Source organism: Ostrinia furnacalis, unplaced genomic scaffold (genome assembly GCF_004193835.3).
Source record: "Ostrinia furnacalis isolate ACB-3 unplaced genomic scaffold, ASM419383v2 OfSCF2279, whole genome shotgun sequence".
NCBI classification, from domain to species: domain Eukaryota; kingdom Metazoa; phylum Arthropoda; class Insecta; order Lepidoptera; family Crambidae; genus Ostrinia; species Ostrinia furnacalis.
Genome location: NW_021132518.1, coordinates 288,427 through 865,142, shown reverse-complemented (window position 1 = coordinate 865,142; position 576,716 = coordinate 288,427). Strand labels below are relative to the sequence as shown.

At 37.4% G+C, this 576,716-nt stretch overlaps 10 protein-coding genes and 2 long non-coding RNA genes across 32 annotated transcripts in view; 5 read left to right on the top strand and 7 right to left on the bottom strand.

The window, feature by feature from the left end:
• Positions 1-25,678, bottom strand: part of yem (yemanuclein) — a 33,091-nt gene extending 7,413 nt beyond the window's left edge. For 3 of the 4 annotated variants that reach the window (XM_028307546.1, XM_028307548.1, XM_028307549.1), the window contains exons 1-12: positions 25,441-25,678; positions 22,173-22,274; positions 21,656-21,694; positions 19,705-19,773; positions 19,092-19,229; positions 17,495-17,626; positions 15,717-15,804; positions 9,941-10,052; positions 4,457-4,603; positions 2,323-2,471; positions 1,032-1,158; positions 406-486 (exon numbers count right to left, since the gene is read on the bottom strand). In XM_028307546.1, coding sequence (XP_028163347.1) covers positions 406-486; positions 1,032-1,158; positions 2,323-2,471; positions 4,457-4,603; positions 9,941-10,052; positions 15,717-15,804; positions 17,495-17,626; positions 19,092-19,229; positions 19,705-19,773; positions 21,656-21,694; positions 22,173-22,274; positions 25,441-25,599 — 1,343 coding nt within the window. In that variant the 5' untranslated portion in view covers positions 25,600-25,678. Of the gene's footprint in view, positions 1-405; positions 487-1,031; positions 1,159-2,322; positions 2,472-4,456; positions 4,604-6,684; positions 6,797-7,645; positions 7,734-9,041; positions 9,141-9,940; positions 10,053-15,716; positions 15,805-17,494; positions 17,627-19,091; positions 19,230-19,704; positions 19,774-21,655; positions 21,695-22,172; positions 22,275-25,440 lie in introns of all 4 variants that reach the window. The other variant, XM_028307547.1, reaches the window with a different exon arrangement.
• Positions 25,679-34,533: 8,855 nt separating this feature from the next.
• LOC114354943 (uncharacterized) lies at positions 34,534-36,565 on the top strand. The gene is made up of 2 exons (XM_028307567.1): positions 34,534-34,734; positions 35,312-36,565. Exons 1-2 carry the CDS (start codon positions 34,605-34,607, stop codon positions 35,833-35,835), a joined length of 654 nt encoding a protein of 217 aa, XP_028163368.1. The 5' UTR covers positions 34,534-34,604; the 3' UTR covers positions 35,836-36,565.
• A 72,243-nt stretch (positions 36,566-108,808) lies between these two features.
• Positions 108,809-110,795, top strand: LOC114354952 (uncharacterized). Its single transcript, XR_003656072.1, has 3 exons — positions 108,809-109,763; positions 109,863-110,001; positions 110,092-110,795. It is a non-coding gene; the product is annotated as an uncharacterized LOC114354952 (long non-coding RNA).
• A 15,477-nt stretch (positions 110,796-126,272) lies between these two features.
• Positions 126,273-129,393, top strand: LOC114354948 (uncharacterized). Its single transcript, XM_028307571.1, has 5 exons — positions 126,273-126,480; positions 126,970-127,036; positions 127,429-127,571; positions 127,663-128,368; positions 129,350-129,393. Exons 1-5 carry the CDS (start codon positions 126,286-126,288, stop codon positions 129,391-129,393), a joined length of 1,155 nt encoding a protein of 384 aa, XP_028163372.1. The 5' UTR covers positions 126,273-126,285.
• A 16,527-nt stretch (positions 129,394-145,920) lies between these two features.
• Positions 145,921-420,626, bottom strand: LOC114354936 (terminal nucleotidyltransferase 5C). Of its 4 annotated transcripts, none has more exons than XM_028307545.1 (5): positions 420,543-420,626; positions 380,725-381,162; positions 151,477-152,426; positions 150,097-151,189; positions 145,921-150,023 (listed from the first exon to the last, which is right to left on the bottom strand). In XM_028307545.1, exons 2-4 carry the CDS (start codon positions 381,088-381,090, stop codon positions 150,934-150,936), a joined length of 1,572 nt encoding a protein of 523 aa, XP_028163346.1. In that variant the 5' UTR covers positions 381,091-381,162; positions 420,543-420,626; the 3' UTR covers positions 145,921-150,023; positions 150,097-150,933. The 4 variants fall into 4 exon arrangements, with proteins under 4 accessions (XP_028163346.1, XP_028163343.1, XP_028163344.1 ...); XM_028307542.1 differs by lacking the exon at positions 420,543-420,626 and adding an exon at positions 410,595-410,814; XM_028307543.1 differs by lacking the exon at positions 420,543-420,626 and adding an exon at positions 410,710-410,812.
• LOC114354937 (uncharacterized) lies at positions 275,688-276,428 on the bottom strand. The gene is made up of 2 exons (XR_003656070.1): positions 276,287-276,428; positions 275,688-276,206 (listed from the first exon to the last, which is right to left on the bottom strand). It is a non-coding gene; the product is annotated as an uncharacterized LOC114354937 (long non-coding RNA).
• Positions 420,627-428,330: 7,704 nt separating the features above from the next.
• BckdhB (Branched chain keto acid dehydrogenase E1 subunit beta) lies at positions 428,331-436,315 on the top strand. The gene is made up of 8 exons (XM_028307575.1): positions 428,331-428,614; positions 429,212-429,348; positions 429,465-429,608; positions 430,023-430,178; positions 431,880-432,051; positions 433,196-433,341; positions 433,811-433,897; positions 436,122-436,315. Exons 1-8 carry the CDS (start codon positions 428,491-428,493, stop codon positions 436,260-436,262), a joined length of 1,107 nt encoding a protein of 368 aa, XP_028163376.1. The 5' UTR covers positions 428,331-428,490; the 3' UTR covers positions 436,263-436,315.
• Positions 436,316-436,977: 662 nt separating this feature from the next.
• On the bottom strand, positions 436,978-440,664 carry LOC114354935 (inner nuclear membrane protein Man1). The gene is made up of 2 exons (XM_028307541.1): positions 440,569-440,664; positions 436,978-440,487 (listed from the first exon to the last, which is right to left on the bottom strand). The coding sequence occupies exon 2, from the start codon at positions 440,477-440,479 to the stop codon at positions 438,161-438,163; it is 2,319 nt and encodes a 772-aa protein (XP_028163342.1). The 5' UTR covers positions 440,480-440,487; positions 440,569-440,664; the 3' UTR covers positions 436,978-438,160.
• A 784-nt stretch (positions 440,665-441,448) lies between these two features.
• On the bottom strand, positions 441,449-487,726 carry LOC114354941 (fatty-acid amide hydrolase 2-A). Of its 14 annotated transcripts, XM_028307566.1 has the most exons (15): positions 487,553-487,726; positions 487,431-487,463; positions 487,272-487,315; positions 462,600-462,639; positions 461,827-461,955; positions 459,190-459,415; positions 454,032-454,249; positions 451,523-451,634; positions 450,962-451,008; positions 450,551-450,682; positions 449,018-449,140; positions 448,466-448,567; positions 447,408-447,575; positions 444,809-444,988; positions 441,449-443,079 (listed from the first exon to the last, which is right to left on the bottom strand). In XM_028307566.1, exons 4-15 carry the CDS (start codon positions 462,636-462,638, stop codon positions 442,990-442,992), a joined length of 1,566 nt encoding a protein of 521 aa, XP_028163367.1. In that variant the 5' UTR covers position 462,639; positions 487,272-487,315; positions 487,431-487,463; positions 487,553-487,726; the 3' UTR covers positions 441,449-442,989. The 14 variants fall into 14 exon arrangements, with proteins under 14 accessions (XP_028163367.1, XP_028163353.1, XP_028163354.1 ...); XM_028307552.1 differs by lacking the exon at positions 450,551-450,682 and having other exon boundaries at positions 450,830-451,008; XM_028307553.1 differs by lacking the exon at positions 450,551-450,682 and having other exon boundaries at positions 450,830-451,008; positions 461,827-461,987; positions 462,632-462,639.
• A 5,081-nt stretch (positions 487,727-492,807) lies between these two features.
• Amph (amphiphysin) lies at positions 492,808-548,239 on the bottom strand. Of its 2 annotated transcripts, XM_028307531.1 has the most exons (10): positions 548,031-548,239; positions 508,729-508,864; positions 507,717-507,907; positions 506,430-506,534; positions 505,556-505,726; positions 503,366-503,525; positions 501,199-501,411; positions 498,872-499,021; positions 496,046-496,188; positions 492,808-495,188 (listed from the first exon to the last, which is right to left on the bottom strand). In XM_028307531.1, the coding sequence occupies exons 1-10, from the start codon at positions 548,097-548,099 to the stop codon at positions 495,108-495,110; spliced, it is 1,419 nt and encodes a 472-aa protein (XP_028163332.1). In that variant the 5' UTR covers positions 548,100-548,239; the 3' UTR covers positions 492,808-495,107. The 2 variants fall into 2 exon arrangements, with proteins under 2 accessions (XP_028163332.1, XP_028163333.1); XM_028307532.1 differs by lacking the exon at positions 498,872-499,021.
• A 530-nt stretch (positions 548,240-548,769) lies between these two features.
• Positions 548,770-559,895, top strand: LOC114354950 (meiosis-specific nuclear structural protein 1). Its single transcript, XM_028307574.1, has 10 exons — positions 548,770-548,868; positions 550,212-550,388; positions 550,838-551,068; positions 551,728-551,957; positions 552,464-552,628; positions 553,441-553,519; positions 553,601-553,741; positions 554,113-554,175; positions 555,037-555,221; positions 559,077-559,895. Exons 1-10 carry the CDS (start codon positions 548,866-548,868, stop codon positions 559,306-559,308), a joined length of 1,506 nt encoding a protein of 501 aa, XP_028163375.1. The 5' UTR covers positions 548,770-548,865; the 3' UTR covers positions 559,309-559,895.
• An 8,710-nt stretch (positions 559,896-568,605) lies between these two features.
• Positions 568,606-574,917, bottom strand: LOC114354947 (IQ and AAA domain-containing protein 1-like). The gene is made up of 19 exons (XM_028307570.1): positions 574,834-574,917; positions 574,523-574,689; positions 573,960-574,165; positions 573,444-573,615; positions 573,206-573,340; positions 572,987-573,120; positions 572,773-572,902; positions 572,483-572,642; positions 572,241-572,408; positions 572,014-572,162; positions 571,789-571,942; positions 570,868-570,971; positions 570,643-570,788; positions 570,208-570,365; positions 569,650-569,752; positions 569,394-569,517; positions 569,190-569,309; positions 568,944-569,016; positions 568,606-568,825 (listed from the first exon to the last, which is right to left on the bottom strand). Exons 1-19 carry the CDS (start codon positions 574,915-574,917, stop codon positions 568,622-568,624), a joined length of 2,691 nt encoding a protein of 896 aa, XP_028163371.1. The 3' UTR covers positions 568,606-568,621.
• Positions 574,918-576,716: the final 1,799 nt, after the last annotated feature.

Here is a 576,716-nt window from a genome sequence, read left to right as displayed (position 1 = left end):
GCTTGGACAGAGGCTTTTCTACGGTACGGAGTAGGCGCGCCCTCGACCGCTGATGTTACTTGGGAGTTTCTTCCTGGAAATACAATAGACACAAATGGTAGAGGCTGTAGCACATTAATTTATCAACCCGGAAAGGCATCGTAACTGTATCAACTCAAGGCGGTCAATATTCTTTGTATGAAACTCCATACTTCAACGCACACTTATCCGCAACATAACGTAAACGCCTCGCGAAAGGTGATGACAGCTCGCAAAAGGCGATACGGAGTTTATATGTCTGCCTTTGCTATGACTTCAAAGCGTTCGTCGTTTGCTAACTTTTAGCTTTGAAATCATAATTGTGATAACACTACCTATTTACTTGAAAAAAAAATACCGTTAAAATCATGAAACAAAAAAACTTACTTCTCTTCCTGGACCCGTGCACATTCGGCGTTGTAATTTGAAATCATGTCTGGTTTGCGTTCTTCTATTAACAATTTTAACCTGAAAAATTTTAATACAACATGTTTAGTGCCCAACAGAGTCCATTCCATAACACTGATTGATTTATTTTGTAAGGGTTCGACGCAGACCGCGCCATTCGCACAATGGTCACACTCAGATAAAAGTTAAAGTCAAAAAGTTACAATTTTGAAACCATAGTTTAACTTGTATTTTCAAGCAAGAGCTGAAAATCAGTGTTCTGCTCACTTTTAGAGCAGTGTCTACACTGAGCTCTCTGCTTTTTTGCATCGTTGCGGCACACTTATACCTTAGAGCAGGATTTTCTTTTTTACTCTTTGTCATGTACTATTATATATCTTTACTATTATATATATCTTTCCTGCAAATCCTGTGTTTATTATTCTTACTTTTTTCTTCTTGTATGTCAATGTGTTTTGCAAATAAACCGTATATCTATCTATCTAGATTGAAAATTTCGAACAACTTTTATTTGAGTCTCACTCTCTTTACCCATTTAAAATGTTTTCGAAACGAAGTATTTGTAGCTTAAAAACGTATGTTTATTCTATGTTTTTTTAGGCTACCTTTGCAGTGTCTCCACAATCTTGGCTTCCCTCTCGGCGGCGGTGAGGCGGCTGAAGTCTTCATCATCGTCATCGTCAGCCTTACGCTTGCTGGCGGCTGACTGGGCGGCGGCGGGCGCTGGCGGTGCTGTATAAAAGAAGACTCTTTTTAATATTATCAACCTTAAATGTTTCGGATTAAGCGTCAGATTAGTGAACTACAAAGAATATGCTGTTACTTATTGCTGATTTTCCTTCAATATTCATGAGTAGTAAACATAAAAACAATACCCTTCTTCTGGCGCAGTCGGGTAGAGCTTTCGATTCAAATCCTACAAAAAGTCCGCCTTATGTACAGACAGTGTACACTGCTCTATGTGCATATAAGTTTGAAATAAATAAATAAAAACACAACAAAGGAAGTTTCATAAGGCCCAGTTTCCACAAAAGCAGATTTCCTGGTTTCCTGAATAAAAAAATTTGATTGGTTATCCAAAACACTTCTCCAATCCACCTTGGTGGAAACCGGGCCTAAAGCATAATCCAGAACAAGTCCCAACAAAGGTTCATCACTATCACAATCATTATCATCACTTGATGATGATGATGATCACTTGATCATCAACTCACGCGGTTCAGTCGTTCGTGGTTCGTTGACGCGCGACTTGACTCGCTGCAGCAGTTTCGACCGATCCGAGCCCAGACACCGCGCCATCCTATAGCTAGTCCCTTCAAAGTACCATCATCATCACCATGAGTTCTCCACCTGGTCATGAGCTCCCCTGGCTTACCTGGAAGTCTTTAAATAGACTTCGGACGCAGGTCGGCCGTAGTAACGACAATCTGGTCAGGTGGGGATTCTTGGATGGCTCAAACAGGGAGTGCAGGTTCGGTTTTGTTTCACAGTCGATGAAGCACATGATGTCGTGCCCTGAGTGCCCGAGCAACTGCACGCAGAATTCAATGAATGTTGCTGACAACGCCACTCTTGTAGCGGAGTTTTGGGTTGACACTGTGTAGGTTTGTTGTCGACATGACAAGAAGAAGATTATCAACTCACGCGGTTCAGGCGTGACGTGGTTCTCCGGCCGCGACTTGACTCGCTGCAGCAGTTTCGACCGAGTCGAGCCCAGACACTACGCCGCCCTATAACTAGTCCCTACAAAGTACCATTATCATCATCATCATCAACTCACGCGGTTCAGTCGTGCCGCGACATGACACGCTGCAGTAGCTTGGCTCTAGTTAAGCCCAGACACCGCGCCGCCCTATAACTAGTCCCAACAAAGTACCATCGTCATCATTAACTCACGCGGTTCAGTCGTGACGTGGTTCTCCGGCCGCGACTTGACTCGCTGGTGGAGTTTCGATCGAGTGGAGCCCAGACACCGCGCCGCGCGCGTCCAAGCCGCTTTGGTGGACGCGGGATCGACTCCGTTCTTGGACAACACGCGTTCTAACCTGAAAAGGACATTTTGGATATTAGTTTACGCACGAGATTATGATATTTTGCAGATATAATTACATTACATACAAATAAGTTATCTTGCTCTTTTCAAGTCAGTTTAAAATTAATGTTAGTAAGTAACTGTAAGCCACAGGTCTTAATAATCTATACTGGACGGGAGATTTAATAAAAAAAAATTGGTAGAGGTCGCGAGTTCAATTGTCATACAATTAAGCGCAAAATACAAACATTGCGAGGCAAAAACATTTTTGTTAATTTATAGGTATGTGTTTTTTGTATGTCTATACTGAAAAAATACAACAACAAAAAATTGTTCTGTTCATCAAATCTCTTAAAATAAGTAGATTTATGAATATAAAATAAGTAATAAAATAGACCTACTGGTCTAACATTAAACAATAAATATGTGCGACTATTTTCGATGATCTAGATTCCAGACAAGCGGCGACAAAAAATCTAGGCATTTGTAACGCGCACATAAAACAAGTTACATATGTAAATACTTAGAATTGATTTAAGCCAAAAGACATATCACTGTCTACTTATGCCTTTAATATCAAGTAATGAGCAAGTTTGATCCAATATCACAAAACAATCACCTTGGACGCATAGACATCTTGTGGATATTCATATTTAGAAACACCAATGTATAAAATTGTGTCTTCTTCACAACAAAACAGTTTAGTTACAAAACATCAATACACCGCAGTTGTAATACAAATAGGTATACGAATTTATGCAATAGGTAGAAGCCGGCTTCAATACGAATCCAATTAAAGATACCAAAAACTATTAGTAATGATATTTTCATCGAAATCCACGTAAAACTTCACTCTGTACCAATTTTAGAAAACAATAAAGACGAAAAATGCTTTAAATGCAGATTATAAACATTGCCGCACCGTCCCAAGTGCAAAACATACTGCAGACACAATAAGATAACAAGAAAGAGGCGCGGGCGCCGAGTAGAAAACCGGTTGGTGTCGCCCGGTCGGACTAAGAATATACCGACAACAGACTATTCATTTTGTAGCAAAATCACTCCTATTACATACTACATAAGAGCTCTGTTTAGCTTGCTGTGTTGTCGTCTGTATTTACTCGACGCGACAGTATATAGCAATACATAATGCATTGCGAGCCGAATACAACACAGTCGAATACGCATCAGTCTGAAGTTTGCAATGTATTATTTATTTATGCAATAAACTGGAGCACTCTCAATATGTACTTGATTTATTTCTGGGCTATTTTTAACAAAGTCAAAGGAGGGGACTGATAGGAGCGAGTTGTGATTTGGTTCAATTTTAAACTACAATAGTCGTTTAACCTTGAATTGAAGGATTGTGTGACCGTAGGAATGATTTCTTTCATACAATCGGTTAAGGTTTATAGGTTTTCAGAGAACAGTAAAATGGTAAAACATAAAATCTAATTAGGTTAAACCGCACCGGTATAAAATCTTATCGATGATTTTCTTTAGACGATAAACGTATGGGCTTATCGTGTATAATCGTTATCGATACAGCGCTTGTCACGGTGCGCATCTTAGGCCTACTGGTGATGGTAAGCGTGGGTAAACAAACAAAGAATTAAAAAATAATTTACGCGATTTTCCTCGAAATTCCTTTGCCATTTTAATTGGTTTACGTCGATATCAGTTTATTTACTCCAATCATAGCAGTCCCGGATTGTTGTGGTAAAATTATACCACCTTAGAATGTGCTGAAAAGTAAAACTTTTATTTTTCGGCCTATGTCATTTGTATTTTTTGTGTGACAGACTGACATCCGTGACAGGAGGCAAACGAGCTGACAGATCACCTGATTGTAAGTGATTACCGTCGCCCATAGACATCCGCAGTTCCAGGGGCGTTACAGGTGCGTTGCCGGCCTTTAAGATGAAGATACGCTCTCTTCTTGAAAGTCTTATTTGAATTAAAAGTTTAATTTGAATATGAATTCAGTATGCAACTCACCTGATGAGATACTGATCAGTCTTGGCCTCGAGTTCCTTGGCGGCGAGGTTGGGCGTCTCCACGAAATTCCGGTTCACCACCGCCTCCAAGTCTTCCAACACTTGGACCACTGATGGGGGGAGTTTCACTTCCACTTTCTCGGCATCCCTGTGAAGAAGTTATAAAGGTGAGAATGTATAAATACAGTGTGAGTCACGTTTAAGTGTACATATGAAAATAGATAAAACTAGACCTATTTTTATCGACAAAAAAGAGGTTAAAATTTTTTTGAGATTTTTTTTAATTTTTTTATAGATTTTTTTTTCTTTCAACTACTTATTGTAAAGAAAACGTAATAACTTTTAAACTAAGCGGCATATCCTGATAAAATAAAAACAGTAATAATGCTAAATAACAGGCGATACTAAAAAAATACATAAAATACACAAAAATACCAACAAATAATAAAAAATGAGACTTTTTGAAAAAAATCTGCTTTTAAATTCGTGTTTTTTTGGTTATTTGATAAATTTCTCCAAAAAATGCGCCTTTAACAGGTAGTTTTTATTACTTTGTATTATTCTCTATCGTATTATCTTTGTAAAACCAAAAATCGCATGTCTCTATCCCTATCACAACATTTGCTATGATCGTTATTATTATTATTGTTGTTTTTATTTTATCAGGATATACCGCTTAGGTTAAAAGTTATTACGTTTTCTTTACAATAAGTAATAAATCTATAAAAAATTTAAAAAAATTCTCAAAAATTTTTTGACCTCTTTTTTGTCGATAAAAATAGGTCTTCTTCTTCTTCTTCGTTTCAGCCAAATGACGTCCACTGCTGGACAAAGACAAAATAGGTCTAGTTTAATCTATTTTCATATGTACACTTTAACGTGACTCACACTGTATTTTGTTGGATACAAGTTTCATATTGATGTTTCTTTCATTACTAGATTGTCCAATAGAAAGATGATTAGATACATTATCCGTCAGGCGTAGTCTGTACATCTAGTGAGTCGCAGGAGGCAAAATTCTTGACCGGAATTAGTCGATGTCAGAAATCAGTTACCTGGAGCTGTCTGAAGTGGCCGCGTTTTCAGAGCTGTATCTGACGTACTGGTGAAATAAGGAGATCACAGTATCGAGTCAGTTGGTGTCAGACATATCTGGACCTGTCCCAAGTGCTGACGTTCATCTGGATTCTGACTGCGGCATATGATCTAGAGATCACAATCTCAAAATACCAAGGGGCCAGGTGACCCTCCCCTGTCTGAAGTTGCTGCGTTTTCAGAGCTGTGTCTGACACACTGGCGGAAGACCGCAGTACCGAATCAGTCGATATCAGACATCGTTACCTGGACCTGTACGAGATGCTGACATTCATCTGGATTCTGACTTGAGGCCTGGTGTGATCTGCACGTAGCATGTGACAAGAGGCCACAATCTCCATCAAAAGGGATTACCTGGAGCGTCTGAAGTGGCCACGTTTTCAGACTTGTGCCTGTATCGACTCAATTGATGTAAAACCGATTACCTAAACTCTGATTTTTAATTCGACGGAATTTTGACATTTCAGAAGTGTTGCCAACTTTGAACCATTCCCACTAAGAATGGAGAGCATTTTCACAAATTAAAAAAATAATCCTTTCATGAATTTAAGGTTTCACTTGAAAAACTAAGGCTTAAAAATGTATTGATCATTTCAAAATGGTTTTTTAAATTTTTATTATCATATTTTAGAAGTTACAAAAAAAACTGGGAAATTATTTTTCTATTACTGGACTCCCTGACCAATAATCCATGGGTTACAAACCTTTTTTATGAAAATCCTTTTGTTAATAAAATCTTAGCTTCATAAAATAATCAATTTAACAAGATGCTAATTTTATAATCCAAGTTGATTATGATGACGATAATGATGATTTGATGATCAATACATATTTTCGTTTGTGATAATATGTTGTTTTACTGTGTTAAAAACACGTTTTATTCTATTTAATCTCTAAAATGTACATAATATAATTAGTGTACATTGAATTCACAAAACAAACAATAGTTCATCCTTGTAAGTTGTACTTGATAAAATTTCATTTCATATTATAATTCAAATTCAAAGCAAAAAAGGCTTATTACATCTGAATTGTCGAAAAATGACAGCTGTCAGAATTCCGTCGAATTAAAAATCGGACTATAGAGCTGTCTGAAGCGCTGTTTATTTGGATGTCAATGTGAGTCATCGTTACCTGGAGCTGTCTGAAGTGGCCGCGTTCTCGGAGGAAGGCGCGGGCTTGGACGTGAGCGAGTCCGACTGCGACGTGCGCGAGTCCGCGCTCTCGCCGTCTCCGTGAGCGTTGTCTGGGCAAAACAGGTTTTATGTCAGTTGGATAGAGCATGTTTTGAAACTGATTGAAAAGAAAGATAATTTTTTGCCGTTATTAAAGCCTGGTCCGTGAGCACGTAGAATGCCGTCCAATGACCCCAAGCTACCCATCCCTATCGCTCGCGCGTAATTATGTTGCTGTCGCGACTGTGCGACGGGCGCTCGCAGTGAGTGTGCGAGCGCGACAGCAACATTCTACGTGCTCACAGACCAGGCTTTAGCTGATAAGCGGGCGGACAAAAGCTAGGTCTGATACGCTGACCGCTCTGGGTTTCATCTTACGCGGCAATCATGCGCGTACGCTATAAAAGAACGAAGATACGTCAATGGCAGCGATGAGCCATTGTCCTTTAGTTTGTAGCTTGGCTAGCGATCTCGCTTTTCTTTTGAAAAGTAAAGGTAAAGCGCGATAAGAAACCTGTCACGTGTCACAAACATCTGTTTGTCAAGATTTTTATACATTTTTTTGGAAGTCAGATTCTTTGCAAATACGATTTGCATATTATACCTACTATTTTTAACAAATTGTGCCAAGACTGTGCACATATTGGACTACACATTCGTTGATAAGTTTGATGAAAAGTCATTTATGTCACTTTTAGTAGTAAAGACTTTTATCAATAAAACACTTGTATAGTCTGGTCTGTGAGCACGTAGAATTTTGTCCAATGACCCCAAGCTACCCATCCTAATCGCTCGCGCGTAATTATGTTGCTGTCGCGACTGTGCGACGGGCGCCCGCAGTAAGTGTGTGAACGCTACGTGCGTTCATCGTAAAATTCTACGTGCTCACAGACCGGGCTTTAACAACGAAAATAACATACCATCAGACGTCTGTTTCCCAGAGTTGGCTGCAGAGGAGTCTGTTCTTCGGACTTTCTTGGCTTTCTTCTTATCAATATTTTTGTTTTTCTGCAACAAAACACATAAGTGATCTATTTGTAATATTTAACAGTAAATTAGCAACCAACTACTAGTGTTGCCTTAGTCTATTTATTAATATCATTGAACGGTAAAGTATCAAGTTACAAGCTCAATTAAATTACATCACATAATGAACTCGTAGGTAGATGCTGCTTGAACATAATTATTTGAAATACAAATAAGTCATGTAACGGGGTCTAATTACCAATTGATATTATTCGTTCGTTCGTGCGATTGTTCGCGCGAGCCACCGGCGGCCAGTATGAGGACAGCTTCAGAAGAGACGTTAGAAACGTTGGCGCAGCATCCTCTATAAGACACTGCAGGACCGTTCACTGTGGAAAATCTTCGGGGAGGCCTCTGTCCAGCAGTGGACGTCATTTGGCTGAGACGAACGAACGAACGAATAAGGCTAGTTTTAGAGTCACACTGACGCACGCTGACGATCAGCGAGCGGTTAGTGCGATTCTTAAACCAGCCTAAGACACTAAATTCATTGATTTTCTGTAAGAACGTTTTTAAAAAGCACATTATTTACACATCCCAATATAATTTTGCATTGCGACTATTTACTGACTATTCCGAGACAATAATGTGAGCCAGTGCTGAGAGGAATCCGCACAAAAAACTCAGTCACTATTATCAGAGTAAATACAAATGAGTAGGTCATCTTCATAGAAACGCACCGAGCGCGATTTGTATGTGAGCGCGCGCCAATACGCATGCGGCGCGCACGCACACACTGACAAAATTCGGCGCAACCACGACTGGCTCCCCGTTAATCCCCGCTAAATTTTGTCAGTGTGTGCGTGCGCGCCGCATACGTGTTGGCGCGCTCACATACAAACCGCGCCCGTCCGTTTCTATGAAGATGACCTACTCATTTGTATTTACTCTGCTATCATTATCAGCCTCAGTATTTTCTATTTTACAAAATTGTGTTAGTGAAACGTGACTTGAAAACGTTCGCCTTGAATTTTTTTTTAATTAGTATGTAGGCCGTTCTCTGTGCACTTATACGTCCCTAATTTAGCTTGCCTTACCACTACTTCAGGACAATATATTGGCTAGTAGGTACTGTGAGGAATGAGGGCTATCGTTTTTATACTTAACAGTTGGCCATCTTGATGAGTGCAAATGCGATAGTCCTCCTACCACTTTCGCGCTCACCAGTTGGTGCCACTGTCTTCGCTACTAGCAAGTGACAGGACCTTACTCTACAGTGGCCCTAACTGGTGAGCGCTAAAACGATAGCCCTCATTAAGGAAAAACTCAGTCAATAATATGCAATCATACCTTCTTCCGATGCTCCGTATTGTGCGAGCTGACTTCTCCATTCGCGACCGGTTTATCCTTCACGTCTTGGCTCGACTCCGAAGAACTTTCGGAAGAGTCCTGCTCATTACTTGGCACTGCACTTGGCCTTAGTCAGCCAAGTAACTTGGGTGCAACTAGATCATCATACCTTCTTCCGATGCTCCGTATTGTGCGAGCTGACCTCACGTTCGCGACGGGTTTGTCCTTCACGTTTGAAGAATTCTCGGAAGAGTCCTGTTCATTACTTGGCACTTAGCCTCAATTAGCTAAGGAACTTAACCGTAATTAGATCATCATACCAGAGTAAATAAATACAAATGAGTAGGTCATCTTCATAGAAACGCACCGAGCGCGGTTTGTATGTGAGCGCGCGCCAATACGTATGCGGCGCGCACGCACACACTGACAAAATTCGGCGCAACTCCCCGCTAATCTACGCTAAATTTTGTCATTGTGTGCGCGCGCGCCGCATACGTTTGGCGCGCTCACATACAAACCGCGCTCGGGCGTTTCTATGAAGATGACCTACTCATTTGTATTTACTCTGATCATANGCGTTCTCAGAGGAAGGAGCGGGCTTCGACGTGAGCGAGTCCGACTGATGTACGCGAGTCTGTGTCTGACACACCAGCGGAGGACCGCAGTATCGAATCAGACGGTGTCAGACATCGTTACCTGGAGTTCTCCGAAGTGGCCGCGTTTTCAGACATAGGCAAGTGTCGTCTCAATTGGTGTAAGACCGCAGTATCGAATCAGTTGGTGTCAGACATCGTTACCTGGAGCTGTCTGACGTGGCCGCAATTTCCAAGTTGTGTCTGATACACTGGCGTGAGACTGCAATCTTTGTTCAGTCGGTGTCAGACATCATGGGGTGTTACCTGGAGCTGTCTGAAGTGGCCGCGTTCTCGGAGGAGGGTGCGGGCTTGGACGTGAGCGAGTCCGACTGCGACGTACGCGAGTCCGCGCTCTCGCCGTCTCCGTGAGCGTTGTCTAAGAAAAACAGGTTTTATGTCAGTTGGATAGAGCATGTTTTGAAACTGATTGAAAAGAAAGATAATTTTTTTCCGTTATTAAAGCCTGGTCCGTGAGCACGTAGAATCCCGTCCAATGACCCCAAGCTACCCATCCCTATCGCTCGCGCGTAATTATGTTGCTGTCGCGACTGTGCGACGGGCGCTCGCAGTGAGTGTGCGAGCGCGACAGCAACATTCTACGTGCTCACGGACAAGGCTTTAGCTGATAAGCGGGCGGACAAAAGCTAGGTCTGCTACGCTGACCGCCCTGGGTTTCATCTTACGCGGCAATCATGCGCGTACGCTATAAAATAACGAAGATCCGTCAATGGCGGCGATGAGCCACTGTCCTTTAGTTTATAGCTTGACTAGCGATCTCGCTTTTCTTTTGAAAAGTAAAGGTAAAGTGCGATAAGAAACCTGTCACGTGTCACAAACATCTGTTTGTCAAGATTTTTATACATTTTTTTGGAAGTCAGATTCTTTGCAAATACGATTTGCATATTATACCTACTATTTTTAACAAATTGTGCAAAGACTGTGCACATATTGGACTACACGTTCGTTGATAAGTTTGATGAAAAGTCATTTATGTCACTTTTAGTAGTAAAGACCTTTATCAATAAAACACTTGTATAGTCTGGTCTGTGAGCACGTAGAATTTTGTCCAATGACCCCAAGCTACCCATCCTAATCGCTCGCGCGTAATTATGTTGCTGTCGCGCTCGCACACTCACTGCGGGTGCCAGTCTCACAGTCGCGACAGCAATATAATGAGGGCTATCGCGTATGAAATCGCCGCTAGAGGCGCTTGTGTAGCGTGAGGTTTTCGAAACGTCAAATGTCACTGTTTGTGTATGAGTTGGCTACGCGCGCGCTTTTATATTTCTAATTAAATTAATATTGCGAGTATTTACAATACTTTAGATTAATTATGGCAAATACAGATTACGGATCTATGAATGTCAGTGCTTTAAAAGTGGAGTTAAGAAAAAGAGGTGCAAAATTAAACGGTCTGAAAGAACAGCTAATTCAGAGGTTTTTTTTTTTTTTATATTTACAAACAATATAAAATATCTTGTCTAAAGTTGGCTTGTTTATCCAGATTACAGCTGTGTTTTTCTTTTTACAGGCTTCAAGACTATGATAGAAATAATAATTTTGTTGGAAACATATCAGATGGAATAAAAAATGACGATTTGGCGTATACTGTTGAGTGGCCTTCGGAAAGTTCATACATCAGCGTAACATCGAAAAGTGTATCACCTGACTTAGATATAGTGAATATTTCTACTTACTTTTTAGAGGTTTACAAAGACAATGTGGGTATGACGGAGTGTGCTGCAGTTCATAGAAAAGGCTATAATATGATGATAAATGAATATTTGGTGGCTCTAGTGACATGTACACAAAATAATTTGCATTTTTATAGGGGACAAGTCCACTCTGAAAACACGAAAGCATTGTCATATTTTATGAGCATTGCTTTTGAATCTGATGGAAAAATTGTTCAATCCATGTGTGAGTGTGCAGCTGGTATGGGACCAAAAGCAGTGTGTAAGCATATAGCTTGTGTATGTTATGCAATTTTACGATTTAAAGAGCATTCTGAATGGCGTATTAAGAAAACACCCACTGAAAACAAACAGATATGGCATGAGCCGAAAAAAAAGAAAATGAACTTGTCTCCCAAAAAAGCTGAAAATCTTACATTTGAGATACAAAAATATAATGTCACCAAACCAAAAAGAAATAATATGTGTTTTGATCCACGTCCTGATAATACTTGCAGCACTATACAATGGTATGATCATGTCAGGAACAATGTAATTAACTATTGTTCTTCAGAGAAAATACGCTTTGGTATATGTGGTGTTTTTGAAGTTGCTTCCTTGCATGGAATATCTAATGACCATAATTACCTTAAACTACCTATCCTGGACCAATATATCCTGAATAGAATTACTGTGAGTTATAATTTTGAGATCATCACGTTGGTACAAACAAACAAACTCTTCAGCTTTATTATTAGTATAGATATACAAACCAGTTTGGTGTTAGTGAATCCCCCGAACCAAAGGTTGCAGGTTCAATCCTATTCATGATATCAATGATATCAATCCTAATTTGTATGCATGAACATGTCTGTTTTTACTGTCTGGGTGTTTCTATTTATATTAAGTATGGATTTACAGAAAAAAAAAGTATGTTTATCAGTTGGCTTGTATCCATACTACAAGCTTTGCTGAGTTTGGGACAAGTTGGCTTTATGTGAGATAGTTTCCTGAGACATATTTTTTTATTCCATTTCATATAGGTTCGGTGCCAAAGGTTTAATACTTACCAACAACAAACATATTTGTTCTGTGCTTTTGTTATGTGTGAATGTATGTTGTATAAGTCTGCATTCTGTACATATTCCCATGGTATCCTAAACTTTGTGTTATCTATTTTGGGATCAGTTGAATATGTTTGTGATGTCCCAAAAAATATTAAGTATTTTTATTTATTATAATTATGTTAATATATTTCAGATTTCTCCAGAAGAAGCACGTTTGATAGAGCAGCAAACAAGGGAACAGTCACAAAATAAAATTTGGCATAATGAACGAAGTCTAAGGATAACTGGGTCTCACGTTTTCAATATATGCAAATTTACGGACAGAAGAAACAAAGTGAAATATGCTGAAGATATTTTGTCTCCCAAACAATTTAAAAGCGAAGCTACAGAATGGGGAAAGTCCAGAGAAAATACAGCAATTGAAGCGTATGAGTCTATGTCATTTAATAAAGTACAAAGTTGTGGATTTTTTATTTCCACTAAATATCCACATATTGGAGCTTCACCTGATGGATTAATTGGAGATCTAACTGTATTAGAAGTGAAATGTCCTTTCTCAATAAAAGATGAGTTTATCAGTGCTGATAATTATAAGCATATAGAAATTATCAATGATGAATTTTGTTTAAAAGAAAACAGCCCTTATTATTTCCAAATCCAAACACAGTTATTTGTTACTGAAAGGAGTTATTGTGATTTTTTTATTTGGACAAATAAGGATGAAAAGAAAATCTATGTAAACAGAAATGATAAACTTATTTCAGAAATTATTATTCCAAAAGTTACAGATTTTTATCATAATTACATGATACCTGTGATAGCCAGAAAGTGTTACAACTTGAAATAGTATCATGAAACTATGTACTCTTCTACTATGTTTTAAATGTCTATTTCATGTAAAGATAAGTTTGTAAAGTATGATGTTAAGTTACTTAGTAGGTACACCCCTTTCATGTTTTGCCAAATTCATAATACACACATAATTAATTTATGTTTAGTTAATTATTTCAGTAGATAATAGGAATGTCTATGTACGGAAAGGATAAATAAAAGATGATTGATTAATTTTTCTTTTATTTAAGTGCCTATAACTGTCCAAAATCTTTATTTACTTACATAATATTTTTCCTGAAATTAGCCAGCATAAAGCACACAAATATGATCCTTCCTCCAAGTAGTACTACTAAATTACATGACAATTTGTTACTCAGAATCTTGAATGTTTTTCCTAAACCTATGACTCGCTCGACATTTATACGGGGCCATCCATAAAGTACGTCACACGAATTTTATGATTTTTTAACCCCCCCTCCGTCCTTGTCACAGGTGGTCACATTTCTGAGACCCCCCCCCCTCCCTAGTGTGACGTCACATGTTTTGCAATTTCACATCGAAAAATTATTAAATTAACAGCAGTTCCGAAATTAGTTTTATTTCCATTTAAATTAAGTACTTTTTTTTAATGAAATCAACATTCTATNGACATTTATACGTTCAGATGACAATTTCTTTGATTGTCTGAGTTGGTGTGCTTCAAACTGATTAAACCCCTTTTTCAAAAACTGTGGCATGTTTACTGTAACATCCATATGTGAAACAAGATCTTGAATATTAAACCCACGATCACCTAGGATAATGTCCCCTTTTTGAAGAAGATTTATTATTCCACACCTTTCGAACAACTCTCTGTCACTGATAGATCCACCATATGCATCTGAAACGAAGGTCACACATCCAGAGCCAGAAATTCCTACCAATACTTTTAATGTGTTTGCTGATTTGTATTTGGAATATGTAGCTTGTTGTGAAATTGGGTTCTGTGATTTTTCAATTTTTGTTTCTGTGCAATCTATTATAACTGTACAGTTATTAATCTTCCTTTGATACATTACATTTTGATCAATTGTTTCCTTCGGTACCCATAAATTAAGATCCTTGAACTTACAGTAAAGGTAATTAATCCATGTTATAAAGTATTTGCTAACAGAAGTTTTGCTTACTTCAAAATGGAAAGATAACTCTTTGTTACACATATTTCTTCGCAATTTTATTAGTGTTAAATAAAACTGATCTGGTGGTGTCAATGCATGTTTTCCTCGACCTGGCTGCAGGGATGGATAGTACTTTAAATTGTTTACTTCATCACCAAAAAGGTTGAAGACAAACATAAAATGGTTATAATTGTCAAAACCAGTGTAAAATTGTATGACATCAGGCTTCTCTTTATGATTTACAATTCGAAACATGTTTGATGTGCTTTTTCTATTACTTCCCTGCTCTGACAACTTGGCAGTATTAGTTAAATTCTCTTCACATTTGCACAAAGAGCATTGTACTGAGACATCTTTATTTGAACTTTCAATGTCTATTTCTTCAATTGTTTCTTCAAAAAACTGTAAGTAAATAAAAAAAATCATTAGCTAACAAGATAAAATACTCCATAAAGAACTATTATTATCAAGATACACAGTTTATGTTGACAAAAGCTGCTGTGATAAATGTGTAAGAAAGGTTTTCTTTCAGTTAAATACAGTATACTTACAAAATGCTCATCACATTTATTTTCTTTCTTATTTGAAGCAAGGGTTGCAGTTTCACGTTTCTTTTGACGTTGATAAGCTCTTTCGGCACGTTTTCTTTTCATCTCCTTTCTCTCTTCACTTTCATGATTCCAGGAAAACAGACTAGGCACCGCATTTGGTTTCAGTTTAGGAGTAGCTGAAATGTTTTAACAAAAAATCAAAGTAGGTATTTACTTAAAAACTTCTCAGTTTCAAGGTTCGGGAAGATCAAATGGTGATATTTAGGAATAAGAAAAATCATTAGGTACTTACGATTTTCTGTATTTGATTCTTTAGGTAATTTATAATCGTCAAAGTTGAAATGCTTTTTACAAACACGTGAATGTTTAGAAGGAACGTAGTTGACCCTGCGAATCGCTATCAACCACTGCTTTGAGATACTTTTATCTTTCGGAAACTTATGTCCGCCTTTCTTTTCCGAGCAAAACGGAACTGCGCAAGACTGTGGCATGGCCAATACGTTTACATTTTAGTTCTAGGGTATTAAATATGATCTAATAATTATAATAATCTAATGAAGATACAAGTTTTGGCGCTCGTAATACGAACTTTGACACTGACAGCCGTAGTTTAGAACCTCACGCTACAGTGGCGCCATCTGATGAAACAAAAAACGATAGCCCTCATTACGCGCGAGCGATAAGGATGGGTAGCTTGGGATCATTGGACAGAATTCTACGTGCTCACAGACCGGGCTTTAACAACGAAAATAACATACCATCAGACGTCTGTTTCCCAGAGTTGGCTGCGGAGGAGTCTGTTCTTCGAACTTTCTTGGCTTTCTTCTTATCAATATTTTTGTTTTTCTGCAACAAAACACATAAGTGATGTATTTGTAATATTTTACAGTAAATTAGCAACTAACTACTAGTGTTGCTTTGGTCTATTTATTAATATCATTGAACTGTAAAGTATCAAGTTACAAGCTCAATTACATTACATCACATAATGAACTCGTAGGTACATGCTGCTTGAACATAATTATTTGAAATACAAATAAGTCATGTAATGGACTGTAATTACCGATTAATATTATTGGTTTGCAATAAGACACTGCAGGACCATTCATTGTGGAAAATCTTGGTGGAGGTTTTTGTCCAGCAGTGGACGTCATATGGCTGAGACGAACGAACGAATAAGGCTGGTTTTAGAGTCACGCAGACACTGAAGCGTCGGCGCCGAGCGATCAGCGTCACACAGGAACGTTCCCTTCAATTACATACATATTGATCTGTCAGCGCCGACGATCAGCGAGCGGTTAGCGCAATTCTAAAACCAGCCTAAGACACTAAATTCATTGATTTTCTGTAAGAACGTTTTTAAAAAGCACATTATTTACACATCCCAATATAATTTTGCATTGCGACTACTGACTACTCCGAGACAATAATGTGAGCCAGTGCTGAGAGGAATCCGCACAAAAAACTCAGTCACTATTATCAAGAGTAAATACAAATGAGTAGGTCATTTTCATAGAAACGCACCGAGCGCGATTTGTATGTGAGCGCGCGCCAATACGCATGCGGCGCGCACGCACACACTGACAAAATTTGGCGCAACCACGACTGGCTCCCCGCTAATCCACGCTAAATTTAGTCAGTGTGTGCGTGCACGCCGCATACGTGTTGGCGCGCTCACATACAAACCGCGCCCGTCCGTTTCTATGAAGATGACCTACTCATTTGTATTTACTCTGCTATCAATGATAGCAGAGTAAATACAAATGAGTAGGTATTATAAATCAGCCTCAGTATTTTCAATTTTACAAAATTGTGTTAGTGAAACGTGACTTGAAATCGTTCGCCTTGAATTTTTTTTTATTAGTATGTAGGCCGTTCTCTGTGCACTTATACGTCCCTAATTTAGCTTGCCTTACCACTACTTCAGGACAATATATTGGCTAGTAGGTACTGTGAGGAATGAGGGCTATCGTTTTTATACTTAACAGTTGGCACCCCTGGCGATTGACAGGACCTTACTCTACAGTGGCGCCATCTTGATGAGGGCAAATGCGATAGTCCTCCTACCACTTTCGCGCTCACCAGTTGGTGCCACTGTCTTCGCTACTAGCAAGTGACAGGACCTTACTCAACAGTGGCGCTAACTGGTGAGCGCTAAAACGATAGCCCTCATTAAGGAAAAACTCAGTCAATAATATGCAATCATACCTTCTTCCGATGCTCCGTATTGTGCGAGCTGACCTCTCCATTCGCGACGGGCTTGTCCTTCACGTCTTGGCTCGACTCCGAAGAGCTCTCGGAAGAGTCCTGCTCATTACTTGGCACTTGGCTTCAATCAGCCAAGTAACTTGGCCGCAACTAGATCATCATACCTTCTTCCGATGCTCCGTATTGTGCGAGCTGACCTCTCCATTCGCGACGGGCTTGTCTTTCACGTCTTGGCTCGACTCCGAAGAGCTCTCGGAAGAGTCCTGCTCATTACTTGGCACTTGGCTTCAATCAGCCAAGTAACTTGGCCGCAACTAGATCATCATACCTTCTTCCGATGCTCCGTATTGTGCGAGCTGACCTCTCCATTCGCGACGGGCTTGTCCTTCACGTCTTGGCTTGACTCCGAAGAACTTTCGGAAGAGTCCTGCTCACTGCTGCTTGATGATATCATTCGTCTCTGTAGGCAAAAGTACATAAAATTAATGTAAATTAAGATAGCAGACAGGCAACCAATCTGGAAATCATTAGGAGATAAAGCCTGGTCCGTGAGCACGGAGAATCCCGTCCAATGACCCCAAGCTACCCATCCCTATCGCTCGCGCGTAATTATGTTGCTGTCGCGCTTGCACACTCACTGCGGGCGCCCGTCGCACAGTCGCGACAGCAACATAATTACGCGCGAGCGATAGGGATGGGTAGCTTGGGGTCATTGGACGGGATTCTACGTGCTCACAGACCAGGCTTTACCTATGTTCAGCAGTGGTAAAATGATGTCATGATGATAAAATGTGATGAGTGTCCTGTGGTAAAATGATAATGATGATGACGATATTTTTGTCGTAAGTAATAGAAAAATTCAATCAACTATAGATATTTATGAGTAGCATTTGCTTCATAATAAATTATCAGTTCTTCCCATTCCCATTTAAAGTTCAATCTCGAAAGTCGGTTTCGAAATCATTGTTGTAATGTCTTTCATGAAAGTATATTTTTAAAAAAATACCGTCTTTTTATCACAAATTGTGACATGGGACAGAAATCCACACAGGCAAAGTCACGGGCAAAAGCTAGTTCGGACTAATTTATGCAATACACAGACTCACAAAAACCACAATATAATTACATGTCCCAATATTACTTAAACCAGCAGTGTGATTAACTCTACTTGCGCTAGGTACAAATGAATATTTCATGATGCTGTTAACATACTTTAATGGATTTTATAACTTGTCCGACAGCCTGTTAATATGGAAGATTTTTTGTAGTGTTCACATGGTATATTAAACTGGGAACCATTATTTGGATTATAAAGGGCAAAAAAGCCTGTAATAAAAATATGATTTGATTGTTAATACAGAATGATTGGCAGAGTAGAATAAGACTACTCCCAATCTTCCCCTGGATATCTTAAAAGGCGACCTCAGACCTCCCCAACCCGTCTGGCCAGCGGTGAAAGTGTATGCCAAATCCTCCATTAGCTCTGGTAAATTAGAGGGTTACAGTGGAAACTATTTGGCATGTAGGCCTATGATGTGCACCGCGATAAACTTTTATCGATGCATTTATAGATTTTTCAAGATAAGCCCATACATTTGTCTTCTAAAATGGTTAGTGTCCATTTTATCATGGCGCGCATCGGGTCCCGGCTAATGATTAATGGCATTGGAAACTAAATGACGCACAAAAGATCCCAATGGGTCGACGTGCACTACGCTTATGCGTGGCCCTGCCGGACTAGGATGCGTGCCGTGATAAAATCTTATCGATGATTTTAGACGACAAATATATGGGTTTATCACGTAAAATCGATAAAATGGCTTGATAAACGCTTATCGCGGCGCATCCTAGGCCTACTGCACAAGATAAGATAAATGACATGATGACGAATGCTATTGGATACTAAATGGCCTGATGGTGCATACCTTATTCCTCCTGTTCCCAGGTTCTCCGTCCGAATGGTTGGCCACTTGGTTCTCAACAGTCTTGAACTCCAGCGAGCCGCAGTTGATGTAGAAACCCCCGTATAGCGTATCACATTCTGGAGGGATCATCTCATCGTACTGGAAAATAAGATACGATGTTAAAAATGGTATTTAAGAGATTGCTAATGGACTTTTCTAATATACTTATTCTAGGTCAGGGAGGGTGTTTTTGTAAGTTAAATACCAGCGATTTCCTTCAGATTAAGGATATAGCTTAGTAGCTGACCGAGTGAAGAGCTAGATTCTAAGTTATTTTGTTATGATTTTGAAAAATGATGTAATTGGAATTTTGGTGCAAATAAGTCTCCGGTCTTAGTTATTAGAAAATTGATTTCATGCTTTCGGGAGCTGGATAAGCATTGGTTCGATTGATCTACCTAAACGTCAGATGCGTATCCTGACTCGATTAAAGCTAACACCAAGAACAAACGTATTTTGAAGCATTCGGCTCCCACTTCGTATTCAAACTTTAGCAATTCGTACCGTTCTACAAATCAAATGCTTCAAAATACGCTTCAGGATTAAACGAGTAATTAAAATAAAAGGTGCTTACCCCATGCGTGTTGTCGATAAACGAGTCATTCTCGTCGTAACCCGCTCCGATGTCGGCAAAGTCGTCGTGTTTGGAACGGCCAGTTCGGCCATACGTGCTTTTACCGCCCTAAAAGCACAGGATAATATTAATAGTATTTTATTATCAGCATTAGGATTACTGAATAAAGGCTTCCATTTCTTTAGCTTCAGCCTAGGCGCATACCACCAACTTTTAGTTGGCCGATAGTCGGGCCCGATACTAATTTGTATGAAGAATCGGCCGATACCAAATTGGTCTAATGTGTGCACTTTCATACATCTCCATACTGATCAATAGTCCGACCCAACTAAAAATCGATGGTCTGCGCCTAGGCTAAAGTCTAAAGACAGTCACTAAAATAAAATTTACAAAACAATGCACATAATAATGATAATAATGGTTGTCCAAATTTTTGGCATAATATGACACACAGCTCATCACTAGTTTCATATTATCAGTGAATGTAAATTTTAATAACGGTAGTAAATGTTTGGTTTATGGATCACTACTGAATTTAAATGTAGACCTGCATATTAAAAATAAATAAAATATCGTACTTACATATTTCTGTTCAAACTTCCTAGCGACTCTTGCCACATCATCATCGTTGTCGGAGAACGGGTCCAGTCCTGGGGTTTTGCCATTTTCAACCTTTTTCTTTCTCTGAAAAGATTAAAAATCCTGTATTTAGTATGTAATTTAATTGTATGCAATGACATTGCAATATTTGTATGGAAATTATGATAACATTACTGACGTCAAGTTTTTCCCGTAGAGACACTACTTATGTTCAAAAAATAAAAATGTTAGTAAATAATAATTATTGAGAATCAAAAGCTTCCATATCAAGCCAACCTAAATTCAGACATTTATTTATATCTATATATATATAAAAGAAAGTCGTGTTAGTTACTCCACTTATAACTCAAGAACGGCTGAACCGATTTAGCTGAAAATTGTCAGGGAGGTAGTTTACAGCCAGGAGAAGGACATAGGATACTTTTTATCCCGTTCGAAATTAAAAAAAAAAGTCTGCTTATTTATTGCCATTAAGGTGGAACAAAGTTCGTTGGGTCAGCTAGTATTTTATAGAAACCAACAGCGATACATTGAAAATGTTAGTTATAAGATTTAGACTGATAGTATAGCCAATGAAAGGTTACCCTTTTTATAAAAGTACATTGTTGTTGACATGTTAACATAATCCAAATGTGTAAATGAGGATTTACAACAGGTTTATTCCTTAACAAAATAAAATTATAACCCCAGAATCTGATCTCAGTGACAGATATGGCTTATGGGCTTAGAAAGTCTTATTTCATATTTTGGGATGATAGATAATAGTGTGATTCAACAATCAAACTACAATATTTGATAACAGGATAGTAGGAGATCCTATCCATGAATTCCATATTTATTTATTTAGGTAGGAAGGCACATGCTTCTGATTTCATCATGAATTAATTTATTTCGCAACTATTAGTCATCATTATCATCATTATCATCAACAGCCCTTTACAGTCCACTGCAGGACTATGAGCCTCCTCCACTATAATGGAGGGTTTGGGGAGGGTGGAGGGACTACACATCAAACAGAGAACGGGCAGCAGCGCTCTCTGAATAACATCAATCTTTTAAACTGCATTTTTCAACCTGCCTGCCAAGCGTGGGGATTATGGCAAAACTACTTTAACTATTAGTATGTTAATATAAATAAAATAAGAAAATAATTTGAGTGTGGTTATGCATTTTAGAAATAAGTCTTATTATGTATTTCAATTTCATTGTTTCCAGTAAGTTGCTTATCATTAAATGCAGAAACAAAAAACCCTGGGGAAATTGAATAAGCGGAAAGATTCAACTTTGATAAAAATTATGTCAATCAAATTATGTAAAGGAAAATAATAGTTATGTTATNAAAGTCGTCGTGTTTGGAACGGCCGGTTCGGCCGTACGTGCTTTTCCCGCCCTAAAAGCACAGGATAATATTAATAGTATTTTATTGATATTAGGATTACTGAATAAAGGCTTCCATTTATTTAGCTTTCAAGCTAGGCGCAGACCACCAACTTTTAGTTGGCCGCTAGTCGGGCCCGATTCTAATTTGTATGAAGAATCGTCCGATACCAAATCGGTGTAATGTGCGCACTTTCATACATCTCCATACTGATCAATAGTCCGACCCAACTAAAAATCGGTGGTCTGCGCCTAGGCTAAAGTCTAAAGACAGTCACTAAAATAAAATTTACAAAACAATGCACATAATAATGATAATAATGGTTGTCCAAATTTTTTGCATAATATGACACATAGCTCACTCATTGCTAGTTTCATATTATCACTGATTGTAAATTCTAATTATGGTAATGTAAATGTTTAGTTTATGGATCACTACTGAATTTAAATGTAGACCTGCATATTAAAAATAAATAGAATATTGTACTTACATATTTCTGTTCAAACTTCCTAGCGACTCTTGCCACATCATCATCGTTGTCGGAGAACGGGTCCAGTCCTGGGGTTTTGCCATTTTCAACCTTTTTCTTTCTCTGAAAAGATCAAAAATCCTATATTTAGTAAGTAATTTAATTGTATGCAATGAAATTGCAATGTTTGTATGGAAAAATGGAAATTATGATAAATAATATGATGTCAAGTTTTTCCCGTAGATACCATACATAATATGTTCAAAAAATAAAACTGCTAGTAAATGATTATTGAGAATCAAAAGCTTCCAGATCGGGCATGAAATCATATTTTGGGATGATAGATGATAGTGTGATTCAACAATCAAACTATAATATTTGATAACAGGATAGTAGAGACTAGCAGATTAAAAAAAGTGAATTACACAAGATATTATTAGTTATTTCATTTCACGAAAATAATAATTGTATGCAGTGTTCAAATAATTTCGAAAGCTTGTATCGAGCATGGAATGTACCTCTGTTTTTCTGTTTGCGCTACAAGCTTTCGAAATTATTTGAACACTGCATACAATTATTATTTTTGTTTTAGTACAACTGCATTTCAGAATAAAGCTTGTTTTTAAAAAAGTTTTTTTTATTTTACACTTTTTAGTCATCATTCAGCACCAAAGTGCTCGGGAAAACGAATCCAACGAACCCAAACTCGATAAGTTTCCGCCGTTTCGTTTAGGAGTTCCTATGGCCACCTCCTGACTCCATCATCAGACCAGCTCAATGGTACTTACTTACATAGGTATACTAAATTTCAGCTCAATCGGTTGAGGAGAACTGGTCTTAAATTTAGTTGCAAGATTTGTCCCACACATAACTACTAACAAGTGAACTCAATATAAAGCTTGTAAAAATTATGTCAATCAAATTATGTAAAGGAAAATATAGTTATGTTATATGTATCAAGTAGGTAGGTGCGTTACGAAAATGCAGTATAAATAAATTGTGAATCCCATACCTAATTTGATAGTAAACACACAGACAGACACAGTAAAGAAATCATATCATGGGTGTATCCCTGTACAAACATTTTCCCGCAGTTTCATCAAATTAAGACTTCCAAAAAATAAATTTCAACTTGACTACAGTCATCAAGAGTAATTGAGTGATTTTTTCTTTATCTTCACATTCAATTCAATTCCATTGTAGAGGATTAACTCCACCATATCGAATAACAAATGATCAAAATATCGAATTATTAAAATACCCTTTGTAGGTATCTAAGCGCATTTGTATATCTGTTAAAATCTCACAGAGATAGTATCAATTTTAGGAAGGTAGGTAAAAAAAAACCAGATTTTAGCAATGTTAGGAAGCTACCTACCTATTCAGATTTTTTAAAACAAAATAAAACTGCACCCTAATGTTCACTATTGAATTTGAAACCTACATTAAAAATATCGTGACTCCTTTAATAATATCAGTATTCCGATCGATCAGTAGTGCGCATTTACGCACGCCTGTCGCTAATCGTATTATCACAAGATGATCCTCCGTTACCACCAAATTCATTCATAATCGAACTCTATCGCACTCACAATAAGATTCAATACGCGCCGACAAACGAATTTGATCAAATTACTACAAATATTAATATAATCACATCAAATTAAACCTTATTGCATTAAAATAGGGTTTATTACTGTTTGGACGGCACGCGCCGCAGCGATTATGTGAGCGGAAGCTCGATTACTCCATGATCACGTGACATTAAAACCGCGAACTTTTTTTTCTTTCGCTCTTTCCGCTTATTTTCATAGGCGCGAAAGAGATAACAGATATGAGAATGAATCACTCAATTCACTAATCTTGAATTCCAATGCTAAAAACTAAAATTATGATTGGGTCATTGACCTTAACCTTACAAATGCGATGAACTCATTAGATGCCTAACAACATTGAGACTTTTTCAACTTAATTTTTTATTTTTTGTCATGTCTGTTTTAAATTTTAATAGTAGGTAGTACCTATCACATAATTATTTCCTAATTCGAACATTATCAAATCGATGTTATTTACTATTAACTCCACAAAAGTTGTTAAACAATCATCCATCCATCACTTTCATAAATCATAACACTACATAAGAAAAATAAATCGCATCCCAAAATAACGCTACGCAAAAATAAAGTCAGTCCTCACACCGAGCGAAAAAATAAAAACAAACGTAGGTAGAAGATAACACCTACGCAATAATCATAATGCAAAAGAACCCACACTTCGATAAAATCGCAAACCGCATCACGAAATCGAGAGACAACGTCACTTTATATACCTATCCACTAACACCTTGCCATCACTCACGCACACAAACGATAGTACATAACACAAAAGTATATAACCTATACTTACCCATCTAACTTTACTTCCAAATCGATAAAAGCTACGAAGTTGAAAAGGTCGCTAAACCGAAGCTGTCAGATGCATTTTGCGAGCGAAAGCCACTTGGCAACATCGGGAACGAGTTTGCAAACAAACATAACCAAAACAATACACAAAACGGTCAATATTCAGTCCCCTGAAATCACAAAAATCCCCATAATCCTTTTCGCGGGTTAGAGCAGTACCGCAATACATAGCACCTATACACGTACGCACGATACTCTCTGTATACAGTAAACATATACATGTTATATACCTACACAACCCTAATGACATACAGATGTTAATACTTTCATCTAAAATGAATTAAACCCAACTTCTAAAAAGTAACCTAAAAGTAAACATCTCTCCTTGCCGGAAACAACACTCGAATTCGCAGGTTAACCTAGGTCATTGAATCTACTTTCGCATACATTTTGATATTGCAGGCGATGATATGTCGTAAGCAATGCTGCAACGTGTAATTTTTATGATAATACACTAAGGAAATAGCCCTTGATAGAGCAAAAACAATAAAAACCTACTGATGCTGTGAACCAAAACATTGGAGTCTCCGAAAGATGTCCTAGGCTGACAACGTTTTCCTATCATTGTTGCAAACATGGCGACCGCTATCTGGGCTTCTCGCACAGCTCGTGGACGCAAATTCATGTCACAAACCTAATACAAAGCTGTGTAACGTAAGCAAAAAATATCCTAAAACGATCTCAACAGGGCCCTAACGAAACCACCTTTCCTCGCCAAACCGTCAAGGATATCGGGTCTGGATTTTTTTAACTAATTCCCTAAAGTACAAAGAGCTGGAAAACCAGTATGGTTGCGTAAATTGCTATGATTTTCTGTTATAACTTACCTCTTCTGCAATGACTAGTTCCTTGTAATTCAGCTCCGGATATTTACTTTCGTTGCTTTCAACCAAATTTATAGTTAATCTCACTGTTTTATTCACATTCTTCTTTGCACTTTTTGGAGCACCCACTGTTATAAGAGTAGCACGTTTAGGGTCCGACATTTTCCACCAAATTCAAGTATAAAATGATTTTTTTCAAAGCATGACACGACCTGCATTTTCAAACTGTGTAGCACATTGCCACCATGTTGGAATTTATTGTTTGGGTTGTGAGCGCCACGGATGGAATGCGAACTACAATGAAGTTGCAATAAAATTGTCATAGATGGCAGTAATTTTCTTCATAAAATCCCTAGAGATGACGCCACTTATCACGATTTTTGTCGTAAATAAGACAGGATATTATTATAACGATGTTTTTAGTGTTGAGGAAAATTAAAAAATACACTACTGAATTAAGTTCAATTAATTCTACGGCTTCTAATATGAAAAAATATATTTTTCACTTGGCACATAATTTAGGACTTTACCAACATGCTTTTATCTTGCTATTTCAGTACGTGCTTTGAGTAAAATCCACTAGATGGCTCAAAATACCTATTACTCTACTTTTCGAACTGTTTTATCGACATAGGTTCCTCTGAAGACGGTCAAATAAAATATTCATGAATAAGTTGGGAATCGAAAATAAATTTAGATTTTATTTCTCTGAGAACTAAAAAAATCTTACAATTAATTCTTGTATTATTCACGTAACGATGTGCTTTTAATAAGGTTTACGGAGTCAGTCATGAGTGACATCTATTGTAAAATTGCAAAACTAATGCACCTACAACTAGGTACCTACTTAGGTACACACCTAGGTACTCTCTGCTCCTAGTAGGTATGTCTGCACTGGAACCTTACTTACAAAAAACAATTGCAATGCCCTTATACAGGGCCATGTTTCGGGAGTTCGGGACTTTGTAGGTACCTATTATTTAAGATCTAAATGTAAGATGATGCAATAAACGTTTATGACTAAGTATGAATATCTTATTCTACACATATAAAATTGCTTCCTAAGTAGGTAGGTACAATTAGGTAGTACCTTAGATTAATAAAACCTAGATAGATAGTCAGTGCACGAAAGGTGAGGCAGGTTTTAGGGAGCCGGCACGGCTTACCCGTAAACGTCACATGAACTGTCAAAGTGAAAAATTGGTAAACACGTCCGACGTATTTTAATTAATTAAAACGGTTTATGCTGTGAAAGGGTGTCTAAAATACATAAGAAAAACGAAAGAAAATGACCAGTGTTACATTTCATAAGTAAGTACCTATTACAATTCGACGCGTATTTTGCTTCAATTTGGCTTTCAAAAATTAAATACGGGAATGTTTTATTAATCTAAGGGTAGTACCTACATTGCACAGTATTTAGCTTGATGTGCTGTTGTCTGAGTGTAGGCACAGAATTAAGTTAATAGTCATAAAAAAAAAATAGATTTTTTTACACTTTATTGGAGTCAATAAACTATGGTAAGCCTAGATCGTTTGGTTTGAAAATGAGTCGTGCACTTAGATTGGTAAGTAATTAATAGGCTAATAGACAGGAACTACAGAGTTTAATTCCCGGATGAGAACAAATAATAACTCAAAACTCCGTGATGTGAGAGCAACACAAGTGTATAAAGAGGTAGTACCTATGTATAGTAAGTTGTCTAGTTATTTATAACAAACATAGGTACCTAAACTTGATGCCACAGCTTGATCCGGTCGCAAGATAAAGTTGCGGACTTAAAGCTTAGCACCATAGACCTGTATTTAATTTGTTTGCCGTTAACATTTAAGTAATTGCCGTAAGCATAGAGCTCACTGCAATTATAATTATCACCCTTTGTACCTATGTTTTATGAATAAATATATTTGAATTTGAATTTGAACATTAATAAGATTTCTGCAAACTCTGTAAATCTTAAATTAAATACCTAAGCCTGAAACAAATGAAAAAGCATTATCTCGAAATAAATCGGCCATTACTCAGGTTATCAAAAAAACGCGTTCATTACATAACCAATTCGAGCCTAACGAAGTGAAGTTATTATAAAAATGAACCAATCAGCAAAAAGCGGTGGCTTTAAGGAGGTTATTTTCGGAAAGCGCTGATGGCCTGGACATTATGGGACCGAGATTGCTATTAAGATTATGGGACATTAGTCTGACTGGGGCCCGTTGGGGGCCACTTGCCTGGAGAGTTGGCGGGAGAGTCAGTTAGGTAGGCCTGTATTCCGGCAAAAAGAAAAAAAAGTCTGCAAGAAATAGTCCATCATCTACTTAACTTTCTTCATCATTTCAGGCAAAGGATGTCCACTGCTGAACATAGGCCTCCCTCAATGATATCCAGATTGACCGTTTGGCAGCGGCCTGCATCCAGCGCCTTCCTGCAACCTTTGCAAAGACCATCTGCCTTGTGGGTGGATGTCACACGCTGCGCTTACCGTTACGTGATTTCCATTCCAGAATCTTACTGCCCCATCTAACTTTATATTCATGTATCTTCACTATCTGTATGTTCTGTTTAAAAAAAAGTAATTTTTTTCTTTATTTGTTTTTTTTTCAGATTTTTTTTGTAATTAGAGTCGACAGCAAATCCCCTCTTACCCCTGTGGTCTAGTGGTACCTAAAAGAGAGAGACTTTGGGATACAGACGTGTAAAATCACTCGTAGGTACCTACTTATTTATTTTGTTCCCAACATCCTGAACCTTACTTGATTGAAGTTTATTTTTTTTATAAAGACACTCATTTCTACTCCTACGTGTTTACGTAAACACGTAGGAGTAGAAATGAGTGTCTTAATTAAATGAGTAAACACGTAGGAGTATAGGTACTTTTACTAAGTCAAGTCGCGGTATTTGCCTTGGTTTTCAACCGTTAAAAATCTCCCCTCATTTTCTCCCCATTTTAAACGTTTCCCCAATACCTCATCCAAACGGGCCGTCAAGTAGATATTATTTTCTGGAATCCGAAGATGTACGAGCCCAGTTCCAGAGTATTATTCATTAAGGAAAATGAAATTTGACCTCTCGAGAGCATTTAATAAGGCCCAGTCTGGGATCATGGCCCACTTTGTAGTAGGTCATACAGAATAATAATGTACTACGTGTAGTACAGCGTTTATTTAGGCCCAGTGTGTGGAATAAAAAGGGTTCGTGTGTGTGCTTAGTATTAGGTATACCTACACGTGCCATAAAAGAGTGCACCGGTTGGGGCGGCCGCACTAGTGGAAAGAGGAAATATTGCAAACAGTAAGGCAGGTTATTATCACGGTTTTGTAGTTAGGTAATATTGCGATTTAGGTAGGTCTTCTATAAAATAATCTTGAGGTCACTAAAACTAAGAGACGACAATAGAATGATATCAGTGTAAGTACCTACTTAACGCAATAATTTTTAGCTCTGTGGGAGGGATAATGTGTGTTAAACCTACAAATAACAAATAAAATTTACCCTAAGGTTGACTGGAGGAGAATGCCAACTGACATTAAGTCCGTCTTCTGTACAGTGTTTATGTGCATGCAAGTTCTAAATAAATACTATGTTCTTTATAAATACCTATAAATAATAATAATTATAATCGCTGCCCAGCTTTTCAAAGTGTCGTTTTAAGCACTTTCTCATCTCATTTCATTATTAAAATGATGTAAATTTAAATCTGAAATGATTTTTTCTAGAGATGGGCCGACTAGTCGCCGACTAGTCGGGAAAGCCGACTATTCGGCATCATTTGTAGTCGGCCGACTAGTGACGACTATTCGGCAAAATATGCCGATTATTATAATCGGCGCATTACAAAATTGAATATGTTAATAAAATGAAACTCATAATCACCAAGATGATAATGAGGTAGACCAAGGGCGTTTAGCGAAACCACTTTTTACTGCAAAAATCAGTTAAAAGTGGTTTCACCTGATTTAAAATTTTGGCAATCAGTCTAAATTCTTACAAAGTTAAGATTAATTAAAAATACCATTAAATCATCACAAATGTGTAAAGTGTATGCAATTTGTCCATATAAAAATGATGACACTTTTTTTGGGGGAAAAAATGCATGGAATTGCATACCTACCCTGCGGGGAAGTGGTTGATTATGTGAGGCTCCTCTCATCGGAAGGATGAGGAATACCCACACAAATAACCCCTGAGCTCCGTCGATCGCCTTAGTGTGAAGTATTATGGGAATCCGGACAAAGCCACCAACTATCACAGTCCGTCCCGGCAATTGCCCACCTGTATGGCGGGCCCTGCCTATCCGACGGTGGTGGTGGTCCGTGCAATGCAGACGGACCCTACCCCCATGCCCTCCCTCAGCTCGCTGACCATCACCGTGGAGAGTGGAGAGGAATCAGTGGGCCTAGGATGCGCGCCGATTAGTCGGCCGACTAATCGGCAATTTGAAAACCGATTAGTCGGCTAGTCGGTTAGTCGGCAAAGACCATAGTCGGCACATCACTAATTTTTTCACTTTATCGGACACCAAAGGGAATCGAACCGCATCACTCGGGGTTGAGACTTGTTTACTAGTTAGCCACTGGTTATTCAAGGCGTTTAATTTATCAATCACGATCGAACCTCCATCGGATTAGCACAATCACCCGAAATCCTCCGGACCCGTGTTCCAGAGACAATTGACTGATAGCCTATTAACATCTAATTAATACTTAATTAAACAGATTAAAACCTTTGCAGGGACTTTCCGCCCGATTGGGGCCCGGCTATTCATAAGCCGATCCCAAGTTTGGCGAGTGCTATCTTGATTGGGGTGAAGGCATCTTGGTTTATTGATTAGGGATTAATTAATCTAGGTACGTGATTTTCTGAAGCGCTTTAAAAATCCATACAAAAATTATAAATGCGAAAGTAGGTCTCTCAGTATGTTTATTACTTTTCACGCTGAAACTATTGAACTGATTAAGATGAAATTAGTAGTAGAGATAGTTTAAGACCCGGGAAAATACATGGGATAGTTTTTATTTTGGTTTTTAAAAGGGGGATGATAATAAAGTCTTTCTATGACAGCGGCAGGCATAGCTTAGGTAGGTACTTACACCAACAAAATAATTAGTGATTGATGCCTCCGACTGTATTTTGTGAACACTAAGGCTTGTTTTTATCTTTTTAGTTCATTTTTACGCAGTTGGATGTTTTACTAAACTATGTCATCTGTCCTTACCCCACGTTTTCATTTGAGATAATCCTTGTCAAATAATATAAAACTCCTCCAAAAAAGGAATCAAGTTCCTCAGATGATAAATTCCACGACCTTTATTCACACAAGCCTTCATCTCAAATTCAATGGCGGCTCCAATAAAACGTTAAATAACCACGTACTGAGGTATATTTAAATGAATTTCAGTAAGAATGAAATACACTGCGATTACAATATTTATGAGGGCTGCCCTTAGCAGGGGCGGGCGTGACTGAAATTTTACCCTTTCTTCTGCTACCCGAGCTTCTTCGCAATTATTAAAGAGTGACATTGGTTTGGAGGCGGCACACAGGCACTATTCTTCTGAAAAATCATTTTACAGAGCTTAAAAAACTTCTTTTTAACACGCTTTTATTAGGTCGTGGTTTATGTAACTAACTATGTAATGGTATCAGAGCTTAAAAAAAAGCTTTTTTATCAACTGAAAGATTTCTACTGCTGGTTAAGAGCCTCCCTCACGGATTTCCTTAACGACCTAGGCCAGTCTTTCCCAAAGTGGGCGATAACGCCCCCTTGTGGGCGCTGTAGGCTTAAAGGGGGGCGGTAAGAGACCCAGAAAAACAATCGGGACGTTGTGTAGAGGCTTGGGAGGCGTCATCTACTAGGAGGACTCTTAGACACCGACTGAGCACTCGACTCTCGACTACAAATGGGGGCGCTAAAAAGAATTTATTCTCAAAGTGGGCAGTAGACAAAACAAGTTTGGGAACCGATGACCTAGGCGCTGTCCGCATCCAAGTGCCTGCCCGCAACATTCATCAGGTCGTCGGTCCACCAACTGAAGCCTGCCTTTAATACGGCCATCCGTCTTTTGAGCTACGTGCCACGTGAGTTTGGCTAGTTGGGCTAAAGAGTCCACAAAAAATACATTTTAGCAATCGTGTGTACCTATAAGGCAGAAGATTATACCTTTAAATTAAGCAGCGGGTATTTTGGTCTGTCACAGAAAAACCATTGTCACTCAGGCCAGGAATAATGTCACTTCCTTCTGGTGAAAGATTTTTTTAAATTGCTGGTCAAGTAGTTAGTTGAGTTGTAAACTTTATTTTTTTGGAAATATCAGCTACCAAACTAAAGATTTAAGATATTGGTAGAACTTCTATACCACATCCACCATTTCCAAGGTGGAAGAAACATCGTTGGGTTATTTGCATTGGATATTTTCCAGTTCAATCTAGCGGGGGTAGGTGCGCCGATAACTTCTCCATCCAATGTACTACTTTATTTTATTTTCCATGCAAATATGTATCACAATTGTTCCAGGGAATTCAGGTGGGGTTGCGCTGGTATTGGCGGGTGAATCTAGCTTTTTATGGGAAATATTTATGGGGTTTCGTACAAGGTTAAGTATTTTCGCTTATTGATGCGTTTCAGACATTCAGTTTGTTATAGGACTTGATAAAGTTGTATTTTGTTCTTCCAGAAAAGACGTAACTTTTTCTACCAGGATAATAAAAACCCCACCTTGTAGGAACTTCAAGTCTTCAACATGAAAGGAACTCAATAAATCCAACCAGTAGACCTAAGAAGCGCGCCGCGATAAGCGGTTATCATGCCATTTTATCGATTTTCCCCATACATTTTGACGTCGATAAAAGTTATCACGGCGCGCATTTTAGGCCTGCAGGTAACTTAATTTTTGAAGCCACGATANGTATTCTGTGGCCGAACGGTGAAGGGGTCGGACTGGCCGACTCGAGATCCGAGGAACGCGGGTTCGAATTCCACCGCCGCTCGACTATTGTAGTTAGCCCACTCGTAACACAAACATTATTTAGCTAACCACGAGGGGCTAATCTTTTATAAAAAAAACCCAGGGAAAAGTTTCTTTCCCACTCTTACTAAAAAGTACAAATTTTTTCATCCAAAAACTTAGCTTAAAATATCTTCCAAAGCTCGCCCGACACTAAAATGCATTAAATTCAACTTTTCCGAATCGAACACGGCCATACATTAGAAGATTTAACCCGGGCCATATCTCCAGCATTCCGGTGTTAGATTCAATTCCCGGACTGGTTTTATTACCAGCCTGCGATCTAGACTTTAGACTAGATTGCCTAGGCAGTATCACGTATTGAAAGAGGAAAATTTTCATGCCAAAATAATTTGCCCGGGTAAATTCTGACGTCACAATGCAAAAAAGGGGCATCTAATTTTTGGGAAAATTGAAAATTGTGTTATTTCAAATTCGAATCCTTTATTGCTCCATGTTGGTATACAAAGGTTCTTCTTACATAAACAGACCCGTAACACGTAAAACTTAATCCGTAACCGTATTTTGTTGCGCTTTGTACTGTCAGTTGTCTCCTTAGATTAATAAAACCTAGATGGATAGTCTTCATACAAACGCTTCGTCAAAAGTGAGGCAAAAATCTTATGTCATTAGTGTCAATTTTGTTGGGGAGTGTAGACAGTTAAGGCGATTTTCCCGAAAGTAGGGAAATATTTAATACGTTTTTAATTATTTTATAACTAACAAAAACAAAACGCATCATGTACTTACTTATTTATTGAATTCAAAGTACCTACCTAATTACAATAAGATAAATCGACTGAAAAGTCTCGATTTCATAAAAAAGGAAGTGTATTTGTACGGCGAACAATTGGGAAATAAATTTTATTGTTACTGGTATCATTCCCGTATTTAATTTTTGAAAGCCAAATTCAAGCAAAGTACGCGTCGAATCGTAGTACTTACTTATGAAATGTAACACTGGTCACTTTCTTTAGTTTTTCTGATGTATTTAGACACCCTTTCACAGCACAAACCGTCTTAATTAATTAAAAGTCGTCGGACGTGTTTACCAATTTTTCACTTTGACAGTTCATGTGACGTTTACGAGTAAGCCATTCTGGCTTACTAAAATCTGCCTCACCTTTCGTGCACTGACTATCTATCTAGGTTTTATTAATCTAAGGTTGTCTCTTAATATCAAATTATGAAATTTTATAGTTTTTAAGCAGTGTTCAAACTGCAGTTGAAGTTCTAACTTAATTTTAACTAACTTTAAAATTATGTAGTATTTCTTACATTAGAATATGGTTGCTCAAATTAGTGGAAAGAGATGAATGTTGATTTAGAAATCCGTATTAATCTAAGTTCTCTTAGAACAAGTTCAATAAATAAAATAGCTACCTATACCAACAGGTAACAATTAAATACTCTTACTTATTCAGTGGTATGTATTACATTAAATGTTTTAGTCACATATTGGTGTAGATAATTACTTTATAAGTTTGCCAACCTATAATAACATCCTACGAATGACTATGTAACCAATATTAGTATGACAAAGCACCGAAGGTGTGGCCATTAAAGACAAAAGCGGCCGCTGATTGGGAAACTTGGTCCCTTGATCAAACTTGCCATATTAATTTCTGGTGTTTTGTCATCGGAACGTGTTGAGTTTCTTACAGAAGTTATTGGGGTAATAATAATATTTCACGAGGATAGAGACAATACGGTTGGATCTTATGAAGTTATTCTTATGTAACCTACACACATTTATAGTAGCACAGCTTCAAGTCAGTACCTACTTAAAAGATTTTTAGAAGTCTAAAGCTGAACGTAAATGACAAAGCTCAGAACAATCAACTCTGGTTATTCGGCTAAACACACATTTTACAAAATAAAACAAAACATGGCGCTTCACTTCCCTCCAAGAAATCAATGGACCGGAAACCGTTAAAAAAATAAAAGAATGAAAAAACGACCAAACGAAAGTGACAAGTACCTAAATATGCAACTACTAACGCCATCTAGTATCTCTCAAACGCACTTCCAATAGCACGGCGCTTGACAGCACACGCTATGCACGGGCGTCCACGTTCAATGCCCCGCGCTCCGTGTGGCGTGACTGTCGTGACAACTTAGACAATTAGCGTTGTTTGTGTTCTTTATTTAAATATTTTAACAAAATGGAAGAATTCATCTTGAAAGTGCGATCCAACCCGTGCCTTTGGGATAGTAGCAGCGTATTTTTTAGAGATAACGCGCGAAAACATGCTACATGGAAATCTGTGGCGATGGAGTGCGGGATGGCTGACGGTAAGTTCTGTTTTATTGTAATAGTGTTAAGGTCGATTTTCAATTGGATTGAGTTCACTCGTGTCTTGGATTGGCATTGCGTGTGCACAGTCACTGCCTACGCGTTACGTACTTATATGGTACCTGCTACTTTGTTGTTTTGAATAAATTTGTCCGTGTTATTAATGTTAGATAACTAGGTAGGTATTTGTTGCAGTTTTTTAAGTAGCATTTGTCTGTTTAAATATTACATTTTCAGATTTTTGTTATTCAGTGAGTAAGTAGGTAACTTCCTGTATGCCCAATTCGTAAAGAAATGTTATGCAATAATGATAAATCTTAGTGAGAGTGAAGTATGTTTGGTAATAGGTACATACCTACTCAAACAGATTAATACTGTTTTTTTTTTCTATTATTAAAATTAGGTGTTACATTTAATCAACAAATCTAATAATTCTATCAGACAACAGCACTGTTTGTATTGTTTGGAAGGACATAAAACAAAACTATTATTTCCATGGTCTTGATTCTATTGGACTTACATTATTTCCACGTCTTGATTCACGGACGTTAATAAATTATTTTATTTCATTTACAGTATCAGAAGCAAAATCAATATGGAAGAGGCTTCGAGACAGTCACAGAGAAGCAATGAGGAGACGAAAAATAGCTCAACAAACGCTAGCCCCATGGAAATACGAAGATCTCATGGATTTCCTTCTTCCTCAACCCAACAATATAGATAACAATGGCTCTAACTTCACAATCGAAGAAGAAGATAACGAAGAATACCCTAATATAGAATGTGAGGTTTCAGAAGATGAAGACATCAAGCCAAATATTGTAGATGTTACCATTGAGCCAACAAACAATCCACCAATAATGGAAGTCAATAAAAGAGAATCTTTTCTTGACAATCTAGAAGAAAGAGAGAAAAGAAGGGCAGAACAGAACAGACAGAGAAGTGATTTAAGGAAACAGTTGATAGACGGGAATAGAAATACTGAGGATGATGCGCTTACGCACTTATTTACAAGTCTCTGTCAGAAAACGAGAACGCTTCCAAAACATCTGCAACTTCGCGTTCAGAGAGAGATATTCGAGTCTGTGACCAAAGCATAAGAAGAAGCATTGAATTATGACCTCCCAGAAGGTTCTGGAAGCTCCGAGACGAGGCCTACGAACAAATCTGTGGAGTCAGTAAACGCTCAGAGTAAAATTGTACGAAATAAAGGTTCGGTAAAACCTGCTAAGCGGTTCAAATTATCTTTTTAACATCAAGTTAAAGAGTAACTTTACTCCAATAAATGTTTTATTAGAGTTAAATAACGTATTTGTATGTGTAAACGTAATTTGAAGGGGTAAGGCCAATAGTTGTCGGTGCTATTACTCTGTATATTATGGTGGAGCGTTTTTAAAGCACTATTTTAGAATAGTTGTTCAAGGTGACCATACTCTTATTGTCATCAAGTGGATCTAGTATGTTATCTATGATCTCTTAAAATAATCAAGTCATTCATTAGGTACTTAGTCAGTTCCTTAAAGGCAGATTTTTGAATCATCAGTTAACTTTTAATTGAAGAATCATTTTGACATAATATCTCCCACGCTAAAACTGTCAACGTGCCAATTTTATTAATCAGATAAAAGTTATTCGATGATTGAAAAATCAGGCACAAGAAATATAATATTGAATGGCAGTTACAGACAGCCCAATCTTTTTTATTGTAATATGTACGAAGCTATTATTTTATTAGCGAGTTTTAAGAAATCGCAAAGAAAATCTTAAGGGATAATGTTTATCTTAATCTCAAAACAATGTTTTTTTACTTCGTCTACGAACCTTTTTTTGGTGATTTGTATGCCTTGTAAATTATTATAAGTACAAGTAATATAGATAAGTATTTAATTAAACAATTTGGTAATCATGTTTTTTTTCCAGTAATTAAGTAAGTAAATAACATGGTTTTACACATTAATTTTGTTACACAAACATTCACCCCGTGTGACTACGAAGTTTCCTATGCTTTTAATAGATGGCGTGATACTGCCACTTGCAAGTTAGACAGTCATTTGCAAAAGCAATAATTAATTGGATACGTATTTTTTCCCGTTAAAAATTTTCAAAAATACAAGTTATTTATCTATTCACCAACTTGGCCCAAAAATCTGTCGCCCATTTGGCAATTTTTTAACGGATGGCAACAATTAACCTCATTCCTATAAGGTTTATTTCTGCCAATGTCGAACCTGCTACCTTATGAGGTCGTGGGTCCACCTATGGACGTGTGCATATTTTTTTAAGACTTATTTACAAGCCAGAGAAACGTTTCTTTTTAATAAAACTAATTATGTGCCTGTGAAATCTATTTCATTGTTTCTAAACTCGTTTATATTTAGAGCTGCACTCCTATCTAACCGGTTAAGTGCAATCTAAACCGGGTTTATGCATAAAACCGGTTCAGGCCTGCGGCCGGGGGTCCGTATGTGGGGTGCCGTAGCCGCGGGCCGTATCTGGGAATTGGAATGGAGTGCATGCAGGTAAGCCCAGGCGTAAATCTTGCCGAGGCGCCCTTACGTAAGCCCTGGATATGGGTAGGGCTGCCAAAAAGGCATTAAGTAAATATACCTTTATCCAGTGCACCAAAACTGCTTTGCTGCTGAAAATCAGCGTTTATTGCTCTGTTACGACTGCTGGCACGTTTTTATCTTTTCTTATTTATTTATTTATTTATATAATTCACTGTGGACTTACAGTTTTACCCAAGACGTCCATCAGCGGCAGAAGTACAGAATACACGATTTACATAAATCTGATCTTGATTTATTCTTCTTTAAAAATAAATCTATTTACATTTACTGGCAACATCACCTGGACGTTGACAAGATTTAAGCAGCTTAGGTGATATTCTGCCCCTCTATTCGAAACAGATGCACCTTAGCAATAACTTTTTAGAATAAAGCGATTTTACAATTAAAATCTCAACGAGTAACTCAATAAATATTAAATGGAAGGCGAGTTACTTGATATTTTGTATGAGTACCATTAAGTTAAACCGCAGATAAAAATATTAAATTATTAATTAATTTTCCTTGTCACTATGTTTCTTCAACAAATTCTAAGTAATAATTAAATAACCGTACTTTAAGCATAATTAAACGTATTCTGGAATGTGTCAACCCTACCCAAGGCGGTGTACAACCCGCGAAGCACACTTTATGTGGAGATTATTACCACCGGCATATTACAGTACAACCCAATATTGAAATGCCCCACATTATTCCATGGGAATAATTATTAACTGAGACATAATATTATGCAGCAAACTCTATACATACGAGTAGTAGCAGGTGTGACTACATATAATGCAGCAGGTGTGACTATTAATATGGCATTAGATTTTTTAACCTGATTTTCTGAAAAATATTTTAATTTCGTGCTTTCGGCATGTTAAATGTCGATCTGACGTTTATAAAAAGACCAGTGGGCAAAAAGACCAGTGGGCTGAGTGTGAGTTTCTTGAGTTTACATCACTAGTGAGCGCGTTTGATTTAAACTCACACTAGGCCCTCAGATTCGTTTGTACCAAGGTCGTACAACCCCAGGCCCTCGAAAGAATTTTAAGTGACCCGCGTAAGTATGGTTTGATCTTAATAATTGAGTTTGTATTGCGCTTGTCATGAGAGTAACTGAAATAGGAAATGTAAGTGGCTCGATCTTAACGACTGAATATACCGTTTAGCCAGACTCTTCAAAAGGTTGAGCAGCCCTGACTTGTACTATGTAATCTACTTTCAAGAATAGAGATGCTTGAAAGCATCCACCACAAAACCTTTTTTGTATCTCTACTATTAAAAAGAAAGCACTACAGCTTAAAAAGTTACAGAACCAATAATTATCGCGCGCCATAAAGATGTTCGACCACACGCGCTCACTAACGAGCGCTTGTCCTCTCCGCTCCGCTCGCGGTTAATATATGCGGAGCGGCGGGAGCGGAGCGTAAATTTCAATAGTTCGCAATCTAGGCGCCGGTGTTAATCTCTGTAGGCGCGTAATATCGCGCCCCCGATGCGGTGTACCGACGACAAAAAAGTCGCATATTGGATTAAAATCTCCGTGGTTGAACATTCCGGGTGAATCTGTGTGAGTCCCAGTGGGGGCAGATTTTTCTGGCCGGTTTGGTTGGTGGTAGGGCTTGTTTTAAGTCCGCCTGGCTAGCTAACACCATCTTACCTAAGTCTGTCGCCATAACAACAATGTTTTAACAGCATTGTTGTGTTCCAGCAGTTAGAAAGAAAGAAAGAAAGAAAAAATGTTTATTCAGTATCATCGACAATACACTTACAATACTTAACATTAACATTAACAGTTAGAGGTAAGATAGCCAGTTCCTCCTTAGTTGAGGATTCCGGCTGATTCACGCTTCCACCTTCAACCTGGTCATCACTTTCCATCATGGCGCAAGTACATGCTGAAAATTGTCCAAGTCGAAGCGCTAGCCCGCACACCGAAGTATGGGCGACGCACGGGTGGGGGAAGGAGAGAGTAACCGAAATGGTGTTCACACTATTACGTCTTGGCCAATTTCCTGCATAGTGTACTTGCGCCATCATCTTGAGATGTAGGGCAAGTAGTTCTTCATTGTGGATCAACGAAATTACTTGATCGCCTATTTTACACGGAAATATCAGTAAGTACCACCAAATTCAAATACTTGAAAAAAGCTTTGTGCTTTGTGGGTTTCATTTGGGAGGTTTTAAGTTCAGTAGTGGACTTATGCTTTGCCATTAATGGAAATGCTGATGACTATATTACACGTTCTGACCAATGCGATCTTATTCAGCCTTAGTCTATTCACTCAGTGATATAATATAACCTTCCTAATACATACTATTATTTCTCAACTATTACTACTATGTAGAATATGTTCTGTCATATGGTGAAAGACTCACAGACGACAGCTGAAAATAAATCATCATTTTGTAAGGTCCACCACAAGCAACGATAAAAACCTTTTAATAAATAAAACTTCTTTTGCTAACCGTACAGCTGTAGCGAGATTTTCTGCGGCGGCGTTCAAAAAGAAAATAAGCAAAAACTGACATAGCCGAGCTGTTTTAGCCATTTTATAAGGCTCTGAAATATTTGCAACCTTCACATGAAAGGTATACGGGTCAAACGCTAAAGTAGGTTTACCTGCCTGTGACTTTCGACGTACTTTCGATTTAGAGACGAATTTAGCTTTTCGTAGAGCTTTTACTGAAGGCGAATTTGTTTTCTTAGACTATTTTTTACTGAGAACTAAGTCTACGTTCGATTTCAATATCATCTAAAGGTTTGATGATGATAGAATGGATATCGATTGTTCAGTAAATTTATAATTGGAGTCTTAAAGATACGCCCACATTTTATTGAGCTTTTTTTATTGTAGGTACATTATTGGACATCAAAAGCGAATCGCTATCTCCCGCTTCAATACAACATGTAAGTATTCGTACAATTACTTTAAAAATAAAAAGCAGGCAATCTTGCCTGCTTTTATATTAACGAATTAATATCTATTAATTCGTTTCTAGGGGAAAATGTCTAAAAATCACATTCCCAGTTATTTACTCGCCATGGCACATCTCATCAGTCTGCTTATTTTGGAGACAAAGAATTGTTGGAGCAATTTATTTATTAATTAAATTAAAATAATGAATTGGGCTGAGCGGTACTGTTACCGAGCAGGTGGATGTTCTCACAGTACAATGTGTTTATAATTATATTCTGGATGAGGCCATAAAATACGTCAAAAATTATTTTTCTTAACTTATAAAAAAACGCAACGTAGGAAGTCCACAGTCCACACCATCCACAAGGTGGACCGACGACCTAATAAAGGTAGCAGGAAGGCGCTTGATGCAGGCCGCCACCAACCGGCCATTGTGGAAATCATTGGGGGAGGCCTATGTTTAACAGTGGACGTCCTATGGCTAAAATGATGATGATGATGATTAAAATGGACAACTTGAGTTACTTTTAAGTAAGTTTAAAATCGTGTGAATAATCTAATTTCTAGCACAGAATAAGTAGGTACCAGGTTCTAGTCAATTTCGTAGGGTCCACCTAACTTACCTATTTATTGAAAATTATATACCTAGGTATAATCGCAGAATTTTGTCCAATCTATTTACTGTAATATTTGCAGCAACTTAACTCACTGGATCACAACACTGGAGTCAACAGCTACTCTACCTTAATTACAGCCAACTTGCTCTATCTTCATAGATCAAAAAATCACAGAAACATTGTTGATTAAAATAAAATAATTTACGTTATGTATTTTGAATAAAGTTTACGTAACTTTTTGGCATGATAAGTGTTGAATGTACCGACTTGTTCTTGATTTTTTTTAGTTAAGTAATATGTTCTACTCGTATTTGTAACTTACACGCTTGCGCTATTTTTAATATTCTGAACATCATGTTTATTTATTTAATTTTTATTTTTCTTTATTCAGAAAACCACAGCTCTTTATAATAATAATGTTCAGGAACACTACTTAGAAGTTTGCCTTGGAAAACCAACTAAGTCTTATATTCAAATTAATTTAAAGCAAATTTCCGGGCCCAACCATCTGTGATGTTACGCGATACCGCGTTCGTTTCCGAAGGTAATTAATGCGCTTCAAATTAAGACAATCCTCTCTCACTAAGCTTCTTTAGACGCGCACTGTTTTAGTGGATCCAGATAATACTTGAAATGTTCTATTTATTACTTACACCGTTTTAGACCCCGTTGGGACTTACGTTCATGTTTTATTATGCAAGAAGATTATGTATTTCTTCTTCTTGTCGTGTCGACAACAAACCTACACAGTGTCGGCCCAAAACTCCGCCACAAGAATGGCGTTGTCATTAGCCTTCATTAAATCTTCCTGCTTGCAGTTGTCTGGGCACGCAGGACACGACACCATGTGCTTCGTCGACTGACGAAGAATTAGCACTTGAACAGATGTACTTACTTACTGCCTAAAAATAATAATTAGAACGTCCCAAAATAGCTCATAAGATGAGGTAATTAAAATTTGACATGATTAGGTTTTTGTTAGTGGTTGATTTAGAGGTGCTTCCTCGATTTCACAGAGGTAAGAATTATTACCTGGAAGTAAAAGGAAAGGTGAACCAACTAGACTATACTAGAACGAAATGTGAAGAACTAGGTGGACCGATGATCTGTCGAAGATCGCGGGAGGTGCCTGGATGCGGGCAGCGTAGTACCGGTCCTTGTGGAAATCCTTGGGGGAGGCTTTGTGAAGCAGTGGACGTTATTTGGCTGAAACTAACGAACGAAAAGGAAAGAAAGAATGGAGAAGTGACTTTATGTAGAGATAGACTGAAGGTGACAATTTGATCCAGTGAGGTATTTTTGTCAGAACGCATTCCTTAGCTGCTTCATCATCATCATCTCAGCCATAGGACGTCCATTGCTGAACATAGGCCTCCATGGCTTTCCATGTTGCCCGGTTGGTAGCGGGTGTGCGTCCTTTAGCTGCTTAATAGAACTTTATACCTCTGCTACAAAGCCTAAATGCACCTCACTATTGCATTAGAGCCTATACCTGTATATCACCTCAATGTCCGTCGCTCGCCAAACTAGTTCTAACCAATTGAATTACATATCCAATTAGCCATCGACACGGCCCCATGTGTTCGCGACGCACCGTATCGGGTTATAACCGGTTACAACCGATTACTGCCGGAATATTCCGGTCTAAACGACCAGTAATAGCTGGTTAATGCCTGCGCGCGTATTTATCGCCCGGCTCGCGATTACCCGAAATTGGTGGTGTTAGGTAAGCGGGGAAATTAAGAAATTTTAAGGAAAATAAGCTACATTGGCTAAATGATCTATTATATCGTCAGAAATTATCGCAATTTTCTCGTTGGGGGAACGTTTGATAGACGACTTGGAGTTTGTAGCTGGAAAAATCATGGAAAGAAAAAGAAACTGTAAATATTGCGTTTTTAACTATATCTAGGTGTATTTTCCTTCCAGTTATTCAATATTTTCACGAGATAGTGAGAATCAATTTAGACAAATATTTTTAACCCCCGACGAAAAAACGACGGGGTGTTATTTACTGTAATATTTTAATCCATGTTGTATATTAGATCAATTTATACAGATACCTATTGTTATTGCTGTAGTATTTTAAAGGCTCGTGTAATATTACAGAATAATAATAAGTACCTAATAGGTTGTATTTTAGGAGGTTATCGTTTCAGCTTTTTTATTAGGGTTCCGTAGCCAAATGGCAAAAAACGGAAGTCTTACAGCATACTAGTAATTGTAATCTCTCTCAGCAAGTATAAAATAGAAAGCTTTCAAAACATTCGATTCAAAAGGTTTCTGGGGTCTTTTCTTTGTCACATAGGAATCTGTTGGGTGGGTGCCAATTTGTTACTACTCGTAAAGATTACGGTCTATCACAGAAAGTTTTCATCACGATAAAAAATACCAAAAGAAAATTAAAACTTTCCTTTCTTTCAACCAAAAGATTTGAATTGCTAAACAAAGGCTTTCAAAGATTTCTACAACGGTCCTGCGCTGCCCGCATCCAGGCGTTTCCACGACCTTCACCAAGTCGTCGGTACACCGAGTGGGAGTTCCTTACGATAAATATGAAAGTTCATAAATTCCTAATTAGGGGTTGATGTGCTATCGGACTCACATTTAAATCCGTTATTTTATCCCTCTTAAGATTAAGAAGATTTTAAGTAATTACTTATCCAAACATTGTAAATATGTAAATTGGTTTATCAATTTGAGCGTTCAACGAACAACAACAACCAAATGACTAGCGAAAGAGTTAACTCAAAATCTAACAGTAAGAATCACCAATCCATTGTATTCTGTGCCACCTGTTTATACGATTTATTTAATTACTATAAAAATCATATAGGTTACTAAAACATATGGTTTATACTAGATATTTAGTGCATTTTTAATCTGTCTGGTAGACTCTCCAATGTAACATCCTCAAGCTCGTAACTTTCGAGTAAATATCTGCCCAAACTAACCCAAAGTTGCCCAAACTATTACAGCGAGCATCCAACTGGGCCAGATTCTTACCTGACATTATGTGAGATGAGAGACTATATGTTTTGCATACTTGGTGCATAATGTTGCATAATATACCCATAAAGATCCGGAGAAGTGGCCTCTGCAACGTCGGCTGATAATCACACCGAAGCGAGCTTTTTTCAAGTAGGTAAGTACTTGGACATTTAACACAGCGTCATCTAGTTCCAAACTAAGTACTATGAGAAGCAGACAAAATAATATAAGTTGTAACAGCTGTCAGCATGTAACAATGGTCAATTAGAATAGGTATTAAGTTCAAAGCACTTTTACGCGTCCCAGTATTAACCCTACCACTGCTTCGCGTCAATAATCATCTGCTATGGACCAGTGCTGAGAAGAAGCAGTGTAAGAAACTCAGTCACTATTGTCAGACTCTCTTTCAAGGGTTCTTTAAAAAATATGCTGTATCTGAGCATCTGATCTAGATCATGTACTCCCATTTGGACTGGGAAAATTACCAACTGTATGTATATTAGATACCAACCTGCTCAGCCACATAACTCGTGTTTCGGTTGAACAAGGCAATGTAACCATTTCGTATGTGGTTTCAGGCTCCATGTGAAGCTCTTTTCAAACTTCTATCTGATCTTCAATTTTCAGCAATATGCCAAACTCACCATAGTACAATTATGCTAAAATTCAGTGATAGCTTTTTAATTATTTTTCTCCATAAAATATAAATATTTAAAAGGAGAAACCGACTGACTCACTGACTGACATATCAACGCACAGCCTAAACGGCTCAACGTAGGCACTTGAAATTTGGAAGGGACGTAGCTTAGATACCGTAGAGGTGCACTAAGAAAGGAATCCCCGAAATTCCCACGGGAACGGTAATTAGCGGGAAAATCCTTTTGTATGAAAAATCTAAACCGCTTAAGTTAGACGCTTGAAAGGCATGCAGGTACCTTAGTAAACTTAAAGCTTAGTTACAACAGGATATTGCAAAATTCCCACGGGAACGGGAGTTAGCGGGAAAAAACATTTGTATGAAAAAATCTAAACCGCTTAAGATAGATGAAGGGGGTAAAACGGGATCCACGCGTACGAAGTCGCGGGCGACCGCTAGTAATCTATAAAACCCTTGCAACTCAAATTACACTTTGAAGATATCTTCCAGCATCACGCTCGCTTCGGTGTAACTGCTACCCAGCAGAGTTCGCGGGAGCCGGCCTAAATGTGTGTCGGAGCAAAAGAGGCGAGGTAACGACTTCCGAATATTATTTTATAGAGTAAATTACCCAACTCGAGTGGGGGTTGAGAACTTGAGATAGTTTGCGAGATCCGTCTTAGTTTTTAGAGATTGAAGCCGTATTTTGTAAGGTAGTTATTCTGGCAGAACTATCAAAACTTATGTGAAACTTAATTTAATAATTGAGCTAATCACTTGAATCTATTCTTGAATCTGTAAAGCCAAACGTACTCGTAGTATTATTTGTCTAAAAATAAGAGTAAGAAAACTACAACAACGCCCTTGTGAACGTGTCGTAAAGCGAACTTAGCATGAGAAATGGTTGAAAGAAACTTATTTTGGGAATCAAAATTGTCACGTCATCGTTTAATTCGAAGATTGAGTATCGAATTTTGTCGAATACGCAAACGATTCGAAGTCGAAAGTTGTTCATGCTAGAGGTACTGTAATACGTATCTAAGAGTAATGATCACATAAAGCTGTACCATCATTTTTAGTCATTTATGTAACTTACGAATTTAAAAATGTTATCTTTGATTGCAAGGAAAAAATGCAGGTATGTATAAATAGTAAAACAAGGTAAAGTATGGATAAAGGCAGATCAGACACTGAAGTATTATGATTAGTTGTTCATAATTAGTAGGTATATGTAGGTACCTGTGTTGTCAATATACAAATGCCACTGTAACTTATAGGAGCTTTGGAAGAATTTTGGGTTTCTTGGAAGATCTTTATTTAAACAATAATCACAATGTCAATATTTCCACGAAAAGACTTTTCCCTTCTATTTCCAGAAATAAATTACGGCGTGGTGATATTATTAAGACAGTATTTTTCAACCTTTTTCATGACATACTAGGGGTAGTATGAAAAAATTTTTGGCGACCCCCGACCGTTCGCTTTTTTTTTCATGCATTTTATAATGTTACAAAGATGTTTGTAGGGACCGAATACTTCAATCCATACAACTTTTGCATAGTTAGATTTCGGATTAGTCTGTCTTTATAAGATTTTTTTTTACTGAAGTAGTTTTTGCGACCTCTCGCGACCCCCCTATAGAGGCCCCTGGGGGGTCGCGACCCACAGGTTGAAAAACACTGTATTAAGAAATCAAAGGAAATTGTTATACAAAATATAAGATGAACATGCTTTAATTTAACTTACTGTTTCACGTAATGGTTTTGAGGTAGGAATTTAGGTACAAGTTACTTACAAAGAAAACATTTTTCAGGGAGACTAGGTAATTAGTTATAGGCCCTTTTAACATCTTATTATTATACATACACACGTACTTAGAGCCGATATAGGTATAATATGTATCTCAATGGTTACAGTTTTGGACTGCCGTTTCGTGACCCTTATAGGCTGAGTTGCACCGCTTCACTCTGACCGTAACTATAACCATAACCGGTGTTTTTTGTATGACAGATTTTTGACGTTTGTTAAAGTTAAAGCATAAAGTAAGGGTAAGGTGGTGCAATCCAACCTTTGTGTAAGAAAATCTAACACAAGATCATTAAGCTTATCTTTAGTAATATTAATTTCTATATCAAATTAATAGCCGTTTAGGTTTACTACAAATTGTCTAATATTTTAAATACGAGTTCACATTTACTCATACTAGGTATGTAAATAAAAAATAGTTGAAATACCTACCTAAAAAAAAATTGTTTTATTTACGTATCCCAAAGCATGCACTCAGAGCAATTTTACGAGTAATTTCAAAGATATCAGACATTTTATGTCATCTGTAAACTTTATTGGCTCATTTATTTGACAAGTTCCAGCTCAGATATCGTGCTGTCAAGGTATCATTTCAAAGATAAGTTGGCTTTGTCGATACCCGAGCAATATCAGGACCGACCTGAGCGACATTTCAATTTGTTCTGTTGAGGTAGCGATGGGTATGCAGGATCTAGGAATATGGGAGCTGGTAGTTTTGTCAGAACTAAGATGACATAGTTTACCAGCGGTTCATAACAAAGTAATTTGACAAAATATTTAACTTATGTCTTAACTCTATACTTAGATGATGATGGTCAATGTTTATTTTTTCATATTAGTAAGTCACTATCAGTTCGTTCGTTTGTTTCAGCTAAATGACGTCCACTGCTTACACTTTACAGGGATTTCCATATCCTTTTCCCAAGGATTTCCTTATTGATCGGTCCTGGTGACCTTCCAGATCGTCGGTCCTCCTATCAATATTATCAATTTAGTTTGGAAACATTCTTTAACTTTAAAATTATTGAAGTCGTTTGGAGGTACTCATAAATGAGCTCATAAGTTTTTGATGCTTTGGAAAGTTTCCATCAGGTGATTCAAAACGCTGATATAACAAAAAAAAAAAACATAAGACATGTAGAGGCTAAAGTCAAAGATATAATAACGTACTTTTCATCAATTCTATGTGTGCCGTATAAGTACACGTGCTATGTGAACTGCGAGCTGCGTGCATGTGGATTGTGGATACATAGTTACATACTGAGCTAGTATATGCCGACGACTTCTGCCTCCACATGTCTGCTACGTGCTGCCTCCGCGGCAGGGTTATATCGTACAGTCGAACGCCCTGAGTTCAATCGTAAGGGATGGTATCTAGAAGTAATACATTTTGGAATACACTACTTTTTATAGTATTGGAACTTGGAAGCAGTTTTTATGGTGTCTGCTAATAGTCACCATTTGCTTAAATAACACCTATTTCTATGCTATTTAAGCAAATGGTGACTATTACTTTCATACATGTACAGAAAAGGTACTAATTAAAGGAGCTGATAGGGTTTATAAAAGAGTTTAAATTTGTTTGTTAATAATAATTATATTACCTACCTTTATTGTTTTTTTGATTACCGTATGATTTCAAATAGCTGTTACATGTAGGTACGCCTTTTAATTAATTCGATCGTAATCGATTCTAAACCGATACTTATAGTTAGCAAATCTCTTAAAAAACTACTTCCTTGAATATATACATCGTTAACTTATTGTTTTCTGTGAAAGCCTGACAGGCCTAGTATACAAATATCTAAATTTAACCTTACAAAAGCACCCGGCAGCGCAATGGCCAAGTTCTAACAGTTTTATTACGTCCCGATCTAACAGAGCCAATCCACTAACCGAGCCGATGCTCGGCTAATGAAAGATCTGCCGAAACTTCAGCTTGGAAACTTTTAACCAACTAGTCTATATGGATGTTAGGATGCTGTCATGGTGGGAGGCGAAGGCTTACAGCAAGTTTAAAGAACTTAGGGCCCTTATTCATTTAGCTATTTATAAGAAAATTAACCAACCTAAAGCCAGTAGATACAGCATCATACAGCAGGATTGCGCTGGATGCAGACAACCAGCGAATCTGGAAATCATTCTCTTCATTGGGGGAGGCCTATGTTCAGTTTTAGAGTGGCTGATATGATGATGATTGATAGTGAACAAATTACTATTAAAGGTAACCTCTTCAGCTGAAGTTATTGCTTGTGTCTTGGTTTCACCACAATAATCCAGCGATTGTTGGGAACTTAAATAGCGATCTTTGAATCATCATCAGTCCGATACATGCATCGTTTGCATTTTAAAAGAATCCCAATCTTGTCCTCTGTCATCTACTACTGCAACATCATCATAAAACCTAACCAGTGAACCTTTTTTATTCGGTCGAAAATCAAATTTCTAGCCCGCTCCGCTTACCACTACGTCCAGACCCAAAAGAATCTACGAGCGGGTCGCGAAGGACTAATCCAATCAAAATGGAGGTTTCTTGTCCCGAATAGTTCCCCGAACTTGTCTATTTGTTTCTCAGTTTCCGTTAAACGGGGATACTTTCGGGTTTTCAATTACACTTATGACGTCAGAGCAGGGGTGATTTAGATTTATGTAGAGGTGAGGTTTTATTTCAAAGTAATGTATTTCATCAATAAAACATACCTTTTATTAAGAAGGCACTGCAATAAATTGCTTTTTTTCTTTCTTTCTTTTTTTCAAGCAAGATTCTGAAAATCAGTGTTCTGCTCCTTTTTAGAGCAACGTGTCTACACTGAGCTCTCTGCTTTTTTGCATCGCTGCGGCACACTTACACCTTAGCGCAGGATTTTCTTTTTTTTATTACTTTTAATAACTATTTTTCTGCTACTCCTGCGTTTGTTACTCTTTCTTGTTGCTTATTGTGTGTCAATGTGTTTTGCAAATAAATCTTTTAATATCTATCTAAATTGACTATACATACATTTTAACATGCAACGCATGCCTCTATGTTACTGTTGTTTTGATTTTTTTCTAAATTACCCTAATGCTTGTCGGCCATTACTTGTAATGGTGAAAAGGCTAAAGCAATGGCTAAATCATTTTAATAAATGGAAAATAAGGTGATAGATTTTTTATTAAGACACAGGAGCGTGCGTGTTGATCGAGACATTCGAGAATGTATGGAAAGGAAATAAAGAAAATAAAGATTTTTTTTTGGAAGCACTGCTGTGCAGCTCACTATCCTTGAAGCTATACGGCGACTTAAACGACGGCACATTCTGAACATGGAGAGCCAGAATTAATCATGGAGGGAGTCCTAGTGGGGATTCTGCTCTCATCGCTTTTAATAATAGAATAAATCTGCTCATAGTCTTCTGACCGATAAATAAAAAATATGGAGGCACTTAAAAAATATGGAAGCCTATCATATAAATCTATGCCATCATTCTGGCCCCATACTTTACGTCTTCAGAGAACTCATAACGACACTCAAATACTTTATTATCCTGTAGTACAATACGCCAATTTATCATTATTCAATCCCCCAAAGATCTTTAATTTGTATAAGTATTCAGGAAATGTATTTTCGGCCGAAACATTCTTTTTCGCAAACAGATTAATTTGAAAGTGGCTAAAGTATACTGTTGCCTTGGACTCGCAATCACTTGGGAACTAAATTAAAATGTAAATTTGTTCCCACTTCAGGGAAAGGTCTACTTTAGGAAAAGGAGTATTTTTCTTATTTTCTAACTGTTAAATCTTTCTGCTTTGTCACTGATATCAGTAACTTTAAAAGTAAACTAAAGTTTCTTATTTCTTCTTTCTCGTTAACTATTGGTTCCTGTGGATGTTTACGCTACTTTTTATTAAAATATAAATGGAGATACACGCCATAGTAAAAGCTGAGACGCTTAATTTAATTAAAATAGGTGCGATTTTGGCACAATAAACTATAATCAGATGTGCTGTCGACAGTAAAACACACTTGTTTTAAATGCTACTTCTTTTGTTAGTCATCAAAGTAATATAATATGGTTCATCGTCATCATCATTTCAGCCACACGACGTCCTCTGCTGAACTAAGCCTTCCCCAATGATATTCAGATTACGGTCAATCTTGTAGCGGTAACCTTAATAATCATGATTTCACTATATACAAATAATTTATGCATAACGCTGATCAGCATCATCTACTGTCACTTTAGAGTCACTTCCCCGTCGCTTATGAGTCTCTCCACAGTCACTTCGCAGTCGCGCAACGCTACATTTTTGTCAACATTTTTTAACATCGTCCCGCGACTGTATCTGCCCCTTATTCATACCCGCCACCCTTTTCAATTGATAAAAAAATATCTATTGTCTCCTTCGACATTTTTATTCATTCGCTAGACAGTGTCAACGTTTCAAAGCAGACCGAGGCGACATCTGATTGCTTTATTTCTGGGGCTGATGGCAAACTTTTTTGGGACGAACTCGGTCGATTGTTGTCTTTCGACTTGGGAACTTTGATGTGACGTAGCTAAAATAGAACAGAGTGCCTCCTGTGAGTTTACATCAAACGCGCTCACTATTGAGCGCGTCAAAAAATGACATTAAATGTATCACGGATTGTACAACGCCCCTAGCGGGAAACGTTCAAAAACTAAAATTTTCATACATCAGTGGGCTGAAATTAAAGCTAACTAATGTTTTACAGATTTTTACAGAAAAAATCAACAACGGCTTTAATTTAGTATTTATAGTATCTTCCAATCTTCGTTACAATTGAACCTAATTTATCATTCACAAAAAATGCTATGTCACATAGGCTTGAAGTTTCAGTGGCTGAAAATAAAAGCCGTGTAAAGCCGAGTAGTAGTTTTTCTACCTATTTCTAAACAATGATTATTCTTAATTGAATTGAGATTTGTTATTTTAATTATTCAAAATCAGCATTGTTGAGCAATTCAACAACACACGTTATTATAAATTTTAGGGATATTCTTGATTAAACTTATGGATCGTTTCATCCACGAAGACGCGGCCCATCATTTTTTGGTCAAGGGAAGCGCGGGGAGCGGGGAGTTTGATCCGAGCAATCCGAGTAGTAGTAGTGTGCGTGTGCACTCATTGATAATTTAGCGTGTACCGATAACACTCAAACATTAGCGGAAGAATGGTGGGGCGCGTCTTCGTGGATGAAACGATATACAGATGGCTTGGCGGTATATATATTTTGTGCTGTGGACCTGAAGACTCACTCCGACAATCGTCGCGGGATGGATCGTGTTCAGAAATGTTGCGATCGCGTCTATTTCTCGCTGAAAACAATAAGGTTTTGGCAGCATCTCGAATTTTTCGTCTTTTGTTGCTTTCTCTTCACAAAAGATTATATTATGTACTAGCGGCCGCCAGCGACTTCGTACGCGTGAATCCCGTTTTATCTCCTTAGGACCTACGTTCTAAAAGGAACCCCCATGCAAAATTTGAGACTCCTAGCACTTGTAGTTTTTGAGACTTCGTGATGTGAGAGTCAGTGATAAAAGCGAAAGTTTTATACATATAGATACAGTGTACCAAACCAGACTATATTTTTGTTACAAAATGACCATAGGAGTACAGCGTTTACCTCGATACGTCGTCGTCTGTACATAACATACATTCTAAATCTCTACCCTAGTGAAGATTAAAAAGAACTACGAGTATGTATTGACATCAGTATCTATTTCGATGTCACTCCATACATGTCATGGGAAAATCTGAAAGATTTTGCATATTGATAATTGTTTTTTTTTCAGAGCATTAAGCATTTTAGTAAAGATATAACTTTACCATACATGAATTTAAGATTTAATAGAACTGAATCCTAATAAATAAGTACACTAAAATATTATGTGGGCAGGCCCCCACTAGGTGACCAGTGATTTGGTGTAATTCGCGGGAAGTACCTGGATGCGGGCAGCGTAGGACCGGTCGTTTTGGAAATCCTTGAAAGAAAGAAAGAAAAAATATTTATTTGGTACTAAATGATACACATTGACATTACAAAGTAAAAATAATAACAATTGTTGTACCAAATTGGTCTCTGCTCAGTAAGTATGAGGCCATAACGTACTCGGGAGCAAGTTACGGCCACTGGTATTCTGCAGAAACCATGAGAGAGGGGGATTGTCCAGCAGTGGACATTATTTGGCTGAAACTAACGCACGAACGAAGTATAAAATGGCAATAATAGAATTACGGAAGCTTTTATTAAAATAAAGTTTTTTTTCCTAAACATAATATATTTACCTACCTTCGAGTTTTTCCTATTTCCAAACACATTTACGCCCGTATTCACAAATGTTACTATGAGGTCTCACAGTGCGTGTGGACGCACAGGGTGACACACGAACCAACCACAGAGCTCTATTCAACGCTGTGCGTTCGATTTGCTTCTTCACATAAGCAAGCATCGTTTGTGAATACGGGCGATAGCTATTCGAAGTTACCTTGAAGTTCAAGCAATACTGAGTTCCATCTAAAGGAAGGCTTTAATTATAAGTGACATAATCCTATGCATAACCGTGACGTAGGCGGTGCAGACGAGCGTAAATTTGCCGCCGCGCGTGTAAACACCGCGCTTACACGTTACATGGACTACGAATATCTGGATGCGGTAATTTTATAAAATACGCATTGCTTAAATAGGGTCTTAAATCCACACCGAAAAACATTTTTTAGAAAGTAAATGGGTTCTAAAAACCAAAGTTTTCAATCAACTGTAAGTGTAAGGATTAAATTCTTAGGTGTTTATTTTACAAAAGTTGTTCAATGGAGTGGAAAAAATTATGACATCAATCATAGAGCAATAGATCTACCAAATCTATAAGAGAATCGGTCATATAAAGGCACGTCTAGTGATTATATTGGGCTTGCAGTCTCTTAAGATAAGATAAGATAACATTTATTTCTTATTTATTGTTATATCTAAGTATTAACGGCCCAATTCGTAGCGCAAGGTTTCTAAAGCTTTTTCGTCAGTCATATACTATGTAATTATTAATCATAACGCGTATTGGTGTAATCTAATGTATTAATGACAGCTTTTCACAGTTTTATCGCTATTGAATCTTATCACTATTTACATTCTTATTATTTTGCTTGGTAAAAATGAAGCATATCCTTCGTTTCTTTACTCCATGGCGCGGCAGACGTCTTCAATCCCACGTCGTATGAGAGTCGCATGTTTGATCTCGAGCTGCAGGTACACACAGCTTGTTTGTAGCTTAAATTTAGCTGTACTTGCTATTTTAATTAACTGCTGCTTCTTTTGGAAATTCATTACGTGAGGTAGGTATATTACTTAAGGTTGGTTTTTCTGTGAGCTAGTTTTCTAAGTGGGCGATTACCTTAAGTTATTGTATCTTAAAACTAGTTAAATCTTAGTTTTCAAAGTTAACACGTTGGACGCCACGCGGCTCACCGGTGAGCCTCGAATAGAGATGGGTAAGTGCTAATANTATCTGGGTTCCCACTTCAGGGAAAGGTCTACTTTAGGAAAAGGAGTATTTTTCTTATTTTCTAACTGTTAAATCTTTCTGCTTTGTCACTGATATCAGTTACTTGAGTTAAAACTAAAGTTTCTTATTTCTTCTTCTTCGTCGTTAACAATATTGTTGTGAAAAGCTATTTATTTGCACTATTTTTATTCGCCTATTAGGTAAAGTATGTGTATGTACAATACGGCTAATCTTCTATAATATAAAAATGTATCGCAAAATGTGTTGGTAAACGCATAACTCAACAACGCCTGGACCAATTTTACCAATTCTTTTTTTAAATGTTCGTTGAAGTCCAAGGATGGTTTTTCCGGCGCGCGAAATTCTAATAATTTCTGACAAAATCCCGGGCGAAGCCGCGGGCGGAAAGCTAGTCATCAAATAAATCTATAGTTCATCATCATCATCATTTCAGCCACAGGACGTCCACTGAAATAAGCCTTCAATGATTTCCAGATTTGGCCATTTAAAGTTCGGTAGTAGTATCGTATATAGTCACCCTGCATTGATATAATCTGCATCATTTATTGTCGCTTAAAAGTCACTTCCCCGTCGCTTATGAGTCTCTCCACAGTCACTTCGCAGTCGCGAAACGCTATATCAATGTCAACAGTTTTTAACATCGTCGCGCGACTGTATCTGCCCCTTATTCATACCGCCACCCTTTTCAATTGATAAAAAAATATCTATTGTCTCCTTCGACATTTTTATTCATTCGCTAGACAGTGTCAACGTTTCAGAGCAGACCGAGTCGACATCTGATTGCTGTTTGGGACGAACTCGGTCGATTGTTGTTCTTTCGACTTGGGAACTTTGATGTGACGTAGCTAAAATAGAACAGAGTGCCTCCTGTGAGTTTACATCAAACGCGCTCACTATTGAGCGCGTCAAAAAATGACATTAAATGTATTACGGATTGTACAACGCCCCTAGCGGGAAACGTTCAAAAACTAAAATTTTCATACATCAGTGCGCTGAGTGTGAGTTTATATCAAACTCACATTCAGCCCACTGATGAAAAAATTACAATTAAAGCTAACTAATGTTTTACAGATTTTTACAGAAAAAATCAACAACGGCTTTAATTTAGTATTTATAGTATCTTCCAAGCTTCGTTACAATTGAACCTTATTTATCATTCACAAAAAATGCTATTTCACATAGGCTTGAAGTTTCAGTGGCTGAAAATAAAAGTCGTTTTATTCTGCTCTATGCGTATAGTGCATTCTCTACCTATTTCTAAACAATAGATTATTCTTTAATTGAATTGAGATTTGTTATTTTAATTATTCATTCACTAGTTCTCAAAATACATCATGATTATTATTTGCTATTTAATCCAATTCTATTCAACAGACAAAAACAGATTTGACAACAATTTCAAAATCAGCATTGTTGAGCAATTCAACAACACACGTTATTATACATTTTAGAGATATTCTTGGTTAAGCATAAAGATCGTGTCATCCACGAAGACGCGTCCCATCAATTTTTGGTCAAGGGAAGCGCGGTGTGCGGGGAGTTTGATCCGAGCAATCCGAGCGTCTTTGTTGTAGTGTGCAAGTGCACTCATGGATAATTTAGCGTGTACCGATAACACTCAAACATTAGCGGAAGAATGGTGGGGTGCGTCTTCGTGGATGAAACGATCTACAGATGGCTTGGCTGTATATTTTGTGCTGTGGACCTGAAGACTCACTCCGACAATCGTCGGATGGATCGTGTTCAGAAATGTTGCGATCGCGTCTATTTCTCGTTGAAAACAATAAGGTTTTGGCAGCATCTCGAATTTTTCGTCTTTTGTTGCTTTCTCTTCTCAAAAGATTATATTATGTACTAGCGGCCGCCAGCGACTTCGTACGCGTGAATCCCGTTTTATCTCCTTAGGACCTACGTTCTAAAAGGAACCCCCATGCAAAATTTGAGACTCCTAGCACTTGTAGTTTTTGAGACTTCGTGATGTGAGAGTCAGTGATAAAAGCGAAAGTTTTATACATATAGATACAGTGTACCAAACCAGACTATATTTTTGTTACAAAATGACCATAGGAGTACAGCGTTTACCTCGATACGTCGTCGTCTGTACATAACATACACATTCTAAATCTCTACCCTAGTGAAGATTAAAAAGAACTACGAGTACCTATGTATTGACATCAGTATCTATAGAAAGATTTTGCATATTGATAATTGTTTTTTTCAGAGCATTAAGCATTTTAGTAAAGATAACTTTACCATGCTTAATAGAACTGAATCCTAATAAATAAGCACTCTAAAATATGTGGGCAGGCCCCCACTAGGTGACCAGTGATTTGGTGTAATTCGCGGGAAGTACCTGGATGCGGGCAGCGCAGGACCGGTCATTTTGGAAATCATTGGGGGATTGTCCAGCAGTGGACGTTATTTGGTTGAAACTAACGCATGAACGCAGTATAACATGGCAATAATAGAATTACGGAAGCTTTAATTAAAATAAAGTTTTTTTTCCTAAACATAATATATTTACCTGCCTTCGAGTTTTTCCTATTTCCAAACACATTTACGCCCGTATTCACAAATGTTACTATGAGGTCTCACTGTGCGCGTGGACGCACAGGGTGATACACGAACCAATCACAGAGCTCTATTCAACGCTGTGCGTTCGATTTGCTGCTTCACATAAGCAAGCATTGTTTGTGAATACGGGCGATAGCTATTCGAGGTTACCTTGAAGTTTAAGCAATACTGAGTTCCATCTAAAGGAAGGCTTTAATTATAAGTGACATAATCCTATGCATAACCGTGACGTAGGCGGTGCAGACGAGCGTCAATTTGCCGCCGCGCGTGTAAACACCGCGCTTACACGTTACATGGATTGTGAAACGCTGGATGCGGTAGTTTTATAAAGTACTTACGCCTGCTTTACATAAAAGCCTTGCTTCCTTAGCCCAACGTACAACATTCTAAAAGAACACATAACTGGTCCTAAAAACCCAAGTTTCAATCAACTGAAAGAAATAATTTTAGTTCCTTTAAAAGATTATAAAGAAAGAGTTGAAAAAATTATGACATCATCGTATTGCTCTACCAAATCAGCAGCTCTTAAAAAACATGTCTATTGATTATATTGGGATTGCAGTCTCTGATTTATTAATTATCCTTTATTTTGTAGCACAAGGTATCATAAGTAAGTTTTTAATGCTGATGATGACCGTTGCTTTGGCATAAAAGTTCTCGAGTGGCGACCACAGGCCGGAAGAGTAAGTGTGGGCTGGCCTCTCTTTAAGTAGATCGATGATCTGGTAAAGGTCACGGGAAGTACCTGGATGCGGGCAAAGGGGGCGTCCATTAATTACGTGAGACAAATTTGGCTATTTTTTAACCCCCCCGCTCCCCTTGGTGAGTTTTAATGAGATTTTGCCAGACCCCCTCCCTCACTTTTTCCAAAATGCCTATTTGCAATGTAAATGAGATAATCCATGCTTCGAAAATATTTGATTTTATAAAAAAAACCCGACTTGCGTAAATAAATTAACTGAAATGATAATACAAAACAATTTAGGCCCAGTTTTTTAACTTTTTGTACAATTTTTAACTATTAGTTTACATTTTGTTAATATTTAAGCATTGGTAGCAAACTGCGGATCTAAAAACTGGGCCTGTGTTCACAAATGCAGACGGAGGATTTATTCTGTTTGTTGTGGAAAAAAATTACGTGATATTTCTCGACACCCCCCCTCTCCCCCACGTGAGATTAAGTGAGGTTTTTCTTGACCCCCTCCCCCCCTAAAAGTCTCACGTAATTAATGGACGCCCCCAAAGAGGGACTGATCGTTGTCGAAATAGGCTTTTTTTGTCCAGCAATGGATGTCGTTTGGCTGAAACGAATGAACCACAGTTATACATATTGTTACTAAACTCCGGGCCTTTTCAAGGCGAGAGTGAATAGGCACTTACAGGGCAGATATCTACCATCCTAGACTGCATCTAACTTAACACCAGGTGCGATTGCGGTCAAATACCTGCCTTGTCATAAATAAAAAAAAAAGCTTGACAAAACTGAAGCATATCCTTCGTTTCTTTACTCCATGGCCCGGCAGACGTCTTCAATCCCACGTCGTATGAGAGTCGCATGTTTGATCTCGGGCTGCAGGTACACACAGCTTGTTTGCAGCTTAAATTTAGCTGTACTTGCTATTTTAATTAACTACTGCTTCTTTTGGAAATTCATTACGTGAGGTAGGTATATTACTTAAGGTTGGTTTTTCTGTGAGCTAGTTTTCTAAGTGGGCGATTACCTTAAGTTATTGTATCTTAAAACTAGTTAAATCTTAGTTTTCAAAGTTAACACGTTGGACGCCACGCGGCTCACCGGTGAGCCTCGAACAATACAATTTCCACTGTGTCTAGCGTCTCGGCGTTCAATGACTTAAATATTGAGTAAATCATAAAAAAGTATTTTCTTTAAAATAAGTACAGACAGCGTCAAAGAGTTTGTGACACCCAAAGTGGCCAAAAATTTCGCAACACGTGTTTGTTACAATTGGAATAAGGTTGTGTTGTCAACTTTTTGGCCACTTTGTGTCACGGACTATTTGACGCTGACTGTGCAGTGTTTTTTTTAAAAGAGACACCTTTATGAACTCTTATGTAATTAAATTTTTAGAATTAAATATGTATTTGAATACACATCCATACTTCTATACTTACTTAATTATAATAATATTATAAATGCGAAAGTAACTCTACAAACTCTGTCTGTCTTGCTTTCACGCCTAAATCACTGAACCGATTATGATGAAATTTGGCATAGAGATAGTTTGAGTGCCGGGAAAGGACATAGAATAGTTTTTATCCCGGTTTTTGAAACAGGGACGCACGCGATAAAGGTTTCCTGTGACAGACAAAATCCACGCGGGCGAAGCCGCGGGCGTAAAGCTAGTATTTTATAATTTGTTTCAGCATTTTCATAGTATTCAAAGACTTCATTTAATTTTGGAGACACAACTTAATTGAAGTTATTAGATACCTAATTAGGTAATCACATTTCAGCTCACATCAAACGAATTTCAACATTAAATAAATCTTTTGCCTGCTCTTATTCCTTCATAATTAGAAACTAGACATTTATAATTGAATTTGTGAACGCGTAATAGAAATTCTAGTAATCTAGTCTGATATTACAGGTCTGGGGCTTAATTCAGGCAGTGCCTGAGTTATGGGAGTGGCACGGGAAGGGTATCATCGTCATCATCATCATCTCAGCCATAGGACGTCCACTGCTAAACATAGGCCTCCCCGAATGCTTTCCATGTTACCCGGTTGGTAACGGCCAGCGTCCAGCGCTTTCCTGCTACCTATATGATGTCGGTCCACCTTGTAGGTGGACGTCCCACGCTGCGTTTTCCGGTACGCGGCCTCCACTCCAGAACCTAGCTGCCCCATCGGCCGTCAGTTCTGCGTACTATGTGCCCTGTCCGTCGCCACTTCAGCTTGCTAATCCGTCGGGCTATGTCAGCGACTTTAGTAGGGACGGGAAGGGTAATGTTTACCTAATGACGTGACAGAGCATGCAAATCTGAAGGAGATCTTTTCAACTACATATAACGCGACTAGACGACGAACGAAACTCACAAATTCGTATCGCGGTGTCACTTTGACAGCTAGTTCAAACGAAAACAAAACGCAACTGCTTCTTTGTGTAGAAGCCTGTAAAAGCTGAAAGAAAGCTACTTTTTCTCAAACTCAAGTCAAACGCCTTCACGAATTTGCTGTGTTTTAGTGAAAAAATAAGGTGTTTGGACTTTTATNACTTTTATTGGAAAGTGATTAAAGCCGTTGTTTCGTCTTTGTTGCGCGTGAACTTTACCGCGATAACGAATTTGCACCTCAGCTGGAATGAAAAACGGAGCGCAACTGGTGAAGAAGCGCCAATGTATTGGAGACGTTAAAAATTTGCGCAATCGGGGCACTGAAGTCTCACTTAGGCACTGAATGAGTAAACCCCAGACCTATTATAAAGAAATAATTTGCACCAAAATGGTTTAAACTTGAATTGAACTTACAGTAAACAGAAACAAATTAAACACAGTTAAAGTTTTGGTTAGTGTACAAAGCGAGTGTGTATGCGTTAACTAGAGGCAATGTTTACTTCTGCCAACTTGGTTTCTAGAATGCTCTAGACTTTCCTTTGCAACGAATGTACTGAAGGCGTTAGTTGAAAATATCTATTTTGGGATAATTTAATAAAGTATTGAAACTGTAAGTAAACTAAACAGGAGGATAGCTAGTTATTTAGGCTTAGATTTTTGACGTTTGTTAAAGTTAAAGTTAGATGGTGCAACCCAGCCTTAAACAAAAATTTATTCTATTGTTTAAAAGGCAGACTAACTTCTTTTCTTGACTCTGAGCTATTGTTACCTTCAATAAAATTAATGATGATAAGTTTAAACTTTAATGTTTTAGCGCAAAAAATTATCAAACTTTTCCAATCGAAAGTGATAAAAATCACTTTTGACTGGAACAATCAGTCAAAACTGATACTGACCACATCAAGTAAAAACTACTTTTGATTGATTTTGCAGTCAATAGTGGTTTTGACCGATTATGAGTTTTTACAACCAATCTACTTATATCGCTAGTAAAACATAATGGTATCATTATAAGATGAATTGTGTGGGTATGGGAACCGACTTACGTTAGTTGAGTTTTTGCCTTACTTTGTAGCCTTTAACAAACCATATTTAAAAATGACGTTTTGGCCCAATTTCATTATTTTTGAACTTCATAAGTTCTAAAGGTACGTCATCGCAAGCATAAATAGTGCGAGACAAAACGATACTCCTCGGAGCAGAAATATATCAAGTGACCGGTTGAGCTAAGCCAGCCGCCGTGAAATATCGCCGAGACAGATGATTTATGTCCCGGCCAATTGCGCACTACTGGCCCTTAGGTGAGACGGGACCTAAGCTGACAAATGACCAGATTGATATGACTGGGTGTTTATAGTAGCGTTTGTTGTATTCAGATGTGTATTACAAGTGAAGTAACAGTAAATAATTTAAGATTCAATGCTGCATGATGAGACGATGTAAATTATCTAGTAGATATTGAATAAAACGCGCTTTTAATTTGAATCCTACCACTGCTTTCAGAAAATACGGTGGGTGCTGAGAAGAAGTAAGTAGTATAAGAAACTTAGGTAGGTTACTCACTTTTGTCAGCCGTTTTTTATAAACTTGTAGTGCCTGTAGCTTTGTACTAGTGAAAATCGTTTTTAAATTAGACGTCTCAATAAGGTACATGCTAAATCACAAATTTTATACGCTTCAAGTTAAAATAGTCGTTATGATGTCAGAAATTATTCTCTTTTATTTTCTTTCCAAACCTTCATTGCAGTACAAAGTACTTTTTGAGAATCATACCTACACGCGGCTGAATCCACGAGAAGTTATAATTTTACTGATGGAACTAGAAACCTTTTTCTTTTTCGCACTAGCCCATTGTAAACAGTAACCACTTTTTATTTCCTCGTAAAAACGAACGGGATAAAAGTGCATTCGGAATTCTAGAGGAGCGAATATATCACAGCGCGGAGCGAACCAACATCAGCCTACCAGTGAAATATCGTTTCGGAACTGTGATTTAGTACGCGAACGGATTGTACATCACTTTTTGAAATAGGAGATGAGTGCACAAAATAATAAACGAAAGTAAAATTAAAATAGATACCACCTGGCTTGATTTCTTGATTGGGACCTAATTGATTTCTTTGTTTACGAAATAAATAAAAAAACATCAAAAACAAAATGTCACAAAACTGATATTTAAAAAAAATCGAGCAGAAAATAGTTTTTTCTAGCAGTCACTATAAAATACCTATTAAATATAACGCTTTTGAAAAGAAAAGTCATCTAAAGTTTGATAGCTCCATAACGTTAATATTCAAATAATAAAACGCCCATTAAACTTCAGGTTTAGCGTTTAGTTTAGCTAACGCATCATCCGCCATAACCCTGCCGGTTATAAAAACTTATTTCTCGCTTGTTTATGCATAGATCAACGCATTTTAAAATGGCTGTATAACGATTTATGAGCAACTAGCTGACCCGGCGAACTTTGTTCCGCCTTAATGACAATAAATAAGCAGACTTTTTTTTTATTTCGAACGGGATAAAAAGTATCCTATGTCCTTCTCCTGGCTCTAAACTACCTCCCTGACAATTTTCAGCTAAATCGGTTCAGCCGTTCTTGAGTTATAAGTGGAGTAACTAACACGACTTTCTTTTATATATATAGATATAACTGGTAGGTCGTGTGATTCTTCGACGATCTGGTGGAGGTCGTGTGGAGTACCCAGATGTAGGCAGCGTAGGACCGGTCATTGTAGAAATCCTTGTTGGAGACCTTTTTCCAGCAGTGGACGTCATTTGGTTGAAACGAACGACTGAACGAGTAGAATCCTATATTCCGCTCTCCCCGTGGATAGAGACAAATTAACAATTCGAACATGGGTCTAATAGCGACATTGTGTGTTTCTTACTTGTTTCACATAATAATACCAGAGTTAACAATATTATGAACTAAGTATACAATATGGCCATTTTAGACCCACTGGCCTCCCTAACCCGTTTGTCTAGCGTGGGGAGTGTTAGCCGAACTCTCCATTTGACTGTGATAATTTTGAGAGGATTGTGCTCCTGCAGTATACAGGGTGGAAACGATAAGTGATCTCACTCGATTNAATAGCTTATCATTATTACCGTTACATACTATCGAGTCACATTTTTGGAATCTGGATAAAATTACCCGTCTTTTGGTGTAACTTTTAAGGCTAACAAATATATATTTTAGGTACAACACTTACTTGAAAAAAAAGATTCGTCATTTTTGTCACTTTTTGTGATTGCACTTGATTCACCTTCAAAATTAGAAGCAATGTTATATATTAACACTTATTTCCAAAGTTAATCACATTATACACGTTTTTTATAAAGAAAAACACACTTCCAAAGCATCTAAACGATAAAAAACATCCATCTTTTTCACTACCCAGACGGGCACCGCGGATCGCGTCATCTTCAAACACAGACTGAGAAAAATTTGGTTGAAAAGCAACCATAGTGCCTAGAAAATATAGCTATCACATTCATACTTAAGCATTATTACTTTCGAGCGAAAGAAACAGAACTATATTTTTTAAATGACAAGGTCCCGAACTTGGACAAGTGATTTGCGTCTGCTCCCGCCGCAGAGCACTTTAGAGCTTAGTGATGTGCGTCTGCTCCCGCCGCAGAGCGCTTGAGAGGTTAAGCACTTTCAGGATCAGTAACCAGTTTTTTAATATCTTGTATAGTTAAGAAATAATCGAGTGAGATCACTTAACGTTTCCACCCTGTAGACTAAATGACCTGCTGATGATGACGGATAGAAATGGAACATGTGCTATCAAGAAGGTAGGTAAGTTAGGTAGGTACTTGTTTAAACAAAACTGTGCACCTACCATGAGTTCACGTTAGGTGTGCTCGCTAGCGAGTACGTCAAAAATCTCTATGAAGATTTTGTTTCTTGAAAGTAGACGCTAGGGGCGCTGCACAATATGTCATACAATTAAATGTCATTTTTTTACGTAGTCGCTAGCGAGCACACCTAACGTAAACTCATGGTAAGCACACTGGTAAAGGTTGTAGTACCTAGTAAAAAAGTAAACCTGAAGTACCTAAATGCAGACAGCGCAGGACCGGTCATTGTAGAAATCCTTGTCCTTTTAAAGTGATGCAGCATGAGTTGAGGCTATCAACACACGCAAAGATTGTACTGTATACCTACGCTTGTCGCGCTGATTTTGCAACATAGATCTGAGATCACTGACTGACTGAGTGGTAGGGCAAGCTATATTTGGGACGTGACGACGACGTAAACTAAAGTGCCCTCGGAAAGGGCCTATGTACTGAATAGACTATTTCATTTAATTTAATTTCATTTCATGTATACGCTTATCGCGGCGTCGTTTGCGTATTCTGACATATTTCAGACTGATTTGTTCAGCGTGAATATGTGTTCGCCACAACTTTCGGTGCTCGACCTTTCTTTACCTACCTATACAATAAACGCTAGTAAATACACGTGGCATAAGCATAACAAATAAGGCAATAAAGAGCCCGTTAAGTTTTAATGGACTATAAGCTTATTTATAGTAAAAGCGGAGTTATACGTCAGTATAATGTCAGCTCAACCTATCACGCTAACTTGCAGAAATGCTAAACAATCTTTAATGTGTTTTAGTTACGGTTTTCCTTTCTTATTTTCGTTTTATGAAGTCAGAATTTACTGTCGGCAACACATCAAATCTTTAATTTGAAGTCCTTTTCATGCCATCTTATACTTATACAGAGTGGCCAGGGAGTTGACGTTCAAATATAAGATTCCTTACATCAAGGTGTATCTAAATCACTCCCATGTATGTTCTACATTGCTTCTATTTTGCTTAGTTTGAGAGATAGAGTTAGTTTTGTGATTTTTAAGAAATTGAACGTCAACTCCCTGGCCACCCTGTATAACTTGCCATTATTGTATCAAAGACACGGTAATACTATCTATAAGAAGACAGCCAAGTAAGACGCTTCTGCTGGCACCTGAAAATACGGTTATTCTTACACTTGACTTATTCTCACCTGAGCTTAAAGCTCAGCTTAAGGTTTAATCAAGTCTGGGATCTAGAAATCCTGCATTTCGCAAAATATTGGCTGCACTTGTGACATCGCTTCGGCGTAATTATATGGAAAACGGTGAAACAAGACACCGAGTCTGTTTTCACAAAAGCGACCTCTCAAACAGTGACAATATTGGACTCACTCAGGGCTAATAGTGGGCCCCATACCGTATTTTGCTGAACTCTACATAATATTGTATAGATGTACTACCATTGTGATGCGATGTGAGACATTGAGGCAAACTGACTTCATAGATTCGTACACGCATCCCCAGTACTGTGTGATTTGAGAGTGTACAATATTAGTTATAACGAAATTGAGATTTCATGCATGGTGATCTAATTAGGTATATTCTGTAAGACCTTATCTACACTATCAATAAAGTATTGAGGCTTGCTTGGAGTATTAACTATGAGCTGTGTGCATAGTTTTATGCTTCTTTTAAATGTTTTGTCTCATCATTGTCATAGTTTGAGCCAATACCAGTCTACTGCTGGCAATGCCAGATCATTTGTCCACTTTAAGGGCCCCGTTCTTGGCTCGAATCCCTTGAGTCCGGTCCTGCGTCTTGAGTATAAATGATAACCGCAGCGCCCGGCGCTGTTTGCTCAGTGAAATTGAGTCATGTTCAGTGTTTGTGCGAGCTGTGTGCATAGTTTTATGCGTCTCTTGAATGTTTTGTCCCAGCATTGTCACAGTTTGAGCCAAAATCAGTCTACTGCTGCCAATGCCAGGCTGTTTATCTATTTTGGGGGCCCCGTTCTTAGCTCCCTTCAGTCCGGCCCTGCGCCTTGAGTATAAATGATAACCGCAGCGCCCAGCTCTGTTTGCTCAGCGAAATTGAGTCATGTTCAGTGTTTGTGCGAGCTGTGTGCATAGTTTTATGCGTCTCTTAAATGTTTTGCCTCAACATTGTCAAAGTTTAAGCCAATATCAGTCTACTGCTAGCAATGCCAGACTAGCTGCGTACTGATGGGCCCCATTCTTGGCTCCTTAAGTTCAGCCCTGAGCCTTGAATATAAAAAATGATAACCGTAGCGCCCGGCTCTGTTTGCTCAGCGAAATTGAGTCATGTTCAGTGTTTGCGCGAGCTGTGTGCATACTTTTATGCGTCTCTTGAATGTTTTGTCCCAGCATTGTCACAGTTTGAGCCAAAATCAGTCTACTGCTGGCAATGCCAGATCATTATTGTCCGCTTTAAGAGCCCCGTTCTTGACTCCCTTGAGTTCAGCCCTGCGCCTTGAGTATAAATGATAACCGCAGCGCCCGGCGCTGTTTGCTCAGCGAAATTGAGTCATGTTCAGTGTTTGTGCGAGCTGTGTGCATAGTTTTATGCTTTGCACCGAAGGAGCACGGAATAATATCGCTTAGTGCGCTGCGCTGCGTCGACGCAAGGCAAATATTATTGCGCTGGGATAAGTAAGATGGTTGGATGTTTAGAGGCGTCTAGGTGAAGGTAGGCTAAATAAAATAAGTGGGCTAAAGCCTTGATAGTAGGTACAGTCAGCGTCAATAGTTCGTGACACCCAAAGAGGCCAAAAAGTTGATAACAAAAGACGTGTTGCGAACTTTTTGGCTACTTTGGTGTTACAATGTATTTGGTGCTGACTGTACTTGGTTTAAATAGTTACGTCTCTTGTATACATAGTAGTAAAATGAATTAGCCGGGTCCTGGAGTCTTGATAGTACTTGGTTTAAATAGGTTAAATAGATCCATGTCTTACATAGTAGGTACACTTTGAGGTGCTAAAATGATACAAAGAGCCAGATTGACGTCTGTTAAAGAATTTCAGTACTTGAGTTGTGTAAGTCAAGAACTTATGATATAAGTGAAACTCGCTAAGCGTAGGTTACAAGCTGTAGATCCTTTCTACACAGGAGTTGCAGCGGTGGGAAAGAGAGGTGGGAATAGTCCCGCTAAGTGTAGGTACTTTGCTTTAACCTCGTACGAACTAAAACTTTGTAGTCAGTAACGCCGAGACATTTTCGGAGGTGATTTCGAAGTATCGCCGGATGTGCCTTCAGAGGAACTAAAACTTTAGCGATAAATTTAAGTTCAAAAATTCGCGCCTAACGAAAAAAAAGAGTGATAGTCTATGGCTTAAAGTATTCAAAATCAGGTATCCGAACTAATTAATATAAAAAAAACAAAATGTCACTGTCAAATTATCATTTTTCTTTGACAAGGTGGTTCGTCCGAGAAGACGTGATGTGCGATTAATTTTTTTTCTTCACGTAAACGTAGTTAAATTGCAAAACTGACCAGTATAATTTAAGTTAAGACACCGCTAAACAAGCAAAAAAATTATTTTTCCCAATTTGAAGTAGTTTTGTAAAAATTTTTTTCGTTTGAAAATCATAGTTCTTTGCAAGGAACATTCGGTCTTGATGGTGAACNTACGTCTCTTACACATAGTAGTAAAATGAATTAACCTGGTCCTGGAGTCTTGATAGTACTTGGCTTAAATAGGTTAAATAGATCCATATCTTAAACAGTAACTAGGTACACTTTGAGGTGCTAAAATGATACAAAGAGCCAGATTGATGTCTGTTAAAGAATTTCAGTACTTGAGTTGTGTAAGTCAAGAACTTATGATATAAGTAAAACTCACTAAGCGTAGGTTACAAGCTGTAGATCCTTTATACACAGGAGTTGTAGCAGTGGGAAAGAGAGGTGGGAATAGTCCCGTTAAGTGTGGGTACTTTGCTTTAAGAAATTTACTTACTTTAACTTTGAAAAACGTCAAAAATCTGTCAAAATCCATACAAAAAGCACCGGTTATCCTCAAAGTTACGGTCAAAGTTGGGTGGTGCAACCCAGCCATAATGTAATACGGTGAAATTGTTTTGCGAAATATTAGGAAGTATTGTATAAAGTGCAGACGGTCGAATAAAACATCTGCTACATCCAAAACACTTTGTACCATAAGTAGAACTCCAACAACAATGAAAAGCTCATTCCAAAAATATCCCAAAAACATAACCACTTGATTCGAACAGTCGAATCAAGTGTCTGAAGGTTTCAAGGGCCAAAAGTAAGGGCGTATCCTCACGAGTGGTCGTTACAACCTCTCTGTTCACGAGCCCTTAGCATAAGGGCTTCCTGTGCCGGAAAATAAGGCCATGAAAAAGATAGAGCCTTGTGTATTATAGGCCTTACATCCGGGTATCGAATGCCCGCGTCGATGTTTCTTATTTTCTTTACCTTTTTAAATAGGTACTGGTCTGCGTTTGACCTGGATGTTACCTGATATCACCTAGTATATCTAGTTATTGAGCTCAAAGACTTCATAAGTTCAAAATACATACCTAGCTTAGATATAAACAACGTTTGCGGGTCAAATGACCGGGTAACTCTTTCTTGGGAAAAGTTGGTTTTCATTGTTGTTGTTTCAGCCGAAAGACGTCCACTGCTGGACAAAGGCCTCCCCTTGTGGTTGTGGTTTTCATTGGTTGGGGTTTTATTGGCGACAGATCCGAGTAGCAGAAATGAGAGCATAGCACAAAAGAATCACTGGGGGAGGCCTATCTTCAGAAGTGGACGTCGTGTGGCTGAAATAATGATGAAAGATATAACTTGGCTACATAGCAGTTGCAGCAGTAGGAACCAGAGGTGTAAAATGTAATCAACATCAGTATCATTAGGTCATTTTAGTCTTTACCTACTCGAAGAGGGTCGTCCACCGTGTCTAATTTACCAAGGGCAAATGGAAGATTGGCCTGCACCCTCACTGTGATTATCCCAACACCTAGAAATCAGAATTTATTATAATACAGAATATAATATATAAAAGATACTAATAAAAATAAACTTGCGACAAGTCTACCCCTCTATAAACTTCATGAACAGAATACACAATGATAGTGACCCGGATCTGCCCGCAAATTAATTAATCCGCTCGCAATCACCGCCATTGTGGTCGCAACAGTGGCACAGGCGTGGCGGCGCGAAAGGGGATCAGTATTCGATTCCCGCTCGAATAAAATTAAATAACAGATATAGACACTTCTGCTCTGACTCGCATAGTATGAAAAATAAAGTGTCTGAACTCCTGTCCTCTTATAACAAAAACTTAAGCTTTTAGGCTGTTGCACCATCTTACTTTAACTTTGACAAACGTCAAAGATCTGTCAAACTCTATACAAAAAGCACCGGTTATTGTTACGGTTAAATTAAGGTGGTGCAACTCGGCCTAAGTAGTTAAAATTGACATTTAGTCATATCATTTTAAAGCAGTGTTAATCGAGCGTTCAACTTTTTTGACTACACTAGATCTCTAATTATGCTTTATCCAAATCCGTTTAGACATAGTCATAGTACTTTTTGGGTGAGAGTGACAAACATTTGTCGAACCTCACGAAAATGGAGGAGATAATGATCTGGTTTTACCTAGTAGGTCTAATATGGACCCTTAAGGGAAAGGAAAATATAAATAATTATGGAAGTAATCTTAAAGGAGGCTTTCGTAGGAGGTAAGAAGACGAGCTTTTCAAGACTTAAGATTATTTGCCTAATTTTAGGCACAATTAGTTATTTAAGGGCACGAGAAACTAATCATAGCAAAGGCCCTTTATTTATTTTCTTTAAAGCTTTGAGCTTTATGAGTATTGATTAAAATTCCTGAAAATTCCAGGAAGTCTTAAAACTAATTCCAGCGGGATAACAAAAGGAATTATTTTGGTGCTTATTATTATTAAAATTTCATCGTGAATATCGCAGGCTTATATCTCTATCTAAATGTATTTAACTCAAAGGTGACTGACTGACTGACATAGTGATCTATCAACGCACAGCCCAAACCACTGGACGGATTGGGCTGAAATTTGGCATGCGGATACATAGATGTTACTCGTATGACGTAGGCATCCGCTAAGATAGGATTTTACGAAACCCCACCCCTAAGGGGGTAAAACGGGATCCACGGGTTTTTTTTATGTGACACCTCCTGTCGAGGTGCTCCAAACGAGCAGATGGATCACCTGATGGTAAATGATTACCGTCGCCCATAGACACCCGTAGTCCCAGGGGCGTTACAGGTGCGTTGCTGGCCTTTAAGATTTAGATACGCTCTCTTCTTCCAGGGTTCCCAGGAAGGCCTGAATAAATAGGCTGAAAAGATAATGATGGTGATGAAAGAAACCTCGTCATACTTCCAAAGATCGCAGCCACCTATAATCGCGCGAACTGGCGACAAAGTCGTCCAGGCCATAAAGCAGCCTGCCCGCGAATTAATTAATCCCTCGCAATCACCGCCATTGTCCCCAACTATCGCGGGATCCGCACAAGTTTACACATTTCCGCGAAATATGGCGCCGGGAGGTATTCCTTGGGATAGAGCCGGGGCTTGAATCCTAGCGATGGTTATTTAAAAAGTATTGGACCCACAACCCACCAAGTTTTCAAGTATCGACCAGGGAACGAAAAACGTAGTGTAGGAAGACCTCCCACTAGGTGGATCGAAGATTTGGGGAATAACCTGGTTATGATCAGCGCAGGACCGGTCTTTGTGGAAATCTGTGAGGAGCTTTTGTCCAGCAGTAAACGATATTAGGTAGAAACAAAAACACAGTCCACCAATGAGGTTCTATACAGGGTGTTAGGTAAATGGGTATATGAGCCGACACTAGCCCATGTTAACATGGGCATATAAATGGTACATGGTGAAGTCAGAAATTTGATATCATCATTTTATTTTTTTAAATTTTCATACAAAATAAATTATATAAAATCCGATTTGTACAAAAAATAAAATAATTAAAATGAAGATATCTATTTTCTGACTTCACCATACCATTTATATGACCATGTTAACATGGGCTAGTGTCGGCTCATATACCCATTTACCTTACACCCTGTATAATAGATTTGTGCCTTGCCTTTTGCCTTTCAGCGTCTTAGTTTTCTCAACTGATTAGAAAAAAAGTTAAGTTTTTTTACACCCGTATTCACAAACAATACTTGCTTAAGTGAAGCAGAAAATTGAACGCACAGAGTTGAATAGAGCTCTGTGATTTGTTCGTTTGTTACCCTGTGCGTCTACGCGCACTGTGAGACCTCATAGTAATGTTTGTGAATACGGGCGTAAGTGTTTTTGAACCCACTACTGAAGACGTAAATGTTAAATTTGAAAAGTCTTTAATATTACATCGTTCGTTCGTTCGTTCGTTTCAGCCAAATGACGTCCACTGCTGGACAAAGGCCTCCCCCAAGGTTTTCCACAATGCACGGTCCTGCGCTGCCCGCATCCAGGCTCTTCCCGCGACCTTTACCAGATCGTCGGTCCATCAATATTACATCACTGAAATATTTTCAAATGAGATTATAAAACGTTTAACGTTGACTGTAACTTAGGTAGGCATTAAGTTATTTCAGCGCTTGCGGTAGACTGCAGTCGGAAGCTTAAACCGCTCGCAGTCAAACCACAGCCTAGATTTCAAAGCTTACGCGAGATAACTATGTGCCTATTTTGTGACATAAACCCAAGGAATGTTCCAGAGAAGATTTTGGAGACCTGCTTAGTTGTGTAATATTTAAGGTCATTGCATAGGATAGGGTATAAACGTAACTATCCTGTTTTAATAGTCGGTTTGCTTGGATCAGGAAGATTTCTTCATCTTCATCAAGATCACGATTCGATGGTAATAGAATGAAGAAATCTTTTAGGTATTTTATTCTAGGGCAGGCCTCCTACTAGGTGGACCGACGATCTGGTAAAGGTCGCGGGAAGAGCCTGGATGCGGGCAGCGCAGGACCGTGCATTGTGGAAAACCTCGGAGGAGGCCTTTGTCCAGCAGTGGACGTCATTTGGCTGAAACGAACGAACGAACGAACGAACGATTCTAACACATGTATTTCTCTTTTACAAAGGCTTGTAGCGCTCTAGCTATCCACAGAATATTATGAAAAATAATATTATTCTTTGTTTTTCTTGGACAGGTATTAACTTTCAAGAAGTAGGTATAGAAATATTATTATTTTGTAAATTTTTTCGAATAGAAAAAATAAAAAGCTAAACCGTCGCGTCGTCTCTAATATCGCCTTCGTAATTATCTATGCCAGAAAGTTAGGTTTCCCATCTGATGTCTGATGAGATTTATAAAACTGAAGATCTGCGATTGCATTAAAATAAATAAACTGTCATGTTAGCCATCACCGAATCGCCATGTTACTCTATTTAAAAGAATTGATACTCGTATTGTGCCCCATATTTTGATTGCTCTTCCCGATGACGCGGGAATCAACAAAAGTAGTAATAAGATGTCGTCGCCATTCAATTTGCCGCCGCAATCCGTTCGCGATTGCTCTGTCATGCGTCTGATTGATGGTGTTTATAAAACGCCAAGGACTAAGAAATCACGCACTGGTGTGGAACATCGCGGCGTTTAAAATCTTCTATATTGTAAAAGCGAAAGGTCACTGACTCATCACGAAATCTAACTAAACTATACAAGTGAGTCTCAAATTTTGCAATTTTGCATGGGTGTTCCTTTTAGAACGTAGGTGCTCACTAAAACGAGATTTGTGACAGACTTAGCCATTATAGCTTTATGATAGTTGATAATGTGTTTAATAAATGGGTGAATAACTTTTTACCTCGATCTTCTCACCACTCGCTATAGGACTATCTTTGGTTAGAAGCGTTGGTAGAGCTCCTGGAGAGTTCGTATCTTTACAGACTCAATATGGCATATTTTGTCATAAATCTTGTATGATTTAGGCCCGATTCGACCAAACTTTTATCCGAGAGTACTCCTGGTATACTTAACTGGCACATTTACAGTTTCAGTAGGGGAAATAAGACGTCAAAATTTCGAATAACTCACGATTTATTCTGATATTAATATTTACTCATGTTTGGTCGAATCCACCCTTAAATGGACAAAATTTTTGAAATCTCACTGGGTTTAAATTAAAAATTCGACGTTAAAAAAACGCAGAGTTTTTCACGCCCAGTGCGTGGCCTCCTTGATTCATCTTGCTTACCCGCGACACGAATTGCCGGAAAGCAAAACAATAAGACGAGTACCCTCAGATGTTTGTATTGGATTTATCAGGAATCCTTCCTTCTTGTTTGTATGATCCATCTAGTCGGTAGATAGAAATTAATTTATCGTAAGATGTTTTCCTGAAATTGTCGTGGGAAATAGAATAGAATAGAATAGAATAGAAAACTTTTTATTTGCAAGAAAGGTATACAAGCAGGTAAGACATAGATTAAAACAGAGAGAAATAACAAGTGGACAATTAACTGCTTGTGCCCCTCTGACAAAAAGGCACCCGCTCAGCGTACATCAAGACCGCCAGGGCTTGTCTTGAAACTGATTTTCAGCGGGGGCCCTCTGTTGTCACGGCGTACCCCTGCTGACGGAGATGCAAGAGGAGAAAAGAGTCCACAAGTCCGGCAGCAGGGAGAACGCAGCAGTGAAATGTTCGTATACAATTTGAATCGATGGTATTTATAACTCGTAATCATTTATAAGATTCTAACTCGTATTTTAGATTGGTGGATGATATAATCTACAAGCGTGTTTTTTAATTCTTTAAGTTTTTAACATTTGCTGTAACAGAGTAGCCATTTTATAAAATATAGGGTAATTTTACTCATATTATGTAGTTTTATCTTCGTAGGTATACGAGTATCACTGTCTTATGCTCATAGATTGGATTACATATAGTTAGTAAAGATATAATTCTTCCTCGATTCGTTATTTGTCACAAATTTTCGCTAGATTTTATTTTCTATTATTTATGGTTAAATCAGGTCTGATTAATTTACAGTTTAAGATCTTTATTTCTCCTGAAAAACATTTCAATTAAAATAATTTAAACGTAATGAGTGTAGTACAACTATTACAAACGAAACCAAGGTATCAACATAAACAAAAAATAAAATAATGTCAGAGGGTGCACAACAAAAACTTCGAGAGTCAAAACATAACGAGTCACCAATTCACCATCATCAAAGTCAAGTCAATATTTTGTTCTAATTCTTTTTTTTTATTTTATTTCCATATAACTTCTTTGTCCTTAACTAAGTGATGTTCATCGTAATAAATGTTTCTTTCTTTCTTACGAAGTAAAAATCTAATTTTACAGTTACACAACGGTTTAACATAGGTATTTCCAAGAGTTCAATTAATTTCAAAGTAAACAAAAATATGCTTTAGTCACCAGAAAATAAACCAGTTTTCAGAATTATGATAGAGTCATTCACAGAACTTGTGTAAGTATATTTAATGAACTCTCTTTCTCAGAATTAATTTATCTTCAAAGTAAACAAAAATATGACTTTACTTTTTACATACTTGAACATAAACAGGTTTTCGGAACTCAACAAATGCTTTTTTAGATTCTTAACATTTAATTCTGTAATATCACAGAACATTATAAATACACTACAACACTTTTGTTTTTACTTTACAACAAACAAATTCACAATGATTATGTATTTAGTTAAAAACTAGTTTTATAGATACTTCTTCTGTCTTCTACGTACGATAGAAAATACTAACTTTTTTAAATTACGTGTTTAATGTTACTCTAGTTATTTAATACTGAATATTCTATTATATCCACCTGACTCCACTATTCCAGTCCGTCCATAACTAAAACAAACACGGGTTCTGTGTGGGCCATTACTTACACCGTGGTTTGTCCACACTGCACACTGCGAGCCGGGACAAGCCTGCGCAGCGTGTAAACAACTTAATGCAATGCAGACGACCGCCGCTTACACCGTGGTGTAACAAATTTGTCTTTAAGAGCTAGAGAATTAACGAGATTCAATTGAAAACCATAGTAACCACGGCCCATAAAATTATCAACTTTATGTAGCTAAGTTGGGCACATAGCGCGCAGAACTGATGGCCATTGGGACAGAACAGTTGTCGAGGCGACCACTCGACTCTATCAGTTCTATGGATTCTGGTAGTGACACACCGGAATAAATATTTTACCGTAAGAAGAGATTTGGCAAGAATATGACGTGAAGTCTTCTAGATTGATTTCTCATTTAATTTAAAACATCTTTTCTATATTGTCTACCCCAGAATTAAACTTGAGATGTGCTGGCAAGGCAATCGGAGTGGAGTACCTTCTCAGCACACCCTTCACCATTTGTAACGTCTGTAGTTCAACTCAGAGCCGAACATTACGGTCCGGTGTGATTGCATCCAATATTTGGGAATTGGGATATAATTCCGAACCTATTGTCGTAGCGTAGTTCCCGCGGCACCAATCACCGAAGGTTTTCAATTTTGGGCAGTGTACTGTATTAGGCAAGTTTTGCAGCTGGATTCTCACGGCACGACACGACTGAAATAAGCAAATATTTCTTAAGGTTCGTAGCCACAGTTGCACCATCATAACTAACCGTAACCTTTACTTTAACCGGTGTTTTTGTATGGAGTTTGACAGACTTTTGCAGTTTGATAAAGTTAAAGTAAGTTGATGCAAGCCAGCCTTAGTAAATCTTAAAATTGTATCAAAGCGAGCGACAAAGTGTGCATCGCTCATCAAAAAATTTCAATCGTTCATTCATCGCTCATCAAAACCAAAATTCGCAAGAAATAACAGTTGCGTTGCCTTGTAAAATGTAATTTTTTTAATATTTTATTCTGAAACCTTCAAGTCTCTGATAAAAGGCAGTTTTTAACAGCGCGATCTGTCTATTTTGCGCACATTGAAGGGTAGTTGCAATTTTCGGGGCAGTATGTCATTCACTGTCGCGCCGACTTACTCTGAAGCTGGTTTATATTTGTAGTGATTTGGCGTTGGTTTAATTAGTGTTTTTGTTAGTTTAAAGCTATTTGCAAATCGTAAAGTGTTATGGTGTCTTTTTACTACTTTCTAGAACGTTTACGTTATGTGTGGGACTATGCGCTCTATAAAATTTTGTTAAGTAGGTACCTACATTGTTTCAAATGAAAATCACCATTGAAATTTTATGTAACTGTAATTTCGATATAACTTCTGTAAGTTAAAAAATAATGTTAATATCTATGAAAATATTTTAAATTTTTTATCGTATTCAGTCAGCTCCTACTAAGTAGGTAATTATTTTAACAATACTTATCAACATTTTTGCACAAAATTCGTGATACCTACATATTATTTTACCAGGGAAAGTTTTCCCTAGAAATAGGAAGTTTCCCCATAAATAATGCGCAATCATTAGGGAAAATTGGACGTCAATGTTTTTGTAAGGTACGATCACTTCCTGTTGGTAAATAATTAACAGTAATCATTATTGGAAAATGTTTTTGCTGGGATAAAAGTGAACTTTGTTGCTACATAAATAATTGTATCATCCTACTAATATATATAATATATGTATAAATGCGAAAGTTTGGATGTCTGGATATCTGGGAGCACGGCAGTGCCCCCACCAATCTGTATGTTTGTTACTCTTTCACGCAAAAACTGCCGAACGGATTTTGTTGAAACTGAGCAGTATTATTGTTTATAACCCGGATTAACATATAGGCTATAATTTGTGCCGATTTGTGACACTAAATTTCACGCGGGTGAAGCCGCGGGCAAAAGCTGGTTATGAATAATCGTTTTAGGTACTCCGAAGAAAACAGACATGTTGTTGGCTGATAGTTGGGTCGCGTTGTTAATCAGTTTGGGCGATTCCTCATAGAAATTGGAAACCGAACAAACTATCGGCCTAATAAAAGTCTTTTTTTTTATGCTAGACAAGGCAGGTATTTGACCGCAATCGCACCTGGTGTTAAGTGAGATGCAGTCTAGGATGGCACATATCTGCCCTGTAAGTGCCTATTCACTCTCGCCTTAAAAACGCCCGGATTATAGTGTTCAGGAAATACAGCAGCAGACAGCGAATTCCAGTCCCTAGCTGTCTGCACTCTGCAGTCTTCGGAGAGTCTTTATAAGTACGTTTGGGAGGGCGCATTTTTAAATCTACTACTCAAAGATCAAATCTAAATTAAATTTTTAATTCTAGAGTTTCCAAAATAGTCAGTATGCATTAAAAACTACTATGCCTAATAATAGATTCAAGCCTAGACTATGATTGGCAAAAAACTAGGCTTGAATATGAATCAAGTTTTGAAATCGTCTAAAAATACGATCTTTGACTCACCCGTAGATTTCTTCGCATCTTACTTGACTAACTTTGTGATGGCTTACCGTGTTCTTAGAAAAAAACACATAATAAGACTACCTATCCAGTCGATTCAGGCCAATATCGAAACTATAATAAGACCAGAATATGAGAATTTTTATGCTCTATAATTTCTGCTCTTTAATTTTCTGCTACTCGAATCTTCAAGTCAACCGACTCCACAATCTTTAAGAAGGTGTTAAGAACCTATCCTATGAGGCAGAAATAAAATCGTGTTCAAGTCGCCTCGCATCGTATAATCCCATGCTGGAGCCCCATAATATCTCCAATCGACGGCTAATTCCGTCAAACTAGCTCCTTCGACTAGCCAGTGTCTAGGGGCTGGTCTAGGCGTTGGTAGAACGGCGGCGAAGTTAACGTAGTTTGTAGTTAATTTATATCGTGGTGCGAGATTAGATTCTCTACAGTCTGTAGGAATTTCCCCTATCTAAGTACTATGATATGCCATCTTGCTGTAACTTTAATAATCTTTAAAAATCTATTAAATTCCATACAAAAAACACCCAGTTACTGCTATGGTAACGGTTGAAGTAGGCTGGTGCAACTGAGCCCGAAAAACTAAGGACGAGAACTATTGCCGACAAACTGTAATGCAGTTTGGCAAGTGTATCTTAATATATTTGATGTGTATCCGTTTGTGAACAATAAATAAAAAAAAAAAAAAAAAGATACTTGATGAACATGATTTTGTGCTTGATAGAGAGCTTTGCCTGGGACTCACTAGCCTATATGTTGGCAAGCGACTGCTCTTACCACTAGGTACATCTTTGTAGAGCAGTTTTTATTAATCACCAAAGAATGTAAGTACCCTGCACCTACTAATTTGGGTTACCCTGTCTAAATTATGAAATTGCTGAGCTCGTACCAGAATGTACCCACATCCTATAGTTTTTCAAGATAAATAGGGGCGTTTGGCTTAGCGATCGCCATTTTGCTTAAAAGCGCTTCTAAGCGCTTTTTTCAGCCAACCGCCCCTATTAAGGTGCCATGCATGACCACCAGCGTGTATGTCATACATTTATAACAATTTACATATAGAAATCTGTTCATCCTTGCAATGAAGGTCTGTAACTGCGGGAATCTGCTAAAATCGGTATAATGCGTGTAACCATAAGTACTGTTACTGAACTAACTTGAAAAACCACACTATAATACCAAACTAACAATATACCCCTAAAAACCTCCAGAAATTCAAACGGGCCTAACATAAACAAACGAAAGTGGCTCATACTAAAATTACGTAAGGTGCATGCGGCGCCCAAAGTTTTGTCCATAACGCTTTACGGCGCCCTCTGTAGGCAAATGTTGGCATTACTCGGCCGCCTGATGTATGTGAAACCATCAAATTTTGGATGCGAGGTTTAGGGTGCACAGCTATTGCTAGCGAGGCGAACACTATTAAAGTATTACTATAGTTCGTTCGTGCAGAAATGAGGAGATCCGTAAACGAACTAAAGTCACTGACATAGCCCGACGGATTAGCAAGCTGAAGTGGCAATGGGCAGGGCACATAGTACGCAGAACTGACGGCCGATAGGGCAGCAAGGTTCTGGAATGGAGGCCGCATACCGGAAAACGCAGCGTGGGATGTCCACCTACAAGGTGGACCGACGACATCGTAAAGGTAGCAGGGAAGCGCTGGACGCAGGCCGCTACCAATCGATCAACATGGAAATTAAGCATTGGGGGAGGCCTATGTTCAGCAGTGGACGTCCTATGGCTGAAATGATGATGATGAATATACGGACTTTGGACATATACGTAGTTAGGTGTGCTAAAGCGAGAGATGTGCCTGTATTGTCTAATTATCATAAAAAAATCTTCACTATGCAATCCTACTAACTCAAATTATAAATGTGAAAGTTTGTTCGTTGTTTCATTTTCTCTTTCACGCAGAAACTACTGATATTGACTTTGATAAAACTCTGCAGTAGTTCATAAACATAACATATAATTTATGACGATATTATAAATTCAAGCGGGTGAAGTAGTGGGTAAAAGCTAGTCAAAGATAAGTTTATATCGTCATGGAGGTAAAAAAAAATCTCATAAGTTTTTGAATATAAAAGTAAAGTTTATAATCCTATTAAGATAGCAATTCAATTGCAATAATCATGAGATCTGGGCGACCACGGGCTGGAAGACGTAGCGTGGGCAGGCCTCCTACTAGGTGGACCGACGATCTGGTAAAGGTCGCGGGAAGAGCCTGGATGCGGGCAGCGCAGGACCGTTCATTGTGGAAAACCTTGGGGGAGGCCTTTGTCCAGCAGTGGACGTCATTTGGCTGAAAAGAAAGAAGAAGAATCATGAGATCAAAAAGTACCTGATATTATGTCCTACATGAGAATCGTACTCAGGACCTTCTTCTGTCAAACTAGAGCCACTTTACTATACAGGCGTATCTCGTGTTGTTTTTTTATCTCCAAAAACATAATATTTCACGTGAATGCACGCGAATATGCGCGGTGGGTAGATCTGACCCGTATTTATCATAGAGCAACACTTCCCATAGAGATTCACCCTCATTCCTTCTCATGGGCAGCAATTTTTCATGGACTGACAGGAAAAATAAAATCCCTTTCAAGTAGGTACTACGTACGATCGGTATTCTAATTTCTAATGTATTTTCGGGTTTGAGTCCCATGAAGTAAATTATTCTATATTTTATTTTATTTATTTAAGTAATTATACGATATTTTAAAGATATTTTTTTATACAATATTGAAGCATAATATGTATGTGTATGTAATTATTTTAATTTTCATACAAATCGGATTTTATAAAATTTATTTTGTATGAAAATAAAAAAAAACAAAATGATGATATCAAATTTCTGACTTCACCATACCATTTATATGCCCATGTTAACATAGGCTAGTCTCGGCTCATATACCCATTTACCTAACACCCTGTATATCACTATAAATGAAAATTGATCTTTTAAGTTAGGTAGGTAGTAAAGTTTTATAAAAATCCATCCAGCAGTTCTTAAGGAGTAAGAAAAATTAATCCTCGCAAACTTTCTCAGTTGTAGTATACTCGTAAATTCAAGTATGTCTTAAAATCACTTACTTTTAGCACGGAAACAAACAACTTTTTATCTCTGACCGAGTCAAAGCATACTTTTTGCAGTATTTTCTTTAATCTCTGCAGTTTTTAGGGTTCCGCATCCAACTAGGACCAACAAAAAACCCTAATAATATGCCTTCGCTGTCAGTCTGTTTTAATCTGCCTGTAGCGGGTTTTGTACATTAACCTTTCATCATGATCTGTAGTACAAAGTTGCACTGTTTATTTTGAACAAAATTAATTACATATTGTGGGTCCAAATATGAAATGGTGTAACATTATAAATACAGGAGCAACATCTAAAGAAAATTTAAAGTATGGAAAAATGCATTTCGGGTCATTTTTAACTCAGTTACGATCTTTTGTTGTATGGGATACAAACAAGTGACTTTTTGCTGTTATTTTCTCGAAAAGAATCAACTATTTATACACAAGTTTCTACGGAACCCTCGGTGCGCGAGTGGGACTCGCGCTTGTTTTTATAAAACCCGTTAAGCCACACCCTGCAAGTGTTAAGTTTGCACGCCTCCGGCTCTCACTACTTCCAGAACTTTCCTTCACGGCAGTAGGTCTACTGGAAATGATTAATAAAAGACGACCTACCTGATGGTCTGTTGTGTCATATACTAGCGATTGAGGGGTCGATACCCGTAGGGGTAGATGTGTGACAAGCTTGGACGCTCACCTGAAACAATTAAAATGAAATTATATTTCATTTGTGTCTAAAGTTTTATCAATTATCTAGTAGGTATTTGACAGGCTAGCACTTATCGTAAAATAATAACACCTAAAGAAATGTGGCACAGTATTTAGCTTGATGTACACACAGTGTCTACAACACGACAGATTAATTTGTAGATGTCACCATGCGTAATATTTTTCTATACCAAACTTTACTCGCACTCTAATATTATCTCAATTACAGTACACCTCTAGGTGGTAACTAAACACTTCAAAATGTCCTATAATAATCGCAGATCACCCCAATAAATTATTATTCAGATGTAGGTATATATAACACTTTTATGGGCTATGCCTGAAATAAATACCTTTTATTTATTTATTTATTTTTATATATATTTATACTCAACTAAAGCTTACTAATAAAACTAATCCCATATATACAACACGTATAACATCAATTTATTCCACACAACGTCTATCACAAAGCAAAAATCTTCATACAAATTAAACCGTTTTACATCTTAAACGCGGCGTCAAAGACCTCGTATCTCAACAGTTTTGCCCAAACATGTTGCATTTATTTATTTAAGACCCCGTACGAGGTCGAGGGCCAGTGCAACTGTTACTGCAGTCGCCCCTGGCGACCCCTGGCGAGAATCTTACGACGCTGTCTCGGCAAATATTTAAATAAATGTGGATATAGAGCTGATGGAAACGATACTACACTTTGTTGATAGAACATCAGACTATTTATTATTATAGCTTGCCGACCGCGGCTTCGCTCGCGTGTGGCATTTTGTCTGTCTCAGAAAAACTTAATAGCGCGCGTCCCTGTTTCAAAAACCGGGATAAAAACTATCCTCTGTCCTTTCACGGGACTTAAACTATCTCTATGCCAAATTTCATCAAAATCGGTTCAGTGGTATAGGCGTGAAAGCAGGACAGACAGACAGACAGAGTTACTTTAGCGTTAAGCTTAATGTGCTGTGTAGGTACTAACATCTCTGTATACCATGTTTAATTGCAAATAAATGATTATGATTATTATGATTTGTACCTTATTATAATAGGTACGAGTACATAGTTAGAAGATTTGGTGGCTTACTTAGTTATAGGTCAGATAAATTAAGTCTCCCAGTAGTGATGTATGTATATGTATTTTTAAAATGAATGAAATTCATGTCGCGTTCAAGTGTCCTTCGTTTTTAGGCTTAATTTTTAAAACTTTGGCCTTATTTTTGATAGAAGTTACTTCATAATGAGAGTAATAATGACGCTGCATTTTACCTGCACACTTGGACCACTAATATCTACCTTTACCAAGGACTCAGGAGGCCATTGTTTCGTGTCATCATCATCATCATCTCAGCCATAGGACGTCCACTGCTGAACATAGGCCTCCCCCTATGCTTTCCATGTTGCCCGGTTGGTAGCGGCCTGCGTCCAGCGCCTTCCGATTTTTTCATGTAGAGAACTCAATATGCTCACCAGTGGAGGTTACTAGGGGTTTTCTAGGACTCCGAACCATAGAAGCTAGGCCTGCTCTGATATTGTGCCACTTCTAGTCCAACTTTAGCTCCACGTTGCAGTAATGCGCATTTTTCTTATTATTTCCAGCGTCTTCGCCGACTCGCTTTGTTGTTCAGCATTTTAAATAGGCGGCTAATTTTACGCCTTTTTGTGAAATTTTTAATGCCAAATATTTAAGGAACGCTTCCGCAAAAAATCTTTGTAAGATACGCTTTGGATCAGAATGACTTTTAAGATTATCTTCAGACTAAAATAAAACGACAAAAGAAAACCTGTACACGCTTAACCATTCATTGGTTAAAGATTTAGACTCTCTTTTGGGTTCAATAACTTGGTAAGACACAAAACTTGACGTTGTATTTCTCCAAAGTAGTAAAGATATACTTATGTTTGAAGTAAAAATTAAATATATAAATTATGTTGGTATCGTAAAGTATCGTTTAACTGTGGTTACATTAAAGTTGAGTTGCACCACCTAACTTTGACCGTAACTCTAACGTTAACCGGTGTATTTTGTATGGAACTTGACAGATTTTTGACGTTTGTTAAAGTCAAAGTAGGATGTGCACCATCCTCAGGCACTCAGCCTAAGTGTTCGGTTTAATGCAATATGTGTAAGACATCTAAAGTGGTTTAAAAAGTCTGACACCAGTTATATAACACTCTAAACGAAGAATATCTTACATAATATAATATAGAGAACTTCACAGAACTTTCATATTTTCGTTATCAATAAAACAAGATGCATGAGCAACTAAGTTTACTTCCTGAAAGAATTTAGGCTTATACGGTAGCAAATAACAATACAGAACCCCGCGACCATGCCGACCATTCTTTAAGGCAATAAGGGAAAACAAACAAATAAAAATACCGCACAAAAATTGTAGCAATACACAAAACAAATACAAAAGCGGTGGGAATAAAATCAAGTCGGCGTGGAAGGGTAGCGTTCGAGTCAATATCTTCGAGTCGATGTATTCGAGTCAATATCATATCGAGTGAGATCAATCTGCAGGGCGATTGAATAAAGTAGAATCAAGCGGTGCACATCAAAGACACTTCTGGAAGGTTGTCTTTCTTTGTTTTGGACTAGCCTTTTTCTGTGACTCCTGTTGCAAGTTAGGTAAAAATGACCATTTTCATGTAAAAACTGAAATTTTCTTCTATGTGTTTCATCACAATGGTGCCAGTTTGGTATATGTATTTAATATTAACCACCCACTTAAAACTTGATCATTAAATGCCAGGGGAAAATTAATGCGTCATTGCAACTGTAAGAAGAAAATAGGAGAGCTTCAAAGTTTAGATCGACTTATCTATGTCATTTAGATTATAAATGAAGCCCTACCTATACAGATTAATATAATTTACAGGGATAGCAACGTACAAACATTTATCTAAACATTTCGTGCTACTATATAGCAACATTGTAGATTTATAGAGCACAAAAGTTCACTTCCTAAGGAAGCCTGCGTTTTAGTGGCAAAGAATTCGTAATTTATTTCGTTATTGAAAGATTTCTTGAACAAGTGAGTATTTTATACACTTTAAAAAAGCTTGGCTGTGATTGTGTTGCGTGTAACTTTAATTAAACTCTTGTATGAGTAGAAAATTGTTAGGTCTACTGCTAGATTGTTGACCGTTAAGCCTTGTGGTTTACGAATGACCTGAGTTTCAGGTTCTAATCTCGATTTCTAAAGAAGTATGTTAATTTGATATCAAAAGCATAATAACAGGCATGATAGTTTAATAAAACGTAATTTTACTTATATTGGTATAGCTACTTGAGACTTTTTTCGCTATGCATTGTAATGCAGTATGCATCGGAATCCCACGAATAACATTTTATTTGTCATTGCATAAAGAATTCTTCAAAGCTAATTTATTTTTGCAAGTAGGCTTATAAAAAGCGCTTTTACACGCCCCAAATTCAGCTTGCACTACGGTGGTAGTCACTTCGGGACAACATTATGGGCTGGTGCTGAGAAGAAGTGACTGAAAAAACTCCGTCACCTTGCTGTTTTGACTTTGTTGTTCGTTAGAATAGTTTTTGTAAGGATATCAGTTCTCAGATCACATTTCCTTGTTCCCACTATTGAATTAAATCCTTCACTAGGTCAGATAATATGAAAATGAATTCTGGCATACGTTATTAATCGAGCCGTTTAATAAAACGAGCGCTAGATGGCGTCCATAGCGGCCACCCTGATTAATATCTGTAATATTTCTGCATAATTATAGCCTTGCTATGTAAAAGGTTGAAAACACACACCAGGGACATCAGCAAACTCATTTCCATATATTTATTTGAGACTTGGCAATGTAAATAAATAAGCAGCTTACTGGACTATTCCCACCGCTGCAACTCCTGTGTAGCCAGGATCTACAGCTTGACTGCCAATAAAAACCAAACTAGTAAAGGCCAAGTTTGTTTAGGGAGAATGTTAAATTGTCATTGGACCCACAACGAAATTAATCAGAAGAACATAGAAGGACTTCCAAGTTAAGGTTCTATTTCTTCTAAGTGCAAAGCAGCAGCTTATAAATCATGGCCACATTGATTTTTTGTCTTATACCTTGGAAGTTAGAAGGTTACGAAGCGCCAAACTCAGGTACCTAGTCTTCTTTGTACCTATAGGCATATTCTTCGTAAATATCTTAACATTACTGGCTATTTTGATTAGAGATAAAAATACTGAAAATATCATGCAAACAATCGTATGCTACCTACTCGTATGATAGCTTTATGCTTGATTTTTCTAGGTCAAATTCAGCTGTAGAAGTTTTCATGTAAATTGAAATTGAATTATGCCAAGATGTCGTAAGTAACTGGGTGGGAACCAGTGCTCATATACAATTTTGCGTGGTCTGTAAGATTAAGTTTTTTATTTTGCTTTTGTTCCTGTATCAAGTTGTAAGCAGGGCAAGCTGTATTTGGGTAGTGCATAGAAAGGACCTAAGTATTGAATTTTATTTCAACTGTAATGTTCTGGCTGTTTTCGCTTGGCCACGGCATAGCAAAGGCCGCGGCAGTGACGGAGCGAGGTAATAATTTAATGTTTACTAGCTGCCGGTTATTTTACGTTTATTAATTGAAACAAACTGACAGCTGACGCTTTACTGAGGCCACTTTTGAAGCGATTTTTGATGCACCTCAAAGGTTAAATATTTATCATGAAAAGCTCCAAAAGCTGGATGTAAAAAGCGGAAATACTTTCGTCAATCGAGTAAATTTTCTCTTTCAGCGGCAATCAGTTCAACGAGCTCTTAAACCTTAAAAGGCTTACCTAAATAAAAGTTTAAAATATTACTGATTTAAATACAAAAAATAATTTCAATTAAGTATGTACTTACTTAATTACTACATTAGCGTTATCTCTTTAATCTATATAAATTAATATAAAATTAAATACAATTCCCCAATTAATTACGCTGTTCTAATTATATTTAACTAGCAACACACCTGATGTGTGTTAAGGAACCTAGTTCAGAAGGGCCCATAACGAGATGTAAACATTGTAACAGAAGGATCGCAAATAATTATACATAATTAATAATTATATAATGTGTAAGTACAGATTGAGGAAACCCTAACAACATGCAGTGCGTGCCAAGGAATGTACGCACGAGGAATATTAATATTTGAAGTAATTATGGAGACGGCATGGGGTGTATTCTTGGGAGATTTCCCTTCATGTTTTCCGAATGGTTTACGGAATACATAAATCGGGGATCTGATGCTAAGGGACTCGCGATTTGATTGTATTGTGTTTTTATTACGTTTGTTATTTTGAAGTGGGATTCGCGGATTTTTTATGATATTAAATGTAGAACCAGGAAATATTAATATTTGTGTCATGTTTTTGTTTTTGTTGAAAAAGATAAAATACACAAGTAAAAACAATAGTAAGAATTTCCCGATTCTTTAAAAGGTATACTACGAGTAGGTAAACTGAAACTGCTCTACTTTGAATGTCATTATACTTCGTCGCTGCATCCTCGAGATTTTCATATTTACCAGGTAGTCCACTTCTCATTGTACTAGGCATCGAACATTTTAGAGCATACAATACAAAAAAGTACTTGTTGTGACTCGATATCCGGCGGTAGTGGGGCACGATTACGTCACACCCCTCCAACCGTCGAGTCGTCATTCGCTTCGATAGTGCGGGCATCGTAACATCGAAATTTCTCGTTCGTGCCGCAAAAATTAAATTAAATTAAATTAAATTGGAATAAATGTGTGCTTCGTGTGTGTTTAAATGTGAAATGACCATAAAAGTAAACATTTCGATAGAATACACAGTTATTACGTCGTCTAGAACGACGCGACATTTGGAGGATAATAATGGCTACCTGTTGGGGAATCAGGAGACCGGATCAAGGCCGCAAGTAAGTGCTCCGCCAACGAAAGTGCCTGCCAAGCTGCAGTCTGCGAGGAATCGCGCCGTATTGCAAAAAAAGGATTTTGAATTTTTTTTTAGTAAATCATATTTTGAAGTTATAATAGCGTAGTTATGTTTGACTAACAATAAATGAAAGCAAAAGACTGGCAAAGTAGATTAGGTACAAGTGTGCGTTACGATAATTGGAATTACAAAACTTGTACTCAAAATCGTGATAACGTGTAAAACAATATCGATTGCCTATGTTATTAACTACTGTTCCTCTTCGTTTCCTAATTTGATAAGAATGTATCGTATAATATTTTGCCATAGTTTTTTTAAAGACTTGAACTTTATTGAAATCCAATTTAGTAACCCTGTGGTACAAATTATCGAACCGGTTGGCTAAATTGGACCGAAGCTCTGAACTCGTACTTTGTTGATTTGTGCTAAATATACAACAATCATGTTAATTAATACTTATGAAATAGTAAGTTGTATAATGTATCTTTTATTATATACCATGGACATTGGCAAAAACAAAAGAAAACTATGTGTAAAATGGGATTGAAAAAAACTGGTCCAAATTAGCGGACTCTCCCTTATGCTTTATCCAAATCCGTTTAGACATAGTCATAGTACTTTTTGGGTGAAAGAGTGACAAACATTTGTCGAACCTCACGAAAATGGAGGAGATAATAATGATCTGGTTTTACCTAGTAGGTAGGTCTAATATGGACCCTTAAGGGAAAGGAAAATATAAATAATTATGGAAGTACTCTTAAAGGAGGCCTTCGTAGGAGGTAAGAAGACGAGCTTTTCAAGACTAAAGATTATTTGCTTAATTTCAGGCACAATTAGTTATTTAAGGGCACGAGAAACTAATCATAGCAAAGGCCCTTTATTTATTTTCTTTAAAGCTTTGTGCTTTATGAATATTGATTAAAATTCCTGAAAATTCTTGGAAATCTTGAAACTAATTCCAGCGGGATAACAAAAGGAATTATTTTGGTGCTTACTATTATTAAAATTTCATCGTGGATATCGCAGGCTTGTATCCCTATTTTACGATAAACATGCCTTTTTCATACCAATCGCTATGGATGTGAAAAATTGAAATTACTGTTATGTTAAAACCTTAAACTGAAACCTTAAGAGTAGGCGCACACCGTTGATTTTTAGTTGGCCGATAGTTGGACCCGATTTTATTTTGTATGAAGAATCGGCCAAATCGAATCGGCGTAGTGTGCGCACTCCCATACATGCCACAGTTATTTCTATGTAAGACGACGCAACGACACTGCTCCGCGTCACATCGCGCCGCATCGTATGTTTTGGCTCTCACGCCTCTAATTTTTTAAAAGCCCCTCGTACTAACGTTCTGTCACGAGTGAGCTCACCACAATAGTCAAGCGGCGGCGAGGACCGGGACGTTCCCCGGGATCACAAGTCGGCCAGTCCGACCCCTCCACCGTTCGGCTATCGTGGCTTGATTTGAAGGCGCCCAAAGAAACACTTCCTGCTACCTTTACGAGGTCGTCGTTCACCTTGTGGGTGGACGTCCCACGCTTCGTTTTCATAAAGGCGCTGGATGCATGTATTTTTTTGTGTGACAGGACGCAAACGAGCAGACGGTTCACCTGATGGTAAGTGATTACCGTCGCCCATAGACACCCGCAGTCCCAGGGGCGTTACCGGCGTTGCCGGCCTTTAAGATGTAGACACGCTCTCCTCTTCCAGGGTTCCCAGGAAGGCCTGAATATAAAGGCTGAAATGATGATGATGGTGATGAAAGAAACCCCGTAATACTTCCAAAGATCGCAGCCACCTATAATCGCGCGAACTGGCGACAAAGTCGTCCCGGCCATAAAGCAGCCTGCCCGCGAATTAATTAATCCCTCGCAATCACCGCCATTGTCCCCAACTATCGCGGGATCCGCACAAGTTTACACATTTCCGCAAAATATGGCGCCGGGAGGTATTCCTTGGGATAGAGCCGGGGCTTGCAAGATGCGATGCTTCTTTAAAAAAATATTGGATGCACAGAAAGACGGGGGTCAGCGACGTGGTGGAAGAGATTGAGAGCCGTAAATGGAGATGGGCAGGGCACATTGCACGGATGAACCAAGATCGCTGGGCCAGAAAGACCCTGGAGTGGAGACCCCGAAACAACACCCGCGGCAGGAGAAGACCGCCTAAACGGCGGACAGACGACATCCGGCAGCAGGCTGGAGTAAACTGGATGCAAGTGGCCAGGGACAGAAGTCGGTGGAGGGTGGAAGAGGCCTATGTTCGAAGGCGAACCCCCTAAAGGCTGATAGATACATAGATTAGATACACAACCCATCAAGTTCTCGAGTGGCGATCACGGAACAGAAAACGTAGTGTACACAGACCTCCCACTAGGTGGATTGACGATTTGGGAAATAACCTGGATAAGGGCAGCACAGGACCGGTCGTTGTGGAAATCTGTGCCTTTTCCAGCACTAGTCGGCATTAAGTGAAACAAAAACTCAGCCCACCAATGAGGTTCTATAACATATTTGTGCCTTCAGCTTCTTAGTTTTCTCAACTGATTTGAAAAAAGTTAAGTTTTTTTATTGTTTTTGTACCCAGTACTGAAAACATAAACTTTAAAATGGGTAGCAAGCAAGTAAAATTAAAAAGTCTAAGGCTGGGTTGCACCATCTTACTTTAACTTTGACAAACGTCCATACAAAAAGCACCGGTTATCGTCAAAGTTACGGTCAAAGGTGGGTGGTGTAACCCAGCCTTAATCACTGAAATATTTTCAAATTAGATTATTAAACGTTTAACGTTGTAAGAATAACTCAGGTAGGCATCAAGTTATTTCAGCGCTTGCGGTAGACTGCAGTCGGAAGCTTAAACCGCTCGCAGTCAAACCACAGCCTAAATTTCAAAGCTTACGCGAGATAACTATGTGCCTATTTTGTGACATAAACCCAAGGAATGTTCCAGAGAAGATTTTGGAAACCTGCTTAGTTGTGTAATATTTAAGGTCATTGCATAGGAAGGGTACAAACGTAACTATCCTCTGTTCTAATGGGCTATTTGCTTGGATCAGAAAATGTCATTCGATGCTTTCGAATCTGGCAATTTTAAATGATATTTGAGAAAAATCTTATTCTTCTCGCTCAATTGAACCTTGAAAGCTTTTAACGCTGTAGCTATCCCAAGACTAAATATTATGTTTTTCGGATGGTATGAAGTATTTATTTTTTAGATAGGTAGGTACTTAACTTTCAAGAAGTTTAAGAGTTATCCTAAACGATTTCTTTATTTACAAGCAGACAACTAATGTGTAATATTTCTAAAATGCAAGCGAAAAGTAACGTTTAATTTAAGAAGTTCTCAAATTTGTATGTGACTAAGTATACAATGTTAAAGAAACTTTGATGTTAGACACCGCTGATTCGTCATGTTACTCTCTTTAAAAGAATTGATATGAACAATGACGTAGAGCGATACGTAGGTACTCGTATTGTGCCCCATATTTTGATTGCTCTTCCCGATGACGCGGGAATCAACAAAAGTAGTAATAAGATGTCGTCGCCATTCAATTTGCCGCCGCAATCCGTTCGCGATTGCTCTGTCATGCGTCTGATTGATGGTGTTTATAAAACGCCAAGGACTAAGAAGTCACGCACTGGTGTGGAACATCGCGGCGTTTAAAATCTTCTATATTAAAAAGCGAAAGGTCACTGACTGACTCACTCATCACGAAATCTAACTGAACTATACAAGTGCTAGGAGTCTCAAATTTTGCATGGGCGTTCCTTTTAGAACAGGGTTTTACAAAATTCAACCCCTAAGGGGGTAAAACAGGATCCACGCGTACAAAGTCGTGGGCGGCTGCTGGTATAATTTAATTTAAATTAGTAATGTACCTATACCTAATGAAATACTTTGACCTAGTAGCCACTGGCAAGATTTAGAGTTATTTTGGGGTAACCCGCACCACGCCTACTAAGATCCCGGAAAATGTAGCAAGGTCTATTTACGTTAAACTAAATTATTTGCGTAAACTCACGGGTCTATTAGACACACACTTGGGGTCACGCTTATACTTAGCTTTATGATAGTTGACATTACAGAAGTAGCTTTAAAATTAATGTCCTACCTACTGAATAATAGGTAACTTTTTCCCGCGTTCTTTTTTGCACTCGCTATAGGACTATGTTTAGTTAGAAGCGTTTTGGTAGAGCTCCTTGCGTGTCGTATCTTTGCATTTTTTGACATTTCATTGACTGAAATCTTAAAAGATGTTTTGAAATTCATTTCATTTAATTTCCCTTTGGATATAAAATATCCTTCAAGAAAGTTAAAGTTATAAAAAACAGATGCTTTATAAAAGTCGAGTTTTTCTCGCCCAGTGCGTGGCCTCCTTGATTCATCTTGCTTACCCGCGACACGAATTGCCGGAAAGCAAAACAATAAGACGAGTACCCTCAGATGTTTGTATTGGATTTATCAGGAATCCTTCCTTCTTGTTTGTATGATCCATCTAGTCGGTGGATAGAAATTAATTTATCGTAAGATTTCCTGAAATTGTCGTGGGAAATGTTCGTATACAATTTGAATCGATGGTATTTATAACTCGTAATCATTTATAAGATTCTAACTCGTATTTTAGATTGGTGGGTGATATAATCTACAAGCGTGTTTTTTAATTCTTTAAGTTTTTAACATTTGCTGTAACAGAGTAGCCATTTTATAAAATATAGGGCAATTTTACTCATAGTATGTAGTTCCATCTTCGTAGGTATACGAGTATCACTGTCTTATGCTCATAGATTGGATTACATTATTAGCAGTAAAGATATAATTCTTCCTTGATTCGCTATTTGTCACAAATTTTCGCTAGATTTTATTTTCTTTTATTTGTGGTTAAATCAGGTCTGATTAAATTACGGTTTAAGAACTTTATCTCCTGAGAAACATTTCAATTAAAATAATTTAAACGTAATGAGTGTACAACTATTACAAACGAAACCAAGGTATTAACGTAAACAAAAATTAAAATAATGTCAGAGGGTACACAACAAAAACTTCGAGTCAAAACATAACGAGTCACCAATTCACCATCATCAAAGTTAAGTCAATATTTTGTGCTATTTCTGTCTTTTTTATTTTATTTTCGTATACCTTCTTTGTCCTTAACTAAGTGATATTCATAGTAATAAATGTTTCTTTCTTTCAAAGAACACACAAAGTTTTACAGTTACACAATGGTTTAACATAGGTATTTCCAAGAGTTCAATTAATTTCAAAGCAAACAAAAATATGTTTTTACAGAAAATAAACCAGTATTCAGAATTATGATAGAGTCATTCACAGAACTTGTGTAAGTATATTAAATGAACTCTATTTCTCAGAATTAATTTATCTTCAAAGTAAACAAAAATATAACTTTACTTTTTACATACTTGAACATAAACAGGTTTTCGGAACTCAACAAAATTCTTTTTTAGATATTTTGGTTATAAATTGTTTCATGTTACGAGTATTCAACCACATAATTCTGTAACATCACAGAACATCTAAATATATACGGCTTATACATATAAGGTGACTGACTAACTGACATAGTGATCTATCAACGCACAGCCCAAACCACTGGACGGATCGGGCTGAAATTTGGCATGCAGGTAGATGTTATGACGTAGGCATCCGCTAAGAAAGGATTTTATGAAACTCCACCCCTAAGGGGATAAAACGGGATAAAGCGCACGAAGTCGCGGGCGGCCGCTAGTTATAAATAAACTACAATACTTAATTACAGTGAATATTCTGTTATATCCACCTGATTCCAGTATTCCAGTCCGTCCATAACTAAAACAAACACGGGTTCTGTGTGGGCCATTACTTACACCGTGGTTTGTCCACACTGCACACTGCGAGCCGGGACAAGCCTGCGCAGCGTGTAAACAACTTAATGCAATGCAGACGACCGCCGCTTACACCGTGGTGTAACAAACTTGTCTTTAATAGCTAGAGAATTAACGAGATTCAATTGAAAACCATAGTAACCACGGCCCATAAAATTGTCAACTTTATGTAGCTAAGTTGGGCACATAGCGCGCAGAACTGATGGCCATTGGGACAGAACAGTTGTCGAGGCGACCACTTGAATCTATCAGTTCTATGGATTGACGATGTGGTGATTCTGGTAGTGACACACCGGAATAAATATTTTACCGTAAGAAGAGATTTGGCAAGAATATGACGTGAAGTATTCTAGATTTATTTCTCATTTAATTTAAAACATATCTTTTATATATTGTCTACCCCAGAATTAAACTTGAGATGTGCTGCCAAGGCAATCGGAGTGGAGTACCTTCTCAGCACACCTTTCACCATTTGTAACGTCTGTAGTTCAACTCAGAGCCGAACATTACGGTCCGGTGTGATTGCATCCAATATTTGGGAATTGGGATATAATTCCGAACCTATTGTCGTAGTGTAGGTCCCGCGGCACCAATCGCCGAAGGTTTTCAATTTTGGGCAGTGTACTGTATTAGGCAAGTTTTGCAGCTGGATTCTCACGGCACGACACGACTGAAGTAAGCAAAGGTTCGTAGCCACAGTTGCACCATCTTAACTAACCGTAACCTTAACTTTAACCGGTGTTTTTGTATGGAGTTTGACAGACTTTTGACGTTTAAAATGTCAATTTGTATTTACGACTGAGAATTTTCGAAAATTGTCTCAATTTACCTACATGAAAATAAGTATCAAATTGACGACTTCCGGTAAATTCTCCACACACTTAAGTCAGCTCCTACTAAGTAATTATTTTAACAATACTTATCAACATTTTTGCACAAAATTCGTGATACATATTATTTTACCAGGGAAAGTTTTCCCTAGAAATAGGAAGTTTCCCCATAAATAATGCGCAATCATTAGGGAAAATTGGACGTCAATGTTTTTGTAAGGTACGAGCACTTCCTGTTTGGTAAATAATTAACAGTAATCATTATTCGAAAATGTTTTTGTTGGGATAAAAGTGAACTTTGTTGCTACATAAATAATTGTATCATCCTACTAATATTATAAATGCGAAAGTTTGGATGTCAGAATATCTGTATGTTTGTTACTCTTTCACGCAAAAACTACTGAACGGATTTTGATGAAAATTTTCAGTATTATTGTTTATAACCCGGATTAACATATAGGCTATAATTTGTGCCGATTTGTGACATAAAATTTCACGCAGGTGAAGCCGCGGGCAAAAGCTAGTTATGAATAATCGTTTTAGGTACTCCGAAGAAAACAGACATGTTGTTGGCTGATAGTTGGGTCGCGTTGTTAATCAGTTTGGGCGATTCCTGATAGAAATTGGAAACCGAACAAACTATCGGCCGAATAAAAGTCTGCAATCTGCGGAGAGTCTTTATAAGTACCTACGTTTGGGATGGCGCATTTTTAAATACCTACTACTCGAAGATCAAATCTAAATTAAATTTTAAATTCTAGAGTTTCCAAAATAGTCAGTATGTATTAAAAACTACTATGCCTAATTGAGAATCTATACTCAAGAATTGATTCAAGCCTAGACTATGATTGGCAAAAAACTAGACTTGAATATGAATCAAGTTTTGAACTCGTCTAAAAATACAATCTTTGACTCACCCGTAGTTTTCTTCGCATCTACTTGACTAACTTTGTAATGGCTTACCGTGTTCTTCGAAAAAAAAAACACATACTTAATAAGACTACCTATCCAGTCGATTCAGGCCAATGTCTAAACTACACACACCGGCAGATTTAGAGGAACGGAAAAAAAAGCATCAATATCATCATTATTTTAGGAAAAAAATGCCTAATTATGACATTATTTTTTAATTTAATTCTAAATATGAAAAAAATAATTGCCAATAGTATATTTNTGCCTAGTACAATGAGAAGTGGACTACCTGGTAAATATGAAAATCTCTTCGGATGCAGCGACTCGTATAATTACGGTCAAACTTCACTTAAGGTAAGTTTGTTTAACCATAAATTTTCGTTCAATAATGAGTATGAGATAAGAGCCAAAAAATCACCCGTTTGAGACAAGCTATGTTGGTTCATACTATTTTTAACTTAGTTAATCATAAAATATATAAAACTCAAAGGTCTCAAAACTGACTGACTGACTGACATAGTGATCTATCAACGCACAGCCCAAACCACTGGACGGATCGGGCTGAAATTTGGCATGCAGGTAGATGTTATCCGCTACGAAAGGATTTAACGAAACTCCACCCTTAAGGGGGTAAAACGGGATCCACGCATACGAAGTCGCGGGCGGCCGCTAGTTAAATCTTAAAAAAGTGCCTACTTACGTTGGCCTTCTCTGTGCAATCATTTTTGTTGCTATCAAGTTCGCGTATAAAATTGGATAATTAATTATTATCTACGTTAAATCTTCTTTATGCGCGCTTCTAATAATATTTGCTTGTTAAATTTTAAATCAATTAATCATTTTATTTTTGTGACGGGTCTTGGTGATTTCTATGTATATGTTACGCTCAAAGTGATAAATGTGAAAATTATGAATAATCGCCGGTTATTATGAATAATTACCGCATGATTTGGTAAATGTGATTAATATGAGGTCATTTATGTGTGTATAAAACTAAATAGGCGGCTTAGGGGTGGCCCAAGGGCCACCCCCGCCGCACCCTAACCTATTTTTCGCTTTAAATCAAAACATTATGTATAGGCCGTTTGGCTGTACACGAGCACGTACACAAGATGTTGTTCTCATTTATGAAATTTGATAGTACTAAGGTTGAATTATTAAGTAATCACTGTTAAATGTGATTAATTTATCACTTTTACCGCGACTGTCGGTAATTATTCATAATAACCGGTTATTATTAATAATTTTCAATTTATCACATTGACCGTAACATATATATGTATTTACAAAAAAAATATTTCAGTATGATTATATCTATCGTCTAGTAACCCATAGTAGGTACAAGCTTTGCTTAGTTTGGGACTAGAGGGGCAGTGTTAAAATATGTCCAAGAATATTTATTTATTATTTATAATTATTGTTCCTAATTAGTAGAGATACAGCAAAATAACAAGGTAAATAAATTAAGAACCTCAAAAAGATTATTCTTCACTTTTGTGTATTATGTACGAGTATGTAATACCTGATAATGTCTTGAAATGTAAGTAAAAATTTACATTTTGAACTAAAACAGTAATTATGTTGATTTCTACAACCTGAGGTTTAAAGACCTGTCGCTGTACCGTTTCTGAACCGCTTTCAACCCTTCACAATTCCGGTCCTTAAAATAAACTAGACTAATACAGGGATTTGTAACTCAAAGTTTGAGGGACTAGTACCTGAAATAGGTAGATAGAGATAGAAAATAGAAAGCGGATTTCCTTTAAATTTCAATATGACTTGAATTCCAATTTTGTCATTATCTGATATTAGAAAAAAAAATATTTCAAAAAGGAGTCTATTTGTAAAATGATTAAATAAATCTGTGTACCTGCATTGCGTTTCTGTAGGCCTGTCAACGCTCATCTAACTACACATTTCTGTTCCAAAATCAACCCTATTTCAACTAAATAAGGTGCCACAGTGTGTAATTTGTTGTGCTGCCGTACAAAACGAGAAATCAGCACCACAAAATAGAAGCTCCAACTACTAGAAACTTATGCAGATCAGCGGGGACAAGTGCTTTGTACAGGGCTGTCAAAAGATAATAGAAGTTTTTTTTTAAATTAAGTACAATTTCAAAAATGCGACATTGAAATTGTACTAAATTAAAAAAAAACTTCTTTGAAAACTCAAATGATTTGAGTCAAAAACATATTTTTAAGCTAAACGGTAGCTTATTATGAGTTTTAGTTACAGGCATAAATTAAGTTACACTACCTATACTATTTGAAAGAAAAAATTTACTGACAAAGTTAGGTCATGTATTTTTAGGATAAAAGAGGAGGGATGAGTTTCCATATTATTATAAATATAAGTTAATGATAAAAAGCTTTAATTCTATCTATGACACAGCTTCATTGATCAAATGATATTGAGTGAATAGACTTAAGTAAAATTAAAAACTAATTCACATCAAAATCGATCATTAACAGAAAGATTCAATTGAAACAAAGCTAACAAAATAAACTTAAACATATACAGGGTGGAAACGTTAAGTGATCTCACTCGATTATTTCTTAACTATAAAAGATATTGAAAAACTGGTTACTGATCCTGAAAGTGCTTCATGAGCTCTTTCAAACGGTACCAATAATAGGTTACAGAATAAACTGGATCTATCTGAAAATTCAATGTTTCCAGCTTCCATACTAAATGTATGCCAGACACACAATATTGGAAGTGTGTTTTTTTATTGAATAATAAACTCTTAAAATAAACTCGTAAATTGTATTCTTCTTTAAAATTATTCATGGAAAACATTAGTTTTAGGCTTTACTTGCTATAATATTGTCAAGAGATGAGTGTCATGACTGTGGTAGTACTAAATGTATGGAAGACGGGAACATTGAATTTTTTGATAGATCCCGTTTATTCTGTAACCTAATATTGATACCATTGGATAGAGCTTGTAAAGCACTTTTAGAATCAGTAATTAGTTTTACGATATCATGTGTAGTTTTTAAAATAATGTGACTTTACCAAATGTATGGAAGCTGGAAACATTGAATTTTCGGATAGAACCAGTTTATTCAGAAACCTATTATTAATACCATTTGATAGAGCTCATGAAGCACTTTCAGGATCAGTAACTAGTTTTTTGATATTATCTTGTATAGTTTAGAAATAATCGAGTGAGATCACTTATCGTTTCCACCCTGTATAGGCAATTAGGCATGTCAAACTCTAACAAGTACCATTCACTTTTACTAATAGGCATGTGTTTACTCGAGTATACACTGGGAAGGGACGCGTAATATCTCGTACGAAAGCTACTGATCCGGTTTTTCCAGAATGTGATTCGGGAATATATCTCGTAAACACATATTTTGGGGATCGTCTTTGAGATACGATTTATCAATATGGCATTTATCGCTATACAAATGAGTAGGTAGAAATCGCTGTAAAAATTTAGCGGGGATTAGCGGTGGTTGCGCTGAATTTTGTCAGTGTGTTCGTGCGCGCCGCATACGTGTTGGCGCGCTCACATACAAACCGCGCTCGATGCGTTTCTATGAAGATGACCTACTCATTTGTATTTACTCTGCCTGTATCCAGCTTTTATATTTTGTTTCAATTTACGTTTTTGTTTCAGCCAAATGACGTCCGCTGTGACAAAGGCCTCTCCCAAGGATTTCCATTACGACCGGTCCTGCGATGCCCACAACCAGGTACTTCCCGCGACATTCACCAGATCGTCGGTTCACCTAGTGGAGTGCTTGCCCACACTACGTCTTCCGTTACGTTTTTTTAATCATTATTCTCAACATAGATAAGTCACATAGGAGATTACGGTTTTTTAAAACTTTATATCATCTCTTTGATGGAACGACTTCATTTTTATCAAAGGAAAGATATTAAGCTTTTGCGCGCTCAAGTTTATTATAACATGCAATGCATGAGTCTTTTTGAAAAATCAACCCACTATTTTAAACCGCATACATTATAATACGATGTACGACATTACATTGTTAATACCATGGGACATACTTATTTGAAGAAAAATTGAGACAAATAGAAGAAAATTATTTCAAATTCTCATGTCACAGTGTTTTTTTTTAAAATTCTCCTCCGAAATGGCTTTGTTTTTTCATACCCCTACGAGGTGATAGTTACCCACAGCTAGTAATAATACAAATGTGTACGGCCAATAGACGCCATTCAGCTCTGGATAAATACATTAAAAAAACAATTGAATAGACTTTATTCATTCTGGCAGCCCTAACCTCGAGAGTGGTAGGCGCGCACCTGTCGCGGCATTTACATAAGCAGCTCCCGCGCCGACTGCCCACTAATTGAACGATCGCGGGCTCCATTGAGCGGACAAACATTCGCCCCGATGCCTGACGTTGTAATTAGGTCACTGTGCTGCAATATGACAACGGGATTATTCCCACCTCTCGTTCCCACCGCTGCAACTCCTGTGTACTCAGGATCTAAAGCTTGACCGCCAATAAAAACCCAACCAGTGAAGGTCAAGTTTGTCCCGGGGGAAAGTTAAACTGTCTGCAATATGACAGTGAAAAGTCGCCTACCCAGTATTTAGCTTGAATGTTCGTCATGATCATTTATTAAGGCACAGCTACTAGTGAACTTAGGCCACCCCCAATCCTTCAATTTTTTCAATGATTCCCAGATTGGCTAGTTTGAGGCGTCCTGCCTCAGTCCATCTTGTAGGTAGACGTCATAACTACGCTACACTTGCTGGTACATGGCCTCCATTATCTAAGAAGCCATCATAATTTCAAACTAACAAAGTACAGATATGACACAAAAGAACACTTTATTGCCTACGTTAATGCCAAAACAACCCGACACCCATCAGCAGAGAACAAAGGCCGCAAATTGCTTTTTTACGTTCAATTATAGCACAAAATTTTAATTGAATTTTGCAAAGCACGAATACCTATCTCCAATCAATTAATTGACCGCGCAAGTCGCCCGACTGATTTGTATCGAATAATTGGATTTAATTTAATTAAATTGAAAGGGTAATAAATCGCCCGGTGACCGGGCCCAAATCGCTCAAAGAGTATTATTGTGGCAAGAACAGAAGGTGCGGTAGGTAAGAGCCATAGCACACGATGCGTTGCGGCGCGCGGTGTGACGCCGGAGCGGTGTCGCTGCGTCTTACATAATGTAGGTATACCTATGTATGTAAGATCGAATCGAGCGATACGGTGAAATCTATGCGGTGCGACGACGCCGCAACGTGTTGTGTGCTTTGGCTCTTAATTATACTCAAATTCCAAGAAGAAATTGTGGATTCAGGTACTCGAATTCCAGGAAGAAATCATGGCTTTATTTATACATAACTTTATGGTAGGTATAGTTGACAGCACATCAGCCCACACTTTTTCGTTGCAAAATGTGTCTTAACTAATACAACTACGTACGGCCCCACAGTACCTATTCATCTTGATGTGCTGTAGCGTAGTCCCTACCAAAAATTTTAAGCACGTTAAGTCAACCAATAAGGCATTTTATCGAGTTGTAAATAAGGTGCTATTTGCAGTAATAATGTAAAGCATGATGTGTCATTGTCTGACATTAAGTGTCAATCTGCTTGATTACTTGCCAATTTAACTGACAGCTACTAATTGACATCCAGAAATGCTTGCACCAATGCTGAATGTATTTGAGCGTGTAGACAAAATAAGCCTTTTCGAAGAATCCAGTTTTGCAGGATCCGGAGATGCAGTAGGTATACCGCAAAACTGGACGGACGTGAGAACCCACAAGTGTGTTTGAAATTCGAATTCCAAATTCGAACGGATCGGAACGGGATGTTCGTATGAATTAAAACACACCTACTAAAGGGAATCCTGCAAAAAACGGTGTCTCTGTGGAAAAATCCCTAACAATTGTGATAAAAAAGACCTCCAAATTTATAAGTATGTGTAAGTACAAAATTAAGTATATATCCCATACTGCAAAATCTATATCTGACTCACTCACTTATCACGAAATCTCAGAAATTACAAGTCCTAGGAGTCTCAAATTTTGCATGGGGGTTCCTTTTAGAACGTAGGTACTCACTAAGAAGGGATTTTATGAAACTCCACCCCTAAGGGGGTAAAACGGGATCCACGCGTACGAAGTCGCGGGCGGCCGCTAGTGATGTTATAATATTATGTAGAAGGCCAAATCTAAGTGAACTAGTAAACTAAAACACGTAGCAATAAAATTATGCGAAACAACTTCTAAACATCTGTGTACAGATGTTTAGAAGCCGACGCGCACTTGGCCGACCTTTTGAGAGAGCTTTTTGAAACTTATTTCAGTAGCTTTTAGAGTTCCACGGAAAAATAATGACATGGAAACTAACGGCTGTAATTCACAAACGATGCTTGCTTAATCCTTCAAGCTCCGCGAATCTAGACACAATAAATAATCAATTGTTATGACATTAATTAATGCCGTCTGGGACTCAATCGGTTAAGTGAAGGAGAAAATCGAATGCACAGCGTTGAATAGAGCTCTGTGATTAGTTCGTGTGTGACCCTGAGCGCACTGAGAGACCTCTAAGTAATTTTTGTGAATACAGGAGTCAATTTTAAAATTTCATTTATACTATTTATATTTTTATAAACTAGTATGTTTGAAGTATCTTCGTACTTTATAATCACTTCCTACTACAAAGCTTTAAGGAGAAAAAAAAATATCTATACTTATAATATTATAAAGTTGAAGATTTTTTTTGTTTGTTTGGTAGAACGCGCTAATCTCAGGAACTACTTGTCCGATTTGAAAAACTATTTTTGTGTTAGATAGCCCATTTATGAAGGATTGTTTTAGGCTTATAACATCACCAAAAAGCCAATGGGGGCGGAGCAGTAAAGAAAAGTGTTACAAAAACGTGAAATATTATTATATATTTTCACGCGTACGAAGTGTATTTTTATTTAAATAAAAATGTAGCTTATTTTGGCAATGTGGCATTAACTAGAGTTATAAGTATGATAAACAAAAACGTTTCACTTTGTTTTCAGGCAATTCTAGGCTGAAATATTACATTGCAGAAGGCCGAGAGAACCAGAATAAAACTAATTTATTACTGTTCCCAGCCAGGAATAATATTTATTATTCCAAATGATTGTTCTAGGCCAGTCTGGAAAGTCTGAAAACACTAAACATGTACAGTCAGCATCGAATAGTTCATGACACCCAAAGTAGCCAAAAAGTCACACATAAGTCTTTGTTACAATAGTAAAGTAAAGTAAAAANTGCTACTTCGGAATGGGACAATTACAAAACACTAATTAACTTTAAAAAAAAATGAGGGGGAAATACCCGTGATTAATTATTTCATTTGGTTAGTATTAATTCGAGCGACTCCAGAATCACTCTTTTTGCAGCAATATCATTTTTACTCACCTTTTACCGTCGCCGTTTGGTCGTGATATTAAATTCTTAAGCGTGTAGATACTTGTATGTGTGATCACACTTAAACATTTAGGTAGGTACTACGAGTATGTGTCTTTTATTTAAGAATTAAAATTATTAATACCCATTGTTAACAGCCCGACAAAATTCTACAAGCCGACAAAACAAAAATTATATATACAAGGAATTCTACGATTCTACAAAGACAAAATTCTACAAGGCTGGGTTGCACCACCTTATTATAACCGTAACAGAAACAATAACCGGTGCTTTTTGTATGGAGTTTGACAGATTTTTGACGTAATTTGTCAAAGTCAAAGTAAGATGGTGCAACTCAGTCTTCGGATTTAATCAGAAATGTGGTAATTACTTACTGAATCCTCGCTTACAATTGTACCAATACATATCACAAACCGATGGCAGATTCTTAAATGCATAAAAATCATTGGTTGGCCGGTGCATGGCACATACTGGATGACGAATCGTTCTGAAAATTCGTAAAGTGAATCAGTTTTAGAAGAAATCTTACTAGCCGATCGAGCTGAACTGCGGAACTAGCTGGAATGCGACTCTTCCTCGCACTTAGGCCGTTTTCTGACTTTAATCTATACTTATAATAAATCTGTAGAGAGGTCAATTCTGTACATGAAATATATTTTCAAAGTAACTATCAGGGGGTGATTGATTAGTGATCGATACTGATGCCAAAAGTGCAATCAGTAAAATTTTTGTGTCTTTCTGTCTGTATGTTCCTTATAGAAACAAAAACTGCTCTACGGATTTTAACGAAACTTGGTACAATTATTTTTCATACTCCTGGGCAGGTTATAGTATACATAGGAATTCCCACGGGAACGGGAATTAGCGGGAAAATCTTTTTGTATGAAAAATCTAAATCGCTTAAGTTAGACGCTTGAAATTTGGCATGTAGGTGTCTTAGTAACCTTAAAGCTTAGTTACAACAGGATATTGCAAAATTCCCTCGGGAACGGGAGTTAGCGGGAAAAAACATTTGTATTAAAAAATCTAAACCGCGTAAGATAGATGAAGGGGGTAAAACGGGATCCACGCGTACGAAGTCGCCGGCGGCCGCTAGTAAATAATAAATAAATAAATAAATAATAAATATTCTTGGACATTTTACACTACGCTTCTAGACCCAAACTAAGCAAAGTGTGTACTACGGGCACTAAACAACGGATATAAACATACTTAAATAGGTACTTTTTTTTTGTAAATACATACATATTATACATAGTAACACCCAGACCCGTCACAGAGTTGTGGGTGCGGCAGCGGCACGACATCAGCACGCTCGGTATACGTGGCACTGAAAGCTTACCGATCGCATTCCTGTATGCCTAAAATGCGCCGGATGCGCGCCGCGATAAGCGTTTATCACGCCAATTTATCGAATTTGCACATACATTTTGACGTCGATAAAAGTTGTCACGGCGCGCATCTTAGGCCTACTGATCCATCAGGAATGCTCGCTTGTTACCGCCCGCCTCACCCCCGCATACCCCGCTATACCACCGAGTACCAGAGAGTGGGGTGAATGACCGATAGCTCGCTCGCGTAAATACCATAATTTCCTGATGTGTCGTGTATACTACCATCCCTGAGATGAGCGTTGTTTTACAAAACCTCAAGGTAGGGCTAGGTTTTGGTAGGGCCCAAAAGATAAGGAGACATGTAAAGTGCCCCATAAGGGTTACCTTTTCTTTTTTTATTATTTACTATATTTTGACGTTCGTACGAGTAAGTGCCACTTGTGGTCTAAACTGAATAAATATTTTTGACTTTGATTTTGATTTTTGACAATCAATCTTGAGACTAACTACAACCGGGCAACCGCGCCACCAGCCGGCCATTGTGGAAACCATTGGGGGAGACCAGTTGTTCAGCAGTGGACGTCCTGGCTGAAATGATGATAATGATGACTACAAAAAAGCAGTTGACTTACTGACTCAGAAGACACTTGACATAGTGATCGTAGCAGGTATACTTGCTATCTGGTTGGAACCAGTTCAAGTATTGGTCGTTGACGTAGGAGTAAGAGACCGTCGAGTACGCAGCATTAGGGTATACGTGTAATGCGTCATCGAAATCAGATTCTGGCATGTTTGTTTGCTCCACATAGAACGGTGCTAAAGTGCTTTTTCCTGTAAAAACAAAAATAAAAATCATTGTATAAGTATACATACAGTATACAGGGTGAATTTGCAATCAGTATCCAAATTTTTAGGAGCGACCCAGATTTACGTAAAGAAAACAAAATTCATTCATAGAAAAATACGAAATTATTATCGGCTAAGGCATGCCTTAACCTAATGGCTGAGAATGCTTAAATAGCATTAAGTCCACCTTTTGTACTATTTTATTGTGCAATAAAGTTTTTATAACCTTTATAGCTGGCGCTGTGTGAAATTGTCCAAAGATTTATTTATTTATTTATTTAAAACTTAAGATATTTTATGGGCACCCGCGAATTAGATTTTCAATATTTCTTTTTTGCGAAAAATACCACGAATAAAAATAATAAAGATAAAGAAGTATTAAATTGTTCTATAGAGATTATAAAAAAATGGATGCTGTTTACAAAATCACTCTGTATAGAAATAGACTACTACTTTTCAACCGACTTCAAAAAAGGAGGAGGTTTTTTTTTTTTTTTTCTATGTTTGTTACGCGATAACTCCGCCAATTATGAACCGATTTGAACAAATCTTTTTTCGGCGTATAGGTAATACCTCAAGGGTGGTCCCATTTAAATTTAATAATAAAAAAAACAACCCCCAAGGGTGGAAAATTGGGGATGAACTTTTTTATACGCAATATCTCCGCCGATTATAAACCAATTTGAACTTTTATTTTTTTGTTGAATAGGTAATATCAAAAGGGTGGTTTCATGCGAATTTGAGGAAAATATTTCACCCCCAAGGGTGGAAAATTGGGGATGAACTTTTTTATACGCAATATCTCAGTGTACTGCCTACCTTCAGTGGTAACATCAAGGTAATAATTAGTTAACTAAAAAGCAAGAAATAAGTAAAATTTTATAAAAAAAATAAAACCGACTCCAAAAAACCTACACTAAAACGTAGAAAAATAATTACTAATTACCTACTTATTTATTAGGACTAATTATTAATATTTATGTAGGTATACCATGATTGATACTTTTGGAGTCGGTGCAGGCAAACTTTACATGTTTCATAATCTAGGCACCGACTCCAGAAGTATCAATCATGTTATACCTACATAAATATTAATAATTAGTCCTAATAAATAAGTAGGTAATTAGTAATTATTTTTCTACGTTTTAGTGTAGGTTTTTTGGAGTCGGTTTTATTTTTTTTTATAATCTGTTATTCTACACTATCTTTGCAGTCTCAAAATTTACTATCAGTATATTTGATGTCAAAGTCAAAGTCAAAATTTCTTTATTTGTTTAGACTAATAAATAGTTCTTACAAATCGTCATTTTTGCTCTTAAGGAGCCTCTACATGTCTCATATAATAATCTTTTTACCCTACCAGTGCTTCGAGACCAACATTTGGCAAGTGCTGAGAAGAAGCGCCGCAACAAACTCAGTTGGTCCTACTTACCCATACTTTTATCGTCAACAGTGTTGGAATAAGAGAAAGACAATCCAGTTGTGGACTCTTGACCGAAAGCGCACAAATGATGCAAAGTAAAGAACAAAAATAACGATTTCTTTCTATGTCCCATGGTCTTTTCTTTCTACACTGGACCTCAAAGAAAATGGGTCGGTTAGAAAATGTACTAAAGCCCGGTCTCCGAGCACGTAGAACTTTGTTTTTTTCACGACAGCAATATAATTACGCGCGAGTGATAAGGATGGGTAGCTTGGGGTCATTGGACAAAATTCTACGTACTCAGCGACCAAACTGTACACCTTCAAAAGTACATGACCTAGCCTGACCGGAAAAACTAAATAAATAAATAATACCTTGCGGTCAAATACCTGCCTTGTGTAGCATAAAAAAAATCTTTGGCCAATTTCACACAGCGCCAGCTAGCCCCAAAGTAAGCATTTTCATTTAATTTACGTTTAAAAAAACTAGCTTTTGCCCACGAATTCGCCCGCGTAAGATTCAGTTTGTAACTTGTCACTGTCATTCAGTAAACAATAATATTGTAAAGTTTCATCAAAATAACAAGTAACAAACATACATACAATTACATAGATCCACCACACAAACTTTTATAGTATAAATGCTTGAATTAATTAATAGTATTTTTCCTAAATCAGGTACTTTTGAATATTGAAGATTTTCTGACCCTTTTTCTTTGCAGTCCAATGTAGTTAAGGTACAACAGAAGTGGTTCAAATAAAGATGGATTAACGGAACTCTTAAGATAGTTCCACCATCGCCAATGTGATTAAAACTAATGAACACCATTAAAATGGAGTCATTAGGGCAGTGGGTGTACCGAGAGCGATGACGCAAAAGAAAAACTTTTTTAATATACATTTTTTTAAAGAATTTCCGGGCCTTTTCAAGGCGAGAATGAATAGGCACTTATAGGGCAGGTGCATCCTAGACTGCATCTCATTTAATATCAGGTATGATTGCAGTCAAATACCTGCAATGTTCTACTTAAAGTGGTTAGCTAAGCTAACAGCTTATTAATATGTGATAAATCCCCATAGTACAGCGAGCTTACGAGCACGCACGGGTAACTTGTCACGGTGACAGTATATCTCTCCAAAGATAAGAATAAATACTACATTGTCACTCTTTTTTTATTTCATTCGTTTCAGCCAAATGACGTCCAGTCCTGCGCCGCCCGCATCCAGGCACCTCCCCGCGACCTTCACCAGATCGGACCACCTAGTGAGGGGCCTGCCTACACTCCCGGCCCGTATTTTTCTATTATCATAAAAGTATAAAAGAGAAAGATATTATTATGTCACGGTGACAAAAAGGGTGACTTTTTGTCACCGCGCGCATAGATTTATACCTTTTCGCTTCTGTACTTCTACGCTCTCAGTAAAACCCTAGCCTTACACAGTTTAATCTTCCTCGTGCTTAAGTAGAAAACTTGTTAATTGCCAATCAATCTTTTTATGAAACAGATTTAAGATTCTTAAAACGCCATATTTCAGGAATTTCGTTATTCTTATGTAACTAAATAAAATGGTCATTATTTTTCGTGAAAGAAAAATTGAGAGAGTTGGTAGTACCGACTGAAAAAACATCATAAGTACCTATAAAATTGACAGTAATACGTTTCTATCGCCCGTATTTACAAAATTTACTATGAGGTCTCACAGTGCACGTGGACGCACAGGGTGACACACGAACCAATCACAGAACTCCTTTCAGAGAATCACAGAGATTCAACGCTGTGCGTTAGATTGTCTGCTTCACTTAGGCAAGCATCGTTTGTGAATACGGGCGTATGAAAAGTACTTCAGTAAAATTGTACTAAAGAGCGTATTAAATTGTTACAAGTTTAAACTTTTAATCCACATCTTAATAAGAATTTTATTACTAAAGGTTTTATGCTTCCCACTAATGTTCAACATCTTATTAATTCTAGTCGATAATAAAATAAAATGCTTAAACGTAAAGCATAAAGGACGTCACTTAGTTATCAACCCGGAAAGGGATCGTATCGTAACCGTATCAACCGCTGCGACAGTCTGGTATTCTTTGTATGAAACTCCATCCGGACCGCAACGTAAACGCCTCGCCTCGTGATTGAAAGCGCGCGAAAGGCGATGACAGTTCGCGAAGGCGATGACAGCTCGCGAAAGGAGATGACAGATCGCGAAAGGCGATGACAGCTCGCGAAAGGCGATGACAGATCGCGAAAGGCGATGACAGCTCGCGAAAGGCGATGACAGCTCGAGAAAGGCGATGACAGCCTTCGAAAGGCGATACGGTGTTGATCAGTCTGCTATGTATCGTATGCTATCGTAGTTCGAACAACTAAGCACTTTCGATTTATGTATCTAAGGCGGTAATTTGTTTACAAGCAGTGTGAACTGGGGCGTAGTGGTGTAGAACTATCGGTGTGAAACTATCGATAGTTGGATTTAACAGAAAACGATATTATGACGAAAAAAAAGAATAACATTGTTTTCTTTGTCAAATCAAAGTTAGGATGAATTACTGTTATCCTGTTCAAGTTTTGTGATGGAGATAGGGATATTGAGATGAAGGTTTGACATTTTAATAGTACCTGCCTATTTTTTTTGATAGGTACATAAAAATGTCTTCTCAACACACTGCCTCTACTGTACACAAAGATTTGTGTAGTTAAAGAGAAAATGCGGCGGTAAAGATTAATTTCTCAATTTTTCCAAAAAAATACATAGTGCGACCGTCATTTGTCCTCGTATAACGTAACGTATAACAACTAACCCACAATCCTACCATCAGTTTATTGACTCCATTTCCGAAGTTATCGATACAAGCTAGTCGTATTTCACGTCACTATAGGGACGGACATGGGATCGCCTGACTTCACCTTTCAGCCTTGTCACTTTACAACTTGATAGGTTGACTTGTTGACAAATTCGCGTTTGCTTTGGTCACTTGCACACACTGTAAGTTGTTATGTAACATATGGACTTACGATTTACGCTTATACAGTCACTATAAGATCAGAGGGCTGAGTGCGAGTTAATATCAAACGTCGTCACTAGTGAGCGCTTAAAAAAATGACATTAAATGTATGACGGATTGTACAGCGCCTCTAGCGGAAACTTTCAAGAACTAAAATTTTCATACATTTTTTTAACGCTCTTACTAGTGAGGACCTTTGATGTAAACTATTAATATTGCAATCTTTTAATATTGTATTTTTTAATTTTTTATCTTTTGTTTGTTTTTTTTTGTGTATTGTCTCATGTTTGTTTCCAGCTCTCTCCAAAAATGGTCACCGCAGAATAACAGCGTCATGTTCTGGGTTTTATTTACCACTCCAGAGCATGACACATGCTGAGCGGTGGCCAATTTTGGTTCTAACTTGTTCTTGTTTTTTTGTTATCTGATTCTGTGTGTTCTAATTTAAGTTGGAACCAAATAAATGTTTTTCTCTCTTTCTTTCTAAACTCACACTAAGCCCTCAGCATAATGAACATAATGTGACTGAGTTTCTTCCGCCACTTTTCAGCACCAGGCCATAATTATGTAGTCCCATCAGATCGGTGGTAGGGAAAGCTTATATTTGGGACGTGTATAAGAACCCTGGAAAGGGCCCAAGTACTTACGAATAAAAGATAAAACATACCACAAATTCAAATTCTTATTAATAAACAAAACACCAAGTAAGTAGGTACTGTACTGTACGATTATTGCTGTTTTAATACACGGCTCGCCCTTGGAAGATATTGAAGTGTCGTATAATGAAGAGGTATAACATCTTCACTTAAAAGTAAAAGTAAAAAGTAAAAAATGTTTTATTTGACGAAACAGAGCGACATCACATTTACATAAATTACATAAAGAAGTTATACATTGTGCCCTGCTGTCAAATAGGGGCCCGCTCAGCATTAATCGGGGCATGCCATGGGCATGCCTCGACACCGATTTTCAGCGGGTCCCTTGACGTTGCTGCGCCCTACCGCCGAAGGAGAAGCACTCCGTAAAGTACCTGTCCGTCGGCGGGAACACGCAATAAGGGGGCGGCAAAAATGTACCCATAAAAAACAAACACAAAAATCAAATAAAAAATCAAATAAAAAATAATAAAAACAAAACAACAAATCAACAAAACCAACATTTATGCAATCTACGACAAATCAGGGTGGCCATGACCATAAGTCCAATCCAATCGTCGCGACATAACACTATCTTTGTGTTGCAGAGTCCATTGCCAAAGATTAAGAAGAAAGGAAAAAAAAACAAAAAAACAAAAAAAAAGTAAAAAGTGTCCGAGACATTAAAAACGATCATTGAATAGCCTGCCATAAACCAAACCGAAACCGTCCCACCAGATGCACCGACAGAGGGGCGCCACCATCGTTTAACTCTATAGTTTTTAATAGTCAAAAATTGGAACCAGCGATCCGGCATTGATGGTGGCGCCCCGCCGCCATCGCACGGATAGGTCACGGTTGGGTCCATACATAAATATAGTGATCTGTGGAATGAATAAAAACAAAACACCGTCGTATGATTAAAATTTCTCTCTGACCGCCGCCAGCCAGCCATGCCACTTCGCTCCAATCACGCCATACATAAGTGCCACGTAATCACCGTTATAATACCACCAAGCAACAAATAAACAGAGGAGAGGCGTACTTGTCGTGAGGATACCATGGGTGTGTGTTTTGTGGTAGTGTTTTCGCTGCGACAAAGATGACGCTCTGGCAGTTCGAAAGATCAACGACTTTGATGGTAAGCTACGCTCATTAATCCTCCTCTCTCCGTTCCACATTTAGCCTCTCTCTAATCCGTACGTAGATGGTATGTGTAAAATGATGCATTGTGCTTTAGTCTTCCAGGTCCAGTGATGATAATATGTTGAGGAAGCAACCACCATAGCACCATCACACTAAAGCGAGATGGGTCGCTAGGCACCTATGCTGGGACGAAACCATGTAACCCGTGTACATGTTACGTGCATACACTGTAGGTAGGTAAACTTCCAGATTGAGATTCATATTCTTTGAAGATCCAAGAGATGTTTTTTGACCTGTGTTTTAAATGTGTGTTTTACTTCCAGGGCACGAATCGGCGGGGGGAGATCGTTCCAACAACGCGTCGCAGCGAACCTGAAGGAGCCACGAAATGCGACTGTTCGATGCCTCGGTGTGGAGAAAATGTGGGTGCATGCTCGTTTCGGATACTTTCTATGACCATCAGCCCACTCCAACTTATCATACAGATATTTGGGCTTTGCTGCTACAATAATGCCAAACAACATAGTGGCGAGATGCAACCTCCTGCGCGCCTCCATTTTAATAAGGCCTGCAGAGTTTAAGAAGGGGGTAATATGTGTGCGTGGCGGCACAGTAAAACAGAAACGCGCACATGCATTCTGAACTCTTTGAAGCAGTTTCGCTGACCTGGCGAGTAGGCATGGACCATACACTGTGTCACAGTAGTTTAGTTTGGACAGTACAAGAGATTCACAAAGCAATATTCTGAGTTTCTCACTAATATATGGTCTAAGCCTGTACAGCACTTTCAGCCGATAAAAGCAGCTCCTAACACACTCACTGATATGGCTCTCGAAACGAAGGTGGCTGTCAAAAACTATGCCCAGGTTCCTTGCTTCCACCACTCTCTCAATGGGCTCTCCATTTATAAAAACATTGAGGGCTATAGTACTTAGTTTTTTTATATTTTTAGCAGTTCCAAAAAGCATAAGTTTTGATTTTTTGGGGTTTATCACCAGGCAGTTATTCTTGCACCACTCTGAGATGCTCCGCANCCGCGACGCACGCGCGCGGCCCGCAGCAGGTCGTCGCGCAGCTGGCGGCGCGCCAGGCGCACCACCACGCGGCGCGGGCGGGCCCCGCCGGTCTCGGCCGGGGGCGCACCCACGCGCTCCGCGAACACGACGTCCCGCTCCTCCAGGGTCACCCCGAGGCGGCCGGCGAGCACGGCGACGTCGTGAAAGACGTTCCCGCCCTTCTCGTCCGGGAGGCCGCCGATCTCCAGGTCCGCGAGGAGCGCGTCCTGGTCGCGGTCGTTGAGCTCCAGCTTCAGCTCGGCGACGGTCCGCTCCAGCGCCGCGACGACTCCCGACCCGGCGCCGGTGCCCGCCTCCGTCTGCACGCGCCCCACCGCCTCCAGCCTCTTCTCGACCTCGTCCAGGCGCTCCGCGTTCGCGTGCCCGACGCCCGTGAGGCAGACCTCGATGGTGTCCATCCGCTTGTCCAGAGCGCTCGTGCGGCTCTCGCAGCGGTCCAATCTGCCGGACAGTGCCGACACCTCATCCTTCAGTGCGCCCATTTGCTCCCTCAACGCCTGGAGCTCGGAAGTAAAAACCTCCCTGAAGTGTCTGATTTCAAATGTGAGTGCCTGGATATCTGACACCTCGATGGTTACATTTAGCGCGGTGTCATTGAGGCTGCCGCGCCCCTGCTCCGGCAGGGTGGTGTCGAGCTGCATGGGGCTGAGCTCAGAGGCGCCGCGTCGCTGCGTGACATGTTCAGGCGAAGCTCGAACCGGCGTATTTGTGTTGTCCGTCTTGGGCTGCCGGCTCTTACACGAGACGCATTTCCAGCTGGCCCGGTGGTCCCCGGTCAGCGTGTTGTAAAAGCGCTGCTCGGATACTCCAGCGCATTCCAAGTCATATGAGTCCCGGCACAGACTGCAAACCAGGAACCTCCGGTCCTCGATTTTCTTAAGGCAGCCACTGCAGTTCTTAATGCATTTCTTTCCCTTTGGCGACATTCTGTTCTGAGTATCGAGTTACAAATACGAAAGAAGAAAATAAAAATAAAAAAAAAAAACAAAAAATATTTTAGTATTCGGATTTGAACCCACAGTCCCTACGTCAGTGCGCGCCAGTCCCACGGCTATCCAACCGCGCCACCGTGTCACGTGAGTTGTGAGCGAAATTTGACACTTGTGTAAACAGTGGCACGGACGGTCGTTGAACCGGTCAGCTGTCGAGTTCAATGTACCCGACACGACACACAAAATAAATGTTTGCACCGAACACTGTACACCTGTTTAATGTCTCACAGTCGCAATTTTCCTGCACTACAAGTGTTGCTCTTATGTGTGACACGACCACAACAGCTCAGGGAATGCACTGACACACAATTAGGACGATAACTTGCGTTTGTTTATTTTTAAAATGCCAAACACAGTGGAGCAGACGTAAACGCGGCTGTCACGGTTACCGCCCCCCTTAACCTCTTCTCAATACGCTTTCTGAGACAATATATTTTTTAATGTAAGACAAGGCAGGTATTTGACCGCAATCGCACCTGGTCTTGAGTGAGATGCAGTCTAGGATGGTACGTGTCTGCCCTGTATTGTGCCTATTCATAAAGGCCCGGATTATAGGGTTCAGGAAAGACAGCAGCAGGCAGCGAATTCCAATCCATAGCTGTTCGCATTATAAAAGAGTGATCGAAACGCTTAGTGCGAGCTGGTGACCTCATTAATAGCAAATTGTGGCAAAAAATGACGTCACAATGAAATATAGCAATCAAATTCAACAATGATTATTCCAATCCTCTAAAAGCGATCGTGTTTGTTGAGCAAATTGTTTGGCCAAGAACCGCTCCGAGCTTCAAAAGGCTGTTTGTGTTCAAACCAGCAAGCCTTTCTATGACACAGTATACATAGAGGCAGCAGTGTACTCGTCTGTTTGTAGAAATTTTCCGAATATACCTAAGTGCAGCTATGGGATTTACTCCGCTTCATAAACATTGTCTGCAAAAGTCCGATGGAGCGTGCTATGCTCGGAATTAGTCTGCGTGATCGAATCAGAAATGAGGAGATCCGCAGGAGAACCAGTGATTGAAATATTCCACAGAATCGCTAAAATCAAGGCGGTGGCCGGAGAACATAGTTCGCAGAGCTGACGGCCGCTGGGGCAGAAAAGTTCGCAAGTGACGACCACGAGCCGGAAAACGTAGTGTGGGCAGGTCCCTCCACTAGGTGTACCGACGATCTGGCGTAGGTCGCGGAAGGTGGACCGGTCGTTGTGGAAAGCCTTGGAGGAGGCCTTTGTCCAGTGGACGTCATTCGGCTGGAACGAACGAATGAAAATCAACTTCACGAAAAGGGGTAGGATGAGTGTCATAATAAAATGTTATGGGCGAGTTTAGATGACAAATGTATACTTTGTTGTGGCTGTATAAGCCCATAGAGCAAAATCGTTAAATACTTCGATAAAATTTTATCGTGGCTCGAATCTTAAGCCTAATAGGTCAGATATTCTCCGCTGCAGGAACACAATCCTCTCCAATTTACTTGAGTCAAATGGAGGATTTGGACTCAATCCACGCAGGCCAGTACAACCCTACTGGTTTACACTTACTTTAGCAAAACTAAGCTTTTTAGTCTTATTTTTTAAGAAATTTTTGACGTTGACTTATAAAACAAGCACTTTGTGGGGCTTTTGACCCTTTCTGTTTTATAGCCGAGACCATTGCGTGCCTGTGTGTAGGAACAATAGAATGGAGCAGACCTTTATTTTTCCTGTCGGCGGAAATTGGTGGTGTAACGCAGCAACTCCAAAGCGATCTCGTGAATATGTAAAAATTACTCTGTACTGTGAAAGTGGCCTGTGGCGGCGTAGCATGGGTTGGCACCCGGGGCGCGATTCCAAACTTCAAAACTTGTGTTACTACACTCGGCATCAAATAAATCGCACCTCCCGCGACAAGCACTTGTCAAACGTATGCATCCCCACTTCCCACCAACATTGGTATCATTTGAAAGCCTAGTTCTAAACTTCATATCATTAAAGGAAAGGTTTTTACCAAAAAAATGTGTCTTTAGAAGTATCACTTCTTCAAAAAATAGGTAGTTACGCTTGAGCCACCTTTTATGCTATAAAACTGTTAAATTAGGATTAATTGCTATCCATCTGTTACAAAGGACACGTAAGATCATTATTTGGTTTTATAACCACAAATATTGGTCTACTTGGTCCCATAGATGAGCCCAAAGTGAGACCTTTTTTCAAGTCACATTTACGGTACCTACTAATTGTTTATATAAAAATTAAATGTGTTTTTCTTTAAGTTTATCTATTGAGCTTTTAAATAACACCAATATTGTTGGGGCACCATGATTGTATCAGAAGAAAATCTTTATAGTTCGCGTCGCGGAAGGTGCGATTTATTTGATGTTGAGTGTATAAATCAAAAACACCTTAAAATTACAAATCAAATCATTTAATTAAACAGTGGGCTCTAGTTATACTTAACCTATTCAGGTACATTAATTTTTTTGTGACAGTTAAATTAAATTACAGTAACTTTATCCACCTAGTTTTTACCTAGTGAAATACGTAATTGTTTGTCATATTTTTGGTGCTCTGTATTTTTACAAATATTTTACTTGTTTTTTTCCGCATGCGATTGAAATCAACTTGTACTGTTATAATAAACGTGAATCGCAGTTTGTCCACGTTGTTTCTTGGAGGGAGTTGTCCACTGGGAAGGTATAATCTCCTGATCAGACCAGGGTAAAGACAACTGTACACAATAGATGCCGCGAAGCAATTTATTTAAACTTTTTACACAAAAACCGATACTGAAGATACTTTTTTATAGAAAGTGCAAGAAAACAAATCAGTGTCTAGAATATGAAACATAGTGAATTTAAAAATTTTGAATCTATGACTGAAAAAAAAACCTTCTTTAGGTGAGTCTGGCTTAACTAATAGACTAATGTTAATCCAAAATGAAATAATAAAACAGTAGGTTGGGACTCGTTTTTAGAAAAAGAATGCAGGTTTAGATTTTTAACAATAAAAGTCCCGAGTTGTAAAACTGGTAACTGAAACTAGCATGAATATTTTACGTTGCTATCACAGAATTGTAACCGGTAGGGGTCAATCACTGGATTTTGAACTTATGTTTAGTAATAATATTATAAGGTTTAAAATGAATTGAGGGAACAATGAGGATCAGTACTGTTGTAGAAAATTCAATAAAACTAGTATCTACGTTAATCTTTAAGACATAAGAAAGATATATCTTTTTGAATTATCCAAATCGGACCATTACTTACGAAGATATTAAGTAATAAACATAGGCCGTTTTTGCCGCTAAAAGTCAACGTACGCAAGGCCGCGTGACGTCATTATATCCGAATCGAGCGCAGCCGGCGTACTAATGGGATGGAAAATATTTTTTCCGGCTAAACTATCAGTTTTAGAAAAAAACTTTTAATAACATTTATTCTTCAAAATAAAGTAACCTATCGACCAGTAATTTTTAAAAATAAAAATTGTGAAAAATAAGTATTGCTATGTCCAAAAACCACATTTTCATAGGATTCGATGCAATGCGGAGACGCGGTTGGGGTGAGTGTAACTTAATGATTGTTTGTATTGAACATAATAATACTTAATATGATGCTAATACCCAGTTTCTGGCCTGGGGGGGGGGTAAATCATACCCAACTTCTGGCCGAGGGGGAAGTCATGCCCAGCTTATGACCTGGGGAGAGGAGAGGGGCGGGGTAGTCATACCCAGCTTCTAGGCTAAGATTAAATAGATTTCCAGCACGGAGCGGCTGTCCTTTCCTGCAGCAGCTGGCCCGCCCATGGGAACGGCGAATAGATAGGTAGGTGCGTAGGTTTAACTCAGAAAAACTAAATAACAGGTAGGTATTATTAAGTGTACATCGAAATGATTTTCATAGCAATGTCTTATTGTTAGAAGTTATACCTTATTGTTAGAAGTAAATAAATTAATACTTATACATTTTTATATTTTACTTGGAAGAAGATATGACTCTAACAACACTTATGTACACTTTATTTGAATAAATCGCCAAATATACCACCGCGGAGACCCCAATCGCGTCTCTGCGTGCCATTGAATCGTATGAGCGTATGGATTTTTTGCGTTATTTTTCACAATTTCCATTTTTAAAAATTACCTATCGATAGCTTACTTTATTCTGATGAATAAATGTCATTACAAGTTTTTCTCTAAAACTGATAGTTTGGCTAGAAAAAAATATTTTCTATCCACGCAGTACGCCGGCAGCGTTCGGATCGGATATAATGACGTCATCGTCCCCGCGCCGGGCGGTCAGTGAACTTTTTTAGTAATTTGGCCATAACTTCGTCAATTTTTGTCGTAGAACAAAAATTTTTGCACTGTGTATTAAGGATTTCTTAGCCCTATAAATCTGCATTCACAGCTAAAAATCGAAATGATCCTCATTGATGCGTGTGTTAAATGTTCGCGTCTCTGCTATGGCAATGATTCTCTATAGTGCACATTTAATTTTTATTTATTTATTTAATAGGACAACCAACAAGAACTTGTGCTGCCTTAATTATAGGTTGCCACGGCATGCAATAGTTTTTTTCGACTATTGCAGAGTCTAACAACTAAATGATCTACCTCGTGACTTCGAGCGTCCGCATTATCCCTTGACTTGGTATACAAAAGCTATACCAGGAAAATATTATGTGCACTTTCAATATTCATCATAAAAGATGAGCCGTGGTCTATTGACGCTTTGTTGTGCCCCATAACAACGGGTATAATTCGAAGAAATGGAGTCATACAGAGGACTTTGTCTTTACCTTTTTTCTTTTGCCGATCTGTACAACGAAAGGTACAGTCAAGAGCTTCAGATTTTTGCTCAAAATGATGCCTATACAGGGTGTTTCTTGTAAGGTGTCAAGCCGAAGGCAGGTGATAGGTGAGGACTAGACCTATCGATTTCACCCCCATGTATGTTTTACGATTTTTCATAGTTTAGAAGTTATCGTTAATTTTGTGATATTTTCAAATTGTATGACCTAGTAGGCTTTAAATTTTTTTATCTTTTTTTTGGGTCGACTTTTCTCAGATTTCTTTTTTTTGACATATTCCCTTTTTATTGCAGTTTTTTGTTATTAATAATCAACTTCCTATCTTTGATGCAAGATACAAAATTTTTGCTAGAAACATAAAAAATATGCTTTTAGCGGAACATTCTAAAATTTTCAACTTAAAAGTTTAAAAAAAAAACAAAATTCCATAGGTCCAAAATAATTTTAAAAACTGCGCAGTTTTCTGAACTTTCATAATAACACAAAAAAACATGTACTTAATAGGCCATTATTTTCTGTAATCGCTCCACTTTTTTTTTTAACTTTTAAGTTGAAAATTTTAGAATGTTCCGCTAATAGCATATTTTTTATGTTTCTAGCAAAAATTTTGTATCTTGCATCAAAGATAGGAAGTTGATTATTTTTTTCAAAAATCTGCAATTAATAGGGAATCTGTCGAAAAAAAGAAATCTGAGAAAAGTCGACCCAAAAAAAAAGATAAAAAAATTTAAAGCCTACTGGGTCATACAATTTGAAAAAATCACAAAATTGACGATAACTTCTAAACTATGAAAAATCGTAGAACATACATGGGGGTGAAATCGATAGGTCTAGTCCTCACCTATCACCTACCTTCGGCTTGACACCTTACAAGAAACACCCTGTATAATAACAACGTAGGCTGTCGCAGTATTTAGCTTGTAGTACTGTCATCTGTACTGTAAAAATTGTTGCTAAGTTACAATACATCGGGTGTTTTCAAGGCGAGAGTGAATAGGCACTTACAGGGCAGATATGTACTTAACACCAGGTGCGATTGTGGTCAAATATCTGCCTTGTCTATCATAAAAAAAAACTCATCATTGTTGCGTAGAGTAGCGCTAACAATTTTTTGTTATTCGTTCGTTTCAGCCAAATGACGTCCACTGCTGGACAAAGCCAAGGATTTCCATAACGACCTGCGCTGCCTGCATCCAGGCTCTTCTCACGACCTTCACCAGATCGTCAGTCCACCTTGTGGGGGGCCTGCCCACGCTACGTCTTCCGGCCCGTGGTTGCCACTCGAGAACTTTTCTGCTCCATCTGTTTTTTATTTTATTTAGCCTATATCGTGTCATTCATCATCGACATCGTCAGGTCGTATAGTCTTCACTACAGGAGCACCACCTCTCTAGTTTACCAGAGGCAAATTTAGATTTTCAAACATGCTTATATTAATTCGTCGTGTATGTAACTATATCATGGAATCTAAGAATCGGAATTACACGCACTTCTAATTCTTGTCAAGGTCACCCAAAGGGCGATGGAGCGTGCTATGCTCGGAGTCCCCCTGATCGAATCAGAAATGAGGAGATCCGTAGGAGAACCAGAGTGACTGACATAGCCCGCAGAATCGCTAAAATCAAGTGGCAATATCTCGAAGAGCTGATGGCCGCTGGGGCAGGAAAGTTCTTGAGTGGCGACCACGAGCCGGAAGACGTAGCGTAGGCAGGCCTCCCACTAGGTGGACCGACGATCTGGTGAAGGCCGCGGGAGGTACCTGGATGCGAGCGGCGCAGGACCGGTTATTGTGGAAATTCTTGGGGGAGGCCTTTGTCCAGCAGTGGACGTCTTTCGGCTGAAACAACAACAACAACAAATTCTTGTATCATCATGAAACTTGGCAATTATATAGATTAGATGACAATACAATATTATGGTTAGATAGAGCTGGTCTGATGATGGAGTCGGGAGGTGGCCACAGGAACTCCTACACGAAACGGCGGAAACTCATCGAGTTAGGGTTCGTTCGTTTGAGCCTTTTAGTGCAGTAATTAAAAGCGTGGTTTTAGGTTTTAAAATATTATTTTTTTATTGAATTTAATGGTACATGATGTTCGTTTTGAGAAAATCAAATATTTGATTTGATTTCGCATATCTCGTGTAGTTTTCGTAATTCGATCAACACTTCGCACTCTAATTGCCTTCACGCTTAATCCGAGATGAAATTAAGACCGTTAAGTCTAATGAAGTGTCAACTCCTTCCAGTTTCGGTAAACACTTGGCGTTGACACAAATACATTGGGTTCAGAGGGCGCAGTTTGAATGAAAGTCAATCTTTATCTTTAAACTATTTTAGGTATTTTGAAAAGATAGATGTTAAGACCAATGGAAGTCATAAAGAATCTAAACACAATGAACCAAGTTTTTTGTATAGAATCTTGTTTTTTTCGCCATAAGTTCCATTAAAATTAGCATTCAAATTATACATTACAGGCGCTCTACTTAGTCAGCGCCTGAGGTATACGAGGAATGCCATTGACATATAACGTAACATACAAATCTGAAGGAGATTTGAAGTCTCGCTGACGTTTGACCTTCACAAAAACACTCTCACGCACTGACTCAGTGAGCGCTAGACATTTAGAAAATTCACGCACATACAGTCGCTATATCAGATTTAGCATTTGTTGCAAAATATATACTTCCTATTACAACTACAGAAGGCACCAATAGTCGTGATCTTCGTCTGTCCTTTTAACTTATTTCTCTCCTAGACTACTGCACCCGTATTTGTTGTGGCGCCGGGATTAGCCGCGAAGGTTTCAGAATGTCCTGTGACGTCACACCCCAATGCATTTAAACGGGCACATTTAGACGCCATATTGCTAACAGACCGTAACTCATGCGAGGCGCACTGCGGATCTAGGGGATTTGAATTTATGTAAAATACGTAGGTAGTAGGTATATGGAAGGTTTTCTCACGCGTTAGGTATATTTGGTTGTCGTGCTGCCTATCGCTTTTGTGAGGATAACCTGAGCAGATACGCATTATCAGTAAATATCACTCGTTCCTACTCCTTTATAGCGTAACCCCATGAACTAGTCAGTAGAAGTCCGCAATCAAGTCAAGTTTTACCACAAGACGTACTGCTGAAAACATGAATTCAGAGTTCTTTTTACGTGTAAGCAGAAGTGTTTTTCCANTACAGCAGGTTAATCACCCACTTGCCCGAAAATACCCGATTAACGAAACGAACACATCAGAAAACCGGACCGATCTTTCAACAACGACCTTTGGCATGAAGAAACGGACACGAATAGCTTTTTGGAATGTAAGAACGCTCAGCGATGACAGCCGACTAGCCCAAGCAGAAGCAGAAATGCTAAGATACAACCTGCAAGTTCTAGGTCTTAGCGAAGTGCGTAGAAATGGTTTCGGTGAACTGAGAACATCTAACGGCTTGACTTTCCTTTATTCTGGTAAGGAAAGTGAGGATGACACCCGAGAATATGGCGTTGGTTTTCTCCTTTCTGATGCCGCAAAGAAGAGTCTGTTAGATTGGAAACCGATCTCAGAACGAATCATTTGGGCCCGCTTCAACTCAAGAGCCCGGAAGATCTCCATAGTGCAGTGCTACGCTCCTACCAACATATCTCCGGAGGACACCAAGGACGATTTCTACAACTCACTCAACGCCACCTTAAAGGTTATAAAGAAACAGGATATAGTGATTGTCATGGGGGACCTCAATGCTAAAGTTGGAAACGTTAACACAAACTGCGAGCGTCATATGGGACTTGGAGCACGAAATGAGAACGGAGAACGGTTTATAGAGTTTTGCCAGCACCACGACCTGACCATCGGTGGTACATTATTATTTATCCATAAAGATATACACAAGCACACATGGATTTCACCCGATGGCATCACCAAAAACCAAATCGACCACCTTGCGATCAGTTCCAAATGGCGATCGTCGTTGCTCGATGTCCGAAACCGAAGAGGTGCTGATATCGACAGTGACCATTACATGGTTGCTGCTGAGCTGCGCCTCAAGGTAGCGGTAGCACGACCGGCTGGGGGACCGGACAGGATTGGGAGAAGGTTCGACGTGACTAAATTTAGAGACCCTGACATCTGCACCAAGTTCAGACTCGAACTACGAAACCGTTTCTCTGCTCTTGATGACGAGAAAAGCTCAATAGACGAAAAGTGGAACCATATCAAAGTGGCCTACACAGAGACCAGCTTTTCCGTCTTGGGTCACACCACGCACACGCGCGAGGACTGGATGTCACAATCCACATGGCAGCTGATCAACGACCGTAGAGAGCTGCACCTAAAGTTGTTACAAACCACCGACGTACAACTTATAGCCACCCTCAGACAGCAGCAACGCCAGATGCGCAGGAAAATCTACCGCAGCACGCGGAAAGACAAAAGACTGTGGGCTGACGGGGTTGCTGATAATGCCCAACTCGCTGCTAACACTGGCAATCTGAGAGAGCTGTACAAAGCGACAAAAATCTTGGCAGGAAGTAGTAGACCAAAGAAGAAGCCTCTTAAGTCAAGTGACGGGCAGCTTATTGTGACGTCTGAGGGGCAACTGAAACGATGGCGTGAACACTTTCAGGAGGTCTTCCGCCCTACCTTGACTGCAGCCACCAACACGCCTGAGCCACCGCAGCACACCTCTACTCCACCTAGGCTGCTCGACATCAATGTGGAACCACCATCACGCGACGAAGTGGCCAAGGCTATCCTGTCCCTCAAAATTGGCAAGGCCCCAGGACTCGACCTTGTCACCGCAGAAATGCTGAGAGTCGACGTAAACTCCGCCGCCGACGTCCTGACACCTCTCATCGAAAACATCTGGATGGAAGAGGAACTCCCAGACGACTGGAATAAGGGGCTTTTAATTACTGTGCCAAAGAAAGGGGACCTAAGCCAGTGTAGCAATTGGAGAGGTATCACTTTGCTCTCGATACCGTCAAAGGTTTTCTGCAAGATTATCTTGGATAGGTTATCGGGGGCCGTTGAACCTCTTTTGCGTAGGGAACAGGCTGGCTTCCGCCCGAACCGCTCGTGCACCGACCAGATCAATACTTTGCGTATCATCTTGGAGCAGGCATCAGAATGGCAAAGGGAAGTCTATCTTACCTTTGTAGACTTTGAAAAAGCCTTTGATACGCTAAAGTGGGCAAGCATATGGTCGCGACTCGCTGACATTGGTGTCCCGCCGAAAATTATCGATCTATTGAAGGCCATCTACAAGAAATATTCTTGTAAAGTCACTCACGACGGCCTCATCTCCGAAGACATTGAGGTGCATGCGGGCGTCCGGCAAGGCTGCCTGCTTTCGCCGCTTCTCTTTCTGGTAGTCTTGGATGGAGTCATGTGTCGTGCATATCAAAACCAACGGCGTGGAATAGAGTGGGGTATAATCGGAGTCTTAGAAGACTTAGATTATGCCGATGACCTCTGTTTGCTGAGCCACACGCATCACGATATGCAATCCAAAATTGATGACCTACATCGAGAGGCGGGCATCACGGGGCTCAAAATTAACTGCCGGAAGACCCAAGAGATGCGATCTGGAGTGAGGAATTGCACACCATTACGGATTGGTGCAGAGGATGTGGAACGTGTCCACAATTTTACCTACCTCGGGAGCGTCGTGTCAGAGACTGGAGGTACCGAAGAGGACATCACTTCGCGCATTGCCAAGGCTAGAGCCACCTTCGCACAACTTCGCCCCGTATGGCAGTCACGGAAACTGACCCGAAGGGTCAAGATCAAAATTTTCGGGTCCAACGTTAAATCCGTGCTGCTCTATGGGTGTGAAACGTGGAAGGTCACCAAGGTCATCTCGCACCAGCTGCAGGTCTTCGTCAACCGCTGCCTTCGCCGAATTCTCGGCATATACTGGCCTGAGAAAATCTCCAACGTCGAGCTATTGGAACGCTGCCACGAAATTCCGATCGACCAGCAGATCAAGCGCCGCAAGTGGAACTGGATTGGCCACACTCTCCGAAGGGATCCCGATCACATCCCCAAGCAGGCTCTGGATTGGAACCCCCAAGGAAAGCGCAAACGTGGTCGCCCCAAGCAAACTTGGCGGCGCACTGTGGCAGACGAGGCGAAGAAGATCGGCAAGACTTGGAGCGAAATCAAACACTTAGCTCAAGACCGAACGCGATGGAGGACTGTTGTGGACGCCCTCTGCCCTATCTAGGGGACATAGGACCATAAGTAAGTCAAGATAAGTTTACGAAGAACTACACTCATCTTTTCCCAATGATACCTATTCACCAACTCCAAAATTCTTTCCAGATTTTTTCATCCCAAAGTGCGATTACGTAATTTGTAGCACGACTTATAAGGGCGTCGGGTTATATGCTTCAGATATAGGCCGTCAAGTCTCAAAGGCCTGCCAAGAAAAAGGAGACAAACGCAAAATGTGGAGCACCATAACTTTTAATGAGAGATGGCACGTGGCGGCGCAAAGTTGCTCCTCTTCAGAAATGAAGAGGGCGTGGATTTTGGTACGAGCTTTTTGGTAGCCTGAGTTTCTGAGAGTCTGGCCTACTAATATGTGAGAATGTTTTATAGATATCATTCTCGCATTATTAAGTGGTAAAGTATTCTGTAGTAAATATTATACATAAGTAGGTAGGTACCTACCTAACGTTGGTTGTTACAGATTACGTGGAATTATATTCAGAGCCCATTCGCATGTTTTTATACATCGTTTTTTACGACAAGAAAATAAGTCTTCTCATAAACATTAATCTCAACTTTACAGTGAGTGCACAGCGAACATGCCGCAAGTTCGCAGCGAACGCGCAGCGAAGTGAGTTCGTAGCGAACATGTTGCATTCGCAGCGAACATGTCGCGATAACAAAGATGAACAACGTGTACGAATGTTGTAACTTGCATCATTTGCTCGAAAATGCTGCTACAAGCTAAACAGGTTTTTGTCTAACTGATCAATAACAGAAAATAATTGGTCAATTACATATCAGCCATTGTTCTCTTATTACAAGTGCAGTTTTTTCCAATGTAAGTTGATTGAATACAAGTCAATTAAACTGGTCTACTCCTAAAACTACTTCAGAGTACTATCAGTTCTATCGCTGTCTTTTGTCTGCATCATTGATTAAGTGAAAGAGATGAATATAGTTTGAAATAATTTTGCAGAGAATGGTTAGATACTGCGGCAAACATTATTGGATCTGATCCAATTTGAATTTTATTCAAGAGATTTTATGTACCAATAAATTTATTGAAATTCATTGGATCATATCTCACAGGGAATAGTGAAAGATATTAATTACCTATCATGATTTCACCAGTCAAATAAGATATTTTATTCAAGCTATGAGAAGAATGATGTTTGTAGAATGTAGGTACAAAAGCACACCCTTTTGTCCTGTTTATCATTTTCAAAGGATAGTTAGGTAATTCATGATTACATTTCAATAATGTAGGCACTTAAATAAAAAACAAGTAAGGATAAAAATAACGATTCCTGCATAATTTAAGTAGCATTTTAGTTCATGGAATCATAAAATGTTAACAGTACATCTGGCACTGTGAGATAGGTGTACAAATTGTTGTTTAATGTATAATTTTAAGATTCTGACTTAGTGTTCATGCTTCAATAAAAGATGTCTTTTACTACTGTGTGAGATAAGGCAGACAAGCTATGTAAAGAAAAACATTCCAATTACAATGTCAGGTTATCGAGTAAACACTTACATAAGTAAGTATTCAATACATTTTAAAATAAAGATATTTATGTGTAGTCTTGACATAGCTAATTTATGAATCTGAAAATGGGTGGTATCCAAGCAAGTTTGCTTACAAGACGTGAGCACTTTCATGCTATTATAAATACCAACATTGAATAGGTACCTATTTAATAATATTGTAGGTTTATTGGGCTATGAAGATACTTGTTGTAAATTAAACAAGCTCTAAAGCGTAGATTTTTTCAAATATTTTATCTATATTTTATTAGGACTTATTAAGAAGTTAGGTGTGGTGCTAGGACTGCCAAGGTATTGTGTGAACTTAGATAAACAATACAGTTCAAAATTATGATTGCAAACAGTTATTATCAAAATAATTAGTAAATAGCAAGGGGCGTTCCACCGGCACTTTTCCCAGTTTCCCACCTCACCGCAACGCTGACATTGGCCTTCCTTTTGAAGGTAAGTAACACGACATAATCAATACAAGGTGTTGAAAGTAGTTTACAGCGAAAATACAATAGGTACTCACATTTATGAAAGAAGACCTGAAGAAGATGACACTAGCACTAAAGAAGTGTAACAAAAATCAAAAAGTTTCAAGTTATTACACTACAATTTTGGAAAAAACTACAAAAAATTGCGCCGTCTGGATGTTCATCAGCCGCCCATTTTGTTTTGGTTGTCAAAAGTTTTTTTTTATTACCAGTGTTAAAAATTGTAAGCTAAATTAATGTCGCAAATATTTTGTTCTTTCAATGAAACAAATTTTAATAGTAAGTAAATTGGTTAGTGAAATTAAAATAGTTTTAGATTTAAATGTAATTTTATTATAATTGGAAAATGAAATACTAAAATTATTTTCTTGATTCTTCAGTAGCGTTATCTGTTATTGTGTACTGGAACTAAATAAAACACTATCATGCTTTATCAAAAGCATAGACCACTGAACAGCACCACATTTTAGTAAAAACTTCATATGTGACGTACTAGATGGCGCTATCTTGTAATATTTAACTTGGTAGCTTAATATTGTAGAACCTTACTACAGCACACGACCTGAAGCAATGATAAATTAAATAAGTACCAGGTATTAATACGAAACATAACTTTATTTCATTGCTAAATGGCTCGCAGTTTCAAAGTAACATTAGGGAAAATGTACAGTTTGGCTACATCAAATCGGCGGGCAGTACAGAACGCGTCATACTGGTCATAGGCGAGCTTGGCTCCGATGAAGGAGACTGCAAAGACGCAGACGAGTAGCAAAGCACATGCAGTGGGGCACAGGATGGCTCCAAGTTTGCTGGCGCGGTTGGATCGCACCGACCCTGCCTCAGAGTCGGTATTACTGTGGCGATCGGATTCCTTGTCCTTGGTCATAGCTGCAAACATAAAATACTAAGTACAATTATAAGAAAACCCTAAAATTACTATAGTATCAGGTAAACCTTTTCAGAAGGACATGATTTATTCATTTTATAGCCACAAAAACTTACTTTCAAAAAAGTTTCCTTTTGTTTGTTTAGTTTATATTTTACGTTTATTTATGCTTTAGGTAATTTATTATTTGTGATACTAAAGTAAACACTAGAAAATCATTTTTCTTTAAAATATTTAGCAATATTGACACTTTTTGGATGTCAATCAAAGGTTTTTGGTTTTTTTTTATGATCTTTCTCGTTTTAGTTTTTCAGCAGAATCTTTTTTCCAAAACGCTTTTTTTGTTTTAATAACCATGAACTTATCTCAGTTTCAGAAAATTTTGCTATAAGATAGTTCGACAGACATTCATCATGCTTTTGCGGCTTTGGTTTGTGTCGAGTGGAGGACATCAAAAAGTTTTTACATACCCAGCTGTTTCACTATGCCTTGTCACTTATAATAAACGTCATTCTGTCACTGTCTCAAAGTGGAGCGAAAACATGAAAGTGGTTCTTTATTTCCTGGTGTACTCCTCAGTGGTACTGGCCCTGTTCTCGGCGTTCATGTACTTGATGACGGTGGTGGATCCTGACCTGATGGATCTGCCTCGGAAGGCGGCGCTCATGAGCTACCACAGCGGGCACAGCCACACGTACAAACCTGATGACGATGATGAGGATAATACGACTGATCTGGTACGACCCTGAATGGATGCTTTTGTCTTAAGTTATAGCAAAGTTTGTAACCACAAGGCATAGACACGCGGACTTGACTGTACCTCTAGCACGATTCGAAATCGCAAGTTTTTCGTGCTAGATGTAGGTAATGATAGTAATGATAATGACGACTACTGAAGGAAAACTAGGATGTTTATTGCTGGCTGGTCCTATGCTGTATTGAAAAGCTTGTACTGAAAACAGTACAGTAGAGCTTAATTTTCGATCAACCAGGGGTATTAGATTTATAACGGATAAACATTTTTTAATACATAGGAACACCCTTAATAATAAAAAGAGGTATTTAATCATGCATACAAATAGAAGTATAGGTAGTACTCACCCCATAAAAGGATTGATGTCATGACTCTTGCCGCAGATAACTTGCAGGATTCAACCCTGAGATTGAATAAATCTCTTTGGGCATCACTTCAATCATGATGATCATGACTTTTGTTTCTTTTTCAGCCTGCAGAAGCATACCTCGAATACTCACAGCTCCTAGCGAATATTACCAGAAACATCACACTCGATTAGAAATATTAATTACTGATGGAAGTGGTATAATAATTGTTTAGCTCGTTGTATTTAGTTTATGAATATTTTATGAAATACATTGATTTCCTAACAGTTGTTTTTTTCTTACTTACATTATAAATAAGTCTAGAACTAGCTAAATTATAAAAAGTAATCCTGTAAGCGGTTTCTATAGTCATGATGGTCCATATAAAAATATATGTTATGGTCATGGTCCTTACTTTTACTTCTTGTACATCCTCCAAGAATATTCGGGATAACAATAAAAAAAACACATTGATAGACGATAGACGGGCACATGGCGTTGTCAACATGACGCGCTGCTGGCATCATCTTTTCGAAGTTTTATTTTGTACAGTTTTACCAAAAACCCGTGAACCATGTCTAGAGGCACTGCCTTCGTGGTCGGCTACTCCGTGGTGCTGCTAGGGCTGTTTGGGCTGTGCTGTTACCTCATGAGCACAGTGAACCCCAAGCCTCTCGACGAACTGAATACCACGGATGAACGACCACACGATAGGAGAGGATACGATGTTAGTATAATTTACGATTGTCTTCAGCAGGAGAGCTAAGTTCAGGTATTTTAATTCAGAAACTAAAACAAGGTCTAATTTTGATTTCCAGGTGATCCCATATCCCGATGACAAAGATATCTTCAGGACCGATGATGAAGACCATTTGGGGTATGGTTTGGACAAAGCAAAAGGCAACAAGGCGCTCAAAGTAGATCAAAGCGTCTCGCACTTAATTCCCTTGTACAGGCATTTGCTTCGAAAAGGAGCATTCGTTAACAGCTCTTTGGTGCAAGATGTCGTGCCACCCATAATTCCCTCCATGCAAAGAACCTCCACCACTACACAAAGGTCAGTTGTCATTAGAAAACCAAATACTAACACTACAAATCCAATAGCAGTAAAATATCCCCCAGTTAAAGGCTTGCGAAGGTCCGTCAACGCTATAGAAACCAATTCGATCAAAGATGAAGAAAGTTCTGGAGTGATACTTAAAATCATAGATGATAGTGGGCGCCCAAGAATTGAGATTAAGTTGGGACCAAATGGCTCCTTTGAGGGAAACAAATTAAGATATCATCGAAGCTCAGAGAATGAAACAAAAAGTGATGTTCATGATAGTAATGTTACTTCCCATGCTGATGAGTATGATGAGTCGAATAATAAAAATACTATCATAAAAATATTGCCGAATAACACAATGGTCTTTGAAAAAGTTGACCACTCTCTGGTTTCATTCAATGTTGTCAAAGAAAAACCTTTGGGTACTGAAGATTACAATGTTAAAAACGGTAGTTTATCCCACGATGGGGATCCCAGTAATTCTTCTCACTCAAATAAAGCTAATTTTGAAGAAATAATTCTCTTGGTGAAGCCCGAGACTCCTAAAAACTACGCGTCCAATGTTCCTCTAATGAATGAAACAGGAATTTATACATTAAAAATGTTGATTGATAATGAAACAAAATCTATACACAATGTAGTGAAAAATACTGGAAGTGGAAATAATACCTTCAAGAATGAAAGCCTACTTTTATTTGATGAAAAGAAAAATGTATCGAACGTCAAAAATACAAAAAGTAATGAACGAAATTGGCATAATGTTTTAAAAGCGGTAAAACTTACAAACCTGGCCGAAAGCAACGATTTTAAGAAATTGCAAGTTTTGTAGAGTAATTTTTCATTAAAGTTTTTAGAAAAGCATCCACATAATAATTTAATATCTGTTCTAATTTTAGGGACAACCTTTGGGCGTAAGGTTATTTATTATATTTAGTGTATGGCTGTTTTCAGGTGTTACCATCTTTTTCACTCGAACTCCTGTCTATCAAACATCAGTCAGGATATAACGATTGATCTATAATCAAGCCTGATGGTTAGTGTTGATAGGACTTAACTCCTTGAAAGCTACAAAGTAATCAATCAAGTAAAATAGGTAAGGATTTATAAAAACTTGTCTTGTCTGAATGTCCAAGGCGCCGGCGCATAAATTGTCGCCATGCACACTGATTGCTAAACAGCTGTCACTGTCACACACCGAAGTGGGTGTGAACCAATCCCTTCGAACATATTCATTTGATTTCCTTTTTGATTTAATTATTTCTAACCGGCCTGGCTTAGTTTTGTTCCTTCATTTCAGCCACTGCTGGACAAATGCATCCTCCAAGGTTTTCCACAATGAACGGTCCTGCGCTGCCCGCTTCCAGGCTCTTCCCACGACCTTCACCAGTCACGTTTATTGACTTAGTTTTGTAGCAGGTACGAATTGTACCATGCGATTATGTTTTTCTGACTTGTAGATGTAAAACCTATCTACTTGCGCCTCTCTTGTTTCGTCTATTAAGGAGTCCCTAAGAGTCCGAACCTGATACACTTGTTCATGTTTATTGACTTTCCTTTCATTGATATGCAGAAATACTTTTGGTAACTGGCTTTATTGGTGAACTTTAACCTATTTGAGATTAGAGAGCGGTAACAATCGAATCGCCATTGTCTTAAATCAATGGCTGGACAAAAACAACTTCCTATTAAACTTAGAGCGGAGCTTTGGACTACGCTCGATGTAATTATAATCACACAATCGTAATAGGGAGATAAATCAATCTATAAGCAATTAAATAGGTTCCTACTTTTCCTTTGCAGTGACCTCGGGGTCTAAATGCTTAATGAGCTGATATATTACGCCTCAAATGTTAAGTGTCAAATACTATTAATAATAATAAATCAAGGTATGATTTCTAAACAGCTGTTATTATAAACGTCAGGTCTAAAAGTTTAATTACCAATTTGAATTTGTATTCATCATCATCAACAGCCCTTTACAGTCCACTGCTGGACTATGAGCCTCCTCCACTATAGTGGAGGGTTTTGCCATAATCTCCACGCTAGGCAGGCGGGTTGGAGATTGCAGTTTAAAAGATTGATGTTTTTCAGAGAGCGCTGCTGCCCATTCTCTGTTTAATGTGTAGTCCCTAAGTCGCCTCTTACGACACCCGCGGGAAGAGTAGGGGTTGGTGACAAATGTATTCTGCTCTGCCGTCACCACACGAATTTGTATTAGGTAAGTATATTACCTACTTAGTGCCTTTATGGCTCGTAAAAGGTCGTAAAGTCTGGTCTGGTACTTAGTCTTTGTAAAAGTAAAGTTAAAAGTAGTAAGGCAACATTCATTTGAAATTACCAATGTATAAATACCACCATTCAAGAGATGGCGCTGTATGGCTGTATGCCCATTCGCGGTGACGACTGACGGGATAAACTCCCTCATCATCATACACATTTTGCAACCACACAAATATTCACAAATGAGTAACGAATATCAAGATTCCAATACGCATAAACTCCACGCATAAGCAAGAGAATGTAAATTGGAAAATAATCTGTTAATTTCATAACAAGCAAATAGACGGCGGCGCGGGCGCAGCGAGAGAGCGGCCCGTTCCCACGTGCGCGCCGGCCTGCCTTGAACGACCTTGCCGCGCCGCCGCCGCTGTGCGGTGCATACGAGTGCATGATTTGTAAAACCTACTTAACACTGTCTAAAACTTAGATGTCTAAAATTAATTTACTGGTAATAACTAAATTAGGGTAAACCGACAGTCATTGGACGCTGCCAGTCATTGGACAAAACCACCCTTGATTTTTCTTAAAATGAATATTCCTTCAAAAAACGCCCTTTTATCTCCATCAGTCGGAATCTCTCAGTTGTTGAAATGCTATTTTTAATTCAGTAAATAACTGTCCAATAACTTTCCTAAGTGTCCAATGACTGGCAGTTTACTCTACATAGCCCCCAGAATTGCCAAAATTACATGGCAGTGAGTGGGACACAAAGCTCGTAGAACTTTTAAGAGCCAATGGTCAACGTTAGGGCAGAAAAGTTCTCGAGTTTTGGGCAGAAAAGTTCTCGAGTTTGGGGCAGAAAAGTTCTCGAGTTTGGGGCAGAAAAGTTCTCGAGTTTGGGGCAGAAAAGTTCTCGAGTTTAGGGCAGAAAAGTTCTCGAATGGAGACCGCCGACCGGAAGATGTAGTGTAGGCACTTAGGCAGGCATGAATAACCTGAAATCTGAGCAGCGAAGGACCGTAGGGGCAGGTCTGTGTGGAGATTGTAGGTCAAATCCTACATTTGCATCTGGTAATTAGAGGGCTTGTCCTCCTGCGGTGTAGACTATAGTCTACCTTATCATCATAAAGGGATTTAGGATGAAATTGTCGAGTGGCGACCACGGGCCGGAATACAATGTATGGGCAGGGGAGGCTAGGTGAACCGACGGTCTGGTGAAGGTCGTGGAAAGTACCTGGATGCGGGCAGCGCAGGACCGGTGAGTTGTGAAAATCCTTGGAGGAGGCCTATGTCCAGCTATGGACATCATTTGGTTGAAATGAACGAACGTTTCGTTCCGTCTGTCTCAGCATTACCAGTCGAACGCGCTGTAGTGCAGCGGTGTGCGCGGAAAATACCGCGGCGACCCCGTTTCTTTGTTCAAATTCTTTCGGCTGCCTCGCTCTCGTTTATGGCGAGTATCAAGTTGCTAGCAAATTAGCCATCAACATTACGTACGCCATGGATAACAATTTTCGGAAACGTAGGCTCGAGTATTCAAATAGGTATATGCAAATCTGAGCGGTATTTTGAGCGAGGTCTGAAATAAAGCAATGCTTCGTTTTTATAGCTATTTATTTTGTTTAATGCTCAGTTGAAAGATTTGTACACAGCGTTGAGTGCCCACTTAACTTGAGCCATACAGCTTAACACCTTTGCTGCGGCAGTAACTTTCTAATACTTTCCATTCCTTCGGTACAAGGTCAGTAAACCTGGTATTAAAACTTACATTGTGGCTGCACAAGGCTTAAAGACCTTGTAATATTTAAGATATATTAATTTTATTTTTGGCTTCATGTTAATAGATATTGTGTTTTTTTGTTTGAATATTAATAATAATGCATTTATTGTTTTTAAAAAGTAACAAACAAAGATGTTTTAGTAATTTAGTCTAAATATTTTACAAATAAGACATACGTGCATAAATACTTAAATAAGCTATATTTAAAGAAAACATATTATTTAATAACATTTAGTTACAACTTCAAATGTTTGTCACGAAAAACATTATTTAAATTAGCAATAAATCGTGTAGCATGTTAAATTATAATCAATTTGCAGTTTTGATTTTGTTTGTTTCTCTTGACGCCATGTCGACATGTGCGTTTCTTACGAATGCGAGGCAACACTGGCTGCACGAAGCTAGCGTGGGGTGCGGTACCAGGTGCGCAGGGTACAAGGTGCTTCGACCTGGTTTCGCATTGTGAAGACATTTTATTACTTCCGTGCGGTACCAGGTCTAAAAACCTGGTATTAAGGTAGGTACATCATTAGATTCTATTTTAAGAATACATCATAGATATATATTCATCACTTTCCTACACCGGACCCAATTGAAGTTATGCCTTTCGCACGACAAGGAAGACTAGAATTTTCTTAGCCGCACGGTAAGCGAGACGTACACAGGGTCTATAGACCTGGTTTCGCACTCAACGTGTTAAGATTATTATTTTTCGGGCTTTGGTAAACCTGGTCTACGTACCTCTATGCCTTCTAAAAATACTTTAGCTAGATTTATTAACACCAACCGTTGCGTTGGAGATAAGGTTTAGAAGCTTAGGGTTTGATATCTAAGCCGGCGCGCCTTCGTATGATCGACGGAATATTTTTTCAGAGGAGTCATGTTTGGGGTGTATCCCTTGGGCAACGCTGTCTGGGAATTTCCTAACGAGTAGGCAAAAGTGGAAGTGTGATTTATGCCATAAATTGAAAGAAACGAATCTTATGGTAATTTTGGTATTTTTCATGGAATTTTCAATCGCATAAGATTCGTAGTTGTACACGCAACAGAGGTTTTCACAAGTAAATTATACCAACGACATTACCCAGACCTGCCATATGCTCCTAGTTCATATTTTTCGATAGTAGGTAGGTAGAGCTAGCCAATATTCAAATGCCCACGCAACTTGATTTTTCTCAAAGGGATTTCGATTGTAGGACTAGACAACAAGTAAAGAAACATCGCACCAATTTGTGTACGTGACTAAGCCCGCGTAGTACAGACCATTTTTAATTAAACCAATACAAAATAGCTACTCAATTGAAGCTTAAGATTCTTAATCGGTTTTACATGAGAGATCAAAGTAATAAACGACAGAGGATTAACTTTAATGATGCGTTGGTTGCAGACATTAACAGTTACTAATTAATGATGACGTTAAGATGTGCAATGTGCATTTGAATAATAAAAACTTAAAATAAGTAAATATCTAAATATTAGAAAATTAAGTTATTAGGAACAGTTATAATGTAAAGAAAAGTTAAAAAACATCTGTTATGTGAGCTTACGTAATCATACTCGTACTTAGGCTAAGTTGCACCAACTTACTTTAACTGTAACTATAACAATAACCGGGTTTTATGGACTTCTAACCGGGTTTTATGGAATCTACTTGTTAAGTTTTTATGGACAATCTTTTAATATTTTAGTGATAAATTAAAAAAGGGACTGCCGTGGTCATTTTAGTTGACTTCTATGAAGATTCGTCCAAACCATATTATCGTTTATGGTTCCAGTTGTATGTTGTAATTACCAGTAAAGTAGTACTAAATATTCGCAAGAAAATCAAGGTGTGGACAAACTGTCGCGTAAACATGGGGAAAGGTTAACTCAATCAATATTAACAAGCCTTAGCTTCGTTTTAATTAGATTACTAAAGTGGCGTAGTACCCAGCCGGCCAGGCCTGGCAAGAAACTGCTCGCAACAGCGGGATGTAGACAAAACAAATGAGCCGCTCTATCAGACAAATATACAGGGTGGAATTTTGTAATGCCACCTGAAGGGAAAGTACTCTAAATACTGTAGACAGAAAATTGTACTCAAAGAGAACATTCCTTTATTTTTGAAAAGAAATAGAACTGCATTCAAAGATTTCCAAAAATTTGCTTGCTACACCCGGGAATCGAACCCACTTAAATATGTAAAAAAAATTACACCCTGTATTTTATGGCATCGATCGTTAGGGTTAAGTATAAGGATGAAATCTCTCAACCAAACTTGATAAATCAAATGATAGGAAAACCATGAAATCTTAAATTATTGTAATTCTTTACAAAAAATTGTATGGCATGGTGGTAAATTTTCGATTTTTTTTCAAAAATTTTTAATGCAGTTCTCTTTCTTTTCAAAAATAAAGGAATGTTTTCTTTGAGTAAAATTTTGTACCTACAGATTTAAGGGTACTTTCCCTCCAGGTGGCATTACAAAATTCCACCCTGTATACCGGCGAGTAAGCTTTACATGTGTGGTGGCTCGCTACTGTTCGTTTTTCAAAAGTTTTGTTAGACTACACTATCGTTATGTGCATGTATACGTACACACACAACACAAGTAAAGCTCACTCGCCTTCGTGAGTTGCAAGAACTATACCAATATGTGAATTTATGGTTTTGAAGGAATAAATGAGGCGAGTAAGCTTTACATGTGTGGTGGCTCGCTACTGTTCGTTTTTCAAAAGTTTTGTTAGACTACACTATCGTTATGTGCATGTATACGTACACACACAACACAAGTAAAGCTCACTCGCCTTCGTGAGTTGCAAGAACTATACCAATATGTGAATTTATGGTTTTGAAGGAATAAATGATTCTGTGGCACGCACTTAGGTCTTTTGATGGTAGTTACAGCTTTGGGTAAGCCATGCCATGCATCGGAGAGATTGCAACATACTTAAGTTACCATAAAAAAGATACAAATAGTAAGGGAAAGAAGGAGAAAGATATAAAAACTAAATAGTATTGCTGTGCGCCCAGTCGCCCATGCCATGAGGTCTCACAGTGCGCGTGGACGCACAGGATCACACACGAACCAATCACAAAACTCTCATCAATATTTTTAATCAAAGTGTATGTTTGCAAAACGGCGCGGCAGTTTTCAGACACCAACATTTCGTTGATCAAACTGTTTGTTCTCATGTTAGCTGTGTCACAAGTGTGCAATAGCAATGTTGTATCGGATAATTGAAACATTAAGCAAGTGATGTGTTGAGTGTGAAGCAAGAGTTACGCCTGCGTCGATATCACCCTATATGGTTTTTATGTTAAAAAGCTGTAGTAAGTAATTAGAATTATTTTGAGCGCGAATTAGTCACAAATCATATCTTTTAATATCTCCTTGTTCAATTAAGAACAGCAAAACTCTACATTCTCGAGGTTCCTGGTGTCTTGGGACTTGATCGGCGATCTATTGATCAATTTTGAAAACACATCCTGGACAGAAAATCTGTTACCAAAACTGGTACTAGGTACTACTTTAAATTAAAACTTTGTGGAATAAAAACAATGAATGAATGAAATCTTAGCAACAAATTGCATGTCCTGCCATCACGACCAAGTTTGTCGGAAAGAAAAGGAAATAATCATCATTTTAACAATGCCGTAACCCAGCATTTTCTGCTTTACATAGAAGTTGAAATTTACTTAAAATCGTGTTAATTTATTGTGTGTAAACAAAAGTGGTTTAACTATAGAAATAACAAGCAAAATAGCCAGAAAATCTGACAAATCGACCAAATAGTTTTGATATTATATTTAAATATAAATATTGTGTCAGTGTTGATTTACACATTCCTGAATTAATAATTGGCAATAACAATGTATGTTATAATATAAGCGGGCATTAAATTTTAATTTAAAACGTGTACAGTTCTGCAATTATAACATTCGTTTCCGCAAAGGATTAGCTACCAAATAAAATAACAGATTAAATAAAAACTGATACTTAAATAACATAAGAGGTGGATTCAAGTGTACTTAAAACTTGAACGGGAACAGGGAGAATGGGGAATTTCCAATCATATTCTTTCAGCTTACACTGATTCACATACTTACCTAAGTATTAGCTTAAAGAGTCTTCGTGTTTTGTAGGTTTAGAAGTCTAGATAGACTGATTCGGGATAGCGTGAATTCGGGCTAGGGTTATTAGGAATTGACACAACGTGGTCGTGTCGCAGGTAACTATACCTGAAAGTACTGAAAACTTTAAAAAAATAGGCAAATGAATGAATCGGAGTTCCAATAACGGTAGTCATTATAAGAGGTGAGGACAAAAATTTAAAATACAAGCTATCACCTGCAACTTCGATTGGGTGAAGATAACCTTAATTAATCCATGTATTTTTATCTAAATAAACTTAAAAAAATCGAAATTCCTTCAAAGTTTGTAAGTTCTCAAAACTTTTTATTAGTTCAGAAGACGCTATTTCTCGGAAAGCCCACTTCTAATTCTTCTCATCAAAAGTTTTGTAGCCTAATTACAAAAACTAGCCTTAATATAAAATTTTGTAAGATGGAATTGTGGTTGTACTACTAAAGAAGACGTAAGACCTTGTTATTGAAAGTAAAATCGAAAAATAAGCTGTTGTAGAGTCAAGCGCCGGTGTTCTTCCTTATTGCAACTACAAGCTTTAGCCCGCGGCATCACCTGCTGAGTTGTACTTGAAAAAGGTTTCTTATAAAAGGATCTTTACAGGACAGTGTATCTACCACCGCCTATCCACCTACGTTTACTTTAAGAGGACCTTACAGGACAATACTGTGCTGTAGTACCAACTACGACATACTTAGCCTAATGGATGCCGATTCGAGATCCGAGGATGCTATAGTTCTATTCCCATCGATTGCTAGACTTATTATTGTGGTGTATTCCCAACAACTATATTTAGTTTAGCTGATAAGCTGAAGGGTTATTTAGTAATTAATTTGTGTAGGTACGACAAATCACTCATTTCAAAACATTGATAAGAGCACCCACTTCTGAACATTTAGCTTTACGTGGAGGGAAATTGGTTATTTGTTCACAGCGAATTCCTAATAACCTTCACAAATAGAAAAAAAACCTGAACACCCTGACGGACAAACCTGTCTATATGCATACGTATCATTTTGTTATGAATGTGATATGAATGAACAACAACCGAGACCCAATTATCTTTTCAAGTTTAATTACACCTCGCTGTTTGCCCCATTGTTTCGATCAGCTGGTTTGGTGGTAACTACGAAAACTAATTAGTAGCAACATGTCAGGTATCAAAACTTGGCAGGTAATAAAGTTATTCCTAATTAACTTAAGATTTTTTATGATAGATTTGCGCCACCTATTGGATATTATCTAAAAATGTATGGTTAACTTTGAAAAAATCACAGTGATTTGGTTTTGTAATTGCTTTTGCGAATACATTATAACATTTACAATAGTATTTAAAAATATTTTAGTACTTTTAGGATGTCTGAGGGAAATCTTTTGAAAAATCATAGTTAATGATTTTTTTTTATAATAAGACTCGATATTTGGACTTTTGGGTTACATGCGCCATGAACACGGGTGCAATGTACTTGTAAGTAACTAGAAGATTTCTATCATGATATAAATCGTGTTACCATACTCTTTACTTATATTTTAATATTATTCGATAAATATGCGTCGTTAAAGTATTTAAATAATATTTAATTAAGGACCTGTTTGTCCCGAAACTTCTGGCGAAATTCCAGATTGATAAATATTTTCCCTTTAAAACTTTTCCGACTTCAAAAAATGCGGGCCGAGAAAAAGCGATGACGCGTTCATTTAAAAAACAATTTCTTAATTACTTCTACTGAAACCTCAAAGAGACCTTTGGGATATTAAATAGAAATAAATTACGAAGTTTTGTGATGAAATTATGATTGTGAGTACCTACTAAACTTCGTCCACGAATGCTCGGCACGGTTTTTCTTCTGGGGAATTTAATTTTTGGGGCCATTTACATGTCTGAATCGTTTAATAGGTATACAATCTAAAATTAACTTGTTGTAAAACAAATGAGAAAGTTTTTAACATTATGTTATGTTTACAGAACATAACACCTATGGACTAACTACGTTTGACTAATACATAAGTAGTAGTATTACAAACGGCATTGATTCGTATGCGATGAACATCGAATGCCTTAAAAATAAGTCCCTAACTCTACAAAAATGACTTATTTCTGTAATATCTATAAATTGTTACACCTGACCTGCGCGAGTTCACCTCAACTTGACATTTTGCACGATCTCTGCAGGGTTGGCAAACAGGGCACAAGTCCCAAAGCGACGCGTGGGAGGCCTGTCATTATAGGGTTGAACATTCTACTATCGCTTTTAAGATTTTATTTTGTGGGTAGGCTGAGCCGAGATTGACAAAACAGAAGCTTTTTTTCGTTTTTTTAAAGGTTGATGATTTCCTGCACATGAATAAAGGCCTCCCCCAAGAATTTCCACACGTTATTTTGCAGACTATGCCAATTACTTTAGTCTATGGATTTCCTCATACTTAGTATTTGATTCACGTGGAAACCCCGACTCCGAGTATAGCACGCTTCATCGCTCTTTGGGTTACACTGTAACTAGTCACCGCCGCACATATCTTGCATATTTATCAAAAGAAAATGTTAGAGGTCCCTTGAAGAGGACTGCTAAGGTTTGTTGTTTTTGGCAGCCCTACCAAGTGCCAAGTTTTTCAATTTTCCACGGGAGTGAGCGGGCGCTCATATTTTCCACTTCGCAAGAGATTAACGGGAGCTGAGCGAAAATATCGGTAAACATGAAATTGGATGATTTGGGGATAATCAGAATTTGCCATAGTCCAGTGATAAGAGAATTAAACTCTGGATTTGAGGTTTCGTTTCCAGATGGTACTCACTCTCACATATGTACCTACTATCCAGCTCTCTCCAAAAATGGTCACTGCAGAATAACAGCGTCATGTTCTGGGTTTTATTTACTACTCCAGAGCATGACACATGCTGAGCGGTGGCCAATTTTGGTTCTAACTATTTAAAACTTATATGCACATAGAACGGTGTACATAAGGCGGACTTAATGCCTTTCGGCATTTTCTGCCAGTCAACCTTAGGGCCAAACTGAGAATAAAGTAGGCGGTATAGAATTAATACGAATTTAGAAAAAAAAAAATTACATAAATAACATATGAATACATACATAGACATATACATATATAATAATAGGATGGATGACAAAGGGAGAAAAAGTAAAAGTAATTAAGAACAATTTTCAGCTGAAATATAATTTTCTTCTTTGCAATATGTCCCTACAGACTTATATGTATATTTTTTATCTCAATTTTATAATATTATCTATTGGTTTGCAAGATTGCAAAATTTTATTGGCACATGCTAACTTAGATACCAGACGATATTATGGCGTGTTAAGCCTAACCTAAACACTGCAGCATTGTATGCAGTTGTAATGGCTGCTTTTTTAGAACAAAAATGTAAAGTACGAGATAAATGTACTGTCAAACCTGGAGGCAATTAAAACGCCGACGACGTATTGGCGATACTTGTCACAAGTACGTGTGCAATTTGTTTTGATGATCGATCGCAATTGACCGGTCAAGTGTCAAGTGACCAGTGGTCAGTCGATGCACCGAGATAGTATTTGTTTTCAAATTCTCCAACAACATCCACTTGTTTACGCTTTTCATACAGCGACCACAGTAAAAAGGGAGAGTAATACACAATATCTTTCTGTATGGTATTATTGATTATTTTAATTTGTAATTTAGTAGTTTACTACTAATTTATTTGTAGTATGTAATTTAAAAGTAGTTTTGTAAAAAATGTCTGAAAATATAGCTTTATTGCACGTTCAAACATAATATTTTTAACATAACTTATTTAAAAATGTTTTAGTAGTAGAATGTGTTTCTTATGCTCAAGCAGTATCTTCCTGCACATTTATGTATAATTAAATGCTTTTGAAACATTGTTAAAAAAATAAAATCAAATAAAATAAAACTTATAGCTTACCTAAATACGTCCGTAATCCGTATAGTCCCTAGATCCTAAACCTATAACCTTATGTGCATAGTTAAGGCTTTACCTACCTAAGCAATAAGACGTTTTACTAGGTGTTCTCTTTTACTATGTCTAAACGAGTAGAATTACTTATCTACTCAAAAGTTAAGTTCTGAACGAGATCTCGTGTGCATAATTATGAAAACAAAGATAAAGATGTGCTTTTTACTCGCGTAATGAGGCAGGTATTTGACCGTTTTCTCGGCAGATAATCGTATCTAAGAGTAAGAGCAAGGGAACCGACTCTACGTTGAGGTAGTTGCTTACAACATCTACAAATTTATCATTCTGGCTACATTTGTTTTAGAGGTTCTGCTAAATCTTTATGTATATGAAACCTTCGTTTTCCACAGTGGACTCTCGAAGGGAACGCACATTTCATTTTGGATCAAACTTAGCGATCCTAGCTTGGTTGCGGTAGCCAGTCGAAAATATGTCGGTGTATGAGAGCATTTGAGAGCCCGCGCACACCTAGTGCGCGGGCTCTCACATGCTCGCACACACCTAGTCCAACAAATGACGGTGCAAGGGAGTCAGTCCGCGCACTAGGTATTCAAGAGTGTTCATATACCGGATTGGCTGCGGCAGCCAGCCGAACATATGACGGTGTATGGGAGCCCGAACACTAGGCAGCCAGGCTGCGCAGCATGGCTGTGACAGCCAATCTGGTATATAAACTCTCTTGGCTGCCTAGTGCGTGGGAGGCTTAATTGTGACCTTTAAATGGTCATAATTTTACACCAATCTATAAAGTTTTAGATTTTGTAGCAGCAGTCCATAGCTGGATTTCCCTACAAGACATAATGAATTAAAATGTAACAAAGGAGGAATGAATCATTCTGCTTTAAACTTAAAACATTGTTGCTGGTCATGGTAATAAAAACCTTTTGATTTTTAAAAACCTGACTGTAATAACTTTAAGTTCAAACCACAATTAATTACCATTTAAATGTTTATCTTAAGATATCCACAAACAAAACAAAAAAATGTAACGCAGTTTAAAAATAATCAAGTACGATCTCTGTAATCTGTATACTTTTAGTACTTTTTATCTTCTATTTTGGTAAAAAAATAAATTTGCTACTAAAGCGGGGGCGCCCTCAATTCGCAGAAAACTTTTGGCAACGCTTTGTTTAGTTTCAATATTGTTTGCTTAAACATACCTACCGAATTGAATTCTTGGTAACGTGCTAATAGAGTGCGCAAATACTTTGAAATTGTAGATATTAAGTAATTTCCAAGACGAGTGCTACACTACTGTGCCTCTCGGATGAAAAACTTTCGACTTCGAATCGTTTGCATATTCGAATCGCCAAAAGATTTAGTATGAAAACTAAAACAGAGCCCCTCCGAAAGTGACGTAAAGTAAACTCAGTATGAGAAATGGTAGCACGAAACTAATTTTGACAAAGAAAATTGACACTTTATTGAATTAATTCGAAGGCTGAATATCGAATTTTATCGAATACGCTAACGATTCGAAGACGAAAGTTGTTCATGCTAGAGGTATTGAGTGACGCAAGTAAGGATTTCGCGCACGATAGATTTATGGAAGTGCAGAATCGAGCACTCAATCTTTAGTCACAATCAAATTCTTGTATAACGGAGTTTACAAAGTTTAGAAATAGAAAATCGTTAGTACCGAAAGGTATACTAACTAGTAACTAATATGAAGACAATTTCGTTTATTTTTAAATATGTTTTTGGTTAATAAATTGTACGTTTAACAACAGTTATGAGCATCGAAATTATTTTCGATAAATCTAAAAAAAAGTAGATTTTATTATGCGAGATGTAAGAACTTATACTGATTGCCTTATCTAAAGTAACTGCACGGTAACAACACAGAACTAAATTAAAATTCAAAACTAGTTCCAAGTCTTGCATTAAGAAAACAACAACAGTGCTTAAGTCTCTTTGTTTTAAATGTTTGCAATCGCCTGGCGCACGAGATATTATTATCATAATAAATAGTATAATTAATAGCGTAAATCTAGTGACCCAGCGGTAATCAGTCGTCACCTCTATTTATAGATCCATTGAAGATCCTACAAGTTCATAATAATGTGTATAAGGCTAGTGGCATACATACAAACTATTCACAGTCCAAATCATAATTATCATCATGATCCGGTCATTTAGAACAACCCCTTTTTAAATTACCAGAGGCAAAGGGAGGATTTGGTCTACACCCCCCATTCTGGTTACACGGATTGGGAACTTGGAAAAGTGTTAAATAAATAAGCACCTGTGCTTAACGGTGTTCACTTAGACAACTTCCAAGCATCATTATGTGGAAAATTATAGTTTTATTTTTATATCTCTGTTAGAATGTCCAGAGTTACCGATACGGATTTTCAGGGGATTACCTTCATTTATTTGCTTGCCCTTCAGGCTATTCAAAGAAGATCAGAAGACAGTATCACGGTTATATTAACTCTAGATTGTTCGAGTATAATATTGTATTGTCAATTCATCCTCATTCCGTTTACATATTTACATCAGCCCCGATAACAACAGTTACGCCCGGCTCGGCCCAAATAAATAAACTTGGCTTATTTCGACGAGCAGTGAACCTGAGCTAGATGAGTTAATATCCCGTGTTATCCCCGATTATGAATGAGTTGATTATGCATTCGGTTTAACGGCTCACATGTTAATATGATGGAAAAGTTTGTTTGTAGGATTGCATCTTGGAGATTTCATTTAGGTTAAAAACTACTTAAAAATTTTTGTTATTGCATTGAGATGGTAGTTTTGCTTTTAGGTAAAACTTTGGATAACAAAAGACAAGATGTTAACGATATGCATTCCTATTAAGAAATACACTAAAAACACAAAATTAATTACTGAAATTAGGTAAATACATGAGTTACGTAATATGAAAAAATTCGGGGTAAAATACACTGTAGTACGTAAACAATGAGCGACGATGCCAATACATATAAATGTAATACATAATTTAACATGTACATGAAGTTAAAATAACAGGGTCAGTGTAAGATTTGTCATGTATTTCTTTGTGACCAGTCGCTTTACTATCTTTTTTTTTTTTTTTTATCCACAACGAGGAAGCTCTTGGCCTGTATCTCACCTGATGGTAAGTTATGATCAGGCCGAAGGTGGAAGCGAGCTTCACCCGGAATCCTCAACCACGGAGGAACTGGCTATCTTACCTCTAACTGCCGGAACACAACAATGCTGTTAACATTGTTGTTATGGCGACAGACTTAGGTAAGATGGTGGTAGCTNTTTTTTTTTTTTTTTTTTTTTTCCACAACGAGGAAGCTCTTGGCCTGTATCTCACCTGATGGTAAGTGATGATCAGGCCGAAGGTGGAAGCAAGCTTCCCCCGGAACCCTCAACCACGGAGGAACTGGCTATCTTACCTCTAACTGCCGGAACACAACAATGCTGTTAACATTGTTGTTATGGCGACAGACTTAGGTAAGATGGTGGTAGCTAGCCAGGCGGACTTAGAACAAGCCCTACCACCAACCAAACCGAACAGAAAAATCTGCCCCCACTGGGAATCGAACCCGGGACCTCTGCGTCTGAAGCAGGTGGTCTTACCACTAGACCACAGAGGCGGTTAAATTCATTCTTCATTGAACTTACAAGTTTTATCATTCCAGGGCTTGGTAAAAACTTCTTTTTTAAGTTATAACAATCTGTATTGGAAGTGTACCCTCTTCTCTGATAGAGCAGAACGAAGTTATGAATAAATTGAGATCAACGAATGCTAGAATGTCTACAGGTTCACATTAATTCCTTACCTTTTCAGGGGTCAAACTTTACATAAACCCGCCAAAGCGATCTATGGCTCAGGCTGGCTGATCGCCTAGTGCACAGGTTCCCAACATTGCTACAGCTAGAGTATACTTACCTATAACAAAGAAAGAAGCTCATGATAGCACAATAGTTACAGGTGGCAGCGTGGGACGTCCACCCACAAGGTAAACCGACGACATCATAAAGGTAGCAGGAAGGCGCTGGACGCAGGCCGCTACCAACCGGGCAGCACGGAAAGCATTGGGGGAGGCCTATGTTCAGCAATGGACGTCCTATGGCTGAGATGATGATGAAGGCTTCTAAAAAGTCCATCCCCATTACCTTATATAATACCATAATTCCCAGTAATCTTTCAAATAACAATATCTAATCCCTGCATTCACTACATTTTCAGTTAAAATATCATTGCTATCGAGTAACTGGACGTTACAGTGAACACAAGTACATAATTTGAAAATGTTAAGGTATTTAAAATATTTTTTATTTCAAACAAAACTTTTTAATCTATACTAGGTAATATTATAAATGCGAAAGTAACTCTGTCTGTCTGTCTCTCTTTCACGCCTAAACCACTAAACCGATTTTGATGAAATTTGGCATAGAGATAGTTTGAGTCCCGGGAAAGGACATAGGATAGTTTTGAAACAGGAACGCGCGTGTTAAAGTTTTCTGTGACAGACAAAATTCCACGCGGGCGAAGCCGCGGGCGGAAAGCTAGTTCGAAATATGTAAATAAATAATCACGTACAGTTAATTGACGTGAACACAAGTAATTTGAAAATGTTAAGAATATGTTTTTATTTCAAACAAAACTCTGTTGTATAAATTATCACGTTTAGTTCATTTTCCTTATCTTAAGACTTTGTAACACTTTGGGAACCAGTGACTTGTGTAATAAATATTGTATTTAGGACAAATAACCGTTTCGTTCCGGGAACCGAGCCGTCGAAATAGATCGATGGAGACGTCATCGGTTTTTAGTATTCCCACATATTCTGTTGACGGCTCATAACGTTTTATTTCAATAAGTCCTTAGCGGAAAACACAAGGATTTAAAAGTAGCAGGAAGGCGCTGGATGCAAGCCGCGCCCACTACTAACCGTGCGATGTGAAAGTCATTGGGGGAGGCCTAATGCTCAGCAGTGGACGTCCTGTGGCTGAAAAAGTCCTGAGCAATTCTTATCTTACCCAAGAGAAAACTAATAAAGTTTCTAGCTGCCTGACTGACTATGGATGCGTGAATATCGCTCGTTTCGGTGTTTCTGTCAGCCACACGGGAAAAATAATGTCTAAATTATAAAATGTGTCTAGGTAGGTATATCAAACAAATTATTCACAGTTCATATTTTGTTGTTAGTTTATCAATCAATATTAATAATTTCTCAAAACTTACCAGACATCATGCAGAAGCAAGTTGTGTCTTCATCGAACTTCTCACTGTCCATGTCTTTGTTACTTCTTGTAAAAAACACTTTCGAGATAAATCTTCTATTTATCAATTAATTCACTTACACTACACATATTTATAACACATCTTGCATTATGAATTTTTAATTTAACTGCGATTATCTTCACAAGTAAAATATCATGACAAGATATTTTGTGTAACTACCCGCAATTTTTTTTATTAAGTATTATGACTTACAATAGCTGAGAAGCTTGATAGCTTGTGGTCCGAATATTGTCATGTGTGTTTTTTATGATAAAAAATATTGCTTTAATTTACTTTCTTGACTGTTAGACTATAGATAGCATTATTTAATTGACCTACTTTTTATGAGCTGTCAAAACGTAATTCCTCCACATATTTTTTAATATGGCAATACAATCCAAGGCGTCATTTATTTTAGTCTCAATTGATCAACTTATTCAATTTCAAAACAACAAAAAATTGAAATTTACAGTTAATTCTAAACTAATTGAGTTTTTAAGACAAGAGATCAAGTTTTCTTTTACAAAAGATGTCCTTTGATATTATTGGAAAATGGTGTCAAACCCAATTATGTAAAAATACTTTATGGCATTTTAAAAACCAGACGATCGTATCTAGATGAATTGTACTGTCCTGGATTGATACTGGTATTAATATTTTATGAGTCTACAAAGTTTGATCATAGGATTTTGAAATAAAAGACATAAGTTCACTGTTTATCACTTTTTTATAATTTATTTTCACAACATTTTTATTTAATTTTCTGTAAAATTTACAATAGCTTAAAACTCCTCACAAATATATAGTAATTATGTACCGCAACAACATCTCAGCGCTTCGTGTTTCACGAAACAGGCAAATTGGAAGAGAAAAATAATAGCTACGATGTAAATATATTTGATAACCTAACATTAAGCTTAGACAACGTAAGGCGTAAAACTAGCAACCCTTAGGCCGTGTCTAGATGATGCGTGTTACGCGTTTGTTCTGGCGCGTATTACGCGATTATAATTACGCGTGTACGCGTTTATATTGACATGTACTGGCTTATTATATGGCCCGTTCAAATTATAGAAGAACAGGCGCGTAATACGCGTCATCTAGATACGGACTTAAGCTAGAGAGTCGAGAGTTGCCGGCCGCTTGCTTTTAACATATGAGCGAGCGGGGCGGCACGCGAGTTTCAGTCCAATCGAAGACGTGGCAAACAATCAGAATGGAGGCAAAACAAATACATAACGAGAAGTGTGTACTAATTAAATTTAAGCGATGCAAACAATTCACTGGTCGAGTTATTAAGTAGAATCAGAATATTTGATCTAAGTATTATGTATGATTATTTATAAGTGAGAGTCAATAAAGAAGGTAATTAGATTTCTTAAATCTCCGCATGATGCCATAGAACATTCAATGGAAATAAATGAGACTATCTAAACATATCTGACTGAATACTGAAATTACACAGAATGGATTCGGTGAAATTTCATCAATCAGTTTAAGAAGTGGAACGGACGCGTGAACGAGTTTAGGAAGAAGAAAATGAATCTAGCAAGTATTTTTTAAGACAGCAAGATGGAATGAGACTTCTTTTGTTTACAAATGAAACAAAACCTTTTAAAATTCCAAATAACTCGACAAGGACGATTTATATCAATAGACGTGCGGTAAACGCGGTCATAAAAAATAAATTACACACATCTCTATAAGTGTATTCGCATTAATCACAATTAAACCGTGTCTGAATAATCACTGAGGATGGTGGGTAATTAGGTTTATCGAGCTGCAATAATTTATTCGCGTTTTAACGTGTTTCACTCGAATTTTAGCATTCCATATTAGTTTGTTTTGCCACAAAACTGTTGTTTGGCCACCCCAAAGATTTCTGATACGTCGCATTAATTTCAGGCGCTTGCGTACATAACATCATAACTACTCCGTCATACAAATTAAATTAAATACTATTCTGACTTTATATCCACACCCATAAACAATGCAACCTAACTGGCAACACATATCCGAAACAATTCAATGTCTTTTGGCTATTCTTAAAATACAAAAAAAGTTTTAATAAATGCTTCAACGACGGCTAATTTTAAAAAGAGCACGCAAATCAATTAAGATGCACATAGCGTTTGGTTTACATATTACACACTTTCGCTTGATTACACAATATAGAGAATGATTTCATGACATCGATTCATCACGTCATCGATCGAAATACGACTTTATTCGTCGATTTCTTATCATAGTTATAAACAATAGTGCTGTAAGATATATTTTTAATAATACTTTATCATCAAGCGTGTATAAAATACGCAACCAATCAGATCTCAGTAACATAATTCAAAATAAATCAGTCAGAACCAACTTTCTTAGAACTTCGAACATCTTCTCATTTTCTTTTAACGACTACATACTTTTGTTACATATATTTTTCCGAGAAGACACCTTCAGCCCAATGAAACACTCCTATTGCAATATATACATATTCACCTCGACCAATCACGGCACGCAAGCGCCTTGACCAGTGCTCGATAATAGTTTAAAATTAACCATTACAAAATAAGGCTAGCAGAAAACTGATGGTAACTTTAGAAAAAATAAAACACTAAACTATATTGCAATGTCTCTCATGTAAAAACACTAATTTGAAACATTATTTAGACCGTTTCTGGAAGCAATTCGTCACAGTTTTTCTGTTTTTATGGAAGAGCTTTTATAGTCTGACAAGCATAATAATAGGCGTTTCCCATCATCTTCTTTACATGTTAATACTCAAGAACTCATAGCCATGTTGAAGTCGAAATATAATATCGATTTGAACATAAGCCGTCCGATAAAAACTAAGCATCGATCATAATATCGCACCTGAATCGCTGTTCCTTGAAGATGGTGAGACCAGCCCACGCACCGACTGTAACGCAGGTGGACCAGCCACACGTTGCACTTCAGCAATATAAGTGACGTGTTCCCGTTACAAAAATCACTGTGATTTCACCACCGATCCACATGCATTACAAGCAGCCCGCGCAAGTTACCATAACATCAATAGAAATCACAAAATCATTATGAATACTAATTACGCCAGGAGGTAGTTATGCCAATACGAGTAGCTGATCTACGACATAGTATAACAATCACAGTTACAATAATTATGACAATAATAAAGATGACGTTAAAATACCTGTCAAAAAGACTTCAAATCACAACTTAGACGCCTGTCTCGATATAGCGAGAAGTAACACTAGTGATAATTAACTTACATTCACTCTTATAACAAATTAATGGAATATACTTTAGATTCCGATAGCTATATTATGTACTTCATTTATTATAAGTACAGACGACTGAGAACTATGACTAATTAGGGCTATACTGTTCGAAAGGCACTGCGTTTCGTTTCGCCCATGTGGTTATGCCTTATATAATGCTAATATAATACAGTGAGAATCGAACGAGAGGGAAGGCATCTGATATGCTTCGGTGTTACAAAATTAATGTCGGTTACATTCAAGCCCAACGTTCATGGGTGGAACGAAGCGTTGACCTTTTAGCTGGCATCGGCGCCTCGGTGGCATTTGCCGAAGACCGACGCCGATGCGAGCTAAACCGCGTGCCTAAAAGAGGTGTCAAGGCCGTTCGCCCTCAAGGATGTTCGCAAGTGATCGAGTGACAAGTATCGAGTGACATACACCAGTCACATCACTTCCCCGACTTTTGCACACAACTGTCCAAGTAAATTTACAAAAGCATTAATTAAGAGCATACATTTCTAAGAAGAATCCTTACTAGGCGATTGGAACAGCTCGCGAAGCTCCTTGAAGGCGACCGCCCCTTACTATCGCATAAAAATTTCATGGAGTTAATAAAAATGAGATCTCAAATTTTGGTTCGATAGTGAGCAAGTCGGAAATTCGTTCAATAAAGTCGATAAGGTTGTTCCGAAGTATTAACGATATTAAGACTACTCTAGAAGCGAATTGTACTTGATTACTCCGGAGCTCTAGGGGCTAACGCGTACTCCATGCCCTACAAGTAATCCATGCAATATATTGTATACATATACTATATTTAGTTTTGAATGCATTCGCAAATTATCTAAAAACATGCACATTTTGGCCGGACATTGTTTACACCATCGTTCATATATCTATATCTCATTAAAGTACAACAATTAGTATATCTCTCTATTGGATTTAAACTACATAATAATGTAAGTAGGTATATAATCTTCGACAACAGGTTAATTCTACAACAATTAAATCACATTTTTTCATACCATCTACTGCTTTAATATAAACTGTAATTGATGAGAAGTTAATTAAGTAAAAAAACATGTTCATAAGTACTCTGTTACTAACATGACTGCTACTTGTAAATGTTCTTAAAATATTTATATAGTTTTATCATTATTATTAAGAGTGAACTTTAATATTGTACACACCTTAGTTCTAAATATTTTTTTGGGTTTTATGTTTTTATATGTTTATATTTATCTTAATTTGTTACTTCGTATGCCAAGCCGTATACAATACTAGAGCGATCACGAAAAAGAGAAGTGTATACATACATCCTTTGAGATTTAATAAATACGTAGTAAAATAGTTCTTTATATCCCCATAGGAACAGAGTTGCGGGCGGCCGCGCGGCCTGCGGTCGTTGCGATCGCGTTGTATTCAAATAGAACGGAATTTCTCGCGTAAAGGCCATCGGACAAGGCCGGACTTATTTCTTTTACTTCAAAATGTCGCTTGCAAAAATATACAAATCTTCCATTCAGTTACAATTAGCGCGATACTTGCTTCGGTGCAATAATAATAATAATAATAATAAATCGTTTATTTGCTCAGAAACATGGTAACAAAATGGTCGATAGAAAATGTACAAGCCAATTAAAAATAATCATGCGTTCAACGGTGCATCCAAACAAGAATAACCCAAATCTCGTGATTTTGACTGCGAGAGACATGCCACTACTTTTATGGAGACATAATCATTAATAATAAAAAAAGCTTAAAAATAATTAAATAGTCTTTTTTATAGGCAGACCATCGACTCGGACTTACTTACGGCGCGTCCGTTTTACAATTTATTTAATCGCGTGAATAATAATTTTCGTACTGCTAACATATTAAGTTATCAACACGAAAGGAGTACGACTAGAAATTATTTCACGAGCGGCGCGGGCGAGCGCGGCGCGGAGTCGAGCGGAGCCGGCGACAATTGACGTGCGAATTGATCGTGTAGAGTGAGCAATGCGAATTGACAGAGTCCGCGTCTTAATCGTGATCGGTCCGACCCGCCCTCCGCCGAAAGAAAAACGGGCCGAGAGCTGAGCCGTGTTCGCGCCTGGCCTGTTGCGAGTGCGAGTGTCAAGCGGTAGTGAGCGGCCACTCGGTTCCAACTCATAAGCTTAGTGCAGTTCCATATTTGAAGCCCGCTGCGTGTGAACAAAACTGAGCGTGCCGTGTACTTGCCATCAAATAATCTCCCTGATCCACCAATCGTCACTCATCAACCATAACACTCCACGCTGCTCAATCGGCGAACACCGCACTCGCATCAGCCGAACCGCGAACACGGCTCTATACGAAGCGTTAGAATCACTAAGTCACACTCGCTAGTACAGCTGGGAATCGTACAGATATATTTTATTTGTATTATATACATTTGGCACTAAATTCATCGTCGATTCGTGGGCGTGAGGGCGGTCGCGTTGGGTCACGCGGGGCACAGCGCCGGCCGGTAGCAGTCGCAGCAGGGCGCGGCGGCGGCGGCGGCGCAGGCGGGGCACGCGGGGCACACGGGGCACGCCGCGCACACGCCGCACGCGAGCACGTAGCCCGGCAGCACGAGCGTGCGCGCGCACAGCTCGCGGCACGCCAGCGCCTCGATGAGCGCCAGCGTCTGCCGCCGCTCGTGCCCCATGAGGCACACCGTCGACTCCCGAACCACGCCGTGCAGGAGGTTCAGGTACCTGCAAGCAACGGGCGCTGTCACATTTGCTGTCGGTCTTCTTACTGGTCCGAAAATATTGACCAAACTTCTCCAAAGTCTTGAATCTTGGGGGAACATTCTTTTTGACACAGAAAATCTCAAGTTCAAGAAGGGCTAAATTGGTTAGTCATTCAGTTTTATTGCCGGACTTTGCAATAAGTCATTTCACTTGTATTTTTTGGTGCTTACTGAATAAATTTAATAAGGATGTAAAGGACTACATTTATACAATAGGTACATTTATTATAGAAAGGTTTTGACTCTCACCTGGGCTTGAGCGTCTCTTCATCCCGGCCGACGAAGTGATTCCGCAGGTAGGCCTCGAGCTTGGCGCGCTGCTGGCCCAGCTCCGGGAAGTCGATGAAGAACCTCGAGCACATGTAGCGCTCAAGGGTTTTGATTTTGTCCGGCCGCGCCGGCCGGTAGCCCTTGGCCAGCAGCGCGCAGTACTTCAGCAGCCCGCCGCCGCGGATCTCCTCGGGCTGCCGCGTCGCGATCAGCTTCTCTGACAGGTGCAGCAACGCCTCTCCAAAGTCTCCGTACACGGATTCCCCAACAACGGTCGGGTAGAAGTTCTCCCCGATCGGCAGCTGCGCGCACTCGTGGAACGCCAGCAGCGAGTCCAGCGCTATCTGGAACGAGTCGACGGAGAACTCGAACTGGCGGCGCATCGTGTCCACGAACTTCAGCTCGACGGACTTGTGGCCGCGCGAGTTGCCGAGCGAGATGAGCGACCAGCGGTCGCCGTCGGAGTTGACGCGCACCATCTTGGAGACGTAGGCCTCCTTCATGCCGGCGGGGTTGGCGCGGCGGCGCGGCGTGGTGGGCGGCATGAGCGTGGCGAGGTGGCCGAGCACGGCGGCCTTGACGCGGTCGCAGTGGCGGTGCGTGGGCAGCTCGGCGGTGAAGATGAGGTCGATGTCGGAGTAGGGCTGGGCGCGGTCGGCGAGCACGTGGGAGGCGGCGCCGCCGTTGAGGCGCACGTCGCGCACGGCCACGCCGGCGCCGCCCGCGCTGGGCGCCGCCTCGAGTCGCGCGCGCACGCCGGCGACGAGCTCGCGCAGGCGCACGTGCAGCGTGGGGAAGTTGCCGCGCCCGTGGATGGCCACCACCTCGTCCATGACGTCGTTGAGGCGCCGCACCTGCTCGTAGCTCAGCACCGCGTGCCGCTCGCCGCCTCCGCAGCCCTCCTCCGAGGACGTGTAACTCGATTCACTCTGCAAAAGAAAGAGAGGGCTGGTTAACATCTTTGTTCTCCGTAGCGCTCGCACACTCATTGCGGGTGCGCGTCGCACAGTCGCGACAGCAATATAATTACGCGCGAGCGATAAGGATGGGTAGCTTGGGGTCATTGGACAAAATTCTACGTGCTCACGAACCAGGCTTTAGTTCTTTGTAGTAGTTACTAATTGTTGCAGACAGGGAACATAATCCATGACATGCGCAAATGATAGCTGTTTGATGAAATAATTCTTTGACTGTACATTTATAAAATCGATTAAAAATAAATACTTACCCCCTTACTAATAAAACTTACACGCTCGTTGAACAGTGTTTTAAAGTGACGTTTAGTATGGAAATGTCATTTTAAAACAGTGTTCAACAACTGTGTAACTTTTTATTAGTAAGGGGGTTAGACAGACGGACAGACGGACAGACGGACAGACGGACAGACGGACAGACGGACATGACGAAACTATAAGGGTTCCGTTTTTGCCATTTTGGCTACGGAACCCTAAAAAACAGTTACCATTTTAGGTTTTTAATACAGTTCCAGCTAGTAATGTCCTATTGTATTGAGAATAATTTCATCGAGTTTGTAGACCGAGAGACAATACCTATTGGACGTTACGATGAGCCTTTTGTTTGGGTGACATTAGACAACCGGAAAGTCTGACGCTGGAAGTAGGTAGGTCTTGGCCGACTTGCTATTTCCAACGGGATTGCAGTATTGGTTTGAACAATGGCTAATGAATGATTCTATGGTCTTTTTTCGATTTGTCACCGCAGTTTTTCAAACACAGCATCGGTTCCAGTTGTCAGGCCGCGACAATAATGGATGGTCGGCCATAGGAGTGGCATGACGTAAACTTGATGATTTTGAGGAGCATTAAGCTGCGAGTATGCCAAGGTTCAGCCAATTTGCGCTTACACGGCAAACGCTGGGTGTTTGTTCAATACGGAGTTAAGTGCATCGAATACATAAATAGAGGATTGGGCGAGGTTACTAAATGTCATTCGATCGTGGTTAGTAATAAATATCGAAGTCATTCTGTTAAAAGTATGTAGAAGGTAAAGCCTCCTCGTATTTGAAGATAATATTGACGAATCATAACTGTATCTTGGTTCCAGAACTGTGAACATTAGAGGTATAAACATTAATAGTTTACGTAAAAGTTTTTTTGGGAATAAGTACCTATTGTAAATACTCTTTACAACGTACTTTTAGTCCGTAAATGTGTCATTAAACCTTTACTTGATAAATACTTAAAAACAAGTGAACATGTGCTTTATTTTTTTGCGAAAACAATGTAGATGGGGTATTTCTACGAACGTCATACGATTGTGAAGAAAAGAGAAATGAACGTGGAATCCTGTCAGGCTAACGAGAAACAATAAAGGAGCGACGTCAGTCGAGCCATCAGTCAATATGTCTTATGACGATAAAAGCATTTGTTTCTATTTTAGGTTGAGAGTTTGTTATCGTCTTTTAAAGTCCACTAGCCTTATAAGAATAGGTACATTTTTGCATGATTAATTCAGGGATATGAAGTCATAGTAGAGTTCAGGTTTGACGCTATTTTAAGGCCTGAAACCGCGCTGGTGATTTGTGCTCTATTTTTCCCCAAAAAACAGGAGTTGAATATTAATTATGAAGCAGCATTTAATAAATAATTTAATAGAATCGTGTTTATGCATACTAAGAATGCGTGAGATAAGTAATAAAGAAAATAATGGTTCCTATTCCGCAAACTTGGTATAATTTAAACAAAACAGTCGAGGAAGCAAAATGTTAAAGAACTATATTGCATATTAGGTAGTTTTTATTGGGGTTATATAATGGAATGTTATAGATTACTTTCGTATTAAAATATTGAAAGTGATTGTGTTCAAGTTTATTAGCCGATTGACATTGTACAGCAATTATTTTTTATTACGTTATTTTGAATTATCATTAGTGTCATTATTTTGTTATCTGAGTTATAAATTCCAAAGTCTTGCGATATCTTGTTTTGGACTTTTCACATTAACATTGAAATATCAAATTGCTTGTCAATGCCACGATATCCGTGACAAACACCATATTAGGTTATGGTTCAAATTGAAGTGCGACCAAATCAAATGATTTATTTTAAAATGATTCATTGTTTACTGTTTTGATACTTAAGTCGTTTGCTATGTTATCATTTGATTGTTGACGCTTATCTCAATAACTCTTACATAAGAATGCCACCAGCTAGCTAAAGAAGTCGAAATGAAAACTAAAATGGGTAAGTATCCCTTCAATATTGCTGAAAATCCTGAAATATTTAAATGAACATACATAAAGCCATCTGCACTTTATAACTACATATTAACTTGAATGTTACACTTAAATCATAGAATTGAAAAACGATTTAAATAAGGTTTTACTCCTATACAATGCACCAAGTTGAAATACTTGGCCATAGACGTAAAAAAACTAAAAATATCTGGTGGTGGAACAGACTCAAATCGTTCATGTAATTTTAATAATTGCGTCCAAATTAAACGTCTGAATGAACTAGTGAATGGAAGTCCAAATGCTGGAATTAGGAAGTGAGCTGCATACCAGGACACGGGCCAAATAATTTAATTAAGGCCGTTTTAGGAACCGGACCTTTGCCGATAAGGTCTGTGGACTGATAGGGCTGACAGCTTAAAGTTTGTCGGAATATGTTGAACCGTTTAAGCCAGTGTTCATCTACAGATATGTTTTAAAAAGATATTTCTGTCAAGTTCTTTTTCGAAATTGTTTTGTTTTTTACTGCTAAAAAAGTATTTATTTTGTAAAAAAATTGAGCTGGTTACGGCCGAATACTGAAACACTACTCAAATCTGTCACTCAGCTGACGGGCTCCTAAATTTAAGTATCCTTCAATTTTAAATGGTATTCTCAAACGCCACTCAACGGATTTGAAGCCGTGATCAGCTAAGCAGCTCTCAAATGTTTACATAATGGCAACATTTACCAAAAAAAGTATGTTTTCATTTACACAAATGATAAGTTATCATCTTTTATCCATTACACGCAGCATCGTTTGGTTATGTATTGTCTTTTATGGAAATATACTCAATCAACTTAACATAGAACAGTTTATTTTTAGTTTCTATTATATATAAATCTCGTTTTATCATATAAAAATAATAATGCTTGCATTTTTATTTAATTAAAAAAATAATTTTAAATATGATACTTTTTATTGTTGAAATCTATTAAGTGGCGATCGTGGACCGAAACGTAACCACAATTGACATTTATCATTGTTGACTGACAGAGCATCAAATTGACAAATCAACAACTCTTGGAAATGCTGCTATGCGATGTCCCCTTAATCCTCAGAAATAGGCATGTTTATGTAAAGCGATTTCATAGCAGCTATTTTGGTTGTTACTTCGTGCACTATACGATGCACAGTTGGCTGTTAGATGTGGAAGATATCACCTAGTACACGTTCATAACTTCCCGTTGCGTAGAACAGTAGGGTTATAATAAGTATTTGGTCCACTGGTTGTATGGCATTTGGTGAGGGGTTTCAAAGAGCTTCCAAATTATGAATCCAGAAACAACACCGTTTCTTTAGAGACGCGGAACCTCGCTCGGAATTGCATGTCATTATAATAATATTTTTCAATAGCGTTCAGCCTTATTGCGTTCCTGCGATTAGATCTAGATATTTCCTCGAGGCTCGAAAGAAATGATAACGACGACACACATTATTTACCACTATTTAGGTCGTTTTAGGTATAACAATAGGATTTAAGATACCGCGCAAGCACTCTCAAATTTAACAGCTGCTTAAGACGATTTGACAGTTGTTTGAGTAATGCTTAGCGTTGAATGGCGTTTCAGTATGCGAAAATTCATTTAAGTGGCGTTTGAGTGCAACTTAATTTGAGAGGTGCTTAAAAATTGAGAACTGCTCAGATATTGTTTTGAGTATGCGAAATGTAAGTTTAGGAGCTGCTTAACTATTTGAGAAGCCGTCAAATATTTAAATGGCGTTTCAGTATTCGGCCGTAAGTGTGAAAAAAGAAAAAAAAACTTAAGTAAGATGCATTTGCATAAATATTTCAATATCACGTTCTTTCAATGTGCGAGCACCTGTCTAAAGTACCTTTATCGATAAGGGGGAATTCCCGCAATATCAGTTATTAAGCAATTTGATAATATTGATAATGATTCATAATACTCGTATTAGAATAATAATCCGTACAGTCATGGCAACTTACGAAGTTTGACACCGATACAACCGAACTGTCTGTCTCTTTGCACAGTCACTATACAACTACATTATTTGGCCGATTCTATTGGTCTTGCAAACTGTCAAAAAAGTTCTCAAAGATCTAAATATTAAATAGCAACTTTCATGGTTATGGTCACCTTATAATATTAAATAAATAATAATAAATATAAATAAATATCCTTGGACATTTTACACTGCGCTTCTAGTCCCAAACTAAGCAAAGCTTGTACTATGGGTACTAGACAACGGATATAAACATACTTAAATTTTTTTTTTTGTAAATACATACATATTATACATAGAAAACACCCAGTCCAATACAAACAAATATGTTCATGCACACAAATGTTTGTACTGTGCGGGAATCGAACCCGCTACCTCCAGAATAGTAGTCTGCTTCGAACCACTACACCAAACGGCCGACTAGGCTAATATTAAAGGTATAGAAAATGAAAAGGAAATCCCTTCTGTCGCAATATAAACTTGAACTTGGTTACGTCAGCCCTGCTGACACTGGCATCGGCTTATCGTTATGAAATATGTCACCGGCCGCTACAAGCACTTCAATGGGGAAACTACAACGGATGCGTCAGCTGGCAATAATTCACATGTTTCCAAGTTTCCAACACATTCGGCTTAGCCTACCCGCAGTCTACAGACTTTTTTCAGACGATAGTTGGGCCCGAATCTAATTTGTATGAAGAATCGGCCGATCCAATTACTGATCAACTGTCCGACCCAACTATCGGCCAACTAAAAGTCGATGGTCGCGCCTAGGCTACGGCGCCTGATTACTTCAAGTATCAAGTTCAGTCACCGTCAAATAGTTCGAGACAGAGTGGCCAAAAGTTCAACACAACCTTCTTCCAACTGTAACGTAGATGTGTTGCGAACTTTTTGGCTACTTTTCGTGTCACGAACTCTTTGACGCTGACTGTAACTTTATGCTGACCAAGAGCTAAGCTGGTATACCTAGCTAATGCAGTTTCCCATAGTGAGGGAATAGTTTGTAGTTTGCATACGTAGGTACATCTACGGAAAATTACGTCAGCTACTTGAGCTAAGCTAAAGTAACTTAGTTTAGTTAGTCTGAATGATGACCGTTTGTCTCGATGGTTAGCATTAATGATTTAAGTACAACACCTGCCGCGGTTTTGATTGCTGTTGGGTACAAATGTTGGTGTAGTGGAGTTAAGAAGAGCGTCAGGCGCGGATCCAGCCCTCAAAAAAGGTTGTGGGCACAGCCACCAAAAGTATGCAGTTGGATCACTACATGCCCGGACATACATACATGCGTATCGATCTTATCAATAGATCTTAATTAAAACAAGCAAATTAGGGTTGTGGGCATGCCCACAGTGCCCACAACGGTGGATCCGCGCCTGAAGAGCGTTTATACTTGGAGTCATTAATAAGTGCCTAAACTATACGATGCCTAAATTAACACTTTTGCATTGTGTTTTCGTAAGCAATATACCTAGTTTAAATGCTCACTTGGCAACATTGAAGGCTCAGCGAGTGACGTCAGTAACTTGGCAGCGTTGCAGCTTGCCTGTTGCTAGGGGCATGGCACAACTCACAAGAGCAAAGTGGCGTCAATTGATATTGCTACGTTTATCTACATTACGATAATGAGTTATGATGGCACTGCGTTTAAAAAGTTGAAACTTTTTGTTGAAAAGTATTTAAGTATGTTTATATCCGTTGTCTAGTACCCATAGTACAAGCTTTTCTTAGTTTGGGACTAAAAGCGTAGTGTAAAATGTCCAAGGATATTTATTGTAAATAAATTGTAGTAAGTAATCTTACAAAAAATGAATTCAACTGTAGGTATGTTCATTAAATTGCTGGTTTACAAGTCATAATTAAAAGTCAAAATGTGATGTATGTTTAATATTTTTCAAAAGTTACTACAATATTAATTAAACATTATTCAATTGAGGAAATTGATGGAAAACTAGATTTAATTATACATTAAAACCATTTAGGTATTATAGTGAGTGTCTCTTAAAGGAAAATAAACTGTAATATCATACTTAAGTACCTATGTGCTCTGTTGTGATTTTCCTCTGTCTGCAAGCATTTTTGGATACATTATCATTACTATGACATACCTACTTGAAAAACAAAGAACCTAAATTCTATCGTGACAGTAAAATACCAATATAAATGTCAATAAGCTATTAAATATTAGTTTTAATGCACCTATGATTTACTTTATTATTAATTAGCTATTGCATGACTAGTATAAATCAGAACAAAAAATAACTAGGTATGTAATGTATCTGCAATAAAAGAAATCCCTAATAATAAATAGGGTCAAAAATTATACGGGAATCATTCACCTCTAACACATATAAAATATGTACATTTGTATGTGTTTACAAAACAGGTTAAATTTTTAAATTAAAGCCATACCACAATAAGACCTCATTTGCGGCGATTGTAAAACAAAAATAATTAACCTACAGTTAAAGTATCTTCATCCAATAGCGTAGTTTCTAAGCAGATAATTGAAGTGCGAGTTGATTAATATTGGTTTATTGTACAATTTAACTAACTGATTTATCAAAGTGACAAGGAAAATGTTGCACATTACCTGTGTCTTGACTCGAGCATCGTAATAAAAAATAGAGTCTTTAGATATTCTCATTCATCAAATTAATAACAAATATTACACGCCGCTTCGTCCGTTGGATTTTGTTTTATCTCTCTTTAAAATCACTGTAATTAAATCATCACATCTAAAGATATGATGGGTTTCATATAGAACAATCTTTCGTCTCTTTCATCAACTACTTCAAGTAGGCAAAAATATACCCTATATCCTTTTCCAGGTCTAGATAATCTCTATTGGTTTAGGTGTAGAAACCAACACACAACACAATATTGTCATGGACATAAAAGACATACAACCATTGAGTAATCATGCGCATGTTATGCATACAGGAAGGCCCATCGTGATTAGCACGCCTGTCAAACACAAAAAAGCAATTACCATTCACCGGGCCGGTGTCAAAAGCCTTGGGCGTCACTGAAAGCCAGTGTCACTGTCAGGGCCCACCGTCAGATGTTTTTCCTCGAGTCCAAATCAGCTGTTTTGTACAAGCGCGTGCGCAACCGAACGACAGCAAAAACTATCGTAACCTTTGCCGTTCTTTAGTGGGGAAACTGACTTGCAACTACGACGTGGTTGGAATACTGTTAGCGTTACGACATTTTTTATGAGTGAGTTTTTCAGATAATTTACATAGAAATAAACATCCTTGTAGGGTAATTGCGCCGGTTTTCCGTCCAGCTCCTGTTTTCGTCCATTTGACCGACTTGCCACAAACAAATACGGATAATTAGAATACAAACCTAACTTTCCGTGCAAGTTTGGACTTGTTACAATCTATAATATCTAAGTAACAGTTCTGCCTACATGAAAATGTAATTTGATAAGTAATAACTCCAAAAAAATCTACGGAAGTTGCTGCTGCACACAGGTGAATGGAAAACGTCGTCAAGTTAGAAAAAAAACGTGCTGGTAGGGAACTTTCATGGTATGTTTAATTACTGTTTTAGCTACTTTATCAAGTTAGGAAAAAAACGTGTCGGTAGGGAACTTTCATGGTATGTTTAATTACTGTTTTAGCTACTTTACGTAATGTTTTTTGGCACGTATGGCTAATTATTAGCATAATAAACACTATTTTAAGGGTTTATTAAAGTTTTTATATGGAAATCTTAGATAATTAAGTGGACTAATACTAGCATAACAATTTCGCAAGATTTTGGTTTTCGTCCACGTGGACGGAAACCCTGACACCTAGTTAATATTTTTAATAATCATTTTACTTCAATGGACCTACAAAATACAATGTTTTTTCTTCCAATATGATCTTTATTGCTATTACATTAAACATTTTAGTTAACGTCCACTTTTTAACAGTGATAAACCCATAAAAACCGTTAAAAAGATGTGGACGAAAACAAAAAACAGCTTTAAACGTTGTTGTGTTTTCGTCCATGACGTCATGAGCAAGCACTGGGGTGGACGAAAACCAAAATTAGCTATTCCTGTATATCAGTTTTCGTCCATTTGTCCTTCGACCTATTGCAATATTTTCCTAAATTTAGGTAAGAAACTTATTTAAATCTTTTTGATATTATTTGAAAGCTAACAAAATTACCTTTCAAATGATATACCACAATCCATAGTTACTGTATTGTGGAATTGGTTCTTAGTTAATAATTCAACTGCACCCTTTTTTCTACACAGTGGTCGAAATTAGTTTTCGTCCATTTGTCCTTCGACCTATTGAAATATTTTCCTGAATTTAGGTAAGAAACTTATTTAAATCTTTTTGATATCATTTGAAAGCTAACAAAATTACCTTTCAAATGATATACCACAATCCATAGTTACTGTATTGTAGAGTTGGTTTTAAGTTAATAATTCAACTGCACCTTTTTTTCTACACAGTGGTCGAAAACTAGCGTACACTAGGACGAAAACTGATTTTTTTGGACGAAAACTAGTGAAATCGCCTCTTTTGCATAAAATATTTTTTATAAAAAAACCCGTGGTATTTACTTATTGTCATATAATATTAACGTAAAGTAGACTATGTAAGGACTAAAACGACATATGATACATATGAGTAAGGGTATTTTAAAATATTTATTTTGCATCACAAAGTTGGCAACTCCGATAATTGGACGAAAACTAACGCACTTACCCTACTTCATTTCAAAGTCCGCTGCTGGTTTTCTTTTGAACGCGTCATAAAACGTACAAGTAACATGACCGAATCGAAAATATTTCGATGAGTTTTAAAACGTCTGATATTTGATGTTCAGAAAGTATTAAATACAACCTACCTAACACACTTACTCATGCTATAATAATACCTACATAGAAAAGTTGTGTATGTGTGTGAAGTGACATAAACACCGTGATAATTTATTTTGTATACTTTAACAAGTAGTAACGAATCATAGATCCGTATTTTTTTACTTAGACGAGAAATCAGCTGTCCGCAAGGTCGCATGTTTCGTGCCAAACGGCTGTACCGTATCACAAGTTACATTGTTGTGTGTGCTTATTGACCGTGGTGTGTGGATCGAAAACGGTTATGCAGATGCTTGGATCAAGATTCAAGTGATTTAAAGAGTTTTTATTTAACTTTACAAGTCCTTGACTGAAAAATGTTCATTCAGAAAAGTTGAATTTGCTTCATTTTCTCCATTTTTACACACTTTAAGTGGGATGACATAAAATCAAAAAATAAAATTATCTAAAACTTGCACGTCACTTTTTATACTTATCTGTTTGATATCAATGTAAAATTATCTTGAGTTGGGCATACCTACGTCAGAATAATTCAATCTACAAAAAAAAAGAGGACGATTAAGTTTCAAGATTTTCTATTTTTATGTACGGAAACCGAAAATTAAGTACCTACTCTTGACAGAGCGAACTAACACGAAATTGTAAAAATATTGTAACACTAGTTTCGGAAGAACACAATCAGTATTGATGTGTCGAAAAGCTAATCCCATCAAAAACAATACTTGTCAAAAAAACCAAGTCTCGCAACTCAGTTGTTCTACGGTAAAAAGTTGTGAGATCCATGTAATACCAAGTCCAGGCCAGGAAATCTTTAACGTTTTACATAAATTATTGACTTGACCATCGCACTAAATAATTTAATTTACACGTGTTTTCATGCGATGGCCAAGTCAATATATTAGATATTTCATCATTAGACAATTCAATCGAAAATAATTAAGTTCCTTTCATAAAAACAATTCCAAATCTTTTTTAATGGTCTTCATTACTATATTTCGGTGTTTAGAAAGGATTTGTATTTATAGATTGGTAAAAATCCGTGACCTAACTCGCGGGGCAAACGCCCTATCGTAGAAGGTCGACTGATCTCTAGTCGGATTGCATCACTCATAGTGTTGTGACTCGTTGTCTTTCTAATCCACAAAAACCTGCAACGAATTATTTATTTGCATCAGCCACTTTTTGCCGGCATCACTGCAATTTGACATTGACAGCTAATGCAGTATTGCAAGAAGTGTATCGCGGAAATCTCGATTTGCAACAAAAAGCAGTGGGCGGCTAAACTGAAGGAAACACGAAAACAATTCGAAACTCAAACAAATCAGAGACTATGTCTATATTTTTAAGTAGGTATTTTAGTCTAAGTTCGTATTTATTTATTTGCAATAGTAGGTAATTTAATTTCTTCACTTATTGGCTTTCCATTTGCCTATTTAAAATAATCTTTATTTTGACAATTTGTATTAATTAACTAATTAGTGTTGTCGTTAATTTTATGATATTTAAGCAATCAAGTAGGTACATACAATAATTGATACACTCTTTGTGAATTTATAAGATGATGAAATTTAATATCATTCTAACGTAAGTACCATTGCAGTTAAATATGATAAACATATCTAATTTAAACGTTAAAAACTTCTACATAATGATATTGTAACTAAGTAATTAGTATTGCAATTTGTATGAAATGTTTGAATAATTTATGCGAATTTAATTTCTGCTGGTAATATCAATTTGTAAGTGTAGTGTAGTAGTGCAGCACTTTTTAAGTAGCACAATTAACATAGTCCGATAAATAAATTAATTCATAATAATTTTACACAGGAAATAAGACGTATATTATATTATTAATTAATCTATCAAATTAAAATAAACTGCAGGTATTTTAAATAAGTAGTTAAAAGAATTAATTAGTTCTAAAATAAACGTGGAAGTATAAAAATAACTTGCTTGCATAATATTTACTAAAAGTACATAGGTAAGCAAATATAAAGCATTGAGAAAGTATAGCAAATAAAACATGGGCATTAAGTAAGAGATGATAAATATTTGACAAGCTGTAAGTTTATTTACATTGGCGACGTGAGATGAAATTAATTTATAAATTAGAGATTTGAATTTAATATTTCTTATTGAGTGAGATAGAGATTCTATTTAAAATCGTAAAAAGGTGTTTAGGGCAGATTCAGTCACAAAAATCACCAAAGACTCGCAAACTCTTAGGTAAAATAACAAAAATGAAATTACGAATAAGTAAACCCTAATGATAATAGAAAATCTTTAAGAACCTAAGATGATCAATAAAAATGCTAATCTAATGTACTTAAGTTTGATGAAGTTGAAGAATATGAATTTGATATTGAAATTGAACCTAATCGTCAGGCCTGCGTTGATTCTTGAGTCTTATTTCACAATACGGGTCCAAAACCTAACTCACATAACTTGAACTTACTTTTCTTTTAATCTAATTTCAAACTTTTTACCTTAGACAGCGTGGTATACAATTGCAATTGCAATGACGAAACTGTTAAAGCCACACACTCCGCAGCCATCTCGGAATGCACCTCGGCCTCGCAACACTTTGCGCGACCTTGAGCCTTTTCTCGATTTCGAAACTCCTTAATGAACATCTTTTTCTTTTACAATTGTTCACTTGTTTGGGCAAAAGGTGATTGACGTTGCAAATGGATCTTTTTGTTTTGCCAAACACATTCCACGTTCAATGTCTTTATGTTTGTGTGTTCTTTGTTTTTATCGATCATAATATCCTAATATAGTCCGGCTTAATAACTTGAGTGTATTTATTTGGTCATCGTTTGTAGATGATTGCGGAAAATTTGGCAATCGGCCAGCTTTATGTTTTAATCCTATGTCGTTTTAGAGACGAATTAAATTATTTTATTATGATGATGATGTGATGTTTAAACTCAGTAAATCTATCCAATTTAAAATAACATTGTGAGGAGACAGAAGGTGGAAGAGAATTCTATTCCTTTGCACTCCAAATAACAAATGTATAAGAAAATCTTTTCGTTCGTAAGAATGAACTGTTGCATGAATATTGAAATCATAGCTCTGTAAAGTGTATTTAAATAGACGTACCTATACTTAAATTATTCTATAATAAGTACAAAACACCTGTCACACACTGGAAAACGTGCAATGCTTATGTTAAAGTGAATTCGAGTGACAACAGATGGAAATGCGTCAATGAGCCGCATAATTATTGTTCTGCTAGTTATTGATAAGACAACTACATTTTTAATTTGTTTTCAGTACGGCTAGCACGAAAAACTTTTGAGTTCGAATCGTTTGCGTATTCGAATCGCCATCAAAAGATTTAGTACGAAAACTACAACAGCGGCGCTGTTACAGCGCCCTTGTGAACGTGTCGTAAAGTGAACTTAGTATGAGAAATAGTTGCACGAAACTTATTTTAAGAATCAAAATTGTCACGTTATCGTTTAATTCGAAGATTGAGTATCGAATTTTGTCAAATACGCAAACGATTCGAAGACGAAAGTTGTTCATGCTAGAGGTACAGATGTAAGAGTCGAGTAGAATTTCGAAAACATACTTCATGTTATTGAAATTCAACTCTATACTATACTGACTGCTCAGTAATTTTGTGGGAATCTCAAACATTCTACGAGTACTTATATTTATTACAAACTTTCACGTTACTTAATACATTAATAGGAAGGATAGTAGGAAAGGAACACCTGATTGCACATGTTTTTAAGAATGTTTATCGTTTGTCAGATAGGTACTATGATTATTTTTAATATTCATCGGGTTTTTTTTTATCATTATTATCGAAATCATTTTCGATGGTAACGAAAACGATAAAGTTATAATTTATTTGTATAACATATATAATATTATAAAGCTGAAGTTGTGGAACATGACGCTCACCCACCATAAGGAAGCTATGGTGTTAGTGCATCCATTTTACACTATCTTGGTTTGTCTATATATACTGGGCAGGGTAAAAAACTTCGTCACCGCGATGCAGGATTGTATGCGCGGTGGAGTATGTCATAGTAAGATCGTAACAGCGCCATCTGTTGGTACGGTTTGTAGTGGCGCAATTTATTAATCACAGTTTGTTTATTTGGTTGAACGCGCTAATCTCAGGAACTACTGGACCAATTTGAAAAATTCTTTTTGTGTTGGATAGTCCGTTAATCCCTGAAGGCTTTAGGCTATATATCATCACGCTAAGACCACTAGGAGCGGAGCACCAATGAAGAATGTTTCAAATCAGTGATTTTTTTCCTTTTGAGAGCTGACGCTGCGTAAACGGTTAAAGTTTCGCATAAATTATGTATGATAGGATTTTCCCCTTTAAAAGTTCTACAAAAAAGTCCGCTTAGTCAATAAAGATATTTTATGTAATTGAATAATTCACTGTGTTACGAGCAAATCAAAGTCTAAATTAGTGACCGCCATCTATCGACGTGCTTTTGACGGTCGTTAACATTCATGAGAGCGAAGCCGTGAAAAGGTATCATTAAAAATTTATGTAATTGAATCATTCACTGTGTTTAAACGATCAAATAGTATTCAAACATTTAGATAATAACGTTAAAAACCATTTAAAAATCCTATGAGAACTTTTTCGACTTCTACACGGACAAAGTCGCGGGCAAAAGCTATTTGTAGAATCATCATCATCATCATCATCATTTCAGCCATAGGACGTCCACTGCTGAACATAGGCCTTTGTAAAATAATTAGACTAAATTATTAAAAGTGCCTACCCAAAGTCATTAGTCCACGCGGACGAAGTCGCGGGCACAGCTAGTAACATATAAAACACCTTGTCGCGGTCTTACGTTAACAGCACACTTGTTCGTGATGTGAAAACTACTGAAAACAGTTGTCGAAAAACAAACAGAGTTAAATTATAACTGAGAGTAAACAAAATAAATTTACCCACATCTAGTCATTATAAGTTTATTGTTTTCATCGTTAAATGTAGTCGAGTGACGTTTTTTAATATTGCTATTGCATATCAGTCCAGTTTTAATATGCAAAGTGATTAGTTAACAATTAAAGATTTCAATGCCAAAATATTTAGTTAAAATATACGCATTAAAAGGTCAATGACTTGATAGATAACAGAATTAGAATAGGGGCATTAGCAAAATTGACATTGTTTTAAATTGTCTCCTACTTACAAAAATTGTAATATAATTGAAAATGAATTTCATGAAATATGATGCTAAGCTTTACAAATTCGGCTTTTTTTTTTCAAATATTTGTGAAAACAGATGAAAATTTCCGGGAAAGCGTAAAAACTGAAATTTACGTGGAAATATAAGATGTTTTCATATTACGGGAAAGTTTTTGCAGCCTTATTTAAGCTTTTAAAGAGCAACCTCAAATCCATCAACTTTTAACATTGAGATTGGATATCAATTTTAATTATCATTATTTTTATTCATCATTTCTACTGATTTTCTTAAAATGTTACCGACATATTGTATATTCTTCGAAGACATTAGTCAAAACTACATCCAATTAGTTATAATTGGCCGCTTAGTTAGACATAAAGATCGCATACTTTGAATTATTACAAAACACAAACTCAATATAGCGAAGGAATTGAGTTACGAGCGGAGTCAACAGGCAACAATAAATAACGTCAATATTTACTCGGAAAATCGCTGGAGAACTTATAGTGGCAGATGTTCACAATTTTCCTGCTAGGTAGCTTGTTAGTTTTCGCTGGTTTACGTTAGTTAATCAGCGGAAATGACTGGCAAAGGGGACTGGGGCTCGAGGAGGCAAATACTCCTTTGTGTTTCGTTCACGTCAGTCACGACACGCACAATAACAACTGGACTGGACCTAACATTGAACGCGTCGTCTCTCATTTATGTCGACTCCCCAAGTCACGCTTTTCGCGTTTCTCGGTCATTATCATCGGCATTCACACTCGGATATACGAAAACGAAATCACTACGCTACACTGGCAAAATGCTTATGCTAATACAGCATACATTAACGAGCTGCTTATGTTAAATCATGCGCGCGATCGCGTCACGGTCCGCGCACTCGAATCTATTGAGCACTTTTCGAAACGATCCACATTCCAAATCATTTATCGAAACGACGCCTTTGCCTAAAAAATCCGACCGCGACCTTGAATCTGTTGCCGCGATCAGAAACTCAATTTACAATAAAACAATATTATGTAATGAGATCGGAAATCCGCAATTAAGGTCGACGTTCACATATTGAATTCTCGTACTCTGATAGATGCTTTCGATTTCAACACGATTGCATTAGCATTCGATTCGTGGTCGACGCGACTTGAATATCGATGAGAAAGGTCAGTTTCATATTTCTGAACGTTCGCTTTGCAAATGATATCTTTACTGTCTGAAAATGTGTTTCGAATAAATGCGTGGTGTAATGGAGCGATTGATGTATGATTGATCGTTTGTAATAAAATTTGATTGTGGTGCGAGCGACATCCTAATTTAGAAATAGGATACGTTATGTTCCTTTATGCGCAACCCATATCTAGACGACCACGAGTGTTCGTACTTTCGATTTCGTGAGGCCAGTAATTAGCATGGCCTCGGCATACGTGCGCTGCGTAATACGGAACGGAACTAGCTCGCGCTCACGCGGGATTGCCCGCGCCTGTCGCGTTTTTGAACGTAGCAGTAGCTGGCCAGTGAGGGAAGGAAGCCATTTTCACTTTCTTTTAATTTATTTCACGTTCCAAATTCGAATTAGCTGATTGATATTGCTGGCGACGTGGAATTGCTTCAACAATGAGAACAGTTACGCACAATGCGTTGATTTTAATCATGCGTGTCGGCATATTCTTTGTTTTCTGCGGTGTCTTCGTTTTTATGTTTATTCTTCTACAAATTGCAATTTTTGTAGTTATATGTATAGTAGTATAGCTTTAAAGACGTCATATCTAAAAAAGAATCTATTTTAATTGCAGGTCCAGTTTTTGTAACCAGTCTTTTTTCCCAAGGTCTTCAGTAACCTTGAATTCTAATGGAATGGAGCCACCATGGCGGGCTATCCTGTCTTTTCATAAATTTGATCAAAAGGCAGGTTTCTAGCGGCCAAACTAGATTGACCACTAGCTAGACGCGACTTTGCATGTGCGTATGGTCGGCTGCGAAAACATGTACGTAAATTAAATTCGCTACGAAACTGCAAAACGGATTCCGAAGAACGGATTCTGTGCGCTAACGTCATATTTACATGGAATGTCATTAATAAACAATTTAGACATTTTAAAAGTAGCAAATACATTCTAATTACTTTTCCGATCTTTCACATATTGTTACTTAGACTGTTTTGTTTTATTGAGGTGTCTATAGTCTATGATCAAACTATTTGACTTCAATCAGAATGTATAAATATGCCTTTAATACAAATAGTAAAAACAGACTGTAATGGCTATCAGATCGGACTAAACTATACTTATCTTAAAAAACTTAGATCTACATTGATAGCAATTTATGTACCCGACTGTAAAGCCTATTAAAGTAGTGGCCAGGGACTGTTTTATTTGTCTGTTTGTCATGACATTTACGTCTATTGCCGCTGCATACGCTAATCGAGATACCGCCCAGCCGTTTACCGTCTGATACGTAATTAGAACTGGTATTTTGCACTCGGCTACTGCTATGAGCGCGTTTTTGTTATTTAAATGACTCATAACTTTTAAAATGCCATTAAGAATTTAAAAGTTATTTGTGCTTAAATACTTGCAAATGATCGGTGATCACGAAATCTGTACACAATTATTTTGGTTCTAAACAACATGATGATATTTCATTGCCTAAAATGTGAAATTAAAAAAAAAACTGCCATCTTAGTTGCTCTCTGACACTAATTGCCAGTCTGTTATAAGTTCTAAAAATTAACTGTCCGCCATTTACCGCGTTCTTTTGTTATTTCACGCGGTTTTAATCCATTGTTTGATGAAGTCACAGATACAATAAAATTTTTGTGCGCGCGTATAGAATTTCGCGCGCTTTGTGAAATATTAAGTGTCACTAACCCGCCTCTTTTGTGCCGGTTATTTTTTAAACTGTAGCCGGTGTCACGGCCAGTCTGTTCACCGATGCGATAACGTCCGAAAAAAGATTTGACCGATTGTGAAAACGTCGATACTTTTTTTAAACTGATTTTAGGTTATGAACGTAATGTAGTACTATTAGTCATATTTGATTTAAAGAAATTTAAAGAAGGAAAGGAATACGGTAACGTGGAATGTAAGTTTCAAATGTTTAGTCACTAAGTCGGATTTTGTCGGATATTCGGAAATTGTCAGATACTTTCAAGTCAGAAAAGTAATTTATTATTTAATATTTATACTTGTAAACCTAAGTTTAAGCGTTTCCGCGTTTTACAGTATCTTTATTATTTTGTTGTAATCTTTCTATCCGTACATACATATAATTACGTCAGTTTCAGTGAAAACTTAATTCAAATTATTCGCGAAAGGTTTCCGTTATCTAATTGTTGTTGAAATTTGAAAAATGTTTATTCGTGTATTTTAACGAATTTAACATTAGCATTATTCCCACAAGTATCATAAAAAACCAATCAAATTATTATAGTTCGTTACTTAAACCAGTTTTGGAATACTATCAGTTTGTGGCATGTTTTAATCACTATATTTACTGATAAGTCACATAAATTACTATTTAATGTAAAAACTTTATACGAATTTGAAATACTTGTCTGCTCTTTTGCCTCCTTTCCCATATAAAAAAAATGTGTTAGAAACCTGTTATTTTGACAATCAACATACAAATACCGCGTCACAATACTATGAAGTCCTTCCATTCTAGATCAAGGGTCCGATAACAAGGAAAAATGTCCTTTATCTGCGACGCCGCGCGAGGTGCGCGCGCGCATACTAACCGCGTCCTAGCGATTGGGCAATCGCTGGCAGACGGACAGAGGTAAATACGCATGGAGTTTGGTTCATCCTTTGATCGTGACTTCGATTTCGTAGACACTAGGATTGGGTTTGGTAGAGGCTTGAGACTTTGGGCATCGTAAAGTATTGACACTCTGGGTGGTGTAGTTTTGAGACTCTAGAGCAGGGTTTCCCAATTTTTTTTGCCAAGGAACCATAATTGATTATACTTTTCCTAGCGGAACCCCCGTACTACTCCGCCCGCACGCCCTGCCCCTCCCTTGTGCGTAAACAAGTCGGTGCGAGCGAACAACGTCGGTCACGAAACGTGGGATAATATTTTTTACGGAACCCTTGCGGCCTTTCCACGGAACCCCAGGGTTCCGCGGACCACCATTCGGGAACCGCTGCTCTAGAGTTTCGTAGGGGACTGAAACCCTGGGTGTGATAGAGACTTAAGACTGGGTTTTGTAGAGGCCTGATGATAAGGAAATGGTAGATACTTCAATCTTTGGGTTTGGTAGAGACCTAAAACTCTGGGTTTCGTAGAGATCTCAGATTGGATATGGCAGACTTGCGACTCATAGAGACTGAGACTCTGGTTTTTATAGAGACTTGTGAGACGCCACAATTCAAGTAAGTATATTTGTCACTCATTAGCGGTGTAATAAAGGCTGGGAGGAACGAGAGATTATTTGATTTGATTTATTTGTAGGTCACACTAAACGCGTGAATAAAATTAATGCACTTTGTTACATAGTAGCCATTCATAAATATGATATTAATTAAGAATATCATTCACAACCGTAACACATTAAGAAACCCGTTTATTTTCAATTAGGCTATATCTATGCATTTTTTATTCAATCGATTTTAAATGTAAAAGATAGGCATTTGATATAACTGGACCTAATAAATTACATCTATTAATGAGAATGAAAAAATAAGATAGGAATAGATTGCATATTAGATTAGATTACAGAAAAAAGTTTGTTAGAAAAAATATTATCTCGGAAAAGCTAATTATAAATACATATCATAAAACCCGGCTTCACGTCCTTGGCCGAGCAATTTTTCTTATGACTGGTTGTCATCAATGTCAACAAGTAATGATAAGCTAAAATACAACTTAAGTATACTACTCAAACGGTGTTAATAGTACCTACTTATTTTCCATACGATAGATAAGCTACGCAAACATATTTCAAGCACACATTTTTATGTAATACCTGTGTAAGAATGTTTTACAGGCATCGTTTACATATAAAAGATAAGACAGGTATTTTTTAAAATTCTTTGCTGCGCATAAAGGTCATAGATATTTTTAATTTTACTGCCGGAAAATCGTAGCATTGGAACATTGGACTTGGGATTATTGGGTACCTATTTGGTATTGTCATGATTTTCAATGTCAGAAGATCACACCACAGAATAATGATGACTAAAGTAAATTGATTTAGGTATTATTTGGCGTTCAATTGCTAGTAGATCTTTAACATCCGATCCTTTATTCTTCTTATTATTTTCGTTGCGAGTGCAATGACAGTTTAACTTTCCTCCGGGACAAACTTGACCTTCATTGATTGGGTTTTAATTGGCATCAAGCTGTAGATCCTGGCTACACAGGAGTTGCAGCGGTGGGAATTGTTCGTTCGGTTGCTAGCTAAAGACAGACAGAATAACTGTTTTTTAAACATTGTTTCATTTCTTACTTTAACGCCTCGATGGTTAAACAGTTGGATCATTTCGACCGGATGTCCTATGTCCGATTCCCAGATGGATACAAAAAGCCAAAATCAAACTTCTGTTTTATCTTCGGTCATTCTTCAAAACATTTACTCTCACAATTAGTTTTGTATAGGTAAGCTTGTGTTAAGGCTGCCGCGACACAAGCACAGCTTTGTGCAGCAGTCGCTCGAACTATCTGTGTACCTTTTGTGGGCAAAAAAATACTTTTTACTTTAATTTACAAGCTACATTTACGATCGAACGGGAGTTAATTGTTTCACACGATAAGTTATCAACCAACGCGAACGTAGCGAACACTGAACAGGATAACAGTGACATTACATTGACGCCTATTATCAGTGAAAGTCGCTGCGCACCTTGACACAGATTGTGCACAAACACGCGGTTATCAGCGCAGCGGCCAGAATGCTGCCCATAAATATAATATGACAGCGCGCTGGCGCGAGGCTTCCAGTTTGATTCCTAGACAAGTGTATTATTTAGGGATATTTCACTTTTTAACATACATATTACGCGGTTATCAGTGCAGCGGCCAGAATGCTGCCCATAAATATAATATGACAGCGCGCTAGCGCGAGGCTCTAGTTCGATTCCTGGGCAAGACAGTGTGGACGATGTTACTATAGCTCAAAAAAGTTAGATTTAATACGTACCATGTCATTAAGTGTCTAAGTTTTTCTGGATTGTCGATGTACAAAACATCTAATAAAATATGTTTATGTAAACAATCCGCGTAAACTAGCCATGTATTTCCTAAAACAACAAACAATTCATTTGCTTAAAATTATAAAATTTTAATGAAAACTTTGTTTTGTTAAGAAGAAAAAAAAAAGATTTTTTAAAAAGGAGCTTCTCAAATGCTTTTGTTAGCAGTTTCTTTTAAAGAGTAGTAAGCGTAAATAACAATTTTATTGAAATGGTTTTGCATTATAATAAAGTGCATTGGATTCTCGGGAGGATAGCAAACAATGATAAGTGTAACTTATTTACGACAAAATCGAGTTATTAAGTATGGAGTAGGTATAAACAAATGTTTGCCAACAGCGATTGATTTAATATGACTGCACATAAACAATAATATGAACGTAATAATTATTCTGTTTGTCAGTAATATTCCTGCCTCGTTCATTAATTGAAATACATAATAAACATTTTGCTTAAATCCTTAAACGAAATCTCCAAATCTACGACCAAATCAGGAACCATAATTTAATTAGAAGAGATAAAAAATAAAAGGGTCGACGCACACGAGGCCGTTCGAACGCGACATTGAGAGTTTCAAAACGCTTGTGTTCGACATACCGAGCGCATCCGTTACTAGTAGCTGTGGGTTCACACTATCAGGACGATTAAAAGTCGTGTAGTCGGCTAATGAATGTCATTAAGACAATGCACTATCAATCACTTCACACCTAATTAGGCCCAAACTATTTGATTCGAAAGTTTTTAAAGGGAAATTTATTAGTTTTTAATATGTGAAAACTCACAGTTAAATAATATTTAGAATTCCTTATTTACACCGCAGTATATGCAGACTGTTATCTGTTAGATACCGTCTAACATAAATGCCATCTAAACTCAAAGTTTAGTACCTACTTTTTTTTCTATTTACTAATTTAGGGACTTTTACATAGTATGTCAGTCCCATCATAACCTAATCGTAAACTAAATAACCAAAAAATTAAAAATAACTAAACAATAAAAAGAACGAGTTGCTGTCACTGGAGAATCACGGAAACCATGTCGCAAATTAGTACCTACCTACTTGTTTAACATTCTTTAATCTGATCAAAAATAGTCTCTATTATTGGTAAAACCAGTTTAATTTTAGGCTGATCAAATATAGAGGCTATATTTTACAAGCAACCTTTTTACTTTAGACTGTAGTCTTCCAAAAATCGTATCATGTGACAGTGCAAACCGTTCTTATAGAAAAGTCTACCCTCGCCTGCCAAGGGTACGACAATCACGACCAGTGGACGTCGCGGACAATCTGCCGATAATTCAAAGTGAGTTATCGAAGCATTAAACTTAATGAAGTAAGTTAATGAATAAATAAAGGATTACTGTCGAAAAGTGATTATAAGAGAATGTACGAGCAATCATTCGTCGGTTTGACTAATCGTATTTTCATGCATCATTATCCTTGTGCATTAATGGGCATGGATTAAGATCGCCAAATAAGTAGGTATGTGGAATATGGACCAAATATTTCCATTGTGAATTTATTTTTATTATTTAATAATCACTGTTTAGGTCATATTATATGAATATACTTAGTTCAAAAGTCATCTAAAAACTACACTTATTTTCAAGCATCTATTCAATATGTATGCAGTAGTGTCCACACTAGTATTTAAGCTATAGACAATGAAAGGCTTTGTTGAAATACCTACCTTAAATTGGTAAAATATAGGAGGTAATGTTTAGTTTGTTATTTCATAAACCCATTTATTAGTGATTTCAATTAAAATGCTTACAAATATAAACAATGTTACGTTAAGTGGATATTGTTTCCAATAATACTTATGAAAACCAAAGAGTTTGTATTGTTTTATGAAATGAAAATAATTTATATTGTTTAGATCAATAGACGTTAATGCTGTATTAATTGTTATCAACCAACGAACAAATGAAAGTTGAAACTGGTTGAAACGCACAATGAAACGCGGCAAGATATTTAAAAACAACATTCTAACTAAACAAGACCGGAGAATAGCGCCGATCTAAAATGGAAGAGCGAGGTCACTCAAAACAACAATAAAACTTTCGGAAAAAATACTTGTGCGCCAACAAACAAAGAAAAATTGTAACGAAACTTAATTACTGACATGATACCTCCGTGTGATATAATATTTCGTTACCATATCTATTAAGTTGATATGGAGATAAACGAAGATAACGACATAAACAAGTTTGCACTTCGTTCGCAACTGATTAAAATTCGTATTCAAAAAAATGATACTTACTTAAATAATGGTTGAATTTCAATTAAACATCGAAATAAGTTCATTTAAGTTCCATTAAGTTCGGAATAGACAACGCAAAGCCATGAGCTCATAATTTTTCATTTTGGCAGTTTTCGTTACAACTACGCCAGTTTACTAGTAGCTGATTCATAGATATTTCTGAAATAATGTGCAACTGAAAATCTATGCAATTGCTTTCGTCTCTAGATAAAGTAGAACCGCTATGGATGGTGTGCTCGAAACCGATATACAATAAACCGTTCGAAATTAGTGCTCGTCGTACAGAGACAATCAAGCCGAGGAATCCTGAACAAGCGCGGGCGGCGCGCGCTCACTCTAGCGGAACCCTCGCGTGTCTGCGCTTGCACGCTGACTTATGGATTCCTTGCCTTTGCGCATATCACATTGTTACTATGTACCAATAACGCACGCTCAAACCAAGCATCAGAATCTTCACATCCACCAATATCATTGACAATACGAAAATAAACGAAAACACCACCTGCTATCGAAATAACCCGCTGTAGCCGCGTAATGCTAAAACCAAAACAAAATTAACGACATAAGTTGCGTCATTTGAACGTCTGCGCATCTCGTGCTAGCGGCCGTAATGGTTTTATTGCGATGATTCACATTGTACGTGGGAACTGGACGGGTGCATCGAGATAACACTCCGGCTAGATCCGAACCGATCCGCGAAAATTGCGACATTAAACAAAACCGCGGCCTACGCGCGCTAATCGCATCACAATTATCGTGCGCTCGAAATAATGTGAGCGTTCTCACGTAGCGGTCCCGCTGCGGTGGCGCAATCGTGTCACAAACAGCTGATAAGGGCACCGCTTCCGCTGACCGCGACGATACGAAGAGTTTTCACCGCGTAGAAAACGCACGATATGCATAAGACACGCTCGGCGCCCGCCGCGCCGAATGCCTACGCGTAAAAGCGAGAATTTGCGCGAATACCCGCGATAGAAACCGCCCACGCGGCTAAATAATAAGAAAACGCGTTATTCACTAATACGGAATTGGCCGTGTTTGGACGAGCGCCACCACGACCGTCACATGATCTTCGCTTACCTTCATGTCGTCGAGCATGTCGCAGGCGGAGTAGAGGGACGCGGACACTTCGATGATGCCCATGGTGCGGCCGGTGTCTCGTGCAGTGTCACAAAGCCCACGATCAACCAGGGAGTTTCGATCACACGGAGGACCGAGCGGGCCGTTTGCGTGTGTCTATATATCCCGTCGAAAGTAGACCCGTGCGAACTGCGAATGTCTTGCGAGTGACGCGTGAGTCGGTGAGTTTTAGGAACACTACGCGCGAGACGTACTCACGCTGTGACCGAGCCTCGCGGACTGACGCGGCGGAGTACGCCAACTTCTGACAGTGAAAGGGTCCTGACGTCACGCGCACGATAACGCGCCCCCCCACCGCGCCGCATTCCCCGCCGACTTGTTGCTACTATATCCCTCTCGCTCGCACTCACGCGCACACACATAGCGCCATCTCGATTCCCCACAATACGACACCTAGGAGTTTGATTAAGCGTATTGGTGTAGAATACGCGTTTTGCACTCAACACATTTGCTATTTTTCATTTAATATGAACAAAGAATGAATGACCTTTAAAACCGATATGCCAATACTGAGTCGTTGGGGGCCTCATTACTTTAGCTTTTTTATTGTTATGCATTTTAAAATTTAAATGTCTCGTTACAATTTTAAATAGGTGTTCTGTTTATATAAAGGTTGGCGAGCAAACAACGCGGGGGATGACGCATTTGAAACGAAACATCCCCTGAAGAAGATTTCGTAGACGCTTTGCTACGATGACGCAAATTTCGTAGCGGTGACGTAGAAGGGTCCCGCCGCGTTACGACCGTAGCGGGACTCTCCTCCGTAGACGCGCTACGAAGCTACGAAACGAATTTTTTATTTTATTCACGTTCGTTTCAGTGTGCATGACAAATCATATTTTTTTATGAATTCAACAAGTTATAACATTGAATGATTTCATTTCTTGCTTATCTTAGCCTTATCATAAATGTAAATGATACAATTTTAAATACGATAAAATAGGTTTGAAAATGTAGGCGTAAGCACTGACATATTGGTTGTCGAGCACAGGTGTAGCGAAACGCAAAATTAACTTAACTAAGCTATACTTTTAGATGATTACAACTCTAATTAAATTGCAGAGTATACATAATTAATCTATGATTCTCAGTTGCTACTTGCACACATTTAATTGAAGTGTAAACGATTTTTGCACGAATAGATGGTACAGGTTGACCTCAGAACGTCATGAAGCCTTTCAAAAATCAATTTGCCATAGGTACCCGAAAGAAGATTGCCTCGCCAGATTATTATGATTTGCATAACTTATAATTAGTTCGACTGCTCAAGGTGATTTTTAAAAATACATTTCTGTAAATAGGCGCTTCTTTTACACGCCTGTTAATGGGTTTGGATATTTTTGACATGATGTGAAAATAGTTATAAAAATTTTAGCGTCGAGAGCTGCATCTCAAACTAAAATAAAAAGAACTTGAAAAAATCGAACTGGCTAAGGTGGAAATCGAACCCACCACCCTTCGACGACATGATATAAATAGTAATAATCAGGTATTCTTAAGATAATGTTTTCGCAATTAACAGATTTTTATCAAGCACTTTTTGTTGACTTTAGTCAAACCAATGAAGAGTCATAACAATGTAATCATCACGCAATAAAAAAGAAGTAATCGCATCCATCGATAAATAAAATAATGTGGTATTATTACAAGATTATCTAGACGATTGGTAATTTGGTTATATTCGACTTTTATGCGATTGGCAACCGCAAAAAAGACCAAAAGTTTTTGGATAAAGTCACGAAACAGGCATCAGTTAGACCATAGATTATAGAGATGGCGTAGAGACGCGTGCAACAAAAAAGGTTGGACGAGACATGTTCCAACGAGAGTCAGTCATGTGGGAAAGGTCACGTGACCTTGAACTTATCAAAGGAGCGTGTGCGCAGTTCTTTATTCAAAATTACTAGCAACAATCGCCGCGACAGGTTTGGCGCCGATATTGAATGGGACGCAAACCTCTTTTTGATTTCTACTTTCCGAAATCGGACCACTTTTAGTTATTCAAGAATTTTTTGTGTGGTTAGGTTAGTTTATTTTTATATATCAGGAATTATCTTATGCGCAGTAAATCTATAGATATTTATTTTCTACGGAATTACTTGTGGGACTGACTGTTAACTTGGCAAAAAGTTGTATATATTTAGAAGAAACCAGCTCTGTATTATTAGTTCTGCTTGTAAATAAATAAATAATGTTTATCTTATAAATAGAGTATTATGTAATGAAACCGAATATTAATAAACCATTTAAGTATTATTTTGTTTATTATTAACTTACTATCTCGATATTAATTACTACCTGTACCTGTCTAATGGTTCGAAGGCAATAAATACATTTTTTATTTTTTATTTATTTATTTATAAAATTTTAATATTGATCACTACAGATTATTAAACTACAGAAAGTATATTATAAAGTTTTGACAGAGTATTATGAAACAGATTACCGCTCGTATTCACAAACGATGACTGCTTAAGTGAAGCAGTAAATCGAACGCACAGCGTTGAATAGAGCTCTGTGATTGGTTCATGTGTCACCCTGTGCGTCCACGCGCACTGTGAGACCTCATAGTAATGTTTGTGAAAACGAGCGTACACATCTTAAACGAAGGTAATATCGGTGACCCTTAATGTAAGGTCAACATAATCCTAACGGTTTACTTTTGGTCGATTATTTAGCCTTAAACCATATACATAATAGCTTTAGCATTGAGAGGTCACGTTAGATCATCGAAAATTCAATTGTATATTATTTATAAGCGCTACTAGATGATTTAATGAAGAACGCATCGATTAATAGGCGACGACAAACAGTTATAAATAAATAAATCTTTGGACAATTTCACACAGCGCCAGCTAGCCCCAAAGTAAGCAACTTAATGCTTGTGTTATGGGTGCTAGCTTAACGGATATACTACTTATATACTTTTTTTTTTTTAAATACATAAATATTATACATAGTCACACCCAGACCCGTCACAGAAATTAAAATTCATCATTTCAATTTCTGCCCGGCCGGGAATCGAACCCGGGACCTCTCGGCATAGTAGTCCGTTCTGAACCACTACACCAAACGGCCGACAAACACCAAACCACCACCACCAAACGGCCGACAGTTGGTTTAAAACTTAGCATAATGTAAACGCATTTAGGTGGTGATTGACCGATTTATAGATAAAATTAACTGACTGTCACATGCATGAATAAATGAATATCTTTTAACACTTGTACACTGCGCTATCCAGCACCAAACAAAGCAAAGCTTTGAAAGCTTGTACCATGAGTATCAGATAACGGATATAAGCTTGCAATAATTTCCTTACTTTTTTCGTTAAGATACACCCGTATTCACAAATGATGATTGCTTAAGTGAAGCAGCAACGCTATGCGAAGTCGAACGCACATCGTTGAATAGAACTCTGTGACTGGTTCGTGTGTCACTCCGCCATCGCGCCACTCACGTATTGTCTATCTATGCATTGCTTTTTGGGACTCTGTGCGTCCACGAGCACTGTGAGACTTCATAGTAATGTTTGTGAATACGGGTCTTATTATACTAAACTAATAATCACTTCCACATTTTCATCCACACTAATGGTTAAAATTTTCCTGGCATAATGCTTTCAAGTGCTGAAAACAGTATTTTACAAACGCAAGCAAAATAATAATCATTGTTATAGATGACCTAACTAATACATTTACTGTAGCTTATTTGTTCAATTGCTATGTAGATCATCGAGTCAGCCCATTATGTGTCAAGCCAGGCTGAATTACTGCAAAATAGTTTTAAAACATTCGTTGTCATTTCATATTTGCTGACTGTACTCGTAAACTAGGCAATAACGATTTGATTTAGTACGCATAAGTTTGTGTCTAAATGCTTGTTTGCAAAGAATTTATGCAAATACATTGATGCTATCTAGCACAAGATAAAACTAGTTTTTCATATAAATTTTTCGTACTTAGCTAGGTTTTTTTTCTTTTGTTTCTCTCCTAAAACTTGTTATTAGTCAAATAGAGCTTTTTCTAAATAAATAAATCGCAGGGGATAATTTTCGTAGATTGAAGAAGTATTAAAGCACGATAGCCGAATTAGCCGAACGGTGGAGGGATCGGACTGGCCAACTTGTAATCCGGGGAACGCGAGTTCGGTCACCGCCGCCGCTCGACTATAATTAATGTGGTGAGCTCACTCGTGACACAAGCATGTTCAGCTTAGTATGAGGGAATTTTAGTAATTTGTGAAATAACAAATTATTAAAAATAATCTTTTTTAAAAAGTATCATTATGTATCTAACTAAGCTTAACTGTCTTTGTCTGCGCTTTGCGATCGGAAGAACGTAACTTTATTTACAGGCACCCAACGAGATGGAAAGTCCAGACAAGTGCAGAATACTATACATAAAGGACCAGTAAGGCCGTCAAAAATTATTAATGTGATTGGTCATAACTTCCAAATAGGCATAAGGGGTGTAATCACTTTTGACTTTATCACCGAACATGTTATTCAGCACAATACAAGGTTCAGTTTAATATATTGAATTTATGTATCATCATTATCGTCACTAAAGTATGATCCTCTCTAATTTAGCAAAGGCAATAGAGTTCTGGGTCTGCGGGTGTCTATGGGCGACGGTAATCACTTACCGTCAGGTCGCTCGTTTGCCTCCTGTCACATAAAAAAAAGAGTATTTGGCCTACACTCCCTATGCTGGCTCGTCGGGTTAGGGAGATAATAATATGTTCGCATATTTGTCATCATCAATCAATCATCAACAGCCCTTTACAGTCCACTACTGGACTATGAGCCTCCTCCACTATAGTGGAGGGTTTTGCCATAATCCCCACGCTTGGCAGGCGGGTTGGAGATCGCAGTTTAAAAGATTGATGTTTGTCAGAGAGCGCTGCTACCCGTTCTCTGTTTGATGTGTAGTCCCTAAGTCGCCTCTTACGACACCCGCGGGAAGAGTCCCTACTCTTCCCGCGGGTGTCGTACCAACCCCTGTTGGTGACAAATGTATTCTACTCTGCCGTCACCACACGGCGTATATTTGTCATATATTGGTTTATTTCCGGGAAGAGTCTAAATTTCTTACAGTCATGATTCTCACTAGCACCTATTTTCCTTTTCTTTATTTTCATTTCATAAATGACGATTCCTGTGACTGAGATGTATACCTACGCTTCGTAAGTAAACGTTGTGTATGCTCTATGCATTTCGTTTCAAGCTTCCACACACTTCCGAGTGATTCTACTTAATATACCTCTATTATACCAAAAGCATTGCTGCAGAGCAAACGAAATGAAAAGTGGTGCCGTATCTGGGTCATTGTCGAGTCAAGGCGAGATATGAGATCGGATATTGACGCGGGCGCACGTTTCGGAGACGCGAGCGTGACACGTTAGTTCGGGCGGAAGATTGTTATGACAGCGGTTTTATATTTAGCACTTTTCTTGCAAATTGATGAGAATCGGCATCATCGATTTTCATTAGACGAGAAGCAGGCCAAGAGTTTCCCCATTTATGATTATAAATAAGGGCAATTGCTCTTATCTATCAGTTCGTTTCCTTAGATACTTACGCCCGTATTCACAAACGATGCTTGCTTAAGTGAAGCAGTAAATCGAACGCACAGCGTTGAATAGAGCTCTGTGATTGGTTCGTGTGTCACCCTGTGCGTCCACGCGCACTGTGAGACCTCATAGTAATGTTTGTGGGCGTTAGTTCTTTCCTGCGCGTCTTCTTATAAATGAGCGATGATCCTAAAACCATGATTTCTTTCTTTGCAAAAACCAGTTTTCCTACTCATTAGCGATTTGGAAATTTCTAGACAATAGGGCTTGTAATCATGTGCCATCTATGTCCCTAGTGCCACATCAAAATGTCCCTATCTAGATCAAAATGTCCATAGCTAGGATAAGTTTTACAATTCGGTCAAATCCTATTGAAATGTAGGTTGCAAGTAAGGCGCGGGCGCAGTCCCACGCGGCCCTTTTGATGATAAACCGAACTGGGCCGGAACATGACTTTGCGGATGTCATGTGCCCTTCATAGGGTTGCTAGATAGGATCAAGTAAGTATATTACTTTAAAATACACATAATTATGTTATCTGTTTCGGCCTTCTTCTACAGACAACGGACACTGGCTGCTGAAACTTGTTTCTTCTTGGTTAAATGAAGACAATCTATTGATATAATTTTCATACGCTGTAAAAATGAGATTTCTCCATAATAATATTATTAATGATAGAACTTGTTCACTAGCCGAAACAAAGCAAAAATACTTTTACCAAAACTAAACTGGTTAAGGGAAAAAAAATCAGGAAAAATTCCCTGAAACTACTGTAAATGCACACATTCCTAATAAAAACAAAACACGATCAAAACTTTTGTTTTTATAGGGAAATGTTCTTTTACTAAAATAATTTTGTAAAAATGTTATTTCATAAAGACGTTTACCTATTTACCGAAATCAAATATTTATTTTCTAAGGATAAATTATTTGTATTTGTGTAAGGCTCTCCATTTTGTTTTCGAAGGTAAAAGACTATGAACGTCCCGGATGTTCCCCGATATTATTTCACATTGTCGTCAAGCCACGCCCGTTATCACATAGTTATCAGCTGACAGTGAGGTTGGTCACTTACCTTACCGCAATGCAATGGAAGATTATTGTTATTGTGAATATTGTAAACAATGTTCGATTACGTCTGTGATGAGTATTTATTAGAGATGAAACGGATATCCGGTAACTATCCGGTAGGCCGGATATCCGGCCTAAATTTACTATCCGGCCGGATACCGGATAGTAACTCACTATCCGGCCGGATACCGGATATTAAAAAACTACGACAATTTTCTATTAATAAAATGAAATACATTAATATTTGAGGTAAACATCAATAAAATGGCTTATAATAATGACGGCTTTTATTTCAAAGTCCAAAAAGTTACAAAAAGCCATATTAAGGCCTTTCAAAAAACCAATTTCTTTTTCTGGGCTATTCACTCTAATGACGAATACATAAATAGTAAATATCTGTTAATAATGTCGAAAAATTGCCAAATAAAATAGGCGATCTTTTTTCACTGATGGTCTGATGACATGATGCAGTTCAGTCAGATTACGCAGCAAGTAAACTAATTTAATTTTCGCTATTCAATGACACACTCACGATGGCAACCGAAACCGCCCGAATTGTTCTGCCCCCTAGACAAGTGGCAAAATCGGACATTATATTCGGACGGATTCGATTTTTGAAGTGTGACTAGTCTAATCTACTAATAGACCCACTGATCGCGTTCGAAGCACCTGTGCGGCGCTAAACTCGTCACGACATGTAACGAGACAATGGGCCAACTATCCGGCCGCCGGATATCCGGCTATCCGGCCTAGCAGCTGGCCGGATATCCGGTATCCGGTATCCGGCCAAACAACTATCCGTTTCATCTCTAATGATTACCAATAAAATGCATAACATAACTTGTAAATTAATTACCAAAAATAATTAAAACAACAACTAGGTTTGTGCAGTCGACTACACAAAAGTAAAACCTTCAACTAATTACAAAAGCTGCAACTTACCTTAATCTGTACCACCAATAAATTTAACACTAACTTTTTTTTCGGATTAAAAAACATTACCGCCGAATTAAAAATAAAAAACAAAACTAACCTTTTTCGTTCCGTCAGAAGAGCATTGTCGCACACCACTGCCACATCGGCCCACCACCACGGCCGCGCGTCGAATACCACCACCACGGCACACGTAGAGTCGCGTGCAAGCTCTCCAAGGTTACCGCTAATTTTTTATTAATGCTATGGTTTTTCAGGCTGAGTGGACATTTCATGCATCCACGGCGTGAAGGTACCCAACCTTCATATTAAACGTAATTCCGAATATTCATTGATGGTATTCCATGAATCTACACTATTATAAGAGAGGAAGGATTTGATTGTTTGTATTGAATAGGCTCCGAAACTACTTAAAACGATTTGAAAATTTCTTTCACTACACACTTGAGAATCCCACAGTATGCCTGATGAACATAATAATATAGGCTTTAGAAATGTAGGTATAATTTATTATTGCTGGTACGAAGTTCGGCGGGTCAGCTAGTTATTAATAATAATGAAAAATGTGTACATAAATGTATGCAGATTAGCAGTGACATTTTATGAAAATTATATTAACGAAATCATCAGATGCGACAGTTTAATCAAAACAGGCTCGTATCCCTAAAGGAATAAGGGTAATCAACGTGTAACGCCTGATGTGATGTCTGCGTATAACTCACTCGAAAGTTTCATTAATCATTGTAGTAGTTTACATAATTTTACTAATGGCTTTACACAATCTTGTTGGTAGCACGCAAATTGCTTTACGAATAGGCAGTCGTGATTTCCACGCGATTTTGACAATTGAAAACTGTTGTGTTAGCGACAAAGAAACTCTATCTATTAGAGATGAAACGGATATCCGGTAACTATCCGGTAGGCCGGATATCCGGCCTAAATTTACTATCCGGCCGGATACCGGATAGTAACTCACTATCCGGCCGGATACCGGATATTAAAAAACTACGACAATTTTCTATTAATAAAATGAAATACATTAATATTTGAGGTAAACATCAATAAAATGGCTTATAATAATGACGGCTTTTATTTCAAAGTCCAAAAAGTTACAAAAAGCCATATTAAGGCCTTTCAAAAAACCAATTTCTTTTTCTGGGCTATTCACTCTAATGACGAATACATAAATAGTAAATATCTGTTAATAATGTCGAAAAATTGCCAAATAAAATAGGCGATCTTTTTTCACTGATGGTCTGATGACATGATGCAGTTCAGTCAGATTACGCAGCAAGTAAACTAATTTAATTTTCGCTATTCAATGACACACTCACGATGGCAACCGAAACCGCCCGAATTGTTCTGCCCCCTAGACAAGTGGCAAAATCGGACATTATATTCGGACGGATTCGATTTTTGAAGTGTGACTAGTCTAATCTACTAATAGACCCACTGATCGCGTTCGAAGCACCTGTGCGGCGCTAAACTCGTCACGACATGTAACGAGACAATGGGCCAACTATCCGGCCGCCGGATATCCGGCTATCCGGCCTAGCAGCTGGCCGGATATCCGGTATCCGGTATCCGGCCAAACAACTATCCGTTTCATCTCTAGTATTTAGGCACCTAGTGAGCTTATCAAATGTCAATTATTTTGATTTGCAGACATTGTTAATTACCTACATGTAGATTAAAAGTGTCGAAAACAAAAGAAAAGCTATATTAGCCATACTTTTCTTCATATTTAATAATAATAATAAATAATAAATATCCTTGGACATTTTACACTGCGCTTCTAGTCCCAAACTAAGCAAAATTGTACTATGGGTGCTAGACAACGGATATAAACATACTTAAATAATTTTTTTTTTGTAAATACATACTTATTATACATAGAAAACACCTAGTCCAATACAAAACAAATATGTTCATGCACACAAATGTTTGTTACTGTGCGGGAATCGAACCCGCAACCTCCGGAATAGTAAGTAGTCCATTTTGAACCACTACACCAAACGGCCGACTAGAATTTAATAGCATACATAACACACACCTCAGATCATAGAAAGAGAAATTCTTCTATGATCTGAGGCACACACGAACACAATTCCGTTTTCAGATTAGAAGTCTATTTTAAGACATTAGAAGGCGTGTACGCGACAGAGACAACCGAGACGTTAGATCGCGATCGTAGCCATGTATTCATTAGGCAACATTTGTTGATAAACACTGTTTATAAACTGTTCATAAACAATGTTTCTAGTGGCGGCGTAGCATGGGTAGGCACCCGGGGCGATCACCCCCCCCCCCCCTCCCCGTCATAAGCCCTAAGGCACCCCCTACCCCCCCGGATTTTGAGGTTACCTACCGATTCGAAGATTGGAAGACAATGGACCGCAGACTTGTCATGCAGATGCGCTAGTCAGTAATAATCTGCGCGACTTGTGTCAGTTGTGTCACCCCCTGAGGCCTGGCACCCGGGGCGGACCGCCCCCACCGCCCCCCCCTTACGCCGCTAGTGAATGTTTCATAATCTCTGTAAACAGTCCATAAACCACAGGTGATGAAACATTGTGTATGATACATGTTGCCGTGCTCCCCGCTATGAGTGGAGAGCAAGTGTGGACGGCCAAGTTTCAGAAACCTGTGTTTATGGTAAACTTGTTTCACACTAGTCATAAACAGTTTATCAACAAATGTTGCCTAATGAATACATGGCTTTACTTGATTTAGGTCTCTGCGGTCGCAGTCTCCCGTGTTGGTCTCTAATAGAGTTAGTTTTTTTAACATTGACCTTTAAGCCTTGTTACTATTTTTTTATACCACATTATATATTTTTATATCATAACTACAGTAAAAAATTGCCGGTATTTGTGTTCCCAGACCTCAAAGTAAAGATATTACTTATGTAAAAACTTAAAAAGGCTACTGCGACACAAGCTATGCTTAGTGCAGAAGCCGCTAGTTATAAGAATATTTTGTATTAAGATTTATTGGTAATAAACATTTTATTTATTATTATTATTTATCTTGTCTCGGTCGCTTGTCACAGTCGCAGCACAAAAACGAACGCAGAGTTTATAAATACCTATTGCTAGAGTTTCGCTGCCATAGTTTCGCTACGGCGGTGTGTTACTAGCATGAACGCTACATTAAATACGAACTGGTACTCGTAATAACGTCAAACTGGATTGAGCAGGTCCGGGTGCAGGACACGGATGTCGCGCGTCCTTGCACTTGCAGCCGCGCCTACGATACTCGCAATACGGATATTTCGAGCATAACTCTTCTATAAATACGTTTGGTACGTAATCAAGGTGGACCGACGACATCGTAAAGGTAGCAGAGAAGCGCTGGATGCAGGCCGCTACCAATCGATCAACGTGGAAAGCATTAGGGGAGGCCTATGTTCAGCAGTGGACGTCCTATGGCTGAAATGATGATGATGATGATGATGATGAAATACGTTTGTTTCGACTTGAAACAGTTACTACTCTTCAGACAGTTTATCAAAAACTCATTTAGCCCATTGCGAGCGAATTTAAAATCACAAGGTCATAAAAGTAAATTATTTTCTGCAAATAGGCTTTAAAAAGCGCTTTTACAGCTTTTTTAAGTGCTTCTGCAGTGAGCAGATGTGCCGCAAGGCCCACGAAGGCTGTAGTCGATATACTAACACTCATATACCAATAAAACGTGTCTAATCTTTTACGTGTGCATAATTATAACTTTGCAATATGCATTATATTAACAGCTAGTGTCTGCCTAATACTGATCGTAACTGGCTTTGAACAGAAAAAAGTAAAAAATATGACACATCGTAAAAGCACTCGCGTTCCACAAAAATCAATCATCAACTGAAGACGAACTCGTCCAACAAAGTAGTCCACTGTCTACGACACTGTTTATCTATTATTGTGTTGCCTGGCGCCTATTTATATTTATTTGCACGCAACGTGTGCTTGCGCGTCGCAGATATATCTAATACGTTAGAGCCAAAGCACACGATGCATTGCGACGTTGCGGCGGCGGTGCGACCGCAACATTGCGTCGTTTTCTATATTTTTTTATGACGCGACGCAGTGCAACGGATTAATGGGGCCTCACCCTTACATAGAAAATATCCGCTCGATACGGCAAAATCTTTGTGATTTTTTTATCCACAACGAGGAGGCTCTTGGCCCGTATCTCACCTGATGGTAAGTGACGAGCAGGCCGAAGGTGGAAGCGAGCTTCACCCGGAATCCTCAACCACCGAGGAACTGGCTATACCTCTAACTGCCGGAACACAATAATGCTGTTAACATTATTAACGGCGCGCCGCAACGCATCGTGTACTTTTGGTTCTTAGTCTGTTCTCTGCACTATCGAAAAAATATAGAAACTGTGGTAGTAATGTTTATGCCGATATTCTGTTTCGTAAAGGGCAAAAATCACGGACCGTGAAGTACTTTTCCTTGAGGCTTCAATATGTAACGCCCTTTGTTCGAAGTTATGAAAGGGAAGCGATGATCACATTACATAGCTATTTTATTTTAGTGCTAGTTACGAGGTTATATGTACGAAAACAATGCCAATATAATCATAAAGTTCATTTATTTTCTGGAAATATGCTTTTAAAAAGCGCTTTTTAAATGTCCTAGTTCTATTTTAACCCTGGGATTGCTTCGGGACAATTAATACGCCAGTGTTGAAAAAAAAGCAGCGCAAGAAACTTCATCTTTCGGCCACCAGATCAGTCACCAGTGGGACCACACTAAAGCGATTTGGTGATTGGCACAATACATCTATCACAATTTTAGCTGGTAAGTGTCAAATAACTACTAAGGCTGGGTTACACCATCTTACTTTAACTTTGACAAACGTCAAAAATCTGTCAAACTCCATACAAAAAGCACCGGTTATCGTTATAGTTACCTTTAAAGTTAGGTGGTGCAACTCAGCCTAAGTATTCGATTAATGTAGGTATTTCATATTTAGAAGTGAAAATGGGTTTTTCCTTTGTTATTTTCAATAATCCTAAAAAAACCCGAAGTCATAAGCAATAATCCTATTGTTTTGTTTACCTATATCAAATTGGAAAATGAAATTATTGAAAGTCATTATCCAATCCTTAGATTAAGGTTTTTATTATTATCGGTACCTTTAAGTAATGATAAAAATAGAATCCTAAAAGATATTATAGGCGTGTCTGTACATGGAATGCTGTTTATGCATTTTTGGAAAGTAGATGTACTATTATGCCGCGTACCGGAAAACGCAGCGTGGGACGTCCACCTACAAGGTGGACCGACGACATCGTAAAGGTAGCAGGGAAGCGCTGGACGCAGGCCGCTACCAATCGATCAACATGGAAAGCATTGGGGGAGGCCTATGTTCAGCAGTGGACGTCCTGTGGCTGAAATGATGATGATGATGATGATGAAATGTACTATTTAAAGTACAAGCAAATTATTTTAATACGCTTTAGAATGCAAATGTTTGGTATTGTGATATAACTAGTTCTACAACATTCTTATGAGGCAAGGACGAATACATTTTCGGCGTCTACTTGTGTGATCTCAATCTTTATTTCGAGCAAGTACATTTATATTTATCTTGAAAGTAGATATTCAATTGATTTTGTCGCCTTATCTGAACTTTACTGATAAAAGATAGAAGTAATTCGTATGTGGGCAAATAAATATATGAAATTGTGTAAATGTTATTGTAGGGGGTTATCTTTAGTTATTATTGATATGATTCAGTTTTTATTTAAAGCTAGCTTCTGCCCGCAACTTTTACTAAGTAGATTTTCATCTGTAGGTAACGGAATCGCAATTGTATGGGTTTAATTAATAGTATTATCACAGAATAAGTAATAGTACCAAGGTATTATGCAGAGCTCTATTATTTTCTAAAAGAGGAGTAGTAATTTTTAATCTAACACCTTATGGTGTAAGTCTAAGTACTAAGTCTCATCAGAATATGTCCACTGTCCAGCCATTTCGTAAATTACCATAATAATATGCTTTTTTGGCATAGTACGGTAAAATTTAAACATGCAAACAGACAATTGAATTTTATATATTTGTGTAGACTTGAAATCGGTGCCAAGTCCAACAGGTAGAAGGCAGAGATAGGCTAAGTTCAGTGCCGCTATCATTCGTGTTTCGAAATAATGTAAGTATGTCTTTTATATGCAATCCGTTTTAGATATTTCTATCTTTTGTTTGTTTTCGAAGTTCGTTTTTTTAGTTACGTGATCACAGACGTATACTCATTACAGTCGACAGCAAATAAAGGTAAACTTAAGAAGCGTTTATTTAGCTCTAATAAGTGTGACTTTGCAACGACAATTTATAGCCAGATGCAGAATCAGAATCAGAATCATCATTTTACAATCAACACTGTCCTCTGTTGCTAGTAGGAAGAATAATGACCTTCTTAAAGCACATGACTAATCGATAAACGTCAATATTTATCGATTTGGTCTAAATAATTGTCCTAATTTAAATACTTACCTATCACAGAAATGTCAAAAACAAAAAAAGTTAACGCCTCACCCAAGAATTTATATTCCTTCCTTAAATGGAAATGTCGTGTTACCATTCATCTTGGTTTCCTTATTCTTCTGAAGCCAAAAACAAATTTAAATTTTCATTTTATTTCTTTTTAATACAGCAATTAGCAAACACGAGCCTATGTTAGGAGTTTGAGATGAGTGATTGTATGTAACCTCTTAAATTGTTGTTATTGAGAAGATTTAAAAAAAAAGTACATTCTGATGTACCTACTGTGCTACTAGAAGAACGGTACCCCTTAAAAGCGTCAAAAGAGGTCTTAATTTAAAACAAATAATATAATTAAAATACCAATAAGTACTATGGGCTAAAATCTTATCTTTTAGTGTGCAATGTTTGTAATATGTGTGAAATAGCAATATTTTATTCATCAGCAGGCTCAGCAAGTAATGTACCACCCTTTAATGTAAATTATTATTTTTATAGAGATAAGAAAATAAGTTAGTTATTTCATTTCTTTGCTGATATAGGCTCTATAAATTGCCAACCTTATTAAATTAAAAAACCTTATAGGTAACTTAACATAGTATCATTCTTAGATAACACTATCACTGACGGTTCATCCACTCTTTATCTTACTTGTTTACATGACAACACCTTATTATAGCTATCTCTATATTGCCGATGTAATTTGAACCAAAACAATACGGTATAAAGGTGAAACTAATTTTTACAAGTTACGTGTCAGTATTTTGACATCTACGTACGTATTACATCTAAAATAAACCAATTAGAGGTTAATTAGGTATTTTTAAATCACTCTTAATTATTGACATACCTTTGTCACGCATAAATATAGTAAAAAATTATGTATATAATTATGTAAAGTGAGGTATAATGTGCTCTGTATCTATAGACTGTTCAGGCAGTATATGCTTTCTTAGAAAATTACGTTTAATTAATATACTATAACAATATCTAAAGGAGAATCATGCCACTGCGTTTAGATATACACAGACAACTAATACAGCAGGAAAACTGCAGACATACTTATTCTTAACTAGGCACAATACAATGCCTAAGTCCGCCTTTTATTAATACACTTGGTAACATAATATTATATTGAATAATTATTATATTACCTTTAAATAGAACATAGCAGGTGTATGACGTAAGTTAGTGGTATTTAATAGAAATAACAATGTATTATTATTGTAATTTTTCACAAGATGTTTCAATATAGGTAAGTACCTACAATAAATAGGTCCTATCCTAATTATAACTTCAAACATAAGAGAGAGAGAGAGAGAGAGAGATTATCGTTTCTCAAAGTACTAATGTTAAAAAAGCAATGAAAATAATTAATGGTAAGTATGTGCAATGACTGACAATATTTTTTCCTTTTACGTAAGACTTTCTAATTTTATCTGCGTACATTGAAATGAGTTTTTTCCTTGTTTTCCTTTTAGTAAATAGAGCATTTGACGAAATAAAATGCAAATACCTAAAGTACGTCCAACGAGAAGCCATACCAAATGTAAACAAACCCAATGTCATATTTTGAACTTGTGAACCAGTCTGATATTGACATATTTTGGCGGGAGAACGAGACATTACGACAAATACACAAGATGGGAAGAGACAGAATATATTGTCAACTAGACAGTCGTATCGACCTTTTGTATCAGTGCTAGTTGGCCGTACTTTACCTACATTGTTCAAGGTAGCTGCTTCACAGCGTAACCATAACGTCCTAATCACTTAATCATCATTCTGATACGACAATCTGTCTACCCTACCCACAAGGTAGACAGAATGACCTCATAATGGTTGCAGGAAGGCGCTAGATGCAGGCCGCTGCTAACCAGCCGATCTTAGAGATCATTAGAGAAGGCCTATGTTCAGCAGTGGACGTCTGTGTAAATGTGGCTGAAATAATAATGATAATGCACTAAAAAAAATGTTTGGTTACTGCTTACACAACAAAAGTGACCACCGAACACTTTGGTTATGAGGAACAAAATGTTGTGTAAATTAAACAAATAATAAAATTCTGTTGTGAGCTAGACTTAGTTTGGTTACAGTTAACACTTAGTTCGGTGGTCACTTTTGTTGTGTAAGCAGAAAATAAACATTTTTTTCAGTGTGATGATAAAACGACAATCCGTTTGCCGGTCAAGCCTGTGATGGGCCAACTAAACTGAAAACAATTAAACAATGTCAGAATGGAAGACAACATTATCGCTCTCAATTAATTTAGTTTGGTTCAAAGGGAGTTAATCTATATCTATGTATAAATCGAAAGTTGACTGACTGACTCACTCATCACGAAATCTCAGAAACTACAAGCGCTAGGAGTCTCAAATTTTGTATGGGGGTTCCTTTTAGATCGTGGGTACTCACTAAGACGGGATTTTGCTAAATTCATCCACGCGTACGAAGTCGCGGGCGGCCGCTAGTACCGAGTAAAAGTAAAAGTATCTACTTTTTAAAAGCCTTTTCAAAATAAATGAGTAGAGTTTTTTTTATGACATACAAAAATCTATCCCAAATAGGCCTTTTTAGTTACTTTTGAACTATTTTTAAATTACTTACTTATTTTGGTTAGCAAATCTAATTACCACCAGCATAGTCTGTTGTATTTATTTGTCAGACACGATGACAGTGCGGTGTGATAACAGCTGATACCTACTCCACTCACGTGGCGATAACGTTTCGATTGGTGAAAACATTGTTCGCGATCTCGCTAGCTCTATTAAACGAGCCATATTGGCACGTGAATACTTATTTATTTATCATAGGGCCACGTTTAAGCATAGTGCACTCGACCCATTGGGATCTCTTGTGCTTCCCTTTTCCTTATTTCCCATCTTCCACAAACATTGTATCCGTTTATTTATTTGTACACCAACAGCACATGACAATGTTACATCCATTGCAATGAATATGCGATTTGTCGGACAACCTCTTGAATATTATGAGAGAGTAATCGCTTATATTTTCACCAGGCATAAATATGACTCGTGTTGTCTTTTATCCCGTAGTGAATACTGGCATTAAATAAACATTATGTAAACACATAGTTACAAGTACGAAATTTTATAGATTTCCTGGTACTGAAAATCGGATAACAGACGGAAATGTTTTTATTAATCATCATCTAACATACAACAGATCTCTTTTAATTAATAAATACCTATGATACAGAGAAGAAATGATGCAAAATAACTGAATCTAACTGTAAATAGGCATCCCGTTAAAAATATTGGAAAAGGAAGGTCATTTTGCGAAAAAAACATTGTCTTCCTTTTTAACGTCAGGCAATACACAAGGAACATATTTTAAAAACAGGAAACGTTATATTAATGTTACAAGTATTATAAAATAACATCCGTCCTAAAGATAATACTGCATAGGCACATAAAGTTGAGTCTAATCAAATATTTGCTTTGCAATATACAGTTAATTGTTCGTTTACGACATAAAAAGATAACTACTAGGATATGAAGCTATTAAATAGCTGAGCTTGTTGAATAAGAATATCCATTGCAAATAAATCGGGAAGAAATTGGTTCTACGCGTTTTCGCAACACTTTTCATTTTTGCTCTGCACTCGTAGCGTGATGGTATATGTATAGCCTATAGCCTTCCTCGAAAAATGGGCTATCTAACACTAAAATATTTTTTCAAATCGGACCGGTAGTTCCTGAGAGTAGCGCGTTCAAGTAAACAAACAAACAAACTCTTCAGCTTTATAATATTTGTATAGATTTCACACTAAACTACAAAGACAATATCAAAGTATGCGTCAGATATGCTGTGTATGTCATTAATTAACAATACCATTTGCTGAAATGCCGCCATTTGGCTGAAATGAACGGGTATAAAAATATTTGGCGATAGGCAAACTATATTACGAGTATATTTTATTTTAGAACATTTCAGGATTGCTACAGTTTACATCAATGTTTATTAAAATCAATAAAACAACACTCGATTCCCTCTTATCAAAGTAGTGTATGATAACATTAGTGTAATGAGAGAAAGTTTACATTTCCCCTACATTATTTTGTTAACAAAAAAATCTAAATATAGTATTTGTGATGTGATGCAGCCAATGCAGCGGTAGCCACAAAATTATGAAATCACTTAAATACAATCCAAGAAGCATGTACTCGTATAAGTCATATCAGTGGTATAACACTGAAAATACATATTTTATTTTATATTAAACATTTCAACCTGAACTAATTTTATATTTCTGTGCGGACAAGCAGTCACGAGCTAATAGAAACATCAGGCGAACATTAAAACCGTCCATGACTTTCAAACGTGCGTTGATAAGAGCCCGGCGATCCGATAACACATTATTAACGGCTCCGTAACAATACTCAATCCGATGTTGGTATTTTCCTTTAAATAATAAAGTAGATCTGGTGAAGGTCGCGGAAAATACCTGGATGCGGGCAGCGTAGGACCGGTTGTTATGGAAATCCTTGGGGGAGGCCTTTGTCCAGCAGTGGACGTCATTGGGCTGAAACGTTTCAATAAAACACATAAAACAAATCTCAAAAGGACTCCTGTTTTACAGGAGTGTTGGACAACACGCCTTAATTTTATCTATCTTTATAAACAAAGATGACTTTTCAGTTGAACTACACACGTCTCCTTTGATGAAAAAAATAAGTTTGTGTTAAACTTTTTTTAGGATAAGTTTCTTTTGATGCGAATATAAGTTTGTAACGGCAAAGTGTGATTTAAACTATTTTTTCCTACTAACAGCAAGCACTGTACTAAGATCTTGCTTCTTATGCAACAAATGATTGAGTCAACAGGAAGTACTCTTTTAGAAGTTTGGTTCAGAGTCTTACAAGATACTGATAGTATGACTCACAGAATGATAGTGTTCCATACTAAGGTTTCCATTCCCTTTCGTATTGCGTATTTACCCTATAAATTGAAATAATCGGTCATGTACGCATGAATGCATTTTATACGATAAATTCAAGGCCAATAGGAAATTTTGGATGATAATGCGATGAAATGTTGTTGGTGCGTTACCTTGAGATTGGCTGCATCGTTTGTATTGTGGTAACATTTGACTGCTGTTTTGTGGAATTAATTCGGTGACAAATGTTATGGAAAGGTACAGTAGCAGGAATTGGACTGTATATGCTGTACAATATTATTACGGGGGTTAAGCAGGGGACGGGGTTAAGCAGAAATCAGAGAATAGTCGAATGGTAAGTATTAATTACCAAAATCTTTAGAAGTAGGAAAATTAAATCGACAACACGTCAGACATTTTTTTTCCAAAACAGCACGTATTGCAACCTGATTTATGATGCCACAATGTTTACCTTGAATACCATCGTCTGTACAATAAATACATACTTACTACAATAATGGACTCAATAACCTGTAGTAGCTCACATTTAAACGCGAGTAAACACTGGAAAAAACCGAAAACAATTTATATTCGTCTCAAGAGTTGAATAATAAAAAGAAGAGCGCACTCAATGTGTACAATCCAGTTGGTGGTTTAATTTAATTATGTGCAATTAAATTGACTTGTCATGTACTGCCTAAAGCTAAGATTTTATAAATAGGCTGTAGCTATTTTCGGAAAATTTTCCATTTCGTTTCTTATTTATATACATCGAACGTCAAAAACTAAAGAATAAAAACAGTGCCTATTTGGTTACAAGTGTAACAACATAGTAGGTAAGTACTTCATTATATGTTACAATGTACTCGTAGTACCTATATTAAATAATAATGAAACTTTCCGTACAAACTTCCACAACCGCAACCAACAAAAGAACAAAAGACAACTAATATATTTCCCTATGGGAGACCCTTTATTAACCCCTTCTCTGAAGTTGTCACCGCAAATAAGGGACGTGCACAATAAGGGTTAATATGAAAAGGAACCATGGAAACATCAACTCGATTCACAATGACAACTATACTCGTTAAAAAGTTTTAACAAGGTGTACAATAGTTTGAGAAGTTAATTGATAATTTGAACAATAATTATTGATGATGTAAACTAGTTATTAATAATGATGTGTCACCTGTAAATTAAGTGCCTTGATTCGTAACATCAATGATGATAACAACGATGAACAATAAAAATGCAAAACTACAGAGCCATACAGTTGTGATAAGATAGAGCAAAAACTTTATTAAAAGACCACTTAATTAGTAAACAAATAGGTAATCAAAAATATTCGATAATGCGAGTGTTGGTTCCGTGGTTTATTTTTTTATTTTTATAGAATAAGTAGAGTGCTAATAGTGTGCGTGACTGTGAGCTCTCTGGCGATTGACGCCTTCTGATTTCTTTGAAAAGTCTTTTACTTTTTATGGTAAATCTCATGGTGTTTGCATTCTGCCCTTGCAAAGTAGGTGGTCCACTCATTTCGCTGTATATTCGATCGCGCGCCGCAAATTGATCCCTGCTGAACTTTGGAAGGGAAAGGCAACCACAAGGACGCCCTCTACATGTGTCCTTTGTTTTAAATACGTGAGAATGGAATACTTAATGGCTTCATGTCTTTGAAATGGGATGATGATGAGTCATTATGTTTTGAATCACTTACGCGTGCAGTTAATGTCTCGTGACAAATTTAAATTGACTATGCGTTTAATAAAGAGTTAAATTCGTATGTTTTGTTTAATGTAGGTAGTTATAGTATTCTCGACGAATTACAATAGGCCAGATCTAGAGATAGGTCAATTTTAACAGAGACTAGACTAGAGATAGCTCGGAAATCTGTACAGTTGGTCAATATTATAGGGTGTGTATGCGTTTCCATAATAGTTAAAGATTCACTTTTGTGTCAGAATAATTAACTTTTAAAAAAAATAAAACCGACTTCAAATGCGTGAACACAAAAAAAAACTAAAAATTAAAAATATTGCGTATAAAAAAGTTCATCCCCAATTTTCCACCCTTGGGGGTGAAATATTTTCTTCAAATTCGCATGAAACCACCCTTTTGATAATACCTATTCAACAAAAAAATAATCGTTCAAATTGATTTATAATCGGCGGAGATATTGCGTATAAAAAAGTTCATCCCCAATTTTCCACCCTTGGGGGTTGTTTTTTCTATTATTAAATTTAAATGGAACCACCCTTGAGGTATTACCTATACGCCGAAAAAAGATTTGTTCAAATCGGTTCATAATTGGCGGAGTTATCGCGTAACAAACATAGAAAAAAAAAAAAACATACGGGTCGAATTGAGAACCTCCTCCTTTTTTGAAGTCGGTTGAAAAGTGCTAAGATCTTTGAAGATTTCCGACCTTAGAAAAAGGCGTTGGCAATAGAGTCACTGAGTTATACGAGTACAATTGAGTACATATTTATTTATGCAACTCGACAGTATAAACTTGTAAGTACTACTTTACCTCGAAGTAACATGCCACAGCTGATCATCACTTCCATGCCGTCAAGTGAAGGTAATATTTTATTAACGTCAATGTGACAGCCTATGTCAAGTGTCACGCATGGTGCAGGTGTGAAGCGTCCTCAACATTTCAATTGCAAACGCGGCCTCGACGCATCGATGCAGGCGCGTCTTCCACACCACAGTTATGTGAAGTAGACTTGCTTTGTGTAAGGTTTATGAAGGTGAAAACTAAAATTCTTTATTAGTGCAGAAGCTCTTTTTGGGGCACTTATACGCGTCCGAAATATAGCTTACTCCTACCACACCGGGATTACATATTATTGGCTGGGACTGAGAAATAGCGGAACAACCTGTTAGGTTATTAATAATAGATGAGCTTGTTAACCAATATTAACTTAATGAGGACACATGAAAAACAGTGGCGCCACAACGGACGTTATTGATACTATTAATTTGAAATTAATAAAACGCTTAAAAGCTGAGTTGCACCACCTAACTTTAACGATAACTATGACGATAACCGGTGTTTTTGTATGGAGATTGGCAGATTAGTTTTTCAAATCTGCAACCCAGCCTTAGTTTATTGCAAAATCAGTTCCCTTTTTTTATTTACGACAAAAGGCAGCCATGTCCTTCTCAACGTGATCTGGTAACATGCTTTATGTGTTGAAAGTAAAAAAAACGTGTTTTAAAAAGTAACAAGCTTTGACGCAAAGAGGTCAATGGTATGCAAGCAAGGCCATGAATTAAATATAAAACTTTTTAAGGATCTAGAAAAATATGTACCTACATTGTGATTTAGAATATATATTACAACTACTGCATCTCTTTATATTATGTACACAGTCAGCGTTGATGCGTCTGCGTTGCGTGTCGTGACGTCAAGTAACTATTTACTTCAATTTATGTATTTAGAGCTTACTCATGGTAAGCTAAGTGATAATATGTATGGTAGGGCTTGAGGGCTTAACAGATAAATAACTATACCTAACAATAGTTGACAGAACATTAGACTTACATTTTTGTTGTAACATAGCTCTAATAACAACCACAACATACCACAGTGTTGTCTTCTTGCCTAAAAATACAAATGTATCACTACTACACTTTATACTGTAAGGCAAAGGATAAGATTGCGAAGAAACCTGCCTTAATTTATTGACTTACAAATGAATGGGACGGTAAATCCTGATGATGCATCCTGAATCAGTGGCTGAGATTGATTTGAGCACTAAACATTTATGTCCCTGTCGACCTGAGATGTCACAATAATCGGTCTTTTTATAGAGGTGCTCACTCACCGGGAGCATTCGCGTGCAATGTAACATCATAAATATGACTTTAGTTGATATATTACACATTATATTATTCAATACAAGGTGCGCATCACCTTAACGTAAATTAAGTACAAATCTGTTTTCGAAACAAACTTTCTGTTGCTAAGATTATTCTTATCTTTCCATTTTTAAATGCTGATTAGATGTGCCTAAAATGTATTTTATAATCATGGCTTGTTATCACGCTTAGGTTACCAATTTATGAAAGGTTGAGAGGGTTTGGAAAAATCCACAGGAAAATATTTGTGTGTGTAAATCTTCAATTCCCGTGACTTTCGAATAATAAGTTCCTACTGTGTCTTTTTCATTTAGTTGACTTTAACATTCATATATTTAACAAAAAACTGAAGAGGTCATCTGCTTGTAATATTTTACTGCAGACAATCCCGAGGATTTAAACCGCAATTTGTCTTCAATTTGTAATGTATGTATATTGAGCTAAGGCAAGTTTCCTTTAGGAGATTCCGTGGTTTAACCACTATTATGTACGGTGATAAACTGATGAGTTGTTAGGCCAATCACCTATTTATTGAGGAAAAGAATAAATAGGCACTTAGTCAATCAAGTGCGTTGAACTAAAACTAAGCAGGAATAGGGGTATTTTTTTATCCTACTTAGCACATAACAACATAAAATAATTGAGTCATACTTTAAAGTATGACTCAAAATATTTCCATTTTATCACTGATAAATACTTATTAATAATAAGTACATACTTGAACAAACTACTAAACATCTCTATCTGTACCTATGATTGATCTTAGACATGACTTTATCATTTGCCCGTTTCATATCTTCAGACCTCTGCAAGCTGATTTAGGTCATTCGGCTGTCGGGGAAGTGGGCGGACTTGTAAATAAACTCTGAAAAGAGGGCAACGTGAGGAAAATTTCATAAGTAATCAACCAAGAAAGAACAAGAAAACATAAAAACAGAGAGTGATATTTTAATGATAGTAGTGGATCTAGTTAATTTAATAAGATATGGGTGCACCAAAATCTCACTGGATGGTTATATCGGAAGTATACAAACTTCTCACAAAACCCTAACAGTTTGTTGGGTCGCTTATGAAATAACTACTAGAGATAGAGTGATCCCGGAAGATACTTGTCAATCTAGGAACTTCAATGGTTATACTAAGAAGAATCACGTGTTAGCAAAGACCGGAATAGATAATTTTCTGCTTGATAAGAATAACGAGGGCAAAGTCTGCTCACACCACCACTTCCAATGATTATCGTTGATCAATCTACACACACGCAGTTCGTTTGTCACAAAACAAACAAGTTATCGGATGGCACGTGGTGTCGGGTCGGTCGACGAACTCTTATTATGCAATGGTAATTAGTGGACTTGCGAAATAATGCGGGCCCGGTCGAACGCATCAGTATGTCGTTGACATTACAGGTGATTTGTCGGAGCGTATGGTAATCAGTTTTTGAGCACGGCGTATCTTTAACGCGATATTAACGCTTACAGTTGAATTATTATTTTGCTAGCTTTTTCTTTTCAACTAAAAGTGTCATGTTCTGAAACATTATTTTACTTGTCTGTCTTAAATGAGACATGACCTCGTGACCTTTCGCTTGCAGAATGCTCAGTCCAATGAGCTACGAATACATTTGATAAATCCGTCGAAATATTACACTAGTGATGTTTACGCTGTGAGATTATTTATACAATGTAATAGTATAATGAATACATAGTAATATTTTAATATTAAGAAATAGTAAATTCCATTCTACTTTTATCTAAATTACTAAAGAATGTTACCTTGACAACATGTATAAAGTTATTTTCCACATTATGTAGGCTTGAAGCATGCAAACCAAGGTGAACTCTATGGCCTCTTATGTGCTTGTGATAAGTCCTATTTCGCAATAAAAATGTACAGTCGGACGTGTTGTCGACTGTACTCGGATGTCATGCAATAAATCATTCAAACTATTACAGTATTATTAGTTACGATTATAATGTAACGCATTACTGTGGAGTGTAAACAAATTAAATAGAGATTGATTAGCTCAGCTGTAGTAGTTATGATGTATTGATTCTGCATAAGTATTAATATAACTTTTACATAAACATTGAGTGCATTCAATTATCTTGTACACTACTGAAATTATTAGATTAATGTCAAAGCTTAAAAAATCCTATTCCACAAGAAGTTTAAACATGGAAAAGCAACAAACAGTAGAGAAAAGAAGAAGCTCAGGAATTGATGTGATCTAAAACTAACTGACTTACCCTATTGGCAATAAAACTATCAACCAACAAGACGGACACAAAATTAATATTTTTAAACGACAAATTATTTGCTGTGCTACACATAAAACTGATGGTGATTATGGTCAGAAGCAAAATGAAATTAGTACCATCGATTGGTAAACGATTTCTTCCAGATAACCAGGTCTTTGGACTGTAACCGGAGCGTAAGTCCTAATACTGCTAAATGGAATGTCGCCTTACAAAGGTGATGAAGAAACGGGATGTGTCAACCAAAGACAGAGTAAAATAGCGCATATCTGGAGAGTCTAAGTCCAACAGATCAATGCTAAGTATTAAAATAAGTACGTATACATTCAATACGAAATGACACATTATTCTATCGACCTCTGCGCTTACGCAAAGTAATTTCACTAATAACACGCCACAGCTCTGGCGATAACGCCAATCCACAATTACACCTACGGCCTGAACATAGCTCAATTTTAACAGACAGCACAGCACGTATCTTTACCGTAAATATAATATACGCGCGAGTTAGATGTAGAGCGCTTGAAGCAAGTTCCAGAAAGTCTACATTCAAACTTTTTTTATACACAACGAGGAAGCTCTTGGCCTGTATCTCACCTAATGGTAAGTGACGATCAGGCCGAAGGTGGAAGCGAGCTTCACCCGGAATCCTCAACCACGTAGGATATATGTAGTATCATGATAGCGCGCTGTAGCAAAAACGATTGTTTATATGAAAATTAGCAGGTGATAGCTGAAATTGAGGATGCTGGAAATATTTTCAACTAAATTATCTCTTCCAACAGGCTACAGAATGTAGAATTTTCGCACCTGTAGCCGATTAAATTCGTCACTTAATTTATCCAGATATGAATCTAAGATATTGATATCCGTAGTAACAGATTTTTATAAACAAAATGTACTTTATTTGATTGTTATTGCATGTTTATTTTTTATCATGCCATATAGCATTGATTAGATAATACAAGCTTACTGTAGCGACTAGTACCAAGTTATGTGCTGGCTGGACTGTTACGGGCTGCGGTGTCCAAGCCAAGGGCATGCGACAATTTTCATCAACCGACCTTCGAGATAAACGCACCACAATTACCACTCTATCACAACGAGATAAAGGTCATGTTTGCTCAACCTTGGGCGAGTTGACTTACGGGTGCGAAAGTTGTACTGAAAGTAGTTCTATGAAGGAACAATGGAAAAATGATATGTCGAGGTTCTCTCTTTTTTTGTCCAGCTTATCAAAAAAGTTTTGAGAATGAGGACAAAAAATCAGGTTATTTATGTGCCTCTTTTTAAATAATGTGTTTTCACAGCATAAAGGTAATAGCTGACTTATCAACTCGGAAAGGGATCATCACCGTATCGCCTTTCGCGAGCTGTCATTGCCTCTCACGCGCTGTCAACCACGAGGCGTTTACGTTACGGTGCGGATAGTGTGCGTTGCAGTATTTTCATACAAAGAATACTGACCGTCTCGAGTTGACACGGTTACGATCCCTTTCCGGGTTGATAAGTGTGCTACGTCCTTTACTCACCCGCTCAGAAACATAAATATTTATTATCCTTTCAGTACAGTGTTTAGTTTGATATGCCGTCGTCCCTATCTACATTTTATAGGGTTCTATTCTCTTGAGCATTTTAGAAAAATAGTGTAATGTTAATAAAATTAAGGCAATAAAAATACATTTCACACACTTGAAAAATTAATAATTATTTCATGAAATTTATCACAGAATGTTAATAAATAGTATAATTAAGTATGGCATGCTTTCCTTTCGCTGCCAAAAAATATAATTTTAGATAGTAAAAAAGAAAACATACACAAAGGATGAGCTATTTACATTTCCATGTGCCAAAAACATTTTGAATAAATAATGATAAAAACGTTGATAACGAGACGATTCGATAACACGTCAATAATAATAATAACGGAAAAACAACAAAGTTTTATCAATAATTATATTATTTACTTTCGAGTTTATCTTAATCTTATATAAATCTCATTATAGACTTTTGAGAGATTACTATTAAGCCCTTTAAAGAAATATCAATGAAGGGTGATTTGAAGAAGATTAAATATAAGCCCTGGATGCTTTTCTAGCTACTAGCTTTTTCCCGCGGCTTCGTCCGCTAGAGTTTCGGTGTAAGAAAGACTCAGTGTGTCCTCGTTTCAAGAACCGGGATAACAATTCAGTATCCCATAATTATATGTTTTCCTTGCGTCTCGTAACTATCTCTACACCAAGTTTCGTGTAAATCGGTTCAGTGTTTACAGTGTGCAAGACAGAATTGCTTTCGCTTTTATAATAATTTAGTAAGAAAAAAGAAAAGTAGGTCGGTACCTACTTATTTATTTAATGCAAGTATTTATTAGTTTGGATTGCAATAACACATGAAACTTCTGGTGCCAGCTCGATATAATCTAGAGTAGAGAACATAAATTTAGCGGCCAAAATACAAAAGCTGGTCAATTTTTAACACAACTAATGTTTTTTTTTAGAAATAGTGTAACTTTTTTATGTGATAGGTAGGTAGGTAGGATCACCTGATGGTAAGCAATTGCCGACGCCTTTGTACACCTGCAACATCAGTGGAGTCATAAGTGCACTAACCAACCTTTTAACTCCCTTTCCCTTCCGATTGGGCTTCCGTTACCCTCACTCTCTAGGTCAGCGGTTCCCAAACTTATTTATTCTACTGCCCACTTTGAGAATAAATTATTTTTTAGCGCCCCCCATTTTTGTAGTCAAGAGTCGAGCTCAGTCGGTGTCTAAGAGTCCTCCTAGTATATGACGCCTCCCAAGCCTCTACACAACGTCCCGATTTTTTTTTCTGGGCCTCTTACCGCCCCCATTTAAGCCTGCAGCGCCCACAAGGGGGCGTTATGGCCCACTTTGGGAAAGACTGCTCTAGGTGAAACACATTGCAAGCGCTGCTTCGCACTGGTGCACCGGCTTTCTGTGAGGACTTGAGTAGTTAAGTACCTACTAGGTATAGTAATGAAAACTATTTATTTTTATTCTACTAGCGTATGAGTAGGTATGACCTTTATACTCGTTAACGTAAGATAGGTAAGTAACGCTAGTGTAAACACGATAATTTTAACATATGACGGCTAGGTCACTGTTCAGTTATTGGCGTAAGCACGTAGGCACGAGTGTTTATGTTGTAAAAACATTCATTTCTTAATTCACATGTTACTTTAGCACTGTTTTTATTGAGAAAAAAGTTTGGATAAATAACGTTAGCGTCGTCAGTCAATAGGAGATTAAAAATATTTTTTACTTTCTTCCAAACGTAAATAAAGAAGACGATGACTATAAAACGTATCACGACTGTGATATTATTTGTGGTGATACGTACGAATGCTTGAAATTCATGATCATTGTCGTGGTTCGGTTTTATGCCTTTGAACTTCAGGTATAACCGTCATTCCCACCAGTAACTTCAGCTCTTGTACTGTCAAATATTGCCAACGCGAACAACTTTACTATGAACCCCTCATATTACAAACACTATAAATTCAAAACAACAAATAAATCAATCACTTAGGATATTAGTCCATGACCTACCATAATTCAGATGGGTGCAACTATGCTAGTGATTTGTGCCTTATATTGGCTCCTATACTCGAATACAATTAGACTTCTACTATACTGGTACATCAGATATCTTTGCACCGGCTAGCTCACGTGGGGTCTTTGGCACTGCGCCTGATTCACTTCCCGTTTAAAAAAGTTATAACTGCCATCATTGATTAACCCAAAGTGAACTCTATACGTCAAAATTAGTGACTCTTTTAATCTGCAGTTAAAGATCAGTTAGAGGTATATTTGGACGGTTTGAATTGTAAATTTGTCACGTGAATGGACACAAAATGACTCTACAGATTGGAATTTTGTTATTTACGCTTTTACACGTAATGCGTAGTTACAAAACTCATGTAATCAATGTTTACTTGGCGAAAGCTACTAGTAGGGAAAGAATACTATTTTTAGTTTTAATTTAAATTCCATATTGGCAGGCAGAACACTAGATTTAGATTTGAGATTAAAATCGCTTCGCATATTCCCAAGCTACGCTCAAACAAAACGTTGTACTATGTATGCAATAATTACGAACCGAAATCTGTATGACTAATGTTAACTGGTGTAACGTGTACGCTGTGCGTTCGATTTGCTGCTTTACTTAAGCAAGCATCGTTTGTGAATAAACCCTTATTGAATAGAGCTCTGTGATTGGTTCGTGTGTCACCCTGTGCGTTCACGCGCACTGTGGGACCTCATAGTAATATTTGTGAATACGGGCGTTAGACACCAATAAAACAAAATCAGCAAAGATTAAATGACATTTATGATAGCTTGTCTGTCTGACGATCGGAATAATAGTAGTTTAAAAGCTCAAACTAAGAACTACAAAGTTAAACTACATAGGTAGTTAAGCAATCATTTAATTATGAAAATTAAATGAGAGTCAATCAACGTACAATATAAACGTCAAAAATTAAACGTTTTTAATTAAAGAAGATCAATTTAATAGATTTGCTGACACAGTGCAATTTTCTTCAGCTAACGAATCAATTACCTATACGGGCTTACATTTTTTCTTCATTTTCTTTACCGACATAATATTTTCATCACCGAGATACTAAACTAGAGCGTATTTTGCACATGACATTTATGACATTGTTGACAGTAGGTGTGATTATTATTTATTGGACATAAACGTCATTTCTAATAATATACTCGTAATATTTTTCCGATAACAGCGTAAGGTAATATTGAAAGAAATTGATATGTAAAAATGATGTAGGTATTATTTTATTTATTTGTATCGTTGAACTGATCTAAAGAACTTGACCGCAATTAATATATTGTGAGATAGTGTTAATTGCTATTAGGTATGGCGTACACTTGGTAACTGGATCAATATAATTTAAAAAAATATTGAAAATGTTCCCTTGATTACAAAAATGTTAACTTTTTTAACAAAAGGGAGCCAACATCATGTTATAATTAGTTAACATCTTATTTTGTATTCTCAATTCGCTGATTTTAAATGTTAATGTTTAGTCTCTATCAAGTCTATGCTTTGCGTAATTTAGTAACAGATGCTAATGACATACATTACCTAGTTATATTTATTATGAAAACTGTTTTTCTAGGCTCCACATTTATATACACTTCTCGTATAAATCCCATCTCTCTCATTAGCTAAATCATAGCTACGTTTTATTTATTTTTATCAAAAAGAGGTCACTTTTTTGCGCTTCACTAGATTTGGGTGTAATTGAAAACACTGGCCAGAGCCTGAATTGAAAATAATTTCCCGCGAGCGCGATATCGTAATCCCTTTGTAACAAATTGAAATATACACGGGCGACGGTGATTGATATGTTTACATTTAAACCTTAAGGTTCAACCAAACCAACGCGTGGAGCCCGCATCGCGATGGCGATCAGTAGATATCAGTTGGATCGCCATCGCCATCGCACGATGGGCTGAACACGTTGGTTAGGTCCATAGATATATAGAGAGATGCCAAATAATGCGCTGAGTTCGAAACTCAGTGTCGCATTAGAAATTCACACACACAAAGTAATCAAAATAAATGTGCTTATCCACTGCGGTATCAGTACTCAACGTTCGAATTATCTTTAGAACTACGCAAGCAATGTACACTGTTTACATTATGACGTTGCTGCTGTCATCATTGCTGTCACGAGGGATGTGTTCTGTTTTTGGGCATATTGCTGCGACACCGGCCCCGCCTTTGTCACATCTCCCTTTAGTTTCTGTGATCTGTGGTTTGGTTGAACCTTTAATTTCGCGTTCTTTACTATTTTATGTAGGTATGTTAACACTTTCGTGGACAGTGACCATGAGAACAAAATTTTTAAGACTCTGGAAATTCTGGAATACTGTCCGCGAATGTGTTAACAAGCTTGAATAAGTATTAAGATATTAAGTAAGCCATTTTATTTAAGGTGAAATAGATGCCGTATTTAGATTATAATGGGTATCGGTGATAATAGTTTCAAGGAATGTACCTATACCACAAATTGCTAAATTGCTATGAGGCAATTTAAATAGTTTTGAATGAATGTTGATTTTTTTCTGTGACGAGTAGAATCGCGAGCGTAGGCTACCGACCTTTAGAACAAGTTTAAAACATTCAATTTCAATTAGCAACTAAACACCTATCATTAGAAATGCAGACACTAAAATAAAACACTGGCGAATCAAAGTACAGGCGACGTCACATCACGTAAACACTGGCATCATACGAGTATCTTATGCTGTTTTAATAAGTGTCATTTTCTAATGTGCTGTCGATTGTACGGACCAGGGTTTCTCAAAGTGGCATTCGACGGCTGGGGGTTCGCAAAAAGGTTTACGTAATGGTGGCTTGATGACTGGCGGGCACGTGGTTACAGGGGTTCGTGGAGCCAAAAGATTGAGATACCCTGGTATAGACGACAGCACACAGACTATGTAATTATTTTTGTTGCAAAATCGCTCTTATCACAAAGATATGCAACAGAGTTTAGCTTGAAGTGATGTTGACTGTACCGTGTGGTTGCTTACTGTGACTCAAGGTTACCTAAAGGGCGATGGAGCGTGCTCCGTCTCGGAGTTTCCCTGCATGATTGAATCACAAATTAGGAAATCCGCAGGAAAACCAAAGTAACCATAGCCCGAAGAATTGCCAAACTAAGTGGCAGTGGACTGGGCACATAGCTCGTAGAGCATCAGCTCTAGAACATTACTGCCCTATTTAAGGCCTGATGGTCTTTAGTTCTAGAGTGGCGACCACGAGCAAGAATACGGAATATGGACAGAATCCCACTAGGTCGATCAACGATCGAAGCACCGGGGTGCGGGCAATGCAGTATCGGGCGTTGTGAAAATCTGTTGGAGATGCCTCTGTCCAGCAATACTTAGACGTCATTGAGCTGAGGATCCTGGATCAGTCATTCTGGAAATCTTTTGTGGAGCCCTTTGTCCAGCAATGGACGTCATTTGGCTGTAACTAACGAACGATGTTGACTGTACATCACCCAACTGCATTGTCCGCTGCGGTCGCACTATTGCATCGTATCGGTCGCGATGCGCGCGCACACACAAATAGACCGCAGAGGTGACGTACGTGCGATGACCTCTGGGCCAACGCAAATGGTCCAAATAAACAAAATTGATTTAGACAGCATTTTTAAAGAAACAAGTTTTTAAACGGCAAATAATAATCAATAGAGACATCTTTTACAGTGTCATTCGAGATTTTTATATCTGCGCGAATAGTTGAAGGTGGTTTTCAACCGACTTCAAAAAAAGGAGGAGGTTCTCAATTCGACCCGTATGTTTTTTTTTTCTTTTTCTATGTTTGTTACGCGATAACTCCGCCAATTATGAACCGATTTGAACAAATCTTTTTTCAGCGTATAGGTAATACCTCAAGGGTGGTCCCATTTAAATTTAATAATAAAAAAAACAACCCCCAAGGGTGGAAAATTGGGGATGAACTTTTTTATACGCAATATCTCCGCCGATTATAAACCAATTAGAACGATTACTTTTTTGTTGAATAGGTATTATCAAAAGGGTGGTTTCATGCGAATTTGAAGAAAATATTTCACCCCCAAGGGTGGAAAATTGGGGATGAACTTTTTTATAATATACATTAAGAATATGGTCTCAATGTACTGCCTACCTTCAGTGGTAACATCAAGGTAATAATTAGTTAACTAAAAAGCAAGAAATAAGTTAAATTTTATAAAAAAAAATAAAACCGACTCCAAAAAACCTACACTAAAAAGTAGAATAATAATTACTAATTACCTACTTATTTATTAAGACGAATTATTAATATATACAAGTTTAATACATTTTAAGGGAGTAAGAATGGATTTAATTAGAAAAAAACATGACTTTTTTCACTTCTTTTTCAGTTATTTTCCAACACAAGAAAAACCAGGTCGTTAAGGTATGTTTTATTTGCATTTTATTATTAGTATTTGAGCTATTCTACAAAACGAATGTAAATTTATTAGTCTACGTCTATTAGTTTCGACATAATTGTTGAACAAAGATAGCCCTTCCCAGCGGTTTCCATAGCGCACGTGACATGCGAAAATGCACTGCCTGAAAGAATCACACAACCTATTCCGATTACTATGGAAACCGCTGGGAAGGGGTATCTTTGTTCAACAATTACGTCGAAATTAATAGACGTAGACTAATAAATTTACATTCGTTTTGTAGAATAGCTCAAATACTAATAATAAAATGCAAATAAAACATACCTTAACGACCTGGTTTTTCTTGTGTTGGAAAATAACTGAAAAAGAAGTGAAAAAAGTCATGTTTTTTTCTAATTAAATCCATTCTTACTCCCTTAAAATGTATTAAACTTGTATCTGTTTTTTACTTCTGCTAATAGATAATTTTATTGGCTATCGCATGATATAAATTTTTTGCTTATTAGTGTTAAGCTACCCACGCTTTCACTTGTTTTTGAAGGAAGAGGTGAAAACTAAAAATTAAAAACTTAAATCCTCGTAATTTTGCGAGAAACGGGTCAAGCTCCAAATTTGAAGTCTTTTCATCGATAAAATTGTCCATAGATTACGCCTTTAAAGTTTGATCACTACAAGCCCGGACACACTGTATATGTAGGTATACCATGATTGATACTTTTGGAGTCGGTGCAGGCAAACTTTACATGTTTCATAATCTTGGCACCGATATTATTATTATAATGTAATAAAAGTTCACTGAAACAGTGACCAAACTGTCTCAGTGATCTTAATATTATTTCAGCAGTCAAATACAGGTCTATTCTTTCTTAGGCTGAGTTGTACCATCTTACTTTAACCGTAACTATTACCATAACCGTGTTTTTTGTATAGAGTTTGACAAACTTTTGACGTTTGTTAAAGTTAAAATAGTGCAAACCAGGCTCAAATGACTGTACTTATGAACTTTAGTGTTAATTTTAGACTGCTTATTTATTGGTGTTAATAGAGTGGTCAATCGATTGGAATAAAAATATAGGCGATTTTTATATTATTGTTATTGTCAACGTAGCATTATCGACACTATAAAAAGCTGTTGAGTACCAATAATAATATAATAAGGTTATCGTTTTATTGCAGCTGCTTTGGAATGTAAAATATATTCCGTGAACAACTGTTTTTCTCTCTCTAGAGGTATTTGCTTTAACTGTTTTTATTTGTGGCAACTCATAAAAGTCATAATAGTCGTTTTATTTACTTTTAATATTATTTGAATTTGGTTCCAATAGGCTAAAATATATGTTTTAAAACTTCTTTCACTCAAGAGAATACAGCTCAAAAATATTCATCAATGCAAAACAATAACAAAACCGTAGATGTTTTGCCCAAAAATTAAAGTCATAACAGAATGACCTTTTTGGCACATTTTATTTACAGGAACGGATCGTTTATAGTGTTTGTGCCAAATATAAGTTTTCTTTCTTTCTTTTGGTAATTACAAAGAAATAATATATCCCTTTTTCTCTAGGTTTCTCAAACATTCAGCTCCACGAACCCCTTAAAACTAGCTAATTAAAACCTAACAAAGAACAAGAGAAAATAAGAAACAAGCACTGTTTCTTGTCGCAAATGGAGTCAATTTTATCGAGTAATTTTGATCAATTTTAAGCCTTTTGCACCATTACGTATATTTAGTCGCGAACCCCTTACCGTCGAATGGCGAGTGCCCCACTTTGAGAAACCCTGGCATACTTATTTTGATCCTTATTCTTAGTCGCCTCTTCAACAAAAAATATACCTATTCGATCCAATAAAAATATTTTAGAAAATCCGACTCAAGTCGAAAAAAGCTTGATTACTCAATTTGATAATTAATTTAGGTACTGAAGCTTTATCAAAGTCGAAATTAACGTCAAGGGTGCTCGTTGATTGGATCCTTCAATTACTACAGACTACGTTTGCTCACCCCCGGATTCGGTAGCAGCATTTACCTGAAAGCAAAAATAGATTTGAAAATATGATATTTAATACAACAAGGTTAATAATCTAGAGGTACAAGCTTTTTAATTTGTTAGTACCTAATCATACAGATAACAAGGTAAAAGTTAGAGGAGGAATAGGCACTAAATTATGATTAAATATTTAGGCATTCATTCTACTTAATAGACACGCAATACGTTTTGCTTAATTAACTTTGTAATCGTCCTAAAATATAATATTTATCTGTAGTATTTGCCCATAAGCGGGTTTAAGATCATCACTCTTAGTTTGCCCGATCGATACTACATTGATAGTGATCTAAACAATTTAAGCTTTACAGTCACTTACTTAAGCAACAGTACTAATAACTGCATTACTTTAGGAACGTGGCTAGTTAACAAGTGTCTATCACAGCCTCATAAAAGCTCTGTGACAGTTAATCATCCAAATTAAATATGGCGGCAGCTCCAATGCAATAGTCTCGAAATGAGAAATAATACCTATAACTTCACGATCGGGAGATACCTACCTTCAACGGCGTACATTTTTAAGCAAAGTAATATCCCTATAAAGCTGAAAAGTGTATCAAATTCTTTTCGTAGTAAGTTATTTAGAAATTAATACGAATTTTTCCATTACTTTCCTTCCTATTGAAACAGTAGGTAAATGAATCTCAACAATACTCGTAGGTACTCGAGTTAATTCAACAACAGTTTAATAAGACCCCGGTGAATTGGACCACGATTATTTACATTCATAATTCATTCACTGAAACGCGATTACAATGGGAAACACTGAAACAATCGCTTTCTATTTAACGGTTAAAAATAACCGCGACACCACAGCTCGGAATAGAACAGCAAGCTTGTTTGGTGATAAGGAAAGATAAAAAAAAAAAACTGAAAAGTGAATTGCGTTTATGCTAGCATGCTAATATTTACTTTTCTGGTTCTGGTTCCTAAAACTTATTCAATATTGCTTGTAAAAGTGAGAAATTACGAATAGTAGCAGTTGTATTAACACTTATTGATTGATGAGTAGTAAGTGCGATACTCTGAGATTAATAATAACAACAACAAAAAAGAAAGGACCAGCCCAATGATCGGTTTAAATAGGTTGACTACAACTATATGGCATGAAAGAATAAATAAATAAATGTCTAATTCAGTAACCAATAAAAACCTATTTGGTTGGCACTTTATTATAAAGTTATAAATAAAGTGTTGATGTCTTGTTAATGCGATGACAAACGTAAAAACAAGTGACAAATTACGAATTACCTCGCGTATTTGTCAAGGCATATTCAATTACAATTTACATTACTATTAAAAGGAAATATGTAATTATTCGGATGTTTTGGCTGTTTTCCTTGCGCAATGTCGAGAAGGTCACAAAGTCGCCTCTAAAAAGCGATGTTTAACGTGCCATTTGCAAGGCACAGGCGGGCACATCAAACTTAACACTGCGTGGTCTAATGCAGTTGTAATAGAGGCGAGTTTGGAACAAAATGCATAGCCTAATGTGCTGTCGTCTGCACTTCCATTCATGACGCTGGCATTTCCATTCATAATAGTTTAAATATGGCAAATCTGAAATACCACGGTACTCGAAACTTGCCCATAAGGCTAGCATTTTGATACAACATTGTAAGCGCTGATTAAAATTTTAGGTAACTTCTTGACCTTTTAAAATGTTTAGTAAGGTGATAATGTGAGTAGGAATTAATTTGAATTTTCATACAAATCACTTGTTGAATAGGTATTTGAAAGAAAAGCGGGAAATTCTGGGAAACTCAACGGCTTCAGCAGTGGGCTAATACAATAAAGAATATTATGAAACTTTACTACATTCTACATAATCTAAAATAACAGAGTCATATTCTGGGGTCTACTTCAGAGCAGGACACAATTCTGAGCGGATGCCATTTTGGTTCACAACATGTACAAGTACCTACTGCTGTATAATTCTATAATTTTATGTTTTGGGCGAAATATATTTTTTTTCTTTCTGTTTTTCTTTCAATTTCAAGTCTTATTTGAGACATTTATATAAATAAAACCTAAATTGGGCTATCAGGTGTAATAAAATCCGTAGCAACTATGTAATAAAACCGCTAATGAATAAATTGTAAATGTCTAAAGTATTCTATTTCATCACGTTTTTTCTCACGTGCGGTTACCCACACATTACAATAATTAACTTAAAAATAATTTATTAGTACCTATTTCAATTCAAATGCTTTTTGTAAGTAAGGTATTGGCAGACAATTTGGATTGTAGTTCCATCTGTCTAGGAAATCAAAGTAGGACCTCCAAATCTTTAGAATATCTATCTTCTATATCTATAAAAGCGAAAGGTCACTGATTGACTGACTGACTCACTCTCATCACGACTCTCAGAAATGACAAGTGCTATGTGTCTCAAATTTTGCATAAGGGTTCCTTTTAGAACGTAGGTGCACACAGACGGGATTTTGCAAAATTCAACTCCTAAGGGGGTAAAACGGGATCCACGCGTAGGTACGAGTCGCGGGCGGCCGCTAGTCTTTAAAATATAACTCTAATCTCGTATTATACTACCTCAGGAGCTTCATCGACTACTACTCGTAAACTCCAAAGAAGTTGAGGAGGTCTATGTCAAGTCACTACTTTTGTAATATTATTATTTGTAAGCGCCCGTATTCACAAACATTAGGTACTATAGAAGTCTCACAGTGCGCGTGAACTCACAGGGTGATACGTGAACCAATCACAGAGCTCTATTCAACGCTGTGCGTCCGATTTGCTGCTTCACTTAAGCAAGCATCGTTTGTGAATACGGGCGTTAATCAATACGTTGCACCCTCAAAACTAGAGCTACTTTGCGCAATTGCACTGACCTCCGACCTTCACCTCGATGACCGCCCACGATGCGCCAAATTATACCAAACTGACCTTTAGGCACAAATTGAGAGGAATGGAGAGCATCATGAATGGCAGCTCTATCTATTAAGCGAGCCAAAGGTCAAGAGGGTAAATAGTAGTATGTTTTTATCGAATTGATATTAATAAAAGGTAATGTTTATCCTACTATGGATGTTTGTTACTCTTTCACGCCAAAACTACTGAACAGATTATGTTGAATCTTTACGGTATTATTGTTTGTAATCCAGATTAACATATAGGCTATAAATTATGCCGATCTATGCCACTAAATTTCACGCGGGTGAAGCCGCGGGCAAAAGCTAGTTCAGTATAAAATAGTATACTTACGTAGAAAATAGAACGCTCAAACTGAAAAATCTAAATTCAGAAACAATTATCTTTTCCTGATACCTACAAAACTTATTGCCGCACTGTTTATGTTTTAAAGTATGTGAAAAATAGGTATTTTCTTTCAACTTAATTTACTGCGTCATCATAACCAGATCACAAGTTACGAAAACAAAAACGCATCACTAGAAATTGAAACTGAAATGCCATTCAGACGGAAAATGGCGCCTCGAAATTCCAAAGTTCAAAGGCATAGCAAATTAATACGCTGCACCCCTACTACCCGCACACCGGAAGAGCGCAAATGCATTGACCCCCGACCTTCAACTTGACCGGCCTACGCGCCCAAATACCAAAGTTCGGGGGTGAGGGGTGGGGGTGGTTTACAATGCACCTGGCTACTACCCGCATCACATACAGCCACAGATAATGAATAGCGCAGGGTTGGCACTAAGTTTTGAATGGATGTGTATTTTTAAAAATTGTTTGCAAGTTACAGTCGTGTTCTTCATTAGTGAAGATCGTGTCTTTGAAAGTTCTTTATAATCTATCTACATTTGTTCATAAGGTAACATTTGAAGCTTAATTACATAATTTTAACCTACCCGAGTGATTTATGACACTAAGATTTTCTGACACTGTTGAAAAGTTAATAAGACTGTTGACATACATTCATAAAACTATGAAGGTACTAAAATAAGGTTTACGATGACTTTCAAAGCACACTCCATTATGTAGAGCTTTTAGAGTTATGAAATTCAAAAGTTCATCTATTATTGAATCAACATTTACATACCCATCGCATATAAAGTTCTATTTTCGTTCAGCTACTGTGTTTCAGCGAAAAATATTATTCTAAAAATACTGAAAGTATTTAAAAATCAGACGACTACGAAGAGAAAAATACTAAAGAGAATTTTAGATGAAATTAAATGTTGCCTGTGATATTTTTAGATAAAAATTTTCCCTTAAAATAAACTAACCGTTATTTCAAAGGCTTGACTGACTAGCTGAGTACCTATTTTACTGCCTCGGACAATTAATTTATTATGAGGCGTGAATCATTCACCTAAGTGTCGTTGGTGTCTCAGAGTAAGATTTGATAAAGAAAACATTTGTTCTCAGTATTTTAGCTCTACCAAATTTCCTAGTGGGTAAGATCTTTGAGCCTAGTCGGGTCAAACTTAAATACCTACTACAAGTTTAAAGCTGGGTTACATCATTTTAGTTTAACCTTGACAAACGTCAAAAATCTGTTAAACTCCATACAAAAGCACCGGTCATCGTTGAAGTTACGGTCATAGTTAGGTGGTGCAACTTCGCCTAAGTTAACACGTCTTACACAATGTGTCCTCCGATTGGACAGCATAAAACTTATGTTGAACCACTCCATTGCGTTCTATACCACTTAGTGTCCACTACATGGGGAAGGGGATTGAACAAAAATGAAATGCCTAGACGAACTAGATATATTCAGATCCATCAGTTGCTTGTTGTCTTTCGGAGATGCTGTCAAATCTATAAGCCTACTAACTTGTCAAAAGTATCCACTGACCCATAAGATCGAATCTTCGCTCGCTAATCACTTTATTTATAGGCATTAAGCGCTGATAACCGATGTCTGCGTTAACGAGGTCTCAGCCTAAAAACTCTTGTTCCTCGGCCCATAAATTGAAGGGTAGTAATTTGCATAGACTCAATTAACGGCCGCGCTAACGAGGTTACTCCTAATTCGGGAGGGGGCAGCGGCGCCGACGCACACAACTCCAAGAAAACAGCTAACTCAACAGCGTCTTCGCTGTTCGATTTTCTTTATGAAACTTTATGCTGTTTTTGTCACGCTTGTCACTTTCTGTTTTAGTGTAGCAAAGGTCATAGGTGTATCAATGAACGAGTTCCAATCCTAAGCTTGTTCTAAGTACGCCTGGCTAGCGACCACTATCTTATCTAACGCCCGCATTCACAAACGATGCTTGCTTAAGTCGAACGCACAGCGTTGAATAGAGCTCTGTGATTGGTTCGTGTGTGACCCTGTGCGTCCACGCGCACTGTGAGACCTCATAAAAATGTTTGTGAATACGGGTGTAAATCTATCACCATTACTAACAACATTTCGGCAGTTGGAGGTAAGATTGTCGTCAGTCTATCCTCTGTAGTTGAGGATTCCTGGCGAAAGAAGTTTCTACCTTCGGCCTGATCATCACTTTCTATAAGATGAGGTGCAAGCCCTAAGCTTCTAAATTGTGGTTAGATAAGTAACAAACTTTCCGAGTTTTCTTTTCAAATTTCCACACGTACTGGCTGCATTCTCCGGGCTGTGCCATAACCGATCGTTACCAGTTATTTGCATAATAACATCCCCCGTATTTTCATTTCAGCTTGAGCCGCGGTATAACGCAGCATCGCTGTACAAATGTGCTACAATCCGGCTGTATGCAAACAGCTGAATATTGCGTCGTTCGTGTACAGTCGACAGCGTGGCAGACTGTAAATTTTTTTTTGCAGAATAGCGTCTATTACCATTGCATAAGATGACAGTCCTTAAGTTAATATGCTGCCTGTATGTACTAAGAATATAAGTAATGGAATAAAATGAACTTAATATACGTAAGATAGCTAACCAGCAATTAGATGAGATGACTGAAAATTCAAAACGGACAAAGAACACCAAATGAACAGTATCTGTCTGTCTTATAAAGCTATTTATTTTTCAGCATATTTTTGCCCGTTAAATGCAACAGATATTATGTTTTTAGGTGTGTTTTGTTGTTGTTTTGTTTGCAGAAGATCGACTAATCTATTATTTTTAATTATGCAAACCTAGTCAATAGGTTTGAACATGGTTTATATCAAAATCTACCAGAGATTCCTCACTCTGTTTCATAACGTTACAGATCTGGCTCGAAATTATATAATAAATTAAGATTTTTCTGACATTGAAAAAATGTTTATTTCTCCACCATTTTCCATACTCATCTCTGTAAATACCGCGCGATTTGACGTCACTCGCGGTGTTTGCCCGAGGTGCCATTTGCCGAGCAGTGCAAACGTATGCTAATCTCATTGTGCTTCGATTGATCAGCTGGCAGCCTTTACCGTCATGGGGATTGTTATCGTTGTGTATGTGTTTCTTTGTTACTGTGCGAGGTAGTTCATAATTATTTAAAATGTGTTTTTAACAGTTTTTATTAAGAGTCATTAATGATCGAGGGCCTTCAAATGCTAAGTACTTTGTAAGTACCATGTTATTTTGCTTAATTTTGTTGCGGGATAGTTTACTTTTCTCTGTGACTATCTTTCAACGGTTCGGTCACATTTGTGGTCAAGTTAGATATAGTTGCTATTTATAAATGAGTTGCACTGGTAACAAGAGTGTAATGGAAGATGTCACTTGCTGGAGACAAAATGACTTTTTAAAAATTATCTGCCGTTAGACATCAAGTGTAACTTTATCTTTACATCTACCTTCTTCACATGAAAAAGATGTCCTGTTGCATACAATTTAACAATGTCAATTCTAAAGCGTTCTTAGCATTGTTTATCAATGACATTTTAAACTGTTCATAGTTATAAACAAAGAATACTTAAGCTGTGTCAATAAATCACAAAATGAAGTTTTCTTAGTACTACTTTTCTACAATCAGGATTCGTACGGTACGTTCTAAAGTAGGGTCGCTAAAAACCGCGTTACGAATCGTTCCACTCAAAAAATAACATTCAAACGATCGATCACCAAAACGGCCACAGTTAAAAGTTAATCGGTAAACCTATCAATATTATATTGCCAAAGCCACGTTTACCCTAAATTGCCTCGCAAGTCACAAAATAAAGTGAGATTAATCAAAATAATTCGTTGGAGCGAGTGATGGGCATCCCTAACAATCTTGAATGAGGGCGCGTAGGCGTAGCGTAGGCGGGCGAGGGGGATGCCGCGATACGAGGGAGGGAGACGGGTATACGGGGGGAGGGAGGGTGGCTCCCGCCCACGCTCTCAATGGAGGGTCTATGAATGACGCAGAACTGTTGCTCCGCTTGAGCGTATACTTTTTTACCGGTTGTTTCGAATTGTGGCTTGGAACTGCGCATATTGGGTCGGATTAGCTATTGTGTATCTTTTTTAAAAGATTGGAGGGAATTGGACATACATTGTTTGAGCTGAGTGTGTAGGCGAGTGTTTTGATCTTCTAGAATTCTGGAAGGATTTTTGTTTGTTGTTTGTTTTTTTACCGTCGTCTAACCTACTTACCAGTACCTTTATGGATTTTTTGTGGCTGTTTGCAAAAAAAATCTTGCCATTGTTCGTGTCGTCACAATACATCGAGACATCTACGAACATACCTACGAATTGTAATTAAATCTTTAGATTTGTTTGGGCTTAAAATATCGCAGAGGACGACATAAGCAGTTGCTTATCAAAATATTGTGAATAAAGCCTAATACCGTATGCTATCAACTACACTGTGTATTTACATAAATCCTGAAATTAGTTGTTTGAGTATGAGGGTGAAATTAATTACACTTTATAGCGACGCGCGTTTACGTCATTGACAATACGAGTAAAGCTCATAGCAGACTTATCAACTCGGAAAGGGATCATCACCGTATCGCCTTTCGCGCGCTGTCAATTGCGAGGCGAGGCGTTTACGTTACGGTGCGGATAAGTGTGCGTTGCAGTATGGAGTTTCATACAAAGAATACTGACCGCCTCGAGTTTATACGGTTACGATCCCTTTCCGGGTTGATAAATGTGCGACGTCCTTTAGTCGTACACAAATAAAACGTCAGGCATATAAACACGACAGCTAATGTAACTACATGTATTAGAATTAATCATACGCTGTATCATTTTTACATAGTAAGTTTAAGTTAAGATTCTGAAGCTTGTTTTTGTTTGAAGCCCTATATCAAACGCGAAAGACACTATTTTTCTTTTCGTTCCGTTCCTTTGTTTTTTCAGTCGGATGTTCACTCGTTAGCATGAAAAAGTTTTGGCCCCGGAAAGTGTTTCAGGTGTTGTCGTACATATTTGAAAAGGTTATAAGGCACTGAAATATTTTACAGGGCTGGCCTCCAAATAATGGGTGAATCGTTAGCTTCACTGTAACAAATTTAAATTAGGTAATTACTTCTAAAAAAAGTTCTACTTCATGAAACATAGAAATCTTTGTAGCCTAGGACTAGATGGCGCTGTGTAAGCTGCCCAATGAATATGCCTTTGCGTTATTATTTTTCAGCATTTTAACCTGAATTAAAAATGTAAGTGAGGACGCTTTGCATTGCTAGTTTGTGTTTTAAAACGATTTAATATACCTCCGTTATACTAGCGTCTCGGAAGTGAATACAACGACTTCGCAAATCGGATAACACATACCTATAATAAGCCTCCTGAGCCAATAATGTCAACATTCTGCCGCTGTGGGTCTTCGGTTACTGTGATTGACTTTGTGTGCCAACCCTACGCCCTTACACGTCAATCAAAAGTATATCTTACGCTCTACATAATACAGTCCCGAAATCAGAAGTCAATTTACAAAATTACGTCGTACGTTTCATATACTGAGTGAAAATTGTACACAAGTTCCAAGGAGTACGGTCTACACTTTATTGACGATCATATAACCATGTTTTTACATGTCAGTTCAAACGAATCTCGACATTACAGGCTGAAAAATAGAGTTCATTTTCGAATAGTTACATGTTCTACGACGCATTTACGCAGTACGCATGCGTGTTCTGTGACGTCACCGCGTGTGACGTCATTGCACGTCATCGCCTTCCCTCCATCAAGGGCTCGTGAGACCTTCTTACAAGGTCACGGTTATTTTTAGAAAATGACGATAAAAATGTAAATTTTTGACTGAAAAAACGAGAGAGACAAAATTAAGGTTCTACATAGACCTATTTATTCTAATAGGCTATGAAATATAATGGTATTCAGAATAAATCACGACAGTTTCAGTAGAGAGTATTTTCCCTTGATGTTAGATAAAGAAATATCAGTTTGGACCCAAAAAGAAACCTGTATGTATAAATAATGATTGAGAAATGATGAACTATTATAACAATATCTATTATCAATATAGCGTTTACTTACGAGAGTGACGTTTAGAATTTACAATTTAGACTTACAACTAACTGTGTTTCAGGGGTTGCATTTTCAAAATATGAGTAGCATTCGATTTTGATGCAAGACTTAGGTAGGTACCTACTCGTAGAATGAATGATTCAATGTCTTTTCTTTTCAAATCTTCATGCAACTTCAGCGAAAACCGTGTATTTGCAAACAATCTCGTTTCCTTAAAAACAAGACCAGTTTCTGTTGCTCCGCAAAAATCCCATTTTCGACCTTATTCCATTGACATAAACCCTTCAGCGAGAATATTGGAAATAGTACAGTCACCCGCACATCAGTCCATACGTAATTTATAGAAAAATAGCTTCAATTACAAACAACATAAGGCAGAACGTGTTTAAAATAACATACCGTGATCCGTACATGTCTGAAAATCTAGACTGAATTCCAGGAATATCTAGGTGCATCGGACGTTTCACTATTTCATTGACGGTCCTGTAAATTTTGCATGTGTGCGTTAGCGTGGGCAGCCGGAGGTTGTGTGTGTTTGTTTATAAACGGTCGTGAACTTTGACTGGGGCATTGAATTAAATACGTTTACTACATACGGTAGAGGCAGTGTGTAATTCGTTGATGCTTTTTTTGCGAAAATTGCTTTCATTTTTCATAGCTAAGTGGTAAGAAGGCACTTCATCATTTCAGCCTTAGCTAGCTGAACATAGGTCTCCCCCAATAATTTCCATGTTGATCGATTGGTAACGGCAAGAAGGCACTTACTTAGCAGTAATTGATATAACATATAGGCCATTATAACTTACATTTGATATTATACATATTATCCTAAACAGGTTAAGAAGTTAGGTAAAAAGATTTTTTTTAAGATGATGAAGTCTGAAGAACATTGAAGCCTTATTCTTCTTTATTCTTTATAGCTATAATAAACACTCGACACCAGGTTTATTTGAAGAAACAAACACGAGGTACGTAAATCCTTGCTGTACTTTATAGGACAGCTTTTACGTCAATTCAAAACAGTCCATCTTTGTTTATACTTGGTTGAAATATTCTTCAACACATTTTCCTTATAAATACAAAACAAACTATTAAGCATGGTCTTTCTACAAACCCACGTCATACGAATGGGATTATGTGTGAATTGACCGTCATAGCACAATGTACGAGTGGCACAACTCAATTATCCCAAGCCAAAGTAGGACATAGTATGGATATACCTATGCTATGTCGGGTATTCGGGATGGGCATTGTGTTATTAAGGGTATAATCTATGGGTATAATTGACGAGAGCCTTAATCCCCGTCTCTGTGCCGATGGAATTGGGGCAACACTATTTATGGTAGATTTAGTAGACAATGGGAGTCGTCAATGGAAATAAAACATATTGGACGACGGATCACCGAGCTGTGCAATGTGACGTAGGTGTAATATTATGTTCGATTTATTACGTTACAAAAGTCAGGTCACATTATGACAAATGAATTTATTATCATAATAATATTACGAACTTTGATATTTTTGTCTTGCATTTAAATTGTTTAATATTCATTCATATGTTGTGTTTATAACCACAGAACATAAAAAAATTGTTTACAAACAAACAGTAATTTGGCGTGAAATGCACCCGCCCGAATATCTGTCAATTTCAATTGACAGTTGCAGCCTTCTACCACAGACCATACAGCGCTCCGCTACAAAATACTTTTATATTTCATCAGGCCTGTGCAGACCACAGATGCAAATCGAAGTTATCTACAACAAATTCGCGTTCAGCCCGCGAGATAACTGGATCCCGCACATCTGCGGCCGCCATTACGATCCAATCCCGGCTGATTCTATTATCTGTGCCCGTTTCCTTGGAGGCCAGTCTTTGAGCTGGAGCTGGACGCGTGGGCGTTTTGAATATGACTTCGCTAGTGATATCTACTTATTCTTTAAATTGGTATAAGATAGCGAATCAATTTGTAGAAAGATTTTGTATGATTGTTTGTAATGTATAATGGGTATTTTTGATTTATCAATAAGAAACTACATTGTTATTTACCTACGGTATTTCACTGTCAATTTTGTATTTTTGTAGACTATCCTGCAAAAAAATAATTTTTGTACTAGTGATAAGTGAAATACCTATGTAGATCAACCATGACATAAAAATAACACAAGATGCAGTAAAATGTCATTTGATATGTATTTTAACGATGAATATTAAAGTTAAATTATAACATAAAATTACGTATGTATAAGTTTTTTTAAATAGGTTTTCATTTATTTACTTAGTATATTTGGAAAACAAACGAAAAACTAAATCAATAATGGATTATAATGTAGGTAAACGACGTAATAGCCATTCATTCATCCATTTTTTGATCTCTGATATTGCTAATTGAATTTTTCCTCAATATTTTGCCTACAGAAAACTACTCGATCCACGTGTTTCATATTAACCTACTTTTTGTTTCGCGGAAGAAATTCCTAAGGGAGGCGAAGTCTTTCTTCGTGGAACCCAATAATATTAGTGGGCCTTATCACTCCATTATTATGAGTCTTTTCATTTGCACGTCATATACAATCCCTGCGTTATACACTAGTTTATGCCCGCGGCTCCGCCTGCGTGAATTTCAGTTTGTTATAAAATATAGCCTTTTATATGTTCCCTATTTTGATGTTGATAATGATTAACAATAATACTGTAAAGTTTCATCAAAATCCTTTTAGTAGTTTCTTCTTAAATACAATCCATCCTAATAATACTTCACATTTATAATATTAGTAGGGTCTTGCCGTTTTTTCAATGCATTTGGTTTCTTCGTATAATTTTTTTTGCAAAGTAAACTAAACGATGCGATTCTTGAGTGACCAAGGAAACAGTCTAGGTAGGCCTCCCACTCGGTGGACTGACGATCTGGTGAAGGTCGCGGAAAGCACCTGGATGCGTGATTCTTACAACAAACCCAAAATAAAAAAACAAAGCTGCGATACCTACTTAATCAGTTTGTTAGCAAGTAGTTTAGTTTGCGTTTCGGTTTGCGTTTCAGTCAACAGTGCGTTTTAATCAATAGTGCGGGCACAATGGGGCTTTTCCAAGACAATCGCAGGTTCTCCCGTAGCTCAATACGAACGTCCCGAATAAAGGAATCTACGTCTCCGCGTCACGGATACTCGGGATAGTGATGGGCAACTGATTTATCGATATCTGGAGGCTTCAAGTCCTGACTAAAGAATAATTTCTAAATGAATGATTTAATTTGACTATGTTATTGTGCTTTATAATTATACTCGCAAACAGTGTTATTCTACCATTATTCAATGCTTGTTCTTGGCCACAATCTTAAAAGGCTTGCTTAGATAACATATTCAAAAGTGTCTAGATTTGTATACTGGTCCATACTCCCAAAGACGATAATTTATTAAACTTGCAAAACGTCATCATTTATGAAGATTATTGATCCAAATCAATATTAATAAAGTACAAAAGGCACAAATTCCATCAAATCCCATGCTTTTACACTGCGCAGAAATTAGCCAAGTCAGGTCAAAAACAGTGGGGATGAAAAATTAATGAATTTCATCCCCATTCCACTGTTTTTACAAGCTTTTTTTGACTTGACTCGGCTAATTTCCGGTGAGTGTAAATCCGCCACCACGTTTGATTTACGACAATACAACAATGTCGATTAACCTCTACCCTACTCGGGCATTATCCCGAGTCGGTTATCGATAAACGCGCCTCCCCAAGCTTAGCGGGAGGAGGGTGAGGTTCTATTTTAGGATCTCCTTGAGTGACCCCCTCCCTCCCCTACGACGTCACCAGGGATGCCAGCTAATGAACGCTGCCCCCGAAATTATTTACATGAATCGTCAAAATTTAAAACCTAAATTCAAGGAAAGCCACGAATTTTCACGAAGTTTCCACGAAAATATGTTTGTAACTTGTAATGTGGCTAATATTTTTAAGTATGACTGATTGCCTGTCAGAACTCGAGGTTACTAAGTATGATTTCCTCTTTCATTTCAGTCAGTCGTGTAAAATGTGTATAATCTTCCTATCCCTATTCCTAAATCCTCCGTGGTTGAGAATTCCGGGTTCGGCTTGATCATCACATACCATCAGGCGAGACAAAGGCCAAGAGCTTCCTCGTTGTGGATAAAAAAATATATAGCGCTGCATGTTATTCCTTATCTTTTTGAGCCTACAATTCTTCATTCTTCATCTTTTGGATATGCACATGACTTAGGCCCTTTTCACACGTCCCGGTTGCCGGCTAACCGGCGCCGGGTATCCGGTGGTGAAGTGTATGGGCATGGTACGTAGCTTTCACATGTTCCGGCGTAATTAATCCGGCATGCCCATACACTTCACGACCGGGTATCCGGCGCCGGTTAGCCGGCAACCGGGACGTGTGAAAAGGGCCTTAGTGTGAGCTTGATAGTTTTTTAAAGCGTCCGCGGGGCGTAGAAAATTTGGACACTATCTTTTCCTGTACATACTAGAACAATCGCATATTATTGGTTCCATCTATCGTGGTATTTTCACCCCTTATCAAGGATTTAAATTGTGAACTAGCAACATCGACGCTATCACTGGCAGCCCTGCTGTCACAACCGGTGAGAGCGTCGGGTAAAGTTTCGTCAATTCATTTGTCGTTGTCTTGCAAGTTCGGCTGACGTTTAGCGAGTTTAAAACGAGATTAGCGACACAATGAGTTAACGAGAAGGCGAAATTAATAAGGGACAATTAAGCGACGGCGACGCCAGATCGGTCGACCTTAAACACATGGAATAAGGTCGAGTTTGCACCAACAAATGCAAATTGCCGTCTCGAGCGTTCACCTAAATATTGCGCACGGTGGAAAATGGGGGTCCTTCCTGGAAGTTCCAGGAGATATTGCTTGCTTCTTCCCTGACAAATATTTCTTGTTTATTAAGGAGTAGTAATAAAAAATAATTAAAGCATTGAATCGAATCTGATTTTCCTGTAGAAATGGCGATTTGCTTGGGGCAATAATACACAAACCCGACAAATTGCTGCCGTTGCTGTTATATTGTACAGACCTGACCACCTGATATTAAAAACGGATGTCGTTTCTAGGGTGATACATCATACCTACCTAGTAAGTGTCTATAGCTAACCGCGTCTTGAAAATACCCATGAAAAATTATTGTAAAATTGTACATGTAATATGTAAAACTTAAAAAAAAAAGGTATTCTATTACTCGAATCTACGAGTACTTACTATGTCTAAAATAATTTATTTTAACCTTCAGGGTCAAGTTATATGCAAACATTTCAAAACACTTATCAGATGTTTGTGCCTTTTTAATGAGTAATTTATTGGCATGCCCTTTATCGTCAAAGTGAAAGCGCGCAAAATATCAGATTATACTTAATTAGACGAGATACTGGAAAGGCCACCGACTAGATTAGATTACAGAAAATTCGATGAAATTGGATTATACGGAGTATTTTTCAACATTTAGATACAATCGAGAGTCAACAATGTACGAGCTTTGGTAAAAGGAGCCGTTATGAGTGGTTGGAGTGACAACAAAGACGTGTGTTTTCATTGAATTAATTTGAATGAATTAAGTGACAATATTCTGAGATTAATAAGAAATTCTTTGTAATTTTTCAGCTCGTTCCATAGCGTGGGCATTAACAACTAAGGACACAGCCCTGCTGTCAAATTTCCGGAGCCGCCACAGATTTTTTTCAGGGCTCAATCGGACTAACTTAGCTTAACTTGGTTACTCAAGCGTGAAATCATATTTCTTTTCAGGCTGATTCAACCTAACAATGTCCTGGAACTAAATTATGCAAAGTGCCTTTTCTATCTAAAATTCTTTATAATAATTATCGTGTCTAAGATTAAATATTTCACGAGCTAAGCATACTTGGTATTCTCAGCCGGCTTAGAGCATATTTTATTCAAGGAGGAGCTAGGTATTACCTATTTATACTTCGGGCTTAAACTTAGGTAATCCATCTAAGTTTAATTGGACGCAATACGCTGGTTCTACGCCTTTGGCTCAAGCATTTGACTAGTACAATAGAAATTTAGATTGAGAAAATTATTCCAGGTCAAGTTTGTATAAATTAAAGGTTATACACCTAAGAAAGTTAGATTGTCTTAATGAGATAAGTATAATTGCCTCAACCGGTGCTTTTAGACAAATATTTCATGATTTTTACGCAGCGTTTTTGTAAGTTAACAAAACAGTAGTAATTAGTATACGACTATTGATTCGAAATGGATAACGAATATTATTAGATTACAAAACGGCGATTAAAAGTCTATTAATGGCCAGCCCCCAAATGTTTGAAGAATATTAGTGGTCATAGACACGATTGTTCTAAGTTTACCCACTCATTTTTATGCCGATTTTTACGCTGAAAAGCCTGGTCGTCTCTATTTTCGTCTGTAATAAAACGAGCCTAACTGTTACATTTCCTGAGAGAGCCAACTTTACGATTTCTGCATACACGGCCCCCTGGGCGGTAAAGGGTGTGAGGTTCTATTCCGAGCCGTGCGTGGGCGGCCGTCGTAGGGGTGTGCTTCCAAAATGATATATCGGGCAATATTTGGGTCGGATTGAAAGTAAATTGGTCGGAGCCGTCGACGAATTTTCATCACTTCGATATCTTTATGTGAATGATGGACGCTTAAATTAAATGTCACGAATGTCTGAAATTAAAATCGAACTGACGAAAATATCAGTTTCAATATTAGTTTAAATGTCTTTTTAAGCAGCTAATCAAATATTTTTATGGTGCGTTCTACGTCATATTATTATAATTTAAATTACAATGTTTCCTGACAAAGAAAGAAATTAAACTGTCTTCTATGCGGATGTTATTCTTACGCACCTGTCAGCTAAATATTTTAATTCATTATTATCATGTTAATTTCATTCATTATTATCCATTGAATGTTTGCACATTCATAAAAAACAATAATGTTATTTTGTGTACAATAAAGACCACAATTGGTGAAAAACAGGTGCGATTGTGGTCAAATAACAAGGCAGGTATTTGACCACAATCGCACCTGATGTTAAGTGGAATGCAGTCTAGGATGGTACATATCTGCCCTGTAAGTGCCTATTCACTCTCGCTTTGAAAAGGCCCGGATTATAGTTTTCGGGAAAGACAGCAGCACGCAGCGAATTTATTGTAGTTTAAATGGAACACGAAAGTTTAAATTCTTATATTACAAACCTGTCCCTCTTGATTAACAACTTTGACCTTTAAACGTACACTCGTAGGCACCCCTACAGCCTGGGCGTTTTATCTCAGCGTGGTTTCAGCGCGTAATAGGCGAAGTTGTGTCTGCGAGTAGGGTTGCCAGGTGTCCGGCTTTAGCCGGACATGTTTGGCTTTTTACGGTCGTGTCCGGCCTGTCCGACTTTTGTTAGGCTTTTTATGTGGTTGCCGCGCCAGGCGAAAGTCGAGCTACAGAATAATATCAAGCGCACGCATCAGGATGTTGGACAACCAATGATAATAGAATTCACTCGTAAGTTATGACACTAATTGCTTTTAGGGTAAAATGTCCGGCCAAATGAAGCACAGAGTCCGGCTTTTGTGTTTTAGGACCTGGCAACCCTATCTGCGAGCAAACAGCGGCCGGCACACAGCGCTAATGAATGATTACATTAATTATCACCCGTGTAAATTAAGGCCTTAGGCCTGGGCAAACAACATCGATCAGGGGATTGGGGAAACTTCATATGTGTGGAGTGGTGCCACTGTGGTGGTTTCTTCGGTTAGAGTCGTCAAACACACCCTTTATGTAGATATTTGTTTACACTCAGATAATTCTTAACAAAAATAGTAGGTATCGTTTGAAACTTTGAAGACGTACATTTTATTCCTATGAATAATACTTTTAAATGCATTGCTTTCAAGGAATGAACGAGCTATCGATCTGAACAAGATACGAAACAATTTTTCAACATTAATTTGCCGCTAATAATAAATTACAATTTTCCATAATACAGTTCCCAAAATACATGAAGATTTTCTATACCTACAAAGTTTAATGACCATCCCCTGAATGGACGCGACATTTCATCAAAGATTTTAATATGAAATTCAGAACATGCTACGATGGCGTCGTAGTTCGTAGCAGGTAGCGCTCGTCGTAGTCAATTTCTGTGTGGCCCAGTATGAAGTATCTATTAAGTAATTTAGTGTGTAATACCCACAAAGAGAGGATATTTTTGGTGGCATATGTAATAATATTGAGGGTCTAATATATCAAAATCAGTTGATATTTCATTCAATAGAAGGTATGTATTTTAGCAACCGTTGTATCATTTTTACGTTGTTGGATCTGACGTACGGATGGAAGTATATCAAGTTAACACTGTGGCCTCTATGAAATAATAAAATGTGTGTAATACGAGTATGTTGTGCTGTCAAATTGTGGGCCGTTTGGTGTTCAGAATGGACTACTATGCCGAGAGTTCCCGTGTTAGATTCCCAGTGGAGGCAGATTTTTCTGTTCGGTTTGGTTGGTTGGTTGGTGGTAGGGGTTTTAAGTCCGCCTGGCTAGCTACCACCATCTTATCTAAGTCCGTCGCCATAACGACAATGTTAACAGCATTGTTGTGTTCCGGCAGTTAGAGGTAAGATAGCCAGTTCCTCTGTGGTTGAGGATTCTGGGTGAAGCTCGGTTCCACCTTCAGCCTGATCGTCACTTACCATGTATAGAGGGCGTCTGAAGCAGGTGGTCTTACCACTAGACCACACAGGCGGTTAAATTGAATTTGTTACAACACACCTCTGTTACAACTCTCCTGTCCCCCTTAAACTAACGGGTTAACACAATTAGCGTTATACGCTGGACACGTGTACAGATTTCTAAGTTACTGATCGAAAGATCCACTACTAACTATGTGACCGTATGCCAATGATAAGTTAGCTGCTTCAGCTGAACGCAATCTTGAACTCCACCCTGGGGCTGTCAGCAGTGCTTATTTACAGCGAAAACACCGCTCCAGAATTGGCGGTTAGAGCTTAATAGCGAAAGTTAGTGCTCCCAGCAGGAGCACAACTAATTTGTAAATTCCAGGGTCCTACTCTGACGCCCATAATCACAAACATCACTGTGAGGTCTCACAGTCACACACGAACCAATAACACAGTTCTATTCAAGGCTGTGCGTTCGATTTGTTGTTTCAGTTAAGCAAGCATCGTTTGTGAATAAACTTGCGTATTTAAAGTCTGCTTCTTGATGAATGCATCATCCTAGTATGACAGTTAGGTATATCAGCCAAAAGCTGGGTTTAGTAGAGCAAGTGCGTATAATAAAGCACGAAGCGAGTATATCGTCGTCGAAGTATTACTGCTAGAAACGTATTAGACTCATGATATTGAACAAAGTTCAACTCTGACTCAAATAAATGTCAATCTTTCTGTAGGTTATCATCACTATTTCTGTATCAGATACTGGAAATACAGCACACACAGTATAATAAAGATCGTGCAAAGTTCTTAAAGCTTATGTGATAGATGGCATGGACTTGATTGGGTGAAAGAGATGTACGAAAACGTAAATCGCTATGCGAGTAGGACCCCAGGTAGGTTAGATCGTGTGTCAAGTTCGCGTAACGAACACCGTTGTAAGAAGCCCTGTACTTCTTACAACCTTGGCTTTTTCTTTTAATATTCTTCCCTCCATTTAATAGGTAGAGAATGATGATCATGTTTACGAGATTTTTCACATAACAACTACGAATATTATAACTGTAATATAAACTTTATTTCTAGATACCATATCTCACTTCTATAGAGAAGTTCTTACAACTAGTAGCAAGCAATTTGGGGCATGTTTAAGCGCTTTGAAAAGATGTCAGCTTGCTTGCTAAGTTAAAATGTTACGTGAGTAGTATGATTGGTTTATTAAAATCAATGCAATAAACATACATTAATTTTGTTGACAGATTTTTAAAGTCTAAATATTAGAGGGGCCTTGAAATGTGAGATTCGACATACTTTGAAAAGATATTGTATTACATAATTTGGTATTATTTTGAGTTCAGAAAATAGAGTCAAAGTTCCAATAATGGAGATTATGGATCATTGTCCATCAAGCACCAGTTACGAACTATGTCGGCGGACGAAGTCGTACAAAGCCACGGTAAACTTGCCCGAGCAACAGTTTGCTGAGTGAACTCAATTTTTTACTGAGACCCATTTTAAATTTTCCGCAATATCGGGGATCTGCATGATTCCAAGTACTGATAGAAGCGACAATGCAAGTTCATGATACATTCTTATAATTAATTACTATGCAGCTATAGAATAAAAGTTGTTGCTTTTATAAAAAATGGCAACAAATAGGCTGATGTGGTGAATGCCGGTACAGCCGAATCCTCACCAGTCGATCCATTATGGAACTAAAAATTAAGGTAATGGGCTCTAAATAAATATTTGAGTCATTTCAAAAAGCTCTACTTAAATGTATTTAGTGAAATTTATAAGATTGGTAATATAATGCAATGTAACTAATGTGTAAACAGATTAACAAATGTGTCTGTAGCTCGGTGTGAGAGTTAGTATACGGCAAGGTAAATGTACGGGTCCTGGTAACACAATTTATTCAAAAGTTAAGTATATTTGTAATTTTTCTAAGATAAAAATAGAAAGACTTTCTATTTTAGTTGAAATGAAACGCGAAAGTTTCTAATTTTTCTAAGATATTTATAATTAGCATTTAATACAAAACATAGAGAAACAGTTCCCATTTTTCTGCTGTCCGTGCGAGGACAAAGTTACTGCCAGCTTTTACTTTAAACTTGTTTGCCGCTTTATGCTCGCTGCTCAGTGAGCGCGCATAAAAAACTGATTTTATCGGGCCTGACTGTACTTTATGGACAAATGGAAGCGATGCGGAATAGAAATGTGTTTTGCCTTTTATTAAGGTTCAGCCAAACCAACGCGATCGATCAGCCGATGCGCGAAGGCGATGGCGATCAGACTAAATCATAGGCTGATGACAGGTCGCGCGTCCTGTCATTGGCCTATGATCGCGTCGGCGATGGCGATCTGCATGCGTTAGTTTAGTTGAAGCTTTAAACGCATTGATCGTCATCGCCATCGCCATCGAGGACGCCGGCTGATCGCGTTGGTTTGGTCGAACCTTTTAGTTTTCAGTTCGGGAGCACGGCGGAGATTTCTAAACTTTATAAACTTGGCGGTCTTTGGACTGAAAAAGGTCTTGTAGTTTCATTTTGATGTTTATGACACAACTTAAGATATAAAGATCAAACTTTGGCGTTTAAAGTACAGTCAAATACAAGCCGTGTCGAAACTTAAGCTGAAAACTTGCTCAGAGGTATTTCAATAAATGAAACTAAAATCAGCGATCTATTTCAATTAGATTAGAAACTTTTACTGGTACAAAAGATAATACATAATCTTTGATATTGAATGAAATGAAGCGTTCATTCATTGTATTTTTCACTTCAATTCTTCTATTCTTCACTCTACTCGTAATTTGTACAAAGGACGTCAAGGTAAGTACATCAAAGTGCCTTTTATATTGATGTGTCAACAGTGTAGAACAGTGTCATTCGTGATTTAAGTGTTGTAATGTCATAACATCACCTAAGTAGTACATAGGTATTAAAGAGCTTATTAAAAGCCAATTTACTGAGTATCCTTTTTATTTTGAAGAATACAACTTATGTAAGTACACTATTAGAATATTTCAGTCAATACTCTGCCGAAACACGGATTAACACGTCTTCAACGAGGGTTATCCTCAGTAAGAACGATGAAGAATAAGAACACTCGACTAGCGCTAACATCTCTGCAATAAATTAGTTTAAAAGGGCTGGGTCTGATTGAGTATTTTAGCTAACTCGAGTACGGTCCGGTGAATACTAAGCAGCGCTCCCAATTAGAGTTGATTAAGTTTACAAATTAATCAGGTAGTTTCGCCGTGTTTTACAATTACTGTAGAAAAAACGGCATTTTTGAAAGAAGATTTATAATTATTTTAAAAGGAGATAGGCAAAAGGGGCAAGGGCTAGTGATTTGACTAAAAATTCTGATATTAGTTTAAATATTAAATTAAACAACCGCATTTAAATGACATTTGAAATTCACTAATTAGTTACCCGTGAAAACCTTTCCACGGGTAACGGGTTCTATGTAAATGGCTAGGGCTGCTTACAACATGAAATAAAATATATAATTAAAAAAAAACAGTTTTCCATTGTTTCCTTGAGATTAAAATACCTATTTATAAATGCGTTTCTTTCGCGGATGTCGTGACTGCATAAATATTAATACTTAGTATCACAATATTTCACATCACTATGTAAAAAGCACCTCATCTTCACTAAATGAAAATTCTCTCCGCACAAGCAATATCCAAAGAGATTTTTGAATGAAACAAGAATAAATCTTTCTCGATTATAATTTTCAGGGACAGGAGCTGCTTGTGTATTCAGCTTCGGAAAAAACAAAAGAAATATGCAAAAGTGACAGCAGCTAAGCGTCTCTGAAAGCTGAAACTAAGATAAAAATAAGAAAAGAAAGTTGAAAGAGATATTGGAAGACTTTTTAGATATAAATAGAAAATAATGGACGAAAAGATTTTGTTGTAGAGCTGTTTTTTATTGGTAAAACTGTAGAACATCCCAACTAGTTCCAACTAATATTATAAATGCGAAAGTAACTCTGTCTGTCTGTCTGTTACGCTTTCCCGCTTAAAACTCGCAACCGATTTTGATGAAATTTGGCATAGAGATAGTTTGAGACCCGGGAAATAACATAGGATAGTTTTTATCCCGGTTTTTGAAACAGGGACGCGCGCGATAAAGTTTTTCTGTGACAGACAAAATTCCACGCGGGCGAAGCCGCGGGCGGAAAGCTAGTACTTCATAACTTTAAAGGCTATGTGATTTTTTACTTTGTATTTATTATGTAAATAGCTAATAAAAGCTGTGTCAATAGATTCATGGTATCAACTATGCAATTGGTCGGACAAATATCTAGACAAAGTTAAGTGAAAATATCTAAGTAGGTACATACGTTATTTGTACCTGATTCTTCTTGCTATCCACTGAAAACGCGTGTCTTGGCACTTGGCAGTAACATGTAAACTGTCAAGATGATACAGAGTGGGTGACTCTTTAACAACTTTTTTTTCTCTTTTCTCTCCATTGTTTTGATGTGTATTAGTTGTCAAATTAATATTTTTTCTTTCTCTCTTTACCTTTTCGACAACCCTAAACCGGATCAAACGGAAAAGTTCCGGATAGAGTTCGCCCGAGCTCGATTACGTAGTTAGCCAAGAACATGGCCCAGGAGACCAGATACTTCGCAGACTTCAATTGGCTCGGTAATTTGGACGTTTTCAACTCGATTTGTGACGGCAAATTGACGGAATACTCAGTCGTCAAGTTTCGTTCTGCGTCATCGCAGATGCCGAGTGGAAATGAACTTTCAGTGCCTGAAATTTGATTACGGCATAGAAATCTGAACTTTTTGAAATCTTGTTTATTAATATGGATACAGTTTATAAATTGATGTGTTTGGATATTATGTTCTCGTAATAGATGACATCAGAATGAGATGGAAAAATTTAAAGCTACGTTGTAGCTTTCGAAGCACATGCAGGTTTATATTTGGTTAATTGAAGTCTGCTATGTCATAACCAAACAAGAAATATAGAAAAAAAATCGATTGTGTTCTATCTGGACATCAAATCTAGGACCAGTTGAAAGGCCCCAATAGTCTCTAAGCTACGGAAGCTCGAGCTTCAAAATCAAATAACGTAATTAATTAAAAATTCAAACAAACAAAAAGGGCTCCTTGACATTCTTAATTATGACTTTAAATTTTGTTTATGACCCTACAAGTGTGGGACGCACAATATCTTCAGTCCCTTCGCAGCTCAAAGCAGCGGCGGATTTACATAATCAAAAACTGAATTAATTAACGTAACCTTTGTGTTTTGTATATTAATGAGTTTTATTATGGCTGAGATTAATTTGTACGGTTGACAAACAGAGGAATAATTAAATTAATTCTTTACTCCACAGTTACGCTTCAAGTTAAATGAAACGTCACAGGTGAGGATCATTAATGATCGTTGATTTTCAACCGACTTCAAAAAAGGAGGAGGTTCTCAATTCGACCTGTTTTTTTTTTTTTTCTATGTTTGTTACGCGATAACTCCGCCAATTATGAACCGATTTGAACAAATCTTTTTTCGGCGTATAGGTAATACCTCAAGGGTGGTCCCATTAAAATTTAATAATAAAAAAATCAACCCCCAAGGGTGGAAAATTGGGGATGAACTTTTTTATACGCAATATTTTTAATTTTTAGTTTTTTTTGTGTTCACGCATTTGAAGTCGGTTTTATTTTTTTTAAAAGTTTATTCGTTAAAATATACAGTGTGTCCGGGCTTGTAGTGATCAAACTTTAAGGGCGTAATCTATGGACAATTTTTTCGATGAAAATACTTCAAATTTGGGGCTTGACCCATTTCTCGCAAAATTACGAGGATTTAAATTTTTAATTTTTAGTTTTCACATCTTCCTTCAAAAACAAGTAAAAGCGTTGGTAGCTTAACATTAATAATCAAAAAAATTATATCATGCGATAGCCAATAAAATTATCTATTAGCAGAAGTAGAAAACAGATACAAGTTTCATACATTTTAAGGGAGTAAGAATGGATTTAATTAGAAAAATACATAACTTTTTTCACTTCTTTTTCAGTTATTTTCCAACACAAGAAAAACCAGGTCGTTAAGGTATGTTTTATTTGCATTGTATTATTAGTATTTGAGCTATTCTACAAAACGAATGTAAATTTATTAGTCTACGTCTATTAGTTTCGACGTAATTGTTGAACAAAGATACCCCTTCCCAGCGGTTTCCATAGCGCACGCGACATGCGAAAATGCACTGCCTGAAAGAATCACACAACCTATTCCGATTACTATGTATATAATATTTATACTATGTAAATATAATATTTTCATTTTAATCCAACGAAGGTAGCAGGAAGGCGCTGGATGCAGGCCGCTACCAACTGTGAGATGTGGAAGTCATTGGGGGAGGCCTATGTTCAGCAGTGGACGTCCTATGGTTGAAATGATGATGATGAATCAAACGATTTTCACACCACCGGGATATCTTACTCTCGATATATCCTCGGTAGTAAAGGTTCGATATGAGGTAACTCCTTCTTTGGTGAAATATGAAGATATTTTCACATTTTTTTTCCAATGTAAGAAAAAATAATCTTTCAAATAACAATATTAACAGCGATAGTTAGTAAAATATTTCGTAATCACTATTTAATTCAACACGTTATAGAATGCGGTCGTAAAATTTAAGCTTTATGTATCGATTTAATAATTATTCTAGCAATTACAAAAAGATGACCTATAAAACTTTGTAGTGTTTAGATACGTAAAGGCTAATGTAATAACTTCGTAACAAACATTAATTGGCCTCGATGATAGGTTTAAAGCTCGTAATTTACAAACCCAGTCAACAGTCGTGGTAAGTTGCCTCCCTCCCTCGATCGAGTTAGTAATTTTAGTATTATTATAGCACTTGGACTAAACTAGTTATTAATTACACATACTGGGTTCCAAACATTTACAAAGAAACTTATTCAAAAACCAGTTACATTGAGTTTTATCCACCTTTACCGATCAAGATAATATTTTTAAATATGTCAAAGAACTTTTCTGCCCCAAAGTCCATCGTCTCTACTAGCTATGTGCCCCGCTGACTGCCACTTGATTTTAGCAATTCTGCGAGCTATGTCGGTCACTTTGGTTCTCCTGCGGATCTCCTCACTTCTGAATCGACCACGCCATGTAGGGAAACTCCAAGCATGGGTCTCGGACTCAGGTATGGAGGATCCAGGGTCCCATTTTATATCATCCTGCATTTGCGGTGCGGTGACTTTAGTACGCTTTCTTTGATTGCGTATGCTTGTATTCATGATTTTACTATGATGACCAATGAGTAAGTAGTAAATAATCGCCAATCGTATGTAGTAAAGAAGTTCTTTTACCGACTCGTACTTTCGTTCGACCCACATTAAAATAAATAAGTATCAAGTTGGCAAAGGTATTACATATCAAACATCAATATAAAATACAGAAAGTGTATAAATACTGACAGTGAGAAAGAAAACAATTCTTTCATAACTGCGCTATAGGTCTCCTCACACAGACGGCGATGAATAAGGAACGAAGGAAGAATAAAATGAGTAACAGCATCTAAAGCTTGAATATTAAAATGTGTTTCAAGGCAGACACAAAGCTCTACCTTTATTCTATTCTCGACCATAAACTTCTGTAGCAGAGTCCATTATTAAAAGTCTCACTGAAAGGTTGGATCTCACAAAACTGTACAGCGTCGGTGTTTCTTAAGAAAAAATGTGTGAACATGTTCAAAGGGTCACTGATAAAATATGTATGAAGTAATCCTTTTAGGTACAAGATTCTGCCGCAAATGATCCAAAGGGGAATATGATAAATGCAAATCGATGGATTATATGGATCTAAGATCTTAATCTTTGAGATATTGCTGCATCTGTTAAGTTATCTTTGGGAGATTTTAAATTGCTTTTGAGTTAAAATTTAAAATCAAATGCATTAGAATTCATGGCGTGTGTTTTTGTTTGTTTTGTTGCTGAACAGCTAGTCTTATCCACGACCTTTGGATTTTTGTATGGTGGTAAACGACAAGTGTAAAACTTACTTCGAGGTTTTTTTATGTTTGTTGTAGGTATACGATAGAATACTAGTACTTTTAAAAAGTTTTTTGGCTCATTTTCATCTCCCAAGAGTCATAACATGAACTTCTAAAAGTGAAAACTTTAAAATTAGCTTCACTATCCTTAAGACCTGAATTCTTCTATTCCCAAATCATTCATTATTATTTTATGGCATCGTTTATTACTTGAAATATGGCCAGTGAGAAACGTTCCAAACACTAGAAATATCGTTGGAAATATGACTGTAAAATATAAGAGTTTTCAACCTAATACCCCCGGATATTCAAGTTGGCAAAAAATGCAAAAAGAAAGAAAAAGCGACGACTCCATTTCCTTTCTTCGACAATGCGAGCTTTTACAATTAACTAAAAAGCTTCGGAGCTTATCGCCGACCTGAGTTAGGGCGCTTTTACACGGGCTTTTTAATAGTGGCTCAATATCGTGGAATTTATCAAAGTTGCATAAATTAAGTGTGATATTGGACGCTGAAAGGAATTTATTTTATTGGAGCTTTGAAAGAAAGTTTATCTTTATTTTATGGTAGCTCTTTGTGTTCAATGTATTAAGCGGTGACAACCTCGTAAATGGTGTGTTACCTCATCAAGGTTACAATTAAGCATGTTATTAACGTTAAAATTAATACATATTATGATCTGTTGGTAGATAAAGAGACAAGGAATCTCACAATTTAAGCTCAATATAATTAAAATTCGATATGTTTGTAATATTAATTGCTACGAGTATATCACTTGTATCCAAATTAGTTACATACGTCTAAAGCGCCTTATCTGCCTATTGTTAGTCTGTCAGAGACTTAAGTGGAATTATTTTTAGCCACTTGTACTTACAAAATTATAAAACCTCGGCTTTAAGTCATATTAATTAAGATAGTTTCTCTTACTTTATTAGCAGGAGGACTGTTGAGATGAAAACTGTCCTTTAAGGCTTTTATTTTAATCTAAATTGGTAAAAGAATTATTTATGCATTACCTGGTGGTTTACGTAATCCAGTCAATAGTTCGAATCCAACCAAGAGTTAATGAAGTTGTGTTGCAGGGAACGTGGAGTACATGAGTAAATTGATCGTCAAATTCTGCTGTTAGTTTAGTGTCTAAGTAAATCAAAATGGATACTTAATATTTTTTATTGTATGGAATTTGTCAATTAGTATGTACTTAAAAATGGTCAAATTTTGTTGTTAAGGAGCCTTTACAAGTCACAGGATTTTTTGCGTTACCAGCGCTTCGAGACAACTCATCGAGAAGGTGCTTGTTCTCGATGGACTGTCAACAAACGCAGTCACCACTGTCTGTTTGTTTGTCTGTGTTTATTTAAGGTAATATTGTTTTAAAAGCTGCGCATAAAGTTTGATAATATTGATGGACCTCGTAACTTAGTGCTACAAATTAAGGTTTTAATATAACTTAACTAAGAACTAAAAGTTATTAGTTAACGATTCATCTAACTGAGCATTCACTGCAGAATCTTTAATTTCACATAAAGCTTACGCAAGACATAACTAATACTTACAAAAGTGATAGTGAGGTTACTTAAATGTCAGTGAGTAAATTATTAATTACCAATTAAAATCGAACGTATAAATATTTAAAACCTCTCTATTCTGAGGCGCGCGCGCAGCGGAAAGCGTTTCGAAAATCAACAAGTCGCTGCAATGTGACTAATGCAACGTGTTTGGAAATTAACTGCAAGTAAGGGTGGATTCATACTGGATGAATACATTAAATTAATTAAATATTGCACAAAAATCTAATCTACTATATTTTTTTGTTACTGAAATATTTGGGGAAAAAAATCAATAAAAGTAATTATTATTATCGGGATTAAGTAAGTTACATTAATTAATCAAACTAATCTGTATTCTAAAAATATTCATAAATTCTGAAAGAACCTGTCACTTCAGTCTAGCCCGTGGGTGCGGAAGAAAATTGTCGAAGCACAAGAAGTAATATACGAAATATTATGTGTTGGTTTCCTGGATGTAATTTAGCAGACATACAAAGAGACTACTTTGGGATAAAGCATAAAACCAAACGAGTATTTTCCGACATATTCAGCACGTATCCCATGATATTTGTAGTAACACGGACTTATTGCCCATTCGCGCTTAACTTCCACATATTGTGACATTATAATTCTTTCAAAATTCAGTGGAGTATAAAGAAACAACATTTTTATTCCTATTTCCTAATCCTAAGTATTCCTGCCTTCCTTGAAATAATACTTAATACCACCTACGCTCGTATTCACAAACGATGCTTGCATAAGTAAAGCTGCAAATCGGACGCACAGCGCACAGCACAGCATAGAGCTCTGTGATCGGTTCGGGTGTCACCCTGTGCCCACGCGCACTGTGAGACCTCATAGTAATGTTTGTGAATACAGGGGTTATGCTCCACATTCTGATCCTATGTCGGTGTGAATTGCTCCTAACTTAGAAATGTATTTGGAAATAAATTATAATCAAAATGGACGTGCTACAACTGCTAGTGCCATTTTTTATGTTCGTCGTTAAATACACTCTTTTGTTTTATATTTTTTGCTGTAGTTTTTATAATGCATTTGTTACAGTAATTGGGATATTATGATTATTATTTATTCTGCGTTATTAGTAGAGGATAATAAAAAACATGTTTCGATAAAAAATATAGTATTCTCGTGTGCATTAAAGTATCATTAATGTTGGGTTGGTTTTTCAATTGGAAGTAAACATAATTTTTTTATATAAAATGTTTAGGCAACTGGGAATCCGCTCTGTGACCCGTCTGAAAATTATCCCGGCAATCTCTTAGCTAAAATTACAGCTCTAGTTACTATAATTACAGCGTTAGTTTTGGAAACTGAAAACCTGAAAAGGTGCTGTTTCTTCAATTTACTTTTCGTACAAAGATATACAGAAACAAATTAACTTATTACTTCTGGCACATCAAGACACGTTACTGGCAAGTTAAGCATTGAAGTAACAGTTAGTTTTTTGCAACAAAAATTTAGAAATAGTCTAACTAATGAGCAGTTTAGTTTAAATATCTTGTTGTCTGAACAAACTCTTTCGCGAAGCGTATTCCATACAAAAGCCTGTTTCTATTGTGCTTATTTTTTGCTGAAACTACCCCGGTGGCTGCGGTCGGCAGTTGTAATCAAATAGTGTCGCGTCCAGTGCCATCCGGCGAGGCCACGGAATTGTTCTAGCGTTGGTTTAACAGGAAGCAAATAAAGATGCTTGGAACTAAATTGTTGTGGCTTTAGTTTGTGAAAAGTCTGTTGTTTTTTTCAGGATCAGCCGCATTAGTGTAAGTAAAGGTGCACATGCTCATAAAATGTCATGCTTATTAACAAGCGTGCTCGAAAAAATATGAGCATCAAATTGAGCATGCTTATTACATAGCTAAGTAGCAATTTCTCAATAATGGTATACTTTCGTACTCGTATTGAGCATGTGTATCTAAGTACCTATGGTGACCAAAAATTGACTATTTAAATGCCCCATTTTTCTATTTTTACAAGCTTTATATTGACTTCACTTGTTAGTATGTGTGGGACAAATCTTGCAACTGAATTTAAGACCACTTCTCCTCAACCGATTGAGCTGAAATTTGGTATACTTATGTAAGTACGATGACAATGCAATGTTTTGGTACCATTGAGCTGGTCTGATGATGGAGTCAGGAGATGGCCATAGGAACTATTAAACGAAACGACGGAATCGCATCGAGTTTGGGTTCGTTGGATTTGTCTTTTCGAGCAGTTTAGTGCTAGATGATGTCCAGGGTCATGATGATGGATTAGGGAGGTGGCCATAGGAACTCCTAAACGAAACGGCAGAAACTCATCGAGTTTGGGTTCGTTAGATTTTTCTTTTCGAGCAGTTTAGAGCTAGATGATGTCCAGGGTCCTAATGATGGAGTCAGGAGGTGGCCATAAGAACTCCTAAACAAAACGGCGGAATCGCATCTAGTTTGGGTTCGTTGGATTTGTCTTTTCGAGCAGTTTAGTGCTAGATGATCTCCAGGGTCCTTATGATGGATTAGGGAGGTGGCCATAGGAACTCCTATACGAAACGGCAGAAACTCATCGAGTTTGGGTTCGTTGGATTTGTCTTTTTGAGCAGTTTAGTGCTAGATGATGTCCAGGGTCCTGATGATGGATTTGGGAGGTGGCCATNTTTCGCACCTAATCTAAATATAAACATGCGAACTAATGTTGACGCGTAAAATGTCAGTCATAACTCATCTGGAGGCGTCGCCTTGACATTCAAAACTGTCCACCTCGGCCGGACCGGACTGACTCTATTAAAATGTACCCTAAATATACATTAGTAAGTTACATAATTACTCGGCGAAATGTTTGTATCCGGATTCTGTTTTTTTTTGTAAGGTGCCAGTAACAACAAAATTAAATATGCGTCATAGGAAATCAGTGCACTGCAACCTTTTTTTATTACATATCACGCTCAGTGAAAGGAGTAATTTTGGGTTGCATCATCTTACTTTGACTTTAACAAGCGTCAAACATCTGTCAAACTCCATACAGAAAACACCGGTTATCGTCAAAGTTGGAGGAGGCCTTTGTCCAGCAGTGCACGTCATTTGGCTGAAACGAACGAACGAACGAACGTCAAAGTTAGCTGGTGCAACTCAGCCTAAATATTTATCAACAGCAGGAGGGTTGTGTGCGCAGGCCTTAAGAAAGGTTTTATTCTAAAAAAAATATAAGTATTTTACTATTACATCTCAAGGTTGAAAGTAATTAACAATTTAAATTTAAACTTAGCAAGGGACGTTGACTCCTGGCATACCTACAAAAGGTGGTTTTCCTTTAAATTGAGAATACTCGAAACAAACAAATTCAAATAGGTGGGTTGCCAAACTGGATATTGAATGAGGTTAATTTAATGTTTTCGTCAATTTCCCTCACAAAGAGTGCTTCACGTTTCAGTGTTAAGGCTTACAGAGCGTTGCCCTTTTAATAAGTTGGGTAAATCAACTAATGGCAAAAGTTTATAAATGACTTACCTGGAAATTTAGCGAACATTGGATAAGTCACTTAGGAGCTCTATTGACGAAAATGTGTAGAATTCATCGAACTGTTAAGACTCTGAGACCTTTGACATCTAAGTATGATACAGAAGACAGCACATCAGGCTATAGGTACATTTTTGTTGCGAAATCGCTCGTATTGCAAATCCATAAGATGTATAGTGTTTCGCTTGATGTGCTGTTGTCTATACGACATGAAAATTATAATTATCTCACCCGATAGAAGTTCACTTCTGGACGTTTTGCCCATGGAACACTGAACACAATCTCTCATGTTTTTCATCTCGTTATAAGAAAATCCGGATTAAGTCCTAAATTATAAATAAAAAAAAACTTTTTTAAAAACAAGCTTTATCCTGAAATGCAATTGTACTAAAACGAAAAAAATAATTGTATGCTTGGTTCAAAGAATTTCGAAAGCTTGTAGCGCAAACAGAAAAAAAGAGGAATAAATTCCGTGCGCGATACAAGCTTTCGAAATTCTTTGAACCAAGCATACAATTATTTTTTTCGTTTTAGTACAATTGCATTTCAGGATAAAGCTTGTTTTTAAAAAAGTTTTTTTTTATTTATAATTTAGGACTTAATCCGGATTTTCTTATAACGAGATGAAAAACATGAGAGATTGTGTTCAGTGTTCCATGGGCAAAACGTCCAGAAGTGAACTTCTATCGGGTGAGATAATTATAATTTTCATGTCGTATAGACAACAGCACATCAAGCGAAACACTATACATCTTATGGATTTGCAATACGAGCGATTTCGCAACAAAAATGTACCTATAGCCTGATGTGCTGTCTTCTGTATCATACTTAGATGTCAAAGGTCTCAGAGTCTTAACAGTTCGATGAATTCTACACATTTTCGTCAATAGAGCTCCTAAGTGACTTATCCAATGTTCGCTAAATTTCCAGGTAAGTCATTTATAAACTTTTGCCATTAGTTGATTTACCCAACTTATTAAAAGGGCAACGCTCTGTAAGCCTTAACACTGAAACGTGAAGCACTCTTTGTGAGGGAAATTGACGAAAACATTAAATTAACCTCATTCAATATCCAGTTTGGCAACCCACCTATTTGAATTTGTTTGTTTCGAGTATTCTCAATTTAAAGGAAAACCACCTTTTGTAGGTATGCCAGGAGTCAACGTCCCTTGCTAAGTTTAAATTTAAATTGTTAATTACTTTCAACCTTGAGATGTAATAGTAAAATACTTATATTTTTTTTAGAATAAAACCTTTCTTAAGGCCTGCGCACACAACCCTCCTGCTGTTGATAAATATTTAGGCTGAGTTGCACCAGCTAACTTTGACGTTCGTTCGTTCGTTCGTTTCAGCCAAATGACGTGCACTGCTGGACAAAGGCCTCCTCCAACTTTGACGATAACCGGTGTTTTCTGTATGGAGTTTGACAGATGTTTGACGCTTGTTAAAGTCAAAGTAAGATGATGCAACCCAAAATTACTCCTTTCACTGAGCGTGATATGTAATAAAAAAAGGTTGCAGTGCACTGATTTCCTATGACGCATATTTAATTTTGTTGTTACTGGCACCTTACAAAAAAAAACAGAATCCGGATACAAACATTTCGCCGAGTAATTATGTAACTTACTAATGTATATTTAGGGTACATTTTAATAGAGTCAGTCCGGTCCGGCCGAGGTGGACAGTTTTGAATGTCAAGGCGACGCCTCCAGATGAGTTATGACTGACATTTTACGCGTCAACATTAGTTCGCATGTTTATATTTAGATTAGGTGCGAAAATGTTGTAGTAAACGCGTAACCAAATTAAAATTAGAGTTTTGTTTAAAGGCTAATAAGTTTTTGGAATCAAAAATTTCTTCAATCATACTTTATTCAACTGAAAAAAAATTTTTGTTGTATATTTTTACCTTCATAATCCTATTTGGGCAGGGCACCAGACCACGTGGTAGATCACCAATGAGATGGACGGACCAGATCAAGGCCGCAACTAAGTGCTCGGTTAGCGAAAGTACCCGGAAAGCTGCAGTCCGCGAGGAGTGGCGCCGTATTACGAGGAACATCACTCTGAATCGTGATTCAAAATGATGACCACGACCACTCTGACAAGAGTGTACCGACTGAGAAGAAGAAGAATCCTATTTGAAGTTAGAAAGGTTAATTTTATCAACTTGACTTTAATTTAACAAAATTAATCTCGTACTACGTACTTAATTCATAATTTAAAAGTTCCAGAGAAAACGTTTCAGTTTCAGCAGCGAATATTTTTAAAACTTCGCCAAGTGGCTGATTGTGTTGGTGGTCGAATTTCAGTGTAAAAAAGTAAACGTTAACTTTGAAGTATAAAACATTTATTTTGTTTTTAAACAAATTAAGTTTGCAATATTAAAGAAAATAGTACCTGACTCATCGAAGTGTTGTATTAATTTACATTTAAATTCTAGGGGATATAAATAAATTATAAGGATTAATAATAAAAAATAGTGAATCACTTGAGATACTTAGCTCAGAACATATACATAGTTCAAAGACTTCTGATCAAACTAAATCAAGTACCTAGGAGTGAATGAAATTATAAAACATTTCTACACAAAAATAAATGACGATGATTTTATTGATATTTTTGCAATTAGCTCACTTTTATTAAATTTAATAAAATTATCAGTAAATAAAATATTTTCGGTTTTCCAATACATATTTAAAAAATAACGACCACTCTTATAAACAATCATTAATTTGTCAATATTAGAAGTTAATCCTTTTATGTAACATATCACAGCACAGATCTATATGGCATGCGCAGGAGTTGCCAACCTGCGCACTGGCCACTTTGTTGGCCATTATCCTTCAAGGCAGGGCATTAACTCAAATATTAAACCACTGAGCCTTTTAATACAGCGCTTTGTAATTGATCAGACATGAATATAATGTTATCTGGATTTTGAAGGAAACATGTTCTTAATTCGTTTGTCACTTTCAACCAAAAAGACATTCATAACAATTGGTCATGTGTAAATTACTTACTAAAATAATTACATCATATTTATTTCGGTTTTTATTCTAAACAGTTATTAAAATATTCTAGCATTAAGAGTCACCTCTCGATCTAAATTTTTAGAATAACTTGAAAACATCGAACTGCCTAAGGTCGTGGGTTCGATTTCTACTTCAGGTAGTTCGATTTTTCAAAAATGTATAATATTCTAAATTTTATTTAATTTAATAAGAGTTACAGTGTCTTGACTACAGCGTAATCGTAAGACTAATCGACTTCGATTCAATAAAACCGCATTACATCTACGCCTCATCAACATGCACGTATAAAGTGGAATTTACAACGAACATTTGTCCTGTCTACAGTCAGTTTTAAATCTAGGCTTAAAGCCCAGAGCTAGTATGTAGCGCGTTCTTGAACACCAAAAGAATGTGATATTTCAAAACCATTATAGAGCCCGTGGTAGCCATTAGACTGGGCCATTATCCTCGCTTATAGATCTAGCTCAGATTAGCCCATGCGTTGTAATACAGGCCCTTAGTGCTGGATTATTGCAATTATTTCGTTTGTACAGATATACCGTTTTGGCGTAAAGGGCGTTTACGCATTTAAGCTGTTGCGACCAGAAGTTGAGGATTTGTGAAGATGGGTCCTACCTACCAAGAAGTACCTAAAACTTAACAGCATACACACTCAAGACGCCTTCAAAATAGAGGTGTGAGAAAGCGAGTTTTCATACAAATTCCAGTTATGATAGGGGCATTGCAACTGTCAAGTGGCAGGGGCGGCGTAACTGGTAGAGCTGATGGATGCAGGGGCAGAAAAGTTCTCGAGAGGCGACCACGGGCCAGAAGACTAGTGTGTGCAGGCCCCCCACTAGGTGGACCGACGATCTAGTCAAAGTTGCGGGAAGTACATGGATACGGGTAGCGCATGACCGATTGTTATGCAAATCCTTGGGGGAGGCCTTTGTCCACTGGACGTCATTTGGCCGAAACGAATTTAAAGAGCACCATCATAATAAAAAAATGTAACCTGATAATTTGGTGATCGTGGTCACCTCAGTCTCACCTATTTCGCGAATCGTGCGCAAACGGCGTGGATTGTGTTAAGTAGTGTAGTAATGTCAGAACCAGTCAGCCCCAGATTGATTGCGGCGTTATGTTGCAGTTGACTTTTAGTATCGAAATGTGAGCTAAACTGATATTTGCAGCATTTATTAATAACTGCATAGAATTGAAATAGTGTAAATAATATGTAGGTTCAGGTCAACTTATTGTCACAGGACTAAATGCTTATACACACAATATTCAGAAAGATATTATACTTACACCCTTTTTAGGACCCTGTGCGTCCACAAGAACTGTGAGAACTCATTGTAATGTTTGTGAATACGTGTGATAAACGCATGTGGTTTGTTGAAGGCACTTTTTTTCCAACAAACATGTAGATATATGCCTTTGTACATGCATTACTGAACCGATTTCTATACGATGGATTGATGAGAACTTTGAATTTGTTAAGGGTTAACCGTTTTTTTTATAAAATCTTTTTAATGAACTACTAAACATGTGTAGCCCTTTCGAATCAATATTCTTTAGTCGGTTTGATATTTCGATAAGTCCTTGATTCGGGCTATTTTAGGAGTGATACACTTACCATACGCGACAGTGTGTGAGGGCGTATAATCCCACGCCTGATCTTAATACGTGATGTTTAATAGTTTATCATCTGTATCAGTAGCAAAACTTGATCGAGGACAAACACAAACTGACAGGTAGTCATTTTATTCTAAATAGCAACATATAAAATAAATAAGTATAGTTGAATTCGCAAACATATGAAAGCTTGTATATGACAGCCTAGGCAACAGCTAAATATTTTTATATGCAGAACAAGGCAGGTATTTGACCGCAATCGCACTGATGTTATGTGAGATGCAGTCTAGGATGGTACATACACTACCCTGTAAATGGCATTCACTTTCGCCTTGAAAAAGCCCGGATTATAGAGTTCGGTAAAGACAGCAGGCAACGAATTCTAGACGTATATGTTATTACAGAAATAATAAAGTCTAGGTATGTTAAATTTCTTTTTTTTTTTACCTACTAAGTTCAAGCGGAACGACGCACCCTTCAAAACAAGGAACCATTTTTCTTCCAGGATTATATTGTTGATGCAAACCTGCAATATATCCTAAACAACCACTACAGAAAGGGTTTAATCATGGAGGTGTTTTGATAGTGATCCCTACAAGTTTTGTAAACACAGAACCCTTACAAGATCACTCTTAAGATAGTCTGGTACAGACCACTTTTAACCGACTTCAAAAAAAGGAGGAGGTTCTCAATTCGACCGTATATTTTTTAGTACAACGATTTAGTATGGTAACTAAAAAATACATTAAGAAAGCATGTTCGTACATTAATAACAATTACCAAAACATGTGTGTACACCATTACGATCATAATAAACAACTGTATAGTAACCATAGACTTCTAAATAGACTACTAGATAAGGGCACAATAAAAATTGACACAGCGGGGTCGTGCGTTTTCCTTAAAATAACATCAAATCACGTCTGTAATGACAACATTTTATTGTTTTCGTTAATCGATATTAATGTCATTATGTCGCCTACAACCGCTTTGTTTGCTTCACTCGCAGTCACAGAACTTACGCCCGTATTCACAAACATTACTATGAGGTCCTGCGCGTGGACGCACAGGGTGACACACGAACTAATCAAGAGCTCTATTCAACTCTGTGCGTTCGATTTGCTGTTTCACTTATGCAAGTATCGTTTGTGAATGCGGGCGAAAGAACTATAGTAACTGTGCTCGCAGTACTCAATTGATTAAAATAATATAGACTACAACTCATTTGTGTAATCGATTAATTACCAATAACCTTAAACACAGCCTGTCTAATCTTACATAGAAGTGATCACTAGTAACTCATTAAACATCTCATTCAAATGTTGACATTGTGTACGTCGTAGTGTGTACTCCTACATCTTTAACAGTCGAGAGCATATCAGACTTCCCAATTTTGCTATAAAATCACCCCTATTACAATGACATAAGATGCCTCAATGGTTAGCTTGATGTAGTAGACCAACCATCATGTTATGGTGATCACATTGTATGTAAATTCATTACTCACTGGGCTTTCCTAACCTTAAAAGATCATGTACGAGATTTTGATTGGAACTATTAATAGATGAGTCATTATACTTTATTGTGTCAATGTCGTTGTGTTTGGGTGTTTGCGGATGTCAGGGCCTGGCTTTATTATGTTCTTATATCAAAGATAAGGGAATAAAATAGTACCTTATAGAAAACTAGCGGCTGCCCACGACTTTGGACGCGTGTATTCCGTTTTACCCCCTTAGGGGTGGAGGTTCGTAAAATCCTTTTTTAGCGGATGCCTACGTCATAACATCTACCTGCATGCCAAATTTCAGCCCGATCCGTCCAGTGGTTTTGGGCTGTGCGTTGATAGACCACTATGTCAGTCTGTCAATCAGTCAGTCACCGTTGAGTTTTATACTATAGAAAAAAAAGTTCGTTCGTTTCAGCCAAATGACATCCACTACTTGACAAAGGTCTTTTTACTCAGCAAAATGTCCTATCCATACCTACCGCCGGGGGCGGCAGGTTATGTGGGGCTCGAACCCACTAAAAACCTGGGGTGTTCCCTCTGTCGCATAGTGGTCGGCGCCAAGGCGTCCCCCAAGGATTTCCACAAAGACCGGTATTACGCTGCATACATCCAGGTACTTCTCGCAACAATAAAAAAAAGTACTTAGCACGTAATTACTGAAGCCAAATCCATGTATTAAAGTTATTGAAGCTCAGGATTGAAGGAAAGGCAACCACGTTATTTATGCGCGAACAACATCGGTGGTTGTGGATTATTTGGAGGAAAATATTAGCATAAGCAAGCAAACAGCCTGGAGCCATGTAGCTTATAATAAGTAGTAGTATATTCTTAAGTAGGTATTATTCATGTACGTTTATCCGCTATCAAGTTATCAAGTCGATATAGAACAAGCTCTACTTAGTTCGTGATTATACTTTAAAGGTATTTTTAGTTTCGCGATTTTTTTATATTAAGTTGCACTTAAAAACTAAACACTAGAGGTTAGATTTGTACAAAGTTTTAAATTATGCCCTGAAATCGGATACCTTATAATTAATTAATACATTCCATAAGCGGTATCCGCTGGTTTTGGTATTCAAGTATTCATGCAGGCAAGTTAATAGAGCCGATACCGAAACTACTTTCATATTTCGCGTTAATTCGGCCCAAACCTGTGTACAGTCATTTTCAGAAACAGTTAAAACAATAAAATTGTTATATTACATTCTAAATTAATTCCACAAGGTGTACCGACGACATCATAAAGGTAACAGGAAGATGACGCAGGCCGCTACCAATTCATTAACATGGAAAGCATTGGGGGAGGCCTACGTTCAGCAGTGGACGCCCTATGGCTGAAATGATGATGATGATAAAATTAAACAAACAAAATATTTTAAATATTAATGGATGCAATAAAATATTGAGTATTGAAAATACAGTAGGCCGACTGTCGGCCTGTGTTTGCCTAAACCGCTGAGCCAATTTTTGTGTTTATAGGTAGAGTTTATTGAATTAGAAAAGGACATAGACATTAATCACAAAAATTCTAGAAGGGGTGAAATACTAAAATGGTAGATGAATTGAATTGTGAGGCCATCATTTCTTATTATAACAGGGACTTGAATATTTATTTAGTCCTTAGCAGTATGTGAATCCGCAACCTCAGCTAGTGTTTGGTGTTGCATGTAAAGCACTGAGCCATCCAAAAAGGAATTTAGATAGGGCAATGCATATTGCTTACTAGCCACCACACAATGCCAGACTATTTCGCGTTGATTATCGCGCCTACAACAGAAACCAGCTATCCTATGACAACGTGACGGGGGCTTTAAACAACGCAACGTGCTTATTAAATGCATTTAAAACGAACACAGCTAGTGCAATGTTTCTGAACTTGAGTGTACATTGATTATGCGAGCGACATGTTGCAAGCAGGGCGTGGCAAGGCCGCCGGCCGCTCACAGCATGAGTGTTATGCAATTAGGTGCATGTGCATAGGGCTGCCAGCCGGTCTAGCTAAAGTCTAGTCTAGAATATTACATTCACTAGTATTATCGAGTTCGGCTATCGAGCCGAAAAGTGAAGGAAGGGGTTGGACTTCTTCTTCTTATTCGTTACGCTCTTGGCAGAGCGGTCGTGGTCACGTTGAGGCATTGTTCAGATCGGTTGTAGAGGCGGATACAATTCTCCGCACGATCTCCCTCCATCTCTCTCTATTGGCAGACTGTCTGGTGCAGTCACATACGCCGTCTTCCACTGCTGATTTCATTTGGTCTGGGTTGGACTGGCCGACTCGTGATCCGGGAAACGCGGGTTCGGTCCCCGCCGCCGCTCGTCTATTAAGGTAAGCTCACTCGTGGACACAAGCATATTTTAGCTTAGGGGCTAACGGGAGTATTAGTAATTTGTGCAATAACAAATTACTATAGTCCATTCAGCGTAAGATGGTGATTATGACAGTTCTATTTAGTGAGGCGCTCCTTATAAACCTAATCGATATTTTTTAGAATCGAGAATATTTTCTATAGAAATCTAATCGCCTTTTATTTGTTTGATTTTTAATCTTGATCAAAATTATATCTATGAATTTGAATTATCTGGAAATGGAATAAACGTGAATATTCTTAGTGGTACAAAATAAATCCGGAAAATACTTGAAAGTTTTAACCACTAAGCTACTGAGATACTAATTATTTTATTTTTATGATCGAAATAAGTAACAACACAAAGGCTGGGTTGCACCATCTTACTTTGACTTTAAGAAACGTCAAAAATCTGTCAAACTCCATACAAAAAACACCGTTTATGGTTATAGTTACGGTCAAAGTTAGGCGGTGCAACTTAGCCTAAGTAGTGTATAATGAGTGTTTTAAGACATAAATGCCTTGAATTTGTGCTTAAGATAAAATCTAGTTTTGTGCGTTGTTGTAGAAAATGAGCCTAATCATTATGCACACTAGTTGTAGTTTTTCTTAGTGTGTTCTTTTTTTCCCAAATAATCTTTCGTTTATGAAGCAAAGAATTAATTTATGAATTTTTTAATTTTATGAATTTTAAAATTTTATGAAGCAAATTAACAGTTCAGCTTGAATATTATTGCTGATTTCTTGATAAATTAGTTCTTGCCCCAAACTGATATTTAGACGAGAATTCGAGTACAGAATCAGTAAATATACAATTAACATGTTCATATAGCGTGTCAACACTGTCGGGGCACATAGCCAGAGCACATGGGAGCGTGAAATCAAATTTGGATACTTAATTGACGTTATTTCGAACATTCCTCGCTTGGTTGTCACTAGTCGATATCTCCAAGGATTAGCGTAAAAGGATTCATATTTGGCAAATCTTGGCTATAATACAAGGTAGCTCAAGTAAAGAATAAATTACTGTAAGAAAAGGTAACCTCGAGACTTATTTGAGACGTTTATTATATTTTTTCTAGTTAAAAAAAGATCTTAGTTAATCCAAAAAATTTCAACAAAATGAAAGTCTAAACTCGATTTAATTTCAAGATTAAATTGTGGCATTTGAATTCTTTACCGGTTGAATTTAAATATTAAGACAGTACAGATTCTATGTCTTAGATATCGTTTTAAGCGTTTTAAAGTAATAAAGAGTGTCTAGGATTTAGAAATCCGCAGTGGGAAACGGCATATCTATCTGACTGCGCCAGACAGTCTTCTAACAGAGAGAGACGACAGGAGATAGTGTGGAAAACTACCATAGCCAGACCATATGAAAAAAACAAGCCAAGAGCAAAACAACAGACATAAAGAAGAGTATTGATGATGTTGCTCTTCCCAACAATAGCTTACGCAAATTATTTGCATTATTTTCTGGCTTTTAACTTTAGAGCATGACACATGCGTGGTTTGTCATTTTGTTTCTAACAACTTAAACCTACTTTTTTTAAACTTTATAATTTTATTTTAAGAAACAAATAATAATTTCTTTCTATTGGAAACGACCCCCGTGTGTGCCATTTCCCCCATTTGCGTGCGTTTAATTCTAGGCAACACGCGCCCAGATAAGCGCGCGCGTATAGGTGCTAATTATGACGTATGTACTTGCTTATCTGTTGTGACAGCCCTCAGCCAGACATTACCTGGAAAAAGACAAGCGAGGTTACAACGAGAAACACGAGTAGATAACAGAACAAAGAAATTTTGTGAGCGTGTATGACACAAAGTTAGAATTTACTTAAATACATATAAATATTAATTTACACCTAACCTAACCTACCTGAAACCGCTTTCTTAAATTATGTTCTAAATCAATGTTGTTTTGATCGAGGTTGTTTCCAATTTAACCATGCTGTATCATATATTTAAGATCTATCAACACTTATGCGACTTTAGTATCAAATTATTTCAAAATCTGAAGGGTGCATTGCATTGAGGACACTGAAATCCAGTGTCGTGGCCTTCGTCACCGGGGTCACGGGATATACGAGTATGCTGAGTGGGGTCCCATTGTAAAGGGCATCGCCGTTGTGACAGGGTGCACTACTCAGTACACTTTCCCTATCTCTATAATGTTTTATGTGCTACTTTTGTCTATTTATTTGTGATGTTTGTTGCAAAAAATGTTTATTTCTTTCTTTTATTGCATTACTCCTGAGAGATACGCTGCTAGTTATTACCGAAATAGACGTAATTTTGAATATCTATCTGACACTTCATGGCGTATCAAATTCATCTTGTTATTAAAAACATCCACATGCAAATCTGATACTCAATTTTGAGGCAATAAATATCAATTTGCCGCCACCCGACCCACGCCCGGGGATTTAACCAATTGGCCCCCGCCAAATGAAGGACGTGTATCGTTTTCGCATTTTTAATTGAATTCCGATTTGATTTTGTCGGCCGTTTGGTGTAGTGGTTCAGAACGGACTACTATGCCGAGAGGTCCCGGGTTCGATTCCCGGCCGGGCAGAAATTGAAATGATGAATTTTAATTTCTGTGACGGGTCTGGGTGTTTTCTATGTATAATATGTATGTATTTACAAAAAAAAAAAAGTATATAAGTAAGTTTATCCCGTCGTCTAGTACCCATAGTACAAGCTTTGCTTAGTTTGGGACTAGAGGCGCAGTGTAAAAATGTCCAAGGATATTATTATTATTATTATTATTATTTCTGCAGTTGTTTTTGTTTTTTTGTTAAAATGTTACTGTGTTGTTTCTTGTTTATGGTTAAATGAGTTTCAATATACAATACATACTCCAGTGGTACGGTCTTAGTTTGCAAAAAAATACGTTTGAAGTAGCTTTCATCACCACCATTTCAGTCACTGGACGTCCACATAGACCTCTCCTCCTTTATGAGGTCGTCGGTCCACCTTGAAGTGGATTTACCAAATTACAAACGTACTCTAATATACTTATCTTTAAACCACCCACCATCATTCATGTAAAATCTAAACCATTCCATTTCCATTTAAATAATTCCATTAAAAGTATTAAACTGGGCACTCATTTTAATCCGCGCCAAAGCGCTCCTCTCAAAGTAACCAGCCGTTCTGTATGATCCAACCAAACAACTTCATAATGGATCGCCGAGTGATTAAAGGGTTAAAAATAGATTTTTGCAGACATCAAAAAGTCTATATCAAAATTAAAAATTCTATTTTCAGAACAATACAAACCGATTATTCCACGGTTTATTATTCTACCATTTTCCATTGTATTGTAAATACCTTTCATCTGTAACTGACATACCTTTGTTACTTTGTGTGATATTGATAGGGATAAAGAAGATTTTTTACAATATTTACATATAGCCTTTGTTCGCGGCTTTTCTGTTTCAGGATAAAAAGAACCTTATTCCCTTGTAATAAATTGAAATAAAACAGTGATTGATTTAAAACTTATTATAATCAATTAACACAAATAATTATCTAAGCAGGCACAAGCATAAGCTCGCATATTCGCCCGCGTTATAAAGTCAAGTATCAAGATCACTTGGTTTCTTATTAAAGGCATAAACTATTCGAATGAAAGACGCAACTTGAGCTCGATAATTGTTAATTCGTTTCAGTAAACATCAATGTAACTATCTATGCTGAATTAACGAAGCTTAAGGCGTTATTTAGAACAAAGGAGATCCTACTGTAAATATCAACTAGTCTTTACAAATGCCTGATTTGTGCCCAATCAATTGCTTTTATTTTCAGAGGCCTATTACTGTACCTATTAAGTCCACGAAAGATACTCTCTGATAGAGATTAGTGTATGTTTTGTTAGTACAATAATAATATGTATGTTTTGTTTATTCATAATGTATCTCAGTATGTTAAACCGTTATTTAGCCGGAATAGGAACTTTGTTTTGTTGGTTGGGGGTTTATTATGTAAGAAATTGTGTGCTTAGTCTTCAATTGTGTCTAAAATAATGTAGAGTCCTCCATAAACAAGCTTTTCTTTTAGTTTAGGGATTTATTTACAAAAATATCGATAAAGAGTAAGTAACTCTGTATTAAAAGGAGGAAAAATAATAGCGCCATTATATTACGTCACGGAAACACATTCGCGCGAAGTAGCGCCTTAATAATTTATCTTTCACTTAATCGTAAGGCGGGGGCGTTTAGTTTCGGATGTAATTCGTTTCATAATCCATCGAACAATATCCACACGAGTCATTGGACGAACGTTTCGTGAAAATAACCCGGGGCGTTCTATAAATAGACGACCTTGGGCTGTTAAACACGGCTTAGCTTTACTTCTTGTCTGATCGTGTGAGGTGTCAAATATTTTGGAGTTATTACATTCTTATTACATTACCTAGGCATGAATTGAGTACCTACCTAAATAATAAATAAATATTTGTGTATAATGTTTATTGTGTGTCTACACAAATTTTTATTCTAAACAACTACCATTTAATCAAGTGTCTAATGCCCGTTTTCACCATCAATCCCTAATTTTTAAGTGACTCTTATGAAAACAAAATTCCTGTTATGTGTTACCATAGGGGGTCATTTAAAAATTAGGAATTGATGGTGAAAACGGGCATAAGTAGCTCAGATGGAAGAGCAGTCGCCCGGCAAGCGAAAGGTCGTGGGTTCGATTCCCGTCTTAGGCAATTTGATTTCTTCAAATTACTAATAATTTTCAACTACCATTTGGCCGCGGCTTCGCCTGCATGAAATTCGGTTTGTAATGTGATATGTGACGCCAAATTACGTCCACTGCTGGACAATTTTCACCCGCGTCCGCCGCGGGCGAAATCCGCGTCGTGCGTGAGTTGTGCATTAGTTTATACATAAGTATCTGCATTCTACAGAAGCTGCGGGCCCGCAACCGCCGCGGGCGCGGGTGAAAATCGCGCCATGAGTTCTTAGCCTAATTCTGATTTAAAAGTAATAACACTTTAAGTTTCATCAAAATCCGTTCAGTACTTTTTGCGTAAAATAGTAATAAACATCCATTCTCACAAACGATGGACACCAGAATCATATGAAATCCATTTTCTTTCTCTCTTTAAAATCACATTAAAGAGTTTTTATAATACGGCCCTACGCATGTATAACCGCTGTCACCGGATAATTACACCGTTAACACTCTTCTATAGAATAGTGATCGAAAATTCCAGACTACCGTCAATGTCATATTTCAAAAACCACCGCAAACCACAACCGACACGTTCGCTCGTAATTCCATGGCGGCGCTAGCGTCGCCTCCATTACCGCTCAAAGGGATGCAAATGTGGTGGGTGGTGTGGGTGATGGGTGATTTAAATTCTTGCCCGCGATCTACCAACCTCGTCATAACACTGTCAGACGAAACAAGAGCGGTTACTGAGAAAATAACTGCTTTTTAAATTTTTGTCTTACACCGATTCGACCAAACTTTTTATCCGAGAATAACTCCTAATATAACTGGCACATTGACAGTTTCAGTATGGGAAATATGTCAAAACTAACGGAAAAGTAACTATTCTGAGATTTAAATTTACTCTTGTTTGGTCGAATCCACCCTTAATCGAGAGCTTAGTATGAATAGATAGGCGATAGCACAGACTTTACATTTATGTAGCGAAATAACACCTATTACAACTGATTAACACATTGATGGACAGTAACGTCCACGGACGTTCAGGTAGTAAATAATGATACGACATAGTTTTTACTCGTTTTACATTGACACTACTCCCAGTGCAATGTATGTGAATAGTGTCGTATTGGGAATTCATTCTTAAAACTTGTACTGTCCACCTAAGAGTTAAGGTGTTGCAGTATTTAACTTGATGAGCTGTCAGTAACTTAAATTTCGCGATCGAAAATATACACAAACGTCACGCTGAATGTAGATGACTCTACATCTCAGATCACATTGATTTTTGTACTTTATGCACGTCACAATGAATACACTAGGGGACAAAATGTTTCCTAATGATGAGCAGCACTCAATTAGTAAGTAGGTATTCCACGCTACAACATTGTCCATGTAGGTAGACAGACTTGTCTCTTCAAGCAATTCTGAGAGACATGACTCTGAAAAATTCCACGTAGTTATTGAGCGATCGTCACATTTTTGTCACGATATATTTTGCTCCACTCATGCCCTAGTGTAGTCAAGGCTTTAGCCCACTTGACAGTTATATAAATAAAAAATAACTTTAGAAACTGAATCACTCGCATCCTTTTGTTAATTGAAATCTTTTTCCATCGCGTTTCCTGTGAATTCTGTTAGAAAAAACAATGTTTCTTCGTAAATGAGTCGATTTATCTAAATCGTTTTTGAGAAATTTTCTCACAGTATTGCCTTTATGAGAAATGGCTCATTTGCCTAGCTCGTTCTAGCTCAATGAAAGCAAACAGAACATTATTTCTTTGATTACTTCTTCTATGGAGTTCTTTGTATTCTTTTTTTAAAATTCATGATTTATTGTAACTTAATTAATTAAATATATAATATATTGATATAAAACGTATTTCATCTATTTACCTTTGTTGAACACTAGTGTAAATTGACATTTGTTATGGAAATGTAATTTTAAACCAGTGTTCAACGCGCGTATATTTTTTTTCAATAAGGTCCTGAATGTTGTAAATTAACTTAGCACCTGGATAACGCAAGGGTTACTATGTTATACTGAAGAAATAAGGCGTATTTAAACATTATAACAACTTTAAAACAGTAGTTACACTAAAGTAGCATAAAAGCATTAAAGTTTTGTAAAGAAAATACTGAAAGCTTTGCTACTTAGTTATTTAATTTTTAGCGTTAAGAGTTAGATGTAGGGTATGTATACTCAACATTGATGAAACAAACGCTGGCCATAACAGCGTATTACACTTGAAAATTTCGACGGGTTCATCCAGTGTCTAAGTAGCTCAGTTGGAAGAGCAGTCGCCCGGCAAGCGGAAGGTCGTGGGTTCAATTCCCGCCTTGCAGTTCGATTTTTTCAAGTCTATATATATAAAAATGAAACCCGTTTCGCGTTGTCACGGCATCACGTGTGAACGGCTGAACCGATTTCGATAATTCTTTTTTTTAAATGTTTGTGGAAGTCCAAGGATGGTTCTTACGGAAAAAAATATTAAGAAAATCTCTACGCTAAGGCGGTACGAAGTTCGCCGGGTCAGCTAGTTATTTATAATTTTCAAATTAGCTTTGCTACTCTCAAGAAGACTGGCCGTTCTCATGTGCTTACATTTTTTCATGACGTAACAAAGGTCAGAAAATATAATCGCTGGAATCGCGTGAATGGTAACAAGACCATGGTCTCGATCACGAATGACAGATTAACAGATCAAACGAGTAGGAGAGTATAATTGCTGTTCTATTTGTACAATGGCTGCTTAGCGAAACAATGGTGATCCAATTTCGAGCTAAGTGAGTTAATTACTGGTCACTGAGACAGTGATTGACATACATAATGAGAGAATAATGAATTGATAATTTTTACAAGCTATTGAGTGTTTTTTATTTGTCGTCATTAATTATGTATAAGTGCACACAAACTAGTTGATTTAGATCTTTAATCTTAAGACTAATTGCTCTTGGGAGATATAAACGATGCATCTCGAGATCTATGCAAAAGAATAAACGAATTTTCTCAAACGTGACAAAGTTTGTATCAAATCAATATCTTATTAAATATTTCAGTTTGTTAGACCTCGTTAAAGTTAACTGGAAACGTATAAAGGAAAAGGAGCATTACACTGAAAACTCTTAACGTTGCATTTACCTCAAAACAATTTTCTTAGAAAATAATCCGCCATGGCTCAGAGATAAGATTCTATGTAATACATTATTAGGATTCCTATTTAACTATCAAAGATTGGGTACTGAGAATTTGTTTCCTCCCACGCTAAAGATAAAATTGAACAAGTTACAAGAAGTAATGTAGTTTTGTAAGATTAAATTTCAAGAAACAACACAATTTAGTATTTTACTAGCTGTGCCAGGTTACTAGCTTCGTAGTGCGAAAATAGTTTGAAGATTTTTCCCGTTTTCGCAAAATTTTTCATTGATGCTCTGCTCCTATTGGCCGTAGCGTGATGGCACATAGCTTTCCTCGATAAAAATGGGCTATCCAACACAAAACTATTTTTTGAAATCGGACGGAGTTTATTTAATTTCGTAATACTTACTTAACACAAAAATATGCTAATTTTAACTTTATACGAGGCATCTCATCCAATCGCAGAAAATTTCAAAACTTTAAAAATTTGTTTGTGATTTTTTCTAACTAACCAGTCAGTAAAAGATTGGCCCTTGTAATAATTCACCGTTTGCTTTAATTCGGTACGGACGACAGCATTTCAAGCTAAAATGCAAATCAAGCTAAATACTGCAGCATCTTAAACCGTTGTAATAAGAGCGAATTTGCAATGAAAATATATAGTCTGATGTGCGACTGTACATTGAAAAGGGACCTAAATTAAAGCAGAGTTCCGAAACAAGTCTCTGGCTGAAGGAATTATTTATGTCTCAAAATCCCAAAGGGACTGATTTAATTTAGCAAAAGAAAGCTCAAGACTGACTTAAGATTTGCGCATATCAGAAACGGCATATGTGACCGAAAGGCGATCTTAAAACTAAAGTATTTTGACTGACTGACTGACATACAATGCACAGCCTATCTTAAAACTAAAGTATTTTGACTGACTGACTGACATACAATGCACAGCCTAAGTTTCTGGAAATATGGAGACTCCGAATTTAGCTCGTAAATTCCTTGAGGTCTAGGGAGAAAAGATTTATCAAAATCCGAATTGAAACGGTATGAGGTAATAATATTTGGTTTTATTCGAAACTTCACAGATGTAATAGTTGCTATGCTATGCTTGCTGATGAGGGATGGGTTACTCCGAAGAGTGCTAAATAAAACCGACTCGTTTGAGTGCTGTTCATAAGGGAGAGTCCGCTAATTTGGACCAGTTTTTTTCAATCCCATTTTACACATAGTTTTCTTTTGTTTTTGCTAATATCCATGGTATATAATAAAAGATACATTATTCAACTTACTATTTCATAAGTATTAATTAACATGATTGTTGTATATTTAGCACAAATCAACAAAGTACGAGTTCAGAGCTTCGGTCCAATTTAGCCAACCGGTTCGATAATGTGTACCACAGGGTTACTAAATTGGATTTCAATAAATTTCAAGCCTATAAAAAAACTATGGCAAAATATTATACGATACATTCTTAACAAATTAGGAAACGAAAAGGAACAGTAGTTAATAACATAGTCAATCGATATTGTTTTACACGTTATCACGATTTTGAGTACAAGTTTTGTAATTCCAATTATCGTAACGCACACTAATTGTACCTTATCTACTTTGCCAGTCTTTTGCTTTCATTTAATGTTAGTCAAACATAACTACGCTATTATAACTTCAAAAATATGATTTACTAAAAAAAGTTTCAAAATCCTTCGGCAAAGTTCCATACAAATTGATGTGGTACAATTTAGCCGACTAGGTGATAGTGCTTTTAAAAAATCGGTAAAAAATATAGCTTATAAATACCGAAAAATGTTTCAAATAATTGTAATCCACACTAATTTACGCTTCTAAATAATATATTAGAAACACCCTGTGATTANACACAAGCTCATTTAGTTTAACACGAGGGGCTAATGGGACTATTAGTAATATGTGCAATGCAAATTGCTAATAATCTTTAAACAAGAAATGTATATATAGGTACTATCTGTGAAGTAAGGAAATTGAAAGTACAACATTTATTTCAGAGTAGCTGACCCGGCGAATTTGATGCCGTTATTTTTTCTTTTATAGAAACCATTTTCTCATATTTTTTAAAACTTTTCTTGGACTACGATAAAAGTTTTAGACATGTAACACACATTTGATACATAAAGTTAGGTAATCGAAAAATTCGCATTTTAACTTTCACTATCAATACGTGTCGTCCCGTGTAAACCGACCTTTAGAGTTGCCATAAAAGTGAAATTAAAGCTCCTGATTACGTAAGTAATTATCCAAGATGGCTTCTTTGTTAACTTACAGAAAATTTGGTTTCATGTAGGGAATCAAAATATGAAAAGGGATGACACATGTGAAGATTTAGTAAGAGGCAATTAAGCGATGGCACCCACGAGGTGGACCGATGACCTCATAAAGGTAGCAGGAAGGCTCTGGATGCAAGCCGCTACCTCCTGGGCGATGTCGAAATCATTGAGGACGTCTATGTCCAGCAGTGGGCGTCCTGTGGCTATAATGATGATGACGATGGTATTTTTTTTTATGCATAACAAGGCAGGTATTTGACCACAATCGCACCTGATGTTAAGTGGGATGCAGTCTAGGATGGTACATATCTGCCCTGTAAGTGCTTATTCACTCTCGCCTTATTTACTAAGGAATATGCGAATATCAGGCCTCCCTAATACGGACCAGCGTGAGGAGTGTAGGCTAATTCTCCATTTCATGCTGCTGCATTGGAGACTAAACTACCTGACGGTGAAGTATCCAACATGGCCTTGCTTTTCTCCAGATTCGTGGAGTCATAAGGTCATAGGCTCATATTACGCAAAGTAACTCAAAATACGATTTTAACTGCATTTCTTGATAGTGTTTGATTAAAATTTCGTAATCTTGCATCTACTTCATTATAGATTCTGGCTTAGACTTTTTTCATACTAGCGGCTGATCGCGACTTCGTACGTGTGGACCCTGTTTTACCCCATTTGGGGTGGAGTTACGTAAAATCCGTTCTTAGCGAATGTCTACACCCAAGGAACCTACCTGCTAAACAAATTTGATGGTGTTATACTTTCCGAGATTTCGTGATGAGTGAGTCAGTAACCTTTTGCTTTTTAAATAGATCACAGGCCCTAATCCTTCCATCCAGCTCAAATGCACAACCTATCTATCCCTTACATGATATCCCAGATAATTGAGCTTCCTGTTACCATTAAGCAACGTTAATTAACTGCCAGCACTTGATTAATTCAATCAGTGTTCGATCCCTTTGCAGGGACGCCCATTAATTTGCGTTCATAATTAATAATACCTAAATAATTAATAATACCTAAACTCATTACCGAGGTGCGAGTCTTTAATATCAATTCCTTGTCATCGAGCTTTGGAAACGCTTTCTTTATTGTTTGGGTTAAATATCATTTAAAAGTCGAAAATTATAGGTGTTGCAGTCAAAACTCATAATCGGTGAAAACCACTTTTAACTGCAAAAATCAGTAACTATTCGCTGGGCTACAAGCTCTTACAGTAAACTTGGAAATAATTAGAATAATTCCCGTTTTCACCACCAATTCCTATTTTTTAGTGATCCCTATGGTAACACATAACAGGAATTTTGTTTTCATAGAGGTCACTTAAAAATTAGGGATTGATGGTGAAAACGGGCATAAGTCTAATATTAATCTTTTTGTCACCTCCCAACCTCATTAAAGAGGATCGTATTAGGTTTTCATTAATCCCTCTAACAACGAGTCGCACTACAGAAACAATTACGTCCGTCCACACCGCCGTTCTCAAGTTAAATAATTCTCAATGTCACTTACAAGTTGAGAGAACACGCGGTTTGCAGTTTGTTTAGGTCTTGTTTTTATAATAATAGAAATATTATCTTTCATAAAACATTTTTAACAATGAATAAAATAAAAACAGTCCCTCTTTTAAGGCTCTATCGAAATAGAAAAGAGCCTTTCCTTTTTTAGCCTGTCATATTATCTTCTACTGGTCATTTGGAGTATACCGACACGACAAGAAAACATTAAATAAACAAAAAGTATTTCCTAATTGCAGCAAGCTTTACTTAGCTTCGAATTAAACTTTCCCCGTACCTACTATGTTGTCTTGGTTCTGATAAGCTTACATAAATACATAAAGTATCAAGAAGAAAATTATCAAACATAATTAAACATCTATGGATCTAGGTAGCATTTGCCCTTCACGGGATACAAACCCACAAAATACGTTATTTTTTTTTTATTTTTTTTTTAATTTATTTAAGGCATCAAACAGTCATGTATAGTTACAAGTTTTACATAAATATTAAGTTTTTACAATAGACCAAACAGTGCCTGTAATTGTACATTATTGTTAAAAAAAATAGTTCAACAGACGCGTATCAGTTTGCTAAACAAATAAAGATACAGATAGAAACAAGAGAACAGAAGAATAAAACAACATTAATATAAATGGGGTGAATTTAAGCAGGTACCCACATTTACCAATCAAAAACAAATCCTTAATTATGTATTAAATACAAGTTCAAAATATACATGTGTTTAAAAAAAAAAAAGTATTTATGTGCTATCAAAACTTTGCGCTAGAGTAAATTTCAATTTGTGTAGGGATATATTAAGTATATCTATATTGGTGTATTCCTTATTGTAAGTGTTAGTGGAACGAAAAATAAATGAGTTACCTGTATATTTTTTACGATAAAGCGGAGGAACAAAAAGTGGTAGGGAACGTGAGGAGCGCACCGGCAATCGAACACGTGATACGAAGGGTAGTTTACTAAGCAGCAACGAAGAATCGACATAGTTGTTAAGTATTTTGTAAAGCAAGACAATGTCAAACATCTTCCGCCTGTCTCGCAAAGATAGNTGTTGTCCATTACAGACATTCAATAAATACTTTACGAAATATGAGGGTGGTACAATTTACCCGGCGGTACAATATACCGAACTCTCCCCTACATTAATTTATTACTGAGTGATTTTACAGGCGTGAATTGAAACTAGGTCAAATCAAACTTATACGTAAAGTGTTTAACGCCTACTTAGCAATAAATGATTTTAACTATATAAAAAGGAAATGTGCAAGTAATAATGTACGATAGCTCGTTCATAGGTAAAAAGTATATAAAAACTTAAGTTAATTCTGTATTAAGGCAGCAATAAAAGCAATGGTCATTAACGTCTTTATAAAAAGAAATAATGCAAGGATAAAGGATTCAGGATTAATAAGTAAATAAAATATTGTGAACTCAAACCAATAGCAACTACTGGTTAAACGTGTGGCAGGACTACATTAACTCTACATTACTCCAGAATACATTAACTAACCCGTTTCATAACCCTTTTCTTTTTACTCCGCGGTAATCTCAGTTTAAATTAACATAACTACATTAACCAGTAACTCGGATCTCATCCAATTAGTGCCTACGTTTATTTGATTAACTTAGAAGGAGTAATAAAGGAAAATGTAGGTCTCGACGTTGTAATTACTTACTAGGTGAAGGTAGAACGGGGCGGTTACCGTTTTAGAGCTCCGGGCTATTGTGCTAAATAAAAATGCTAAAAATAGAGCGCTAAGAGGCAATTGTAAAAAGTGGGTAGGTATCCCAAATTAAGATTTTAATCACTTTTTATTAATATTCTTTTGTTTTAATGGTTTTCTTGGAACCCCGCGGCTCTCGCTAAGTTTTCCTTGTAGACTAAATATAGATTAGTTTAGTTTAATCATAAACTGTTTATTTTCAGGATTTCGTTGATTGTGAAAAGACAAAACAAACTTTGTAAATAACTATTTTATTTAAAAGTCTATTACATAACTGCCATTTTGTTTTGATCAAAATTGACGGAATCAAAATCTGAATTTCTTAATAGTTTTTCATTTAGTTTTCAAATTACCCTCTGCTAGTCGTCCACGCAAACACAGACCACAGAAGTTTTATTGAAGACCTCAGCCTTATATTATTTTTGTTGCCAAGTACACAGACACAGATCGCCCAGCAACCGTGGGGCAACATTTTTTATTGGAGAATTAACACATCCGCAAATTAATCAGTATTGAGCCATTATCGCGACTTATTGGGGCGTAAAGTGAATGCTTATGATTATGTAGATTTTTGGCTGTCGGGAAATTTTGCTTTACACAGCTAATTCGGATGTGCGCAATGAAATAATGAGATCAATTTGAGCGGCGATGTATCTAAATACATAAAACTCAAAGGTGACTGACTGACTGACTGGCTGACTGACTGACATAGTGATCTATCAACGCACAGCCTAAACCACTGGATGGATCGGGCTGAAATTTGGCATGCAGGTAGATGTTATGACGTAGGCATCCGCTAAGAAGGATTTTACTAAACTCCACCCCTAAGGTGGTAAAACGGGATCCACGCGTACGAAGTCGCGGGCGGCCGCTAGTTGTTGTATAATAGGCCACAGCAGACATACTACTTTAGCATTGGCGATTTAGCTGAATGCAGCGACCACACATTCCATACCGCACACTGAAAAACTCCAAACGCGGCGATTGAAGTCACTTTTCGGAAGCTCTACGCATCGGTAGAGTTGCTAAAATGCGCAATTTCGATACGGCGTCCGAACGTATGAAGTCGCGAAAACGCGATGCTTCATCGATACAGTCGCAAAATCGCCGATAGCCGATTACCGATGCTAAAGTAGCATGTGTGTTGTAGCCCTAATAGCGACGCTGGCAGTTTTTTCGAGGGAAACCTATTAATTCCAACGTCCTACTCCAATCGGATGGAATATTTTGGGCCTAACTATTTACTAATAACTCAATTATTTTATTTTGATATACTCGTATTGAACAGTTTCCTTACACCTTGATAAATTTTATAAAGGAAGCTCTAATTTTTAACATGTTAAACTTCCTCTTATTATTTTTAACTAAGTAGTTTGGAAATATTTTTACTTCAGACTTTAATTTCACCATCAGGCGAAAAAATATACAATCATGCGCTTAGGCTGGGTTGCACCATCTTACTTTATCTTTGACAAACGTCAAAAATCTGTCAAATTCCATACAAAATACACCGGTTAACGTTATAGATACGGTCAAAGTTAGGTGGTGCAACCCAGCCTTAGAGTTGTAACGCGTAAATTTTTGACTTAAGTTTTGCACTAACCAAGTTAGATTCTTGGGATAACCCAATATAAATCGGACAGCTACATGATTATTCCATACACCGCGTGTGAAATACAGACCACGGTTATTTAATCAAAACTATTGCGGTTTCAGTTAACTGAGCGTCGCGTGAAATTCAAACTAAAGTACGCTTGGACTGTTTGTAAATAAATCGCGTGGTAAATAAATAAATGTATGCGGTTTTTGCTCAAACAAGTTTCAATGCAGACACTACTGAAAATTTTAATGGCCATTTCATATTTATATCGCATGATAATTATATTACCATAGAATTTAATCTATTTGACAATTCTAAAATGGTTGCATACAAAGCTGAATAAACTTATTCAAATAAAATGATAAAATAATGGTAGAGCTACTATCAGATATCAATATTTTTACATAATAACTACCTACCTATTATTAAGTGTGTCTCTTTTATTAAATTTCTTAAAAATAATGCTGTAAATCCAACAACAAAACAGTGTACAGATTAAGATCAAGTAATATGGGTACATGTTGTTGTTTGCTGAACAAAGCATTAGTGAAGCCAAAGGCCAAGGACTGGCATTAAGACATATCAGATTAGCGATCTAGTTCATTACTTACTTAGGTATAATGGTAGATATTACCTCCTAATTGACCGAAAAAGCTTCGAATAGTGACCTAAATTGTGCCAAGTTTAAAAATACATACATATACAATATACAGTCACCTAATGTGATCATTAGTAGGTATGTATCGTATTTTTGATAGAAGCTAATACTGCAACAAAAATGTGTACATAGTTTCCATAGTTTCATATGTTCCACGTCCGTTTAAGAACTTTATTCTGGATAGCAATTAAGGAACATGTCTCAATCCCTATTTGCCGTACGAGCACTTTGAGACAAACGTTTGGCAATTAGTACTTGAAAGAAGCGCCCCATATAACGCTAGCGGCTGCCGTCCGATTAAAAAAAGAAGTAACGGTCGAAGCCTAAGTGTATTATTGATACAGAAGCAGTTTGTGAATTTAACAGGCATTTTTGGTCAAAATTCAGAACAAAACCCAACTTCTTCTACTTCTATTTCTCTTATGTATGATGTAACACTTATGAAAAGCGCCCGAATTTATGAGCAACTGCAAGTCCTAATAACCACACGACGTTCCTGGAATTAACATCATTACATAACCCAAGAAAGTACCGAGGTGTTGAACAGCTGATTGGCGGCTTCCATGCTAATTTATCATGATAATGAATTGGTAATTATCCGGTAAACATCGATAATTGCTATATTACAGACGCATCGGGGCCGGATGAGAGAGCGAAGGTTGCGTTCTTAGCGTATTCGCTTCTAACTTTGTTAAGAACAGTGAGTTTACTTTATGTACGCTAGCGACTGCGTAAAAAAATGTCATTAAATGTATGACAGATTGTACAGCAACCCTAGCGACTACTTTTCAACCGACTTCAAAAAAGGAGGAGGTTATATGTTCGACTGTATGTATGTTTTTTTTTTTAAAGTATGTTCACCGATTACTCCGTCAATTGTGGACCGATTTTCAAAATTCTTTTTTTGTTCGATAGGGTACACTTCTGAGGTGGTCCCATTGTCACCAAGTCAGGATCTGATGATGGGATCCTAGGGAAATCGAGGGCAACCCTCAAATTTTATAGGCACGTATATCGTATTTCAAACTTTTTCTTAAGTTATTCAAGTATTTGCTCCTGGAAATCATCATCTCATATTGATGAGGTGATGATAGAAGGTACAACTCCTTAATGCTCAGGAGTTGGAGGATAATTCTTTTAATTTTATAGATAACTATAGTTTCTAAATTTATTCAAGTGTTTGCATCAGATAGTCATCATCTCATCATGATGAACTGGTCATGGTAGGTACAACTCCTTAACGCTTAGGAGTGGGAGGATAATTTTTTAAATATTATAGGTACAATAGACCCACAGTTGTATTCTTTCATGTTTTTAAGGTTGGTTGACGGTTTAAGGTCTTTTTAGGTTGCCGATATGATAACCTGTATTTTGTAGGGAATATTATTTTACACTTGACATGAAGAATATAGTCTCAATGTACTGCCTACCTTCAGTGGTAACATCAAGGTAATAATTAGTTAACTAAAAAGCAAGAAATAAGTTAATTTTTATAAAAAAAATAAAACCGACTCCAAAAAACAAACACTAAAAAGTAGAAAAATAATTACCTACTAATTACTTATTTATTAGGACGAATTAATATTTATGTTATACCATGATTGATACTTTTGGAGTCGGTGCAAGCAAACTTCACACGTTTCATAATCTTGGCACCGACTTGACAGGAGTATCAATCATGGTATAACATAAATATTAATTCGTCCTAATAAATAAGTAATTAGTAGGTAATTATTTTTCTACTTTTTAGTGTTTGTTTTTTTGAGAACTAAAATCTTCATAGATGTTTTTGACGTACTCGCTAGCGAGCACACCCAACGTAAACTCATGGTAAGCATATAGGCGGGTCGTTACATTCCCTCTAATATGGTCGAGTGAAGCGATGGCTGGTTCACTCGTCATGTCTGTGAACAGGCGCTGCTTTCGGGGACTGGTCAATCCAAGTTATTCAAATTTATGTATGCGAGTCATTTCTACTAGTATCATATGTAAGTCTAGATATTAGCACGTCACTACCTTGTTTAATATACCACGCAATCTTGTATACCCATTCTTATAAGATACACCATACAAGAATGCATGGTAAATTCAGTGAATCGAATGTACCTACTACTACTATTTATATTTATTTATATTAACCGGCAGACAGTGGTGACTGAGTTTGTTGCGGCGCTTCTTCTCAGCACTTGCCAAATGTTGGTCTCGAAGCGCTGGTAGGGTAAAAAGAATATGAGACATGTAGAGGCTCCTTAAGAGCAAAATGACGAATTGTAAGAACTATTTATTAGTCTAAACAAATAACGAAATTTTGACTTGACTTGACTTGACTGAGGGCTTAGTGTAAGTTTACATCAAACGTGGTCACTAGCGAACGCTTTAAAAAAATGAAGATCTTAGTTCTTGAATGTTACCGCTAGGGGCGCTTTACAATCCGTCATACATTTAATGTCACTTTTTATGCAGTTGACATCGAATGCGTTCGACGTAAATTCACACTACGCCCCCAGGTCAGAAGTTTGATGATAAGGGATATTTGTTTATTAGGTACCATCCTAGACTGCATCTCACTTAGCACCACGTGCGATTGCGGTCAAATACCTGCCTGCCTTGTCACGCATAAAAAAATAGGTAAGTATTTCTTTTGTATCAAACGTCAAGTCATAGATTCATTAGACTTCCTGGAGTAGTCAAAACCTTCGATGATGGCTAACTAATTTAGAAAATGGTGACCAGACGTGGACTGCCATTTGTGACGGTAATAACTAATAAATAAAAAAAAATTAAGATGTTGCCAAAAAACAACTTCATAAAGTTACATCAAAAGACTCCGTTTATTATGTGACTATTACTCTACGTTGAATAGGCAAAGATAAATCTCAATAACATGCATCAGAAAAGATATTTAGTCAAATGTTGATTGATAGATTGATAAGATTGCTCTAGATAACAACCTGCCTGATGAATGTGATTATTAGTTAGTTTAATGGAAAGCTACTAATTATAGCACAAACCAGATTTTAGAATATTGGATGAAGTCTTTCATATGGAGAAATAACCTCAACTAATCTTGCACACATATGATACTGCAATGGTTTTACTAGTCATAAATCAAGCTTACAACGTAATTAAGGTGTACAGGCATCCCCAAATGGATCTTCTGTATGTTATACCTTATTCTACGGACTTAAAGTTTCTAGTGGTGGGTTTCAAATGTGGATTGTATAATAAAGTCCCTTTGAATATTTATACATTGCAGTGGACTGCGCCGTGGATCCCGTACAGTTTAGTTGGTGATTTATTCGCTTACAGACCCCTAATTTATAACGTTGACGACCAGATACGCGCGGTTCCGTATGTTTTAATAAATTAGTAGTAACTCTTCAAGAAAGGTCCACTTTGATCCGGAGTTAATAAGGTTTATGTAAAGCGATAATTGGCATTATGTTTGTGACATATTTGAAAAATGTTTCCGGAGTGTTTCCTTATTGGAGGCTTTTCATTACTGAAAGTTATTGGAGCTTTCGATATTTTAGTACGGTAATAAATTAATAAATGGGTAATAACGATAAATTAATAAGATATTGGCAAATTGGCAATGGAATGGAACTATATAGAACTTTAATTTACTATTATTTTCCTCATTACATAAGCTGATTAGATGAAGTTTGGGTTCCGCTGGTGAAAGAATAAACCATAATACAATTTCACCTGTGGACTGAAAATGTAGTCGACAGCAGTAGCAGCAGCAGTCTAATGTAGGAATTAGATTAATATTATTGTTGCAAGTATGTCATATCACAGAGTTTAGCCTTCTCCAAAACGTCTTTAAAGCGAGAGTAAATAAAAACAAGGTACACCGACGACCTCATAAAGTTAGCAAGAAGACACTGGACGCAGGTCACTACCAACTGGCCTTTGTGGAAGTCATTGTGGGATATGTTCAGCCGTGGATGTCCTACGGCTGAAATTATAATGAAATAGGAATTTACTGGGCAAGTATGTATAGGCTGAATTTCACTTAATATCAGGTGCGATTGCGGTCAAATACCTGCCTTGTTCTGCATAAAAAATGACCCTGCTATACTCAAACCCAAAACCGCCGGCTCAATAACTCAATCCACCCATCTAACTGAGTGCGCACAATCGCATGATGCATGAGCAACAATGGTGCAATTACCGACGTCGCAAAAAACCGTAAACGCTGCGATTAAGCGCACGGAGCAGGCGCAGATCACGTTCTAGTACCATCTGATACGTAGGCTGCTGTAAACACATCGTTTCTTCTAAATTGATCACTCTATAAACATAATTGGGTAGGTAATCCAATACAAAACAGGTTTATGTTCGACAGTTATTAAAGAACATTCGGTAAGAAGATAATTTGACCATTATTTTGCGGGATTGAGTAATCCTGTTCTTTTTAAATAATAATAGTAATTTGTATATTTTATACAAATTACAGTTAGTGCCGTTAGCCCCCCTTGTGCTACGTGTGGGATCGAACCCGCAGCCCTCGGAGCCGACTCGGCACTCAATTCGGAATTCCGACTGCTTACTGTGGGATATGATATGACCTTTCAGGATAATAAGTAACTTAAAAACGTAAATATTATGTTCATCAATTATTACTCTCAATGAGTAGGCATTCTGGTAGGTAATCGAAACGCAGTAAGTTCAAGACCAAATCAAGGCAAAACTCAGTTATTATGTGAGTCAAAAAACTAAAGAATTGACATATCTTAAAATGTTCATGACAGATGAAACCAAAAGAAAGAAATAGGCTTCCACAGAATACTAATTATGCAACAGTTAAAAGAACAAGTAAGCAATTTCTGTAATAACATTCAATGTATTCCGCAACAGCGATATCATCTCCGCGATCTCTCCACCTGGGCATTAGTAGTCAGTGCTCCTCGAACAAAAAAGCCGCCATTTCACACATTACCTCATCCGTTTGATATTTCAGCCATCGCTTCGCTCGCGCGTGAGATGAGTGATAAGTCACGGTACAGTACAGATGTACGCCAGTAGGCTTTATCAAACAACGCAGTACTTAGGTATCGCATATTTCAGGAAACCCTTTGCCAATTTGCTATGTAGATAAACTCTAGACATAAAAAAGACAAAATCTATCATTCACTTTCGTTTTGTTAACTTTAGAAATTATTTTGTACACTCTCATTACTCGGATTATTTCCTGGATTCGCTTGATCCTTCTCGATTGGGCATAGCTTCCTTATATATAGGTTAAGTTTTAAGTTAATTAGGCGAGTAACAGTAACGAATCTATTGGCACACAAACTCAGTTTTCTAAGGCAGTTATTTCTTTGAGAATCGGCAAGATGATTAAGCAAGCACGAGACATTTACGACGAATTTTTATAGTCTTGTCTGAAACTCTAAGTAACATTGTTTTGCATTCAAACTGAGCTTACTTTCGCTAGTTACGCTGTTGGACAGTGAGATGAGCGTTCCTTTCACTCTCGACCTTGCGATGCTCAGAAAGCACATATTAACGGCCATGTGTAATGCCCAGGGTTGACGACCAACTAAAGGTATTCTACGATTTATTGATTGGACTATAAGATCATATTATGAATCTTTAAATTGGTTATTTGGAACACTGTAGAACACATGAAAAATATATATTTTATGCTGTAATATTAGGCAATAAGTACCCTTTAGAAGTTCAGTGCCAGTATTAACAATTTTTTGACTTGATATTGAGTTTGATTTCGAGTAGGTACTATTTCGGATTTCGAATTGGTCGGATCATGCTCACAGCACCCCGCGCTTCCCTCGACCCCGCGCATCTTCGTGGATGAAACGAACTACAACTATCGGTTTCAGCCACAAAAGGAACAAAAAGGTGGCATCCCTACCATCACCTGTCGCCGTTACACCACATCGGCGTATAATTATATGCGGCCATAAATCGCGGGCTAATTGCCAGCAAGACTCCGCAGCACACGCGGCAGGATTTATTTGAAGTTAGATAAGAAGGCGGAGCATTCGGCGTCGAATTGAAACTCAGGATCATCAGTCAAGTTGCAAAAGAGAACAAAACTGAGACTTATTACGTTTACGGTATAAAATATTACGTGGTTCAATAATACACTTTATTCAAATTGGCCTAACCCATTCTTCTCGTGTATGTTGTAAGAGAAGACTAGAGGAGAGCAGGCTAGTTTCCTAAAAAAATATTATTATTATTGGACACGTACTTATACTTTTAATTGTCAATCAAACAAATAATTACAAAGTTATGGTGCGGTGAAGTTCCGCGCGACGTCTCAAAGTGTCGCACTTTTAAGCGCTCATTGACGTCACGGGCCTTTTCTTTTGAACTTTGCCGCGCTTTATCTCTTTCATTAGTTTGGAAAAGTGAAAAATACATGTTGAGTATTTTTTGATAAGTTAACTTATGGACTAATTATAAAACTCATGCTTTTTTACTCAGGAAACATCCCTATTGTGCGAACATCATGCCTCCTAAACCGTCTGACCAGAGCGTAGGCAGTGTAGTGTTCCTGAGAGATATTGACAAATAAGGAGTTTCTATACTTAAAAAGGGATCATTCTAAACTTTCTAATTGCATTTAACTACACAGGATATTGCCGTTGACAAGTGATTTAACCACAGTCATAATTGCCATAAATCAAATATGTAATAGAGAATGTGCAAGTGCATTTAAACTGCAATTAGCCCTATCAAAAATGTTCAGCGTAATATACCTAATACATAGTCAATATGGGAGAGCTATGTAAATGTAATCAAACGTGGATTGAAATTCGCGGTTAATTGCTGGTTGTACTGGGGCGTGCGCAAGAGTTGCATAATTAATGACAATCTGTTATGCAGCTTCCGAAATTGTTCTTGTGACAATTGAAATTTTAGGCTGGGTTGCACCATCTTACTTTGACATTAACAAACGTCAAAAATCTGTCTAAATCCATACAAAAAGCACCGGTTATCGTTATAGTTACTGTTAAAGTTTGGTGGTGCAAATCAGCCTTATTGTTATGAACAGACAGTACACTAGAATTTTTGTTGCAAAATAGAACCATATTACTACTATTTGAGATGCCACATTTATTGTGTTTTGTTGTCCGTACTTATAAATCAGTCTGTCTATTTTAAATGTTGTTCTAGAAAAAACTTTTTATACAGATTTGAAGTGGTCGAAGTATCCCAAATAAGGCCTACAAACAATGAAGGATTAAAAAAAAGATAAAAATTATCGAGCTTTTTCTCGTATCATCACCGCGTACTAGCAGCTTTTCTGCTGCTGTTACTGATTTGTTCATTCTATTGATTTTTGCTAATCAATAAATTAATCTGTTTTTCCCTGCAACCTCTGCTCATTGCATATTCTTCAAACTCCAAGATGCCTTAACCCTCAGTTTGCATGGTGACTAAAACTTACGTTAAGTGTAAGGTGGAGACCCTGGGACTCCACATTTCAAATGAAGAAAAAATAGACTCATACTTATAAAAGTAATATATTTTTTATTTGGTAACATAATATGGTTAATATACTATTAATTAGAAACAACAGAAATTAAAACATTAATTAACATTAATTTGAAAATTATTTTTTTCATTTAGTCGTAAAAATCACATAAAAATCGACATAGCCATTTTGTACCTCGTAAACTTAGAATAAAAAATTACCAAAAAAATTATTTCTCTAAATTATGTGGACATAACAGTCTTCTTCACAAATAATATGTAAATTGTTAGAAAAAAATTAACACGAAAAAACGTGCAATGGCTTAGTAACTAGTACGAGCAGCACATTGACTGCAAAACTTTTTTTAATAATACAAGCATTTTTTTTTGTCAAATTAATTTCAAAATAAGCAGTCTTCCTTTTAATTCATCAAAACACATCATCAAAATACAATATCATCAAAACAAATCTTTCGGGACATAAAATGTAAAGTCCTCTTCTTTTCCTTCATCCTCAGCATTTTTTTCTAGATTTCCTTATATCTGAGGCCTCATTTTCATCTAACGTGTTGATAAATTATGTATTGTGACTGTTAAATGCTTTTTGAGCCACTTAAACCGTAAATATAACCGTAGGATAAAAAAAAAACATAATTTTATAATATAATTTTTTGGTACACAAAGTGTATGGTGGAGTCCACGGGACTCCGCAAGTGTCAATTACTCACCTTTCTGTGATGCGCATGCACACGACCTCTCGCCCCCGAGTTGGCCAAGACACCAAAGGAAGCTACTCAAGCAAACAGCACTGTATTCGCGTATTGAAAAATTTTATGGACCAAAACAGTTTCACATGGAGTCCCTGGGACCTACCATGCAAATTGAGGGTTAACCACTCACAGCATAGCACTATCCAAGATGCCCTCACACTTGACGCAGCCAGTTCTAAAGAGGTTATACTTTATTCATGTGCCGTTTTCGCTTAACTTCTCGTTTTATTAATATTTGCATAATCAGATTGCGTGTGCCATGGATTACCATAATATTTTCCATGCGTTTCAGCTCCAAAGGACTCAAGTTGTTTCGAGGGATAAAAATTTATTTTGAATTTTAGCCAGATATAGTACCTACTAAATTGGAGGCAAATTGGAAATATGCTGATGTGATTAAGACACCCATTTAAGACATGATTGGAGACAGGCTTTTTTATTAAAATTGGATGATGATTATTCAATTCGATTCCAACAAATCAACATTTGTAAGGAATTTACATAGAACATGTTTTTGAATCAAGAAAATAATTTTATAATTTTTAAAACACATTATGCATTACTTTTATATATCAGTACCAAAACCCTCAACCCAAAAATTATCTAAGTAAAACGTCTAATACTTAACTCCTAATTTCTGAACCGTAGACCCAATTGGGAACGTGCGAAGTGGGTGGAAGGGTTAAAGAAAACGATCGCTGCGCTCGTCGCGGCACAAATGTGTAACATTATGGGCAAGGGAAGCAAACAAACTTGTCTTGTCATTGTCAATGTTGTTTTGATTTTAATGTTATTGTGTTAATTTATTCAATTTTATTGATGATATTGTACATGTATGTTGTGTTTTAGTTAATTTACAGCCTCCAATCTTTTCCAAGAGTAATACTGTTGTAAAAGGTAAATAAAATTCAACTGTCGAAAAACATAACTGTTTTTTATTTTATAAAGTTCTGCACTTATATTTTTATCATTATAATATTAAATTAACACTTTCTTATCAGTATCATTACTGCAACACATCCAAACATAAGAAGTTAGCATAAATTGGAGATATTTGACGTAATATAGATTGTGGTTCACAATAGTCAGTCTTAGATACTGATCCAAACATATCTTGAAAATAGCTCCCTTTGGAATATTTACAAGCTCCAAATTGACGAATAATGGGTTCTCCCCATTGATGTTCGATGCTCGTTTTTAAATTACTAACTTTGTTGTTAATGCAACATATTAAAGCAGCAACATGTTTGCACTTGCTGCTCTGGTTATAAACGCAGCTGCATTTTACTCCTGTGACAACCCTAGCATGATCGATCTGTAATAAATGCAATGAATATTAATTTTATTACTTTCTCTAAATCTTTAGTCATATTTTTAGGTTAGGTGAGTACTTACGTTTAAACTTGTTTTATAGGGTGTCGAGGTCACCGATGTTTGACGAATGATGGTGGCTCAATAAATAACTATTGCCATTAGTTCTCAGCTCTTCTACATTCCTCACATGCTCTGCTAGCACCAATTTTTTTCCTTTTAGCTGAGTTTGTGGTTGGAAACATAATGTGTGTTTTACACACTCAAAACCAGTTTTTATAATGACGTCCATTTCTCCGTAAACAGTTTTTATCAAATTACATTCAACGTACCATTTATTGTCTTTTAAAGTATATTTTATTTACTCTAATCAATAAAAATAAGAAAGCTGTTGTTATTTATTTTTTGACATATGCCCCTTAAAGTTTCGTTGGCAGATGGCGCTAGTGTCGTGCACGTTCCCAATACACGTGCTTTCAATAGATTCAAAGAACTGAAAAAGCCACGTTAGAGGTTAAATCATAATTTTCTCCGTCCAAATAATAAATAAATAGTTGCACTAAACTGGGCAGAATTGCGTTCTGATTGAATCCCGTCGCCCACAGATTTCCCGCGGGAGGGCACTTGTTTCGTGTCGCCGATGGTTGTTGATGTGGCGGCCATTATTTTATTCTTTTTCTGAAAATGTACACTTATTTATTTTCTTTCATAATAGTTTTACTTGTAGGCACGCCCAGAAATATATTTTTAAATGTTGCGATGAAACAAAAACATATTTAAAACTAAAGTATAAATAAACTAGAAAAAATCGAACTACCTAAGGCGGGTATCAAACCCACGACTCTAATCGCTAAGAAATTTTAATATTTCAAACTATTTTAGTTTCCTCACTAGTATTAGTTTATAACTATTTTTAGAGGCTTGTAATAAGTAAGTGTAGAAAAATATTTTTTACGAATAAAGTTAACAAAATCTCCTAATCCTACCTTTAAATGAATAAAATTAATCCTACAGTTCGGAGAGTCGTTTTACACGAAAATTGACCCTCTTTTAAGGAAAAGTTACACGTGCCTGTTTTATTATTTGCCCTTTCCTTCATTGTGTGGAATAGTACCGAGTAGAACAAATTAATTTACTAACTTGAGCATCAAATCAAGATTTTAGTGACTGGCTGAATTTCAACATTTCACAGATACCTACTTGACTTTAAGACCGAAAATTCGATTCAGATATAGAATTTTAGTTCGTTTCAGCCAAATGACGTTCACTGCTGGACAAAGGCCTCCCAAGGATTTCCATAAGAACCAGTCCTACGCTGCCCGCATCCAGGTTCTTCCCTTCCCGCGATCCCTTCATCAGATCGTCGGTCCACTTAGTGGGGGGCCCGTGAATTTTAGTTCGTAATCAGATTTTTTTTAGTTTTCAATGTCTGTAAGCAAATCATCATCGTAATATCGTAAGACATCGTAAAGGTAGCAGGGAAGCGCTGGATGCAGGCCGCTACCAATCGATCAACGTGGAAAGCATTGGGGGAGGCCTATGTTCAGCAGTAGACGTCCTATAGCTAAAATGATGATGATGATGAAGCAAATCATATTGACTTGATTCCATTCTTGACAATCGTTTTAGAATAGAATATAAAGTGGAAAAATTCATAGTTCCGCGTCAAATCTATTTTTGTTTGTCCCTACTCCCAATGACGCACAGCACAGATTTGAGTCTTATAACAGCATTACCCGCCGTTGTCAGCCGTGACGAGCGCGGGTTCGACTCCTGGAGGACGCGCGTGACCCGAATAGCGCCCGTGTTGTGACAGAATGGACAGGGTTTGGGGACAGAGAAATAAATAATCGTTATGTTGTTAAGTCTTCAAAATGTTGTTATGAATTTGGGGATGGAAAGATTTTGATACTTATGGCTCAGGCAATAAAGAGCCAGTTCCAACAGTTTCCGTTAAGTTTTGGGTGGATAGAGAGAAAGAAAAAGATAGCGTTATCTAAGAAATATTAGTTGCTGGTTACCAAAGTATCCGAGAAAATAAAGGACTATAGTTAGGCTATAATAAGGTTATAGTTTATTCACAAAAAAAATAGTAAAGATCCTTTATCGGCAAATAATAAAATTAGGACCCAAATCTAGGTAGGACAGAGTAACATTGTAGCAGATTATATTTGTCTTGCGGAAGAGATCCTTCAATATGTTACCTAATTGAAACCCTAGATTAACGCCCGTATTCACAAACGATGCTTGCTTAAGTGAAGCAGCAAAGCAATTGAATAGAGCGGTGATTGGTTCGTGTGTTACCCTGTGCGACCTCATAGTAATGTTTGTGAATACGGGCGTAAGACACACTTCTAAGGCCCAGAACAGACGGTGAAACGCAACTGCAACGAAACTGCAACTGCTATTTACTTTTGAGTTGCATCTAAGTTTCTACCATAGCGTTCGTTGAGAGACCACACATGACGCGACCAGTTTGAAACTTTCAAAGTTGCAGTTTCGTTGCAGTTGCGTTTCACCGTCTGTTCTGGGCCTAACACGACTTACAAAGATCACGTTGTGTTTCAATTACCAGTTTGATTAAGACAATGCACGCACGACCCAAACTAATTGTATGGTGGTATAGACGCAGTTAATTCCGTTATCCAATACTTATTATACACCAGACCGACTGTGATTTTGCGACATCGCGTAACACTTTCGGGTGTGCAGTTTTAGAAACTCATTGTCATTTCTTTGTCCGAGTCACGGATGTTTGAGACAATGCTGAATGTATCGCCGTGGCCAATCGCCACCAACCAGAAGCTGGACTGTTTCGGAGCTATAAATGGCACCCATTAGCTGGACAGGTTTTAAGTCCTGTGGAAGCTAAGCTTGATAAAGCTGTAGTGGTGTTACATAAGTTAAATTGCTTACGGGGAGCTGAAAGCACGAAATTTGGGGCATTAGAGACAGTTTTTAGCGCTATTTCGTCCATGACTTAGAGAAATGTGCATAAAAAAATGTGCGCGTAAAAATGTTAAACTATAAGCTATTGTACCTATTAGAAGTTTCTTTGCTGCAACTGGAGTCTTTCAGCAAATACCGTAAAGACAAAGGTAATGAAGAGAAGTGAAATGTAAAGAATTGATGCAACGCTAGTATTGCAGTAGATAACTCAACCACATTATATCAAAATATTTTAGGATGAGTAAAATATTACTAATCAAAATGAAACATGATAATTATATCTGCGTGAAGAAAACCCAATGTGCAAACGGACATTTCGCAGCGTGCAAAATATTACTCAGTGTTATCTTTTACAAATCAAAATAAGGCAAATATTAGGCAAAGATTCCCAGCGGTGCGTTAAATCAGTCATTAAATCATTATTAAATACTTAAATATTGCATTGTTAATACGCCAATTAGCTGATATCCAATTTTGAAACAATGAAACCAATAAGTTAAAACGAAACATTTATTGCAATTTAAAATAAAAATCAAGGTTGAACTACATAAATTATTGTTTTCAGCAGACATAATTATAGCATTACATAGTGCATTAATTTTATTTCAGTTTTGTTTTGTTCGGTTAAAGTGAAGTGGTGCGGTAATTCTGAACGAAAGTACGAGTAGGTAATTCAGGTTTAAATACATTCGCCAAAACTACTAATAATTATCAATACTACACAATTACCCATATTTTGGTAGAGTCGGTAGCTCACTTACATACAGTCAAAGAAAGCAATGTAAATGATTGTTTATGACTTTTACCCGCGATCCTATTTCCACTCATTTAAATGGCAATAGCAAACACTTTTTATAATACTCGTAAGTGCACTATCTTTGCGAACCCTTTATAGTAATTGTAATAAATAACTTTATAATATCTTATCTCTCTTATTTATCAGTCAATTTATCTCATAGTATATCTTCGCCCGCAGTGTCGCAGCAGCGTTTGAAGAAGAAAGGCAACCTCGCGAGGCCGCGTTGCGCTCTGCCATCCGGCCTCGCCGCGATTTCAGGAGACATGCGCGTGCGCATCCACCTTATTACACCGTAATAAGCATCAATATAGCACGTCAACTTCAAACCCGTGCAAAATGCTCTCTTGCTCAAAACTTCGGCCTTCGCGTTCTTGTTTCTGAATCAGCGATGAGTTCCTTTTTGATTTGAGAGTATTGCACATTGAGCATTGGCAGTATTGCTAAAGTGCAGCGTTTATTTCATACTAGTGATGTGTTGGGATTATTCGCTAGATTATAATAATGGTGTGGCACTAAAGAGTGACAAACTCAAAAGTAGGGAGAAAGATGGGTGTGGGTACAACAACATCCGAACTCAATTTCATGCGTATGTAACGGTTTGTCGGTTTCCTGACCTTTTCACAACTAATCCGTAGTAGCAATTTTGATGGAACGGTATACCTACCTAAAAATAGATAGAGCTTAAGACAAGACCTTCTGGGAAAGAAGGTGCGAATAGGGATGGAATTTATTGTTCCATGAATAAATCTAAAAGTCGACAATGTTAAACATGTTTTTGTGACAGCCGAAATTCATGCTGCATCACGTCAATCCTATCAATATGAAATCAACAGATTAAATTTTATTTGCTACGGTTTCAAATCAAATTAATTTTGTTGTCCAAGTTTCCATTTTCCTCGTTTTCACAGGATAGATTTGTGCTCTTATAGAATGTCAAACACATCATCACCATGGGAATAAGCACAAAAGGAATTGCGTGAGAGATTTTCATTTGGGACATAAAAATAGCACCCCATGAAAGGGACTGGCAAATGAAATAAACATTTCGCCCATAATTTGGCCGCGAGTCGACTGTCGCCATTACACATTAGAAGTGCGGGTAGGTACTGAAGTGAGGTTTACACTGTACTATTATTTTGATCTCCAACCCGCCTGCCAAGCGTGGGGATTATGGCAAAACCCTTCACTATAGAGGAAGCTCATAGTACAGCAATGGACTGTAAACAGCTGTTGATGATGATGATGATTATTTTGATATAATTAGATCTTTATATGGCAAAAAAAAATCACCTATCGGAGGCCATGACACACATTTGATCGCCATCGTAGTAAGTCTAGGCGCAGACCACCAACTTTTACTTGGCCAATAGTTGGACCTGATTCTACTTTGTATGAAGAATCGGCCGACACCAAATCGGTTTAATGTGCGCACTTTCATACATGCCCATATTGATTAACAGCCTGACCCAACTATCTGCCAACTAAAAGTCTGTGGTCTGCGCCTAGGCTAAGTAAGATCTTTGTATACTCTTTTACGTAATTTTTTTCGTTTATTGTCATTGGACAACATGGTTTGTCACAAATTACGTGGGATGTATTGTTCAAATTCGTCTTTAAAAAAAGTCTACTAAATAAATACAAAAGATCTATTTTAAATGTTAGTTTAGGTCCTAGCCGTCCTAGGACATTTGGATTTTAAATAGCTTTCTATAAAAGGATTTCAGAATAGGATTAGAAGCCAAAAAGGTATTTAATCTCACATAAAAATACAAAGAAACATCTTATTCCATATAGGTAGGTACTTAAGTATTAATATTAAAGCGCAACGAAAAAATCTTACATGTCATTTTATATCAGTGTCAATAGAAAATGAAACGTTCGACAAAGGTAATAAATTACATAGATGTAGCTTGAAGACGTAGCGAAGCGATCACGAAATCGATATCAAAATTCAATTGTCTACAAATAGGTACCAGTACCTACCTACCTGCAAGTTACAAAGGCAAGAAAGATTATAACAAATCTCATCTTGATAAGTCAGAGCAAAACTAGATCGTATATTTATTTAACTCTGATCGTAACGTACAAACGTTCTTCCGACCGGCCCCGTACGAATTAAGGTCCGTACGTGACCGGACAGCGTCCGCCGTCCGGGCCGTCCGGGCAGTGTCCCTGGGCTGTTTACTTGCTGCTATTAAGTTTGGTATCACGTAAATCTGTCGCCTTGTTTATTTTGGCTTTTTATTTAAGGCTTTAAGTTGGAAAGTTACGATGGTAGCAATCGACCCATCCTTGATCGTAAACAATTAAAATTGGTCCTTCGTTTCGATTTAAAGACAGCCGTTTCTAAATTTCTGGATCAATTCATCCTTTTCACTCGTAGCGTAATACTGGCAAGTGTGACAAGGACATCTGCCTATCTAGACAAGAAAATATTGTAACATAGTTAGGGAGACAAGATGTAGTAGATATTTTACTTCTTCTTAACAACTTCGTCGACAACAAACCTACACAGTGTCAGCCCAAAACTCCGCTACAAGAGTGATGTTGTCAGCAGCATTCATTAAATCCTCCTGAGTGCAGTTGCTCGGGCACTCAGGGCACGATATTTTACTTATCTAATAGTTTGGTGCAAGTTTGCGCCAACTCATATATGATCATGTATGTTCACGTATTGTAGTTAATAAGTTATTCTGATAATGTGCTTTATTTTGACGTCGACGCACTGACATTTGACGCCAAATGTCAACTCGGTGGGTTCGTTCCGCCATCGCATATAGGTACGAACTTGTTGTGATTTGTACCTTATGATGAACATCATTTAACACACCTAATCGTTTAAAGTGACATTCATAGTAAACAAACATTAATTGTAGTAAATCCTTTTTATGCCTGGTATTACTTATTGTGGAATTATTACCTTTTTATCAAAACCCGAAAAGTCCAGTTCTTTGTGCGTAGCTGATAATAAATTTTTATTGAACCTAATTTGTAGCAATAGGAAGCATACACGTCAAATTACTGTCAACGTTTATATGATCAACCTCAATATCCCCAAAAAAGTGCCTTTTGTTACGGCAAATTCGACACAAATGCTATCTACATAATATAGTACATTACCTCAATCCCAGTAAATCGAACTGTTACGAGCTGAATAATCTCTGGGCGAATATATTGCTCTTTTTAAACAAAATAGATGTAGATAGACCCGTTTGTTTAAAGCCCGCATGAGATTTTAATCGGACCTGTTCAAACGTGGACCGAAAACGAAACATCGGTATTATTCCGACGATCCCTCCGCTAGTGCTTTTAGGTTTAGCATGTTTATTTTATAACCACACTGAAATCCACAATAACGGTCGGATACGAAGAAAAGTGGGGTTTTAAAAATTCGAAACACTGTGCAACTATTGGTTACACTTCAAATTAGTACCTTTTAAACTGCATAATGTTCTTAAAGCTGAAGACTTATTTGTTTTTGTAAGAGTCTTCGAAGGTAATTCTAATTCTTTCTCTCTCTTTAGCTAAACAATTTAAATGTACATGCTTGGGTTAGGAGTTGGTTCACCAGCTCTTTACGGAATCAGAAGAAGTTGACTCGAGTCTCATCACAAAAATAAAGATAATTCTAAAACTATTCGCGTTCCATTTCAATTAAAATAGTAAGACTCGGGTCTTAACGCGACGTTTATTAATGAGTTACATTATGAACTCACGGCTTGACGTTTCGGCTGCGATGCTGCATGCATGGCCACGCGTTAAGACCCGTGTCTTACTATTTTAATTCTAAAACTATTCAACCAAGTCTTAACTGACGCGTATCTTTTTATTCAACTCCTAAGTTTCAATAAACGTGATTTCGTTTGTCATTGGTATTTATTAGCATTGGTATATCTTTGAAAGTACAGGACATCAGACTACACATTTTCCTTGCAAAATAGTACCTATTACAAGTACACAAGATCTCGCAGAATTAAGCTTGACGTGCTGTCGTCTGGACCTCTAGCACGAAAAACTTTCGACTTCAAATCGTCATCAAAAGATTTAGTATGAAAACCTAAACAACGCCCCTGTAAACGTAAAGTGAACTTAGTCGCGAAATTGTAGCACGAAACTAATTTTGATAATAAAGATCGTCACGTTATCGTTGAATTCGAAAGGTATCAAATTTTGTCGAATACGCAAACGATTTGAAGACAGTTGTTCGTGCTAGAGGTACAGGATTTATACAACTGCCCCCCGTGGCGCGCTGCGGGAGCCATCTTGCGGACCTGACGCTCCGTTCTCCGCTACTCCGTTAGATAACCGTCACCCCAAACGGAGGTTTTATTAAATTTGCCAATATTCAATTATGCAACAAAACATGACAGTTAAACGTTTATATTTAGAAAACCGACAAGCCGACAGCATGTAGCGCAAATACACTTGAACATTTTGATATATCAATGTCTCTGTAACTTAGTGGTCAGGTCAAAAGTTACATAATCGTACATTTTATGTAGATAAATCAAGAGTAAAATGAAAAACCACGTCAGCAATTATTATAGTGAAAGACGCTCGTCCACTCGATGGACCGATGGCTCAAGAAAGTAACTGAAAATACTTGCGAATGATAAACTTAGAATCGAAAGAGGTTAACGCCCGTATTCACAAACGAAACGATGCTTGAAAAGCAACAAATCGAACGCACAGCGTTGAATAGAGCTCTGTGATTGGTTCGTGTGTCACCCTGTGCGTCCACGCGCATTGTGAGACCTCATAGTAATAACCGCCTCTGTGGTCTAGTGGTAAGACCACCTGCTTCAGACGCAGAGGTACCGGGTTCGACTCCCAGTGGGGGCAGATTTTTCTGTTCGGTTTGGTTGGTGGTAGGGTTTGTTCTAAGTTCGCCTGGCTAGCTACCACCATCTTACCTAAGTCTGTCGCCATAACATCAATGTTAACAGCATTGTTGTGTTCCGGCAGTTAGAGGTAAGATAGTCAGTTCCTCCGTGGTTGAGGATTCCGGGTGAAGCTCGCTTCCACCTTCGGCCTAATCATCACTTACCATCAGGTGAGATACAGGTCAAGAGCTTCCTCGTTGTGGATAAAAAATAAAAATAAATGTTTGTGAATACGCGCGTAAGTGTTAATAGTGGACAATGACATGTTAACAAAAGAAAAAACTGCTTACAAAGTTGATAAAAACACCTCAATTAAGGAACCATTATATTTGAATTACGCAACAGTAATATCATTACGGGTGTAAATTACAGCTTTCGATTATAATTCCTGAAAATTACAGACCCCAGTGCTGTGTTAATTTCCATTGTTTCTGTAATCACACGCTACGTTTTACTAGTAGGTATAATTTTTGTATTTGCCTTGTATTCAGAGTTCTAATAAAAGAGGTTAAATTAGTCAAATTATTTTGGGACTGACCTTTGGCATTTAGGCTTTCCTTATAGGGTAAACATCATAAAGGTAGCAGGGAAGCGCTGGACGCAGGCCGCTACCAAGCGATCAACATGGAAAGCATTGGGGGAGGCCTATGTTCAGGAGTGGACGTCCTATGGCTGAAATTATATAGAATGACGATTATGGAAATAGCTTTCATTATTTGTACAGTTTAACCCTACACTGCATTCAGTCCCTTATGTGGGACAACCAATATAATTGATGCTTTTTCTGATTTGAGCCAAGTAGCGGCATCTATCATTACGTAAATAAAGTGACAACAACCAATAGCATCCATTTATTGCATTAGTTGAAATTAGATGGCAGCACTATCTCGCTTAATTAGTCATTTAATTGAAAATTTTGAACGTCAGCCACGCGCCGTGCGTATTCATTTTGAAAATTTAATAAAAAATAGTTGTTTATGGAATACAACAGTGGATAAATTGTTCTCATGTCGAAATATCAGTGATCTAAACAAATGTAAGTATATTTTTTTGATTTGGCCTCGTTTCGATGCTAAATTTTTACAATTACTTTGTGTTCCCGATGTGTCACTTCATGCAGTGATGATACAATTTTAGATGTATACTAATGGTATGATGTTGACTATTTTTGCATAGTGGCGAAGAAAACCTCATCCAGCGCTCAAATCCAAAATTATTTGACAATACTATTAGGCAATGAAGATGAACAAGACTCCTCAGGCCGAAAGTGACGATGACATTGCCTCAATTAGATCAACGCTCAACAAACTTTCTGAAACATTTAGCAATAAGTACGGATGACGAAGAGCATTTTTTTTCACTGAACAGGTATGAATTCGCTGCACCATTATCAGGGTCATATGCTGGTGATATGCAGCAGCATAATATACCAAATCCTAGTGGTTAGATCCTGCTGTTCCCTACATTCAGATTCGTGATGCAGTTAGCTTCACGAACACGTCAATCAACAGTTGTTTCTTCCGCGTCTGCTGCAAAAGACGCTTCTCCTACACCTGCTGTTTCCGTCGCCAGAATAAAGCAAAATATCAGCTGGAAAAAAAAATTACCATCCAACAAATCTTGAGTTTTGAGTTCTTGAACCAGAAGTTGAAATTCCTTTGCAATATTTCTTGTAATTATTTGACATTGATAAGAAATACCATGTCAGTAAGTAAACCAGTTTGAAAAATTCAGCCAATATCTACCCTTCAATGACAATACAACTCAGCCACCAGCAGGCGCTGCAGGATAAGATCGTCTCCATAACTCAGACATCTAATAGAAATCCTAATAAAAATGTCAAGCTATACCCAAACGAGAAGCATTGTCAGTGGATGAGCAGATGTGCGCCACTAAGGCCTCTATCATGCTGCGCCAATATTTACCTAATAAGCCTCATAAATGGGAGTAATCCTTGATAACTACTACACATGCCCTGTATTGATTACGCTTTAATTTAGGTAGGTCATTGCATGCAGTGCCACATATGGAACAAAATAAAAAAATCAATTTTCTCCTCAACTACTAGTTTTTTTTTATTTTAGCTGTGCTTCCCGTGTTCTAGACCACAAATATTACCTGAAAAGATTTTTTTTTCTAAAAACAAAAAAATCATGCAGTGTAGGGTTAATACGGTGAAGTAATTAAATAAACTATTACTAACAAATTATTATCCATCAAACTCTAACTTAAAGAATAACATTTTTGAATGAAATGAAGCTAAAAGTAGAGACAATGAATTTACTTATTTTTTTAGCCTGTAACGTAATTGGTTACCAACCTGAGAACATACACACAAAACTATTTAATTGCAATATGACACATCTAAAATCAAAAATATTTTATTCAATTTAGACCACTAGTGGCATTTACGAACGTCAAAATACAGTAAAAAAAAGGTAGCCCTTAAGGGGTACTTTACACTAGAAATCAAATTCAGAACCTTTGTGGAGGTAAGTAGAGATAGTTCCCCTAACTACTATACAAAAGAGGCGTCAAGTTGTACTCATTCAAAGAGATTTATATCGATTTTAGTGTAGAAAGAGAGAAGACACAAAACTACAGTATCGCTTGCATCGAAGGGTATTTTCCTCGTATGCGTATGATTATGTCAAACGAGAAGGTTCGAAAGTTCGACGACCCGATAATGGCGTCCAAGTAGGGATGTGCTTTACACGCATGTTCACATTTTTATAGGTAAAGTAAAATTAATGCAAACACAATATTCCTATTTGTAGACAAACAATAATTCCGATAAGTATACAAATAAGTCAGATTATGAATAAACACCTTCATTAACAAATATATTTTCCTTACATTCGTTCGTTCGTTCGTATATATTCATATTGTAGTAAGTATTAGATGACTTTCACGTGTAGCATAAAGTACATATTTATAAACTTATTTATTTAATACTATGAAAATAAACATCAATTCTATTGTAATATTCTTCATAATAGAAAATGCCCAGTAACAGATCGTCTCAGTCGCCTTTCTCGCGAGATTTCGCAAAAAAGCGAAATAATCCAAAGTTCTCATCTATCATCTTTTCACACTTACAGCGACCGACGACCTAGATATTTCAGCTTAAATTTTTCAGACAAATTGTTGGCTACGATAGCATTTATTATGAGTATTCAACGTCTAATTCATTTGGTGATTGAAGAGTAATATCTTTCATTAAGAAAGTAATCTAATATTCCTTTGAGTAGTTGACATCAAATTAATTACCTAAAATACATTTTACGACTGTCAAAACGAGATTTTCCAACCAATTTTCATAGCAATGGAAAACTCATGGTATTACTAATATCGAAAGTTAACTCAGTTTGCTACTTAAGCTCTGTTTATAAGACTGATGCCCGTTTTCACCATCAATCCCTAATTTTTAATTGACCCATATGAGAACAAAATGCTTGTTAAGTATATTATATAAGTATGGTAACACCATAGCGGTCACTTAAAAATTAGAGATTGATGGTGAAACGGGCATGAAAAGAACATAAGCTTTGGCACAAATGAGCAAATAGTATGTAGTAGCAAATAATACGATAAAATAAAGCATTATCTTACTGAAAATAACAATGTTACGTCCATTACATTTCAGTTCACTCACTCGATCTAGCTCACGAACGCTGTAACCAGCCAATAGAGTCGGTCCCCGCCGCAACTAACCAAATTTCCTCTGAGATTTGTACTGCATTAGATTCAACACAACGTCTACGCTGCGGCGAGAATCTACTCTTAAAACGATTCCGCTGTATCGACTAGTTCATCCTGCTTACTCATACCAGGAATGCAAAGCGAGTGAGAGAGAAAGATGTATCGAATACATTGAAATAAGTAAGCAGGGTAGATACGCAAACAGTGGTGTTGATGGACGTATATTAGTTTTGCAACTTGTGGTTAGATTTAACTACTGGATATCGATATCACAAACTTTGTACCTAGTGGTAATGTTATATGTAATAATTAGTATGGTTTACTCAGTTTCGTTTGACGAGTTTAGTTAACAACATTTGGATACCTACCTTCATACAGTAAATAACTTTAGACAACCATCGCCTATTATAATAATTGACACCATTAAAGGCTCAGACGAGCCAGCCACCAAAGACTTCAGACAAAATTCTAAGGAACACTAATCGAATATAAAGCAGGAAAATAGTAACGAAATTATCGCCTCGCTCAGAAAGTTCGTATCGACAAAGTAACCACCACATCCCTAGCTCGCAGTTGATTGAAAAACCTCCCTGTAGGTTGGTAAATGATCATCGGAGCTGAGTGACGTCACTAGATAACCGCTTATTAGTATAGAGTGGGGCACAGACAGACATCGGCACACTTCTCTTATTGCTTTTATATCGCGTGGGAGGAACGTTTTCATGGTTATTGTATGAGAATTTGTTATGTGGTATTTGCGAATGACAGCGAGAATTTTATGCGGAAATGTGCCTAATGTATGTTTGTTTAAACGAGAAAACAGGATATCAATATAGCACTCAGCTCATGCTATATAGAAAGAGTAGGATCTGATGTGCCTACTATTTTTTTTGGTGCACAAAACGGGGATACAACCATAACATACAAAGCGTAAAGCACGCATAATATACAAAGTATAACTTGTTGCAGCTCCAATAAAATTATTATTAGTTCGATTTATAGTCAAACCGAAGACTTTCTAGAAAAAGTTAGAGACCAAAACTAGCGATCTCCGTAGAACGATATAGAAGTACAATACAGGTGGAGCAAAGCGAATTAAAACTCACAAATTTAACTATCTAGGAGTAAACAGATAAAGTTCCTTTCCTTATCTATCAGTATGACGTACGAATCAATCTTACTATCTATACTAATATTATAAATGCGAAAGTAACTCTTTCTGTCTGTCTGTCCTACTTTCACACCTAAACCACTGAACCGATTTTAATTAAATTTAACATAGAGATAGTTTGAGTCCCGGGAAAGGATATAGGATAGTTTTCATCCCGGTTTTGAAACAGGGACGCGCGCGATAAAGTTTTTCTGTGACAGACAAAATTCCCCGCGGGCGAAGCGAATAGTTTATTTTTGTATGATACCAAAACAGTGCCACTTTTGTACAAAAAACTGCTATACGATCACGAGTTATTCGTGCTCAAGATACCAGAGGCTTTATCAGCGAGTGGTGTAACAGGCCTTTATATTTTGCATCTGAATGAGCGTGTAATGGCGTTCCCCGGGCAGCGTATGCAACGTACCGTTTTACACGCTGGACGTTGCATTATAACTGGGCAACTTTAACTCCCATGCTGCAATGAGAGCTTTACAAAGGAGCTTAATGGTAGGTATAGTTCTAGCATATCAGGTAGTTAATTAATGAGAGAAATCTAAGACCACTATTGTGGTGAAAGCTTTTTCAAATAGGTATTTCAGATGGACATGGATTATTTTGATACTACGTCAATGTCGGCTTAAGCCTAGGCGCAGACCACCGACTTTTAGTTGGCCGATAGTTGGGTTCGGGCTTTTGATCAGTATGGAGATATATGAAAATGCGCACATAATAAATTAGAACCGGGCCCAACTAAAAGTCTTTGATGATCGGGGGCGCCTAGGCTAAGTCAGATATTGGCACGACCCGGGCAATTGCGGGGTGGGTGGCACTAGAGCATTTTATCTAAATTGCTAAATATACACTGGCATCCAGTATTCAATTAAGCTACTGAGACTGAGCCACACTGATCACTGGCTCAGAGTCAAAAGCTTATGTGCGTGGGTGCATTTTATCGTTTTCTTCTATATTATTAAACGCGAAATACCACTCACTACAAACTTGAAAGGCAGGCAGGTTCCTTATATTGTGTTTAGACATCCGCTACGAACGGATTTTACAAAACTCCACCCCTAAGGAGGTAAAATGGGATCCAGGCGTACGAAATCGCGGGCGGCCGCTAGTCTAATTATACATTTATACATACATGGCAGTAGTGTCAACCCTACACCCTTAAAGAAAGTTCACTGAACGCATGATATTGTGATTGATGACTTTGTAAAAACGCTGCCTTTTTATTAACCCTTTTGCGCGCGTCGAAAAGTTGCACGAGTGAAGAAACCGGTTCCTATGATTCGCATTTAATACCACTTTTACTTGGTCAAACCGGTATTGTTTATTAATAAATATTGAGTGCTGAAACGCTGATTACGCAGCCGGCATAATAATGGACCATTATTTTTAAAGTTAACTTTTTTAAACAACAATTACAAGAATATTGGCAATACATTAGTGTATTTTGCTGTTGATATAGGGTGACTGGCAAATAGTTATAAATCTTAAAAAGATGTGATTTTGGCCTACTTTGTTTTTACTAATTAAAATCGGGCCCAACTATTGGCCAAAATTCGGTGGTCTGCGTCTAGGCTTAGTCGACGTCTCAATGACAATACGGACTCGAGGGGTTAAACTCGCTAAGAGGGGGGAGGATGTGTCGGCGCAAACTACGACACTAATTAGTAACTCGAAGGCTTAAACTTAGGCTGTGTTCGTTACATTGAAAGTTGTTTGCTGAAAATTATTACGATCATTTGTTATTTTACCAATTTAGATATAAAAGTAGATTTTAAGTATGATGGGGCAGCAAGGTTCTGGAGTGGAGGCCACGTACCGGAAAACGCAGCGTGGGACGTCCACCCACAAGGTGGACCGACGACCTATTAAGGTAGCAGGAAGGCGCTGGATGCAGGCCGCTACCAACTGGGCGATATGGAAATTTAGGAAAGTCACTCAACCTAGAGTTTAACAATACGCGTGATTCGCAACTCGCAACACAGACTCTTGAAAAACTGGCTAAGTTCGCGTAGATTTTGTGTTGTTGCGTATCTTATTAAAGGCAATCTATGCCTCGGTGTATCTGGCTTTAATCTGTCAAAACCTTGCTTAAAAGATACTATATAGATTGCCAAAAGGGACACATTAACACAATTACTAAACTGCCCGTTACCACAAGGCGTTGCTCTACCAAACCCCATTTTGTACGTTGATAATCTAATGATATAACTCCACAGGCCAAGATTGATATCGATTTACTATTTACGATCGATACTGCCATATCTGAGCCTGTTAACAACTGTTAGATATGACCACTGAATATCTGATCAGTCGGAATACGCAACCAGCCCGCAATGTAACTAAACTTTAATATTAATAGACGTTTTATTAAATAAAGTGTATAAAGAATGGCCGCAAGTGTACCTAATCTGGCCGAATCAACTCGTGAAGTATGCTTTTAACGCCGTACAAGCAGCTGCGAAAAAAACATTTAACGTTTAATGTTTTATCTACGCTGTTAAAATACTAGTGAGTTAGATAAATTGTTCAAGTCATAAGTTGTTTTAAAAAAACCCACGTTTGTAACCAATTAATGTGAATATTGGTTTATTTCCAATTGAACAAAAAGTACAATCGGCAATTACACAGCAGTTTGTCAGCGGTATTTCTCGTTTTTACTTATTACCTAATATTTGTGTATTTCTTCTCATACTAAACAGTATTTTATAATCAACACACTTCTGGATTATAATTGAACATGTCACACAAATGCCAGTTAAATAAAATGATGTAATTATCCAGACACATCACACAAGAGGTTTGTTGAAGACAACATGGTGCACTGACCTTTGACTGTATCATAATGACCAAATAACAATAAAAGGCAGACCCAGCCAAAAAAATAACATCTGGTAATATGAAAAACGTTCTCTCTCATTTTTATCTGGCAGTTCTGGCACATACATATTTATCATAAGAATAGCCAAGAAAAACCAGGCAGTTATGGCATTTTCATTCAATTAGGTATATCAAATTGTATTAACGCTTAGTCTTCCAGCTACTTGGCCTACTTTTAGCTTGGTCCACAGACCACGGGTCACTGGTTTGAATTTTAAATAAGGCAACTGGGCCCACCTTCAATGTAATTAATAAATTAAACACTAATCAACAAAAATCTACTCTAGAATGTTAGAATGTGCCCAGTTGCTGGAACTACCGACTTGGACCGTGGACCAAGCTAAAAGTGGGCCAAGTCATTGGAAGACTCAACGCTTAAGCGGCTGACTGTACCGAACTCCTTATTTACTACGCTCAAAGATGGGCTGATTAATATTAATGTCTAGATGTAGTCGGATTGCTTTAGGTTTCAAAGCACATGTTCTCACATTGGGTTTACGGCAAATTATGTCATTACGACTCCATTTAGAGACTCTCCTTTACAGAGGATGCAAGCTATTGACTGTAATTTAAGTAACAAATTACGAATATATGAAAAAGGCTCCAAACAAGACTAAATCAAGCATAAATTCCAGCTTCTAATGGTTTAATCACTGTATTCAACTCATCACATGTCGAATAATCGAGTTATCGTTGTATAAATACAGGCCTGATTACTATGTTACTATGTTTGAATGTGACGAATTAGGGAAATGGGTAATGTGACATTCATTTACACAAACCTGAAATTAGTTTATGCTAAAATTGAGAGTAGAATAAGCGAAATGATAACGATTAACGTAACCTAAAACGCGCGCCGGAAACGCGTAACGCGTACCGGAAAACGCAGCGTGTGACGTCCACCTACACGGTGGACCGACGTTCGTTAATCATTAATGTCGATGATACTGAATAAACATTTCGTCTTTCTTTCTTTATTTAATCCTTTTATCTAATACACATTAAAAACTAACTACAGCGCCTCTATTACAAAAGGAATCAGTCATTAAGAAAATTCAAACTAAATTATGAACCATTTTGAAACAAGTAATTAACCAATAATTGATTTGATTTTCTGATAGCGCCAAATATAACCACTTTTTTCTTAACCGTTTATCTAACTTGATTATTTACTGTCATAAAAATTATACTGAATCGATAAATATTGTAAAATATGGATAAATATTTAGTTTTCGAGCGAGTGAAAATTTTTCAAACTAGCCAGGGGCGATCTGAAGAAACTATTGAAATAGAAACTAGAGTTGAATAATGGTCTTCTCACTCACAACTTTGTTGTCAATAGGTGTTCGTTAAAAGTTAGCAATACATAACATTGAACTGAGTTGAGGCAAAATACAAAGTGCGAACTATCGACAGCTTTGATTAAACATAAACAATTAGTTTTAGCTTATAAACTCATGTGACCTAAATATGAAAACGCGAAAGTAATTCTATTTGGATTTTAACTGTTTTTATCTTTTCACGCCTAAACCACTGATCAATTTCAACGGATTTTGATGAAGCCAAAAACTTAGATCTTTAAGACACCAAATTAGAAGTAGAGGAAATAAGGAATGAGAAAATTTATAATAAAAAAAATTTTTTGATCAGGGGGCAACGTCCCCTTTGGGGGCGTATTTGAAATCTACGTAGGCAAAGCCACAGGCAATAGGTAGTCAAAATTAAATTAACTGTCTTTACGAGAAGATATAATCTGTCTGTTGATTACAGCATCGAAAGGTAATCGTAAACGCAACAAAATATGACATCTTTAAGCTAACTTCATTTACATTGTAACAATTTTAGCACCGGCCGAGTTACTGCGTGTAATAACAGTTTAGTATCACGTTATGGAACATCCAAATGACACGAAAGCCATTTCAATTTACACTTTCATAAGAATAATTATGTTTATAAACGCCAAGACAACCTCCGATGAAAATGCTAATTGGTAGAGTTAGTAATTTTTATAAATCTTAAACTTATGCATTTTTATTAGTACAAGTTATCCCGTTTCTTATAAGAACCAGAACCCCATCAAACGAGTTGAATAAATTATGTTAATGATATTTCAATAAAAGTTACATAATATACTCAATATCAAATAAACCGCACCTTCCGCGACGCGAACTTTAACGATTTTCTTCTGACACAATCATGGTGCCCTAACAATATTGGTGTTATTTGAAAGCCCAATAAATATCCTTAAAGAAAAACACATTTAATTTCTTAATAAATGATTAACATATAACATTGTATAAATGTGACTTGAAAAAATACCTCATTTTGGGCCCCCCTATGGGATTAATTAGACCAATTTTTATGGTAATAAAACCAAATAATGATCTCACGTGTCCTCTTTAATAGATGGATAGCGATTAATCCCAACTTAACAGTTTTATAGCCATAAAATTTGGCTCTAGCGTAACTACCTATTTTTTGAAGAAGTGACTCTGGATCCTTCTAAAGACACATTTTTGGGGTAAAAACCTTTCCTTTAATGAAATGAAGGTTAGAACTAGGCTTTTAAATGGAGCCAATATTGGTGGGAAATGGGGATGCATACGTTTTGAAAATGCTTGTCGCGAGAGGTGCGATTTATTTGATGTCGAGTGTATTTTTAACCTGGGATCTCTTTATTCAGTTAAATTACAGACTAAAAATGTTACCTCCTTTTAAAACTAAGGTATCTGATCCTCTCAAAGGGTCGCGTATTTCACCTTGATAAGTTTCCGATAAAATGCTTTTCTCTACCTAGAGCTGTTTTCTATCAGGTGGATTTTTTAGTTATTAATATTTTACAATCTCAGTGATCTCGCGGAAAAGGAACCAAGAGTTTAGAACTCATTCAAATTAAATGTTTTAAGCAGGACGTAATCTGTGCGCTTGCAAGATCGTAAAGTAGGTAACTGTTGGCAGGTAATTGTATTTTTTTATTTCAACGCAGTTGACAAAATTTTTCGTGTATGGTTCCTGCAAACAACTAACGTCAAGCTCAAATGGTCTTGTAACACCTTACTGTCACCTGTGTTTCACCAGTTGGCAGCTGTGTAGTGTGTTATATCTGTGTCTATGGGCGGGTGTTACTTTACTCTATCAGAACGTTTACTGAATGAAAGTCCGAAGGTCACTGTAGAAATATATGCTTGATCTCACAATAGGCAATACAATTGCGATGTAGAGAACGACTGGCGAGCGTGGCGCCACAGAATGCGACTCGCATGAAATAGGTACAATATTGCAAACTCAACGAAATACAATGTGTCCCTACAGTCTAATTGAAAAAGTACTTGAAACTAACAAGTCAGTCATCCGTAAGAGTTATCAAGAAGCCCCTCTTATCACTTATGCAAGTGCCTATCCCTATACAAATAAAGTCCTAAATATACAAGCAATCCAAAGATACCGGGCCGTTGCCAAGTATTTCACATGTGATAGAGTTGCTAGGTGGCGCTAGTGAGCATCACGGGACCTGTAATAGAACTATGCCGCCTGCCATGTCTGCAATGCTGAATGCATAGTGAAAAGATGACTCTAACAATAGTAGTCTATTGATATTTAAATTGTCTATTGCAATCAATGTTTTCAGTTTTCTTTAAACGATTGAATAATGAAGGTCAAAATTGTTTCAGAATTTACTAGTCGTCTTCAAAACATGAATGACCTTTTTCATCAATCCCATTAACCTCAGCTTCATAAATAACTTGTACACTGTCATAATTAATTTACGTGTAGTCTTTACATTACAAATTAATGTCAAATATTGTTTTTATTACACAAATGGAGGATAAAATCGATTTCGGAGACCCTTTTCCATGTCTCATTCTTATTTCCTCTCTTTCAGGATTCACATGGGTAATATTAGCCTTTAAGGTGGTAATATTGGGATTTTATCACGAACTATGTCGTGAATTATAAAAGCGGTATGGCAAAAACGTCTTAGGGTATCGACCAAACAAGAGTAAATATTAATCTCAGAATAAATCATCAGCTTTGACATATTTCCCATACTGAAACTGTCAATGTGCCAGTTATACCAGGAGTTACTCTCTGATAAAAGTTTGGTCTAATCGGGCCTTAGTTACATCTCAAAAACGTATGTTTTTAAAACGCAGTGCTGCACAAATAAAAGTGAATTTTCCTAGAGTAGCACCGATGATAATGTTCTCTGGTGCTCATTGTTATGATGACGTTTTCACTGACCTTGATTGAAATCATACTTTGGACTTCACTGGAAACCTTGAATGTAGACTTTGCATCATCAAAAATACCTAGAAATCACCATCGGAAACGATAATTCTAGTATTTACCGTCATACCGTCTAATTATATCGTGTAACTATACGGTCCTGTTTTAATAATACCAACAAAGTTTCTGCAAACTCATCTGAACTTAGAGAAAACACAAAAACGCTTCGAGGAAAATAATTTCATTTAATTTACACACCAATAGTCGTGGCTGTTGGACTGTGGGTCGAGTAATGAGAGAGCGAGTAAGCGAACACGGAAAATAATATAGTAAATCACAACCCGTTTAGTAAATAAGCCTACACTGTATGTCTATACAGTGGGCAGGCCTCCTACTAGGTGGACCGGCAATCTGGTAAAGGTCGCGGGAAGAGCCTGGATGCGGGCAGCGCAGGGCCGTGAATTATGGAAAACCTTGGGGGAGGCCTTTATCCAGCAGTAGACGTCATTTGGCTGAAACGAAGACATACAGTTAGAGGGCCGTGATCCTGCATTGGAGATGAATAACCTAATGATGATACATTACAATTTTGCTTTGTAACCTTTCATAGAGACCGCAGACCCTTTTGGCGTCTCTACCAATATTTTCCTAAAGCGGACAACTTTTACACCACGCACATAAATAATCATGGAGAGTTTAGTACAAAAGTGTTGGTCATAGCAATGGTTCTGAAAATCTTCATTATGAAATCAGTATTTATAAAGCGACGACTACTAAGGATTGAAGAGTGTTTTATTTGTTGGTTTATATGGTTGTAGTAGTACAAATACAGATAATAAGAAGAATATACATACAAATTATACGGTTTCAACTCATCACTATTGCTATTACCTATGTTATCTATTATATCAAGTTTTATACCACCTATTGGGTAAGAATAATATTTCAGAGCTGTCAAATACAGGATTCTCTATTGAGTACCTAAGCAAAAAAATCTATTACAACTTGTAACCAGTAGCTCCTAAAAATATTGTTCGTTCGTTCGTTTCTGCGGAAAGACGTCCACTGCTGGACAAAGGCCTCCCCCAAGGATTTCTACAAAGACCGATCCAGGCACCTCCCGCGACCTTCACCAGATCGTCGGTCCACCTAGTGGGAGGCCTGCCCACGCTACATCTTCCGGCTCGTGGTCGCCACTCAAGAACTTTCCTGACCCAGCGGCCATCAGCTCTACGAGCTATGTGCCCCGCCCACTGCCACTTGAGTTTAGCGATTTTGTGATTCGACTAAAATATTAAATAAATATTGTACATCAAACTAATTCTAGCTCATCATAAAATAGCTAATGAATGGTTCGCTTTAGTTAGCTTATCCATTAAGCTAACCTCGACAACCTTGGTTCTTCGACGACTTAATAATACATAATACGTAATATATTGCCTCAGCTAAATCGACAATATAATATTAGATTAAGTTGTGTAATTCGCTCATGAAATTACCGCCGTGTCATCTTGTTCAGCCAATTAGTGATGTTTGACTGTAATGTTCCTTTAATTAAGCAATCAAATTAGTTCGGAGTTCAGTTATATACCATGCTGAGTACGAAAGGTTGATGCAGAAGACCCACACACTGCCCACACATCCAATAAGAGAAAACATTATTTTTATTTTCATGTTTTGTTTTAATTATTGTTGGTGTACCTAACAAATAAATAAAAATAAAATAGAGTTCGAGATCAACAATGATAAGCGACCAAAAGCATAGGTAAAACAGAATCATTAACGTTTCCACTTTTAAGATCAGTTATTGAAATTTACTTCTGTTACTCTACATATAGGTATGTATCCATCCTCAAAGAGCTTCGTGTTAAAGACAGACTATCGTCAACTGTGCAACTACGAATACTGAAGTTCTTTGGTCACGTCTCTAGAAATGAGAACTCGATGGAGAGACGGGTAGTTCAGGGCCAGGTTGAAGGCAGGAGAGCACACGGTCGATCGCCAACCCGCTGGATAAACGCCATCACGAAGGCCACTGAGTCCACCATGGTCCAGTGTACTCGCGACGCCTCTAACTGTCAGAAATGGAAGCACATCGCCTCACATACCCTCGGAGATGACATCACCCCACCATGTACCTCGTCAGCGCAACCACGACCACTCTGACAAGAGTGCCCGACTAAGAAGAGACTCTACATAATTTAACAATATGATTTTTAGAACCTATCATTGCTTAATTTTTTTTAATCTTAAAATTTTTAAATTAAAAATAATGTCACTTTCAGACAAGAGTCGCTTCATAGTTCGCATATTTAAGTGAGACTACTGTGTCTAGTTGTGTTATGGTTACAAAATACGCAACATATCTTGATGTATTTCCTTGGGGAGAGAGCCCGATCGCTTTCCCCGCTAATGGGGTGTTTATTGGGGGGAATTATATTATTTCTGATGATTGATCTGACTTTGGATATTTGTGAAAGAAATATTGAAGTAAAGCTTAGTCCATCTCGATACAAATAAGAATAGAGCTTAATTAAAAAAAAATATGTTTAACCTTTATTAAGATCAAATCGTAAGTAGGTATAATGAAAATATAAAAAGCTTTTTTTTATTTTATTAAAGTTATTTTGATGCATAACAGTACCGGTATTTTTTGTGTTTTATTGTAAAATCTGGATATTTATTATGACTTATAAAAAATAGTTTATTAAATAGAAACGTTACGTGCACCATTTATGAGAATTCAATAACCAATATGAACGCGTACTCTACATTTTTAAGAAATTTTCCGCTTTGCATTTTAGATCATATTCTCTCCGCTTTGGTTGAAAACAGGCCTAATATCCATATTTATAAAAGCGAAAGGTCACTGACTGACTCACTCATCACGGAATCTCAGAAACTACAAGTGCAATGGGTCTCAAATTTTGCATGGGGGTTCCTTTTAGAACGTAGGTGCTCACTAAGATGGGTTTTTGCAGAATTCAACCCCTCAAAAATCAAAATCAAAAATCAAAATTAAAATTTTCTTTATTTGTTTAGACTAATTAAATTAGTACTTGCAAATCGTCAAATGCTCTTATAGGCCAGTAGAATTAAACACAAAAATTGATTAAATCGGAAATAATTCCTACAAAAGATTTTTTTTGCTTTAATGGCTTCATTGGTTGCCCATTAAGACTCTCCTAAGTTTTCGACTTCGACGAAGAATTAAAATGAAAAGTAATGTATAAACTCATAATAATTTCTCAAATGTTACAGTGTCATGCTTCTCAATTTGGACTGTTACTTAGCTTTATTATTAGTTTTTTATTTTAAAGAGATAACTTGGAATTGTCATTCTCACTAAAATGTCTCTGGGGTNGCAGTTAAGGTTCGGCTGGGACGAACAAGGATAGGCGCATCAAGCTCGTAAGCCTTGATAGGGTTACACTGGTTGAGGTGGCCCTTTTCAAGACTTGGAAGCCTGTGGGTAACAAACCATTAGACATGGAGAGGATCATTAATTATACGTATATTTTCTACTTTGCCGAACTTTAGCGCGAGAACGGTTTGTCCAAAACATATGAATTTGGTCTTATTCAATGCAAGATTAAGTGCCCTTCAACCGTCATGAAGACCACTTTTTGATAGGGTAAGTCCTTTACGCGGTATAACCGGAAAACCGAAAAAATGTCTCTTTCGGGGGCCCCCACCACTTAAGCACAACTCCGTCGAAGTCGAAAACTTAGGAGAGTCTTAATGGGCAACCAATGAAGCCATTAAAACAATAAAATCTTTTGTAGGAATTATTTCCGATTTAAAAGCTAATTTTACTGGACTATTAAGGAGCCTGTCTCATTCTTTTTTTGCCCTACCAGCGCTTCGAGACAAACATTTGGCAAGTGCTGAGAAGAAGCGCCGCAACAAAGTCAGGTACCACTGTCTGCCGGTTTAAAAATATAAAAAAGTAGGAAGTTACAATACATTCAGAAGCAAGTTACTTACCACGCGCTCCCGTTGATAGAAGGTGGCCTTTAAGGCGCCCATCTAGCACGAGACCGCGTGGCAGTTTTGAATAGATATTTATTTAGTGCCGTGCTAATTTATAGGTTAATTGTTGCGTTTTGATACATATACAGGGTGGAATTTTGTAATGCCACCTGGAGGGAAAGTACTCTTAATATTGTAGCTAGAAAAAAATTCTCAAAGACAACATTCCTTTATTTTTGAAAGGAAATAGAACTGCATTCAAAGATTCCCAAAAGGAAATCCATAAAATCTTAAATTATTTTAATTTTGTACAGAAAATTGTATATGGTAGTGAATTTACGAATAATTTTCGAAAATCTATGAATGCAGTTCTCTTTCTTTTCAACAAATAAAGGAATGTTTTCTTTCAGTAAAATTTTCTATCTGCAGTATTAAGAGTACTTTCCCTCCAGGTGGCATTACAAAATTCCACCCTGTATATTTTATGTCAGGTATATCTTTCCTTGACCAGTCCCCCTAAAACAGGATCCACGCGTATGAAGTCGCGGTTGTGTTGCGGGTGGCTGCCGCCACTACTTACATAAAATATGTAACCATGTAACCAAGATATTTCAATTATTTTATTTGTGCATAATTTACATCAAGTTAATAAGTGATGGTTGGTTTAAGACATGGTTACTAAATTGCATTTAATTTTATATTCAATTCAATAATTGGATGGTTTAATAGCATAGTATAGGTATCTAAGTAATCATTTAATAGTACATTAAATGCTAATAAACGATGCATTTAATGATGTTATTGGTATTAAACTTGTTGATAACAGTTTATAGCTGGTGTAATGTTTATCATGATTATTATGACAAATTGATTTCCAGATGTGAATTTAAACTTATCAGACTGTCTTAAGTCTGCCTTTACAAAAAGTTTTAAATCTAAATACATATTAACTCAAAGGTGACTGATTGACTGACTGACTGACATAGTCATCTATCAACGCACAGCCAAAACCACTGGACGGATCGGGCTGAAATTTGGCATGCAGGTAGATGTTATGACGTAGGCATCCGCTAAAAAAGGATTTTACGAAACTTAATCCCTAAGGTACCCCCTTAGAACGGGATCCACGCGTACGAAGTCGTAGGCGGCCGCTAGTCTATCTATAAACTTTTGAGGTAACGATAAAGTTCACACAAATCCAGGAGGGTAAGGTCCGGTTTAACGCTTTACGAATAGTCTCTGATAGCGTATCATGAACTTATCTATCAGATAAATTGGTTTTTACAAGTCTCTTATAAAGATAATATTACCATGAAACTACTAAAAAAAAGTTACCATTTGTGAACTCTGAACTCCATTTTTCATCAGAACATACCTGTGAAAAAGAAAACATCGTTAGACAAATCACTCAACTCACTCACTTATTGTTGTTACACTAATATTAGTGCAATAACGTGTATTTATTTATTGTTATTATCTTAAACTGTTTCATGGACTCGGAGGAGTCAATGAGGCGTTAACACAGCTACCTATTTATTTATAAACTTATTATACATATTTAAAAATAGCTATCTCACAAAGTGTCTTACTAACGGTAAACTTATAAAAAATTCGTCAAGGCTACATGATGGAGATCAGTAAAACTTAAAGTATTCTCAAGAAAGATATAGGTTATACTTTAAAAAAAAGTAGATAAACATTAGACAAAATGCAGCAAAAGAATACAATGTTTAAGTCCCTTGAGTCAAATTTGACTTACATCTATTTCAACTAAACTTATTGCTACTTAAAATATCGAATTTGACTTAAAGTAATGCCTAGAGAATCGAGTTTGGCTTTCTTTTAAAATAACATTTTCGGTTCTTAAAAAGTCTGTCAAAGCGAAAGGGTCAATACAAAAGATTCCAACGCTCTGAATGCAACACTACTTCACTCGTAAATTCTTAATGCATATAAAATTTGTAAAGAAATATTGATAACTGGCACAAACTGCTCGCGTTTACATATTTATATGACAACTTCTCGCCCTGTATACTGACAAGCATATAATTTACGGCATATAAGCCGCCGAATTAGCATACTACAATGTCGGTGACACAAGTGGGTCGATACTTAATTGAGTTACAATGATTAGTTTAGTTGATAGACACTCAAAATAGACTGTTCATTATAAATTGTGTTCTATGAACATTTAGAACGGTATTATAGGTATTTGTATTCTTATTCTATCTGATGTAGTCACCCAGAATACAAGCCTCGCTTATTTTAGTTGCTCTAATATCTATAGTTAAAGTTTTTTATTATAGTTAGCTACGACTAAGAGAAACCGGACAAACCGGTTTTAAGTTATAAGTGCGGATAAGTTTAAAAAGCATTGTTTTAAAACATTCACCCGCCTGAACTTACTGCACCAATTTATTTTAGAAGAATGTAAATACCTAGATAGGTATAGGAAATTGAGTAGATACTCAATTTGACCTTCATTGGTTGGGTTTTTAAGGCGGTCAAGCTGTAGATCTCGAGAGTTGAGCTCCCAACTGAAACTGGGTAGGGCGCAACATGGACATTCGACTTAAGCTTCGTTTTGTCCATGTTCATCCTCAGGCCTACCTGTTGGGAAACTCGATTAAGGTCTTCGTAAACGAACTAAAGTCGCTGACATAGCCCGACGGATTAGCAAGCTGAAGTGGCAATGGGCAGGGCATATAGAACGCAGAACTGACGGCCGATGGGGCAGCAAGGTTCTGGAATGAAGGCCGCGTACCGGAAAACGCAGCGTGAGACGTCCACCTACAAGGTGGACCGACGACATCGTAAAGGTAGCAGGGAAGCGCTGGATGCAGGCCGCTACCAATCGATCAACGTGGAAAACATAAGGGGAGGCCTATGTTCAGCAGTGGACGTCCTATGGCTGAAATGATGATGATGATGATGAAGCTGTAGATCCTGGCTACACAGGAGTTGCAGCGGTGGGAACAAGAGGTGGGAATAGTCTCGATAGTCAATTTGAAAAAAGTGTTTTTTAAAATATAAAATTCTAAAACATAGGTTTATTTATTACTAAGAACAAATTGCTCAAAATGCAGCGTTGAAGGTATCAAATTCAAGAACACGACCGAGACGATAACTCGGCAAACTCGAGTAATCTTCGCGAAGTAAGTTCGGCAGTTCGGTTCCCGAGCGAGGCAAGTTATAATTACTGCAAGTTTCACACACGGATGTGACTTTCGGATGGAATCTTCGAGACTCTTCAACAAAAATTAGAACTAACTTTCACTTATTTGTGACAAATGGCATGTATAATAATAAAAATTCTAACGATTGGTCTGATCAGCCTTTAAATTTAAGGTATAATTAAGTATTAGCGCGCTAAAAACTGAGATTACTTAAGCTTGAATTTGCCCAATTGTATGTAAAACAAATTCAAAACATTTTATTATAAAAAAAAACCTTTGTCACTGTCAACATAAGAAAAGTGATGACCTTTTCATGAGACTGGCGCATTACATAGGTACATTTTATAGTTCACAACACACATACAGTAACATTTTTGTTGCAAGAGCATAACGAAACGACTAGCTGAGATGTCCCTCTTCAAACTTGTACTTCTTTTATTTTCAATTTTGTGTGGTCAAATAAAGAGGTACACCTTTTTATCTATCTTTTTATATATATTTATTTACTAGCTTTCCGCCCGCGGCTTCGCCCGCGTGGAATTTTGTCTGTCACAGAAAAACTTTATCGCGCGCGTCCCTGTTTCAAAAACCGGGATAAAAACTATCCTATGTTCTTTCCCGGGACTCAAACTATCTCTATGCCAAATTTCATCAAAATCGGTTGCGAGGTTTAAGCGGGAAAGCGTAACAGACAGACAGACAGACAGAGTTACTTTCGCATTTATAATATTAGTTGGGATTAGTTGGGATATTAACCGGCAGACAGTGGTGACTGAGTTTGTTGCGGCGCTTCTTCTCAGCACTTGCCAAATGTTGGTCTCGAAGCGCTGGTAGGGTAAAAAGAATATGAGACATGTAGAGGCTCCTTAAGAGAAAAATATTTGACGATTTGTAAGAACTATGTAATAGTCTATACAAATAAAGAAATGTTGACTTTGACTTTGACTTTTATCTCGATTTGACGTCCATAACTCCATAAACAATCTCCAACAACAACAACAAATCGTCTGCAATAACAATCGAATAAGTAAATATCGATACCGTGATCGTAGCGATCGGCCTCGGAGCGGCCTTGATATTTGGTGCGCATCCTGCGCGCGCGCACAAGCATGTGTTTCTGTCATCTCGCCGACATAAGGGAGACTAAGTAGAGAAAGCTACGAGAATGATATGTGGAGTGATGATAAAAATAGCCTTCATTGGGTGAAGGCTCATTTTAAAGGCTAGTTTCTCTCATTTCAAAGAAGAACCCTTGATTCTCCTCTAATAATCGGAATGTATTGACCCAGTTTTTAGATTATCATATTCATTTTCTTCTTTTGGATCTGGCTAGGTCTAGGATAATCCACTAAGTAACCTCCCCATTGAATTCCATCAGTCACGTTTATTCCCACCTCTCGTTCCCACTACTGCAACTCCTGTGTAGCCAGGGTCTACAGATTGACCACGCGACCATCAGTCACGTTTGACAACGGTATCTCGTTCCCTATAAGATTTTAGGTATAAGTCGTTCCCGTCCTATGGAATAAGGGTTTTATGGGACCCCCAACCTTTGACGTTTACATAAAATTGGACAGTTGACTTTTCACATCCAAACATCAGGTCAGTTAAATCATAACGTAACTATGATTGTAATTTATTCACAGATCCAATAAATTAAAATAATTGACCTTAATTAATTCTAAGCTTGACCTACAGCGTAAGTGTCGCTTAGCACTTGCTTATCAGTGGACATACAGGTTTGCGGTAATTATTTTTTCAATATTGATATATGCACAATCGTACGTAATTGGAGCACATTATGCAATGTAGAGCCATTAGCCATAATTGAATATTTAAATCAGTTTACACCAGGTACTAGACCTTATTTACGTCACAATATCGCTCTTATTAGAAGTGCATAAGACGACACAGTATAGTTGTCGGTTTAAGCAGAACGACCTTCATATTCTCATGGTTAATGAGGTAATAAATCATGCAACAATGAAAAATAATATTCCCAAAATTCCCTACAATTGTTTTTTCTCCCGAGGGCCATTCGATCTGGCCACCCTAGCTCCCTAGATCGCACGTAGAATAAAACCACTCTTAAGGCTTATTTAACCGTGAATATTTAACCATAACCGGTGTTTTTGTATAGAGTTTGACAGACTTTTAACGTTTGTTAAAGTTTAAAAATAAAATGATGTAACCCACCAGCCTAAGTTAAATAATATTCACCGTCGAGTCCTCATATAAAATATAGGCATACTTAGTACCTCGTTAAATTCATTAACAAAACCCGAAAAAAACATTAGAGAGATTGATAACTCATTAAAAAACTTGTTTAAAGTGGACTAAAAAGTGTTAAACGATAGTGGTAATAACGGAATATATTACGATTGTACACTATTAGATAATATTATAACGATCAATAGCCGTTACGTAAAGGAATTCATTGATAAAGCGATAACAAAGTATTTTTATTAAACTGGTCATTAATAATCATTTTTTCTTTGGCTTTCTCTTATTCTTACATTTTTGTGTTAATGCCGGTTGATGTATTGATATAAATTGATTGGCCCTTACAAGGGCAATTTGTACACGAGATAACCTACAGATTTTGATGTTAAATCTTAGGATCAGTATAGCACGAAGGCTATAAATATAAGTCGAGAGAAAAAGCAGTACCTAGATACGTAATTTAAAGCACTGGTCAACCATACTTTATGTTAAAATCCTTTTAAAACTTTGCTGATTTCTGTCCTATTTTTTTGTGTGATTTTTTGTCTGTGTATCAAAATTGTTTGTTTCCCTAATATAAATAAATAAAATTATTATCGCGTTGGTTAACTGATAGATGAGAAGAACTGATCAGAAAAGTTATTACCAGTGGGAATAACAGATTGTGACTCTAATTACTGGCTAATACTCAATATTTTTTGAGATTGTCAGTCTAATAAATCAATGTATGTTTTTAAAACAGTCGTACAAATAAATAACAGCCGTCAAATGTAGGCTAACGTTTAGTTTTTACACCATCGCCGAGTCCATTAAGGTTCTGTCCGAGGCACTTAATTTTTATTGCCTTTGCCTCCCATAGCGAGATAAGTAATGTTTATTTGTTCGGGCGGTCGTTAATAGACACGGAAAGATACTAATAGGGATCAAAGCCATGATAGCGTAATCATGGTGGACTATACCGTAAAGTTCATTTGTCTTTTTCATGTGACAAGCAAATAAATAAATTAATTAATCTTCTGCATGTCAACTCACGTTTCTTACGCTGCTTCTTCTCAGCACTGGCCCATTTATTGTCCCGAAGCAGTGTAGGGTTAATACTGTGACGTGTAAAAGTGCTTTTAAGAAGCCTACTTGCAAATATAAATACGTTGTATCAGTTTTTAACTGTTTCAGAGGGAGTTCCAGTTGGTAAGTACTGACTTATTTCTAAAAAATATGTTTTTATATTCATTCATTTCAGCTTCAAGGACTTAGAGCGTGAACAAATATTTTGACAAACCAGGACAGACTGTTTTGGCGCTTCGAAACAAGGAAAGCTGATACCAAATAATGGGAAAAAGGGTTAGGGAAAAGAAGAAGTTCGTTTTAGCCAAATGACGTCCACTGCTGGACAAATGGTTTCCATATCCACTGGACTTACACTGCCCGCATCCATGTGGTTCGACCTTCACTCAGTGTAGGAGATCGGTGGCCTACACTACGTCTTCCGGTCCATTGTCGCCACTCGAGAACTTTTTTCTTTATAGTTAACATAACCACCAACAAAACCCATAATAAGTAAGTTTAATGGTGACCATGGGTACATATGGTAATTTCACATAACACGTACTATGACATTCGAATCACGGGTGGTGATCACCAAACCGCATCATTACTGGAAATGGTATATTTCGCGGCGTATGCGCATCGACCTTGGCATTCAACTCATCACTAATATGCTTATACCTACTGTTACTTAGGTTTGATGAAATTCGGTATGTAGTTTTCATACAATATTTTAAGTAGCATTTTTCCACCTAACATTTTGAGCATCGTGGAGTGGCACTAGCAAAATTTCGCTTGCAGAATCAAAACGCTACAAGCAAAATACAGGCAAAATGAATGATTGGGAGGCTTATGTCCAGCAGTAGGGTGTTGTGGCTAAAGCATGATGATGATGAAGACATTGTGAGAATCAAATAAAAGCGACTTTAATCTCTGAGAAATTTTAATAATTATGTCAAAATGTCCCAATGACGATCTGGTCGCGGGAAGTAAGTACCTAGATGCGGCAGAGCAAGATGACGATGATGATGATCCAAGTGTACCTTTAATTTAACAGGGAAAAGGAAACTAGCTCCGTCCATTTTGTTTTAAATGTACGTACTTGTACTTCCGGCGGCACGCGGCGCTTCCGTGAGAGACTAAATGGTTTATTTTAATGCGCATGTAATCTGTACACTCGTTACATTACAATTTGTTTATCGGTCTAGTCATTTTCACCTTGATCTAATTGATAGAGCTGGGCAAAGGTGCATCTTAATATTTCCGGACTGGTAGTTCGTGTGAGGATAAACACAACGTGGGGAATATACAAGTTTGTTATCCTAATGACTCGTTCATCAATAAACTCAACTCATAGAATAGAATAGAATACCTTTATTCAACATTAACATTTATGTGCATACATGTAGGTACAGAGGTTAAATTACTGAGCCATGCTGAAAAGGCGCCCGCTCAGCGAAAATCGTGACATGACACACACAAGTCGTCAAATCACGAAGCTGGTTTTCAGCGGGTACCAACATGGGGGTTATTACGCCAATTATGCGAATTTGAAAGTGACGGTTCATCGATAATCTTTTTAAAAAAATCCCCAAAAACTGGGTAACATTGTAAGTCTACCGTGTACCCATAGCATCTGCGTAACTCAATTATTTGTCCATACGAAACGAGGTCATACACAAACGACTGGCATATAATTTACACTGTGACCGTTCCATACAAACACAGAATAAATGTAACAGCCAGCTCACTTCCAATACAATATGGTATTACTATCCATTCTCTTCGTCGCGATGTTGGGCACTTGCCCAAATTAATTTAATACCAATCTCTAAAGACCAAATCAAGATTTTACTAGTATAGTTCCAATTATGTCATGATCAGTCTGTATAACAAATCACATCAGCTCTCTTTACTAAAAAAGACGCTTCTTCACAGGACACTTTATGAGGTTCACCATCACCATGGTTTTTTAGTGTGATAAAAAATAAACAACCAAAAGCATGGCCGTTGTATTTGAGCTATGAATAGTCGCGACAGCCTCAATTACACCCGACAGGCTTTCGGTTTCATGCCTTAGTGTTAATTTTACCCGCGACCTAATTGATGTGTCATTGTATGGAAATATATGGCGCCCTTATCAGGAAATTTACAATATGTCAGACTAAAAATTAGATTTATATGCTGATTTAGTATCTAAGTCAGTCAAAAAAAAGATTCTTTTAAAATTAATTATATTGCTATCTTTTGTATTGCCGGAATGACTTCCTGATAAACAAATGGAATAAGTTAATAGTTCTGTTTTTGTACAGTCGTTAGAAAGTATACTATTATTTAGTAGAAATATTTTAACTTAAATATAAATATTTTTCTTGTTGTTTAAATTATCTCACGCAAGATAAGTATCGTTCATTTATATTTTCGGGTATAAAATCTAATTTTTATTAGTTGACAAACTAAGGAAACCAGTTTATCCCTAACTAAATAAAATTGTGTTTAATAAGTTATTAAAAATCCGAGTCTGTAAACAAGTTTCTTGAAACTTAGCAACAACTACATCAGATGCCACAATGTTGAAGCTTATCTGCCAGTTGACATATGGATAGATATAAGGTTTATTTGCAAAACACATTGCACACAATAAGCAAAAAATTAAAGTAATACACAAGAGTAGCAAGAAAAATAGTAAATTGAAAAAGAAAATCCTGCGCTAAGGTGTAAGTGTGCAGCAGCTATGCAAAAAAGCAGAGAGCTCAGTGTAGACACTGCTCTAAAAATGAGCAGAACACTGATTTTCAGCTCTTGCTTGAAAAAAAGAAGGAAGACGCACGAAATTGGTAGAGACAGCACACCAGACCACATTTTTGGCGCAATATAACGCCTATTACCATTACACAGAACACCACAGTGTTTATCTTGATGTACTATACCTACCGGCTAGTGTCGGCGCCTGTAATCAACGCGGCGGCGGCGCGGCGCCGGCGGGCGGTTGCTACCGGCGCGATCCCGCCCGCCCAAGCCGCCCAACTCGACAACATAGTAGTCATTTGGGTTAGGAACAGATGTTGGACTAATCGAGTGTGACGGACTACTTAGAATTAACAAATTATTTTTATTAAATAATAGTTTGTTTGTTGAAATCAAATTGTACTTTGTGATTTGATAGCACAATTTAGAAAATAACACCTTCAGAGACGCCGAGGCCGGTGTTACAATACTACCTACTAATATAATCATAGCTAGATCATAGCATAATCTAGCTAGAGCTATTGAAATAGATAAGTCCTAGTTGGAAATTAAGTAAATAATCACTAAATTTTCATTTTACTGGAGCATAGATTATTTATTGTTTTCATTTGATAAAGTTATTAAGTTATACTTTACTTTCCTAAATAAACACGATATTCCTAATGTTAAACAATTTACGCCATAACTTTTCCTCCTCTATAAAAGCTGTTGCCACCAGCGCTACGAGACAGCGACGCCGCCCGCCCTGAAATGTGTTACAGTCACTTAGGCTATAAACAAATATGGTTGATATAAAACGTGCGTGACACAAGGACATCTTAATCATTTTATCTTTTCTCTTTTTCTTATTCACTTTCAGTCTTTTCAGCGCTTTAGGAAGAGGGCAATGCCACTAGTCAAGGTACAGTCGCAGAATGAAAAGGTTCGTCACCTTAGTGTCGGTTTTCGCTTGCACTAGGTACTGTAAGAGTCAAACCTGCCAACAGTGCAAGAAACAGTGCTGCTAACATTTAAATAAATATGACGTTTGCTAACATTAATAAGGTTTTGCTTGTTTATTTTTCTATCCCATCAGTGAAGCAATGAAGTCAGCAATGATGAAATTGACCAATTGACAATAGTTTTTTTTATTTAATAGAAATAATAATGGCAGGTTGAACCAACAAGAAGGTTTTAGTTTATCAATCATAATAATCTTCTTGACAAGATAATTCGTCCAACAACTTTGATCTGAATAATTTTGAACTTTACTGACGAACAGTTAAAGATTATTTTCTCTAACTCGAGATTATTCTGTAACATAGTTTCAAAAGGTAATATGTGCTCGCGATTCGTTGAAGGAATCAATTTGAAAACTGACGAACCTTTTCATTCCGTGACTGTACAACGTACATTATTTTATTCAGTTAATTAAATAAGCTACTTGCCATTCACATAAATATATAAAGAGTCAGTTTTTTTTTATAAAGTAACTAAAGATGCTTTAGCAATTTTCATTATAAAACTTCCTTCAACAAAACTGCATTTTAGGACATACCCTAATTGAAATTTCAGAAAGCAATTTCGTTCAACGGAATGCAAAAATAACGAGGTTTGCTCAAAAACTAACAGCACAAAAGAATTTTATATACATCTGAATAATTCGTTCGCAAAATATTCTTTGTGAAAGTTAAATGCTGACTATGAATTTTTCTTTATTTTAACTGGTTGTCCTGTTGTAAGAATAGTTAATATGGCCGTTATGTTACATTTTTTTACATAAGAACCTTCTTCTGATAGTAACAAAAAAAGAATGAGAGACATCGGTCCAGCCGTTTACGCGTGATGCGATGACCTAAGGAAATAGTCATCCATCAAAATAATAGAAATTTCATCATGAAAACTAATAGTTATACTACATCATTATAATACAAATATAAATAAACGATGATCCAAATCAGGCAGTCAAGTGCAGATCGAATTTAAACTGAAATATAATTTAATGGTAAGGGATGATGAGATTTTAGATATGACACGTATTCTCAGAAAATACCTAATTTTAGGTATTCTCGTCTTCGCTCTAACTGGAATACCTAAACCGTTAGGTTTATGGGTAATCTGAGTGACGTCAGGCTCATCGAGATGATTGCCACTCCCACGATCTGAGCCAATATGCGTCATGGTTGCTTGATTGGTGGACTAATTATGGTGTAAACGATATGAAAATCATACAGGGCGTCAATCTACTGTATTTTACTGAAGTTTAAGACAACCCCTGGCAAGTTTCAATTCACCAATTTAACTGAATTGAAATTAAAAATATGTTTGCCTGACTTTTGTTACAGATAATATAATTTTTGCAAAAATAAATGTTTTGGAGCGATGCCGCGATGGGTCAGCAAGATTCTGGAATGGAGGCCGCGTACCGGAAAACACAGCGTGGGACGTCCACCCATAAGGTGGACCGACGACATCATAAAGGTAGCAGGGAAGCGCAGGACGCAGGCCGCTATCAATCAATCAACATGGAAAGTATTGGGAGAGGCCTATGTTCAGCAGTGGACGTCCTATGGCTGAAATGATGATGATGATGATGAAATGTTTTGGTGGTTTTCACCTCTCAGATTTTTCCATTACACACAGCTAAAAGGCTTTTTGTGTCGCTATTAATTGGCATTATTTGTGTGTAAAATTGTGTAATATGATTTATGCCAACTTAATTAACTATCCCGAAAGTTTCGTACGAGACAAATCCATAAAATAAGGTGTTCATGCAAAAAATAGGGCCTAAACGGTCTAAAACGTATCCCAAATGTTTCCGAAACAAGATCAATCAATATTTGGTTCGTGAGCCGATTATTTTCCTCAACCTCAATAAATTCGCCAATTTGAACCGGCAATGTCACCTTGGATTACGTGCGCAATTCACGGTAAACATTGAAATTTGTTCAACTGAATAACACCAGCCCGATGTCAGTTTTTCACTGTTTACCATCATTTATGCGGTTATTTTACACGAAGGCCTACACGTGGAGTTTAATTGTGTTTACGCTGAAGCCAAAATGTTTCCTTTTGTGACTATTTTCAGACGCTATGTTCATACGAAACCCACTCACGACCTAGAAAATTCGTCTCCAGCTGTTACAATGGATTCTTTTGGTACACGTGCCGTGTAGCCTTTTTAGGTTACCCCTAACTCTGTTTAAAAAACCTTATTTTAAATTTAGAGACTAGAAATTAAATCTAGACTATCCAAATATACCTTAGACTTTATCTGAACTGTGTAACTTAATATGTTTTAAGTTTCGTACAAGGTTAGAAACATTTATAGGTACTGTCAAGTCGGTCAGATAGAAGACCATCTATTATTACCGAAACTACTTAAATATAACTTGACCTGACAAATGAAAGAAAGACGATACTTAATGTGTGAAGAGCGTGGAAGGTCGATTGACTTTTAAAAAACACAAAGGTAATTTTACTATACATTTTCAGGCGAATTCACCCCTTATGGCAAATGACATAATAGCCACCCTGTATTTACAGCTATACCAATGTACTAACTAGAGCACAGTGCTTCGGTAGTCATTAGACCAGTTGGATTACACTCGGTCAACACTTCAGCGAAGGCACACATGGCAGGGAGCTTACACACTAAAGCTGCGAACTGTAACATTAATATCACGGAGAGACGTTTGATTCATTGTAAAGTCATTTTGGCATGACTGATTGTCTGAGGGATCAGCAAATAAGTGCTGACAAAAAAGACAGCTAAATGATTTTTCTCGTTTCAAAATAGGCTGCTTTGCCCACGCCTTTAATATAAAGGTTTGTATCAAAAGCGTGGGCGACTAAGTAATCTGGAGATTAGATTATGGATTTTCCAATATTTACAACTAGAGAGCTCAGAGCAAAATATGTAAATACTTGTAACTTAATTATTTCTCAATATCCATTTTGATTCTCATTTTAGATTACTGTGTCAACAACAATGTATAGTGAGTTCTGTTAAACCAGTACACAATTTTAATGTACGGCTAAAATAAAGAAACATGGGACCCAAAGCGAAAATTTTTATGTGAGTTATACTCAAAGCTTGACGTTTCATCAGTGTTGCTACTATGTGTGTGTCACTCATATAAAAATCTCGCATTCAGACCCATTTTTCTCTACTTTAAATTTAATTGAACGCGAAAGTTTAAAATCTTACAGTACGAGAGGGAACCGTAAGATTCTCACTTCAACTAAGATACTCCATGGCACACGTTCGGAAAAGTTATGCTAAGCTTTGAACAATTAATTTATAAACTCCGATTTGGCCGAAAGTACAAAAAATGCTATTTTTGGTATTATGTACGGTCCGACCACCCAGGTGTGTAGCCCACCTGTGGTGGCCGGCATGTCAACAGAGGCGTCCAATCACAGATGCCGGTGTTTGCTCAGGGCTGCTGCACTTACCGTTATTACTGGACAATTGGCGGTGATGATTTTGTGTTTGCAAGAACCTTCAATAATATGTAGAACAGAACATGGTACTTCTAACAGAAGTTATTGTCACCTACTTGAAAAAATTATGTCATGCATTGTTATTCATCAACCTGCCTGGTATCCTTTGTTATCATTACAAGGATCTAATCTTTATTTTGGTATCACAGTAGCGTTTGTGGACCATATTGCCGTTCGATGATAGCATTTTTAGGACAGTCGTGAAAATATGTATCCGTTATCAGTCGCTATAGAACCTACACGCTCTGTTTTACTTTCAGGCTAGATAATTTCAATCACTGATAAATGAATTTGGTATATTTTTACCTAACTTATTGGCATATGATTAAAAACAAGCCGGTTTCAGTTCAATTAACTAAGCTGCACAAAATCCTATGTATTTACAGGGTGCATGTGATGTGCTACCAGTTACTAGCTGTCGAACCACACATGTAATGCAAATAAATGATTTAATATAAAGTAGAAAATACCGTAAATCTCTATTTCAACGGAGAAACAACACAACTAGGAATGTGCATTAAAAAGAGCAAACTTTTCTGGAATTAAACTAACACAGTACATTTAGCGCGGACAAAACCACACGAAGTTGTCGCAGGTAGTTTCATTCGTTCTTTTTTGTCCGCTGCATAACGGCACAGTAACAAACAGTACACTTGAACTAATAAAGTATCAAGAAATATGCTGCTTCATAAAACATGAAAATTATTATGGACGAAAATTTTCATTAAATTGAAAGTCAAAGTCAAAGTCAAAAATTTCTTTATTTGTTTGGACTAATAAATAGTTCTTACAAATCGTCATTTTGCTCTTAAGGAGCCTCTACATGTCTCATAATCTTTTTACCCTACCAGCGCTTCGAGACCAACATTTGGCAAGTGCTGAGAAGAAGCGCCGCAACAAACTCAGTCACCACTGTCTGCTGGTTAATATAAATAAATAGAAATAGTAGTAGTAGGTACATTCGATTCAGGAGCAGTTCACTGAATTTACCATGCATTCTTGTATGGTGTATCTTATAAGAATGGGTATACAAGATTGCGTGGTATATTAAACAAGGTAGTGACGTGCTAATATCTAGACTTACATATTAAGATACTAGTAGAAATGACTCGCATACATAAATTTGAATAGCTTGGATTGACCAGTCCCCGAAAGCAGCGCCTGTTCACAGACATGACGAGTGAACCAGCCATCGCTTCACTCGACCATATTAGAGGGAATGTAACGACCCGCCTCACTACGATTGAAAGTAGAATTTCAAAGAATGTAATGGAAAAAAAGATACATTCGCAAAGATATAGGACTTACATCATAAATACAGAAAGACCTTGAGTGGAGACCCCACACCCGCGGCAGAGGAAGACCGCCAAAAAGATTGACAGATGACATCCGGCAACAAACGGGACTATTCCCACCTCTCGTTCCCACCACTGCAACTCCTGTGTAGCCAGGATCTACAGCTTGACCGCCATAAAAACCCAACCAATGAAGGTCAAGTTTGTCCCGGGGGAAAGACATCCGGCAACAAGCTGGAATAAACTGGATACGTAAGTGGCCAGTGACAAGTCGGTAGGTGGAAGGTTGAAGAGGAGGCCTATGTTCGAAGACGAACCCCAAAAGCTGCTATAATAGATAGATAGGACTTATAGCAGGCAATCAGGCTTCGTGCTTACCTATTATGTCGTCTAATCTGGCAGGACCCAATCTGGCTGCAAATTACAGCTACCTACATAATTTAGATTAACTAACTACATATAATACGTACAATAATCCTACGATGTACCGTGCAATTCTAACGCCCGTATTCACAAACATTACTATGAGGTCTCACAGTGCGCGTGGACGCACAGAGTGACACACGAACCAATCACAGAGCTGAATACAACGCTGTGCGTTCGATTTGCAGCTACACTTAAGCAAGCATCGTTTGTGAATACGGGCGGAAGAACTACGAGTACACCTACAGTACTGAATGCCTACCCAATACCTACCTACGGATAAAAAAGTATATTGGCTTTTAGGGCAGGAAAATTAAGAGCATAAAGTTAACTGTAAATACAAAAATTTTTGCTTCAGACTGTACTGAAAACTGATTTTATAATGTGTATCCCACAATACAGAGTACTATGTCATTTCATAGTTCTTTGTATACTATACATTTAATAGGGAGTCGTTGCTATTGTTCAGCTTCAAAATACTAGTCTATTAACGTTGGTCAGTTGATGAACTCTGTCTATTCTTAGGTCTTTATAAATATCATGTTGCAGGGAATTTTCACCGCTACGAACAGAAATAGGAATATAATCTTTTCTTATTTTCGTTTGAGGTTATTTTGCGATATACTGTTTTCGTGTTCGATTTCGTTTTCGATTTCAATATAATACAGAATCTAGTTGCAGTTTTAGGACAAGTCTTTAAGAAGAAAATACAAGTTAAGTGAATTTGAATAGAGATTATTCCTAACGTTGACTCATAATAGACAATTTTGCTCTATGGTACCTATGTTATAATTTTCGAATGACGCACAGAAAATGATTTTATAAATGAGTTAGCTATGAATATCATCAAAGAAGTTAACATAACCAAAGATAAGTAATTGTAACGCTTAATCATAGATATTTTCGACACAGTAAAATGATACATAGTAAGTTCAATTTATATCTATAGCGGTCCGCTTATGAGCAAACGAAGTATCCATCTCGGGCGACACATCATGCACTTGGATGGGATAGCAGATATCACGCTCGCGCGCTCCAAAGAATCTGGAAATTTTTAGACTCAACGGGACTAAGCAGTGAACTCTAAACACAAGGGCTGCCACAATAGATCAAACCTGGTCGAGGTGGCGCAAATGAAGGCCCAAAAAACCAAAAATAATAATAAGTTCTATATGCAAGAGATAATAACAGACGAGTGGAGCGTTTTATCGCTTTAGTTTACTTTAAACATCATCGCTGTCTCAAAAAATCTATGAAGATTTTAATTCTTGAAAGTAACCGCCGGGGGCGCTATACAATCTGTCATACATATCATGTCATTTTTTACGCAGTTGCTAGCGAACATATTTACAACTCAATCAAGTTACTTGCACACCTGGCAGCCATGACGTCTTATCAACGTTCTGGTACGGACGTGGCGAATGCGGGTGAGTTCAAATCAAGTCAAAATCAAAAATATTTTATTCAATTTAGACCACTGGTGGCACTTATGAACGTCAAAATAAATTAAATAAAAAAAGGTAGCCCTTATGGGGCACTTTACTTTTAGTGCGAAGGAGAGTCGCATTACCGCGGGGTGCGCAGTTACCTGAATCGGGTTGTAATGTAAACTGGTAAGCACACTGTTCATTTTTACTGTGGCATAGATAATAGTAATGCTCAATCACAGTTAGTTCCGCGTCCACGTGACCAGGGCAGGCGGCGGAACCAACCGCTTTTCACGCGGCGCACGCGGGACGACGATGGTCTGTCTTTCTGAGAAGTGACAAACCAATCGAATAGTTTGACACTTCTTTAGTAGCTGAAGACTTTGTTTTTCTTTTATACAGATGATTACCAAGGTTTGTCTTGAAAGTAACATAGATATTTGTTATTGATACTATCAGTAGTTGACCTTCAGTATCAGTCATACCGGTAGGACAATAAGCCAAATAGAATTAGTTTCTGAGAAGTGACAGTATTCTAGCATAGTGACAGTAATGTTTTCACTCGCTCTGTGTTGTTTTTAAAACGATTCCGACAGGAAAAGTCTTAAAATTTTCCGAATATCAATAAACGTGGTCGTTTACCATGAAATGCCTCAAGTTTGTTTCCCCCTTTTACATAAAAACACATTGTTATGGTCCCGAGGTAATGTTTTTTACTATTATCGTTTGTAAAGTACATGAGAGGTAGCGAATAAGAGTTACAATATGGGTGAAATCTCTTTCAATTGATTCAAAGTAGCAGAAAAAGACTGTTTCATTCATGAATGGCGTTGGATGCAAACAACAAAATAATTTCAACATTATCTTATTATTCCACTATCAATTTCTATTTCCAAAGCTAGCAAAGGCGTTAAAATCAGGGCCGGATCTACCTTTGGCTTTTTGGGCTTCAGCCCAGAGCCCTTTGGATTCAAGTCAAGTCAAATATTTTACTGTTTCATTCTTGTAATAGTTGTAATTAAGTAGGTGGGGCCCTAGGTAGTATTAGCCCAGGGCCCTCTAAACCAACGGTCCGGCCCTGGTTAAAATTCAGTCCGACTAAAGGGAACTCCTTCGATCCGTATCCGCCGTTTCATTAGAATGAAAAATGGTGCGCCCCGCCGCGCGCGCTATATTGCAGACAACGTGCTGCGAAGTGCCACAACTTTATACAGGGTGCAAGGGACTATTGGCAACTAATAAAGTGACAAAGTCTTCCCCCCTCCTCATTAGTCGGTCCCTTAAAGTTTAAAATAAAGAATCTAGTAGGAGACTCCATTCGTTGCAGTCCAGTATGCTCTATGAAACAAAATTAATTCTCATGGCCTAAAAAGTACCTAAGTAATAAACAAAAACGAATCGCACACTTTGTACAATGTGGCCGGGAAATTAATGAGCCAAATCCCTAATTTAAAGTACGTATTTTCATCGAGAAAATTGTCCATAGATCACGCCCTTAAAGTTTGATCACTACTACCCCGGACACACTGTATTTTTAGATTAGACAAACCACTTTTAGTAAGTGAGAGGAGAACTAAACATCGCTGATATTCTACCATATTGTCTATTTAGTTTCATTATTAATCAATAAGAAATAAGAATTAATTTCGGACTGAATAATAACTGAAACAAGGATTTAGGTTAGTCTCCTGCAATCAATATCACTACCCTCTAACCCAGAAACGAAAACAGGATGATTTATTAACTGCCGTTTTCCTTCGCTCATTGAAAACAGTATCTCAGTGTCAGTGTACTTGAAAGAGCAAAGTTCAAGAGTTCACTCGTTAAACAGTTAGGTAATAGACGGAAAATCATGCGAAGTTCTATATTTACTACTAATAGTGTTGAAAAAAGCTAAAACAATTAATTTTCACTTAACACCGCTTTACGCAATGAAAAACTTATTTACACCGTCAAAATTATTTTAGCGGAGGATAGAAATTTACTTACTTATAAAATACAGGGTGTTTCTTGTAAGGTGTCAAGCCGAAGGCAGGTGATAGGTGAGGACTAGACCTATCGATTTCACCCCCATGTATGTTCTACGATTTTTCATAGCTTAGAAGTTATCGTTAATTTTGTGATTTTTTCAAATTTTATGACCTAGTGGCTTAATTTTTTTTTTATCTTTTTTTTGGGTTGACTTTTCTCAGATTTCTTTTTGTTGACAGATTCCCTATTAGTTGCAGATATTTGAAAAAAATAATCACCTTCCTATCTTTGATGCAAAATACAAAATTTTTGCTAGAAACATAAAAAATATGCTTTTAGCAGAACATTCTAAAATTTCCAATTGAAATGAATGAGAAAAAAAAAGAATTTCCATAGGTCCAAAATAATTTTAAAAACTGCGCAGTTTTCTGAACTTTCATAATAACACAAAAAAACATGTACTTAATAGGCCATTATTTTCTGTAATCGCTCCACTAAAGTGGTAAGTCGGAGATTCCGTTACATGTTTTTGACTTTCTTAGGACTTAGTAATATTTTCAATCCCCTAAGTTTACGTTATGTAGAACACATTTAGAGACAATAACTGAAAAGTTTTTTTTATCCACAACGTGGAAGCTCTTGCTCTTCATGTGGTATACAAAAGGGAATATGAAAATTTTGATGATAAACCATATTAGAATGCAAGAAGCTTTTGTAAATATACGAATAATTGTTTTGCGTCGTTGTCGAATGTGCATTCAGGTCAGTGACGGACATTTACTTTAAATTAAATCATTACACCCTTTTTTGCTCTTTCTCTCTCTCTCTCACACAGACACACACACACGCGCACACACACACACACACACACACACGCGCGCGCGCGCGCGCGCACACACACACACACACACACACACACACACACACACACACACACACACACACACACACACACACACACACACACACACACACACACACACACACACACACACACACACACACACACACACACACACACACACACACACACACACACACACACACACACACACACACACACACACACACACACACACACACACACACACACACACACACACACACACACACACACACACACACACACACACACACACACACACACACACACACACACACACACACACACACACACACACACACACACACACACACACACACACACACACACACACACACACACACACACACACACACACACACACACACACACACACACACACACACACACACACACACACACACACACACACACACACACACACACACACACACACACACACACACACACACACACACACACACACACACACACACACACACACACACACACACACACACACACACACACACACACACACACACACACACACACACACACACACACACACACACACACACACACACACACACACACACACACACACACACACACACAGTTTTACAAAGATAATACGATAGAGAATAATACAAAGTAATAAAAACCACCGGTTATAGGGGCATTTTTTGGAGAAATTTATCAAATAACCAAAAAAACACGAATTTTTAAGCAGATTTTTTTCAAAAATTATCATTTTTTATTATTTGTTGGCCTTTTTTGTGTATTTTATGTATTTTTTTAGTATCGCCTGTTATTTAGCATTATTACTGTTTTTATTTTATCAGGATATACCGCTTAGTTTAAAAGTTATCACGTTTTCTTTACAATAGGTAATTGGAAGAAAAAAAATTCGATAAATAATTAAAAAAAAATCTTAAAAATTTTTTGACCTCTTTTTTGTCGATAAAAATAGGTCTAGTTTCATCTATTTTCATATGTACACTTTAACGTGACTCACACTGTATTATCCGTAAGGTAGTGCCAGCAGCCGATTTTCATTACGGATATTAAAAATATACACTTTACCGCTATTCATCCCGTACAAAAACAGTTATGAATATTTAATGATGTATAAAGACAACGTAAATTGTGCTGCGCCAACCGTTTATTTAATATCTGTTTGCTTTCGAGTGTAATAGAGAATATTTATTCCAGATATTATAGAATAAAACCTCTGTGTTCCGCTAGGTTATTACATACATACACATGCTGTTAGCTTAAATTAATAAAATAAATTACTTGTAAGTTTTCGCGATATGTGTTGCTATGTTTTTAAAAGGGTGGTAGTTCCAGTTTGAATCTATATGTAGAGCAGATCAATTTAAAGGTCATTTTACTTGTAAATCTTCAGTATTATTGTCTACAGGTCGTTTAGTAGACCACGGTCCAACAGTCCTCTCTAATTTACTAGAGGCAAATACAGAATTTGGCCTACACTTCCCACGATGGCAAGACGGGTTTAAATTTAACTACTTACTCCCAAAACTTGATAGAATCGTGTTAATTCCCGTACTAAGTTAAATGAACATTAAGTACGTATGACGTAATAACTTCACACTCGTAGGTACAGTACAGTAAAGTACTGTCGATACGCTTTCTTCTCGAGTCTAAATGACACCGGACACCCGCGCGCGGTGTGCGATTGCGGCCCTGATCCACTTTGAAGGAAAACACTTTTATACGCTTATTGTTTTCGCAATGTAGGCCTGTGATGTAAGGTGAGAGGTACGAAGGCAGGTTTTTAAAATTATGTGAATATATTTGCTGTTAATGCTAGCTCAAAGGATTTTCAAGTGTGTAAACCTTTGGATGAAAACAGTCAAAATTTTATCCCAATTTTAGCAGCCTAATAAGTATGAGAACGAAGACAAAATTATTGGTTTCACATACGACAAGTATTTAGGTATGAATTTGGTAAATACTACCAATCAATGGACTGAAATATCTACCTACCTAAGTTTGATTAAAAAAAACTCAACTCTCAAAGAGTTTTCAAAGGTTAGGTTTTAGTAGAGTTAGGTTATGAAAAGTTGGGTTTTCGAAAAGGGTATTAATATTATAAAAAGCAAATAATAGATTACCGACTATTAATAGTACAACATTAAGATTAGCACCAACGTCAGACATTCCAAAGAGGCTTTCAAATGAAATTCTGAGCAAATCGTTTGCAATCAAATTGATTCGCCGGGCCGATGACGCCGTTGTCTTCAACTATTTCTATTGCCGCATTTACAGACTGAAAAGGATTCTTTGAATTTTGATCTCCGTAATAAGAGTAATCAATTCAATAGACACCTTTTTGTGTGGAACAACAGCTTTCATTTAGTCACCAACATTTATATTATGAGATTTCTAATCGGTTTGAGTAGTCCTATTTGTTGCTGATGATATGGTATTTAGATCAAAAAGTATAAATCGAATTTTTTTATTGGTTTCAAAGCCTTTGTCCAGCAGACGGCATTAGGCTAAAACGAATACATAATATTGAAAAAATAAATCAAAAACCTTTTAATCGAGCCCCTCGTAAACATGAAATCATAATTTTTCCAGGAAGAAATGCATGAGCAGATTGATAAAACACATGCTATTTTTACCTTTATTAACTTTAATTCTTAATTTTAAATATTTTTTTACAATGTAAATTATCAAAAAAATAAAAATACATTATAAAAAAAGACTTATTTATTATTATTACTTTTGTTTTATTATACACCTATTACTTTAATTTACTCTGATCTAGTAAGTACGTATAAAATATACAAGACTAGCTTTTGCCCGCGGCTTCACACGCGTGAAAATTATTTTGTCACAGATCGTCATAAATTATAGCCTATATGTTATTCTGGGTTATAAATAGTAATACTGTAAGGTTTCATCAAAATCCGTTCGGTAGTTTTTACGTGAAAGAGTAACAAACATCCAGACATCCAGACATCCAAACTTTCGCATTTATAATATCAGTAGGATGGTTAGATGTGGACATACACAGTGTGTCGTGTGAAGCGTTCCGACCGCTAATTGCTCCGGAGTTTGGATTGGGTTGCGGCACCAGACGTTAATGAACTAGATCCAGTCCATCTTAGGCACATTATAGTGTGGCTCGAGGGAGTTACCTCTATTAGTCTGTGGCGTTTCTACTCTTATTTTGACAGCGTCGTTTATTCTATATAATAACAATTAATACATCTTCTTCTTTGACTTGAGTTAAGAAACGTCGAATTTATTGAACAAGCAAAGATATCCAGAGCGCGAATTCGTATTAGCTACTTCATTAACAAATGATTTATCTTTGTATCTAGAGATCGGTTAAAGAACTTTTAGGCTGAGTTGCACCAACTAACTTTGACCGTAACTATAACGATAACCGGTGTTTTTTGTATGGAGTTTGACATATTTTTGGCGTTTGTCAAAGTTAAAGTAAGATGGTGCAAACCAGCCTTAGACATTTCTGTCATTTACTAAACTATTAAATCTTACTTCTACTAATAATCCTTTGTACAAAAATTTATTCAACCAGCCTTTCAGCTTTTTGAAAATACACATAAGATAGTAAACCAAAAAGCTTTATTTAGATACGAAACCAAATACTGAATAGACCTTTCACGACTGAAATGACACCGACCTCATTCACAATACTCCTCTAGCACTTTGTCAGTACTTCATGGAAATTAACCCCAAAAGCTTGTCTGTAACACACACATAAAACGTTCACCATATTGCTACAGACGCGCGTAGGCGGGCGGCGCCTAACTACGACGCCGTTTTGCCGTCCAAACGTCGTAGTCGGCCGTAGCCTCGTAGCCGGTTTCGTAGCATGGGAGTCGGTATGGGAAGTGAGCGGAAAGAATGCTGTTTTATAATGTGTGAGTAAACTTATAGTTAACTTGAGCCAAAAGTTGTCAAACTTCTTTATTAAAATAAATATGTAATTAACTGAAATAGTTTTGTATAATTATGTTTATATCATAATTTATCTTGGGTTTATAAACATATTATTCAAACAATTATAATCCTTTTTTTAAACCTGCTACATATCTAATTTGTAATGTTAATTACTATTTGATTTGAATGAATACGTTAACAAAAAATACCACGGTTATATTTTTATCTCTTGTGTACCACAATTTGTGAACAAAAAATAGCTTTATATTTTTATAAATTATCATTTTTAATGAGTTTTATAATATTTAAATATATGCTCTTACTTTATGCTATCATAGTGTATTTGAAGTATGTCATACTAAATAACATACTACATTTACAAAATTGTATCCATATGAAAATAGATGATCAGAATTCCTTAGCCTACCCTACACAATGGGCCTCCTACGCCAGCGTGTAATCAGTGGCCAGGGTTGCCAGCCTCCACCCTAATCTTGTTGCCACGTTTGACGGAATGATAAATTATTATTTTCATGTTGGCGTACTGACGAAAATGGCCCGCAATATCCCCTGGGATTAAACTGGTCGGAATGGAAATAGGCGATTTCAAGTCGTAGCTACGAGTATACATAAGTAAGTTTACAATATGTATTGTACATTACAGTTACGGGTATAGGGCATAAATTAGAAGGGAATTTGGACTTATGACTTATGCATTTTTATTTTATTGCTATAATAATTGTGAAACGTCTTTTCATTTCACCCGTAAAGAACAAATCGAAAAATAAAAGTACCTGATGGTACAGCGAGTGGCATATATTACCACAATAAAAACAAGTGCGTGTCGTATCACGTGCAGTGTAGGGTTCCGTATTTGTCCTTCGTTACCACAATATATTTCAGAAGCAAGCAAATACTTCATCTAAAGTCACCTTTAATATTTTCTTCTAAGAAATTTTTATTAGGTAGTAAGCCCACTGCTAACCAGGCATGTAGGCACAATATCAAGCTTGGCTTAGAAGGTTTAGCGAAAATATTACTAAAGCCTGATTTCCACCAAAGTGGAGAAGAATGTAAATAACCAATCATATTCCGTTATTTCAACATCAATTCTCCGCTCAGCTTCGGTGCGCTTTGGTGGAAACTGGGCCTTTCACTGTAAAAAATCTTGGGCTGAATGCCAGAAAAAATAAATAATGGGAATCCCATTGCTGCGAACCAGATGTTTTCAGCCTCGCGGAGTTTTCAGTTTTCACGTTGATCGAGCCTTTGACCAGGCGGCCGTGCAGCGAATTACAGTTTTTAATTCAAATTCCATGAATATTTACCACCTGTCTCTGTGAGTTTCAGAATACCTCTAGGAAGAGACCCTTCATGAATCCTGCATAACTTTGCGTGTTTTCTTTTATAAGTTTCCAAATTAAGATCAAAGTTCACTCGGTATTTTTTACCAAAATAGTTTTGGGATTAGCATAATTTATATGATTACTTTAGCTAACGTTCAGTAATTGGTTTATATTTTATTGTCTCAAAGCAGTGAGTGGGATAACATTACAGAAATAAGGAAGGAAATAAAGAAGGAAGGAAAAGGAATTCCAAAAGATCATAGTAGTTAGTAATAATATTAATGATCAATTTTTAAATGAAAATAATTATTTTAATTATTATGTATCAACACATTTACTTACAAATATGAAAACAATTGAAGCGTAAAACAAACTCATGCATCTCGCGGCAAGTTTGTTTGTACATTCTGTCCAAAACTTTATCCATTTGTACGAGAACATTTTGCAAACATATTCCAAACCTATGCATTCTAAACAAACAGAACTCCAATTTCTAAAAGTGATTGTTCAACTCCAATGGATAGCTTTTAAAGAGCTTTTTAATAAGCGGTGGCCTTAATAACTTTGTGTAATTATTATTTATTCTAAAAGCTTTAAGCTCACTTGAGGCGGGAGCTTTTCACTAACGTAAACGAAATAACGTTAAGTAGTAATAAACGAACATAAAATCGTAGTTCCTTACCAAGTAGAGCCATAGAGTAAATCTTACCTGTAACAAAAAAGGTTTGGATAAGTACATGTACCACATGATTGATATAAGTATATTAGGTATGACTTAAATGTAACATTACAACTTGATATGTGTATGGCAAAACCCTCCACTATAGTGGAGGAGGCTCATAGTCCAGCAGTGGACTGTAAAGGGCTGTTGATGATGATGATGATGTGTACGACTTAATAACTATCTATCTAAGAAAAAGTTTGATTTGATTTGATTATCCAATAACAACTTAGTAAAGTAGGTATGTATTAGTAATTGGTTCACTGCCGCAATTTCACACGATCACACCTGTCACTCGATACCTGCGGTCACGCAGTATCTATGCCGCGGGCTAACCGATCTGTCACCTCTACTATTACTCGTACCCACGAATCATAAGCCAATTCTCATATTATTTAGTAAAACTTCAAAAATATCTCTCTATTTTATATGCTTGCTAAGATGATAATGAAGGCAGTCTCTGAAAATGCTGACAAGAAAAATAATTCAGTTTTCTTTCCTATTTTACCTACAGGAATATTCGTAATTTTCCCAAGACAAAGATTTATTTTTACAAAATTTACGGACTGAAGCATAATAATTGTGCACACGTGCATGAACAATTATTTTGGGTGTCCAAAAAATCGACAGGCATCAAGTAAAAATATCATATTTACTTTAATTTTCCTCACCGTATATTTTGTTTGTCGCTTACAAATTATTCCTTTTTGTCGTGCCAAACATAATAAACAATAATGGAGTCCTATATCAAATAGTTTCGACGCTAGTTGATGTTACCTACTATAACATGATGGACGTAATATGATTATAACGGCCTATTATGTTTTGGTACAACCTAAGTCTTCTTACTTCCGTAATACAATACGAAGTGCGTAATTAATTAAGCCGACAAAGGCATGAATTAAATATAAAAACAATAAAAACATCCGTTACATTTTTTGTAGAGAAAAAACCGTATTTACCTACATTATTAATCGTCATAAACAACATTGAGTTTGGGAAACGAACTTCTGTCACGGCTGTTGTTGTGCAATCAGTCACTTCTTTTCCTGTTACCTTTACATTGGGCACAAACATTGAAGTAATATTACTACGTATAGAACAGACATCGCGAACAAAATATGTACAATGCGGGGTGCGGGGCGGGAATTTGACGGACAGCTGTCAGTCAAATCCATGACTATCAAGTTTCATAATTTATGGTGATAAAATCTGCACCAGAAAATGTAGTACTTCATTGACAGGATTGCACGAATAGTGACGTTCCTGCGGTCGCCTCATCATAGACATTGTGAAATTTGTGAAACGATTGTGAATATAAACAAATCGGCTAAATTGTGTAAAATTTTCATGGTGCTCAAAAAGGTTCAGCTACTTACATAATTTTATTTTATTATATTGTGCGTTTCCTGTAATGTAATCTAAACTCCACTCCCTTAGACTAAAATTAGCCCTCCTAGACAAGTGACAAAACGTAGCAGTTGAAACATTCGAAATCACTTCGCTCTGCCGTTTTTTGGTGTTAGTTACTTCACTCTGTGATGCGATTTTAAAATTACAACTGGCGATTCCGAATTCACAACTGAGGGGACTGAGGCTAATCGTGTTACTTGTGCTACAAGTGCGTATGGGCTTCATACTGATGCTTAAACCATTAATTTTTTTTCCCGATTAAAATCTAATGTAATCGATAATCGCATTGAGAATCGTTAACTGGTATTTTCTAATTCGATAAAAAAAATACCCATCTCTAGTTTAAAACTGTCATCCAACAGTGCACGAAATATTATGAGTTATAGATAATGATACCTTTACAGAGGCGACACTTCGTTTACGTTTAGTTTCTGCCTATTGAATTGGATACTGTAAGGAAACATCGTCATCATCATTTTAGCTACTGGACGTCCACTGCTGAACAAAGGCCTCCTCTAATGATTTCCACATCGCTCAGTTGATAGTGGCCTGCACCCAGCGTCTTCCTGCTATCTTCAGCCAGTCCATCTGAGATTTTAGAAAAAATCCCACTCGTCACGGTAGGAACAAAGCTAGGGATGACCCACGCCTTCACTCAAGAACCAATAAAATAACTGAAAGTCAGAAACTTTCAGTTATTTTATTGTCTCTATTGTTAACTATCTCAGTGGTTGAGTACACGTATAATAGCTGTGAGTGAGGTAGAAGTTACGGGACTATTCCCACCTCTCCGTTTCACCGCTGCATCTCCTGTGTAGCTAGCACCTAGACTAGTTGATTTAAAGCCAAGGTATATCAGTTTTTAGGTAATGACTTAGTGCATCTAAAAATGTAAAACTTTCTAGTTTTTTGTAACATTGAAAAATCTAAAAAGAAGCATCATTTTTTTTACCAAGTGTTTCTAAGAAATTTAAATGGAAGCTTTTGATGACAACGTATTGCTTACTTTTTCAGCTGTCGAACGAATCACTTTTATACTCATAGGTCCTGTACATCGGTAGATTTGGTAAATAAATGAATCCATCCGGACTCAGAAACTAAAAAAATTAAAATAGCTGTAATTTTTTAATACTGGATTTGTCGATTAAATTGATCATATTACTGCGCCCTAACGGGTCGGACACTGGTGACCAGACACACTGTACAATTATTATAATTTTAGCCTATCTCGTGAGCTAGGTGTCAATAATTAGGGTGATTTACTAACTAACCAGTCGCATACGAACAACAGCAGTGAGATTCAAACAAGTTTGATCCATGATGCCGCACGACTATTGTGTGAGCCCACCCGTAACCCAAGCTTATTTAGCTTAACACAAGGGGCTGGACGGGACTATTAGTAATTTGTGCAATACAAAGTGCTTATAATCTTTAAAAAAATCTTTTTATTGCTGTATTTAACCTTCCTTTCGTATACTAATTTATGCGTCAGTGTCAAGTCTGCGATTTTTATTCTTTGAAATTTTCGTAAAATGGCTGCCGCCGCGGTGACGCCTTGTAATTAACAAATTAAAATTAAATTAGTGTTTTAAAGTGCATAAATGTACAACTTAATGGTAAAAAGTCATTCCTTGATTTTTACTTAATATGTATCTGGAGTTATTTGAACAGTATTTTCGTCTATAGGATGGCATATTTCAAAAAACAAAACTGCACTCAAGCGTGTTGTCACAGCAACCGCTGAGCACATACTAATTGAATTTCGGTCCGTGGACCTATTTACGTGCCAGAAACAGTCTAGTTGACATGTCTTCTCTAGTACGTAGTACATTATAACTCAATGGTCACAAACAACTTGGAAGGGTCGCTTGGAAAAATTGGCGAATCGATAATAATATCTGAGAGAAGAAATCGATTTAATACGAATTTTGTCTTATTTTCTTTAGTCTCTGAGGTTAGAAACCTTTTGTACCAGAATGTGTGACCCGTATTATAAAACGACTCTGAAGTATAAACCTACACACAATAATGGATTAATAAATGTACAATAAAGATGTAATAAAGAAGATCACATGCATGAGTTTGAATTGAGTTTTGTGATTCCTTTCATATACAGACTTCGTCTGAACTGACTAATCTATTGAAAACATCTCAACATTCAAACTCATGTCTGTTTCTGCGAAAATGCTCCTTTATTTTTCTCTTCTGTTATACTAACTTCTTTTCTTTATCCATTTTACAAAAACAATAAGAATGATCGTAGAACTGATGTTGAAATCAAATTTTTAAATGAAATATAAAACCTAAACCTATTTTTTTTTACATGAGATATAAAAAACCCGGTCACTTAATTTATTCAGTACCAGTACCAAAAAGCAATATCTAAAACCATTACGTTAAAGAATCTAGTGCGCGTTCAGTTGCAAACGTGTTGTAACTGTCGCAAGGCTGTAGTGTAGGTACATTGTATGGTTTCCCTGTTACGTAAGTGGTGGTTAATTAAACATAATGATGGAAAACTAGCTCTTATTCCTTGAACGGGGCAGGAGTGTTTTGTATAATGTGTTATTTAAATTGAAATCATCAATCGTGACAACCTAATGACCCAGTGGCGTGTTAGTAATGAAATTAGAAACGCACAGTGTGTGTACATTTTTTGTCAATGAATTTTTTCAGACACTTGGTTCTGGGTATGCTGAGAATAAGCAAAATATAGGTCATCAAAATATAATAAAAAATAGGTAATGTCGACTATATTATTATGTATGTGATATGATATTAAGTACATAACAATCCGATCTTATTTATATTGCCAGAGTTTTAAAATCAACTACTAATAAAAGACACCTACTCTTTCAATACTTACCTGAATGAATCTAAACAAGCTTAATAGTGTATTATCTACAAAGAATGCGTCAGAATATTGTCGCTTCACTTTCCATTGAATGCTGTATAAAAATACAATAGCAGTACCTCTAGTAGGAAAAACTTTCGAGTTCGTTTCGTTGCGTATTCAAAGTGTCATCGAAAAATTTTGTATGAAAAATTAAACAGCGCCCCCTATATTATAGCCGCCCTAGGGGGCGCTGTTTAATTTTTCATACAAAATTTTTCGATGACACTTTGAATACGCAACGAAACGAACTCGAAAGTTTTTCCTACTAGAGGTACTGAAAATGCCCGGGTCCCGTCTGTATGTAGATCCTCGCTACAGCGGACAAAGGGTCTTTGTGGTGCACTCAAATCGATAGCTTGGCTGATATAATAGCAAGACATATTCTCTAAGGGTCATAGTGGACTATTTTGAGCATCGTATCGCAGATTAGCAATTGCTCAAATAAAGCGATGCAGCATCAGCCGGGCAAGGATGCGCGCCATGATATACTTTATCAAGGTCAAAATAAATATCCTTGGACTTTTTACACTACGCTTCTTGTCCTAAGCAAAGCTTGTACTATAAATTGTAAATGTATAGGCGAAATCGATAAAATGGTGTGATGACCGATTTTCGCGGCGCGCATCTTAGGCCTACTGGTCGTGATTCTCTGTGTGAAATATCAATATGATAATACAGAGGGATATTGTAGAATAAAATATTAAGTCAAACTTAGAGACGTTTTAGCAATTAAAAAAAAAAAAAACAAATCTGCTACGGATTTTTGGAAAACCTAGCATAACCCACTTCGGGCTTTCCCCAATGCACGACACTGAGCATAATAATTATTTATTAGCAACCACTGCTAGCCAGCTATCAGAAAGGGGAAAACCTGTGCAATAACCTGTGTTATAAAGATACTGATCTTGTATCACCTGTTTGTTATCATTTATGCCATCATGATAACAAACGTCAATAATATAGTGTGTCACACAAAGAACTACTGTCAACCGCCCATAAGGGCAGAAGTACCCCTTAACATAATGTGACATTAAACACTTTTGTTAAGCGCAAACAATTCCGGAGCGAATGATCCGAGCCTGCTTTTAGCCAAATGGCATATCGGCCGATTGGCTCGGCATTAAGCCGGGCGTCCATTAGATCGCCACACCGAATCGCAGTTTTACCCGGCCCATACGTCGATATGGTAAACCCACACATGTAGGAGCAGATTTAGTGCGAATTGATTCAACATCCCTTTATAGATCAGGGTTTTTCAGGCTATTAGCTGATTGATACAAGAAAAAAATATACAGCCGAGAATGTGTGGATTTAGTCCATATCCGTGCTATCACTGCAACTCCATATAGGTAACTACAAATACAAACTACAGTCAAAATCTCGACCGCCAATGTAATAAATAGGTCAAAGATCCACGTTTTTTTTAAATTTCTACAACTGAAGTTGAGATAGAGTTGCCTTGAACGAAGTCAAAAATACCAACCAGTCAATCTGGAAATTATTGGGGGAGGCCTACACATTCCGCAGTGGACGTCCTGTGGGTGAAATTATGATGATAAAGTCCACTAAAAATAGAAGAAGTGATGTGGCGCCAACAAAACCCAAGCAAAAAGTACCCTCAAAAGGAAGTCCAGTTGGACCATAAAGAACAGAATAGCGCGAGGTGTTGGCGCGTGGCGGCGCGTGCGTTCAGACAATGCCTGCGCCGGCGCCGAGCCGCGCTACTTGCCGCGAGCCGGTCCTGGACCCGTATTTATAATCCAGACTTGTATACTAGCATGATCTTTATACAACATCAAAAATTATTAAGATTTTAGTAAATTGACTTTCAAAGACCATATTAAAATAAAGAGAGATTGTATAGGCTGCACCCATATTTACAATCCGGGCTCAAGCTCTAGCATGATCATCTTTTTACACAGGCTTTAATTAAAGGTTTCACGCGGACGTTCGCTAATGCGATGGATTAGACAGACCTGATCAAAGTGATCAAGGCTGCTGTGGGCGGTCCTCTGCAAGAATGCACCAAGATAACCACCAACAACGAATGAGGACGGAGCATTGTAATGTAAACATCATCCGCTCACAACAATTCACACTCCTGACGACAACGACTACTCTGTCAAGACTGAGAAGGAATGAATCATCATCATCATTATCATCATTTCAGCCATAGGACGTCCACTGCTGAACATAGGCCTCCCCCAATGCTTTCCACGTTGATAGATTGGTAACGGCCTGCATCCAGCGCCTTCCTGCTACCTTTATCAGGTCGTCGGTCGGTCGTCAGGAATAAATGATAATAGTTAATTGGTTATTAAAGAGCACATTAAAGAGTTATTGGACCAGATGCAGTACAAGATTTGGAATTTATGTGCGAAATCGCAAAAATGCAGATTTTGACCTTTGTATGCGAAGTAAATCAATTAACGCTTCAAAATGGCTTTTTTATTCATAAACTAATAAGATTATGTCATTTTCATAATGAATTAGGTAATTAAGTATGCGATGACTTCAATAAATCAAGACCAGTATGTAGACGAACCAAATAAAAACAAACTTGTTGTTTTCGTTGATTATAATTTTACTGCGATGTATAAAACATTTTTCATTGGACGCATATTTATTTCATTTCCTTGAGGAACCATAAAAAACAACTAAACATTTAGTAACCATGAAAGTGAAAACAAATTGATTACGGCGTCGGCCCCAAGGGAAAAGTTTTGCATTAGAGCAGCAGAATCATCTTCTAAAAGAAGGCTTTCCCATCCAATTTAATACGGAACACGATTGATTGAACTTGACAAACTTCAGATAGTCCCGAGGGGAAGCTAAACTGTAAACTGAGTTAGAACTTAGGAACTGTTGGATTTATGGACGCATAAGAGAAACTTCTTACTAATTGTTTATGGGCACTCTCGTCCTTGTCGCGTTGACTAAATGTTCTCATATATTTTACTCTAAAATATAAAGTCTTCATATTAAGCTTTGTTTATTTTCATCAGGTTATGGGCCGTCCCAAGCCTGCCGTTTAGTTTATTTTTGCATTTTGAAAAGTATTTTGTTTACTTACCGGGCTCGCGAGTGATTTCTAGTTTTTCAGCAAATGTCATTGAAAATACGTACATAAAAATGGCTGGAAATTTAATGTCAATTGAAAAGCTAACGGGTCGCGAGAATTGGGCTGCTTGGAGTTTTGCAGTAAGAGCATACTTACAACTTGAAGATTTGTATGACTGCATTTTAAAAGAACCAGTGGCTACTGACCCTAGCTCCGTAAAAAAAGACACCAAAGCCAAGTCAAAACTAATACTATTAGTTGACCCGATTTTGTATGTACATATTCAAGAAGCCCAAAATGCAAAACAGGTGTGGGAAAATTTAGCAAAGGCTTTTGAAGACAGTGGCCTAAGTCGTAAAGTTGGCCTATTAAGAGAACTGATTAATACCAATTTGGAAAACAGTTCTTCAGTAGAGGACTATGTAAACAAAGTTATGTCAGCGGCGCACAAACTAAGGAATATTAAATTCAATGTGGATGATGAGTGGTTGGGCACGTTGATGCTGGCAGGATTGCCAGAAATGTATAAGCCAATGATTATGGGCTTAGAGAGTTCCGGTATAAAGATTAGTGCTGATTTAGTAAAAAATAAATTACTACAGGAAGTAAAGACATCAGACACTACCGCACTTTATACAAACACAAAAAATCTGCCCAAAAGTGATCAACCAAAAATTAAGAAAGGCCCGAGGTGCTTTAATTGTAACAAGTTCGGACATCTCAGTAAAAATTGTTGGCATAAAAAGGCAAATAATAATAAGAAGAAAGAGATGGAAACAGGATATGTCGCAGCTTTTTCAGCTTCCACAACAAATGACTCCGATTCGTGGTATGTTGACTCAGGGGCATCCATGCATATGACACGGCACCGGGACTGGCTCACTGATATCACTCCTTCATCTGTACCGTGCATAAGAATTGCTGATGATAAAGTATTAAAAGTTGAATGCTGCGGAAATGTATGCATCAAAGTAAATGCAAAAGATGGCAGCACCGATGCAATACAGGTGAGGAATGTTCTATACGTACCAGAATTAAAAACAAATTTGTTATCAGTCAGTAAAATAATTAAAAGTGGATGTAGAATAATATTTAATGAACATGGCTGTCAAATTTACAATCCATGCAATAAGTTAGTTGCAAAGGCTGAACTAATTAATGAGACATATCGATTAATTACCTGTAAAAATCAAGAAATGCAAGTTATGATGGCCAAGACTGATGATGATACTTACCTGTGGCACCAAAGAATGGGTCACTTGAATTTCACTTCACTTAATAAAATACCGATCTGTGCAGAAGGAGTAAAGTTGTCACCGAGTAAAGAAAATGTCATTTGTGTGACATGTGTTGAAGGCAAGCAAACAAGAAAACCATTCCCCACTGAAGGCTCCCGTGCAACGAACTTGCTAGAGCTAGTCCATAGTGACGTATGTGGACCAATGAAGCATACTTCTCTAGGAGGGGCAAGGTATTTTGTTACTTTCACTGATGATTTTTCTCGACGTGTACATGTATATTTTATTAAAAATAAAAGTGAAGTATTTGACAAATTTGTTGAATTTAAGAACAGAGTAGAAAATGAGCTAAGTACAAAAATTAAGATTTTCAGAAGTGATAATGGTACTGAATACAAAAGTAATAAATTTGAAGCATTCTTGAAGCAACATGGAATATTGCACCAGACATCTAATCCATACACTCCTGAGCAAAACGGTCTCAGTGAGAGAATGAATAGAACTTTGATTGAGCGGGCTAAGTGTATGTTGTTAAATGCTGAATTGCAGGTTACATTCTGGGCAGAAGCAGTTGCTACAGCTGCATACATTGTGAACCGATCTCCCACCTGCACTTTATCTAACGCAACTCCTCATGAAGTATGGACCGGGAAAAAGCCAAACCTGAGTCACATGCGAATTTTTGGATGTCCTGCAATGGTGCTCATTCCTAAAGAAAACAGAAGCAAGCTTGATGTGAAGTCGCGTAAGTTGATATTTGTTGGCTACAGTGACAGTACGAAAGGCTACCGATTTATAGATCCTGAAACAAAAAAAGGGGTTATAAGTAGGGATGTTGTATTTCTTGAAGCTTCGATTAAAAGAAATAAAGTTAGTGATGTATCTGATGTACCTGAAAAAAATAGAAAAATTAGTAAACATGACACAAAGATAGAGGAAATTATAAATGAAAATTCAAAGGAAAGATGTAATGAAATAAAAGAAAAGAAAAATGTGTACTTACCTGATGATGATCCTGAAAAATGTGTAGAAAGAAACATTAATAATGAAGTTCATGAAAGAAGAGAAACAAATGCAGAATCCCGAAGTATCTCTGACGATTCTGATCAATTTGAAGATGTCAATGATGAGACTTACTTTCCTGATAAGCCACTGGATCCTCCAATGGAATCGAACATTACTTTGAGACCGCTACAGCACAGATTGAGAAGTAATGTTCATCAAAGTCCCTCATCACTAATATGTCTTAATGTTGAATCGACACAGAATTTACTTGACAATGATCCACAAAGTGTTCAAGAAGCTCTAAGCAGTGAAAAGGCTAATGAATGGAAAAGTGCTATGGAAGAAGAATACCAATCATTGATCAAAAATGATACGTGGACACTAGCTGACTTACCTAAAGGAAAGTCAGTAATTCCTTGTCGATGGGTTTACAAAACCAAGAGGGACGGCAATGGATTTATTAGCCGCTACAAAGCCAGGCTTGTAATCAAAGGATACAAACAAGTCAAGGGCATTGATTACAATGAAGTATATGCTCCCGTGGTGCGTTATACGTCTATAAGATATCTCATTGGTCTTGCTGTTAAATACAGACTGAAAATACACCAAATGGACGCAGTGTCAGCATTCTTGCAAGGTGACATTGATGAAGAAATTTACATGTCCTTGCCTCCTGGCTATGAAGTTGAAAATAAAGTATGTAGGCTAAATAAGTCTATATACGGACTTAAACAAGCGAGCAGACAATGGAACAAAAAACTAAATACTGCTTTGCTAGAGATTGGAATGACTCGCTCCAACGTAGATCCATGCGTTTACTATCGAATTTTAAATGAAAATGATATACTTTTCATAGCAGTATATGTGGATGATATTCTTTATTTCTTTAATAATGAAGAAACTTCACAGCTGATTAAAGGGAAAATAAAGCAAATATTTGATATGAAGGATTTAGGAACAGCCACACATTGCGTTGGTTTAAGAATTACACAGAATGAAAATGCAGATGAAATTTCTATCGATCAATCTCTTTAGTAGTAAATTCACTGAGTAGGTACAATTCTCGACCTACTAACGAACATTGGATAGCTCTGAAACGAGTTTTGAGGTACCTTAAGGCTACAATGCACATGAAGCTTGTATATAAAAGAAATATGGATGGAAAAATTTCTGGCTATTGCGATTCAGACTGGGCAAGTTATAAAATATAAATAAACTCTAAAATATAAAGTCTTCATATTAAGCTTTGTTTATTTTCATCAGGAACCCATTGCGAAATTGATCAGAAATGACAGATGTGGGAGGGGTTTGAATTTTGAAATACCGATACAGTTTTAATTTACTTTTACTTGTAATCTATGAAGACAGTGCTTTAAATACTCTCCAAGAAAATTTAGTTCAGGAGAAAATGATTTTTAAATAAGTGACTGCCTTAGGTAGGGGAAAAATCCATCTTTCGCGAATCAAGCGGCTGCTATAGCCTCTGATCTATCGACACATTGATTACAAGGACAAAATAATAACCAAAATCCTTTAAGTCTTAATTAAACAGTAAACTTTAATTCTCAAACAGAAAAAAATCTAATTATAGACTTTCAACGTAATGAGACGTCTGTAGTGTTCTATATACATATAAATCCTAAGTTAGTAATTCTTTTGCGAGAATATTACGCACAGACAACGTGTACTTAGGCAGATTACCCATTATCATCTTATCAGCGACTGACGCACGTCCTTCCTACGGGACGCCCACGTCAAGTCAAAGCTCCCGGATGAGCGTGGATGTACGCACGAAGGTAATAGACATGATGACAGATTTTTATTAAGTTTAATCATCATCATTTCAGCTACATTACGCCATTTCAGCCACTGCTGAACATGAGTGTCTATTGATAATGCAGCTACCACTGCTAAATCTAAAACTGAAAATCCAAAAAATTCCAGAAACACTAATATAATAAAGTATAACTAATGAAGTTTAGCTTTGATTCAATTACTAAACATAACGAGCTAACAAGGACCAACGTAGCATCATGATTTACAACAAATTATCAAGGATATTATTTGTATAACTTAGCATTAGTCATAAGGCAAATATAGGTATTAGTATTTACATAATTTTAAGTAATAATGAAACGACTTATAAATTATAGTTACATATGTTGTGATAGAATTAGCAATAAATAATCAAAAAGCAGTGTCATCTCCAGTATGATAATTTTACTGTCAAATCTTTTTAAACAAATGTCTTTTTGAATTATTTTAAAAAACGTAAACTAATAAAATTAAATACAATCTACGAGTATGTTTACGCGGCACCTAAAAACAGGATTTGTTCGGGAATATGGGTCTGGATGCGCAGGAACCCCAAAGGTTAGATTGCAGTGATACGGATCATAATAGACGGAGTTAAATAATAATGCAAGGATATGGCACTATAATAACAGACCAGCAAACACAAGTTTAAATTACTTTACGAGGTTTTGTTGACCCGGAAGATTGCGAGCAGCCGTGGGACCAAAACGAAATGAAACAGACATACAGTAATTCAAGTCTAATTACTTTTAGTAATCATATTTACCACCTTATTATAGTTATGTTTATAAATAATATTGTTTACTTGGCACACAATACAAGATAATACATAAAAAGAACAAAAAAAGAAACCTTATCCCAATTAAATTAAAATATCTTTGAGTACCCTGTGCCAAAAAAGTCCCTGGCTCAGCATTAGTCGTGACATTATAGGTGCCACGACACTGGTTTTCAGCAAGGACCTTTGAGGCACTGGGGTCATTAAAAACTAAAACTAAAACACTCATATTATGTACCTACTACAAAAATACAAACAATAAAATCTTAAAACAAATATATGAAGGATTGCATATTTGATTGAAACGACAACTGCAGATGTGGCTTCGAGTCCCGGAAGAAGCAAATGCTAGTAATTTATGTATTCTTTCAGTCTAGCACCTGAAACTACTTATACATAACATAAATAGGCTATAATTTAAACTAAATTTCGCGCGGGTGAAGCCGCGGGAAAAAGCTAGTTGATAAATATTTTCACTTGAAATAGGTACTTACCTTTAATTAAAACCGAACCCACGACCCCTACCAACCTTCTATTGAGATACATTTTATCAAAAGCCATATTTTATTATCATCTAATTAATCTATAACCAATACGTATCTGATTCCATCGTTTGATGCCGCATTCCAAGAAAATTACTACTTATAGAGCTGCTCGTACAAAATTAGCCGTTCAATATACTTTAATACAGAATTGAATAAAAGCTCCTTTGAGGAACGTAATAACTCTCACTGCCCGATGGCCGTAATTAAAGATAACTTGGAAGGCTTAACTGAAAAATATCATCTGTACTTTTGTATCTCTAGCACGGAAAACTCGTCGTCGAATCGTTTGCGTATTCAACCTTGTCACTACAACATTGACGGTGCAACAAAATCCCAGCCTTCGAATTCAACGATAACGTGACTATCTCGATTGTCAAAATTAGTTTCATGCTACTATTTCTCAAGTTCACTTTAAGTACGTCACGTTCACTGTTCGATCTCGATACGAAAGCAAATGTCACAATTGTGCGACCGTAGGGACACTGTTTACCATTTACCAGGCTCTGGTGGCCATAGAGCACACATCCATTTGAACTTTATGCTGTGAAGATTGAAAACCAACACCTTTTTTTAGCCTGGTTAAAGTTTATATTTTCATACTAAATCTTTCGATGGCGATTCGAAGACGAATGTTCGTGCTAGAGGTACTGAAAACGCCATTCCGTTCGTTCGTCGTTCTTGAAAATGTCCCTGCATAAATAATGTGCTCTGTGATGAATGATGCTCATTGGACTTCATTAACTCAAAACGAAATATTTACGACACAATTTTAAAGTTTCTTCTGGCTTCATTTCAGCTGCTATTATAATTTGGTTGTACTTCAAGCCAAAAAATATATATTTTGATTTATCACAATAAAACTTTAAATGAATATGCCGCCAAAATGGTAAAATTTGAAAGGAAATCTATCTCAGCTAAGAACGATTACACGTACAGGTTAACGAGTAGTGGTTGTCCAACTAATAAAATGTAATTTGATAGTAAACCAATTCTTTCAACTGTAACAAATGACTGAATGTTACGTTTTGACCACGTGTAGCGCGATGGGTCGTCTGTCGACCCACTGCTGGGAAAATATGACAATATCTAGAACTATTTCATATCTGCAAACGCATTTATCAAACGGCAAAACGTTTGCCCCATATAGGAAAGAGAACTAATAAGATACGCCTGATGTATGGCCCGCACCGCCAGAGGGCGTTTAAATCACGCTGAAAACGCGGCCATTTTTCATTTATTGTTGTTTCATATTTCATTTGTAATGGCAGTTGCGTTTCATTTTTGTTTGGATATCATTCGAGGTGTTTGCTTCGTGACAATTTTAATTGGTTATTGCTTATATTTTTTGCTGGTAAGTGCTATTATAAATCAGCTATTTACATTATGGCTATTGATGTATGTACGAGAGTAAATTATATACACTTCTGCATAGCTGAAAATGTGGCCTAATCATGACCTATAGATAGAGCTGAAACATGATATTATAGTAAGCCCACCGACTAGGTACTTCAAGCAATAGGAAGGTCAATGGTTGAGATCTCATTAAGGGACAAAATAATGATGATAAAAATGATGAAAATCAAGAGAAAATTAAACTGCATAGTGTTATTTAGAAATGAAATAGTGAGAAGAGCGGATAGTAAATTAAAGAGCTCTTAAGTAAGAAATAAGTAAGCTAAGACCTTTTTGTGTTAACTACCTGTTAATGTAACATGTGAAGTCTAAAATAATGTAATTGAACAATTTCAGTGTCTACTTTTCAATCCCAAAGAGCATGTCTCAATCAATATCCATCGGCTGACATCATCACATCGCCGACATTCACCTTATTACAGAAGTAATAGGTATTTCAAAACGCGTTTATGGCCACAAGTTTATTGGTATAACATTAATGCACACGTCATAGGAGATGCATCCAGTATGTTCACGCACAATATTACTCGTAGTATACAGGGTGTTAGGTAAATGGGTATATGAGCCGACACTAGCCCATGTTAACATATGCATATAAACAGTATGGTGAAGTCAGAAAATTGATATAATCAATTTAATTGTTTTAATTTTCATACAAATCTGATTTTACAAATTTTATTTTGTATGAACATTAAAAAAATTGAAATGATGATATCACTAACTTCACCATACCATTTATTATGTTAACATGGGCTAGTGTGATGGTAAATGGACTATGTAACCTGAAAGAACTTTTCAAATTGGACCAGAACTTCCTGTGATTAGCGCGTTCCAGCAAAACAAACTCTTCAGCTTTATAATATTAAGTAGCATAGATATGTCAACGTGAAATTGTGAACTCTGTCAGTTTATGACATAACGCGTTAGATTGTAAACTAACAGTGGGTTAGGTTAGGTTAGATTGTAATTTAACTACGTCAGATTATAATCTGACAGAATTCACAATTTTACGGTGACAGATACATTTAAAATATTATACAATGTCTAAGAAAAGTTACTAAACTAAGATATAGAGTCAGCAGTACGCCAAATTGTCACTTAATATCTCCTAACGTATCACAGTGTACTTTAAAATACTATGAGTGCATTTAGTCAAACTTTCAAGGCCGTATTTCAGCATAATTTCAGTTACACGAACTGACACTGTTTACATAGTTGATAGAGCGGACCCTCTTTATTTACGTCCACTACAAGTGATGTGAAGACAATGTGGTAACACGCCTTGTTAGTCTTGTTAGTCTGTCACAGTCGTATCAACAGTTAAAATGATCGATGATAGGTCGACTCTACATATTTTACAAAAAATATTTGTAAATGCAAACATTTTCAGGCTTCTTACGTAGATATTTGATAAAAGATTTCTGGACAGACTGTTTGTTAACCCTTCGAAACCAACTTCGAAACTATTCAGCACGTAAAACATATAGCAGTTATAGCACGTATATTATATTATTCTTCAGACAGGTTTCTTCATGCCTGCTCGTGGCAAGAAAAAAAGATTACACAATTTGCATTTTCAATTTGTGTGTCCTACCTGGGCATTGAATTACTTAAGAGGCGTCTCAAAAAGTGATATTATGACAATTTGAGAGATGATTCTACACCGCTATGGGATCTAATTTTTGGGTAAGACCATATTTTATTCTTATTCCTTTAATTAACAATTGTTAAAAACAGAACAATGTCAGAAAATGATGTTTCTTGTTTAGAGTAGGTACGATAACAGTCACTAGTTAGTAGTTTTCCTTTGAAAATAGCAGCAAATATCGACAAAAATCCCAAACATCACTAGTTGAAACCAATTGTAAATAATTCCAAACGATCATCCGAACAATGAATCGGCTTGCTTAGTCATCAACGTTTAGGGAAATTTACAGCCGTCATTTAACCGTTAAATACCTAAAAGATATATTTTTACAGACCTACCTATTGTGTATATCATGAATTTGTTAAGGCCAGTAGAAAATACATAAGGTAAAAATCCAATGAAACGTAACAGTTGTATAAATCAGGCAATTAAATACAATATTGATTCATAGGCACACAGCATTTTGTTAAAATCCTTCAGAAAAAAGAGAATCTAGTAATGAATAATGTTAGCAGCACTCATATTTCTACATAATGTAGCGCGTGTAAGGCTAAGAACTCATGGCGCGGTTTTCACCCTCGCCCGCGGCTGTTGCGAGCCCGCAGCTACTGTAGAATGCAGATACTTATGTAATAATTAACTTTTAAAAAAAATAAAACCGACTTCAAATGCGTGAACACAAAAAAAAAACTAAAAATTAAAAATANATTACACAGGATGAAAATGCAGATGAAATTTCTATCGATCAATCTCTTTACATAAAAAAAATACTTACACGGTTTGGTATGAACAATTGTAAGCCGATGTGGACGCCTGCTGATGCTAATGTCAAACTGAAGAAGGGCGAAAGTCAACAAGAAATTTTGGAGAACATTCCATATCAAGAAATAATTGGATGTCTATTGTACTTATCACAGGGGACTCGACCAGATATTACTTACGTAGTAAATTCACTGAGTAGGTACAATTCTCGACCTACTAACGAACATTGGATAGCTCTGAAACGAGTTTTGAGGTACCTTAAGGCTACAATGCACATGAAGCTTGTATATAAAAGAAATATGGATGGAAAAATTTCTGGCTATTGCGATTCAGACTGGGCAAGCGATATAGAGGATAGAAGATCTTGCACAGGGTACATATTTTTATTTCAGGGTGCCGCAATAAGTTGGAACTCTAAGAAACAACAGACCATAGCTCTTTCTTCGAGTGAGGCAGAATATATGGCCTTAGCTTCAGGCATTCAGGAAGCTCTTTGGTTGAAACAGCTATCAGACGAGCTTCAACCTGAATTTAAAGGTACACCTTTAACCCTTTATTGCGATAATCAAAGTGCCATTAGTCTTTCAGAAAATGCTGTCTACCACGCACGCAGTAAACATATAGACGTTCGTTACCACTTCATACGTGAGAAGATTACCGCCAGAGAAGTCGTGGTTCAATACAGATGCACTGGAGATATGGTCGCCGACATCTTGACAAAAGGACTCCATCGCTCCAAGCATGAAATCTTTGCTGCGTCAATGGGTTTAATTTTAAAACATCTGCGTCCAGGAGAGGATGTTGGATTTATGGACGCATAAGAAGAAACTTCTTACTAATTGTTTATGGGCACTCTCGTCCTTGTCGCGTTGACAAAATGTTCTCATATATTTTACTCTAAATTATAAAGTCTTCATATTAAGCTTTGTTTAATTTCATCAGATATTCACATTTCTGATTCTTATTAGGCTCATAGTAAGCGACCAAGTATCACACCCATACACCATCACTGGCAACACACACTGGTAGAAGACTTTTGTCTTAAGACGCTGAGGTATTTCAGACGTAATAGCGAAGCTTCCCGATCGATGCTTAGCTGAGTAGAATTCAGCGACAGACCTCTTTCTCAAAGTTGGACCTAACTATCTGGACTCTTGTCCCAGGTATACATAATTGTCAACAACTTCGAGTGTAGTCTCCAATCTTTAGAGGAGTGGGTACAACACGGACATTTGACATGATTTTTGTCTTGTCCATGTTCATTTTTACCCGACTACGGCACAGCCAAAGGAGGGTTATGNTTACCTATACGCCGAAAAAAGATTTGTTCAAATCGGTTCATAATTGGCGGAGTTATCGCGTAACAAACATAGAAAAAAAAAACATACGGGTCGAATTGAGAACCTCCTCCTTTTTTGAAGTCGGTTGAAAACTAATGCACAAACTCACGAAGCGGTTTTCGCCCGCAACCATTTTGTACCAGTGTAAGGGGAACTCAAGTACGAACTAAAGTCGCTGACATAGCCCGACGGATTAGCAAGCTGAAGTGGCAATGGGCAGGGCATATAGTACGCAGAAATGACGGCCGATGGGGCAAGGTTCTGGAAAGGAGGCCGCGTACCGAAAACGCAGCGTGGGACGTCCACCTACAAGGTGGCCAACGACATCGTATCGTCCTATGGCTGAAATGATGATGATGATGAAGGGGGTAAAACGGGATCCACGCGTAAAACATGTGTATTAACATTTCCATTGTAAAGCGGCAGCGAACGTCTGATCTTTCTGAGGTTTGATCCATGATCTGCGGACGTGCGGAATGCGTTGCGTCGGCGCATTGTGAACGCATCGCACAACAAAAATGGCGGCTGCGGGTCACGTTTAGGGGTGCCATCCGTATTTTACAATAAAATATTGTTCTATCGGCGACAGTTCCAGTTACCAATTTCCGGTCATGTCGTCTCGATCTATCCCAAAGAATCACCATTTGATGAGAGCGAGAGAATAAAAGGAAATGGGTAGCTGGAAGTGTGGCCGATAGTACGTTATTTCAGGTAGTAGTGTACATTAAACTATATTTATGAGACCAATAAAGTATACGAAAATACTTTATTTCGCATGATTTAATTTCTTTGGGATTTTGAAAAGTATCCTTAGTATTCTATTTATTCGTTAAACGAAATTTATCGATGAATGCTGAATCGCCACTAGCCAGCGATAAAATAGATAATAATTGTAATTTATTGTATGTGTATGTATTTACGTCCTATTTTTCTTGCATATAATAATAAGCAATGTACTTTTGATGGCAAAACAATTGTGCCAACCCTAGTCACAATCGACGTCTGATGTAATAGAGAGCGGCAAGTGAGAGGTTAAGGATTATATCTGATGTTTAATACAATTAATGAATGTTAAATTGTTTTTAATTCTTTCTATGAGGTTTTATCCATATGATAATAAAAAATACATGCATTATATATATAAATAAATAAATAAATTGTACAAAGCACACGTCGACTTGAGACTGAGAGACAAAGAATCTTATATGTAACTTTTAAAATACTCGTCAAAAGTGAATTTATTCAGAAGTAAGTGAAATAAACTGATACCGCCGAAGGAAGGTTGCAAATCAGTCCATTACGTCATGAATTACTATAATATAATAGATGTGTGATACGCGTAATACAACATAATAACTAATAGTACCTACGTTAGTAATAACATAATTTACATCTGACCCCAGTTTTATATGTTCTCTACTACTTAATAGTGCTTAGGTAAATACAATATTGATCGTTGTTATTATGACGTCAAAGCTTTGATCAATTGATTTTATGACATGGTAAGATAATCATTTACAAGGCTGTGGGCGTTTAAACAATCATATAAGCCGACAAAGGTATCACCTTACAAATAAATATTTTGATCTAGCTGTACGATCATCTCTGGGTTTTTTGCAGAAAAAAGCAGATATTTGACCGTAATCGCACCTGATGTTAATTACAGTCAAGTAAGTTAACCATAGAACGACTGGTCGTACAAAGGAAAAGTCGAAGGAACCCGATCGCGTGGCAGGTCACCAATGCGCTGGACCGACCAAGTTAAATCAGCTGTGGGAAACGGTGTGTGACTGCACCAGACAGTCTGCCAATAGAGAGAGATGGCGGGAGATCGTGCGGAGAGTTGTATCCGCCTCTATAGCCGATGTGAACAACGCCTCAACGTGACCACGACCGCTCTGCCAAGAGCGTAACGAATAGAAGAAGAATTTAACAATTTTTTTTTTTGATAATAAGAACGAATTGTTCTTAAGATAACAGCGTTTTTATTTACGCTCAAAGGGTTGACATTTGACAAGACCTTTGATTACCTTCTTACTAAAAACGTCGAAGAAATGGACACAATATTTGAGCTTTAGGTATATCTTTATTTATTCGAAGAGTATTATTAACAATGTAGGTAAATGGCGCGAAACGATTACTGGCAAACAGTTACTCATGCTTAATTGATTGATTGCTTTGCACTAGATTTTACGAGAAGGCATTTATTAAATACTCGTTATTACAGCTCTAAATGTATTATTGTTTTGCGATTCATATTCCGACCGCCTTTTCTTTTCAAAGAATTTAACTTCAAATTCAGATACTAATATCTCCAGTGGCATTGTTCTTGCCTACGCAATCTGTTTATTGTTATTTATTTTTAGCACAGAACTAAGCTCGGGTTTTGGCGTAGGCGATTGCAAATATCTATTTATAACAATTGAAGTTTAAGACCGCACAAGATTCGATTTACGATGATGAAACTTCATAAAGTTCTGAAATATTTAACCTGAATTAGATCTTCGTAGAACTTTGTAGCCGCATCAAGTATCAAGTTTACATTTTCTTGCCAAATTAGGCAACAAAATTTCACGTGCGAACTATGAAGATTGTGAATAATTGAGGCCGAGTTGCACCACCTTACTTTAACCGTAACTATAACTTAACCGATGTTTTTTATAGTTAAAGTACAACTCAGCCTAAAATTATCGGATATTTTCTATTATCCGACGTGGCACTAACTATAAATAAATAAATAAATATCCTTAGACATTTTACACTGCGCTTCTAGTCCCAAACTAAGCAAAGCTTGTACTATGGGTACTAGACAACGGATATAAACATACTTAAACACTTTTTTTTTTGTAAATACATACTTATTATACATAGAAAACACCCAGTCCAATACAAACAAATATGTTCATGCACACAAATGTTTGTACTGTGCGGGAATCGAACCCGCTACCTCCGGAATAGTAGTCCGTTTCGAACCACTACACCAAACGGCCGACAAATAATAACTATAGCCAACTAATAACTTTCCGCGACCGTACCGTTCCATTTACATACTTCACGCATCAAGGATTGCGATCTTACGCACGATGCATCCACCCACGCTCGCCAAATTACATCTACGCACTAAACAACCTATAACACCTCCGCACAAGGTTTAAAATCCAACTAGACAAGTGTAAGTAACTCGTAAGTAATATCTTAAGCCAAACTGCTAGATCTACCGAGATTGCGCCGCGTTAACAGTAGCGGGATCAAGGTACACTGGTTGTTTGTCGGTCTTTAAATGAGTCACTGTGCATTTGTTGTGGTAGGACGCGTGTCTTATATAATAACAAAATGGGGGTGGGGGGCACTAAACGAGTTTATAGCAGGCCTTGAGGTCACGTGACATGGAAGATAACGTCTTGAATATTTCACACCTGATCGCCTGATTATTGTGATGTCCTCGTACATGCTTATTTATTACGCTCTGTTTAACTTGTTAAGCCTGCGTAGGTTTAATATGATAATCGTGATATAATTATGGACGGCAGCTCAGAAGTTATTCGAGGAGAAAATATGGAAAATGTTTTTAAAGAATTCAAGATAAAACACACCCAAAACGGATGGATATAATATAACTGCAATACCAGGTAAAAGCCGGATAATTGTATACTAAAGAAAATATCAAACGTACCAGCAAAACCTGTTTACAGAGGCGTCCGTTTCGCGAAGCCATACGACAGCACCACAGAGCCGTCCACGTGTATGGGAGATGGCAAAAACATAATTAATTACAGGCACGACATCAAGCAAAAAGGGCAATTACATGCAAATCCGGCGACCTTGCGACAGGCGACGAAACAAAGGAGTTGCCTTTGAAAGTCATTGTGCTAGCAGCCTAAATACTGAGAAGAAAGGAAATAATGTCGTCATCGCTTGACAAGAAGCACCTGACAGTTTAAAAATAGAGTAGAAACCTTTTTACTTGACAGAAAGGTATACAAGCATGCAAGACATAGGTATCGGCCACAGTTCCAGCTACCCATTTCCGGTCATGTCGTCTCGTTCTATCGCAAAGAATCACCATTTGATGTGAGCGAAAGAAAAAACGGAAAAGGGTAAAATAGACAAGTGGATAGACAACTGCCTCTGAAAAAAAGGCAACATAAAGCATACATCGAGAGCGCCAGGGCTTGTGTCGAAACTGATTTTCTCGAACTGAGTTTTAATGGGTGTTACTCGAAGCTCTACAAAAGTACATTGCAGTCCTTTAGCCACGTAAGCCATCATCTATTAACTTTCACATGTGGTGTTTAGGATGTAAGCTAGTAATAAAATCGATAGGAAAACAGAAGATCAGACATAAATCATTCAATTAATTGGGTCCTTAATATTTTTTCCAGTATAAATATATTCTCATTATCAAAAATAATTCGCAGGGACTTGGTAGCTTATACACCCTTGTAGGGCAAGATTAATCCAATGCAAGTATTGATTGCATGCTACGGATCAATCTAGATCAATTAGTAGAGCAATCTGAAGTAATGAAGAATGTTCACTAATTTTGTTTCTTAGCTTTCTGTATTCTCTGTTAAAAATAAAAAATACACGTGAAAGAATTATTTCAATACGTCAATTAGTTTCCAAGATATTGAACTTTAAAAGTGCGGGCGGCGGCCGGCCTGCCAATTTATGCGCGTGACGTCNTAGAGCTTTTTCGATCATAGGCTTTTATGAGAGCTTTGGAATGAGTTAATCCTGGCGTGTCTGACCATGCCATAAAGGATTTGTTTAAATAGATGTTCTTCCTCTTTTACTAGAATGGTGAAATCATTCGCTGAATTAGTTACATTAGTTCTATTTAAGTTTATTTTTATGACATTAATCCAAGGAGCAAATGTCCAAATTCGATAATTTAATCAGCATTAATTAGGCAAGTCTGTTTTAACTCGTAATATTATTAAGAAATATTATAATCTACGAGTATTTTTAATAATCTTTATTATGTAGAGATGGACATTACACAGAATTTGATGTAATGAAAGGGAAAGTTTTGTTATAATTTTGTTCACTACTAACTGGGTGTTCCCAGTTTTAAAATTATTCCATCACCAGGTTTATGTATGTGTCTAAACAATAAGCAAAAGTTAGTGTCCAATTATCCATCAAAAAGATTTTCACAATAACACAGTTAATTTGGATTATAGGTAGTCCATCAGTGATATAAAATTCCTATTTTAATTAAAGCACGTCTGCTNCCCTAAATTCACTCACACAATAGACAAACGCCAAAATTTTGCGTCACAGTTTTGTTGCAGCGCGAGTTCCGTCCGCCTTTTTTTATAGGTCCATGGGGATACTTATGTCAAAGAGCAAATGTTTGGTTATTTGTTAATGTAAATCATAAATCACAAATTCTGTAAAATGATTTAAAACCCCACGTATAAAATATCTAATGAGTAAACCAGATAAACCACATAAAAGTATTAGTGCTTCGTTGCAATAAGGAAGTATTGACATAATTTTACATCTTCTTTTGAAAGATTCAAATATATTCCCGGGACATTCCTCACAGCTACAGTTTATGAGGGACCCAAATGTAAGTTCATAAAGAAGAACGTTTTATAATGCTTGTACATAAGCTTTCTAAAACCTCAATCACAAAGGCCGTGCTACCTATTGGACCAGCGTCACCAAAGGAAGTTCCCTTGACATTTGGACAAAACGATCGCAAACGTTTGCTATAATTCTCGTTACTGATCGACCCACAACTTTTAATTAGGTATGTAGCGCCCATGACTTTTCCTCTTTTTTTTTTTTTTTTNTATTTTTGAATGAAATAAAAACTAATGTATTTGTAAATGTAAAAGCCTAACTGTAACATAGGTTTCAAGTGATTTTGCATACCTAGTAACATTCTCAATTATAATTATTGACGAGATTGTATCAGATAAGATTTTTCGCAGAATAGAAGGGTTAAAACGGGTTTGACGCAGACCATCCTAGTATTCGTACTTTGTCACGAATTCAAAAATAAACATTCGCAAAATGGTCATGGTGGATAAGTTGTTTAAACATTTTCAACCTAAAAGTTGAACTATTGTTTCAAAATTGGTAGGCTTACTTTTATCTGAGTGTGATTCGATTGATTACCATTTTGCGAATGGGACGGTCTGCGTCAAACCCGTTTAAACAAATACTGAAAGACATAAGTACATGCTTCTGAATTTCCATTGAACTCTACTACTCAAAGTTTTGATTAAAAAGATTTTCTTAAAATCTACTAGCGGCCGCCCGCGACTTCGTTCGCGTGAACCCCGTTTTACCCCCTTAGGGAAGAAGTTTCGAGTTTTTTTAGGGGTTTCCCGGTAATTAATCGAACTTTTATCGCCGTAAAAACCATCCTTGGACTTCAACAAACATTTAAAAAAAAGAATTGGTAAAATTAGTCTAGGCGTTGTTGAGTTATGCGCTTACCAACACATTTTGCGATTCATTTTTATATTATAGATTTCCATTACATCAGGGTGTGCGTATCGAATCTCTGTGTCCAATGACGTTAGCGAGCATTAATGAGACCGCGCACACGCACGCTTTCCCATCGGGCCATGACGGACCGGCATTTTCACACAAATTCGCACTAATACACAACTACTGGTACTTGCGTTGAATGATATGAAACGTGGTAACGCCATTTTCTCTTAGTTATTTCAGTGGGCGATGACTCCGGGTCATTGTAACCCAATGCTATCAAAACTTCTCTAATTAACCTTTGCAGGATCTACATTCGAATCATTCAAAGAGCTGAGAAGGTAAACGACTTCGAACTACATTTCGTTATAATTTTCCTTTCCTTTATTATTATTTGTTTGTCTATTTACAGCATAGGCTTAAAGGCATCACAATGATTCAGTCACTTTCCTTTAATTTACTTTCCTCCCGTGTTTGCAGTGTTAGAAAAAAATAGCGTCTTCAAATAAAAAAATAATCCTCCGCCATATTTGAACAATTTTCCCTCCAGACGGCTCCTATTTATCCGTATTACGATAACTGTGTGCTATTGAACATAAATTCTATTTAAAGGGCAGTAGAGTATAAAATTGGTTGTGATGCTGTGATACGCTCCCAGGGGAGGTGTCGCATAAGATTCAATTTTATTAGTGTCGTGTTAGGAGTTGTTTTTGCGTGTCGCTGCCAGAGTTTCAGGTCAGTGGAGCAGCCATCTTTAGCAACAGGTTATATCGATCGTGGCGCCATCTACAACGAACTAACAATGCAAGTTTGTAGGCGAGTATTGTGGGAAGTATAAATTAATGACATAAATGGTTAAGAGATTTCTTTTTTTTTTCAGATTTTAGTTGAACTCTAAACAGCTTTCATTATACCTTATACTGTTATCAACATTAATAAAGCCTTTAAGTAGTTACTGTGATTAATATAGAGACGAAATCGTTTTCCCTATTCATCAATTATTTGTTTCACAGGAGTTTTACTTAATTATTCTGAAAATTCTTTCCTTGAAAGAAAAAATGATTTTGGTTTCGTTATTTCCTGATGTCAATTGTTTATTTATTACAGTCCTACAGTTTTTCCGTTTTTTTTGGTAATTAAGAAATAAAATAAAACACAGACGGATTTTGAAGTATTTTCTTTAAAACATATTCTTTCACGGCCTTAATTGCATCACGCGCGTGCCCATAAATTGCTTTAAAAATTAAAAACCCATTTTGTGTTCTTTGCGTTTAAAACAAATATTTCACAAATGTATGCGCGTCACGCCCGGAACTCGAATCCAATTAATATTTACTGTATCAACTCTTCGCTGAAAATTACCCAATTTGTCACGAGCGACCCTTGCGCAAAAGGGCGCAACTAAGGTTTTGTCATTTTCAACTGTTTCTTAATTGTTATTTATTTCTTGGAACTGTGCAAAATTATTACCATATTAATTTGTACCTTTTCATTGCTTTTAACAAGGTTTGTATTTAACATAGAGTCATATACTTCAATCCAATAAGGTAACGCCATCTGTTGATGAAGCAGAGAACTGCTCGCACAATCTCAATACAGCTGTGGTAACTTGACATTTACTAAATTCTAGTGTTTCAATACTTGTAAGTGATCAATATTTTTTATCGTACTTTAAGTTTATCAATTTGTCATTCGATCCTTTTGATGTCACATAAATATAAAGAATTCAATCCTGTCAGTACTTTAATTAAAATACTTCTGTTAAAAACAAACTCGTTATTCTCAAAAACGTGCAAAAGGTCCCACAATGAAACAATACAAATAGCTTCAAATGTTAAACCTCAAAATAATGTTGAACCACGCATAGTTGACATTTCAAATTTAATTACGCATCGTAACATAAAACAGTTCGTGATATAGTTATTTAGATTGTTAATTGCATACTATGATATCATTGTGGAATTCCGTCTAACTATGTTTTCAATGCTGAGCGTTTTCAATTGTTTAATGGAGTATAATATGCCTTATCACTAGCTTCGCTATGTTAATGATTTATTTCTAGTTTTTCTGATACGCTCTGGGAGAAAAATACAATTGCGTCGAAGTACGCAGTGGTATGTACGATGTACTATGGTTGCGTAGATTGTTTTTACTGATTTCCTAAGTTAGCGATACTACGCATTCAACATTACATTAGTAGCAGTACTTAACAAAAAATACTAAAAGGCGCCTAGTGGTACATGATTGTTAAAAAAAATCTAAACAAAAAATACAATACATTATTTATACCTAGGTGAGCGGAGGATCATTAAAAATGGCCGTTTTAGTACTTAGTGTGATATTTTTTATTCTTGTACTAATTGATAAGCCGAGGATACTGTCAGTGAAGATACGCAGTATAAATAAAGTCTTATGGCTATGGACGTTTACAGGATAATGTTTTATATGTTTTATGATTTCAAGTATGATTATCCGACATCTAATCGCCAATGGCATGACTATGACAGCATTAGCAGAGGTAATACTCAGCTTCGCTAGGTCACATAAAAATGACAAGAACTAAAAAAAAGAGATTTTCAGTGAAGAAAGATTTTTAAAGATAATTTTATTTTCTACTGAATCACGTTTTTGACCGCCACGTGCGACAACTAACCGAATCGTGCGCCTTGTTGACACCACGCAAATATGTCTACAGTAGAATATAATTTAAAAAGGAAAATGTGGTAAACGTGGTTCCATTACATCCATTCAGATCATTATTCTGTGTAATAATCATAAATAAAAAACAAACAACGTTATTCGCGAGTCCATCATCATTTATTGGTGTTTGCTGAATCAACATCGGACAGGTAGGGGCAATCGATTATGCAGTTTTTATCGATATTATGAATATCGATCAATCATTTTTCAGTGAATGCGGCATTTGTTAAACTTAGTCAAATTTGAGGTGTACTTATTTGCGTGTAGACTCCATACTTTTTATCGTGCTTTTCTGTTACTCGTATTGTATAGAAGACTATGGTGTCTTATGTTATGTGTATTTTTGTTGAAAACATAGCAACTACATAGGATAGGTACTAGTACATAGCTTGATGAGCACTGGTCCATACAAAAATAATGGAAAAGTTCTATTATCTGTGTTGACGGTCAATGAATTAGTCACAGCTCAAGGTTACCTAAATAAATCAAAAATTGTAACAAATAGCGAAATGATTATTTTCAGTTGATTCCTAATGACCTTCCTCTTCCATCTTCTATGTCTGACTGCAGACTTAATAAGTGTGATAATTATGGTACACTCATACTCGTATATATACACATATACTCGTATGAGTATGAGTGTACCGGTATCGGTGGTATACCGGTGGTATATCGGTGGTATACCGATATCTTAACGTGCTCTCCGAAGCCGGGATCATATTATTTCTTTTACGGAAAATGGGATGACGTTGTGGATCCAATTTAGAACCTCCAAATTGAGAGTGTCACTCTATTTTCTCCCATCATTTCCCTGGCGTTTCTACTAACCTAAAAATGGTTGTATTTTTTTATTTAAATCGATATCGACTTTCAGTCATGCCCCTTACTGATCAAAGGTCCAATTACGTAGCTAGTCGCAAACAGAGCATTTAGCGCGTCACGATTATGCTATTTGAACAAATCATACCGCTCGAAATAAAGCGAAATTGTGTTGCGCACAGAATAAAAATTGGTGTGATCACATACTTGTTTGCAAGTATTTTTTATACGCAAGTTGTTAAATAAATATTAGTTTATGCTTGCATTTATCTCTATCAATGACGGTCAATTTTCGTTGGAAAATCCTTGTAATATTTTTATTGCTTTTTTGCAGTGACCTCTTTAGTGGATATAGTTTTCAAAGGTCAACTTGATGATAGATCGGGTCTCAATTGAATACCATTTCTTAACTAGAAAAAATTACGTAGGCGTAGTAACAAGATAGATGGCATCAGGTGTGACGGTATTAGTAAAGTGCATTATATGTATTGTTCATAACGTATTCAGAATAGAAAAGTGTATTAGACATAAACTTTCGAAGCATGATGACACATCTAGTTAACCACTGTGGCATCTTATGTCATTATAATAGGTTCGATTTTGCAGCAAAAATGTATAGCCTAATGTGACTTTACAGTCGAGAGCACAGCAGACTTTACATTGATCATCATTTCAGCCTCAGGACGTCCACTGCTGAACATAGGCCTCCCCCAATGACTACTACATTGCCCGGTTGTTAGCGGCCTGAATCCAGCGCCTTCTTGCTACCTACCTTTATGAGGTCGTCGGTCCACCTTGTGGGTGAGAACGTCCCACCACTACTCCAGAACCTTGCTGCCCCATCGAATAAACAATTAGGAGATCCGTAACTAACTAAACTAAATTTGCTGACATAGCCCGACGGATTAGCAAGATAAACTGGCAATGAACAGGGCACACAGACTATACATTTTTATTTCAAAATACCTTGTATTACACCGAGATAAGAGACACTGTATTTAGCTTGATATGCTGGCGACTATACAATACAACCACTTTTAACCATTACCCAGGCTCTGGTAGCCATAGACCTTATTTGAACTTTATGCTGTGAAGATACGGTTGAAAACCAATAACTTTTTATAAACCTGGTTAAGGGTGTTAACGAGTCACCAGCAACTAACATCAAAGTGTGGTTAGAAACAAAACCGAAAGTTAAAATTGAACAAAACAAACAGATGACAAAACAATCGGATCGTGTCTCATCGCGACCTTGGCATTGTAACGCTAGCGAACACACTAATAGCGCCGACACAGCGCAGATTGGTTAACAGTAAGATAACTACTAAAAATAATACGAGTGAATAAATAAGTGACATAAGTGTTATGTGCAAAAATTTAATTGTCCAATTTTATAGTCTATTTTCACTTTTTAACTGCCCTGACATACTTGCTCTGCCCTTTAGCTTAGAGCAGTATAAAAAGTTCTAAGAAGTTTGTGGCATTTAAAAAATTACATAGTGCAGAGATTATTTTATACTGCTGAACATAGTCCTCCATCAATGATTTCCACAATGGCCGGTTGGTAGCGGCCTGCATCCAGCGCCTTCCTGTTACCTTTGTGAGGTCGTCGGTTCACCTTGTATTTAACTCCACATACTATTTAATGTTAGTGGTATCCTTTTTATTTGGATAAAGCCAAAAATTGAGGGTGACACTCCATGCTTACGTTTTAAGAAGATTTTCAAGTTTCATTTTTAAATTTCGTCAATCAAAAATGATCACGATAAATAATAATAAGAACTAGTTTAGTTAAATAAAACATCAAAGATTACGAAAACAATCCTCTAAATACCAAATTAAAATCGGTTTCGATACACTAGTACTCCTTATTTGGAATTTATAATTGCTACTTTCAAACCGAAAGTTTCAAATACAAACGTCTATAGAGATATTGGTATTGTACCAGTAGCGTTGCACAATTAAAATTTACAAGTAGACAGCAGCCAAAGCCAATCATTAAATCTATATTTGATTTTAACGACAGCGCGCCGAGTTAAATGCTAAACCGATTACTGAGGCAGCGAACATCACCAAGTAGACACAATATTCTGCTGATTTTTTGTCTGAAATGCAAGATCTTCTACTCTCAGAATCAGTTTAAAACCATGTGATTAAAAAGGACAGGATTAACATAAAACCATGCGATTAACAGAAGCAGGATTGAGATTAATGGAACATTTCTTTGGCTATTTCAAGAGATGCATGCTGATTATTCATCTAAAACTGCACCCTTGCTAATCAAATTCCATAAAACCTATAAAAATGCTCTTAATCGGTATTAATGAAACTCTCGTTTTTTCCACCACTTAATAAGAACGGTCAACAGAGAAATCATGAGTCGATAACGGTATATTTTGATGCAATACCTAAAAAACGAATGGACAAAACTAAAGACGCAGTAAAAACATAAACAATTGCACGTTACAGCGGGCACGCCGCCGCGGCGAGAGCGGCGCACGCACGCAACATATTTAGGGTTGCCATTTTATCTTTATATCATTTCATATTTTCTGCGAGCAAGCCAAATCGCACGCTAAACGAAAACCTTTGGGCAGAGATAACAAAACTCTTTAGGGATGAACGGTTCTCCAGTGGCGACTGAGACTTGAAATTGCACAATTCCTACATAAGACTATGCTCTATTTTTGTCTACGTCCATGTATAGCGTTAAACGTGGGTGTATGCATCATAAAGTGTTACAGACTGCACATAAATCAGCGACCAAACACAAATAATACTATCCCAAAACTACAGAAGCCGTTAGCTTAAAAAAGGTCGACGGCACAAACAGTATAAGTGTAAAATTGCCAAAAACGAGCAACCCTATCGGCAATACGACGCCAGCGTCGTACGGCCTTGCGCCCAGTTCCGTGAAAGGCGGTCGGTTTTACTATGTCTAAACATTCGTTATGCGGCCGCACCGGCGTATTTGTCTTCTGTGTCCCTTGGTGATTTGTAGCACGCACGTGGTGCTATGGGTCAAAGTGAATTAGACAATGTGCATGATTCTGTGTCGAAGTAAAGTAGCATTAATCAAAATAGTAGATCTCAGAAAATTGCTAGCCGAAGATGAAAGAGCGCAAAATTATGATTTATGGCGCTCCTTAAGGAAGACCTATGTCCACAGTCCACAGTAACAGTGCTATAGACTGAAATGATGGTGAAAACATAAAAGGCAGTAACTGAACATGAATAACTTGTCACTTGTCATGTTATGTCAATTAAGTTAATAACACTTATTTTAGTTACACAGTACAATTTCCACTTTTACAATGTGTCAATCAAGGCTAACCATACCAGCAGGATGGCATGTCAATACCCATACAGATATTGTGGAATAAACCACGGTTTAATCATTGTTTTGGTTCCGTAATCAATGCTCAGCGACGCTGTACTACAGCTGTACAATGACATGTCGTGCGAGGTAACTCTATATTATTACGAGTACCATCTCTCACACGAGGCAACAATTTGTGTTTTAGAGTTCTTAGATGAAAAAAATGTTTTTCTAGTTTTTTCGTCAAACAGGAAACCTCCTAGGAATGAATGACCCAGAGAACAGAACACATACATATCTCTCAAGAATGTAACGTGATAAAGGAGGCGTGACAAATAATGGTGTATATTATAAACAAGAGTTCTGCCTCCTAGCTAAGTGGTAAGACATGACAGTTGTAATTTCGAAATGCCTTTGCTACTATATTTTTAGATGTTGTTACTTCGAAATTACAATTGCTTGTAGGGGGGCTGGAAAAGTACTTTTCGAACAAAAATCGAGTCAAAAAAACCCGCAAAATACAATGGGTTGAAAAATATAGATTTTCAGACTCGTTTCTATACTCAAATTCAAGACAATTCGAACGTTTAAAAACATTTTCTAGAGGTCATAATTCCATGTAGGCACTTACTTAACAGCACGTCTACAACCGCCTCTACAACACAACATCATGTTAACTGTCAATGGGCTCATGTTTTTGCTGTGTTAACTTTTTTGTGCAACGCTACTAAACCAGTTTCGACCCGTGGGATTGCCTTCTAGTTTATGGTTTTCGTATTATGACTAGAGTTGATATAATGCTACGGTTGACAGTTTTACTAAAGATACGAGTATACATGTGCAGTGCTGCTAAATTGTACGAATGCGACGAGACTGAACGACTGTCATGCAATTCGATTGACATGCATAATTATAATATAGTCATCGACAAGAACATGAAATTAATGCACGTATTTATATAATAATTACCACTGTTCTTTTTCTCAGTGTGTTTTCATTTAGAAATTAATATACCCACGATTTCACCAATCGTAATAATCTACTATATAAAAATAAGTCGGGTTTTCCTCCCTGACGCTATAACTCCAGAACGCACGAACCGATTTCCACGGTTTTGCATTCGTTGGAAAGGTCTCGGGCTCCGTGAGGTTTATAGCAAAGAAAATTCGGGAAAAGGGGGTAAAACAGGATCCACGCGTACGAAGTCGCGGGCGGCCGCTAGTATTAGATAGAAATATGTAATAAGTTGGACCTTGTTTCAAAGAATAAATCAATGTTATATCAACTTAGAAAGAGGGATTAAATTATGACTTACTTTACAGTAAAGTTCTACTTTAGAAATCATAATTTAAATATTAAATAGGATCACATTATGCAAAGCCAATTACTTGTGCAATTAATGCCACAATCACAATAACTTTTCATGTCTCGGAAAATTTGTTGAAAACGTCATTTATGGCGTCGTATTGTAGGGAATATTTTATGTCGTCATTTGAGTCAGAATTAATTTAAAACAATACACTTTTAACTTTTCCTCCACGCATCGTGACATCGTAAAATTCGTCAAGCGACGACATTTGTCGTCCTTGTGCGCGCGCGTCACATCCGTCATCAACTCATCAGCCTGTCGTTACTGTCATTTCATTGACTATAAGTGGCCGATATCACTGTAATTGTGGTTTTGGTTAGTAGAAAATTTCCAAAATCACAGCTAGTGTGATTTTTTAAACAATTGTTATTTTTATGACTTTAATTTTTTTTTTTCAAATAAAATTAAATAATAATTGACATAACATGTAACTATGTAAATAAACGTGACCTGTACATCGTACATACTCATATGAATTAAATAACTCTATGGACAGTGAGTGGGTTTCAAACTTAAAATTGGAAAATTTTCACTTACGTCCTTCACCAAGGCAGCCTCGCGTGACGAGGGTCACAGTAAAACGAAAAATTAACCGAAAAAGGATTCGTTGTTTTTGCGCACATCTTTCCCGTAATTAATTTTGAAAGGGATACTCATGGACCTATAAAAAAAGTCGGACGGATTCTCATCAACAAAATACTGTGACATTAGGATACACCAGCTTGCCTGTACGTACAGGCCGGCACGCACACATTCACACCCTGTTACACCACTTCGAGTGCAAACTTCACACAGTTGACACATTTAAGCAGCGAAAAAACAACACGAATTCGACATGTCTTGTGTGATGAAATTGTGTAAAAACCGTTCTGTTCGAACAAACAAAAATTAAGGAATCACATTTCACAGGCAAAATAATANCCCTAATTTTTGTACAAATGATTTATTTGTAATTAACCCTGTACCTGTGTACCTTTATTTACCTATCGAATAGTAAGAAGTAATTTGTCTGAAAATAAATAACATAGATTCCAAAGAATAGTGGAAGAGCTAATTAGAATCCGATAAGAAATAGGTCAAGGCCATAGTTAAAAAATAGGTCACCGAATAGATAAAAAACAGGCTCTCTATACGGTATTGCCGCCCAGGGGGGGTCTAAATTAGAGTGAGAGGCAAATAGGTTTTCTCGCTCTAATAAAAGTAAATAAATATCGGGGTGCCATCCGGACCCAGTTAGTTCCGCGTTTTCTCCTCAACAAGCTACAACACCAAGCTCTCGCCACTGCTCCGAGGAACCGGTCTCAACCACCACAACCAGCGTTATTATTTCTGCGCTCCCCGCCCCTCTTCGTCTCGCTCCCCCGCTCGCGCTGCACCCCGCATCGCGCCGTGTCGGCGTACGGTATTCAGGGTCCGCACAGGGTTGCTACCCCATACCGTCCGGCACAGCATCTGTTTCAGCTAAATACGACTGAATATTGAAATTTCATTTTAATTTCTGTTCAAAACCGTCAGGTGTGAAAATATTGATAATTCTTCCTCGAATGAGCCCGAATGGAAGCGCTGAGATGGAATTTAACTCTCGTTAAGCCAAAACAAAATTCACAACATTCATCGAACACCTTTTAGAGGAGCTGCGTTTGAATGAATGGAACTTTTGTAGCTAATTTCTTTCTCAGTGGGTTTAAAAGTGAATTGGGTGACTACTGAGACTCCAGATTGTAAGTTTTTTTTTTGAGGTAAATATGCATGAAATTGCATACGTACCCTTTGGGGACAGGATAGGTTATTTGGCATAATCATCATCGGCAGGATGAGGCACATCCACTAAAATAATCCCGGTGCTCTATGGACTGCCTTAATAGAAAGACCTGTCGCACCAACCAATTACAACATGCCCTTACGAGCATGTCAAGATAAATGCTGAGCGGCTATTGACACAGTGGCCCACTATTTTCTTTATTTGTTTTGTGTTGTTATTGTTTTATAATTTTTGCTTCTGTGTTCAATAAAGTCTATTTCTTTCTTTCTTTCTTACATGATCTTTAGTCAAAAATACCACCTTCCCAACTATTGGACGTATTTAGATTACAAATACCTCAGTCATAACACCATATTATGGTGATTGAAAAGTCGAAAGTCACAGAAGTTTTTTACCTTGATATAATACGAAGACTCTACGCTGCACTATAACATCTATAAATACCATATTTCGACTAGTAAAATAATATCTCTATTTTAACGAAGATTTCGAGGTTCAACGGTCTCACGTGTCTACCATTTACTACGTCATTGCAATCGAATCTCGCACAAGGTCGCTATACTAATGCCCACATACTTAATTACTGCCACTCGCCGCTACTTGGCACAAGCCTACTGGCAAACCGTCTCAACTACAATTCGTTTCAAGTCATCAACTATCTTTTCACACAAACATAAAGTTTATTTTCCTTTGACAGCGCCATCTGTTATGCCTCACAAAGGTGTTGTGGACGAAGAAGCCCTATTGTAGACGAATCTATGTACAGACAACTACAAGCTAAGCATTGTAGAATCTTATGTAGTTCTAATAGGTTCTATTTTGCAGCAAAAATAGCTAGTTTAATGAGCTGACTGTACATGGAAAATCGATATTGCGTTAGCGGATGTCTTCCCTCAAGGGCAGCAGTGTTTATGCGAACTCTTATTGGTTGAACTTCAATATTTGCTTTTTGGATCCTTGACAGGTCGTCAAGAGTGGGAATCCTGTTACAGAAATTCCTAAGAGAGAATTGCTCTTGTATCACCATACAAGGACAAAAGTTGGAAGGTTTTACAAATAAACTTTTGTAGAAGTTTGAAGTTACATTTATGTCTTCAATTAAAATATTGTGAAACGTCATTTAGGTCATGTTATTATGTACCTAATGACCTAATGAACGATTATTATTTTGCTAGCGACTATCTGACCCATCAAACGTTATTTGCACCTAAGGGTATGAAAAATCGTTTACGTCCTATTTTCAGACCTACTGAATATGTACAAAAAAAAAATCATAAATCGTTCGAGCCGTATCGGAGTTTTGTAACAAACCGTGCGGCCCTGTGACAAGAAAATTTTATGTATTAGATGAAAAAGCAGACAAAGCAAGGGCTGTTTACTAACTTTTAGGACTTAGTCTGAAGCAGTTAATTAAATTAACGTAATACAAAGAAACTATGCACGATGAGGAAATTTATTTCCGGCATGTTTTCAAGTGCTGACTAACCAATTGAAATGTAATTCGAAAAGGTGACTAACTGATTGAATAAATTCCTTTTCTTTTGGACAATATACATTCAAATTATGACTCACTGTACTCCAATATTGTAAAAAAATAGCAACAAAGAAATTGAATTTCAGAATTTGATTGTGACAATTATTCATTACAACATATTGATAGGTTAGTATTTATCCCACACTTTACACATGTTAAATAAATTAAATCATCATTATCTTTAAAACTAAACTCTAAAAGGTGATCAACCCAACAAAGACACAAACTTCTGGAATCAAGGATAGAGGAAAAGCAAAACAATAAAGTGACAAACACTGACAAAATGACACACATCGTATTCACAAACATTACTATGAGTTCTTATAGTGCGCGTGGACGCACAGGGTGACACACGAACCAATGACAGAGCTCTACCTATTCAACGCTGTGCGTTCCTTCCATATTCGTGAGTACGGGCGACAGACACACTGCAACTAAATAACGTATTATTTAATTTTTATCACAGCTCTCTCTCGATGTAATAAAACATTATTGTATATTATATGTATTATGCTCTTTGATCGCACATCAAAGTGAAATACTTGCAACTGACACCACGTCAGCCATCACAATAGGCCGATTGACAACGAACATGTATTATTGTGTGAGTGTGACATAAAAATGGATGTGTCGTTGTACAGACGTACCCGTTGACATTTCAATTTTAATGTTTCGAATACATTAAAAAGATATCGCTAATTGTTTATTTAATTAATCAATTGCAAAGAACCTCATGCAAAAATATAATGAACGTAACTACTACGTACTGCTGACTGACTAAAGAAAAAGTAGAGAAAAAGTTGTGTTAATCAATAAGTATAATTTTCGTTTGCTTGTCAATTTGGAGAAAACCTACAAGCGTCAGCCTTGGCAGTGTAATGATTCGTAGAGATTAGCAACAGAGGTCGCACGTGCGTTTTCAAGATTTGTTGTCTATTATCGCATTTTGGCCCATGACATCTACTGACATAAATTGGTTACTACTCACTAGGTCACATACGCGAATTCTACCTAAGAGTAAGCGCACACCGTTGATTTTTCGTCGGCCGATAGTTTAGTCGGGCAGTTGATCAGTATGGGCATGTATGAGAGTGCGCACACTACGCCGATTCGATTTGGCCGATTCTTCATACAAATTAAAATCGGGCACAACTATCGGCCAACTAAAAATCAACGGTGTGCGCCTACTCTAATTGATGACATAAATTGGCATTTTGCTTACGTGGAGAGGTACAGCTCTAGAAAATCTGTCTTTAGCTACGAGTAAAGCTTGCACTAAAAGACTGGCAAGCGTGAAACAAATAAGGCGACTAACATTAAAATTGAACTTTATATGCAGTACACAGAACAGTTCAGCCGAGAAATAGATTTAGAAAAAATAATAATAAATAATAAAATAAAAATTCATTTATTTCCAAAAATACTTGTATACAGAGTTATTACCGAGTCTTCCCGGTAAGTAGTCAGAGACACTTGTATTGGGAATAACTCGCTACTTCCCATTAGGATATCTCTAATTAATTCTAGGAGTATTAGTTCACTAAGTAAGCATTTACTTTGGTTTGTAAGAAAATTACAGCAGTATATTGTAATAAGTTATGGTTGATTACTGACTCTCTTTCATTGACATAGAAAGATTTACGCTTAATGATAGTATATTAAAAAAGAAAAGAATAGGATAATGCTCGTTATGTATGGTTGTGTGTAGGAGTGTGAGTGTGAGTGTGAGTGTGAGTGTGAGTGTGTAAGTGTGAATGTGTAAATGTGAGTGTGAAGGTGTGAATGTGTAGTATAATGTATTCGTTAAAGCATGAATAATATGAACATGTTCAAATACTATGTGTCTTGTCACGAAAGAAAGGTTTTACACTAACTAAATACTTAAATTATTAGCTGTTTAGTGTCATATTTCAAATTCTAAAGGTATGTTTTTCAGTCAGCGTCTGTAGGTAACGAACAAAAACCTGAATTATCGGAACTTTTACGACTCTACTATACTCAAGACGCAAGTTTTGAGAAGTTTCTACTTACTATACCCTAGTTAGGTACTGTAAATTTTATATTTTATAAACCTGTAACTTTTAACTTTAGTTTACAAATAAAGAGTATATGTTAAACAGCTCATTCACTTGCAACACTCCTATCGTTGCCCAATACTTTTGTGGTCATATTAGGAGTGGTATATGACCGCATTGCCAACCGTATTTTATGACGGTAAACATAAATACCGATCAACTGTAACCACAATCTCGGGTATAACAAGCTCTTAGAAAACAGTCAAAGAATCGGTAACCACGAGTAATGTATTTCAATAAAAACACATATAAATCTTTTACGCGGTTTCGCGTCATTAAATTTTGTAGCTTAAGTCTTGGAGAATGTGTGCGATTTTCGTTTGAGGTGTGTCCTTTGTCGCGTATAGGTTTTACCGCTTATTAAAATAATGGTGGATTATACACATAATAATAAAATAAACGTGTGCTCGGCGACGGCGCGGATCACGATTTTTACATTACGTCAACGGATCGTGATCGAGTTTGCTCTACGAGGAGAGGGCTCACTGCGAGCTGTATCAAATTCAAGTGCTTTAATTGCAAAATTAAGGTAAAAGAGTTTTAAATAATTTGAGTTAGCTACATTTGGCCGTTATAGCATGCAATATAAAGAATATTATTCCAAAATAGTCTGCTTGGTTTTCAAAAGTGGACTAACTAAACAATTATTAATTAATTACAATGATTAATCTATTAAATAAACAAAATATAATTACAATAGAAACATAAGAATCAGACATTTACTCCTTCATATAAGCCTTCATATATTACTGCACGAATTTTGATGAACTACAATGCTTGTTCTTACTTGGAACTATGCAGGCAAAGAATTTTCACTATTAAACCGCTAATAGTGAGGCGCCACGCTTCTTCTGTGGATTTAATGATACGCATAATATTTTGTAATGCTTCGTTTTCTAACTATATTTGCCTTAATTTATACACAGTTAACCTACTATCGAAAATGTGAAAAGCCCACCGTTTACCTGTTTACCTAAGATTAACATGCTGGTGGATTCTGTATAAAAGTACATAGGTATAAATTAAGTTTAAAGCAGTTATGCTGAATGGTAAATATAAGCGTAAAGAACTCTTTGGAACAATCTATTTGCTTTTAAAACATTTTTTATCTAATAATGGATCGTGAATGAGCTGTCTCACTCGCACGCAATAGACACACATCAGACTATATTTTTTGTTGTAATATGGCTGTTATTATCTTACATAAGAAGCCACATTGAATAATTATTTATAATCTTGATGTTTACAACTTACATTTATCACAAAGACGTTGATGAAACTTTACAGAAACACACTTTTACAACAGAAACATAAGCTGTTATTTATAAAGAGGAACCAGATTTTGATGTTAGTTTACTTTAAGGTCCCAAAATCGCGGTCTTCCGTTGGTTTATTTGAATTTGTGTTCAATAAAACAAAACTACTGACTCTTAGTTTTCATGAAAGCGAGGGTCAGCTCAAACTGTTATATCAGGGTTAATGATAGCAAATAGCGAGTTGTGATTAAAATGGAAGTAGTTTTGGAGTTTGTACCTAATCCTGGTTATCTGCTCTGTAATCATTTTAAATGGCGGATCCTTTCTAAACAACAATAACTTCATACTGTTAGCGTAATGGAGATAGCGATGGCGTAGACTAGGGATGGCAAATCGACTTAGGAATCGAAGAGTGAAGAAAAGAAGTTGAGGTTAAATTGCTAGTTCGATAGAGTCGATAAAATCGTATAGATCTAAATGTTCTTTTACACCATTTACAGTCTCTGGGCAGAAGTTCATGTTTAATATTTATAATTTAAGCACGTGTAAGTAAGCACTTCAAAAGGTTTGCCCTGACAATCACAAACGATAAATCAAGGTTAACAGTTTCATCTCATCTTATAGCTGTTGCTTTGCAACAAAACTGTAAGCATAGTGTTGGCGACAGATCTGGTAACACCGGTGCTAGGCGGTGGTCTATGGACTGCAGCCTAGCAACGGTGTTAGCCATCTTGTTTTTGGATAATAATTCTGTTGCTTTGGCTTTTGTGCTTTTTATGTGATCTGAATACAGTTTCGTATTTTAAGCTGAGCGTTTTCCATTTATGTAGCTAACATTCTGTTTCGAGCCGGATCTGAGTTAAAAACCAGTTTTTCAAAATTCCAATGATATTACAGAACTATATCATTGCAAAATTCTAAATTCTTTTGCTACAAAATGCTTACAAGATCACAGGCCCGTGAGGCCAAAAGCCAGGCTCGCTCCTCGTCCTCTGCGTCATCGGCCACAACAGTCGCCCGCCTCAAGGCCGCGGAAGCGGCTCGCAAACAACATCTTGCTGAAATTGCGAAGCGGGAGGCTGCAGCCGCAGCCGCTACCGCTGCAGCCGCGGCCGCTACTGCTGCAGCTGTCGCGGCGGCTGAGCGAGAGGCCGCAGACGCCACTTTTGAAGCGACTGTCGCGGCTATTGAGGCAGAGGAAGTAGTCAGTGCCAGGAGCAGAGCCACAGCCGACTGGGTTGAGAGAACTTTTACAGGAGCAGCTTCAGTCGCAGCTAGCGAGCCGCCCGAAGAGGGTTTGCCGTGTGGACACGGTGAGGTTGATGTTTCCGTGCATCCTGCACCGGTTGCGGAGCAGATGCACGACGCCTCACGACGTTCACCGGAGATCACTCGCCAGCTGCATAAAGAGGCCCTGCGCTTTGATTCGTGTCCCCAGGAAGGCAATAACGGTAACGTCAGCAAGGCCCCGGTAAGTGATATCACGAAACTGGCAGAAGCTTTGGTGTCATTGGCTAAACCGAACGTAAAGGCTTGCCTAGAGAAGAAGTCCTAGCTACGCTGCTGGCCGAAGTAGAGCAGGTGGTAAACGCCAGGCCCCTGACGCACGTGCCCGTGTCTCACGACGAAGCGCCGGCATTGACTCCGAACCATTTTTTGTCTGGAGCGAACGCATGCCTACCAGCCCCGGGCTCTACCGAGTCGGACCTCATTAGTAGGCAAAATTGGAAGAAGGCAGTCAGACTTGCTGACCAGTTTTGGTCTCGTTGGGTGAAGGAATACCTTCCCGACTTACTACCTCGAGGCCTATCGTCAAACCAGCACCGCAACCTCAATATTGGGGACTTAGTTTTTATTGCTGACGGAAATCTTCCTCGTAGTGTTTGGCCTCGTGGTAGGGTCGAGAAAGTATTCCCTGGGAAAGACGGGATCGTGCGAGTGGCTGACGTACGGACTAGCGCAGGGGTCCTACGTCGACCTGCGCGTAAAATTGTGAAACTAGACCTGTCGCCGTAGTTTCTTTGGTAAGAACCTAGGTTCTTACCAGGGGGGAGAATGTTGGCGACAGATCTGGTAACACCGGTGCTAGGCGGTGGTCTATGGACTGCAGCCTAGCAACGGTGTTAGCCATCTTGTTTTTGGATAATAATTCTGTTGCTTTGGCTTTTGTGCTTTTTATGTGATCTGAATACAGTTTCGTATTTTAAGCTGAGCATTTTCCATTTATGTAGCTAACACATAGTGATGTGCTAATATCGACTGAACAATATTGAGATCGCCCAAGTGAACCAACTGTTAAAATCTGAATATCCACGATACTATGAAACAACTTGGGAACCGCTGGCTTAAGCAAATCCGTGCCCTGTGAGGATTACCAACGATGTTTTAGATCCGTTAAGCTTTTGTTGACAATAGAACAGATTATAAACGCGTAAATAACAATATAGTTAAGTGGGAGCAAAGTATTAATACGTACAAGTCTTATGTAGGTTAAACTGACTGGTGCAAAACGAATATGATTCACCTGTTGTTGCATAAAGAAAACGAAACTATGTTTCTGGTACAATTTCAAAAATGTAAAGTAAATTAGCAAATTGCTAGATTAGTCTCAATTTAACATATTTCGCAAGTAGCTTCTACCTTTTAAAAACAATAAGGATTAGAACATTAGTTCGAGGGATTTAAAAACCTTACCCTCCTTCTGGCGTAGTCAGGTAAATAAGAAGATATTCGTGCACCGTGCTACATTGAAGATATGGCACATATTTTATCACTCCCATAATGTGCGTGTAACGTGCAAATATGAAAAATTCCTATTAAAAATTCCTTTCTGTGCAATATCACACTTCAAAATCAGGTTTATAAACGGATTCTTGGATAATATTACATAATATCTCTGCACCGTAAGGAATAAATAACATCGAATATGAAATACATACCTACATTTGTACAATGTATTGCAAATGCCTTAAATAGATTTTTTACATTTCATAACTTTGGAATCCCTTATCTTGTTCTGTGTAGCCAGGATCTATAGTTTGCCCGCCAATAAAATCCCAACTAGTGAAGGTCAAGTTTGTCCCACAGGAAAGTTGAACTGTCATTGGACCCGCAACGAAATTAATCAGAAGAACATATGAGGAGGATAAGTTTGGAATATGGATTTAGGTAGTCAGTGGCGGATTTACCAATAGGCCAAGTAGGCCAGTGCCTAGGGCGGCAGATTTAGAGGGGCGGCAAATTTAGCAAATATTTTTTTTACAGGAAAAAAAATTATAATTATACGTATACACAATCCATATATTTTATAAATAAACGATTAATAAACGCAATGTAAATATATTAAGGTACTTATGTGATCATGAATTTTAAAATATTCCAATAGCGTTTCAATAAAAATTAAATAAAAAACTCGTAACACAGGATCTTCGGAGCCTAGCACGAGCACCATCTCTCCACAACTTCGTGAATATGGTTTTACAGGGTGGCCCAGAAGAAAATTCACTTTTGAAAATTCAAGGAAACGAAAACTGTACCTACATTTTTGTAGAACTTTAGCTATTGCATTTTAAAGGAAATTTAATGCAATTTATTTTAAAATTTACTATCTTTTATAAATTTTATCGTACATGTGATTCCCTTGACGTTTACAACATTCGGTCAACATACATCAAAATTTTGGAAAACTTTCGTAAGCGCTCCTGCACACGACGCCACTACCGCGCCGCCGCCGCACTATGAATCGAAATTGCGATTTTTTAATTTTTCAGAACCTCATAACTTGTGAACGGGCAACATTGGGCGCGCGCTGATAGTGTAGGATTATATTCAACAAACCATAGAACAAGGTCCCAGTAGTTTCAAATCAAGATCTGTCAAGGCTTACTTGAAATCGACCACTTTGTTTCATTCCATACAACGAAAATGGAAAATATTTTTTTCCTGCCAAACTATTGGTTTTAGAGAAAAACCTGTGCAGCATTTATTCATCAGAATAACGTAACCTATCGATAGGTAATTTTTTCAAATAGAAATTTTGAAAAATATCGGTATGTCATGGATCAGGATGGATGAATGCTGCAGAGTTTTTGGATTATTAGAGTATACTCTGCTCATAAGGTAACCCCACAAAAAGAATTCTGCTAGAATGAGATTAGCGCTTCTTAGAGGCAGTGAGATTTCACCCCTGCTTAATTGGTTTGTTGCATTGAAAGGATGATTAATTTTTGAGAGCGTTATACTGGTAGGCTGAAAAGCTTTTTGATTTCAAAGCTGCAAAATTCGCAAGGTTATGACCGGAGCACTTGGTTTCATCAAGATGGGGCTGCGTGTCACACTTCAACTGAGAGCATTTAGATGGTAAGAGACATGTTCCCACAAAAAAATAATTTCAGGCAGGGGTGACATCTCCTGGCCACCAGGAAGCCCTGATCTCACTCCAGAAAATTATTTTTTGTGGTGTTACATTAAGAATAGAGTATACTTTTATAATCCAACAACCATGCAGCAACAGAAGCTGAGCATTCGGCAAAAAAATTAAAATAGGTTTCGAGGTGATTCTGACGAACGCATTCCAAGATTTTAATGTATGTTGATCGAATGTTGTAAGCGTCAAGGAAATCTCCTGGGCGATGTAATTTAATAAAGGTAAATTTAAAAATAAATTGCATTAAATTTTCTTTAAATTGCAATATAATTATTTTCAAAAGCGAATTTTCTTCTGGGCCACTCTGTATTACCAAGCCTTGGTCTTTCTGTTTACCTTTAAGTAGTTCTTAGCTAATTATACTGGATAGTATAGCACTTCGAAATTAGCACACCGGTGACAAATTGTTCAGGTGAGAGAAGCTTTTCTTGCTTAAAACGGGTTAAAAACTATTTACGATCTACTTTAATTCAAGAAAAGCATAATGCTTTATCTCTTTTGTGCATAAAGTCAGAACTTATGAAAAAGATTTCATACGACGATATAATTAATGATTTTGCAAATTTAAAATCTCGCAAGAAAATAATGTAAAACTTATTTGATCTCATTGCCTGTCACCATTAACTGGATTGTTAACATGTTATATTTTATTAGAAATTGTTTATATTATTTTTAAACTGTTAAGTGCAATAAAAAATATTAAACAAAAACAATGTTTACGCACACATTATTTTGTCTGTGTTCATATAGTGTAGGTATTTTTAAGTCATGCCTTTCCCCACCTTATGATTAGTACGTTTTTAGGTCAACATTAAACTCTTCAGTACATAACGGGTTGCAATAATAATCTAGTAACTGACAGAAATATCATTAAGTTCACAATCATACTAATAACGGGATTAAACTAACGTATTGAATTTCAAAAGTCAGTAGGGGCGGCAAAAATTGAATGGCCTACTAGCGGCAAATTTGTAAATCCGCCACTGTAGGTAGTCGAAGAACGGCTTATTTCGTAAAGAAACAAATTACTATTTGTCAAAGAAATCTAATATGAAATAGAGTCAATCCAAAACAATCTTCAATGTGCTTTATAAAGATAAATCGTTAATTTATGTACACGCATTTCTCACTTAACTGCTCTTAGTGCTAAACTTTAAGCTAACATTGCAGAGTCTGAGGCTCAAGCATTAACGCTGCGTTGTGTAACTTGTGGTTACTTTTACATTTCAGACGCAAACAATCGGCTGAAATGCCACAAGTTTAGGCCAGAAAGTAATGACATTAGCGTAGGCGCACACTAAGCGACACGCGACAGCGACAGTGACGCGACTTTGACGCGACGACAGGATGCGATCGACAATTTCATATAATTTGTTCAAAGCTTCGCACACTTGGCGTCAGAGCCGCGGAGTCGTGACGATGGGCTAATTTAGGAAATTGTCAAGAATAGGCGTTTAGTTGCCTCAGCCGGACTAAGCAGACCACCAACTTTTAATCGACCGATAGTTGGGCCCGATTCTAATTTGTATGAAAAATCGGCCGATACCAAATCCGTGTAACGTGCGCACTTCCATACATGTCCATACTGATTAACAGCCCGACCCAACTATCGGCCAACTAAAAGTCGGTGGTTTGCGCCTAGGCTTAGGGCGTGTGTACAACTTAGCCCACTTCAAAAAGAAGCCGAAGTTTTTACTTTGGCAAACTCCTTAGCATATGAATTGGGGCTTGGGATACTCTTTATTGATTTTCTGATCTGTGGTAGCTGGCTGGCTATAATTTTGTGGAGGTTAGTTGAATGGAAAGGAAGAGATAATCTGTTGAGACGCTTTAATAGGTAGGGTAAGTCCAGGATAGATGCCCCACTTTTTGAAACAGCTCTGTAACTCAGTCAGTAAGTTTTTATCAACAATTTGACCTTAGTATCTGTAAACTTTGGTCTTTCGTCTATGATATTACTATAATTATTTTAGTTTAAGTTATACCGATTCTGAGTAAATACCATTTTAATTGACCTCTAAAAAGTGGGATAGACGCCTAATGTGGGGGATAGAAGACTCACTGTATGATTGCTTCAAAGGATAGATGCCTGATGCAGGGATAGATGACTCGTTAATACAGTTTTTGAATTCTAAAGATCAAATGCATTTTGAAATCAAACAAGCCAAGTATTATTATTTAAGATTGTTTGTTATGAATGAATTCAAAATGAAATTTAGCATTTTTTATTAAAAATAGTACATAGTACATCCACCCGAAAAACATAACCCTCCTTCTAGCGCAGTCGGGTAAAAAGGTAATTTGATCAGAAGGGCATCCTATTATTACTTTCGTAAGGTTAGCCGTACTACATTCTTTTTTTCTTCTTAACTACTTGCTACTTGTGACAAAAAGAGCAGGTTAGGTAGGATAGATGCCCCTAGGTGCATGGGACATGGCCCTAAGGGCATCTATACCCAAAAAAAATTAGGCAACTATCCTTTTAGCATAGGATAGGTGCCTTTTTTAATAAAAAATATAATAACACTAAAAATCGAATTAAACATGGCTATCCCGTCTAATTTATAAGATAGTCTATCAAATTGTATAAAAATCTGCTTCATTTTACAGCTGACAACAAAATTATGCATTAAAAGATGCTTACCAATTTTATTTCGACGCTCGCTAAGGTCTGGCCGCGGAACATTTTTGCTCTCACTGGCTAAACGAACGCACTCTTTGATGGTTTGCAAGGCGAAAAGTGGTTCGGGGAGGTCCCTTTCTATTATACGTACTATAACTTTAGGCTAAGTTGCTTGTAACATAGTGTACTTAAAATCGCGGCACCTATCCCACTGGGGCATGTATCCTGGAATTACCCTACTTTTAAACTCTAATACAGCCGTGCATAGTTTATGTTCTAACTAAAGTATAGAAAATAATTTGATTGATACCTAAAAACTTTAAAAACATTCAAAATCAAAATCATAAATATTTATTCAGTTTAGACCACAAGTGGCACTTATGAACGTCAAATATAGCAAACAATAAAAAGAAAATGTAGCCCTTATGGGGCACTTTACATGTCTCCTTATCTTTTGGGCCCTACCTACCTCTACATTCGAATGTATAGACGGTAGCACATCAACTAGTATCCACTATGGCATATTATACATCGTTATAAGTAACGTGAACAAGGTGCTATGAATCCAATTGCATCTAATACTTTAAAGTCTGAGGAATCGAATGTCGTTGTAAATCAATATTTCAATGTTTACTCAGCCTTGATTTTTGAGTGTGTAATCGCCCTAACACCAAACTGTATCTTGACATTTGAACTTCTGAATATCGCAACGACCACCTTATCAGGTGATTGGCACATTGACGTGAATGTAACAGCAAGGTACCTATGTTACAGCAAGCAATATTAGGTTAGAGCCAAAGCCTAACCTAATATTGCTTGCTGTAACATAGGTACCTTGCTGTTACATTCACGTCAATGTATTGCGGCGCCGCACTGCGTAGGTATTACGCTGTGTATTTCGCCCTATTGCTCGTGTACCCGCCACAGTTATTTCTATGTAAGGCTGGTTTTAGTGTCACGCGGACCGTCCGTTGCGGACCCGCTCCGCACAGCCGATCTGTATTAACTGCTAGGGAGCGGAGCGGTTCCTCCGGACCGCATTACTCTAAAACCCTCCCTAGAAGTTCATACAGATAGGCCGTGCGGAGCGGGCATCAACGTATCGTGTGCTTTGGCTCTTACAACTGAGAGCTCAACATCTGTTTGCTGAGATCCAAAAATGAGAGGTGCTTGATTGAGATAACAAGATTACGTCACTATTGTAATAATAGTGACATTATAGTGTCAATGTTGAGATTGAGAGTTGTTCACGACTTCCCGAGTTCCTTTATCTATGAAAAATTCACATGCTTTTGCTTATGTAGAGTCAACAACACTTTTGATTAAACTGCCTATGTAGTGAAAACCTATTACAAATAGGTAGGTACATAAAAAAGCTTGAATTTGAAACCTAAACTGTAATCTGTAGCCATTGTCAATTATTTCTGAGTTGGAAAAGTGAGCCAATCCTAGAATTTAACTTTCAGATGATTCAGAGCTTTCTTTCAGTTACAAAACAAAGTAGGATTTGAATTACTTAATTGCACGAAAAGTTTACGGCTAATACTAGAAAGGATACAGTTAATTACGAGTTGTAATTCAACAATTTCTGTTTTATTCTATTAATTGAAGTGTCTTGAAAGCAATTAAACCCATCTTTAAACCTATTTTGAAATAACCACTCACACAGACACCATAAACCTATTTCAAAGATCAAAACAATACGGCCAGAGTCATCACCGCAAATATTTTTCTATGAGCAACATAATAAGTCGTCAAAGAACCATAAAAGAACGCAAAAGTAATAGTAATGATGCGCAGGAGTTGCATAAGCGAGCGATCGGCGAATGCATTACTCAAGACCAAAGTGAATTGTCCGTCGGATCTGTGAAGCGCAAGGAGAATCGCCAGCACAAAATCGGCGCTACCTTACCAGAAGGTGTTAATAAATAAATAACCACCACAAAACCTAGTAGCCCCAAATTAACATAAAACTCTCAACAGCATCAATATTCGCGGTCAAAATTAATCGATTCTATCATAAATAAATCTTTAAAATTATATTGTTTTTTTTTTTCAGAAGATTGCCCTTCTTAAAGGTACCCTTTTTATCGGACAACTGAAAATTGTATCTAAAGATATATTTTTTAAAATAAAATATACTTAACTATCGAAAATTTGTGGACAGTTAAAAGTAACTACTAACGAGCTTTCATTCTGTCTTTTTCCACTGCGTTCTTGTTAGCGAAGTAACCTGAATAATTGCATTTAAGTCAAATGCTGTTATTCAGATTACTTCGCTAACAAGAACGCATAATAGGTAAGAAAGACAAGTGTCTTTCTTACCACGCGCTCGGATCAAATCTGTGTAGTGCACTTTAATGCACTTTACGGAAGATTTTGCTTTTTAACTTTGTGAGAGTACAAAGATTTATAAGAGTGAATATTTTTAAAGAGTATTTTTATTATTTCAATTGTATTATTAATTGTCACCTAATTAATTAATTATCCAGTTTAGATCCTAGCATACCTATTTTATTCAATATTTCAATTGTATTTATGAATTGTCACCTATTTAATTAATTATCCAATTTAGATCTCTAGTATACATTTTATGGCCCACGTTTAACAAAATAAAACACAATAAGATATAGGGTACATTAGCATATCTTAATTAAGTTTGTTACGACATAGAGACGAAATCTTTATCACACTCTATTGATGACAGCAGAATGATATTGCAGTATTTTTATTGTTTCATTACAAACAAATTGTAATTAATAGTTCCGACTAATCACCCTAATTCCTTAGCTCCAAGCTTCTACTTTAGTTCATTCAACTACCGGACTTTTTCTTCACATCCAATCAGGTCAGTATTTAAATAAAGCAAAATAAACTTAAAGATCTAACGTAAGAAACTCGAACGAATATAAACAAGGTGAATAACGAACGATAGGCTAGGAACTGAATGTGTGCTCACTGCACAATGCATTCTCTTTGCGCCAGAACAGGGTTTCTGGATACCTAAGCTTTTAAAGGTTATCTACTTTGGTACAGTAAACACATTAGAGTAGCTTTTTCAACAAAATTATCACCTATTCCATAAGACCGTAATAAGACTAATGTAGATTAGGAAGATAAAAATATTTATTTAAGGGCTTTGTAAGGGAAAAACTAACTTTCTTTAAATTTTACCTTATTTTTCTTTCAAATGTTATTTTCTAAGCACAACAGAACTTAAATAGTCTGAGCTAACAAAAAACTTACATTTAACTTTAAGCAAACTGGAAAACTTGTAAATAAATAAAATAGTTTTTGAAATATAGTTTTTATAAACTTTTATAATAGCTTGAATCCGTTTCCAATAATAAGTATTCTTAAACTGAGATCCTATTTATAAATACCTACGCGAGAGAAAGGTGCACCATCCAGTGGTTGCTAAGTTTTGTAACAAAGTTATCCGTTGCACAACTGTTTGTCTTAATATTAACTTTCGAACGGCTCAATACCGTCAGTATAATATGAACTGATTTTGTTTTATTGTATTGTTAGGAGAAACAGTGAGACACGTGACTGCTATATGTAGATCGTTAAATTCATTGTTTGAAACTATACCGCAATGTTATCCTATATCAAAAACTGCAACAATCGTACATATGAAATAACATTAATATTATGCACCATTATCGTCATCATCATGCATCATCATTCAGCAGGAACAAGACATGCACATGGAGGGTTTAGCCTACATTCCCTACGCCTGGTCAGGTGGGTTCGAAAGACCTGATGTTCGCATTTCTCCCTTAATCGCCACTTACGACATCTTCGGTAAAGGTAAGAGAGTAAAGTACACATATTGTTAGGGCCACCGCAATTTTTTTTTCCTTATCATAGTACATGGTAGCAATAGCAATCCCGTTTATAATTATTCTTTTCCATGATTCTACCAGGTAGTTTATCAACTAATTCGAGTTTCTACTGTCCAATTCTCAGTTAACTAGCTGATTACTTGTTCCTACAAATTCCTAAGCGACCTTTACGTAAGATGCAGGCTCCAAGCCGTAAGTTAGCCTGTTGTACAGCGGACCGCAGGTATTTTTCCACGACACCGGGATAAAGGGGCACTTAACCGGCTCGCAGAGTCAGGGCCGGACTTGGGAACCGGTTTTAAAATTGTTTTTACACCGCCTGCCTGGCCTGACTCAGGATGCTGAGTTAGATTTATGACTGGACACCCAGTGTGGAATTATATTACAAGGATGATTCAAGTTAGTTTGAAGGTAATTTAAACATTAAAATTTGGTATATTGAGACGATTGAAGTATCTATAGGCATATTAAGTCTGACACAAAATTTACGAATCACGACTACGAATAAACAGTAATGCGTAAATCAAAAGTAATTAATATAAATAAAAACGGTAATCTGTATGCAATTATTCAATTAATTGAAAAGGTAAAAACGATTAACATTAATTGACTAAAATTATGTAGGTACATTACACGTCCTAATAACAAAAGTGTTACTTAACATATCTTATTTTTTCTGTTTTCTTTTGTCGGTTGCATCTTAGCCTCAATTTGATTCGATCAAAGTCGCAATTAAGGTAGTTATCGCGTCATATTCGGACTAAGATAAAATCTAACCAAATTATTAGGCAAAAGCAAATTATACGCCAAGAACATACTACCTACTTGCATAACATCTTCGTCACCTTTTTTTTAGAGTTTAAGGCCAATATTTTGAAACGAACCTCAAATATTTGTTCCAACTCTATGATTAGTCTAGGTATTGAATTTGAAACTAATCGAATCGAATTTGGAGTGGTTTTCTAATACAAAACTTAAATGCTCAGTCATGTGCACTTTAGTAATAATAATGGAGTTACGAGGATCTCAAAATTGATCAACTATTTTTACTTTGGCTAACCCAATCTATACTTTTCTAAGATCAAAGTTAACACTTCAGTCAGTCGATTAAAGTCATTATCAATTTGAGCTTAGAACATTGATTACAGAAGGTAATAACTTCACCCTTCCAATTATTTTGATCAAACTGGGAACAAATACCTACATTTACACTTAGCATGCCTTTCTGAGAATCCAACCAAATACTTCCGAATAAAAATACTTTCTTGAAAGTCTTCTAAAGCTCCGGTCATATCGATATCAACTTTATCGACATGTAACCTGATACTTTTGCCCCGCCCTTCATACGCCCCTGGCCCTTCGCTCCGCATTTTCCTGTTCAAGTCAATTTTAGCGATTCGTTTGTACCCAATGAAGGTATCTTGTATCAAAAGCGAAACTTATCCTTATAACAATAAATCTGGTTGTTAAAACTTCTTGTACTTTAAGCTGTTGAGAGTGGATCATAGTTTCTCTCGCTCCGTTATTCAAACCCAAGTACTTTTAGAATGATTGCGAAATTTCATTACTTAAGTTTATTAAACGAGTGATTCAACTGGCAGCATTTCATCTCCTTAAATAGACATAGTAGTTCTCACTTTTACTATAAGGTCTTTGTCTTGATTAAACACCATAAAGACTTATTATATCGGACATAAAACACACATAAAAAATCACACTTCCTAAAATTTAATGCAGGCATTATTATCTGAAGTAAGTAGTCGTTATTGTTTGGTAAATAACAAATGAGCATCGACTGAAACAAATGAATACCGTCGAAAACAATATAAATGAAGGCCTTTTCCATTCCCCGTGCTTGCTTGTCAACAAACGAACCTTTCCTCGTGACGTTTCCCTCTGGCTTTTGTCTTTGTGAGGACTAAATAAAGAAGGATTCTATTGGCATTCTTTTGTAGAGCAGGACATTATTTTCTAGTAAATAGTGCTGTTATATTACAAGAATTTTTAGTAAAAAATATGTCTAACTGTGAACCCACAGATCACAGAAACTAAAGGGAGATGTGACAAGGGGGCGGGGCCGGTGTCGCAGCAATATGCCCAAAAACAGAACACATTGCTCGTGAAAGCAATGATGACAGCAGCGACGTCATAATGTAAACAGTTTACATTGCTTGCGTAGTACTAAAGATTATTCGAACATTGAGTACCTACTGATACCGCAGTAAATAATGAGGACCTATTTTGATTTCTTTGTGTGTGAATTTCTAATGCGACACTGAGTTTCGAACTCAGCGCATTAGTTGACATCTCTCTTGATATCTCTATGTATGTGTGAAACTAATTAATCAGTTATTTAATAAACTCTTATTTTAAGAAGCATAGGTAAATTGACTCGAAAAATATGTATAGTAAGGCTATAAGCAACATGAGTTTATGAAGATTGTATGCACTTTATCATCAAGATAATGTCAAACTGTGAACCATAAATATTAATCGATTGATAGTTATGTCATGAAGAATAAAAAATACACTCTTAAGATGCAAAAACATAGTATAGGATTTAAACAACATAAGATTAATAAGACTACCTTCATTAATCAAGCTGTAGTTTTTTCCCAAGTACAACCTAGGCACTTTACGAAACCCTCAGATCCGTACCGGTTCCTAATCAAATTTGCCCAAGCCGCTACCGGCTGGGTGCAACATTAACCCAATAATTACGTAAAATTATCTGTAAAATTAACAGTGAAAGGAATCTAGCGCCACTCTGCCGCTTAAAGCTCACTCAGGGTTGCCAGTTTTAACTAATGTGTAAAAATTATTCTTTAATTTTCATGTAGGTTGGGTATATAGGTAGGATAGATCGTTTCATCCACGAATACGCGCCCCACCATTTTTTGGTCATTACATGCACACTATAATAATGACGCTTGGATTGCTTGGATCAAACTGCCCGCACCCCACGCTTCCCTCGACCAAAAAGTGGTGGGGCGCGTCTTCGTGGATGAAACGATCTATACCATTTCAAAGAGACGCCGAAATACGAGTATCTTACTTATACGAAAAGAAGTTTTTGTTTTTTGTAAGAACCCTGATAGTTACTAAGATCTCCAAATATTTGTTTGGGTTGTTGACGCTATGAAACAATTTTATAGAAATGTCCAAATTATCCTTCACAGAAACGCTGATGTATCTTACTTCTACGAAAAGAAAACCAAATTTCTAATTTATTAAAGTACCCAGTTATAAGTAACTATTCTAAGGAATATCTTCAACTATTTTACAATTTTCAAAACCGAAAAGATTTTTCTTGTCATTTGCTTTTCACTATTCAATGAAGTCCCAAATTCTTTAGAAGCCAGTCTGAGCCACCCTTAGATAGTCTTTATGATTGTACGCCTACTTCAATACTCTCACAAAAACGTTTAATTTTATGTAAGTATAGTCTTGAGAACTTCAAACTACACCTCATTTGCTAAATGACGCACTGTTTTTATAAAAAAAAACATACGAGTGTGATAATATTTGCTTCAAATGATTGCCACAAAAAATGTGAGACCTTTTTTAATTTACTGGTAAAACAAGATAAGTACCTCCAGATAACTTAAGTCATGATGGAGTTGACAGCCCTAAGCTTATTATACAATGACTCTACGAAATAATTCTACATTCCTCCACTATTGCCGGGGGATTTATTAAAAACCATTACCATTACACTTTAACACTCCGAGTAAACAAAAATAACAACTTCCACAGCTCTGCGTTATTACGACATAGTGTTTACTTGAGTTAAGTGTTCGTTTTAATTGTTATTAGCACCACATCTTAATAAAGATCTCTTACAAGTCTTAAACCTTATAGCGGTTTAACAGTCCCTTTATCACACGCTATATCGTATTACTATAGTGTCTTATTTGTGGACTAAAGCCCGTATTCCAAAACAACACTAAAACTCAACTCAATATCATAACTGATCGGTTTGAAATCTAAACATTGAAATTCAACCAATCAGAAGCCTCAAAGATGAGATTGAGTCGAATATTGAGCGTCGTTCTGTAATACGGACCTAAGTGTTCTCGAAATACAGCGGATGCAATTCAAACTCGCACGGAGCAATGTTAATTTACTTTTAAAATAACTTAGACAATACCTCCATCACCTGCTTTGCTAATTAACGAAAGAAGACTTACCTGAGCAATAGCGACGTCCAGCGCCATCCTCTCGATGTCCACACTGTAGAAGTTCAACTGCGGCACATACCGCCTTCGAGGCCGTATGTCATCGTAGTACGCCACCACATCGTTGATGGACACCACCGGGCAGTCATCAGCGGTACTACACCCACTGCTCACACCATCCACGCCACTGTCCGAATCGACCTCCCCACCGAAACCCTCCTTAGAATCGCGGCGGTCCCCGTAACTCTGCTCCGAACCCTCCTGGTAGCCAGACTCGTTCATCTCATCCGGGGTGACGATCTCCGGGATCTTGGTAGTGTCGTATTCGTAGCCGACATCGTCGTCGACGGTCGCGTCGTTCTCGTACAGGTCGGCCATGTTTTTGGACGCGTTCACACTTGTTCGCAGTCGCAAAACACTACATGCTGTTCGATCTGGAATGTTTGCGCCCTGTGAACAAAAAGATATTGTTAGTTTTTATGAAAGGGACCTTATTTTTAGGAAAAAACAGGAAAAGTAGTAAACTTTACTTAAAGTTAAATATTCCAGTCGATAAGTAACTGTACTATTAACCAATAATTCTTATACCACTTCTCTAAAAGAACACTTCATTATTTCCATGTTTGAAACCCTATTAGTTTACAGAAAGAAACAGGTGGCCAATCTTATAAGAATTCCAATAGTTATTGCAAATATGAGTATGGAAAAATATGTCAAGTAAACGTGCGTATACTTCTCTTATGATAAACGTGATGGTTCACCAACAATATAACAAAAGCTTTTCATGATTTGAAAGGATAAAGAAAACGTGAAAAGTTTTTAAATGGGGGCGTAAACAAAAGAATGCCATTCATAAGCAAATTTATAAGGTATCTACTATTAAAAACAAAGAGTGAAAAGGTGAAGAATTATTCCGGTCCAAATCCGTTTTCTCGTAACAAAAAGGGAGGAGTTTAAAAGGTAAATTACGTAAAAACTAGATTTTTTATTTTCTAGATCAGTTCTCGGAGTCCTTGGCCCACTTGCTAACAGCCTGGCTTTTCATTTAAGACTGACTTAGTACTAGAGGCTCGAAGGCTATGATGAAAGTTGAGAAAACGGAGTAGGCATACCCAAATACATGAATCATGGTGTCTTTCGAGCGAAGATGCTGAGTTCGGTTCCCAGGAAATACACAAAATCTTGGTGTTTGGACTTAACACTGTAAATCAAACCTTTGAAATTATACTCGAACATACCAGTGGTCAAAGAATATACTTTTGATTGTGTAGGTATATATTGTTATACGATTTTCATGGAAATAATAATAAAACACTTTCAGAAATATTTTCAGCTTCCTGTAACTATTGACAGCTGAGAATTGAGATTGACCTGTCAATTTGTCACGTCAAACGTCAGCACGCTATTTGATCTGCTTTTCAAGAAGGTTATTATAAAATAAAATACTCTTGAAGATTATTTATCTATTTTTGTATAGCTGTAATAATAATTTATTGTCAAGTTATTGTCGTCAACTATTTACTTTAGGTACAGACTAAAAAGTAAACTTGCTGTAAACATATAAAAATAATAACTCAATGACAAAAGTTTCTAAGGCATAGACAAAAGTTCTTTCAGGGCCTTCATTACGCATGGAGCTTTGCGTAGAGTCGTGGTTAATATTGGTAAAATGTGTCTACTGGTTCGTTCGTTTCAGCCAAATGACGTCCACTGCTGGACAAAGGCCTCCCCCAAGGTTTTCCACAATGAACGGTCCTGCGCTGCCCGCATCCAGGCTCTTCCCGCGACCTTTACCAGATCGTCGGTCCACCTAGTAGGAGGCCTGCCCACGCTACGTCTTCCAGCCCGTGGTCGCCACTCGAGAACTTTCCTGCCCCAACGGCCATCGTCTCTACGAGCTATGTGCCCCGCCCACTGCCACTTGATTTTAGCAATTCTGCGAGCTATGTTGGTTACTTTGTTTCTCCTACGGATCTCCTCATTTCTGATTCGATCACGCAGGGAAACTCCGAGCATAGCCCGCTCCATCGCCCTTTGGGTGACCTTGAGCCTTCTTATGAGGCCCATAGTAAGCGACCACGTTTCGGATCCATATGTCAACACTGGCAACACTGTCTACTGGTATTAGTAGGTATTTAGATATTGTGCGCCACTTTACTAGATGGACTGTACTCTGACACCCGTATTAACAAACGATGCTTGCATAAGTGAAGCAGCAAATAGAACGCACAGCGTTGAAGCTCTGCGATTGGTTAGTGTGTGACCCGGTGCGTCCACGCGGACTGTGAGACCTCATAGTAATGTTTGTGTTTACGGGCGTGAGTTGTTTAACTTTATACATCTGAGAGAGTATAGCACATAAGTTTTCATTTTAAGCGACTATTTATCGAAATCAACAAGAACGAAGTCGCCGACGAAAGCTAGTGTAATATTAAAGTTAACGTATTTTTATCCTACTGTTTCTCTACCTCTTACTTCCTTCCTCTACAACTACATCCTATATCAACACAGTTGTGAGCAGTTTCCAACAAAATAACTCAACTATTTCTAAAGTTCTGTCGATACCGGAGGTCAGCCGTCGACACCACACAACTTCAGATATTTTTAAAGCTAGGGTTGTTCGGTATTGTTCTTGTTAGAACAACTGCGATAAAATAAATACCAGACTTTCATTGGTGATACGATCTATAGGAAATTATTGTATTTTGCGGTAGTTATTAGTGAAACTCGTAATTATCTCAAAATGTATTGATTCATTTATCAATTCTTTATGTTTATCTACTGCTCACACAGTAGTGGGTGTCACTTAGTAAGAATATCACCTAATAGTATCTATAAAACAAGGCATTGCTATCACTGGCATAAGGAAAATTGAGTCACTGTGTTAAATAAAAAAAGTAATTAGTAAATGTCTCAAATATCAAGTAGACAAGGCTACGCAGAAAGATTAGTATCGTAAAGCTTTTACAATAAGAATAAAAAATATTTTTTTATATTACTTACATAAGAAATCATCACTTTGTTTGTATCAACAAACCCAACTTAGAAAATGTAATGAGATTGCGGTCAAATGTTTCAAAAAAGGCACTGTTACATAAATATCGATGGCGATGTTGTGTAGACCTCCAGCAAGGGCGCTGCACTATCGCCGAAACGAAATCGAAGTTGACTCTCGCTCTCATTCGGCAGGTAACTACTGAGGCTCTTATCACTGAACCGATCCTTGGCCCGTTCCCTGTCCTCAAGTCCGACAAAAAATGTTTAATATCGCTAAGAAAAATAACTAGTAACTCAAAAAGATTACTGATGGAATACAAATTATTAAATCAAAACCAATTGTTATGTAACGATGGACATTATTAATGGTCCTTCTAGCTTTTAGCCAGTATTTCTAAAATACATTGCATTTTTTTAGATCATAAAACAGATACAAAACTACAACCCATTGCTATGGATGAATTTTAAAACGACAGACAGGTTACTGGCGACTCAATCTCAAGTCCCAATGTTATTTCAAGAGAACTCAAACCAAGTGAACGTTGTCCGCCGTATACATACGGGCCTATCTGACCTGAGAACCCGGACGACTGGTTTCCAATCTCGAACCAAATATTTGAGGATGATATAACGCATCAATCGATTCTATATTTGCCGAATTAATGGGTGTGGACTTGAGGGCTATTTACATTAATAGGCTTTTGCAATTTTTTGTAGATTTTGCACGTGTTTATTGAGCTATTTAAAGGATTAAAAAAACATAATTTGGCACAACATAGACTTAGATTTTTTAAGCATAAACATAGTAGGATTTATGCCAAAAAAAGATATCCTACATATTTATAACCATTTTCTTTAAAAAAACAGCGAATAAGGTCTAGTTCTGAGGTAACAATATGGACAATTTCAAGGTTATTAAAACCTGAGTAAAATTCTGCTTGTTTTTTACATTTGACCCATAGGCAAAGTACAATAGCAATACCGTAAACATGAAATGGAATGAACGGAATTATAAAACCAACGTAAACATCGAACGATGTACATCAAAAGCTATCGAACCGTGCGTGGTAAGAATTACCATAACAACGAAGCGCGCGCAATGAACGCCATGAGAGACGAAAACAGGGGGCGACACCCACTTGTTGCGATGACCTTGGCCCATATCTGGCTCACTTGTTGCATGGGGAAGCGTTTGCATGGAACGACTTGGGGCGCTTGAGTTGACCTTAAAAGCTGGATCTGTATGTTAATATGGGTGTTGATTTATCTTCTAAGGTAGAGTCGTCACCAATTTCGATCTATTTGGGGATATCCTTGTGTCAAAGTAAATACTTACATTGGGAAAGATAAATAGTCACGGGTTTTATGAAACAAATAAATTTTCAGAGGCTTCACTTGCGTGAACTTGATAAATCATGTGATATTGTGATTGTTAACCATAAGATTGGGTAGTGACTAGTGTCATCAAAATTTAATTTAATTTTGCGTAAAGGAGTAAAAAACATGGCAACCCCATCTATCCTAAAATATGCTTTTGGTTTGGTACTATAATATAAAACATAGATTGTGTAAACTTCCTAAAAAGGATATAACTCGGTATTAGAATTACTTAGGTATAATAACTTAATTCGTACAAAGGTAGGAAAGGTGAAATTATTCGCACGATTTGAGCAATACAGCCTCAGAAATTTGATTGCCATTAATAGCTTGTTAGTATACTGGTAAATTTAACATTACTACATACCAATAAATCTTGCGTGTTCTCTATTTATTGCCTTAATTAACCAGGTGTGTCATGCAAACGGTTAAAACCGCGGTGTTACTAAATATACGCTGGTTAAGTGTGAGGTCAATCAACAAGATTAAAATTCCACTTAACCACTTCATATACTCGTAGTAGTATGTTTACTTATGTATGCAGCAGTTGTATTTGCAATATTGCGTAATTGTTTGTTATCCCAAACGAAAATAAAATAAATTGTTATTAAAAGTTTAATTACATTATGTCTTTGAAAATTGAAAAACTACGAACGCTAGTGGTTATTTTCTAAACGTATTTTATTTGTTTTTACATCGCGTCGCTCCTACTGTTGCGTAGTTAAAAAGATTTTTAACTAAAAAGATCTAAGTTGTGAGATCTTTGTTCTGTGCGTAGTTACGCAGCGGATTTTAATGCAGTTTTCAGGAGGAAGGTACGGGTCTAGCTAGTTATTTATAAATATTTAAACGTCATTAATGGTTTAGAAATGGAAAATTCAATTAGATGGTGTTCTTCTTCAGTTCTTACAACCCACTCAATACGAGTACAAAAAGAAAAATTAATAATAAAATTCCTCTCATTTCAATCGTTTGTTTTCAACCACTAAGGAGAAAGATAGAAATGTAATTTAATTTCTTTCAACCATTCAAAGTGCTATTGATGAATTGGAAAATATAAAGCATGTTTAATTCTACTTTTCTTGAAGAAAAATACAATGAATCGTTTCGTGTAAAGACGGTCTTTGTGCAGGCGATGAAAGTCCCAAGGAAAGTTCCACAAGGGCACAGCCATCGGAATTTTCGAGAATGTTCGATGTCGATAAAGGAACGAGAACACAAATGACTCGCAGACGTCCTTAATCTTTAAGAGGGTAGGCACTAGGCACATTGATTGTAAAGAAACGAAATAATCGAAGAGGATTAGAGGTACTATTCTAGTCTTTAAATCTAAGGCTGGGTTGCACCATCTTACTTTAGCTTTGACAAACGTCAAAAATCTGTCAAATTCCATACAAAAAACACCGGTTATCGTTATAGTTACTACGGTCAAAGTTAGGTGGTGCAACTCAGCCTTAGACTTTTTCTCTGATAACTAGGGTTCCCAACCCTCCCGGATTGCCCGGGAGACTCCGGAAATAATGGTTAACCTCCCGACCTCCCGGAGAGCAATATTTTCTCCGGTATTTCTAAAAATTAAATGCATCCATTGCTGCTCGTACTTGTTTATAAAAACTTTACAAGAACCAATCACATGGACCAGCATTACTAAACTCCAGGAATTATTAAATATTGACATAGATAGTGACAAGTTGTACGATGAGGTTGGACTTTTGCGTGAGGTGCAACCACATCTTATTGAAGAAAATCGAGTGGATTTACGCTGGGTTGACTTCTTTACGAAATCGAAAGACAGAAATCCCTGTCCTGAATTTANGAGCAATTCTCCCGGGTTGGTCCTTTCAAGAGTTGGCAACCCTACTGATAACTAATTAGGTACTCAAGAATAATATTAATAACTAGCTATCCGCCCGCGGCTTCGCCCGCGTGAAAAAAGGTCTGTTTTTAGAATTTTCCCGGATATTATACGAATTTTTCTCGCCGTAAAAACCATCCTTGGACCTCAACGAACATTTATAAAAAAATAATTGGTAATTGGTCCAGGCGTTGTTGAGTTATGCGCTTACCAACACATTTTGCGATTCATTTTTATGTTATAGATTAGATGTTGCTTAGCCGTTCCACCTCTCCACTACCGCAAGAGAAGGTATCGACTCAGTTATGAAGGCTTATGCAACTTGCAAAAACGTAGGTCAAAGCAAAAAAAAAACTCTTTCTTTATAATCGCTCTATGTATAATGAGCTATTGGAACGCTGCCACGAAATTCCGATCGACCAGCAGATCAAGCGCCGCAAGTGGAACTGGATTGGCCACACTCTCCGAAGGGATCCCGATCTCATCCCCAAGCAGGCTCTGGATTGGAACCCCCAAGGAAAACGCAAACGTGGTCGCCCCAAGCAAACTTGGCGGCGCACTTTGGCAGACGAGGCGATGAAGATCGGCAAGACTTGGAGCGAGATAAAACACATAGCTCAAAAGACCGAACGCGATGGCGGACTGTTGTGGACGCCCTCTGCCCCATCTAGGGGACATAGGACCATAAGTCAAGTAAGTCAGTCATGTATAATGTATAGTTGTCCAACTCTGAACCGTCCCAGCTATGACATTATCAGGCAGGCGCTACTATCAATACTGGGTCAATTGTTCCGATTTTTGCCACTCGACGTTTCAGAATCGTTTGACTATACCGGCTAGCTGTAACCTATAAACAATAGGATACAATAGTTGTACCTGTCCACTGCACTTGGCGATCGGCCAGCGAGTTCGTTGTCATTTAGGCAACAAACGACTAATCGTGGAACTACCCTACATATCTCATTGAACTCTACCACGAACACAATAGAGATCATTTGGTAAACTAGCACGTTTTGAACGCATCGGTTGGCACGGAGCCACGATGCAATCGACAAGTGCTAAAGACTGCTTCCGCGGGTGATTTTGCACCTGTATTTATCTAAATACAGCATCGCATCGCACTACATCACAGAATCTAGATCTCTAGATTCTGTAGTGCGATGCGGAGATTTACGAAGTGATAATAGCATGTTTAGAATTATTTACCTGCTTTTTTTAAGTCGTGATGATGCGATGTTCGATTGAAGAAGCAGATTTTTTCACACTGATTTAAAGATAAAATACAGAACGAGTTTATTCCGCAAAAGATCATATCTGTCACAAGACGAACGGAGGTGGTGTAAACAGGTTCTCACCGAGTGCTCGATTGAGGGAAGAAGAAACATTAAGAAGGAGCTGGCTGTGGATGAATGGAAAAAGAGAGAGATCGAATCTTTGGAGAATCGAGGAAAAGGTAACAAAAGAGAGAGAGAGTAACAATTTTCTTTGTTTGGGAAGCCAACCAAAGCGCCACAGCACATAAGTATTCCAAATGAAAGGTAAAAAGTAATTACATGCGACAAGAATATACATAAAATGAGGATGACATAAAACGGCACTCTTAGCCCAAATAAAGCCGGCGCCATAAACGGCACGACAGACGACATAAGTCTATAAACATCCGTGAACTTGAACACAAAAACGCCCACGAAAGCCACTTGTTGAGGCTGGCGCGGCGCCAGTTGTAGCAAATTCATTCACCCCACCACATGCAACTAGTTCGGGTGGGGAATAAAATTAGGCGTTGTTCAGACGCGGATGATCGAGCGCTTCCTGAGTTGTCATCGCGTCGCGGTAGCTCATCGGTTACTTAATGATACAAAAGTCAATCAAGTCAAAACTGGCCAGTTATGGCTATGTGTGAACAGAGTCTTATTTTGTAAGGTATGTAGGTACCATGAAATCTTGATGGGTTAACTTTTTTCGTTGTTTTTTTCGTTTCCAATCGTTTTTCGTAATTGTTTCGATTTGACAACTACTCGCATAATCAAGTCTTCAAAAATAGTTCGACTTTTTTCGATGTCTGTTAATTCTTTTGTAGCACTCATTTAAAGTGGCTGTTAGCCAGGTAACTTAAATTTAGACGTCACTACAAGGAACTACCGTCAAAAAAGCAATAACAAATACAAAAAGTGAGTTAACTAATAAAACAACAAAAATGAAAGAGGATCAAAGATCACAATGCCACAAATGTGATCTCGAGGTACTTTAGCCACTTAGCAAAAGCCACAAGTGGCAAAAAGATAGTTAAACAAATACATAATACGGTCGCAAATGTCATTCCAATTGCGATTGCCATTTTCAAAATTTTGATATCATTATTCCCATTTATCCTGGATCGACACTCCAAATATTCCCTTTTCTCACTTTCTCATTCACTCCTTTAGTCTGTACTTCGCATAATGAGCACAAAAGGTCTTTGAAACTCTTTTTAACCGACTTCATAAAAGAAGGATGTTTTTAAAACGACCACTCTACAAGAAAACCATTCTAACTCTCACTTGTTTCTAAATATAGAAGCTAAGTTACAAGAGTTGTCATCTCCCCCAATAAGTGACCAACTCTACAGTTTATTTGGTCTGGTCGATTCGTCCACCTGCTCGCAATACAAGTTGTAACCAGTTCTCAGCAACCCACATAATGTGCCCGCTAGAGTTGGGTCGACAAGTTTTTCCAAACTTCGTGCACACTCGAGCTTGTGTAAATACGACGTTCAACTACAAGTGGTATTGTGGGAAAGATTCGTTGAAAAATAGTACAAATGCGTTTACGAGTATACTAGCGACCGCCCGCAACTTTTTACGCGTGGAGTTGGTTAACCCCCTTTTAACCACCTTAGGGATGGATTTTCGTAAAATCCGTTCTTAGCTGATGTCTACACCCTACTATAAGGATCCTACCTGCCAAATTTAATCAGTGAGTGGTATTTAGGTCATTGAGAAATGTGCTGAATTTAAATTCTTAAATGCTGAAAAACCAGCTACTTCTAAACTGCTAAAATGTTGTTTAGGATTATAGATTAGCGACTTAATTATTAAGTAATAATAATTTATGCTATTCATTTTCAATTTAAGCTTGTCATATAAATCTGTTTAGTTGATAAGTAGTCAACTGTGCCTTTCTATTACGTAGTAAAATTATTTCTAAGCTTATAATTATTATTTAACATTATAAAAGCCGTCAAGAATGCCGAACGGTTCATTAGAACTTATGTTTTATTTTTACCTGTTCAATCAACTGGGCCAATAATAAGTACTCAACATTATTGACTCCGCGGAATCCTCTTTGCGAAATCAATTTGAGGTAAAGCTAACCAGACAGTATTTCCAATTAGTTTGTTTCGGCAGGCAATTCAGGGGTACTTCAGGGCCTTTCATGCCGTTATTATAAGTGCTTTAAAGAAGCGAGTTTATTAGCTAGAAGCCAAAGAAAACGTTCCTCTGAGCGCCCACGCTGCGATCAGGCGGGTCTGCGGCGACCCACATCCTAGCTTTATTTTTAGGAAATAGCTCATTTCAGACTTTTCTTTATGAAAAAATACATTTCAATTAAAAAAAGCAGAAGATTGATAAAAGTACCAAGTGCATGTTTTTTTTTTATACAGAAGGGCGCTTTCGGTTTTACAACCTAATTTTGTAAACTGTGTTACTTTTACTGAAGAAAAGACTGAAACTTCCAACCCTTTTTAAACATACCAAAAGCGATTTAATTTACAAAAAGGCAGATAAATGGTTCTTCATCAATAAAATGTTCTTGTTGATTTACCTTTATGAGGAAAAATATTTAGTTTACATCCAGTTATAAAGCCCACCCAACACAGTCCCTAATTTGAAGCATATCGGAGCCCTCGGGAGCATGCGAACCTTCAGTACCTCTAGCATGAACAACTTTCGTCTTCGACAAAATTCGATACTTAACCTTCGATTTAAACGATAGCGTGACAATTTTGTATCTCAAAATAAGTTTCGTGCAACCATTTCTCATACTAAGTTCACTTTACGACACGTTCACAAGGGCGCTGTTGTAGTTTTCGTACTAAATCTTTTGATGGCGATTCGAATACGCAAACGATTCGAACTCGAAAGTTTTTCGTGCTAGCCGTACAGTTCATTTGCCGGAGTGGTCATTACGGTCCATTGTTTGTTCAGACCTTTCTGAATTACTGTAAACAAATTGGTTCTTCTTACCGTTACTATTGGGATCAGTTGAAAGGCTCTCCAATTATGATCTTTTGGCGAAAATGTTGATTTCAGATGAGATGGTATTTACAAACAAGTACCAGCGTGGGAAGTGCAGACCATTTACTCTATTTCCCCTGATAAATTAGAGGTATGTGCTCTGTAGTAGAGACTAAATGGAGTACATAAAACAAGTACATCATTCATCTCCTTTGTGATATTAATAGTGCCTAGAAAAATAACAGAGCTAGCTCTCCGAATGGCCAAACTTATGAGGTTATTTTGGTAAGTAAATTTATATTTGAGTCATAAATATAGCTAACTTATACCTCCTAAAGGAAGCCAAGAGATCGCACGGATCATATTGCAAGAAGCATGAAGACTAAGTTTATTTGACCGTAATTAAATGTTCAAAAACTTTTTTAAACGAGCTGATGTAGTATAAATGAACACAAAATCATCGCTATTCCACTATAATTATGTTCCAATTACCGTCATTTAGCTGACACTAAATATCCACAAAATTTTGCAGATTTTTGTGTTATGACTTTATTAATGTAGAGATTCACGATGAATACTTCATCAAGTTGGTTACAAACAAAATAAATGTAGACTCGAATGACTGTTTGATGCAAATTTTGATAAGATTCAAATTAAGTAACTAAAATTGAGCTTGATGGTTATTTATTGCAAATTATGACAAATTTAAATTAAGCGAGAACTTCATTTAGAGAATTTGAACAAAAAAATTGAGTTTTATGCTTCTTTTTCAGCAGTGACGTCCTATGACTGAAATAATGATGATGACGAACAAAATATAGAGCTCTATGCTTCTTTTTTGACACGCTATAATTGAAATAAAGATACGCAATAAGCGCGTGACCAAAACACGTATTTCCCATATTCCCTTGATTAAGGACGGTACGTCACATTTTGCTCACAAAACTCATATCGCGTAACGTTCCATTACAAATGAAATGTTACTGCAGAGTAAGGGTTAGTACACACGTAAGGGGCCGGGATTGTCAGCAGTGTTGGTTGAACAACAAAGTCAGCGCGAAAAATGACTGCTCTTGTTCGGTAATACATTGTCTAGAGTGTGTTAATTCGACTAGCTTTTGCCTGCAGCTCCACCCGCGTGAGATTTAGTTTGTCACAGGTCGTTATAAATTGTAGCCTTAAGTTATTTTGATGTATAAAAAAGTGTCATCAAATCACGTCCAGTAGTTTTTGCGTAAAAAGAGTAACAAACATCCATACAAACTTTCGCGTTTTACTATTAGTAGCAAATAGGATTTTAACGCCCCGGATGATGATTGCTATATGGATTAATGCCGGCCCGCTTATGTATGTAGGAACCCTAACGTACGTAGTATGTAACTTGTGATGTGGAGCTCGGGATAAACTTCGCTAGATTTGTTCAGCAAGAAACACAAAGTTCCCACTGAAAGTTACGATGCGTGGGTGCTCGAAAAAACACGAATCGAATCCAAAAGACATGTCTTAACATATAAACTAATATTGAGTTACAATTTGTTGAAAAAATCCATGGAACTAACCACTGAAACTAATACTGATTGGCAGACTGACTGATCAAAGGGCACGGTAGTTACAAACTGAGTTTTAAATAGCTATGTCGGACGTTTGGAAATACTGTGTCTTATAAAGCCTACTGACATTGCCATCGGCTGTAGACTCCCAACTAAACTGAAAATAATAACAACAATTCAACTGACAAGGACAAAATCAATTTACCGTGAATGTTATTCTTTCGAAAACCAAACAATACTGTGTCCAAAAGGTCAGTGGACGAGTTTTAAATCCATAAACGTGATTAATTTAATGTGTAGGTACTTACCTAATGTATCTCAAGATAATTTAAGATAAAATCCACCTTCGCTCATCACTTTCCATGTTTCCATCAGATGAGGTTGAGGCCAAGAGCTTCCACGTTGTGGATAAAAAAGAAACATTTTTTGGGCTTTATCCATTTAACCAATATGCCTGTGAGTTTCAGTCTTTAAAGGAAATGACTTAGGAATCATTTTGAATCCTAATCATACTACCTACCTACATATATGATACATAGATGATTTAGTACTAATAAATGCACTATCATTTACCTACTTAGTATCGAACGAAGGAAGTTTAAAAAAACTACAAAAAACTAAAATGCCAACGGGCATGGTGCTAGTGGTAAACGAGGCTATTTCCTGTCCGATGGACAGACGACCAGGATGTCATTAACCGTCCTCGTCTGACTTTTACAATCTAACGCCCGTATTCACAAACATTACTATGAGGTCTCACAGTGCGCGTGGATGCACAGGGTGACACACGAACCAATCACAGAGCTCTATTCAACGCTGTGCGTTCGATTTGCTGCCTCACTTAAGCAAGCATCGTTTGTGAATACGGGCTTAAAACTCTACGAGTATTCAAGTAACTGAGGAGCCATATTGCCGGGGCCCACGATCGATCTAATTACGAAAGTAACGTAGAATTTTCTCTTTTTCCAGTTAGCAACTAATTCGTTACTTATTGAAGATGATTGAATGCCAAAGAGCGGTCGCATCGCGCGGCACGTGTCCATTCGCCACGCGTCACGCTGCCGGCCGCCATATTTAGTATTTTTTAAACCGCGGCCATTTTGTAAACACATAATCGCTGTCATGGGCGACTGCGGCGTATCAATAATAACGATAACATTGTGATCGCGATTATGTTTTAATTTAGAAAAGTTGATTAGGTTTAGACTAATTTGCAGCTTGTTTTCGTTTCAGAATTCAAAATCTTACAACACAACTCGTAATGAACAAATAAAGAATATAGAATCGCAATAAAGAAATTTTATTCTATTCTATTCTATTCTGAAAATAAAAAGGTGACTCTATCAACCTGACTGTATGTAAGATGATGATGAGATTATCCAATCATATGACATCCCCCGGAAAATTTTGCAACTTAAGCCCATGACGTCACTTATTCCTCGACCCATATGAGTAGGTACTTATTTATTGATTTTCAAGTTTAGCTAAAAATCTAATTTAGTTTTCAGGACTTGAAAAGTTGAGATTTAGAATTGTTGTTCGTCATATTTTGCTATTTGTACTGTACATGCGAATTAAATTGTAATGGCTCCATAATACATCTAATAACTACATTGATAATAACGAAACGCTTGAAATATTTTGAAGGTCGACTGAAGCCAGTAAAACCATCACAAAACAATCAACTCGTAAAGGCGCCATAACTTCTTCGTACCCACTTAATATCTATCGCAAGAAACTGATAATATTTATCGATTCATTTCTATTTTCCATTTACATTTGATGAACGCGGGCGAATCACGCGAGTGGTTTTGTTCCGCGTCATGGTACTAAGTTATCGTGTGGTTTTTAGTCGGATGTCACACAAGACAGTATTAGATGTTCTATATACGATGGCATAATAAAAATATACAGGGTGTCCCAAAAAGTAGTGTCAAGCCGAAGCCCAGAGGTAAAGCATCACTGGGTATTTCGCCAAAACAGTAAATTTTCTGTGTCCAGGCAGGCGAACACATGTTTTTTTATATCTATATGTATAAAACTATTTTTATGGGAAAGTTCATCAAAAGTTTTATTTGTTTTTGCTATTACAATAGCAGAAACTACAAATAATACCGTAGAAAAACTTAATCAAAAGTCGTTTTTCTAATTTCCTTGTTATGTCCATTACTGTTGTTTGCCAAAATGAAGGCACATTATAACAAATTGAAGCGTAATTTCATTCTAATAGCACTCTCTTTACATTTGAGAAACGTTTGGCTATCGGAAAATAAAAACTTCAAATGTCAAATACTTAAAGGAAGGAAGTAAAGTGAAGTTAAGTTCTTGTCCGAGTCAAAAGTATAATTTCCCTGGGTCTTCTTTTCGACCATTTTAGTAACGAAACGAAAGAACTTAGAATGTAATGCACTGCACCGTTACACTCGGCCATTTCGTCCCAAGAGGCCATCGAGGCAGGACAGTACTTCGTTGATCAGTTTCGCGACAAATCGCTTAAGTAGGTCCCTCCTTGGGTTTTTGTTTACTAAAAAGTCAATTTCTTTGGACGGTTTTTTGCAGCTAAACAATGGATTAATTTTATTGTTTATTAACACAGATGTAGTGTCTGTAGGGGTAAACCCATGATTTAAATTGTAAATGCATAGGGTAAATAGGTTTTTGTCTGTGGTGTCTTTTAGGCATAAATCTAATTTCTTTGGTCCTAATTTCCTTGTTTTCCGTGGCATAAAATGGCCTAGGAAATTATAACAGACCATTTTTAATTCGGCGTAAAGTCAAATTTTGAGTATTTCTTTATTAGAATAAGTTTAAAATTTTCATTTTAAGAAATGGGTATCAGAATAGATATAAAACAACTTGTTTTTAACTCTTAACTCAATCTACTGCATTTATCTTCCTTAGTTGTGTAAAAAGGTCGTAATGATACAATATTCATTGGAATGTTTGCTTGCGAAGGTACACAAAAATGGGTCGAACAAAAAAAAGCAAACCACAGAAGAAAACTTACGAGAAACAATTATTTATAATAATTTCCTTGGCTACCAAAAATTCATGACCTTATAACTTTGTTTCCAAAACGAATTATGACACCCCTTTTAGATATATTAGCTTAGTTTTTGCTACTTAATGCAGTGGGAAACTAAAAATAGTTAAAAAAAAAAAATTTTTCATACCAAGGAAATTAGGCAAAATTGACCATTTTTGGCGAAATACCCCACTAGGGCTACCGGAATCACCTATTCTAATTTATATGAAAAATTGGCCGGTACCAAATCAGTGTAATTTGCGCACTTTCATACATCTCCGTACTGATTAACAGCCCGACTCAACTATCAACTGCAACTGCTGCTAACTCATATTTAGTTGCAAAGTGTTAACTATGTAAGAGAAAATTACTCAGGCATATTTAAATCTTTGATACAGACGAAATTTAACATTACATTTATTTTTTTATTGCATAGCTTTTGCCCGCGGCTTCACCCGCGTGAAGTTTCGTTTGTCACAGATCGTCATAAATTATAGCCTATATGTTATTCTGGGTTATAAACGATAATACTGTAAAGTTTTATCAAAATCCGTTCAGTAATTTTTGCGTGAAAGAGTAACAAACATCCAGACCTCTAGACATCCAAACTTTCGCATTTATAATATTAGTAGGATAGTAGGATTTTTTTATCCATAACGAGGAAGCTCTTGGCCTGTATCTCACCTGATGGAAAGTTATGATCAGACCGAACGAAGGTAGAAGCGAGCTTCACCCGGAATCCTCAACCACGGAGGACATGTTACGGAATTATTATAGCGCATACAATAAACACCCTAAATTCTTTCTTATTACGTAAGTACAGTTGCAATACTAAACTGTGGCTGCCATAGAAATGTGTAGTCGACCATAATAAGTTGTCCGTATAATAAGTTTAATAAATTTTAGTGTTCTTGCTTTACTGACACCTGTCTTTCTCAACTTACAGATTATTATGTCACAGCTTAAAAGCCCAGCCGTTGCAAGTTAATTTTAAGTTTATTTCTAGGCTCTAAGTCATAAACGAAACGAACTAATTTATCCAATAAGAGCCTCGTATAGACAGCTTCGATCCATTAAATACAGCTGTTCTTCCAACGAATATAATATTAATAGCTGATGTTATCTAACCGTAATGTTAGTACCTATAATAATTTATAGTTTCTAATAAACAGATAGCAATCATAATTATTTTATGAACAAAATCAGTAACACTTAAAATTTTCTTTGTCGCGAAGGAAAAAAAGTAAGCTAACTACCTCCTACCTTATAAAAAGTTTAAATTCTCCGACTTCACCACTTTGAAACATGAACCTCCATTTTATTACTCAATTTCCTAAATGCTGAAAACCTTAACTAGAAATTTCTCTTCCTCCTTTATTTTTTGTTAAGTAAAGATGTATTTGAAAGGTTTATCACCTATTTATTTAACTTATTAAGTAATTTATCCGGCCACTTTTTATATTTTAGTAGGACGTGCCACGCATTTTATGTTGTGTAAGGTAGGTATTTTAGGTAGGTATATGGTTTGTGAAGGGATCGTAATCTTAACACGTTTGCTGTCCACAAACTAGACGGAATAGTCAAACTATAAACCTGTATACAGTATTAGAACCATAAAAGTGTTAATAAATAACTTCCACGGTAAACCCGAATTTACAGCGCTATAAATAAACGCGATATTCCCAACCACCCCCGTTTTGTATCTCGTAAATTGCCCCAAAAAAACGTATCGCTCAAAACCGAATCCCAATGATTCGTGATAAGGTTTATAGAACGGCACCATAAATCAAACTGTAGACAAAGCAGCAAGGAAAGCCACTTCTATAAACGGTAACACAGTGGTGTGTTACACACAAAAAGTACTAACAACAAAACACGCCTAACATCTAACCGCAAACAAATAAAGACCAGTTTAGACCAACACAAAATTTGTACAGATAACGTGGTCACCGGTTAGCCTTGCAACACTCACTTTTGTATATAACCATTTATTTATTATGAATACTGATTTGTGGAATTACAAACTAGTGTCTGCACTCGATACAGTTTTATGCCTGTCAGCAAAAAGTTGAAAATCGTCAACACACGCCGCAAAACACAAACTAGGGCAGTGCTGATTGACATTTTGAAATCGAACTAATCATGAGTGTTAAATTCTTTTGTGTTTTTTACAACAAATTGGAATTAGCAGTTTTAATTTTGTGCAGATACGATCTAAATTGGAGCTAAGTTGCGTTTTTTGGAATTTTAGGCGTGCTGGTTACAAGTTTTATGCTATTTTAATGGCAAGTTAAAATACCGATCAGACTTTAAAACTGTAAGCGTAGGATGAGATGACACTGAATTCTAAAAATGTTGTACATAATTAGATACAAATTATGTATATTAAACGACGCTCAAAAAAAATATATCATCACCTTTATCGAGCTAGCTACAGCTGAAATCAGAAGTGGACGATAATAATGATATAAAATGATTGGGTTCGAGTGTCTTCAAAGACAGGTATATAGGAACGTTCGTAAAAAGGATACATTAATTACATTTGACATCATACTTTGTAGCCATAAATGTGATCCATTGACAAGTCAATAAATCCATGAGCTAATAAGAAACGCGCGAAGCATTTAAAATCATGAATTTACAAACAAGCATGAAATAAAAATGTATTTAGTTAAGTACTGAAAAAGTAAGCAGAAAGCATTGCATTTAAATTGAACCCTACAAAAATAGAAGTAAAAGTCTTTTAAAATGTGACCAAAGAGAATGTAGAAAAGTAGGAAACAGCATAACAAATCTGTATCCCACAATCGGCATAGACAACGCGCGGGCAGCGTTGCGCCACGGTGAAAGTGCACCGGCCAGCTGACTGCTCCCGTCTGCAGGTAGCCCTGTGCCCTACTTACAGTGACAGGTCTATCACGATCACCGGTCTATGGGAGAATAAATAAATAAATAAATATCCCTGGACATCATACACTACGCTTCTAGTCCCAAACTAAGCAAAGCTTGTACTATGGGTACTAGACGACGATATACTTAAATACTTTGTTAATAAGAAGATTGTTAATAAGTCTAAATAGTTTAAATAACTAAAAACACACTTTTAATTACTGCACTAAAAGGCAGGATCCTAGACATCATCTAGCACTAAAGTGCTCGAAAAGACAAATTCAATGAACTTAAACTCGATGTGTGTCCGCCGTTTCGTTTAGGAGTTCCTATGGCCACCTTCCAGTCCCATCATCAGACCATCTCAATGGTACCATAATATTGTATTGTCATCTAGCCAAGTTTCATGATGATACAAGAATTAGAAGTGCGTGTAATTTAGATTCTTAGATTCAATTTAGTTACATACACGACGACTTAATACCGACTTCAGTCTTACGCTCGTATTCACAAACGATGCTTGCTTATGTGAAGCAGCAAATCGAACGCATAGCGTTGAATAGAACGCTGTGATTGGTTCATGAGACATTAATGTTTGTGAATACTGGCGTTGCTCATTTTTCTAATCGGAAAATCCGACAATAGGAAAGGAAACCTCAAATACAACCTTAACTCACTGTGAAGGAACAAAACTAATTTCAGGACCTGCTGAAAAACAGCTTTTATAAGTTGAAGAAGGCCTCTTTCAGTGCTTGGGTAAAGGACTAATCAACATTTTTGCTGAATGAATTCAAACGGGTTGAACTACACATAATTATACTAAATCAATGACCAATAAGTAGATTAGTTTAATAAGTTACTCTCCAAGAAAGAAATAAAGAAAGTTTCATTTTATATTAACTCTGGAGGATAAATAAAAGCAGATACGTAGATATAAGTAGTTAAGTTTAACTCACCTAACTAAAAGGAAAGAGTCACATCAAAATGTTTTACCTAGTAGGTGAACATTTATCGTGAAGTTCCACGAGACTCATTGACCAAAATCCCATATTTTACTAGGTATTTATAAAATTTTACACATTCTTTTGTTTATTTATTGTCTAATATTATTGTTTTAAAGAAGTGCGTATTAAAAATAGTACTAGGTAGCATTGCCCTTTCAATTTTCCGCACAAAAGTATGGATTTTAATTTGAGATCACAACGTAAACAATGAACCGTCATTGTCGAATTCTTTGTTCATTTATATTGGTTTCAATAATTCGTGTTTATTAAGTTCTGAAATGGAATTTCTGTCAAGTCGAAGTAAAACGATAATAATATACCAGTGTTGATACTTTGCGTTTGAATTTTCGATTGTTAAAATACTAAGGCTGAGTTGCACCACCAAACTTTGACCGTAACTATAACGGTAACCGGTGTCTTTTGTATGAAATTTGACAGATTTTTGTCGTTTGTTAAAGTTAAATCAACTCAGCCTAAATTGTACTTTGGTAACTGCCGAACCGATGTCAAAACCGCACTCAATGGTCTACTCCACGAATGGCCTGAATAATATATTTTTCTAAGTTATCTACGAGTGGTCCCAGTCGCCGGAAGCCTCAGTCATCTAATCAATTGTGAATTCAAAATGCATTCTTAGAATCTGACGTTGGTTTATTCTTACCTACTTCTCAGAGCATTGAGCCTTAGAAACAAACGCGCCGTGATTACGTCACGATCAGATGACGATTATGCACTGTGTGCTTACCATGAGTTTACGTTACGTGTGCTCGCTAGCGACTGCGTAAAAAAATGACATTAATTGTATGACATATTGTGCAGCGCCCCTAGCGGCTACTTTCAAGAAACAAAATCTCCATAGAGATTTTTGACGTTTTCGCTACACACCTAACGTAAACTCATGGTAGGTAGGCTGATGTCTTCTGCGGCACACTTTCGTGTGCAGTTTTTACCACAATACTGGCCAGTCGTTTAGCAATCGTTTAGTGTCTGAGACTCTCCGTATATGGGATTTAATGTGACTTTGTGTAATTATCGTCATACAGTTGTAAGAAGTTTAACAGGAAAATTTTAATTAATATTTTGTAAAGTCAAAATATCACTTCTGCATACATACAAAAGTTTCATTCATTCATTAATTCAGTGTTAATAATTCGAATTTTTAAAAGCAATAAAAGTAGAGGCAGAAATATGTTTAAGGTTTTTTGAAAAGGAAAATATTTTAACTGAAAATTGGTTTTTTTTTTATAGTAATAGGAAAATAAGACGTCACGTGTTCAATTGACTAGGTATAATCTATTGATTTCAATCCTGAAACTGCCACTGAAAATCTATATTTTTGTTTACAGTAATTTCGAAATCACAGGAGAATTCTCCTTTAGGGCTTTTATATGTTTCCTTTTAAAAAAAAGTTCGCTATTAATCGTAAATGGGCAATGGTGTAAATGGTACCCAATAATTCTTTAATCGTGTGAATATGATTTTGTAAAAGAGTCGCAAATATTTTCGCCATAGATACAGTTTGTCCCCAATACCCGTAATATAAAAGCAGAGATAATATAAAGGCTTACACGTTGATAATGGCCGGCGTGGGCGTTCTTTATCGCCCTTATCGTACAGCCTTCGGAGCGCGCGCCATTGATTTTCTAAAGCTAAGTACAGATGTGTGTAACGCGTAAGGTAAAAAGAAACAAAATATGTAAGGCCGGGTACAGGCGTTTGTAATGCGTAATGTAAAAAAAAGTAAAAAATTTAAGGTGGCGAACCCTGCGTGTGGAGGATCGGAGAAAGAGTCGGTTTTTCACAACACAAAGGTGCTCGTAGTAAACATAATATCTGTCTGATATTGTGTGAAACTGTGTTTGAACCAAATAAAATATTTTTCTTTTTTTCTTTCAGTGCCGTCTGTCTCTATCATCATTTCAGCCAAGAAACTGCTGGACCAAAATTTCCCCCAAGGATTTCCACAACGAGTGCTTCTGTGCAACATGTAACATTAAATACAGCCTACATTACATTAAACGATACGTTATACGTTAGGCCCGGTTTGGGGGCGTCCATAAATTACGTGAGGCTTTTAGGGGGGGGAGGGGGTCAACAAAAACCTCACTAAATCTCACGTGGGGGAGAGGGGGGGTCTCGGGAAATATCACGTATTTTTTTCCACAAGAAATAGAGAAATAGTTTGCCAGAAAACTGGGTTAAATCTTAAGTAAAAAAATTGGCCAAGTGCGTGTCGTGCCACGCGCAGTGTAGGGTTCCGTAGTTGTCCGTCGTTATCACAATATATTTCAGAAGTAAGCAATTACTTCATCTAAAGTCACTTTTAATAATTTCTTCTAAGGAATTTTTATTAGGTATGAAATTTTATAATACATGAGTAAAACGACTATTACTCTTAAACTAACTGATCTATCTTAACGCTATAGTTTTCCTTGAAAGTTCATAAAAAGCACTATAATCTTGAATTTTTCCAGATTTATCAAGCCAATAGTTTAGTTTTTAGCGGGGGGGACGCCCTACTCGGACAAAAATTGGCACTTTAAACTTTAACATTTTGCAAACGGATCCCTAAATCGAAAAATGGTCTTAGAAACCCCTAAGCCATTTTTAAAGACCTATCCAACGATACCCCACACGATGGGGTAGAAGACGAAAAAAAAATCATCCCCACTTACATGTAGGAGAGCTACCCTAAAAAAATTTTTTTTCAAAATTTTATTATACCGTTTTGTCGGCGTGATTAATATACGTACCTCTACAAAATTACAGCTCCCTAGTGCCAATAGTTGCCAAGCAAAACCTCGGACAGACAGACAGCCAGACATATCGAAACTATAAGGGTTCCTTGTCAAGACTAAAAAATTATATTTGTATGATGATAATGTCATTTTATTCTATACAGTCTAAACAAATAAAACTAAAAATGCTTCCGTCTGCATGTGTGAATACTAAAATGCAGAATAAATGACGAAATTAAGAAAATTATAAAACAAGTTATTTTTTTATCAAAATCGATTTTGCTAGATTATTAGTGATTTTGTAGAAAGGAACAATTAGACTAGGTACTTCTGTAAAAAAACAATGTGACCCTAGTACTAACCGCTGTCACTACACGTGTTTTTCTGGATCTATTCGTAATCAGTGGGCTTAGTGCGACTTTACATCAATCGTCATCCGCTAGCGACTGCGGAAAAAATGACATACATTAAATGTATGATGATTGTACAGCGTCCCTAGCAGATACTTTCAAGAACTAAATCTTCAACTTTATAGATCTTTTTGATGCACTCGTTAGCGACAAGGTTAAAAAGCACACAAAAAAAATGTTTCTCAGTTATATTACTCCAAAACTATTAAATTTCGGATTTTTTAAATATCACGTGAGATTTGGGGGTGGGGGAGGGGGTCAGGCAAAATCTCACCAAATCTCACCAAGGGGGGCGGGGGGGTTGAAAAATAGCCAAAATTGTCTCACGTAATTTATGGACGCCCCCTTTCCAGCAAAACGGAGATAAGTCTTTGATATACCTTCTCGCCTCTCCGCTATGGTGGAAATCGGGCCTTACATGTGTCAACATGTGTGGACCCAGCTTAAGAAGTGTATGGCGCACCGCGAATATGCCAAACCTGTAATTAACGAGTTAACGGCAACTTTACGGGTCCACCTACGTGATGTACGGCTTGCACGGAATTATTTAGGTTTAATTTTCCGGGAAAAGTTAAGCTTTTTACACTTAGAACCCTTTATATCAGCTTTTGTTCAGGAAAACGCGACTTTAGATCTTGTGTGGCAAGGTAAAAATGAAGTTACTAGTTCGCAAACTCAATTGACGAATTTTATTATTTACACATTCCAAATTTTTAAATATCAAATTTTACGGCAAATGGAAAACTAACATGGTGTTCAGGACTAAAAGTCTCATTGAAGATGTCTTAAGGTTATTTTCTACTGATATGAAGTTTTTATAATTATCTATGTATAGAAAAAATCATAAAGAAAGATCAATGTTAATAAGTATCAAAAGTACATTTAAAGGTGCTTGAAAAATTTCATCATATAAAAGTCTATGTATTATTATTTACTCAGTTAGGAAAACCAATAAGTCCGCAAAGATCTGTATCGCTTTTATAGGCCGGGAAGTGGATGAGTGGGCGGTGACAAAATAATTGTCCAGCTGATCTTATCATACCTAACACTATTCGGGAGCCGAGCTAACCTAAGGGCCAGAATGTACACACTACATAATATTTAAGAAATAGTACAGTCGGCCAAATAGTTCGTCACACCCAAATTGCCAAAAAGTGACAACACTACCACACTAAGGCTGGGTTGCACCATCTTACATTGACCGTAACTATAACGATAACCGGTGTAATTTGTATGGAGTTTGACAGATTTTTTACTTTTGTCAAAGTTAAAGTAAGATGGTGCAACCCAGCCTAGGAAGTGTTGCGAACTTTTGGTTACTTTGGGTGTAACAACTATATGATGCTGACTGTACTAACAAATAAGTGGGTTCTTGCGAAGTTTCAGGTTTGGTTTAACCCCACTGAAAACCAATTTCAGAATATTATTAGCAAATAAGGTGTTGAATTGCTTATGAGCAATAAAACAGTGCTTACCAATCAGTGGTTTGATATTTGTGATGATGTGGTTTTGTGTCAGTTTAACGACAATAATTATAACATCGCAACTTTACCATTTGCGCACATTTTTTTTAAATGACGTGTAAAATTGCGTCGAAATGCAACTAAGCTTATACTTAGTAGGTTACAAATAATTTTGAATTAACAGCCAGACTCAATAGTGAAATGGAAGCGAATATACTTACGTTTGTTCTTTTCTCTTTGTTTGCGAAAATAAAACCAACAAATATTTCATACAAGTTGTACTTAAGTATAAACTTAGTAGTTTATATTCTTCTAGGTTATAAAGAAAATTACTCACATATTAACACAAGTGTCAATATCACAATACAATATGAAAAGTATCAATAGAATTACTATTTACTGCGATAGGTATAATATTGTTCTTTAAATATTGAATAAGTAGTTCACCTCTTGACCTCTTACTATGCGAAATACCTAAACATATTGTTATTTTGTTAACAATGTTGTAATATTCTATAGCCAGTATAATCAGGACAACTCTGGCAGAAACCAAGGCCAAGAGAAATAAGACTTTTGTATACATATATTGACGCCACCGGGATTACAACCCGGGAAGCCTTCAAAATGTTTCAATGCGTCCTACTGCACATGTAGAAAAAAATTGAGTTCATTTATTATTCGATTTAGTATAACTTTTACTTAATTGTACACTGGCATACATTGTCAAATGCTGAGTCAAGGACCTTTTTGGCACACTACACATTATTTATTTTGTTTTATTCATTTTATTGAGATCTTTTTTGTATTATTTCTTTTTCTTTTTTGTTTTGTAAATAAACATTTTTTTTCTTTCAAATAATACAGAACTACTGGTATCTTACAAGTTATTAAATTCCTTAAAGTACAACACATTACTACTAGTCCCATTGCGATGGGCATCGCTGTTGCGACAGGGTAGCACTGTTCAGTTCACTTTTTACTTTCTTTTAATATTTATGTGCTATTTCTCTACCTTCTTTGTCCATAACTAAGTGATTTTCATCGTAATAAATGTTTCTCTCTTTCTTTCTTTCTATTCATAAGGAAAAATGAGACTAGCTCTTATCTGTACCGATAAATAGTAAAGTTAGCCACCGATGGGATCTGCGCCCACGCCGTATCGACCGCGATCTGCGCCTGCGCTTGTAGCGAGCCTACTTACGCGGGGTCAGTGAACCAGACTTACGGTTACGCAACTTTTGTAATTGCCGAAATCTTACGAAGTCGCGAAACTGGTCCTTTTTGGAGTATTTTGGTCATTTTAAAGATGTCTTTGTTTGGTAACTCGAATACCTTATTAGCATATCTACTTCGTCCTTATTAGGGCGCTTAGACACGCCTTCCTTAATTTATCTTGACAACTATATTTAACGTGGAAGTAAAATCCATGCACTTTGATACTCGTAGCTATTTACATTATATTGTTTCCTTATTTGTATTATATTGTATTATGGTTACCAACTTCACATACCATATAGGTAGGTATGGGAAGTTTAATACATTTCCCCAAGGCTGACTAATTTTGTAGTAGAACAGCTTTACTCATACCTATACTTTACTGATGCTTTATCTAATAAATAATGATGATTTTCCATTGGCTTTATTTTTCTTAATTAAGGAAACAAACAGAAGAGGATCTCCTAAAAATGGTATTGAAAAGTTGTTTAGTGCCATAACACAATCACGCATTTCCTAACAATAATCAGCACTGGAACTGAGCACTGAGAACTGTGGAACTGAGAACTGTCATAATGTCAACAAATTCTGAAGAGAAGTAAGCAGCCTAACCTGATTCTGGAATGTTCTCGAGTAAGATGGAACAATGACAGCCAGGGTGACTAGAAGCGATTGGAAAAAGAAAGACAAGGATGGAAGAAACCATTACTTGACTAGATTCCAAAACATTCTATTCCACAGAACTATTCAACCTTCACTGATAGTAGCCAAACTGTAGATCCTGGCTGTACAGGAGAAGCAGTGGTGTAAAGTATGGAACGGGACTATTTCCATCTCCCGTTCCCTGTGTAGCCAGGATCTACAGCTTGATTACTAATCTCCAACCAATGAAGGTCAAGTTTGTCCAGGACTCACCGTGGAAAACTAAAAGTAAAAGATGTCCGTTACTTTTTGTCACATGGTGGCCAAGATAAGTTCGTTAAGTGCCTACTTAATGAGACTAATATTATAAAGGCGAAACTTTGTAAATGTGTATGTTTGTTACTTATTCACGTCAAAACGGCTCAAGCAATTTTAAATAAAATTGGTATGGAGTTAGCCGACGCTCTAGAATAACACATAGGCTACGTTTTACCGCGCGTAAAACCGCGGGGCACAGCTAGTTTATCACAATAGTAATTATCTAAAACAGAAATCCTTGGTAATTTTCACCTAATGCACAAAACACAGTTGTAGCCAACACGAACGCAATCGCCTCGCATTCTCGATTGTCGCCGGTGCTTATCGGTCGCATCGACTCTGCATAAATCAAACGACTAATGTCCGTAACGACTGCACATCAAACTAAACACTGGCACCTTAACTAGTTGTATTAGGAGCTATTTTGCAAGAAAATGTAGAGTCTGATGTGCTATCGACTGTACAAATCTATTTTTCGACGTCGAATCAAGTTGGGGATTAGGTTGTGTCAAATTAGGCCGCTGATGACTTATTTGTTTATATTTTCTGATAAATTTAAGTTTTTAGTCTTATTTTTAGCATGTGGTATATTTAACCGGCCATTTATCACAAAGTGTAAGAGCCATTATGCTCTTATTCCTCATTGGATTGTCGAATTGAATTTCTCCCCTATTTGGATTTGCGAAAATTCTGTGATTAAAAGTCTACAACATTCGAGCATAGCTTAGGAAACAACCAGTGAATTATTTAGTATAATCATAGGGGACCCCTATGCCCATCTTCATACAATCAATATTTAAAATATTCTAGTTTTTTCTAAAATAACTTTAACAAATAGGCAAATGCAAGTATTTTACTTATCGCCTATTACATAAGCGTGCCAAAGTAATTTAAAAAGAACGATACAAAAGAAAAAAGAACTGATGATAAAACAAAGAAAAACACCGATGATAAAACAAAGAAAAACTCGGTCAAAATAAAACTACGAATGCAATTCAAAACGACCTTCTCAATAATAATTGTAGTGCGTTATATCATCGGCAAATTAAATACAAGTAATAAATGTTTTTAATATTTGTTATTATTTTTTATATGTGCGGATCGAATCCACCATTGTTCAATATTGAAGTTCATAAGCAATAAACACTTAGCTAAATAAAAGGCCTAATAACCGTGAAAGGCTAAAATTGTGTGCCTTAGAAACTGCATAAAACGCGAAGTTAATTGAAAAAATGTAAGGAATCGAACGGTGTGCGCACGCGTTCACAATAATTGATTAATATGCAATTGCCGTCAATAATTTTAAAAATAAAAACCTAAAGCTAGAATACATCCGAACGAATGTTATAAAATTGCTATTTTATTTAGAAAACTAACTGCATGCGGCTAAAGCCGCTAGCGAATGCTAGTCTTCTTCTATACTTATAATAAATCTGTAGAGAGGTCAATTCTGTACATGAAGTATATTTTCAAAATAACTATCAGGAGGTGATTAGTGATCGATACTGATGCCAAAAATGCAATCAGTAAAATTTTTGTCTGTCTGTCTGTCTGTCCGTCTGTCTGTCTGTCTGTCTGTCTGTCTGTATGTTCCTTATAGAAACAAAAACTACTTGACGGATTTTAACGAAACTTGGTACAATTATTCTTCATACTCCTGGGCAGGTTATAGGATACTTAGGAATTCCCACGGGAACGGGAATTAGCGGGAAAATCCTTTTGTATGAAAAATCTAAACCGCTTAAGTTAGACGCTTGAAATTTGGCATGCAGGTACCTTAGTGAACGTAAAGCTTAGTTACAACAGGATATTGCAAAATTCTCACGGGAACGGGAGTTAGCGGGAAAAAACATTTGTATGAAAAAATCTAAACCGCGTAAGATAGATGAAGGGGGTAAAACGGGATCCACGCGTACGAAGTCGCGGGCGGCCGCTAGTCAATAATAAAATCTGTGCAAAGCACGGGGGCATATAATATTTTATTTATGAAGACACATTTATAAAACATGCATTCACACACCAACCGAGGTGAAAATATCTAAAATTCATCCAGACTATCTTCCATTTACACCTCATTGATAAAATATCCACGTTTCCTTCGAAAGTAATACCATTTCATTCGAGATGTCTTGTATATCACTTCAATCAATATAGGTATCAGCTAAATGGAATTTCTAGAAATATCAAAGTGTACAGAATATCAAAATTTCCGTAGTATTTTATTCATCCACATTTCCCAGCGCCTCGGAATATCCACGGATTATACGTCGTCCCGCGTATTACGACGCTCGGGTCTATATTTCACAATAACATCTGATCTATCTCCACAAACGATAAAGGATCTATTGAAAACGTTGAAATAAGTGCTCCTATCTCAAACAAAACCCGCAAAGTACATACATTGAGCCGAAGTATTTTATCCTCCAGACGCTTTCACGTTCAAAGATTATATTATTGTTCTATCCAGTTATGTTTTGGTTAACGTTACAGTGATATTTCTGTCAAATGTATCATCCAATGACAGATTTGACAGCACTGACATTAAAGTAATCGCCTCTAAAATTATCTCTAATAAGCGCACGTAACATTACCTCCATAATTATTGCAGCATCCGCATCTTCATTTCAAGTTAATACGCAATTATTTAAAACTCGTTTGGAACATGTATGGGATGCATCCTTTCTATTTCCATCGCAGTATCACACTGCTCAAACATAATTACATGGTACAGAATAGTTTCATGGGATAACAAAATAAGGACCCCAAAAAGGGTGAATCGTGGGAGTAGGTCGTGTAACTTGTACATCCAAATTAGTTTGGGACTAGAGAAAGCAAAGTTTCGGACCTCTAGCTCTACTCAAAATGTCGCAGAAAACGTGCAAGTTAGGCCCAAGACAATTAAAGTGGCGTGTCGTAATGAGGGGCAGGCCGACTCGAAAAATCATGGCAGCGTCATCATGACACTAGATGTTTTAGTAATAACACGCTTTGCTCGAGAGGAAGTGTCGTCGAGTCGTCGACAATTATTCTGTGATGTATTGAAAACAACCTTAAGATGTAAGAATAACATGGAGACATTGTCGCGATTTATACAATAAGCGTCCATAGAACGACTTTCACACGGCAAAAGGATACGCGACGCAATTTAGAGTCACATACACATAGTTGCAGGGGAACCAGTCTACAGCTGGCCGTATGTTTAAAAAGGCAGTGCAATAATAATTCTTGAACGTCTGCGGCTTAGAAGCCGTAATTCCGTAAGAACCTGCTGCAGGTACGCATCAAATATTAACATAATAACGCGAATCGTTGAAAGCATTTTTTTTATTAATAAGATTACATCACCAGAAGCCGGAGGTTCTAAATGCGTCGTGCTTTAGATCAACCACGGACTAAGTAGATACAAAGCAACCTCTTTTTCTACAAGAAGCTTCATTCATTTAATTTAAAAGAAAGGGTATGAACAGAATTTACCGATTGTATATTGCGGGTAGGTATTGCACGAAATCCTTCACTAATGTAAACATAATCAACCCTAACTTTATGGATACTTCGTTAGTCAATTCCAACCGCTTGAAACCTCATCACATCCATTAGATATTACGTTTCAGTAACTGAATTAGGCTGAACTATTGAGGTTGGCAAATTACACCTTCGAGGGGAATTCCCGACTTATGTAGGTCCAATAGTTTTCGGTTTCATTAGCCGAGGACTGTACGACGTCTCGGGTTCTTCGCTAAATTTTGAACGGAAAGCGTAATGAGCGTCTTAAATAAGATTTCAAATTGAAATAACGTTGCTCACAAATTCATCAAGAACGGTTTACTTTCAATCACTTTACGCGATGAGTTCTGAATTTGGTGCGTCGTCATTTCTAACGTTTGTGTTACGAAATGTTAAGTGCGTAATATCAGAAGGGCAGATTCACCATGAGATTCAAGTGTTGGTTAATGAAGTGTAACGCAGAAGAATTGGGAAAGCAAAAGTGTGAAGCGGCGACTCGTCGTGCAATCGTCCGAAGCAACAAGTGCATCCAGCGGGATCTCCCGTGCGGTAAACAAAGAAACAACCATTGGAATTCTCAAGACGGAGGCAACGATCGTGAAAACTGGGCCGGACATATGTGCCGCGGCCGTGACCGTTTTACAATCACTTTTCAATTAATAAAGAACCAGCATACACCTGACTGCAACGGATTAAGTATCACTCGGCTAGCCGGGGTGTGCGCCCGTCCTTACGCTTGCTCACTCACGGCACACTTGACAACACTGCTAGTTAATGTGATTTGTTTACGTACTTTTAGAGGTATAACACAGGACACAGGTTCACAGGTAGCACGAGTGGTAGCGACTGCCGCACAACACGCGTGTGCTCCGTCCGACGCCCGTCGCGGTACTGGCTACGAGCCGCGAGTCGACGCTACGCGGCGAGCGGACAATTCGCAACTCGAATACTTACCTACGTAACGTAACTTAACTCCATAATATTTTATAGTTTCGTAAGCGTGCTACTCGATTACTGTGCGCCGTTCGACTCTAATCGATGTCACGATTCGGGAGACGGGAGCGAGCCTTGGGACTTGAAAGCTCACGTATGGCCGCGTCAAGCTAGCTCGAGTGCTCAGAACGTACCCAATACGAGCAAATCACTAGGCCGAAATCTGAATTATGGAATCCTGGGATTACTTTTCCAAAGCAGTTCCTGTAGACACTGCAATTTACGTGACAGAATCAATTTCTTAAGTCGGCATCTACCTACTGTTTTCAACCGACTTCAAAAAAGGAGGAGGTTCTCAATTCGACCCGTATGTTGTTTTTTTTTCTATGTTTGTTACGCGATAACTCCGCCAATTATGGACCGATTTGAACAAATCTTTTTTCGGCGTATAGGTAATACCTCAAGGGTGTGGTCCCATTTAAATTTAATAATAGAAAAAACAACCCCCAAGGGTGGAAAATTGGGGATGAACTTTTTTATACGCAATATCTCCGCCGATTATAAATCAATTTGAACGATTTTTTTTTGTTGAATAGGTATTATCAAAAGGGTGGTTTCATGGGAATTTGAAGAAAATATTTCACCCCCAAGGGTGGAAAATTGGGGATGAACTTTGTTATACGCAATATTTTTAATTTTTAGTTTTTTTTTGTGTTCACGCATTTAAAGTCGGTTTTTTTTTTTAAAGTTAATTATTGACCTACAATTTAAGGAAAGCATAGCGATCACACACAACATGTAATCTCTCAGTTGCCAGCCAATTATCGTAACGAGATACAATGTTTCTTCATCCCATTTTAGTTATTGAGTTCTTCTCCCTTTGACAAGAAACTCAACAATCATGATCAATAAAAAACCAACGCATTGGAAGATCGGTGCAGTCCTGTTGTCCCCCTGGGGGAGCCAACAGGATTTCGAAATCCTGTTGGCTCCCCCAGGGGGGCCAAGCAGGGGGGACAACAGGACTGCACCGGAAGATCAGGTGAATTTTAGCTACTTATTATGCCTTTGGGAAAATGCGAATAAGAATTTTAAACTCCAGAACTTCTGCATGTACGCGTAGTCATTTAAGAAAATGCTTGCTTAGAAGGTGTCTTCAGGGAGTTTAAAAAACTGACACCTCATTATTTCCTTTTCCGGTGCGTCATTATTCGTTTCTCTGAAAAGGCATATTTTGGACCTTCTTAAGGCTAAAATTGTATGACGTATTAACACTCTATTTTCAGCTTTTATTATGGCTAAAGTTTTCATCTCCGTCATACAAAGCCTTCGGACGTCTGCTGAAAAATTCCTCCCACACAACCACACCTCCCACGTCAATGGGGTTCTCAGAATATTTACTTAAAGGCACTATGGCTTTAGTCTTTGTTCCATGGTTTGTCTATCTGCCAGAACGTCTTCTCCTGCTGCGTTTAAATGGTTTTTTACATCCGAATCAGAACCATTTATTTGCTTTATATCTTGAGTTCTCGTAACTTTGTTCTATATCTTCAAAAGTTAATGTTTTGCATTTTCTATTTCAAAAATCGATGAGATTGAAAAAGTTCTCTATCTACCTTGTAGTTGGTTTAGTTTTAAATAAGGTTTTAAGGTTGTTGCCAAAATCTTAAATTGTAAGCACAACGAATTCGATAATATGTAGTAGCATTTGCTAGTAAATGGCTTAAACGTACTAGTTCTAGAATTTGAACCCCTTTTAAATTAATGAAAACAAGAGTACTCTTGGTGAAACTTGTAATTTTTTGATCAATTGACCATCAGTCAACTGTACATAAATAAGTGGCTTTTAATTAAAGCTTGCTTTTTAGTTCTTCATTAAACGACTGTAAAATAGAGCTTTATCAAATATTTTTAGAACTTTTCCAAGCTCAGCTTTCCGCTCCCAGCGACAACAAAAATGGTCGCCGCTATGAATATTCAAGTTTCTTGATGAAAAGTCACTCTGGATTTGATACATATCACCGACCATGCCCCGGTTTACCATAAAACCTAAAACTTCCATAAGATTATTTCGTGGAATCCGTTGAAACTTGTTGCTAAAGCAAAAACAACAGGGCTTTAGAAGAGTCTTTTTTACCCAAGATTTTTTTTTTTAATATTTTTTGTTAGTGTGCTATTCTTAGATAGATTCAATCAAAAGATTGCGCACATTGAATTTTAACACAGTTGTCGGTAATAAGTATAGATTACAAATCTCTAGAGAAAAACCTGAGATGAGCTTTGCAACTAAGTTGAAAAATTAAACACTACGTAGGTTCTTATAGTAGGTACGAGATACGGTTAGAAACAGTCTGATACTGATAAACATAAGTAAGTATTTGTACATACAATTAATAATGGTTTGTTATACATAACTGTATCTACTGATCAATAAATATTAATTCTAATACAAGTATCTATGTAACGAAAAATCTTTTCGATCAACTTTCCCCATTTGATATTTATAATAATCGAATATTAGCCGAAAGAATAAAAGAAAAATATGAGTTATCGGATACAAAAACATTACTTAGCGTAATTAACACAAGTACCAACATACCGTTTATCGGTTATATGGTATAATCGAATTCGTTTTGAAATAACTAATGAGACCTAACTAATATGACATGCGACTTGATTTAAATTAAAATCCCAGTAAGAAATTGGAGCAGATGGATCCAACGAAATGAAAACTGGTAAGAATTTACATGTACAAGAGTGAAAAATCTCTGGAATTTATGTGGCCATTTATTAGACTAATGGCCCTACTTTTGGTCGACCTTCTTCGGGCAAGTCCTAAGTCAACTCAAACTATACCTACACGCAAATTCGGCAAGACAATTAGATAAAGCCTTTGAAAGCTAGACAGCTCTACCTCCGATAAGTATACGTGGGCTAAACTTTAAGGAAGGCTCTATTTTGAGATATAGTCCTACTGGAAACAGTAAAGTACTTTCCGACTGGATATTTCTTAACAATATAAGGTACAAGAAGACAATTGAAAGCACATAGGTAGTTCCATAAAATTCGTAAATAATTATTACATATCTTGTATATTGTTCTCTTATATGGGACAGGAGGCAAACGAGCAGACGGATCACCTGATGGTAAATAAAAGTATTTACTGTAAGTACCTAATTGAAAAAGACAAGGCTGACAAGGGTGACTAAGTTTCTTCCGCCTCTTCTTCTCAGCAACAGCCCATAATATGTTGTTCCAAAGTGGTGGTAGCTATAATTTGGAACATGTATAAATAAGCGCCTTGGATAAGGGCCTAAGTAATGAATAAAAGCTCGCAGAATTGCTAAAATCAAGTGGCAGTGGGCGGATCACATAGCTCGTAGAGACGATGGCCGTTGGGGCAGAAAAGTTCTCGAGTGGCGACCACGGGCTGGAAGACGTAGCGTGGGCAAACATCCTACTAGGTGGACCTACGATCTGGTAAAGGAAGAACCTGGATGCGGGCAGCGCAGGACCGTTCATTGTGGAAAACCTTGGGGGAGGCTTTTGTCCAGCAGTGGACGTCATTTGGCTAAAAACGAACGAACTGAATAAAAGTTTCGACTTTAAATAGTTATAGATTCAAGCATTACAATTGGTTTTTCAACTTGAGTTTCCTTTCAGATAGGAGCAACATTTTAAGAATGCAGACTACACAATAAAATACTCAGTTTTATTGGTAGGTGTTTCCTAAATCCAGCGCCATTGAACATGATACTAGGCGTGTTTCTCTTACATTTTGTTATTGCGAAACCGTGTCCCTGTGAGCTACACGATAAAGCCATATGCTAATCGCGGCGACGCTGTGTGCTCGCTCGGGGAGATTTACCCCGGATTCTGGGGTAATTAAGGTGACACGGGTAGTCGGGTACAACTACGTATTTTGTAACTAAAAGTCTGGTATATATGTTTTATTCATGACAAAATTAAAACAATTCTTTAACTTTAGTGACTGGAAGAGCTATCGAAACTTTAAAAAACTTGTTTGAAGCTAAATTCTTTACAAGAATATTTAGTTTTCAGAAGAAAACACCTGAAAAGTATTTCACTGAACTTTTGAGCTGCTAATGAATTAAAAAATCTAACTTTCTGCAAGATATGACATCTTATTAAATCAGACTTGAAGACCACCAGCTAGAGACGTTTAGCTGTTCCCCAAAATATGTAACCGTTTAGCATTTTGACAATTATTTAACATCCGTACTAAATTGACCAATGTCATTGTAACTTCGTCCTTTCTATCCGAGAAAACCCGAAATCTATACTTATACTTCTATACTAAATTATAAATGCCAGAGTAACTCTGTCTGTCAGTCTTGCTTTCACGCCTAAACCACTGAACCGATTTTGATGAAATTTGGCATAGAGATAGTTTGAGTAATAGGAAAGGACAGGATAGTTTTTATCACGGATTTTGAAACAAGGACGCGCGCGATAAAGTTTTCTGTGACAGAAAAAATTCCATGCGGGCAAAGCCGCGGGCGGAAAGCTAGTAATCTATAATTCTCCAAAGAAACCTTAGAGATGTACCACTGAAAATCAGTGTCTTGACTGTCAAGATGTTACTGAGTGGGTGACCTTTTTTGGCAACTTAGTTAATCTTTTTTTGTATGTCTTTGTTGCCTGAATTTGTAGTTGCCAAAATAAAATTATTATCTTTCTTTCTTTCTTAGATGTGGCATGGAACCCAATGGGTAAACTGAGCGTGCTATGGCAACACTGGTATGCAGCTAAACTTTTAAAGATCACTTGCTCGACGTGTAATAATCACCCGGAGCGATACTAATATAACGCGTTTACTTCATTCTGCACCATTTGAATTCTGCAAATATTATGGGAATTTTATGCTGTTGCTATTACTGGCCCTGCATATAAAAATCCCGTTATTTACCAACTAGCTTTCCGCCCGCGGCTTCGCTCGCGTGGAGTTTTGTCTCATAGAAAACCTTTAACGTGCGCGTCCCTGTTTCAAAAACCGGGATAAAAAGTATCCTATGTCCTTTCCCGGAACTTAAACTATCTCTATGCCAAATTTCTACCAACTAGCTTTCCGCCCGCGGCTTCGCCCGCGTGGAATTTTGTCTGTCACAGAAAACCTTAAACGCGCGCGTCCCTGTTTCAAAAACCGGGATAAAATCTATCCTATGTCCTTTCCCGGGACTCGAACTATCTCTATGCCAAATTTCATCAAAATCGGTTCAGTGGTTTAGGCGTGAAAGCAAGAAAATACAGACAGACAGACAGAGTTACTTTCGCATTTATAATATTAGTATAGATTTTAAGATTTTATTCCAACTAGTTTGCACGCGCGAATTAATTTGCACATGGCTTACACTATAATAACAGGTGGAGATGGTAAAACTACAGTAAAACTTGGGAAAATTCATTATTTTCACGAATTATATCGCGTCACAAACATTTTTCAGTTTCAGCATAAATATACGTCTACACTCCCCACACCTCGGACTCGGACTAGTATAAGGCTGAGTTTCACCATCTAACTTTAACCGTAACTAGTATAACGATGACCGGTGTTTTTTGTATGGGGTTTGATAGATTTTTGTCGTTTGTTTAAAGTTAAAGTAAGATGGTGTAACCCACCCTAAGTATTTTTCTTTCCCTAAGTTCACATCCGAAGATGAAAGTAGCAAGTATCGTTTGACATAGCGCAATCTGAGTCTACCTTGTAAGTGCTCAGAAGAATACCTAACTAAGTATTTCACAATCAGGCTGAAACTTGTCTAAAGGAACAATTTATTTACTCAACTTTTTGCAGTAAATTATATTGTACAGTGGCGTACCTACTTAGGCTGAGGTGCGCCATCTTATTTTAAATTTGACGAACGTCAATAATCTGTCAAACAAACTCTATAAAAAGCACCGGTTATTGTTAATGTTAAAATGAGGTGGTTACGTGCCACTCAGCCTTAATGCCGGGTGGCATTCTCTGTCAATCAACCACAGGACATCAACAAACCCGGACATCTATAGAACGTGATTTGTTTCCTATATTTATAGATTGAAATGAAAATACAGTATTTTTACACACAAGTGAACATTTTAACTTGTTAAGTAATACATACAAATGTGTGTAAAAAAACATCCTATTTGCTGCAACGCTGAATGGTGGGCGGACTTTTGCATGACTAAAAAACAATGTCACGTATTAACAGCTGTTAAGTATGAAAAAATTGCAAAAAGCATTGCAAAAACTGCATCGCGGATGCGCTGTCGAATCCGAAGATATTATTATGCGGTCTGAGGTCATCGCGGATTGAAGTTGTCGTTTTGGCTTATTCCACTATTCCCCGTTGACAATCCCCGTCAACGGGGATTAGTGAACTTTTTGTTCGCTATTCCCCGTTAACGCCAATTGGAGCTTATAATGTTAAAAATAAAATCCAGTCGTTTTGTCGTTACGATGTGCATCAAATGTATTGTTTGAATTGTTTCCTCTGTTATTATCAGAAAGCTACAAGGTACAAGTTTGATATCATAAGTGAACTAACTACTAATACGCAAAATGTTATTTTATTTTTTTAAAAAGAATCATAAAACTATTAGGGCCTTATTACAAACAAGTCAAACGCAGGTTGAACACTGGTTTAAATGACTTCTCCGTGCTAAATAAATGTAAATTTAAACAAGTGTTCAACATGCGGTTTTGTTATTATATCCTGGGGGCTTATTAAAAAATAATACACGCCTTAACTATAAGGCAAAAGTTTCAGAATTCAAGTAAATTACTCGTTATATTTTCAGAGAAAGGGCCCTCGGAGCTTTTTATTTCAATATTAACAAAACCCACAGCTTTTAAGTTTAATGACTATTAAAAGACACGTTTAACAGCCAATGAGGAGTGTTGATCATTAAAACGTGTAAACTAAAAAGGTTTACATAATCTTTAATACTGCCATTCGAGATCGCGATCGCAGCTCACGCTGTTTGAATTACGCCGGCATACTACCGTGAAATACCTTACTAAATAACTAATTAATGGCTAACCTACTTTATTTATTGATAAGGCTTTATTGGCGAAAAAGTTCCTGGTTATACAGGAGTTGCAGAGAATGGAACGGGAGTTCTGTAAGTAGGTTAAGTCAGTTCTGAGTAACTGGGACTTATTCACCATCAATCTCTAATTTTAACTGACCCCTATTGTAAACAAAATTCCTGTTATGTGTTACCATGGGGTCTCTTTAAAATTAGGGATTGATGGTGAAAGCAACATGATGATATTATGCACATGGTATTCTCGTAGATTTTAAATTATACGGTAATCACGGTTATTAGTTAGAAGATCTTAATTATTTGAAGATCACGAAGAGTATTTGGATCAAAAAAATATTTTTAATGTCTAAAAATGTAAGTAGTAAGGCTTTTTTAAATAGAAAGTTATTAAAAAACGTTTTAGCATGATATTTAATTTTAACACAATTTTTAGCAATCGATTGCCAAAAATTTGCGTTCTATTATTTACTTTACGTCATCACCATTGACGCTAATTTTGAATTGAAGATTAAATAGAAGTTACACATGAAAAGTTCGCGGTTACACAAATTCAAACAGTAACATCTCACTTGTTGAGAAATTATACCATAAAAGGTCAACTGTTGGGTAACCCGTGACAGGTGTGTAATGTTAAAGCAAATCTCCTGTCAAAAATCATGTAATTAAAAAAATGTAATAAGTTATAATCAATCACATCTCGTTAATAGTAATGATTTAAATAGTTACCCAACGTAAAGTAATTTCAAAATGCTATCGAAAATTGTTAAAACAATACCTATTTTTCGTTAGGTAGTAAGTGATCCTGTTTATAGATATTCATATTGAAAAGCGGTTGTTATAAATGTAAAGTTAGCCCAGATTAATTGAAATAATTAAATTCAAGGGTTTCTTAATATTTAAGTAAGGAGGTAACTTTCGTAACAGATTCAATTTTGCAATCGGTTCATGGAGCGAAGTAAGTTAGAGAAAAGTCATCATCATCATCATCATCATTTCAGCCATAGGACGTCCACTGCTGAACATAGGCCTCCCCCAATGCTTTCCATGTTGATCGATTGGTAGCGGCCTGCGTCCAGCGCTTCTCTGCTACCTCTACGATGTCGTCGGTCCACCTTGTAGGTGGACGTCCCACGCTGCGTTTTCCGGTACGCGGCCTCCATTCCAGAACCTTTCTGCCCCATCGGCCGTCAGTTCTGCGTACCTACTATGTGCCCTGCCCATTGCCACTTCAGCTTGCTAATAGAGAAAAGTACAAAAAGAAAAAAGCTCAGCACTATTGAAACTTACTTCAACTTATTTACTTAGTTTCAAGCCTTATGATTGGTTGAGTTTCAATATACCGTGCATCGCACAGATTCTGCCAACATTTTAGATCCTCATTACACTAGCACTGTCTGCTAATAGCTCGACAAGCCAGTCGGCGTTAGACAGAAAAAAAAAGCTTATCAAAGTTTCCGATCAAGTTGCCCGCAATTTTGAAAGTAAAAGACGCGAGGTCACTAAAGGTCACGAGCAACTGGTTCTCGTTTCGAAAGGTGAGGATGCACTCCGGTTACATCTGCAGTGAGCTAATGACACTGCAGCCTTTAATTCTACATTGTTAGTCGGAACTGGTTCGTTTGAACTGCAATTGAGTTGTAAAAGGGATTACTGGACTACGTGCCATCACTCATTGTTTTTCAACCGACTTCAAAAAAGGAGGAGGTTCTCAATTCGACCCGTTTTTTTTTTTTTCTATGTTTGTTACGCGATAACTCCGCCAATTATGAACCGATTTGAACAAATCTTTTTTCTGCGTATAGGTAATACCTCAAGGGTGGTCCCATTTAAATTTAATAATAGAAAAAACAACCCCCAAGGGTGGAAAATTGGGGATGAACTTTTTTATACGCAATATCTCCGCCGATTATAAATCAATTTGAACGATTATTTTTTTGTTGAATAGGTATTATCAAAAGGGTGGTTTCATGAGAATTTGAAGAAAATATTTCACCCCCAAGGGTGGAAAATTAGGGATGAACATTTTTATACGCAATATTTTCAATTTTTAGTTTTTTTTTGTGTTCACGCATTTGAAGTCGGTTTTATTTTTTTTAAAAGTTAATTATCTTTTGCTTTATTAATCAAAGTTCTTTTGACATTTCGTTAGATAAGACCATAAAATTATTAGTTTAGTGTCTGTTACAGAATGTGTCTTTCAACTTGTTATTTAAACTAAAGGCTAAACTTAACTTTAAACAGATGCGAATTAACTGTGTTTGGACCAATTTTTTTTTTCTTTCTTCTTTCTAATTTACGATTTTGTTATTGAAATTAGGTAAAAAAACGAACCAAATTAATTAACTAAGTTTTGCGTTTTCCTTAATCTTTCAGTCATGGGGAATTCAATGAAAAATAACCTGTATCATCACTATCGAAGCTTAGGTGTAGGTATAATATACTCGACAAACATAACCCTCCTTCTAGCGCAGTCGGGTAAAAAAGGGGATAGTTTCTCATTTATATTGATGTTACAGACACATAATACCAAACAGTTTCACTGCAGGCTCAGTAAAAAATTGAATTTATTGTAGATACGTTCTACAATCAAAATTATCTGTAGTTAAACCTACTTACAAGAAAAAAGATCGGTTAGCCACTCACTTGAAATGTTAGGGATGTCGTTCGTCCCAGACTGTAGCCTGCAGCCTCAGTGGGACACGCACGTGGCCCACGTGAGCCTCGTCCCGCCGACACTTTTACTTTTGATCACGAGCGGCCGACGACTCCACTGGGGCGACCACACGACTTCCAGCCTTGAGATATTACCGTGATTCGAACGTTCGAATTAAGTTTAACCTAACCTTTTTTAAGTTGGTTTTAAAATTAAATTTGATTAAATCTGGCTGGTGAAATTTTATAAAACTGGTAGGTAGTAAAAATAAAAAATAATATCACTTCTTTTTTATTAAAGGGAAAAATAGTTGCGTTTTGGAAACCACGTTTTCGCCACCTCTAGAGCTCTAGTTACTCTCGTCCACTAGTCAATTGACATACTTTTTAGAGCTGACAAATGTCATTCTCCCCTACATTTTGTATGGAAAAGTAATGTAAATTATTATGTCCTCATGTTTATTTAATTAGGAAACTACCCTCAGAGGTTTACACGCCACCTTTGACATGACATGATATCAATTAAATTTTACTACAAAAAAGTACTAAGTAGGTACTTACTTACATACTTATGTTCATTTGCACGACTTCTTACTTATTGAATCTTTTTTGTCCCAACAAAAGGCTGGCGACCGCAGCCGCCTGCGCACGAGTAACGGCCCAAGCGCAGATTTATAGGCGTTACGTGAGATCGGAATGCAGCACAGTCACCGTCGACCGACTGCAGACGATGCACTGGTGAAATACTGCAGATATTGGCAAACAATCCATTGCACAGTCTAGGACAGAGGCTCTCAAACTTCTCGCCTAAACGTAGGTAGGTACCGTAGTGTAATGATTTTAGAATTAATATTGTATTTTATACGATTATTAGTTGCTTATAAATAGTTATTGTAATAATTTTGGTAGAATTTAAAAACCCATTATTAAAATTAAATACTTTACTTGATTACTTCCTGGAAATTGTTGCAGATATTNAAGCATAAATTTAAATTTTATGAAATTTTGTAGATAGATTGAAACAACATTAAGCTATAAAAAAAATAAGACAATTTTAAAAAAAATGGTATCTGTATAAAAATATATTTATTTTTGTTTAATGGAAACGGACGACAATTAGGACGAGCTGTCTTTGAAGATTAAATTCTAATTTAAAAAATAAAATTAAGTTTAACATTTTATACACAAAAGTAAGCCCTTGAAGTCAAATTTCAAATAAAAAAAAGAATGATGGATATAGCTATACTATGAAATAAATTACATAGTAATGAACATTGAAGAAAAAAAATCGCTAATTTCATACCTAATACAACTTTCATACAATTATTTATGTAACCAACGCCTAACGTACTATATCAAGTACAAATTATTTTGACCGTTCATGAACCTCCTAAAATACTAAGTTTCTTTTTAAATTTTGTTTAATTTATAGAAACTATAATTTATATTTACTGATACATTTAAAAAACAAGACAAAAAACAAAAGATTACTTTGATATAAACAGATAAACTATCCTCCTGCCGGCCGGCAATCCGACCGCGTGACCATTTTGGTTATGACCGGAGCACTTGGTTTCATCAAGATGGGGCTACGTGTCACACTTCAACTGAGAGCATTTAGATGGTAAGAGACATGTTCCCACAAAAAAAATAATTTCAGGCAGGAGTGACATCTCCTGGTCACCAGGAAGCCCTGATCTCACTCCAGAAAATTATTTTTTGTGGTGTTACATTAAGAATAGTCTATACTTTTATAATCCAACAACCATGCAGCAACTGAAGCTGAGCATTCGGCAAAAAATTGAAAATAGGTTTCAAAGTAATTCTGACGAACGCATTCCAAGATTTTGATGTAAGTTGATCGAATGTTGTAAGGAAATCAAGGAAATCTCCTGGGCGATGTAATGTAATAAAGGTAAATTTAAAAATAAATTGCATTAAATTTTCTTTAAATTGCAATAGTTAAAGTTCTATAAAATTGTAGGTACAGTTTTCGTTTCCTTGAATTTTCAAAAGTTAATTTTTTTCTGGGCCACCCTGTATTACCAAGCCTTGGTCTTTCTGTTTACGTTTAAGTAGTTCTTAGCATGTCTCTGTGCACATTCAGGTGAGAAGCTTTTCTTGCTTACAACGGGTTAAAAACTATCTGCGGTCTACTTTAAGTCAAGAAAAGCTTATAGGCCAGTAGAATTAAACACTAAAATGAATTAAATCGGAAATAATTCCTACTAAAGATTTTAGTGCTTTAATGGCTTCATTAGTTGCCCATAAAGACTCTCCTAGGTTTTCGACTTCGACGGAGTTGTGCTTAAGTGGTGGTATGAGCTGGATGCGCCTATCCTTGTTCGTCCCAGCCGTTCCTTAACTGCGGTTGCTGCACCTCTTCCTGGCACTCACCCGAACGACTCTGTGTTACCTACTGTGGCTGCCCCTCTTCCTTGTTTCCTCCTGCAGGACTACGTTGCCTAGCCGTATGCCTGGTCTAAGGTTCGACGCCAAAAATCAACAACAACAAGTTCATATTAAAACGCTGAAGAGTTTTTTGTTTGTTTGTTTGAACGCGCTAATCTCAAGAATTACTAGTTTGATTGAAATAATGTTTTTTGTGTTGAATCTATATATATAAAAGAAAGTCGTGTTAGTTACTTCGCTTATAACTCAAGAACGGCTGAACCGATTTAGCTGAAAATTGTCAGGGAGGTAGTTTAGAGCCAGGAGAAGGACATAGGATACTTTTTATCCTATGTCCTGTAATATTTATTGCCATTAAGGCGGAACAAAGTTCGCCGGGTCAGCTAGTAGCTCATAAATTGAGGAAGGCTATAGTAGGATATATACAATTACTCTACGACTAATAGAGGCGAAGCAGTAAAGAAAAATGTTGCAAGCACGGAAAATAGTATTTAAACTATTTTCTCGCGTACGAAGTTGATTTTGTGGCGTCGAACCTTGGACCAGGCATATGGCTAAGCAATGCAATCGTACAGGAGGGTACAAGGAAGAGGGGCAGCCACATTAGGTAACACAGAGTCGTTCAGGAGAGTGCCAGGAAGAGGTGCAGCAACCGCAGTTAAGGAACGGCTGGGACGAACAAGGATAAACGAATCCAACTCGTGAGCCTTGACAGGGATACGCTGGTTAAGGCGACCCTTTACACGGCTTGGGAGCCTACGGGTAACGAGCCATTGGACGTGGAGAGGGTCATTAATTATACACAGTCATATTTTCTACTTTGCCGAACATTTGCACGAGAACGGTTTGTCCAAAACATATGAATTTGGTCTTATTTAATGCAAGATTAAATGCCCTTCAACCGTCAGGAAGACCACTTTTCGATAGGGTAAGTCCTTTACACGGGGGCCCCCACCACTTAAGCACAACTCCGTCGAAGTCGAAAACCTAGGAAAGTCTTAATGGGCAACCAATGAAGCCATTAAAGCAATAAAATCTTTTGTAGGAATTATTTCCGATTTAAAATCTAATTCTTCTGGCCTATTAATGCTTTATCTCTTTTGTGCATAAAGTCAGAACTTATGAAAAAGATTTCATACGTCAATATAATTAATGATTTTGCAAATTTAAAATCTCGCAAGAAAATAATGTAAAACTTATTTGATCTCATTGTCTGTCACCATTAACTGAATTGTTAACATGTTATATTTTAATAGAAATTGTTTGTATTGTTTTTAAACTGTTAAGTTATGGTATTTTTAAGTCATGCCTTTGCCCACCATAGGATTATTACATACTGCTGTTTTTAGGTCAACATTAAACTCTTCATTACATAGCGGGTTGCAATAATAATCTAGTAACTGACAGAAATATCATTAAGTTCACAATCATACTAATAACGGGATTAAACTAACGTATTGAATTTCAAAAGTCAGTAGGTAGGGGCGGCAAAAATTGAATGGCCTACTAGCGGCAAATTTGTAAATCCGCCACTGAAGATTATAGTTAATATTTGTTTAAAAATAACTTAATGCAGGTCCTGTTCGAATTCGGGTGCATGACGAGATACTACCTACTCAACTACTTTTAATATACTCATGAAAACACATAGCATGCTTTCAAATGTTTAGCCAACTTAAGTAAGTATTGCAAGAGATTTCCAAAAGCAAATAACTTAGGTAAGTATTTTGTTGCCCAAGTAATAAATTGCATTCGGCACTAAAAAAGAACGCAATGAAATTATTACAACTGCGGTGATTTAACATTTGAGATTTAATGCATTCGAAAATTGCACATTATGAGTTATTTTTTTCTTATTTTGCCTTTTGTTATTTACTTAGGTGTACAATGAAGATACAGTTATGAGGNATTTCGAAAGCTTGTAGCGCAAACAGAGAAAAAGAGGAATAAATTCCATGCGCGATACAAACTTTCGAAATTCAGAATAAAAGCTTGTTTTTAAAAAAGTTTATTTTTATACCTACTAAACTTGCAGTGTTAGCTAAGAATGGGTCATGAGCTCATCCTTTAGTCAATTATTAGGTATACTTAGTGCGAATTGCTTGCATTATGTGGCCAAACTTAACAAACCGCAATTGTTTTCATATGTACTTTCTTAAACATTACGGTGGGTCTAGACAAAGTGCAAATTATAATCGCAAACCAGTCGAAAAGTGGTCGAAAAGCCCCTTTTTTGTATGGTTTTTTTTGACGGACTAGTTTTGACGGATTCGATTTTCGATTCGATCAAAAAGTGCGTTTTGTCTAGGGGGGCAGTTGTTCTTATCATACGAGATGAAAGTCGAGGTAATAGCAAAAAATAGAATAACGTAGAGTCTGAATAACGCCACTGTACTCTTTAGTAAAAGTTTAGTATTAAAGGTCAGCCTTTCATTAATTTCATGATATAACGGACCCTCTGCGTCTAACATGTTGAGGACTGCTGGTTCAGTATTAGCTCAACTTCAAACAAACTGACAGATATAAACTGCAAGTAGACCTAGAAATTGTTTATATTATATTCTTAGGTTTTATTAATCTAAGATTATCAGTGGCGGATTTACCAATAGGCCAAGTAGGCCAGTGCCTAGGGCGGCAGATTTAGAGGGGCGGCAAATTTAGCAATTTTTTTTACAGGAAAAAAAATATAATTATACGTATACCAACACAATTTAAAATATTCCAATAGCGTATCAATAAAAATAAAATAAAAAACTCTTAAGTAACACAGGATCTTCGGAGCCTAGCACGAGCACCATCTCTCCACAACATCGTGTATATTGTTTTACAGGGTAACCCAGAAGAAAATTCACTTTTGAAAATTCAAGGAAACGAAAACTGTGCATTTTTGTAGAACCTAAGCTATTGCAATTTAAAGGAAATTTAGTGCAATTTATTTTAAAATTTACTTTCTTTTATAAATTTTATCGTAAATGTGATTCCCTTGACGTTTACAACATTCGGTCAACATACATCAACATTTTGGAAAACTTTCGTAAGCGCTGATGCACACGACGCCGCTACCGCGCCGCCGCCGCGCCGTCCCCGCGCCTTTGCACTGTTTATACACGCCGCGTGAACACCGCTGCCGCGCAGCCGCCGCGCCGCCACCGCGCCGCGCATGAAATTATGCTTTGTTGGCGCGGTGGCGGCGCGGCGGCGCGGCGGTTTTACTCGGTGCGTATGAACAGTGTAGCGGCGCGGTGACGGCGCGGCGGCGGCGCGGTGGCAGCGTCGTGTGCAGGAGCCCTTAGAGTTACCTCAAAATGGATTCAGGATGGATGAATGCTGCAGAGTTTTTGGATTATTAGAGCATACTCTGCTCATAAAGTAACCTCACAAAAAGAAGTCTGCTGGAATGAGATTAGCGCTNCCTACCTTTTGGTGATTCGTTTTGGAGTTGGTTTTAATTTTTAGTGAAATTAATCTACTTCATGCCTTCAGTAGACTATAGGTACCCAGTAGACCTTGTTGTTGCCACTGAAGGTGCATAGGTACTCAGTACATTGATACCATATTTTTCATGTTAAGTGCAAATTAACTTCCCTAAATTACCAAACCATGAAACGTACCTATATTATTAAAAAGTTTCGCAGATAAAACTGAAATCCTCTTATAAGGTGACGAATTTTAGGAGCATGTCATGAAACCAAAATTATTAGCATACAAGACCTTGTTTAAAAAAAAATCTTTTTATTTATGATGGGGAATTTACTGCGGCGTAGTAGCAGAGATTTTTCGTTTGTAGATCGTAATAATTTCGAAGAATAGGGATGTTTCATGGATAAAGCAAGAAAGTAGCAAGAGTTTGAATAAGACCGTCGGTGAACTTACCAAAAAAAAACTCTAAATGTATTTTCACTTTTGTAAACTTATGAAAATTTAAAGATATGAAGCGCACCAAAGTTCAGAAGATGAGGCACATGACGTCAAGGCATGCTTAAAAATGTGGCGATTTGTGTCGTAACGCGGAATTTTATCGCATCATTATCTTCGTAATTACTTGTGTAGTTGAAAAATAAAAATATCCTGTGTCCAATATTTTTTGATAATGTAAAATTGACGGACCAAAAGTCTTTTTTAAAGAAACTAGCTATTCCTATGGCCACATTCCAGCTCCATCATCAGACTCTGCAGTTTCCCTTTGAGAATTGAAGACTCATGATTTTCAAAGTAGCGTACCTACTTAGATAACATTAGGTACTTGCTTATACAGGGTCAGGGGTTTGTCATCTAGCCTAGTTGTCGTCAGGAAGTTGGTCTAACTAATTCAGCTTGCAAGATTCCACCAGAACAAACATTTATGTACCTAATTACCAGGTGAACATTATTTACAACAAACAGATTTTTTTTTAAAACTAAGGCAAACTTAACTCTAAATAAAATAAAAATATAAACTTATATTACCTACATACATCATAAATTGCAAGCTAAATAAAAGCTTGTAATAAAGTGAACCGACAAAAGCATTAGAAAATTTACGAAAAATAAAATAAAATTTTATCCCGTACAAAATGTTCATGGATTTTGTTATTTTTATTAAATACCTTTACGCCTGAGTTAAATGACACCGACATCAAGGTTCATCAATTTAAGTTTAAAATAATAGGCATTAATGTATGAAGAAAGAGCTTCCATTCTGTATCTACCTATGCCCGTGTATTTTTGATCGGTGTCAAATCGGAGTTTTTGGTGCGGGGTACGCGGGTGTTGCTCGCGGCGTGAAGGTCAAACGCCCAAGGTCATTGAGGACTCTAATCGCCTTAACATTACCTACTAACATTAATAAATAAGTAGTATACCCGTTAAGCTAGCACCCATAACACAAGCATTAAGTTGCTTACTTTGGGGCTAGCTGGCGCTCGCTGTGTGAAATTGTCCAAAGATTTATTTATTATTTATTATTATTATTTATTATTATTATTTATTATTATTATTTATTATTATTATTTATTATTATTATTTATTATTATTATTTATTAACGCCTATAAGTTTCCAAAGCCTTATAAAATTGGCTAAGTGGTCCCGAAGCCAGCTATGAGGTATTTTCCACGACCGATTTGGTCATGGCCATTGGCCATCTCGACTCCAAGTCGGTTTGGCGCTGGGTGTGCTTGAACATAGCTGATATAGGTAGCTAAATAATCAAGAAAGTATTTTATTGATTTATTGAGTGAGATTATATTCCTAAAGTTATCACCGTGATAACGTTATTTTAACCTATGATTAATTGTTTTTATCCTAGTCTCTCCTAGAAAAATAAAAAAGTAAAACTGATTGTCAGTTTTGACATTGACACTGACAGCAAGTAAATAACAAAATTCTAACCTCAACGAACCCAAAACCGGAATTTATTCAAGAAAACAATTTCGTCACAGTTGTTATCAGTAAACGTAATCACAGCGTTGCTAATTACAATTGCAGATAAGATGTGTTTTTTAAATCAGTCGTTCGGCGCTTCACATACGTCGAGAGCTCTTGAAGAAAATGTCGGGCGTAATTACAAAAAATACAATTTTACTCACAAATCTTATAAAACATGTGAACAAATGCTCAAAAAGACTTTCATCGCACTTCAACTACTATCCTGACAATGAAAAACCTGTAAATGGTAAGTAAATAGATGTAAATATTTCATAAAACCATAGCAGGTTATTTGTATGAGTTCATTTAATAGTTTATTGCCCTATAACGTATGAACAACTCTATGCTCAGCTATGATGTAAATAATGCCCATTCATAGTCAGATACATGAACATTGTAACAGTTCAAAAACACAGCTAATCCATAAATGTTATCACTTGCAAGATATCATTAGAAACATATTTTCATTGATAGATCTATTCATAGATTTAAAATAAAAAAAAAACTGCTTATTCATAAGTTACAAAATGTTATTTCAATAAGAAGGTTTTTATAAGATATTTAACATATTTAGGTAAATAACTAATAATTTTGTGGTTTCATGTTAAATGATTTTACTATTTTATTTATTATAGCTTTACATTCCACATTTAAACAGTTCTATTCAATTAATCCATATTTCCCTTGTGGCCCCACTTGGGTAAAAGCCTCCTCCATCATTTTCCACCATTCCCTATCATTTTGTTGGTTTTTAATTGAAGGTGATCTACCCCTGCAGTGACCAGCCGTTTTAAATGATTTAGTGTGCTATATTTATTTTAGAAAATGTATTTATCTATTACAGGGGAAACAACAAAGATGAACATGATGCAGGCCATCAACAACGCAATGGACATCACGTTGAAGAATGATCCGACAGCCGTATTGTTCGGTGAAGACGTAGGATTCGGTGGAGTGTTCAGATGCGCTTTAGGCTTACAAGTAAGCAGATAATTATTATTTAACTTTTTATTTAAGATTTTTTTCACTAATAAACTAATTGGCATTATTGTTGTATGGTCTGGACATGTGATTACAAATATTTTGTATTTTTGCAGGAGAAATATGGCAAAGATCGAGTTTTCAACACTCCACTGTGTGAACAAGGAATCGCTGGATTTGGGATTGGATTAGCTACGGCAGGAGCCACTGCGATTGCTGAAATTCAGTTTGCAGACTACATATTCCCAGCTTTTGATCAAGTTAGTTTTTAAGATTACATTGTTTTGTTAGAAAATGTTTTTATTGACTTTTTACATAATGCTAGGTTTGCCATTGAAATGTCATTCCAAAGCACTCTATTTGGTACTGATGACTGGACTGATGGCTCAAAATGAGATACCAAAGTGTAGTAGTGATATTGTTATTATATTTGTATCTTTATGTACTTTAATTTTTTTTAACTATTTTATTTTTATATTGTCTGCTATTTAGTCATAATATTAACCTTTGCTAAGTTTTGGGTCTTAGTCATGGGTCTGAGTCGCACCAACTTACTTTGATTGACCGTAACTTTAACCGGTGTTTTTTGTATGGAGTTTGATAGATCTTTGAAGTTTTTAAAGTGAAACTAATATGGTGCAACCCAGCCTTAATATTGTTAATTACGATTACAGATAGTAAACGAAGCAGCCAAAGCCCGCTACCGGTCAGCGGGACTGTTCGAATGCGGCGGGCTTACAATCCGCGCGCCCTGCAGCGCCGTGGGCCACGGGGGGCTCTACCACTCGCAGAGCCCGGAGGCTTACTTCGCACACACGCCCGGCCTCAAGGTAACTAGGGGCCACAGCCCGGGGGCCACTCGAGTGCGGCGTGGGCCACGGGGGGCTCTACCACTCGCAGAGCCCCGAGGGATACTTCGCACACACGCCCGGCCTCAAGGTAACTAGGGGCCACAGCCCGGGGGCCACTCGAGTGCGGCGTGGGCCACGGGGGGCTCTACCACTCGCAGAGCCCCGAGGGATACTTCGCACACACGCCCGGCCTCAAGGTAACTAGGGGCCACTCGAGTGCGGCGTGGGCCACGGGGGGCTCTACCACTCGCAGAGCCCCGAGGGATACTTCGCACACACGCCCGGCCTCAAGGTAACTAGGGGCCACAGCCCGCGGGGGCCACTCGAGTGCGGCGTGGGCCACGGGGGGCTCTACCACTCGCAGAGCCCGGAGGCTTACTTCGCACACACGCCCGGCCTCAAGGTAACTAGGGGCCACAGCCCGCGGGGCCACTCGAGTGCGGCGGGCTCACGGTCCGCGCGCCCTGCAGCGCCGTGGGCCACGGGGGGCTCTACCACTCGCAGAGCCCCGAAGGATACTTCGCACACACGCCCGGCCTCAAGGTAACTGGGGGCCACAGCCCGGGGGCCACTCGAGTGCGGCGGGCTCACGGTCCGCGCGCCCTGCAGCGCCGTGGGCCACGGGGGGCTCTATCACTCGCAGAGCCCCGAAGGATACTTCGCGCATACGCCCGAACTCAAGGTTCGTTCGTTCGTTTCAGCCAAATGACGTCCACTGCTGGACAAAGGCCTCCCCCAAGGTTTTCCACAATTCACGGTCCTGCGCTGCCCGCATCAAGGCTCCTAACGCGACCTTCACCAGATCGTCGGTTCACCTAGTAGGGGCCTGCCCACGCTACGTCTTCCCGTGGTCGCCACTCGAGAACTTTTCTGCCCCAACGGCCATCGTCCACGAGCTATGTGCCCCGCCCACTGCCATTTGATGCCGGACTCAAGATTACCTGTTATTCTCTGTAGCAATGCTGATGCTTTATAATTTTTATTAAAATCCACTTAAAAGTATAATAAAATCCATAATGAGACACACCTCCGTCTTCATTATACTCAAATGTGTACTACTTATCTTTTTCACTATCTAGATTTAAAATTATGTAAGTAAGTCAATATTGTTGTGATAAGAAAACTGAATCAGATTCAATAATAATAATTGTTACCTAATCAGTTAACCAAGTGTTACTCATACAAGATGATTATTGAGTTTGCAAGGGAAGTAAATGAGCATAATCCAATATAGACGTGGTTCTATCTATTAGGTGAACCCCTCGTGCTATGTTAAATAATAATGCTTTTATGTATTTAAGAGTGGGTTCGACCAGTAGCGGCGTAAGGGGGGGGGGGGGGGGGGGGGGGGATGACCGCCCCGGGTGCCAAGCCATGCTACGCCGCCACTGGGTTCGACCCAATAGTCCAGTTTCGACGGAGTTCAAACTCGCGTTCCTCGGATCTCTGGTCGGCCATTTCGACACCTTCACCGACGTTGACATAATATTGTCGTCTCAAATTCCTAAGGGTGGATTCGACCAAACAAGAGTAAATATTAATCTCAGAATAAATCGTCATATTTCCCATACTGAAAATGTCAATGTGTCAGTTTTACCAGGAGTTATTCGGATAAAAGTTTGGTCGAATCAGGCCTAAAGGGTATTCTGTACTGGTGTTAAGTGACTCACTTTGTCGCAGGTGGTGGTACCGCGCGGCCCTATCGCAGCCAAGGGCCTGCTGCTATCGTGTGTCCGCGAGCGCGACCCGTGCGTGTTCTTAGAACCCAAGGTGCTGTACCGCGCCGCGGCTGAAGAGGTCCCAGTCGAGGACTACACGCTGCCTCTGGGGAAAGCGCAGGTGTTGAGAGAAGGTAGGGCATATTCTTGGCACATAGCGTTATCACGATCTTGAGAAAAGGTGGGGGATCTTCTTGGCACATAGCGTCATCATTAACCATGAGGGATTGTGGGGCATCTTCTTGTTACATAGCATCATCATTGGTGTTGAAGGAAGGTGGACCATCGTCTTGGCATACCTATTGGATCATTGCATTGTTGGTCTTGAGGGGAAATAGGGTATCTTCTTGGCACCTAGCATGATCTGCCTCGTCACATCATTTACGCGGAACTTATCACACCACACTTTTTCACCACTGTAACTTTGGTGTAGCCAGGATCAACAGCTTCGTCTTATCTTATAGCATGATCATTGATCTTTAAGGAAGGTAGCGCATCCTTTTGGCACATCCATCATCATGATCTTGAGGAATGGTGGGGGGTATCTTCTTGTCACATAGCATCACCATTGGTATTGAGAGAAAGCAGGACATCTTCTTGGCACATTTCATTCCATCATTGATCTTGAGGGAAGGTCAGCTAGACACTCGATGCGCGCTCAAAATTGAAGTCTTTCAATGTTTATAATTATTTATCGCTTCACTGCACGTTATGACACAAAATAACACCATTATTTGTACACAGTCCATTAAATAATACACTAAAACTATACACAATAAAAACAGATTAACCATGCTTTCCGTTTAACTACCCTTCACGGAATCGATCATTATGGAGATTATTATCATTAATAGATTATCCCCACTGAATCATTATTTTTTGTCATCATACAAAATTTATGGGGCAGTCGCATTTTGACAAATTCATCCAATTATTTATTTTATATTTTTTTATCCACAACGAGGAAGCTCTTGGCCTGTATCTCACCTGATGATAGTAAGTGACGATCAGGCTGAAGGTGGAAGCGAGCTTCACCCGGAATCCTCAACCACGGAGGAACTGGCTACCTTACCTCTAACTGCCGGAACACAACAATGCTGTTAACATTGTTGTTATGGCGACAGACTTAGGTAAGACTTAGAACAAGCCCTACCACCAACCAAACCGAACAGAAAAATCTGCCCCCACTGGGAATCGAACCCGGGACCTCTGCGTCTGAAGCAGGTGGTCTACATTCGTCGCCATTTACTCAACTCTCAATTATGTTTCAAATTCCAGGCGACGGAGCCACCCTGATCGGCTGGGGCACGCAAATCCACGTGCTGTTAGAAGTGGCTCAACTGGCACAGGACAAGCTCGGCCTCGCGTGTGACGTCATCGACCTCATGTCCATCCTGCCGTGGGACGAGGAGACCGTTTGCAATGTGAGTAACTTTGAAGACTGTTTTGTTCTTTTAACTTGTTACGTCACATGATTATATTGTCTTTACCACGTTTCAAAATACCATTCAGCCTGCCACACCTAGCCTGGCGGCTTGGACACAGACCGCTACCGATCGATCAACATGGAAAGTATAAGGGGAGGCCTATGTTCAGCAGTGGACGTCCTATGGCTGAAATGATGATGATGATTCAGCCTGCGCTGTAACGTTATCGACTTTGGTTTATACCCATTTACCCCCTCAAGGATCGCCCTCTCAGAGAGCAACTGGGAATTTATTTGCAAAAACTGTTCAACAAGACCCGTTTTCCATCATGGCGGAGAGGAGAGAAGCTGTGTTGCATAACCAATATATCGACTTCACCTGTCTGCTTTGTTGAAAATCTATGGTGCAGCAGTGAACTGTCCATTAGCTAAGATGATGATGATGAATTTTTAATAATTTATTTCAGTCGGTGAAGAAGACAGGCCGCTGCCTCATCGCGCACGAGGCTCCGCTTACGGCCGGCTTCGGCGCTGAGCTCGCCGCCACCATACAGGTAAAGCCTGGTCCGTGAGCACGTAGAATTTTGTCCAATGACCCCAAGCTACCCATCCCTTATCGCTCGCGCGTAATTATGTTGCTGTCGCGCTCGCACACTCACTGCGGGCGCCCCACAGTGTTTTATTTTGGCTTAGAAGCGGACATCCCTGTTTTATTAATTCAATCGTTAGATATTACTATTATGTATACAATTGATGAAGGAACTAGTAGTTGTATTTGTTTAGTTTCGAAGAAATATTCGATTTTGTGATTTTATAAAAAAAACTGTTTTAGAAGCATATTTTCTAAAAAAATTACATTAAGTCAGAATTTTGTAAATAAATTTACCTATCACTATAACGTCTACCTTTATGTAAAAATAAATGGTTATTGCTGCAGTAATTTAGGAATTATTTAATAATTTATGATTTTCAGAAAACATTTTTTTCTCTGTTGTCCTAGAAAAATGGCAGCTAGACTTACTTTATATTGATGCATGATATAATTATCTATAATACCTGAAAATATTACTTGCCTATCCCGTGGAAGTTCGAAGATATTTTAATTTCTATGAGTTTAGAAGATTTATATGTAAATAGGGTTGTCATCTAAATATTTTTTAGTTTTTTAAATGCCGTCCGTAACAATACGGTTTTAATGCCTTTGTTAGATAACTATTGAAATTCATTGCTTTTACCATTATTAATTTGTCTGGTCGAGTTTGATAATTATAGAGTTGGCCCTGTGGCGGCTTATTGGAAATCCTATCGTTTTCGAAACATCGATATATATGTTGCAGTCAAAACTCATAATCGATCAAAACCACTTTTGACTGCAAATTTCAGTTAATAGTGGTTTTGACCGATGGCCTTAGTCAATATTACTTTTGACAAATTTTTCTAGTCGTATCATCGAACTTCCACGGGATAGGCAAGTAATATTTTCAGGTATTATAGATAATTATATCATGCATCAATATAAAGTAAGTCTAGCTGCCATTTTTCTAGGACAACAGAGAAAAAAATGTTTTCTGAAAATCATAAATTATTAAATAATTCCTAAATTACTGCAGCAATAACCATTTATTTTTACATAAAGGTAGACGTTATAGTGATAGGTAAATTTATTTACAAAATTCTGACTTAATGTAATTTTTTTAGAAAATATGCTTCTAAAACAGTTTTTTTTATAAAATCACAAAATCGAATATTTCTTCGAAACTAAACAAATACAACTACTAGTTCCTTCATCAATTGTATACATAATAGTAATATCTAACGATTGAATTAATAAAACAGGGATGTCCGCTTCTAAGGCAAAATAAAAGACTGTGCGCCCGGCGCACAGTTGCGACAGCAATATAATTACACGCGAGCGATAAAGATGGGTAGCTTGGGGTCATTGGACAAAATTCTACGTGCTCACGGACCAGAGCCCCGATTACGGTAATTTTTAACGTCAACAATCCAGACACGCTTCTCGATTCTGCGATACGATTGGTCGTTCAACAGCGTACGTCAGCTGTTTTGACCAATCGTATCGCAGAATCAGAAACGCGTCTGGATTGTAGACGTTATAAAAGTTACCGTAATCGGGGCGCAGGCTTTAGATACATAATCTAAAGTTTGTTAGTCTTCGGACTTCTTTTGAATGTCTTGTTTAGTTCCGCATTCAGTTATCCTGTATAGGACTTCACCCGTTGGTGGATGGATGCGTCATAATTTTGAAAAGAATACAATACTGAGTTTTTTGGGCTACTTCACTGTGCCACTGTGCACTGCTACATTTTTGTTTCTAAACATAAAAATTTTGTTACCCGATTGCGACAGGTGGGTTATGTTTTTACAAGCAGACTTATCAAAATCCGTTCAGTAATTTTGCGTGAGAGTCCAAACATCCATCTATCCTCAAAAACTTCCACAAAGATAAATAAATTTTATTGGAGCCAGTAATCAGTCTTGGACGATTATCACACTGCACCGCGCTCCGCCGCGGTACGCGGGACGACAGATGAGTACCTCAGTTTGTATGGAAAACGCGCGCGGCACAACACACTGACAACGCGTCTGCGCGCGGGATTTTTTATATGTAGCCACGCGGACCGCGGTGCAGTGTGATAATCGCCTTAATGTGTGTTTCTTCCTCAGGACGAATGTTTCTTACACCTGGATGACCTGGAGGCTCCAATGGTGCCCTGTATTATGAAAAAGCAAACTTTCAATGTAACGTTTCTTCCCCAGGACGAATGCTTCTTGCACTTGGAAGCGCCGGTGGCACGCGTGGCGGGCTGGGACGCGCCCTTCCCGCATGTCTTCGAGCCTTTCTACCTGCCAACTGTCTGGCGATGCTACCACGCGCTCACGCAGCTGGTTGACTATTGATGGTCGACTACTAGACTGAATGACTGATGCTGTGGAGGAATAAACTAGAATTATGTTCAAATGTGGTTTTACTTACTTCATGGGACGATGTATAGCTTTCCCGATGCGCTCACCAGTTGCAGTTACTGAGCCACTGTCAGTCACTTGCTAATGGCGAAGACAGTGGCGCCCTGGTGAGCACTGAAGACTGAAGTGGCAAGAAGACTATTTTTTGCATTGGCACCTTGGATGGATGGCGCCACTGTACAGTAGGGTCATTTCAATTCAATCGTCAATGGTGCGACGATCGGTAGCTCTCATTAGAAGTAAGCGATTTCCAGGCGACTTCGAGCTCTTCTACCTGTCCAAAGTCTGGCGCTGCTACCATGCACTCACGCAGTGACGATTCATGCTGTGGAGGAATATGTTCAAAATTTCAAATGTTTCACTTGATCAGACTATGGGTCAGACTATATTGATAGGAATTCATAGAATTTTCTAGGCATATTATACCAGTTTCTTGAAATGTATTCAATCTTGTTATCGTATGTTGTCCTTGTTCTTATGAACAAAATATGCAAAAATGAGATACTAATAATAATACTCAAAAACTATTCTAGATATGACATAGAAAATAACTTGACAAATAAATAAGATTTGCGACTACTACCTACTACTGGTACTACTCTAATATTACAGGATTTACAGTTCTACACAAATAAAAACAATTGAGATTACTTACATCAATTTATTAAAAAAATGAAAATCAAACCTTATAAATCAAAGCTAGAAATTAAGAACATTGTTAGCAGAAATGCTTAAAATAAATGTCAATCTTAAGAAATTATAACACACTTAGATAACGTTAAGTTGTGCCGACGAAATAAAGAACAGTTTATGCGAATAAAATGTACATTACCGGAAATATCCTATGAAACTTACGCTAGTCTTACTCGTCTATCTCTTTCAACAATTTGTTCAAAACATTTTAGTAAAATTCAGTAACAAATACAAGCCATTACAACTAACTTACCTTTAGTGATAATTATTACGACCCTTGTGATGTCAGGTATTTACAAAATGTCAAACTGAGCAGAATTTTATTCATATAAAATCTAAAATTTCAAGTGTTCAAAACAATAAGGCAATCATTACATAGTCCAGCACCTTACTAACGACAGGAGAAATCAGATCAGTCGCTAAGACGAAATTTTACATTAAAATGCCCACAATTGTGTTAAATTACATTATCTAGTTTACAATAGCCAGGGCAGTGTGACTCAATGACTATACAAACATTAAATATAATTTGAAATTTATAAATCAAATGCCAACAATACAGGCAATACGATCTATAGCTTTCACCCACCAAATTTACAATAATGGATTAAAATAAGCAACCATTTTCTTAGTAATATCTAGAAAAAATCGCTAAGTTGTCAAGAAATAATGTTATACTGTTAAACTTAAGTACTTGAATACACAGAAGTGTATTAAAATAGTGCTGCAAATAAATTGGAATAAAAACATACTCTCTAACCATATTTGGACGATATTATATCGAAGCAAATGATACCTTGAGGAAACCATAAAACATTACAAGTTTCAAATTGAAAAAAACTATGTAGCTTCAACTTGGGTCACTTATGAACTAAGGGACGAAAATGGAGCTGAAGTGACAATCGGGCAAAGACATACATTATGCTAAATCTTATTATGAACAAAAAACGTGCGTGTTTCGCTTCAGTTGCTACAAGAAATACTTTAGTTACAAATTATAAAATAAATTGATAAAAGTCTGATAACTATTTCATTAGTTGACATAACAATTAGTTGCAATAAATAATCCACAAGCGTCTATGAAAGTACACCAAATTATTCAATCAAGTTACTGAATAATGTCTCAGTGTAAGTGCAAATTACTCTTCCCAGTTGCTTCGTCGCTGGCGGTTCGACTTCAGGTAGGGTCCGATGGACGGAGAGTTCGGAAACCGCTGCATGTAGCGCTCCAAGTGCAGGTACTTGACGGTGATGAGGCGGCCCTCGTACCACCAGCCGTGCAGGCTGCGGTACACCACTCCCGCGTCAGAAGGCGACGCACACTTCACATACACGCAGCAAGACGTCCTCTCGATGTCTACATGCAGGATGTTGCAAACGTCCCCACACTTCTCGACGATCGCCTCCTGAATCACCGACCGCAGATTCGGATTCGCGTCATTCTTGTCGAACATGTTACGGATTTTTAGGCAAGGCGTCGGCGACACTGTCAGATTGTTCACCGAACCCTCCTGGGTTTCGAAAGCCTGTCCCTGCCAGGCCGCGGTGCGCTTGGGGCTGTTGTGCGATATCCAGCGCCACACCCTGCAGTCTTCCCCGTCGACCGACTGAACCTCCATCCTCACTCGACTTTCGTTCCTCTGAATGAACTTAACAGCGGCGTCCCAAACTGATGACATTTTCTCCCTGTTTTGCGGCGATATTAGAGTGTCACGGACGTGGTCTACGGATATGTACGGCTCGCCACTGTCCTCTGTCTCCTGAGAAATCACTTGAATAATTTGCTCCACCATCGAGTAGACTTCTTCACTTTTACGTTTCTGATATGTCACATAGTATTTGTAGGCTCTTTGTAGCCCGAGAAGCAGTAAAGACATAACGCCGACAACTATTAGAGTAGAGCCAGCTGAATACATTGTGTTGACTAAGAGACAGGTTATTGGGGTTGATGGATCACTGAGGACCAGAGCTACACTTCCCTTGTTGCGTTGTTGAACGACTGCATCTGTTGTTGTGATGGGAACATAATCAGCGTCCTTGGTGTAAAGGTTCTTTAGCTGGACCACACTAAGTCCCCAGCGGGGGTTGTTGACTATCAACACCTGTAAATTGTTAAGATCGGTGCGACACTGGCTGATGTCTACGGAGCCAGCTTTGGTGTTGGCGATGTCAATAATCTCCCTCTCAGTCAGGTACGGCAGCGCTCCAGGCTTGCTACACTTGAATGCGGCAGCTCTACTTGTCAACTCTGGGTGAATAACTTTTAAAAGGTCCTTAGCATAACTTACTTGCTCTTTAGGCACACAGTTGATCCCTGGCCTATTGCCCGGTATGTTTAATTGGCATATTGGTATGAGACTGTTCTGATCGTCCACCACTGAAGTGATGTCGTTTTTCTTAACTATATACATGAAAAATAAGCAAAAAAAAAAAAGTGCAACTAACACCACCAGGGTCAGAGATACCAGGTTATTCTTCAAGAATTTCCTGTCATTAGCAGTTTTATAGTCCACTACGTCAGATCTAGAGACACCAGTTATGTATGACCTGCGCGGCAGCACAGTGGTTCCATTGTTAGCATCACGGTCTATGAAAGAAGTAGGTTTGGGATCGGCCTTAAGCGCTGACAGGCGACGTGTAAAATTGCTAAGATATGGAGACTCAATCTCATCCACATTGGAAGTCGATGGCTGGAAAGCCGGTGTGAAGTTAGGCGTGTATGTGCTGCTTGATGGGCGATCACCGAGAGTGGACGTCAAGCCCAACCGTGAACGGATTGAATTGAGATGATCAGAGGAAGAGAGAGAAGATGAGAAACCTGGTGATATCGACGGACGGGAGAATATTGACGTCTTAGGCGGGCTCGTGGCGGCGTCCACGGTCGGGAGCGTGCTAGAAATGTAGTCACTTGAACGTGAGCTGCTTCTGAACGGAGAGGAGGTCTTTTTTGTTTTCCCCGAGTCAACATCACTGTCCGAGCCCGTTTCATAGTCGTCCTGGTCGTTTGCGGCGTAGGTGCGCGTGACGCGGCGGGTCGTCACGGTCTCCACCTCCTCGTGAGTGCGCACGGGCGACTTCTCTTCCTCTGACTCGGACCCCTTATCAGAATCGCGTTTCGCTGGCGATCCTTTCTTCGGAGGCGGCTGGCGCTTCGTTTTGTTGGTGACGGGCGGCAGCATAGCGCCCCCGGTGGTGGCACGACGGCCCCGCCGCTCCTTGGCATTGTTGGTTGTGTCCAAATCAGACTCCTCGCCGCTCGAGTACTGAGCGAGTGTCCGCCTGCTCTCCACCTTGTTGTCTACACTGTTTCGCGGCTTACTCTTGTTGTCCAGCACTAGTTTCAGCTTCTTCACTAACAGATTCCTCGTCGAAGCGGTTATGGGCATCACAGGGAATCCATGCTCGGCCAATTTTGTCCGAAGCTCGGCATCTGACATTGAGTCGACTTGATCGGCCATTGTGAAATCTGCAAGAACGATTGCACGGGTTATTCACGAATTCACACACTATAAACAATAAATAAACACGAGTATCGAACGTAATCCACCTTATTTTGGAGTCAATGTAGAAAAATTACGTCAAATTTATAAAAATTCACCGGCGCGTCATGTCGCACGCATTTGCAAGAACGTCGTTATTTAGTGTTGCCATATAAGAATTATTCAAATTTTTATATTATTTCTTACCGGTATAACGTTATTTATTTGTACAAACTCGTAAATGTTTACCTGACATTTTCTCATCGTTTTTAAAATAATTTTGCGTTACATAACACATAGCCCTACTTGTTACAAATGTTACAATCCCTAAGCCTAAAAACAAAGATCAGCCGGAGGACCCATATAAAATATTTCACCACACTTACACAATATTGCATAAACTTTTAGAACATTAAACATGACGTCATCAAAATTGACAATTAACATTTTTTTAATACATCTCTACGTGCTATAACACGAAGAGCTTAAAAAAAATTTTACTCGCGATAGTTATGGAATATGCATGAGGTGCCAAATAATTTGTTCAAAGTGGATGTGGAATCGATCTTCTATTTTGGACTTTAAGCAATAAATTATTAAATAATTAAATTTTTAACGTTTTTTAATTTAACGTTGTTGTGAATAGGATTTTAATGTTTCCGAAAAGCAGTTTCAATTTTAGGCTGGCATCCCTAGATTATAACCAGAAAAAAAAACATTAACTTTTGGCGGGAAATTTTAAACTTTGTTCGCGCACTTTTCTCGCAGTACATACGTCATTTAATTTTTGTCTCGAAATAGGAAGCTTTCGTCGTGCTTTCGTTTTGTAGGTACCTACTACATTATCTACTTAGGTTATTAACTTCATATAAAGTTATTACAATAATTATATTAATTAAATTAAGGAAGAAACAAAATTCTATGTACGAAAGGAATAACAAAAAACAATTTATTAGTACAACATCGTTTATTTGGGTCATTCAACAAAATTACATAATAAACAGCATGTTTATAAAAAATATCTACCTGACCTAACTGAATTGAAGGAGGACATGATTTGATTTATCAGTTTACACTAAATATTCCATAACAAAGCATATTGTGAGGTTATTTGAAATTAAACAATCAGGTAAGTAGATTTTATCAACTTGACTTTTTATAACATTTATTTTTAGCTATCATTAAGTTTAAAATGGTAACTTACACACTTTAACGATTATATTACTAAAGTATACATTTATTTGGATAAATGAAATAACATCAATCACAGAAATTGTCCTTAACCAATAGAAATATTTATTACAATAAATAGCAAGATGTTTTGAGCGAATTATAATAAAAAATTAAATGGCGTGCGCCGATGACCATCATAAATAAAACAACATTTATTAATTTACACATCAATTATTATAAGACACCAATTTCATTGATGCGACCATTGAAATACAGTCGTACAAAACATTTATTAACTCTAAAATAGCCTAGTTACGATACTAAGTAGTCGTTCCTCGGTAGAAAATCAACCACGCCATACATGTGGTTTGTTGATATACACTTAACCTACTGTAATATAATATTTGGAATGAACTTCTGATCTTCGTTCGTGTGAATTTCAATATTTTCTGAATCTTTCTCCCGCGTCTTGGGATCAATGGCTATAAAATCTAAACTATTCAGAAGCACTCTTAATTTTTTATCAGTAGCCTAGATATTAATTTTCATTTCTTTACGAATCATGGATTCCTTATCACACTTTACCCCTTTCACATTTCACCCTACTAATTTTTTTGCGACAATGTTTGTCCTTCTTCAGGTAAGAAAGGTTGGATTGGAATCCAACCTTTCTTACACCAAAATTCATCAAAATTTTAGGCTAATCTAACATACAGATAGACAGATTTCCTTTCTCAGATATAATTTAAGAGTTAGCTACTTATACGTAATATTTATAGTAGTACAGCGGTTCCCAAACTAAATTAGCTTCTCACAAAAAAATATTATGAAAATGTTATAAAATACAATAGATCAACCTATTACCGTATTCAAAAGTTTTGTATGTATAGGGGGACACAATCTTAAAATGTCTATTTAAATTTCCATTCCAAAGAGTATTTTTATCTGATCAAATTAGTTAAGTATGACTGATATAATAATGTACATTTCGGACCAAAAATATGTTTCTTTCTACGTCTACACTGGCTATGCAGCTGTAAGATTATAGTAAAAAGATATCTGCGATCGACAAAAGATCAGTCAACGACTTATATTAACCTAGTCTTAGTCACCACAGTAGAGTTAAATGCAAGATATTTTTATTACACCAAGTACATAGAAGAGTTTGAAAGCCTCTGACCTAATAGTAACCTATGTTTGGCCGTTAGCACGTCCCAATATTTATACTAGGTCACGAGGAATGGTGAGAAGATTGTCATAATGTGGTTGCCGACGTCATAGGTTAGTCATCGCGGCGACTTTCGCATTGGGATGGATTACTGTGGCGGGCACCAGCCGCCGAAACCAATTTCAAGTTGTTTGGCCACGGCTAAGCACAGCCTGTCTTGATTTGGAGCGGCTATGACCTGGAAAAATTAAACAATTTATTCAGTAAATTCTAGTGTTTTCGTGACCGTGGTGGCGACTTGTGTGGGGTGTATACGAGATGCGATTAGTGAAAATTACTAGGAAATTGTCAAAAATGTGTTATAAAACTACAACCCTAAGTACTACAACAGTAATGTTACTTTTTATTACTTCTCATATTTTAAGGAATCTAGGTATTCGTTAGGTAAAAAATAAATAGATTATTAGTTTTGACTGTAACTGTGTGTCGTAAGCTATGACGGCGTGTTACATAAAAGCTATCTAAGCGTGTCCACTGTGCAGGGGTGTGTGTGTGTGTGTGTGAGTTTACGTCAAACGCATTCGATGTCGACTGCGTAAAAAAGGGACATTACGCCTAGGCGCAGACCACCAAATTTTAGTCGGCCGATATTTAGGCCTGATTTTAATTTGTATGAAGAATCGTCCGAGACCAAATTGGTGTAATGTACGCACTTTTATACATCTCCGTACTGATTAACAATGCCGATACAACTATCGGTCAACCAAAAGTTGGTGGTCTGTGTTTATGCTGTATGTATGACGGATCGTACAGCGCCCCTAGCGGAAACTTCCAAGAACTAAAACCAGCATATTTTTTTAACGCGCTCGCTAGTCATGAAGTTACATACCATATTGTTAATGACATTGAGCATACATTTTTTTAAATACCTTCGCGAAGTAAACCTTCTGTACGTAGTACCACAGAATAATAATAAGTACTACGTACAGAAGTTTTACTTCGCGAAGGTATTTAAAAAAATGTATGCTCAATGTCATTAACAATATGGTGTAATTTAGCTTGTCTCAAGAGTCAAGCAAGTTTGTCAGAAGTTTTGTTGACAAACGTCAGTGATCGGCACTGCGCCGAAGCTATAGGGCTGACTTCGGTAAAATGATGTGACGTGAGGTGCCAATCTGCAGAAAATGGCGGAGGAAATACATGATTTAGCATGAATTATCATGAATAATATTAACTACTTATTTACCTCTCAGTGTCTTGAGGCAACTTAAAAAATTACATTCTGTGTTTTTATTATTATTTAGGCAGTTAAATACTGCACAGTATTTAGTACACCATTTTACAAGAATACGCGTGCGTGAGTCAATGTTCGCTCGTATGTGAGGCCTTGTCGAATAGTACTCTTGTAGGGGGCAATCGTGCGTGTTTTGTTTTCGATGTAAACTCGCGGAGATGAACAGGCCTGGTGGTACTTATTATTTTTCTGTGGTAATAGTCCCGACCGTTGCACAGCGTGCTATGGAGAGGGCTATGCTTGGTGTTTCTTTGCGAGATCGAATCAGAAATGAGGAAATCCGTAAACGAACTAAAGTCGCTGACATAGCCCGACGGATTAGCAAGCTGAAGTGGCAATGGGCAGGGCACATAGTGCGCAGAACTGACGGCCGATGGGGCAGCAAGGTTCTGGAATGGAGGCCGCGTACCGGAAGGCGCAGCGTGGGACGTCCACCTACAAGGTGGACCGACGACATCGTGAAGGTAGCAGGGAAGCGCTGGATGCAGGCCGCTACCAATCGATCAATGTGGAAAGCATTAGGGGAGGCCTATGTTCAGCAGTGGACGTCCTATGGCTGACATGATGATGATGATGATGAGTCCCGACCGGTCTTTGTGGAAATCCTTGGGGAGGCCTTCGTCCAGCAGTGGACGTCTTTCGGCTGAAACGAACGAAGGAATGATATACAAACCTGTATAGCGACGGGCAGGTGGCCGGCTGTGCCGACGGGCACGGCGGTGGCGGGGCAGCCGAGCACGTTGAACAGCATGGAGTACAGCACGCCGGCCGCGCGCACGAACACGCGCCCGTGCGCGTGCGCCGCGCCCGGGAACACCGGGTAGAGCAGCACGCCGTTGTCGCCGAGCGTTTCCTGGGAACAAAATTGTCGTTTAATATTTTATTTTTAAGTCTGCTGCAGGCACGAAACTGGCGCCGGCCGAGCGATAGCAGGACGTCGCGACGGCGATGCATATAACAACATGAAAAATTATGATTACGCGCACTAAACGGACGCCAACGGGGCGATCGCAATACTACTTCCTCATTGCCGCCGCTCCGACATCGCGTCGCCCAGTCATCGCTCGGCCGTCACCAGTTTCGTGCGAGAACAAACACCGGTTAATAATTAACTCCGGTTGTATTAATTACACCTAGAGGAACAAGCCATTGTCGCCAAGTGTCAGTTGGTTAATATTATTCATGATAATTCATGCTAAATCATGTATTTCCTCCGCCATTTTCCGCAGTTTGGCACCTCACGTCACATCACTTTACCGAAGTCAGCCCTATAGCTTCGGCGCAGTGCCGATCACTGACGTTTGTCAACAAAATGGTGCTTGACTCTTGAGACAGGCTAAATTACACCATATTGTTAATGACATTGAGCATACATTTTTTAAATACCTTCGCGAAGTAAAACTTCTGTACGTAGTACTTATTATTATTCTGTGGTAGTACTCACTATGAGCTGGGGGCACCACGTCCCTAAGCTAGATCCTTTCATCCGCACGACTCATCTTGCAACCAGTATTTTCTTACTAACCATTATGAGTACTCTAATAATGCTCCCGCCGTGCAACAGGTATAAACAAGTTGTTACGTGCTAACATCGTGAAAACGTGCCCTGCAGCGAACGTCCATGTCACCATACAAAACTAAAGTTTTAGTTTTTCCTGCACAAGTAGTTTTCATAGATTGAGTAAATACTCACTATGAGCTGTTCCTTGAGCCTCGTCGCCTTCTCCTCATAATGCTCCCGTCTTGCAGCAGGGATGAACAAGTTGTTCCGCGCTATGACGGTGAAGCCGAGCCCCTACAGCGAACTCCTCTCACTTGCTTAGCTAACGTCTCACCCGTGCGACTTGTCTTGATATACTGAGTAGGTACATACAGCGACCACGCCTCTGTGTAATTAACTAAACTAAGCACCCAGTTTCTTCTGGATTATCAGTATAAATAGTCACTATGAGGTGTTCTTTGAGCCTTGCCGCGGGTTTATAGAGAATATTGCGCGCTATAACGGTAAAGCCGAGCCCTCTGCAGCGAGCGTCCGACTCACCTTGTTTAGCTCTTAAGTCTTGCCTGCACGACTCGTTTTCAAATATTGAGTAAATACTCACTATGAGCTGTTCTTTGAGTCTCGCCGCCTTCTCTTCATAATGCTCCCGTCTTGCAGCGGGTATGAACAAGTTGTTCCGCGCTATGACGGTAAAGCCGAGTCCTTGCAGCGAGAGTCCGTCTCATACTTACTTAGCTAAGTCTTTCCTGCACAACTCATTTTGAAATATTCAGTAATTACTCACTATAAGCTGTTCCTTGAGCCTCGCCGCCTTCTCTTCATAATGCTCCCGTCTTGCCGCAGGGATGAAGAGATTATTATGGTATGAACAAGTTATTCCGCGCTATGACGGTGAAGCCGAGCCCCTGCAGCGAGAGTCCGTCTCATACTTACTTAGCTAAGTCTTGCCTGCACAACTCATTTTGAAATATTGAGTAAGTACCTACTCACTATGAGCTGTTCCTTGAGTCTCGCCGCCTTCTCTTCGTAATGCTCCCGTCTAGCAGCGAGTATGAACAAGTTATTCTGCGCTATGACCGTAAAGTCGAGCCCCTGCAGCGATCTCCTCTCACTTGCTTAGCTAACGTCCCACCCGTGCGACTGGTTTTGATATACTGAGTAGGTACATACAGCGACCACGCCTCTAACTGTGTAACTAACTAAACACTCAGTTTCTTCTGGATTATCAGTATAAATAGTCACTATGAGCTGTTCTTTGAGCCTTGCCGCGGGTTTATAGAGAATATTGCGCGCTATAACGGCAAAGCCGAGCCCTCTGCAGCGAGCGTCCGACTCACCTCACTTAGCTAACGTCTCGCCTAATGGCGCAGTTATACTATGCGGGAAGTTGATCGAGACAGTGTAAACACGCATTTCAGTTAGTTTCGCCGTGCGTCGCTCATATGCAGTGCGCATATTAGCGCTTCTGTTCGATCACTTTCCGGCATAGTGTAACTGCGCCTGAAATACACCCCTGAGTTAATGTCTCGCCGACTCGCCCGCACGACTTATAGTGTAGAATACTCACTATAAGCTGTTCGTTGAGCCTCGCCGCCTTCTCCTCATAATGCTCCCGTCTTGCCGCAGGGATGAAGAGATTATTATGGTATGAACAAGTTGTTCCGCGCTATGACGGTGAAGCCGAGTCCCTGCAGCGATCGTCCGGCTCACATTGTTTAGCTCTTAAGACTTGCCTGCACGACTCATTTTGAAAAATTGAGTAAGTACTCACTATAAGCTGTTCTTTGAGCCTTGCCGCCTTCTCTTCATAATGCTCCCGCCTTGCCGCGGGTATGAAGAGATTATTCCGCGCTATGACGGTGAAACCGAGTCCTTGCAGCGATCGCGCGGCGCCGCCGAACATTGTCTTCACTAGTTCCACGAACAGGCTTTTGTTGAGCTGTGAATGGAAGGAAAATGTGTTTAACCACCATCATACCATCACCACATTACCAAAAGATCAGGGGACCAAAAATTAAGGCTCAGGATCAAAAGACTTTTAGGTACAGTCATTTTGGGTAACTCTAAATTTCCGGGTAACTTTGCACTATCGGCAACAGTGTTAACTGCCCATTGCCTGTCATGTCATCTCGTTCTATCGCGAAGAATCGCCATTTGATGAGAGCGAGAGCAAAAACGGAAATGGATAGTTAACACTGTGGCCGTGTGTACAATGGAAAATTAATGCATTATAGTGCCTATACTTTCCCAAAATTACTTGAACTTTTACTAATAGTGGCGAATCCAAATCGACTCTATTTGAGAATTTCAGCGCGTTTCCGCTTTATGACGAAAAAAGTTAGTTTGAAAAGAGCCACTAAGTACATACGAGACTTCTAAGTAATATTACTCGGGTTGGAAGATAAAATACAGGGTGTTAGGTAAATAGGTATATGAGCCGACACTAGCCCATGTTAACATGGTCATATAAATGGTATGGTCAGAAAATTGATATCTTCATTTTAATTATTTTTATTTTTATACAAATCGGATTTTATAAAATTTATTTTGTATGAAAATTAAAAAAAATAAAATGATGATATCAATTTTCTAACTTCACCATACCATTTATATGACCATGTTAACATGAGCTAGAGTCGGCTCATATACCCATTTACCTAACACCCTGTATTTAAGACCGATGTCATTATTTTTAAGGTAATTGTTCGTATTGGCCGCTGCGATACAAGCTTTCCTGCTTAGTGCAGAGACCGCCGGAATAATTTGTACAATGTGACATCTTTTAGTAATAAATACTTTTTACATTTTTTTTTATTTAAGCTAACTTACTTTGGGGTCGTTCGGATCCTGCAGCATGTTGGGTATGTCTTTCATCGAGAAGAACACTGAAACTGACATTTCCACAGAGTCTTCTAAGTCCTTAAATTTTTCCTGAAACAACAATAAATGGATGAAAATATTTCAGCGATTTATCATTAAAATGCACAGCTAGAAGAAGTATAATTGGTTAATAATTATGTTAGTGAGAACACAAAATTATTACACTTATGCCCGTTTTCACCATCAATCCCTAATTTTTAAGTGACTCCTATGGTAACAAATAACACGAATTTTGCTTTCATAGGGGTCACTTAAAAATTAGGGATTGATGGTGAAAACAGGCATTAATAACTTTGTGGTTGAGGATTCCGGGTGAAGATCGCTTCCACCTTCGGTCTAATCATCACTTACCATCAGGTGAGATACAGGCCAAAAGCATTCCTCGTTATGGATAAAAAAACAGACTACTGCTGGATTTATCTTCTCTCAAGGAGCAGTAGAATAACAAGCAAAATAAAGTGAACAACGAATAAAGATTCTCCCATATTATTATCACCATACCTTGCATATTTTGGATCCGCACTCCGTCCTTAAGTACTTGACAGCCCGTTTGATCTTGTCCTTGATGCACTTGTCCACGTTCAACAGAGCCAGGGATTTCGCCGCCTCGGTCATGTAGTACACCTGTAGAGCAAGAAAATAATGAACGTATTAAAATTAACCTCAGAACGCCCATGGTAAAAATACTGTCTTAAATTGAGAGCAGGTACTTATTGTCGAACGGTTGGGTTGACTTGAACTTACAAAATGATAATACTAAACTTCTCCTGACACGCGGTTTAGTTTTGATAAAGAACAATAAGTTTCTCAAACTTATGATGTTTATGAGCAGTTGTGTTCTGTAGGCCTAAGATGCGCACCGTGATAACTTTTATCGACGTCAAAATGTATGAGCAAAATCGATAAAATGGCGTGATAACCGCTTATCGCGGCGCGCATCTTAGGCCTACAGCAAGCCTAAATTTTTGTCGTAAATCGTCTTGTTGCCACGCCATCATATCATCGTGTGATTGTAATATGGCCGTGGTCGCCACTCGAGAACTTTCCTGCCCCAACGGCCATCGTCTCTACGAGCTATGTGCCCCGCCCACTGCCACTTGATTTTAGCAATTCTGCGAGGTATGTCGGTCACTTTGGTCCTCTTGCGTATCTCCTCATTTCTGATTCGATCGCTGAATAACCTGTGGCGGTTCGCGTTAAGAGACGCTGCATAGGGCACAGTATGTTAAAAAAAAATTCGACATTATGATAAATGAATAAGGTTACAAAATTAAATATACTTAGTAGCCTGTTCCCGAAAAAGGTTTAGCCTTATCTGCAAGGTGCTGGTCAACAGGTTCGTCCAAGTTGAGCATATGCCGGTTGTCTCCCGCCATGATGTTCATAAGTTATAGCGGACAGGTCCACCGTCAGTAAGCTTAGGAACTTGGGGACACTGCTAGGGGCTTGCGTATGCCAGTTTGAGAAAGGGTGGCTTAAAGAGCCTTACCTGCAAGGTACTAAAGTGGTCGCAAGTCTTTTACGATTAATAATATTAGATGCTTGCATACCGAAGTTAGAGACACACTGTCTTAAAAGACTTGAGGGAGGCCTATGTTCAGCATTGGACGTCCTGTGGCCGAAAAGATTATTATGACTTACCTGCAAAGTGCTAAGGTCAACAGGCTCGTCCAAGTTGAGCATATGCCGGTTGTCTCCCGCCATAATGTTCATGAGGAGAGGCAGGTCTTCCGCGTGCCGCGCCATCGGGCCCACCGTCAGAAAGTTTGGGAACTTCGGGTCGCTACTAGGGGCTTGTCTACGCCAGTTTGAGAAACACTGTCTTAAAGAGTCTTACCTGCAAAAATGCCCAGGTGGTCGCAAGTCCTTTACGAATCCTGGTGAACCCTTGGATGTTCGCGTACGGTGCAGTTTGAGAAACACTGTCTTAAAGAACCTTACCTGCGAAGTGCTGAGATGGTCGCCAGTCTTTTACGAGTATTGATATTGGGTGCTTGCTTACAATTTGAGAAATTCTAGCTTAATAAACCTTACCTGCAAAGTGCTAAGGTCAACAGGCTCGTCCAAGTTGAGCATATGCCGGTTGTCTCCCGCCATGATATTCATAAGTAAAGGCAGGTCTTCCGCGCGCCGCGCCATCGGGCCCACCGTCAGGAAGTTTGGGAACTTCGGGTCGCTACTAGGGGCTTGTCTACGCCAGTTTGAGAAACACTGTCATTTAGTCTTACCTAGAACTTGCTGAGGTGGTTGCAAGTCCTTTTATTGGGTGCTTGTGTACGCCAGTTTGAGAAACACTAGCTTAATAAGCCTAACCTGCAAGGTGCTAAGGTCGACAGGCTCGTCCAAGTTGAGCATATGCCGGTTGTCTCCCGCCATAATGTTCATGAGGAGAGGCAGGTCTTCCGCGCGCCGCGCCATTGGGCCCACCGTTAGGAAGTTTGGGAACTTCGGGTCGCTGAGCGTTGGGATATGCCCGTCGATCGGGATTATACCTGCAAGGAGAAAGTTCAAATCAAATCATTTTAAAAGGTCTAAATACGGCAGTTCTGTTGAATATTTGAGCAAATAGTAGTTTAAGCAGAGAATATAGTAATACAAGATCGAGATCTCGGTTAAATGGAAACTCTAAATGCTATGCTAAATCTAGGCCCGTTTCAGGCGACTAAAACACGACCCCTGCTGGACAAAGCCCTCCTCCAAGGATTATCACAACTTATGCGCTTCCTGCGACTTCGACTTTCCCTAAAGCGCGTTTTACCAAATGGGAGGTCTAACCCAAGTTACGTCTTTCGGTCCGTGGTCGCGAATCTTTTGTGTCCAAACGGCTATCAATCGTTTGACGATTCTGCGGACTGTGTCAGTCAGTTACTTTGATTCTCCTAGGAAAATCGCTCATTTCCAGGCACTTATAAAGTTATTTTCAGGTCCCTCATAATGTTATTAATCAAAGCACATACAAACCTATACATATTCAAGGCAAATATGCAGTTATTTCGCAGCACTTACCAGGCGTGGGCTTGTGTCCGAAGACGCCGCAGAAAGCGGCGGGCACGCGGATTGAGCCCGCGATGTCGGATGCCACCGATACCGCTGAAGCGCCGCACGCCAGCAGCGCACCCTGAAACACATCGAGGAGTTATACTTACTTAAGTGTTCACATGGATGAGGGATCGTCATTTATGTGTTCACATCTAGAAGGAATTGAGATTTATTGGGTAATCAAGGTGGAATAGTTAGTATAGGAGTGGTACGGGAGGAGCGACAATGACATAATATTGTGTCGTGACAGGGCATACAAATCTGAAGTCTTGCTGATGTTTGGACGTCAATAAATCACCATCTAGTGCCGTAAGCCGTTACTTTACCTCAGGTAGATCTCTAACATTACTGTACATTGACACACTTCACTTTTTATGAGCTTTTAATAGCTCACAACGCACACGACTATAAATTCTGTATCATTAACAACATTTGATGCGCGCCGTGATATACTTTATCGACGTCAAAATGTATCTGCAAAATCGATAAAATGGCGTGATAACCGCTTATCGCGGCGCGCATCCTAGGCCTACAGATCATCAAGATTGCAGAAGCACGAGCTTGTATGAGTTTATACCAGAGGTTATACGATTTGGCTTACATTCCCTGACCCCTCAAGTTCACGTGGAGTGACTTGTCTCAGGTTGGCCTGATGATGTTAGCATAATTATTTACAACTAGCTTTCCGCCCGCGGCTTCGCCCGCGTGGAATTTTGTCTGTCACAGAAAAACTTTATCGCGCGCGTCCCTGTTTCGAAAACCGGGATAAAAACTATCCTATGTTCTTTCCCGGGACTCAAACTATCTCTATGCCAAATTTCATCAAAATCGGTTGCGAGGTTTAAGCGGGAAAGCGTAACAGACAGACAGACAGACAGACAGACAGACAGACAGACAGACAGACAGAGTTACTTTCGCATTTATAATATTAGTTGGGATGGGATAATTGTTACATCATATTTGTCCACAGTCTGGTACTCCAGGGCTTATACATGTAAAAATCGTTGAACCTTGTACGCAGGCACACGTTATGCAACAAAGCTAACAAACGGGCAGTTAGCACGTGAGCGCGGAGTGCCCGTGGCAAACAGCGATGTGTGATTGTAATCTGCTAAGTCTGTTCCATAAGTTTGAACAATTACTTATGATCTAACTGCGAAATATTCAAGTACTGTGTGACTCTGATTCTATAGATATTCTATAACAATCGGTTTTGATAAAATCAGAACTACCTTCATAGCTATATCATAAATTATTACTGTAATCAATCGTGTTGTTATATACACGAACTATTATTAAGTTACTTGGAAAGACTTAAATTGTATTTCGCGGAATCCATGTAAAAACATCCAACATCCTAATAATAGATTTGTTTGTCGTAAACAGAAAAGTTCTTGCTAAAAAGAAATGGCCGTTTCAAAAACAAAGCGTGTTTAAAAAAGGTTGGTCCCTCTTCCCTCAATTCAAAGTGGCTAAATATAAAAAGGGAGCTAAATGAAAACGAATGTTTTTCCTCATTAAAGGGAAAATAAACGGGACTATTCCCACCTCTCGTTCCCACCGCTGCAACTCCTGTGTAGCCAGGATCTACACCTTGATCGACAATAAAAACCTAACCAGTGAAAGTCAAGTTTGTCTCAGGGGACAGTTAAACTGTCATTGGACGGAAGAACATGAGTCCGAAGTTGGGAGGGAAAATAAGGTATAAACTATTTGTTTTTCCTTGTTTATAACCAAATCATAGCGCACTTCTATCATTTCTATCTCACCTCTCCGCCCGAAGAGCCGCTGGGCGTCCTGCTCAAGCAGTACGGGTTGTTGGTGGTCCCCTTCAGAAGGTTGGTGGTCTCCCAGCCCAGGCATAGTTCTGGCGTATTGGATACCAAGAGCGGAATGCCACCTGCCTTGATATATGTCACCTGTTCTCACTATTCTGACTGCACTAGATCGGTGAAAAAGCTAAAAATAACTTTTATGCCTTAANTGCAGTGGTGGGAACGAGAGGTGGGAATAGTCCCGTTTTATTCTGACTGCACTGCCGTCTAATACAGCTCACTTCTCCTCTAGTGAGTACTGTGCCGCCATCTAATATTCTCACCGCCGCCATCTAATATTCTCACATCCCGCCACCAGTCTGACTGAGCCGCTATATGACAAATGACAATACTATCACAATGACTAACCTCTCCACCCGAAGATCCGCCGGGCGTCCGACTCAAGCAGTAAGGGTTGTTGGTGGTCCCCTTCAGAAGGTTGGTGGTCTCCCAGCCCAGGCACAGTTCAGGCGTGTTGGACACCAAGAGCGGAATGCCGCCTGCCTTGATATATGTCACCTGTTCTCACTATTCTGACTGCACTGCCGTCTAATACAGCTCAGTTCTCCTCACTAGTCCGACTGTGCCACCATCTAATATTCTGACATCTCCCCACTTATCTGACAGCACCGCCGTATGATAACACTATCGCCTCGACTCACCTCTCCGCCCGAAGAGCCGCCGGGGGTCCTGCTCAAGCAGTACGGGTTGTTGGTGGTCCCCTTCAGCAGGTTGGTGGTCTCCCAGCCCAGGCATAGTTCAGGCGTGTTGGACACCAGCAGTGGGATGCCACCAGCCTCTTTAACCAAACGGACTGCGCCGCCATCTTCTGTCGCCTTGCGGCCGGCGTATTCTAGGCAGCCTACCGCGTTAGAAAGACCTGGAAGAGAATTTGAATTACATTCAGTTACATCATCTAACTGAATTATACAGGGTGGAATTTTGTAATGCCACCTGGAGGAAAAGTACTCTTAATACTGTACCTATAACCTACATATAAAATTTTACTGAAAGAAAAAAATCCTTTATTAAAAAAAAAAAGAGAATTGCATCGATTGCAATTCTATTTATTTTCAAAAATAAAGGAATGTTTTCTTTGAGAAAATTTTTCTATCTACAATATTAAGAGTACTTTCCCTCCAGGTGGCATTACAAAATTCCACCCTGTATATTATTGTTGCAAAATAGCACTTATTACAGTGATGTGTGAGCGAGGATATAGTAATTAAAGTTTAAGAATGAGATACATTGTAGAAGATTTCTGAAAACTCCTATTTTGTTCTGGTTAAGGTCTCGGACCCCTATGGTATTTTTCTCGTTTCTATGTTCAGTGTGCAATAAAATACAAGTAAAACTCTCTTCCAACTGCTGCAACTTCTCGCTATCCTGTAACCTCAAAACTTGAGATTCGTGTAAAAAGATATTTAATAAGATAGATCTTATTTCTTCGTCTAAAAGTGTAACGAAAGTATTCCTCTCAAAAATCCTCTTTATGAGGTCAGGTATTCACAGAGGAGTATCCTATGATTATTGTCTATCTCAAAGCAGCTATTTAGCAAGGGCACAAGCAAAAGTACCCACGAGTCCCACGACTTACGTAATACAAAACCCCAACTTTATCAGGGACCTCTGTACGGAATCATAACGGCCAACCTGGGGAACAATTTCGTAATTTCGTGACAGATCTCACTTAGATAGGGAGTTCATTAGTGTTGCTGCTCTAAATAGCTTGCTTATAAAATTTTGAATAAACAAAGTTTTTGTTCTTGGGTATGTCTTTGCATAAATGCTTACAATCATACAGACTAGCTCTTAGTCTATGAAGTACCAAAATGAGGATAAGGGAGGAAAAAATACCTAACATTTTATTTATTAAACAGTAAATTTTCGAAGATTTTAGCAACAATATAAGTTTTTAGCAAAAAATAAGTTTTCAGCAAAAAAAATTATTCGAATGGTGAAAGAATTTTTCAAATCGCTCCAGTAGTTTCGGAGCCTATTCCCGTAAAACAATCAAATCTATCCTCTTTATCATACTAACGTACGGCAAAGAATATGAACCATTTAAAGCTAATGGTGTAGGTGGTTACTAGGTAGGGTAGTCTAGGACTGTTGTAGTTTTAGGCTAAATATAAATTAATTAGTGAGCCGTCGCTATTTTTCGCCGGTGTGTGTTATGAACGTAATGTTTATACAAGCGACGAGTAGCTATGTAAGTATAAAGGGTTTGTTTTGTCCAAAACTTCAATATGCGTCATAAGGAAAACCTGTTAAGTATGAAAACTTTTGTTTAGATTTACTTAAGCTGTATGAGGTACTTGGCACTTTTGCTTACCTACAAAAGTGCCGATTGCTAACAGATTCATATTATGATCATCATTGTGTTAAAACACTATCCCAACTAATATTATAAATGCGAAAGTAACTCTGTCTGTCTGTCTGTCTGTCTGTCTGTCTGTCTGTCTGTTACGCTTTCCCGCTTAAACCTCGCAACCGATTTTGATGAAATTTGGCATAGAGATAGTTTGAGTCCCGGGAAAGAACATAGGATAGTTTTTATCCCGGTTTTTGAAACAGGGACGCGCGCGATAAAGTTTTTCTGTGACAGACAAAATTCCACGCGGGCGAAGCCGCGGGCGGAAAGCTAGTCTTAAATAAGAATAAGAGCGTTATACATTGGTGTTTGTTTCAATAAGTAAAAAAAACATCAAAAGTTAAATCGTTGACTGCCAAGACACTAGACACAATAGAAATATTGCTCGAGGCTTACCGCTGAGCGCGTGGCGCCCAACGTGTTAAAACATACCATAAATGGTCACTGTTTTTGCTTGAAAAGGCAGTTAAGGCACAAAATAAATACTATTAAGGTAAATACCCAGGTACCAGGTACACCTACCATGTACATAATGTTTAGGTATTGCACATCAAATAAGCAAACAAGCTTTGCCCAGGTAAACGCCGGTAACATAACTGCATTTGGCAGGCGACGTTATTGGTTTATCAGGGTACGGATTACTGCCATCCGCTATTACCAGGTACATCAAGTCTAGCACGAAATCCGCACTAATTTGATCCTCTGAAAATCCAAACACGTGTCAAGCCTGGCATTCAATTTCATTAACTTTCTCGCGTAATTCGAATGCAAAATTGTTTGTGCTTACCATGAGTTTACGTTAGGTGTGCTCGCTAGCGACTACGTAAAAAAATTACAATGAATAACAAATTGTAGTACAGTGCCTTAGCGGCTACTTTCAAGAACTAAAATCTTCATAGATTTTTTTGACGCAGTCGCTAGCAAGCACACGATAAGGCCCAGAACAGACGGTGAAACGCAACTGCAACTTTCTGATGATTCTGATGAATGAAACTGAAACTGAAAGTTTCAAACTGGTCGCGTCATGTGTGGTCTCTCAACGGACGCTATGGCAGAAACTTGATGCAACTCAAAAGTTGCAGTTTCGTTGCAGTTGCGTTTCACCGTCTGTTCTGGGCCTAAGTGTGAACATGTGAGTGTGTGTAAACTCATGGTAAGCACACTGTTCGTATTACGATTTCTATACTGACAGCTCTTCTGACTCGTAATAAATAACGGAAACAAAGCAATTGGTATTTATCAAGTGTATTTTACATTGTGAGACAGTGTCGTTTTATTATTGCAACATAGTGTTAATCTTAAAATGACAGAGTAACAGGCTATGAAAAATTACACTGGTCAACAGTGGTTTTGGTGCCAAGGAACTGTATATATTTTTTGATTAAGGACCTTATACTGGTTGCTTTAGTAGCAAATTTGTTGATTTCCTACGTGTGGTTTTCTAGATTTTGACGTGTATAGAAAAATAAAAAATTTCACCAAAATCAGCGTTTATAATATTTTGAAGTGCTTAAAAACTTTCTTTTCCACGACTTTTGTGAATGAGGTGTAATGGGACTATCACGTTACATCCTCCAGCAGTAATCAGCCATCATATAGCTATCCCATCTGCCTTGGTACCTCTCTTCCAATGGTTTTTAGGTCTTGATAGCATCGCTCTCCCTGTTCTTAGCTATAGCATGCTATAGTGACCCAAGATTCTCTGGGAATTGGTCAAGATGACTGTGGAGGTAGTGCCCTTTGATGAAAATTATTACATCCTGAGTTTTTAGGGCATGTCTCACAATTTCATAGTAGTTACTAGTCCTGTGATTTCCGAAAAAAATTTTAGTAACTTCAACGAACGAAGTCCACGTATATCGTTCCAAACGTCCATCAAACTTAAGAAATCAGTATCTTTTATTAATGTTCTTATTTGTGGGCCATCAAAAATTTACTGCTTTAACCTTTTTTTATGCTCAAACCAGGATTTATTTTTTGTTTTTTCCTAACTTTTTCCACTCTGAACTTCATGTTATGGCTTCTTTGCCCATTGATACATTGCCTCAGTGTTCACAGCAGATTATACAAACAATTTCGGGTATCCACGGCTTGAATACAACCACAATTTCAGAGTTAAAGTAAGAAAAATAAGCACTTTTTATTAAAATTTTGTCTAAATTTTTGAAATTCTTAACTGTGTACACATCACAAATGTAACAAATTACATTTGGATCGTTGAGGCAACTTCTTGGCAATGCAGACATGATATTGAAATAAATTTCGTCATAAAAATATACCGATAACATTACAAACTGTGCAACCAAAGTACCGATTAAAGCTAAAATTTAAAACTGACGGTAGATCAAAAACTACACGTAGGAAAAAAAAAGAAAAATATTTTTATTATTACTAATACACACCTAATAATAAACTATCAACAGAATCTCGGCACCATTTAATTTTGATTTTTTGTTGACCAGTGTTATGTTTGATCCGAAAGGGAATAAAACTACAATCTAATATTATATTAGCTTACGGATTCTTCAAAGGAGACGCACTAAGTCACGGACGATGATAAAACTAGTAATTATAATAATTATGCATATCATTCATGAATATTAAGTCTGAAAATATTTAACCCATTCTTTCATATTCACATTATGTAGAGCATACTAATAATTAATAAAATTACAAAGGGAGTTGGCGGATATTATACCTATGTAGGTAAGTACATAAAGTATGTATTCGCTTTAAAACCAATAAGTACAATAAATCATTACATATCAGTGAGCAGAATTAAATTGTTTGTGACATATTTTCCACGTGGATAATTCGGTACGATGAAATTTAATTAATTTGCAGCTAAAAATTCGGAAAATTCATTCGGATAATTTCGTGTATTGAAATACCGATTTCGGAGTTGAATCACATTTGTTTTGGCGTGTAATGTTAAACTTGCCTAAAACCTATACCTACTTATTGCACACTGGGTGACTTCATTTGGTTAAGAGTAGGCGCACACCGTTGATTTTTCGTCGGCCGATAGTTTAGTCGGGCAGTTGATCAGTATGGGCATGTATGGGAGTGCGCACACTACACCGATTCGATTTGGCCGATTCTTCATACAATTTAAAATCGGGCACAACTATCGGCCAACTAAAAATCAACGGTGTGCGCCTACTCTTAAGTTGGTTGTACAGTCAGCGTCAATAGTTCGTGACACCCAAAGTGGCCAAAAAGTTGACACCACTTGTGTTGCGAACACAAGTGTATTAACCTACGTTGGTAAAATGGATCAGACACAAAAATAACATTAAACTACACTAACATACTAACAACGTCTCAGTAGCTCATCGGTCATAGAAGTCACTTGACTCTTAAAAGGATCATGAGATCGCATCGCTCAATCATATACTTTTTAAAACCGACATAACGAAAGCGCTTATTCTTGCAAATCCACTCACCAGCAAGCGAGCAGCTCTCCTTTACTGTGAAAGGAACTCCAAGCAAAGGCTTCGCTGCGACCAGCTCTTCCAAGGTGCCAGTCCTGATCGCCTCATTCAAGCACCTGTCCACCTCTTTCGCATCTTCTAAAGCTGCCCTGTAGCGTTCTTCCACCACGGCGTTTAGAAGCGGGTTCACCTCTTGGACTCGGTTTATGTAGGCAATCACCAGTTCTTCACTGGTTATCTGAAAAAGGGAATTATTTTTTGAATTTGATTGTTGGCAAGTAATTAATAAAACAAGGGACTACTTATTTCCACCTCTCGTTCCCTGTTAACTCCTGTGTAGCTAGGATCGACACCTTGACCGCCAATAAAAACCCCAATCAGGGAAGGCCATGTTTGTCTCGAGAGAAAATTAAACTATCACTGGACGTTTATTGGAGCCACAACGAAAACATAAAATACAGAAGAACATAAGTAGATTATCCTCCATTTTGGAAGTTGGTTAAAATTATAATCATAATTAAAGAACTCCGTTACCTACAGCAATACTGGTTAAACCTGTTCTGGCAGAAATTTCTAATAATTTCATAATTTTCCGAAGGGGCAGGCGTCAACACCATTAACTAACATTAACAGTAGTGCTTAAAATAGCAATGCAAGTAAATCTCACGCAAGTGAAATTACAATATTTAATATGACAAGTTGGCGAACCTGTTGATACCTTAGTTACCCAGTCGCTTATATTTGAAAGAAAAGCTTTATTTTTTAATCATTTTTCTTATACGTTTGAGATTTAAGGGTTTGGTTTTTTGACGCTAAACTGTTGACTTTGGACCCTTGCTCTACCAGTGAGAGGACAAGAATTTTTAGTCACTTGTCCGTATTATTGTGACTAAGTTTTAGTTTGATAAAAACATAAACGTGGTCATATTTTAGCCCGTATTATGGCACCCTTTTTATTTATTTCTTATGAATTTTTGCGGCTGTGACTTCGCAAGCTGTTCTTTTGCCGCTATCTGGTCAGTCACATGTTTAATGACTTCAGTGAATCGTTGTTGTTTATGATTTTCAGATCTAACAACCCTATCTTCTAAGTGCAATGCGTCTCAGATACTGCAGACCATCATATTTAGCTCCTCGAATCCTGTTATTTGCTTTCAACCGGCATGCTTGTGAGAAACCCATGCCATTATTTGGCGTGCAAGTTTGCTAATACTGCGTACTTATAACTAATTGCTAGACAGCCGTTGCCTATCTGGCACAAGCAGGAATTTTATTTATTTATCAATATTAGGGAAACAAAAAATTTTCATACACAGATAAACAGTCACACAAAAAATAGGGCAGAAATCAGCAATGTTTTCACAGTTATATGATACATAACGCAGACTAAAAATTAATTAATAATATATTATACAGTACAGGAATGGTGATTAAACGATCACTTGTCAACCATTTCGTAATATTCGTTGGTGGCTAATTAAGCGTGTCGTGAAGCGACGCAATAACAATTTAATAATAGTCATAATTCATAATCCAGAAATTTCTTGATGAATCCTTGAAGAGCGGCAATTACCGAGTGAATAGGTGTTTTCTGAGCAAGGGTTTTCCGTCTAAGCTCTATTCATCAGTGAAATTATATCAAAAGCAGACGCATTTGTAAATGAATACAAAAATAGAATATCTAGTTAAAACATGCTAAGTGAAAGACGGTGTATTATCCCAACTAATATTATAAATGCGAAAGTAACTCTGTCTGTCTGTCTGTCTGTCTGTCTGTCTGTCTGTCTGTCTGTCTGTCTGTTACGCTTTCCCGCTTAAACCTCGCAACCGATTTTGATGAAATTTGGCATAGAGATAGTTTGAGTCCCGGGAAAGAACATAGGATAGTTTTTATCCCGGGTTTGAACCAGGGACGCGCGCGATAAAGTTTTTCTGTGACAGACAAAAATCCACGCGGGCGAAGCCGCGGGCGGAAAGCTAGTAATTTATATTCCGTACTGATTTTTATCTTAATAATATTTCTCATCAAAACATGGAAAGATTGATTTTGTAAAATNGGCGGAAAGCTAGTAATTTATATTCCGTACTGATTTTTATCTTAATAATATTTCTCATCAAAACATGGAAAGATTGATTTTGTAAAATAATCTCCATATGTAAAAGAAAACTCGTTTACTTAATCAATACTCTACTACACCACACAATGTAGGATATCGTCAACAAACCCCCCGTAGAAACAAATGTGATGCCAGAAGTTCGACAGTTCGAATGTGAGTTTGTGCTGTTTCTTGCGCTGCTTCTTCTCAAAACTAGCTCACATTACTGTCTTGATCACAGTAGTATTAAAAACCTATTTATTTATTTAGACCGACTAGAATTTGAAAACTAGAGAAACAGATTCTAACACTTTCGCATTTATGTTATTAGTAGTGGTAATTTATTAAGTATCTGTAGGGTGCGTACATTGCATGTTCATTTTATTAAACTAGGATAACGGTGTTGACTGTCCAATTAGTCTGTATATTTATTGAACTATCTTAAGAAAAAATATGTATTGTTCAGTTGTTTGTTTTCCTAAATAAAAAAATAAAAAATAATAAAAAAAAAGACCGCTTTAATCGTGAAAATTAAGTGTCTTTTATAACTCACCTCCCCCGATCGTATAGCGGTGGCATGCTCTTTCGCGCTCCGCAAGAGCAGCGGATGCGGCGGGCGCGGCACGGCGCGGCGGTTGCGCTGCCGAAACCAGAACAGCGGTGCCAGCAGAAAGTTTAGCAGTCGCAGCACTATGCCCAGCAGCCGGACTCCCAAATAAATTACTTTTAAGACTCACCTCTCCCGACCGTATAGCGGTGGTATGCTCCTTCGTGCTGCCAGAAGTTCAAGTGTCTTAATTTCCTGAACTGCTCACTCAGCATTAGCACACAATACTGGAGTAAAGAAGTATTAAAAGACCTGTAAAAATTAAATGACTTTTGTAACTCACCTCCCCCGACCGGATAACGGTGGTATGCTCCTTCGCGCTGCCAGAAGTTTAAGTGTCTTAATTTCCTGAACTGCTCACTCAGCATTAGCCCACAAAACAGGAGTAAAGAAGTATTAAAAGACCTGTAAAAATTAAATGACTTTTGTAACTCACCTCCCCCGATCGTATTGCGGTGGCATGCTCCTTCGTGCTGCCAGAAGTTAAAGTGTCTTAATTTCCTGAACTGCTCACTCAGCATTAGCACACAATACTGTCCAGATGAAGTATTAAAAGCCCACCTGCAAAGTTTAAATGACTTGTAACTCACCTCCCCCGATCGTATAGCGGTGGCATGCTCTTTCGCGCTTCGCAAGAGCAGCGGATGCGGCGGGCGCGGCACGGCGCGGCGGTTGCGAGTACGAAACCAGAACAGCGGTGCCAGCAAGAAGTTGAGAAGGCGCAGCACTATGCCCAGCAGCCGGACTCCCACCTCCATGCTGGAAGAGAAGAGACCAGTCAGTTGTTTTCAAGAGGAGGTATGGTTGCGTTAGAATTCATTGACGCTTTTTGAGTGTGTTAAAGAGGTAGAACTTGAGTGTGTTAAGCTTTTTAAGTGTCAAAACTCATAAAACTCATTTATTTATGCAAGTAGGCTTTTAAAAAGCACTTTTACACGTCCCAGTATTAACCCTACCACTGCTTCAGGACAATAAATGGGCCAATGCTGAGAAGAAGCAACGCAAGAAACTCAGACACTAAATTGTCAGCCACTTTTTAAAGGCTTTTTCTTATGCAGCAGCTGGAGAACAGACACTGATCAGTTGTTGGTTAAGGTATGTTTTGATATGAGGAATACCTACTAACATTAGGACCCGAAGAGTGTGCTATTTTGTAACTTGGTGCTATTTAATTGGAGTACTTACTCCAATAAGAAGTCCAATTACGAATTTCCCATTTGTAACTAAACTAAGGGTTATTGCTAAAGGACGTGAAAAAGTGCTTTCTCGCAATTAAATTTTACGCAAATAAAATCCTGAATTTTACGCAAATGAATCCTGTTTCAGTGGACTTTATTTTAGCTGAAGAAACTGGTTAACAGTGGTAAGTGGCCCCGTACACTAACAATATTTACAGTACGAACTTTCCAAGCTTTGATTACATCTGGGGGCACCGCAGTGCCCCCACCAAGTCGAGCAAAAAAGCGGCACGGCCGTACCATCCTTTTCTCGAAGCAATTCAGGCCATTTTCGACCGCCTGTAACTTCGTTGTGGATAAAACTAGAAGGCTGAATTTTCATTAGCTATGCAGGCATTGTAAAGACACGGTATATTTCAAATTTCATTCAATTTGAACCAGTCAAAGTCAAAGTCAAAGTCAAAGTCAAAATTTCTTTATTTGTTTAGACTAATAAATAGTTCTTACAAATCGTCATTTTGCTCTTAAGGAGCCTCTACATGTCTCATAATCTTTTTACCCTACCAGCGCTTCGAGACCAACATTTGGCAAGTGCTGAGAAGAAGCGCCGCAACAAACTCAGTCACCACTGTCTGCCGGTTAATATAAATAAATAGTAATTTAAGAATTATAACGGGTCAAAGTTTCTTAATTTTGTCACTCACTGACTGACTCACCGATCATCAAAATTCTAAGGCACTTCTAGCAGACCTAGAAGCTTCAAATTTGGAATATAAGTAGTGTTTGGTGTATGAATCAAGGAAAAACTAAAATATTTAGGGGCACGGTAGTGCAACCGCCAAGTCGAGTAAAATTTTTCAATTTCGGTTCAGTTGTCTAGATACATAACTGCTGTCTACAAAATACAAAAAGAAATGAGATCCCATCAAAAACAATACTTGTCAAAAAAACTAAGTCTCGCAACTCAGTTGTTCTACGGTAAAAAGTTGTGAGATCCATGTAATACCAAGTCCAGGCCAGGAAATCTTTAACGTTTTACATAAATATATTGACTTGGCCATGGCATGAAAACACGTGTAAATTAAATTATTTAGTGCGATGGCCAAGTCAATAATTTATGTAAAACGTTAAAGATTTCCTGGCCTGGACTTGGTATTACCTGGATCTCACAACTTTTTACCGTAGAACAACTGAGTTGCGAGACTTAGTTTTTTTGACAAGTATTGTTTTTGATGGGATAAGTATATTCAGGAACAGTGGAAATTTCCTTCACCTCATAGTAACGTAAGGCGTCTCTTCCTCAATTACACAGAATAAACAACGAGGGGTCAACAAACACTGATGTATTATGCCGGCACAAATGAGCTTATAAGCGAAATAACAAGATTAATGGCATTAAAAGTTAATCGAGAAAGTGATTAAACCAAATTGTACATAAAAGGAGAAATAGAAGTCATTGTTTCTTTAGCAAAAATATTCATGTACAGACAGCTTAAAAATATAGTTAGAGTGACACCCAAAGTAGCCAAAAAGTTCGCAACATGTCTTTGTCAACGTTTTAGCCACTTTGTTTTGTCACGCATGAACTATTTAACGCTCACTGCAAACTTGCACTGTACGAGCAACTTTCTTTGGCGAAGATATTCACCAAAACAGACAAAATATTTCATGATGTCATGTCATGATTTCATGATGGTTATAATTTTTGGATATAATCTATGTATGCTATAAATAACTTATCCATTACTTAGAAATTGCATTGCACTGGTCAGAATCATCCGTCGTAATTTATCTACAATAATAGGAATGGGAGAGATCTATCACGTTAATACACGCTATTAATTGTATAAAATAAACAAATAGATCATTGGATTTAGCACCAGATGTAGCTTACGATGGAGTAATATCTCACAAACTATCGCTCTCTATTAATCAAATTAGAATCTTAACAAGGTCTTGCCGAGGCACATTATCCGAATGGGTTCACTTTAGTCATCAATTAATGTTGATTAATTAAATTTAAAAAGGTGCTCCGATTGTAACGAGAAAGTTCTAAGGACAGCCATTTTAAAGATAAACCTTAACGTAGCATTAAATTGTTTTGCTCAAAGACTATCCTTTGAGTAAAATTTAAAATTAGGATCAAAACGATATAAGATTTTCTCCTTGACCTTACGGCTGCAACTTCACCAAAGTACCTACTTCGTGATATGATATTAGCATTAAATTTTTTGAGCAGCTCTAAGACGACAGTAAAGTTACATGATGTCACTTCCAACAAGCCAGGCATAAACAGTAGGTAAACACTGGTTATTTGCTCAGGTTCGAACCAGGCAAACAAATATCGTCTCTCATCTTGCCTCCAGGATCAGGATTTTGATCGTATGAACAACGTAAAAGAATATTAGTTATTTAGTATGACGAGTAGAATAAAGTTATGGTTTTTTATGCAGCACAAAGCAGGTATTTGATGTTAAGTGAAAGTATAGTACGGTACATGCACTATAAGTGTGCCTATTCACTCGCGCCTTGAAGACGAAAAGTCAATTTTCAAAAGTCAACCCAAAGGTCTTCAATCTTCTGAAGTTCACCATAGAGGGGGACAAAGCAACTACTTACAAAGCAAAGAAATACATACAAAATTCCGTGTCATACGCGTGATACAATGTTTCAAAGTTGTTCGAACAATCTTCTTTGAGATAAGAAACTTCAGGTCAAAGCAATATTGCTTCGAGAAGATTCTTTCCCATTGAATCCTCCTGAGTGCTTCAAGTATCTGTTTTAGAACAGGAAGACAAACGGCTGCATTTGCTTCTTAAATTCCAAATTGAATAATTCCTAAGCGTATGGTGAAACATGCATCGTTTGCCTAACCTCGTGTCACGCAAACAGGTTGCTTCCGAGTTGCAATCCCCTTGAGTTCAACGTTGCGTTGAGACACTGTATGTAAGGCAGGGTTTCTCAAACTGGAGTATTGGAAATGAACCCCCAGGGTTTTATCCTTGCCAGCCGGGCTAGGACGCGCATCGTGATATACTTTATCGACGTCAAAATGTATGGGCAAAATCGATAAAATGGGAGTGATAACCGCTTATCGCGGCGCGCATCCTAGGCCTACTGTGGTCGTGGAGGATTCGTGACGAGATGATCGTTTGACATAATATTGTGATTGTGACGCGTGAGTTGCTAATAAGCTCTCGAAATGCACGGTGGCGTACCTAATTTAGTCTGAAAATAACGTCTAGCCTAATTTAAAAAAAATAAGTAGGCTAGGTGAACTTTTAGTGGCACGCAAACAGGTTTCTTTTGTTTGAGTTGCAATTCCCTTGAGTTCAACAACGTTGCGTCGAGACACTCTATGTAAGGCAGGGTTACTTAAACTGGGGTATTTGAACCCCAGGGGCTCGCCTTCACCAGTGGTCGTAAAGGATTCGTGACAAGGGAAACGTTTGAGTTGTAAGCTCTCGAAATGCACGGTAAGTAGCGGTTCAATTTGGGGCAAGAAACTAATCTTTTTGTTTTTATTCAATAAAAAATGCAGCAAAACAAGGGCACATAGAACTTGAAGTTTGAGAATCACTGCTCTAAAGTAATCATAAGGTCCGCTGAGACTTTTAACAAAAATATAACTTCTGAGTGAGTGACCTATGTATGTTATTTACTCATACGTCATACCACAAAATTGTTTTGCACCGTTTGACAAGTAGTGCTAAGTGGTAGCTGAGCTTGTTGCTACTTTTTAGCACTTGCCAAACACTCGAAATCCTATGGCATAGAAGTAACTCTGTCTGTCTCGCTTTCACACCTAAACCACTGAACCGATTTTGATGAAATTTGGCATAGAGATAGTTTGAGTCCCGGGAAAGGACATAGGATAGTTTTTATCCCGGTTTTAGAAACAGGGACGCGCACGATAAAGTTTTTCTGTGACACACAATACAACGCGGGCGAAGCCGCGGACGGAAAGCTAGTAATATAATAAGGGGCACACGCCCGTATTCACAAACGACGCTTACTTAATCGAACGCACAGCGTTGAATACAGCTCTGTGATTGGTTCGTGTGTTGTGTTAATGTTCATGTGATTCGGGTGTCAGTTGCCAGAACTTGAGATATTTGTTACATTCGTTTTCATTTGTTTAACCAGATGTGTGGTATAATAAACCAGTTATAAGATATCATTCAACAAAAGCCTCAAAACTCAATCAACGTGATAAAACGTAACGACCATCCACAAAACCGTATTTACATCATTCAATCAATAATCTCGCCGTTTATATGCGAAGCACGCGCGGTGACTCATTTCAATTACCACGATAGTAAGTAAGTAAGTATACTAGTTGGTAACCTTAGATATACGCATCCAATATCTTTGTTAATTTACAATTATAGTTTTTAAACCTACAATCAGACTAGATTTTGGTTGTTAATAACAACTAACACTTAATTTACAATCATAGCTTTCAAGCCACATCAGACTCTACATTTTGGTTGATTAGCAACTAACACAGTTTTAGCCTGTCAGTTTGATGTAGAGAAGCGTATCAATTGGATTAAACCCCAGTGGAATCATCTATTATTGTAATAAAATAATATAATATTATTTGTTAAGCACACAATAGAAGATTAATAGATACATAAATGAACAAAAAAAGAAACCTTAACACAATTAAACTAAAATTAAAATAGATTTGAGTGCCCTGTGCCAAAAAGGTCCCAGGCTCAGCAATAGTCGTGACATCAAAGGTGCCACGGAACTGGTTTTTTTTTTGGTAAAAAATGCTGTTGTAATGCATATTGCAATCAAAATGTAGATCTGATGTGCTGTCGACTGTCTCTACCCAATACCGTCATATTATTACTTCCATAATTTACACTTCGTCTAGTTATACTTGGCCTTGGGCCCTCCATTTGGACTTGACCCGGACATTAAATTAATTTTACCAGTTATGCACGCATCGCTAAAAAGCACATTCCTTTATTTTTATTATATTTATCAATTAAAGAACCGGATTTCTAAGTCCCACATGTACGCTATTAGTTTTAAAATGGCAACCCTATCCCCTCATCCTTTCCATCTATGGTTGATTAAGTGTTGCCATTGCGCAATCCATTGATTCCTATTCAGCTGTGGCCCCCAGGTGGACAGAGACAAACTGTTCGAATGAACCAAGGATATGTAGATTGTACGTGAGCGACGAGACAATGGTAAAATTACCCCACTTACGTTAAGATGCGTTGCATTTGTTTACTTTCTGAGCGCATTTGGCTTTCTATAAGTTAAACTAACCAATTATGTGCTGATATAGACACAAGATGTTAAAGAACTAAGTACGAAAGTAATGCAGATTTTTTTATATGTCGTCATAGCTTATAAAATTCAACTATTATTATAAAAAATGCGAATGTAACAATCTGCTCTCTAATTCGTGATAAGACAGGATACAAAGCAAAAGCACATGAGTGAAGATCTTTACTCATGTGCTTGAAGGGCAAAAAGAAATAAAATTCTCGAGTAAACTTTTTGTGACTCAAAAAAATATAGGATAGTGTCCATTGATTACAAAATACCATTAATAGAAAGTGAATAATAATTTATTATTCCACTAATTAGTATCGTCTAACTAGGCCACCATACCAAAGATTATACAACTCGCCCGATCGATATAACCTGTCGCAGACGACATATTCACCATCGCTCACTTTATGTAAATCGTTCTTATCGTGACATTACTTTTGATGTACGAGTTACATATTTTATCGAAGTTCCAAGTCACAAAATGGTTATATAAGTACGACCATTATCACAAAAGAACAATAGTTTTTTGCGACAAAAGCAGACGGCCGGTTTCCACAAAAGCAGAGAAGACTTGAGAGGAGAGGAAAGGAGATATGTTTGATGAATAACCTGTGGGATATGATGCTCAACCACAATAAGGAAGCTAGATTTTAGTACTTCCTTCCGAGCGGGTGTTGTGCTCGGGGACCAAGGTCCAATTTACACCATCTTGGTTTGCCTATATATACATGGCAGGATATAAAACTCCGTCACCGCGATGCAGGTTTGTATGAGCGGCGGAGTGTGCCATAGTGAAGTAGTAACAGCGCCATCTGTTGGTCACTAGTTTGTAGTGGCGTCGCCACACCACTCCCCCCGGAAGAACCGGAGGTGGATGACGTCAGGATGAGCTCAGCAGTCTGTGCGTGATGAGCTTACAAGTGCCAGTGTGCTCAAGTCTGCGGTGAGTCGAGACGAGCAGGTTGCGGTGCTCTATCCACGGTGAGTCGGGATAGTGAGCGGAGGCGTCTTCGATGGTNTTTTTTTTTTGAAGGGACGCGCGCTGGTAGCTTGAGGAGCTTTTCCAGCTTCACCGGGCAGAGTGGCGAGTACAAAAGGTACTCTAGCCGTTTGGCGATCGTCGGTGCGCGTGCCGACGAGGCCGAGTGTGGGCGGTCGCAGACCGACGTTCGCGATCGGGCCGTATCGAGCGCATAAGGCGCCCGATCAGTGGCGAACCCAACTAGAGGGTTGCCCACCGCGGTGTTGGACCAAAGTCCAGCCTACGGCGGGCTCACTCTAGTGGGCCCGATCGAGGGGACTACGGACGCGGCCTGAGGGCGCCACGGTAGGCTCGGACCTCGGCTCAGGCCGTGTCCGGGGGACGGATAGGGGGTCAAATTTACACCATCTTGGTTTGCCTATATACTTGGCAGGATATAAAACTCCGTCACCGCGATGCAGGTTTGTATGAGCGGCGGAGTGTGCCATAGTGAAGTAGTAACAGCGCCATCTGTTGGTCACTAGTTTGTAGTGGCGTCGCCACAAACCAATCAATGGTCTAGTGGTAAGACCACCTGCTTCAGACGCAGAGGTCCCGGGTTCGATTCTCAGTGGGGGCAGATTTGTCTGTTCGGTTTGGTTGGTGGTAAGGCTTGTTCTAAGTCCGCCTGGCTAGCTACCACTATCTTACCTAAGTCTGTCGCCATAACAACAATGTTAACAGCATTGTTGTGTAGGTAAGATAGCCAGTTCCTCCGTGGTTGAGGATTCCGGGTGAAGCTCGCTTCCACCTTCGGCCTGATCGTCACTTACCATCAGGTGAGATGCAGGCCAAGAGTTTCATCGTTGTGAATAAAAAAATACAGATTTCGTTATTTCCACATCACCTCTCCGCTCAGCTTCGGTTCGGAAACCTAATTGGTTATTCAAACTTTTCTCTCCGCTTTGGTGGAAACCGGGCCTAAAGAAACTTTCCATTTACCAAGACATTGATATTTAATACGAGCATATTATTAAACGAAAAGTAAAGGTCACCCATACGGATCTCGTGATAACCTATCGAAATGTATTTCAAAAATATCCATGTACCTACGTGACTATCACCGTAGCAGAATGCTGGTATTGATTTATGGAGATACAACAATATTATTAGCAGAATTTCTCTTTCTGATAATTCCACTGATTGGCATTTGGTGCCTACATCAACAAACAATAGCAGATAATGAATAAAATATGTGCCAATTTATTAATTCACTTGGCTTCGCGTAAACAATGGAATTTAATTATGATAGCTACCTACTGGGTCACTGGGTGGAACAATAATTGCCCGTGAAATCAGTGTGTTTAAAAACTATGTTCTCGCCTCCTCGAAGGACCGAAGGATTCGCTGGGGTTTGAATTTATTGCAGGAAGACTATCGCTCATCTCAAGGGACCAAAAGCGAGTAAATACTGTATACCGGTTCCTGGTAAATACCAGAGAAGAGTAGCTACGTCACATGGGAAAATGGGTGGAAAACTAACTAGGTAATTTGTTGATTAGCTGTCAAATCTTTGCTAAAACACTGAGGCACGCCTTCGTTTCAGGCACACCTTGCTCCAGGGTTGCTAGGTTAATATAACTTTTGCGCTACGAACAATTCCGATATTTCAGCTCTACTAATAAGTAGAGCTGAAATACACAGTATAGCTAGAATCCTAGGGTAAAGTTTGAATATCAAGCAAGCAAGTCTTTAGCTAGACCCTGGATCACTGAGTTGTATAATTGACGGTCATGTCATCCTGGCTAATGGTTGTATAAAAGTTGCAGTACATTTAGCTTAGCTAAACTTTCTTAATTTAGTATTTCAGACTAGTCATACAATTTGTACTTCTCGTCACTTGCAATTAAACTTATTCCCTAGCTTAAAGCTTAATCCCTTGGGCTTACTCATTCGTTGCTTTTCTCACTATTTTTTTTTTATGATTTGTATCAGCAATCCTGAACCTACACTTGCCTTTTCCCCAATGTTCTAAACATATTATGCCCGCATAAAAGTATGTTTTTAAAGTAGTAATGGTTTAATACCGTCCTCACATCCCTAATAATAACTCTTTCGTATTCACAGTCACGTTGGTTCATAGACTATCAAATTCTAGACTCGACACCCCTATTCCAGTGTAGGTATAAATTTTTAAATCACTGATGAAACACTATGCTGCCAGGTGTAAAAGTTTACGATGCGCCTCGGGGATGAAATTGCAATGTAAAATGCACGCGATTTTCGATTTAGTTGTTTAATGGATGAGAAATCGGCTTCGCCCTCGTAGCAGATCAAATAAACATCTAGTTTTCATCATACCATATTTCATGGCTGGCTTTACAAAAATCTTTACAAAGAACAGCCCAGTTACTTGACTGGTTAAGATTTTATTGGCGGTCAAGCTGTAGATCCTTGCTACATCGAAGTTGCAGAAGTGGAAACGAGGGATGGGAATAGCTAAATTATTCCTTGTTGTAACATTCGACAGTCTCGTCAAAATAGGACATCAGCTTAAAATAATCAATTTTAAAATAATGTTTTTTGCTAAGACGTAAATAGGAAAGGCGCAGGAAGGCGCTGGATGGAGGCCGCTACCAACCGTGCGATGTAGAAGTCATTGGGGGAGGCCTATATTCAGCAGTGGACGTCCTATGGCTAAAATGATGATGATGATGAAGAAGACGTAATTTTTTTTTTATCCACAACGAGGAAGCTCTTGGCCTGTATCTCACCTGATGGTAAGTGATGATCAGGCCGAAGGTGAAAGCGAGCTTCACCCGGAAATATAACTTTGATATGCGTATTGAAAAAAGCTGTTATTTCGACATAACCGAGGTACTAAAAATAGGTAAGTTCTCATAGACGTCAGAAGCTCTACAATGTTTATCTGTGTTTGCAAAGGGCATGAAAGGATGGAACGAATAAACCAATTTTAATGCGAATTGGATTTTGAAGCTCGGGTCAGTTTTTGCTATGTCCAGCCCGATAAAATTTTGCACTGTAAACTTCTAAATTAATTCACTCTACACTAGAAGGATTTAGTGAATCCATTTAAAAGTTTATTTTAGGTGAAAAACACCGAAGGAAGCTTGATGCTTTTAGTCAGATAATGCTTACTTGTGCTGACACAAAAAGGAATTGTGATGTTACGTATAAAATATACAAATTAAACAATAAAAATTGTAGAATTCAAAGAGATTAACTTATCAAAGGTTGAGCTAAATACAAATAGTTAGTAGATGGTCCCTCTTAATCAAAGTTATTCTTACAACAAAAATTATAATTTAATTCGCCGAATGAGTCAAATAATAAAACTGAATAAAAAAGAGAACAATGCAATCATTGAAAAATATCAATCAATGGCATAATTTTAAAATTATTCCTTATTGTTTTTAATGACCTACTCTACATTAGTGTTTTTCATCCTCATTTACTAATGAGGTAGTTTTTACGATTGCATAAAACCTCTAGTTTGCCATAAAGATAGCTTTCACTCCGACGACGGAAAAAGAAATGACAAAAGATGAAATTATGACCTCAGAAACGTACTATGTACCTATTTAGAATATTTTACTGATTTTCATTTACGATGAAAATTATGGCAGATTTCATTAAATCAAAGAACAACCAACTTATTACAAAACTTTAGTTACCTAGTACACAAAATGTCATTGTTGGTTCAGTTATTAGCAAGTTCACATTATACCGCGAGCGAAGTGTACCGGTGTGATGACTGACATTAATTTAAAACTTGGTAACGGATGTAAAAATACGAATAATAAAATAAATTAACATCATTATTTGTGGTGTTCATTTAATTAATTAACACGGTTTTTGTTGTTGTACAGTCAACAGCAAACACACACACACATTTTTGTTTTTGCAAAATGAACTTTACCCAGGTTCATTTTGCAAAAAAAACAAGCCTAGGCTTGGTACTATTCTGCCTTATGGTATTTACATGCTGATATACAACATATAAGCCTTAATCCGAATCAATCTCCATCGGACGTGTGTTGTATTTTCCGCAGCTATTTGCCTATATTAACGTCACTCATACAAAATAAACGTTGCATGCTTGTTTATTGTGAATAACAGAAGCTACTTCGGAAAATAATCCCTACTAATATTATAAATGCGAAACTAACTCTGTCTGTGTCGCTTTCACGCCTCAACCACTGAACCGATTTTGATGAAATTTTGAGTCCCGGGAGAGTACATAGAATAGTTTTATCCCGGTTTTTTAAACGTGGACGCGCGCGTTTTTCTTTGACAGACAAAAATTCACGCGAGCGAAGCCGCGGGAGGAAAACTAATTTACTATATTGAGACTCAAGGACGAGTATTACTTTGAGAAGTCTTGCAAGATATGGACTACACTATAGGCAGGCGGTCGTTTTAGAAACCCTTAGGGGAAGCCTTTGTCCAACAGTGGACGTCATGAACGAACGATAGGCAGGCACTAAATACTTCGGATCTGGACTTCAATTAAAAAATCCTGGTGCTGCTTTAAGAAATGCAAAACAAAGCAATTTATCTCACAATCAGTTTGTTTAAGCTGGATTTTTAATCAAGGCAGACGCTGGAAAGGAATTTAACTCCTTTTAACTTCATTGGGAACACATGTAAACATAATATAGCTTAGTTTGAAACAGTAGATGACTATTAATTTTCACTTGAAAAAGCAAGCGTTAACGTGATAAAGCTCTACCTTTAAGCAATTTTTCAACACAATGCAACTGCAGAAATATGCACGAAGAGATAAGATTAGCTTGCTTTGAAAAATGATAAGAGTTACTAAGAATAATCTTTCTCTATCATATTCATTTATTATTTTCGCTGACATTTACTTATTACCTTACATTGAAAGTATGCAACGTCGCGACGTAGTCCAAAACGACTCTCAATGTTTCTACAATCTTTCCCGAGGTTGTGAACTTGTGACAGACTTGTGATTATCAAGGTAAGGTCTTTATAAGCTGTTATAGTAGAATTTTTGTTTTAATTCTAAACGGATTAATATTCTAATAACGAGGTTAGCTAGCGCAAAATTTGAAATGCGGTAAGGTCTCCGAGATGCTTTTAATTTTGAAAAATATTTTGACAGATATGTAGCTTGAGCTCTCTGCTGTATGCAGCGTTTAAATGAATATAATGTTAGGTTATGGGTAATGAATATAATGTTAGATAGGCTTGATCACTTAATTAACTACTAAACGATTTCTACATGTACGAAGTCGCAGGCATAGTTAATGAAATGTGTTTTTGTCAAGGTTACAGAGCTAACATTCTAGATGCATGCAAACTTGACCTTAATCAAATTAAATACAGGTTTGCTTAAATAGCTTACCTCGATATTTGATGTAAAGCTTGAAGGCTAATGTCATTGTCGCTTCAAGCAAAACATTTTGTATCCATCATAACATAAATAAACATATTTTTAACTGGAATCTCTAAAAGTTTAATTTATTAGGTTAGCCCCAGGTGTAATACCCTATTTTTGTATTTTCATAGAAACAAACTTTATGTCCTTAGGCAGCCTTTATGTCCCCTGGGAAGAGACGTACAATGAACCCAGACTTGCAGACACAAACACAACCAAAATAATAACCATAATAATGTCTACTATGTTCACTGGCAAAGAAAAAAGAAACATTACATTTACAAAGCAATGTTTTAAAAGCTCAAATCTACAACATTCAGTTAATGGACTGTTACAAAAAATATGATCCAAGTTTTCAATTTGCTTTTACTCCGGAACAAACGCAAATAAACAGAAACGGGACTGGCCGCAACAGCAAATATGAAAAAAAAAAGTAAAAGCAAAAGAAAAACCTATTCGCCCGCCCCGCATCCTGGCAGGGCGGAAAACGCCAGGACGTGATTAAAATTGAATTTAAAAACCTGCGAATTTCCGCTTGGAAAGCTGGATTGGAAAATCGAATGCACGGTTCAATTTTTCAAATTTCCCGCGCATAATCCATATCCGGGTTTACCTGGGCGGAGTGAATAGGGGGAATAAGGGTGAATGATCAATGAACCGAAGCTCGAAGGCATAAACACGAATTCTGTCTGGCTGTGCAGGACAACGCAGCACAGTGTTTTTTTTGACCCGAAAAAGTGACATTCTGTTTTTATCACTAATATCCAAAGTTTAACTTATTATTAATGTTAGACTAAAACACCCAGGTGACAAATAGCTATAGATTATTTTTAAAAAAATATTTAAGAAAATTTATTTTGTACTGGGTCAAACTACAATTTTATTATTATTTAAAGAAACGTACACACTAAGCTTCTCTTTGCATTGCAGGTAGGTAGGTTGGTGTATGGCGAATATTATTGCACCTATAATTATTTAAAAGTAGTTATAGGAACGACAGTATGATTATTTTTTAAATTTAAGAAATTATTATTTTTCTCTTTTTCTAAGCCGAAGTAGAATCTCTGCTTAGGTCAGATACATTTATTAAAATAAGCTCTATCACCTATAATTTTTCTATATTCTAACTCGGCCGCAATTTCGAGAAAAAGTATTTTTTCCAAAATGTTAGGATTGTCACAAAAAATGACCTTACGTAGTTCCACTTTCTTTAGGGTTCCGTGGCCAAAGGATGCTAATCGGTCCTAATTATGTGTTTAATTTGTCTTAGGTAGGTTATCAGTTAAATTACTATCAGTGCTCAAGAATACTGTTTCTTCATCATCTTTTAAGATATATGAAGACTCTTGATCATCAGGAGTGGTATTTATATTTGCATAATATTAATTATGTCCCGCAGCATCCTTTGGCCACGGAACCCTAAAGAAAGTGGAACTACGTAAGGTCATTTTTTGTGACAATCCTAACATTTTGGAAAAAATACTTTTTCTCGAAATTGCGGCCGAGTTAGAATATAGAAAAATTATAGGTGATAGAGCTTATTTTAATAAATGTATCTGACCTAAGCAGAGATTCTACTTCGGCTTAGAAAAAGAGAAAAATAATAATTTCTTAAATTTAAAAAATAATCATACTGTCGTTCATATAACTACTTTTAAATAATTATAGGTGCAATAATATTCGCCATACACCAACCTACCTACCTGCAATGCAAAGAGAAGCTTAGTGTGTACGTTTCTTTAAATAATAATAAAATTGTAGTTTGACCCAGTACAAAATAAATTTTCTTAAATATTTTTTTAAAAATAATCTATAGCTATTTGTCACCTGGGTGTTTTAGTCTAACATTAATAATAAGTTAAACTTTGGATATTAGTGATAAAAACAGAATGTCACTTTTTCGGGTCAAAAAAAACACTGTGCGCAGGTTGCCGTATCGATCTGTGTAATACAATCTAGCCTAGCGTATATTATGTAGATAGGCAATGTTAAATTCCCTTTGTTTCTCTCCATCGCCGATCGAGCTTTGAGTTCTATTCGAACTGTTGATGTTGCTGCAATTTTTAGAGAACAATGGGAATTTTCACTGAATGAAATATTGAAATGTTTTTATAATGCGCATTCAGATGAATTCATATTGAGTGTGAAAATGTACAATCAATTCTTATTTTTCGTTTCGCGATGACAAGGTATGAAAGTTCGATGACTGGTCATTCTATACTTTAAGCCCAAATTAAAATTCAAGCATAGGACTAAGATTATTTCATGATAAATGATATTACCTCAAAAAGAAACCTGAAATTGGGCCTAGGGGCTGTATTATCTTCTTCATTCTTCATCAAATATGAATATACTTTAAATAATAGATTCATCAAAGTGTTTCTTAAGATTGAACCGAATTTTGAGAATCATTTCGTAATATGATCCTAAAAGCTATGAGGATGTCCAACTTGTTATGAGCCAAACGTTAACACAAAGGGTCAACAAGCGAAACCATAAAATATGTAAATTAACTTTGGCGTCATACATTACAAAGTATAAAAGAATTAGTGTGGTCATGATGAAAATGTTTGTTTCCATTTAAAGCCACTTGAAAATATGTACCTAATGAATTAACATTAAACAAACAAGAGTCATACAATAATTATCATAGTAAAAAGTACCACACTTTTTGGAATAAAATTATTTGGCGACCACTGGTAGAGCTTATTAGAGGAAATAATATTTAATTAAATATGTAACAATACTTTATAGAAAACCAGACAATTATGACACATCACATCAGCAAGGATAATAAAAAACAACTGTTTGAAACTCAACAAGTGGGCAGCGATCAATACAGATTTACGCACATTTGTAAAAGAAAATAATATTTTCCATTCCGTGCCAAAGCTACTTATATCACTCTACGGAAATTTTCCAGAGAAAAAGACCTTATGTTGATTCAATAAACGATTCCTACAACTAGTTGTTCTGTAAAGTTTACGTTACAATGGAAAATATGGATGTTTTCAATCAGATGAAATAGGTCACTCGGCAACAAAGTGATAACTTAGATTGTAGTTAGTTTACCTAGATCTAGATTCTAGACTCACAGCAGAAGGTAAATGAATTGTTGAAGTTAGGATATAAGCACAATCAGAGCAAAATAGATTTAATGGAACTAGGATGAAAAGGATATGCTTAAAATGATAATAAAATAACTCTACATTTTAAAACAGAGGCAAACTTGCATAAAATTAAAAGAAAACTTCACATACGAACACAATTTTATGTGAAATGCTATTTTCATGGTATGCCACAAATGTTACCATAGTTATAATAGCTGAAAAGAGCAATAAATATTATATTTACGACCACACTGTATGGGTTCACTCACATTAAGTAAATCTTTTGATTAAAATAAAAAAGTACCTATCCAAATTCATTTACAAAGCGTATTTTGCAACAATCCCGTGATAAATTAACAAACATAGAAAACATCCATCAATAAAAATTTCCAAAAAGCCAATAAACCTAAAAAGCAACAGTTAGTTTTAAGTGATGAAGACAATACTTACGCTATTTATTATGTCACCAAAACAAATGAAGCTTCAATAACCACACAAAAGTCCGAAAGTATAGCAAGTAAACAATTTAGTAACACGCAGTCGAAAACAATAAAAACAAAAACTCCGAATGTATTGTAAACAGCTAGTTGGTAACGCGCAGTCGAAACCACTCGCTCGTTCGACGTCCGCGGGCCGACTGACGGACTGAGAGAGATCTGACAGGTATCTGCGCGGCGCGACCGCCCTTTGATGTCGGTCATCGTTGCAATAATAACTTGCATCCCCTATTTCATCCCCTTCGATACTCTTTGTTTAAGATCCAATGTGTCTTTGAATTTAAATTAATATTTGATTCAATGTGATAATTAAAGAGACAGAGTAACCTATACTAAATTCTATGCGCAACTTCGCCCACACGTGGATTTTGGTTCGTAATGGAAAGTTTTCATCGCGTCCCTAAAATGTTTAATCATTCTGGAACAGTCATTTTCTAAAAACACAATAAAATGTTCATAGTTTTATTAACTTTACAATTATAAATACTTCAAAGGTAAGCTATATGAATCTTTAGAGCTTAATCAAACCTTTAACAATAATGAAAATTCATCAAAATAAATTCATTGATTGATTTATTTTATTTAGGCCTGCTTTTGAAACTTTAGAAACAATTTAAGCACTGCGGACTTTCTTATCAGCAGAAAGCAAGCTTACCTACTGCCAAAAAACGACCACAATAATTAACTTTTTTAAAAAATAAAACCGACTTCAAATGCGTGAACACAAAAAAAACTAAAAATTAAAAATATTGCGTATAAAAAAGTTCATCCCCAATTTTCCACCGTTGGGGAAGAAATATTTTCTTCAAATTCGCATGAAACCACCCTTTTGATAATACCTATTCAACAAAAAAATAATCGTTCAAATTGATTTATAATCAGCGGAGATATTGCGTATAAAAAAGTTCATCCCCAATTTTCCACCCTTGGGGGTTGTTTTTTCTATTATTAAATTTAAATGGGACCACCCTTGAGGTATTACCTATACGCCGAAAAAAGATTTGTTCAAATCGGTTCATAATTGGCGGAGTTATCGCGTAACAAACATAGAAAAAAAAAAAAAAAAACATACGGGTCGAATTGAGAACCTCCTCCTTTTTTGAAGTCGGTTGAAAATGTATTCCAAGTATTAACTTACATTACGCGTCCTCTATTACGTCACCAAAACAAACGAACTGCTCCTATAACTTCACAAAAACAAAAACAAGAGAGTCTGTAACCGTGTGTCGTTACGTTACGTGCGTAAACGTAAACGCGTGCGTTCGCCCGTAGCTACGAGCCGACTGACGACTGAAGGTCCGAGTTATCTACGCGCTCGGAAAACTCAAGCTTTCCTTTAAACTTTCAATTTGTACGCGAATGAGATCGTACGCGTGCTTTATGAAATTGCGCTTTGAGTTATGTGGGATATTGCTTTCGGTCACAGAGGATTTTAATTTGAGTTTTTACAAAGGAAATTATAAGGAACCTGAATAAACCAGTTTTACAGGAAAAACTAATCAAAATAAAGCAAAGGCAAGCTCTTTGCGTAGTAAATGAATGTATGAATTAAATTAATAATGTAATTTATAAAAATAGGAAAAGAAATAGAATTAACAATCATGAAAACAAGGGATTCCCATTTCCCCTTTTCTTATAATTAGCTTTAATGCCAAATAAGACGAGGGCTCTAACGGGCTTGTACCGAGGTTCGAATTCCAGGCTGAAATCTCATAGAGTTGCGGGTTCAAATTACGTTTAAGGGGCAAATGCGGTCAAATACCTGCCTTGTATTGCATAAAAAAATGTTGTATGATGTCATTACATTAACTGTAATTGCATCATTAGTTTTCAAAAATAGTAATAATTTTAAGTCTAATCACGATTATAGCTAAAAAAGCAACGTATTTTTCATCACATTTTATACTTTCGCGTACCATTTCAACTAAAATAGTAAGAAACGCGACGTTTATTAAGGCCGGGTAACAGTGAAAATGGCGAAAATGAGGTTTTCATTTTTCATTTTTGAGGTACTAAACAGTAAAATAACAGGCTAAGATTTTTTTTGGGCATNGCGGGAGCTCTTTGACGCGCTGTTTTCGGCGAAGAATTGCGCGCGCAGATTTTGACAGCGCGAAATACCTACTTTAGAAGAAATACCAAGCCTTAATGAGTTACATTATGTACTCACGGCTTGACGTTACGGCTGCTATGCTGCAGCCGTGGTCACAAGCAGAACCGTGTCTTACTATTTTAGTATTTTTCATCAACAATAGATCAAACATTGAAATATAAAACACGACAAACATGTTACTCTAGCAAACATCGTAACAATAGGGATGTTTCCTGGGTCAAAAAGCAAGAGTTTTAATTAGTCCGTCAGTTAACTTATCAAAAAATACTCTACACGTATTTTGCACTTTTTCAAACTAATGAAAATTTAAAGAGAGAAAGCGCGCCAAAGTTCATAAGAAGAGGCCCGTGACGTCAATGCGTGCATAAAAGTGCCGCACGTTGTGACGTCGTGCGGAACTTCAACGCACCATAACTATGTAATTATTTGTTAGAGTGACAAATAAAAATATATGTGTCCAATATTTTTTGATATTAAACATAACGGACTAAAAAATTTTTTTTAGGAAACTAGCCTATTAATTAAATGGATCCACGAGGCGAAGATTACCATCGGTGTAGTTTATAACTGATCGAGTTTTTATTGATTTGTATGCCAGACTGCAAGCGATGCGTAGGGCGTAGGTTTGTAGCAACTAGCACCACTCTAGGACCCGGCCAGACGTAAAGAAGCCTTAAATCAAGGGCTAAACGAAAGGCGCTTTTACACTGCGCGGAAATTAGCCAAGTCAAAAAAACAGTGGGGTGGGGATGAAAAATGAATGAATTTTATCCCCCACTCCACTGTTTTTTTAACTTGACTCGGCTAATTTCCGCGCAGTGTAAATCCACCAGAACATTTACACGAAAAATGCTTTACCACGCCAAATTAGTCTCTAATTCGCTTCAAAACTTAAAAAATGCCGCTTGAAAATTTAACATGCAGATTACAGCTAGTTCAATCACAGCCATGAAATGGCAAAATATGTCATATTTATGTCCCTACAGTAATTTCGCGAGTGCAACGAACGGCGGCAAACGATTCCGGGCAATATCACACGTTCTAGTGTCGCCGGAATAGTTTATCGATGTTTTTACGACCTCTGAAAGTGGTCACCAATCGTCGTAATGTCGATAAACTGAGGCCCTTTTATGGGAACACTCAAGGATAGAGGGTCTGTGAGTCTGTGATTGTTCTAGATACTGAAATTCAATCAATCACAGGCTTGAATCTATGATTGAGTTTGAATTGGGGATTTGTTTCGTAATTTGTGTCTTAGGCTACATTAAGGGTAGAGTTAACTGTATTTAATTAATCGCTGAAATAGGAGATTAGTATGTGGTCAAATAATAAAATAATAAGCTAGTCAGATTGGGGTTCTAATTGTTTTATCAAACGCTTTCAAAATGGCAATACATGCACACGTCTATCACTGTCTTACGATTTCGCAGGCAGTCGTTAAATCCTTGTTTGGTCTAGTTCAACATTCGTCGAATCATAAAAACAGACTTGACTGTGCAGTGTTTTGCATGACGAAGAGACAGCAAATAAGATAAGATGCCATGAAAACGATTACGATAGATCCTCAGTTACAAATTAGGAAGCTATTTTCCTTTATTCTAACCATGATACATCATACTGTAGGTGAAAGCTTTGGACAAGGAGTTGTGGCGTAAACTGAGCTCATTGAAAGTGTAAACAAATTATGGAGTCACGCACGATCCTTAGCACTGAGGAAAAGATAACAAAGAAAGTTTCACACACGTCTTTGTGATGGTACCTATATCGTATTACTTAACTTGCGAGTAAGTACAATTAAGGTCAGTGTACTTTTAATCGCCACGCGTCAATAAAATAACTATTACTACTGCTATATTTAGAATGACCGAAACGTGATTTGACTAAAAAGGTAAAGAATCGATAAAGTATCGTCAGTTTCCCAACTCTAGCTCATTCACCTGCCTACATTATGCTACGAGGGCGGCACTGAAAATTTCGGGAATCAAAAAAGTGAAACAACATTACTATTGAAAAATGTATTTATTGCTTTTTAAAGTATTCTCCGCGAAATTTGACACATTTTTTCCATACACGAAACCAATTATTGAAGCAACCATTGCATTCGGAAGTTTGGGTCTCCAAAATGGCCGTTTTGTAGGCTTCCACAGCTTCTTCAGGTGATGAAAATCTCTGACCACGCAATTTATTCTTTATTTTAGGGAAAGTATAGAAATCATTAGGGCTTAGGTCGGGGCTGTATGGCGGATGGACTAATAATTCTATGTTTTCTTGCTCTAAAAACTCTTTTGTTCAGTGCGCGGTGTGAGAACTCGCATTGTCGTGATGGAGGATGATGCGGCGGTTGCAGTTCTCTTTACGGAGTTCAGAAACGACCTGTGGCAAACAAATGCTAGCATACTAATCTGCATTAACCGTTCTTTGTCCCCCAAGAGGAATAGTCGCAACATGGCCGGTTTTGGAGACAAACGTGGCCACCATTTTTTTTGTAACACTCCGTGAACGAACAATTTTTGTTGGCTTTAATTCATTTTCGAACACCCAAACTCGTGACTGGTTTTTTGTTTCGGGTTCGTACGCGTATATCCATGATTCGTCACCTGATACGATGTTGTATACAGCATTTGAGGATCCTGCATGTAATCTCCCGAGAGTTCTGACGCACCAAGTAACGCGAGCCGCTTTTTGCTCTTCACAGAGCGAATGCGGTATCCATCGGGAAAACAACTTTTTTACACCTAATTGTTCATGCAAGATTATTTGTATTTGACTCATGCCAATGTCTAAAGTTGCCTGAATTTCGCGGTATATCACATGTCGATCTTCTTCAATCAGCTTACGCACAGCATCAACGTTTTCTTAGGTGACTGCAGTTTTTGGACGACCTTGACGGGGATCATCACTGAGCTTGACACGTCCACGTTGAAATTCAGGAAACCAGCGATAAATTGTGGTTTTGGATGGGGCTTCATTACCAAATGCAGAAATCATCCGGTCAACACACTGTTTTTGTGTTAAACCACTTCAAAAGTCATAATAAATCATCGCTCTTGAATTTTCTCGAGTCAATTCCATTTTCTCAACGACTAAACAAGTTTGACAAGACCTTGTGATACGACCGAGAATCTTTTTTTAAATAAATAAATGGTATACGATTTTTAAAACCCTGGAGTTTGCAATTAAATAGATTTTAATATGACTGGAACAGTGGAAATATTCCATTCCCGATACTTTTAGTGCAGCCCTCGTAATGTTGCAATATGGAGAGATATTTCAGGCGGAATTCAGACCTGAAACATTTTAGACCCTTGGAAATACGGGAAGGGTTTTACCTTTGTGATGAATTTGTTGAAGTATTCTGAAACTAATACGTTAACAGATACCTGTTACGTATGTAGCGGGCACACAAGTATTTAGAACTGGAATTTAATGTACCTACTTACAAGTATCTACATCCTACAAATATTATAAATGCGAAAGTTTGTATGGATTTTTAGAATTTAGATGTCTGTTAGCATGTTTGTTACTCTTTCGCGCAAAAACTACTGAACGGTTTTTATAGCCCAGAATAACATTATAGGCTATAATTTATGACGATCTGTGACAAACTAAATTTCACGCGGGTGAAGCCGCGGGCAAAAGCTAGTCACTTGATATACAAAAGCGCTACCTTCTCCTAATTACCATGCTTACAGAGCAAGGACAGTGAGTATCATTAGTCAAATCGTTTAAAATTATTGGCAATTAACTTATTAATCATTACTCCGAAAAGTTTCTTCGATACGTTACGGAAGATTTTTATATTAATCGTTAACCCGTCTATTAATTGCGGCAAATTGGCGGTCATTACGTTAATGGTTTAATTAATAAAAAATGGAATGAGCTATGGAAATTTAAAAGATTAATAGGAAGGTGTACCATTAGTTGGTATTAATCATCATATTGGAATTATTTGTAAGTAGAAGGCACATAATTAAGAATTAACAGAGTCTTCACTGAGACAGAGACTCAATTGTATTTTCAATATACAGTTTCATTACATTCAAGCATAAGGAACCCTCGAGATGTGTACTTCTCACGTCTTTCAGTCATTGTTTTTATAACAAAGGTATATTAAGGTAAATGTAATCAGAGCAACGAAATTACCAAGAGACTGACCCAGACCCCGCCCCAGTGGGCCAGAGATTAAAAACGTAAATTTTTAACTGGATTACCTACTTAGGTAGACTTACTTATTGCTTTATTTTTTTCTCATTCATTTACGAGTATTGCTGCGATACTGTCACTTAACCAACAACAAGTGAATAATAATTGATGCTTAAATAATTAACTTTAAAAAAAAACCGACTTCAAATGCGTGAACACAAAAAAAAACTAAAAATTAAAAATATTGCGTATAAAAAAGTTCATCCCCAATTTTCCACCCTTGGGGGTGAAATATTTTCTTCAAATTCGCATGAAACCACCCTTTTGATAATACCTATTCAACAAAAAAATAATCGTTCAAATTGATTTATAATCGGCGGAGATATTGCGTATAAAAAAGTTCATCCCCAATTTTCCACCCTTGGGGGTTGTTTTTTCTATTATTAAATTTAAATGGGACCACCCTTGAGGTGTTACCTATACGCCGAAAAAAGATTTGTTCAAATCGGTTCATAATTGGCGGAGTTATCGCGTAACAAACATAGAAAAAAAAAACATACGGGTCGAATTGAGAACCTCCTCCTTTTTTGAAGTCGGTTGAAAAGGTATGTCCAGTCAAATTAAGTACCGAGTCCGGTTTTTGTGGTTTTGGGCCTAGCCACCGTACGTTCCGACCATAAAAGCTAAGTGGCTAAAGCGGCAGGAAAGGAATTTCCGAAGGTATGAAGGGTATGATCCACTCTCCTTCCATGTCCTATGCAGTTTGTACACAAGAGGATCGGCACTAAGGAGTTGGCCATTTAAATAATTGAGGTCTAATACCAGCTCCGAATCCAACAGTTCAACTGTTTGTCAAACCTTTCAAGTGTAAAGAGGTAAGTAGTTCGTGTATTGACGATGTTGGGTCGTGTTGACGCGGTAAATCGTACCGCACATCAAAAGAGTTGACCAACTCACACGAACCGCCCCAGTGGCGGATTTACAGTTTTGCCGCCCGTAGGTTTTAGGGTGGGGTTGGATCTTTATTTAACTTTTATCTTCTGAAATCGAGTAAGCGTCATCTGAAATCTGCCGTCCGTGCCTATACGGCCTATTGACAGATCCAGGACTTTACCGCCCGCCATTCACAGTGTCCTCCATAAAGAATGACATTTGAAGGTGGGCCATAGACGTGTGTTGGGTTAACTTGAGCGCGATCGGGCCCACGTCCAACTAGAGAGGGCCTGTCGAAGGCTGGACTTCAACTTGAAACCACGATAGCCGAAAGGTGAAGGGGTCGGACTGGCCGACTCGTAATATGGGGAACGCGGATTTGGTCCCCGCCGCCGCTCGACTATTGTGGTGAGCTCACTCGTGACACAAGCATATTTAGCTTAGTACGAGGGGTTAACGGGAGTATTAGTAATTACTAATAATCTTTAAAAAAAACTGTCCAACACCGCGGCGCAACCTCTAGTGAGGTGAAGCTGGACAAACTACCAACGCACGTCCATCAAAAGCCAAATTGTCTAACTAACCCATGATGAGCCAGCCACACACATCGCGATAACCCGAAGATTCTCGCTGTCGCAATGTGTGTAGCCAAGTATTCGGTTATACTTTAGTGCTTTATTGCATTTGTAGTCGCAAGACTTCGCTCCGCTGTCAAATCAATGTCGCGCCCAAAAGTTTTCGCGATGTGTGTGGCCTAAGGGTAAGAGAAGTTAAACTCATGGTCATTAGATTTTAGATTTCTAATTTTTTCTTAATGAAAATGTTATCAGACACTGATTAATACTTCCCAAATAAAAATAATATTATCAGTTTAATGAAACTCACAACTTCCTACTATTTAGAGATAAAACTCCTCCAAATGGCTTGACCGATTCTCATGAAATTGTATGTGTATTTTCAGTAAGATGTTGACTATTTTTCATAACGCTGGGTGACAATACAGGATTTTCATACATATGAAGTCACACTGGCGCAGCTATAAAAATATAAAAATGGCAGAAAGCTCAACTAATTTCTGCTCTTAGCCTGTTGGTTGTATTCTAGATAGTAATGTTGGCATTTCAGAAATAAATGGACTTATTGCATGCATTTGCAATGGATGAATTTAGTGGTTAGATTTACAAGATATTTTAAATGAAAAATTTGTAACCCCCCTTTTTTTTATACCAAAGCTTAATTCCCTGGTAATTTCCTGATAATTCTTTCAGCTAAGCTATGCTTGTTTGGAATGGTTTTACCAGTTTTTTTACGGCAGTTTATGTGTTTCAAACCAGCTATCCTCAGATCTTAAATGGGCAGTTCGATACTAACACCATGGGTCTATTCACTATTGTCGCATTTGTCACATCGAAGGTTGTGTAAGATTTAATAATAAGGTTGTGCAAACTATACTAGGTACTCTAAATTATCTAGTTGATATTTTCATGAGCTAGAATAATAATTGAAATATAAAATACGAAGTACCAACCAAACAGCATCATTATTAAAATCAATACAAGACTTTATGCAACAAGTTGCACTCTTTGAACATCAATTAAATAAATCATTTTATGAAAGATAGTTGTATAAAGAAGAGGCAGCGTAGTGCTAGGTTTCAAATTAAAACTAAAACTGTAAAAAAGCAAAAAGCATAATAAAATATGGTGAATATCTGTGGAAAATAAAATACTTACAAAACTAAAACAAGCTACTGGAAACATCTCTAAATGATCGTTCACTGAAAAAGAAATAAAACAAAATTGAAGAGCCGAAACTTAAATAAAATCAAAAACGTAATACAAATAAACCACCAATTTTTCTGACATACAGATTAAGTTAAAAAAGAAACTCACTTTTCTTTATAGTTGATGGCTGACCAAAGCTCCCTAAAATGCAAAAAATATAGTGAGTTACTGATTTTTTTCAGCAAAACTAAGATGTGAAAAGGATGAGTGAAAAACCGAAGTAGACTTACCTCCTATCTTCAAAGATTTAGCACATTTAACATGGCACTCCGTTCAATAATAACAATTAGAACAACTTCCTAGATATTTTTGTACTAGAAAACACAGATTTTAATTGCCAAAGCATAATTAAATACAATAAACAAACACAATTTTGCACTTCATTCAAAAATTTATCCACCCAACAAAACACAAAACACAAATCAATCAAATTTACCACGTTCCGTTACACATGCAATAAAAATTTAGGAAACAATAAATTTTTGATAAATTGATTTTTAAAGATTTCATTTAATTCTTTAGAACTATTTAAGTTTTTTTCTGATTTGGTTAACATTTCTTCATAATATTTTATTATAATTATTAAATAAAATATTCATAAAAATAACAATGGTATCAATCCAAAGCATGTTAAGCTGGTATAACGGAACGTAGTTCTACTTTCGTTCGGTTTGTATGTTTTTGTATTTATTGTCATAAACCCGCCAAAAAAATTTTTAGTTTTAATAGCTTTAAAAGAATCTTCTTTGAAATAAGAAGATCTATTGGCTTATAACTGGATGGATTAAAAAGCGATTTCATAAAAGGATGATGAAATGGAACGTCCGTCTCCGCGATGCATCGCGGAGTCACGAAACAAAACAAAAATGTCTATGACTCGTCTTGGTCATGTGGTCATGGGAGCTGTCAAATTACTTTGAAAAATACTGGTCGCATCGCAGCCGCATTTTATTTAACAGTTTTTCGGGATTACGTTTTGGATCGTGCGATGCAAAATGCATCGAAGATTATTTTTTAGATACGATTTAAATTATTTAAACACACATGAGGTAAGTTTCCGTCGGAGAAATTATTTATTTTCGGGGATTGATATTTTTCGATTATTTCCTACTTGATGCTTCATGTGATCGTCTCTTTCAGAAATTCCTGATTATGCATTTGGCTGAGGGTTAGGGATGCTGAAGACTACGAGCGAAGTTTGATTAATAAGAACGCTTGCACGCTGCACGCTTGAGAATGTGGAAGACGCCGCTTGTAGCCGAGTGTGTGAGACACGTTGAACCCCAGAAGAAAGAAATGTTCAGGTAAATACCTGCCTTGCTTATAAAAACGGCTTACAAACCGCATAGCTTCATAAGTACTTACTTACTCATTTTTTCCATCTTACGAGTGTAGTAGGAGGAGCACACAGTTATTTTCTTAAATTTTTTTTATACACTACGAGCTTAGATTAATAAAACCTAGATAGATAGTCAGTGCACGAAAGGTGAGGCAGATTTTAGTAAGCCAGCACCCCGATTACGGTAACTTTTAACGTCTACAATCCAGACGCGTTTCTGATTCTGCAATACGATTGGTCAAAACAGCTGACGTACGCTGTTGAACGACCAATCGTATCGCAGAATCGAGAAGCGTGTCTGGATTGTTGACGTTATAAGTTACCGTAATCGGGGCTCAGAATGGCTTACTCGTAAACGTCACATGAACTGTCAAAGTGAAAAATTGGTAAACACGTCGGACGACTTTTAATTAATTAAGACGGTTTGTGCTGTGAAAGGGTGTCTAAATACATCAGAAAAACTAAAGAAAGTGTTACATTTCATTTTTATTTTTTATTTTATTTAGGAACCAACGGCGTTACAATGAATAAATCTTAAAGTAACTTAACTATAAGTATGGCTAATTATAGGTTTCCCTGGAATATCCTTAAAGTAAATCTACCGTTCGGATTACCGAGACGCAAACTCCAAAAGATGAAAACTAGAACATTACAAATAACTTACTTACATAATATTATTATGAGAATACATTTTGACACCCTATAAAGTTGAGCCACATTTGACGACTAAATTAAGTATAATTATAATTATCTTAAAATGTAATTAATTTAAATTACTTAAACCACAGATAATATAATCTTAAACTAAGGTTTATAGTTTGACAGACAAATAGATATCAGATACCCGAACAAAATTAAATAATCACTCACCCCACAGACAACCCAAAAAAGATGTAGGTCAATTTAATAATAACTAGATTTTACCCGCGGCTTCGCTCACGTGAGATTAAACTCATTACGGATCATAACATCATTTATTAAGCATATGTATTTGGATGTATAAACAACTATGCAGCTTTTGCCCGCAGCTTCACCCGCGCGAAATTTAGTTTGTCACAGATCGCCACAGACCATAGCAAATATGTCATTCTGGGCTATAAACAACAACACTGCATAGTCTCATCAAAATCCGATCAGTAGTTCTTGCGTGAAAGAGAAACAAACATCTAGATGTCCAGACATCCAGACATCCAAACTTTCGCATTCACAATATTAGCAAGATAATACTCTAACGTGTCATCAAATTTTTTTTTTTCCTCTTAATGTTAATTAGTCAGACTACTACGGATTACTTCTTCAAGCTTCGACGTACTTGTATTTTAAAAGTGTTTTTTGAGCAAGTAAACAGATCAAGGTTATTAAATTTGTTGTTATAGTTCTCAGGTAATCTGGTAATCAGGTACAGGCCAAGAGCTTCCTTGTTCCGGATAAAAAATAAGGACTTCTCAAGTAAGGCAGATAGATGGTACTGGAATAACTACCGGTTTATTTAGAACACACAGTGTTGTACCAAACTGATTGTGAGATAAGCGTGATAATTCCACTGGAGGCACGGAACACGGGCGCGTTAAGCCGTCCCGATTGGGTCTGTGAGGCTCACAAAATCTATTTCTAGGGCTGTCTATGTTGTCACAGTCAATATAAATATCTTTGGACAATCTCACACAGCGCCATCCAGCCCCAAAGTAAGCAATTAATATGCTTGTGTTATGGGTGCTAGCTTAACGGATATACTACTTATATACTTTTTTTTTAAATATGTATATTATTATACATAATAACACCCAGACCCGTCACAGAAATTAAAATTCATCATTTCAATTTCTGCCCGGCCGGGAATCGAACCCGGGACCTCTCGGCATAGTAGTCCGTTCTGAACCACTACACCAAACGGCCGATAATATGATTGTAAAGGAAATCAATATGAGAACAGACAACATCTAGTTTAAGTGTTTCGCCCGTATTGACAAACATTACTATGAGGTCTCACAGTGCGCGTGGACGCACAGGGTGACACACGAACCAATCACAGAGCTCTATTCAACGCTGTGCGTTCGATTTGCTGCTCCGATTTAGCAAGGATCGTTTTGTAAAGGGACAATATTANATTAGTGCGGCGTTGCGGTATATGCAATAAGGGAGTGTGACGAGTACGACGTTTAGGCGTACAATATTTCACGCCTTGCACCAGTTCAGGGCAGTCGACTCGATCCCGCACTATATCAAAGAGGAAGCAAACGTCAAGCATATTTCGTCTGTCTTCTAGTGTTAGAAGACCGTTTACATGACAGGCATTTCTGTAGGGAACCGGTGATAGACGACGTCGATATGAGATGTGCTTAATGAATATTTTTTGTATGCGTTCTAGTCGTGTTTTGTGTATATTGTATTGANGTTTCGGTAATAACCTTAGAGGTTTTATTAATCTAAGACTACGAGGAAGCTCTTGGCCTGTATCTCACCTGATGGTAAGTGATGATCAGGCCGAAGGTCGAAGCGAGCTTCACCCGAAATCCTCAACCACGGAGGAACTGTCTATCTTACATCTAACTGCTGGAACACAACAATGCTGTTAACTTTGTTGATATGGCGACAGACTTAGGTAAGATGGTAGCTAGCCAGGCGGACTTAGAACAAGCCCTACCACCAACCAAACCGAACAGAAAAATCTGCCTCCACTGAACCACAGAGGCGGTAAAAGTTTTATAAATATTTATTAGGTAGTCTTTTCATATTTAGGCATAGTTTTAAGTTTACCTATTCACCAAACCAAACCTAAAATACGCAAAAAGTACTGAACGGATTTTGATGAAACTTTACAGTATTATTGTTTGTAAAGGGTGTTTTTAGAGGTTTATTTAAAGTTTGAAACGAAATAAAATATTATGTAAAAATAGATTTTCATATATTGATTTTATTTAAAAGATATTTTAATGCCATGTTTATGCTTAAAAATGGTTTCGAGCTTAAGGATGGCTCAACTGTGGCGTAACCATAGAGTAACTTGTATACAAGCGTTGTATAGGGCGTAACCAGGATGTTGACTATACTATCCCTATTAGTTACTCTATCTATGGTCCTATCGTCAACCACTTTTTCGAGCAAATTGGCCCCATTTTTAAAAAAAAAATTAATTGTTTGGTGGCGATTAAAGGGATTTATTCCACTTTGTTCACCTGGGTGAACACCCCGTAGTTTTATACACACACATAAATGACCTCATATTAATCACATTTACCAAATCATGCGGTAATTATTCATAATAACCGGCGATTATTCATAATTTTCACATTTATCACTGTCCGTAACATAATATACACCACACAGTAATGTGCCCTGCCCATTGCCACTTCAGCTTGCTAATCTGTCGGGCTATGTCAGCGACTTTAGTTCGTTTACGGATTTTCCTCATTTCTGATTCAATCTCGTAAAGAAACACCGAGCATAGCATAGCACGCTGTGCAACTTTGAGCTTCTATTTAAGGCCTACAGTGAGAGGCCACGTTTCCGAACCAAGGGCACACACATTTTACCACTTTGGAAGTGTTTCTCACGCAAACTATTCAGTTTAGAAAAAAATAAATTAGAAACCTCAATATCATTTTTGAAGACCTATTTTTTTAGTTTTAGTTCTAAGTACCCCTAAAATTTATTGCTTTTTTCCATTTTTGTGTGAAAATCTTAATGCGGTTCACAAAATACATCTTAAAAAGTTTTAACAGTATAGCTCAGTTTCGGAAAAGTGTCTGTGACATACGGACAGACAGACGGACGGACAGACAGGGTTCCGTTTTTGCCATTCGGATATGGAACCCTAAAAAATGGGGCCCTCCCTACCAGGGCCTAACAAACTAAAAACCTGACTGTTTCCGCCATGAGCCTTATGAGTGGAGAACGCGGGACATCGCCATTGACTGTTGCCTGGAGCATTCGTCCGCGTTCCCTGCTTGACTTCGGCTCGCTCAGTGCAGCCCTCATCTTGTTAAGGCCCCCTCCATGCACGGGCAGCTTAAATAGCTATAGTCTGGTCTGCGAGCACGTAGAATTTTGTCCAATGACCCCAAGCTCTTATGATCCATTTGTCCAGTGATCCTTATCGCTCGCGCGTAATTATAATGGCGAAGGAATAAAATAAAAATCGCCAAGTTGTGAGAAACATTTTATTTGCAGTTGTAAAAACTGTACAAGTCCTAACAAACTTATAAATTAACATTATATTATGGACCTTCGCATGGCACAGCTGACATAAGCCACAGCTCTCAATACATTGGACAGTATCTTAAACTATGTTGCAACTTACTTTTTCAACATTTTCTACAAAACATCAGTCAATATTTTTGATATTAAATTCCAATTAGACTCGATTTAAGCGATATGTTATAAAAGAACTTCAAAAATCGATTACCGGTCAGCTATTACGACCAGTAACAGGCACAAATAATGTTTTGGAAAAAATTGAATGAAATACAGAACACACGATTGAATCGCTCCTTATTCTAATATGGAGTAAAAATGTAAAATACGCGATATAAATTATGTACACATCTCAAAGCACCGTTTTTGACACAGGCGTTTTAATATCAATCGTTTTCTGGGCACAATCATTTTAATCACTCGGATTAAGGTTTTCCAAATCAATAATTTCGTTATAGTAATGAAAAGTACGGAATTTAATATAAAATGATTATTTTTTGCCACGGAACTTGACTTATTGTACTTTATTTAAGCTTTTCGGCAAGCAAGCAATGATTTGTGTCGATATTATTAATTTGGAAAACCTTAAAATTGTTTTTGACGTTAATCAAAAGCATACTTACAGTACAAGTTAGTACAATGGTTCAATAATACGGTTAAAATTTAACAAAAAATTATAATATGCTTATATAAACAAAACTTGTTCTATGGAGTATAATAATATATTCGAATTATTTTACTTACTAATGTTAAAATGTATTAACAATAAAAATAAGGGTCAACAAAAATCTCTACGATATTTATATACATTGAAACTTAGCTGATTAATGATAATGAAATTGGTAAAGACGTCATTGTTAGGGGTTTGGATACGTATCTACAGCTAGATAATGTGTTTAAAAGATATTTTCGAAATGCATATAATCGCTATTCATAATGAAATGCAATGTATCGATGGAAATGTAGACAGAAGGTTGAATTTCGACAAGTTAATGATTGTTCTCGCATCGAATATACGTTTAGATTGAAAAAGAAACAATGTATTAGTTAAATAAATACAATACTTAACTAATTTTCGTATGTTAAAGTTGATTTTTGTATATTATATGACTGAAGTTGAAAGCCGTCAAAAGTGCCAGATAAATATAATACTGGTAGAAATTACAACAGAAATATGCTCATATATTTTATGATAAGGTCACTTTTCCAATTACAATAATATAAAAATCTTTATTCGGTGAGCATTCACTTTAAAAATTTCGCCCAAATCATTAACGAACAAAATGTTTTATTGTCATAACATTGACTAAATCTATCATAAGCCATTGAGCGTTAATTCAAATATAAATTACAATTTATTTTTTATAATAACAAGTCATAAAAGTCGAAGCGAGTCACCTGATTATGATTGATTTAAACAATTATTGCTCATTAAAATTGATCGAAATGAAGTCATAAATAAAATCGATATACAATGTTTCCCTACACCTGGCGTAGTGGCTACCTGTTGATAAACACTGTATAGTCTGTATATACAAAATCATAAATCGTTTCAAAATTGTTAAATAACGGGTAAGACATTATTCATAATTCGTTGCGATACAACACAAAATAATAATAAATAATAGATTTCTATTAACATTCAACAACTAAAGACTAAAAAGTTGAAGTGTTGGGCGTTTAGCGTCGAATAATGATAGTTTCATTATAGTTAAATAATGACACCCGGTGTCATTATTGGGAATAATGATAGTGTCATTATTTGGCGGGAATAGTGTTGGTGAAATCGCGGAACACTTCCTTTGTGGGGCAGGCTGCTTAGACGAGATGCCAAAGGTACGCTTCTAGTTTTTAAGGCTGGGTTGCACCATCTTACTTTAACTTTGACAAACGTCAAAAATCTGTCAAACGCCATAAAAAAACCACCGGTTATCGTCGACTAGATAGGTGGTGCAACTCAGCCTAAGATTAACATTATTGCTCATTTAAAGGCGTTTCTACGACGCCCATACATTAATTTGATTGAGTTTTAAATTCTAGTTCATTTAAGGTTCAATTTGCAGCATTAAGTGACTAACCAGAGCGATGGTACAGCTACGGTAGCAAAATCGCAGTTATTACCATTACACAGATGCAATTTTACTTTGAAGTGTGGTCGTCAAGTCGTCTACTTACATCGGTTATATTAACGCGTACGTTTCGCATCTCGTAAGCGCCTCCTACGGGGCATGGCGGAGTTGGCTCGCGGTGGCTCATATCGGCCGCGTGAAGTTGGCCGGGAACATTCCCTTTTCGTTCGTCGTCTCCTTGATGCCCATTAGCCAGCCCTCCTCCTGAAAATGTGTTCATAATATTAAGCATCAACAGTATACACTACTGCAGTTTTAACGAAGCTCAGTTGGACTGAACTCGACAGTTAAATAATACAACACACATACATTTTTGTTTTGTTTTTCTATTTACAATGAAAGATAAAATTCAATCTAAACACTGATTTAGTCTATGTTTTTGAGGAGGAGCCTGACTCTCGTTACACAGGTTAACCTTATACGAGAGCGGCACATATTTTGTAATTGTAAAGTGTTTATTTTATGAAAGGTTTTTTTAATTTTTTAATTTTCAACTTTCAAAAACATTTCAATCGGGGTCCGTAGAAGATCCAAAGTCACCGACAGCCCGCAGAATCGAATCGGTTGTGGAAATTCGTAGGGAGGCCTCTGTCCAGCAGTGAGAAGAAATTCAGTTAAAACGATGGAAGTCATGACCTTTGGCTCTGGCATAGTACGCCTGTACAGTACACCAGTTCCAATTCCAGACGAAAGTTGGAGTCGTAAAACTAAGAAACTCCGTTTTCAACGTAGAACAACTATTCAACAACGAGCAAATTTGCTCGCACTCTCTTGAGTCTCCTTTGTGCTTTTGTGATTGAAGCAACTTCACTCTAATCAAATGAAATCAAAAATATTTTATTCAATTTTGACCACTCTGGTGGCACTTATGATCTAAAGCCCGGTCTGTGAGCACGTAGAGTTTTGTTTGTTTTTGAGCTCGCACACTCACTGCGGGTGCCAGTCGCACAGTCGCGACAGCAATATAATTACGCGCGAGCGATAAGGATGGGTAGCTTGGGGTCATTGGACAAAATTCTACGTGCTCACAGACCAGACTATAGACTGAAATAACATCTCACCTGTTCATCAGGGTCATCGTACTCCACGACGCGGATGACGTCACCCACGTCGAAGGACAGCTCGTCGGAGTCTTCGCGCGTGTAGCGGTACGTGGCGCGCACGCGGTACAATGTGCCCGCGGGCAGCCCGGCCAGTGTCGCCCCTGCAAGTATACGCTTTGGTTACACCTCCTCTCAAAGCAAACTATAGCCCAAGTTGGGCCAGCAATCGATTGATTCGGTAAGTTTGCCAAATAATATTTCAACGGTCTATATCTAATAGTTTACTAGACATAGGTCTACCCCATAGAAAGCTAAAACAATATTCGTGACATCCATGAATTCATTTTCGCGATCGCTTCATATAGCAGTTTTTATTTGTACGAACAGAAATGTCAGNATTCATACATAAAAGTACAAGGCAAAATATCGGGAGAGTTTAGGCTCCATTCACCAGGTGTATAAATTGACATAATAAGTTTATTATATTTGCTGCTACGGAACCCTTTGTGCGCGAGCCCGACTCGCACTTGGCCGGTTTTTTATTTTAGGTAAAAATCCATTGAGTTGCATACCCGCCGCATGGACCTATAAAAAAAGTCGGACGGATTCTCATCAACAAAATACTGTGACATTAGGATATACCAGCTCGCCTGTACGTACAGGCCGGCACGCACACATTTATACCCTGATACACCACTTCGAGTGCAAACTTCACACAGTTGACACATTTACGCGGCGAAAAAAAAACACAAATACGACATGTCTTGCGTGGTGAAATTGTGTAAAAGCCTTTCTGATCGAACGAACAAAAATCTAGGAATCACATTTCACAAGTAAACTAATAATCTAATCACTTATTTCCCCGATTTTATAAACATTAAAATATTAAAATCAAACGTCAATCACCCGACAAAATAATACGTCAAAGGCCAGTGTTCTCAGTTATTTACGTGGGAAAATTACCCGAAAAGTGGGAAATCTATAATTTTAAGACTTTTTAGGTGTTTATTACGCATACTATAGAAATAAAATAATTTATCATAATAACTGTGTATTAATGGGATATATTTTCGTAGGCAGATTTGATCCTTCCCAAGGGCGTGGAACTGCGAAATTCAAATTTTCTTATATTTTTGAAAGTCAGTGTCAGGTTGTATGTTAAAATCTATCAGAGATAATAATATTCATGATACATAAGATTATGATTACGTAGGTACACACAAGATTGATAATTTGTAACTGCGTGAATCATATTTTGATCAACATATAACCTGACACTGACTTGCAAACAAAGTAAGAAAATTTTAAAATTTCGCGTCTACCTCAACATCTTTCATCCTTTTCAAATGACACGATATAATTCCGTCTACATTTCCAAGTAACATATCTGCCCATCGATGTTTTTCTTAAGATAAATGGGTAAAATGTTTTGGCTAATATGGCATCCCTAAATTCACTCACACAATAGACAAACGCCAAAATTTTGCGTCACAGTTTTGTTGTAGCGAGAGTTCCGTCCGCCTTTTTTTATAGGTCCATGACCCGCCGTTGTGGTAAGGCGACGGGTTATGTAGGGCTCTTCCCTCCACTAAGGGGTCTAAACGTAGCAGTTATTACCTACGTATAAAAAGACGTAGCGAGGCGGATTTGAACATTTGAATTTGACAATATGCAACTTTTGCTTTATTTTTGCAATGAACGTCGATTCTTTAAAGTAGCAATGGTAACATGTTGTAAATATTTGAAGTATAAAGTTACGGAATCCAGATTCTTACAGTATGTAAAATAATCACGTATACCTTATCTTTCTAAGGTACAGATACTATTTTTTCTTTGCATTTTATAGAACAACCAGTATTCATCTGTACCTTAGAGTAGAAAAGGCCCTACAAAACCGAATAATATACAATCATAAAATTATAAATATCCAATAATAAATAACAAAACCAGGAAAATTCAATATAACAGTAAAATAGAAAAAATATATGTTAGAACACTATAAAAAGCAAAGCAAATCAAACTTCACATATTAGTAAAGCGAAACATAGCGTTACAAATACATACAGAGATACATCATACCTTCCTGGCAAGCATAATTACCTAATAGACATAAAAAAGCATACATAATTAAAAATAATATAAATATTTACAATAAGAAAGGAAAATAAATTACAATAGAATGAAATAAGTAGTACGTTATTCTATTAATACAATAAACTTACCTAATGATTATAATTTATTAGTACTTATAACCTTATATTCAAAGCATCTGTGTATTTGATTCTCTCATAACAATATTATATTTGTTACAACTGTATAACAGATGCTATGTTTTAAAAGCCCATTCAAACTAAGGTAATTTATTCGTTCGTTCGTTCGTTTCAGCCAAATGACGTCCACTGCTGGACAAAGGCCTCCTACTAGATGGACCGACGATCTGGTAAAGGTCGCGGGAAGAGCCTGGATGCGGGCAGCGCAGAACCGTGCATTGTGGAAAACCTTGGAGGAGGCCTTTGTCCAGGTAATTTGTTATTCAAATTCATTTCAATACACCTAGGTTTTAAAATAATACGATTCCATAGTTCTATAAACATCTGCGGATTTTTTTATGGATTTATAATTTTCATTATAAAATACATCAATAAATTATTGCCAAAAAGAAAAAAACAGTTTTTAACTAATATTAATTTTATCATTGTAATACGTAAAATGTGTCCTAATCCTTACAACATTAACATCATAGAATTTTATTGACACAATAAGATAAATAAGATTAATTTATTAATAATCTCTAAATCCCCTTTTCCAACCGTAGCATGAACAGGCTTTTATCCATCCACTCACCGACAGGTATGTCATAGACCTCGTCCGTCCTGCTCGCTCCCTCAGGCTTGTTATCTCCGTCCTTGTCCCGCGGCTCCCGTTTGGGTTCGACTACGGGGCGCTCCTCGCCGTTATTATTGAGTTTCTCCGGCGCGACCGGCGAGCTTGTCCCTGTTTTGGTGCGAGAATGTTTACAGTCGACGGCCGTGTGCATTCGCATAACCGCGAATGTTGTGTACTTCACGCACAAACTAATGAAGCCTTTAAAAGGCAGTGGGAATAGTTCCCATCATATTTTGAACCATATTCGCTTTTAAAGTTCAAAAACAATGAAAATTTTGATTGTTATGACTGTTAAAGGGAGCACAAAGGCTTTATCGAAATCCTTACAAAGAAACCGCTAGATCGAGCTACGGGCACCGTTTTCTATAATAATAATTTTGTAGATCGATTTGTATTATTAATTATCTAATAACTTTTCCGTTAATCCTTCTGTGTTCTAAAAAGTCTAGAAGTTGACAGGATTCGAACTAGCAAGCTCTCCAATCAGCCTTTTACGAGTATTATAGCCTGACCAGGAACATAAAAACCCTCGCCATGTTGCGGAAAACTAATGGTACTAATTTCTTTTAATGGCAACAGTAACTGAAAACTTCATTGACATGTCATCATGTCACCTTGCATGTCAGTCTATTGCTGTCAAAGAGTAAACAAACTTTATTTTAAATGTGCGCAATTGGTTTTATGAATTAAATTGCTAAAATATTTTTATTGTCGTGAAAGAAAAGTGGTTCACAATGTGTTAAAGTATTTGTCGAAGAGAAATACTAGGGGTTCGGACAATATTTTCATTGAATAATGTTTCCGACAAAGGTTGTCAAATTGACTGACATGTTTATCGTATAGTACAGTCCACTATGAAAATTTGCTGTGGTTTGTTTCAACTACCTATTTTAAAGATTTTGTCACTTTCTAAGAATTGAATTTTATAGGATTGGGAGAGAAGTACCGAGTTTGAAGCGTTCATAAGCAGACATTGCAGTTGAATATTCAAGTTCTGAATTTGATTATTGATGAATAATAAAATAAATCTACTAGCTCGATTGATGGTTTCATTTAATTTATTAATTTATCTGTCTTATGTTAAAATAGGTAGGTATGAATGAAGACATTGTAATAGAACAAGTTTTTTTAATCCTAATTAGGTATATTTGAAATGTTATTTTTACTTACCTACATACGTACCTCATTACAAATAAGTAGATTAATTATTTTTTCACTAGACAGCAACCCTAACAGCGTTAGAAGAGTTCAGAGGCACGCGATAGAAAGAGACAAAACTTGTAGGTGAATAAAATTGTAGGTACGTAGTGCTGTGCGAGCTGAATTCCACTGTATCGCGTCGCAGCAAGACTCGCATTTATTTAAATCGTCGTGCGGAGTAATCCTTCTGTACCTGTACTATTACTTATTCTGTGACTGTACTCAGTGTTGCACTATCAAATGCAATTGACGCGCCTCCATGCCAGGGTTTTTATGTTCCTGGTCAGGCTATAGAAATAGGTACATACATATTTGTAGGAACGGATACGAAACATCAAGCTTCTAACTACTGACAACAACGTATTAGTACAGCCTAGCGTACATACACATGTTATGCTTAGAATAAGAGTGTTATGGATTTTTGTAGAAAAATCTATAAATGCACAATTGGCAGTACAAGATTCTCAGTAACCACAGCCCATATAGGTATAATCTGTACATAACATTGTTATTCTTACTGGACATGAAACCTGATGCCCGTTGTCTATACACGTGAAAAGTACATAAAAATGTATTTTTGTATTATTTCTAGCTGTACATAAAAATGGGACTTTTATAATTTTCTAGATAGTTAACCTTTCTAGCTACACGTACATACAATATACCATAAAATACCACATTGAAAGTCTAGATTTAACACTAGCTAAAACCCTACCCCATCCAAAATTACCAGGCTCGCATACTCACCAACGGGTATAAGATTCTCAGTACCACAGCCCATATAGGTATAAAGTGTACATAACAATGTATTGTTATTCTTACTGGACATGAAACCTGTTACCCGTTGTCTATACACGTAAACTGAACATAAAATTGTATTTTTGGAATATTTCTAGCTGTACATTTTTATGTAGGTACAGCTAGAAATATTACCCATTTTTATGGGACTTTTATATTTTTCTAGACAGTTAACCTTTCTAGCTACACAGACCTACAAATTCACCATAAAATACCACATTGCAAGTCAAGATTTAACACTAGCTAAAACCCTACCCCATCCAAAGGTACCAGGCTCGCATACTCACCGACGGGTATATCGTACAACTCTTCCACCTTCTTGTCGTTGTGTTCGTCGTTTGTCTTATCTTCAGAGTTCTGTCGGGCGGGGGCCTCAGGTGCGGGCGAGTCTGGAGGCGTGTCTGCGGGGGCCTCGGGGGCCACAGGGGCAGAGGTGGCCACGGGGGCCTCGGGGGCCACCTTGGGGGGCCCGTCGCCGTTGAGCGCGGGCGAGGGAGGCGCTACACACACGGTCATGCTCACTACATGCGAGGGAGTTACTGGTCGTTGATGTTTTAGTTAACTTTAGATCAGTGGTTCTTAACCGGTGGTCCGCGGACCACTGGTGGTCCCTGGAAGCATTCCAAGTGGTCCACGAAGTGCACTTGCACACCTTGGTCAAAACCACTTTTAACTGATTTTTGCAGACAAACTGGTTTTGACCGATTATGAGGTGGTCCCTGACAAGACAGAAATTTAGTAAAATGGTCCCTCATGACTTAAAGGTTAAGAACCACTGCTTTAGATAGTTAAGTATGTAAGTGGAATTTTTCGGTTTTTTATATAACCTAAGGAACTAATAAGTGGAATTTTTCGGTTTTTTATATAACCTAAGGAACTAAGCAATAATGTGGCTTTCTATTGGTGAAAGAATTTTTAGAATCGGTTCAGTAGATCCCGAGATTACCCCTTACAATTTAACAAATATACAAACACAAACTTTACCTCTTTATAATATCAGTATAGATTTAGGTTGACGCGGATTGCTTATTCGTTAAAAAAAACATAACCCTCCTTCTGACGCAGTCGGGTAATTGAAGATGGAACGGCAAAATATTCTTAGTTGCTTAGTAAGACAATGGAAATATAGGCGCTACATTATTTTGCACCTTATTGCCAAATATTATGATGCAAAACTAATGAGAGGCCTGTTTAACCTAACTTTTACAAATGATCAAAACAATATTGATAGAAAGTGCAAAAAAGATATAGTACAGAGCGCATGTTTACATTCGATTGCGATAAGCTAATGCTCTATAAGTATGCCAAATTGCATTTTTAATTCGAGTGCACCACATTATTGCACTCAATATGCCAGATTTATTGGGCTGAGGTATTTGCTTCCGTGCCAACTGAACTCATTTTGGTACCCGAGTTAGAATGGGAATTCTTTGAATACTAAAGGTTATTTATTTTTAAAGAATATACACGCGTTGAATAGGTAATAATAATAAAGGAAACATCAACAACCAGTACTTTCCATATTGACACAAAAACAATAATTATTTACAAAAAATATTAAAAAGTTAAAATGTCAAGACTGAATAATTACTTTTTGCAATTTGTTTTGCAAGGCCACTGACATTCTTTACATAATTTAGCTTTAGCTACTCAGTACTCACGTTAATATCATATTATATTCCAAATATTGTCAGTATCGAGGCCAAATTAATTAATAATTATTTAATTCTTAGACGCTCACACAACAGCCAATCACACCACTCACACTCCAAACGGAGTCAGTTTGCAATGCAAGGGCGCAACTTACACAAAATTTATGTTAACACTGCGTCAAAACACATAACCACTCGCATCATCAGCCATTATGGCTAACCCACTCAAACTTCAAAAACATCGGTTGGTGCTTTGTTAATGTCATTGCACTACATCAAAACACGATAGCCACTCGCATTATAACATAGCCACTGCACAAAATAGATAGAAACAAAAGACAATCACCCGTATGTATTTCATTTTGCATACGCACACAGACGCGTGTATAAAGTGGGCGAAGAAATATTTTGAATAACCAATCTGGTTTCATTCTGTTAATAGACTATGTGACACCATACCCCAATAATTCGAAATCACATCTTTTTTAAAAATAGGTACACTTCCGTCTTAAAAACTTAATTAAAATAAAAATTTTTGGTTGCATTGTAACTGAAAAAAGTAGTTTAATTAATAGTGACGTCACAGGCTTGTATTGCCATACAAAATCTGTCTCGTTTTGACAGTTAAAAAGTACGTCAACCTGAATGAAACTGATTCAAAACATTTCTCCGTTCCGTGGTGGAAACCGGGCCTAAGACTGGTTCGCGACACTACGAGCGAGATTGGCAATATCGTAAGTCCACTGTGTATGTAGATTGTCTTCTGCTTCCATCTATTGCGTGGCCACTGTGGCTAACTCACTCTGTACGGTGTTGGTGGGCGACGGCGCGTTTCCGTTGTGCGAGTTGACGTTGGCGTTGTTTGTCTGCGGCACGTTGTTGGCGATGGCCTTCTTGCTGTACGACCCGCGCTGGCAGTCATTTGCCAGCTTGTCTGTGATCGCTTCTAGTTCGGCGAACACCTGGAAGTTTGGGATGAGACATTTATGTGGGCTCGAGAGATATCCGTAGATAAGTGGAGACCCGCAGAAGTAAAGTGACTGACATAGCCCGCAGAATCGAAAGAAATTAGCCATGTAAAGCCTGGTCCGTGAGCACGTAGAATTTTGTCCAATGACCCTAAGCTACCCATCCTTATCGCTCGCGTGTAATTATATTGCTGTCGCGACTGTGCGACGGGCGCCCGCAGTGAGTGTGCGAGCGCGACAGCAACATAATTACGCGCGAGCGATAAGGATGGGTAGCTTAGGGTCATTGGACAAAATTCTACGTGCTCACGGACCAGGCTTTAGCAATGAGCTATGTAGCTCGCAGAGCTGATGACTGCCAAGTCAGAAAAGTTCTCGAATGGCGACCACGAGCTGGCAGACGTAGCCTCCCACTAGGTGGACCGACGATTTGGTGAAGGTCGCGGGAGGTGCCTGGATGTGGGCGGCGCAGGACCGGTCTTTGTGGAAATCCTTGGGGGAGGCCTTTGTCCAACAGTGGACGTCATTCGGCTGAAACGTACGAGAGAAAGATAAGTTAATCAGACCATGTACCTACATTTTTTGAATTTTCTCGCTTTTTCTCAACATGTCACACCAAAACGAGCAACAGCGTGATTTAATGGCTTTATTTGTTTTTGTTTACCCTCTCTGATTTACCTGAGGCAAGTTGAGGATATAGCCTAGACTTCCCACACAAGATCCCCACATCGCGTGTGGATTTGTGCATTTCATAGAAAGATTTTGCAGCGTTCCCTTATTACGAATAACATCAACAATACAGGTATGAATCGTAAGGCCTTATAACGATTCACTGGTCAATCGACACTGGCATAATCGTAGCAAAAATAACTTACAACCGCAATTAAAATGATGATAAAACTGGTCTTCAAAATAAATATATTTGATTTGATTCATGCACTGGTTGAGTTTCTTTCGAAATTAGTTGCAAAGATGGGAACGAAAGGTGGCAATAGTCCTATTACAGAGTTCACCCTTACGTTGGAGCTCTCCGCGAGGAAAAGTTGTTCAGCCGAGAAGAGCATCTGCAGCTTATTAAAGTAAAGCCTGGTCCGTGAGCACGTGGAATTTTGTCCAATGACCCCAAGCTACCCATCCTTATCGCTCGCGCGTAATTATGTTGCTGTCGCGCTCGCACACTCACTGCGGGCGCGCGTCGCACAGTCGCGACATAAGGATGGGTAGCTTGGGGTCATTGGACAAAATTCTACGTGCTCACGGACTAGGCTTTAGAACAGCACGCTCGAATTTGAGGGATGCCCGATATTCACTTATTTCTCCTTCAGTCTTTACACTATAAGACACCATNTCCTTCAGCTTTTAAGTTTTGTCACACTTATTCTTTAACAAATTCGCTCGTCAGTTTGCACACATTTCCCAACAGAAATAAAACGTATTTATTAATAAAAAGTCATTATTTTGAAGAGCACTCATACGGCCCGTGTGCGGTGTGAGTGATCCTAAATAATCGTCATAACTTTGGAACGGGACGTGCAAGGAATTTCTGAATTTGTTAATAGTTTTAACATATTCTTAACAATTTTTCAATACTATAAAAAGAAGTGGAAAGGCTTTATTTTCTGAAATAAACATGTTGACGTTTTCTTAAAGCGTGCGGTATGAGTGCTCCTATTTATTGGCCATAACATTTTTATCTTAGGTTTAACAAATTTTTAAACTTCATCGCAATGTTTTAACATATTTTAAGTAAAACTTCCTCGATTTTTGTTAAGATTGAAGCAAGGATCACTCAATCCACATGCACATCGAATTTGGGGTATGCCCGATGTTCACTTAATTATCATTCAGTCTTTACACTATTTATAAGACACCTTACTTTCATAGTTATAGAGTTTATTTCCAGTCAGCTTACCTTGGAACTCTCTGAGTGGAACAGCTGCTCAGCCGAGAACAGCGTCTGCAGGTTGTTTACGTAAAACATGGCTTATTTAGATAGATATAGAGCTTAGTTTCAATCAGCCTACCTTGGAGCTCTCCGCATGGAAAAGTTGTTCAGCCGAGAAGAGCGTCTGCAGGTTGTTGACGTAGAACAGCACGCGTGAATCGTACAGCGCTGGCAGTTCGTCGTGCAATTCCGAGTTTAGTACTTCGTAGGTCCTCTTGGCTTCTTCTAGCTGTTCTCTGCCCTTTGTCACCTGGAATGCAAACGTAGGTCTTTTGAAATACACTTTCGAATTCATTTTTTATTGCAAAAAATGTAGGTGCAATGGGGATGTTGCCTGGGTCAAAAAGCAAGAGTTTTAATTAGTCCGTCAGTTAACTTATCAAAAAATACTCTACACGTATTTTTCACTTTTTCAAACTAATGAAAATTTAAAGAGATAAAGCGCCCCAAAGTTCATAAGAAGAGGCCCGTGACGTCAACGCTTGCTTAAAAATGCCGCACGTTGTGACGTCGTGCGCAACTTCAACGCACCATAACTATGTAATTATTTGTTAGATTGACAAATAAAAATATATGTGTCCAATATTTTTTGATATTAAACATTACGGACTAAACACATTTTTTTAGGCAACTAGCCTATAGACAGTCCATATTTACTGGAAATTCCCACCTATTTCAACCACGTGAAACGCTACAGTGTTTGGCTTATGCCGTCGTCTCTATATAAAATGAGGTGTTCAGCTACTTTGGTCATTATGGCGTGCCCGTGTTGATACATAATACATAAGATAATATACATTAACGACAGGCTGTCTGGCCAGACAGCATGATCAGCATGTGACTACGGCGGGTGCAATACGGTCAAAACTTCAGGCAAAAACAGGTCATATTTTATTGTAGCCTGTTTAATACCTGTGATTAAGTCACAATTAAATTATTTTTATTAATGTTACCTTAACGTCATCCCGTCTCTTCGCCGCGTTCGCCTGGAGGTTCTGGAAGCTGTGCCTTTGGCTGTCGTAGTCCACTAGTTTGCGCCCACGCTTCTCTACTTTTTTCTGTAACATAACATTTACATTTTATGTCAAAAATAATGTAAACAAAGCTGCGATCACAACAGATTGTACCTAAAGTTTATCACTATGAATGTTAATGTCATAACTGGTTATTTGATTATGTCATTGCTTTATCGTATCTAAATGCCGTGTAGTTTACTGATTTTTCACGGTTTAATTGTAGTACCTACCTAAGGTATAGTTTCCAAGATTTATAGAGCATTAGCGATAAACGTAGGTATAGGTACTTAATGCTGAAAACGTTCCGATTAAAAGGTAGTTAATTACACCATGACATAGGTTCCGAATTGCCCGTTCACTTTCGATCAATACGTGGGTAGCGATGGCCTATCGCTGCCGGTTATTGGACTACTAAAGTGCTTGTAACTTGAAGTACACCTACACAAAGACTCAAAGGTTATAATTGTATGAGGGCAGTCCTGAAAGTGGCATTAACCTTGGAAATAATCATTTGCAATATTAAGTTAAAAATATGATAAGCAAGTGGGTTTAAGACAGCAAGCAGCTAATAATAAGATAATTATTCGGGTCCAAAAGTCGTTTCCGATGACAGGTTATTTGTAAATTTTTTAGGTAAAATTCAAGGGTCCAAACATTCGAATTGACTAAATATTAGGTGTTCAAAATGCTCGACTCAATCAATCAATCTATCGACATAAATGTGTGGCGATCAAGTGGCACCCTTATTAAAAAAATGGTTACGGATGGATTATCACACCTAGTTGTACAAATTACAGAAGGAGAAGCTATTGGCCTGCATCTCACCTGATGGGTGATGATCAGACCAGCGGAAGCGAGCTTCACCTGAATTTATTAACCACTAATGAAGAATGTGTAGGTAACATTGTTGTTATGTTAACCTTAGGTAAGATGCCTTTATAATTTAGTTTCATCATCATCATTATTTCAGCCATAGGACGTCTACTGCTGAACATGGCCTCTCCCAATGATTGTTAGTGGCATGATTTTCATGTTGATCGATTGGTAGTGGCCTGCGTCCAGCGCCTTGCTACCTTTATGATATGTGTGTGTGTTGAGCGGTATGAGCATTTGGTCGCCGAGCTTGTGCGAGAAGTCCTGCCACAGCATCTGCATGTTCTGCGCCTGGACGTATGGGCCAACACACCTAGCAGTAGTTATAGAAGTCAAAGCGTCAACACTCACTCTGACTTCAGGGAACTGGTTGGTGTATGTGTTGAGCGGTATGAGCACTTGGTCGCCGAGCTTGTGCGAGAAGTCCTGCCACAGCATCTCCATGTTCTGCGCTTGCACGTACAGCAGGTCGTGGCCCGACCAACCGCTCTCGTACACTTCTGTGATGGCTTCCATCAGGGATTTGGAAGCTGTTTGCACCGCTGGAAATTGAGAGATCAAATTATTGTGACGATTTCTTTGAAATTATCAGGAATTCAAATTCCGTGCTCTCCTTCAATATGACAATTCAAGTAAGTAAGGATAGTCGTCATAGTGATTTATACTGCCACAGCAGCTGTTTATACACTATACATTGTACAATGTAAAATTGCTTGGATGCACAATTATTAGCGTTAAGACTGCCTAATTTTGCCGTTTGATAATAGTATTTACTTATATCATTTGTCATTTTTTTGTAGTGTGCAATAAAGAGTATCTTAGTATCTAATAAGGAAGAAGACTTATCCTTATCTTGTTATTCACAGGAGTTTAATAGGTTTACTACTATTGGTGGTAACGTCAAATTGTAGATCAATGATGAATCAGCTATTCTAATAATACCTACAATAATAATTTTTTAATGTATTTTTCAGGACCGGATAGGAAACTACAGTGAGCCACAGTTCCAGCTATAGTCTGGTCCGGGAGCACGTAGAATTTTGTCCAATGACCCCAAGCTACCCATCCTTATCGCTCGCGCGTAATTATGTTGCTGTCGCGCTCGCACACTCACTGCGGGCGCCCGTCGCACAGTCACGATCACAGCAATATAATTACGCGCGAGCGATAAGGATGGGTAGCTTGGGGTCATTGGACAAAATTCTACGTGCTCCCGGACCAGACTATACCCATTTCGGTTTTTTCTCTCGCTCTGATCAAATGGCGATTCTTTGCTATAGAACGAGACGACATGACCGGAAATGGTACTAATAGTATTTTAGTATTATTTTAGTGTAAATGGGCTAATAAATAGGATCCTCACCTCTTATACATCTTATGTAGTTATTAAACTCTTTCTGTAGCCTTGTGGCCTGCTGGTGCTGTCGGTTGAAGTTCTGCAGGTGTTCCTCGAAGATGTCGTCCAGAGTCCGGTCCACTTTGCCCAGGTTCTGGAGGAGCTGTGAACAAGAGAGAATCAACTGTTAGTACGATAGAAATAAGGTTTCTATTAAGATGACAATAGATAGTTCTCAGCTGACCAATTCTTATTGTCAAGGCCTTTTTAGTCGTACGTTGAGAGCACGAGTATGATTCTATGAGTGTTTCATACCGTAACGATGGCGAATGAGTCAATGGAGATAACAGATTTTCTATTGTGTTTAGCGTGATCTGTAAATTTACTTAGAACTCAAAGGTGTCTAGTATTTTAGATGTTGATGGCATAGGAAATCCCCATAGACAATGCGTACAACGTCAAACGACGGCAAATTTATTTGGCATTCAAGCCAATGAATTACGGCCAGCTTTTGTGTCTGATCTTTCACTTCAGCCCTTTATTCCTTCAAGGGCTCATTTCATTGGAGTCTATTGAATTCCATATTTGGTGCTGCTGATATATTAACGTTAGGTGCTGATATATCATTTGTATAGCTACTGGGGAAGTTATTGAATTAATAGCCTTGTAAATATTAACAGTTGTTCTATAGGTACTATAGAATCTATAGTAAATAAAGGGTAATAGGAAAATTAAAATGCATGTAGAACGAAGTTTTATGGTCTGATTTAACACGGCCCTGGGGTCAATCTGTACTGTGCAACAAATGCATCTCAATGCACCGTATACAGGGCACAGTTTAATCTATAACAATTGCAACTTTATTGCTATGTTCCGGCTTGATAAATATAGAGTTCCCGGGAACGTGTATATTGCAAAATGTTAGTTTTTGAGTCCAATGCCTAATCAATTTGTTTCAGGTGCAAAAAATTAACTAAACATATGGGGTCCCTAACAGGAATTTCCTGTCATTGTATCTAATTGAGCTAGAAGCATTTTTGAAGATATTACTAAAAGTAGAGCCCATTAAGTAAAGGTAAAGGTAAGTATGGAGTGGTCGTGGATTTAAAATACTGGATTCATTTTATTGATAATTGCTAGTATTTATCATCAGGTCCTTATTCAGAAATGTTATTCAATAAGTAACATAACTACACGATAATTAACACTTTAACATGTCCAATTTAATTTACTAACTGTTCCAGCTTAGTGGACTGCATCAAGGTAGCACTACACTAATTAGGTCCTAATCAATCGTACGTAACACTGATATCTGTCACCCCGTGCGTTACATGATTAGACCACACGTGGGAAGCAGCGAAAGTGGCCGGCCGACTGCCAGTTGTGCCACCTACGTGTTAAACTGTGAACGGGGTTTGGAAGCAACTGTTTGCATAACTGTGAGGTTCTAAAGGTCTTGAAGTGTGTTGTGGACAAATGCTTCAGTGACTGTCGTTTCAAGGCAATGGCAGATAGAAAGAACAGGTTTCCATTAGCAATCGCAGACATTGTTAAACAGTAAAATAGTGGCTTGAAATTCTGATTGACATGACAATGTTTATAAAAAATATTATTTATCAGACGATTTTACTAAAAGGAGATCATTCAGGCTTCATACATTTTTGGGCCTTTTTTGAAAGTGCCGGCCAACAAAAAAAAATGGTGCGTATTATTAGAACTAGCTATTTGGAGCAATAGTTAATATGGCATAAAAGTTGTAGGACCGCTCTGAACCAAGTTATACAAGTTCGATGATTCATCATTTTCATGCATTTATTGATTTTTGAAAGTGCAGAGAATCATATAATGATTATTGATATTGATAGAACTAGTTATTTGAAGCATCTGTCATTATAGTGCGAAAGTGTGGGTTCATTGTCTGTTCAGTTATTTAAGTGACAAAAAAGTAGTTTTCATGTTACTTCATTTTCCACCAGTTCATCCATTATAATCTGAGCAATATTTATAAAACCTTCCTCTCACGAAGCCCAGGTGTATCTACGCCGTGTACCAATATCTCCACGACAGCTTATACACAAATGATTAGCCACTTCACACAACAAACGGAATCTGAGTCGAATATTCACATATAGTCCGGTCGCCGAGCACGTAGAAGTTTGGCCAATGACCCCAAGCTACCCATCATTATCGCTCGCACGTAATTATACCTATTGCTGTCGCGATTGTGCGACGGGCGGCCGCAGTGAGTGTGCGAGCGCGACAGCAACATAGATTCGTGCGAGCGAAAAAGATGGATAGCTTGGGGTCATTGGACGAAATTCTACGTACTCGGCGACCGGGCTTTAACAATGATGTTTAACGATAACGCAAGCAGGTAGCCGTTTGATGTAACGCGAGTCGCATGGATAACTGGATGACCTTCACTTCAGTTTTCAATGTCCCCGTCTCATTCACTGACGGGTATGCTCCGAGCCATCCTATTGGCTGGCATGTTTGCTCGTTTCTTCCCGGCCACAGCGACACTGCTAGCGCGGGCCACGGATGTATCTTTTTCGTTTCGTCATCGCGTCATTTGATCGCTAACTTAGAGCGGTCGGTTGATAATTGTTTTGGATCATGAGTTTCTAACAAAACATATATGTAATTATTTTCAAGTTTGCCAACACTTTAAAAGTCAATAAATGTATGAAAATGATGAATCATCGAACTTGTATGACTTTGTTCTGAGTGGTCCTACAACTTTTGTGCCATATTAACTATTGCTCCAAATAGCTAGTTCTAACAATACGTACCATAATTTTTTGTTGGCCGGCACTTTTAGAAAAGGCCCAAAAAGAATGATGTCCTTTCAGGTATTGCTACTTTACCCAAAAATTAAAGACAATAATACCAATTGCGAAATTGGTGGGATATTGCAAGATACTCGATAACTTAGATTACCCGTCATGCTGTTTCTATTCTACGCGGTCCAATCCCAACCTGTTCCAACAACAACAATTAAAATTTTCACTAAATCGATACGATCAATTAAAGGTAGGTACGTTATTTTGATATTCCCTAGCCATGCGAAACAATGGTTACGCATAGGTACCTACATTCAGGAATAAAAGGCCATAGATTCATAAAGATTTGCATGTACAGTAATAAGTGTCGTCATGCGCAGAAGCTCCTAAAGCTGGCAGTGAATTATTATGAATGGGGTCACAAACTTTGAGTTTCGACGAATTAAAAGATCCTGGTATTCTCTAATATCTGAACCATACATTCTGCAGGTGCAACAAGTATGCGAACAATAGGCCTCGGTTGTCTGCTCCAAGGTCGCCAGTTGACGGATCGCCTTACGAAATTGCTGTTCCGCTGACGGCTTGTTACACTCCCATCAATGGATATAAAGGGTACGCGATGGAGGGTACTACGTGGTTACGCAAATTTTGAAACAAACGTTTGACTTTCATTTAAAGCATGACAAGAAGCGAATAAGATAAGTGTACGTGGAAAGCTCTTTCTAGAGCTTCACAAAGTAAGAACGAGAGGAGACCAATTCAATACTAAAGTTCAGCGATAATGAAAATTACCAAAATAGCATAACATTAATAAGTAACACAAGGTTATAATTTTATAGTCTGGGAGAAGTTATTCAGCAAACAATTCGTTTTTATTGGCATGCTCCAGACGGAAAAGTGGTTATTAAACTCATACTTGCGAATTATTTGGCGACTTATTTCTAGCACGTTACTATACAATTTCTATTTACAGACTGTATTTCCCGCCATCTGGAATGGAGTTGAAGTTAAACCCATTCATTTGAAGTCCAGTTATCATAGCCAGTTGAAGAATTCGCACGGAAACTAATGATAAGTATGGTTAGATGAAGATTACAATGTTATTGGTGTCATCCTCGGAACGGTAGAAACTTGTATAGAAAGTTACCCTTATAGCTATCCATCATGACGTGTGTACATTAGACTTACATGACGACTGGTTTGAATAGTACTTCCGTCATCAATGCGCAGAATGGATGGAAACGACGATAGTTTAAATAATATAAATTCTTCAACAAAACTATCAAGTGTGTGAATATTAAACAATTCATTCCTTTCTAATACTATTCCTACTCAATACTCTACTAACATCGGGACCTACCTTGGTTCATTTAGTAATGAGAAATACATGGATAATATAACTAAAATTGACAACAACAAAATTACAGATGCCCTGATCAGCTTATTCACTTAACTCTTGAATTGATGTTTATGTAAAAACATGCTAGTTTTTTAGAAAGATTAGATTAGAAAGATTGCTAATCACGAAAGATAAATCCCAATACCAAGCCAGACTGATTTTATAAGAGTAGCACACACGATATTTCCACAATTTTACTCAATATAGGATACATTTGCCCATAAGTTAATTAACAACCACCACACAGAAATTGGAAACCGACCGTGAACAATACCTCATAGTGGAGAATTGATGACATTTTCTAACGTTATGCTATGTTACTATTAGTTAAATTCATAACGCTAATCCATGAATGGCTCGGACACGGGGTTATGGCTGTGTCATCGCCCGAGCCATTGTTTCAAGCGTATGTGGACGATATTATAATGGATCCCACGAACGGATGCGCGAGCGCTGCTTTACGGGGAAGCGCATGGATTTCTTCAGCAGTTATAAATGGAACTATTTTTAAAACTATGATGTTGCTATGCAATTTTTTCAAATGGTAAATAATTATGCGTTATGTTTATCATTTCATGACAGTGAGTATTTGAATATTTTACTACAATGAGCATGTTTGAGGATGTACGCGAAGTGATTACGCTAATTGCTAATGATGTCCATTTCCTATCTATTTTAAGACGAGCTGCCTCATTTTCGGAAGTCGCTATCAGGTGAACGTCGTTGCCTCCATTACGACCGTGACGTCACATCCTCGCACGCTTCCTTTCATTTTCGATTGTCTTTGATCGAGGCACAGAATAAGTAATAGTACAGGTACAGAAGGATTACTCCGCAAGACGATTTAAATAAATGCGAGTCTTGCTACGACGCGATACAGTGGAATTCAGCTCGCACAGCACTACGTACCTACAATTTTATTCACCTATAAGTTTTGTCTCTTTCTATCGCGTGCCTCTGAACTCTTCTTACGCTGTTAGGGTTGCTGTCTAGTGAAAAAATAATTAATCTACTTATTTGTAATGAGGTACGTATGTAGGTAAGTATGCATTCATTATGGAAAACCTTCATAGTAGGTTAGGTTCCTATACTATCTTAAGAATTATTGATTACCTACATGGCCAACATACCTTTCAGCATCTTTGGGAAGCGAAAAAAAAATGATAAATCCGGTAGATTACTTTTCGAATTTAAACACCCGAACGCCGCACAATATTTCTTTCTCTTTATGTCCATTTTTAAATAATACTTCGATCATAGAATTATAATCATACTACAACGCACGCCAGCGTCCTGACGAGCGCGCGCTGACACTCGACTGATATAATACCCGCCGGCGGGGCGCTTCGCTGTAGGTAATTATCGGATGTACCGCGCGGAGTGAGCCAGGCCTGACCGAGGCCTCTAATTACGTAGTGTTGTGGGAAATTGCTGGTCTTTCGAGAGTAAATGTCGATATGCGAGTCTGATTTAATGGGTTTCGTTCAAAATTAAATATTCCGCATGGATTTCGATGTATGACAGAATATGTATGGCAAACACATGACATGGATCAAATCAAGGATCATGGACAGTTAAAAATGAGGAATTTTATTATTTAGTTTAACCTAATTCCACAATGCAAGGACAGTATAGCCAACCGCAAATGCCTAAAAGCAATAGAATGCAAAACAAGAAAATTAATTTGCTTAACAGATTTTCTCATCATGCGTCGATAGAACTGTCGATGTGATTTACAAGGTTACAGAACTTACAGATAGTTACGCATCACTAATGGCACCCATTGTCTTTGCGCACGCGTCGAAATGTTTCCAACGTAATCACCATAATTCTTATCGCCCTGTCAATTAGGATCATTGTCGATTGGCATTGTTTGTTTATTGGAGGTATCAGATATGCGGATTACACGTAATTTAATTGTTTTAGTTCAATGACTCTTTCAATATGTAATCAAGATAAGCATGTGCATTAAAAATATTTTAGATTAGTATCTAGATCAATAAATAGCATTTGATAGTATAGTTATTACTTTTTAACATGCATACCAATTAAGCTTGTAAGTCTTATGAAACATGAAACACTAAAACGCTAGAATATATTATGAAGTCGGCTAACTATTTTTTGAAGAAAGAAGAAAAAAATTGAAGAATGTCCAAAGATAGATTCCATCTAAGTGATATCAAAGATATTGCAGGCTGTTTTGGGCTAATTGCGCTGAGTCAAAATATGTTGTTTATTATTTTAGCTTTGCGTAAAGATTCTTCCACAGATGCAAGAATAATGTCTATAGAATTTATATCTGCATACATCTTAGAAACGGAATGTAATTAAACAATGAGAAAACGGCCATTCTTGAGAAGTTTGTTTGCGTTTCTCTCACCATTTTGGACGTGTCCAACTATTGTCAGATGTGTGTAAATAAATTTATATTCGTAGAGATAATATTACTAACGTAATATGTGTTTAAACTTGGAGACGATTTCGTAACGACATACTTTCACTTTAAACTCAGATTTATAAATTAAATGATTTGTCATTTTAACTGATATTTTCACGATTGCTATAAATACAATTTCCATTTATTTCTTTTGTATAGCCTGACCAGGAACATAAAAACCCTCGCCATGTTGCGGAAAACTAATGGTACTAATTTCTTTTAATGGCAACAGTAACTGAAAACTTCATTGACATGTCACCTTGCATGTCAGTCTATTGCTGTCAAAGTGTAAACAAACTTTATTTTAAATGTGCGCAATTGATTTTGTGAATTAAATTGCTAAAATATTTTTATAGTCGTGGAAGAAAAGTGGTTCACAATGTGTTAAAGTATTTGTCGAAGAGAAATACTAAGGGTTCGGACAATATTTTTATTGAATAATGTTTCCGACAAAGGTTGTCAAATTGACTGACATGTTTATCGTATAGTACAGTCCACTATGAAAATTAGCTGTGGTTTGTTTCAACTACCTATTTTAAAGTTTTTTGTCACTTTCTAAGTGTTGAATTTTATGGAATTGGGAAAGAAGTACCGAGTTTGAAGCGTTCATGAGCAGACATTGCAGTTGAATATTCAAGTTCTGAATTTGATTATTGAATAGTACAGTCCACTATGAAAATTAGCTGTGGTTTGTTTCAACTATAAGTGTTAACTATAACTATAACTTTCTAAGTGTTGAATTTTATGGAATTGGGAAAGAAGTACCGAGTTTGAAGCGTTCATGCAGACATTGCAGTTGAATATTCAAGTTCTGAATTTGATTATTGACGAATAATAAAATAAATCCTACTAACTCAATTGATGGTTTCATTTAATTTATTTAAACCAGGTTACCTATAATAATATTTTTTCGTGAATTATGAAAATATCAAATTAGCCCGTAATCCTGAATCCTGATACATAAAGTTAGCCTATTAATTTAACACAGGTACGACTGTACTCAGTGTTGCACTATCAAATGCAATTGACGCGCCTCTATGCCAGGGTTTTTATGTTCCTGGTCAGGCTATAGATGTCCCACTTAATACTTTACTTTTATTGGTACTAATTTCATGTTACATAAACATTCTATATTCTGTTCTATATAAATTTTAATGTAATGTAGGTACCTATCATAATAATAACCATTACATTTTGCACAATTTTGCATAGTTGACATTACATGAGAATGCTTTCGGTGAGGGACTGTCGTTAGGATCTAAAATCTTCAAGAGCATAGGCTGAAATCAGCTATTCATTGATATTTTAATACCTAATTAATATTTGGAAAGCGCAACCCAAACCTAGCTAATCGCCCATCACCGGGAAATTGGAAAAAATAAATCGATACAAACGAGAATCACAATTGAGAATGTTACTAGGTATGCAAAATCACTTGAAACCTATGTTACAGTTAAGCTTTTACATTTACAAATACATTAGTTTTTATTTCATTCAAAAATACCCAGTAGTTATGATTTTATAGGCATTCAAAGTTCGCTTAAATATTGAGTCCCGCCGACGGTCACGTGACCCCGTGTGACGTACATTCACAGCGTCCACTCACTAGAAAACGGATATAAACATACTTAAATTTTTTTTTTTGTTAATACAAACTTATTATACATATTAACACCCAGACCCATCACAGAAATTAAAATTGAAGCAAACCCAAACTTGATGCGATTGTGTCGTTTTATTGCGAATTACCTTCCAGCTCCATCATTAGACCCCGATTACTATATAGAATTAAAATACTCATCAATACAAAACGAACGAGCCCAAACTCGATGCATTTAAGTCGTTTTATTATAGAGTTCCTATGGCCACCTTCCAGCTCCATCATCAGATCAGCTCCATGTCATCATAATATTGCATGGTCATCCAAATCACATGTGTTTGCGAAATTTCAGCTTAATCGGTTGCCTGGAAGTGGGTCTTAATTCAGTTTGCAAGATTCCACCCATACAAATATGAGCCAGTCGTTGTAATATGACGTCACGCGCATAAAATGGCGGGCCGGCCGCCGCCCGCACTTTTAAAATTCAATATCTTGGAAACTAATTGACGTATCGAAATAATTCTTTCACGTGTATTTTTTATTTTTAACAGAGAATACAGAAAGCTAAAAAACAAAATTAGTGAACATTCTTCATTAAGTTTCTATGCATCCGCCGGCATCTCACGCATAGCGCATACCTACCACGGGGTTAATAGACGGCAATGGCATTTTGTATTTTTATTCATAAACTGTAGTGTAGAGGAGCCCTTCCAAACAATACTACAGTATGACTATGAATGAATTTAAAGATAATAGGTTTAAGTCTGGAAATTCACTCAACTACAGGCTTGAAAGCTGAGTTTAGAGTTCTTTGCAGTTCTAGAGTTAATTCAACCCTTTCAACTGCTTCCAAGTTCCGAGCTCAACAGTACACAACACCTTAAGTACGGAATACGGATGACAGAACATACACTGGCATTGTATGTAAACAATACACTATTTTTTTTGTTGTAACCACTTACAAATATGTATACGTAACATACGATGTAATCAATTATTATTATACTTAGTTTTGAAATAAAATGCTTATAAGTGTTGTAGAGGTACCTCGAGTGATATGACCAGACGGCCAGACGTCAAATGAATATGAAAACGATATGCGTGCCATGCGTAGACGCACCCAACTTACTGTTGGAGCACCCAAATCCAACAGTAAGTTATTGCTTGATTGCTAGCAATAGCAATAATTCAATAGAACAACGTATTTTGATAACCATGACAATTGACAGACTCAATTCTGTCTCTACACCTTCAAACAAAAAAAAAAGATAAAAATACATACTTCTTCAAATGTTCGGTAAAAATGCAACATGAAAGTATAGCGAAAAAGTTAAATTTAAACAACAAAAAGAGTATAAGAAAGTCAACAACATAGCTAATGATCATTCGAGGCGAGACAAGTCTATGTTTTTTACTAAGCTGACTCACGATATGAGAATTTGACACGTTAATGTTCGATTCAATTGAGGCAAGGTTACAGAAGTACATTGCCCCATAAGGTAGCAGTATTATTAGAACTGCGCGGCTGACACTAATATTAAACTATGAATAATGGCCATGATAGCACAATGGATTTAAATAGATCAATATTTATAATTTTAATCTGTTATGCAATTTGATGTTGGCAATACAGAGCCATATCATGACAGTGTGAATAGAGTAAGTTGTGTGTGAAGAAATGTAGGTCAGGTAGAGATAGCTATTAAAATTTCCTAGCGTTAAGAGCCGCATTTCAAACTAAAATAAATGCGAAAGTAACTCTGTCTGTCTGTCTCTCTTTCACGCCTAAACCACGGTAATACTATCTATACAGTATTCCAACTCGGCCATATTTTTTAAATAAATGTCAACAGCCGCGCGGTACGTCACCATTGACAACATGCGATAGGGCTGCCCACCTGCAGACAATATTTTCATTACATCTGCCTACTTAGAATTTTTATCTAGTTTTGTGAATGTATTTTGTGATTGTAATTTTTTATTTATTTTGACAAACAAAATAACTTACTGAATGAAATAGGATAAAATGCGTGTTGTTTTGTGATTAGTAGATTTAATTAAAAATTATATTTGTGTTAAGATTTAGTAATAAATCTCATAAATTTGCGACCGTAAAATGTATGCGCCTCGACTGAGGCGTACAAAATTCTTGATTATTATACAGGGTGTTAGGTAAATGGGTTTATAAGCCGACACTAGCCCATGTTAACATGTGCATATAAATGGTATACTTAGTGAAGTCAGAAAATTGAAATCATCATTTTAATAATTTTAATTTGCATACAAATCTGATTTTATAAATTTTATTTTGTATGAAAATTAAACAAATTAAAATGATATCACTGACTTCACCATACCATTTATATGCATAATATGTTAACATGGGCTAGTGTTAGCTTAAAAACCTATTTACCTAACACCCTGTATAAATAGGTAGTTGTAATTATTTTTATAAAAAAGTTTCAAAAACAACACATCATCCGTTTATTTCATTCGCGACACCCCCGACTTTTGCATGTCGAGCGCATACCGAGATTTGAATTTCGAAGGAAAGTTCGCGTTTCGTCCATTTATATGAAGTTACAATACTGTATGATAGTATTACCGTGCCTAAACCACTGAACCGATTTTGATGAAATTTGGCATAAAGATAGTTTGAGTCCCGGGAAAGGACATAGGATAGTTTTTATCCCGGTTTTTGAAACAGGAACGCGCGAGAATAAGTTTTTCTGTGACAGACAAATTTCCACGCGGGCGAAGCCGCGGGCGGAAAGCTAGTTTTAAATAACTTGAAAAAAACGAATTGCCTAAGGTGGGAGTCGAATCAGGTAGAGGTATTTTCATATTTCGTGATGTCACAGATATAAGTTGCTGGGTTGCATTCCTGAACTGTGTGGCCTTAGGACATGCGGGTAGCTATCTAAAAATAACACATCGATAACCCGCTTTGTTTTCTATCTGGTACATTCGAATTTTTACGCTTTGCTTGTTTTGCCTATCTTTCAAGACCGAGATAATGTTTATCTTGAGCACTGCATCAGACAAACTGACAAGTGTAGGTAGATGTACGATTGGCACATGTCTTCTCGAATCGTAAAAACACATGCGCATCACGTTGTGTGACTAAAAAATTTTATAAAAAAAAAAAAAACCGACTCCAAAAAACCTACACTAAAAAGCAGAATAATAATTACCTACTTATTTATTAGGACGAATTATTAATATTTNTTTTTTTTAAAAGTTAATTATAACAGAGAGAGGTGCTAAACAGGCATTCAAATAAGGACTTTCTTTTAACTTTAAACTCACTGTGTTTTTATGTTTGACAGAATTATGATTATGGATAATGTAAGGAGTGGTGACTCTATTAAAAATCTTTGTCGAACAATTTCGGAAGTAAAATTTTGGTAAACTTTAGAGGTAAACCATCAGGTGAGTGAACTCAAATGGACTCTGTCTTGAATACACTAACAACCTTGAGACCTTGATCCAATATTTTCAAAGTTGACCCGCTTGACCGGATAATGTATTTAAATAATTTCTTTACTCAACATTAATATTTATAAGACGTGTGACGTAGAGCCAGACGTCGGTCCATCACAGTCGCTTTCGAGAAAAAAAATAAAACCGACTCCAAAAAACCTACATTAATAAAAAGTAGAAAAATAATTACTAATAACCTACTTATTTATTAGGACGAATTAATATTTATGTAGGTATACCATGATTGATACTTCTGGAGTCGGTGCCAAGATTATGAAACATGTAAAGTTTGCCTGCACCGACTCCAAAAGTATCAATCATGGTATACCTACATAAATATTAATTCTTCCTAATAAATAAGTAGGTTATTAGTAATTATTTTTCTACTTTTTATTNAAAAAAAAAAAAACATACGGGTCGAATTGAGAACCTCCTCCTTTTTTTGAAGTCGGTTGAAAATATGAGTCACACATCAAAGTGTCCATAAATACATAGTTTCAGATAAACGCTTTTCAGAAAAAAAACATACGGGTCGAATTGAGAACCTCCTCCTTTTTTGAAGTCGGTTGAAAAGTGCTACTTGGCCACCCAGGAGAAAAAATTAAATATCAAAAGCTGAAATCTGGATGGAGCATATAAAAGTCGCCTCAAGCCATCATCGCCCTAGATAAAGGGACATAAATTAATTCAAAATGATTTTATAAACTCTAGCTAGAATGTCAGACACATAATTTACATCGGCTGAACAGTGATTTAATTATTCCATTCTTTCATCTCATAAATGAACACAATTATCACTTTATCGACACGGATCCATAAATTATGTTCTCCCTCATCTCATACTTGGTAATTGAATAGATATTTCTTGGCTTCATCTACATATTCATACAGATAGTTCTTATGCGCGTTTTGTGCCGATTCTATCTAAAACTTGGCTGCAGTTTATGGTATTATGGTAATAGTTAACTTTTATTGCTTACATTTTGTACAGATTAGAGTAAATAAAATCGTGTTAACGGTACATTTTGATTTATAATGCATGTTGCAATCCGAGATAAGTTGAAAGCTACAAACAGATAAAATATTAGGTACCTACCTACTACTACTTGAATTCTGGTAGTATTTGGAAAATTATTACCAAAGATTTCCTCTTTTTAGAATATAACATAGTGGGTTGAGAGAGTAGACTAGGATGTAAGGAGTTTAGGCTATGTAACAACTTTACAGATAGACTTTCTGGGTCTCTTTCTTTCGTGATTCATCATTTAGAAACTGCGTGTCTTGTCGAAACAGCACGATACAATAGGTTATTATTTTCCTCGCTATCGCGATAACTCCAAACCAGCTGTCACTTTTTTCCAACAGAATTTTGCAATTAGGACCTGTCCAAAGTGTTGGATACTTAATGTCTATGTTGCAACTTGCAAGTATTGATCAAGAGTGTAAATATCCAACAAGGAAGGAGAAATAGAGCGTTCACTGCCTCCATTGCATTAGCACGTATGAGCGGTGCGTGAGCGCAAGTCGCAACCTTACCTGCACCGGTCGGATTACCAAATAATCCTTTTAGTGGACAGAAGACTTCAATACGATTAGCTTTAATAACAGCATGGACTACAAAGGAGCATGTTTTATTGCTACACTCTTCGAATCCATTAGCTTGACGATACCTAAACACACAGATCTCTTGATTATAAGCTTCTGGGATTACTAAACGATAATATTTGGAAAGAAGTTAGAACGAAAACTTGATCCAACAGATCCGATAAATGAATGAATTGAATAAAGTCATTGACTTCAATCAAAGCCACATGTAAACAAGTGATTACTGATTTCAAAAAGTGGGCGGACGTACCCAATATAACAGTTGCCACAAACAAAACATTAAACACAATATAACGTCCTTCCAGCTGGATCAAAGGACACCAATATAAGAAGTAAGGGGCTAACGCATATCAGTAAACAAAACACTGAAATATCTTATGAATCATCGCAAAGGTTATGCAATGACACGCGTGCACGTGTACTGGAGGGCCGAAGAATTGCAGTTCCTTAACCAATCACGCTTGATGGACGACTGGTTTTGACAGGATCCCAACTAATATTATAAATGCGAAAGTAACTCTGTCTGTATGTCTGTCTGTTACGCTTTCCCGCTTAAACCTCGCAACCGATTTTGATGAAATTTGGCATAGAGATAGTTTGAGTCCCGGGAAAGAACATAGGATAGTTTTTATCCCGGTTTTTGAAACAGGGACGCGCGCGATAAAGTTTTTCTGTGACAGACAAAATTCCACACGGGCGAAGCCGCGGGCGGAAAGCTAGTATTCAATAAATCTTCACAAGACACCGACAACATCTATTAACTTGTATTAGAAAAGGCTATTAACGCGATTGTTTTAGGAAGGAACACAAAGAACAGACCAATCATAATTAAATGCATTAGGTGTGAAGCGGACGGGTGTATGAAATCTAGTAATTGCGCTTCCTTCCAAGACAGGGTCAAGCTCGCTTTCCCATCTTTCAACGCACGAAAGCCAAGCAATTATCATTTCGCATTCTCACGTTTTTATTCAAGTCTTATGATTTACTTGAAGACAAATGCAATAAGTGTTGTTTGCATACGAACATTTTCTTCTTAAAAGGAGCTTTAATTCAACTGCGCAATAGCTTTCCATTAGAAATATTTATTGCACTACACGGGTAAGATATTGTTTCATTTTACGGGTTGGAAAAATCAGCACTGCAAATTATTATTTGATGAAAATCGTATCATTTCCACAAACGTTTATTAGTTAGTACTTATCGACTACATTTACTCAGAGACAATACTTTCACAAATTCCAACCTGCATACTTTTCAACATTAGTACCTACTGTTGACTGAATGAATGTAATAAATGCACACAGCAATATTATTCTTTCTTTTGCTTGTGATTGTGACGCTACTTCTAGTTTTACAAAATTCTTGTATTGTAATAAATACATTTTCAAGCCTTTTCTCCGTCACATTATTGAAATCTTATTCCAAACATTCAAATCAAGTTATAATCCTGTCATTTCCGCAAATTGCGTAAAATGACAGATCCCAGACCTCAGTGGAATATGCAAACCTATACTTTGCGTATTGTGTCTTGGCAAGATGGCTCGGAGGTTGTCACTACACGGCCGAGGCGACCGCGTAATTGCAGTGCTCAGCAGTTGACGGACGACAATCATGCAATAAAAACCCGAGGCATGAATAGACCTCAAGCGGTCGCGACGTCGCACTAGCAACAGGCGTGATACAATTTGAACTGCAAATTGAACAGGTAGAATGAAAATACTTCTTTTGTGCAGTAAGGAAAGCAATAATTAACTTTTTAAAAAAATAAAACCGACTTCAAATGCGTGAACACAAAAAAAAACTAAAAATTAAAAATATTGCGTATAAAAAAGTTCATCCCCAATTTTCCACCCTTGGGGGTGAAATATTTTCTTCAAATTCGCATGAAACCACCCTTTTGATAATACCTATTCAACAAAAAAATAATCGTTCAAATTGATTTATAATCGGCGGAGATATTGCGTATAAAAAAGTTCATCCCCAATTTTCCACCCTTGGGGGTTGTTTTTTCTATTATTAAATTTAAATGGGACCACCCTTGAGGTATTACCTATACGCCGAAAAAAGATTTGTTCAAATCGGTTCATAATTGGCGGAGTTATCGCGTAACAAACATAGAAAAAAAAAAAACATACGGGTCGAATTGAGAACCTCCTCCTTTTTTTTGAAGTCGGTTGAAAATAAAGTTTCAGTTACTTTATCAACTACCTTCCTCACAAGAAAGCTTTTTTGTCGTTCCAACCCAAAGACGTCATCTTTTCCCCAAAGGTCTCCCACGACCTGTCTTGTGCACCCTGCATCCAGGTGCTTCCAGCAATGCTTAATGCCCAAGCATGAATCTGTGGTAGACAATACATTTCTGAGCTTAAAGAAGAGCGATTTGAGGATGGGTAGTTTGTCAAAGTGAATATACATAGTAGATATTAATTTATTTTAATTCGGCTCCTCATCAGCAAACGGTGATGACTTCTTATTAAACCTGCATGAATCATTTGGAGAAACTATTGCAGGGGCTGCTGTTAATTTTAAACGTCAAGTAACTTCACAATAAAATGTTTTGCGGATGTTAATTTACTACTACGAAAACGTATTATTATTTTTATCGGTGGAAATAAAGTGATACCTTAACGGTAATGAAATCGCGAAGTTAATAAATTAATATTTAATTAATGACTGTCGATATTGTTTTTTGGTTATGATGTGACACGTGATGAACGTGGTGGGTTTGTAATCTGTATCTACTTGTTCTTTAAGTTACTAATTCAAGTTAAATAATTAGAAAGGAAAAATATCAGATGAATCTTGGAACTTGGTATAATCAATCAGTTTTGTTTATCTTTGGTATTAAGGCGCAAATCAAAGGAACACATCACTCCACACAAATAGTAGTCAGAATACAAATACAGCGCTGAAAACGTGACCGGCGCTCGGTTAGGTTTCATAATAACAGCTAGATATTTCCAGATCTCAGGATACAAGTGCTCAGTAGTCACTAGTCAGTACAGTACAGTCGACGGCACATCAGATTCTACCTTTTGTTGGAAAGTAGCACCTATTGCATTCACATACGATGCAGTGTTACCTTGATGTACTATTGCCCGTACCAAGTCCAACCGCAACTGCTAGTAAACACGAGCGATTGCGAGAATACGATATTGTTATCCAATATCAATTGGTGAAGGTATCTTGGCAAATAACGTTACACCTTACAGAAAACCACACAATTACTGCAATGGGGTAAGAGATTACAAAAACAAAGACTGTGGGTCAATGAATGTACTGAATTGAATTTCAAAGATTCTAAAACGATTGCAAACGAAACATTCTTGTTGAACTGTCTTATTTGTTTTAACAATTTTACAATAGAGTCACTCAGGCATAATAAATCACTAATTTAATTACTTTACATAATAATGTAATGTAATATTAAAAAGCGAAAAATATTTAAAAAAATGAATGAATGAATCTTTCTGAGGATTTTAAAATTCGTAAATAAATCACGTGTGACATTGATTTGGTCGCATAAATCAAAGGGACCTACTTGAAAAAAAAAATTACAGAATTTCAAAGGTAATTTACAGAAACACATGTATGACTCTACAATTTAGGGTCAATTGAATGCTGTTGGCGTGAATGAACCTGAAACAACTCTACGAACATGCGTTTTGGAGTAAAACTGCGTTACAAAGTCTGAAGCATTACAAGATTTCCAAACAAGCATTACTCGGAACACTTACAGAGGGTTACACAATTTTACAAATTCAACAATCCCGATTTCCAACGAACCTTATCGCTCCTCGAGGCGAAAGTTTCAACACGAGCAGCGGCTTAAAAGGCTATTTGTGTATTCAAATTCTGAACAGCAGTTCGCGATAATGTCTTACTTATGTCATAGGCTGAAGATTAGAGCCAGTTCAGAAGCATGCATTAGCGTCATAAAAGGCATGCATAAGCAATGGGTTTGATTCGTAAAGGGCAAGGAACCAATCTGTACCATGATTGTCACGCAACTGAGACTCTAGCTTGGGCATTCTAGTGATGAACGCAGTAAATGTAGTATACTTACTACATAGCATACTGCGTTCAGCACTTGAATGGGTAATGGAGTTCGTTCGTTCGTTCGTTCGTTTCAGCCGAAAGACGTCCACTGCTGGACAAAGGCCTCCCCCAAGGATTTCCACAAAGACCGGTCCTGCGCCGCTTGCATCCGATGCCGATGCAAGGGTAATGGAGTATCATTGAAAAATCGAATCATAATGAACAAAAAGAAGCAGGAAGATTTAATGAAGGCTACTGACAACGCCACTCTTGTGGCGGAGTTTTGGGCTGACGCTGTTTAGGTTTGTTGTCGACACGACAAGAAGAAGATGAGCAAAATCTCAGTTTGGAAGAGTCCAAGTCAAGTCCTCTAAGTGTCTAAATCCTGATTTGATAATTTTCAGCACTGAAATTGTCTTTCTCTTGAACTTCATCGAATACAGGCATGCGAAAGGAAGACTAATTTTAATATTTGCCGTCTAAATATCCAATGTCATGAAGATATTCCTATTCCCTATAGATCTGCCCTGGCTGTTGTAACTGGCGTATGGGCACGCAGCACTGTCCATTGTCGAGTCCACAATGCAGCCATCAATCAAACGGACTCCCGTCTTCGCGGTTCACTTAGGGCTCTAACGGTGAACGACAAGCACATACACAAACAGGTGTTGTTTAAGACATCTAGTTTGCAAATAATAAAAGTTCCTGTAGGTCCGTGCATAACGATGTAATATTTTTCTCACCTATTTTAACTTAACCTATGTCTAAGGCACAATTCTATTGTCACAAAATTGTACTTCGCATGACAACATTGGTAATTTGTTGACTCAGCATTTATCATCTTATCTCAGGCTCCAAGGTTGATGTTATATTTGACGTAACTATACTGCAGTACAGTTTTCCAAACTATGCCTGACAATATTACGCTTGTAAATATTTATTTTTACGTTACATGAATTTAGATCTCAAGACGAATAAAACGTCACGATCACGGATGGAACAGTATTTAACGTTAATGCGACATGACAATGACATGGTACAGTTTTCTAACAGATCTATGTTTATCTCTAGGAAAAGCAAATTTGTTTTTTTTTTTATCTAACGTTCGTTGTCCCAATTTCAATTTTTTTGGAACCGATTTGATTTTTTTGTATTTAGTTATTCCAATAAATTCTGAAACTTCTGAAAATTGGGATAAAATTGCTATTTTGTTCTTTGCAAATCTTGGTCTAAATCATTTTGTCCTATAAAACTTTCGTGCGAATCGCGAATGCTGAACGCATGACATGACAGACTTGCGCGCGCGCCGCGGAATCTGTTCGACTCGGCGTGCTGCCAAAACTACTGTCTTTTTTAAACGCGCTTTATTATACCGCCGCGTCGATTGAGAAGCATTTTGTTTAAGAAATGACCAGCGATTGTTTTAGATTTACCTCGTGAAGAGCACATGGTTATTGTAGATTCTTGAATGTACACTGAGTTGCATTTTGTTTTAAGAAATGACTAATGACTGTTGTAGATTCACCTCGTATCATATTATGTGCTCTTGCACATGGTTTTTTCTACATTCTTGACTGTAAGTACCAGATTTTTTTCATTTTAAGATTTTCACAGCTACAATCTGAGTGTTTGAATGTTCCTCTACACACACATGCAGTCTTAAATTTTAGCGTTTTTTGCAATTTCAAATTTCAGCATCTAATTTGGAGGAATGTCTTCCAAAATTAGTCAGTTTTCTTTAAACACCCTAATAATCTCACAAACTGCATCTATTCTTGGAATCACAGACACATCGCCCACTGTTAGAAAACACCGTGCACCTGCTGCGTCATCATGACGACCTTGATCATTACGAAGCGTACGTTGTGCTACACCAAACAACCAATTAGATACTCTCGGTTTACTACTAGTACTACTACTACAGGCTAGGGCTTCCAATATTCTGGTTTTATAATAAAACCATAGCTTTTTCTTCTCATGGGAATCCGGAATTTGCACGATGGAGAAATTGCATATTTTAATTTTAAGAAACATCTTAGAAATTGCTTTTTTTGGAAATTTAGGCCATTTGAGTGACCATTCCCTTAAGAATGTGCAAATATTTCGCTCTAGAATCCTTGGGCTTATCTTGCACTCCCACATTCACATTACAATAGACAAAAAAATCTCGGAAAAGATACTGCGATTGGAAGCCCTGCTCCAAGACAGCGTAGAATGAGGGCAACCACACTTGTTAGTAATTTATGATCAGGTTAATGAGGTATGCTGATGAGATAAAGATGAAGTTAGTAGTCTCGTAACAAGACACCATTGCTTTAATGGCGAATAAAAATTAGACTTGTTTTTTTTTTGTCATCGATTTTTTTTAATGAAGTTGTTATTTTTATACCTACGTTCATCCGTAATGGTTTACATTTTGCAAATTGAAAAATGAGGGTATCAATATTTAATTCATCAAAAATACTTTGTTTTGGTTTATAATATTTTGAATGGCTAAATCCCAACTAATATTATAAATGCGAAAGTAACTCTGTCTGTCTGTCTGTCTGTCTGTCTGTCTGTCTGTCTGTTACGCTTTCCCGCTTAAACCTCGCAACCGATTTTGATGAAATTTGGCATAGAGATAGTTTGAGTCCCGGGAAAGAACATAGGATAGTTTTTATCCCGGTTTTTGAAACAGGGACGCGCGCGATATAGTTTTTCTGTGACAGACAAAATTCCACGCGGGCGAAGCCGCGGGCGGAAAGCTAGTTTAGAAATAAACTACTTTAACAGGGTTTATTAATATTTCCATCCTGCTGTTTATTAGATCTGATTTAGCTTTACTGTTCATCCTCTTTAAGGAATTTTAATGACCAGTTTTTGAATATTAATAGATTACCTACCTGCGTAATTACGTTAACTTCGCCGACTGCCGCAAAGTTATTACTATTATGACTGACAATTGTGCATAATTTGATGATTAATTTACAGCGGAAATTTACGTTTCGTGAATGATTTATTAGCTTCTGTTACAACTTTATCATTTCATTGGCTATAATATTTTATGCGTCTTCGTAACTACTACTAATAACGTCTTGCCAATACTGCAGTAAAAATCAGCATATCAATTTCCGCCTCTATTGCAATATCCATAAGACACTAAAAGTAAAACCCGACTGCAACACAGGTGTACGCAGTGTCTGTTGACAAAGAGGTCGAGTTGCATCGAGATCGCATTTGTAGGGATGCGCTCGGTCACCCGACGCCGGTAGCCAAGGGTAACCGTCTCTGTAACTAGACGTTTTGTTTCTATGCAAATAGCTATTCGTTGTCCGGTCTCGTTTTTCTTATTCACTTTCGCTGAGGTTTAATATAATACAAAAGTCACTTTTACATTTGGATGTAAAGGTGTTGGTAAAGATCTTAGNATTAAGGAGTTTTACCTTCTATCATCAGCTCATCAATATGAGATGATGATTTCCAGGAGCAAATATATGAATAACTTAAGAAAAAGTTTGAAAAACGATATACGTGCCTATAAAATTTGAGGGTTGCTCTCGATTTTCCTAGGATCCCATCATCAGATCCTGACTAGGTGACAATGGGACCACCTCAGAAGTGTACCCTATCGAACAAAAAAAGAATTTTGAAAATCGGTTCATAATTGGCGGAGTTATCGCGAAAAAAAAAAAAAAAAAAAAAAAAAAAAAAAAAAAAAAACACGGGTCGAATTGAGAACCTCCTCCTTTTTTTGAAGTCGGTTGAAAATATGAAAGGAAATTGTCTATCTTGGTCTGGACAATAGACATGACGTCTTATTTTGACAGGAGAAATGGATGAAAAACATCATGTGTCTGTTAAGAGCGATGAAAATATGTGTGAGGAAGACGAGGGGATGAATGGGTTTAATGTAACCGTTCCATCATCTTTATCGATGTGTATCGCACAAGAACACAAGATTCCGTTTTGAATAAAGTACAGAATTTAGAGTTTTAGACATAATAACGTTCCTTTCGGCATCATACATACAATGTAGCTCATTTAGAAAAACGCAATTTCCACTTAAGAGTTGAGGTAATTAGCAATGATTCATCGCTTGATATATCTGTGACAGCAATCAGAGTTGAATTGCCTGTAAATCTGCGATTTAAAGCAAAGCTCATAAATCATATTTTGGGTTTACAATAACTAAAACGTTTCCTGTTTCAAAATGGTTCAGACTGGTTTTGAGATCAGCCATTGTTAAGGACTTGAATACAGCATTGAGTGGTTACGGACTGACGGACAATTTAGATGCACTATTATCGCGCACCTACTCTTATAACTGCATGACATTCACAGTCACAAAGGATGTTACGTCTTACGTATACACTCTGAATAGGTAGCTAAGGAGCATAAATACTGTTCATAATGGTAGTTACATTATCTTTGTCAAATTGTAAATTTTCTAAAGATGTGTGTTACAAATTTTTCAACGAGTTTTGCGGCCGCTTGCAGCTTCAGCTATTTGTTTTTCTTTGTACGTTAAAACATTAATGTTGTATAAAAAAAAACTGATCAAACATAATCAAACTTCAAAGATTCGAAGTTGAGTAAACATGTTTTAAAACAATTCCATCATACAAGTACTTACGAGAAACATGATACAAGCACACATTTTCCCATATTATATCTTACTCACGTGTTATGTTAATATGTTACAACATTAACACGATCCAATTTGTGTAATTTGCACAAAACACAAAAACATTTAGCGCTATTTCAAAATATGAGCGAAACATGCACGGTTAAAATTGCACGGATTACTCAAATTGGTGATTGAACATTGCTCTTTATTTTCGTTTTGGTTGAAGTGAGTGTGCAATATGAGTGTTTTGAAAAATGTTTACAAGACATTAGACTTAATGAAAATTTTATGATTTCAAGAAGCGTTCCAACACAAACAAAACTCTTTTAATCAGCGTGATTAACACTGTCTGCAATGCAGGGTTATTAAATGAATTTCATGAAATGTTTACAAGAATGTACGTACGTACACATTTGTGGGTAAAGTTTAGGCCGATTTTATGTAAGTACCCGCTATTATTGTTTTCAATATCATCAGAAAGTTTACCTTTTTGCCAATGGCACTAGTGCTCCATCTCCATGTCTTTGGACCCTGAGTTTGACTGTTGTTTGCTTATTATCAGGAACTTTTCGGAGGCAACGAGTACCTAATTGTAACTCTGTTCTGAGTTTATCATTTCATTACAACTAATTACTAATGAGGACTGTATTTTTGAAAAATGTAAAAGTTAAATATTTTTAGAGTAGAGTGTGTAGGGTCTGAAGAAAACAGATCGATCAATTTGCCTGGGGATACATTATTTATTACAAATCGGAAACCCATCAAACTAGCAGTTTTAATCAACAGGAGCCGCGAGCAAACCCGTAAATTATTGAACCTGATTTGACGAATAAATGAATTTAGATTCAGTGTTGGCTGCGCGCGCGCACTTCTATTCCAATTAACATTCGAAAGCGATTACGCCCTTACTGATAAATGACTTTAATAGGGGACTAGATAATAAAAATATAGCAAATACTAAGGTCAATTTAAATAAAATGATGATATCTAAGGAACACAAGAAAAAGATGCTGACACAAGAATGCTTCGTAAAACTAATCAAGATCAAAATTCTGGACACGAAACTATTCCTAAACTAAATACAATGCTTATATCTACTCGTACCTACTTATTCATGCCAAGACAGTGCAAAGTAGTTACACATACAAATAAGACTACAGGTGAACTTGAGAATGATCAAGGTCTCGCATTGGTATATTGTAATAGAACAACCAGTTATACGCTAATATAATTATTTTACAGGCAATTATAAATAAATTGAGGTGAGAAAATTAGTAAACGGTGTTATTAAAAATAAAAGTTAAGATCATGTTGAAGTGATTAATCATGCGCAGTAAGAGTTTGAAAACAATGGTGTATTAGACACATGGGAAAATTTTCGCGAAAGCATCAAACCCAGACAATGGCCGGCCCGACCGTAAACTTGACACGGCGAATAATAATAATATGCAGCGTTTATTTTCGTTAGCGCCTTTTAATAAACATTTGATTGCAGAGGAAAAGAATCAGACAAATATAAATGTAAGTGTAAAAATTACACACACAAAAACAAGTCGAGTGCGACCAGCGAAAATAGAAAGCAATGGATGGAAGACGCGAGATGTGTGTCGCGACGCGGGCGCAGGTGAATCGCGGGCAGCGGGGAGGGGAACGAAAGAGATAAAACACCGACGGAACTGACTCGACGCAAAAAGAAAAGGGACAGGGCAGTGGCCAGTCTAACGAGATCCACACATAAACATCTGGCTTTCCAATGAGATAGAGAAATGTATTGATGGACTGCGTAATTAGGAAATCGATACGATTGATGAAGAAGTTTGTATTGCTTGAACAATAGTAGACGAATCCAATTACGTAGGACTGTAACAATCGTTTACGCAAAGACTAGTGGTACATAATGAAATAATAGGAAACGTAAAGACTAAGATAAATTATTTCCAAATTAAACAAAATTGATTATTAATTGAGTTAATGAATTGCAAAACAGAGAACGTTTGCACAGCTGATAATACATACAAGTACTATCAATGTGACGTTACTTACAAATGATTCAAATTATTCAATGGGTTGTTTCGCCACAGCTGTGGGAGGTCACGCTTGCCTTCATGACATTTAGGTGCATAGTTGAGGCAAAGGCACTGCTCGGGATGCCTGAAGCCACGCTGACGTTCACTTGCCGCATTCCTAGGAATGTTGTTGCGAAAACAGACGCTCGCGAACAACAAATTATGTACAAGGAACTGAGATTGTTTTGATGACACTAATTGAAATTATCTAGAATAATTTAATAACGTCGAAGATAACATTTATTAAAACGACATTGAATCGACTCTATTAGATCATCCGCATCGAAATGCGAGTAGATAGTCCATAAATAAAAGTAGCTCTTGACCTCATTTCTTTTTCGGGTCGTGAGTAATGCTAGACAACTGTCGCTTTTGTTGCTAATACGAATTTAGAAACAGAATAAAAATAAGGCGGGAAGGTAAAGGTAAATGGGTCAGATTTTTCAGATGTTCAAGCAGATCCGAAAAATAATTTATTCTAATCTGACTTTACAAATCCGGGATTTAAACCACTAATGCAATATGCTGAGGTTATCGAGGCCGACTGAAGAGCATTAAAGAGCAGATTAGATGGATTACAATGGTGTTACGATACCCCAAATACTCAGTCTCCGTGGCGACCTTGTTTTCATTTTCATTTGTCTGTGGATCGCTCAGTTCATCGGACGAGACAAATGACATAATAAACTAACAATGCCATAAACTTTGACACGGCAGTCAAAAGTGAAACCAGGGTCTATTGAACTGAATCATTTGATTTGATTGATCTTTAACATCATTGTAGCCCTGATGTTCTTCATAATTCTTTCGACATCAATAATCTTATGTCTTGCCGTTTCTGCAATAAACGTATTTTTTTCAAGTTCCTGCCTATTTTTTTCCAATAATTATGCAGTATTAAGTAGGTGCCGGGGAATCGATCATTAACATATTAAAATTTTATTACATACATCGTCAACGTAAATAACACAAGTACCACTACCCGTTAATAAAATTCAAATAAGAATGTTATAGGATTACTGAAATATTACACAACCATATAGTCTATCTAAATGATTCGTCAAAGTACCACATAATTAGTAGAGTGAATGACCCAGTTTACTTCAAGAATAATTAGAAGCAACAACTGAATGAAAGTAACAATAATTTTACTCATTTCTTTTTGCTGACGTCAGTTACTAAGTATATTAACGTTAAATATTTCACTGAAGATGTTCTTGACCTAAAAGCGGCCACAATATTAGATTTACGCGATGTGACTGCCATCGCAATTCCGCTTGAAATTATTGTGTACAGAACAGATTTAGAACTGATAGCGATTATATTTCAAGCTTCGTTATTAAACCTTAACGCAATGATGGAATGTGGAACGCGGAGGGGTTTAACAGAGGCATCTTGATTTAACACGGACTAGGCGTGGTTCTCGAAACTAGCAAAATGAAAAAACCAAAAGCCATAGTATGCAGTCGTAAAGGTATAATTAAAATAAAGCGACCACCTGAGACTACAGCCACGGGATACTCTTCTTATAGAAACGATCCGTGTGTGGATTACCATTAGGATTCGATATTAGAGAATGTCTCGACGATAAAAAGTAACGCATACGACGCATAGTAAAAATGGTATGCAGCAACAAAACTTGTTCGGTTGGATCAGGTAAGCGCCGTGTTGGGGTGCGATGGTGAGGGACCTCCCCGTGGTGCATCCCGGGCAACGTCCACGTGCACTCTGTCACGCGGGCGGCTGACTCCTCACCGGCGCGGCAGGTCGCGTCAACTCGGCGGGCCTGTCGGGCAACCCGTAACCCCCCAACGGAGGGGGGCCGGGGGCCCCGGCTACGGAAGTCGGGGTCAAGACAAGGAAAAGTCTATAAAACCCCTAATCCCAAGGTCTGGCGGGGGCCGAGGGGACGAATGGCTAGAGGGTATCTAGTTGCTACCCCGTCGTGGAGCGAGGGTGGGGCAGCTGCGCCCGTAAGCAGAGTATATGACATGGACACAAATAAAACTAAACTACCCCAGGGAGGTACCGGCAAAGCTGGAGAATCCTCTGCCGCTACGGCGGTCACGGCCCACGTATCTGGGGGGGCCGAAAAGTGTTCTGTGTCGACATCGGCGATTACGCCTTGTAAGGTCACACTGACCGAGTTCGATAGTCGGCTGCGAAACATGTATGCAGCCAAACCCAAACAAGAACCTGTCGCCAAAAGGACGGTTGAGGCCGCCGCGGGACCATCCTGCAGTGTGACTCCTGTCCCAGTAGGCTTGACACCAACCCGGATTGACGTCAACCCGGACTNAGGCCCTGTTCTTCTAGCAGGGAGAGCCCCACATAACCCATTGGCCCCCCCGAGCCATTGGGTATGCAATTCAATGCATTTTCCAGTCGAAAAAAAAAAAAAAAAAAAAAAAGGTAAGCGCCGTGTTGATTCTAGCAAAGGCTGCTTCCAAAGCTTTTTGTCGGGTCCGAGGTAGCAATATCAATAAACTTGTTTATCTCGAGAAAGATAGAGAGTACCGCCCTTTTATGGGCCATATCGTCTAGAAAGGAGTAACGACACATTTATAAGAGGCAGGTCTTTTTATTACACTAAATGATGTCAACCTATTGATCACTAAAACAATGATACACGTACGATGCCAAAACTTGAAACAAACATAACCATTTACAGCTACAAAGAATTTAATGAGCACGCTAGAGCGCCAAAATTAATTCTGGTAATGACGCATAAAGATCACTTTACATTTGATTTAGTTCGCTACATGACAGTGATTATGAGAACAATTTAGGACTGAATGACGGGTAATTCGATTATGCTCATCATTATTTTGACGCTACGGGCTCATGTTAAATTGAGACGCGACCTTTAAATGATGTGGAGTGATTCGTCACAGCGCAGCGGCATAAACAAGCGTAGTAAAGGAACGGTATAAAAATTCATATTTTTACAAAATTCCTTTCACATTAAGTGTCAAAGACACTAGAACGGCGCTAGAATTGAATGACACGTGCCAAAAAGAAGTTCGCGCTTCGGACAGACACAGTATCCAGTACCAGACGGGAATAGTCACTTCATCCCGGCCTGGCGGTCGGCCATGTCTGAAACAACTCCCAAAAGTTCCAACTCGATCAAAACCTTACGCGACTTTCAATCTTGCATATTAGTTTTTAGGTTCATTTTTCTGTGAAGTGTACGAGGAGATGGGGCGCCGTGAGTGACTCAAGACAGATATAAGTTGCGTCTGCGCTTATCCTTACGTAATTTAGTTGACGATGAACTCGAAACGTCACAGGCATGCTTCCGGAAGAATTATGACCTATTCTTCCAACATTTCCGAGATAAATCAAAGGTAAGAGGGAAGTGCAAGGTTAATGTGATTAACGTGCCATTTCTAGGATGATTTCACATGGTTAAAGTGGATCGTTTTGAAGTGATTTACGACTTCAATGTTGATTTTCATACAAAGTGTGTATTCCTTCGTTATATTTAGTGCGGAAACAGAAACGATAAAACTGAAAGATAAATAATGGGTCGCTCTGCGAAACGGATGGCATATTTTATTTTCGTTGTAACTTTTGAAACGAATCCAGAGAGATGACTAACGTTCCATTGACATATTTTTTACTTGAAATATTTGAGATTACGATATACATATTAGAACCTACGCTAACAACCTGTGTTGTGGAAGGGAAAACAGCTGCAAGAGAAAGGCTGGAATGTTGTGGCTACGGTGCGCTGATCGTCTTACCGGAAAACAGCATTAAGAAATCAGAAAAACAAGTTAATGTCACTGACTTGAAAAAATCGATTAGAACGAACATTTTCTGTAATAATAGTTCTAATACTAATCCTTTTTTAACTCTGCTAATTATCGGTTTTCTTTATGTATTCAAATGAATTCAGTGTCATCAAAGAGTTTTCGACATCTCAATTTTCTTCAACCACAAGGTTTGTAGCTTTGTAACACATTAGCACTTTGTATCTAACTGATGCCTGATATACCCATTTAGGTCAGCCGTTCGTGATTTCTTTATTAGGAACTGGCCACTTGCGTTACAACTATTTCACAATTCGTCCCAAAAACTTGTGTAATCATGAAAATTTTACTCGCAAATCGTTAAAGAGATACGGTTGAGGAGCCGTAACATTTTACGATTAGTGTTTTAACCTAGGGCTACGATAAACATGTCCATGCAGATACGAGGAATTCAAGCTAAACTGTTGTAGATCCTTGATATTGATCAAGTCTAAGCGGTAATGGCCATATCGGTGAGCGGGAGTGTGTGGTCAGAGGGACCACCATATTTAGAAGCGTAGAGTAGTTTTAGCAAATGTGCGTGGGTTATGGGGCCGTTCACCTGCAGACCCTCTCAAATCGTTGCAGACCCTGGTTTGGTGTTTAGTCAAATGAAGTCAGACTTTTGACTCACTGTGGAATCAGATGGATGAGTTTCCATTTCTGGTTTAAGCACCAAGAATATTTGAGACAGATTTTTAATTGAAAAGATATCATAGATTATACTTTGACCAAGGAATATATCAGAATAGAAATATATTGCACTTACAAATCAAATAATTTAGTCTCAAGTCTCGTAAACAATTTCAACCACCGGAGCTAATTTAAATTATGCTAACTAGTACTGAGAGTCTAGTACTCAGAATTCCTATAACTAAGCAGGAAACATAAATATCGAAAGTAAACCGTTCTGGTTTAGGGTAAGAAATGAAGTATCAAGTGACATTTCACCTAGATGAGAGAATTACAGGCTCAGCTACGAAAGATAATTGAAATTATTACATTTGTAGGCTTGAGAAGTTGAGACAGTAAAATGGTTAAAAATACCGTATTAAATGACGAAAAATATTTTACTCAAACTGCTTCGAAACTTTTCACTACAGTCAGTCAACAGAAGCAAAGAGAACAATACAAACAATGCATAATATTATTTAGATAGTAATATAATATGAACAAAGAAATGCCGAGTGCAGTAGGGTATTGAAAACAAACAGAATCCCAGAGCAATGGTGACATGCGAGATAGTGTTATCGCAATGTCAAATATAACTATTGCAATGTCCTTCGCCATTTTAATTAAACAAGCCATTAATTTATGAAACATTTCACATAAAATGTTTTCGTTGGCACTTAAAAACGTAAAGTCTTTCCTACTAATTAGCATTGAATTGAATTTATTTGTAAATGCAAAGATACATCCAATTAGTCATAGATGTGTAAACACAAGTAATTTAAACAACATAATAATTTTCTTATGCATTCAAATTCGCAGATTCTGTTACAATTTTAATTCCATAAATTCCGTGTACATAGTTTGACTTGAAAAAGAGGAATTTTCTTTCAAAACTTGTATTTGATATAATGAATACAAAAGTTGGAAGCGCAACAACGTTATGCATGGTTATAATAATACTCGTGTGTTTAGAAATAATAACTCCCACTGCTAATTATAAACGTGTGCAAACCAGTGAAGCTGGGGCGCCTCGATACGGGTGTCACGCTGATATTATCAGATAAAAACAGGAAAAACACAGAGATGAGATGCCTACGTCAGAGTACGAACAATGTGGTAATATAAAATAACTTACGCGCTGCAAAACTAGCAAATGGCCTTGAGGAACGTACCTGCGAAAATAAACACGATGTTTTAAAGACATTTTGAAAGATACAAGTAACTAAAGATAACAATTGAAAAATATACACAAACTGTTTATTAGCACAGAATATTATACATATCATGGTGGTCATTGATATTCCAGGTCATATTTTATCGAAGAATGAGGTAATGAATGACAGTCGTCACCTTAAGATGATTGGTTTGCTTATTACTGCTAGATTACATGCACAACTTGGTCAGATTTAAAACGTTACATCATTCCGTAGTTTGATCCATTGAGATTTATACCTATCGTAAAATTTTTTACACGAGGAATAACTGTGTCGGAATGTCTTTCGAAGGGGAAATTGGCTACTCATTCATCATTACCTACTCCAAATGTCAAAACGACGTAGATGGCTATTGTGGGATCATTTTCTTTCACATACAGTAAAAGATCTTCTATAGAAAATTGAGGCTTGTCAAGTCAACCAGTCAGAGTTTTGGAATACTTCCCATTCAAAATCAAACAGGTCTTATTTTCGATGCAGTACATAAGGCGACGTGTCCGGTCCAAAGCCGCGAGAAAGTACAAGCAGTGAGAAGAAAGTGCGTGGAGGCAGAACACGCCCCGAGGTCAAATCGGAATTTAGCGCGGACGGTGCGCAGGAGTCGGTGCCAAATCATCGGCTTTTGATTGCCTTTTCGGAAGTATTCGGCAATCGTCGGCCTCTTTTGAAGAAAAAATCTTTCACAAATTATTATTTTGCTGACCGTATCAATCTTCGAGTCGGTCACAGTTATCTCAGAAGGTTTCGCTTGAAAATGCACAGAATTCTTTAGATCTGGTAATAAAAAATCGAAAGTGAAATGAACTTGATAGTAATAAATCTTCTATTTTTTGCTGCAGTGATTATTTATGATTAGCAAGTTACGAGTTAGCTGTTATAGTCTTAATTTATTATAATCATGTAAGGAAAGCTTCTTACTTAAAAAATAACATCCTTTGATCCAGATTGCACATGTGACTTCTTACGAAGAAACGATCATAAAATCCATTATGAACAAGCATACTAAATTGAATTCTCTGGTAACTAAGAAATTCGGCCTAAAGTATGCCGTGGTTCACGCAATGGTGAATCGGGGGCAACGTGTAATCGATTTTGATATATTTGTAATAATGGGGCGAAACGGTATCGTAGGCATTGAAAAGCGTTACAATTGGCAGGCGCCAGAGGAAGCTGGCGACGAGCTGTGGCGAAATGTGTGCCGAACTATTGTGGCACACGCTATTTATACTTATTGTAACACACAATCGATTTTACAAAACAACAAGTGATTCGATCAAGTGTGCCAAGAGAAATATTTTTCGAAGCCTTTAGATAACGGTTAAAATTTAACCACACTTCAGTTGGAGACTTCTGGTTAAGATAACCTTGCTGGTTTCAAGATAATTTTGAGTGATGATCGTAGATTACTGATAAATGGTAGATACTTCAAAATATTTCCAGACTCACGCAAACATAATCCAACGTTATAGACTGGAATCGCCATTTGGATTCAAGTGAGATGCATCCATCGGTTTCCCCACATAAATCACAGTTTTATTAAGCAATCTAATTAAATGAAAGTGCTGGCTCCATAATAGTGGTAGGCGTAGCGTGGGACAGGAACGAAGCCGTTTGAATGTGGGTGCATAAGCTGTCAAGGACGACACACCCACGGCACAACCAGCGACGCGTTATATTAAAAATTTACAAATTCGGAATCGCCATGATGTCACCGGTCGAAGACCCTCGAAATGTTATTCACGACCGACGGTAATCCTTTGACTCGACATTGCTTCTAAACTGATAATGCGTATGCTAAAGCAACAGGTTTTTTCTCCCAAAGAATCTTAATGCATCGAAGTCGTGAAGACGAATGCGACGACAGACCGAGACTCCAGCAAAATGGTAGGTGATTCATGGGCTATGTAAATAAACCGGGGCATCCAAACGTCTAATTTATTGTTCCGAACATCTGTTCACGGCTGCAATGATGTTACTCGCGTTTTGTAATATTACGGGACCATTGTTCGACCTTGATTTATCGACGGCAATTGAAAGATACAGCGAGAGGCGCGGAGCTGTCAGCGGCGATACAAAACACCATGTGACTGATGGGAATGACTGGGTCACGGGACAAAAGGATATAGATTAGAAACGTCCTGTACGCAAAGTAAAACAGTGGCTGAATTAACATATGTGTGGCATTTGTTTGACCATTGGCAGTCGAGGCCCGTCGACGCATCGGGGACATAGAAAGTCTCTCATCTTGACAAAGCTAAAAATGACCATACATTGACGGTGTAGGTGTGGATTTGCATTACAAATGTAAGAAGATACTATTAGAGTGACCACTTTCGATTCTACTCTATTCGTTGGTTGTCTAAACAATGTGGTTTTGCCTGGCTAACAATAGAATGTTCGTCATGTGATATTTCTACGAATTTAAAGAAAAACTCTTTCGGATGCAGTTTAATTAATGGTGCGTGTGTTGACAACGGAGGCCGATCATAGCATTCCATAAAAACAGCAGATAGACAAACAAAACCACGAGTTATAGATGTCGTTGGGGCATTCAGAGGCGTTCCCATGACGGCTGCACAGTTAGCACAACTGTTTGTAGTCGGCATTGTCACGTACCGACCTCCGCAACCTCCTAACTTGTAGGGCATACAAAACTCAACTTTGTTATGTAGAAACAGTGAATTTTAGCTGGCAGATAAGCTAACGAGTTGAGATAATTGGTGTGGAAGAGGCGCGTTGTTAGCATTCATTGGAGGTTCAAAGGTTCTGATGATCAACAGATGTCAACCTTGAGATACCTACTACCTAGCACAATATGCGTTGAAGAAATAGTAATTATCTGTCGTACTTAGGACTCACCTATCTCAAAGATAAAAGTAGGTAGTTATGATCAGACAGAATCTAATAGGAAATTGAATTTACAGGCAACAAAGATAAATAAGTTATCTCTATTTGACTTTGAAAATTAAGCTAAATCAGAAGTAAGTAAGCGACGAGATAATGTGCTTCAAACGATGAAAAACATCGATGCACCTCGAAGGAGGGAGAAGCAAAAAGGGCCGTTTAGGTAATTCTATTTTGGTTAAATGGCACAAGTTTCCGACGTCCGACGTTGATGGACGTAAGTAAACAAGTTGTCTAGAGTAATTTTTATTACAGGCTCGTGAAAAAAGGTTGTTTATGCTTTGATTCCAACTTCGTTGTAGGTAATTTAGAAACATGAAACCAAATATACGGTAGGAAATAAAAACAACACATGAATGGTTATTTTGATTTAAATTGGAAAGGCACACCAACAACAAAGAATACATCTAAAGATAATGTAACGGAACTTTTACTGTAAAAGTAAGTATCTTCAAACATTTTAAGAAATAAAAAGGTATTCAAATGTATTTCTCGTCAACTCGAAATGATAATAAGGAAATAACAAACCAATCTAACGCGTCGGAGTTCGAGTCAAGGTTATGTTATCAGATAGATCAGAGCTACCCATTTAATGGGAGGTGCATCCTGCACTTGCCGTATGCAGATTAACGAAGATTGAACTGTTGTGTACGTACTCCGCAACATAGATGCTATTGGTATAGTTCACGTGATCAACCATTAAAGAACCATTTGTTTGAGGGATTTGATGGAATGCATAACGCACTTCGATATTTTAAATATGAAAAGCAAAATTTACGGGTCGACAGCAAACTTGAAGATGCTTTATACTGTATAGCAATAAAAATAGCCTCACGATTAGATAAGTAAAGAAAGACGCAGATATTTCACTCTTCACGTGACTCATAGGATTAGCATAGGATTTAATATTAATGATAACACGATTATCCAATTTAATAAATGCGGGAAGAACTAGTTGACCAAGGAATGCTTGGAAACCGGTCCGAGGTCAGAGAAGGGTTCAAGTCATTGAGTGGGTAAGATAAAGATAAATAATGGATACCGCTCGCCGGCCGGGTGCTATCACTTTTTCTCTTTAATTGTTACTAACGGTCTGAGGTACCGTATGACGTGATGATTGCCAATTTCACACCTCTTATCTGGTCACCACAATGGGAGAATGCCTTTTTTGGCGGACAAACAAATATTATTGGCAGCGATAACGAATTTTACAGAATCCTTAAATAATATAAATCTTATAACTGTTTACATAGCCAAGACTACACCATGTTCATACACAATAAAATTGAGATATATAAAAATATAGTTACAGTAACAGCAAAAGCCACATTTTTTGGAGGGCTTATTGTGATTTGTGACTAAGTATTACTATTTAGAAAGATAAATAAAAGTAAAAGAGGAAATAAGATTTAGAGCATTGTACTTAGTTGAGCGCAATGAAACATCACAAAGTTGTGTTTGTAGCTGTTCGTGACCTTCATATTGTTTAAATTGGTGGTAAATGGCACAGTTATGACGTAGGAAACTAATTAAACTTAGACCAGAAGAGAGATAACATACCTGTTAAATGTGATAAGAGTCTTGAACCGGCACTTCATCAACAAAAAGTTGATCGTTTCTCAATTCTACATCTCAACGCGGAACCAAAGACAAGAAGAACTATAAAATCGGATAAGGAATAGAAAACAAGCTTGTGGGTTTAGTTCGCAGATCTAATTAGAAAATTATCCATCTCGTTCGTACCTAAACGTAAACACAAAAATGGCAGTTTTTAAAGAAACGCTCATTAAAGTTTCAGCTGTGGGTTAGTTAGGAATTTAGGAGTTAACAAGTTGACTCGAATTCTCTGTTTAAACAAGTCTGGTCGTCTCAACTGTTATGGTGCTTAGATGATCTCTTCAAATGTAGGTAGGTAACTGAACTTACCAGTTCTAGAACTGTGGTTAATCCTAAACCGATTAGAATCGTGACAGATGCACTTGATTCTTTTTCTATTCTATACTTCTAATGTTTTCTGAAATCCCGAAAGTATGTTTATGGGTCGAGTGAATTTTGGAGTGACTGACAATGAATTTACTCTTGGTATGATGTCGCTACGCAACATTAGTCACGCTGGAAGCAACCTTGATATTTAATTCACTTGTCAAGTAAGCCAAGGAGGCGTCAAAGGTAGAAAATGTTGTAATAAAAAATGCAAACTAAGTCATGTAAGCGTGATAGTTAATTTAACGTCTATTACTATGTCTTTAACTGCCGTATCAGTGTTAATAACACTCATAACGATTCCGCCGTTGTCACGGTATGCTCGTCAAGTATTATATTGCAGCTCTATTTGCCACTGGTGTGTTATGTGTACTACTACTAACCTAGATATTATCCTACTTTTTTACAACAACTTTATGTTTGACCGCATCTCGGCGATAGGTGAAAACGGTAATAAAAGTGATGGTGAACAACTGCTATAAACCATGTTTATTGGAAAGTTACTAAACAATGTTTTTGAAAATAGCCATGTAATTCATATCATAGCCGTGTAAGTTTCACTTGACACACTTCATTGAAACAGTGTGGAGCCAGCCAAGGAACAAAAAAAATATTCCCACCTCTCGTTCCCACCACTGCAACTCCTGTGTAGCCAGGATCTACAGCTTGACCGCCACACAAACCCAACCAATGNTTACGGTCGACCCGCCACCTCGGTTGGCGCGGGCCGATTTTATCAAACACCCACAACGAGAGAAAATAAAAAAGATGTTTACTCACCGAATATTTAACCAGAAAACACAAACGAGGCGATAAATAAACAGAATAACTTACAGTTTCCGTAGTTCGTGTCACATACAAACCGATTATTACACTCACAAACACTTATAAGCGATTTATCTATTTTTATAAGCAAAAACTCCCGAGAGCTCCGTACGCTAGCACTACACCGTGCGGGGCGGGGGGGGAAGCGAAGGAACAAGAACAGCCAAGGAACAAGACACAATAATGGTAGGCTGCTATTTGAAGAGATAGTTAGAATATCAGGGGCGTGCAGAGGCCTTATGCAACTAGGGATTGCCTGCCGGGCAAACGGTGTTTTATTCATCAAAATTAAATGGTGTGAACTTTAAACTAACACCCCTTCTTTAGCGATTAGTGTTAGTGAGGTCAAAGTACGACTATAGCTCTAATAATCTTATAAACTACACTTTACGACTAATATGAATCATAATAATGGCATTGAACCATTTTTATTGGTTATACAGACTAAATGAAATGATAACAGGGCCATTTATTGGGTTAAAGCGACCAGAACACACAGAACTGATACGAATGAAACAATTGGAAATGTTATCAATTTGCATGTACACTATTTTGTTTTAATTAAAAACGTCACAGTATTTGTTTTTAGATTAGATAGGAGTACAGGGAAATATTTTAAGGAACGCCTGTATAAGGCTGTGAAAGAGCAAATATTTGATTTACAAAATTTGCAGAACCTTTTAAAGAAAGAAAAAATTTGACAAGACTCCAACAAACTACGAAATACAGCTAAAAGTCTAGTACCTGGATTTGGTGGCAGTGTTACTTGAATAGTCCTCTTTAATAATACGAATTACGTTTTTTAGTGTTACTTAATACAATGCTAAGATGCCTTGAAATAATTATGAATACATGCAAGCAATTTGTCAAAAACAATGTTTTTGCGGTTCAAGATTTTTTAACCAGGATAAAGTTCATGGGCGTGAATGAAACTGAACTGAGGACCTCTGACACAGTGTGTACTTTGGTATCCATATTTTTACATAAACATTATGAGGTTTTCTTGCAACTTACAGCAACGAACGATTAGAAATACTGGGCCATGGACGCATGTAAACAAACAGTTATGCCATCGTACATTTTATATTATTATTTGCGCCATGTGGAATTCTGGCGTCTGTTTATGAGCATGGTCGGCGAGGTTCGGCCATTAAAGTATGAAATTCTTACAACTGCGCAAAATAGATATATTGACGACATTTATAACGTCATTACGGTCTACGGGAAAGTTATATTGTTGAGATACCGTACAGGTTTTTAACTGGTCTGTAAATCTTCGAAAGGTGCGTTAATAAGTCATAAATTATTACTTTAAAGGTGTTAGGAGAAAATTTTCCAAAGAATAGGGAAAATCAGTGAATACGGAGGTAAGTTTCAGGCAGGAAATATTGGCTGAATATCGAGCTATAGGCACAGTTTGGTCACAGAATAAGTAATAGTACCGTTTGGTTTACACAGGTAAAGACTGATGATGACTATTCAGATGGTGATGACGACATTAGAATTTTAGTGAATTTTAATTGTAGTGGAGTAGTTAAAATTTACTTTGTAGCATATGGTAAAATTCGTTAAATCGGTGGCCTCTGCAAAATGAGTTTGTAGCAGGTGCCTCAGATAAGAGCGATACTTTGTCCTCTTTTCTAATGTGTGCAACAATAGGAGGTTACATACTCTCCGCTGGCCTTGGATGGATGGAGTGTTTAGAAATTAGTCAGTTTGTAAGGATTACATAGAGCCGAAAGGAGGAAGAGGCACTTCAAGGAAAACTTCCGAGACTGTTCCAAAAATGTTTCCGATCTATCTGTCACACACAAAATATTGCCAGAAAGACAGAAAATAGACAGAATATAGAAGACCAAATTCTAAATTGACTGAAATGGTTTAGAAAGAGTCCTTGGTCATTGTCAAATGGCGATGAAACGGACACCGAAAGTATTTGTCCCGAGACTACATATTTCGTCCGGGTTTTTCTGGACCAGAAATCCAAGGGCATTTCTGCTCCAGCCAAATATAGCCCTTAATGCAGGATAAGGAGCAATAAACCAGCTAATTAGAGGTTTGAGTGTACACCGAATGCTAAGGTGGAGTTAATACCAATGCTGCGTTCCGGAGGCGAATGGCCCACTGCCAACGTGGGTCATTAGCCCACTGCACTACAACAGGTTGTGTGAATCAATTGGACGGTACTGGCTGCGCTTGCGACTCCGTTTGCGTGGTTAGGTAACTTTTTTACTGAATTAAGACAAAAACACGGCACGCGATGTCTGTCTATGCCCATGGAACAGAACTGACACTTACAGAAGGCGATTGCTTAAGAACAATCGCTAAAAGGGCGTCTTGACCTTTTAAATTTAAAATGACATAGGTCAGAAAACCGTGGGTGTATTGTACTATTTCCTATTGTTGAATTGCGGTGCTTCCTAGCACAAGTAACATCTGTTGCTTAACAGGAAGCTCCAACAACTTGTAACTGAACTAGGCTAAGTTAAAGAAATAAACGAATTTGAATTTGAATTTAAAACAAATTGTTTAATCAAAACTTAGTAGGATGTTTCCAAAGTTTTCATCAAGCAAACTCTACAAACTGTAGGAAATATGTAGCCAATTGTTTTCAATTCAATTACATTCACAGAATACACAATTACCTACATAGGTACAGTTTTTGTGTAAATGGTGTTCAAAAATTTAAAGTTTTTGATTAAGTTTAAATTGCAAACTTAATGGATTATTCTCTAATCAAATTGAAATCTGTTTGAAATTCAAGTTAAACTCAATAAATGTCAATGTACCTACCTACATTGAATGTTACTAGGTAGTAAATATTTATTTTATTCTGAGAATGAACTTAAAATTTAAAGACACATAGTGTATTTAAAGAATACTGCATATGAGTAACACTTGTACATAGGTACTTCATTTTTCTTAAACGAAGTAGTTAAGTATTTATTCTGTGCATAAACACACTGAGAACATTTGGAATTTGACAAAAACATTAACCTAATTTAATCAAATTTTGAATCATTAAACAATTAGTGTTTGTTATCAATTAATTATTCAGATAAACAATATTAGAGTTAATATTTAAATTATTGTTTTGAGGTAAATTGATGTCAGTTTTAAACCAGATGGTGGCTGATTCAATGGGTTTTAATCTAAAGGAAAATACTGCCATCAAACGAGGACAATAATCTTTTGAGGAAATCACAAATTAAATTGTTTTCAAATTGTTAAAATAACACTGAATTCCTGCACAACTATCTAACTTTTTGATAAAATATTTGGATCTTCCCTCAATGACAAATTGCAGGTCTAAAATATAGTGGCCAAAGACATGTTTAAATAAAAATAGATGGGTTTAAATCACAAACATTATTTCTGCGAAAGTAGAACGGTGTTCGGGTGTCCCCGTTCACTGTCTCTACCGGCTGTGTTATTTTTAAATCCTGCCACTTCCCTAGAAATGCTTCTTATTATAACACAGGCTCTGTAGCAAATTAATAGGTGACTGCTCAGACAGTGCGGACAAGAAAATAGTAATTATGTCATTAAAACCTTTAACATTCACAGTTCAATCCAAAATTATCTGCTAAAGACTATTAATAGCTATCAGGATTACCCTGGAACATGAAGCGCGGGATTCTTATTAAAAATTAGTACTCGTGCTTATCAGAAGTAGAGGAACTAGAGATAAATAGTCAGACAAATACAGGTAGGTCACCTGCCCGGAATTAAAAAGCAACAGGTGAAATTCCACTTGCACGAAAACCGGATAAATGAGTCCGAGGAACTAATACGGAGTGTCCCATGACCGTCTCAGATCAACTTTCACAGTACTTCGCAGACCAGGGTTTTCAAAACACCAAAACCTTCGAGTAGGGGCACTCAAAACAACAAATTTGAAAAACTATAAATACCTTTTCCTTCGCTCGTCCGGCATGTTTTTGCACTGATTTCGCAATTAGCGCACCTTTACTTTCTGCCATTTTAATCACTATTTCATTACCGACTGTCTTTATTTCTATACACCACCAATCTGCAACCGAATTTTTGGCTGCAGCTGTTAGACGTCACACGTCAAATTCCAAATGCGTGCTGTTGCCGTGCCGAACTTCACCGAATGACAGGCGAATCGGACACTAGCGCCCCGCTGACGGTTTCCTGTGATAGTTTGTTGCAACGTAGTACAGTCATTACGCAATAGATGGCAGTTATAATGTTATTTTCCTTTGACTGTTTTTAATGTTTTTATTACGGAATATATTTAATTTATTTTAAAAGATTTATCAAGGTACTAATAAAAATCCGTTATAATAAAATAAATTAACAATAGAAAGTATGCAGTCCTCTCCAGTCTTCATTTTTTTATTGATTTCTGATTTGTCATTTATCTGTCACTGTCAATGTGTCAGCTGTCCACATTGTTGTTGTGTTTTGTTACTTTTGTTTGTAATCACAGAATTTGCGTTTTCAGAGATCTTCTATTATATAAAAGAAAGTCGTGTTAGTTACTTCGCTTATAACTCAAGAACGGCTGAACCGATTTAGCTGAAAATTGTCAGGGAGGTAGTTTAGAGCCAGGAGAAGGACATAGGATACTTTTTATCCCGTTATTTATTGCCATTAAGGCGGAACAAAGTTCGCCGGGTCAGCTAGTATTACATAATTTTACATAGTTTTTTCAAGCGGTTTACATTCCTAATTCTCGATCCTGTTCAATAGTATCAACTTTTGTTGTTTAATCATACAGTGATGGTAAGTTTTTACGAGAAACACTTAAAGGGTATTTCGCCAAAAATGGTCAATTTTGCCTAATTTCCTTGGCACTAATTTTATTTTTGTTTTTAACTATTTTTAGTTTCCCATTGCATTAAGTAGTAAAAACTAAGCTAATATATCTAGAAGGGGTGTCATAATTCGTTTTAGAAACAAAGTTATGAGGTCATAAATTTTTGGTAGCCAAGGAAATTATTATAAATATTTTTTTCTCTAAGTTTTCTTCTGTGGTTTGCTTTTTTTTTGTTCGACCTATTTTTGTGTACTTTCGCAAGCAAACATGCCAATGAATATTATATCATTACGACCTTTTTACACAACTAAGGGAGATAAATGCAGTAGATTGAGTTAATAGTTAAAAACAAGTTTTTCTATATCTATTCTGATACCTATTTCTTAAAATGTAAATTTTAAACTTATTCCAATAAAGAAATACTCAAAATTTGACTTTACGCCGAATTATTAATGGTCTTTTATAATTTCCTAGGTCATTTTATGCCACGGAAAACAAGGAAATTAGGACCAAAGAAATTAGATTTATGCCTAAAAGACACCACAGACAAAAACCTATTTACCCTATACATTTACTATTTAAATCATGGGTTTACCCCTACAGACACTACATTTGTGTAAATAAACAATAAAATTAATCCATTGTTTAGTTGCAAAAAACCGTCCAAAGAAATTGACTTTTTAGTAAACAAAAACCCAAGGAGGGACCTATTTATGCGATTTGTCGCGAAACTGATCAACGACGTGCTGTCCTGCCTCAATGGCCTCTTGGGACGAAATGGCCGAGTGTAGTGGTGCAGTGCGTTACATTCTAAGTTTTTTCGTTTCGTTACAACAATGGTCGAAACGAAGACCCAGGGAAATTATACTTTTGACCTGGACAAGAACTTAACTTCACTTTATTTTCTTCCTATAAGTATTTGACATTTAAAGTTTTTATTTTCCGATAGCCAAATGTTTCTCAAATGTAAAGAGAGTGCTATTAGAATTAAATTACGCTTCAATTTGTTATAATGAGCCTTCATTTTGGCAAACAACAGTAATGGACATGACAAGGAAATTAGAAAAACGACTTTTGATTAAGTTTTTCCACGGTATTATTTGTAGTTTCTGCTATTGTAATAGCAAAAACAAATAAAACTTTTGATGAACTTTCCCATAAAAATAGTTTTATACAGATAGATATAAAAAAACATGTGTTCGCCTGCCTGGACACAGAAAATTTACTGTTTCGGCGAAATACCCTAAATTCACCAATCGTATCATCGTGGACGTGGATGGAGTATTGATGTTTTATAACTTTTTTTCAGGAGGGAAAAACGGAGTTGCAAAGGAATTTCATCGCCGAAGCCCGCCGCAAAGAGCTGGAGTCGTTCCAGCGAGCCCTGGACATCCAATGGCTCAACAGCCGGATGGAAGACGGCAGGATGGGCCGCTGCCTGGCGCTCATACAACGCGAGGCTGAGATGGAGAAGGATTTTCAGGAGGTAAAATCTTTTTATTGGCTGTGATGTGACAGGCTAAAACGGTGCTACACAATCGCCTGTTAATGAATTCCGTTTGCTTCACTTTTGGACATCAAAACAGTAGTGGTATCAAAGTAGAAGGCAAGCTGTAAGGTATTTGGCATAAGTGCCCTGAGAAAAGCTATCACATAGCCAATATCTATAATATAATAATAGGGACAACACTTTTTTCCCCTTTCTTGACTGGGTAAAGTAAAGAATCAGCTTGTTTTACTATCTAAATGCAGCTTATTTTATGAAGTGATAAACATGGACCTATAAAAATAGTTTTTTATAGGAGTTATTATATTTATATTTATTTTAGGGGTCATACTTTACGATTTATGAAGTGAGATATACCTCCAATTTCATGGTGTGTTTTTTGTTTGGCTTTAAACTATAAAGTTTAAGTTACTATTCAAATATTTCAGAGAACTGACCATGCAGCAATAGTCAATGCCAGGGCTCAGAAAGAGACAGCCCTCGGCATCGAGGTAGCCAAGGTCCGTCGGGAGGAGGCCTGCGAACTCCTACGGAGGCACTACTTACGGGAGAGAGACCCCAGCTTGAGGGAGCTGTTTAAGAAGTTGCAGGCCGGTTACGTCTGCCGAGATCTGAGACAGCAGATTCAGAATAATGAGTACAAGAGACTGCAGGACAAGGTTTGTTAAGAACTTAAGATATCAATCAATAACATAACAATATCATTGGTGATGAGTGAAACCTTGTAAGTCGAATTTTTACCAAAAACACTTTTTAATGTAATAAGTAGAAAACCTATTCAGGAGATGACGGTATTTTTGTCTTTCCTGAAAAATTGTGTTTTTGATACTTCTGAGGTTTTTGACGATAATTTGTAGTATTATTTTAAGCAGAAACACACTTTTGTAGTTGTGGTCTGCCAGTTATTTCAGTCTATTATTACAATGACAACTCTAACAGTTACAATAATTGAATATTTATGTTTTAAATGCTTTCCAAGTCTGATACTGGATAGTGGTAAGTTGAATTGCTTTTCTCTGAACTTATCTATGCAATCATTTATTTTTATCTACTACAACTAGTATCTACTGCAACTGTCTTCATTGTAGACTTGCAATATGCAAATGATTTTTCATTTGGAAATTTTACCTGTAATACAGATTTTCTTAAAATCTTCAATAGGCACCAGCTCTCACAATGCTGATCTATAGTTAAATAGATATTATATCCAAAATGTTATGTTACTGATCTGTTGTGAGAGAAATAAATAAATAATTATTATTTAAGAATCTGTAACATAATTCTGCAAACAGTAACTTAATAAAAACGACAACTATAGGCAGAAGAGCAACACGCCAACTTTGTTCTCCGCAACGCTCTGTATAACGATCACGAAGCTAAAGAAAGAGAAGAGAGAGAGAAGATGGAAAGAAACAGCCGGTACTGCAAGGAGTTACAGCAGCAGTTAGTCAACAGGCAGCGCCAGAAGCAGTGCCAATATGAAGACTCGCTGATTGAGAAGAAAATGCTGGATGAGATCATGAGGACCATTTCTGATGAGGATAAGAGGTAATGGGTCAAACTGGCTGATGCTAATTACATTTCTGTATAATTCTGTGATAACATCATTAATACAGATGTCTTGTTTATCTTTTCTTCTTATAGTCTTATGCATTTATAATCTGAAGTCATTGAAACTAATGTTATAAATTCTTAACAAAACCCCTTTTAGCCAAAATGGGGAGTGTAGGCCAAAATCTCCATTCGCTTCCTGTACATTAGAGAGACTAAATGAGCTGATGTTGATGAACTAAATCTTTATTTTATTTATACACTGTTAAAAGCACATGTTTGAGGGTGCAAAAATTCATTCCATAGCACAGGTTCAGCAAAACCAACGCGATCACATGAAACACGAACGTGATCAGCCGGCGTGCAGCGATAGCGATCAATGCATTTAAGTCTGATAGCCATCGCTGCACGCCGGCTGATCGCGTGTGATCGCGTTGGTTTGGCTGACTCTTTAGAGGATTTTTTGTTTTTATTAACCCTCAAAACACTTCAATAAATTCCAGAGAACTCCAACAGAAGCACGACCAGATGCAAAAGATGCGGCGCGAGATGGTGACGTTTCAGAAGGCGAGAGAAGCGTGGCGGCAGAAGCAGAAGCAGATGGTCGTCATCGAGGAGCGCCAGATCGAGCAGCAGAGGCAAGCTGCTGCTGACAGAAGCTCTGCTATGTAAGTGCTGGTGTTCAAAACCAAAAGTATTTATTCAAAAATATCGTTCGTTCAGCCAAATGACGTCCACTGCTGGACAAAGGCCTCCCCCAAGGTTTTCCACAATGAACGGTCCTGCGCTGCCCGCATTCAGGCTCTTCCCGCGACCTTTACCAGATCGTCGGTCCACCTAGAAGGAGACCTGCCCACGCTACGTCTCCCAGCCCGTGGTCGCCACTCGAGAACTTTCTTGCCCCAACGGCCATCGTCTCTACGAGCTATGTGCCCCGCCCACTGCCACTTGGATTTAGCAATTCTGCGAGCTATGTCGGTTACTTTGGTTCTCCTGCGGTTCTCCTCATTTCTGATTCGATCACACAGGGAAACTACGGGCATAGCCCGCTCCATCGCCCTTTGGGTGACCTTGAGCCTTCTTATGAGGCCCATAGTAAGCGACCACGTCTCAGATCCGTATACCATCACTGGCAACACACATTGGTCGAAGATGTCTAATGTCCGTGTTGCACCCACTCCTCAGAAGGTTGGAGACTACACTCGAAGTTGTTGACAATTATGTATACCTGGGACAAACAGTCCAGTTAGGTAGGTTCAACTGAGGTCAATCGTCGAATCCAACTCGGATGGGCAGCGTTCGGAAAGCTTCGCCATATACTCACGTCCGAAATACCGCAGTGTCTCAAGTCAAAAGTCAAAAATATCATAATAATAATATCATAAAAATATCATTATCATAATTTCATCATTTTATAAAAATATCTTGTTTCATCTCCAGTTTAATTTAACTGATATTTAATCTTCTACTAATTTGTCAGAATTGCCGAAAGGGAGCGCAAGATGCGTATGAAAGAAGAACTGAACCAGAAAATTGCTGCCAAAATATTAGCAGATGAGGTAAATCCTATCAAACATATTTTAAGGTGCTTATACTTATAGCAATATGACTCAAACTTGACTACTTTCTTTTCTCTTCAGGCAGCCCGTCAAGACCGCGAGAACATAATAAAGATGCTTCAAGAACAAGAGTTCTTAGAAAAGAACGTCCAAGACGATATCGCCGCGCGTGCCAAACAGGAGCGAGTGCGAACGGATACCAAGTCAGCTCTTACAGCTCAGATGGATACCAGGAAGCGACTGGCGCAAGAACAGAGGGAGAGAGAGGCTGAATTTAGGAAGGAGGTAAGACAAGGCTAAAGCCCGGTCTGTGAGCACGTAGAATTTTGTCCAATGACCCCAAGCTACCCATCCTTATCGCTCGCGCGTAATTATGTTGCTGTCGCGACTGTGCGACGCGCGCCCGCAGTGAGTGTGCGAGCGCGACAGCAACATAATTACGATGGGTAGCTTGGGGTCATTGGACCACATTCTACGTGCTCGCAGACCAGACTATAGCAACACTGTATTTAGTGAGAGAAGAAGGCGTCATAGTAATGCGAACTAAGCAGGAGCGAGTGCGAACGGATACCAAATCAGCTCTTACAGCTCAGATGGATACCAGGAAGCGACTGGCGCAAGAACAGAGGGAGAGAGAGGCTGAGTTTAGGAAGGAGGTAAGACAAGGGTAGCAACACTATTTTCTAGTGAGAGAAGAAGATAAAATAGTAGTGCGAACTAAGCAGGAGCGCGTGCGAACGGATACCAAGTCAGGTCTTACAGCTCAGATGGATACCAGGAAGCGACTGGCGCAAGAACAGAGGGAGAGAGAGGCTGAATTTAGGAAGGAGGTAAGATGAGGCTAAAGCCCGGTCTGTGAGCACGTAGAATTTTGTCCAATGACCCCAAGCTACCCATCCTTATCGCTCGCGCGTAATTATATTGCTGTCGCGACTGTGCGACGCGCGCCCGCAGTGAGTGTGCGAGCGCGACAGCAACATAATTACGATGGGTAGCTTGGGGTCATTGGACCACATTCTACGTGCTCGCAGACCAGACTATAGCAACACTGTATTTAGTGAGAGAAGAAGGCGTCATAGTAGTGCGAACTAAGCAGGAGCGAGTGAGAACGGATACCAAATCAGCTCTTACGGCGCAAATGGATACTAGAAAGCGACTGGAGCAGAGGGAGAAAGAAGCTGTATTTAGGAAGGAGGTAAGACAATAGAGGAGTTGATATTTTATTTAGAAGTGTAAGAGAAAAAGTGGGTAAAAATAGTGGGGATTCATTTACAAAAACTGTTGTCGTATAATAGTATTCAATCGGTAACACTTTGGCTGAATTGCACCAACTTACTTTAACCGTAACTTTAACAATGACCGGTGCTTTTTGTATGGAGTTTGACAGATTTTTGACATTTGTCAAAGTTACAGTAAGATGGCGCAACCCAGCCTTTGTATTAATTTGGTTGAGCATAATCGTTCCATGCCATAGGAACAAATATAATTTTTTTATGAAAATTAATTCCCCATTTCAGAGCGAAGCAAAAATGGCCGCTGAAAACGAGAAAGAGCGCGATAAAGAGCGAAAGAAAAGGGAAAAGAATCGCGCATACTCCACCGAACTTCTAAAACAGATTCAGAGTAACGCCGCGCGCCGCGAGAAAGACCGCGTCTTGGAGGAGAACCGCGCCAAGCAAGTGTGGGACCACGACAAGAACTGGTGAGTACCATAGTGAGAAAAGAACCGAGCTTACTCCACCGAACTACTGAAACAGATTCAGAGTAACGCCGCGCGCCGCGAGAAAGACCGCGTCTTGGAGGAGAACCGCGCCAAGCAAGTTTGGGACCACGACAAGAACTGGTGAGTACTTACCTGCGGGAATAAGTTAGCTAGTTGATACTCTTACTCCACCGAACTACTGAAACAAATTCAGAGTAACGCCGCGCGACGCGAGAAAGACCGCGTCTTGGAGGAGAACCGCGCCAAGCAAGTTTGGGACCACGACAAGAACTGGTGAGTACTTACCTGCGGGAATAGGCTAGTATCCTAAAAAATTTTTTTTAGTCCGTCATGTTTAATATAAAAAAATATTGGACACATATATTTTTATTTATCAATCTAACAAATAATTACATAGTTATGGTGCGTTGAAGTTCCGCACGGACGTCACAACGTGCGGCACTTTTATGCACGCATTGACGTCACGGGCCTCTTCTTATGAACTTTGGCGCGCTTTATCTCTTTCAATTTTCATTAGTTTGTAAAAGTGAAAATACGTGTAGAGTATTTTTTGATAAGTTAACTGACGGACTAATTAAAACTCTTGCTTTCTGACCCAGGAAACATCCCTATTACACCCGTATTCACGAACATTACTATGAGGTCTCACAGTGCGCGTGGACGCACAGGGTGACACATGCACCAATCACAGAGCTCTATTCAACGTCACGAACATTACTATGAGGTCTCACAGTGCGCGTGGACGCACAGGGTGACACATGCACCAATCACAGAGCTCTATTCAACGATGTGCGCTCGATTTGCTGCTTCACTTAAGCAAGTATCGTTTGTGAATACGGGCGTAAGTTAGCTAAAGTACGGCCAACTAGAAGCGATACAAAAGGTCGATGCGACTTTCGAAAATTGACAATCTATTCTGTCTCTTCCCATCTTGTGTATTTGTCGTAATGTCTCGTTCTCGCGCCAAAATATGTCACAGTCAAACCCTTCGGCTGGGTTGCACCATCTTACTTTAACTTTGACAAACGTCAAAAATCTGACAAATTCCATACAAAAAGCACCGGTTATCGTCATAGTTACCGTTAAAGATATGACATTGGGTTTGTTTACATTTGGTGTCGCTTCTCGTTGGCCTTACTTTAGTTGATACCACTAGCTATTATGATTCTGTGAGCTATTAATCCGCGATTCTCTTATAGATTCTGTATGCTAGCGTAATTTTTTCGTCAAATCAGAGAATTTACCCAAAATCAGCGCAGAGGGCGCTGGTAGTACAAGCAGTAAATTGATTTAAACCTAATTCAAATTCGTTTATTTCTTTAACTTAGCCTAGTTAGTTGTTGGAGATTCCTGTTAAGCAACAGATGTTGCTTGTGCTAGGAAGCACCGCTCTTCTATAACAATATAACAGTAGGTAGTTGCTAATTATAGCCAATTGAGGATATCATCTGCACTTCCCGTGCGATTTTCGCATATTTGTCTTTTAGTCTTGTTTACAATGCTCGGAAAGATACTTTGCCGTGCATCTTGTAAAGGTGTTTACTCTGCCGAAACCTTTATGTCTATGTCTCTTTCACTCAATAGTCAGAAGCAAACGTCCTGCAAACCAAGTGAGTTCAAATTCCACCTGAAGTGACTAGGCACTTACAGGGCAGATATTATTATGTACCATCCTAGACTGCATCCCACTTAACATCAGGTGCGATTGTGGTCAAATACCCGCCTTGTTATGAATAAAAAAAAGTAAATTGGCTCTTTTGTCAATTTTAGAATTTTTGTCGAACGACGACGACGAACGAGAGGGTTTTGTAAATTAATTATCATGCCACCCTCATTGTAGGTTACATAAAGTAGGTACATAAATACAATAAAATTATCTACGTTTATTATTTCGTTATTTATAACATTAAAGTCAAAGTCAAAGTCAAAATTTCTTTATTTGTTTAGACTAATAAATAGTTCTTACAAATCGTCATTTTGCTCTTAAGGAGCCTCTACATGTCTCATAATCTTTTTACCCTACCAGCGCTTCGAGACCAACATTTGGCAAGTGCTGAGAAGAAGCGCCGCAACAAACTCAGTCACCACTGTNGCAGTAAATTGATTTAAACCTAATTCAAATTCGTTTATTTCTTTAACTTAGCCTAGTTAGTTGTTGGAGATTCCTGTTAAGCAACAGATGTTGCTTGTGCTAGGAAGCACCGCTCTTCTATAACAATATAACAGTAGGTAGTTGCTAATTATAGCCAATTGAGGATATCATCTGCACTTCCCGTGCGATTTTCGCATATTTGTCTTTTAGTCTTGTTTACAATGCTCGGAAAGATACTTTGCCGTGCATCTTGTAAAGGTGTTTACTCTGCCGAAACCTTTATGTCTATGTCTCTTTCACTCAATAGTCAGAAGCAAACGTCCTGCAAACCAAGTGAGTTCAAATTCCACCTGAAGTGACTAGGCACTTACAGGGCAGATATTATTATGTACCATCCTAGACTGCATCCCACTTAACATCAGGTGCGATTGTGGTCAAATACCCGCCTTGTTATGAATAAAAAAAAGTAAATTGGCTCTTTTGTCAATTTTAGAATTTTTGTCGAACGACGACGACGAACGAGAGGGTTTTGTAAATTAATTATCATGCCACCCTCATTGTAGGTTACATAAAGTAGGTACATAAATACAATAAAATTATCTACGTTTATTATTTCGTTATTTATAACATTAAAGTCAAAGTCAAAGTCAAAATTTCTTTATTTGTTTAGACTAATAAATAGTTCTTACAAATCGTCATTTTGCTCTTAAGGAGCCTCTACATGTCTCATAATCTTTTTACCCTACCAGCGCTTCGAGACCAACATTTGGCAAGTGCTGAGAAGAAGCGCCGCAACAAACTCAGTCACCACTGTCTGCCGGTTAATATAAATAAATAGAAATAGTAGTAGTAGGTACATTCGATTCAGGAGCAGTTCACTGAATTTACCATGCATTCTTGTATGGTGTATCATAAGAATGGGCATACAAGATTGCGTGGTATAGCCTGACCAGGAACATAAAAACCCTCGCCATGTTGCGGAAAACTAATGGTACTAATTTCTTTTAATGGCAACAGTAACTGAAAACTTCATTGACATGTCACCATGCATGTCAGTCTATTGTTGTCAAAGTGTAAACAAACTTTATTTTAAATGTGTGCAATTGATTTCGTGAATTAAATTGCTAAAATATTTTTATAGTCGTGAAAGAAAAGTGGTTCACGATGTGTTAATGTATTTGTCGAAGAGAAATACTAAGGGTTCGGACAATATTTTCATTGAATAATGTTTCCGACAAAGGTTGTCAAATTGACTGACATGTTTATCGTATGGTACAGTCCACTATGAAAATTAGCTGTAGTCTGTTTCAACTACCTATTTTAAAGTTTTTTGTCACTTTCTAAGTTTTGAATTTTATGGAATTGGGAAAGAAGTACCGAGTTTGAAGCGTTCATGAGCAGACATTGCAGTTGAATATTCATGTTCTGAATTTGATTATTGATGAATAATAAAATAAATCCTACTAGCTCGATTGATGGTTTCATTTAATTTATTTAAACCAGGTTATCTTTAATAATATTTTTCGTTAATTTATGAAAATATCAAATTAGCCCGTAATCCTGAATCCTGATACACAAATTTAGCCTATTAATTTAACACATGTACGACTGTACTCAGTGTTGCACTATCAAATGCAATTGAAGCGCCTCTGTGCCAGGGTTTTTATGTTCCTGGTCAGGCTATATATTAAACAAGGTAGTGAAATTGACATTTCAATTCAAATCCAAATATTCTTTTACAGGCGTTCAGAAGTAGCCCAAGAACGTGAGAAGATCGTCGAAGAACACGTGCCTTACTTGCTCGGCTATCTCCAGGCCGGCGTGGTCAAGCCCGAGGACTTGCCCGCCGTCCAGCGCGGCGCCGCACAGCATGACGAGCTGAAGACCCTGGATGTGGCTTCCCTGGTGTCAGCGAGGAAGGCTAAGACGCATCCGAAGTGCAACAAGCAGTGCAGGATCATTAGGGAATACTAATAGGCCCGGTTTTTCTATTGCCTCATGCCAAGATCCACCCAAAGTGCACCAATCTTCAGGGAGCACTATTAGGCCCGATATTTCAATTAGTCCTTGTCAACCCACCTAAAGTACAATAAGCAGTGCCACATCGTTAGGAAACACTATTAAGCCCGACATTTCTATTGCTCCATGACCCACCCAAAATGCACCACTTTTCTGTAGCACCTCACCAAGATGTTACCAAAAGTGAAATAAACAGTGAAGCATCTTCAGGGACCATTATTAGGCCCGATATTTCTATTGGTCCTTGTCAACCTACCCAAAGTACAATAAGCAGTGCCACATCATTAAGGAGTACTATTACGCCCGACATTTCTATTACTCCATGCCAAGATCCACCCAAAGCGTACCAATTTTCCATTGCGCCTCACCAAGACACATCTCAAGTTTAACCAGCAGTGTTGGATCATCAGGGAGTGCTATTAGGTCCCTTCTATCACGTGCCCTACCTGCTCGGCTACCTCCAGGCCGGCGTGGTCAAGCCCGAGGACTTGCCCGCCGTCCAGCGCGGCGCCGCACAGCATGACGAGCTGAAGACCCTGGATGTGGCTTCCCTGTCATTTCATTTGTCATAAGAGCTACTCCCTGCCAAGTATCATAAGTAGTGCCGCATCTTTAGGGAGTATTATTAGGCCCGACATTTCTATTGCTCTAAGCCAAGACCCACCCAAAGTGTATCAATTTTCCGTTGTGCCTCACCAAGACACATCCCAAGTGTAATTAAGAGGGCCAGATCATTAGGGAGTACTAATAGGCTCGACATTTCTATTGCTCCATGCCAAGATCCACCAAAAATGCACATTTTACGTTGTGCCTCACCAAGATGTTACCAAAAGTGAAATAAACAGTGAAGCATCTTCAGGGAGCACTAATAGGCCCGACATTTCTATTGGTCGTTGTCAACCCACCCAAAGTACAATAGACAGTGCCGGATCATTAGGGAGTGCTATTAGGTCCCTTCTATCACGCGACATTTCTATTGCTCCATGCCAAGATCCACCCAAAGCGTACCAATTTTCCATTGCGCCTCACCAAGGCACATCTCAAGTTTAACCAGCAGTGCCGGATCATTAGGGAGTGCTATTAGGTCCCTTCTATCACGTCCCTACCTGCTCGGCTACCTGCAGGCCGGCGTGGTCAAGCCCGAGGACTTGCCCGCCGTCCAGCGCGGCGCCGCACAGCATGACGAGCTGAAGACCCTGGATGTGGCTTCCCTGGTGTCAGCGAGGAAGGCTAAGACACATCCTAAGTGCAACAAGCAGTGCAGGATCATTAGAGAATATTAACTAGCCTTACTTTTTCATTGGGCATCATCAGGGAGTACTAATAGGCCCCTCATTTCTATTGTTCCATGTCAAGCAAGACTCGCCCAAAATGCACCACTTTTCTGTTATGCTTCACCAAGACACATCCCAAGTGTAATTAAGAGTGCCAGATCATTAGGGAGTACTAATAGGCACGGCATTTCTATTACTCCGTCCTATGACCCACCCAAAGTGCACCATTTTTCTGTAGCGCCTCACCAAGATGTTACCAAAAGTGAAATAAACAGTGAAGCATCTTCAGGGAGCATTAATAACAAACAGCATGACGAGCTGAAGACATTAGATGTAGCTTCGTTGGTGACGGCGCGGAAGGCTAAGACGCATCCGAAGAGCAACAAGCAGTGCAGGATCAGCGTCGGACTGGCCATACAGTCGGGGTGGCATTTGCCAGCCGGGCCCCAGCCTGCGCGGGCCCCCCACGGGCATGGGTTGCGGGGCATGCGGCAACCGTAGCACGCAGAGGGCCCGCGCAGGGCCGTCTTTAACCTATTAGGGGCCCTGGGCACTTAAAGATCAAGGGGGCCCATATCATCTGGAGAAAGGTATTTTTAGTAGACGGGGGCCCCCAGTGTTGCCAACTTAGGGGTTTTCCCCCCAGATTTACGGGGTAAATAAGTGAGATGGGATTTTTAGGGGTCTAAAATTTTTAGGGGTATTTTTAGGGATTTTTTGACTCTTTAAATACATATTTTGAAATTTATAACATTATTATTGTTATTTTTTTAAGATAAATATACCTACAAATGGTAGCCAACAGAGACATTAATATTTATTTCTTGACTTGAAATATTTCATGTATTAAATAATTTATTGGCTAAAAAATCTCATAATCACGCCTCTGAATGTCCGTTTTTTTAAAGTTACGCTACCCCCGAAAGCGTAACTTTATAAAGCGTCTACTGTAAATATTTTTTAGGGGGAAAACTCAATAATTAAGGCGGTTTTATGGGGTTTTGACACAACTTTAGGAATAAATATTTTTGAGAGTTGGTAACACTGGGGGCCCCCTCGGTCGCAGGGCCCTGGGCACGTGCCTAAAGTGCCCAGTGGGAAAGAGGGGCCTGGGCCCGCGCAGCGTGGCCCCTGTGCTACGATTGCCCGCGTGCATGTCTCAGAAACTATGCGTCGTACAAAAAAATTGTACAGTCATAATTTGTAGAAAATTGCTTTGCCTACAAATATGTTAGTATAACTTTTTGCCTAAAATTAAAGATTAAAGAAGTTATAAGCCTAAAATAAAAAAACCTTTTTGCTTATGTATAACTTCTCTAATTTTTAATTTAGGACAAAAAGTTATGTAAGAGTATTTCTAAAAAAAAATGTACATTTTGAAAAAAAAAAAGTGTGCTTTGAAACAGTTCAAAAGTTTTATATTTATAAATCATCACACAAAAAAAACACACACTCAATTTTGAAGGATGAATATTAATCTTTAAAATAATGAAGAATTATAGCTATAATACTACTTATTACCAAATATTTAGACTAGAGATGAAACGGATATCCGGCAACTATCCGGTAGGCCGGATATCCGGCCTAAATTTACTATCCGGCCGGATACCGGATAGTAGCTCACTATCCGGCCGGATACCGGATATTAAAAAAACTACGAAAATTCCTATAATAAAATGAAACAAATTAATCTTTGNTTCGTGGGACCGGTGGCTTTGGTGCTAGTGGTGAGTTGGATGAACCTTAAGAACGTGGTGGGAAGGGTGATAATGTCTTGTAGAAGTTGCAGCCTTTAAAGAACTGATAGATGTCGACTAACCCTGTGTCTCGATGGCTTTGGTGCTTGTGGTAAGTCGGATGAACCTTAAGAACGTAGTAATTAGGGTGATTGCGCCTTGACAAGCGTGAGCTAGGACCTGGCTTGCTAAGATCCTTCCAGCGACTTGGTAAGTGTTTTGTACTTTAAAGAGAGGGCACGAAGGTTGATTACACCTTGACAAGCATCATAGTTATACTTGGATCCGCTGCTGTCCACCCACAGTGGTAAGTACTTTGCACCTTAAGTACGTAGTAGGATGGGTGATTATGCTCTGACAAGCGTGATGGTAGTGCTAGGATCTGCTCCTAGCTTTGGTAAGTGGAATTGACCCTTAAAGACTTGGTCAGAAGTGTGATTACGCCTTGACAAGCGCCTGTTTTTTTAGGAATGCCGCCAAAAACCAATGCCGAAAGGCAAAAAGCTTACAGAGAACGACTCAAACTGGATAAACATGATTGAACAAAAATAATTTTATTAAAATAGTATGAATGATTACTCCCTTATTTTATTTCTAACCCCTTAATATTACCCCGTATTTGGGTGCATACTTACAAATATTTCGAATTGAATAAATGAAGAGCATTCACAATATTTCGCCAATGTATAACAAGCCTTATGGCCTTACTATTTCGTTACTACCGTTTCGTTACGTACATTTTTTTTGAGAAATACTCGTAACATATTATTTGTAGGCAAAACAATTTGCTACAAATTATGCCATAGCGAATTTTTGTAAGACTCTTAAAAAAGTGTTTTCACCCCTTTTTTTCAAGATGGCGGTTGGGGGACAAGAGTGGCGACCCCAAAAACTTGAGGTTAAGCTTCTATTGACCACATTGACCCACACATGTCCCAAAAATAAAATTGCGTCCTCTAATAAATTATGCAATACTCGGAAAATGACGGGAGTTTTATTTTGCTTTTTTTTTAAATCAAATCAAATCAAATCAGTTTATTTGCGTGAAAAGTGGTTTTTATGTTAATACATAAAAAAAGCAAAATAAAACTTGTGAGAAAATAAAACGTGAGTCACGATAAAGTTCACATATGAAATTAGGTGAAACTAGATCTATTTTTATCGACAAAAAGAGGTCAAAAGTTTTTTGAGTTTATTTTTTTAAATTATAGATTTTTTTTCTTCCAATTACTTATTGTAAAGAAAACGTAATAACTTTTATACTAAGAGGTATATCCTGTAAAAACAGTAATAATGCTAAATAACAGTCGATACCAAAAAATACTCAGAAAATACCATCAAATAATAAAAAATGATACTTTTTGAAAAAAATCTTCTCTATCGTATTACCTTTGTCAAACCAAAAATCAAAACATATTCTATGATAGTTTGAACAAAGGCCTACCACAACATTATTCTCCGCTACAGGTAGGGACAATTTTAATTTTAGCTAAAATGCTTATTTTACTTCGAAATCTTTGGTTTTTATTTGAAATCTAACTTGTCTTTATCAAAATTACAAATCTAGAGCCATTTTCAGTTTCGTTGTTAACGAAGCGTTGAATGGCGCGCCCAGAGAGGCTTAGTTCAAACGATCATAGCAAATGTTGTGATAGGGATAGAGACAAGCGATTTTTGGTTTTACAAAGGTAATACGATAGAGAATAATACAAAGTAATAAAAACCACCTGTTATAGGGGCATTTTTGGAGAAATTTATCAAATAACAAAAAAAAACCCGAATTTAAAAGCAGATTTTTTTCAAAAATTATCATTTTTTATTATTTGTTGGCATTTTCTGAGTATTTTATGTATTTTTTTTAGCATCGTCTGTTATTTAGCATTATTACTGTTTTTACAGGATATACCTCTTAGTATAAAAGTTATAACGTTTTCTTTACAATAAGTAATTGGAAGAAAAAAAATCTATAATTTAAAAAAATTAACTCAAAAAACTTTTGACCTCTTTTTGTCGATAAAAATAGAACTAGTTTCACCTAATTTCATATGTGAACTTTATCGTGACTCACGCTGTATTAAATACAGAATCGGATCTAATCAAGGATGACGAAAACAGCCCCCCTAGACAAAACGCACTTTTTGATCGAATCGAAAATCGAATCCGTCAAAACTCCATACAAAAAAGGGGCTTTTCGACCACTTTTCGACTGGTTTGCGATTAAAATTTGCACTTTGTCTAGACCCACAGCAGCTTTTACGATCGAGTCATTAACTGCTTAGCTGAAAGTTCTCCTCTTTTAAAAAGAAAGTTGATTAGCTAGCTTTATATTATTATTTGTTATTAGTAAGTACCTACTTATTAATCATCATCATCATCATCATTTCAGTCACAGGACGTCCACAGCTGAACATAGGCCTCCCCCAATGCTTTCCACGTTGATCGATTGGTAGTGGCCTGCGTCTAGCGTTTCCCTGCTACCTTTACGATGTCGTCGGTCCACCTTGTAGGTGGACGTTCCACGCTGCGCCTTCCGGTACGCGGCCTCCATTCCAGAACCTTGCTGCCCCATCGGCCGTCAGTTCTGCGTACTATGTGCCCTGCCCATTGCCACTTCAGCTTGCTAATCCGTCGGGCTATGTCAGCGACTTTAGTTCGTTTTACGGATTTCCTCATTTCTTATTCGATCTCGCAAAGAAACACCAAGCATAGCCCTTTCCATAGCACGCTGTGCAACCTACTGTAGTTGGGTTACACCTACTTATTATTTTACTTTATTTTAGTATTGTAATATTTTTTTTGTAGTTTGAATCTCAATTTGTGTATCTCAGTAATTTTCGATAGTATCCCATCACCATGATCTAGTCTCGGGCCTCGGGATTGCGATCAGCCACCCGGGCCCTTCCGGCCCAGTCCGACCCTGTGCAGGATCATTAGGGAATACTAACAAGCCTTACTTTTTCATTGGGCATCTTCAGGGAGTACTAATAGGCCCCACATTTCTATTGCTCCATGCCATAACCCACCCAAAATGCACCACTTTTCTGTTATGCCTCACCAAGACACATCCCAAGTGTAATTAAGAGTGCCGGATCATCAGGGAGTACTAATAGGCCCGACATTTCTATTGCTTCATTCTATGATACATCCAAAGTGTACGATTTTTCCGTTGCGCCTCACTAAAATGTTACCAAAAGCGAAATAAACAGTGAAGCACCTTCAGGGAGCATTAATAGGCCTGACATTTCTATTGGTCCTTGTCAACCCACCTAAAGTACAATAGACAGTGCCGGATCATCAGGGAGTACTATTACGCCCGACATTTCTATTGCTCCATGCCAGGATCCACCCAAAGCGTATCAATTTTCTGTTGCGCCACCAAGACACACCCCAAGCTTAACTAGCAGTGTCGGACTATTAGGGAGTGCTATTAGGTCCCTTCTATCACGTCCCTAGCATGACGAGCTGAAGACATTAGATGTAGCTTCGTTGGTGACGGCGCGGAAGGCTAAGACGCATCCGAAGTGAACAAGAAGTGCAGGATCATTAGGGAGTATTAATAGGCCCCACTTTTCCATGGAGCTCAAATGTAAGTCCGTAGGGACTTACATTTGGGGGATAGTAGTATCCCCCATCACAATTGTAATATGCAGTGCAGCATCATCAGAGCCATTGGGTGCAAAGTACTCCAAAGGTAAGCAACCAGGGCCCCGTTACCGACGGGTTCCTTTAATTAAAGTATCAATTTTTTTTTATAGTGACGACTTGTGAATTTTTTTTACAACAATACTTAAATTGTAATTTATTTCTTTTTAACCCTTCAAATATCCAAGGTTGAGTTTTAGAACCTTTAAACAGAAAGGGGATTATTATAATATGTTAATATTAGTACATGTTCGTAAAATATAATGTAACTATTCATAGTTAAAATATAACCGAATGTTTGTAACCAAATGTGAAATTCTAAGCCAAATGTGTAAGACTGACTATTGTATTTGTATGTTATTTTAACAAGTATTATTCTAAAATCCGTCCTATTTTGTGATGTACTTAAATGTAGCATGTATTAAAAATATTTCTTGAAATAAATTAATAATACCCTTTATCCGTTCTTCTAATTTATTCACACTATTATTCCCCAGTAGCAATTAAACTAGATTATATTCGTGTAATACACAAAATAATGGCTACGATAACACATGCATAATTTAGTAATTAATTAATCAGTACCAACCCAAACACACCTCAATAAAAGGTTAGACAAACCTCCCGACGTGGAGTGAAAGGCAAACAATAATTAGAGGTCCGCTCCCTCGCAGAAAATATTTAAACGGTTGAAATTAATTCCAAATACGCCGCTCGAATATTAAAGGGGTGGACGGTGGGGTGACCAAGTGGTAGGAATTTGGTGGGAACTTAGTTTATAGTGCTTTAAACTTAGTAATAAAAGTTTGAGAACATAGTAAATGGCCTGGGTAAACATCTCATACGGCAATTTTGTGATGAAGCTGTCGCTCGTCAGTAACTCGTTATAAGAGGATAATTCTGTACCCCCAGTGAAAAGGGATCTAACTCGACTTAGATCAAAATTGACTTTATAACATAATGTGAATCTCTGAAAAATTAGCTATTTTTGTATCTAATCGGTATGTTTCTACGACGTATAGAAAAGAAAATAATTTTGTGCCAAATGATACAAGTAAGGCTTTGTGAACCAATTTTGAGTTTCCTTTCGTGTATATTGATACATGTCTACTTTTAACAAAGTGTACCGGAGGCTTCTTTCAATTTTTTATTGTGTCAAGAGGTACGACTCGTGTTACTACTTTTTACACGATTGAAGATTATTTATTTTGTGTATAATGATTCNTGGCGATATAACTGGGTTTTTATTTAATTGCGAAAAAACTACATGCTATATTTCCCAAACTGGCACACTGCCTAATTATATCTAACATTACCTTTCACCTAAAAAATATTTCACCAAGTTATCTCTAATAGCGACGAAGCAGGATTTTTTTTAACTTCAAATGCGATTTCCCAAAAATCACCATTTTTGACTTAACTCCGTTTTCACTGGGGGTACAGAATTATATGATTTAGATCAGAATGGCCTGCGTAGTAATGGAGTTTATTATGTAGGTACGTGATTTTCGTGCTCATCTGCAGTATTAATTACCTAGTTTACAACTATGTGCTGCACTATTGCCTGCCCTTGGAAGTAAGTAGGAATTTCAGTCTAATTCTGCATCACAAAAACTTCTTCTTCTTCCACGACACTTAACGACTGCAGCGCAGTCGTTAAGTGTCGTGGAAAAGTAAACAAATATTTTATAATACGATGACAAGAAAAAGCAGAAATATCCTAAATGTCACATTGCATTCCCAAAATCATAGTCACCCTACCCCGCCCGTGAAAGTTAGCATTTTTACGCAATAAAGAAATAAAAGTTGCCAGCTCAGCGGTCCTCGAACACACGCCAGCGCTCAGCCTGATAATATCTCTGGTAACATCGTCACTCCACTCCTCTTTATTTGCCCTCCGCCATTTTGGGCTTATCTGCCGTTTGCAGCATAAAAATCATGTTTGGTTACGAGTTTAGATCGACCCGCGCTGTCGTTTATTAAAGATAGCGATCTGCACGAAAATGGTAGGTGGTGGTTTACGGGTATTGGAAAAAGTTAATTTATTCATGAGCACTGCATTTTAGGACTGCATCTTCTTTTATTTTATCGCGTTGTTTAACAAATGAGTTCACTTTAGAATCAGGTTCAATGAACCGTCATTAGACACTTACCTATTTGACAGAATCATAAAATATTTCGGTGCAGTCCTGTCGTTGTCCATCCCTGATTTTGAAATCCCATATTTCAGATAAGTAGCCAGATTAATTTTAGTACGCAATGTCCTAATTTACCTAATTGAATCGAACCTAGAACCGAGAAAAGAGAGAGTCGAAAGAGTCAAACTTTAGCAAAGTTCTAGTAGGTCGAATCCTTATTTAATGGTTTGATACCAGTTTCTTGACTCTCTCTCGATTCATGAAGAATGCACTGAATGAGACAGCAGAAGTCGAATAAATCTCTTCTTGGTTCGCCCAACCCAACGCGATCACACGCGATCATCCGGCGTGCAGTGATGACGATCAATGCATTTAAAAGTCTGGTCGCCATCGCTGCACGCCGGCTGATCGCGTGTATCGATCACCTTTAGAGTGCAAATCAAACAAACATAGAAGACACAATTTTAATCTCTCGTCTTTACTCATCATCATCAGATTCATCAGTTTCTTCCAGGGTTTCTTCGTCTTTGGTTCTGACATTTGCCTCCTTCTTTTTCTTCTCTGCTCTCTGCGCATACATATCCGCCGCCAGTTTGAACTCGCGTTGTTCTTCTACGTGCTTAGTCTCTTTCTTGCCCCATTGCGTTTTCTCTGAGTACCATTTCAGATACTTTTCGTAGTCCTGCAAGTAGGTAGCATTTTCATACTAACCCTGCTCTTTCGAATCGCGTACAAAGACCTGGGTACAATTGGGTTTATCTTGGGCGATAAAGTTATTGTTCCTATTTCTAAATACTCACTACTTTAATTTTAGTTTCGTCTTCTAAAAAGAAATTGTAAATCTCCATAGGGAAAAGTCCACGAGCGGCAATTCTGGAAACATTTCAGTAATAATAATACGAGTAGGAGGTACTTATAATATCATATAGTACTAAGTCGCGAAATTATTTTGTTATTCATCGTGTACATTAGGTACTCGAGTTCTAAAAAACATTATTGTTTTAATTGCGTTCTCTTCTGTTTTAGTTGTATACCAAGTTACTAACTTGATGATTTGTTCAGGAGTCAAGAAGCTCTCTAGACCCTCTTTAAGTTGTCCATAGCTGTATCCTCGCAGAACGTAGGCTAGGCTATGGATATCCAGGTCTCGAGGAACTGATTGGTTGCTGTAATTGGTGAACAATGTTTTATCATTATCATGACAAATTCTTTGCCCATTCAATCTAATCTAGTATGTGTGAGCAGTATACTCATTCATCCATCGTTGCAAGAGTCTGAAGACAGCAGAGTACGAAGTATCCGGGATCAAGACAGCCACTGGGAACAGCTTCAGAAGAGGGCCACTCTTCGTGAGCCACGGGTCCACACAGCTGGCTGGTAAGAGAGTCACTTTTATTATTTCAAATGTCTGATCCTAATTGCTTTTTCTCTAGGCTATGCTACGATATATCGGCTCTACTATTTGTCTTTATTCGCCGATTTTCGTCGTTTTAAAGTGATGCTTACCCACGACTGTTATTTTGTCACTTTTATTAATCCTCTTCAACAATTTCTTGGTTATCAAACGCTTCATCACGTCTAATTTCATATTAGAATCTTCTTGTGGTACCTGGAAGAGTTGTATCTGGTACAGAAACATTATTGATCTACACAGTAGGTCATCATCATCATCATCATCATCATCATCATCATCATCATCATCATCATTTCAGCCATAGGACGTCCACTGCTGAACATAGGTAGGCCTCCCCCAATGCTTTCCATGTTGAACGATTGGCAGCGGTCTGCGTCCAGCGCTTACTAGTGAAACTAGTAAAACTTACAAAAAACTGCGCTCGCCAACCCGCCTGCCAAGCGTGGCGAGTATCGGCAAATCCCCTTAATGCAAAACATAACACCGACGACATAGTAGGTAAAACTGTAAAATAGATTTAGTTCATAAAATCTATTTTACATTTTCGTCTTCTAATTACGGAAATTCTTTCACCCCTTTGTGATTTAATGTAGATTATACAATCAGCATTAGGCCAAAAGATGGACGAGTCTCTTAGTCATGCATCTTACTTTTCTATAGAACAACCGATGAATGTGCTTAATGTAAATTACAGACGGCTGCGCTACTCTTGTGCATGTTATAATTGAACTCATCAGTCGTCCCAACTCAGCCGAAGTTAGCGATAAGCTATGGATATTTGAAAGGTCCAGCTCAAACAATATGGCATCTGAAAAATATTATAACAAGTTTATCAATCTTCAGCGATCCGTTGTTGACAGTCAACAACGGGAATAAGATACATTGCTTGATAACCATAAGGTTGTAGAATTTGTATGTTTTATATTATGTTTTTGATATTGATTCTTGTGGTGGCTCAAGGCTCGAATTTTGACATCTGGACTGTGCCCTCAGTTGGTATAACCAGTTCGTATATTAGAAACACTGAGTCACTGACGTTGATCATTTTATAACAATATGGTTATCAACAAACTTAACTGTATTACCTGTTATTGTAGCTAAAATATGCACTAGCAAAGTCTTTCCGCTATGCCTGGGTCCTACAAGAAGTACTTTGTGGAAGCCGTGTGTGACTTCTCGGCACCTCTCCCACCAAATGCTTCTTGCTTCGCCGCAAAATTGAAGGGCTCGTCTAAAAAAGTACGAGAACCTACATGGTTTACTTATTCTTGAATTAATTTCCAAGTTAATAAGGAATAAATTATTCTTACTCCAAGTTAAATCGCTGATCATCCCCAACATAGTTGTGATCTCCTAGAAAATCACCAAGTTGTGTAGGAGGATATTCTTTCAGAATTCCTTTGAAAGCCAAGTCCTATAAATAAACCAGTATCAAAGACTCAAAAATCAAAATCAAAATCAAAATTTTCTTTATTTGTTTAGACTAATTAAATTAGTTCTTGCAAATCGTCAAATGCTCTTAAGGAGCCTATACATTCGAATCCTTTTGTACCCTTTGCACCACCGGCCTGCACCACTGGTGGTGCAAAGGGTATTTTTAAATCCCTCTTGCACCACCAACAAATAGTGCTGTGCTACCATCGACTGTAAAACTAGTAGTAGACTGTAAAATACTTAATAATTTAATTGTTATAAATAAATCAAACCTACCTAAAAATTTTAATTTGTGTGTGTGTAAGTGCCTATAAACATTTCACTTCAAACCCACGATACCCCGGACCTACATCCTACATACAACGAATAAAGTACCAGGGCAACATAACCATAAAGGAGCTATACATGTTTTTTTCTCGGATCAACCAAGAAGAATTTGATATAGCTCCTTTATGATTATGTTGCCCTGGTACTTTAGGAATATTATTCGTTATAAAATATGTAGGTATGAATGGTTGTTATTTATTTTTATGATATGTTGTCAAATCTGTCCAGTAGTTTTGGAGCCTATTCAGTACAAACAAACAATCAATCTTTCCTCTTTGTAATATTAATATTATATGATTATAGATAATCGTTTTACAGTTAATGGTAGGGCAGCACTATTGGTGGTGCAAAAGGGATTAAAAAATACCCTTTGCACCACCAGTGGTGCAGGCCGGTGGTGCAAAGGGTACAAAAGGCATTCGCATGACTTACTCTAGATTTGTTTCAAAAATATTTTCCGTGTGTCTTACTTCCATTTTCTCAGCGATGCTCTCGCTCATTTTCGCTTTAACTTTATTTTTCTTTTTCTGTCGCTTTTTGGCTTTCTTCATCGGCTCTGGGAATTTTTCGCCATTGTTTTCATAGTCTTTTTTCAGCGCTTTCTTCAACACCTTCAACTCCTGTCTATTTATAAAAAGGATTCATTATTTTAAATTAGTTTCTCTTTTACGAGTATTTTATATCTTAATCCTTACCTCATATCTTCATCAACAGTCCGCATAATACCCAGTTTTACGTCTGCGTATACGTTATTTTTATCAACATCGATCACAAACAACTTTTTAACTTCTAACGCTTCTGATTTATCTAATTCATCCCAATTGCTGCGATACTGTTCAATCACCTTAACATTGCAAAATTTAGATGAGTTGTCATAAAATTACTCGTTACTTTACATAACCTAAGTAAACATATCAAGTACCTCTAATATGTGTTCAGTTTTCTTGGACTCGGGATAGGTGAATCCTGGATGCATAGTCGGATTTTTCATAATCTTTGCCATCAGTTCTGCTTCAATCTTTTTTTTCATTAGTTCTTCTCTTTTTCTCATCATCTCTTCTTGCTTTTCTTGTAATTTTGCTTGTTTTAGCTGACAATGAAATCATTACTCATATGATATTAAATACTAGGAAAGATTTCAAGTTAAGTGCCCTCTATGTATACCTGATAAGAAGATTTGTTTTTGTTAGCTTTTTTTTCTTCTAAATAGGTTTTGTACGATTCCCACCATTCTGTGGGCTCCGGAGTTTCTTCTTTCATGATTAATATCGATCCACCCTCGTCGTCATTGGGTATATCGTAAAAATATTGGATATCATCGAACCTACACGAATAATTTGAATGCTGATTATTGTTTTCGCAAGTTTCAATAGATATTGTAGGATATTTATTACAAATAAATATAATATATTCTATTATATATTATAACCGGAAGATATTAATTTACTCATTACCATTTTCTTAGCCATTCTCGAACCAAATCACGATAATCTTCCGCAAGATCATCTCCTCTACGATTTATGAAATCTTGTTTGAGTTTCTCACGTGATACTTGCCATTGTTTCTCAAATTTTTTCCTCTTTTCTGAAGTCAATTGCTTAAGCTAAAAGAATAAATCTTAAGTAGTTTACATAAAATACAATTTACTTTGATTACCTAGGTAGGTACTCGTTTCATGTATTATAGATACCTCTATAGTTTTGTTCATATAGGCTTCATTTGCTTTTCCACATAATCTAATGTCCAATAATTCGTCTTGTTTGCATTCAAGTTTCTTTTTCCTTTTGATTTCGAAATAAGCTCTGCAACAGTAAATATTGTGATAGATGTATTTTGGAACATACTTGTTATATGTCTTCTACCTATTTAATAAGCTAGATACTTAACCTGCAAACTGTTTGTATTATTTTAGCAGCTCGTTCACGTATTTCCAAGCGGGCTGGTGGGTTCAGTGTTCCTGTTAAGTCCTTTTCCCATAACTCTCTCTTTTGTTTGTTATGTGTTATTTGACGAATTACTTGTCTGTCGAAATGTGTTAGTTAAGCAATTTTTACAAACATTAGCGGAGAAGATTTTGGGATATCCAAATTATGGAAATTGTTAAAGATATAAAAAATAACTTCACCTAGATCTCTCGTGTGCTTGAATCAATGAAGCCATTAGCCTGGTTTTTATCATTTCTTCTGTCTCAGGCTCTTCATCGAATTTTTCACCAAGTTCTTCTTCAAGCTCATCTTCATCCCACCAGTTATGGGCTGGTCCTTGCTGAATATCCTCTGTCTCTTCTTCTTCCTCAGCTATAAATGACGATTTACATATACTTTATGCTCTTTTGCTGTATCATTTGTAATGTCAGTGATAACTTGGTGGCAGATGGTAGAATTATAATTACTTGTTACATTAAGTAGGTAATTCCGTGGCAACTAATGAGCATTACAGAGATTGTGGAATAAATGAAGTGGCACGTACAGTCTCTACCCTGAAGAGCAGCGTTGTTGGTTATTTCAGGTAGGTTATTACTCAATGTGCTGAGTAGGTACTGCCTAATAAGAAACCATCCGAGACACTATTATGTAAGTTTTCCTTATTTAATTACCTACATAAGATGATTTATATTAACAGCGCAATTAAAGAAATTAACCTGTCCTCAGCTCCTCCCTTTTCTTTTCAGCGTTTACAAAAGCTTCAGCGATAGTTGTTTTCACAATATCCGGTCGTTCCATATGAGTCAGGACATCGTCTAGCTCGACGTTATGTGTGGTCAACTTGTGATTGGCTAACCCATGATTTAGGAACTGTACGTTGGTACATTCCACTTTCTTTAGCTCATGTTTCAGTTCTAGGATTCTGTAATTGACAAAAGTTAAGGGCACCCACTTAGGTAGACAATCTTTTAAGCTCTTTGAATGTTCTTTTAATACTGTCAGATTTTCATATGACTGTTTTAGGTAGAGTACCAAAGTGCTCTTTTGAGAAATATGTAGTCATCGTTACGTACATGAATGGTAGCCAAATTAAGTTGTGAGTTAAGAAATCAATGACAGATTGCCATATAGAATTAGCATGTGTGTTGTGATTGTGACCTTATTAGATTTAGCCAATATGAATGAACTTTTTCCATGAGATGCCAACTAAAATCACTAAGTAAGTTTTAAATATCTTTCGTATTTTAGCCTTCGTCTGCCCACGGAACATAATTAGTACCTGTTAATAACAGCTCTCACAATTTCAAGCAGGTACGGTGTCTTCTGGACCTGCAGATTGTGCTGCAAGCAATCCAGCGCTTCGTTGTAGATCACTATGTATTCTCCGAGCATACCACATAACCGTATGACAGCATCACACAGTTTCTTGTCTTTGGCTTTGGTTATCTATAACAAAACAAGCCCAATAAAAGGTGAAGTGTAAAATTATTGGACGCAGTGATTTTTGTCCCTGAGGTCTTCTTATTCTTTGGCTATTGGTACTTTTACCTTATTTCGTTACTTATTGTACGGCTATTTTTAACCCCCTACCTGATATTCATGATCAAGTAGAACTAAACTCTCCAAATTCCTTAGGGTTTCTTTCCATTGCATAAAATAATAATCACACGACATTGTAATTTTGTAAAAATATTAGAAAACAATAAATTATTGCGTAAATAATACATTTACCTACTTGTGTGCAATGAAATCAAGTTGGTTTCGGTTCTACTTGGTAAACGCTTTTGAACGGTAAAATTTTTTCTTGATGGAACGTACCTAAATGTCGAGTTCTTTATAAAAGCATGAAGAGAAAAATATATCAGCGTGTTTGGAAACCTTAATGTCTAGACCTCAATATCGTTGACTGAATTTGTACAAGTTCAGCCGTTTCATAAACCAAAATTATCTCCCCCACTCGATGGCCCACTAAAATCTGTGTTACTGTTTAGTCACTGTTCATTCGGTCATGAAAGGGCAAACGGCGCCCATTACGCGTTATCATTGACAGCGGAAAACTGTACATCATACCCGATGGGGAAATAACCGATCGCACTTGACGGGAACGGCGTATTCTCATTGCTTTCCTTTGGGGGACGAAACACCTTTCGTTGCGTTTCAACACTTTCGAATCTCACTTTTAATTTGCAGGCGGTAAGGTTGCGAGTTAAACGGAGAGTAGAACGAGTTTTGCGTTTGAAAGGGACGTGTTTTATCGTGTTTGGGCGCCCGCCACAGTTTCCGGCCGCGCTGAATGCCCGGCCATCTTGTCACCGGAAGTAGTAAAGCCTTCCGCAGCGCCGCCTGTCGGCGCGCTCCGAATGTGTCGTCGGCGTTTCGCGTAGCCTTTTTATTTTCAACGAATGTTGTTAGCTTTTTTCGTGTCGGTTTGTGGCCGCTTTGTTAGCCGCTTCCTAACTTGATGGGGTTTTTTATAATGGAGGAAGTACTTGTAATGCGGAGTGCTCGTCGTTCCACCTTGTATTTTGCGGGAATATTTAAGCGAAGTAGGTTGTAATAGTAGGTGAGGGATGTTTTAATGTAGAGTTAAGTTGGATCTGTAATGGAAAATGGGGAACTTGTGAGCTTCATTGTACTTTGGGATCTACCTACTTAAATTATGATTAAATTAATAGAAATATTCGTCTGTTCTTAGACGACTTTGGCATTGTTTTAAAAAAAACTGGCAACATTTTTAACTTAAATTTTCCGATAATAGCTTATAACACTTCCCTATATCCCTGTCACTTCCTAAGTATTAAATCGAGTTAGTAAAACAATATAGAGCTCCGAACGTTTTAAAAATTTCAATTCGCCTTCATCCCCGAAGGCTTCTGAGACACACTGTAATGGAAAACCTACCGCTCATAAGGGGTCTTATAAAAATTCGATACGGGGAGCCGGGAGGGCGGGAAAAATCTATTTTACATCAAACAGCGGCATTGAAGGGCTTGACGCATGACAGCCGACGTCAGGGTAATATTGTCACGTTATTTTACCCATTCTCCGAATTATGTTGTTATTCTATTGTGGCCCTTATGTAAAACGAGCGAGGGAGAGATCTCGCTCGCCGTAAATTTGTTATGCCGACGTGTTTGGAAAATGTCTTCGCTTGTCGACCGCGATTGAATTGAATTTGAAATTACTTTATGTCGTAACCGATATTATGTGGAATGATACATGCTCGAAAGGTTTCATCGGGTTAGTAATATCATATTTCATTCAATTTTCTTGTGAGTGGCTCACGTGATGTAATAAGTTTTGCAGTGGAATAAAATGACAGGTATTAAAATATTTTATGATATTAAACTTGGCATACTTCTGTTGAAATTTTCATTCTTACTGTGAAAATATTCGAAAGAAATAAATTGGGTCTGGAACAGTTTTTAAATAAGATTTTTATAAAGTAGTTGCATAAGTGTAGTAGGTATTTA

What these genes read in the sequence shown, in the direction of transcription:
- LOC114354936 (XM_028307545.1), bottom strand. Translation starts at nt 381,090, where the DNA reads ATGGCCGACCTGTACGAGAACGACGCGACCGTCGACGACGATGTCGGC. An exon ending in TGGACGTCGCTATTGCTCAG is followed by an intron (nt 152,427 to 380,724) that starts GTAAGTCTTCTT and finishes TTTCTTTTGCAG; the next exon opens with AGTGAATCGAGTTACACGTC. An exon ending in GAAGAGACGCTCAAGCCCAG is followed by an intron (nt 151,190 to 151,476) that starts GTGAGAGTCAAA and finishes CGTTGCTTGCAG; the next exon opens with GTACCTGAACCTCCTGCACG.
- LOC114354948 (XM_028307571.1), top strand. Translation starts at nt 126,286, where the DNA reads ATGAAAGTGGTTCTTTATTTCCTGGTGTACTCCTCAGTGGTACTGGCC. An exon ending in ACGATAGGAGAGGATACGAT is followed by an intron (nt 127,572 to 127,662) that starts GTTAGTATAATT and finishes TTTGATTTCCAG; the next exon opens with GTGATCCCATATCCCGATGA. An exon ending in ATCCCACGATGGGGATCCCA is followed by an intron (nt 128,369 to 129,349) that starts GTAATTCTTCTC and finishes TCTGACTTGTAG; the next exon opens with ATGTAAAACCTATCTACTTG.
- LOC114354943 (XM_028307567.1), top strand. Translation starts at nt 34,605, where the DNA reads ATGGAAGAATTCATCTTGAAAGTGCGATCCAACCCGTGCCTTTGGGAT. An exon ending in GGAGTGCGGGATGGCTGACG is followed by an intron (nt 34,735 to 35,311) that starts GTAAGTTCTGTT and finishes TTTCATTTACAG; the next exon opens with TATCAGAAGCAAAATCAATA.
- LOC114354935 (XM_028307541.1), bottom strand. Translation starts at nt 440,479, where the DNA reads ATGGCCGATCAAGTCGACTCAATGTCAGATGCCGAGCTTCGGACAAAA.
- LOC114354950 (XM_028307574.1), top strand. An exon ending in GCTGACAGAAGCTCTGCTAT is followed by an intron (nt 552,629 to 553,440) that starts GTAAGTGCTGGT and finishes CTAATTTGTCAG; the next exon opens with AATTGCCGAAAGGGAGCGCA. An exon ending in CCAAAATATTAGCAGATGAG is followed by an intron (nt 553,520 to 553,600) that starts GTAAATCCTATC and finishes TTTTCTCTTCAG; the next exon opens with GCAGCCCGTCAAGACCGCGA.
- LOC114354947 (XM_028307570.1), bottom strand. Translation starts at nt 574,917, where the DNA reads ATGTCGTGTGATTATTATTTTATGCAATGGAAAGAAACCCTAAGGAAT. An exon ending in TACTTGATCATGAATATCAG is followed by an intron (nt 574,690 to 574,833) that starts GTAGGGGGTTAA and finishes GTTTTGTTATAG; the next exon opens with ATAACCAAAGCCAAAGACAA. An exon ending in GCATCGCTGAGAAAATGGAA is followed by an intron (nt 570,972 to 571,788) that starts GTAAGACACACG and finishes GTTTATTTATAG; the next exon opens with GACTTGGCTTTCAAAGGAAT.
- Amph (XM_028307531.1), bottom strand. Translation starts at nt 548,099, where the DNA reads ATGGCAGAAAGTAAAGGTGCGCTAATTGCGAAATCAGTGCAAAAACAT. An exon ending in CCGGACGAGCGAAGGAAAAG is followed by an intron (nt 508,865 to 548,030) that starts GTATTTATAGTT and finishes TCTTGTTCACAG; the next exon opens with CTCCTCCAGAACCTGGGCAA. An exon ending in GCCCACCAACACCGTACAGA is followed by an intron (nt 501,412 to 503,365) that starts GTGAGTTAGCCA and finishes CCGTGTGTGTAG; the next exon opens with CGCCTCCCTCGCCCGCGCTC.
- BckdhB (XM_028307575.1), top strand. Translation starts at nt 428,491, where the DNA reads ATGTCGGGCGTAATTACAAAAAATACAATTTTACTCACAAATCTTATA. An exon ending in CAATGAAAAACCTGTAAATG is followed by an intron (nt 428,615 to 429,211) that starts GTAAGTAAATAG and finishes TATCTATTACAG; the next exon opens with GGGAAACAACAAAGATGAAC. An exon ending in TATTCCCAGCTTTTGATCAA is followed by an intron (nt 429,609 to 430,022) that starts GTTAGTTTTTAA and finishes TTACGATTACAG; the next exon opens with ATAGTAAACGAAGCAGCCAA.
- LOC114354941 (XM_028307563.1), bottom strand. Translation starts at nt 462,638, where the DNA reads ATGGAGGTGGGAGTCCGGCTGCTGGGCATAGTGCTGCGCCTTCTCAAC. An exon ending in GGAGAGCTGCTCGCTTGCTG is followed by an intron (nt 454,250 to 459,189) that starts GTGAGTGGATTT and finishes ATTCTCTTCCAG; the next exon opens with GTCTTTCTAACGCGGTAGGC. An exon ending in TCGACCTTAGCACCTTGCAG is followed by an intron (nt 449,141 to 450,829) that starts GTTAGGCTTATT and finishes CTTGCTCTACAG; the next exon opens with GTGTACTACATGACCGAGGC.